The sequence below is a fragment of the Sus scrofa genome, chromosome 14 (genome assembly GCF_054392235.1).
Source record: "Sus scrofa isolate SSC_HxYL_T2T_F1_AM1 chromosome 14, Sscrofa_HxYL_maternal_Yorkshire_Landrace_v2.0, whole genome shotgun sequence".
NCBI classification, from domain to species: Eukaryota; Metazoa; Chordata; class Mammalia; order Artiodactyla; family Suidae; genus Sus; species Sus scrofa.
In genome coordinates, this window is record NC_139396.1 from 42,906,619 (window position 1) to 43,483,334 (window position 576,716).

Below are 576,716 nucleotides of genomic sequence, written 5' to 3' on the forward strand. Positions count from 1 at the left end.
AGCCCAGACAGGAAACGAGATGTGCCTGAAACCGAGTAGCCCCAGGACCGAACAAAGTGCCCCCGCCCCCCGAAAAAGACCTACAATGTCACCAGCACATAGGGGGCCACCAAAGGAGTTCCCACTGGCCAGAGCTGGAACAACTTGAGCAACAAATAAAATCGTATTAGATTAAAACCCAGAGTATAAAGTAAACATCGAGGACCCCCTGACTTCGAACTAATGTGAGTGAGGGGTTCCATGCAGAAGGCCCCCCCCCCCCCCCCCCGGCTCCGGGATGTGGGGCACAGCCCAGTGCTGAGATCCTACCTGTATGCACTGAGTGCTCCCCTCCAGCTCGCATACAAAGGGGAGGAAGCTGACAAACCCGCTCCTGCAGGTGACAGGGCCAGATCAACAAGGACACTTCTGGCTGGCCCTCTGCCCCTTTGGTGTGACATGGTGAAAATGCCACTTTCCTCTGTGGTCTTCCAGAGAAACACATAAACACAATCCCATCAGGATGTAAACATTATATCAATCCCAACAGAGGGACCCTCCTCCAAATAGGTTCTGGCCGAGAGATAAATTAAGGGGTGGAGACTGACATATACACACGACTCTGTGTAAAACAGGTAACAAGGACCTACTACTGTACAGCACAGGGAAATCTACTTAGCACTGTGTACTAACCTATAGGGGAAAAGAAGCTGAAAAGGAACAGATATATGTATAATTGACTTTGCTGTACACTTAAAATTAACACACCTTTCTAAATTAGCTATATTCCAATAAAATTTATTTTAAAAAAAAAGTGGCAGCCACAAGTCACCTAAGGAGCTATAAATACTAAAGTCCTGTGGTCTCCTGAGCAGAAACAGGACAATGGCAAAAACAAAGGAAATCTCAAATTCCGTAGTTTACTTAATAACATATCAGCAGTGGTTCCTTAATTACAACAAATTCACTCATACTGAAGTAAGATTTAATAATAGGGGAAATAGTACTATCCTCACAATTTTTCTGCAAATCTAAAACTCCTAAAATTAAAAAGCAAAAGTTTATTTTAAAAAAGAATGAGGCACGTGGAAAGGACGTAGACACCTCCCTGGCAGAATCAATGACCAGCGCTGGAAGAATTTGAGCAAGATGAATAAAACTGTAACACCTTTTTTAAAAATCCATATCCACACTAATATAAGTGAATAACTGAATAAATAAATATAGAAGATATAGGTCTTTTTCACAGAAGACTTCAAATGAACAAATGTGTAAAGAATGCAGGAAATCAAAAGTGATCATTAGAATAGCACAGGGTGGAGTTCCCGTCGTGGCGCAGTGGTTAACGAATCCGACTAGGAACCATGAGGTGGCAGGTTCAGCCCCTGCCCTTGCTCAGTGGGTTAACGATCCGGCATTGCCGTGAGCTGTGGTGTAGATTGCAGACTCGGCTCGGATCCCGCGTTGCTGTGGCTCTGGCGTAGGCTGGCAGCTACAGCTCCGATTCAACCCCTAGCCTGGGAACCTCCATATGCCGTGGGAGTGGCTCACATAAAGGCAAAAAGACAAAAAAAAAAAAAAAAAAAGAAGAGCACAGGGTAATTGCTTCATTGTTAACAGCCACTAACACCTGTGAAAACAGTGAGCGAAAGCTTGAGGAGTTCCCGTCGTGGCTCAGTGGTTAACGAATCCAACTAGGAACCATGAGGTGGCAGGTTTGATCCCTGGCCTTGCTCAGTGGGTTAAGGATCTGGCGTTGCCGTGAGCTTTGGTATAGGTCGCAGACAGGCTCGGATCCAGTGTTGTTGCGGCTGTGGCGTAGGCCGGAGGCTACAGCTCTGATTAGACCCCTGGCCTGGGAAGCGCCACAGGCCGCAGTTGCGGCCCTAGAAAAGATAAATAAATAAATAAATAAAAAGAGAGCTTGAGAGGAAACAGAATATTTGCATAATCTATTAGGACCTGCTCAAAGATATTTATTGATTAGTAAATTAAAGGAGTTATTTTACAGTGAGAAACCGAGCAGAAACTACCATCTACAAGTGATTAAGGGCAACAATGTCAATAATGAGACAAATCAACATTATGTGCTCTCAGACATCATGAATGGAGAGTCCTCACTTCTGTGGGATTTTTCCCCCAAACAACCTCCATCAAATCTGGAGAAAAATCAGACAAACCCAGATGCGAGACATCCATTAAAATGCCTGTCATCTGCCGATGTGACAGTGATGGCTGGACCACCTGTATGCCTTGGGGCAAGGTCAGGGAGCCCTGTCTGTGTACCCTTCAGGCTCTGCAGCTGTTCATTTACCCAAGAGATGAGAATAAGTAGAGCAGGTTTCTTTTCAATATTGATACCAGGAAGTAAAACCCTAAGAATAATCTAGAAGCTTTGAGAAATGCTGGGTCCAGGGATGGGAATGATATCTGTTTAGCACCATCTCTCCCGGAATCACCCACCTTGATAGCAGAGTATGACACAAAGGCAGAAAGCTCAGAAGAGGGGGAAAGAGATAACATGAAAGAATTTAAATGCAACCTCTCCTCCCCCACCCATGCTGAACACAGGCCTTCACGAGCATTGGTGTTAAGAGAAGCACCTTTCATTCTTTTCAGTCACTCAGGATAACACAGCTTGGAGTTTGTGTTGTTGTTGTTGTTGTTATTGCTTTAAACATTGAGGGTCCAGAACAGGCAGACCTCATTTCATTGATTCCATTGTGCTTTGCAGATGTGTTTTCCAAATACTGTGGGGGAGGGGGTTTCTTTACAGTTAGATGACCCATGGCAAACCTGCATGGGGCAAGCCTATGTGCCATTTTTCCTACAGTATTATTATTATTATTATTATTATTTGCTCACATTGTGTCTCTGTGTCACGTTGTGGTAACTCTCACAATATTTCAAACCCTCCACCAGGAAAATACAACTCAATGAAGGCTCAGATGATAGTTAGCAATCTTTAGCCATAAAGTATTTAACTAAGGTCTATGCATTGTTTTACAGAGAGAATGCTATTGCACACTTCATAGGCCACAGCCCGGTGCAAACATCACTTGTACACGCATGGGAAACCAGAAATTCCTGTGACTCCTTTTGCTGCCATGTTCACTTCACTTGGGTGCCTGGAACCAGCCTGCCCTGTCTCCAAGGTGTGCCTGTGAAGAAAACCTTTGTCACAGAGAACAGACTTGTGGCTGCCAAGGAGAGGAGTGTGGGGGAGGGGTGGATTGGGAGTTTGGGGTTTCAGATGCAAACTCTGATATATAGAACAAACAATAAGACTCTACTGTACAGCACAGGGGACTATATTCGATATCCTGTGATAAACCATAACAGAAAAGAATATGAGAAAGAATGTACATATGTGTAAGTCACTTTGCTGCAGAAACTAACGCAACCCTGTAAATCAACTCTGCTTAATAAAACAAATGTTAAAAAGCACCTTTGTCCCAGGGATAATGGATTCACAGCAGCCTCTGAGAAGGCTCATGACGAGGATGTGGTGACCAAGCGTAGCTGGAGGGGTGACCTCTTGAGGCAGGAAGTCCATCAGCTCCAGAATAGACACTTGCAACTAGCCTCTTATTTACTCTTCCTGAGGCAGGAGATAGGTGGGCTCCAGGACAAACATTTACAATTAGCCACCTGTCTATACTTCAAGACCGAAGTAATAACAGGCACAAGGCAAATAACTCGTCCTTGTTTTCCATGACCTTGTTAAAAAGTGGTAATGACAGGATCAAAAGGGGGACTGAGCAAAGAGGTCACATACATCCTCAGAGTCAGGGAGACCCCAATTGCACATGTGCAGAGAGACCCCTCTGGGTCAGAAAGAGAGGGGAACCAGGCCGTAATAAGTCTGGATAACCTTCCCACCATGCCTTGCTTTAGACCCCATCTTGGCCATAAGATATGCATGATGATCAGGGGAGGGCCCTGAGTCTGGTCAGGTGTGAAAAATAAAACAAGATAATTGGCCAAAGGAAGACAAAAACCCAGAACTGTCCTGTGTAAGTAACTTAAATCACTTCTCTGTTAGGCTTTTTATTTAGGGGGACGCCCGAATCCCTGCTCCTTTGGGTGTGTCTTATGGCTTGCTTCTGCCTTAGATAAATAGACTAATTCTCTCTATTTCTGTGCTCGCCCACGTGTTGTACTATGTTTCTAACAACAAACTTTATACTTGCTTTTACTGTCTTTGCCTCCTTGAAACATTCTTGCTTTCAACAAGGAGCAAGAATCAGGACAAGTCTGCTTTCAGCCTCTAGCTAGTCTAAATAGCGAGGACTCCTGGTTTGCATCCTGGCTGCCCAGGTTCAATTCATGAGCAGAGAATTAAGATCTCACTTCAAGGAGTTCCCGTCATCACTCAGCGGAAACGAATCTGAGTATCCATGAGGACATACGTGGGAACCTCCATATGTCACAGGTGTGGCCCTAGAAAGCAAAAAAAAAAAAAAAAGGATCTCAGTTTAGGCCATCACCCACTGCTGTCTCTCTGAAATCACTCTGACTCCTACAAGAGAGACTGGTTACACTGGGTTGAGTCTAAGACTGGTTCAGGTGATCACTGCTGTAGAACAGAACTACCTATTCATCCTTTGTTTTATGTTCACTGTTCTCAGATATGTATCCATTTCTACTCGGAGTGAGAAGAAAATGAATGGGGGGGATCATGGAGAAGAAAGGAAAGATACATTCCTGTCCTCCCCAAATTCACAGGCACTGGTGTTCAACACTGTGATGTGTAAACAGGGAGTAGATGTTGGATGTAGATATTATCAACCTAAAGTGAGCTACTGGCTAGTAACAGTGAACACATAATGAAGGTCTGATGTGCAGATTTCAGTTGGCGATAGAACCCATTCAACAGGCAAAAGCAAAGGATTCACTGAAAGTACTGTTTCCTGACTTCTTGGAGCCAGTGTGCTCTTGAACACTGGCTTTGAACAATGCTGAGCAAGTTTAGAAAACACTCAAAGGTGGAGTGAAGCAGGTCAGGATTGCAGATGCAGGTGCAGCGGGTTCCTGAGTGCTGAGGTCCCCGGCCATGAGAATTGCATCTGCCAAGCATCTTGTTGAGTATAGTTGTAAAGCAGGTTCTGGAAGATCATATACACCTGTTTTTAAAGAGATGATAATATTCTCATGATAAATAAACAGAAACCCAAAGGTCCATTTACAGATGAATGGATTAAGAAGATGTGGTGTGTAGATATACACAATGGAATACTACTCAGCCATAAAAAAGAATGAAATATTGCCATTTGCAGCAGCATGGATGGAACTAAACTAAGTAAACTCTCAGACTAAGTAAACCAGAAAGAGAAAGACTATTACCATATGATATCACTTATATCTGGAATCTAATATACAGCACAAATGAAACTTTCTACAAAAAAGAAACTCATGGATTGGAGGACCGCTTGTAGTTGCCAAGGGGATGGGGGAGGGAATGGGATGGACTGGGAATCTTAGGTTAATACATGCAAACTATTGCATTTGGAATGGATAAGCAATGAGATCCTGCCATATAGTACTGAGAACTATATCTAATCACTTGTGGTGGAGCATGATGGAGGACAATGTGAGAAAAAGAATGTATATATGTATGTGTGAGTGGGTCAATTTGCTGTACAGTAGAAAAATTTCAGAACATTGTAATCCAAATATAATGGAAAAAATAAAAATCATTTTTAAAAATAATAAAATAAATAAGTAGAAACCATTCAGCTGTGTAAATTTTAAGGATGTTTCTAAGTTGTTTCTTCTTTGAAATGAAGCAATAAAGGATAATTAAGGTTATATCATTTATTTCCCTCTGGCCCTGCCCTGCATATCATATCTTATCTGTTGCATGATTTCATAAATTTGTTCATGAAATTATTGTTCTGTAACCTTTTTGACCCCTCTATGTGTGTTACTTGGATAACTTTATTTTCTCAGTATTTCAGAATAGCACTGTTAAAAGTCAACAACATCTGAATGATCGTCACATTTTGCTCTAAGATCATAAAGCAAAATCCAAGACTTTCTAAATAATGATTCTCAGATTCCATCCCATTGGTTAATTCTTCATAATCACAGAGATTTTTTAAAATTTGCTAATTCTTAAAAAAAAAAAAAAGCACATCAGTTGTGTGTGTGTGTGTGTGTGTGTGTGTTATGAAAAGAGAACAGCAACTCAAAGAGAAGAAAATGGAGGCCGGCTAGAGACTCTGGGTGGTGAGTTGTCACTGCAGAATTACAGGCAGCTTCTGAAGGAAATAAAAAGACAAATCAAAAATTTGCCTTTAACCATGTAGCCATTTATTCTGCTTGATAAATGTTTGTTTGGACCAGAAAGAACACTGAACAATTAGCGGTGAACTTAAACCCCTCACAAAACATTCGGTGCTATATACAAGCTAAAATGAAATGATTTCTAATTTTAGGATTGGCATCAATGCGCTTGCATTTTAAATTTTTTAAATGTTATAATCTAGTAAATACATTCTAGCTGCTAATAGTGAAACAAGGAAAATTGCCACATTGATTGCTTTGCCTTTTCTTAAATTAATATGTAAAGTAATTCATTAAGCTATGGTTCTCAAGTGTTGAAATAAACAAGCTTGCTATATATATCAACCTAGTCATAGCAGTCAGGAGATTCTGGTAAATGCTTTAAAACTTTCTATGAGAAATATTTTTCTTTTTAAAAATGTTTTACAAAAAGAGAGGAGCCTAAATGAAAATTATTTTAACAGTTTAGATTTTTTCGCGAAGTGGGATACACGGTACTAATTTATGTCAGTTTACAGTTTAGGGTTTTCCCTAGAATTTCGTTGCTTATTTAACATAAACGTGTGGGCCATCCATTCTTAGAGTAGTTTTGTCACACAATAACCACATGAGAAACCTATTCTCATGGAACAATTGCTTGCCTATTCATTTGTAGTTAATAAACTGTTTACTGGCTCAAGCAGAATTGAATAATTTTGTTAATGCTATGTTAATTTTAACCATTACTTTTTATTCTCCATACAAGCTTTTCCATACCTGTATTATTAGAGAACCAGCACATGATATTAGGCAGAATCTCTGAATCTCTTATCTCAGCTTCTATAAGAACATAAGGTAAATGTGAAGGAAAGCCCAGTATTACTTTAGACTAGATGGTAAAGCAGGGGTGTGGCTCTAAGTACTTGTGTCTCAAACCTCATAGGAACAAGAACCTCTAAGCCAGCCGTGGGACTCTAAGACCGTGTCAATCATCCTCAAAATACAGACACACATGAACCATGAACAGAAGAACATACTATGTCTCTTCATGCCAATACTACTCTCCAGGGTACATTTTAGCAATCACTGTTTTGTTTTTCTCTTTGTGTGTGTCTAGGTGTGAGTGCTCTACACATAAGGAAGCCAAGACACACTGTACCGGGATAACAAGAATTCTCTGTTCTCCTGCTATGCTTAATAGCTGCATCTACCATTTCTCCCAAATTTATTATTTCCAGGAAGATTAAAATTTCACACTGGGTAGGGAACCATTTACAAAAAAATTTCCTAAGGAAGTTAGACACCATGTGCATTTGAATCACATTTCTGCCTATAGAAAAGCTGGATGGATGACGGTGGTGAGATGGTGGAGGAAGAGCCCTGTCATCAACACACATCTGGGACTGTGGCCCAAGTCCATCTGGCCTTCCTTCCCTTCAATAGGAGCCTGTTTGACTGAAGGAGTTTCCTCAGGGCAGCCTTAACTGGCACCCCACTGATGCTCCCACTTTCCACCAGTGACCCAGCAAGGAAGCACTGTGTTTCACAGGCTCCAGGAGGGCCCTGTCCACCAGGCTTCCCAAATGCCAAGTCCTTAAAAACATGAAATCCACCTGCTGGTGTGTGTCTCACTCAAAATTGAAATGCAGTGTGTCATGGGCCACAGGAGGAGGCTAGGTCTGAAATTCAAAAGAAACAAAAACCTTTTCTTCTCCATACCAGAAAACTTGAAAGGAGAAGTTTCTGTGGCACAAGACAGGACCACATAATTGTCTTCATCACCCAGTGGTCCGGTTCAGTGTCATTTATGACTCAGCAGACCACACAAGTTGCTTCACGATTTTTGTCAGGTGTTAATTTGAGAAATCCTAGGAAATCCAGGTGGGTAACACACGAAAAGCACTGAATCTTTTTTAGCAGGAATTGATATAATTTAAAGAATACCTACTCGTGATATAGTTTTTATTTCTAGTTTTTAATCACAATTGGCTTACAAAAGTTTATCAACCTCTGACAAATTGACTTTTTCTGGAAAGGCCAATATTTTTTTGCTGCTTCCTTGTTTTATCAATCACCTTTTTATTTACCCAAGCCATATTTCTGTCCTTCTGTACTACTTAATTTGTTTATTTTTATGAAAGTATAGTTGATTTACAATATTATATTAGTTTCAGGTATACAACATAGTGATTAGATATTTTATGGGTTATATTCCGTTTAAAGTTACTACAAACTAGTGGCTATATTTCCCTGTGCTATACAATACATCCTTATTGCTTATCTATTTTATATACAGTAACTTGTCCTCTTAATCCTATGTCCCTATCTTGCCCTTTCTACTTCCTTCTCCACACTGGGAACCACTAGGTTTTTACCTGTATCTATGAGTCTATTTCTGTTTTGTTATATACATTTGTTCATCTTATTTTTTAGATTCCACAAATAGATTATATCATGCAGTATTTATCTTTGTCTGATATTTCACTTAGCATAATACACTCTAGCGTCATCCGTATTGCTGCAAATGGCACTATTTCACTCTTTCTATGACTAATACTCCATTGTGTGTGTGTGTATATATGTATATACACTACATCTTTATTCCTCTACTGATGGACATTTAAGTTGCTTCCATGTCTTGGCTATTGTGAATAGTGCTGCAATAAACACTGGGGTATACGTATATTTTTCAGTTATGGTTTTCTTTGGATATATGCCCAGAAGTGGGACCGCTGGATCATACCATAGTTCTATTTTTAAGTTTTTGCTCCAGTATTACTTTTTAACAGTAAATTGAGAGATAAACTTCATCCATGTTTCAGAGTCCATGTCAGGGCATAGAGTCAAAATTATTTCAGAGCAAACTGTTTTATGAATGTAAATGCTCTTTGTTCTTAAAGAGAAGGCAATACTCTGTGGCTTGAATTAGCTACCCTGCTCATAAATTACTGAGCATAAGCAGTGGTAAGCCTAGTCTAGTAATTCTGCATCAATTTCCCCAGGCTTCTATTGACCCAATGCTTTAGTTTTCTCTTGGGCACAGCATTTGCTGCACTAGGATGTCTCTGAGGGAGCATCATCCAAAGCTCCTGTGGTCCTGTCCATATCCATCCCGGAGAGTTTGCTGCTCTTTTGAGCCACACAAATAGCTCCCAGTGATATCACTAGGGTCCACTGAGGACCATGAGAAACATATGGCCTCTCTATCCTGTCTTCAGCTTCCCAATGTGAGGAATAAGCCCGGAACATGTGGAATTTGGGGCAAGTCAGGAAAGTTCCAATGAGTCTAAACTCAGCAGCCTTATTTTCTAGAAACAGTGTTGCCTCTGCAGGGAGTCTCTATGGTAGACAGCACATACCCCCATCACAAGAGTCCTAGCATGCCTGCTAATTGTCTTAAAACGATTTTCTGATCCATCCCCATGAAGGTCTGTATTCTATTTCCAGTCAAAGAAATTTAAATTAAAAACTATGGAGTTCCTGTTGCAGTTCAGCAGAAATGAACCCGACTAGTATTCATCAGGACACTGGTTCAATCCCCAGCCCCGCTCAGGGGGTTAAGGATCCAGTGGTGTTGTGAGCTGTGTTGTAGGTCACAGATGCGGCTTGGATCTGGTGTGCCTGTGGCTGTGGCTGTAGCAGGCAGCTACAGCTCTAATTCAACCCCTATCCTGGGAACTTCCACATGCCTCACCTGTGGCCCTGGAAGGAAGGAAGGAAAGGGGAAAGAATTAGTTTTACGTGCAAAAATGTTATGTTTGCATCTTAAGGATGAAAGATTTTTTTAATTAAAAAAGTCCCAATATTAATAGATCTTGTTCTTTTTATAAGGTTTCAAAAATCACAAGGGGGCACTCTTTTACTAAATACATTAGGAGAAAAGGCAATGATTTAAGTGTTTGACTTTTTTTTTTTTTTTTGTCTTTTTGTCTTTTTCAGGGCCACACCCACAGCATATGGAAGTTCCCAGACTAGGGGTCCAATCGGAGCTGTTGCCACTGGCCTACGCCACAGCCACAGCCAAGCCAGATCCGAGTCGCGTCTGCAACCTACACAAATGTTTTTTTTTTTAATTTGCAGGGTCTAGACAAACTTGTCCCAGCAAACTTTTATGAATTTTGGAAAATAAATACTGTGGAACCAACACTAGGGATGTGATAGTCTTCATGCTAATAAACCTTTTCTCATTATATGAACATTTGTATTTTAGGATTTATGCCAGATATAACCATATCTTGGTCATGGTTCGGGATATAACTCTGTATTACACAGATTTTTTCTTCTTTTTTTTTTTTTTTTTTTTTTGCCTTTTAGGGCTGTACCTGGGGCATATGGAAGTTCCCAGGCTAGGGGTCGAATTGGAGCTGCAGCTGCCCGCCACAGCCACAAACACAGCAACTTGGGATCCGAGCTACATCTGTGACCTACACCACAGCTCACAGCAATGCTGGATCCTTAATCCACTGAGCAAGGCCAGGTATCAAACCCACATCCTCATGGATACTAGCCAGGTTCTTAACCTGCTGAGTCATGACGGGAATTCCATACCCAGATCTTTTAAAACAACTTTCTGTGTGTGTGCATGTGTGTGTGTGTGTGTGTGTGTGTTTAATGTTACTATTCATCTCATACCAAGCACTCATCTTGACCTTGGATTTAATCATCAAATTTCAACAATTTGGATAATTTCCTTTCATAGAGGCTGAGCTAGGTGTCAAAGGCCCATAGCTAGTTTTAGTTACAGGCTTGGAAATCAGATTTTCTCACTTAAATCTCAGGAATTTCCCACAATATCACAGCTACCAGGAAACACATTTTCTGGGCAGATGACCACCTGTTCCAGACTTTAGAATAATCTTAAATTTTAAAAGAGTAGATACTTGAAAAAAATTATGTTCCTTATGATTTGCTTCTAGTAAAATAACGCTGATTTTAACTGCATGGATGTTTTAAGGAAAACTTAACCTTCCAAAACCAGGTCAAAATTGCCTGTCAACACATCTTATTAGAATTACTACAGGATCTATCTATCACATAGTCAAACCGTTCTCTGTTATGAAAGTATATTATAATCACACTTAGAAATAGAGGCTAAAAACAACATTGGGATGATTGCAGACATATTTCCAGGCTTAAGGCACTGGGAAGAAATAAACCAGCATCACTGAAGCTGCAACGTGGTGGGATAACCTAGCAAATAACAGCCAGTCAGAAATATGAGCAATGCATCCAAAAAAAAGAAGAAGAAAGAAGGAAAAAAAGGAAACATGAGCAATGCTTGTGCTTTAGCTAAAAGACAGACTAGTCACTATACAATGATAACAAACAATTGAGAATTATTGGGACATTATCAGATAATTATCCAGTGGGCTATTAGGCAGTGACTAAAAGCATTTCCAAAGATCTTAAAAGATTTGTATATCTGGAAAAATGGAAGAAAAAAAATCCAAAAACAGCAACAACAAAATAATTGTTAGACTGTGTGATCCTAAGTTTTCCAAAATTTATAGGAAGAAAAAAGTTAATAAAACAGCAAAGATTCTATTAAGTATAATGGCACTTAATTTTTTTTATAATGAGTAGTGTTACTTACTAAAAGGGGAAAATTAATAATATACTTCAAAGAAAGATGGTTACCCATCCACTTTCATAGGTGTGTCATAGGTGGGGGGGAGATTGACTGGGGGTTTGGGATTGGCACATTCACACTGATGAGTACGGAATGGATTGTCAACAGGGACCTGCCGTACAGCACAGAGACTCTACCCAGTATTCTGGGATAGTCTATGTGGGGAAAGAATCTGAAAAAGAATGGACGTGTGTATGTGTATAACTGAATTACTTTGTTGTATAGCAGAAATGATCACAATGTTGTAAATCAACTATACTTGAGTAAAACTTTTAAAAATGGAAGAAAAAAAGAAAAGAAAGAACTCAGCCAGCTGTTATGTTCATGACATAAAAGTCTAGTGTGTGTCAGATGCATTAACACTTTTTTTTTTTTTTTTTTAGGGCCACACCTGCAGCACATGGAAGTTCCCAGGCTAGCGGTCAAATTGGAGCTTCAGCTGCCAGCCCACTCCACAGCCATGGCAATGCCAGATCCAAGTCGTGTCTTTGACCTGCACCAGACCTCACAGCAACACCCAATCCTTAACCCACCGAGCGAGGCCAGGGATTGAACTCACACCCTCATGGATACCAGTGGGGTTCATTACCACTGAGCCACAATGGGAACTCCTAAGATTCTTGATAATGAATGCCAATATTTCCCCAAAGACTGTGCTACTTGTTTCTCCACTAGTGACCCATGAAGCAGCCCGTTTGAGGCCATCCTGTCCAAGCTGGCAGTGGTTTCCAACCCTGTGTTAATCCACATAAGGCACGTGGTCTCCAGGACTTCCCCCTCAGTGTTCCACAAAGATCCAAGCAGCCTTTTCAAATCAAAGGTGGCTGTGAAGAGATCTCTGTCCCAATGAAGAAGCTCTTGGTATTAACAAAATAGTGAAGAAATCCTACCCGCTAGCAGGATGCCCCTTGAGGATTTTCTTTTGCATTCAATTCATATGTCACTTGCATGTCATCAGAAGATGACCCAAGAGTATTTTTCTCGGTGATATTTCATCTATTTTTCAAAACGAGAAGAAGCACCACCTTGAATTGCAGTAAAGGACTCTGCTTCGCTGTACAAACTGCCCCTCCCCCCATGGACCTTTCCTCCTGTCCACGGGGCTGACCCACATTAATGGGCGTTCCAAGCTGACCAATATCTTGAACAGTGTGTAAAATACATCCAAAGCAACTGGAGGATTTCCACTCTTTTACATGGTATCTGCCTGTTCTTATTTATCTAAGAGATGCATGCTGAGTTCCCCAACTAAGGGCAACACCAGGCTCCTGCGAAACACCACACCTCAAGAATCCCCCTGCCCTCAAGGAGTTTAGATTCTGGAGGAGAATGAGTGTCTAATGTTTTATGCAGTATCAACAAGAGAAGATAAACATGTAGATTAAAGAAAGATGAGGTCACACTTGCCATGTTCGGTGGACTATATAGATAATAAGTTCAAGGGATGACGATACTTTAGCATCATTTAAAATTAACCATCTCACACAGTAAAATGGAATGTATCACAAATCATCAGAGGAAAAAAAAATCTTCAGAAAACTAAAAATAGAATTATCATATGATCCAGCATTCTTATTCCTGGGCATATGTCCAGACAAAACTATAATTCAAAAGGACACGGACACCTCAATGTTCATAGCCGTACTATTAACATTTACAATGTTTGGAGTTCCCACCGTGGCTCAGTGGAAACAAATCTGACTAGCGTCCGTGAGGACACTGGTTTGATCCCTGGCCTCACTCAATGGGTTAAGGATCCAGCTTTGCCGTGAGCTGTGGTGTAGATCACAGACATGGCTCAGATTTGGCATCGCTCTGGCTGTGGTGTAGGCCAACAACTGTAGCTCAAATTCAGCTCCTAGCCTGGGAACCCCCATATGGCTCAGGTGCAGCCCTAAAAAAAAAAAATTACCGTGTTTGTACTCTTCCATAATTTATTGAATCATTTACATTTTTGGACAAGCTCAGTCACAATTTCACAATTTCCAAATTCAGCCTGAGCCTGCAGGTTAGAAGGGCCCAGCATGCATAGGGGTACAATAGGGTCTTCATGGTTAAAAGGTTTAAGGTGCCAAAGCACTTGGACCCTCGTCTCCTTTGCTCACGTCCCACTGCACAGCGATGCTCCTTACTCTCTGATTAGGAGATAATCCCTATTCTAGAAACAGCTATTCCTCAGATGACAAGAACTGGGGCAAATTCATGAGCAAGAGAGTCCTGGATGCTATCAGATGGTATTATATTGGTTACAATAGATGGATTCTTTGAAGGAGCCACAGGAGGACATGGGCTGAGCCCCTGGGACAGGCTAGGAGGTCAGTGTGAGGGATGGTTTGTATGAAAACTAAGTGCTGGAAAGGGGGTGCTGGAGGAGTTACAGGATGAGGATTCTAAGGCAGACAGACACCTGCAGAGGCCTGGGGGCTGTTCTGAGCATCACAGGCAGGACAGGAACTCTGTGCAATTTCAAGGAATGAAGGGGGAGGTTGGCAGACAACAACGACAAGGCATGGCCAGGAGGCAGCTTGCACGTGTCCTGGTCTCGGCGGCCACATGTCAGATGCTCTCAGATAATAAGGCTGCTGCTTTCCTGTGGACCAGAGGGGCAAGGTGACACTGGGAGGAACCAGGAATGGTGGGCTTGCCCCTTTCTGGGGAAGCCCTGCCCTTGGCCTTTCGCTGGGTTTTCCTGAGGACGCTGCAGGCTGTGAGTTCATGCAACCACCTTGAGCTTCAAATCTTATTAGCCTCCATTCCCCTAACTGTGACATGTGTTGGTAAAAGTAGCTCCTGCACGCCTCCTGGTCTGCAGTCTGGACCAAGCAGGACGTCTACATGAAGCCCCCGACAAGCTCCGAATCCTTCCTCCAGTGCGGATTTGCTCTGTTCTGTGAAACTGTCATTTGGCAAGAATCTCTGATTCCCAGAATGGATCCTGACACTGCAGAACCTAAGAGAAAATATAACTCCTTGCTTTGTGAAACCCACCAAAAGCACACGCATGTCTGACATATGACTCAATGGCATTTTTTTAAATTTGTTTATTAAACTGTAGTTGATTTATAATTTTCCTTCAGTTTCTGCTGTACAGCAAAATGGCCCAGACACCCATACGCACATGTTTTTTTTTTTTTTTTCATCAGGTTCTCACCCAAGACCCCAGACACAGTTCCCTGTGCTGTACAGCAGGGCCCCATCCCCTATCTGTTCTAAATTTAATAGTCTGTGTCCACCAACCCCAAAATCCCTGTCAGTCCCCTCTCTCGCCCCTTCCCCCCTGGCAAACACAAATCTGACCTCCGTGTCCATGATCTATTCCTGTTTTGTAGACAGATAATTTGTGTCATATTTTAGACTCCACATATAAGTGATATCATACAGTGTTTGTCTTTCTCTCTCTTACTTCACTTAGTATGAATATCTCTAGTTCCATTCATGTTGCTGCAAATGGCATTACTTTGTCCTTTTTTATGGCTAAGTAGTATTCCATTATGTACATGTACCACATCTTCTTAAGCCATTCATCTGTCAGTGGACATTTAGGTTGTTTCCATGTCATGGCTATTGTGAATAGTGCTGGAATGACAATTGGGGTGCCTGTATATTTTTCAATGAAAGTTTTGTCTGGGTACATGCCCAGGAGTGGGATTTCTGGATCACATGGTAGTTCTATATTTAGTTTTCTGAGGTGCCTCCATACTGTTTTCTTCAGTAGTTGTACCAATTTACATTCCCACCAACAGCGAAGGAGGATTCCCTTTTCTCTACATCCTTTCCAGTATTTGTTATTTGTAGACTTATTAATGATAGCCATTCTGATGAGTATGAGGTGGTACCTCATTGTAGTTTTGACAATCATTTCTTTAATAATTAGTGATGTTGAGCATTTGTTCCTGTGCCTGCTGCCCATCTATATGTCTTCTTTGGATAAATATCTATTTAGGTCTTCTGCCCATTTTTCAGTTGGGTTGTTTGTTTTTTTGTTGTTGTTGTTCAGTTATGTAAGTTGTTTTATATATTTGGAAATTAATCCTTTGTCAGTTTCATCATTTGCAAGGATTTTCTCCCATTCTGTGGGTTGTCTTTTTGCTTTTTAACAGTTTCCTTTGCTGTGCAAAAGCTTTTGAGTTTAATTAGATCCCATTGGTTTATTTTTGTCTTTACTGTCATTATTCTAGGAGGTTAATAGTATTATTTTGGATGTATAGTGACTTATCCAAATTCCCACAGCTATTTAGTAGCAGACCTGACACTAGATGATTAATCATCTCAAAAATGCATATTCTTCCTTTTCATAATCAGAGATCAAATATTCACATTCCAGCCAGAAGAGGTTAATAGCCAGAGATTAAGGGGCATAGTTAATGTAATCAAGTGCAAACTATGTCAAGTTATTTATCTATCTATCTAATCCACTTATTTATTTACTTTGATGGTTGTCATCCTTAATTAGGTCCAAAAAGACCCAAAGTAGCTGATTTACAAGTTACAAACCCATTTCCAGAAACATTCAAAGCTTTTGCTGTTCTCACCACTATTGTCTCTGTGGTCACTCTAACAAAAATTACTTTTAAATTAAATGTCCCTTTAAGCCACATAGTCACTAGGGTATGTTTTATTTTTGATGTGTCTCAGTACACTCTCCTTTCTGCTTACTAAACCCAGAGATGCAAAGAGCAATTTAACATCTAAAAGAATTTGCAATTATTGTTAACTCAGCATTTTCTATTTGTTTTCCTAATTATGAGTAAATTGAAATATCCCACCTTGGAATTTAGTTGACTTCTTGATATTTTCATTTCCAGCAGTTCTAAATTTATACTGCTCCATTCCATTTGCGCTCAGAATTTTTTTTCCTTGGAGCTCTTGCTATGGCGCAACAGGATCAGTGGTGTCTTGGGAATGCTAGGTGTCTGGTTGAATCCCTCACCCAGCATAGTGGATTAAGGATCCAATGTTGCCATAGCTGAGGCTTAATTCATGGCTGTGGCTGGGATCTGATCCCTGGCCCAGGAGCTCCATATGCCATAGGGCACTCACCCCCTCAACAACAAAAAAAAAGAATTTGTTTCCTTTATTACAACTTTTAGACTCAAATAATTTTGAATTTTTTAGACTGTGCGAAAATTGATCAATAAATCTATAGCAAGATTGCGTATTATATGGAGTATATCTTTTCTTTCAGAATTAACCAAATTAAAAACTAAGCATTAATTTACTTAAAAACTGGATATCTTGGAGTTCCCTTCGTGGTGCAGTGGTTAACGAATTCGACTAGGAACCATGAGGTTGCGGGTTTGGTCCCTGCTCAGTGGGTTGAGGATCCGGCATTGCCGTGAGCTGTGGTGTGGGTTGCAGACGCGGCTCGGATCCCGTGTTGCTGTGGCTCTGGCGTAAGCCAGTGGCTACAGCTCCGATTAGACCCCTAGCCTGGGAACCTCCATATGCCACGGGAGCAGCCCAAGAAATAGAAAAAAGACAAAAAAAAACAAAAACAAAAAAACTGGATATCTTCCATGTGTTACTCTAAGGTGTTACTCTTAGCACTTGGTACTTATTAATAGAAAATAACCCTGACAGACATAGAAGCAAGTTTCTTTAGCTTTGTAGGAGACAAACAATAAATAATAAGCACAATGTTGCATAAATTATACACTTTGTTAGAAGGAAGTGAACATGATGGATGGCAAAGACCATCCTGCCTTCCCTGCCGACCCACTTTTACTTAATTGGCAGGCTCAGCATTGCAAGCTCAGGGGACAGACCCATTTTGCGGCCAGTCCAGATTGACAGGAGCTCCTCAAACTGTTTCTAATTTCTGCGCAGCCAGGGTTCCACTCAGCTGAGGGCAGGAACCAAACATGCCCAGAGTCTGCAGCCAAAGGCTCATGCCTGGTCTTTCAGAAGAGGGAGGTGCCAGCCAGGAAGGGCATTTTATCTCTTAGGGAGTCTTCGCCTGCAGAGGGGCGGTCGGGCGCTCTGCTCCGGGGTTACCCTGCCTTCTCCTCATTCAGGGACACATGTCTGCACAAGTGCTCCTTCAGTGGGCCACGTGGGCAGAATAGTCAGTGTCTGCATTTGACACTTTGGTTGGGGGCAGCAGTCGTGGGTCAGGAAATCGTGGCAGAAGCTCAGAAAACCCATGATGGCAAGTTAACTGGTAACAGGTCACCAGGTATTTTAACCCCACACCATGACATTTATTCATCTTTTGTGATTTTTTTTTTTTGTCCTTTAGTCACTAATCCTTATAAAGCTTAAGCAGAAATGTAATTTCTCCTTTTTTTTTTTCATTGTTTTCTTTCTTTCTTTTTTAAGAAATGGAATTTCTGTGTCATTTTATTAGGAATACTAGCTTGGTTAAAATTTCCAAGAAATATCAAGAAGTTTGCTAGTTAAATATTGCAAATACCCTAAAACCAGCACTTACATATTTTACTTAACATAAATAATATATGAAAAAGCCTGAAATCAGAAATCTATAATTTAATAAATGATTACCAAGTCCTTTACTAAGGGTGGCCCCATTAGAATAGCTAAAGTCCTGCTTCCGTTAATAGTCTATTTAAACTGACCAATGTCCACTTTGAACTAAACTATTAAAAAATAGATTTTTTTTGGAAAATGGATTTTTTTTGCATTGAATATAGTGCAAAAACTCAAGTCACTCATATAAAGAAATGTTTCCTTCTTCCTTCTTTGTAAAGTACCAGGCCATGCTCCCTATAATGAAGACTAAAGAAGACAGGAAGCGTGTTACTCATTCTTTCACTGAATAAATAGTCACTGGCTGACAGTTACTATTCTGGGCTTAGAGTATGGTGTTAAATTAGTCACATACTTTGGTCTGGGGATCAGGGTCTTCTGGTAAAGATAGTGACATGAAAAATAATTAAACTATAAAAGCTAAAACATTAACACAGGTATAAGACACTATTCTGGAAACACAGAGGAGGACTCTCCAGCTTTGCACAGAGGGGGTGGATGATGTTCCTGGGGAAAGGGGCTCCCAAGCTGTTGAGTGAAAATCATTTTCCTACAGAGATGGAAGGAAGGGCCTTTCGAGGGAAGGAACCTGCAGACACAGAAGCATAGAAGTGAGGATCCGGGGGAGCTTGGGTCCATGGACTGGGCACAGAGTGGCAGTGAGGAGATGGAGGCAGATGAGGCAGAAGGGTGGACACAGGACAGATCTATTCTGGGGACTGGTTGGGGCGGGGGGGGGGGGGGGGGGGGCTGGGCTTGAGGGGGTGGGGAGGTGGGAAGGTATTCTTAAGCCAGCAGAAAGCTCCAAGGTCACCAGTGGTGTTGAAAGAGGCAATGATGTGAGCTAAATCAAATTTTAAGTTATCATTCTGACAACCACAATGAGATACCATTAAACACCCACCAGATGTCAAAAACTCAAAGGACTAATGATGTGAAAAAGTGTCAAGGGTATGGAGCCACTGATGGGAGTGTGAAAGTTGCAGTCACTTTGGAGAAGCATTTGGTAGCTTTTTACAGTGTTTAAAATTGGGAGTTCCCATCGCCGTTCAGCAGTAATGAAACTGACTAGTATCCAGGAGAACTCAGGTTCGATCCCTGGCCTCGATCAGTGGGTTAAGGATCCAATATTGCTGTGAGCTGTGGTGTAGATTGCACATGTGGCTCGATCCCGAGTTGCTGTGGCTGTGGTGTAGGCCAACAGCTGTAACTCCGATTTAACCCTATCCTGGGAACTTCCACGTGTCATGGGTGCAGCCCTAAAAAATATATATATATTAATATATATATATATTTAAAATATATATATTTTAAAGTGACACAGGACGTCCACTCCTAAATATTTACCCCAAGACAAGGTAAACATGTTTTCAAAACAGACTGCACAAGGATATTCACATAACTTTATTCATTAGCGCCCCAAACTGGGTACACTCCAAATAGGACCACCAGCAGACAAGATGAATGGATTATAATCTACTTACAAAATGGAAAGCAGCTCATCAGTAAAAACTAATAACCTACTTTATTTCTTTTTTTTCTTTTTACAGCTGCACTTGTGGCATATGGAAGTTCCTGAACCAAGGATGAAATCTGAGCCACAGTTATAACCTATGCTATAGCCATGACAATGCTGGATCCAGATCCTAACCCAGGGATAGAACCCACATCCTCACAGAGAGAATAACGGGTTCTTAATGCACTGAGCCACAACTGCCTCCTAATAACCTACTTTAAAATATGACATGAATGAGCCTCAAAAAATATTATGCCAAGTGAAAAAGCTAGACACAGAAGAATACGTGCTGGGTGAATCCATTTACATGAAGTTCAAGAAGAGCCAAACTAACCTATTACTCTCTAAACCATAGCAGTGATTTCTATGAGGAACAGTAGTGACTGGAAATGGGCTTGAGGGAATTATCTGGAGAGATTAAAATTCCCTAAATCTTGACTGAAGGTCATGGTTACACAAAGCATGAATTTATTAAAACTCATTATCTATTTAAGGTTATCTGAATTTCCTTAAATGTTGTTAGTTGAAGTAAATGTTATCTCAATTCTTATTTATTATATATAACAAATATATAATATATTTTGGCCACACCTGTGGCAAATGGAATTTCCCAGGCAGTGATCAAATTCGGGCCACAGTTGCAACTTATGCTACAGCCACGGCAACACCAGATCCTTAGCCCACTGTGCCACAGATGAAAACTTGGAGCACAGAGCACTTTTAGGGCACAGCATTACTCTGTATGATATAGTGGTGTGGATACATGTCATTGTGCATCTGTCAGAGCCCATAAAGTGTGTGTCACCAAGACTGAAACCTATGATAAACTATGGACCTTAGTTAATAATAACAGATTAATATTCCCTCATCAACTGTGACAAATTACCACACTAAAGCAAAATGTTAATGAGGGAAATTCGGGAATGATGCTAACCAGATATATGAAAATGCAGGATTTTAGTTTGATGAAGATTGAGTAGCTACATGTTTTGTTATTCAGGTGGACAAACACAACAGCAATGAATATATATCGAAGATCCAATGAAAATGGTTATGCATATGTGTAGAGGAAGAAAAGAATGTGGTCTGGAGTTCCCATTACGGCTCAGCGGTAATGAACCCGACTACTATCCATGAGGACATGGGTTCAATCTCTGGCTCTACTTGGTGGGTGAAGGATCCAGTTTTGCCATGGGCTGTGGTGTAGGTCACAGATGCAGCTTGGATCCCAAGTTGCTGTGGCTGTGGCGTAGGCCGGCTGTAGCTCCGATTTGACCCCTAGTCTGAGAACTTCCATAAACTGCAGGAGCAGCCCTAAAAAGACAAACAAAACAGAACAAAACAAAACAAATGGGGTCTGTGTCATTAATCTAAGCAACGTCAGAACTGAGGAAAGGTGAAGGTTCTTCAGTGACTTAATAGTCATTAAGTGGGGAAGAAACAAATAGATTGGTGTTGTGTGAGCCAAGGTGAGTATCTTCTGTTGTGTCAAATGCTGTTCACATCCAACAAGTCCTTTCTAAATATAAAAAAAACCACGGTGAAAGCTAGGCTACTATTTTTAGTAAAGGTGCAGGATGTAAGCCAATTTGTGACAAGTTGGATAAGAACAGGATTCAAGAAATAAAATTGCAAGTCCACAGTGATATCTGAAAAGTATGATGAAGACAAAGAGGAGAGGCCAGCCACCACCTGCCATGACTCATCCTGAGCATATCAAGGCAACCTTCTTTATAGATTTTAACTGGGGGATTCAGGTTTTTGAGTCATTCTGTTGTTGCTGCTGGGGTTGGTGTAACACAAAGCTACTTTACAGGATTCCAGTGGGTTTTAAAATGTGTCCATAAGTTGCAATAAACAAATGTAACACTCAGTGTACATAGGAGACATCTGCAGAATTTACTTAAGAACAAAGGAGTGAGATTTGTAACTGATGCTAAATTTGGGATATTAAAACAGAATTCTCTGGAAAATTAACGAGTCATACAGAATTTCTTGTTGGCCTCTAATCTATGTCCTGTTTTGAAATTTAAGATAGAGTGTCATTCTGAAAATTATAGCATCTATTTTAAAAATCCTATATTGGTTACCACAAAGGCATTTCTTTCATTAAAACCTGACTTTCTGAAACAATCTCTTTGACCATAATAATTCCAAGCAACATTTAGATTATTTGTTTTTTGTTGTTGTTTGCTTGGTTGGTTTTGTCTTTTTAGGGCCGTACCTACAGCATATGGAGGTTCCCAGGCTAGGGATAGAATCGGAACTGTAGCCACCAGCTAACACCACACTGACAGCAACGCCAGATCCGAGCTGCATCTGTGACCTACACCACCACTCACAGCAACTCCGGATCCTTTAACCTACTGAGCAAGGCCAGAACCCACATCCTCATGGATATTAGTCAGGAAGTCCCATTTAGATAATTTGAATGGTGACCCATACTTTGCTTTTGTTTCATATATTTATGATACTTTAAAAAATTAATTAAAATAATAGGAATAATCACATCATTAAAGGGATGATTTAATGAATGACTAATACTATTCTATTACAAACACTTAAAACAAAAGAAATTTTGGATTATTTATTTTCTGATGTGCTTTAATTTTTGCAAGGCGATTCTTAGGGCTGGGTCTTTCTTAAACAACTCTATCAGTTTTTTTAAGCAATATTTGATTTTTTAGCCTAAATGAGGATTATCTTCACATTTTACTGAGAAATTTTAAGTGTTGAAATATACTCTATGAGATGGTAAGCATATGTAAATTCTCAAGCATTCACACCCTTTAGCTGTGAATATACATAGATGACACAAAATGTCCAAAACTTTGCCCCAAAAATTGTCCATTTGTATTGGTCTTTGGTGGATAAAGATTAAACTTTACTATATTGCTAGCAAAATAAACTCTCAAAAAGGTCATGGCATTGATTAAATTTTGTTTGGAGTAATTAAATCAGCCACATAAAACAATTTTAGAAATTACTAAGTATTCTCTGATAAGAAGATCTGTATCAATGAAGTGCTTATCAAGTTACTGTGGTCAATGCAATTAAATTAAGAACCTTGGATGAAACAAAAATAGTGAGAATACTACAGGATAATTACTAATAAATATGGAAAATTCTGAACCCTTTAAATTTTATCTAGGACTAAGAACCATGCCATAAAACAAATTTAATCATGTTTATGTAGCAAAAATTTTCATGATTGCAAATGTGTAATAAAAGGTAATTGGTTAATTTTAACTATAATACAATCATACAATGTAATACTTTGCAGTTATTTAAAATGACAGGTTGAAGAATATGTAATGATATAAAAGAGATTAATAATCTTTAGGTAATGAGGAAAATCCAATTTCAGTTCTTCTGGGGGAAAAGATGAATCCCTCTTCTAATTACAAGTGGTGTCCCTCGAGTGGCTTCTTGAAAACTGAAGTCAGTCTCACAGTGAGAAGACACCTGACCTACAGCCTTTCTCTTTGTGCTTGGATTTAAGATCAGTTCATATGGGGAAGATTTTTTTCCATCACAAGGACTAGTATTATGATCCTTAACTATTTTTTGTATATCCTTCAATTTTTATACTCATAGAGAAAGAAAGGGTTGTGAGTAATTAGTCCCCAAAGGTGGTAACATTGCTGCAGATTGAAGTCACAGAGTGTTGGGTTTGGAATAACCCTAGAGGTCATGCAGTTTTACATGTTATCTTATTGGTGGGAAAATCTAGTGGCTGGACTGCTGACTTAACAAGTTTCACTGTTGATGGCACATTTGGGGATAGAATTCAAAACATAAATATTATTCAAAATTCATTACAGGTTTTAAGTCCAAAAAGAAAGACAAAAATTGATAAAACTTGAATGAGTAGTTGACAAAGCCCCAGTTTCTTTCATAGTCACATAGATTAAAAGTCTCAAAAAACAAAAGAAGGATGTAAAGTTTGGATGACGAAAACTTCAGACATGATTATATGAAATATATGTATACAGATATAAACATCACTTTGTAATTAATACAAAGGAAGTAGATATTATTTTCAAATATGTATTGAGCGTTCACAGAATTTGATTATGTAGTATACCACAAAGAAATTCCCCCCAATTTTTTAAAAGTTCTTTAAGCCCCAATCTATGTATGTAAGTCAATGCTTTAAAAAAGGGAAAATATATCTATTTAGCCAGCCTATGTCTTTTGATTAGAGCATATATTCCATAGACTGGCTGAATGGGTGAAAAATAAGACCCATATATATCCTATCTACAAGAGACCCACTTCAGTTCTAGGGACACATGCAAACTGAAAGTGAGTGAATGAAAGAAGATATTCCACACAAATGTAAATCAAAAGAAAGCCGGAGTAGAAATACTCATATCAGACAAAATAGACTCTATAATAAAGACAGTTACAAGAGACAAAAAAAGGACATTGTGTAATGATCAAAGAATCAATCAAAGAAGAAGATATAACAATTGTAAATATATATGCAAACATAGAATCAACTCAGTATATAAGGTAACTGCTAACAGCCATAAAAGTAGAAATCAGCAATAACACAATAATAGTGGGTAAATTTAACACCCAACTTACACCCGGACAGAAAATCAACAAAGAAACACAGGCCTTAAATGCTGCATTAGACCAGATGGACTTACTGGATATTTATAGAACATTCTATCTGAAAGCATCAGAATACATTCTTCTCAGGTGCACTCAAAACATTCTCCAGGACAGATCATATTCTGGGCCACAAATCAAGCCTTGGTAAATTTAAGAAAACTGAAATCATATCAAGCATCTTTTCTGACCACAACACAATAAAATTAGGAAGCAACAAGAAAAACACTGCAGGTGTTCCTGCCATGGCTCAGCAGAAACAAATCTGACTGGCATCCATGCAGGTTTGTTTCCTAGCCTCACTCAGTGGGTTAAGGATCCAGCATTGCTGTGAATGTGGTATAGGTCACAGATGAGGCTTGGTTCTGATGATTTGGGTGGGTGGGGGGCTTGAAAAAAAAAAAGACACTGCAAAAAACACAAACACGTGGAGGCTAAAATGCTACTAAACAACCAATGGATCCCTGAAGAAATCAAAAAGAAAATCAAGCAATATCTGGAGATAAATGAAAATGAAAACACAACAATCCAAAACTTATGAAATGCAGTAAAATCAGTTCTACAGGGAAGTTTATAGCAATACAAGCTTACCTCAGGAAACAAAAATCTCAAATAAAAAACCTAACCTTATCCCTAAAGCAACTAGAGAAAGAACAATAAACAAAACACAAAATGAGTAGAAAGAAATAAATTATAAAGATCAGAGCAGAAAGAAATGATATAGAAATGGAGAAAACATTATAAATTATAAAAATCAAGGAATCTTTATAATTTAGAAAGCAGTTACTTTAGAAAGATCAACAAAATTGATAGACCCTTAGCCAGACTCACCAAAAAAAAAAGGAAAGAAAGAAAGAAAGAAAAGAAAAGAAAAGAAAAGAAAAGAGGGGAAGAGTGCTCAAACCAATAAAATTAAAAATGAAAAGGAGAAGTTACAACGGAGATCACAGAAATACAATGGATCATAAGAAACAACTACAAACAACTATATACAAATAAAATTGACAACCTAAAAGAAATGGGCAATTCTTAGAAAGGCACAATTTTATAAGACTGAACCAGGAGGAAATAGAAAAGATAAAAGGGTCAATCATAAGTATTGAAATTACAACTGTGATTTAAAAATTCCAACAAACAAAAGTCTAGGACCAGATGGCTTCACAGGCAAATTGAAATATTTACAGAGAAGTTAACACTTATCCTTCTGGAATTATTCCAAAAAATTGTAGAGGAAGGAATATGCACAAGCTGATTATCTGAGGTTACCACCACCCTGATACCAAAATCAGACAAAGATACCACAACAAAGAAAATTACGGGCCAATATTACAGATGAATATAGAATCATAAGCCCTTAACAAAATACTGGCAAACTGAATCCAACAATATATTAAAAGGATCATTCAAGGATTTTTCAATATCCACAAATCAGTGTGATACACCACATTAACAAATTGAAGAATAAAAACTATATAATCATCTCAACAGATGTAGAAAAAGCTTTTGACAAAATCCAACACCTATATCTGATAAAAATCCGCCAGAAAATGGGCATAGAGGGAACCTACCTCAACATAGCAAAGGCTATATTTGACAAATCCACAGCTAAAACATTCTCAATGGTGTAAAGCTAAAAGAATTCTCATTAAGATCAGGAACAAAACAAGGATATCCACTCTCACCACTTTTATTCAACATAGTTTTGGGAGTCCTAGCCACAGTAATCAGAGAAGAAAAAGGAATGGAATCCAAATTGGAAAGGAAGAAGTAAAACTATCACTGTTTGCAGATGACATGATACTATGCACAGAAAATCCTAAACACACTACCAGAAAACTGTTAGAATTCATCAATGAATTTGGTAAAGTTGCAGGATACAAAATTAATACACAGAAATCTATTACATTTATATACACTAACAATGAACTATCCAAAAGAGAAATTAGGGAAACAATCCCATTTGCTGTCGCAACAAAAAGAATACAATACCTTGTAATAAACCTACCTAAAAAGACAAAAGACCTGTACTCTGAAAACTACAAGACACTTATGAAAGAAATCAAAGATGACACAAACAAATGGAAAGATATACCATGCTCTTGGATTAAGAATCAATATTGTCAAAATGACCATACAGCCCAAGGCAATATACAGATTCAATGCAATCCCCTATAAAATTGTCAAGGACATTCTTCACAGAACTAGAACAAAATATTTTAAAACTTGGAGGCACAAAAGACCCAGAATAGCCAAAGAAATCCTGAGAAAGAAAAATGGAGCAGGAGGAATCAGGCTCCCTAACTTCTGACTATACTACAAAGCTATAGTCATCAAACACTATGGTACTGACACTAAAACAGAAATATAGATCAATGGAACAGGATAGGAAGCCCAGAAACAAACATACACACCTATAGCCAACTACTCTAAGACAAAGGAAGCAAGAACATACAACGGAGAAAATAAAGTCTCTTCAATGAGTGGTGCCAAAGTCTCGTCAATGAGTGGTGCCAGTAAAACTGGACAGTTACATGCAAAAGAATGAAATTAAAACACTCTCTAACACCACTCACAAAAAATAAACTCAAAATAGATTAAAGACCTAAATATAAGACTAGATGTTATAAATCTCTTAGAGGAAAACATAGGATGAACATTCTCTGACATAAACCACAGCAGTTATGAATCCACCTCCTAGAATAATGAAAATAAAAACAAAAATAAACAAGTGGGACCTAATTAAGCCTAAAAGTTTTTGTACAGAAATGAAAACCATAAACAAAATGAAAAGACAATCCACAGAATGGATGAAAATATTTGCAAATGATGCTACCAAAAAGGGATTAATCTCCAAAATACATAAACTCATGCAGATCAATATTAAAAAAAAAAAAAACCTAATCAAAAACTGGGCAGAAAAGCTAAATAGACATTTCTCCAAAGAAGATATACAGATGGCCAAAAGCAAACAAACAAAAAAACACATGAAAAGATGCTTAACATTGCTAATTACTAGAGAAATGCAAATCAAAACCACTATGAGGTACCACCTTACACCACAAGAATGGCCATCATCAAAAAGTCTGCAAACAATAAATGCCAGAGAGGCATGGAGAAAAGGGAACCCTCTCGCACTGTTGGTGGGAATGTAAATCAGTACAACTATGGAAAACTGTATGAAGGCTCCTCAAAAAACTAAAAATAGAGTTGTCATATGATTTAGCAATCCCACTCCTGAGCATCTATTCTGAGAAAACCATAATTTGAAAAGATGCATGCACCCCAGTGTTCTTTGTAGCACTATTTACAATAGCCAAGACATGGAAGCAACCTAAATGTCCATCAATAGAGGAATGGATAAAGAAGATGTGGAACATATATAAAATGGAAGATGTGGTATATTACTTAGTCATAAAAAGAATGAAATAATGAATGCCACTCGCAGCAATACAGATGGACACAGAGATTATCATACTAAGTGAAGTTAGACAGTGAAAAGACAAACATCATATGATATCACTTATATGTAGAATCTAACAAAAGGATAGAAATGAACTTATCTGCAGAGCAGAAACAGACTCACAGACTTTGAAGACAAACTTATGGTTACCAAAGGGGACAGGTGAGAGGAGGAGGGATGGACTGGGGGTTTGGGATTGACATGTGCACACTGTGGTATATGGAGTGGCTGGCCAATGGGGATCTGCTGTACAGCACAGGGAGCTCTACCTAATATTCTGTGATAATATGTGGGAAAAGAATCTGAATGAAAATGGATGTGTGTATATGTATGATTGAATCACTCTGTTATACAGCAGAAATTGTCACAACTTGTAAATCAACTGTACTTCAAAAGAACTTTAAAAAATGAAAAAAGAGAAAATATTTATTCAAATTAAAAATCATCTGTATCTTTTTTTTTTTCTTTTTATGGCTGCACCGGTGGCATATGGAAATTCCTGGGCTAAGGGCCACGGCAACTGGATCTGAGCAGCATCTGTAAACTATGCCACAGCTTCCATTTGTATCTTAAAAAGCTTTTATCCAAATAACTCTTTGAATAAATAGGTAAACATTATAAAATTTAAAATGATTGAGAACAAAGTGCCAAAATATCATTTGTATCAAAAACTATGATGTGGCCAAAGTAGTTATCAGAGGGAAAGTTTTAAAACTATTAGTCAGAAAACAAAACAGAAAAAAAAAAATTTTTTTAAGGAAACAAAAATTACTTAAGAGAAATACAAAATTACTTCCAAAATGCTTGAAAGAAAAAAGAAAATCAGAGAAAAGAAATCAGGGTTGATTAATAAACATCTGGCACAAATGACCAGGAAAGAAAAGGATGACAAGATCAGAGGCAGAAGAGGAGACTGACCCATATATACTCAGATTTGCCATCACAGAAACATGCTATGAGTTTGATAAGTACAAAAATATAGAGAAGACCATACATCTCTTGGAAGTTACAACCTCATGAATTAAAAAAAAAAAAAACCCAGCTTGTTCAAAAATCATAAAAGGTGTTCTGAAAGCTATCATTCAAATAGAAAACAAACCCATGTGCTATTATGCAGAACTCCTAGCAAACATGCAACAAACAGGTAAATGTTGGTAAATAAAACACCTTCTAAGGAAAAAAATACCTATTGCCCAGCAGTTTGTTCAAGGTCACAATGAAAGATGAAAATACTTCTATGTTCATTCCACAAGTGAAGCGAGATTCTGACATATACTTTAAACATGAGAATTCTCCCTTGTAAAAATAAAAGCTTAAATAAAATATTAGAAAATGAACTCCAATTCTGTACTAACTGGTCATAGCCATACACGGTTTATCCCTAAGGGACAGGGAGACTGTCAACACAGTTTACCGCATTAACACCTGGGCAAGAAGCAGCAGAATATGTGAAGTTAAAAGACCTTGATAAAATCCTCAAAAATTGAGGATGAAATACCTTGTCAACCCACAATAACAATATTAGTTAACGCAAAAAGCATTGATTTAATGAAGGAATAGTGGGTATACAGTTGACCCTTGAACAATAATATGCCTATACTAAGTTGATGAAAGGAGAAGATAATAAGAGTGTGTGTGTGTGTATGTGTGTTCTACAAGGTAACAAACATAATATAGAGACAATATATAGAAGCAAAATTGAAAAGCTGAAAGAGATAAAAATAAAATATACACGGGAGAGAGGGAAAAAAGAACATTTTTTAATACAAAGCCATGACAAACGATTTATCATTTAAACTAGGGTATGTATTACTTGATTAAGGTAAAAAACCAAAAGCAAACTTTTTAAAAAATGTGTTTTTTTAAAAATGTGTTTTTTAAAAATATGTTTTTAAAATTGCAAGTCAAGCCCATTAGTGAATTTTGAGATGTATTTAGTTGGCCACCTGCTTTAACAAAATAAAACACATCAGGAAAGAATAAAACAGGAAGAATCCGAGTGATAAGAATCCTGTGGTCAGTGCAGTGAAGGTGAGCTGTCTGTGACATTGTGTTGGGTTTGGGTGAGCAAGTGTGCTGAGTGCATGCCATGTCTAGAACTGCTTAGTTTTTAGTTGAAAGTGTATTGCTTGGGCCAATCCTCCAGTTATACAGAGGGGAAGAGGTCAAGGAAGTGTAGACTTGGACCCATCACAGCAGACACACTGAAAACAAGAGTGTCCTGGGGTTCCTGCACTAGGAAATCAGAAGGCCCCAGGCTGATACTTCAGCCTTATCAGTTCATTGATTCACAAGATTGTTGACCTTTATAGTTTTCTGCCATTTCTCTCCCTGTTCTTTTTGTCCATAATATTTCTAAAATATTTGTTCCTTTATCATCATTTTTGGGCTCCCTGAGAACCAAGAGTTCCTCCAGCTACTCCCTGACCTATGTGGTAACTGAACACTTGCCAAACCCTCCCACTGAGTCTGACCTTGCAAGCAGTATCCTGGCTCCACACAGCAAGAAGAGGGCATGTGTCTGAGCAGTTGCTCCTGGGACAGACACAGGAGTGCTGAACATTTATTACTTCCTTTTTTTTTTTTTTTTTTTTTTTTTTTTTCCCCACCCTTCCTCATATGGAATCCCCTGGACCAGGGATCAGATCCAAGTTACGGTTGTGATTTACAATGCAGCTGCAGCAACGCTGGATCCTTTAACCCATTATACCCAGGCCAGGGCTTGAATCTGCATTCTGGTGCTGCAAAGACACTGCTGATCCCAATGAGCCACATAGGGAACTCCTATTTACCACCTCTCAGAGTTTCTGTAGGTCAGGAATTCAGAGGCAGTTGACTAGATGGTTTGGACTCAGAGACCCTCACTGTGTTGTCATTAAAATCTTGGCCAGAATGACAGTCATTGGAAAGCTCAGCTGGAGCTGGGCAGTCTCCCCTGATTAGCTCACTCACCTGACTGGCTGGCTGCTGACTAGGTGTAACGAGCCTCCGTTCTTCCCACTGAGGCACTTTGAGGATCTACACAGCAGGGTGGCTGTCTCTCTAGGGAACAAACAATCAGAAAGACAGCAGCCAGATGGAAACTGTCTTTTAACTACTAGCCTCAGAGGTCACATAGCACCATGCCTGCTGTATTCCACTGTAGGACTGAGTGCCTAAGTCCAAAGCATTTACACATGGGTTTTGAAACCACCATTCCCATCTTTTTGCTCTGCCATCCTTGATGACCAGCTTGCCTTCTGAAGATCAGAGGATGGCTAGTGGACCTCTAGTCACCCAGGCCTTCCTTCTGCAGCAGGAAGGAGAATACTTGGCAGAACTCTGTGCCCCTTTCAAGGAGATTTCCAGGGAATCTCAGTGGATCCTTCCACCTGGGCTTCAGTAGTGAGAAGTATGTTGCTTCTTCGGTTGCAAAGGAGACTGAAAAATGTAACCTTATCATCTGTGAGGATACACCCAGCTAAACCTTTGGAAATTAAATAATATACACTTGTCAACAATCTCTGAGTCAAAGAGAAAGTTTAAAAAGAAATTAAAAGTGCATAGATTTGAATGAAAATGAACACAAAACATATCCAAATGTGTGAGATGCAGCTAAAGCAGTAGAGGAAGTAAATTTATAGCAATAAATGCTTATAATTAGGACATAAGAAGGTTCTTAAATTAATGTTCTAATTTCCTACCTTAAGAAATTAGAGTAATTCCCATTGTGGCTCAGTGGTAACAAACCCAACTAGTATCCTTGAGGATTTGGGTCCAGTCCCTGGCCTCACTCAGTGGGTTAAAGATCCAGCATTGCCCCTCTTCAACCCCCTAGCCTGGGAACCTCCATATGCCATGTGTGTGGCCCTAAAAAGAAAAAAGAAAAAAAAAAGGAAATTAGAAAAACAAGAGCAAAATACACCCTAATAAGTATAAGGAAGGAAATAGTGAAGATAAGAGAAGAAATCAAGAAAATTGAAAACAGGAAAATAATAGAGAAAATCAATGGAGCGAAAATCAAATTTTTCAAAAAATTTAAAACAATTTATAAATTTCTAATAAGACTGACAGAGATAGGAGAAAGATGAAAATCATTGTGATTTTAATGTCATGATATTAATGTCAAGGATAAAACCATGGCTGTTCCTATAGATTTTGCCTCCATGAAAAGGACAAAAAGGGAATATTATGAAGAACAAATTTGACAACTTAGAGGAATCAATTCCTTAAAAATCACCAACTATCAACATTCAACCCTAATGAGGTATATAACCTGAATAGTTCTCTACCAAGTAAAGAATTGAGCTTGTAGTTAAGCTTCTCAAAGGAAAAACAAGTCAAGAAAACTATCTCAAGATCTCATTTCCAAGTACAGCCTGAGCTAAGTTGAGCTGTATTGTGGACTGCAGCCCAGGGCTGATCTAGCACAGCAAATCTAATTAGCATTTCTTGTTAAAAAACAACAACAACAACAAGAATATTTCCCTGCAAAAAAAGGGAAGGGTGCATCATTGATGTGTTATCCCTTATTTCTTTATGTGCTAATAAGGAAGAAAACGCTTTGCTTGATTCATAGAAAATATCTGCCTTATCAACCAGTCCTAGAAAGCATTTCATGCAGCTAATTGTGGCTTATTCTCTGGAAACAGGCTCTAACAATGTATTTTAAGAGAGAATTTTTATACTTTGTTTTCTGGATATCATTGTCCACTGTACTGGTGGCTCTATATTAGCAATATCTTAGATGCATGACAAAACACGTGACTACCCTTCTTTCAAGGCTTTCTGATTTGCCCTGTTCCTCCTCTAAGAGCCCTGTTCTTCCTACCATACTTCCTTGGCAAGTAACTGTTACTCTTAAAGCCTCATAAGTCTCTTCAGTGGCCTTTGCTTCTTTGCTCCCAGTGTCCTCTGCAGGCGTCCAATGGAAATCTGCTCCCTGTGCATTCCAGCCCTGCTCTCACCTTCCTTCCTGAGGCACCATCCCTCCCACCTCACAGATGGAAGATCCTGTCTGCATTTCTCTGTCTCTGCTGGTATTGAAGCCAAGCAGGGCCCTCTGGGCTCCTGGGCACACAAGCCTTTCTGGGCACACAAGTCTCCCATTTCTTGCTTTTAGGGAATAAACTTCAGCCTCCATGACCTTCCCTGAGTTCCAAAGGGCAGGTTCAAACAGTTGCTAATCAGGGAAGGGAGGGGATGCAGAGACTGGAGAGGAGCAATCAAACAACCATAGTGCAGCTTTAGGGTCAGGGTCCTGGTCCCTCCTCAAGGAGTTTAGATAACATTATCTTTGAGTTCTTCTACAGAACTAAAATCCCCAACAAATAGAAGATGTTAACGAAGCATTCTTTATTCCGGAAAGAAGACCACCAGAACACTGAATACCAGCTTTGAAAACAATGCAAGTTTGCCTCTACCCCATCCTTATCTGTGGCCCTATTTTTCACTCCCCAAACCATAAAACCACCTCCCAATCTCTCCTAAAGCGGCGCACAGTCTTTGAGGCCTTAGCCTTCTGTGACCCTCCTTTGCCTGGCAAAGCAATAAAGCTGTTTTTTCTCCTTTGCCTAAAACTCGGTCTCCATGTTTCTACTTGGCACCAGTGAGCAGAGGCTGAGTTCTGTCTGGCAACAGTATCTCCTCCTTGGTACAGACCATTGGTCCAGGGCTGGATATGCAGCCACATCTGAGCCAGTGTGGGTCGAGCAGGCAGCTGTGGAAGATTCTGAGATGGGGTCTCCCTTTTCTTGTGCATGAGAATCTCACCTTTTCCCAGACCTCTATGTTGAGGATGTGAAGTTTCTAAAGATCTGACTGTTTTCTAACACCATGAACACACCTGAATTTGCTGGGTGGAGTTTTATTTTATTAAGCTGGCTCCTTTGGTGTCCAAGGGTTTTGATAGAACTACATATCTGAGATAAAGCGTATCTGTAAATGTTTCATTAGTTCACATTTCAGTATCCTGGGCTCAGTTCAGGAAGAGAACTGGCCCATAGAATTCCTACCTTAACACTCATCATTCTCTACTTAAATTATTAATTTATATGTTTTTCTCCCCAAAAAGAGTGTCAGCTTTTTGTGGAATGGGATCATATAGCAGCTTATTCATATTTTAATCTCCAGTTTCAAGCTCTCTACATAGTATTTAGAGAACAATCCAATATTTTAAAGTAATTAGAAAAAGCTTTTAACTTTGAGAGGAAAAACATAATCTGTGATTTTTTTTCACATTTTTGAAGTTTCAGTTAAATACTTTATTTTCTGCAACCCTGTAGAGTAAAAGATTCTTGACATAAATGTAGAATAGTAATCATAACTTTTTTTTTTTAGTACAACTGCTTTGAAGGAGAGAACTCCCCATTTATCCCAGAAAATAGAATTAAATGTAAAGATTTGAGTACTGGGAAAACTGGATAGCCACATGTAAATCAATGAAACTGGAACACACCCTCACACCATACACAGAAATAAACTCAAAATGGCTTAAAGACTTAAACGTAAGACAAGACACTATCGAACTCCTAGAAGAGAACATAGGCAAAACATTCTCTGACATCAACCTTACAAATGTTTTCTCAGGTCTGTCTTCCAAGGCAACAGAAATAAAATCAAAAATAAACCAATGGGACCCAATCAAACTGACAAGGTTTTGCAGAGCAAAGGAAACCAAAAAGAAAACAAAAAGACAACATACAGAATAGGAGAAAATAGTTTCAAAGGATGCAACTGACAAGGGCTTAATCTCTAAAATAAACAAACAACTTATACAACTCAACAGCAAAAAAGCCAACAACTCAATTGAAAAATGAGCAAAAGACCTGAATAGACATATCTTCAAAGAAGATATACAGGTGGCCAACAGGCACATGAAAAAATGTTCAACATCCCTGATTAATAGAGAAATGCAGATCAAGACTACTATGGGGTACCACCTCACACCATACAGAATGGCCATCATTAATAAGTCCACAAATAACAAAGGCTGGAGAGGGTGTGGAGAAAAGGGAACTCTCCTACACTGTTGTGGGAATGTAAATTGGTACAACCACTGTGGAAAACAGTATGGCGGTACCTCAGAAAACTAAATATAGAACTACCATATGACCCACTCTTGGGCATCTATCTGTACAAAATTTTCCTTGAAAAAGACACATGCACTGAAAGAATGAAAATGCAACCTAATCCTCCCAGAACCCAGGAAGTTAATAAAAAGCTTCAAATGCCCCTGAATTCCAGACCCTGCTCAGTAAATAGGTAGAAGGTCACACTTCTTGCTGTTCCAGGGCCTGCTATCCTGGTCTAAGTAAGATAACAGAAAATAAGTTGACTAATCGCTTATCTGGATTCTATAAAACTGACTGGCACCATAGAAGACTTGATTACACATTGAAAGCCCTAGTGACCTATCTCAACTGCAATCTGTCACTCTGCCCAGGAGCCAGCGCAAATGCGGACCTCCGGAGCTGTTTTAAAATGATTGGTACACGGAGCGCGGGCTCTCAATATTTTAAAATGATTGGTCCACGGAGCGCGGGCTCTCGATATTTTAAAATGATTGGTTTACGACACACAGGCTTTGTTGTTAACCCCATAAAAGCTGTCCCGATTCTGCACTCGTGGCCACAGTCCTCTACCCCTGCGTGGCGTATGACTGTGGGCCCCAGAGTGCTTGGAATAAAAATCCTCTTGCTGTTTGCATCAAAACCGCTTCTCGTGAGTGATTTGGGGTGTCGCCTCTTCCGAGTCCGGACAAGGGGGATTTTTCCTTCTACTGGCCTTTCAGCACCATATGTTCATTGCAGCACTATTCATGATAGCCAAGACATGGAAACAATCTAAATGTCCATCAAGAGATGATTGGATTAAGATGTGGTATATATACACCATGGAATACTACTAAGCCATAAAAAAAGAACAAAATAATGCCATTTGTAGCAACATGAATGGAATTAAAGACTCTCATACTAAAGACTCTCATACTAAGTGAAGTCAGAAAGAGAAAGACAAATACTGTATGATATCATTTATATGTGGAATCTAATATACGGTGCAAATGAACCTTTCCACAGAAAAGAAAATCATGGACACGGAGAATAGACTCATGGTTGCCAAAGGGGAGGGGGAGGGAGTGGGATGGACTGGGAATTTGAGGTTAATAGATGCAAACTATTGCCTCTGAAATGGATAAGCAATGAGATCCAGCTGTATAGCACTGGGAACTGTATCTAGTCATTTACGATGGAGCATGATAATGTGAGAAAAAAGAATGTATAAATGTATGTGTAACTGGGTCACCTTGCAGTACGGTAGAAAACTGACAGAACACTATAAACCAGGTATAATGGAAAAAATAAAAATCATTATTTAAAAAATGTAAAGATTTACAATGACTTGAGATAAGGTTTTTATTTCTGAAAATAGTTACCAGTAAGAAATTAATAAAGAATGCTATAGGAAACTTGTTCTGTACTAGCCAGCTAAAATGAGTAAACAAAAATTCACAAAGATAAACATAAAAGTTACTTTGTAGATCTTGATTTAGAAACTCCATCTTTAGCTATTTGAGAATACTGTTCCTGTAACCCAGCAGCACCCAGGAGCCTCTGGGGCCCTCCCCCACATCTTCTGCTGTAGCTCTGCTCTGACAGTATCTGATGCATTTCCTGAGCTTTTCGGATGCTAAAACTCCCACCAAGTAGAAGAAGTTAACTGTTTGATGATCAGGAGCCCTTAGACCTACTGGCACAAAGGACTGATAGCCATCAACCAGCCCTATGCCAGAGATGGTCATACCTGGCCTTGAAGCTTTGCTGAAACCCTTCAGGAAATTCAGAGGTTTTGCACACAAGCCATCTGTCTGCTTCCAGGCCTGAGATAAACCTTTCTCTGCTCCAAACGCCTACATTCTGGTGTGTTTGGCCAAACTGCATGTTGAGAACACGAGCTTGTGTTTGGTAACATCTCAGGGCAAATAAGATTCTGAGTCAAAGAATAAATTCACACACATTCTTATGTGTATCTGTACATAGGTATATAGGTATACATATGTGTATATATAGATGGATAGGTATATATGTCTATATAGGCATGTATATATGTATAGTGTGTATCTGTTAATCCCAACCTCCTAATTTATCCCTCCTCCCACCTGTCCCCTTTGGTAACCATAAATTTCTTTTCAAAGTCTGTGAGTCTGTTTCTGGTTTTAAAATAAGTTCATATGTACCATTTCCTTGGATTCCACATATAACTTATGCCATCTGATGTTTGTTTTCCACTGTCTGATTTGCTTCACTAGGATGATAATCTCTAGGTCCATCCATGTTGCTGCAAATGCCATTATTTTGTTCTTTTTTTATGACTGAGTAGTATTCCATCATGTATATGTACCACATCTTCTTTATCCATTCATCTGTCAATGGACACTTAGGCTGTTTCCATGTCTTGGCTATTGTGAATGAATAGTGCTGCTATAAACACATGCGTGCATGTATCTTTTTGAATTGTAGTTTTTTCCAGACATATGCCCAGGAGTGGGATTGCAAGATCATATGGTAGTTCTAGATTTAGTTTTCTGAGGAATCTTCATACTGTTTTCCACAGTGGTTGTTCCAATTTACATTTCCACCAATGGTGTAGAAGGGTTCTCTTTTCTCCACAGCCTCTTCAGCATTTACTGTTTGTAGACTTTTAGATGATAGCCATTCTGACTGGTATAAGATGATTCCTCATCGTAGTAATGAGATTCCTCATGTCTCTAATTAGCGATGTTGAGTATCTTTTCATGTACTTTTTGGTCATCTGTCTGTCTTTGTTGAAGAAACATCTATTTTAATGTTGATTAAATTTAAAAAATATTTTTCTTAAAGATAGTCAAGAGTTATATCTCATTGTAAAGTAAGACCAAGTTTTAACTGCATTTTTGGTCACTTTCTTATACTGTCCACTTAGAAATCAATTAATTAAATATTGAAAAATGTCTTTTTAAGAATTACAGTAATTGTTGGGATTAACGGATGCACAGTGCTATATTTAAAATAGATAAATAACAAAGACCCACTGTATAGCACAGGAAGCTATATTAAATATCTTGAAATAAAATATAATGGAAAAAAATCTGGAAAAGAATACATGTATATCCGTAAGTATGTATAACTGAATAACTTTGCTGCATACCTAAAACTAATATGACATTGTAAATCAATTGTATGTCAATTAAAACAAAAGAATTACAGTAATTGACCTGATTGATGTGCTTTTCATAGGTATTATAGCTTTTAAAGTATATTTCTCTACTTAACATTTTAGATTAAGTTAAATCACAAGAGGGCCTGTTTTTCAAGTTTGTTCAAATGGGTTGGGTTCTAAAAACAAACAACAAAGCATGTCATACTATTCTAGCAATTCCAATCTAGCTTTTTAAAATTTATTTTTTGATGCCCCTTAATCAAATTGTAGTAATTACTGCTCCTTTCTATTGAATTACAATCAGGTGATTTATAAGACTTAGAAGGTTTCAGCATATAGAATTCTGAAATGAGGACACAGAATGCTCCCTCCTGGCATGAGTTCAGGGTGGTGTTGGCAGGTCTTTCCTCCTGAATTTTTAATACCCCAGAGTTTTGCTTCATTTTCTTCTTCTTCTTTATATGCTGAATTCAAACTTGTAGATGGAGTTGGCATAAAGCATCACTCTAGACTGTTGACTTTTATAGACCAGACATTGGTTCCCTGGCTGTATAACCCAGTATTTCTGACATGACCAAATTGTGCCTTTATGGGTCTCCTGTTGGTTCCTGGCTTGATGCTGCTGAGACCCAGTGTTTGAAAGGACAAGGTCATTTGAGGCAGGGACTAAGATTCTGGGGAGGTCTGGGCCTTCACCCTTATTCCTAGACTCTACATAGGTGGGGGGGGGTGTGCCCATCTCTTACAGAAATAGAGATGACATGGGGAGGAACTGAAGAACATAAAAGAAGACCCCAACAGGAGCTTCTCTCCAGAGTGAAGACCAAGAAGCCACAGCAAAAGGGACGACCCTACAGAGCTTCTCGGACCCTCACGGCCCGACCGGCCTTGAGTTTACTGCAACAGCATCCTCATGGGTTGACCACTACCTGCCACGGGGAGGCATGCAGGAGTTGGACCCTTCCTGTACATCCTCATGTAGGTTACTGAGGGAGCCGAAAAAGGAAGTGCCGTGTGTGTGTGTGTGTGTGTGTGTGTCTGTATGGTGTGGGTATCTGTTTGTGTATGTCTGTGTGGTATGTTTCTGTGTGTCTGTCTGTATGTGTGTGTGACTGCGTGTTTATCTATGTGACTGTGTGTGTGTCTGTGTGGTGTGCATATCTTTGTGTGTGTCTGTGTGTACTATGTGTCTGTGTGTGACTGTGTGTGTGAGTGCTTGTGAAGAAATGCAGGTCTTCAGAGGTCCCAATCTCAAAGGCGGTCAGAAAAAGACCCCTTGTCATTACATACTGAGTATTTCTCTCTCAAGAACTGAGGCATATGAAATGAAGATAAAATGAGGATAAGAAAACTTAGAGAAGAAGCAGATGTAACACACACAAAAAATTCCTAGCAGTTTTGCTAAGAATCTTCTGTAATAGACATTTGTTGATTGATTAACTTAATGTTTAGCACAAGAATAGTTCAAAGGATAAAGAAACAAGTTAAGTTCAAGCTGGGGGTGGCCCCAATGTTGGCTTTGCATGGGGTCTATGGGTTATTAATTGGCATGAGGTGACAGAGTGACAGGAAAGGGGCTGGGGATCTGAAGACCTGTGTCTTGCCCAGCTCTCTGACCTTGTAAGCAGGATCAGAAACACAAACCAGGCTCTAGCCCTGTCCTTACTGTCCTGAGCCAGCTTCTTACTCTGCCTGCACCAAGCCCATCCCTCCTGTTCTGCTTTATCAGCTCCCCCTCCCTAAACTGGCTCTCAGTGTATCACTCCCCTCTCTACCCACTAGCCCACTTGCAAGGATCACTTGGACCCCCCTAGGCGTCAGATCCATTTAACTGTCTTCTGCTCTTCCCTGTGGCAGCGTTTTACTATCAGCAAGCTCTCAGTGAGGCGTTAACTGACAACCAAGGTGCTAACTCCAGTGTGAATTCTCTCCTGATCCTTTACATCTTAGAAGAGGCTCTTTGAGGGCTCAACATGCAGTAATGCAGAGGGAACTTCCCTAAGAGCTGCACATCACACAATTTATCCTTACTCCCAAGGTGCCCAGAAGCCTGGCCTTGACAGTACAGGTGGCTTTGGAAGAAGGCAGCACTTCAAGGAGCTTTGCTGGCAGTGGGGGATGAGCTGGACCCCATCAGGCCAGCACAGCCACCCTGAGGACAGGCTCATTCCATCTCTTAGGACTCCAGTGGCACAGCCTGCTCACTGTCAGATCTGGAGTTTTGACTCTATTAGAGGCTTTTCTCCCAAGACAAGTACCGCTGTCACCAAGCGTTCTTCCACAGATTTTTATAAATGGCAGCAGTCCACATGGGCTCCATTTTGGGAAGTTGCCAGTAAAAGCTAGATGTGAAGAGATTCTAAGGACATCTGAGGGTCAGCAGTGAAATACATACACTTGGAGGGGTAAATGGAGAATATGTATACACACACACATTAGCCTCAGAAGATGATCCCTATGCTAAAATATGTGATGGATACTGAAGACGAAGGGTTTGCAGCACTATCTGCCATCAAGTATACTGTAGCAAATAACGTATCTTTTTCAGGGGTTGGAAGGTCACTTTTAATTTAATAAGCACTTCTGCTGTGCCTCAAATTTTCATCTAAGGCACTCTGTTTTTCCCATCATAGTGGAGGAGGATCTCATGATGCCCTGAGGGATAACGAGAACATTCTAACATAGAGGGCACCGCCACTGTAAGAAGCTCAAATTAACATCTTTGGAGAATGAGTATACATCCCTGTTTTTAGAGTAATCTGACACGATTACATCAGCCAGCGCATCCATGAATTGCCATTGCAGATTCTGTTTTTTTCTTCCCTTGATGTATCATTCATCAGGGTAGAAAAAGGGGAAATCGTGGGAAATATTTTTTTTCTGAGTTTTTTACCTTGCATTTTACATACTATATGTGCATTTCTAAATCCTGATTTCTGTGTTAATGAATCATGTCTGATTCCTATTTTAATGTAGTTTGAAACATGTTACACAAATGTTGTATGAGATTGAAACGGCGAAGGTAGAAGGCACCGCTGTTATTGAAACAGCTCCTCAAGTTTCAGGAGCTCCAGGAAAATTGCAAAGGTCGAAGCTTTGGGAGAAGTAGTTTTGGCTGAAATAATGTTTGATTTGCATATAACATTCACCGCACCCACATCTTTGAGTCTGTGGGAGGGACTGTCTCCATCCGATTCTGCTCACAGGGGGCCAATTACTGATTTCCTTCCAGTTTATTTCAAATATGTGGGAAAGCCAAAGAGCGCCGAGTATTTTGTCAGAAATGGATGTCTGGAACGCAAAATGAGTTTCCAAGCTCTTTTCCATTTTGCAGTAGGGAGACAGACTGGGCTTTTAAGTTTGTGATTCACGTCTTAGAACGTAAACAGTCGCCACGGTGTCTTTATCCAAGGAAAATAATGTCCAGCACCTGAGGGATGGGGGTGGACCTAAACGGCCCCCCCCCCCGGTTTTCTTAAAAAAGAAAGAACTTCCGCCCTTTAACATGAAGTTCATGCGCACGTAGCTCTAATTTTCTGGGCTCCAGCGCATCCTCGAGAGCCGGCAGCTGGCCTCCCCTAGACGCGTGAAGTCCGAAGAGCCCCGACTGTGACGCACCAAGTTGTCCTCAGATCCCGTCCCTCCTCCGCCGGGAGCAGCTCGGAGTCGCAGGGCAGCGGCGGGCAGAGAGAGCGCCCCGGTGCCGCGTGCGCCCCGGTGCAGAAGCGCCCCGAGCCTCCGGCCCTCGGAAGCGAGGCCGGTCGGCGGCCGCGCCGGAGCCTGTGCGGAGCCGGCGGGAGGCGGATGCGGGGCCGCGCGGACGCCGAGTCCTCCGCTCCAGCCAAGTCGCATCCGGAGCTCCTGCAGCTCGGATCCGGGGAGGAAGGTGGGCCGGGAGGAGGCGGGACGCCAGAGGGACTGGGGGCGGGGGGGCGTGCGAAGGGGGTGCGCGCAGAGCGAAGCGGCGTCCGCGGGTGGGCACCCGCGCTCTGGGCTTGCGGGCGGCGGGGGCGGCGGCCGCGGGAACCGGGAGCGGCGCCGGGAAGCGGCTCCAGGAGCCTGTCCAGCGCGTCAGGCAGGGCCGAGCGGCTCACCAGCTTTGCGCCGAGCCCCACCTCCCCACCCGCTCCCGGCCTGCGGTGCCCCGATCCCGTCCGGGCCAAGACGCGCGGTCCCGGCCCCGGTGTGACGCGGCCCCCGTGTCTCCTTCCCCAGATGCTCCGGGCGCCGGCCGTGCTGTGCGTGTGCGCGGCCGCCTGGTGCGCGCAGGCTCTGGCGGTGGCCACGGGCCGGCCGGCCGGCGGCAGTTTTCTGGACGACAAACAATGGCTCAGCACGGTGTCCCAGTACGACCGGGAGGCCGGGCAGTGGAACCGATTCCGAGACGTAAGTCGGAGCATAACCGCGCTGGAGCGCGCCGCCCCGGGCTGGGTCGGGGTCGGGGTCGGGGCGCGTGGCAGGGAAGTGGGTGCCTCGGAGGCCGCGCGGTGTTGGGGCAGGGGAGTCGCCTGCCTGACGCATGGGGTTCGAGTGTCCCCAGATCTCCACAGTCCCCTCCCCGCACCCAGAGGTTTGCAAAGTGCTACCCGCCCAACTTTGCACGGTGTCCGGCGCTGGCGGGCACGGCCAAGGGGATCCCGCCCCGAGTGGCCCACCTGGGAGCCCGAGGGGAGACGGGATGGTGTGGGATCATTGGTGCCCTCCCGCTCCCGGGAACCGGGGGAGGGGTCTGGTGGCCCGAGTGAGACGATGACAAAACCCGCCTAACCGACCTGTGCCAGGCGTCAGCTTCCACACCCGGCTTGGACATAACCCTGATTACGATATCACGGATGCTGCGCGGGGAGGGTGGGCGGCTGGGCGTCCTCAGGGGCAGCGTGAGAGGGTTAAGCTGTGTACCCTCCCCCCACCTCCTCATCTCCCCACCCCCCCAACCTGGGAGCTTCCTAAAGGATGATGAAGGCTATGGAGACGTAACCTGTACCTGAGACCGCGACAGCGGGTCGCTGTGCACCCGCCGGTCGCTGTTCACCCGCCGCTCAGTGTCCACCGGACGCGGACTCAGCGGAGCCGCGGGGCCTAGCGCGCTGGTCCAGGTGGGGCTGCCCCTCCCCCCTAAACTCGCGCTGGGGAGGGCGGGGGCCGAGGCGCCGGCGGGCTCCGCACACCTGAGGACCCCGGGCCCCGGGCCTCCGCGCCTCATGAGGAGGCGAGTCTGTTTGCTCAGGCCCGCTCTCCGTCCTGATGTGAGAAATTGGGATAGTGAGTGGAAGCTGGGGCTGGTTTCATCCCATTTCTCCCCACACCCTTCACCTGAAGTGGCCGACCAGCCCAGCCGAATGTGGATTGGGTTCTGGCAGTTGGATTCCGCGACAAATGCTCATTTTTACTTTAAAATTCGACGTAGCATCTCATTGGTATTCCGCTGGATGCAGGGGGTGGGAAATGACTGGGTTCCCTCTTACCTGCTTCATGAACGGCTTCCTACCGAATGAAAGCCCTTCCACTGGCAACCGTTCACATACCTGATTTAGTCAAGTTTATGCTAATGTTGAATACAGTCAAAAGGACAGCTAGCTGATGAGATATTCCAAAACCTGGGGAATTTTTTCTGTTCGTCGTGTCCTCATTTGGGAAAAAAAGTTGAATATTTGTCACTAAACAGTGCTTCCTGTTATGACATGTCGTAACTTACTGGCTACTTTTAAATTTTTAAAAATGAATTTTATGCTTCTTTCTCGAAAATATATTTTAAACCTTGCATATCATAGTATTTTCTGACTTTATCCAAATTACCTTATTGAATTAAGAGAAATCCAGTCTGTCCTTGGAGAATTGGTAAACGTGCTTGATTTAAACTGAGAACTGAGTTGCCTGGAAATATTCTGTGATTCCTACAGGCCTTCCACAGAGACAGAGCATCGTATTGCTGTAGCATTTTCAGTCATTCTGACATGATCTCAGGGGAAAATTCATCCAAATTATATGTTAAATTTAAGTAAAGGATTTACTGTGGGTTTTGGGTTTTTTTTTTTTTTTGCAAATATCTCATTGAAGTTCATGCAGATGTACATGAACGTGTAATAATGACTTATTTGAAAAAACTGCAAGTTTCAGCGTTAGTGTTTTTAGTAAAGCGGTTACATTTTGTGAAGATGACTTCTGGAGGGTAGGCAGGATGTGAGCATGCTCTCCCTCTTGAACCACCTGTTGCACATTATTAACACAATAACAGGTCTGCTGAGGTGTCAGGTTCAACTCTGATGCTTAATATAGAACCCTTATTTAGACCAGACACCTCACTGGCAATTTAAATATTTTCTTTACCTTTGGAGGGAATTGTTAGCCTGGTAATTTTTTTTCTGTATCTTTCACGGTGCTATTTATTTATTTGATTCATTTTAAGCTGGAAGCACATGGTTATGAGGCATTGCTTGAAATAAGTCTCTATTGTGTGAATTTACCTTGAAATGTCTGCATCAATTCTGATATCTGAAATAATGGAGTTGCCTGCTCAGATTGTATAAAGACAAAGAAACAAGGAATCTGAACCTCTGCTTTTGGAAATAGTTTCACAGAAGTACTTCTGTTTAGTGCATTTCTCCCATAAAAATACAATTAATTTTGTTTAGAAAAAAGCTTTGGACCTATTTTAGCACAATTGATGCTGGAATTAAATCCCACCTTCTCTTTTATACAGTTCATGTTTTAGAAGTAACTCCTTAATGAAAGTTGGAAGAATGTCTTCTTTTGAATAATATTTGAAAATTATTTTGAAAATTAGTCCAAAACACATTCATCATTATTTTTTAATTGAATGATTTTTTTAAAATGAATGCAGTCTTTAAATATGTTTACTGTAATAATTGTTTTATGTAGTATGGTTTTAGAAATAAGGACCATGGGTAGGCAGTGTGAACAGAGAGCAGGTGACCAGAGGAAGCAGGGCCATTGATGACTCAGTGATGAAGGATGAGTAACCTCCGTGTCCTCTGCATAAATTACGGAGAAGTAATAACCATGGGCAGGCTTACAGTGAGGATTAATATAGAGGAAACTTCCAGTCATTTTGACCATTCTGTACTAACAATGCTTGGAATAAAGGGCTGTTGCCCTTTTCAGTGTATAAACGTGTCATTATGTAGACACAGAACTTTCATCCTTTTGAAAAACGTATATTTGGTTATTGGTAGAAAACTCTTGTAACGATCTTAGTCCCCAGGTTTTAGGAAACATAAAGTTTATCTTAAAGATATAAAGAAGTCCACACACTAAATGTCATTGTGGCAGATAGAGCCAGCGCCTTATGTTCAGCATGTGATGATGTGATTTTGAAATAAACAAAAAACTCAACCACAGGGTATGTTTAGTAGATATACTGCTTGCATAGCATTTTCTGCTTTTCTGGCTCTGTGCGGTGGTGATAAAATCAGGATCCCCAGACTCCTCAGTGGGGGTCTTGTGGAAACGCCATGCTCTTCACCAAGCATAGGGTAGAGGGCTCCCTCACCCCGTTGTTGCAGATATGAATATATACAGTGGTCTGTTCAGAGAATTGCAAATCAGGGTCATGATAAGGAAACTGAGTCATTAGCTCATGCATCAAATAGTTCATATATGTTTCAAACATTATATTTTGTAAGTCAGTTAAACCAAATATTCTTTATCCTGTAATAAATACGTACGGAATTTGGAAACCAGTAGATTAACTGGCAAAGAACGATACGATACCACCATCAGCCTTACCTGTTACTGACTTCACTGGAGGACATCTAGTATTTAAGAGTGACAGAAAGGATGCTGTATGTTGGTAGTGATACAGTGAAAATCTAGCAAAAGTGGTAATGATGGCCTTGCTAAATTTATTACTATTTTTTCAATTTGTTTGGCTTTTCAGGGCCGTACCTATGGCATATGGAAGTTCCCAGGCTAGGGGTCTAATTGGAGCTACAGCTGCTAGCCTACACCACAGCCACAGCAATGCAGGATCTGAGTCATGTCTGTGATTTACGCCACAGTTCATGGCAACACCAGATCCTTAACTCACTGAGTGAGGCCAGGGATCGAACCCACATTCTCATGGATACTAGTCAGGTTCATAACCCACTGAACCACAACGGGAACTCCTGCCTTGCTAATTTTAAATAACTCATAACATCAGAATTCTATCCTTAAAATGAAATCCAAATGCTTTTAGATTATATTTATTTTTCAACAAAAATAGCAGGGGCTGGGGGGTAGAAGGGCAAAGTAGGGATGAACAAGTAGATCACAGAGGATTTATTTTTAAAGTCAGAGATACTTTATTTTTAAATTTTTATTGAAATGTAGTTGATTCACAATGTTGTGTTAGTTTCAGGTATAGAGCAAAGTGACTCAGTTTTATATATATATGTATAAATACAAAATATATACTCATGTAATGTATATTATACATATATATGTAATATATGTATCTGTAGTCCTTTGGGATTCTTTTCCATTTGACTTAGTATGAGAATCTCTAGTGGCGGCCATGTGGCTGCAAATGGCATCATTTCATTCTTTGAATGGCTAAGTCATATTCTGTTGTGTATATGAACCACACCTTCTTCATCCATTCATCAGTCACTGCACCCTTAGGTTTCTTCCATGTCTTGGCCATTGTGAATAGCACTGCAGTGAACATTGGGGTGCATGTATCTTTTAGAATTAGTGTTTTTGTTTTCTTTGAGTATATACAACATGGAGATTCCTTAAAAAAACTGAAAATAGAGTTACAGTATGACTCGGCAGTCTCACTCCTGGGCATATATCCAGAGAAAACCATAATTTGATAAGATGCATGCACCACAGAAGAATTTTAGGGCCATGAATATACTCTGTAATGATAGTCTGATGGTGGATGCCTATCACTGTGCTTTTGTCCACGCCCATAGAACAGACAGCCCGAGGGTGAACCCTAAGGCAAACCATGGACTTGGGGTGATTGTGACGACCCAGTGTTGTGTGATCAGTTGTAACACATGAACAATCTGGTGGGGTGTTGATAATGCGGGGATTCATGCCTGTGTGGGCAGGGGGTGTATGAGAAACCTCTGTACCCTCCTTTCAATTTTTCCATGAACCTAAAACTGCTCTATAAAAGTAGAGTCTGAAAAAAATTGTAACCACAACTCCATCACCTCACAAAACAAAACACCTGGGGCTCATTTTTGAACTTTAAGAAGTGGTTACCCTCTGTGTTGCAGAATCAAGTTTAGTTACATTTGTTCCTTGGTGATTTCACATACTCTTTAGATAAATCTGAACACAGCAAAGTTTTACAATTTAACTTTTAAAATGCAACCTTAACATAAATTTAAGGAGGTATAAACTGTGGTAAAAATGTGAAATATAGGTTGAAGTGTCTCAGAGGCTCTCAAATTCTAAGTTAGTCTTGTGAAAATACCTGATTTGGATATACTGACTAGTAAGTAAACCTTTATGGACTTCTCTTTTCTTGGTCTTTCCCTTTTCATCTGAGTTGAGGGTCTGGAGTGTACAGATTATTTGAGAGAGAAGGGTTGATAGGGAGGGATATTTCTGGGTGCCTCAGGGTTGCAGAGGGATAAAGGCCCCTGAGTCTGTTAACTTGAAGGGCATTAGGAAGTCAGATTTCGCTGCCTCCCCCAAGGAAAGAACTCTTGCTTTAAAGGCATTGTAATGCAGACAGTGAAAAATGTTTTGAAGGACCTCTCTCAACACTTTCCCTAGATTTCTAGGAGCCCTGGCTGAGGGTTTCTCCCTGGTACTGAGATGTAATTGACAAATACAACTGTGTACATTTCAGGTGTGCAGTTCAAATCCATATCTCTTGTGAAAGGATTGCTTTTGTGGTGCTTTCACAGCAGGCAAGAGTTTTGTTACTTTCCTTCTCAACAATATGCTCCAAAAATAAAATTAAACAATTATTAACAGTTTGGAGAAATTTAACAAATTAAACCACTCTCTCTCTGTCCAGGAATACTTTCTCAGTAATGGATATCCAGTTCTGATTTTTTTTTTTAAGTACATTTTTGGTGTTTCTCACTGTACAAACACATTTCAAAAGGTCGTAGCTTTGTGCTTTATCACATCTGGGAACATGGGGGCTTGGGGTTTCTTCACAGTTAATTCATTGCATTCTCATGAATGTTCTTCTCTCACTTTTGAACTTTTGAGGACAGTGGGCTATGCTATGTTAAAAAATCCCCATTTGTAACAGCCTTTGTAGATAGTGTGCATTTCTGCAGATCAGAGCTGGTAAACTCTAGCAGGCAGTGTTTTTTGATGTTGGACTGTTGAAATCACTAGGGAATTCACTCAGGAGAGAGGCAGTTGACCTAGTAGGGAAGCAACAGGGTCTTTGAAGATTCTGGGCAGTGAGTGACCCCAACAGCAAAGGGCCATCCCCAAGCAACATCCTGACCTCTCCTGGTCATTGGGGTCCTAGTTAAGCAGTGGTTCACATTAAACAGTGGCCCTAGTTAAGCCCTCGTTACGGTACAACCACCCACATTCCTGTTTCTTACCATCACCTCCACCACCATACTCACCCTGTGTCAGGATATAGGATTGGTTTTGTCAAGTCAGCATCACATGAGGAAGGCAGGTCCGTCGGTGCCCACGCATGTGCAGTGTCTGCAGAGGGGCTTTTGGGTAGAGCTGACATCACGTTGTCAGACATCGTCAAGAAGCCGGAATTGAGTACAGAATTTAGTTGATTTTTCCCTGGCTTGGTTCTAACATGCAGAAGTTAGAGGTCTAGGTAACACTTTTAACTCTCCCACTGTCATAACTTCTAGTGCATTAGGAAAGGGTAACTAAGCAGAGTGAGAGATAAGATACTCTGTACACGGGTGTGAACATATATTCTCTATGTTTACAGCTATGCTGTATGGGTTTATGTATAAACATGTGTTGTCTATATGGTTTACATGTGTGTATGTGTGTCTTCAAATGGGTAACAGATTAATTAGAAAACCAAGGTGATTGTATGTTGCATTATAGGTATTATCTTTATAGGCTGATTAGAAAGCAGACAATTCCCCTGCAGTGTTGTTAAACATATATCACTTTTTCTGGTTAAAATCTCCACAGCTCATAAGTTGAGAGCACTGTCTCCTTTGTTGTCATATGTGGGGTCACTGCGTGCCTTCCTGGTTTCTATAGAAAGTCAGCCTGCTGGGAATTATATGCTTGGACTTATGATTTTCACTAGATATATAGAAGGAACATTAGGCACTGCTCTAACGCATTTATGTTCCTACTCTTATAATAAGACTGCTTCTAGAGCTCAGGATTCTGACTCAGAATAACATTTTATGTTCTTACACAACTTGAGTTTTCATGATCTGGGCCAGGATTATTTTGTTTTATGTATTTATGTACTTATTTATTTTGGGGGGCAGCACCCACGGCATATGGAAGTTCCCAGGCTAGGGGTAGAATCAGAGCTGCACCTGCCAGCCTACACCACAGCCACAGTAATGCGGGATCTGAGCCGTGTCTGTGACCTACACCACAGATCACGGCAACACCAGATCCTTAACCCACTGAGGGAAGCCAGGGATCGAACCCACATCTTCATGGATACTAGTCAGGATCTTAACCACTGAGCCATGACAGGAACTCTCTACGTGTTTATTTTTTAAAACAATCTGTGAATCTTCTGCACACATATCCAGCTCCTGTAGGCTCCTGGAGTATTTACAGTGTCCACCCATCTACGGAAATCCTTTTATCTTCTTTCTCGTTCTGCTTCTCTTAGTTTGCAGCCTCCCCTGCCCTCTAGGCTGTGACCTCTGGACCGTCGTGGCCGGTGGTGCTCTGCCCTCCCATCCCACACAGTGACCAGCTTGAAGCCTGGACTGGGAAGAGCCCTGCAAGCCGGGTGCCTGCTGTACAGCCCTGAGCAGGGCTTTCAGCTGTGTGCCCGCCACTGACCATTCCAAGCCCAGTTTCATAATTTGAAGGAACACTTTTTGAAAATGTAAGGTTTCACATTCTAAACTGCCGGAGCCCATTGATACACAGGGCCCGCGGTAGGTGCGCTGCACCAAGGCCATCATGTCCACTTGACCGTGGACTGTGTGCGAAGCGTCTCGGCACTCCCTCTGCCAAGACGGTCACGTCTTTTCCTGCAGTTTCTCTTTGGCCTCAGAATGTTGCTGCTCTGCAGTCTTCCTTTTTGCTGCCCTCTATGTAACATCAAAGCATGCATATCCTTCTCTTCTTTGATGACCACACTTCAGGTCATGGTTGTGCAGCTGAGCCCAGAGTGGTCAGGGAGCGGCCAGTGGTCTGTCCTTCTCTCCCTTCTGCCTGGCTTCTGGTGGCAGCTGTGTCAGGTGGCAACAGGCTGAGCTCCTGCGTGAGGGGCCTGAGTCAGGCCCAGGCAAAGCACGATTGCACTTCTCCCCACCTGTATCAGCAGCACTGGGGCCGCTGTCCAGGCCTGGCTTCAGGGTTGTCCCTCCAGGGGCTCCATCAGCCAGTTTCTGTCCAGTAGGAAGGGCGTGAGGGGGAGGCCATGGGGGCAGCAACCTGGCCTCCCTCCCCCTCAGGGGCCAGGATGCAGACAGTTGCAGGAAGGAGGCCAAGCAGGGACCCAGAGGGAAAGCAGGCCACTCATGGGTCTGGCTCAGTCTTGCAAACATCCCCTGCCCAGGGGGGTCTATGTGTCTGGGAACTGCTTGTCTTGCCTCCTGGGTCTCTCTTGTCACCCAGGGCTCTAGCAGCCCTGGCATTTGGGTTCCACAGCCTTGACCTTACACACTGTGGTATCCACTTCTGGGTCTGGAAACACGGTCTTTGCGAGTCACATGCCGGGCACATTACATACATGTGACGTGTAGTATAGTCTTTAAAAAATATTTTTGATTGTAAAAAACATGTAATATAGCATTGTCATATTTTCCATCTTTAAGTGTATAGTTAAGGAATATTACAGCATATTCGCATTGCTGTACGCCCATCTCTAGAGCTATTTCATCTTGCAGAATAGACCTCTGCCTGTGGTGAACACAACTCCCTGCCACCTCCCGCAGCCTTTACAGCCCTTTGTTTCCATTAATTTGACCACATTGGATTTCTCATGTGAGTAGAGTCAAACAGGGTTTGTGTTTTGGTGACTGGTTTATTTTACTTAGCAGAATGACCTCAAAGTTCATCCATGTTGTTGCAGATGGCAGGATTTCAGCTTTTTAAAATGAGTAATATTCCATTGTGTGGGTAAACCACATGTGTTTATCTGCTCATCCACTGATGGGCCCTCAGGTTGTGGTTGCCTCTTGGCTGTAGTGAAAGAGGCTGCCAGGAACATGGGTGCAGATTTCTCTTCTGGATCCTCGTTTCTATTCTTTGGATAGATACTCAGAATTGGGCGTGCTGGATTGTACAATAGTTCTATTTAAAATATTTTTAGGAACCTCCATACTGTTCTCCACAGTGGCTGCACAAGTTCACATCCCCACCAACAGTGCACGAAGATTGCAGTTTCCCCACAGCCTTGCCACCACTTTTTTCTGTTTTTGGATGATGGCCATTCTGACACATGTGAGGTGATGCTCATTACGATTCTGATGTTTGTTTCCCTGGATTCTGATTATTGTTTCCCTGATGATTAGATGTTGAACATCTTTTCATGTGCTTGATGGCCATCTCTATGTCACCTCAGGAGAAATGTCTATTCAAGTCCTTTGTCCGTTTTTAATTAAGTTTTTAAACAACCTAAAAAGTAGACATTATTGATATACTTTCTGCAAACAGGGACACTTTTAGTTTCAACAAGCTTAATTAACCTGCTTAAGATCTGAACCTACTCTCTCTAGCTCTGAAGATCATGTCTTTTTTTTTTTATTATTTAACAGTTGACCACTTTACATGAGTCATGACAAGCAACTTACATGAGTTTACTTTAAAAGTCACAGTAACTTTATATTCTTTTCTGCTAGACCAATGAATTGATAAAGACTTAGAATGTTCGTTACAGTCTCGAAGCTACAATAGAAGGCTTCCAGCAGCCTGAGTTCTTTAGTTTTATATAAGTTATGTGTGTGAACAGGAGGCCAGGAGGCCTTCAGCACAGTGTTGCTCAGAGAACAGTGTTTATCCCCACAGGCACAGCACATGGGACCCTGCATGCCACTGGCATTCTCACATTAGTGCATCTTGAGATCACGGGACAGTTCTGCATATGTCAGGTGGGTAGGGGTGATGTTGAAAGGACCACTAAGGTGTCCTTACAGAGCTGCTGTGTCCTTACGGGGCAACTGCAGCCTCTTTGGAAACTGTTAGGGCACCATTGTGCCTAAATTCCCACTACAGCTGTGGATTTATTTTCAAAGTAGAGAAAGTGGAAAAGGGAAAGGAATTATGTCTTACAGTTTAAGACCAGGCATTCACAAATTCTCATTATATGTAATCAACACCTACCTTTACTTGTAAGTGTGCTCAGTATTGAGTGGGTTCTGAGACAGCCTGACCATGTCTGTCAACAGTACATCACATTTTTTTTTTTATATTTCCCAGTGTTGGCTATTGAAGATTGATGTAATTCTGTTGACCTTTTTTCTTTTTTTTTGGCCACACCCATGGCATGCAGAAGTTCCTGGGTCAGGGATTGAACCTGTGCCACAGCAGTGACCTGGGGCACAGCAGTGACAATATCAGATCTTTAACCTGCTGGGCTGCCAGGGAACTCCCTGTTGACTTTTTAAAAGATGAAATTACATTAATATTTAAGGTAGTATGTTAAAATAATTTTGTTGTCTGTTATTTTGAGGTCTTCATCCATCTAGAATTTCATTGATGTTATTATTAAGTATGAACTGTTTCATTGAACATGAATTCTCTGTTTTCAGAGTTTTATAGCAAAAGAGCAAAATTAATTAGCTGCCATACTGAAGAAAATATGGAGTGAATTAAAATTAATCATTTCTGCATTTTGTAGCTATTAAAATTAACAGTGAACTTATTGGGTGCTAAATTTTATACTAAGTATTAATATGAAATAACTAGTTATATGAAATACCTGATGAAAATTGAAATGAATGCATACAGTCAGTTTTGGAACATGGTGAGTGTTCCAGATAATTCTGTTGGTTTTTATTTTTAGCATAAGGAAAAGCCTATTATTTCACAGGAACAAAGGAAGGAGAAGGGCCAAAAGTGCAACAACCTGATCTAGTTGTGTCCCCCAAATATATAAAACATCACTGGCCATTATCTTTCCGAATCTGGTAAAATGCTTACTAAAGGTAGTAACTGGGTAGTCTCCTAATCACAGCTCACATTTACTTTTCTCCAGGCCACTTTGTGACCTTCAAAATATTCACAGGGGTGTTCTAAGCAGGCTCATCTGAAATAGAACTTGCCAGTTGTCTTGGCACGTGGTGTCAGCTGCTGCAAAGAGCAGCTTTAGAATGTTGAGCGTTTCTAGGCCTTTGCGCCTGCGGTGTAGGGTGAGGTCTTCGGACAGGACTGGCCCATGTTCGTGATGTTCTCCACGTGCCTGGCAGTCAGATTCGTCTCCTGTGAATATTCCCGGAGGCACAGCTTTTCTGGAACACAGCGTCCACAAGCACTGGCCTCGTGGACCCTGAGACGTCTTTCTTTGACATGAAATCTAATTTCTCTTGGAGTGAGATGTCATGCCCTTTTAAAGAACTGTCATATTTGTGAAACTGTGCATTAAAGGCATGCCCCACGCGGGTGCCTGAAGTGCTGCTGGCTTGGAAGCTGTGAAATGTGAACATGACCCTCAGCCACAGTCAAGGTTTTAGTCAATCAACATGCTTAACATGTTATCCTCAGAATTTCTTGGTGATTAAACGCATCGACTTTGCTTGCTAGTTTGATTGTCATTTAAAAATCGTTCATTTCACAATCGAATGCCTTCTGTTATTTTTTTATTCCACGTATCTTCCTAAGTTAAATTTAAAACATGGGAAAATTGCCGGTGGGGAAGGGCCTGTTTAATTCTGATAGCAAGTTAATTGTGAAGATCGGGGAGGACATCTCACATCATTTTTGAGGACTAAAGAAGTATTTGGGGGAAACTGCATTTTCAGTGTTTGCCCTGTCCCTGGTTTTGAGTGTCGCTGAGAACTACCAGGGATTGGGGGTCAGCCTGGGAGCTGGAATCCAGTTCTAGGACTGCTTTCTTTGCTGAGAAGCTGAAAGCCAGCGAGCCTTTGCTGCCAAAAGCCTTGTGTTTACTCTTGGACCAAGAACCTCTTTGTTTACTTGCGTTGCCTTCTTGGACTTGTAGTTTGGGGAGCACTGGGGCCACTTGTCCTCAGTGATGGGTGACAAGCGCCTTTCCTGCTGGCACAGGCTCAAGCTAGTCTCAGGTGTGGCCCCACCCTTGGTACCCAGGGCAGAATGGAGGAAACACCTAACATCATCTGAGATCAAGTTCACGACCATGGGGCTCTGGTATGGTTATGTTCACATAGTCAATTTTTTTTTTTTTTTTTTTTTTGTCTTTTTAGGGCCACACCCTCAGCATATGGAGGATCCCAGGCTAGGGGTCAAATCGGAGCTGTAGCCGCTGGCCTACACCAGAGCCACAGCAACACGGGATCCAAGCTGTGCCTGCAACCTACACCACAGCTCACGGCAACGCCAGGGCCTTAACCCACTGAACAAGGCCAGGGATCAAACCCGCAACCTCATGGTTCGTAGTCGGATTCATTTGCACTGCTGCAACCTCATGGTTCCTAGTCAGATTCATTTCCACTGCACCAAGACGGGAACTCCCACACAATTTTTGAACTGAAAGCTGTGTGATGACTTCTGATTGGTCTGCTCGAGTGGCTTTCAGGTTTCTTTACTCCATAGTTGTCACCTTGGACTCCAAAAATAAGTGCCTCGTGAATAGTAATTCTCATAATTTGCAGGTACTTTTAGGTATAGGTCATCTTAGGTGAAGTTAAAGCCCATTTGTTCTTAAGTACTCAACTTGAATAAATTTCACTTTTTTGTTGCTGGATTAGACTGCAGTGTTTCTGATTTATATTTGTGGTTGCATGAAACTCTTTCTGATAATGGTTTTGGGGCTTAACTTTTTTGTTTGAATTAATCTATAAATTTAAGTAACTTTTTCCTAGTTAACACTTGCACAGTTTAATTTTTACAGGGTACAGCTGTATCAATGTCACAATATCCGTATAGTCATTTCTGCAGGACTTAGGTGTAGGGAGAAGGGGGCTGACGTGGGCACCAAAGGATGCGTGGGTATGCGTGCCCGCCCGCCCACCAGGACCTGATGCTTTATACACAGGCCTCGACTACGTGCATCATGGACTTAATGCAGGCCTTCTCCACACCACCCTTCCCTCCAGGGCTGCCTCCTGGTGTGGGAACTGTGGGCAGACCTGCATCCAAGGATGGAGTCAAGGGTGAGGAGCCTCCGGTTACTGGGTCCAACTCATGGTCACATCCTCTCCATGACCCCCGCTGTCACTGAGATGGGCTGTGAGAGAAAGAGATTTCTTCTTTCTTCATTATATTTAAATAAACAGTCTGGCAGTATTTGTGTTTTAAACTCGAGCTCCAGTTTCTTGGTTAACATTAAATAGCAGCTGATATTCATGAAAAAATGACAAGTAAAATTTTTCTTGCTAAATACTTGGGTTTTCTAAATTTGGGGGACAGTTTCTTTTACATTATTACTTAGAACATAATTTTTTTTGCTTTTTTTTAGGGCCGCACCCACAGCACATTGAGGTTCCCAGGCTAGGGGTCAAATTGGAGCTATAGCTGCCAACCCACACCACAGCTCACAGCAACACCAGAGCCTTAACCCACTGAGCGAGGCCAGGGATGGAACCTGTGACCTCAGGGATACTAGTCAGATTCGTTTCTGCTGAGCCATGATGGAAACTCCTAGAACATGATTTTTTAAGGTTATTGTTAACACACTCAAACACCTTTAAAAAGTAAGTACATAAGTTCCTCATGTATATAGAAGAAAAGATTTTAAAATGATTTTAATGGGAGTTCCCATTGTGGCTTGCTGGTAGCAAACCTGACTAGTGTTCATGAGGATGTGGGTTTGACCCCTGGCCTCACTTAGTGGTTGAAGGATGCAGCTTCACCACAAGATTTGACATAGGTTGCAGACATGGTGCAGATATGGCATTGCTGTAGCTGTGGTGTAGACTGGCAGCTGCAGCTCTGATTCTACCCTTAGCCTGGGAACCTCCATATGCCATAGGTGCAACCCTAGAAATAAAAAAAATAAAAATTATTGTAACTTTTGAATAAATTATTATATATCTATAGTTGTATATTATACATCTATAATCTATATAGTCATTTCAAATGCTATTTAAAATAGTTTTGCTACATAAAAATATTCAATTTAAAATCAGGAAAGAAGCATCAAATTAAAAAGTTGGCGATCTACATACTTCCCAGAAAAAAAATAGTCATAGAAGATAATGGATTTTGGTATCATTTTATAGATATCAGACATGATGGCAAAATCAGAGAAAAGGGAACATTTTAGTTAGCTACTGTTTTTTCTACATGAACATACTCGGTGCCTGCTCTTTTTCCCATATGCCCTTAACATTGATTAAATAAAATGATGAAATATAAGGCTAGGAGTTACTGTCGTGGGTCCATGGTTAACAAACCCAATTAGTATCCATGAGCATGCAGATTCAATCCCTGGCCTTGCTCGGTGGGTTAAGGATCCAGCGTTACCCTGAGCTGTGGTATAGATCGAAGATGTGGCTTGGATCCCGAGTTGCTGTGGCTGTGGAGTAGGCCAGAGGCTGTAGCTCTGATTTGATCCCTAGCCTGGGAACCTCCATATGCTGTGGGGGCAGCCCTAAAAAGACAAAAGACAAAAAAAAAAAAAAGAAAGAAATATAAGGCTAAAGTGGGGGCTTATTGTTGCTGTTATCATACTGTGAATTGATGCAACCATACCATTAATGGTTAGAATAGCTGTAATGAATTGGCTGTTTATTTTCACTCTGAGTTATTTTGGACTCTTGCAGGTGGACCTGCTTTCCCTCTGCAGCCCTGTGATTCCATGAGACAGAATGACATCTGTCTTTGCACCAACACAGGAAGAAATCACACATGTGAACGGTTCATTTTAGACCAAGAGTTAAAAGTAAAAATACACCTTTCTCACCCATGAGTGGCCACAGGAGGAGGACAGAGCTGATTCCCTGCAAGGAACCAGGGGCTGTGGACACAGCTTTGCCCACCTTCTGCGTTATCACAGGGCACAGCCTGACAGCAGACTCAGGGTCTAGGCACGGGCTGCAGTGACTGGGGAACCAGAGAGTGGCCACACCCCAGCATCCTTGCTGTAGGAAGGTTGTAGCCAAACCACCTGCAGTGAGCTTGGTCTGAAGTTCATGTGGACAAGTATTCCATGTATTGTTTTGTATTTTTCTAGAAGCCTTGAAAAATGAAGACATTACTGCAAATTTTCTGAAATACCTTGACCTTGTTAAGGGTTTCTGGCACTTCATAGTACAGGATTTCCAGTGACATTATGTAAGCAAGTTGAGAAATTGTGTTGTGTCACTTTAGAAATGGTTTTAAGTGGATTTTGGATTGAATGAGGTCGCTGTTCTCTGCTGTGATCTAACTGAAGAAACTCGAGCCTTGGTTCCTGACTCCCAGATTTATCTGAAGAGGTTTATGGTACAGAAATAACTCTTGCTCTCGTTGAAGCAATAGGAATAGAGGAAAACAGGATTTAGGTTGAAAATAGTCAGTTTTTCCTAAATAAATCCAGATCTTTGTCTACTGTTAAGAGGTAAAAGAATAAACCTTAAAAAAAAAAAAAAAAAAAGCCAAATAGACCAAAGCAGCAGCTTCTGTGAACTGAGGTTAATATCCAGGTGTGGAAAACATGGGGTGAAGTTGGTTTTGGGGGGTGTCATCTGTCTGTGACACCCCATAATATAAATTTGATCATCCTTACTTAGAATCTGTGTGACCAGATGAATGGAAAATAGTGCTCAGAGGTGTTTTTATTTTTTTTGTTTTTTTGTCTTTTTAGGGCCGCACCCACAGCATATGGAGGTTCCCAGTCTAGGGGTCAAATCGGAGCTGCAGCTACCGGCCTGCACCACAGCCACAGCCACAGCCACACCAGATTCGAGCTGCATCTGTGACTTACACCACAACTCATTGCAACACCAGACCCTTAACCCACTGAGCAAGGCCAGGGATTGAACCCACATCCTCTTGGATACTAGTTGGGTTCATTAACCACTGAGCCACGATGAGAACTCCTCAGAGAGTTTTTAAAAGTGGGAAAATCGTGTCTTAGGATGGTAGGATGAGGGTGTTGACACTATCTAGTATGTAGCAGCTTGAAAACCTTGGTAAGTAGTAATTTGAGTAGATCTTGAAGTCTCAGTTTTATATGGTGACATGTGCAGCCTAACACAGGAAAATCACTTGATATTGAACACAAGGGTGCTGTTGTCTTAAAAAAAATGAAAAAGAAAAGACGTTCCGTCATGGCTCAGTGGATTAAGAACCTGACTAATATCCATGAGGATGCAGGTTCGATCCTTGGCCACACTCAGTGGGTTAAGGATCTGACATGCCTGTGGCGGTGGTGTAGGCTGGCAGCTGCAGCTCCAATTCAACTCCAGCACAGAAATTTCCATATGCCTCAGGTATGGTTCTAAAAAGAAAAGGAAACAAACAAAACAAAACAAAAAGACCCCCCAAAACAAGCATGCTTGTTGTCTGTTAAAATTAAAGGAATCATATTGGTTACATTCAAATATGCATATTTTGTAACTTTTAAAAGACATTCCTGGAAGTGAAATGAATTTTTTAGTCTGTATGTAGGCTTAATATGACAATTTTTGTTTTGTTTGTTTCTAAAAATTGTTATTAAATATTTAGGTAGGGGCAATCTTAATAGGATTTAAAGAAAGAGAAACTAATCTATTTTAACTGTATACGAAGCTATGATTAACTGTAGTGAGTTGTCTGTGAGTGTTTGATGGTCCATTAAAAGCCCACTTAAAAGTAAAAAATACACAGTGCATATTTTGGTCTTTGACATAATCTGAGATAGTATTAGCAAAGGGCTCATTAGATTGTGTGAACAAATATTTGCATTTTATTTGGAGAAAGATAATTTGAAATCCACTCTCTCATCCAGGAAAAAGTTCTCATTTCCTAAGATGACTGCCAACCTTAAGTGAAGAGAGAATCACATCAAAAAGTGTTGTGTCCCTCTCTTGGAGGGGTTATGAATGAGAGCCAGCGTGGTTCTTAGGCTGCAAGTAACAATATATATAAGAAACAGCATTTTTTTGTAAAGTCTTAGAAAAAAGTCTGAACTAATTTGTGAGAAAAAGCAGCTTTACTGTGTGTTGTTTTCTGAGCCACTGATTAGACATGAATGAGTTTATTCAGAGATTCCTAGAGATAGATGCACCTGTTTCTGAAAGTTCTTCTTGAGTTCTGTATTACTAACATTTTAGGGGTGTTCCCATCATGGCTCAGCAGAAATGAATCTGACTAGTATCCATGAGGACACAGGTTTGTTCCCTGGCCTCACTCAGTGGGTTAAAGATCTGGCGTTGCCGTGAGCTGTGGTGTAGGTCACAGGCTTGGCTCAGGTCTGGTGTTGTTGTGGCTGAGGTGTAGGTTGGCAGCTACAGCTCTGATTCAACCCCGTAGCCTGAGAACCTCCATATGCCGCAGGTTCGGCTCTAAAAGAAAAAAAAACAAAACAAGAACATCAAAGCCTGGTGTTATTGACCAATTGACTGCAGGCTGAATACTTCAGCCACAGTAAGGCAAAGAAATGCTTCCGTGCAAGTGACTGCAGGGACCTCATTACTCCAGGAACACAGTGGAGATACTGTTTATTTCATTTAATGTAACTCGGTCCCCTGACGGTTACAAGGTTGGGTCTTGCTGCTGTAACACGTGCACTGTTGGATGCCATCATTCTGTAGCCAGACTCCCTGAATCTGAGCCCAGGCTCCACACTTCCTGCCCTGTGACCTTGAGAAGCCTCCTCCATCCACTGCTCTGGCTCTGGACATAAGGGAGCATCTTAAGTCCCACCACACAGGGTTGTGTTGGATGCCTATGTGTTGATACCTGTGAAGTTCTTAGTTCATGTTAGTATATGTTAAGTCCCTGGTATGTGTTAATCATCATTATTTCATCATTTAAATTATCATTTAAGTTGAACTTTTAAAAAATCATTTATTGTTCAACTGAACCACATCTAGATTAAGCACATTATCTAAAATGTGTAGGATCTGGCATTTCCCAATAAATTATCGGTGTCAGATATTTTAAAAAAAATGTGTCAGATATTAAAAAAAAATGTGTCTAGATAGCGAACTCTTTGCACTTACCTGTGTGCTCCAGAGCTAATCACCTCACATTTGTAAGAGGCAGTTACTTAGCTTGTATAATGAGAACAGTATTTGCTCTCTAGAAAATCAGAGGATTGTTATAAATCTCAAATGATGAAATGTACATCTAAACACAATTGAAAATAATAAATTGCTTAAGTATGATGCCATTTCAGAAACAAACATTCTTTATCCATTCATAAATCTAAGTATCTCTTTGCTAAATACACACATTTTTTTCACATTTATAAACATTATCATTGAGACTAAAATATATATCAAAACAGTGAGAGAATGGCTGCTTAGTTTTAAATAATTACCTGCTGCCTTTAGCCTCCATCCAGAACATGCCATGTCCTCCCTGAAGAATCCTTGGGGGAGTGGAAGAGGTTGAGGGTTGAAGGTGATTAGGGTGTGGGTTGCGGAGAAGTAAGATGAGTAGAGTGCATCTTGGGAGGGGGTGACTCCACGGTGGCCTTGTGGTCTGACTCTTGCACTGGACTTGGATGGGTGAGCGGAGTCTGCCTGGGGGCGGGTGGGAGAGCGCGTACAGGGACAGGGCAGGGGTCTGCAGGGGCCTGAGTCTGGAGGTGTCACAGCCAGGAGAGGTTGTGTGGCAGGATAAAGCCTAAGTGACAGGGAGCCCTTGGAAATGAGACTGAAGAGCAGTGGGGCTGGAACTGAAAAATGAGCAGCCAGTCCTCATGGATGGGGCGGGCGGGGGGGGGGGGTGTGCTGCAGTCCCATCTCAGCAGTGCCTAACTGAGGGACCTGAGGGCTGATCAAGGGGCACAGGGAGCTCTTTGCAGATCCTTATCCCAGAATTGCCCCTTTACCTCTCCGTGTGTAATGCAAAATACAAGTGAGAGTGTGAAATTAGCAAAACGCATTTCAGGGATTTCTGCCTTTTCCCCCTGTGATGTCTACTCTGCTTTGATTCTTTCAGGAAAATTAAAAATACAGAGTGTTGAACTTTTTATTTTAAAATGTTTGGGTGCCCCAGGTTGCTGGTGTTCATCTCAGGTGATGCAGCACCGTCTGTGTACTGGCTGGTGAATCCCTTCACATTTCATAGTCTGCCTTTTTAAGTGAGAATGAGGGCTGATGGTTTTGTGTCCCAAACTGGGTGTCCAAAAAGCCCTAAGATAAATGGCGATATACAGAACATAAGGACCTGAAAGTTTCCCTTCCAGCCGCTGAACACAAGAAACCCAATTTAATTTCCATATGATATCAGGTTGTAATACTTTTCAATGTTTGTGTTCTTTGAAAATAGCATTTTTCTTTAAAATTCACATGCCTTTTGCATTCCATGCTGGTACTCATTCATCAACACCCAGATGAAGCATCACGAGTCAATCATTGTTGCAACTTAAAAGAATATTTTCAAATACTCACTGGTTGGGAAGCAAATATGTTCAGAGTTTGTGAAAGAAACCACTACTTCTCGGGGCGAGATGTTTCCTGGCCAGGTGTCCCCCAGCGAGGTGACGTATCCCTAGAGTGTGGGGCAGCGCTTGCCTGGTCTGGTAACTCAAGGCTCACCACAGTTCCCTGCTCCCTCCTGCACCATGGAAACCAAACAGCTGACCTACCCCTGCTGCAGCTGCCACTATAGTGGTCTTGGCTGTTCTGCAGAAGAGAGAAAGGAATCTGAATCTAACAGTTTCCTGCTTTCCAGTGTTATATTCATATTAAAATGTCAAAGGAGAAATTTAACTGCTAGTGACCCAGATGCAGAACAAAAGTACATATTAACTAGCATATGTAGCCTTTGAAAATTGTAATGGCTAGGCTACTGTATTTAATGTTGACAAGCTGTCAGTATGTTTTCTTTGTTAGGATACTTTTAGATTCTTATTATTTGCAAGTGCTATAGGAAAGAAGTATTTCCTGGCAAAGTATTAATAAAATAATTCCCATTCCTTTTAATAGGTAAAATCATGCCAAATTTATAGAAATTTTCTCATATTTTCAATATGATCTACTTGATTAAACAGAGATCTGAATTGAATGTAATTCAGTTTACTACCATCAAGTAGTCAATATGTTTGCATTTCCAAAACTGTACTTAGTTCAGAAAGATTTAAGATTATTCAGTGAAATTTGGGCAATAAAGTTGAGAATTTAAGACATTTGCCCAAGGTAACCTAACTAGTAGGTCTCAGAAGCACCTGCTTTACCCTGCAGCCCAGGTCCTTGGTCAGGGTCTCCACTGGCTTCCCAAATTAGGCTGCATTTTTTTGAATGTCAATGACTTGAGTCTCTAACAATTTGGAGTGAAATAATAGCTCCAAAATGAAACACTCACATTTTCTATATTTCTGCTCCATGAAAAGGGACAACCATAAATGCAATAGCAAGTAGTTGTGAGAACATCACTTCTGTTGCTACAACATTTTAATTTCACTAGTCATTCAGTGCACCTCTGGGTCCCCACCACGTGTGCCTGCTATGCTGGGTGCACTTCTGTGTCCCCACCATGTGTGCTGGATGCACCTCTGGGTCCCTACAGCATGTACCGGCTGTGCTGGGTGCACCTCTGGGTCCCCACGGCATGTATCTGCTGTGCTGGATGCACTTCTCTGTCCCTACCATGTGTGCTGTGCTGGGTGCACCTCTGTGTCCCCACCACGTGTGCTGTGTGCTAGGCAACTGGGATTCAGAGTCAGGCCTAGAAGGGCTCTGCCTTTATGTTTTCAGTCTGGAAATGTCTCTGGCAGAGGTTGACAGTGGTGTCAGTACTGAGATGAGGTGTCATTACTGAGATGAGGATGTTTTGTCTGGGGCTCGGGGTGGAGGAGAGGTTGGCCTTGGAGTCAGAGGAGCAGAGAGAAGAGACTAAAACTGCAGCGAAGGTCAGAAGGAGGCTGACAAATCAGGCCTCCTCAGCCCTGTGCAATGTGGAGCTGCCTTCCTTGACCATAACTTACTGAAAGCAGCCTGCCTCAGGTTCTGCTGGACAGCAGAGGCAACATGGAATTGCCATAAATGACCCCAAACTGATAATTGTGTATTAATGTATTGAAACAGATTTATATTTATATTAAAATGCTCGAGAAATATCTAAAATGCTTCACAATTTTTAAAATGACATATTAAGATGGATATTTAAATAGGACTAAAGTGGCTTTGTAGGTGACAAGTCATAAATCAACATGATTTTATATTGTGCTCATCATTGATTATTTAAAGGTCGTATTAAAAATTATAAAAATAGCAATTTTGCACCAAATACATGGAATATGATACAGTAATTAAAAATTGATATTATTCTAATGTTATTTTCTTATATTTACTGCTTTTTACTAGACAGCAAGACAATACAGCATTGATTCACTATACATAATATTGCATAATACACTTCTAAAATATATTCTTAATGTTGTGATTCTGAAAGTACTAATACTTGAATGTTCATTTACCTCTCAGATCTTCTTAATTTTTTTAGCCGGAGTAATAGTAACAGTTTACTGTCAGAGATCATAAACAAATAATAATATGTATCTAAATAGTAAGTGGAATCCATCAAGATTTATTACCTGTGTATTCTCACATAATTTTATTTCGTGTAAATAAAAACAACTTGAAAACAAAATCCATGGAGACTTCAAATTGACAGGTGGTCCCTTAGTTACTTGGTTTTGATTATTTGCAGCCACACAATTTGCTCATTAGACTAAAAAGCTGCCAAGAAGTCAAGCACAGAAACAGAACAAAATATATTGTGACTTAGAAAATCAGTGTCTCTTAAACAGAAATGTTTGAGTCTTAAGTTTGGGTTTAAATTAACAAAGTTCAATTGATATAATCCATTTGAATCAAATAATTTCTCACATTTCCCAGGAAATACTTACTTTTTCTCAAGACTCCTTAGTTACCAAAGCAAATATCTACATTTATGGAGAAAAGTAACATTTCCTTTGATGAATTTTTAAACAAAACAATTTTACCCTCTTACTTAATGTTTATATATTTAAACTAGCTGTTATTTAATTTTAAAAATTCATCAAATTTGTTTGCAGAATCAAATATTATTTTCTCTTAATGATTTAAGTGTTCAACCTGTATCTGAAACATATGTAAACATACTTCTTTGGAAATATTTTCTAGAATTTTAGCTTCTTAATGAAACATCACTATTAATCTGATTAAATATTTTATAATTTATTCGTATTATGAATAATCATATTTTTATTTAAGGGATATTCAAAGATGTAATTTTAACTTCTTTGTGCTTTGCCCTACAATTTAAAATTTTTCTGCAGTAGATAAATTATAGTAAGAATACATAAATGAAACTTATGCTTATGAGCATAAAAAGCATTTTAAAAACAGGTAGGAAAAAGATCAAAATATAATTAGTGGTTATTCTTTGGGTGATGATACTGTGACTAATGGTATTTCCTCTTTACTCTCCTCCACATTTTCAAAAATTAAAAATAATCTTCATTAAAGTTAAATTTTACCGATTTTGGAAAATAATGTAAATCAATCTAAAATGGTGCTGAAACAAGCGGACATCCATATTCAAAAATATGAATTCAGCCTACTCTTCATACTTTTTACAAAAATTAGCTCAAAATGGATCACAGACCCCACTGTAAAAATATAAAACTACAGCTTTTAGGCAGAGCAAGTCCTTCATGTCCATTCTTTTTTTTTTTTCATTACATAAGCATTGATAGCAATAGTGATACAACTAAATTATTTCTTTTTTGCGTTTTAGGGCCATACCCATGGCATATGGAGGTTCCCAGGCTAGGGGTTGAGTCAGAGCTGCAGCTACTGGCCTACACCACAGCCACAGCAACTCGGGATCTGAGCCATGTCTGCTCTCCACATCACAGCTCACAGCAATGCCAGATCATCAATCCACTGAGCAAGGCCAGGAATTGAACCTGTGTCCTCATGGATACTAGCCAGGTTTGTTTCCGCTGTGCCACGATGGGAATGCCCTATTATTTTACAATACTTGAAAGAGACCAAAAAAAAAAAAAAAAAAAAATTTACAATACTTAAAGAGAAAAAGACCAAATACAAGAAATTTAAAATTCTCAAAGGAATGTTTAAAGAAGGGGGAAAAAAACCCCATAATATTAAAAAATTTTCACACATAGGCCAAGTGCTTTGCTGTTTTTCTTCATCTCTATCTTGGGATCGCTGTCCTATGGTTGGGGCTGAGCTTGTTTGACAGGGATGAAAGGGCCATGTCCCTTGTTCTGTGCTAGGTACTGTAAGGCTGTTTTGGAGATGGTTTCTCCACCATAGGTGTACCACCCGAGCCTGGTTCATAGGGCGGAGGGCCGCACCACACCCGTACCTTGCACAGTTGATGCAGGCAGTATGCTGTTCAGACCAAAGAGGAGAGAGAACTACAAACCTGGCCCCACTGCAGAGAAGTTAGGCTGGTTTGCGTGTGAACACTTGTATTCATGTGTCTCCTAATGCCCAGTGCGTTGTTGGAAAAAAAACTCGGGTGCTTCAGCTGTACTTTTTTTTTTTTTTTTTTTTTTTTTTTTGCCATTTCTTGGGCCGCTCCTGCGGCATATGGAGGTTCCCGGGCTAGGGGTCGAATCGGAGCTGTAGCTGCCAGCCTACGCCAGAGCCACAGCAACACAGGATCCGAGCCGCATCTGTGACCTACACCACAGCTCACGGCAACGCCGGAACCTTGACCCACTGAGCAAGGGCAGGGACCGAACCCGAAACCTCATGGTTCCTAGTCGGATTCGTTAACCACTGCGCCACGACGGGAACTCCCAGCTGTACTTTTATGTTACCTGCCGACTGATGGAAATGGTCACGTTCAGGAACCCGACTGTCGTTTATGTGCTTTGAGTAAAATGTCATGTGCACAACCTTTTTTTTTTCTTATATCCTTCTACATCCACATCTACATCTGTTGGTTAAAAGTGAATCACAACTGTGAAATGATTATTAGGTCAGATGGCTATTTGATTAGACTAGGTAGTGGCTGTTGCTGTTATAAAATTCCACAATTGGAAACGCAATTTGATGATAATGACATTGTCTCAGGTGTGCAGTCAAGACATGGATGGCATCTAAGAGGAAAGCTTAACTCTTAGCGCAGTGATACAGGTCTCTTCCCATTAAGCCAGCGAGACAGTTCTAATAATGGTCATAAAATGATATCACGACATTTACTTCTCTGTGATTTAATAAGTTGCATTTACTTTTTGGAGCCAGAATATACGGAGTTGATCAAAAGATTAGTAAATTCTGGCCTGTACATTAAGTGAAGTTCGTAAAGTTGAACGAAGGTGACGATAGTAATTTTACCCCCTGAGTTTACCGTCACAGTATGCAGGGCTGAGAAGTCCACCAGGAGTGTGCTTTACTCTGGGAGCATCGGCAGGGACAGCTCCAAATGCCTCATTAGAGGCCGTTCAGGTCACACCTCGTTGTCCTGCTGTATTCCTGATGGGGAGTGTGTCATCTAACTACTGGGTGAAATGGTTTTAGTTTCCAAAGTGAGTGAAATAGCCCCACATTAGTGGTGATTGTAGAGGAAAGAAAGAAAGACATGTGCATTCCTCTGTTCAGAAAGGGTGTTTTGATATGCGTGTTTATGCAGGAAACCATTTTTATATTCTATTCATTGCGTGCATTTATACAAATATGCCTGCTAATTAGACAGTATTACTTCTGCAGAATCAGGCAGGCATTCATTTTAAGCTGTTTATTTCCAGCCATGGTTTTGGGCTTCAATTTAAGAAGCCCATCAGATGCATGAAGGAAAACAGGAGTATTGTTATCCATCTCCATATTTCTTCTCAAAACTCCCATTTTTGGATGCAGGTTGTTTATCATACACTGTTCCTTTAAATGACCAAGAAAGACATTGCAATGACCATCTGGAGATAAATTTTAATCCATTAAGAGGCTGTAACAATGTACAGTTATTACTTTTGTTACCTCTGTTAGGAAGGGGAGCCTCTCACTTAGGCTTAGTTCTTGGAGAGCATTTTATTAGCTCTCCTGGCCTCCCCTTCTTCCCAGGCTTGCTTCCCTCTCTGTGGCCCCAAGCAGAAACTGCCAGGAACCAAAAGAAGACATTGGCTCAGCCCGGTTGTCTCAAAGTTTGCTCAGGAGCTTTGATGGACAGCAGGGAGGGTGGACATTAAGCTGTGTGGTCCTGGCTGGTCCATCCACGTGGAGCTCCAAGGGTGGCTTTCCAGGGGCTGTGTTTTTGATGAAGCACAACACAGAGTGCTGGGTCCAGAGGACGCATTTTGTTTCTGTCAATTAGAAGCTCCATGTACCTTTGCTCTCAGTAAAATGAGGCATTTCTGTTAGATCTGATGTGAAGTGGCTAATGCCTCAGCAGAAGCCCAGGATGTTTTCTCCACTTTTGGTGGTGGTGGGCCTCTCCACAAGGTCCCCTCCTGGTCCTAAGCATCTGCTCCTTGTTGGACAACTTGGCTGTCCAACACTGTGTCCGATTACAGAAAAGCATTTACCTGTGAAACCTGTGAGGAGGAGTGTCCTTGAGGTGCCCTGGGTGTGACTAGAGACTGGTGGTGTCCGTGGCCTCTGCTGCTGTGTGTGGTTTGCAGTTCTAACCTATAGATCCAGTTGTCAGTGAGATTGTATATGGCCCTGAAGCGACATGGAGCATGTATGTCCCGTTGCATTGCACCTGTCTCACTGAAATTGACTGGATTTGTTTTCTTTTCTTTCTTTCTTTCTTTATTTTTTATTTTTATTTTCCCACTGTACAGCAAGGGGATCAAGTTATCCTTACATGTATACATTACAATTATATTTTTTTTCCCCACCCTTTGTTCTGTTGCAACATGAGTATCTAGACATAGTTCTCAATGCTACTCAGCAGGATCTCCTTGTAAATCTATTCTAAGTTGTGTCTGATAAGCCCAAGCTCCCGATCCCTCCCACTCCCTCCCTCTCCCGTCAGGCAGCCACAAGTCTTTTCTCCAAGTCCATGATTTTCTTTTCTGAGGAGATGTTCATTTGTGCTGGATATTAGATTCCAGTTATAAGTGGTATCATGTGGTATTTGTCTTTGTCTTTCTGGCTCATTTCACTCAGTATGAGATTCTCTAGTTCCATCCATGTTGCTGCAAATGGCATGATGTCATTCTTTTTTATGGCTGAGTAGTATTCAATTGTGTATATATACCACCTCTTCCGAATCCAATCATCTGTCGATGGACATTTGGGTTGTTTCCATGTCCTGGCTATTGTGAATAGTGCTGCAATGAACATGCAGGTGCATGTGTCTCTTTTAAGTAGAGTTTTGTCCGGATAAATGCCCAAGAGTGGGATTGTGGGGTCATATGGAAGTTCTATGTATAGGTTTCTAAGGTATCTCCAAACTGTTCTCCATAGTGGCTGTACCAGTTGACATTCCCACCAGCAGTGCAGGAGGGTTCCCTTTTCTCCACAGCCCCTCCAGCACTTGTTATTTGCAGACTTATTAATGATGGCCATTCTGACTGGTGTGAGGTGATATCTCATGGTAGTTTTGATTTGCATTTCTCTTATAATCAGCGATGTTGAGCATTTTTTCATGTGTTTGTTGGCCATGTGTATATCTTCTTTGGAGAAATGTCTATTCAGGTCTTTTGCCCATTTTTCCATTGATTGATTGGCTTTTTTGTGGATTTGTTTTCTTTATGATTCCCATGTACCTCGTCAAGGAGTGGATAGCATTGTGTTTCTTTGAGTACGTAGAAATTTCTAAGCTGACCATCCATTTTAAGCAGATTTCAATCCATCTAGTTGATGAATCCCCTTTATATTTTCTCCTTTTTATCCTGAATTATCAGACAGGCAGTGATTATTGGAAAATGCTTCATTGTATTTAACTAACATACAAATGGATGGATTCTATATCTCGGTGAGGAGTTTGCCTTCTGGAGAAATATAGAAATCTACTTCCTAGTCCATATAAGAGTCACAGATATTTGAAGGTATTTATTGCATCTTATGATTTCCAAGATAAATGTTCACTAGTAAACATATACCTTCCATAGATTGTATACTATGCATGGATTTTTTTTGCATTTACTATAATTATACAGCCATTGTTTCCCTTATTAATATTTTTCAAAAGAGATTATCTCTCTTTAAAGCTATAAAAACAATCAGGGTTTAGAATAGAATATACAGTAAGTACAGAAAAGCACAGAGAAGAAGAAATAGTGCCTTTGACTGTGATTTCATCATCCTGTGGTAACCATGGTTATTTGCATTGGGACTTAAAGTTATCATTTTTAAAAATTACATGCATACCGTAACAGGTTGGATTCCCCAGAAATAGAGCCTGGGATTTGAGTGCTGGAGGTTTCCTGGGCAGTTCTTGGTAAAGACACCTGTGAGGACAAAGGAAGCAGGGCTGGGCAGAGGGGGAGCTGGCCTGGCGGGAACTTGTGTGAGGAGCTGTAAGGGCTCACGAGGACTGGGAGGGGGCGTGACCTCGGCAGTATCTACAGGGGACTCACTTGTGTACCATCTGCAGCTGCCACACCTCACCTGTGCATCACACTCACTGCACATGCGCACAAAATACCCGGCATCTTTTAGACTTAACAGTAGTTTCTGTGAATTTATGTATTTGAAATCTCAGCCAGCTGTCCATCCCATGCTGCCCTCCTGTAACTCGAATGTGTTTTAACCTTTGTGATTGTTTTTTTTTCTGAGGATTCTATACAAATAACGATTACTTCACGCATTCCACAACATGCCTGTGAGCAACACAGTATGAATTATGGGGTCTTTTCCATAAAAATAAAGGGTGATTTTTAGCTACTACCTAATAGGTTTTCTAGGACATTGAGGGGCAAGTTTTTGGGCTATATTCTATAGGACTGATTAAATAGGAATGAAGTCTACTACTTTTCTTGCAGTTTTTTTCCTTAGAGGCACCAACTGATTAGTTTGATTTTGTCCCCTAGGCATGGGACTGTCCAGAGTCTGCACTTGCTGGTGTCAGATTGCAACTATAGTCTTCGGGGAGCTGGGAGACTAGGGGGCATGGGATTGTTCTGAGAGAGCATGGACCATAGGGAATCTAAAAGAGGGTTCAAAATCAAGGAAAGAGGGAACACACAGATACAAACGCAAAAACTACTACCTTTCCTAATTATTGTAATATGTAGTATGCAGACATGTACGTGATCCTAATAGCAGATGCTGTATTCTTTGCTTGTATCAACTAAATACAGATTGCAGTTCTTCTGCACCTGTTCAGAATCCCGGTCCTTTTACTTTTTTATTTTTTCATTTTTTGTCATTTTCGGCTGCACAGCAGCATATGAAGCTCCCAGGCCAGGGATCGGATCGGAGCCACAGTCTCGACTTAAGCCATAGCTGTAGCAATGCCAGATCCCCAACCCACTGTTCCAGCCAGGGATGGAATCCGCAGCCCAGTGACTCTCAAGAGGCCACCGATCCCATTGTACCATAGTGAGAGCTCCAGCCTGGTCCTTTTGTTTTTTTATTTTTATTTTTAATTTTTTTTTGTCTTTTGCCTTTTTAGGGCCGCATCCTCGGCATATGTAGGTTCCCAGGCCAAGGGTCAAGTCAGAGCCATTGCCGCCAGCCTACAGCACAGCCACAACAACGCAGGATCTAAGCTGAGTCTGTGACCTACATCACAGCTCACAGCAATGCCAGATCCTTAACCCACTGAGCAAGGGCAGGGGTCGAACCTATAACCTCGTGGTTCCTAGTTGGATTCATTTCCACTGCGCCATGACGGGAACCCTCAGCCTGGTCCTTTTAGAGCTGGGTGTGGACTGATTTGCTCCTAAACATTCATGAATCCTCGCTTTTTAAAAGAAGCTATAGGCCCAGGGAGGCATGAGTTCATATCTTTCTCCAAACACCTTGATGCATCATTTATAACCAAATTGCTGGGGAGGCTGTCACACAGCAGGCAGGATTACAAGCCATTCCAGGCGGTCAGGTTTGGCCCTTGAGATTACAACAAGGAGCTTCACAGAAATGCGATTTTTGTTATTGTTTTAATGCTGAGTAACAAAGAGGGGTTTATGATTGAATTAGTAAGACTGAAGGGATCTCAGCTTAGCCCCATTTTGACTTTCTTATTTTCCAGAGCAAAGTGTGTTTTTCTAGATCCACATTTCTGTAGTTGGTTATCAATAGTCACGATTTGATTCCAGGTATGTTAGAGGGGGATTAAGAAAAGTTGTGCACGTGAATTTACAAAATGGTAATGTAAAGTAAGACGAGGCAAACACAGATGAGGAAGAGGTGCTCCTTACTGAGATGGGCTGTTGGGGCAGCTGGTGGGAGAGGCGCCTGAGCTGACCTGCAGGCTGAGGGTGGGTGAGGGCCAGGGATGGACACGGGGCCTCAGGGCCTGGATCCACCCTGTGGGGAGCAGTGAACAAAGGGGTGCTTTCCTAAAGAGCAGAGGCTTCTTTGCAAAGGCTCTTGGGAAGCCCACCTGAGTGACCACATTTATCTTTCCAGAATGCCCTTGAAACACGCCATGTACCTTAAGTGAACTTGGAAATAGCTACTTTGTGACAAAACTTAAGTTCATCCTGTTTCTTAATTATTTTAACTCTATTTAAATGACTTATAAAAATGTATTACCACTTTGGTTTAATGTTTTTTTTTTTCTGATTAAAAGCCATTAAGACATTAGAGTACAACCTTCAAATAGTTTTTAAGGAGATTGAGTTTTCAAGCACTTTTACAGAAATTTAGAATCAGTGAGCTATACATTTCTCATTCTTGAATTCCAAGAGTTTATTTTCACGTTCCTTATAATTTCACTTACATTGTAAGTAATAGCCTAAGATCTCACGCATCATAAAATATATAAATTTAAATTAAGTTCTCCATTTTATGGGTGTTAATAATACCTGTTTTGCCTTTTTTTAATAGCCCTGGGTGTATCTCTAGATTCATGACATTGAAATCAGTGAATTTATAAAGTCATACATAGTCCTGTCCTTGAGGTAGATTTGTGACTTAATTCTACCTGTCCTGTGGTGAGTTGGTGACATGCATGAAAGCCTGAAAAATGTAACTTTTCCAAGGTCAAGGTTCCCGACTGAGAAAATGGTCCTGGGTGTGCAGTTTACCCAAGTGTGGCAGACATGCCCCAAGACAGCCCCAAAGAGTCACACCTGTTGAGTCCCCTCTCTGTGGGTGCTGTGCTTCGGGGAAATGACATTTGGGAAAGATGGTGAGAGGCTAGGCCAGGGTTAGGGTGTTTTATGAGAGTCACACCTCTGATGACCTTATGCTCTACCAGCCTCTGCTGTAGCCTCGGGGGAGGTTCTCCTGCCTTTATGGCCATGAGGACAGGGACCCAGGACCTCTGCAGGGAGGGAGGGGACATCTGGCCCCTAAGCATCAGGAGGGGACTGTACTGACAGCCAGTGGGAACAGGGACCTCTGTCCTACAAGACAAGGTCTGAGTGCTCCCAGCTGCCATCCAGGCTTGGAGGAGGGTCCTGCCTCCCAGAAAGGTCCTGCCTTGACCTCAGCCTCTGACCTCTTGACATGACCCGACTAAGCTGTGCCCACTGAGTGGACACGGAGAGATGAATGCACCTGTGTAGTTGTAACCTGCTGCATTTGTGGGTAAGTGTCACACAGCAGTTTAACTGTTCCACCAGGATGTGAACTGTAGCAGTTCCATACACTTCAGAAAGAAAAGAAACAAAACACAGCAACTGAAAAGTAAATAATTTGGATATACCTGGTATATCCATGTAGGCTACTAGAAATGATACTCTAGTTGGTGTATTTTTAAGTGATTAAAAAGAGGTTAGAGGAGTTCCCTTGCAGCTCAGTGGGTTAAGGGTCCAGTATTGTCACAGAAGCAGCTTAAGTTTGATCCCTGACCTAGGAACTTCTGCATGCTGCGGGTGCTGCAAAAAAAAAAAAAAAAAGACAGTTTACAACTGTATGTTCATTATGACACAGTTTTTCCTTAGGGAAAAATGCCTTTTAGAAGAACAGAGAATATACACTAAATGTGAACAGTAGGTTTATGATCATTTAAAATTCTATTGCCTTAGGAATACTTTTCAAGTGTATGTATTAATAAGCTTGTCACACAAATGAAAACTTGGGGTTTGTAGATCATGTGGTAAGTGTATTGACTTTGTAAGAAATGGACAGACAGTTCCCAGAGCAGCTTGGGTATGTGGTATTTTAATTTTCACTTAGTCCAAAATATTTTCTAATTTCTCTTTTGTTTTTTTGTTTTTTTTTTTTTTTCCTTTGGATCAGGAGTTAATTAGACCTACACATTGAGATATAGTATTCCTTTTTGAACATTTGAGGATATTTCTTTGTGTCTTTGTGTTACTTTTTTCTAATTTAATCCCTTTATGTTCAGAGAAAATATCTTTTTTTTGTTTTGTTTTTTGCTTTTTAGGGCTGCACTCGAGGCATATGGAGGTTCCCAGGCTAGGGATCCAATCAGAGCTATAGCTGCCGGCCTACACCACAGCCACAGCAACGCCAGATCCAAACCGTGCAAGCTACACCACAGCTCATGGCTATGCTGGATCCTTAACCCATTGAGCAAGGCCAGGGATCGAACCTGCAACCTCATGGTTCTTCATCGGGTTCGTTTCCGCTGCGTCACGACAGGAACTCCCAGAGAAAATATCTTAACATGATTTTTCAGTTCTCTTAAACTTCTTGAAACGTGTTTTATCGGCCAGCACATGCCGTATCTTGGCAGATCTCTGCACTGGACAAGATTGTGCGTCCTTAGCTTTGGGCGGCCTCTTCTGTGTTAAGTGATCGATGCTATGGGCATCACCCCATTTACTCTTTCCTCTCTGTCCTCCTCCAATATCAGCACCACATGGTTTTGTATTTTTAGCGCACTGTTGCCAAGTAAATCTGAACAAGGAGGGGAGGGGATGAGGCATGTGTTATTTTTGAGGACACACACATGGAGACTGGCAATAGTCAGCAGCGTCTGACTGCCCCACTCTGTAGTCAGCAGGGGATGCTCATCCAGGTGTGTGGGTCTCAGGATCTGGGAGAAAGGGAAGGGAAAGGAAGGATGAAAGAGTTTAGTTTTTATTTAAAAATAAGACTTTTTACTTTAAAAAGTTAAAAATGGGTAGAAGCTCAGTTTTAAGATGTGTTTCCCCTCCTGAACTCAGTGGTTTTTACTTATATGCAGCGTTTCTAGTTTGTGTGAGGGGAAAAGACTATTACTGAAAAGACCCCTCCACCCAGGTTTAGGCTGATCTGAGTGCCCCAATTCCCTCCTGCCCCTTGTGTTTCTTGTCATAGGCTTGACCTCATGAACGTGTGTTTTCCTAATCAGCTCGGTTCTTGGGGGAGCAGAGTCTAGCCCACAGGGCAGGTGAGCTTCCAAGGGGAGGCCTGAGTGGTAGCCAAGGCAGAGCTGGGGTGATGGGGGCTGGTTCCCATGGAGGAAGGGCTGGGAACAGGGGAGGCCCCTGCTCCTGGGGGCTGGGCCGTGATGGCCCAGAGATTGGGCTAACCAGGATCTTGCAGTGAAAATGTGACCTGCTTGTCAGCTGAGCTCAGCCCACTGTCTCTATCTAATTAAAAGTGCCCCCACTTCCCTGTTAAAAAGCCCACAGGTTGCTGGGGATTTCTCAGAACCTCATGTGGTCATGGTCTCTGTCGTGTTCAGTTCCAGCTTTTTACCAGATTCACTTAAACTCCTGACCTGGAGGTGGAATCTGAGCTTTAGGCATGTGAAGCCCAGGGCAGTGCTCACCCAGGCCTCACCCCGTAGGGGGGTGGGGGTGGGGGTCCAACTCTGCTTTCCAGTAACCCCCCTTCCTCCTCTGCTGAACTGGACTCGTCCTGTGCCCCCCTCAACAGCAAAGCGGTGTTTACAGAGGGGGGTCACAGCAGCTCTCATTTTCTTCCCTTGAAAAACTAAACATTCTGGGGCATTCCCATAGTGCTCAGTGGAAATGAATCCAACTAGTATCCATGAGGACGCAGGTTCAATCCCTGGCCTCACTCAGCAGGTTAAGGATCTGGCATTGCTGTGAGCTATGGTGTAGGTCGAAGACTCAGCTTGGATCCTGAGTAGCCGTGGCTGTGGTGTAGGCCGGCAGCTGAAGCTCTGATTCAGCCCCTAGCCTGGGAACTTCCACATGCTGAGGGGGTGGCCCTACAAAGCAAAAATAAATAAATAAATAAATAAAAAATAAAAGAGTGAATTTTATGCCATGCAAGTTATATCTCAATAAAGCTACTATTTAAAAAAAATTTCTCTCAGCTCCCAAATGAAGACATTTTTCAAGGTATTTTTCGAATCAGACTGTTCACCTCCAAAGATGAAATCTGATGCCAGTGTTTCAAGTTGTGACACTGTGGCCAGGAGGGCCTATCGACCTGGAGTGCTGTCCTGGTTCTGCATTGGTTTAGCGAAGGGAAGCCTCATTTCTCATCTTGGGGTGGAGGCAGTGATAGAGTCTATGTTTTAGGGCAGTTCTGGACTTTGAGAAGTTAATTCCAGTAAAGCGCCTGTGATGGCATGTGGTTCAGTGTGAATATCTGTCCCTGAACCCTGTGTGAATGGGACTTTTGCTGGACACCAAGGGACACTGGTGACAGTGGGAGACATGCTGCCTGTTGGGTCGGGAGCCTGGGAGACACAGGACTGGTGTCCACGCTGTGGCCTCTGAGTTCCTCCACGTGGAATCCACCAGCTAGTTTAGTGCTGGTTCTCCTGTCTGAGCAGAGGAAAGGCTAACATCCAGACAGACATAGGATGAGTCTTTGGGGAAAAAAGTGATGGGGGTTAAGTTCTAAACGCCTCCAAGTTGAAGTCTTTCTCTAAGAGATGGGCTGCATGTGCACAGAATAAGGCTAATTTCCTTCAGAGTGTATACATTTAACAAGAACAAATGGGAGTTTAAGCAAATTACCTTCACAGCCCTTTTGATTTATTGCCATCTTGGTGACTCATGAACCATTTGGGCTGCAAATAAATGATCCTGGTATGATATTGAAAAAGGTTTTTCAATCAGCATTTTGCAGTGAACCATGATAAGTTTCTGTGTCTGGCTATTTCTTCTGCTCGCATCTTCTTTGGATGAGCCCCGAGGGTCGTATTAGGTTGATTCTGGTGAACTGTCTCTGCTAAACTGTTTGCTGGGGTGGCTCTCAGAGGCTTTCAGACAATCTCTTATTTCCAGTCTGGTAAGTTGTACACTTCTCTTCATCACATTTTGCAAAGGATCACCCTTACTATTATGGGAACTCATTCTTTTTGGCAAATGATAGTTTTATGTGGCTGTTAAACACTCAGTTCTCTGTGGGATAATAAAATACTAACATCAGGGAAAATCTTCCTGTTCTGTCTTGTTCTGGACTTCTTCATCATGAAAGCACTTCAGCATCACATTTTATTTATATTTTTGTAAGAAGGTTAATTCATTAGAAATTCCTTCTATGCATTTTTAAAGGGTCATTTTTTTCATGCCATTTTGACCTAAAATTTGTTTGGAAGTCATTTCATATTTCTGTACTTGGTTGAACTTTTTTCTGACATATTTTGAAGAAATCTTACGTAGTGTAAAGGAATGCTCTGGAAATATTGGCTGATGCAAAACAAACCACCTCAAAACTCAGTGGCTTAAAACGATGCTGATTTATTATCCTTCAAGTGTCTAAGACTGGGTCCGCCCAGCACACGCTCCAGGGTCTGTGCCACAGACTCTGCTCTCCCTGTGGCTGCAGGGCTGCAGAGCTAGGGACTGTGGGGCTGCAGGGCTGGGGACTGCAGTGTTGGAGGCTCTGGGCTGTGGGACTGCGGGTAGGGGCTGGAGAGTTGGGGGCTGCAGGGCTGGGGGGCTGAGGGCAGCTGCTCTGGCCCATGTGCCACTCTTCCTGACCATTATGGTAGCCAGGCTCTGCTTGGATCACAGGGTGACCAGGGAACAAAGGGACAGTCAGAAACCTGGGCGTCCTCCTGAACGCCACGCTGGGACCCAGCTCAGACCACGTGCAGAGCCTGCGGTCAGGCTGGCACTGTCTCCCATTGGTGATGAGGCAATAGGAAGCCTGTTGGGGACAGGGCACGTGAAGGGTTGAGGTCACCAAGGGTGGGTGAGAGAGGACAGGAGAACTCGGTATGATAACGGTAACCATCAGGTGTGTCATCATGACTGTGGATTTTACCTATTTGCCGCCTGTGCCTCTCAGATGCCCTGGAGCCCACATGGGCTTGGATCTTTAGTTTGTCTTTCTTGGAGCTGTAGAGGACCACCCCCTGCATTCTTCTGCTCCCATACATATGCGGAGGGTTGGGTGGGGCTCTGTGGGATCATGTGAATTCTGTTTTCACGTTATTATACACTACTAGATCGTGTTATATACACATGTTTTTATGTATAGATGTTGTTGCATATTATGCTATACTGCATTATGCCCAATTTCTGTTCTATTGGAAAGTTAGCCGTTGTTACAGCTTGTGGTTGTATTTTGAGGCTTAGAAAACAAAGCACAGATTCCAAATTGGTAACCAGGGCAGACATAAAGGCTGCTCGACTGTGCACAGTGTGTTCTGCAGTAATTGGTTAAAAACATAAAAATTGCTAGAACCTTATGAATTGTAACCCTGCACAATGAGCTATTTAGGAAGTCATGAAAGAGTAGATGTAAACAGGATACATTTTAAATGACGAAGATTTAGTTGATCCCTCATGTCATTACTGCTCATCTGATACACGTCTGGGCGCCACGGGGGAGGCTGCAAAGGGGCCATGAGACCTGGTACTGCTCTTCTGATGGGAGGTGGACACTAGTAAAGATGGGCTTAACTTGGGAGATTGCTGCCATGGAGAAAAACAAACCACCTCAAAACTCAGTGGCTTAAAACGATGCTGATTTATTATCCTTCAAGTGTCTAAGACTGGGTCCGCCCAGCACACGCTCCAGGGTCTGTGCCACAGACTCTGCTCTCCCTGTGGCTGCAGGGCTGCAGAGCTAGGGACTGTGGGGCTGCAGGGCTGGGGACTGCAGTGTTGGAGGCTTGTGTATGAGGAAGGGGCCACGGCTTTCCTGGGAGGGGGCTGATTAGCACTTGGAGACAATGGCAGAGATGAGGGTGTGGGGGGAATGGCATTTCACAGTAAAACTGTCGCCAGCTTGTCCTTCTCATTGCGTCCTTAATGAGAGGAAGAAGGTATGCCCTGTCTTAGGGTATCAGGGTGGCGTCCCTCCAAATCAATGTGGGCGCACAGCTTGGAGAGAAGACAGGGAACCATCTGTATATTTCCTTGGACATCTTCTTAGTTAGAGCACAAAGCAAGTGAGGAACCACAGGAGGGGTTCTGCATGTGTGAGTGACAGCAAGGGCAGGGTGGCAGTTTGTGGCTGGAAGGAGGGAGCTGGGGGACCATGCAGGAGGTCAGGCAGGACAGCCAGCAGCCCGGCCCGGCCAGCGCTGTCGACCACGTGACCTCGGGCACTAGGGAGCCACCGGGAGGTTTTAAACAGAGGATTGATTTGATCAGTTATTTGCAGAGCAAGTGCAGTCCAGGCAGGAATTTCCTACAGTCCTGTAGTCGGTGGCTTAATGGCAACAAAGACAGTGAGGAAGCATCAGGATTTGCTCTAAGATTTGATGTCCGCCTCGGAAGAGGAGCCAGGATGACCCACGACTTCTTGTCCTATGCATTTTAAAGAGGGAGTTGCCTTTTAATAGGACAGGGAAAAAGATCAGGTGGTGGGGGATCAGACGTGTCAGTGTGCACCCTAGGGTTAGGGTTTTCTGTAGATGCCCCTTGGGTCAGTGGGCTTCTCTGGGGAAGGTGGAGACAAAATTTGGGAGTCTTGGTGTCCAGTTCGTATTATGAGCAACGAAACTAGTTGAGGTCCTTTATCTAGTGAAAATATCATAGAACAGAGTTCTTGTCATGGCTCACTGTAACCATGAGGACAAAGGTTCGATCCCTGGTCTCACTCAGTGGGTTAAGGATGTGGTATTGCTGTGGTGTAGGTTGCAGACGTGACTCGGATGTAGCGTTGCTGTGGTTGTGGTTTAGGCCGGCAGCTGCAGCTCCAATTCGACCCCTAGCCTGGGAACCTCCATATGCTGTAGGTGCGGCCCTAAAAAGACCAAAAAAAAAAAAGTTATCTCTCACGTGGGTACACTTGTTTTCAAAATGTTGGGCCAAGTCTTCCTGATTTCAGTTCAACCTTCATTAAACACCTGCATTGTCGAACTCATAGTCCTGATCCTGTTTTCCCTGTAGTAGCTGTAGAATTAAAAAATCACTAACTAGGTTGTGTATCTGTAAAGTATAAATGCTGAACTATCAGGATGCCTCATTAGTTTGTGCATAAAAATGAGGCTTCAGTATAGAGGCTGCAGTGTTGCTTGCTCCTTTGAACTTAGAGGCAGTGATCATTCTTCAGGACTCCTGTTATTATTTCTGTGTTTCCCCCTCAAGGATAATGAAATGTGAGCCAAGCCCCTGATGTGGCTTCATGCTCAGCTTGGGCCCTGACCTTCTCAAGGCCTGCCTGCTCCTGCTGTGACACCAGCCGTCTGGACTGAAGCCCCCACCCCTTCTCTGACTGCTGGCCATCAGGACCACCAGCTCAGGGGTTTTAGACCCAGCCTGGCTCCTACTCCTCCCCCCTTCCTGGGCTCCTTGCCCTCCCGAATGCCCCCAAGGCTGGGTTGAAGGGAGACAAGCTGGCGACAGTTTTACTGTGAAATGCCATTCCCCCCACACCCTCATCTCTGCCATTGTCTCCAAGTGCTAATCAGCCCCCTCCCAGGAAAGCCGTGGCCCCTTCCTCATACACAAGCCTCAGGGGCTCGAGTTCCTTCCCCCTTCCCACCCCAAGCCAAGTCTATTAGCTTCTTTCCAGCTATTTAATCTCGCCACAGTATTTTGAGTTTCTTTCTAAGAGAATTTTTCAGCTTCCTTGTAAATCGTTACACAGATGCAAATAAATTTAACATTCAGGTGAAATATGTCTCAAATTCTCCCAGCAAGCAGATTGGAACTTCATTTCTGGCCCAGCAAGGACCCCGCCTCTTGTATGTTGTGAATGAAAAGATCTCAGTGACAGTCGTGTGCTGTCATTCTGATCTGCACAGAGTGAAGTGTACACGGTCCACTTCTTTCCAAGGTGAAATTACCTTAAGTGAACTCAGTATAGATCATCGTGGCTGTTTGTTACGTTTTTTATATTGCAATTGTAAGAAATTCATGCATCATAAATCAGATAAGAAAAGTAGAACATCCGTACTTGAAGAGAAGTCACCTGATTATACAAAACATTTCCACTGAGAAATCGTTTCTGCAACTTGAAGAGATTTCTGGGACCAGAACTGCCAGGGAGGGAAGGGAAGTTGGCTCATACCTGTGCTGGCTACAGAGCCTCCTCTGTGTTTTGGGGATATGACTGCAGCTGAGTGGGGTCCTTGGCTGTGGCTGTCAGCCTGGGGGGCAGGTTTCACCTGCATGTTTTCCACCTGGGCTTTTAAGGAAGAAAATAAGCAGACAGATTTCTGTAACAGAGCAGGGGGTCATGATCAGACTGGTCAGGCCCCTGAGCAGCAAGAGTGCTAGACCCTGGCCACCTGGGACTCCTTTTTTCAGAATCTCAGGGAGTCTGGTGAGCTGCTTTGTGCAAATAGCAGCAGTAAAGTCAGTTATTCTGTTGTCTTCCATCGTGGTCTGTCTCAGGAGATCGGACGTAGTTCCCTGTGCCATACAGGAGAACCTTGTTTTAATTTTTCTTTTTGGCCACGCCCATGGCATGTGGAAGTTCCCAGGTCAGGGATCAAACCAGTGCCAACTCCAGATCTTTAACCCACTGCACCACAAGGGAACTAATGTCAGTTATTCTAAAACTGCACTCATGTAATCCTCAAAATAATTCTGAAAATTAAGTACCTAGTCACAGCATTTTTAAATTGACATTAGGGATTTCCCTTTGTGGAGCAGTGGAAACAAATCCGACTAGGGACCATGAGGTTGAGGGTTTGATCCCTGACCTTGCTCAGTGGGTTAAGGATCTGGCGTTGCCATGAGCTGTGATGTAGGGCATAGATTTGGCTCAGATCCTGCATTGCTGTGACTATGGCATAGGCCGGCAGCTGTAGCTCCTGTTAGATCCCTACCCTGGGAACTTCCATATGTTGTGGGTATGGCCCTAAAAAGAAAAAAAAAAAAAAATTGACCTTCAAATTTTTTCACGTTTAATCATATAGGATGTAACTTCAAACAAATTGTAAAGATTGACACTTAGAATTAAAAACGATATCCAATAGAAAATCTTAACCATTTAGATCTGTTGGGTTGAGTAGTGTGACAACCAGTTTCATAACAATGTCAAGAACTCTGTGTTGGCTTAACACAAACATGACCAACTTGTTCCAATAGCTTTAACATAAAAAGTAAGAAAGGATTTAGAACCGAAGCTCTCAGGGGATGGTTAAGAGTGTCTGGTGAGTTGATTAAAAGTCATTTCTTTGGCAACAATATTTTAAATTGCTGTTTTGACTTACACTTATTTTTTTTTTCCATCTTGAGGCCATGCTCAGTCCATCATTCTCAATTAGTAGAAATTATTGTTTAAGCAGAAGAGTATTAAATTATTACTTAAGTGGCAGGATGGTGAATGTAAATGTTGTGATGGGAAATCCTCAGCACAGGCACTGCTCAGGGAGAGTAGAAGTTTATTTTATTTATTTATTTATTTTGCTTTTTAGGGCCGCACCTGAGGCACATGCAGGTTCCCAGGCTAGGGGTCTAACTGGAGCCACAGTTGCCAACCTATGCCACAGCCACAGCAATGCGGGATCCGAGCCACATCTGCAACCTACACCAAGGCTCAGGGCAATACCGGATCCTTAACTCACTGAGCAAAGCCAGGGATCGAACCTGCAACCTCATGGTTCCTAGTCAGATTTGTTTCTGCTGTGCCACAAAGGGAACTCTGAGAGTAGAAGCTTAAAGATTGAGAAGCTGATTCCTATGGAAGCATCCATGGCAGCATACCCTTTGGGAAATCTTTGTGGCAGGCTCTGGGCTGGGACCTGTGACGTGAGGGCTGGTACTACAGCTGCTGGTTGTAGTGTAGTGGCTCAAGGCTGCAGTCTGAAACTCAGCTGGCTGGGTCACATTTCTGTTCTACCTTCATAGCTGTGTGACCTTTGGTGAGTTACTGAACCTTCCTGTGCCTGTTTCCTTATCTGTAATAGAGGGATTGAGAAATAGGAAAGTGATACTGGGGAACCTGATTTTAGGGCTTGATGTTCTCCTATTGGAAATTTAAAAAAATATTGCAGAATGCGGCTGTCATAATTCGAAGCAAAACAAGAGCATTAAGGAGTTCCTGCTGTGGCACAGCGGGCTAAGGATTTGGCGCTGTCTCTGTGGTGGTGTGGGTTCAATGCTTTCCTGGCATAGTTAAGGATCTAGCATTGCTGCAGCCATGTCATAGGTCGTAGCTGCAACTTGGATTTTCTTCTTGGCCCGGGAACTTCCACATGCCGTGTGTACAGCCAAAATAATAATAATAATGATAGTAAAAGTAGTGAAATTTTGTCACAATGCAGACAAAGATGAGGTTATTATGTAAAACACAAAATATCTGCTGACTTGAGCAGATGCTGCTTCATTAGCCTTGAACTCTACCCTCTTTTTAAAAAACCTTATTAGTTCACCCAACCATAGAATTTTCCCTGCTTGCTGGTAGCACCCAATCCAGGGTGAACCAGCTTCTGGGACCTTCCTCTAAAGCCTCCTTCCAAAGCCCAGGCCCTGAAATGAATTCTTTGTGTCCGTGTCTGAGATGGGGCTCCCATGTTGCACCCCACCTGTGCCTGGTCCCTGATGGGCAGGCGCTGGAGAGGAGGTGAGAGCAGCATCTCCTGGGAGAGCAAATTAGTGCGGGCCTGAGAGCTCAGCCCTGCCCTGGACCCTTTCGGGTCCTTCCCTGCACGCCCCGCAGCTCTCAGGCTGCAGTCCAGTAACCCTGTTGCCTGGTGTCCAGAGCTGGTGGATACCACTGTCCCTGTTAAATAATTGCCCTTCAAGCTTCCCCCAAATAAAGACTTTCTCCTCAGTGGTTTCAGTCCAGTTTGTTCATCAGACTCAGTGTCCGGCTTCTGCTGCTGCTTCTTCAGGGGCTGGACGGAACAGGGATCCCGATTGACTTCCCACAGCTAAAGGCGGAGGGCTTATCTTTCTGTAAAAGGTGGTTATTTATGCGAACGATGGAGACATACAGATAACAGAAAATGGTATCAGTTACATGATTTGGGAGGGTTTAGAGCAGAATAATTCATTGCACAAACACACAGCCTGTTAGTTGTTAAATCCTTAGATAAAACAGGATAGCAGTGCCCACTCCTGGAAATGGCTGGGAAGCTTCCATACAGAGACTGAGGGAGGGTCCTAGCTGGACGCCTCTGCCTGTCGGCCGCTCAGTGTGTGAGAAAGGCAGACAGTGGCCCAGAGCTGTCCACATTCTGCTCCCAAGAACCTGTGCTTATGTAACTTTATGTGCCCAAGGATTTGGGCAGGTGTGATTCAGTATCTTGATGTGGGGGAGTCTGGAGTTATCTTGTGGGCACTGTGTCATCCCGTGGTCATAGAAGAGGGAGGAAGGAGGTCAGAGGAAGGGCAGCCGATGTGGTGACGGAGGCAGAGGTCAGAGAGATGGGCTGCCTCCGGGAAGCAGAAGAGGTGAGGAAGTGTTCTCCAGTGGCCTCCAGAAGGAGTGTCCTGCCCACACCTTGGTTCTAGTCTGATGAGACTCAGACTTCTGCAACCACAAGAGGCTTGTGTATTGTGTTAAGTTTGTGGTGGTTTGTTACAGTAGCAGTAGGTCATTAGTGCAGTGTGGTGGCTTTGTTACTGTTAACACCATTGCATTAGTTTGCCAGAGCTGCCATAACCAGTAACTCTACCAATACCAGTGACTGGTGGCTTAAGTCAAGGTTTTAAGGTCTCACATCTGGAGGCCGGAAATCCAAGACCAAGGTCCAGGAGAGTCCGCTCCAGGCCTGTGTCCTGGGCTTGCAGACGGCCATCTCCCCTTGTCTTCACACTGTGTTCTCTCTGGGTGTGTTCTGAAATGTCCCTCCCTTTTTTTCCTTATTTAAAAATATTTTTTCAGTTTAATTTATTGAATTTTATTGTTTTATTTTTTGAACTTTTATAGATTTTTATTTTTTCCATTATAGTTGGTTTAAAATTTTTTTTATTAAAGTATAGTTGATTTATAATGTTGTGCCTATTTCTGCCGTACAGCATAGTAACCCAGTCATACATATATATACATTCTTTCTCATATTATCTTCCATCGTGTTCTATCCAAAGAGATGTTATATAGTTCCCTGTGCTGTACAGGAGGACCTCGTTGCTTATCCATTCTAAATGTAACAGTTTGCATCTACTAACCCCAGACTCCCAGTCTATTCCACTCCCTCCCTGTCAGCATCCAGAAGTCTGTTCTCTCTGTCTGTGGGTTTGTTTCTGTTTTACATACAGGTTCATTTGTGCCATATTTTAGATTCCACATACAAGTGAAATCATATGGTGTTTGACTTTCTCTTTCTGACTCACTTCACTTAGTATGAGAATCTCTGGTTGCATCCATGTTGTTGCAAATGGTTTATTTCGTTCTTTTTTATGGCAGAGTAGTATTCCATGGTATATATGTGTCACATCTTCTTCTTTTTTTTTTTTTTTTTTTTGTCTTTTTTTTTGCCTTCTCTAGGGCCGCGCCTGAGGCATATGAAAGTTCCTAGGCTAGGGGTCCAATCTGAGCTACAGCCACCAGCCTATGCCATGGCCATAGCAACGCGGGATCCGAGCCGCATCTGCAACCTACACCCCAGCTCACGGCAATGCCGTATCCTTAACCCACTGAGCAAGGCCAGGGATCGAACCCGCAACCTCATGGTTCCTAGTCGGATTCGTTAACCACTGAGCCACGACGGGAACTCCTGTCACAGCTTCTTAATCCATTCGCCTGTTGATGGACTTTAACATATTGGGGGGCACAAAGGATCCATGACAATTATCATGTTTAATGAAAATATAACCCTAGACTGTGACAGCTATAACTACGCTCTTGGAAATCGGAAGTATCTAAGACTTACTTTAATCATAACTTCCATTTGACACTAAGGTGGTTCTTTTGAATGAATTTGCCATGTTGTAGAGACACTGGACTTAATGGTTTAGTAAGAAGCGTTGCCACCCATCTACCACTGGGCAGCCTCAGTTAAGGGAAAGGATGATTTAATAGTTCTAGAAACAACTCCCTTTATCATTATCAAGGATGTTCTTAGCTGTGTGGGAGGTTCTTTAAGCCCTGCCTGTTTGCTCCAGAGGTCTGCGTGGGTGTGTATTTGCTTTGTCCTTGTGAGCCATCCTAGTAACCCTGCAGGTGGTGGGCAGAAAGCCGGGTCTAATATGCAGATGGCAGCCGCCTTCCACCACAGAGGAAGCCACGCAGGTCATGTCTCCTGACGAATCTCTCCTTAGATTTGTCCTGGGTCAGTGGGGCTTAGCTCATTAAGGAAGTCTTTGAGAATATATATTACAAAAAAAAAAAAAAAAAAAAAAGATTGGTTTCTCATGAGAAAAGCCTCTGTGTGGTCCTTGGGCCCTTCCCTGGGCACCACCTGCATACGCTGCCCACCCCTTCAATGTGGAAGGTGAGGCTTCGGAAACTGTAGAGCCTCTACATTCTGGTCAGCATGGCCCAAGTTACCTGTGTCCTGTAGGAAACTTACCTGATTTTTTTCAGAATTTTAAGGACAATTTGTAGTGCCTTTTTTTTTTTTAATCCCCCCTTCTTTTTCTTTTTGGCTTTTTAGGGCCCCACCTACAGCATATGGAAGTTCCCAGGCCAGGGGTCGAGTCAGAGCTGCAGCTGCTGGCCTACGCCACAGCCACAGCAACACTGCCGGATCCCTTAACCCACTGAGTGAGGCCAGGGATCAAACCTGCATCCTCGTGGATACTAGTCGGAGTCGTTTCCACTGAGCCACAATGGGAACTCCCTGTGGTGCATTTTTAAGGAGTGGTTTTGTTCATACCTTGATTCCATGAAACATAAAATGCATTTTTTTCTCATATGTAGGATCACATATCACTATTTTAAGTCCTGTACTTTTTTATTAACCCTGAGAAAATACATATCATTATTTCTACGGGACATTTGCAACAAAATTGCTATTTATTGTATGAATAAAACAGTTCTTGAATAATGGGAATATTGGACAAATAATAAAGGAATACAGCATCTTATGACGGCATTTAAAATCAGTTCCATACAATTGTATATTTTACTTGATTGATCATGTATTTTACTTGGATTGGCTATTGTGTTCTTTCATAGAGAAGCGATAACTAAGTGTTGCTGCTGTTTTATCTCTGAAGGTCTTAAAAGCTGTAACAAACCTCTGTACCCACATGTTGATAATCAGGAAGAAAATCTTCAATCAGATACCTTCCCATCCTGCTTTTTCATCCAACTACTCCTTTTTCTTCAGTGGGGCTCCATCCTTGAAGTGTTGACACCCGGGGTGCTCAGCAGCTGTCTCTTTAGGGTGTGTCGCCAGTGGCTTCCTGCTTCTGTGTCAGCCTGTCTCACTGTTTGCAGATTCTGGAGTCCAGTGGGTCACTTTCTCCCTGGCCCTGGCTTTGTCTGTGTCACCCAGCGGCTCTCAGCCAGTGTCTGTGGAGCCCATAGGAAAGCTTGAGTCCATGAAGAGAGCAATGGGCAGGGGCTGCCTGCTCTGCATACGGAGACAGATTTCTCTTTTTGTCCTTGTCACTGTAGACTAAATTTAGAAGGTCATGAGAAGACATTCAGTTGCAGAATCTAATAAATACCATTTAGCCTCAGACTGCCGGCTACGTGTGGGGCAGAGTGGGGGGTGGGGGTGATGGATAAGCACTTCTTTCAGGAAATTTACCTAGTACTTGGAAATATATAGGCTTAAAGTACCTGGAAGAATAGTTACAAAATGGAGAGGAGCTTAAAAGGCAGTATTGTGCCAGCAATTTACATGGATATTGAGAAGCTGTAATAGTCGTGATTGGACCCGCTGTAATAGTCGTGATTGGACCCACTGTAATAAAAAGAGCAGAAAACAGTGGAAATAGGACACGGGTGTTTCGGTTTCTGTATGGCATTAAATGGAGTTCTTCTTTTGGACACATAAACCAAGCCTCACTAGGTCCTGTCTTGCATCCTGGGGGATAGAAATGAAAAGTCACAGCAGTAGCTCGGGGCAAGTGAAAGGCAACTGTGGCCCACAGCTTGGTTGCAGATGCCGAGGCTGAGGAGGCGCAGAGATGGACGGAAGGCGTTCTGTGTGCGTCAGCTCTGTAAGTGTCTAGCCTAACAAATGCAAAGAACCTGAAAAAAGTAACAGACAAAGATTGTTCCTGTGATCACTTTTGTCGGATTGTTATGTATTTAGTACATGAAAAACTATTTTAAAATCTTATCCTATAAAATTGGATTGTGATGATCATTGTACAACTACAAATGTAATAAATTCATTGAGTAATAAAAAAAGACAAAAAATAAAAAAAATAAAAACCTTATTCTTGAAAAAGTATGAGTTCTGAAATTGAGCCAGATTTCCTGAAACCTTTGGCAGATTATCAACAAGAGATGTCTTTCCCCAGTGAAATGCCTTTATGGGCATGTAGCACATGTGGTGTGCAGACGTGTACATACATGTTACATAGAGAGGTGTAGATGTATACACATACACGTATATGTACCTGCAGGCATATAGATGGGGGTATATATAGATACACACATGTGCACACTATGTAGAGAGGTACGTGTATACACACATACATGTACATAATGCATATAGATGTATATACAGATACACATGTATGTACATGTGTATGTAAAAAGGTACAGGTATATACATATATATACACATGTAAGTACCTGTAGACATATAGATGGGGGTGTATATACATATGTATGTGTGTATATACATGTACATGCATGTGTATGTAGAGATTTACACATGTATACACATATGTATGCATGCGTAAAGGCTGGGTATGTGTATATACACACATGTACATGTGTTTGTATGTAGGTGGGTATATGTATATATATAGACAGGAGTATATATAAATACACACATGACATGTATGTAGAGAGGTACGTGTACACATGTGCACACACATGCATATAGATGGGGGTATTTATATATAGATACACATATGTACATACATGTGCATATAGGCATATGTATATGAATATAAATATGCATATAGACAAATATATTATTTTTAAAACCTCTTCTAAATTATAACCAATTTTTGAGAAATGTGTTCCTAGGTATAACTAGAGTATAATATAAGTTAACTGACTTAACTGATTCAAACACATCATGAGAAACTAGTTTGAAATTACCTTGCATGTTTTAGGAAATACAGTTTCTTTTATATTTACAGATAGTAATTTGAACTATACAAAGGAAGAAGTAATTGTTAGGAATTCTCTTTCAATAAATGGATATGAGTGGTTGGTTGTTTGCTCTTATAAACAGTAGACAGAGCAGCCTCTCCTTTCACTGAAGATGCATTATTTGAGTGAGAGAATGTCTCTTAATTGGGTGAGCATTACTCTGAAAAATGATATTTGATAGTTGCTTGCAAATTTCCAAACTAAAATCCAGTGTAGTCTCTGTCAGAATAGTGACACTTGTTAAATCACTGAATTTTATAACAGTGGCCTAGTGACCAAATTCTGATGATAAACTTTGGACCTGGACCTTGGCCTTCCTCTCACTCTTGGCCCTTGCTCTGGCCTTGGCCTCGAGTCTCCGGGCCTTCCACTTGAGACCATGGAGCTTTGCTTCCTGCCGCTGTCTGCTGTCCGCTCTCCTTCCTCCCGGCCCGTGCCTTCTCACTTCTTCCCAGCATCCTTCCTGTCTCCACAGCCTCTTCTGTTCCTTTTGAAGTGGTCTGAGAAGGAAACATCTTTTTTTGGTTTGTTTTTGTCTTTTTAGGGCCACACCTGCAGCATATGAAGTTCCCAGGCTGGAGATCACATTGGAGCTGAAGCTGCTGGCCTGCACCACAGCTATAGTAACACGGGACCCGAGCCGTGTCTGCAGCCTACACCACAGCTCACAGCAACGCCAGATCCTTAACCCACTGAGCAAAGTCATGGATCTAATCAGGTTCATTACTTCTGAGCCACAACAGGAGGTCCTCAAAACATTCTTGAATTCCTAGACTCTCCTTTTAGATTCTCTCCTGCCTCCTCATTTACCTGTAATTAAATCTATGTTGTTTTCTCAAACTTTTAAGAGAAAATATGAATTCTTGTCATTTGGGTAATGACCACATTATATTAGTATTATCTATTTTGTTGTACATATTAATATTTCAGCTAATTTTAAGGCTCAATTAGGCCACTGATGATGAACCCAAGCACCTTTTATCCATTTTCCCATTGGAAAAAGCTTTAGGGGAGTCCTTCAAAAACACCTTTGGAAGCCAACCTGCTTCCTTTTCGGGGTTTCTGTATTATCACAGCCTTTTAATGATGAACATGTTACTTCATGCTGTGAAATAGATACAGTCTTCTACAATTGCATAATTTCACTTTTTGATCCAGCAGTGCACAGTCTACACTCTTTTAGTGTATAGCTGGGTGTTTACAAGAAGCACTATAAACCATTTGTCAAACAAATGAGTTCCCCCTTCCTAGCTCATCTCTTTAGTAAGTCGGGTTCTTGTTCATAACAAGAGCATTTTCACTGAGGAGCTTGGTGACTTGCTTTGTCAGCGTCTCTCGATATGGATTCAAATGTTTGGGAGCATCTCTCTAGTTGAATATTTTTGCTTCTTTGTCCCTGGCTGGTTGCAAATTTCCCTTTTTTGTCCTCTTTCTCCCACCCAACTTGCCTTTCTTTTGAACTCGTGACCCCTGGGAGCTGACTTGACTTTCTCTCCTTGAATCAGGCCCCCTTCACTGTCTTTGGATTTTCTAAAGCAGTAAATAGAGTCCTCTGACGCTTGAACAGTTGGAAGCTGACTCTTTACACCCTGAGGCTCTCATTAGCTCACATTCTGAAACATGGTGTTCTTTGTGCGCTCTTTCCAGGTTTCAGATGATTATTTTCTTTATCAAGTTTTTCTATTAAAAGATAAACTTTTAAACTATAGAGACCCGTGGTTTAAATCTAGGCTCAAAGCTAAATTGCCGGCATTCAGAGATTATCCCGACACTTTCTAGCTATATGGCTTTAGCAGGAGACCGTCAGCTGCCTGGCCCTTGGCCTCCCCATCAGTACAACCTAATGAGTTAGGAAATCGTGTGCAGATGTGATGAGTGAATGTGGAAGTACAGCGCTTAGATCAGTCCCTTTCCATTGAAAGGGCTCAGTGATGTCAGCTCCATCCTTACCTTGGCCAGGGAAGTGTGTATGAGTAAGTATTTGCTGAACGAGCAGATGAATGAACAAACAATGTGTCAACTTTGTGTTCGCATTGAGGGGCATTTTTAGAGCTTTGACTTTGAGTTACTTAGAGATATCAAACATCCACAAGCTGTCCCAGAGCTTATAAAATTCAGGGTGACTTTTTCTGCCCTTTTGTGTAGGACAAATCAGTTAAACAGTGGTGGTGAGGAGTTCCCGTCGTGGCTCAGTGGTTAGCAAATCCGACTAGGAACCATGAGGTTGCAAGTTCGATCCCTGGCCGTGCTCAGTGGGTTAAGGATTCGGCATTGCCTTGAGCTGTGGTGTAGGTTGCAGACGCAGTTTGGATCCCACATTGCTGTGGCTCTGGTGTAGGTCTGTGGCTGCAGCTCTGATTTGACCCCTAGCCTGGGAACCTCCATATGCTGAGGGTGCAGCCCTAGAAAAGGCAAAAAGACAAAAAAAAATGATGGTGAAAGAGAAGTGTCCACAAATGGTGACCCTGGGTATAAGCATGAGAAATGACTAGTCTTTGGAGTTGAATTTCAGCAATTTTAATGCTATTTTGCCCCATTGTGTATAACAGTATGTAATATTTAACACTATTTATAGATTGTCAAAGCCTCTGAACTTTAGTAGCTGAAATATTGTATTTAGGGTATAGATACAAGACAAACTATTTATTGACAAATAAATCCATTTTTCTCATGTGCTTGATATTGGAATAAAGGTTCCCTGTCTACATTTGTTTCGTACACTGATTATTCAATCGTATCAGATGTTTATGGTGGGTTTGTTTTTTGGTTTTTGGTTTTTTTTTTTGCTTTTTAGGGCCACATCCACGGCATATGGAGGTTCCCAGGCTAGGGGTCCAATTGGAGCTACAGCTGCCGGCCTGCCCCACAGCCATAGCAACATTAGATCTGAGCCACGTCTGTGACCTACACCACAGCTCAAACATGGCAACGCCAGATCCTTAACCCACTGAGCGACATCAGGGATCAAACCCTCAACCTCATGGTTCCTAGTCAGATTTGTTTCCTCTGCACCACAATGGGAACTCCATTTATGGTTTTAATTAGACTCAGTTTCATCCTACTGCACCTTCGCACTCTATGGATTCTCTGTCATAGAAATTGGGGTTTCATATTTCTTAGCCTGAATTCTTGCACAAAAAAGATACTAATTATTTTGATTTTATACTCTCATAATAGTGGTAAACACCATACGCTCTAAGTTGATGATTTATTATAATTTTCCAGAACAGTTTTAATAGGCAGGTGAAGTTTGACTCAAGATGATTGTATTGAATTGCAGAGCACTTGCAGGAATGAGTTCCTGCCTTTGAATAATATTTAGTACTTAGGAGTTGCCCATGGCAGCTGGTAAGAGAGGAATATTTCTAAAAATCACCCCTATTATCACAATACAACTCAATCAGCTCTCACAATGGAAAAGGATTACACACTGTATCCCCATTACAAAATGACATGAAAATTCACTTTTCAGTGCTGTGAATATTATTTTTGCACACCTGTTTCTGGAATTATTGATGATCCATTCTTTATAATCTAACTGTACCTCTTAATCAAGAAAAATATAGAAAAGAATACTGAATATCAAGATGGAATTTGCAGTGGGGTAGACAGAGGAATGTTATCTTGGTAATTTAGGTTGGCCCATTAAGAATTAAAAAGAAATAAATAAAATGAGATGTCATGTGAGAACTTTGGCCTTGGCAATGCCCTGTAAACCCATGGAAATATACTGGAATTTAATTTTTCCTGGTTCTTTAAACATATTTAGGACATGAAACTCCATTATGAGTGTTATTCATTATAAAAAGACCAAGTCTATTTCATTCTCTCTCTTTTTTTTTTTTTTTTTGGTCTTTTTAGGGCTGTACCTGTGGCATATGGAAGTTCCCAGGCTAGGAGTCGAATTGGAGCTACAGCTGTGGGCCTACACCACAGCCACAGCAATGCCAGATCCAAGCCGCACGTGTGACCTACACCACAGCTGACGGCAACGCTGGATCTTAACCTTCTGAGCAAGGCCAGGGATGGAACCCGAATCCTCATGGATACTAGTTGGGTTGGTTTCCACCCATCCAGAACAGGAACTCCTGAGTCTATTTCTCATAATTAAAATCTTTGGGAAATACTCAGAGTGGGTTGCTTAATGCTTTATAGTTTATTCTGCCATGGACTTAGGGTGCAAAAGACTCCTGGGTATTTTAAAAACCATTGCCATTTTTAACAGTTATCAAAAGAAATATGTAAACTGCTCTTCCCCTGCTAAGAGGCCTGACATTAGTGATTGGTGGGTTAACATCCATTGTCATGAGAATTTGCTGTCTGGCAGGACACAGTTAACTATTTCCCAGGAACTGATTGCTGAAAAGGCCTCCAGGTGCTTTTATAACTGGAGTTACACAAATGCAGAGAACTGTGCACAGGAAGAAATTGGACATTTTCCTGCTCCTGAGAGATGAATCCCAGCCCCTGTGTTGCTGTCACATCCGTTCACCTTTCGGTGCAGCACAGAGGGGACAGAGGGCTGTCAGATACCAGCTAGTAAGGAGGGCACCGTGGCCTGAGTCCACCCTTGGCAGCTGTGGACCCTGAGCTGTGTTTCAATTCCTTAGAACTTAGCAGGCTTTGACATCTTACATTAAAGACCTTTATCTGAAAAGTCTCATTTGTGTCCAGGGAATATTAAAAAGGTGCAAACATTTTTTGGTTATCTGCGGTATCAGAGAAAATAGCTGGTTTTGGATTTGGTGAAATGTAAGTTTTATAATGATAATTTTTCTTTCTCCGTAGAATTCCCATTGAATATGGGTTATGAGTTACTCTGTTTTCTTTGGTTGTCTGTTGAATAGTAACTTGCCTTCTGAGTAGAATGGCATTTATAACATACACATTTTCATAAACCAGTCATTGGTTTTGCTAATGATCTTTTTTTTTTTTTTTTTTTTTTAAGACCGCCAATAAAACTGGAGATTTCTTCACATGTCTCATTTTTGGTAAAATAAAAGAGGACTTCTTATAGACTCTAATAGATAAGCTTAAAATCAGATACATTATGTAAAAACATCATTAACTCTTGTCCGAAGACCTGGTTTACCTTCAGAGTTAAGGTGTGGTTTTTCTGGGCCACACTGCCTGGAAGCTCAGACATTGTCCCCTTGAAGAATCATTAGCTAATCTGCTGATCAGAATAATCTGGTATAGGGGACATGTGTTTAAATAAAGACATTTTCTCACATTTAACATAGGAAGAATTACTCAAAATTTGTCAAAAAATTCTACTTTTTAATTGCAGGATTCTGTTCAACTAGTAAAAAATCTGTATTTAATTGAAAAATATAATTTAAAAATCTAAGAAAAAAATAATTAAAATAATTCAGTTAAATAGAGTTTAACATTTACTGTGAAACATAATAAAATATAGAAAAAGCGTGAATCAGGTATTTACATACAATGTAGTAATCTCAAATCAAAAACCAAGTAACAGAGAGTAAATGTAGATTATTACTGGCACTGCAGAGGCCAACTCTAGGTTCTTCTCCAGAGTTTAATTTTTCAGTTATAATTTTACCTACCATTCTCTTGACTTAATGTAGCATGATTTTTTTTTTTTTTCTTTTTAGGGCAGGACCTGCGGCATATGGAAGTTCCCAAGCTAGGGGTCAAATCAGAGTTGCAGCTGCCGGCCTAGGCCACAGGCACAGCAACGCCAGATCCAAGCCACGTCTGAGACCTACACCATAGCACCCGGCAACACCTGATCCTTAACTCAGTGAGCGAGGCCAAGGATCGAAACTGCATCCTCATGGGTACTAGGCGGGCTCATTACTGCTGAACCACAACAAGAACTTCCTATAGCATGATTATTGAATGAACATTGTGCATATTCATATTTGTTTTTAAAAATTACTCTCACAGGGAGTTCTCGTCATGGCTCAGCAGTAACAAACCAGACCAGTATCCATGAGGACAAGGGTTTGATCCCTGGTCTTGCTCAGTGGGTTAAGGATCTGGCATTGCTGTGAGCTGTGGTGTAGGTGGAAGACACAGCTCGCATTTGGTGTTGCTGCGGTTGAGGCTTAGGCCAGCAGCTACAGCTCCAATTTGACTTTTAGCCTGTATGGGTGTAGCCCTAAAAAGACAATCAATCAATCAGTGGCCACATGGTGCCTGCCCAGACGTGGAAGGGCAATGGTCAGTTGTTAGATAAGGTAATATGTGGGCAGTGCTTAAAACAACTCTCAGCATGGTTAACGCTGACCCTTGTTCTCCTGGTCGACACAGGGTTACATGTGTATTTCATTTCTTTTACTATAGCGATCACGTGAGGCAGCCATTACTTTTCATATGCACAAACCACAGTTTTGCTGAGCCAAGCGATACCTCAGGTTGTGGCGAGTCTGTGGTTCAAGCGAGGATTTATGGTTAAAGCCACCTCCACTGGTGCTGGTCTCCGGGTTTTGCTAACAGATACCATCTTTGTGTACGTTTAACATTCCAGCTCAATGAGCACATGACTCGTTAAGCGTTTTGTCTTTAACCCCATGCATATTCACATTTTTCTGGTTGGCAGGCTCCTTCCTCTAATACACATGAATGGACATTTTATCCTCACTGAGCTCCTCCCAGGGAGAAAACAGACAATAAGCCAAAATATTGTGATGACCTTTTTATCTCAGTTACATTTTTAAAACATCCTAGGCAATAATATCTACCTTTATTAAAGATTTGGAAAATAAATTCAGGTGCAAAGAATTGATCATATTTGTAGGTGTAGTTTTATTATCCATTTTGTTTCTCCTATACTTTTTCAAGGAAACGGAGTTTATTTATATTGGATTCCGAAAAGTAGATATTCTTAGGCTCTTGTTTATAACAGTTATAAATCACATTCTGAAAGATAGTCACCTGAGAGCAGGCTCTCAAGGATTATTTGCTTGGTTGAGGATGGAGCATAGCCTGGTGAGGAGAGAGGTCCCCTGGTGACCCATCTTCAGTCCCTATTGTGGGTCAGGACAGAATCGGGATGTGTGCTGGGTTGTGGACCTGTGGCCACAACCCCTATTGATTAGGGGATATGGCATTGGTAGTGGGATTCATATTGTTAGTGCTAGGGATAGGGCTAGGATTGGTGCAATAATGAATATGGAGATTGAGGATGTGGCTGGTTGTAGGGGTTCTTTAGTAAATAGTTTTAGGGCATCAGCGATGGGTTGAAGTAGGCCATAGGGGCCTACGACGTTGGGTCCTTTTCGTAGTTGTGTGGCCACAGGTTGTAGTCAGGATGCCCTCTGCATCTCTTTTTCTTTTTCTTTTTTGTCTTTTTGGGGCCATACCTGCGGTATATGGAGGTTCCCAGGCTAGGGGTCGAATGGGAGCTGTAGCTACTGGCCTACATCACAGCCCCAGCAACGCCAGATCTGAGCTGCGTCTGAGACCTGCACCACAGTTTATGGCAACGCTGGATCCTTAACTAGCTGCGTGAAGCCAGGGATCGAATCTGCATCCTCCTGGATACTAGTCGGATTCGGTTTCCACAGAGCCATGCTGGGAACTCTCCCCACTGCATTTCTTACAGAGCTGCGTGTGCGTTTCCATCTGTTGGTGCTGGATGTTTTAACATTTTTTTCCATTGTTGGAAAGCATTTTTAATCAGCTGTGTTTATTTATTTTTAAAATTTCTTTTATTGAAATATAGTTGATTTACAGTGTTGTTAGTTTCTGCTATACAGCGAAGTGATTCATTTATCCATAGATATAGACATTCATTTTCATATTCTTTTCCGTTATAGTTTATCACAGAATAATGAATATGGTCCCTTGTGCTGTACAGTAGGACCTTGTTGTTTATCTGTCCTGTATATAATAGTTTACATCTGCTAATCCCAAACTCCCAATCCCTCCCTCCCCCACCCCCCTTCCCCTGTTCTCTATGTCTGTGAATTGTTTCTGTTTCGTAGATAGGTTCATTTATGTCATTAAATAATTGTGTTTGAAAACACAACAGAAACCATTTTGGAGGTGTTGACATGATGCCAAAAAATACAGTGCGTTCCCTTATTTCTATATTTATGAAACAAGAAAACCTCATTTCATGGTAAAGTTAAAAAAAAATGTTGAGTGCAACTGAGTAATCTTAGTTTTTCCTATATTATCCTTACCTGTTTCCTTCACTGCCCAACTAATTATTTTTAGCCTCAAATATCTATGTTAGTATTAGGATGTAAAAAGCTGGAGAGATAGTCATTTTATGCTTAATTATATAGCATTCCAAAAATCTTGACCATTTTAAATGAATATTGTAAAGAACAGACAGGAGACCTTTGGGTTCTTAAGTATTAAAAAAAATACACGATTTGCCCATGTGGCTTATTGTAAAATCTATTACTTCCAAGACAATTTACCAGTGCAGTGAAATTAATGTGACCTGAAAGAATACACATGGGCAGGATGAATTGTGGATGCCCATGGGTTTGGGGACATATCAGGGAAAATGAAACCTGTTATATATATAATCAGGCCAGCTCCATTGAGGAAACATTTTTAGAAGTGGGCTTGGGACTCTAGGGCAGTAGTATGTCTAGTAATATTGCATGAAGAAGGGTTTAAAAAAAAATGTATTAAACAGCTATTTATTGTAGGATTTTCAGAAAACTTCACGAAGTGAAAGTGCTAAGCTGGTTTTGAAGGAATAGCTCTGGGAATTCCCTTCTCTGCACAGCATCGACCCTCCAGGATCAAGTTTGGGAAAAGGTCATAAGATGTGACCTTTCCCCAAACATTAATGCAAGAACCAGCCCCACTCCTGTACTTTTTCTGCTGATCCATCTATAGGGTTATTAAAAATCTAGAATTTCATGAGTTGTTATTGGTCAGGGACATTATTTAAAACCCTTTTTCAAGTTGTATTTTATTCCTTTGCATGGACGCAATTTAAACAAAAGTACCTGAAACTGCTTTAGGTTTTTATTTACTTCACATTTTACCTCTTCTGCTCGAGTCCTTCATGGTTATCAGGCTGGGAATCTAACCTACTAGTGTCTGCAGAGATGGTTATTCTCAAAATGTAACGTTCATCTCAGTTCATTTCAAAGGTGTTACAGCCAAGCTTTGTGACTCTGGATTTTTCCTGTTTCTACCTTTTTGGTCTCTATTTTATTTATTTTTATTTTTTTGTCTTTTTGTCTTTTTAGGGCCGCACCTGCAGCATATGGAGGTTCCCAGGCTGGGGGTCCAGTCGGAGCTGTAGCTACTGCCTATGTCACAACAACACAGGATCTGAGCCATGTCTGCGACCTACACTACAGCTCACGACAACGCTGGATCCTTAACCCACTGAGCAAGGCCAGGCATCAAACCTGCATCCTCATGGATGCCAGTCAGGTTCGTTAACTGCCGAGCCATCATGGGAACTCCTGGTCCCTATTTTATTTTGTAAATCATTAAAGCAGAACTTGAACAAAACCGAGAGCAGGTTTTGAAGGAAGAGCTCTGGGAATTCCCTTCTCTGCACTGCACTGCCCCTCCCAGCTCAGCACCCTGAGAGTCTGCGAATCATGCTTGTGCTGGAGACCCTGCATTGCATTTTCTCTGAGAATCTCAGGCGAAGACTCAGCACTGCGACATTTGTGAAAAACCACAGAACATTTTCATTTGGCAGGTTGACTAGAAGAACAGTGTTTGGCCAAATTCTAGTTCAAGTAATGATGCCCTTTTCCCCCTAAATCTTACCCTGTAATTCTCAGTCTTGAGTTGAGAAAGGGTTAACAGTTGAGACGATTTAAGTCCACACTTCGATTTTAAGCTTTGTAGATACTTTGGATGGAGCTCTGCATGTATAAATGTCCCAAATGCTGTCGGCTGAGTGGGTCGTGCTTCAAGGGCTTGTTTCTAGGAAGTTCCTTTAAATGAAATAGGGAAGTTTTGCAGGCATTAGTGAGTTACGTTATTTTATTTTCCAGGTTCTTTGCTCTTATGATGTTTTTCCTTTTTTTTTTTTTTTTTGTCTTTTTTATCATATGCTGCACCCGCGGCATATGAAGGTTCCCAGGCTAGGGGTCTATTCGGAGCTGTAGCCACCAGCCTATGCCAGAGCCACAGCAACGAGGGATCTGAGCCACGTGTGACCTACACCACAGCTCACGGCAACGCCGGATCCTTAACCCACTGAAATCGAACCCGCAACCTCATGGTTCCTAGTTGGATTCGTTAACCACTGAGCCATGACGGGGACTCCTGTTTTTACTTTTAACCTAACTTTATACCTTATAGTCTTTATAATGAAACAAAATCTCTTTATATCTCCCAGGTTTTTTCTGCTGATTGCCTGTTGCCCCCCACCACCCTCCCATGCCTCACAGCACCCCCACAGCGTCTCCTCCCTGCAGAGCGGGTCAGGTGCACACATGGACGTGCATGTTTGTAAGTTTCCTAAGTTACTGCAGTACCAGTGGAGATGATCTAGAAGAAGGAGTTCTAATTACTGACTTCATGTGTTTTTACAGCCTGTCGGAAGTAGTTAGGGGATGGTTGCTATAATTGTCCTCTGCTCTTAGTGACCAGTCTCTGCCCATCCAGTTTGGTGCAGGTGAGAACTTGAGGTGTGGCCAGGGCACATGGAGGTAACGTTGTGGATGAAAAACAAAATCAGCTTTGAAGAAAGACTCCATGTTAGAATTAGTGGATAATTTGTCAATTCTTTTTTCTTGGCATCCCTCTAATTCTTTTCTTTTTTTTTTTTTTTTCATTTTTCAAAGTTTTATTGGGAGTTCCTGTCATGGCTCAGTGGTTAACGAATCCGACTAGGAACCATGAGGTTGCGGGTTCGATCCCTGGCCTTGCTCAGTGGGTTAAGGATCCGGCATTGCCGTGAGCTGTGGTGTAGGTTGCAGATGCGGTCGGACCCTGTGTTGCTGTGGCTGTGGTGTAGGCCGGCAGCTACAGCTCCGATTTGACCCCTAGCCTGGGAACCTCCATATGCCTTGGGAGCAGCCCAAGAAATGGCAAAAAGCCACAAAAAAAAAGTTTTATTGAAGTGTAGTTGATTTACGAGGTTGTGATACTTTCTGGGGTACATCAAATGACTTATGTGTGTACATACATCCGTTCTCTTTCAGGTTCTTTTCCCATATAGATTATCACAGAACATTGGGTAGAGTTCCCAGTGCCACACAGCAGGTCCCCATTGGCCAGTCACTCCATACACCTCAGTGTGCATATGTCAGTCTCCAACCCCCAGTTCATCCCTCTCCCGACCTGTCCCATTTGGTAACCATAAGTTTGTATTAGAAGCCTGTGAGTCTGTTTCTGTTCTGCAGATAAATTCATTTGTATCCTTTTTTTTAAATATTCCACATAGAAGTGATGTCATATGATGTTTTTCTTATACTGTCTGACTTACTTCACTTAGCATGATAATCTCTAGGTCCATCCATGTTGCTGCAAATGGCATTATTTCATTTTTTGTGGTTGAGTAATATTCCATTGTATATATGTACCACATTTTTCATTGATTAAATATCACCATATTTCAAATATATTGGATTAAGTAAAATACAGGATCAACATTCATTTCACCTCTTTCGCTTCTTATGTGGCTACTAGAAAATTTAAAATTGCACATGTAGCTTCCACATTATTTCTGTTACACAGGGTTGCTTTGTGTTGTCCAAATGTTGTAGCCTGTAGTCATATCCCTGGCATTTTAGTTTAATTTTTTATATCTTTTCAAGCATTTTACACGTTGTTAACGAAGTCCGCTTTTAATACTCTGATTGAAAATTTATTCTCTGAAAGTGGTAAAACTCAAGTGAATTTAAAGTGTGTGCCAGGAGTTTTGCTTTTGTGAGTGGAAAAGTACTTGATTTTGAGTTGCTTTACACACCAATTCTCATTGTATTTCATGTGTTACATTTTCGTCTAAGCTTTTGTTGTAACCCCATTTGAGACATTTGGGAATATTGCTGTGTTTCATTTGCTGCACTTTAAAGGACTAGACACAAGACGGAATCCTGGAATAAGGTGTATAATATTACCAGCCCACCATGTAACCTCCTGTTAGGAGAGCAGAAGACACTTCCTTGGATGGACGATTTAACACAGATATAGGTTTAAATAACTTCAAGGCAAAGCGATAGGATAACTGAAGATGTTTTTCCTGCCATTGTCACAATACTGAGCAGAGAGAAGGCAGGAGAGGCGGGAAGCACATCGCTGCCCCACTTCACTGGGTGCCAGTCATTTCAGGTCAGGACTCTGGAACTGTGTTAATACAAAAGGCACTCGTAGTGACGATTCCAGAGGCCGTGGCGGTTTTGCAAAGTGAAAATTGATTTATTGAACAGACACAGGAATGATAGAAATTTTCCATTTTTGTTGAATCTCAAACATATGGAAGATTTTTGAAGAGGTCATGAGAGGATTGTACTAAAAATGAATGTTGGACAAACTTTGAATTTCCCACTTCTGCTGAGCTACTTTTTTTTTTTCTTTTGCTCGGTTGTTTAAATACATGATTTCTGCCTAGAAACTGAGAACTCAGTCTTAGCATAGCGGGCTGCTGTTTTTTTTCTTGCTTCCCTGACTCTCTCATACTGAAGCAACAACCCAGCATTTCATGTTGCCACCCCACACCCGTTCCACATATATGACCTCTGCTGGGGCCTTGGGGTGTCATGACCTGATCCTCACCCCAGGGTTTGCACCTGGCCCAGCTGAGAACTGGGAGCCATGGAGTGGAAGCCAGAGCAGATGATCTTTGTCTCTCTCCAGGTACAGGTGTTCACGAACATTTTTCTGTCACAAGGATCGTGGTGGTCTATGGGCCTGTTAGAATACTTTCAAATATGTATAATAAAATATGTGAGATTACAGAAATTCCCATCGTGGCTTGGCAGAAATGAACCTGACCAGCATCCATAAGGATATGGGTTCAATCCCTGACCTGGCTCGGTGGGTTAAGGATCCAGTGTCATCACAGTGATGTAGGTCGCATACGCAGCTTGGATCTGGCGTTGCTGTGGCTGTGGTGTAGGCCTGCAGCTACACTCCAATTCGACCCCTTGCCTGGGAACGTCCATATGCCGTGGGTGCAGTCATAAAAAGAAAAAAAAAATGATTATTAAGAAAAATGTATGCATAACAGTTATCAAAATAGAAAAGAAAACCTGGGATTCAGTATGTGATTCTCAGAGAAAACAATCGGCTTTCTGAGAAAAGACAACCTGCTCATGGGAGAAGATACTTATAAATGATGTGATGGATAAGGAGTTAATATCCAAAATACATGAACAGCTCGTACAACAACATCAGAAAGACTGAATTGAAGAATCTGCCTTTCCTTCAAAATGTAGCTGAAGTTCAGGGTTTACAGTAGACCACTCACATGCTTCTTTTGGCCAGCATTCCCCTTATGAAATGTCACAGGAATCTTTAATTGTATGCCACTGAACAGTTTCAGGCAGAAGCATCATTTTTTATAGCAGGTAAGAATTGCTGAGAAAAAAACAAAAAAGAATAAGTACATATATGTTACATGAGGGCAAAGATCCTGCCTACCTTATTTCCTGGGATTATTTCAGTATTTGGAAATGAAATTGATTATAACAGATGATAAATTTTTTTGTAAGGGGTTAATATCCAAAATACATAAACTATAAACGGCTCATACAACTTAACATCAAAAAAACCCACAAATAGCCTGATTCTACACACACACACACACACACACACACACACACACACACACACACACACACACACACTTCTCCCTGTGATTAAGGAGCTCATGGTCTAGTTATAATATTTAATGTTTGGTTAGAAGTTTACAAAAATTGTATCCTGACACATGTATTTTTATTTAGGCTCCCAAACAAGACAGATACCAGATACATATGCATTCTTCCCTGGTAGCAGCAGGTGAAAATGAGTGAACATTAATAGACCTAGGAAACATTAAACATTTTGACCTGACTTGAAAATGTCAATGCATGAACTAACTATTGCAAATGATGTAATAGCGAGCACTGTCACTAAATCGAAGAATCTACCTTTCCTTCAAAATGTAGTTGAAGCTCAGGGTTCAGAGTAGGCCACTCACATGCTTCTTTTGACAGGCATTGCCCTTATGAAGACATCACAGGAATCTTTTTTTTTTTTTTAATGATTTTTATTTTTTCCACTATAGCTGGTTTATAGTGTTCTGTCAGTTTTCTACTGTACAGCGAGGTGACCCAGTTACACATACATGTATACATTCTTTTTTCTCACATTATCATGCTCCATCATAAGTGACTAGATATAGTTCCCAGTGCTATATAGCAGGATCTCATTGCTTATCCATTCCAAAGACAACAGTTTCCATCTATTAACCCCAAATTCCCAGTCCATCCCACTCCCTCCCCCACCCCTTCCCCTTTGGCAACGCAAATCTATTCTCCATGTCCATGATTTTCTTTTCTGTGGAAAGGTTCATTTGTGCCGTATATTAGATTCCAGATATAAGTGATATCATGTGGTATTTGTCTTTCTCTTTCTGACTTCACTTAGTATGAGAGTCTCTAGTTCTATGTTGCTGCAAATGGCATTATTTTGTTCTTTTTTTATTAGCTGAATAGTATTCCATGGTGTATATATACCACGTCTTCTTAATCCAGTCATCTCTCGATGGACATTTAGGTTGTTTCCATGTCTTGGCTATTGTGAATAGTGCTGCAGTGAACATGAGGGTGCATATGTTTTTTTAAGGAAAGTTTTGTCCAGGTAGATGCCCAAGAGTGGGAGTGCTGGATCACATGGTGGTTCTATGTATGGTTTTCTAAGGTAACTCCATATTGTTTTCCATAGTGGTTGTACCAATTTACATTCCCACCAACAGTGTAGGAGGGTTCCCTTTCTCTACACTCTCTCCAGCATTTGCTATTTGTAGACTTATTAATGATGGCCATTCTGTATGGTGTGAGATGGTACCTCATAGTAGTTTTGATTTGCATTTCTCTAATAATCAGGGATGTTGAGCATTTTTTCTGTGCTTGTTGTTTGTATATTTTAGAGATTAAGCCCTGTCAGTTACATGATTTGAAACTATTTTCTCTCATTCTTTAAGTTGTCTTTTTTGTTTCATGGTTTCCTTTGCTGTGCAAAAGCTTGTCAGTTTGATTAGGTCCCATTGGTTTATTTTTGCTTTTATTCCTGTTCTCTTGGGAGACTGACCTGAGAAAACATTTGTATGGTTGATATCAGAGAATGTTTTGCCTATGTTCTCTTCTAGGAGTTTTAAGGTGTCTTGTCTTACATTTAAGTCTTTAAGCCATTTTGAGTTTATTTTCGTGCATGGTGTGAGGGTATGTTCTAGTGTCATTGATTTACATACAGCTGTCCAGCTTTCCCAGCAATACTTACTGAAAAGACTGTCTTTTCCCCATTTTATGTTCTTGCCTCCTTTGTCAAAGATTAATTGACCGTAGGTGTCTGGTTTTATTTCTGGGTTCTCTTTTCTGTTCCATTGGTCTCTATGTCTGTTTTGGTACCAGTACCACACTGTCTTGATGACTGTGGCTTTGTAATATTGCCTGAAGTCTGGGAGAATTATGGCTCCTGCTGGGTTTTTGTTCTTCAGGATTGCTTTGGCAATTCTGGGTCTTTTGTGGTTCCATGTAAATTTTTGGATTGTTTGTTCTAGGTCTGGAAAAATGTCATGGGTAATTCGATAGGGGTTGCAATGAATCTGTAGATTGCTTTGGGTAGTTTTTTTATAATACTAATTTTTCCAACCCAGGAGCATGGAATATCTTTCCATTTCTTTGCATCCTCTTTAATTTCTTGATTAATGTTTTGTACTTCTCAGCCTATAAGTCATTCACCTCTTTGGTCAGGCATATTCCCAGGTATTTGATTTTTTTTGGGTGCAATTTTAAAAGGTATTGTATTTTTGTATTCCTTTTCTAACATTTCATTGTTAGTATACAGAAATGCAACTGCTGTCTGAACATTAATCTTTTATCCTGCTACTTTGCTGAATTCATTGATCAGTTGGAGTAGTTTTTGGGTTGAGTCCTTAGGGTTTTCTATATATAGTATCATGTCATCTGCATACAGTGACAGTTTTACCTCTTCTCTTCCAAATTGGATACCTTTTATTTCTTTTGTTTGTCTGATTGCTGTGGCTAGTAGCATCACAGGAATCTTTAATTGTATGTCACTGAACAATTTTCCTGCAGGAGCATCATTCTTTTTTTTTTTTTTAAGTAAACACTGAACATTTTATTTTATTTTATTTTTGTCTTTTTGTCTTTTCTGGGGCCGCACCCGTGGCATATGGAGGTTCCTAGGCTAGGGGTCAAATCGGAGCTGTAGCCACCTGCTCGTGCCAGAGCCACAGCAACACAGGATCTGAGCAGCGTCTGTGACCTGTGCCACAGCTCAGGGCAATGCTGGATCCTTAACCCACTGAGCAAGGCCAGGAATCAAACGTGCAACCTCATGGTTCCTAGTCAGATTCGTTAACCACTGAGCCACGATGGGAACTCCAGGAGCATCATTCTTTACAGCAAATTGGAATTGCTGAGAAAAAAAAAAAAAAAGAATTAGTACATATTTTCAGCATGAAGGTGAAGATCATGCCTCCCTTATTTTTCTGTGGTTATTTCAGTATTTGGGAAAGAAATCGATTGTAGCAGATGATAAATATTTGCTGTAGAGAAGAAAGAAGGTGAAGAATTACTCCAAGAATGATTGGAGTTGCTTTCAGAAATCCTCCCGACCAGAGTAGCTACTGACCTCACAGTCACATGGCCTAGGGTTCTATTTGATTTAATTTTCTGTATGCATTTTTAATGCTTAGTGAATTTAAAGAGCTGTATACACATATTCCCTTTAATGAAATAGAATTTGAAGGGAAGTATTCAAATGAAAGTAATACTTTCTTCAAACTCAAATAGAATGTTTATTTAGAATTGATGCATAGCATTTTTAATTGTTTTTAGATATCCTTTGTTTCTTAGGATGAAGTTCCAAATGCTGTTTTTAACTCTTTAGAACAAATATACTCACCTTGGAATCACATTGCCTTGCAAATTATTTTTAATATGCATGAACAGCTTTTTGCAATTAATTGGTTCAGTTTGGTTTCAAGAAAGACTCTATATTCAAAAGAAAATACAGTTTACTGAATTATTTCAAAAGCTGAAATTAAAAAAAAAAAAAACAACTCTTGTCCCTGGGCTGTTGGTTTGTATATCCACATATACATGTCTGTTCCCAGGGCACTTAGGGAGATGTCAGGATAGACCTATGGGTTGGAGGACCACTCAGCTCTCTCCCATGGAGGTGCTTCTTCAGTCTCAGCCTTCATTTTATTTCTGATGAAACAGTGGATGGGGGTCAAGACCAGCTTATTGTGGTTAGGGCCAGTTAGTTGTGTTATGTCACCACTCGGCTTCCTTGATGAGCTGAGCCTCCTCTGTCTCTGAAGGGCCAGTGATGATGGAAGATTCCCTTAGAGAAGTGTTTTTGCAGTCTTATCACCATTGATGTATGTGGTGAATTAACTCTGTTTTGGGGCTGCCCTGGGCCTCTTGGGCACTGGTAAAAGGCTCTGCCCTTCTTTCCTCTCCCTCGATGCCCCCGTGATCTCCTCTTTAAACCATATTCTGGCTTTCACATGTGTCTCTATTTCTAAGGAAACACGGAGCTGCCTCCTCTCGATCCATCCCCTTGTGAGCAGCGTACCAGCTTCCTGGTGCCCTGAGTGAGGGCGGGATGGGCTCACCTGGCCTCTGCCTTTGCTGCCTGGCTGCTTCCTCCCATATACACAGTCAGAACTTTTATTGATCAGAGTAGGTTTATATTATTATGCCTGTGCCCGTCTTCACATTACCGGGTGCTGTGATCATTTTTTCACCCTTACTTTTTGTTCTAAAATTAGTAGTTAGGGGAGTTCCCATCGTGGCTCAGTGGTTAACGAATCCGACTAGGAACGATGAGGTTGTGGGTTCGATCCCTGGCCTTGCTCAGTGGGTTAAGGATCCGGCGTTGCCGTGAGCTGTGGTGTAGGTTGCAAACATGGCTTGGATCCTATGTTGCTGTGGCCGTGGCGTAGGCCGGTGGCTACAGCTCTGATTAGACCCCTAGCCTGGGAACTTCCATATGCCGCGGGAGCGGCTCAAGAAAAAGGCAAAAAAAAGAAAAGACAAAAAAAAAAATAATAATAAAGGAATGTGGGAGATTTTGCAACAAAAACCAGGTAGTTGGAACATCAAAGGATTACTTTTAATTAAAACCAGACATCTCGAGTGAATGAGTTTAGGCTTTTCTGTGTGGGAAGCTGCAGGGTCTGGGCTCACTGACATCATTCCTCTGATGTGCAGCTCAGCTGGCTGGGGCCAGCAGCCTGTGCTTTCCCATCCCAAGTCCCCTCCAGGGTACCATGGAGGCGGCCACCGTGGCTGAGGACTTGATGGTCACAACATCCTTTGTTTACTGGTGTGGCAGGTGATGGTCGAAGTCCACACATACCTGGTTGATCCTTGACAGAGTGAAAATTGCCGATGCTGCTGTGCTGGCGTTTCTTTCCCCAGATGCGGTAGAGAAAGGCAAAGTCTTTTAATTCCTGTCCTTTTCAAAGATGCTAATTTTTTCTTTCTCCAAGATGGTTAGACCTTTATTTTTGTTCTGATTCACAGTGCTTTGCTGGATTTAGGTTGTGGTCTGTGTGCTGGGTTCCAGGTAGGCCTTCTGAAATTGGGAGGGGACCACATCTGCTGGGAGGGACCTGGGGTGGCTTCCCTTGGTCCCCAGTTCCCTATCTGTGTCATCTCAGTTCCCTGTGCTATTGCTCAGAGGTTTGGTCCCCAGTTCCCTACCTGTGTCATCTCAGTTGTGGTTCCCTGGGCTGTTGCAGATGTTGGACCCCACATTAGCCCTCTGACTGACCTTCCTGCTCCTTCCTGTTTCTACCTCTTCTTCTTTTTGATTTTCTCTTGGGACATGCAGCATGATTTCCTCCCACCTGGGTTACGAGCCTGCAGCCCGTGGAGGAGCACAGGGGCTACCCTCACAGCGTCTCCGGGGAGACCAGCGCCAGCACCGGCACATGTGGGGCATCCCTTCCCCGGCCCTGCATCCCAAGGCTGGACTGATGGGAGGGCTGGGGTCTGACTAGAAAAGCTCCAGCCCCTCCCGTCATCATCAGAGACCAGGACTCTAAGTAGCTTCATGCGGTGGAACTAGCTCTTGCTGTGTCCCGTCTCCCACCAGTTCTGCACAGTGGCCAGAGTTGGCGCAGGCCCGCCTCTTGGTAAAACCTGGAAGCTGAGCTCTAAGCCATTCCTTATGACTGCACGACCTTTCCTGTGAGCTAGAGGCTTCTTAGGTGGGACAGTATCCAATCCTAGTCAACAGGGGCTGAGGTCCAGACCACTGGCCAAATGGGGCTTATCACCTGAGCAGTGGCCTGTGACTAGTTTCCACATAGAACTTTGCCAAAGGTCAGAGCCCCTGAGCTCAGCAAGGAGGGACTCAATCCTAAATGACTGGCCTTAGTCAACCCTTACATCTGTCTACCCCCCAACCCTGGGAGTGGTCTCTGCACCTTAGTCTCTAAACACTGCCCATACTTCAGTAGCATCAGGTAGAGTTTTAACCTACAATGGCTTGATTGATAATAGCTGGAAGAAAGCTGGAGACGTATTGTGGGAGCACCTCAGAGGCCAGATTACACTCACGTGGGCTGCTGGGTAAGGACACTTTGAGAAGTTCTAAGGCATCCCATCAGGTGTTTGGCCTGGTGTCTGAATCATGGGCACTAGAGGTGCTCAAGGCTTTGCCACCTCCCTCTTGAGAGGCCGATTCAGGCAATCTGCTGTGGACAAGCTCATGCTCACGTCCGACCCCTTGTCCTGATTGTGTCTTCTCCGATTATGTTTTCCACTTTCAAGAGCTTTGTTGTTGATGTTTTAGTTTCGTCAAGGTGTTTCGAATAACTTATGATCATGGTTTTTTCATATCTTGTTGAAGATACTAGGGGAGGTGTTCTTAAAACCTTCTTTCATCGCAGAGTTTATGTTTCCTGACGCTCCCACCTCCATCCCAGGGAGGAATAAAAGTGGAAAAGTGAAGGGGAGTCTCAGACCTGTGATTAAGTCAAACAGCCTTGATTTGTTCCTTTTGCTTTTTCTGTGGCTCAAGTGGATGAGGCATTGAGTGGCCGGGGCAGGGGGGGGCAAGTGGGGGGGGGGACAGGACACTGAGTGTCTGTCCTGTAGCTCATCCTCTCGGATGTGATGCCATTTCCCAGATCCATCCTGTAGGGTGTGCTCTTGTTGCTGGAGGAGCACTGGACTGAGGGCTTGACCCTGATTTTGTTTGGGCACCAGCTCTTGGCTGGGCCCAGGACTCCCAATCCCGTTCAGACCCCCATTCAGTCCTTTCCAGGAGTAGCTGAGCCTGAAGTCTAACTCTTCCCTAACATACCGAACTCAGTCCTCTGAGCCCTTGTCCGCATGCCTCGTGCTGCTGATTACTGAGCTGTGGGTTAGTTCCCCCTCACAGACTCCAGACAAGCCCACCGTCCACCTGCTTCCCAGTACCCAGGACTGTCTCACTGTGTTTCTTCTGCCGGTTGTCCCAGCATTGGGACTTACAACTTAACCTATTTTGTTGGTAGTGTTTGTGGGGTTTGGAAGCAAAAATTTACATGTATACCTTTATACGTGTGCCTTTGTCTTAGCACGGAAGCAAAAAAGAATTCTCAAACTTGAAACACTTCTAAGACTTCTACGATGTTGAGCCATAAGGTTTAAAAACATAAAAATGAAAGGCAGGGTTTGCCATGAATAGTAATAAAACAAAAGCAGTGAAGACTCGTGTGCACCATGCTTCACCTCAAAACACCTGTTAGAGACGGGCCACACAGCCTGTTTTGCAAGGGGAAGCAGAAATGGTGTTCCACTGACCCGCATACTTCACAAAGCTGGTCTGTGATGGAGCTTGAATCGCAACTCAAAGTCTGGATGCAGGCGCTCTGCCCTTCACCTCCACGTGGCAGACTCACCACATCATCGCACTGGAAGGAGAGGAGGGTTGGATCACCTTGTGGGACATAATCTCTAACAATTGGCTGCTGTAGTTGCTGGGATGGAAGAAAACAGTGATTTGAATTCTGACTGGAAGTGGAGCTCGTATACTTTATTACTTACTGATGTAGAAGTGGAGGAGATGAGTATAAATAAGTAAAATCAACCTGCACAGTGAATGTGCTTACTTAATATTTCTCAATTTTAAAGTATGGTTTAGTGTAGAAAATTGCACCAGAGTATTACCACTACATGGGTGTTACTAGTTCTCTGTCAGTTACCTTCTAACTTGTATATTATTGGATAAAAAGAACCTATTTGAAGAAGTTGTTTTCAGTGCAGCCAGGCTACAGTTGTTTTCAGTGCAGCCAGGCTCTGAGCATCCTAAGACTGATTAGGTGTAAACTCTAGTCTAAAGATAAATGTGTGTTAACATTTTGTAGTAAAGTTAATCTTTCAGAGTATTTGTCACCAACAATATATTCCAGAAAATGTATTGTCTAAATCGCTTTGTTGGACACGCACATGTATTCACTGTTATAGGGTACTTTGTGCTGCAAGCAACTGAAAACAGAGGTTCAGATTTCAAAGGAAGCTGGTTCATCATCTCTCATAAAGAAATCAAATGTATGCCATGGCCTCATTTGCCTAGTTCAGCTGCCTCTCCTATGACTGGGCACCCAGGTCCCTCCTGCCACACTGTGTGTGCCAACTCTGACCACATGCTGGAGTATCATGAGTGCAAATAGGGTCAGGGTTGAACCCAGACCTGGCAATGCCTAGAGGAGGTGTGTTTCGCGGTGGGGGCGGGGGGGGGGGGCTGACTACTTCAGTCTTCTGGGGAAGAGGAGGAAAGTGCCCCAGGAAACCATGGCACAGGGAGAGCCAGGTCACATGGCCTTTCCTAAAATAAAAATTGTCCAGATTAATTTCATGACTAACTTAGAATAACTCTCTGAAATATGAAGATTATAGCAACATTGGAGGAATTTCCTTATGGCTCAGTGGGTTAAGGATCCAGCACTGTGGAAAGCAGTATGGAGATTCCTCAGAAAACTAAACATAAAACTACCATTTGATCCAGCAATCCCACTCCTGGGCATCTATCCAGAGAAAACCATGACTTGCAAAGACACATGTACTCCAATGTTCACTGCAGCACTATTTACAATAGCCAAGACATGGAAACAACCTAAATGTCCATCAACAGAGGAGTGGATCCAGAAGATATGGTACATATACACAATGAAATATTACTCAGCCATCAAAAAAGAACGAAATACCAGCATTTTTTGCAACATGGATGGACCTAGAAACTATCATGCTAAGTGAAGTCAGCCATACAATGAGACACCAACATGCTTTCACTGACATGTGGAATCTGAAAAAAGGACAGACGGAACTTCTTTGCAGAACAGATGCTGACTCACAGACATTGAAAAACTTATGGTCTCCGGAGGAGACAGTTTGGGGGGTGGGGGGATGTGCTTGGGCTGTGGGATGGAAATCCTGTGAAATCAGATTGTTATGATCATTATACAACTACAGATGTGATAAATTCATTTGCGTAATAAATATATATATATAAAAAGGATCCAGCATTGTCACCGCACGGCCTGGGGTCTCTGCGGTGGTGTGGGTTCAGTCCCCAGCCTGGGAACTTCCACATGGAGCAGGTTTGGCCATAAAGAAAAAAAAAATGAAAATGGAGATATTATTTAAGTTGTCTTTACACAGCAAGAAGCAACCCTCTTCTTTCTCCCATCAATGCTTTCATGGTATTTGTCTTGGTGTTTTTATTGCCACTTTATCTCACCAGACTCTCGCAGCAGGTGAGAGGGTGAACAGGTGAACTGTAAGCCTGTATTATGGTAACATAAGCAGTTCTTCCTCCTGCCACTGCTCATTGCTATTAACAGGGAGCCTGTAGGACACATGAGTGAAGTTCTCAGTCTAACTGCTGCTTTTTTGTCTCCTCTGCATCTCCGTATATGTCTCTCAAAGACAACATCTGCAGTACAATTTTTCCTCTATAAACAAATACTGAATTAATAAGAGTGTTAGAGAATCTTGTTTAATAACAGAAATTCAGTAATAAGGGCTGGGCATTAAAGGAGAAACTACTGGAGACATAGAAATAATCATGTTAACACCTGTTTCCCTAGTGGTCTCACTTCCCTCCCGCCACCCTCTTTGTATGCCTGGTTCCCTGCACGGAGCTCCTTTCTCTTTGTCTAAGAATCACTGGAGAAAGTGACTTCTAACAAAATGGTGCTGGGGTACTTGGTCACTTATGGAAAGATACATTCAGAACACTTTTGGTGTCAAAACTAGGATTAAAATAAATCTCAGATTATTTAAAATGTTAAATATTAAAGTATGAGGAGATAAATCTCTTAATAGAAACAAATGGGCATTTTATTTTGGGATCTCATGATAGGGAATTACACCTTAGCTTAAAAACAATAGAAGATTCACATCAGAACAGATGGCTACATTTGGATACATAAATGTGGTTAAAACTTCTTTGTATCAAAACTCTTGCACATTTTAATATATGCTTCTATAAGGCTGAACATATTTAAATCAAAATAATTTAGTAGATATTTTTAGTTTGTATGTTTAAAAAAGTGTGTCCCCTATTCTTTCCATATTTTGTCTGTCACCATGGCTGTGGCTTAGCTGTGTAATCAAAAAATAAATGAGGCAAAAAAAATTAGAGCCCTTTATGAAAGGGTTAATGAACCCTTAACGAAGTCGGTCTGTGGTGGTGTTGTAATGTTGATGATCAAGACAGCCAAATTAAAATTCCACTTCAGGTTTTAAATAGCAACACAGAAATCAAATTCCATCTAAAACCTGAATCAGGAGTGGCACAGGGGGTTAACGATCTGGCTTGTCTCTTGTGTGTTGCCGGTTCGATCCCCAGCCTGACACAGGGGGTGAAGGATCTGGTGTTGCTGCAGATGTGGCTTGGATTCCATCCCTGGCCCCAGGACCTCCATATGCCATAGGAAGGAAAAATAAGTAAATAAAAAAAGAAAATAAATAAAAACTGTATCAGTAAAGATAATATGAATTTTCAATTTTTAAATCAAAGTAAAGGATTAAAAAGTCTATTTTATCCTCCTTCATGTTCAGGTTTTAAAGAGATGTGGAGCTAAGATGAATATAGTCAGATCTGTTTTGTATGGTCTTTCACTGATTCGGGTCCTTTTTTTCCTTGGGGCTGTGTGGGAGAGACATGCGGAGAGAAATGACCATTTCTATGATGAGCAAACTATGATGTCTTTTTCCACTGAGTGGATTTACTTACTTAAATGCCTCTGCACGTCTTAGAGGGACTCCGCCAGCCTGTCTGTGTTAGCTGGGTCTCACCCCACCACAGGGGAACAAGATGAGGGGCTGCTTTTCAGAAGGTTTGTGATAATTCATAGAATCACGGATGTAGCCCTGGGACCCAGGATCATCAGACTGGATGGTGCCAGAGTCATGGGTGGTGGTTTAGCGTGAGGGCATCGAGATGCCAGTGGATGGAGGGTTTTCAAGTTCTCTGGTTCAAGGTCACATGGTTCTGAGCGTGCCCCCCACCCCTACTCTGTGCCTCAGCCTCAGAAGCGTCCAAACCTGCCCTGAGTGCTCTTGGGACCCACATTGCAGTGGGAGTGACCCAGTTTTCATAAACACAGTCCCAGACACCTGCCAGTGTGCAGCATTGGAAATTGTTAGCATGAGGAAGCACTCATGTTGGGAATTTTTAGGAAATCATAAATGAGCTACTTCTCAGCTGCTTTGCCATTCAGATTGCTGCCAGCAGTTACACATATGCCAGAAGTACAGAGATTCAGCAAAAATAACTGACTAATCCTAGAAATTATTTTTAAATGTTTTTCACTGATATTTGTTACTGTAAATAACCAATGTTAGTAATTAATATGAATGTTAGGAAACATGATTGAAATATCCTTTCTCTATTGACCACCTTATTGAGTGCTTTTATTGTCACACTTATTTATATTTTTAGAGAAACATGTATTATTGTACAAGGTCCACAGCAAAATCTTAACCAGAAATTGAAAAGCATTCATACTCTAGCAGCTAGGAGGTTATTACAATCATAGATAACTTTGTGTCACATCTCATTTTTTAGGATAGGTTTATGATCTATAGATTATGTTCTCAGCACACTGCGTATTTTTAGATGATGGTTCAGTGTTTAATACAAACAACATACTGTAATTTTTATGTTTACATATGGTGTTTTATAATTAAAATATTACTAATATTAGCATAGAGCAATTAATTGAATATTGCCCTATATGTGCACAGTTTTTAAAAATATGAACCTACAACTACAAAATTTATGTAGAGAATTGGACATTTTATAATAGAAAACGTATACAATCAGGATTTTAAAATTTCCATTTATGGACATTACTGTGTAGTTAAGTTTCAGATGAGCCAGTATCCAGAAGAGCATATTAACTTCACGTATGGCCTCTACCAGTATTTTGGCAAATTGGATAAAGTCTGGAAAGTATTAAAGTTGTATGCTTTTTCTCTCAAAACTTAGCAAAAGAGTCAAAATTTGTAGAAAGAAGTTGAATAGTCCCACGACTTGGCTGATACTCACAGGGCAATGGCTGTAGAATGAGGAGGAAATAGGAAAAATCAGCTGCCTCTACGTTATTCGGGGATGAAAGGCATTTTCTGCTCACTGCATCCATGTGGATGCTCCCGTGTGCAGCTCCTTGGGAAAGATTAGAGCCTGGGCTCTGAGACCTTGGGACCTTTCTGACTGAAAGGTAGGTCTTCTGTAAGATGGCAGAACATGCACATGTTGTTTGGAAACCATGTAGCAAGTGAGTCCTTACCCTTCCATTGTTGGCAACAGTTGAAGTCCACTGACAGTGGACAGCCATGCTGAATGTGCAGCTCTGTGAAGAGGGGGAGCCCCGTGGTGCCCCCCTCCCTCCCAGCCCTCTTCCCAGCCCCTCCCACCCAGTGCACCCGGCTGCTCCTTTATGTCCTTTACTCTGCATCTCACACTATCCCCTTACAGGAGAATTTCCCTATTAAAGGGTAGTTTGGAAACCATGTAGCAAGTGAGTACTTACCCTTCCATTGTTGGCAACAGTTGAAGTCTGTGTGTGAGAACACACACACACACACACACACACACACACACACACACACACACACACGGTTCTTTGCACAGATGGTCATGGAACCTTGGTTCTGGAACTTTACCTGTGTGAGGACTCAAGGGGCCTTGGGAACCCAGGCCCCAGCAGGGGTGTCTTCTGAGCCTCCTGGTCAACGGTGGAGCCGATGTGTCTTCTGACCATACCCCCAACCCTGCAGAACCCCAGCTTAGCAGGTGATGCTGGACATGAGCACATCCATCCAGTCAGTAGTTAAAAGAAGACAGTCCTTCTCTTCCTTCTCTGCATGTTGCTTCAAAGGATTTTAAACTTACATTTTCAAGATTGTTGATTCCTAAGAGGACCTTAAAAGAATATCGTTGCTCTTTTGTGCTTGTTGGTCGCTCTGGTCCTGGGGCGGGGAGGTTGAGGAGCAGCACTGTCCACACGGGGGTGAATTTTCCCCACATAGTCTTTCCCTTGACACGTAATTATTTGATAGTAAGTCACTAAAATGTATGTGACCTCTGGTGGACTAAAATGGCTGGCAATTTTATACACACATTCGCGTGCATGCGCATGTCCACAGACACTTTACGTACGCTAGTAAATACGTCATTGTGTCTCAATTGGAAAAAATGACAGAATACTGCACGTGTGCCTGGCCTTTGAGTTGCTGTGAATTTCCAGTATATTCTCAACGCTATGACTCATGTGTGTCTTAGAAGAATGTTCTCCAGGGGCTGACAAGTGAGCCCTCCCCGGTGAGGCTGGGGAAGATGCGGAAGATTGAACTTCTTGTGATTGAAGCTGATGGAATATTATCTTCCGCTGAGGAAAATCTCAAGCTGTTCCATCTGGTGTATGCTCTTTCTAGGGAAAAATGGTGAGAACAGGAGTTATTTTTCTCCTTCAATGTGCATCACAATTTGAAACTTAGCATTTCATATTTTTAAAATTTTACAAGTCTTGGAGTTCCCGTCGTGGTGCAGCGGAAATGAATCCGACTAGGAACCATGAGGTTGTGGGTTCAATCCCTGGCCTTGCTCAGTGCATTAAGGATCTGGCATTGCCGTGAGCTGTGGTGTAGGTCACAGATGCGGCTCGGATCTGGTGTTGCTGTGGCTGTGGAGTAGGCTGGCAGTTACAGTTCCGATTAGATCTCTAGCCTGGGAACCTCCACATGCCCAAGCAGGGCCCTAAAAAACAAGAAAACAAAACAAAACAAAACAAAAAATTACAAGTCTTTACTATATTTTGAATGCTAGTGGATATTAAGGCTTGAAACAAGACATTTTCTGTTCGTGTGTTTTTAGCCCTTGTAGACAAGATTATAGAATGGATGGCTTTTCACTTTTCATCTAAACATTATAGTGAGGAAAATTCACATCAGAAACTGAGAATTCAATGCTGATCTGTATATTAAAGGCAGCAAAGGCCTCTAAAAAGCCTCCCTGTGTTTTACCCACAAGCAGAAGGTCAGGGTCAGTGCTGAGATCAATCTTTTTCACTTTGTGAGTCTGTGAACTCTAAATAGAAGCAGGAATCAGGTATTAAATAATGCTGAGCAAAGCATGAGGGAAAGTCAGTGAAACGAAATGGAGAAATAAGCCAGGTTATGAGGGTGAACCTGCCCCTTACTTCTATCCTCTCATGTTACTTTAGGGAAATCTAATGTGACGGAGGCGAGTGGACGTATAATGACCACTGGACATGTATGGGAAAAGCACCAAATTTCTAAATAGTGGTAAATGTGACTTTTAAGTATCTTTGCATACTTTTGATAGCCGTTCAGGTAGAATTTTTAATTTTAAAAAGGGTATGAGGAGTTCTCGTCATGGCTCAGTGGTTAATGAACCCGACTGGTATCCATGAGGTTGTGGGTTCGATCACTGGCCTCACTCAGTGGGTTAAGGATCCGGCATTGCCGTGAGCTGTGGCGTAGGTTGCAGATGTGACTCGGATCCAGCGTTGCTATGGCTGTGGTGTAGACTGGTGGCTATAGCTCTGATTAGACCCCTAGCCTGGGAACTTCCATATGCCACAGGTGTGGCCTTAAAAAGCAAATAAATTAATTATTAATTAAAAATAAAAAGGATATGAAATTTTGTGATGCATAAATAAAATGAGGACATTTTAAGGTGACAGTCATATTTATAAAAGCCGTGTCAATGGCTAACTACCCAGCCAGTTTTCATGCTGTTAACTCCAGAATAGAAAACACTAACAGTAAAATTAAATTGAGAGACCAGGGTACAGGTGTCATGGCCCCCTGCCCCCTCCCCACAAATATCTTAGTTTCTTTCCTTAGGAAAATGTACATACAAAGTGTATGCATCATCAGCGTAAGGAGGCAAAGCAACTAAGCCGCACATGCTAACGTTTTGATTTTTATGTTAATCGAGAGCTTTTCTTTTGAAGTGTGACAAGAGGTTATTTTTGAAATCTGTCAGCTTTCTAATACTTTTGAGATGGTGTCTGAGCAAATACACCTGTTCACATTATAGTTTTGAATAGAGATGGAGACCGAGCCTCTGCCTTACCAGTGTCTTACAGGAAGGCCCATGGGTTGCTCCGTCCATCCCCGATCACCCTCCTGCAGCACCGTCACAAGGTGTTACAAGTGTTAGAAGCCTGCGGAAAACAAAAAGCAGGATCCAAGTTCTTGATTATGTTAACATTGAGCCCAGTTCAAGTTAAACAGTTCCTGTGATTAAAAACAGACCATACTTCACTGCTTTCCAGCCAGGCAAGCCCAGCACTCAGCTGGGACCATGTGCTTGGGCTCCGTTCCTGGGTCCAGCACACAGCTGTTACCTTGTTGTTGGAAGGTAGGCTATGTCCTATTGCTCTGTAGCACATTGCTTCAAATATAGGAGCTCAAAACCACACAGGTGTGTGACAGTTCTGGAAGCAAAGCTGGAAAGGTTTAGTGAGGTGACAGCCAGGGGCCAGGGGCCGCCTCCTTCCTGGAGCCCGAGGGCGCAATCCAGGCCTGGCCTTGGCTCCCTGGCCCTTGCCCATGGCTGGGAACCTGTCTGTATGGCCTCTTCCACTTCTTGCTGACCCTCTGGCCTCCCTCTTCCGCCATATGGAGCCCATCTGAATAATCCAGGACAGCCTTCCCGTCTCAGAATCAGTAGCATAATCACTTCTGCGAAATCCAATTTGCGTTGCAAGGTAGCAGGGGGGCATCTGTGGGGGCTGTTGTTTTTCCTGCCACGGACGGAAACACTAAGGTGACGAGGTGGTGGTGCTCAGTCCCCGTGGGGACACGTGGTGGTCCCCAGAAAGACTTCCCCTCTCTAGTCCCTGGAGACAGGATGTCACCTTAGGTGAAGGACAGGTCCACAGGATCAAGGGCGAGGCCTGAGAGGGAAGGTCATCATGGATTCCGAGTCACCCACGTTCAAGCACGTGGGCTCGCAAGAGGCCGGGAGGAGGGCTGCAGGACAGGACAAGAGGAGGGATCCAGAGGCTGGGGTGGGGGCAGAGCAGGGCTACAGCTGGGTGTCTAGGCTGACAGAGTCCCCAGAGCCTCTGAAACACCGTCATCCCTGCTCCTGCCCCCAGAACTGACCCAAAGAGTTCTGTGGTTCTTTGCTGCCTGGGGAGCCCATCAGGAGGACATGGCTGCAGCTGACCTGGAAGTGGCCCTGGGCAGTGGGGGGCTCAGAACCCCTGCTGCCCTAGGAAACTCACTCAGGGCCTGCTCCCCTCTTTCCAACCTTCTGAAGACACAGCCTTGGAAAGTGAGGCGCTGTGGAGACCACCTCTACTGAACCCTCATAAGGCCTCGAGACAAACTGTAGGGTTCCTGTGGTGCATGTGCAGGCACACATGTCTTGCAGCCACTCTAGACAAGTCTCCTGCTTCTGACACCTGTACCCGCCCATGTGGAGTCCCTGCCTCTTTCTGTGGTCTCTCCTAGATTTCCGTGTCCGTTCCGTGTCCAAGTCCAGGGCCAGTTTCAGTTCTCACCCAGGGATTCCCGGGTTGTGAACCTACATCACAGCAGCTGCAGGAAGTAATTTTGTCTTTAAGTGTGGAAGTCGTTCAAAGACATACTTCAATTGCTAGGAGTTTCTCGAAAGAAGAATAGGAGTTCCTATTGTGGTGCAGTGGAAATGAATCTGACTAGGAACTATGAGGTTGCGGGTCCGATCCCTGGCCTCGCTCAGTGGGCTAAGGATCCAGCATTGCTGTGAGCTGTGGTGTAGGTCGCAGAGGTGGCTCAGATCTGGCGTTGTTGTGGCTGTAGCATAGGCTGGCAGCTACAGCTCCAATTAGACCCCTAGCCTGGGAACCTCCATATGCTGCAGGTGTGGCCCTGAAAAGACAAAAAAAAAAAAGGAATAAAAAATTAATAGTCATAAATTTCAGTTTGTAAATTTATAACAAAGACATTTGTATGTTAACATATTTTTAAGTGAACATGTAGAAATATTAAACCTAGAGATAAACCCAAAAAGTATTTTTTTCACTTACGATCATTGAAAAATACCTACTATCTCAAATATAAAATATTGTTTCAGGAGTTGAATAAATCTTACAGCATTAAAGAAAGGTTTGCTATAGTTCTGTTATTGATGGATTAAGCAAAGTAAATTTATAAATCCCTTGCATTCCTATTGGTTGAATTAAAAATAGTTTGTAAGAAAAGGAACAGATCCGATATGACATTGTTACCCTGGATAACAAATATAAAACTTTTAAATAAATTCACGATATGATGTGTCTTTAAAAGGATGTTTGATAGAGGGCACGAATTCACTATTGGTGTCATTATTTATGTTTCTCATTTTTTACAAGTTTTCTTGGAGAGATGCTTGATGGGAAGGTAACATTTATCTTAAGGCCTGGCCTTCATTAAATTTTCAGTGCGGCAAGCACATACTCACAGCTGTCCTTAGTACCTCAGGGGTGCAGATATGCGGAAGGTTCTTCTTATTTTAGAGATTAATACTATTTATATATTGTGCTTCTTTTTGTTATGTTTCTTATCTTTTTGACTTTTTTTATTAAAGTATAGTTGACTTACAGTGTTTTGCCAATTCCTGCTCTATAGCAAAGTGACCCAGTTGTTCATGTAGACACACACACACACACATTTTTCTTCTTATACTATCTTCTATCACGATTAATTCCAAGAGACTGGATATATTTTCCTGTGCTGTACACTTATCATTTATTTTAACTGTATCTTTTATTTTGACCCAGGTTTACATCCTGTCTAAAGGGCTTTCCCCTCAGGGTGGTTATGTGGTGTGTTTACGGCCGAGGTCAGTCAGGGAGAAGGGCCTGGGAGCAGGCATCTGAAAGGCTCCTGGCTGTTCTGTCACAATGGAGCACTTGTGTTTGTTGCTGTCTTGGTTTACTTGTTTTTCTTTATTTTTAATAACTGATTTTTGTAGTGGTGGGGGAAAACCAAAACTCTACCTACAAACAATGAAGATAAAGGGCTGTCACCTATCTTGGGATCCCGAGTGAGTGTGTGTGTGTGTGTGTGTGTGTGTGTGTGTGTGTGTGTGTGTATGTGTGTCTGTGTGTGTGAAAGAGAGAGAGAGAGTGACGGACTTGGCAACACTTGCAAGATGCCCTGAGCCTTAGAGTTGCTCAGACAACATAAATTTAGAGCAAACATCCCATTTGTTGATTCCTGTTGACCCATCAGCTCCAGAGCCTCAGCACATGCTCGGCATCGGGATACCTGCTTGGTGAACATAGATACAAATGACACCTTATAACCCGCTCCTTAGAAATGTTTCCACCTTGAATTAAAACATCTTTTAAATAGAGATCCTATTTTATTATCTTAGGATTTACTGGGATCAAGTGTTTCCTAAGATGTGCTTAGGGTACAGTATCCTACAGTTCAGCCATCTGAAAAATTTTCTGTTGCTTTTGACTGCAAGGTGACCTCAAAGATGTCACGGTGGTCCTGGTCACAGCAGTGGGAGGAACAGGGCTGCCCTTTGTGATGGGCCGTCTGGCTGGGGAGCAGCTGACCCTGCGGGTGGGCACGTGGCAGGGGTTTGGATGCCCAGGTTGGGGGCTTCAGAGGAGCCAACCTGAGAGACATGTGAGGACAGGTGTTCATAGAGGGACACGGAGAGGGAAACAGGCTGGGTTTTCATCAGAAGCCTGAGGAGGATCCTGGGGAGTAAGAGGTAGGAAGGAAAAGACTTCCAAGGACTGGCTTGAGGTGGAGGATGGGGGTGTCTCCAGCTTCCAAGGTCATGGAGGGGAGGAGGAGGCAACTCGGGGGAGGGGAGAGGGACAGATGGCAAGTGGACCGGAAGGAGCGGGGCTGGCAGGAGCCCAGGGAGGAAGATGTGACTCGAGGCATGTTGATCCCCCCGGAGGTGTGGGGGAGGTTGCAGATGTGGTGGGGGGTGGGGTCCTTCAGGCTTCCCAGGCTCTGGGGAATGCTAGGGACAGTGCAGAGTCAGCTTGGAACCACTGAATTCCCTGATTGAGGCACGCGGTCGGCAGTTTTGAGCCGTGACTAAATCCAGCCTGGAGTACAGAGCATCTGTTTCGCTGCAAACCCTGTGTTTACCCTTTAGCACTTGACACCTTGACATCTTCCCGGAGAGGCTCCTGGTGCTTCACCTGACAGGGTGAGCCCTGAGAGTGAGTCTGAAAGCAGGATGCCAGGGGGGTGCCGGGCCTTCAGAGACACTCAGATTCCATGATACTGTTATGTGTGTGGTTATTCGTGAGTCCCCTGTGTCACTCAGGTATAAAATCATTCATGACACCCCATTTCCCTCTCCTAATACTCAAGTGTGATTTACCACGTTAAATGCTATTTAACTCATCTCTATTCCTGTGTTTTGTCTCCCTCCCTTGATATCATGTTTCTTAAAAACTGGAATAGTGTTTTTCAACCATCTTTTTAAAAATTTTTGATTGTTTATATTGTGACAAATGGAGGTTCCCTGGCCAAGGATTGAATTTGAGCCACAACTGTGACCCAAGCCGCTGCACTGACAATGCTGGATCCTTCAACCCCCTGCATTGGCCTGGGGATGGAACCCCCACCTCCTCAGTGACTTGAGCCGCTGCAGTCAGATTCTTAACCTGCTTTCTTTATATTGCCTTTGCCGCCTGTCCTACCTTTTTTTTTTTTTTTCAGCTTTACAACATTGGTTTTATTGAGAACATGGCTTTTTGTAACTTTTTTTACCCTGCCTTTACTTCTGAAAACTCAACATATTGTTGTTATTTAATTATTTGATAGCATAGAATCTAGTTCTATTTACTGTTTTCCTAAGGCTGGTATAGCTATTGTTTTGAATGCAAGAAAAAGATTTTGGAAAAGACACCGTTTTGTTGAATTGATGACTGTGCTTTAGCCGTCCTGATGAGAAACTATTGAGGATGTATTCTAGGATATTAATATTCTCCAGGAAATCTAAATGAGCTTTGTCGTAATTGTAACACACACACACACACACACACACACACACACCCCTCTTCACTGCATTGACTTCAGCCTTCAAACACCAGCTATAAGCAGCAGAGGATGGTTGATTGACGGGTGTGCCTGTCATGTCAGTGGTGTGTTGCATCTGAGTCAGTGGTGACTTCACCACAACACTGTGACAGTGCTTCATCTTACGCTGTCATTTTATGACGTTCCCTGAGGTCTTCTGTCCCTAAAGGAGGTGACAGTGACCTTTACCCCAGTCTCTAGGGAGGGAGAAGTTAGTGGATGGCCCTTGATGTCTTTTATTAGAATCTGCTAGCAAAACAAATGTATTCTTGAAAATTCTTAACCGGGGCCCTGGAATAACATTTTTGTATGGTTACATTCACAAGTTTCTTTTTGTATTATTTCACAGTTACTTGTATTTATAGGAGTGATTTTACATTACAGTGATACTATTTGTTTCATTACAGTCATAATAGTTTTGTTAAAGATAGTGTGGATGATGTGCTGTCACTGCTGAGGTTAATATTTCATGGGGAGTGACTTCTTCGTGAGACATTTCAGGGCAGCTTAAGCAGCCGTGTGGTTCTTCCTGGTGGCTCTGGGAGTCAGACTGAAGTGGCTCCTCGGAACAGCACCTGTCACGCCTTTGTCTCTGTGTTGAAGGATATGGAAATGGAGAGTTAGTAGGTGACTAAGAGTCCTAGTGATTGACTCCAGGTTAGAAGTCAGTGCCTAGAATCTGGTTAGGCAGCTTCGTCACACCAGGAATCCTGTCGGTCACACCCTCGCCCTCCACGCCCCTTCATTATCCCCTCAGCTCTTCCTCTTGCTCCTTGCCCTGCATGGAGGTCTCACTCATGGGCATGAATCTCACCCACATCCACTTTCCTTAGCTGAACCCTGAGAAGAAGTCTCTAGGAGGCACTAGTGGGTTCCAGCTTCTCTTACCTGAAGTTCCAGGGAATGCCCATTGGGCACTGCAGGATGAGACCCAGCTGAGAGAGGAAGTTTTGTGAGGGAGAAATTGTATTAACCATCCTGAGATCTGGGGGGGAAATATGAGCCAATTACATGAAAAGAATAAGCTTCTTCAACCTGGAAAAGTCTTGTCAGTTTTCCAAAAACCTCCTTGTGGGTATTTACACACTTATATGAGTTGTATATTATTTAAACATGTTATTAGATCAAGATGTGGGTATTTTTACATTATTAGCCTCAATAAAAAAAATTAACTTTGTTGAACTACTCAGTGCGGTGGTGTGGATTTGGACCTGCAGAGTGTAACCCTCTGAATGATGAGGGGACCATTATTCCATGCAAAGAGACATTCTCATATTTTGAAAAAAGTTAGGACTTGTTAGAGAAATACTCCTCCTAGAAACTGAGGTGTGACCCAGTGCTGAAATTAGTTCCGATGGTAACATTGAGGATAATAATCTTCACTTTGTGGAGCCTGCGTTTTAAAATCACATAAATGAATCCTTTCACTCATGGGGGGATAATCATTTCGGCATTAAAACTTTTTAATACATTCATGTTAAACTGAACACAGTTATAACGATTTAATATCCTGTTTTCTGTTACATCCTTTAGGGTAACACCCATTAAAACGTGTAGTTAATACTAAATTTAATCACAAATCCTAAACACCAAGGCAAACCATCCCCTGCATTATTTCTTGAATGGATATGCCAACAGAACTTGCTGTGTACAATACATTTGCAAACATCCAGGGTGACTGAATTATGTGATTTCAAAAATTATTTTAGCAGTTGGGTCCAATTGTCAAGTCGTTGTTACTTTAACAAGATTCCAGGGTGTGTTCTCCCTGTTTCCATGAGGGCTCTTTGGGCATAGATATTAATGATGACTATGGCATATAAAATCATCTAACCTTACTACATGTCACATCCCGAGCTTTGTGCTTACAAACGTTAGCACCTTTAACCCCAAGACAGCGTTGTAGGGTAAACACAGTTGGAGGCACCGTGGCAGATGACTTGTTCAGGTTACTTGCAGCTGGAAGTCCTGGCAAGGAGGTGACTTGTATGGGTCCCTTGCAGCTGGAGGTCTGCAAGCAGGGAGGTGATTTTTCTGGGTCCTTTGCAGCTGGAGGTCCTGGAAAGGAGGTGACTTGTCCGGGTCCCTTGCAGCTGGAGGTCTTCAAGCAGGGAGGTGACTTTTCTGGGTCCCTTGCAGCTGGAGGTCCTGGAAAGGGAGGTGACTTGCCCAGGTCACTTCTGGCTGAAGGTCCTAGAGCAGGAATCAAGGCTCAAGTGGCCCCATTGTTGCCTTGGTTGGTCACAGATCTTGTGCCACTTGTATCAGGTGTGATTTCGACCCATGTGTCTTAATGTACAAATAAATCAATGCACTGGTTTAGGGCTCTCATTCGTAGAAACCCAGAGTACACCGTGGATGTAGGTCAAGGGCAACTTTACTAACAGAACCGTGTGTCAGTAGAAATCATGTGACTTACATAGGTATTCTCATTAGTAAGGAATTTTTTTCTTTTTCTTTCCTGTTGACACTTTGGAGCATTGGTAAGAAGGAAAAAGGTGAGTTGACAGTAGTGATGCTTAGACAAAATCACAGCCCCAGGCCTTCAGGGCTCAGCCAGATGATGGACATGATTAAATGTATGGGACAATAGAAAGTAGTAGGCATAGTGGCAAATTACAGACAGAGGAGTGAAGGCTTCAAATCCACCTTGTTTACAGCATGTACCAAACAAATGAGTCTGTAACTGATGTCAGCCTCAAGCCTTCACCTCTTGTTTCTTATTTCTGCTGTTTATCTATATAAGTATCCTTCATGATGATTTAAATGACTTGAGTAGAAATTACTTGAGAGATGGCTATTTGGTTAAATCGGAAGGCTTAAGATCAACAGGCAGTTGCTTTGTTATTTCTGATAAATTTCAGTAACCTCTTATTTTCAGATGGTAAAAGTAGTCGTTAAGGAATATTAGAATGAGAACCTTCCATGATAAAGCCCAGGAATGTTCCATGTAAAAGGTCTGCCTCACCTGCACCTGTTAGGAGTTCCTTCCCTTGCTCACTCTATCTCTGTATGTGTGTTTTCTGGGACATTCCATGACGGCTGGGCCCTGCCTGTGGGGTGGCTCCTCCATCCTCCTGTCTCAGAGCCTGCATTTTTCCCACAGCTAACGGCAGTCCTGCTGGTTGGACTCCAGTTGTCTTTCCAGATTGTGCTTAGAGCTCTCGAAGCTGAAAGGCAGTGGCACTTTCCCTTTGTGGCTCAGGGCGCAGACCTGCAGTGGCTTTTTGCATGTTCACTGCTGTCCTCACCCACCTGCCCAGGGGGGCCCCTGCTGGGCTGTGTGGACCCAAACGGGAGGTGGTGGGGGGCAGGGGATCGGGGTGAGCAGGGGGTACTGGGGGTGATGGAGAAGAGGGTATCAGAGGCTTGGTGCGGATTCCACGAGACCCCTCCTCCTACACTTGCTGTGACATTTGCAGATTTAGGGGGAAAGTAACAGAACAGCTCCAAGAAACCAGCATTTCTATTTCCTCAGCAATGAGAGCCAAGCTGCTCTTTTTTTCTGGTGGAAAAAGAAGTGAACATACGTGTGAGACAGTGCATAATGCCACTTTGATGAAGCTTTTTCAAGAATAACTAGTACATGAAATGTGAGCAATTTGTCTATTTAAGGTTTAACTAGGACGGCAGCTGGTGCTCTGAAGGATTCATTGACATGAATTTTAAAGTTGAAAATGCTGCATAAGCAAGCGTAGAGTATAGACATCGTCAAAATAAATGAGACCATCTCTCAAGGTATCAGCTCTTCACAGGGAGATTTCAGCTCTAAACTGCACAGTCTTTCGCAGTGAGTAATAGGGGTTTTTCAAGGTGTCCTTGGGATAAATTTATTTTATTAAGGGTGACCTCGAGAGATGGGCATTTTCTGAAGTCTAGCCAGATAGATCCCAGAAGAGAAGTAAGGGAATGATGATATTGGATGTGTAAATGACTTGGAGATCCTCTGATAAGAAAGCTGTTAAACAGGAGTGGGACTCTCATTATCTCCAGCCCCTTGGGCATCTGGATCTAGCCGGTTTGTATTTTGAATTAATTATAATCACAGACACAGAAGGAAACATCACATCAGGAACACTGTTGCCCAGCAGACTTGGAGGCTGGTGGCTTGGAGCCCTTGTCCTGTGCTGAAGAGGGTGGACGCATGGGACTGGCCAGCGGGGTCCGCTGCTTCTCACATGGGATCAGGGCACTCTCAGGCTAGGCCTCTGTGTAGAGCACAGCAGACGGGGAGGAGGTGCTGCCCGCCCCCCCAGTCCTGGCACCAGGGCGGGGACCTGGTCCACCCCGCTTGTCTGTGCCTGCTCTGGGGTTGCCACCTTAGATCTGGGCCGGCACTGACTCCAGTTTTCCTCGAAATTCTGCATGGGCAGCATCCATCCTGCTGCTTCACAGCCTAGTTCTTCCCTGATGGGAGCCCCTTTGTTTCCCAGCGGCTCCTTAGGGATCCTGCCACCCTGATGTCCTACTCCCAGACCCCTGGGCTTGCTGCTTCCCTGTTTCTTGGGGGTCCCCCCCTGTTCTGTCCCCACAACCCTCAGGCCTGCTCCCTACTCTTGAAGAAGTCCCTTGTCTTGCGCAGCTCTGTGCTCCTGGCATCCTGGGGGGACTGTCCAGTCCAGCCATCTGAGCCGTCTCCCAGCTTTCTGGGGACTCAGCTAAGGGCACTGGGTGGGAGCTGGTGGGGTGAGCCCCACTGTGACCTGGCCTTTCTGAATTCCAGCCCTCATCCCAGCCCACAGGGGGCAGGTTAATTGTTGGGCCTTCTGCCCACTCTTCTTTATGGCAGATTTGCCCTTGTGCTTGCCAGGCCCTGGGGTTCAAGGTGGCCACAGGTCACTTCTGTCCTAGAAAGGAGTATCCTGATTTGGAATCCGGTGTCCATAAATCCTTAGTCCAGGGTGGGCTTTAACAAACACATGCTCTCAGAGTTCTCTGACTTATGCCCGCTTTTGAAGTGGCAGCAGTGGGCCTTTGCTGTGCCCATTTTAGCCCTAAATGGAAGTGGCTTTGTGGAGGCACATATTACATGGTTTCCAGTTTTAGAAATTAAAATTAATTTTGTGGTGCATTTTCTTATCTGTATCTTTGGGTGTATGTGTGTGTCTGTGTGTGCCTCTGTGTGTGTGTGTCTCTCTGTGTATATATGTGTATTTGTGTGTGCTTCTGTGTAGGTGTTTGTATGTGTATATGTGTGTGTGTGTGTGTGTGTGTGTGTGTGTGTACCTAGCTCTTGGTGCATCTGTAGGAGCAGGATTTCTGGGTCCTAGACTGTTTCACCTGTGTTAATTTCACCTATTGTTGCCCACGACATACTATTACTGCTCTTACAGTTATTATTTATTTAGATTTACCCACATACTTTTTCTTCCTCTCTGTTCCTTACTGGTTTTAGTGCTTTTCCTGTCATATCCTTGTGCCTCAAGAACCACTTTTAGTGATTCTTTCCAGTGAGTGTTAAGTACTAATGAAGTTACTCAGCTTTAGTTTGGTTGGAAATAGTTGTTTTTATCCTTCAATCCAAAGGATATAGGTACAGAATTCTTTTTTTTTTTTTTTTTTTTTTTTTTTGTCTTTTGTCTTTTTGTTGTTGTTGTTGTTGTTATTGTTGCTATTTCTTGGGCCGCTCCCGCGGCATATGGAGGTTCCCAGGCTAGGGGTTGAATCGGAGCTGTAGCCACCGGCCTACGCCAGAGCCACAGCAATGCAGGATCCGAGCCGCGTCTGCAACCTACACCACAGCTCACGGCAACGCCGGATCGTTAACCCACTGAGCAAGGGCAGGGATCGAACCCGCAACCTCATGGTTCCTAGTCGGATTCGTTAACCACTGCGCCACGACGGGAACTCCAGGTACAGAATTCTTTTTGGCAGTTGTGTTTTCCCTGGAATTTAGAGAGGTTGATTTATTGTCCTGACTTTCATCATTTCAGTTGGTGGTAATAAACTCCTCCCAAGTCCTCATCTGCTGCTCCTTGGTTTGTTTTTTGTTTATTTTGTTTTGTTTCTTTTTAGGGCCGAACCCAAAGCATATGGACGTTCCCAGGCCAGAGGCTGAATAGGATCTGCAGGTGCCAGCCTGTGTCGCAGCCACAGCAATGCCAGATCTGAGCTGTGTCTTCAACCTACACCACAGCTCAGAGCAACGCCAGATCCTTAACCCACAGAGCAAGGCCAGCGATCAAACCTGCATCCTCATAGAGATACTATGTTGGGTTCTTAACCTGCTGAGCCACAATAGGAACTCCGTGCTCCTTAGATTTTAGCGTCTTTTTGTTATCTTAGAATGAAGAATGCTTCCTCTTATGCTTGGTTGCTTGTGCTTCCCTTCGTGACATCCAGGGTGATGCTATAATATGTTTCATCACTTTCAGAAAATCTCAGCTGTTATTTCTTCAAATAGCATATCCACATCCCCTCTCTTTCCTCACTTACAGTGACATGAAGTAGACCTTATTATCTGGACACCTACTGAATCCTTGTGTTCCCGTCTTTATTTTCATTTTTTAAAAAAATTTTGGTGCTTCGTTCTGTACATTTTCTCCTGAACTTTATCTTCCCTTCTTCTTTACCTAAATCCCTGGATCTGTGATCTTTTCCTGTAAAAGGTCAGAGAGTAAATATCATAGGCTTTGTAGGGCACATGGCTTTGGTCACAACTAGAAAACTGCATTGTAACACAAGAAGAATCATAGGTAGTATGTAACCAGATGGATGTGGTTGTTTTCCAATAAAAATTATAACCAGAACCAGGAGTGTGCCAGATGTGCCCATAGACTGTTTGCCAATCCCTTGTCTCATGTAATCTGTTTCAGTTACTGTATTTTTATGTTAACATTTTTTGCATTTGGGGACTTACTGTTGTGACTCAGCAGGTTAAGGACCCAGGGTAGTCCCTGTGAGGACATGGGCTCCATCCCTGGCCTTGCTCAGTGGGTTAAAGATCTGGCATTGCCATGAGCTGCAGCGTAGGTCTCAGACACGGCTTGAATCTGGCATTGCTGTGGTTGTGATGTAGGCAGCAGCTGCAGCTCCAATTTGACCCCTAGCCTGGGAAGTTACACATGCCACAGGTGCAGCCCTGAAAAAGAAGAAGAAAAGAAAAAAGAATTTCCATTTGGCTCTTTTTATCCACGCTGGTTCCCTGGTGAAAGTTAGCATAATGCTAACTATTTTCTGAGCATATCAATTGTAATTATCTTAACGTTTGTGTCTGATAATTCTAACATCTGGATGAACTCTGAATCTAATTCTATTGCCTGTTTTCCTGTTAGTCACTTCTCTTGGTCTGCCTGTTAACTTTCCCGAAGCTGGAGTCTTATTGTGAGAAACTGGAAAGGCTCTGGAGGAGACATGTCACCACAGACGTGTCACCTCATACCACCTGGTGTTCTGTTGAGGCTGAGTCTCAGTACTTATAGGACGGTGGTGTATTTCTGCTTCTCCCTAAATCCGAGGTTAGTGTTTTCAGGGTCCCGCATGGAGCTCTTGGGATCTGACTCCCTGCTCACTGGCAAGGCCCCGCCTGCTGCGTTTTATCTCCCAGGCCTCCGTGACTGTTCAAAGCCTCACTTCAGCTCTCACTCTTGACACCAGATGCCTTGGGCTTTCCTGCACCTGCAGAGCGGGCGGGTGGCTTAATGAGGACAAAGTGGGGGCTGGGGGGGACACATGCACGGAGCTCACAGTCTGCCCTGCCTTCTCCTGAGGGTCCTGAATACTCTGCTTAAAAGGCTGCCTGCCCGAGGGGAGGGGCATCAGCGGGCAGAGGGCTCTGCGCAAGGACCCCTTCCCAGCACCAGGACTGCTCCCGGTCACTGCTGTTCAGTGGGTCTGCATACCTTCAGGCACGTATTTGTTCTCTGTCGTCTCTGGCTTCTTTGACTGACATCTGGCTCCCAGGTTGCTTTTAGAGGACAGCTGTAGGCTGCTCCACCGCCCCTGGGTAACCCTCACCTGTGACTTTTCCTCTCTGGAAGGCAGTGCAGAATGGCGTCTCCTCTCCCTGACGTCCTATGCAGAGGGTTTTCTGCTCTCTGGAGCACACTTCTCTGCTCCATCCTCCCTGCTCTCTGCCTCGGGGTCCTGCAAGCTGCATTTCCCACTCTGCCTCTGGAGTCGGAATGGATGGAGAGTGGACCTGGCCCTCTGGCTTCCTGGAAAGACACGTAGTCACCCTCTGGCCAGGCGCCTGGGGGCAGAACTCTTATGGGGTCTGGCTTCTAATTGGTTCTGGTGTCAGCTGCTCAGCCCTGTCGTGCCCTTGTGTCTGAGGGAGGTGATGGCAGATTTTCTTTTGCTGAACTATGTTCCTCACCTGTCTTGGCGTTCCCTGAATCTCTGAGTAGCCCCCGGTTCAGGTTTCATCAGTTCATGCTCTGGCTCTGCTGTCTGTTCACATGCAGGCGGGTACAGGCTCTCATTCCTCATCTGCTAGGGTGGGTGATGGGGTGGTTAAGGTTTTTCCCTGAACTAGGGATTTTTAACTTATGCAGACTTGTACTTGACTGAGAGTAAAGCCTACAAGATAGTAATGAACGTGGCATAAGAACCCTTCAAACACAGGTGAACCTGGTGTGATTCTGCAGCTGTGGGACACAGGATTGAGAAACCAAGTGCAAAGTTGTCCTGGAGAACGCGGTCTGCAGAGCTGTTGAGTGGCTGCCCCAGAGCCAAGTCCACAGTGAAGTGCAGGGTCTGGACAGGGGTGGAAATAGTCCAGCTGGCCTGACTTTGTGGGCGAGGTGGCCGTGGGCATGTTCATGGCTGCAGCTATCCATCCGTTTGAGATTTGCAGTTCTTCCCCTTTGCACGCCAACCTTTTCACATTGACTCTCTACCTGCTGCTGAGACACAAAATCATTATAATCGAGGTGGGTCACCACCAGATGCGGAGCTAGCCTGATGTGATGAGTGGACATCCCATCGTCCTGTGTCCCTGGATGTGCTTCCACGTGTGGGAGGTAGGTTTGAAGGCCCACTCAGTGCAGTTCCCAATTTTCACTTAGAGTTTCAGCGTGTGGCCCTTATTTTATAGAGAGCACAGAATCCAGGGAGCAGCAGGTGTGTCAGGCTGCTTTGGGGTGGCATTTCTTTCTCTCCTTCTCTCCTGAAGCAGCCTCGAGAGATACCCTCATTGCTTATCTCTGATTCCAGCTGACTTAGAGGGGGTAATGGCCAGGTCCACAGTGGAGCAGGGTCGTCAGGGGGAGGGGAGGGGATGAAGGCTGGACATTCCCAGTCAGCTCCATCCCCCACCTCCTGTGGAGACACTCCAGGAGGTATCCACAGCAGCTTCTCCAGCCTGGCGTTCTCCTGCCAGAATCCTGGATCTTGTTCCGAAAACCCAAACAAGTTGTTTTTTTCACTTGGGAATAAATGTTCTGGGAGCCATTGATAAAACCCCACCAAGCCGGTCAGGAGCCATCGGTTTATCACCCAGCTTTCACATACCTCTGAAGTTTCTATACTTCTGCATGAAATCAGCTGGAGGGCTGATCACAGTTCTGCAAGGTCCTTTGGCAGCCCTGAGCTCTGTGTGCAGGGCCTGCCATCACATACTGCCCTGCCTCCTGAGGGAGAGGCCAGAGGCAGACCTATAGGATTTGGGCGTTTGCTAGAAACCATGTTTTATTCAGGTATGTTAGGTGGTAATGTTTTTCAAGAGTGATGAAGTGTATTTCTGATTTAAGATGTAAGTACCTTACATCCTTTTTGAATATTTCACCAAAGTGTTTTAAAAGCTACTTTTAAAAATAATGGCAGTATTTTTTATAATCCATTGTTATAAATCCAGGAATCAACCCTGACAACAGGATAATTTTTAAAAATTTACAACACTCTTTCCCCTTAGGCAGCACCCTTCATGGAACTCACGTGTGGTAATGACATGGCAGATTCTCAAAATGTGATGACTTAATGTTAAAAGGTGATAAGTTGAGGTTGAGGTTTTCATTTTTAGTGTCTAGTTGGAAGCTACTCTCAAATCTTAAAAACTGGTATTTAAGAAATCAGGCAGGTCTTATCTAGAATTGTGGGTTTTAAAGCTTATTTGGAAGTTATCATGAACAGGGTGGATGGGCTGTTTGGAATCTTGCCCAGAGTGTTTGCTGAGGTTCGGTTTCATGGCTGTGATGCAAAATGTGCATTTCAACAAAGACCAGTCATTCATCTTAACTTTCAGTGGGAAAAGTTGGCACTTAAATTATGAAATATTTCAGAAGGGAACTACAATTGGAAATTACACTCTTTAAGGACTTGATTTTTTGAGAAATTTAAGGTACGCAATGGAATTGGGATGAAGATACAGAGGTTTCTGTGTACCTGCTGAGCCCAGACATGCACAGCCTCCTGCCTTATCAGCATCCCCACCTGCTGGTATCCTGATTACCAAGGATGAACCCGTGGTGACGTGTCATCGTCACCCAGAGTCTGTAGTTCTTAGGGCTCATTGTGGTGTTTCATGTGGGTTTGGACAAATTATAATGACGTGTATCCATCACTATAATATTAGAGAAACTATTCTCACTCCCCTGAAAATCCTGAGTGCTCTGTCTGTTTCATCCTTCCTCCTGCCAAAGCCCTTGCATCCACTGGTCTCTTCACTGTCTCCACGGTGTTGCCTTTTCCAGGATGTCATTTCACTGGGATCATGAAATCTGTAGCCTTTTCAAACTGGCTTCTTTTCCTTAGTAACATGCATTCAAGGTTCCTCCATGTCTGGTCCTGACTTGATGGCTTGTTTCGTCTTCATGCTGAGTAATATTCCATTATCTCAATGTGTCACAGGTATTTTATCCATCCACCCACTGGAGGACATCTTGGTAGCCTCCACGTTGTGGAAATTATGAGTAAAAGCTGCTAAAAACGTGTAGGTTTTTTGTAATTTTTTTTACTCTTTTGAGTAAATACCAAGGAGCCCAGTTGCTGGATGTGTGATGAGACTGTTTAGTTTTCTAAGAAACCACTGAACTGTCTTCCAAAGCAGCTGTGCCGTTCTGCACTCCCACCGGCAGTGAGAGTTCCTGTTGCTCTACATCTTCACCAGCCTTTGATGATGTCACTGGAGTTCAGCTATTCTAGTAGCCATGCAGTGGTATCTCCCTGTTATTTTTTTTTCCATTTCCCTGATGACAGCTGATATGGAGCGTCTATTGATGTGTTTATCTATCTTCTTGAGTGAGGTGTCTGTTAAGGTCTTTGGTACATTTTTAAATCAGGTTGCTTGTTTTATGTTTGAGTGTTATGTATTTAAGTATGTCTTGGATGACAGTCCTTTATGTCTCTGTGTCTTTTGCAAGTATTTTCTTCCAGTCTGGCTTATCTTCTCATTTTCTTAACATTGCTTTTTACTGAGTTTTCCTATTTAAAATTTTTTTTATTTTTTTTTTTTTTGGCCACCTTGCTGCTTATAGAGTTCCTGGGTCAGGGATCAGATCTGAAACGCATCTGCGACCTAAGCTGTAGCTTGGGGCAATGCCAGATCCTTAACCCCCTGGGTGAGGCCAGGGGTTGAACCCTCATCCTCATGGAGACTAGTTGGGTTCTTAACCTGCTGATCCTCGGTGGAAATTCCAGAGCTTTTTAAATTATTGTTTAACTGTTCAATGAAGAGTTGCCTGGACCTTAATGCTATATTTAGAATTTCCTCCTCCTTTATGTCCATCAATGCATTTATTTATTCATCCAGCAAATATTTACTGAGTACTTCCTTTCCCATGATAGGGGTTCAGTGGACATATGTATTATGGGTAAATGATTAAGTAGGACACGCTGCAGGCTTGCACATTCTTTCTTTGATGGGTACTCAGTCTTTTTATTCTTGAGCTCACTGGTCCTGCTTTTATTCAAGCCTTCATTGCACAGGGCTCCTTGCCTCTAAGTTCAGAGCCTGGAGTCCTGGAAGTGGGAGATGAGGATCCTCTCTGTTCCTAAAACAAAGTAAGATTCAAAAAGACATTTCTGTGTCCAGACCCTTTCTAGACTAAAGAGAAGTGCAAATATCATGGCAGGAGTTGGTGGAGTATCTCTTTTTTTTTTTTTTTTTTTTTTTTTTTTAATGAGGGACAGAGAAAACCAAAATCCCATACAGAATAGGGTCAAGGTAACATCTGAGGGATGTGCTCTGAGATGGGCTCCAGGGATGAAGGGCAGTGAATGATCAGGGAGGCGGATGCAGGGCTCACAGGCCAAATGTGCTTTTCTCCATTCTCAGCAGCTTTGTGGGTTCAGACCCCAAGGAGGAGATTTGCTTTAATCTAGGATTTTGACTCCTGCCAGCAAATCCTGTGAAGGGAGTGACCTGTGGGCTCCTGCCAAAGAAAGTAAAATAATTTATGAAGAAATGAAGACTAGGGAGGGAGGCATGGGGTGATAAGGAGCCTTGGGAATGCGGAGGGAAGGATAGGTGGAGGTGCAGGGGCCCTAGGTCCCTGGATACTGGAGTTCTGGGGGTCAGGGTGCTGGTCAGGGGGACATAGAAGCAGCGGAAGCTGTAGGTGATCCTGTGAGCAGCTGAGGCTTGTGGAGCTGGAACCACTGAGAAGAGGGGGTGGGGAAACTGTGAGGCGGGGTGGAGGGTCCTGGGCGGGGGGCAATGGAGTCATCAAGGGTCTGGGAGAGAGCCGCTGTGAAAGGTGGTCACTCAAGGTCACTTTAAGGAATAAGAGAAAAGAAAAAGGGCCCCAAAGAAAGGTTGTAATTAGAGAGGAGGACCAGGAAGGGTCAATCTGGATGTGGATTCATAGCCAGTACATTGTAGGAATGAGGGAGGGTGGGTGTGTGGCCTGAGAGGTGATTATGGGGCTCTGTGAGGATGCCTGAGACCCTGCTATGGGGACAGTTGATGAGGCTGCTGGGACCAGGGCTTCAGGTGCTGCACTGCTAGCAAAGCCTGAGCATGAGCTGTGAACACCCCCAGGCACCAGTTTCAGGGGTTCATGGGGGGCCTCACATGATTGAATGGGGGTTTGAGGCTGATGGTATTACAGGGAGAGATTAAATCTCAGAAGGTCACCATGTAAATGTAAGAAACTACAAAGATTTGGTCAAACGTACTCTGTTTCTCAGAAATACATTTTAGAAATAAATTGCCTTTGTTGCTCATTGGGGAATAATTTGGGAATCAAATGATCTCATTGATGGATGTGTTGCTTAACGGAGATCATCTTTTCAAAAAATAGCCACCCTTTAAATAATAAGCATACAGGAGTTCCCGTCGTGGCGCAGCGGTTAACGAATCCGACTAGGAACCATGAGGTTGCGGGTTCGGTCCCTGCCCTTGCTGCAGCGGTTAACGAATCCGACTAGGAACCATGAGGTTGCGGGTTCAGTCCCTGCCCTTGCTCAGTGGGTTAACGATCCGGCATTGCCGTGAGCTGTGGTGTAGGTCGCAGACGCGGCTCGGATCCCACGTTGCTGTGGCTCTGGCGTAGGCCGGTGGCTACGGTTCCGATTCGACCCCTAGCCTGGGAACCTCCATATGCTGCGGGAGCGGCCCAAAGAAATAGCAAAAAGACAAATAAATAATAAGCATACAATGAAATAGAAACATTAAAACTCTTCTGAAAATATTTTAATTTTTTATTAGAAGTGAATTCATTGCTTTGAAGTGATAGTTCATGACCTCTTTATATCCTGACGGCTTCTGCAGCCTGCTGGTGGGGCTTTGTTGGGTTGGGGAGAGAGGCAGTTGGCTTCACATTGACTCTTTAGTAAGTCTGAGAAATGGTTTTCTGAGGGGGAGACATAGCCCAGAGCCCCTGGGGCATTTCACTGAGCTCACAGCAGTGACAGAATCCTTTCAGCAGCAGAGAAGATTGGCAGCTTCTGAACAGAAGAACTGGTTACAGGAGGTCAGTCAGTCAGAGAGATAAAGGGAGCACATCTGACAATAGCTGTCCTCCTTAAATGTATTTGAAATTACCCAGATAAGAGACCCTGGCAAAATACACCTTAGGTCACATTATTTATTAATAGAAATAAAATAGTTTCTAAGAAGTAAGTTGATAGTGGGGATGTGGTATCATGACTCTTAAAAAGGGTAGACTTATATTTCAGTAGTACAAGCATAAATTGATATGGAACGTGAGAATAAATAAGCCTCTGAACACATAAGACAGGAAGAAAGGATGGGGTGATATTAGATTCTACTTACTGTGAGAGCTCAGAGCAGACTGCGGACTTGGGTGTCAGAAAGAAAGAAATTAATATGTCAAATTGTGCTTCAGTTTTGATAAGATTCAACTATTTTTGAAGTGATTTTGAATATAGTATCTAATATCATTTTCTCCATGAAGAAATAGGTGAATTATTCAGAAAGGAAAATTTAAACATAGAGAAGGAAGAGTGACTGGCACGGGCAGACGTGACTTGAATTGAAGTCCATTAAATGCCAACCTGATGTCCTTTCTAAGTTAGAAGGAAAAAAGTGGAAAAAGATAAGTGTCCTGATGACCAGTTTGTGCAACACTCTGTTGGCTTCAGAGGGAACTGAAATGACAAACCCTGATTAAGAGAAGTTTTAAACTCCTGTAAACTTATAAGATAATCATAAGATACAGTTTTTATGTGTGTTGGCTGTTCCTGAGGCTTTCGGTCAATGTGCTTGCCTTTCACTAACTCCTGCCTGTGCAGGATTAAGGTTCCGTATCTTTCTGATCTGCTAAGTCATAGATCACAGAGGCGTCTAATCTCCAAAAGACAAAAATTCTGTGGGCTTTTTCTGCTCTGGTCTACGTTATATGTGTCCTTGTCGGTTTTTATTTTTGTGCCTTTACAATCATTGTACTAGGAAATCAGGCAACATAGGCTACATTAAGTCTGCCATATTTGTCTCCAAGTATTTTTAAAATGTATAAGTGAAAATGAATTAAAATCATAAAACTATTTATGAAGTATTGAAATGCTGCAGTTTATCTTGTTTTCAATCCATTAAACTAGATTCACAATTATAATTACATATAGTAGCTATGGGAGAAAGAAGACAAATGAATGGGGGGAAACCCCTAAGAAGTATCAAAAGCAGCTATTGTCTTTTCACTCTTTTAGAAAATAATTATACATATGTATATTCTATGTGAAGAACTTTACTTGTTGATTTGGAAATTATGAAGATGAATTAGACACTGATCCCTGCTTTCTAGGTACATAAACTCTAAAGTAAAAGAAATAATCCATGTGATAAATAACCATACAATTTTTATAGAAAAGGAACAATGCATCTGAAAGTGATGGATAAAATGCCCAGGGTATTTAAGAGAAAGAATAGAGATTTTCTGGGGAATCTGGTAAGGCTTTATGGAAAAACTGGCATGAACTTGGTCATTGAAGGTTAAATTCAATTTGAGTTTGGTGTGGAGACAGTACAGAGGATAAAATAGGATATGCAAGAACATGAATAAATTAAAATGCTGGAAACAGGGAAGCTCAACTGAGGCAGAGGGTCAGAAAAATGAAACAGAGTGCAAAGGTGTTGGAAGGTGGTTGAGCTTGGTCATTGGTTCTGTCAGTGTGTGGGGCTTTAGGGATTTTAAGCAGAGCTGTGTGAGGATAGGATCTGGGCATCAGGATCAGCCCTGAATCTATGAACACTTTATGAAGTGGGGGATTGTTTTGAAATTGTACAAGTCAGGAAAATGGAGTTTATTTCAATAAATGCAGTGTAGACTCCAGGTGTGAAGCAGAAGCCCCTGAGCCATGAACTTGCAGGAGCACTTAGACAGTAATTGAGGTACACTGCTGGAGGCTGAGTGTGGCCAGCAGAGGACTGAGACCCCTGTGAGTCCCAGTCTTAGGTGAAATGCCTCTGTCTTGTATCTCACTCATAGGCAGAGCATTCTGCAGAACAAAGACAAAGCCTTGTCCTGTAGCTCTGGGATGAGGGCTTAATCTCAATAATGGATCCTCTGGCTTTCCTGCCAGTCCTAAGGGTAGAAAACTCGGCCACTGGAGAAGTGGTTCAGCTCAGAGACACAGATGCACTAAGACTTATTCATAAAGGAAATGCATGCTGTCCGGCCCCACAGCTTACACCACACCAGCAGGGGTCTGGTTCATCGATGACAGGTTCCAGGTGAACTAGAAACAGATATAAGACAGACTGAGGAATGTTAGGGAAGTTAGGAGTGACCACAGCAGGGAGCTGGCAGAGAAGCATTACTGATGGAGGGAGGGACTGAGAAAGTGGAATCTTTTAAATGCTCAGATATAACCAGAGAGCGCAGAAAAAAAGAGGGATTAGAAATAACAAATGCAACAAAGAGAAAACAAAAATGGTACATACTGACCTAAGACCCAACCAACCATGTGTTGTGTGTGAGAAACTCACTTTAAATATAACACTCAGATCACAAGGAAAGGGAAGGGAAAAACGTGCCATGCTAACCTCAATCAGATGACAGCTGAGTAGTTTTATTAATTCTGGAAAAGTCAAATTCAGAACAAAGAAAAATATCAGAGATAAAGAGGAGCATTGCATAGTGCAATACAGATGTAGCAATACTAACTGTATATGCACCTAATAAAGGTATCAAAATACATAAAGCAAAAACTGATGGGATATGAAGGGAGAAATAGATGAATCCATTATTATAGTTTGTGACTTCAACACCCTCTTTCAATGGTTGATAAAACAGGCAGAACATCAGCAATGATATAAATGATTGCACAGAATGGTCAATCAACTTGTAATTGACACTTTTAGAAATCAGCATCAAACAACAGCTGAGACCACACCCTTCCTAAGCTCAGAGGAAACATTCACTAAGATAGACCATATCCTAGGCCCCAAAACACAAGTAACATGGGGCCTAGAAGTAGAAATTGTGTAAAGTATGTCCTCACACCACAGTGGAATTAAACTAAATTCAGTAACAAAATGATAACTGGAAATTCCCAAATATTGAGAAATTAAACAACACATTTCTAAGTCACATGTGGGTCAAAGAGGAAGTTGCTAGAGATATTTAGAAATGCCTTGAACTGAATGAAAATGAAATTACAATTAATCAAAATGTGTGAGATGCAGCAAAAGAAGTCCTTAGAGGGAAGTTTATAACATCGAACACCTGCATCATCAAAGAAGAGAGATTTCAATTCCGTAGTCTAAGTTTGCACTTTAAGAAACCAGAGAAAGAAGAGAAGCATAATCCAAAAACAGGGAAAGGATAATAATCACTAAAAATTAGAGTAAAAATTAATGAAATTGAAAACAAAAAAAAAATGGTGGATAAAATCAATGAAATTTTTACAAAAGATCAATAAGTTGTTTTGGGTAAGGAGGATATATATATATAGAGAGAGAGAGAGAGAGAGAAATTACTAAAATCAGAAATATGAGAGGGATCCTTCTCACTGACCTGTGTATATTAAAATGAAAATAAATAGTACTGTGATGACTCTAAGCCCACAGCTTCATAACTTAGCTGAAATGGACCAATTCCTTGAAAAACATAAACTCCCCAACTCTCAGAAGGAGAATTCATTAATCTGAATATTATATAAGTAAAATCAATAACAACCTTCCAAAAAATAAAGAACCAGTGATGCTTTCACTAATGAATTCAACTAAACATTTAAGGAAGAAATGAAACTAATTCTCCACCAACTCATCCAGAAAATAGAATCAGGGGAACCCTTCTTAACCATGAGGCCAAAATTACCCAAGCACCAAACCAAATAAAGATATTACAGGAAGACAAAACTGCAGATCAATATCTGTAATGAGCACATATGCAAAAATGTTCAACAGAGTACTAGCAAATCAAAATCAACACTATACAAAATAAGTACACACCACAACAGAGTGTGGTGTATTCTAGATATACAAGGCTTGTTCATGATTTGGACATTGGTCAATGTAGACAACATCAGGAGGCAAAAGAAGAAAAACTGCTATCCTATCACATGTTGCTAAAAAGACAGGTGTCGAAATGCAACACATGCACTCAAGATAAATGCTCTGGGCAAAAATAAGACTGCAGGGGAACTTTCTAAAGGATGTCTACACAAAACCTACAGCTCACATTATACTGAGTGGTATAAAAGTGGATTCTTTTCCTCCTAGGCTCTTCCCTCTTCCATCACTTGCCCACTGAAATTAAACTTCCTGTGATGGTTAATTTCCCATGTCACCTTGATGAGGCAGGGTGCCTAGATGTTCAGTTGAACCTTGCTCTGATGTGGACGAGAGGTGCTTCTGGGTGAGAGTAACTTTGAATGAGTAGACAGAGGAAAGTAGATTGCCCTCTGGAGTGTGGCTGGCCCCTTCCAGTCTGTGGAAGGCCTGAGTAGAATAAATGTCTGAATAAGGAAGAATGCATTCTCTGTCTGGCTGTCTTTGAGCTGTGATGCCTGTCTTCTCTTGAATTTGGAATTCGGACCATCAGTTCAGTTCACCGGGTTCCGGGTTTTCCAGCCTCTGTCATCACATGAGCCGGTTCCTTATAATATGTCTCCTCACATATACACATCCTGTTGATTCTGTTTCTCAGGAGAACCCTGTCATCTCTGTTCAGCGATGACACTATTGTATAACTAGAGAATCTCAGTGGTTCCACAAAAAAGTGTACAGCAGTAATAAGCAAAGAGACAAGAAAATAGCACCAAAGTCAACGGTTTTCCCATAGATACGTCAAGGAACAGCTAGAATTTGATTTTAAGGAAATAAAGCCATTTACAATATCACCAAACAAATGAAATACTTAGGTGTAAATCTTAAAAAATATGTAGAAAGCTATAAAACCCAAATGAAAGAAATATAATTATCTAAGTAAGTTTGGAGGTATTCCAGGTACAGATAGGAATACTGAATATTGTTCAGATGCCATTACTTCCCAGTTTTTTCTAAGATTTGGTGCGATCCATTCAAAATCCCAGCAAGCTGTCCTTTCTAAAATAAGATTTTGTTTTAGGCTCACAGTGAAAGTGAATGGACTGTGCAGAGATTTCCCTCAAATCCCATGGCTTTGCACACGCACAGCCTTCCCTGTGATCAGCATCCCCAGCACACGATCCATTTGTTATAATTGATGAGCCTGCACTAACCTTGTAACCACCCAGAGTCCATAGTTTATCTTGAGTTCACTCTTGGTGTTGTACATCCTGTGAGTGTTGACAAATGTATAATAACCTGTGTCCACCACTGTCATCTCGTGCAGAATAATCTCACGGCCCTAAAAAAAAAAAAAAAAAAAATCCTCCTTCCCCACCAGCCCCTGCAACCACTGATCTTTTCACTGTCTTCATAGTCCTGCCTCTTTCAGAATGTTCTCAGAGTTGGAATCTCACAGTGTAGCCTTTTCAGGTTGGCTTCTTTCACTGAGTGTCTTATTTTCTTTTTTCTTTTTATGTATGTCATTATGCCTGTAAGATTCCTCCATGTAATTTCTTATTTCTTGTCAGTGTTCTTGATGTACCACAGTTTATTTATCCATTCACCTACTGAAGAACATCTTCACTTCTAAGTTTTGGGAGTTATGAAAAAAGTTGCTAGAAAATACATTTGTGTGTAGATCTTTGTGTGGACATAAGTTTTCAGCTCGTGTATATTAATACCAAAAGCCTGGTTGTTGGATCATGGGTAAGAGTCTGCTTAGTTTTGTAACTGTCTTCCAAATTGGCTTTCCCATTCTGCGTTCCCACAACCATGAATGGGAGTTCCTCTTGCTCCATACCCTTGCCAGGATTTGGTGTAGTCAGGTGTAGTCAGGATTTTGGTCATTCGAATAGGTGTGTGGTACTATCCATCCTCCTCTCCATCTCTGCCATCAACCCGCTTTGTCTCTCCATCCTCCACACCAGCATTTCTGACTGGTGTGGAGTGGTACCACATTGTAGTTCTGATTTGCCTTTCTCTAATAATTAGTGATGTTGAACATCTTTTCATATGCCTACTGTCCATTTGTATATCTTCTTAGGAGAAATGGCTATTTAGGCCTTCTGCCCATTTTTCAATTGGGTTTTTTTAAAATTTTTTGCTTTTGAGTTGTATAAGTTGTTTGTATATTTTGGAGGTTAAACCCTTTTTGATTATATCATTTGCAACTATTTTCTCCCATTCTGTCGGTTGTCTTATTTTCTTCTTTATTTTTATGTATGTTATTATGTTGTATGTGTTGTTCCATGATGTGCTCTGTCACTCAGCACTGTTTCTGAGACTCATCCATGACAGATGTTTGATTCCAGTGAATAAATATATGGCTAACATCTGTAGCATTTTGTACTGTAGGATGCTGACTGTTCATTCATGAAAATGCTATACATCGATGGTAATAAGTGAAAACACACACACACACACACACACACACACACACCCCTCCTTGTTGGTGGATCACACTTGGTTCTTTTTTCCTGCTTCTGCACACACTGATGCTGGGAACCTTTTATCCTCGCAGGCTGGTTCTCTGGAAGTGGAGGTGCTAGGTTAGGGAATGAACAGATCATCACACATAGAAACATGACAGAGTGCATGATGCTGAGTAATGAGTTCCACGTCCACACCAATACTCGTTATTGTCAAAGTGAAAAAAGCAAGCAAAGTCTAATTTACTGAGCTTCGAATGGTATCCCATGTGGTTGGAATTTGTATTTTCCTCAAATAACTTTGAGACTTTTTTTGTTTAACATATTTTGGCCATTGGCGCTTTTTGCTCCCCCAAATGCCTATTTATGTAAAGTTTGCTTTGTTCAATCAGGTCATCTGTTTTTGTTGTTGTTAAGTTGCCACTTTAAAAAATTCTAGATAAAGTTTTTTGAGTTGATTTTATATGTTGTGAAGAACCTCTCTGGCTTGATGGCTGCTTTTTTTAAACGTGAATTAATGGGTGACTTTGATGACATGGTCGTGAATTTTAGTGTGTTTAGTTTAATTAATATTTCCTCTTGGGAAAAAATTCTTGTTTCTTATTAAAGAAGCCCTGCCAAGTTTCAAAGTCATAGTGATATTCTTCTAAATGCAGGAATACATTTTATATTATTCTACTTTCAATTTTAAAGTTTAGAGAATATTTTTGCATGTGTAAAGTATGAGATTATGATCCAGCTTCTGTTATTTCTTTGTGGATGAGCTGTTGTCTCGAACCATTTTGAATGTGTTGGAAAGAGTCTTCAGTGAACACCATCTTATTGCATAGCTTCCTTCTACATCTTCCTATGTCCTCGGCTCTGATCTTTTCCAATTGTCTACTGACACCAACATCAGACTGCTTAATTACTATGTGATTATAAGTCTATATAAAAAATACTAATACTCTTCAAGACAAATCATCCTCACATTGTTATTGGATATTTTTGGCTATTCTATTTCCATTTTTGGTGTCAAACTATCAGATTTCATCAGTAAACATGAGCTTTAATTAGAATTTTTGAACTATCAGTTTGGGAAAAAATGACATTTTTCTCAAAGTCTTTGCATCTTCTCAGTGACTCAGTGACTTCCACTTTACTTATTTTCTCTTTAAGTGTGTCTATCCAGTCACTTAACATTTTCCATAAGATTTTAATGTTTATATTTATTTAACTTACTTTCAGAAATTCTGTTGGCTCTTTAAAAAAATCTCTTATAGCTCAATCTTTCATTATATGGGAATACTCATTTTAAGTATCTTGCCTTTTTTTTTTTTTTTTTTTTTTTTTTTAGTCATCTCTGATCCAGCTGCTTGAATTAATGCAGACATGGCGTTTTGACTGCTGTTCATTTCCCTTCGTGATTAAAAGGCCTGAGACTCTGGCTTTCCCATGAGTGTCATTTTTTCCAAAGTAGCCCAAACCGCATGTTTTCTTAGGCATATTAGTTTAATATCCTGCATGCATAAGTTTATTTGCCTTTGGAGATTTCTTGCAAGTTCAGTAATGTATTTACAGCCATGTTTGTTATAGTTTATCCATCACCTGGATAGTTTATGGAAGCAAAACCACTCAAACCATCTAGTCTTCTCATGGGTATGTCTGGGCTTGGGAATGTGAATTCCTGTTACCTATCAAAGTCCAACACATGTAATTGGTATTCAATAAATGTAATATTTTATGTAACAGACTGAGGTAAGATTTCTTAACATTCTCACTGAGGTTTGTAGAAAACTTGCTTCCTTTTTTATTTCTCCTCTCTCTTGCTCTTTCTAATTTTAAATTCTTCTTATGCTTCCTTCTTTTACTGTTTTCCCATTCTTACCTTATGAATGGCAGAAAGCCTTACACGATTTCATGTTGAGTGTTATTCAGTGAAATAGGAGGTTAGAAATTGTTGCTCATAGAACATAAGGAATTTGGAAATGGATAGATGGAAAGTTTCACTTTCTGTGTTCTTTAGGATTTCATTATTATTTGTCTACAGTATGATGAAAAATTAGAGCTTTTATCTTATTCTCTCTGAGACTATACATTTCATGAGACTGTACATTTGTTTCTGATGGCAGCACTGCTGTAACTCACAAAAATGTGTGTCCACTACTCTGCTAAACAAAATTACATACTGGTCAGTGATGTGGATTTCATGTTTTTAATATTATATGAATAGATATAGTATTAATATTTAAGTATCATTATTTAGTTTAGAGAGTGATTTTTATGTTTTAAAGAACCTGGGAAGTAGAATTTGGTATCACATTTTGCAGGTGAAGAAATCAAGCTCTGAGAGTCAAAGTAACGTGGCAACGTGATTTATAATTCACAGCGGGATGATTCCATGCCAGTCTTCAAAATCTCTGACCCTACAGACACGTAGTATTTGATTATGAAATAATATTTTAGTATTTGATTAGTGCTTGTAATCAGCTCATTGCCAGAATGTACTGGTTTTTGTGATATTACATTGGTATTTAACATTTCAAAGCCATCTACTATAAGTGGAAAACAGTTTTTAATTTGGTGTTCGAGGTGAAGGAAGGTCAGAGAGGCTTCCAGGACCAAGCCTGAGGGGACGGTTTGTAACAGTTTAAGTGTGAAATGCTTGAAATGGGTGATGCTTTAACTGCCCTGTTTAATTCTTGTGTTTGGCTGAATATATAGTGACAGAAAGTATTTTTATGTGATTCTAACTGTCTCATTTTAATGTGTTGTTGAAGTTTGAAAGGTAATATTTTCTGACCTCTGATGTGTGTTCTCATTTTTACTTTAACCCTTTTCGTTATTTAGATCTGAATTACTTGTCAGAACGATGTAGTGTTAATTATTGGGTCATTGCTTTTGGATTTTAAAACACTTGATGATACTTGTAACGTAATATATTGGTTAGCAAAATGCCTTTTATAATATCTGTATCTATTTATACCGCCTCGGAAATTTAAAATATTATGCGAGAAAGCGTATTTCCTTATCAGAGAGGAGATATGTATGGATGGCGAATAAACACATGAAAGTTGATCAGCAATATTAGTCATAATGGAAAAACAAGTTAACACTAAAATGAAATACCACTGCATATTATTAGAGTTGCGGAGAAAAATGACAGTGCCAAGTACTGATGAGGGTCCAGAGCAGCTGTGAGTATAAAATGCACAAACATTGGAATATGGAATAGGGCTCCATATGGAACACACACAGGTGGTTTCTTTTTAAGTTGAACCTGCACTTATCTTGTGACTCAGAAATCCTACTCTTGGGAGTTCCTGTCGTGGCGCAGTGGTTAACGAATCCGACTAGGAACCATGAGGTCACGGGTTCGGTCCCTGCCCTTGCTCAGTGGGTTGACGATCCGGCGTTGCCGTGAGCTGTGGTGTAGGTTGCAGACGCGGCTCGGATCCCGCGTTGCTGTGGCTCTGGCGTAGGCTGGTGGCTACAGCTCCGATTGGACCCCTAGCCTGGGAACCTCCATATGCCGCGGAAGCGGCCCAAGAGATAGCAGCAGCAACAACAACAACAACAACAACAAAAAGACAAAAAAAAAAAAAAAAAAAAAAAAGAAAGAAATCCTACTCTTAAGTATGTATCGTAGAGAAATGAAGATGAATGTCCACACAATAACATGTCATGAATGTCCATGGCAGTTTTAGTCATCATTATCACAAATTGAAAACCACCCAAATGACCTTCCCATGCTGAATGGCTATGTAAGCTGTGGTCCAGACACCCAGTGGACTCTTATTGACCAATTTTTACAAAGAGGCTACTGACAGGTGGAACAATTTGGATGAACCTGAAAGTTCTGTGCTCAGGGAAAGAAGCTCCAGTGTTCTGTGATTTCATTTAAATAACGGTCTGGAAAAGAGAAAACTACCAGGTCAGAACACAAGCCAGTGGTTCACCAGTGACAGGGGATTGACCCCAGAGGGACATGAGGAGACTGTTCAGTGTTAGGCGGTAACTGTACAAAATGACACACAAAGCTGCAAGACAAAAATAGCTGAAAAAAACTGTTAAATTATAACAACAGAACTTATATCTTCCCTGTTTCTTACTCCATCACAGAACCTATGCTAAAAATAGAAACTACCCCCTTTTCCTATATAACTAGTTGCTCCCCAAGCTGCCAGGAGCCCGAGTTCTCTCTGCTCAGTGCTCCTGGCCACTCTGTTGGTCAGTAGACCTTGAGATCTCATTGCTCCCGTCTCTAACTCCTTCAGGGGATGCAAGAGCCATTGTGGTGATGTTTACATGACTGTGTTCACTCAACAAAGCTCAGTGATTTGACACTTAAGTGAGCCAGAATACACACGAATTATACCTCGGTAAATCTGACAACAATAAAACTTCTGACTTTACTTTTTTTAATTTAAAATTTTTAAATTAAGTTTTTTTCTGGTTTGTGACTTTAAAAATTCCCAGATGTCCTGGTCAAGTGGAGTTAAGTATTTTGGGCTATTCATTCATGTAATACCAGTCTAGGTCAATGTACTTCTTCTTCTTTTTTCTTTTTTTTTTTTTTTTTAATCTTTTTAGGGCCACACCTTCAGCACATGGAGGTTCCCGGGCTAGGGGTTGAATTGGAGCCATAGTTGATGGCCTACGCCAAAGGCACAGCAATGCCAGATCTGAGTCGCGTCTGCGGACTACACCACAGCTCCTGGTAATGCCAGATCCTTAACCCACTAATCGAGGCCAGGGATCGAACCTAGGTCCTCATGGATCCTAGTCACATTGGTTTCCACTGTGCCATGATGGGAGCTCCAACATACATTTGTTAAATGAGCTAATCAGTTATTGAGGACAGTTGGAAGGCTTGAGTTTTGACATACATGCGTAGTGTATAGGAATATATTTAAATGACTAAAAATAAGCCAAACATTCATGGCCTGTTTAGTACAATTGCAGGAGCTATAAAGGTGTGATATATCATCAGATGTAGTCAACAATTACTATAAAATGAATTGTAAGAAATCATGAAGAGCTATAATGCCTGAATTGACCTTAACAATGCAAATGATTCATTCAGAAAATATAAATATTTCATAGGTCTCATTTGCAAGACAGACTAAACTTCCTTCATAATTGGAAAGAGAAAGTCATTAAAGCTTGGCGGCCTTTTTCCACCAAGTTCCAAGCCAAGGTTAAGGTCTAAAACCTTAAAACAATGATTCTCAAAGTGAGACCCCAGACCAGCAGCAATCACCTGGAAATTTGTAAGAAATGCAGATTCTCAGGCCCTGCCCCAGACCAGCTTAATCTGAGTCATGGGGCGTTAGTCCCAGAAGCTTATGTGAAACAAGTGTTCCAGAGGACTTGACTGCAGTTGAGGGTTTTGAATGCCTTAAGGCATCCATTGTGTACTTTTTTCTATTTCACATCTAGAATGGTTCTAGTTATGTGTCACCCTTAGGGGAAATGAAGAAAATAGTTATCTTTCCCTTTTGCCTTTAAAACATTCCTTCTGGGATAACTTGCCTCTTCCTGAACGACCCCATCAAACATGCCCCAGATGTCTGTATGTTGGTAGTATTTGCCAACAGTTTTTTGTTTCTCTAATACCATCTCCTTCCTGTTCTGTAAAGATCAAGCAGGAAAAAAAAGTCAATATTTAACTCACTGATATTATTAAGCACAGTGGTGATAGCTAAGGACATAAGACTTTTATTGGGATTCCGAATATGTGATGTTCTGAAGCAGTGTGTTCCAGATTTCTGTCATGATGGGCCATTTGGTGCCCTAGTACGAGAGAAGAAACAAAACACAAGAAGTTGAAGTATCGTCAGGTCAGTAAGGGTGTTTACTTGATGTCCATTGACTTGAGATAGAGCTGATGATGGCAGGAGCAGACTTGGCATGCTGCCAGGGAGCAGTTGTGCAGGAGCTGGAAAGGTCACCAACTGCTATCAGTGATGAAATGTACAATTTGTTTAAGCACCTGGGGAAAGCAACAGAGGTACGCTTGCATTAGATGTGGATGAAGCATGTCCTGTTTTCATTTGCACTAAAAAAGTTAAATTTTCCATCGGTGGTTTTACTGTAACCTTAATATATTTATCACAGATGTCAGAGGAATTACACTCTGTGTTTCAAGAGGGTGGTAGTGACACTTAGTGAAGTGCTACCTCGTAATGTAATGGTGAGGAAAGCAGAGTCTGAGGCACCTCTGCTGAATTTGAGTTCTGGCTCTGAAATCTACAGACTCTGTGATCGTGATCGTGGGGTATTATTTCTTTAATCTCTCTGGTGCAGTTTTCTCATCCATAAAAAGAAATTATACTGACGTCCATACCTGCTAGGTTTGCTATGATTATTACATGAGGTAGAATTTTCAGTTACTTGAGATACCACCTGATTAGAGTAAATATTCAGGAAGTCATAGATGAAATGATGTGCAAATTTCCTAGGTACCTGTGTATAGGTATATTTCTTATTTATATACCTGTATATCCCATTAGGTCAAATGTATTCTCCCCTTTCTGCATCATTATTGTAATTTGGGTAGTTTATTTCAACAATAAAATTTTCATCATTAAGCACCTACAATAGCAGCATCTGTCAATTTCTGAGGTTGGTAAGAAAGCAAAACCATATCTAAAATAGTTTGTTATATCATGTGTTTGGTATATCAGTTCAGTGATCAACTATTTCTAACCACCTGTTTGGGGTAGGACATTATGCTCAGGGATGTAGAAGTTATAGAAGGGCTGAGAATTGGTTGTTGATCCTAAGGAGCTTTTCATAGAGTGAATTAGATGTGCATGCAAGCATAGTGGGTGACTCACAGGTGGCCAGAACAGTAGAAATGGCAACACTTCCTCCATTCTTGGCAGAATGGGAGATGGTTGATGCTCACAAGAGTCCTGTGAAATTAGAATTGGTGATATTCTCATTGAACAGTTGAAAGCGTAACAAACTAGGAAATTCAGGGTAACTCTGGAGGTTACCGAGCCCGTCACAGTTGACAGTACCTAGAACAAGGTTCAGACTGACCTGATTCCAGAGCCGGTTCTGTTTGTCTATTTCATGCATAAAAAAGGAGGATAGAAATAAAGTTACTTTCACCTGCCACTGTGGCATCCTTGTTGTGTGTGTTCTGTTGGTCTTCATGACTGGAGAGCGATTGTGTCACCTGAGTAAATGAATCTTAGATGATATCAAGCTACGATATGATTAACATGTGGCTCATTTTGTAATAACAGGACAAAGACTAAAATTGAATTCTTCTGATGTTCTATTACTGCAAAATGTTCCCCAAAGTCTTTTGGAAGATGTTAAATTCAGTGAGCTCAGTATGAATTTATTATATTTACTGAAGAATGGATAGAATAAGTAAAGAGAATATTCACTTAAATATGGTGTGAAGAAATGTAAAAATAAGGTTTCCAATGAGACTTGAAATGCTTCCCAACACCCAGGTAGGCTAGAGACCCTGCTCTGTCCTTTTTTCTGCATCATCAGTGTAATCTGGGCAGTTTGGTTATCTCAACAAGGAGTGTTTATGCTTAAGCTCCTACAATATGGAACAACCTGTAGTGCATTCGACATAAATATCTACATCATCATGAGATGCAGGTTGTGTTCCCGAAAGGTGAGGGAAAACTACGCTATTTCTACTTCGAGGTAGCCAGCACCTAGCATAATGCCAAGGAATTGATATTTGTCTTAAAAAATGGGGAGAGTCTCCCCCATGTAGAGGTGTTAAGGGAAGGTGTTTTAGGACCCAGCATAGCAAGAAATGAACCCCTCTGCTGTGTGCGTTATGTGCATCAAATGGACACCCCTCCCTTTGGCTTGGATACACCCTTAGCCATGTTGCTCAGTTCCCTTCGTAAAATAAGCTTCACCACATCTCTCTCTTCCATTAAGAGGAAAATGACCTCCAACTAAATAAAAAGTAAAATCCACAGATTTAAGATTGTAGGCAAGATAATGTGCATATCTCTGAAAGTTCAGACCGTTCTTCTTTTTATTAAGCCTTGACCACCTTCTGAGAGGTTCTAGTTTGGTCTGACATTGATGTGATGGTTTTGTCATCACCATCATCACACCCAGTCACTACTACTTAAAAGAGCTCCTGCCAGGCGTGGTGATTGGAATTTTACATAATTATTCTGTTTAATCCTTGCCCCAATCTTCCAAGTCGGCTGTCACACTTTTAGGCAGTTGAGGAATACATGGTGGTTAGATAGTTGACTTGTGTCACATCGCTGTTAAGTTAGGAAGCAGGTATTTCCATCAGGATTGGTGGATTCTTCAACCACCACACCTCCTGGAAATGGCCATGGAAGGACCTTGGCACTGGATAGAGAAGTCTTGGGCTCAGTGGGACTCCTGGCTTGTAGCAGGCAGCATGACCTTTGGGGGCTGTCTGGAGTTCCCTTTTCTATGCGAAGATAAACACCCAGTTCCTATAATCATTCTTCAGAGGACAGGCTTCCTGGATGCCCAGGGAGGAAGGGGCTGCGGCCACTCCTTTCTCTGACCTGACTTTTGCTGTGGCCCTGCGTTCAGTGGCACTCCTTTCACTGAGGTCCTTGCCAGCCCCGTGCGGTGACTGGCTCATGTCAGCTTGCCGTCGAGGGAAGTCGTCCTGGGTCCTCAGACAGATGGATGCTCTCATCATAAAGTCCCTCGCACCCAAACCAATTTCCGAAGGCTGTTTGTCCCCCTCCAGGTGTGTGTTATGTAATAGGTTCTGTTCATGATCACCCTCATCTGCCACCTAATTTAGCATCCTAGTGTGGAATGGTAAAAAAATTACAGTTTCTCGTTAATTCCTAATAGATGTATCATTGGCGTTTATTTTTGTTCTAACTTTCATCAAAGAATGGAGACGTAGAGAAAGGAACTAGGAGGGTGGATCTTCAGTGGAACGTTCATTTTCCTTCCCTTCAAGTCACCTAAGACCTCTGCTTCCCACGGGGGGTGGGGGATGGGCAGCCTTAAGCCTGACCCAAGCCCGTCATCATTCTGACACTGGGGCTCCACAGCCTCCAGAGGTGAGGGCGCTGTGAGAGCAGCTGTCAGGTACTGTTTCTGGGTGTACAAGTCTGTCCAGATTGCATTCGACATCAGGGCCTGAGCCTCAGGGCTGCCAGGTGACCCTGAGCTCCTCAGATAGGCTCCTCCCCAGGGAGGGGAATATATAAAAGGAACATGTGAAAGAGGAAAATACGACACAGAAACTCAAAATTAAAAAGGAAGGAAAATGATAGGGGAGGAAAGCTATGCCTTCATTTCTTATAGTAGAACCAATGCTATGATTTCTCTTTCCCATTTTGAGCCTAATGGATATTTTAATTTCCAGCATTTTCTGAAAAGCCTACCTTGTATCTTCCCCCCTACCTAGGGCCACATGCGCAGCAAATAGAAGTTCTCTGGAGTTGAATCAGAGCTGCAGCTGCTAGCCACAGCTATAGCCACATAGAATCCGAGCTGCATCTGCGACCTACACCACAGCTCACAGCAAAGCCAGATCCTTAACCCACTGAGTGAGGCAGGGATCGAACCCACATCCTCATGGATACTAGCAGAGTTCTTAACCTGCTGAGCCACAATAGGAACTCTTAGCCTGTATTTTTTAGCAGCTGTTACAAATATAACTGAAAACTGTGCCTCAAAGCCAGCACCATATCAGAATTGGGGATTAAGGCTGAGCTCCAGGGATGCACCAGCCTGGGTCCAGGCCTCGTCACTGAGGCACCAGGGAGCTTCCGTAGCAACGCCAGGGCTCCTCAGACCTAGGACCTCACTGCCAGCTTCCTGGGGTTGGGGTGGGGGGGTGGGATGGGTGTGGCTTTAGTCCCATCTGAGGTGCAGCTCAGGGCAGTGTGGGTCTTGTGATGTGGCTCACTGAAGGTCCCCTGAGCCCCTGCAGCCCCTGTGTCATCCCCACTCTGCTCTTCTGCCCAGGGTCCCGCTTTCATGCTACAACATCCTGTCCCTGCTGCTCCGCTCTGAGCAGGGGTGCACAGCGCTGGGACCACTTCTCGGGTGGGAGAGTCACAGGGCAGATTGCTGGGGACATGAGACACTTGTGTGTGGGTAGCCTTCAGGCATCATCTGTCACTGGCCTTCTTAGCTCCAGTGCAGCAGGTCCACTGATGGGGCTGTGCCCTGGAACATGGCCCTTCCCTTCCTTTAGGATGTGGAATGTCCTGCAGAGCACGAAGTTGGCTTTAGGGACAAATGTGATTATGCCCAAGGATGAAGACCATGGGCAGCAGCCAAGGGTGGAAAACAGTAGGAGTGGGGACTGTTCACCGTCCACTCCCCAGACAGCACAGCCTCCCCGGTCGTTCCCTACAGGGGCCGTTAACTCTGCTTTCTGGTTTCCAGCTGTCTTTGTCTTCAGAGCACATACAGCCCCCACCCCAAACCTGGTAAACACAGCTCTGATCCACTTTAACACCTGCCCCAGCAGATGGTTAAATACCCTCTCAGAAGGTCCATGAAGAGCTGTGCCCACAATGAGGCACCTCGGTCCCGCTCAGAACACATCACAGTTCCCCACCCATAAAACCCCATTGACTGTTGCCTGAAAGTGTGTGATATCGACTTTGCTTTCCCTGGACTGTAGTTAACAACATTTTGAACCTCTTACAAGATTCAATTGACTGGCGATATTAATCATGCATTCAGAGAGAAATGGGCTGTTGCCTTTGATTTTTTTTTCTTCTGTATTCTTGACATCTAATCACTGATTAAAACTGAGGAAATGGATCTTTTCACCATTTATTTTCTTGGTAGCTTTAATCTATAAAGATTTCTCCCTTGCTGTTGGATCTTGCTTCTGAATTTCTGTAGATGTGGAATAAAACCAAGAAACAGTATTTCTTGTCAAGAGGAACAGTTTATTCCAGATAATTAAACCTAGGATTGTTCAAAGAAAACACAGCAAGGAGCAAAAATTAGGTTCTGTCAGGGGATATGGGTCGTTCCTCATGAATGGATGCTGACAAAACAATTTTGTGGGAAGCTTTAAGAAGTCATTAATAGTTTTGAAACTTTTGAAAACTAGCACATGAGAGGAAAGCAGTGGTTTAGTTCTGTGTTTTTAAAATGTGCTTCTGACATTCACAGCTGTTTCATCTTTATATCTGACAGTATTTTGATCTTGCCTCTGGGATTTCTGTACATAAACTCTGACAAATGCTAGGTATATTTTTCTTATTTTTGCATTTGCCCAAATGCCATTTGGAGAAGCAAAGAATAAAATGTAAATATCAAAATAGAGTGAATTCAGAAAAACAGAGGGGATCTTCTCAATGCTCATGGAACCTTTCTTATCCATAAATACTATTTAGAACCGTTGTGACAGCCCACGAGTCAGGCTGTGCCCTGAAAGAAGGGGACACTTTATCTTATTCTGGCTTTACTTTCTTGCCGAGGTCTGGACACCACATGTGATAAATATTTGCTACGTGGTCAGTGAGTGAAGATAATTTAGGTTGGAATTCCTGAATGACTTTGCACAGCAGAAGTGCTACTAACACTTGGAAATTAACAAAATGAGCAATTAGGAAATTGCAGCATAACAGAAGTAACTAATAGAGTGGACCGCAGGAGCGGGGAATTGGGGTTTGAGTCCGTTTCCTCAGAAGGGCAATCCCAGTGTTGAAAGAGTGATATAGTGTAGAGTAAATGCTGCCTTGGAGGGTGTGTTGTTAAGGTTACTGCTCCGTGATTCTGGTCTCTGTGTAGTATTAAGGACTTGTACAAATACATCAACATCTTGATTTTTCCAGAAGCCATCTGGCAACCTTAATACATTTAGACCGGCTTTGACTCTGGGAGGAATGAAAAATACATCTTACAGCAGCACATCTGGGCATGATACATTTGCTTTTCTGTCACTGCCTAGCCACGATCACCACACCACCAGTCCATGGCCACCTCGGCTGCCACCACACAATCAGCCCACTGCTACCTCCAGTGCACCACACTGTTAGCCCGTTGCCACCTCCGTCGTCACCAGACCACCCGCCCACGGCCATGTCCACTGTCACCACACCACCAGCCCATGGCCTCCTCCTCCCAGCAGGCTTTTATATTTGGCAGGATTTTGAGTTCGCATTCATACACACACCAGACACAGACACACACACACACACACACACCATACACACCTGTACACATAGACATGAGCCCTGCCCTGAACACTCCCAGTCCACAGTCTGGCCTTTTCCTGCCTTGTGCCTTTGCATTTGCTTCCATGGGGAAGACAGTTGTTGCTGATTTCCACACACTCCCTGTCTAGTGTGTGACCCTGATCCCGTGAGACTGAGGCAGACAGACCCCACTGTGTGCAGCTGTGTCGCCACCACGATGACCTCATCAGAGGCTGTAAGTGGTGTGAGAACAGAGGCCGTGTCTGTGGAGATCACCTTCCAGGGCCTGAGCCCCAGTTGCCGGCACCTGCCGGCTCTTAATGACCAGAGCCCCCTCCTCCCTCCTCCTCTCTGTTCTCTCCTTCCTGTAAATGGACTCACCTCTAGCGATGAGTGTAATAGAAGGTGAGACCGAGCAGATATAATGCGATGGGAACTCATACTAAACTTTTATTCCACCACATCCAGAACTTAACCTTTGGCCTTGTTAAAATTTGGAGTGGATAATGAGATCCTGCTGTCGAGCACAGGGAACTCTATCTAATCACTTGTGATGGAACATGATGGAGGATAATGTGAGAAAAAGCATGTTTGTATGTGTGTAGCTGGGTCCCTTCGCTGTACAACAAAAATTGACAGAACACTGTCAATCAGCTGTAATAAAAATTTTTTAAAAATACTGATGAGGAAGTCAGGGCACTTGTAAAACCACAGGTCAGGTGGTGGCCTTGAGCCATGAAACAGTCTGGCCATTTTTGGATGTGTTCAGAAGAAAGGAAAGGGAGCAGAACTGTTTGTTCTAGAACTAACATGGGTTAAACTGCTTACTACTTTTTCCAACTTAAAGCACATGGCATGTGGGTATTGTTTTGTTGTTTTACATCAGATTGTTTTAAAGGGAGTCTTTTTGTTCTCTTGAAAACATTTTGGGCTACAAGACGCAGCTAGATAAGAATATCTTGTGCATTTCCTCATGAATTTCATTTCTCTTCGTTTGAGCTGCAGCTCTTTGTCTTTTTATAAGGATGAGGTCACAGATGGACAAGACAGTAGGCAGTGCAGGTTTACGTGCAAATGTAAAGAATTGTGAGGGGTGTGTGTGTGTGTGAGAGAGAGAGAAAGAACACCTACATACATACGTACTTAGGAATGATTATCCTTTCAAAACATGTTTTCAGGTCATAAAATAAATATCAGAAGACTATCATGTTTTAAATGTAAGGTACATCTATTATTTATTGTCTTTCTTAATATAAAATGAAGTGGGCAAATCTCAACCATACAACTCTGGGTTTTGTTTTTATTTCAATTGATTTATTTTAACACAATTAAAACCTCAGCTCATGGAGTTCCCGTCGTGGCTCAGTGGTTAACGAATCTGACTAGGAACCATGAGGTTGCGGGTTCAATCCCTGGCCTTGCTCAGTGGGTTAAGGATCCAGCGTTGCCGTGAGCTATGGTGTAGGTTGCACACTCGGCTCAGATCCCACGTTGCTGTGGCTCTGGCGTAGGCCTGCGGCTACGGCTCCAATTGGACCCCTAGCCTGGGAACCTCCATATGCCAAGGGTGCGGCCCTAGAAAAGGCAAAAAGACAAAAAAAAAAAAAAAATTTCAGCTCAATTGCATGAATACCTTTACATGTGTTGGGCTGTCACTTCAACCTCTGTGTGTGGATGTGATATGGCTCTGTGTTATTTTTGTTGGTGTGGTTCTAAAAGGATGTAAAAATTGCAAGCTAAGTTATTAACAGAACTATATGAATTTTAAAATGTTTCTAATTTTTGATTGCCCGTATCTGAAGTCACACTTTTCTGATTTTCTAAATATATATTTTGGCTATTCGATTGCCTGAGACAAAAAAAAAAAAAAGTCTCATAGTACAGCATACACCTAATTAATTAGTAGACACTTGAGAAAGTAGACAGTTTGTCATATTTAAAAGTTGGAGATTGCGTCCTGAAGAAGGGGGTATTAGGAGGCATGCAGGTTACAATTTTATGCTGGTTTCAGTTGTGTGTGGTTTATTATAATTGGAGCTGGGAAATGCACACACCCTGTATAGGATTGCTTATGTTACATAATTCTGCTCTAATTCACTTCAGTGTACATTTTGGTGAGCAAACACATCTCTCCGGTCCCTGTGTTTGTTGACAGGTGCTGCTGTTGTGATGCTTGCAGACTAAGGGAGGAGGGGTGAACTGCTACTTGTCCTAAATCATATGCGTACTCGAGGAAAACCACTGTCCCTGATTTTATCTCACCTCTTCATCATAAAGAGAAAAATGTCCATGTCGTTTTTCTCCAACTATCAAAGTAGCTGAAATGTTCTTAGCCTTTTGGTTTGTGATGTTTTATTTTTTGTTGTATTCAAAGCATTTTATCAGAGAAACAGCCAACATTAGATGCGTGATGTTTGGGGGGAGATGCCCTTGAGGACCCCCCCCCCCCATCTGCATCCGAGCCACCAAGGACAGTGCAGGTCCCAGCTGGTCTGCAGCTGTCCGGGGCAGGGACGGGCTCACACTGAGCCGGCTTCACAGCAAGGACAGGAATGTTCGTACTGATCTGTGTTTGTATCGATTAACTCCAGTCATGATGAATGAGGGGTTGTGTTTTGTATGTCTGTTTTGGTTTCATTTTCTTTAATAATTCATTTTGTTGTAAGGCTCCTTCTGAAATGGTTTGGGGAAAATAAACCTTCTTCCCCACAGATAGCTTCTGGGTCACATGCAGGGAGGTTTAGAAGTCTCAAGATGAAAGACCAGGGGGATTTGAAATCCCTTTCCTTGAAAGCCCTGAGGCTGGAAAATGGAGTATTCTTGTGCCCAAAGTGGGAAAAGTCTGTGGCACCCTTCACCTACCCCCTCCCCCTTGCCCCCTGGGGCGGCCCAGCTGGGAGCGCAGGCTCTGATGTTTCACTCTGCACCTCGCCCCCAGCCCCACCCTTCTGTGCCTGGATGGGGTGGCCCAGCCACACAGGGGGCACCCGAAGTGATGGGGGAAGGGTCCCTCTGAGATGAGAACCAAAGCCCATCTTCTGTGCTGGGCTCCCCTCAGGGTCCTCACGCTGAGCAGCCCCGTGGGGACCCCCGTGTGGCAGGGGAGGGACGGAGCTAGCCAGGGAGCAGGGATGCATTGTGGCCAGAAGTGGAGGACAGATCAGAAGCTCTTTGTAGGTCAAGCCCCAGGGGAGAGTGTGGCCTGCTGGGCACCTTGGTTGCTGCTAGGCTTTGAGGCCTGTGCGGAGGCTGGAGGCTTGAGCCTTCAGCTGTGAGGTGAATGCTGTCCTTCCAAGCTTCTCAATTTGGTTGGCCTGAAAAATGTGTGGGTGTTTATCTGCTCCCAGTGCAGAAAATCCAGTGGACCTGGGGCAGTGTTTTGTCCTCCGCATAGCCCTTCTGCTTTCTGGTAACTGGGCAGATTTTAAAAACTACTGTGTTGGTGGTTTGGGTGATATTGTTTCACTGTTTGGGTTTTTGGTTTTGTTTTGTTTTGCTTTTTAGGGCCACACCCGCCGCATATGGAAGTTCCCAGGCTAGGGGTCTAATCAGAGCTGCAGCCGCTGACCTACCTACACCACAGCAATGTGGGATCCAAGCTTTGTCTACGACCTACACCACAGCACAGCTTACAGCAACGCTGGCTCCTTAACCCACTGAGCAAGGCCAGGGATCGAACCCCCAATCTCATGGTTACTAGTTGGATTCATTTTCGCTGCACCACCACAGGAACTCCTGTGGTGTTTGAACAAGTCTGAAATTTAAATCTTAAACAATAGAGCAAACCCCAAGGTACTTACATTAATAATTTTTATTTTTATTTTTTGTCTTTTTAGCTATTTCTTGGGCCACTCCCACAGCATATGGAGGTTCCCAGGCTAGGGGTCCAATCAGAGCTGCAGCCACCGGCCTACGCCAGAGCCACAGCAACGCGGGATCTGAGCCGTGTCTGCAGCCTACACCACAGCTCAGGGCAACGCCAGATCATTAACCCACTGAGCAAGGGCAGGGACCGAACCTGCAACCTCATGGTTCCTAGTCGGATTCGTTAACCACTGCACCACGACGGGAACTCCCATTGAATTGAGCAAAGGATCTTTCTTTCAGAAAGTCTTGTGTCTCAGGGAGGGAGATGATCGTCCCAAAGCCCAGCTTCCAGGGCAAGAACAGATGACACTTTAGTTCAAAGATTTTACAAACCATGAATGGAACACTATTACTGTAGATACCAGTGCATCAGGAGCTCAGCTTAAACAGAAGGAAATAAAACTGTGATAACAGTGATGACCATGAGGACAAATCAAAATTTGTCTTAAACACAAAAGTGAACACTCAGTGTGAGTAAAACAGCTTCCAGTTTATGTCTAAAAATAGGTTATGTTCAGATAGGGATTTCCAGGAATTAATCTTGAATAAGGACCCAGCTGTGAAACCGATAGCCCTAACAGCCTGAACCAAGCCAGGACACACATTGGGACTTGAACCCACTTGCTAGGACTTGGAACCCAGACCAAACCCAGATTGGGACTCGAACCCAACCTGAAGCCAGACTGGAGCTTAAATTAGAATTACTTACCCTGTGTCTGGACTCACTAAGGTTCAGGTTTTTAATGCCTCCACACAGAAGGAATTCAGTGAGAGACAAAGTGATAGGCAAGAAATAATTTATGAGGATACGACGACGCTTGTGAGAGATGCTCAAGGGCAGGCACGGAAGCTCTGTCCCGAGGATCCAGTGGGCCACAGTTTTATCCTCCAAGGAGAGAGGGGGTTGGAAAGGCCTGCCTCTTCTTTTCTAGGAGCAGCAGCTCCTCCTTCGTATCCCATAAGGTGTGTATTCAAATCAGCAGAAGGGCGGTCCTCAGACTCTTGCCCTTGGTCTGAATCTCAATGCAGGCCTCATCCCGTCCCCCAGCCAATGACCTAGGACAGTTCTCACACCTCCACTAGTCGAGCAAGGCTGCCTGGTGCTGATGGCTGTCTTGAATTTACAGTGGTCTCCCAGCATCCCCCAGGTTTTCCTCTTCATCTATGATCCCCTATTGGGACTTCTACAACCACCTGTGCCTACTCTGTGGCTATCAGTTGAAGCTAACTGGAGACTGTGTCTAAATGTATTCCCCCACTGCTCCATCCATGTAGCATCTGAAGACTTATTTTTGTTGTTTGGGGTAAAAACACAGAAATGTACTCTTGGCTCAAAAGTGAATCAGTTAATATACTTTGTTTCTTAACGTGGCACATTCTTAAAAAAAAAAATGAAGACCGATTTGCTTTCATTTATGATTAACTTTTATGTATTTTAAATATTTACTCTGTGTTTTGAATACTGCTGTATTTTCTTTGTATATGTCAATGATTTGTATCAGCCTGGTAGTGTGTGTTTAGTATTTGTATATGATATACATTAGTTCACCGTTGATATGATGAAACATTCTTATATTTGAATTATATTCAAGTTTAGTATCATAGAGTTTTCAAAAAAAAATCTTGTAAGATAATGCTGTTATAAACACCAAAAGAGTGTGAAATAAATATGGAAATGTTGATGCCACTGTTTTGTTCCAGTAACTAAACAGAAACCAAAGTTTGGATTTACTAATCTGAGACGTGTTCTAGAATTAGAAGCAGAGGTGTAGATAAAGGACTGGGTCTTTTCCAATTTGAGACCTGCTTTTGGGCCTTAGGGGCTCAGGACTGGACTATGCCCTGGGCTGGGGGACGTGCCAGAGCAGCCACGTCCCAATAAAGTTTTATTTGTAATAACAGGCAGAGGACGGGCCCAGGGGCCAGCCTATGGTGCCAAGGGAAGTTCAAGCATGTGGCCTGGGTTTCACACCCCACTTCCCCCTACAGATGGCTGATCTCTCTGCTCCCCATCTTCCTCGTTGAAGGAGAAGCCCTCCTCTTACTGATGCTGAGAGGACCCTGCTGGGCGCTGGTCCAGGGTCCAGGGCAGGTGAGCTGATCTCCAGGCTACCTTGTTCTCAGCTTCCATTCCAGTCAGTGTTCATATAGTTTCAGCAAAGACTCGCCATATTTAAAATTCCTTATTTTATTTATTAAGCCAAACTATTTTTGTCTTTCCGTGAAATTAGTGAATCGTAAGTTTTGTCTGTTAGCGTGAAAGTAACCAGTCCACATTCCATCCATGTTCAGGAGAATTTTAGTCTCCATTTGCAGGAATTTTCAGAGGCAATTGAGGAGTCATTCCCAGTGCACATTCCTTTTTGCACAGTTTATTTTATTGACGTGTTTCATCTGTGGTGAGTTAGGGAACATAAAATGCTCTCTGAAAAGTAAAGGGCTCACTGACGTGTACATGAATTCTCTCAGGGTCCTCGGACACGCTTGGAAAAGTAAGCAGTACTTGGGTAATAAATGGGACCTTGGGGCACAGAGCTTGCTTGTCTCATGCATGGCTCCTTTGTACCCTCTCTCATGCATGGCTCCTTTGCAAACGGGGCTTACTTGCTCCATCTCGGGGACAAGTCACGTTAAGTATTTGTACAGGGAGGGTCTGCCCTTTTGTGCGGGGCAGTGGTTAACTACTGCACCAGCCATTCTCCCTGTAATAAGGTGAGGTGTTAGTGAGCCTGTTGTTGTGACATGTGACATCTACGAACAGGGTTCCATTCTCGAGCTTGGGCTAGTAGAGCTGGCAGTGTCTCCCAGGTGCACTGAGCCACTGAAAGACAGCAAACAGCAAGAGGTGACTTTAGTGGGGAAATTCTCAAGTTGAGTGTGAGAGGCTCTGGGGCCATAATGACACATCACAGGATGTCTAGGGAACTCAGACCCCAGCCCTCAGCCTAGACCTGCACGGCCGCCATCACACCATTTACCTCTGGGGACTTGTACAATGATAAACCGTCTTTGTTAATAATGGAGCAGTAGTTTATACTTACATTTGCTTTCTTTCTTTTTTTTTCAGGGCCACATCTACAGCATATGCAAATTCCCAGGCTAAGGATTGAATTGGAGCCACGCTGCTGGCCTGCGCCACAGCCACAGCAACGCGGGATCCACAGTGCACAGCAACATCGAATCCTTAACCCACTGAGTGAGGCCAGGGTTCAGACCCATGTCCTCATGGATACCAGTCAGGTTCTTAACCCACTGAGCCACAACTGGAACTTCCTTATATGTGCTTTCATTCTGAAGGTTTGAATCAAAAACTATAATTGCAGAGCAGTTCCGAATCAGGTGGCTTCCTGTCTTTGATGTTTTCCCCAGATGTAAACGTTGTGCTGATTAACTTGCTCCTTGGGGAACCTTGGCCCACCCAGTCTCTCTTCCCCTGAGGAGGACAAAGGCCAGACCACGCTCCCTAACTCTGGGTGCCTCTGTGACTGTGCCCTATCAGGGTGACCACTGGTCTCTTAGGGTGACCCAGAGTCTCTTACAAAAGTAAGAGTTTTATCTAGAAGACCCCCCTGCCCCCGCCCTCCCTGCCACAAGAGGCAGCTACCTGCCTGTCAGCAGCTTTGCTCCCCACATATCACCCTTCTTGTAATCTTGTAGCAACTATGTACCTTATGTCCTTGCTAGCAGCCCTGGTAATGGTGCTCCAAGCATTGTTTATCAGTTTCACTTTTGTAATCTTGTTCTGCTCAGCTTCTTAGGCAGGAACTCTGTCTGCTCTGGGAAGGGGAAGGGTGGGGATGGGGGCGCAGGGGGTGAGGAGGGGGGAGCACATAAGACCCCAAAGTCTGTATTGTATAAAGGTCACCCAGAACAAAGACTTGGTGCTCCGACTCTGGAGGTGACTCCTCTGAGCCTGCACCGGTGCGGAATAAACTTGGCTATTCCACATCTCTGAGTTAATGCTTGTCTCTTTCCGCTGCAATGGTTTCTGCAACATTACTGGCCTGAGGAAGAAGGTATTGGTGGTGGTGGTGGTTGCTTGGAACTGAGACTGTTTGGTTAATAGCAGCCAGAGGGTTCAGATCACAAAAGCAGGGGAGTGGGTTTGGATGCAGAGTAATTGATGGGGAGTTGGGGTGTGAATGGAAAAGAAGGGAAACGAAATCAGTGGATGAGGAGGAGGATCCCAGGAAAGAGTGGACGAGGACACCTTGACATCCATTTGCAGCATCGAGGCTGAGGTCACCCAGGGACGTGCCCCAGGTCCTCTGCAGATCAGGTAGCCTCATTCCAGGGCCAAACCCATCAGCCATCATCAGATTCCCAGGAGGCTGACCATGCAGGGATTTTACCTCGTGGGTCACAGCTTAGATCCTGCCAACAAAGGATCTTTGGAGGTTTGGAGTCTAGAGGCATGTACCAAAGCGGAAGTAGGGCTGTGGCGGGCATGTTCCTTTTCATCTTCAGGACTAACTGACTTGGGGCTTCCAGCTGTTTGTTGTTCTCTAACAAACCAGCCTCAAATGTAATATCTTAAAACCAGTGCTTTATTTTCTCTCAAGCTTCCCGGTTCTGACTGTGCTGTGTCCGATATTTATCACTTTGAGTCTCTAGAAAGTGATGAGGTTGATGCTGGATGCCTTCTGGGAGCTCCGGACAGGCTGAGACAGTGGCTTCTCCGTGTGGCTGAGGATGACTTTTTGTAAACTCACCTGGAAGCCGCTCGGCCACATTGTTGATCAGCGCGTCCCGGGAGCCAGGCTGTGCTCAGAGGGGAGGATCCCCTTCACTGGCCCTGAGGGAGCAGGACAGACAGATGGATGCAGGAGAGGAAGCCCTTGTCAGGCCATCTCTGGGAGCCTCTCCTCCTGCATCAGGGCTGAGAATTATCCCTCTGGGTCTGCACCCCATGAGCCCATGAAGACTTCTTCCCACGGGGCGGGTGGGTCCACTTCCTCGTTTTGAAGCCCTGAATCCATCCAGAGGGCATCTGGCTCTCACTTTCGATTCTGAGAAGTCACAGGCCACGGGTCACTAGGTTTTCTGCTTACTTAACATCTACTGGAAACACGATAAACATTTATTGGAAGATATGAAAAACAAAACCCTGAGGCTCTGGTGTATTACTCACATCAGATGGTGAATAAGGTCACACTTTATGTGCTGTGGCTTCATAGGTTGGGGACACGGAGACCCTGAAGGCATCCTTGTCTCTGTCTGTCCTGTAGGTTACAGACCTCCCCAAGCAATACCTCATATGTTACCTAAAAATTCCATTTTCAGGAGTTCCCGTCGTGGCTCAGTGGTTAACGAATCCAACTAGGAACCATGAGGTTGCGGGTTCGGTCCCTGCCCTTGTTCAGTGGGTTAAGGATCCGGCGTTGCCGTGAGCTGTGGTGTAGGTTGCAGACGCGGCTCGGATCCTGTTGCCGTGGCTCTGGCGTAGGCTGGCAGGTACAGCTCCGATTGGACCCCTAGCCTGGGAACCTCCATATGCCGCGGGAGCAGCTCAAGAAATAGCAAAAAGACAAAAAAAAAAAAAAATTCCATTTTCACATGATGTCAACGTAAGATGTTCGTTTTAACATTGTGATGGTAGGGGACGATTACTAGAATGTATTTCCGGCTGGAATAATAATAGGTACCAATTTGAAAGTGCTTATTGTGAACTATAAGCTATATAAATGCTTTGCATATTTAATAATCTTACACAGCTTAAGGGCATTATTATTAATCTCAATTTTCAGAAAAGAAAAGTTAAGGTCAGAGTTGAAATATCAGAGCCAGTCATTGATAGAGCCTTTAAATATAGGCTTCTTGTTAAAAACCTCACTCTTGGTCCTGATGTCCTATTATATGTTGCTCTTTTTTTCTATCTTCTTGTTTTTTTATTCTAGTTAATAATTGAAATTGTCAAGCTAGGGTTTGAAAGTTTGTACCAAAGTCAGAGATCAGTTTATGTTTAATTCTTCATAATTATTATTGGTGATGTTTTTTCAAACGTTTGTTTTTTCATCATAATTCATTCAGATATTTGAAATGTTATTATGTGAATGACCTGACAAAACACTATTGCTTTTGGATGTATCCATTTAAAAAAAAAAGTATAAAATAATCTTTTAAATAGTGTATCACTAATGGAATACAGTGTGTACATTCTTAGCATAATAAAATATAGTTGTAAGTGCCTCGGAGTAGATGTGACATTAGAGGGACCCTGTCAGTCCAAAACAAGACTGGCAGAGCTGTGGTGAGGAGCTTCCTCCCTGCTGACCTCGGTGTGATCCCGACATCACCACTAGGGTGGAGGGGGTTCATGGCAGAGATGCTGACAGTGATGATGGGTGTTAGCATGTATCGTGGGTACCAGCTATGGTGTTATTACTATGTATATATATATATATATATATATATAGTGATTACTTCATATAGTAATCACTATATATTACTATGTATAGTTATATAGTGATTACTATATATATATATTTACCTTTAGGACTAAGATTTCTGGGTGTTCTTGGTCACAAATAAGGTAGCTGTGCTAATCTTTAAATAAATGCTATCAGACAGTACCAGGAAATCTACTCAGTACTGTGTCATAACCTACATGGGAAAGAAGAGTGGATATATGTATACATATGACTGATTCACTTTGCTGTACACCTGAAACTAATACAACATTGTAAGTCCACTAAATTCCAATAAAATTTTAAAAAAATCAATTTTAGAAGTAAGTCAGTTTTAACAATCTTACACCCCACATAGTTTCTTTGAGGGGGTGGGGAGGCAAAGCTGATTGACTAAAATATATATGCCTTGAGAGTTGTCACATGACTAAAATATTATTTAAATGTTATAGACACTAATGAAGAGTATCTCTGTAATAGACTCATCTATTTAAAATATGTACATAGGAGGGAGTTCCCATCATGGCTCAGTGGAAACGAATCTGACTAGCATCCATGAGGACGCAGGTTCCATCCCTGGCTTTGCTCAGTGGGTTAATGATCCAGCGTTGCCCTGATCTGTGGTGCAGGTCGCAGGCACAGGTCAGATCCCACATTGCTGTGGCCCTGCTGTAGCCCTGCTATAGCTCTGATTTGACCCCTAGCCTGGGGACTGCTATATGCCACTGTAGTGGCCTTAAAAAGCAAAAATAAAATAAAACATGTATGTAGACATTTATGAGCATGTATGTATTTCAACATAGGTATATGAGTATATTAAGTATGTGTGGGGTGTATGTATGTGTATGTGTGCGGGTGTTTATCTGCAGTGTGTGTGTGGTATGTGGTTATGTGGTGTGTGCGTGGTTGTGTGTAATATGTGTATGTGTCTATGGTGTGTGTGTGGTTGTGTGTAATATGTGTGTTTGTGGTGTGTGTGTGGTAGGTGTGTGTCTGGTGTATGTGTGTGATATGTATGTGTGAGTAGTGTGTGTTGTATGTGTATATGTGGTGTGGTTTTTATATATGTATATATGTGTGTTTATATATGTGCATTGTGTGGGGTGTGTGTGGGTGGGTGATGTGTGTATGTGTATAGGGTGTGTGTTTGTCTATATGAGTTTGGTGGGTGTGTGGTGTTTGTGTATGTGTGTGAGTGTATTTGTGCATTGTGTGTGTGGTGTGTGTATGTCTATATGTGTCTGTCGGGTGTGTGTGTGTGTGGTGTGTGCATGTGGGGGTTTGTGTGTTCCAGGTGGGTCTTGCGTGATGTCCTAGATGCTGTGATGTCAGAGTTGGGGGGAGGGGAAGTACCATGGAAAGGCTGTCACCTGACCTGTCTTTGTGCAGTTTGTCCCTAAAATCCTACACCCCACCTAGAACGGGACTGTCACATCATGGGGATATGAGTTTGCTGTTTCAGAAATACCCACCATTGATAATCATCCTTTTATCACTCACTTTATTTTGGAATGTCTCCAAAATCACAATAGTCTGTGTCTTGTTTGGTAATAGTGTGATCCTTTTCCACATCTTCAGAACACTTGCTAGCCACCGGTTACTCTAAGCTGCTGGCTGCTGATGGGAGTGGAGGACAGGCTTGTGTCTGGTACTGTCAGCAGCACATCCATGATTGTTATTTGAAAGTGGCGGCCCTGCCTGCAGCGTTCAGACTCCCATCTCAGGAGGCTTCTTAAGATTTCCTGTCCATGCTGCCTTGGTGCCACAGGAGCAAGTGGGAGGCTCAGTAGAGGTGTCACAGCACCTGAGTGTGGCTCTCCTCTGTTCATCTCTAGCCCCGGGGATGGTGGCTCCTGAGCTTCTAGATGCTCCTATTCCTGGGTGATCATACATGAGGGTCCCCAAGGCTGCTGAGTGATCCCTGCCCTGGTTTTCAGTCCCTGTGATTCCTTGGGCTTCAGGAGGGTTGGTCATGTTAGACCCAGCACGAGCCACACAGTGCAGCCTGGGATGGAAAATGGTCCTCCTGCTGGCATCATCTGGACCAAGCCTGGCTCTGATCAGCTCTGACTGTGTGGGAAACTAGTTTCTCTATTCTGGGCAGCATGTTTACTCCTAAAGTTATAATCTGTGTGTATACGAAAGGACTTAGACACTTATATATGACGGACTTGTTATAAAATATAAACTATGAAAGTACAGAATGGGTAACTAAATGATGGTAGATCCACACAAATGGATGTTAGACAACTGTTAAATTTTTTTAATGGCTGCACCCACAGAATATGGAAGTTCCTGGGCCAGGATTGAATCCAAGCCTCAGCTGAGACCTGTGACATAGCTGTGGCAACATCAGATCCTTTTAACCCACTGTGCCAGGGTGGGGATCGAACCTGTGCCTTCAGTGACTGGAGCTGTTGCAGTTGGATTCTTAAGCCACTGCACCGCAGCAGGAACCCCAGCCATTAAATATTTTGACAAAACGTATTAACATGATTGTAAGATGCTCTCGATAAAATGATACACAAAAATGTGGTATACAATTGAAGTTTAGTATTATTTCAATATAATGAAATACTTGTGAAGAAAAATGTTACTGTTTGCATTTCTTTGCTGTAAGGATAATTTGATTCATTTGTCTTTCTGGATTTCCCTAAGACGCTACATCACTGGCCAAGTATGGTTTCCCCCAGGAGGCATTTGGCAATATTAGGTGATGTTCTGTCTGTCACCCCTTGGGGGAGGGCACTGCAGGTATTGATTGCATGGCTGGAGGCCAGCAATGCTGTCATAAATGCCGAAAGTGAGAGACTGTGGTCTATATTATATATGTATCTTTTTTTAAATCAGGAAAAATAGGGCATTAAAACCTCAAGGGGTGTTTCCTAGTGGTGCAGTGGGTTAAGGATCCTGTGTTCTCACCACTGTGGCTTGGGGTTACTGCTCTGGTGTGGGTTCAGTCCCCGGCCCAGAAACTTCCACAGGCTGTGGGTGCCAAAAAACAACAACAAAAACCAAAGCCAAAACACACACACACAGAAAAGGCTGAAATAATAGGATACAGAACTCAGATTTTTTTTAATGCAGACTATGGTTTTTTTTTTTTTTTTGAAAATTGTCAAATATTATGTCTTTAAATATAAGTAATTGAAAGAGTGCGCTATTAATATTTAACTCTGGTTGCCGCTCTGCTTCCTGGTGTAAGCTCTGCAACGTGAGCTCTGCGGGATGGGACACTTGGCCTTAGTGCCAGTCATCTCTGAACCTGACTTTCTCCAAATGCAGGCATTTCTGGAGGTTGTTTTCTAAATCCCCCGTTGGCTTCTTTTGGATCTAAATTGAAGCCTGAGAACAGCCAATCTTCACTAAAGCTTTTTGAGACAAAAGAAATTGCGCCTGAATGAACACTTACAGGAAAACACTTTTATTTTTCATCCTGGCAAAATGCCTAAGATTTAATGAGGTGAAACCATTTTCAGAAAAATAAAAGTCTAGTGATGTGAGAACACAAGGAAAAATATCTAAAAATAGCTAATAGGCACTGACTTGACTTTTCTGACTGTATCAGATGGCCAGCTGTTCGTGATGCCCTTGACAAAACCAAAAAGCGGGTCATGTTTTCCATTATGATTATAGATTTTTTTAATAGCTCTGGTCCCAGAGTAACCCAGGATGATCATGTTTTTCTGAAGGACGTTAATTAAAAGTGAACGGTTGGCTTTTGCCATCATATTATTTTCTGTACATGCCCACTTTATTCCTGCTCTTCTGTCCAGTTGTTGAGCACTGTAAACACTGTGTGTCATGTCAGAGGTCTTGATTTCACGTTGTCAAGTGTGGCTCCAGGGCTCTGCCTGCCTTCCCACAGCCCGGTGATGTGTATATAGATGCAGTCATTTTTACAGCAAAAACTTACCGGCATCGTTTTGGCTGGTGCCCTGGTAGCTGTCCCACTCCGGAAAGCCTGGGGTGATAGCAGAGGTACTTGCCTCCTGGCATTAGCTGCAGCCACAAATGTCGGCTTTAAAGAAGTCCTCTGCATGTGACACTTGACATTGGGAGGGCTGCAGTTTGCATGTCACTTTTAGAAATGTCATGAGGGGGCATTCCCCTTGTGGCTCGCGGAAACAAATCTGACTAGCATCCATAAGGACGCAGGTTTGATCCCTGGCCTTGCTCTGTGGGTTAAGGATCTGACGTTGCTGTGGCTGTGGTGTAGGCCGGCAGCTACAGCTCCAAACTGACCCCTAGCTTGGGAACGTCCATATGCCACAGGTGCAACCCTTTTAAAAAAAAGGCAAAAAATAAAAAGAGCCTAAACAATCAATATTTGTCTAATCACCCAGTGGTGTTATCTATCCTGAACCTGATTCTGGGTAACTTAATGCAGAACCTGTCAGAATGTTTTGCCTTGACATACCCTTGGTTATGCTCTTGTTAAACCTGATCTCAATGTAAATATAAAACCACAGAGGTGTCTCCTGTGCTTTTTCTTTTCATCTTTTGTTTGAGGTTGAGAGGTGGGGGATGCAAAAGGTGGTGATAGTGATTCATCACAATAAGGAAAAAATTCTGTAACAGTTTGACAACTTTGAATAAATATATTAGAGAAATGTATTTATTTCCATCCTTAAAATGTGCTACCTTCTCCTCTGGGTACACTGACGGGGATTAGCGAAGAGGGTAGGAAGCAGGTTGAAACAATCCCAGCTCTGCCTTGTGAGCTCCCTGCGTTCTGCAGGCTTCATCGGATTGGGTTTAGATTTGGAGCTGGATCTGTTTCATCCTGGAGCTTCCTGTCCTACACATCCCCTGCTTACCTCAGTGGAAGTCGCTTCTTAATTTGCACAATGAAATCTGTTCTGTTCGATGAAAGATATGTGAGGCCCCTGTACAAGGCTTTTAGGTAAAAACTGATGAAAACTTGGTCAGTCACCATGGCTCTGCTCTTATACTCCTTTGCCCCACTTTGGTGTTATACAGTCATATTTACTAAATATACAGTGAATTATGTAACGATTCTCTCCCATGTCCAAGATTTAAACTTTAGGTGAGATCTAATTAGGTGCGCATTTTTCTTAAACTTCCCAGTGCATGTTGATGAATTCCTTAGTTGCTCTATTACCTGTGACTGCTGGGCCGTGTTACATGGGCCGGTTCAGACTCACCTGGAGTTTTGCCTGCCACGCTAACCAGTCCGTTTGCTGTTATACTGGTGCAAAGTGAAGTTGTGTACTTGGAAACCGGTGTGTTAGCTTCGGGTAATTATCTGCATGTTAAACTTGCTGCACATTGAAAGTATCGTGTTAAAATATTTAGGTGATGTGGCAACCAAAACAGTCCTTATGGTAGAGATTGACTTGCCATGAAAATGAGCACATTTATTGAAAGACGTTTCTGTAGCACGTGAACAGTGTGTTCTCATTTGATAACTTGTTTTTCTCTTGTTCCTTTTCTTGTTTTTTTTTTTTTTTTTTTATAATTTACTGCTTGCCATTGCAGGAAGTGGAGGTTTGTACTCAGCTTCTGTATTTCATATTCGATTTTTGATTTTATATGAATCTTTACATTCTAATTACTAACACACACTCAATTCACATTATTTTTCTCCTTAGGATGATTATTTCCGCACTTGGAGTCCAGGAAGAGCCTTCGATCAGGGTAAGAATGTAATGATGTAAAAACAATGTTTTTAACATGTTAATAAATTTATTCAAGTTACGATATAAACCCTTGATGACAGCTAAACTGTTTACCTTTCTCATGAGAATTTGAGTTTCAAACAGTAATTGAAGGAATTAATTGAATTCCAAGTAAGCAAAGAGAAAATATGATATATGAAACCTCTTTGGCCTCCAAAATTATACAGTATAGGTGGCTACTTTTTAGCTATCTCTAAAACTAGTCTTTCCTCAGTGCATAGTTTGGTATTAAATTGGTGACAGATCTTCAGAAAAAAGTAAAGCATTCATGAATATAATAATAAAAATACTATGTCTATACCTTTAATTCTGAATCAGTTTATGGATCATTTAGAAATTGGTATGCTGAGGATTACCTTAAATTACTCTTTAATTTTATGGCTAAAATAATTTTTTATATGTTTACAATTACTGTACTTTAAACATGATGTTTACTTGTCTGTTTAGATCTTAAAATACTAAATAGGAGAGCTTAGATGAATGGAAGAATTCATGCAGTCATTACTCTCATTTCAGAATATTAGAGTTAGAAATAAGTTATTTAAGTATCGTGATTATGTCAGGACATCTCTCATTTTTAGAATCGTGTCTGAGATGACTGATTTGGGCTTTGGAACTTTATTGTCCATCTTACTAGTTGATACAAGTCATTTCATACTGTTCTCAAATATATTTAAGTACCTTCACTAAAAAGAAGATTTATTTTTTGCAACATTTCAAAACAAATGGCTTTGCTGTCTTGTTTTCAGTAAATAGAAGTTTTCATTTAAACTGGAGCCACTTGGTAATTAGATTCAGCTGGGGTCTTAATAAGAGCTAAGAGGAAGAATCCTGTGTGAAAACCTGCACCCACAGTTTGTAATTCTCCTTGGCCCCCTTGAGCCGGAAGGCAGGACAGAAGTGGTTTCATTCTGAATATGCTGTAAAGGATGTTGAAATGATCGCAACGAATTTAGAATATTCCATACACTTAGTTGATGAAGCAGCATCAGAGTTTGAGAGGATTGACTCCAATTTTGAAAGAAGTTCTGCTGTGGGTAAAAGGCTGTCAGACAGCATCAATGCCAGAAAAGCTCGTGAAAGGAAGAATCAGTTAATGCAGTAAACTTCACTGTTGTCTTTTTTTTTTTTTAATTTCTACCCCAACCTTCAGCTACTACCACCCTGGTCAGTCAGCAGCCACCAACATCAAGGCCAGACCCTCCATCAACAAAAGGATATGAGCCTCTGAAGGCTCAGAGGATGGTTATAATGTTTTAGCAAAAAAAAAATTTTTTTTTAATTAGGGGATGTACATTGCCTTTTAGACATAATGCTATATAGCACAAGTAATAGGCTTCAGTATAGTATAAACATAACTTTTATCTATTTAAAAATACTGTGTATAAAATATATTTTATATTTTTATTTTGTAATTTTATATTTTATTAAAAAATTCATGTGAATCACTTTATTTCAGGGTTGGCTTAATTGTGGTGTCTGGAACCAGACTCACAGTATCTCCGAGGTCTGCCTGTAGTGAAGCTAAGACTGAGATGTATTTACAAGCTTTCTTGGGAAATGAGATGGTGCATTTGTTAACCTTGAAAAATTGGAGTCATCTATGAAATGGATGCTAACACTTAAATTTGCCATACTTGGTATATCCAATTACAGATAAGATGCTCTGGTTTTCTCATTTGTGTGTGTGACTGTGTTTTGACCTGTAATTGTTCAGGAGCCTTCCAAGCCCTGACATGCTGGTAAGCCTGCTTTACTTTAATCATCAAAGAAGTCTTCACTAAATAACTTGTCAAAAATACCATCTTTATCAAGTAGAGTAGCAGTGCAGGCATGATAATAGCTAACATTTGTAAGGTATCCTCTGTTCATCTCTGGTCTAAGAATTCCGTATACTAGTTCGTTTAACCTTCCCAGTCACCCTGCCACGTGGGTGGGGCAGGTGAGGCCCTGTGGAGGAGAGCTCCTGTCCAAGGTCAGAGCCTACACAGTGGCTGAGCCAGGACTTGGGACCAGGCACCGTGACCCCTACACCCCATTTCCTAACCACCATGAGGTACCATCAATCTATGGCAGCACTAAGATGAAATAATGGCATACGAACAGGATTTTGAAGGTCGTGCTTTAAAAATAAGAATTTATTTGACTGAACTTGAGAAATAGAGCTTTAAGCTTTGTTTCTGTATTTAAAACAATTTTTTTCCTTTTTTGATTATAGTTGTGACAATGTTCTGTCAATTACTGCTATACAGCAATGTGACCCAGTTACATACACACACACACACACACACACACACACACACACACACACATTTTTGTCTTAAGGTCTTCCACCATGTTCCATCACAAGTGAGGGGGTATAATTCCCTGTACTATGCAGCAGGACCTCATTGCTTATCCACTCCAAATGCAGTAGTTTGCATCTACTAACCCCAAACTCCCAGTCCATCCTCCTCTCTCCCCTCCCCCTTAGCAACCACAAGTCTTTTCTCTATGTCCATGAGTTTGTTTCTGTTCTGTAGATATGCTCATTTGTACCATATATTAGATCCCAGATATAAGTGACATCAGATGGTGTTTGTCTTTCTCACTCTGACTTAGTTCACTTGGTATGAGAATCTCTGGTTGTATCCATGTTGCTACAAATGACATTATTTTGTTCTTTTCTATGGCTGAGTAGTATTTCATTGTGTATATGTACCACATCTCCTTAATCCATTTATCTGTCAATAGACATTCAGGTTGTTTCCAAGTCTTGTCTATAGTGAATAGTGCTGCAGTGAACATAGGAGTGCATGTATCTTTTTGAATGAATGTTTAATGTAATCCCTATCAAATTACCCATAACATTTTTTCAGAGAACTAGAACAAACAATCCAAAATTTTATATAGAACCAGAAAAGATTCAGAATTTCCAAAGCAATCCTGAGGAACAAAAACCAAGCAGGACAGGGCAACCACAAGCCAAAACCAAATATTGCATTTGCAAAAAATGAAAAAAAAAAATACACTCAAGCAGATAATAACAGGAGACCATCCAACCAAAAAAAAAAAAAAAAAAAAGAAGAATGGAGAACCATAGAATCAACTGGAACACGAGGATCAAATGGCAATAAATAATCATCTATCAATTATCACCTTAAATGTCAATGGACTGAATGCCCCAATCAAAAGACACAGAATGGCTGAGTGGATAAAACGGCAAAAACCTTCAATATGCTGCCTACAAGAAACTCACCTTAGGACAAAAGATACATATAGATTGAAAGTGAAAGGCTGGGGAAAAGTATTTCATGCCAATAGACATGACAGAAAAGCAGGAGTTGCAACGCTCATATCAGACAAAATAGACTTTAAAACAAAAGACATAAAGAAAGACAAAGAAGGACACTATTTAATGATTAAGGGATCCATCCAAGGAGAGGATGTTACTATCATCAACATATATGCCCCAAACATAGGAGCACCCAGATACATACAACAAATATTAACAGACATAAAGGGAGATATTGATGAGAATACAATCATAGTAGGAGACCTAAATACCCCCCTCACATCAATGGACAGATCCTCTAGACAGAAAACCAATAAAGCAACAGAGATCCTAAAGGAAACAATAGAAAAGTTAGACTTAATTGATATCTTCAGGACACTACATCCAAAAAAATCAGAATACACATTCTTCTCAAATGCTCATGGAACATTCTCAAGAATCGACCACATATTGGGACATAAAGCGAATCTCAATAAATTTAGGAGCATAGAAATTATCTCAAGTATCTTCTCTGACCACAATGCCATGAAATTAGAAATCAACCATGGGAAAAGCAAAGAGAACCTACTCCATGGAGACTAAACAACATGCTACTAAAAAACCAATGGGTCAATGAGGAAATCAAGAAGGAAATTAAAAACTATCTTGAAACAAATGATAATGAAGACACAACCTCTCAAAATCTATGGGATGCTGCGAAAGCAGTGCTCAGAGGGAAATTTATAGCAATCCAGGCCTTTCTCAAAAAAGAAGAAAGATCCCAAATTGACAACTTAACCCTCCACCTAAATGAATTAGAAAAAGAAGAACAAAGAAGTCCTAAAGTCAGCAGAAGGAAGGAAATTGTAAAGATCAAAGAAGAAATCAATAAAATAGAGACTCAAAAAACAATAGAGAAAATTAATAAAACCAAGAGCTGGTTCTTTGAAAAGGTGAACAAAATTGATAAACCCCTGGCCAGACTCACTAAAAAGAGGAGAGAAAGAACCCAAATCACCAAAATTATAAATGAAAAAGGAGAAATCACAACGGATACAGCAGAAATACAAAAAACCATAAGAGAATACTATGAACAACTATATGGCAATAAGTTTGACAATCTGGAAGAAATGGACAATTTTCTAGAATCTTACAGCCTGCCAAAACTGAATCAAGCAGAAACAGACCAACTGAACAGACCAATCACTAGAAATGAAATTGAAGAGGTCATAAAATCACTCCCTACAAATAAAAGTCCAGGACCAGATGGCTTCACAGGTGAATTCTATCAAACATATAAAGAGGAATTGGTGCCCATCCTCCTTAAACTCTTTCAAAAGGTTGAAGAAGAAGGAATACTCCCAAAGACATTCTATGAGGCCACCATCACCCTCATTCCAAAACCAGGCAGAGATACCACCAAAAAAGAAAACCATCACCCAATATCATTGATGAATATAGATGCAAAAATTCTCAACAAAATCTTAGCCAACCGAATCCAACAACATATCAAAAAAATTATACACCATGACCAGGTTGGGTTCATCCCAGGTTCACAAGGATGGTTCAACATACGCAAATCAATCAACATCATACACCACATTAACAAAAAAAAAGTCAAAAATCATATGATCATCTCAATAGATGCAGAAAAAGCATTTGACAAAGTTCAACATCCATTCATGATCAAGACCCTCGCCAAAGTGGGTGTAGAGGGAACATTCCTGAATATAATCAAAGCCATTTATGATAAACCCACAGCAAATATAATCCTCAATGGGGAAAAACTGAAAGCTTTCTCACTCAAATCTGGAACAAGACAGGGATGCCCACTCTCACCACTGCTCTTCAACATCGTTTTGGAAGTCTTAGCCACAGCAATTAGACAAACAAAAGAAATCAAAGGCATCCATATAGGAAGAGAAGAGATCAAACTGTCACTGTATGCAGATGACATGATTCTATACCTAGAAAACCCTAAGGACTCAACCCCAAAACTCCTTGAACTGATTAATAAATTCAGCAAAGTGGCAGGATATAAGATTAACATTCAGAAGTCAGTTGCATTTCTGTATACCAGCAATGAAGCATTAGAAAAGGAATACAAAAATACGATACCTTTTAAAATTGTACCTCACAAAATCAAATACCTCGGAATACACCTAACCAAAGAGGTAAAGGACCTATATGCCGAGAACTATAAAACCTTAATCAAAGAAATCAAAGAAGATGTAAAAAAATGGAAAGATATTCCATGTTCCTGGATTGGAAAAATCAATATTGTGAAAATGGCCATCCTACCCAAAGCAATCTACAGATTCAATGCAATCCCTATCAAATTACCCATGACATTTTTCACAGAACTAGAACAAACAATCCAAACATTTATATGGAACCACAAAAGACCCAGAATCGCCAAAGCAATCCTGAGAAACAAAAACCAAGCAGGAAGCATAACTCTCCCAGACTTCAAGAAATACTACAAAGCCACAGTCATCAAAACAGTGTGGTACTGGTATCAAAACAGACAGACAGACCAATGGAACAGAATAGAGAATCCGGAAATAAACCCTGACACCTATGGTCAATTAATCTTTGACAAGGGAGGCAAGAACATCAAATGGGAAAAGGAAAGTCTATTCAGCAAGCATTGCTGGGAAACCTGGACAGCTGCATGCAAAGCAATGAAACTAGAACACACCCTCACACCATGCACAAAAATAAACTCCAAATGGCTGAAAGACTTAAATATACGACAGGACACCATCAAACTCCTAGAAGAAAACATAGGCAAAACACTCTCTGACATCAACATCATGAATATTTTCTCAGGTCAGTCTCCCAAAGCAATAGAAACTAGAGCAAAAATAAACCCATGGGACCTCATCAAACTGAAAAGCTTTTGCACAGCAAAGGAAACCCAAAAGAAAACAAAAAGACAACTTACAGAATGGGAGAAAATAGTTTCAAATGATGCAACTGACAAGGGCTTAATCTCTAGAATATACAAGCAACTTATACAACTCAACAGCAAAAAAACCAATCAATCAATGGAAAAATGGGCAAAAGACCTGAATAGACATTTCTCCAAGGAAGATATACAGATGGCCAACAAACACATGAAAAAATGCTCAACATCGCTGATTATAAGAGAAATGCAAATCAAAACTACCATGAGATACCACCTCACACCAGTCAGAATGGCCATCATTAATAAATCCACAAATAACAAGTGCTGGAGGGGCTGTGGAGAAAAGGGAACCCTCCTGCACTGTTGGTGGGAATGTAAACTGGTACAGCCACTATGGAGAACAGTTTGGAGATACCTTAGAAATCTATACATAGAACTTCCATATGACCCTGCAATCCCACTCTTGGGCATCTATCCGGACAAAGCTCTACTTAAAAGAGACACATGCACCCGCATGTTCATTGCAGCCCTATTCACAATAGCCAGGACATGGAAACAATCCAAATGTCCATCGACAGAGGATTGGATTCGGAAGAAGTGGTATATATACACGATGGAATACTACTCAGCCATAAAAAAGGATGACATCATGCCATTTGCAGCAACATGGATGGAACTAGAGAATCTCATACTGAGTGAAATGAGCCAGAAAGACAAAGACAAATACCATATGACATCACTTATAACTGGAATCTAATATCCAGCACAAATGAACATCTCCTCAGAAAAGAAAATCAATCATGGACTTGGAGAAGAGACTTGTGGTTGCCTGATGGGAGGGGGAGGGAGTGGGAGGGATCGGGAGCTTGGGCTTATCAGTCACAACGTAGAATAGATTTACAAGGAGATCCCGCTGAATAGCATTGAGAACTATGTCTAGATACTCATGTTGCAACAGAAGAAATGGTGGGGGAAAAACTGTAATTGTAATGTATACATGTAAAGATAACCTGACCCCCTTGCTGTACAGTGGGAAAATAAAATTAAAAAAAAAAAAAAAAAAAAAAAAAAACCAAGCAGGAGACATAACTCTCCCAAACTTCAGATGATATTACAAAGCTACAGTAATAAAGACAGTGTGGCACTGGTACAAAAACAGACATACAGACCAATGGAACAGAATAGAGAACCCAGAAATAATACTGACCAGACACTTATGGTCAATTAATCTTTGAAAAAGAGGCAAGAATATAAAATGGGAAAAAGACAGTTTCTTCAGCAAATGGTGCTGGGAAAACTGTACAGCTGCATGTACATCAGTGAAGCTAGAACACACCCTCACATCATGCACAGAAATAAACTCAAAATGGTTTAAAGGCTTAAACATAAGACACCATCAAACTCCTAGAAGAGAACATAGGTAAAACATTCTCTGACATCAACCGTACAAATATTTTCTTAGGTCAGTCTCCCAAAGCAATAGAAATAAAAACAAAAATAAACCAGTGGGACCTAATCAAACTTACAAGCTGTGCACAGCAAAGGAAACCATTAAAAACAAACAAACAAAAAAACAAAAAGACAGCCTATGGAATGGGAGATAATTGTTTCAAACACACAACCAACAAGGGCTTAATCTCCAAAATATACAAACAACTCATGCAATTCAAAACAACAAACAAACCCAATGAAAAAATGGGCAGAAGACCTAAATAGACATTTCTCCAAAGAAGACGTACAGCAAGCCAATAGGCATATGAAAAAATGTTCAACATCATTAATTATTAGAGAAATGCAAGTCGAAACTGCTATGAGTACCACCAGCCAGAATGGCTGTCATTAATAAGTCTGCAAATAGCAAATGCTGGAGAGGGTATGGAGAAAAAGGGAACCCTCCTGCACTGTTGGTGGAAATGTACATTGATACAACCACTATGAAAAACAGTATGGAGATTCCTCAGGAAACTAAATGTAGAACTACTATGTGATCCAGCAGTCCCACTCCTGGGCATATATCCAGACAAAACTTTCATTCAAAAATAGTATTTCATAGACTGTCAGACTCCAGATTTTGACGGAGTGAACATAGAGCTGATAAATATACATGGGAAAGAGGTTTTTTTGTTTTCTCCTTTTTTTTTGGGGGGGGGGGGGCAGCCCTGTGGTATATGGAGCACCTGGATCAGGGATCAGATCCAAGTTGTAGTTGCAACCTAAGCCACGGCTTCAGCAATGCTGGATCTTTAAACCATTTTTCCAGGCGGGGATTGAAACTGCCATCCCAGCACTCCAATCCCATTTTCTGTTGATTCACAGTGGGAGGTCCTACATAGGAAAGCTTTGTATATTTAAAAAAAAAAAAAAAAGAAGAAGCATGGGGAAATTAGATTGAGATGTATGTATTTATTTTGTTTCTGTTCTTTTGTTGCTGTTTTTTTGGTGTTGAGTCAAATTAACCAACCCATTAATAGTCCATGAGGAAGAGTGAGAAAAATCAACCCGTTCCTATCTTGGCTTAAATAAGATAGTGCCATCATTTCCAAGGAATGGACTTGAAATATGTTAACTTATAATTCTTCTTTTTCTTTCTGATGACAGAATTTTCCCTTAAGTATCATTTTCAATTGAGCTGTAGAACATAAAATGATTCAGAAGTCTCTTATGAGTGTTTATCATTTTAATATATTATGTTTTATTGGTTTATGGACATTAATATCTTATCAATATAAATTGATTTTTCCCAGTATCTTTGTTAGGCGTCTTGCATATTTCTGAAAAGAGAGAAGAGAAAACATCACCTTTGCATAACATTTTTATGATGATATTGTACAGTTTTTACCATATTCCTTATTAATTATAGTTTACTTCCATTTCTATAAGTCACAAAAATGCAGTAACACCACTAATTTAAATGTTACCTAGTATTTCATAATCTTAGTGGCGTAATTATTCAGCACAAAACTCCTCTTTCCATAGATGCATGAATATGCCCACACATACATAGTCATGTGTGTAGAAACACACAGATTTTGCACCTGCAAACTTGCTTCCATGTAAAAACCAAAAGATTGTTCACGTGTAGCTCACCTGCCTTCGAGTTTTGCTGTGACAATTTTTCAATCTTATGTGAGTTTCTTTTTATTGATCCAAACACTCTCAGTTTTTTTAACCACTAAAATAGTAAGAATTTTGGGGAAAAAATATAATGGTTTTAAATGAGTTAAACTATTTTGGTGATGGTGAATTTGCTTTTTAAAATAAAAGAAAGCATACCGATGCCCAAAATAAACTACTTGGTTTGCTCTACCTAGACTTTTCTGTGCTGTTACTTCATGAGTTGACAACAGAAATTGAGTAAAAAACTGTTTTGAAGAGGACATGTATCTTCTCGAACAGGGTATAAAAATTCTGTTTTCATAATTCAGGGATGAACCAGGTGTGTGTGTTGGGGGGTGTAGCTGAGCATGATAAGGATTTTAAATAATTTAATAAGTGCTTTGGATAGATTTGCTCTGGCTTTAAAGATAGTCACTTTTCCCTTTACAAAATCCTTGTCTTTGTCAGGGATTAATTTGGGTACTAGCTAAATTGCTGACTTTTTTTTTTTTTTTTTTTTTGTCTTTTTGCCTTTTCTAGGGCCCCTCCTGCGTCACATGGAGGTTCCCAGGCTAGGGGTCTAATCAGAGCTGTAGCGGCCGGCCACAGCAACTGGGGATCCAAGCCACATCTGCCACCTACACCACAGGTCATGGCAACGCCGGATCCTTAACCCACTGAGCAAGGCCAGGGATCGAACCTGCAACTTCATGGTTCCTAATCAGATTCGCCAACCACTGAGCCACGACGGGAACTCCAAATTGGTGACATTTTTAGCTGTGATTCCTGACCATTGTTGAGTCTACTTGTCTTAAAGCACTCAGTCTGTAAGGATTGACCGTCTTATCTAAACCTTTTCTCCAGCATTTGATACCTAGGAGCCAGAGATGGAAGAGTTTCGAGCCAGATATACTTTATTTCCAGTTTTACTCTCCAAACTAGCATGGGTCTGCTTGGCACTTACATGTACTGAGTTACCTAAAGAAGCCGAATCCCTGGACCGGGGCTCTAGGGAGACACGCCTCGTTGCTGGTGCAGAGACCTTTTCCGGGATGAGGGATTAGGGCGGGAGGCGTGGTTCTGGTTCCCACTGGTGTCTGTGTGTCAGGCAGTTTCCTCTGTGCTCTCTTCCCACACCTGCCGTGCTGGGAGCGGTAGTCTGACTCTACTGGCTGGTGCTTTGTTCAAGGGCTGGGGTCTTTGGGTGCTTTTCTAGTGGAAAATTCAGCGAAAGTGTCTGACAGGTGGTGAGCCAAGACACCTTCCTACATGCTAGCCTCCCCCCTCCAGCTCTCTAGCTTCGGAAGGGGCGTGGGCAGCCAGCTTCGGGTTGGGAGCCGAGCTTGCGGCGCTGAAGGGTGAGAAGATGCTTAGCTAGCACGTGTCCACTGCCTCTGTCTTTCCAGGAGCAGTTCTCAGAGCTTTACCCAGTTCCTATCACTTCTACTCACTGCAAAGCATCTCACTTATTCCAAGAGTCATAGCTTGATGCGTCCTTTGCCTTGCATCTCTGGCTACAGAGGATAAGCAGGTGAGGCTCCACCTGGAGCCATTCTCTGTCGACTGAGCTGCGGTGGCTGATGGCCACAGTTATTAGTGAAACTGGAGAAAACTTACATTTCCGAAAACTCACCCCCAAACTCATCATTCCTTTTTAAAATGTTCCCCATGTTTCTGAAGGCAGAGGACATGTGGTGACACACTTAGGCATTGCTTTTAATTATAGTTCACTCTTTCACTCGTTTCCAGAATTATTTTTTCATGTTCTGAGGTGGTGTTTGCTGAAAGTCTCAACAACAGGCAGTACTGCCCAGCTGCCCCCCAGAGGCTTGCTAGACACCGATGCTGCTTTGTTCAAGAGCTGGGGTCTTTGGGTGCTTTTCTAGTGGAAAATTTAGCATTCCCAAAGTTGAAATCCACTGGAGACAATATGCATAGGTAATTGTGTGATTACCATATTTTTAAAGTGCTTAAAAATGTAAATACTGAACCGTTGTTTGATCTGAGCCATTATTTGATCAACTTACAGGAATTGATTTCAGATTTTTGTATCACTCAGACAAATCACTTATTAGGGTGTTCCAGTGCTCACAGCCATGCCACTCACCAACATACTTTAGTTATTTCACTCATGTTGCAACTGTGGCTTATAGAACCTTCTAGAAAACCGGCAAAAACCTTGGATTCAACCTAGACACCAACAGGGCATCTTGATTTACCCTGTGTCAGAACATAGAAATATGCAGGACCTCTGCGTGAGAAAAGTATTTCCTCTTCCCATCCAATTCTGATTTCTTTAGACAGGAATGGTATTTAATTTGTTTTACACCAAAACCTATTAAACGTAGGAATCAAGAATCTTAGCTTGTTTTGTTCTATGTCAAAGAGTGCTTTTTTTTTTTCTCTATAGAGTGATGAAGATTGTATAAAGGCCTGTTTTTAATTTATAAGATCCAAGATGAGTTCTATCTCCTGGTTCGTATCGCAGTCGCCCACGTAGATGTGCAAGAAGGAAATGATGTCTTTTCATTGACCATACGTGTTACCAAGTTGTGAATAAGGTTTATAGAGCAAGGGGATCGTCAAATGCACTTTCAAAGGTGTTCAGATGTATGAGAAATAATACTTTTATCTCAAGCCTTATGAATCTAACCTAGTAATAGTAAGTATTGTGAAGACTGAAAACAGTAGTTGTACAGGAAATGATATTTTAGCAGGAACCCTTCACTGGGTGAAGGAGTGATTTTCAGCCCTGCCTCAATGAGAATTACTTAAGCATCCAGTGAAAGTACAGCTGCCTGGCCTTGGGCCCTGAACTTTTGATTTACTTTCTGGGCCATCTTCTGGCCTCTTTGTGTGTGTGTATGTTTTAATTTTATAAAATTTTGATAAAATGTGTATAACATAAAATTTATTGTTTTACGCATTTTTTAAGTGTATACTTCACTGGTGTTAGATACGTTCACTACCCCCTATCTGTAGAATGTTTCCATCTTCCCAAACTCTGCCCCATTAAACACTATCTCCCCACCCCACCCCCTTCCTTCCAGGCCCTGGGAGCCACATTCCACGTTCTATGTATCTGACTTCTCTAAGTACCTCATATAAGCAGAATCATACTGTAGTTTTCCTTTTGTGACTGGCATTTCATATTGCTTGGTGTCCTCAGGGTTTATCTGTGTTGTAGCACGTGTCAGAATTCCTTTCCTTTCTCAGGCTGAAAAATGTTCTGTTGTGTGTATACACCACATTGTGCTAATCCATTCATCTATTCATGAATGCTTGGGTTGCTTCCACATTTTGATGATTGTACAATTGCAGCTATGAACATGAGTGTACAAATACATGTTTGAGTGTCTGCTTTCAGTTCCTTTGAATATATACCCAGAAATGGAATTGCTGGATCTTGCTGTAATTCCATATTTAATTATTTGAGGAAAATTTTGTAATTCTCCATAGCAGCTGTAGCATTTTATACTCCCACCAGCAATGCAGAAGAGTTCCAGTTTCTCTACATCTTCACCGACAGCGTTATTTTGTGTTTGTTGTTTGTTGTCTTTTGTGTTTGTTGTCTTTTGTCCATGGCATATGGAGGTTCCCAGGCTAGGGGTACAGTCGGAGCTACAGCTGCCAGTCTGCACCACAGCCACAGCAATGCCAGATCTGAGTAGCATCTGCGACCTGTACCACAGCTCACAGGCAACGAGTGGATCCTTAACCCATGGAGTGAGGTCAGGGATCGAACCCACAACCTCATGGTTCCTAGTCAGATTTGTTACTACTACACAATGACGGGAACTCCCTTTTTGTGTTTTTATTAAAAAAAAATATATCTGTCCTCATGGGTGTGTATGTGCTTGTGTTTTAAGTTTTACAGTGTTATTATTTTATTCAGAAGCAGTTGAGAATTACCGGGTATAAGCAATGACTTCTCAAAATAATTCCTCTCAATTCCTCACTCTGTCTGCAGTACTGAGAAGTTTTTGGTCAAACAGCTGTTCTTTTGAAGGCAACCAGACACATCAGGGATTTTTAACAACCTCTTCATCTTTTCCAATCTGATGCCAGAAACAGGTGCAAAAGGGTTTGAGATGGATTTTGGGGACTAGGAAACCCCAAAGATGGAATCATAGTTTCCACTAAGCAAGGACTTTCTGTGCATCTTAATAAATTGGTATATTCTTTACAAAAGAAACTGAAGTTGGTAGAAGTTGGTAAAGGGTGCAGAGCTGCTGGGTGCAGCTGGATCTGAGGTCCTGTGTTGGTGGGTTTGAGTCCTTTTCTCTTTCTCCTCTGTTCGAGCATGTTCAGTCTGTTCCTCAGCTCAGACCTGTTCCTCATGAAAAAGATGTGGTGAGAGAGTGCTGGCACCGGGAACTAGTCACTCAATACACAACAGACCACGTTAAAGTTGCTCCACTCCCAAGGAAACCAGAAGTTTGTGACTTTGGTTCAAATTTTAGAAATGAGGAAGATAGATTTTTATTTCTTCTATTTTTTATTTATTTTTTTGTCTTTTTAGGGCCGCGCATGCAACATATGGAAGTTCCCAGGCTAAGGGGTCCAATCTGAGGTGCGGCTGCCAGACTACAGCACAGCCACAGCAACGTGAGATCCAAGCCACATCTGTGAACAACACCGGCAATGTTGGATCCTTAACCCACTGAGCGAGGCCAGGGATCAAACCTGCATCCTCATGGATACTAGTAAGATTCGTTTCTGCTGAGCCACAACCGGAACTCTGGAAGATATATTTTTAAATCACTTCTGTGATTATTATGTAACAAGGACAAAGGTTCTTGTAGGGGTTGTATTTCTGTTGCTTGCAACAACTTACAGCATGTCTGCAAGGCAAGAAAATATTTTAAAGATGTGTGAAAGCTTCCGTAGAATACTGACTGTCTTGGAGATAAATTTCCTGAAGAAAGCTGGGCACGATTCTCACTCCCTTATGTGCAGTGGAGGGAGGTGTCTGTGTGATTTTAGAGTTTGCAGATATTGGTGTTGGAGCTCAGAGGGGCCCATGTGCCATCACTAGCACTGTTGAGGAGGAACTGCGTCTCCTAGTCCCTGGGGTCCAGCCCGGACTCAGACCTTCTTCTTAGGTGTTCGGACCCATCTTCACACAGCATTTACTATGTGGAGACAACTTCTTAAGTTAAACCAAGTCTTTGTCCTTATGCCCAAGTTTGGATCCTGTACTCTTGACCAAGAGTGAATAAGTTCACTCTCATATATGTGAAAATATTTTAATATTAGAAAGTAACTAATATGGTACTCTTTTCAGAAGTTTTTTGTTTAATTACTTTTTAAATTCATAAATATTTAAGATCAAAATCCTCTGTTGCTCATTCCAGAGATGCTGGAATGTCGTGGTCATGGTTTCTTCTAGTCCTGGCATTTCACAAAATTTTTTATATGAATTTTTTATAGATTGCTTGTTTTGCTCTTTCGCCCTAGATTTTATGTTTTCCCCTCCATTCTCAACATGTTTCTTGGTGGCCTTGCCCATGCTCTCTTGAAGTCTGAGATAAATGGCTGACAGGCTTTTGGGGGGTGTTTGCTTGGGCCCCTGAGAATGACTGGAAGGTCACAGCTGAGATGGTACCGGCTACTTACCCTGTGACAGAAACAACATTTCTAGAGGTGTCTTCCCTTTCATAAGAAAAAAAAAAAAGGGAACAAATTCTAATAAGTTGTGAAATAATGAAAAATGTGGTTGAATATTTTTCCTTCTTTCTCACTCATATTTTTTTTGAAGAAAAAGTAAACTTTTTTGGAGTTCCCATTGTGGCTCAGTGGAAACGAATCCAACTAGTATCCGTTGAGGATGTGGGTTCAATCCCTGGCCTCGCTCAATGGGCTGGGAGTCTGGTGTTGCCATGAGCTGTGATCTAGGTTGAAGATATGGCTTGGATCCCGTGCTGCTGTGGCTGTGGCAGCTATAGTTCCGATTTGACCCCTAGCCTGGAAACTTCCATATGCCATAAGTGCAGCCCTAAAAAAAAAAAAAAAAAAAGGAAAAAAAGAATAAATAAACTTTTACTACTTTTATTTATTTGAAAACAATATTTTTGTACTGGCATAATTAATTTGTCCATTCTACAAAATATTTTAATAGCTGGAGTGGTCACGGGAATTCTTGGGCTTCATACCCTTGAACAATATTATTTTGAGCGTTTTTATGAAAAACTCTCTTCCTTGACAAATTTAGAGGAATTAGATATATCTATATCGATATATATCTATACATCGATATATATATATATATATTTTTTTTTACTTTTTAGGGCTGCACCAGAGGCATATGGAAGTTCCCAGGCTAGGGGTCAAATTGGAACTCTAGCTGCCAGCCTACATCACAGCCACAGCAACATCAGATCTGAGCTGCGTCTGCAACCTACACCACAATTCACAGAAACACCAGATCCCTGGCCCACTGAGCGAAGCCAGCGATTGAACTTGCATCCTCATGGATGTCAGATTTGTTTCCACTGCGCCACAATGGGAACTCCCGGGAATTAGTAATTTTGGAGATTTGGGGTAGAACAAGTATTGCCTATTACATGAAGTAGCACACATTACGATTCGTAGTTAACAGGATGAAATCTCTTAGGCTGATAAGTAGTGCTTGTATACGGAGTAGTAAAAAGAAGCCTATGTCTTAGAGTCCCTTATTAATACAAAACTCAATTTTCTACAACCTAAAAGACTTTGTGAAAGAATAAAATCAAAATATCCCTCCCCTTTATAATAACTTTTGCTTTTTTTTTTTTTTAAGGGCTGAACCTGCAGCATATGAAAGTTCCCAGGCTAGGGGTCCAATTGGAGCTACAGCTGCCGGCCTACACCACAGCCGCAGCAACACCAGATCCAAGTCGCATCTGCAGCCTACACCACAGCTCACTGCAACACCAGATCCTTGACCCACTAAGTGAGGCCAGGGATCAAACCCGCAACCTCATGGATCCTAGTTGGATTCATTAACTGCTGAGCCACGATAGGAACTCCCTAACTTTTCCTTTTTTAACCTTAAATAATCTGGTAGAAAAACGTGTCTTCTTGAGTATGGTGGTGGTGGTGATATTAAAAAGATTGATCAGTGTTTCAGCTGTAAAACCTGGAGATTTATTTCTGTTACTGTTTAAATGAGATGAGAAAGTATAAACATAAAGATATTCTTTTAAGCATGGCTTATTCAGTTTTTCAAATAGGCTTTCTTTTTCAGAGCAGTTTTAAGTTTACAGCAGAGTTGGAGTGGAAGGTGCAGTGATTTCCGGTAATTCCCTGCCCCAACGTGCACGGCTCCCCACCATCAACATCCCCACCAGATGGGATGTTTGTTACAATTGATAAACCTGCATGGACACGCATCATCACTTAGAGCCCTTGGTTTACCTGAGGGGTCATCTGTGCTGTTGTACCTTTGTGGGTTTGGGCAGCTGTGTGATGGCATGTGTGCACCATTATGGTACCACACAGTGTGTTCACTGCCCCAGATCCTCTGTGCTCTGCCTGCTCATCCATCCCTTCCCTCCATCCCCTACAACCACTGTGCAGCCTTGTCAGGAAAGAAGACTAACTGCCTTTAAGACTCTTGCATGTCTTTTCATGACGTGTCATCTCATATTTTTAAGCTCTGAATACTATTTCACTGCCTGGAGGGACCACGGTTGATTTCTCTACCCCCTACTGAGGGACATCTTGGTTGTGTCCATTGTGAATAAAGCTGCTGTAAACATCAGTGGGCAGGTTTTTGCGTGGACATAAGTTTTCAATTCAATTGGGAAACTATCAACAACTGGGATTGCTCAATCATACGGTAATAGAATGTTTATTTCTATTTCTATGAGAAACTGTCCAACATGGCTGCACTGTTTTGCACCACCACCAGCAGTGATGGAAGTTCCTGTCACTCTAGGTCCTCAGGGCACTTGTTGATATAACTCACCTGCCCCTCAGGTGTTTCATTCAGTGACCTTATAATGCATCTGGAACCAAACTTGGTCAAATAGTCTTTCCATTTTATTGTGAAATTCTTTGTATATATTCAGAATCACATAATTACTTGTGATGATTTGATAGTAAAAAACATTAACCTTGAGAAGAATGTATTATTTTACTTTATGGAGGGTATTTTAAGTATAAAAAGCCATTAAATAGGGATGACTTTTTTTCTTCTCACATATTAATTAGATATATTGGTAATCAGGGGTATTGTAATGAGGCTACTCATCAGACCTACCTAGGGACAGTCTTTTTTTTATTATTATGTTTTATTTTATTAAAGTATATTTGTTCTATAATGTTATGTTAGTTTCAGGTATACAGCAAAGTGATTGTTGTACAAATGCATATATATATATATTGTTTCAGATTCTTTTCCATTATAGGTTATACAAGATAAGATATTGGCTATAGTTTCCTGTGCTATGCAGAAGGTCCTCGTTGGTTATCTATTTTGTATATAGCAGTGTGTTTATATTAATCTCATACTCCTCATTACCCCACCGTTTCCCCTTTGGTAACCATAAATTTGTTTTTAAAGTCTAAGTCTATTTCTGTTTTGTAAATAAGTTCATTTGTATCATTTTTTTAAGATTCCAAGTATAAGTGATATCACATAATGTTTATCTTTGCTTTGCTTACTTAGTATCATAATCTCTAGGTCCATCCATGGTGCTGCAAATGGTATTATTCTTTTTATGGCTGAGTAATACTCCATTGTATATAGATACCACATCCTCTTAATCCATTCCTCTGTCGATAGACATTTAAGTTGTTTCCATGTTTAAGCTATTGTGAATAGTTCTGCTATGAACATTGGTGCTGCTGTGAACATTGGGTGCATGCATCTTTTTGAATTATAGTTTTGCCTGGATATATGCCCATGAGTGGGATTGCTGGATCATATGGTGGTTTTATCTTTACTTTTCTGAGGACCCTCCAACTGTTTTCCGTAGTAGCACCAGTTTACATTCCCACCAACAGTGTAGGAGGGTTCCCTTTTCCTCACAGCCTCTCTAGCATTTGTTTTTCATAGACTTGTTAATGATAGCCATTCTGACTGGTGTGAGGTGATACTTCATTGTGGTTTTGCTTTGCATTTCTTTAATAATTAGTGACATTGAACACCTTTCCTTGTTTTTTTTTTTTTTTTTTTTTGCCATCTGTGCGTCTTCATTGGAGAAATGTCTATTTAGATCTCCTCATTTTTTTGATTTTTTTTTTTCTATATTTGAGCTGTATGAGGTGTTTGTATATTTTGGAGATTAATCCCTTGTTGATAGCATCATCTGCGAACACTTTCTCCCATTCTGTGGGTTGTTTTTTCTTTTTTTTTTTATGGTTTCCTTTGCTGTGCAAAAGCTTTCAAGTTTAATTAGGTCCCATTTGTTTATATTTGTCTTTATTTTCATTACTCTAGGAGATGGATTTAAAAAATATTGCTGTGATTTGTGCCAAAAGTGTTCTGCCTATGTTTTTCTCTAAAAGTTTTTCAGGGAGTTCCCGTTGTGGCGTAGTGGTTAACAAATCCGACTAAGAACCATGAGGTTGCAGGTTCGGTCCCTGCCCTTGCTCATTGGGTTGACGATCCGGCGTTGCCGTGAGCTGTGGTGTGGGTTGCAGACGCGGCTCGGATCCTGCATTGCTGTGGCTCTGGTGTAGCTCCGATTGGACCCCTAGCCTGGGAACCTCCATGTGCTGTGGGAGCGGCCCAAGAAATAGCAAAAAAAAAAAAAAAAAAAAAAAATTTTCAGTATCTGGTCTTGCATTTAGGTCTTTAATCCATTTTGAATTTATTTTTGTTTATTCTCATAGTGATCTAGTTTCATTCTTTTACATGCACCTGTCCAGTTTTCCTAATACAACTTATTGAGGAGACTGCCTTTTCTCCATTGTATATTCTTACCTTCATCATCAGAGATTAATTGACCACTGGTGCATGGGTTTATTTTGGGCTTTCTGGAAGGGTTTTACACCCCACCCAGTGTGCAATCAGTTTTGTTTGGGGGGGGTCATTGGAATTTCTACCTGTCATAAACTCCATCATATGCATCTGTCACAGACCTTTTCCTGCCTGATAGTTACATAACTACTTAGACAGTTCCATTGTTTTGTTCTTTTAATGCAGTGTTCTGTAAGCAGCAGTTGCATTGTACTGTCTGTTATCTGGGGAAATTTATTACTACTTTACTAACTAAAGGACTGCAAAAAAGTCTGCTGAGTAGAAAGATGGAATTTTGAGGATGTTTTTAGTCTCATTCAAATACAAGCAAATGAATTTGTTCAACACAGGGCTCAATATTGTGAAAGTTGTGTGAATTCTTTGGTGGCCTGGCAGATTAGGGATCTGTCCTTGTCACTGCAGCAGCTTGGGTCATTGCTGTGGACACATTCGATCCTTGACCAGGGGACTTCCACGTGCTATGGGCGTGGCCAAATAATATTGAGGAAGTCATGTCGTTTGTATTGAACTTGTAACTTATATGCACCCTTTTCTTTATTGACAATAATTTGACTACTGTTTAGAAAATTTTCCTAGCTTTCTCATATGTTTCATTTGAACCTCATAACACAGAAGAATCTTTCAAAATTTGTAAGGGGAGTAAGATTGTTGCTATTTCTAATACATGAGAAGACTGGGAATAAATTACTTTTTGATCTGCTCAGATGGCAGAAATATTGATAAAAGCAGGTGACATTAGATACCTGAACTACTAAACCTGTGATTTTCCAAATACTCTGTGCTATCTGTGAGGTTATTAGTAATTTAATAATACTGGCTTAACAGCAAAATGACCTGCCCATTTATTTAGCTCATTTTCTTAGAGCATAATTTTATGAGTCCAAAAAAATCTCCCCCATTAGTTTGAACGCCTGCTAATTCAGACTGTCATTGAGCTATTATCTCACTCAGTTATCATGCCAACTCCCATTTTTATTCACTGTATTTTTGCTCGAATTTTTATTGTTTTCATTGCTTCCACTACAAAGAGAAGGAAAATTGATGCTAAGTGAGTGGGAATAGTTTGCCCATGATGGTACAGCTATTTGGAGTAAGCCCAGAATTCACATCCGTCCCACTGGATTCTGTATCTCTCTCATCAGGACCTGGGTCAGAGCCTGTGCTGGGACCTGGCTGTGTCCCTTCATGTCATTCATCCCAATTTGGAGTTACAGCTTGTAAGGAAGCTTCTATTGTCACTGGGGAAAGGACCGAATTATTTCCACTCGTTGTAACTTTGTTTACATCATTTTTTTCTTTTTTAGGGCCGTACCCCTGTTATATAGAGGTTCCCAGGCTAGGGATCAAATTGGAGCTACAGCTGCCATCCTACACCACAGCCACATCAACTTGGCATCTGAGCCGTTTCTGTGACCTACACCACAACTCACGGCAATGCTGGATACTTAATTCACTGAGTGAGGCCAGGGATTGAACCCACATCCTTGTGGATACTAGCCGGGTTCATTAACTACTGAGCCACGACAGGAACTCCTTGCATCATTTAAACAATCATTTAATAAAACTCATTTGGTTTCTTCTTTCTGATCTCCAAAGTGATGAGGTTACAAGGAATGGTGTCTAAGCTTCCCTTCATCCCTGAAGTTCTCTGAGTCCTGGGAGTGGCAGGTTAACGACTAAGTCTTTGAATATATATGTTGACATGTTGTAACACTTCTGCCGATAATTTTCACACATATTATTTCAAAAATACAGTGATTGGTCATTAGAAGGGTGAATTTCATTTTCAAGAGAAATTTGCCAAATGTTTTAGAATAATATTTGGGAAAATCTTTGTTAGCAACTTCAAATTTATTTTTTTTTTTTTTTTATTTTTTTTTTTTTTTTGTCTTTTTTGTCTTTTTGTCTTTTGTTGTTGTTGTTGTTGTTGTTGTTGTTGTTGTTGCTATTTCTTGGGCCGCTCCCCTCCCGCGGCATATGGAGGTTCCCAGGCTAGGGATTGAATGGGAGCTGTAGCCACCGGCCTACACCAGAGCCACAGCAACACGGGATCCGAGCCGCGTCTGCAACCTACACCACAGCTCACGGCAACGCCGGATCGTTAACCCACTGAGCAAGGGCAGGGACCGAACCCGCAACCTCATGGTTCCTAGTCGGATTCGTTAACCACTGCGCCACGACGGGAACTCCAAATTTATTTTAAAATACTTTATCATCATATGCATAGCTGGCTAGATACCAGGTCGTATTAGGTCTGTGATATTTTACAGTTTTCGTACACATTGTAATTTGAGGCTAATGAAATTGTGTATGATTGGAAGAATGGGATGTCTCACTTCACTGCCACTTGACAAGAAAGGTAAGGGCTTTGCAGAGGTTATGTTAATGAACCCCAGTCCCACCCTTGATTAACTGACACAGCTCAAATTTAAGTTACCCACTGCCTAGTCCTCCAGCTCCCATCACACTGTACCTCACTTTGTCACCTGCGATTTTAACCATCATTGTAAAGACAGCTGATTACTGCCAGACTCAGGGAGGTGGGGAGATGGTTTGTATTTCTAGTTAAGGGCAGAACACTTAGAAATTAAAATAAATTGCAATATGGGATAGGTGACATGTTTAAAATTTCAAGGTTACCTTTAATGCAAGGTGGGAGGCAGCATGATTTTAGGAAAATGTTGTGGGCTTGGGAATCAGTTAGAATGAGGTTTGAGTTTGCACTCTGCTACTTATTTAGCTCTGTAAACTTGGAGGAAAAATTAATTAACCCAAGGCCAGAGGTAATGTTTGCAGATTAACACTTATCCTAAGCCCTGAAGGCTTCCAAGAGATGGTTAATAAAAAGGTGGAGAAGAGGAGAGATAGGAAAAACTCATGCTGACATTCAGGATCAAGGTTATCTTAACTGTTTATACAACATTGTGTTATGTATTAAAAGTATTCACACACTTTTAAAATGTTTTCGCAAGGACACTTAAAATGTGTTAAGGATTCCTATCAAGAAGAGAACTAATGAACATACAGATTTCTACTTAGTTTTGGTACTTTCTACTGTGTAAATATTGAGCGCTATTTTTTTTTTAGTAAACGGAGGTAGGAATCTATGCATTAGTTTCTATCTCCTATTCATTTTATTTATTTATTTTTATATTATTATTATTATTTTATTTTATTTTGTCTTTCTAGGGCTGCACCTGCAGCATAATGGAACTTCCCAGGCCAGGGGTCGAATTGGAGCTGTGGTCACCGGCCTATGCCACAGCCACAGCAACGTCGGATCCTTAACCCACTGAGCAAGGCCAGGGATCAAATCTGCATCCTCATGGATACTAGTCTGGTTTGTCACCAGGGAGCCATGATGGGAACTCCTCCCCTACTCATTTTAAACTGAAAACATTAGGAGGAAAATAGAGACTAATCAGATATTTTCTGCCAAGTGATAATCCTGGAGATAAACATTTTATGTTAATTAGACTCTAAGGACTAAATATTTCAGTACTGTCCTCTCTTACAAGGTTAGGGTCAGTGTTGGGGTTTGAATTGTGTTCCCCCAAAAGACATGTTGAAATCCCCTCAGCCCAGGCCTGTGTATGTGGCCTTACTTTTAAATAGGGACTTTGCAGATGTAACCAGTTTCTTAAAGGTGAGATTACACTGGTTTGGGATGAGCCCTGGCCCAGTTTTGCTGGTTTCCCCATAAGAAGAGGAGAGAAGAGATAGGCCAGGAGCAGAAGGTGCATGATGGTGGAGGTGAGGTTGGAAGGAAGGAAGCGCAGGTTGCCCATAACCTTGGGCCAGGGGGCGGCCTGAGACAGACTCCCTCTGAGCACAGAGATGCTCGAGACATGTGAAAGAATAAATTCCTGTTGTTGTAGGTCATGTGGTTTGCAGTCATCTGATAGGGCAGATGCATCAAAATGATGGTTATTAGATTCCCAATGGAATCACATATACGGCACAAATGAACCTTTCTACAGAAAAGAAACAAACTCAAGGACATGGAAAACAGACTTGTGGTTGCCAAGGGGAGGGGGGAGGGAGTGGGATGGACTGGAAGTTTGGGGTTAGTAAATGTCAACTATTGCATTTGGAGGTCCTGCTGTACAACACAAGGAGAACTATATCCAATCACATGACGGAGGAGAATGTGAAAAAAGGAATGTGTGTGTGTATATGTGTGTGTGTGTGTGTATGTATGTATAACTGGGTCACTTTACAGTACAGCAGAAATTGACAGAACATTATAAATCAACTGTAATAAATTTTTAAAAAAGATGACATTTAGACAGTCCCTGTAATTACTCATATTCTATGGTTGAGGCCTTAGAGCTGATGTACAGACCGAAGTCTTCCTCTGATCTAAATTTTAAAAATAGTATGTTAGGTGTTCCCTTAGTGGCTCAGCAGTTAACGAACCCAACTGTGATCCATGAGGATGCAAGTTTGATCTCTGGCCTTGCTTTGTGGGTTAAGGATCCAGTGTTGCCATGAGCTGTGGTGTGGGTCGCAGACACAGTTTGGATCCCAAGTTGCTGTGGCTGTGGTGTAGCCGGCAGCAGCAGCTCCGATTTGACCCCTAGCCTGGGATGTTAATGTTAATTATAACTTTTAATACATGAATTTTCTTTTTAAATTAAAATATTAAAAAAAATTTTATAGCTGCAACTGTGGCATATGGAAGTTCCCAGGCCAGGGATTAAATCCGAGCCATAGCTACGACTTACACCATAGCTGTGGCCATGCTGGATCCTTTAATCCAGTATTCCAGGTCGGGATCAAACCTGTAGCTCTCACAGCAACCCAAGCTGCTGCAGTCAGATTCTTAACACAGTGCCACAGCGAGAACTCCTAATACATGAATTCTTAATTATGGAACATTTTATATAGAGAGTGTGTATCAGATATGTTAGCAGCACCTGTTTTTCTGGCTTCAATACCTGATTTTCTTTTGGAAAAATCTACCTCATGACTGGTCTTGGACCACAAGGTCTGCATGGGCTGGCATTACCCCCACCCTGACCCAGATCTGAGCAGGGGGGGGCCTCCCTGCTCCCATGTCCTCAGCAGTTAGTTTAAAGAAGAGAACATGACCCAGGCAAGGCCAATTATATCCCGGGTTGTGCAGGGGAATTAGAGGAAGGAGGAGTTGTCTTTTGGTAGGTGCAGCTGCAGAAGGTGACATGACTTTGGAGAGACCCAGAGCCACCTTGGCAAGAGCCTAGGGGTTGGGGCAGGTGTGGGTGTTGGTGGAACCCAGGCTTGGACATACAATTTGGGCCCTGCTCCAGCCATACCTAAAATGAACTGTGTTAGATTCCTTTAACTCTCCTGTCTTGGGTTAAGCCACTTTTAACCAGTCTCCCCTGTGTATCCTAAAGCATTCTAGCCTGGGAACCAGAACCTGCAACTGAGTTGCAAGGACTCCTGAAACGATTATAGAGGTTGAACCAGGCCGAGGGCCCCCAACCCTTGTGTACAAGCTGCCCTGCCCTGCTTTGTCACAGAGATGCCCTGCTGTGAGTCTGGGGTCTCAGCCCATGTGCCTGTTGGAGCTGGTCTTGAGGGACTGGCTGGCAATTGTGCTTTTTTCTCTGAAACTTCCATCCATAACCACATTTTCCCTGGGGCTTTACCGCATGTTTCTGTGGCTGCTCTTGTCACTGTATCAGCAGCTTAAAAACAAAATCAAAAGGTAAAAATAGGACCTGAAAAATAGTTGACCTTCTTGAAAACCTAAAAATTCATTTTATGTAATGATGTTTGGAGAGATGTTCAGAAAATATTTAACTGAGTTAGGTCTAGCTGAACAGCTGGTAGGAACCAGATTATCCTCAGAGGCCAAACCTGCGTCCCGCTGTTAAGTTAGCTGTTGTGGGTATACTTTGTCTGCTGCGGCTTCTTGGTTTCTCCTCCGTTTGGTCCTCAGTGGAGCCTCGGTGCCTCCTGGGATCTCAGGCTGGGAACTCGGCCTGAACTGGGGTGAGCCTCCAGGCGGCCACCCTGAAAGTGCCTGGGGCAGTTTACAGGCTCCTGACGCAGGTTGGGCAGCACAGATAATCTTTAATCTGGGACATTCAAAGGAACCACAGCAGAGGCTTGACTTACCTCCTGTTTAGAAGGTGACGATGAGCGGCCCCAGTGAGGAGCCTGCTTCACAGCAGTGGTCACAGGTCCCCACCCAGCCGTGTTCTCTGTAAAATGTGCAACTTATAAACCTATGTGTTCAGCCTTATGTGGTAGCTCTTCATAATGGTCATGCCCTTTCAAGCAGGGAGAATAAAATAGAGAACTGGATCCACCAACCTTCAAGGTGACCTCTGAGGCTCCGCTGCAGTAATGAAGCAGGTGGTCTCTCAGAGTGACTGCGTGGTAACACTGTGGGACAGCCATCCCCAGGCTCCCTCTGAAGTTTTTTCTCTAAGACCATCCAAGTCTAGAAAATTGTCTGGATTGTCATTGGATATAGAATGATGTAGACAACACATGACGTAGCCTTTGCTCACCACCAGTGGTGTGTTTTCCCTGGAAAGGACTGTATTTGAGTTCCCGTCATGGCACAGCGGAAACGAATCCGACTAGGAACCATGAGGTTGCAGGTTCGATCTCTGGCCTCACTTAGTGGGTTAAGGATCTGGCGTTGCCGTGGGCTGTGGTGTAGATCACAGATGTGGCTTGGATCTGGTGTTGCTGTGGCTCTGGCGTAGGCCGGCAGCTACAGCTCCCTTTAGACCCCTAGCCTGGGAACCTCCGTATGCCACAGGTGCAGTCCTAAAAAGACAAAGGGCAGGGAAAAAAAAAAAAAAAAAGTTGAGATTTTGGAGTTCCCGTCATGGTGCAGTGGTTAACGAATCCAACTAGGAACCATGAGGTTGCGGGTTTGGTCCCTGCCCTTGCTCAGTGGGTCAAGGTTCCGGCGTTGCCGTGAGCTGTGGTGTAGGTTGCAGACGCGGCTCGGATCCCGCGTTGCTGTGGCTCTGGCGTAGGCTGGTGGCTACAGCTCCGATTCGACCCCTAGCCTGGGAACCTCTATATGCCGCGGGAGCGGCCCAAGAAATGGCAAAAAAACAACAACAAAAAAAAAAAACAAAAGAAAGAAAGGACTGTATTTGACAGAGGAGGTTTGAAAAGGAAAGGCGGAGATCCTTCCATTTAAGATGTTCTGTATTTCAAGAGACCCAAGTCTCTTCTTTGAGAGCCCATTGACTAATAATCAAACTCATCTGAAATAACTGTCGGCAAAAATATTTTAAGGTGATTTTTTTGTATTTTCTCCTGTGCCTGGTTTTCAGCAGAACTGAAGGGTATTTCCACTGAACCATGATTCAGCCCAGGATTGTACTGGGTAGAACAAAGAAGTGAGGTCAGGAAGGCATTGGCTTGAAGGAGGAGGACTCCATGCTCTGGGTGTGACCCACGTAATGGAGAAGAAAAGCAGATGATGGTGACTGAAGCCAGGAAACACACTGACAGAGTGTGAAGGTGCAACCGTGTGTCTTCTCAGGATGTCATCTTCTGTTAGCGCGTAACCGCATCAGTAGGGAGGTTCTGATTTCATTTTTTTTGACAAGATAATGTTAAATAGTCTCTCAAACATTTAAAATAGGAAGATGAAAAACTGGCTTATTTTATTGGGGGATGAATTCAGCTGAAGCTCAGGTAACGGTGATTCTCTTTGATGACTGTGATACCCAGCTGGATCCTGACTCCTGACATCTCGGGAGGAGGCGAGGTTACTGGGGTGGAAGTGGCTGTGCTCAGAGTTGACCACACAGATGATTCGGAGCTGCAGCGACTGGGAAAAGTAGCGTTTGCAGGACTCCTCACGGGACACCTGAGTCTGCGGGGTTTGAGCAGCTTTGGTGTCCCTGTCTGGACACAGGACACCTGACCTTGGGGCTGAGAATCATGGCGTGGCTGAACTAGGGCAGCTCTGCTTCTGAAGCGGGGACTGGAGAGAGTCACAGGGCCTCTGCAGGGAAGGGAGGCAAAGAACTAGGTACTGACTGAGGAGACAGACCGGCTTCAAGGCCAGAGCGCAGCCCAGCCCCCCAGGAGACACACACGGGATGGAAGCCTGCAGGACTGGTGGCTTTGGCCTCTTACCTCCATGTTAAAGGGACTCTTCAATTTCCTTCTTCTGAAGGAAGAGGGCCCTGCAGGGGCTTGTGCCGAGCTGCCAGGTAGGATCCCTGTCTCATAAGCCAGGAGATTATCTGTCATCTATCTGTCTAGCTATATATCCATCCATCCATCCATTTATCCCTCTACCTATCCGTCTATGTATCCATACATACGTATATCCATCATCTATCTTTCCAACCATGCCTATATCCATCTCCCTACCTGTCTGTCTTTTATGTATTTGTTCATCTATCCGTCTGTCCATCTGTCTATCTGATGATGTGTATATCTCATCATCTCTTACCTTATTTCACCTGCTGTCATGTCACTTTTGCCCGTCCACTTTAACATCACCCTTCAGTCCACGTGTGGGGTCACACTTAGGTGTCACGATAACCATATAGAAATAACGAAAGCCACAAAACCACAAAAACCCAAAACAAAACTGTGCTGATATGTCAGGTCTCTGAGGTATTCACAGTCTACAGAATAAATGGCATTTTTCTGTCCTAACACTTCACCATTGTTCTTTTTTCCTTCTATTTGGAGACGATCCAAGTATAAAGTTGAGAGTCACCTCTCTCTTGCTTACTAATCACTATAATCTAGTTCTGTTTTAAACTGATCTGAATAAGTTCCTACCAAGTTTAATCTAATTTATGAGAACAGTATATTTGATCAATGTATAGATGTTATTTTGGGAACTAATGTATTACTCAAAATATAAAGTTCAGTGTATTTGTTGGCAAATTGCTCAATATATAGAGTCTCAAGATTGTAAAATTTTTGGCTATAAATTATCTTTTTTGTTCAAGTACCATGACTTTTATTTCACCCTGAAAACTGCATTGATTAGTTCAAAATATCTGTGCCCTTTCAAATAAATTTAGCATTGCTTTATATACAGATATATAGGTGCCAGGATTTTTCCTATCTGAGCATCACTAGCTGAAGTTAAATAGGAGTTCTCAGCAGATACAGATCTCAGAGGCCATGTTTTATCTTTAGTAAAAATTTTGCTATTGACAGTGCACGTGTGAGAGCTGTATTTTAATTACAGAACATGGTTTCGGTCTTGCTGAGCTGATAAGAAGGCAATGGTCTCCATACTGCAGAGTTACACTCCGTCCTGCTGCCCGGTTTTTAATTAGGTGGTTACGTCACCCTCAAACTGTGCTTTCAGACCTTATCTCCATCTTTCCATTAAGCAAAAGACATTCAGTGTCTCCTACCAACAAATACAGGGATGACTTTTTTTAATCAGTTATTCCTTTCCATGACTGCTTTCTTTGGGTTTCAGCAGTTCCTTTCTTTTTTGTTGTTTTGTGTAACAAAGCTTCGATTTTTTTTTTTTTTTTTGGCTTGTTTGAGCCAAACCCGCAGCACGTGGAAGTTACCAGGCTAGGGGTCAAATTGGAGCTGCACCTGAAGGTCTGCACCACAGCCACAGCAACACAGGATCTGAGTCCATCTGTGACCTGCTCACAGCAATGCTGGATCCTGAACCTACTGAGCAAGGCCAGGGATTGAACCTGCATTCTCATGGATCCTAGTTGGGTTCTTAACCTGCTCAGCCACAATGGGAACTCCAAGCTTGGATATTTTGGGGGTTTGTTTGTCTTTTTTTGTCTTTTTAGGGCTGCACCCATGGCATGTGGAGATTCCCAGGCTAGGGGTCCAATAGGAGCTGTAGCCGCCAGCCTTCACCACAGCCACAACCAGATATGAGCCATGTCTGTGACTTACCCCACAGCTCACAGCAACATCAGATCCTTAACCCACTGAGCAAGGCCAGGGATCGAACCCGAAACTTCATGTTTCCTAGTCAGATTCGTTTCTGCTGCACCAAGATGGGAACTCTGCCAAGCTTGGATACTTTGGATTCAAATCTTATCCCTAATTTTTCAGTTTATTATCTTGTTTGAGATTGACTTTTTGCTCCTGAAAATTAATATTATTTTATGTACACATAATAAATTATTTTGTCCTATATTTCTAAGTTAGCTTTAGGCTTTCTAGAAATAAAGAGAATTCAGAAGGTTTTCAAAATCTGGAAATCTTTTAGTTCTAATATTCAGATTCTTTCCAGAAGTTATTCTAAGACATTTCAGAAAGAAGGTAGTGACTGCTCTATTACTATTTACTTTCTCGTATTACATGTACTTTCCTATGGATAGAAAGGATTCTGAAGTCAGCAGTGTATGATAAACATAATGATTTATTACTGAGTGAGATACTTTTATTGTGATAAAACAGATAATGAATTTGAAGTGCAATTATTGGGAGAAAGAGAAGGATTGGCTGTAATTTTATAGAGGAGTCTTAAATTAGTGAATTCACATGGAGGATTAAGACCGTTTCCATGGAGTTCCCTTTGTGGCTCAGCGATTAACGAACCTGACTAGGATCCATAAGGATACAGGTTCAACCCCTGGCCTCACTCAGTGGATTAAGGATCCGGCATTGCTGTGAGCTGTGGTGTAGGTTGCAGATGCAGCTCAGATCTGGTGTTGCTGTGGCTGTGGCGTAAGCCAGCAGCTGCAGCTCTGATTAGACCTCTAGCCTGGGAACCCCATATACCACAGGTGCAGCCCTTAAAACCAGCAAAAAAAAAAAAGATTTCCGGATAGCAGTCCCTTAAATGTGTTCCTACAGAGGTGTTGGTGGCTGGGCAGAGGCAGGAGAGGATGCGCCTTAACCTCCTGGGTAGATTCACTGTGGACCTGCCTGCCTTGAGTCACTTGTATTTTACCCAGTTTTGCTGTCACTTTACTATCTTTGGATGTGGGATGATACTCCCTCACAGGACTGGCGTGAGGATCAGATCCTGTGTGAGACTATGAGATTGTGCTTAGTCCACAGGAAACTCTTAATAACAAAAACAACAGTAATGATGGCTGATGGCATAGATGAGTAGGTAAGTGTAGCTTCCTGACTACAGTTTTAAAGAACAAATACTTTTTTTGTTTGTTTTCCCAAACCTGATGTTACCTTGAGCATTTAAACTATAAACCCTTTAAAAACGCCCAAAGGTAAATTACTCAAGGTCTAGTGAAGGATTCCTTTTGGTTTAGAAAGTCATGGGTTAATGCTCCGCACTCCTGACTCTTGCTGAGAAGTTAGTGGTGATGCTTGTTGTGGTGATGATGTCATGACACCATGCATGATATCCTGCCAGGGGCTCTGACCTACATTAGATCACATGGTGACAACGGGCAGCCCTGCTGAGTATCTGCGGTGACCCATTAAGAAATAAAACCACTAGTCTCCTGGTAATGAAAAATTCAGGTTTCTATGTGGTGGTAGTTTTTCACAAGAAACTAAAGAGGGTGAATCCAAATCAGCCCAAAATAACACAACAATCAGCCTTTATTGCCTCATTAGCATCTTAAGAGAGATAATGACAATTGCGACCTTTAGTGTGTTTTCTAGAACGAATTAGAAATGCAACTTATAATTTTTAGAATTGGAGACAGAACGAAATGTCATTTAAGTTGAGCTCTTTCCTCTAAGCCTTTTTGTTGTTTTTTTTTTCTATGATATTTAAGACTCTGGAGGTAAAATCCATGGCCTCCTGAAGCCCTGGGAGGTCATGGGCTTTTTACAGCCCTAAAAACCAAAAAAAAAAAAAAAAAAAAGGTTTCCGGATAGCAGCCCTTACATGTGTTCCTACAGAGGTTTTGCTGGCTGGGCAGAGGCAGGTGAAGATGTGCCTTAACCTCCTGGGCAGACCCACTGTGGACCTGCCTTCCTTGAGTCACTTGTATTTTACAAAATACAAACAAAATAGTTTTGCTGTCACTTCACTATCTTTGGATGTGGGATGATGATACTCCCCCCTCAGTCAAAATAAAGATGGATGAGGGGGGCTTCCTGGAGGCGTGGGTTATCCGCTGCACCTTTCCTCACACGCTGCCTGTTGGATTCAGTCTCAGGATTACAACCACTGAGTCAAACAAGATCAGAGAATGTGCTTAAATGGTATTTGTTGTTGTCCTTATGTGGTATTGTTCTCACCATGTTCCTTTTATTTCCTAACAGCCTAATCCAAAAAATACATTTCTAATATTTAACATCAGAAACCACTTATAGATGTAACACTGTAGCCATTCGTCTCTGCTGAGTCCCTGTGTTTGACCAGCAGCCACACCTTGTGGTTCCAGCTTTGTTCCAGGACTGGGTTTGGCTCTAGGAGTCAGGCCTGGTTGCAACTGTTGCCTTGTCAATTTACAACTCCGGCAAAGTGACTACAAGTACTCTTTGAGTGTGGTGGACACTGGGATGAATGCTTTAGTCAACAGAGATTTCCAGTGCCTTTAGATTTCTAAGTTAGGCATTTGAGGATATTAACTTGCTGAATGTATGTTACCAAACCACACTTGCAGGGCCCAGCATGGAGTCCGGGCAGCTCATGCTCAGAATTCTCAGACTCCCCAGTGGCCTTCATGGAAGGACGTTTAAGGGCAGCTGGAGGAAAAGGGCTGCAGGTGTTTAATCAGCTCGTGGACGTTCTTCTGACTGGTTGCTGGTGGGGTAACTGGGAGTCATCATCAACCTTCTGGTTCCAACTGGTCTGGGATCGAGTGCAATTAACTGGTGGTCAGCATGCAGTTAACTTCTTCCACTGGATGGCGGTTTCAGACTCTGCAAAACAGCTCAAGGACAGGGTTCAGGTTATTATCTATAGCCCCTGAGGAGGAGCTAAAGGTCCTTGACTTTGTTTTACGGCTAAACTGTTCCTGTTTTGTCTTGCTTTTGCTGTTTTCTTGATTTCTGCATTTTCTCATTTTACTGATTAGATTTACTCTTTATAACTCAGAAACGACCTAAGAAGCTACAGGTTTTATATATTCAAGAGGCAGGCAGAGGACATTGGCAGGTCTGGACATGGGCAGGTCCCAGGGGCTGCTGCTTGGTTATGCTTCCAGACCATTGATTTGGTAGATCAGTGCGAGAGATGCAGTCCTTTAGGAGACAGCAATTAGAAACTTTCTCTTCCAGAGTAAAGTACAGATTAAATTGTCTAACAGGATAAGCTGCCTGAAAGGGCTATGAGAATCAGACACTGCCCTGTCATCTGATTGAGTTGAGCTGGTTGTTTAGAGGTTTAATCTAATCACACCCGAGTAGGTGGCAGACCACGGAAGCTTCATTTAGCAGCAGGCTGATCAGTCTTGGCTGAGGACTGACATTTACAAGTGATGAGACTAATTGGAAATGACAAACTGAAGGCTGAGAGGACCCCAGAGGCTCCGCACCTGCCGGGAGCTTGATCAAGATGGTGTGTTTGTTACGTTTGCATTTGTGGCTGTTCGAGCAGCATCGACCTCAAAGAAGGCATATTTGACAAACGCTGAAAAAGCTTTCATTCATAAAATATGTTCTGAAGATGACTGTACATTAAAAAGTATGCTTAGTTATGAATTCTACTTGTTTGTCACTCCAGCCAGCCTCGTCTTGGTTCTCAACAGCATCTTAGCTTTAAAGGTGTGGGCAAACGCCACCCTCTTTCCAGATTTAGGGTGTTTACATCCCAGGGGTCGTCACATGGCAGTCTCTTGTGGACGTTGCCAACAGCATCTGAAGTGCAGATTTGAGAGAGGAGACCCAGGCCCACGTAATCGCTGTCATTTCTTGTTTCTCACTGACCGTCCTCAGCTGCAGTATCTACCTTGTAAAAGAATGTGCTCTGTGGATGCGGAAGATCTAAATTTTAGGTGAAATTTGTCCTCTTTGATTTTTTTACTGTGTTGTCTGCTGCCTGAGATCGTTGATTGAGAAGGCCTTAAATGGTACTATGGAGAGTGGAGATTTTTTTTAAGCCTCAAGAAAAAGGGAGGACAACTGACTTTTTATTGATGTATAATTCACATACCGTAAAGTGAAACGAAATGTACAGTTTGATCTATTTTTGTGGATTCAGATAATGGAATTATCGTTTCAGTCAAAATAAAGACGAGCCCTTCCTCAGACTGCTCTGTCCCCTCCCACCCCTCTCAACCCCCAAGCTGTCCCTGCTCTGAGCTCTTCTGACTTCTTTCATTTCACTGTAATTTTGCTTGTTCTAGAATGTAATGTAAACGGAGCTATACTGAGTGTATACTCTCATATCTGCCATTTTTTGTTTGGTATAATGTTTGTTGAGACATGTTCAACATTTTTGCCTGTTTCATGTTTTGGGGTCTCTCTTGTTGTTGAGTCCTGTTCTGTTGGACAAGGATTTGTTTTTTCTCTCTTCTTTTGATGGATATCTGGGTGTTTGTTTTTGTAACTGTGGAAGCCAGGGACATTTTTGTGATAGTTTTTTGTGAATCCAAAACATCTCCTGGCTGAATTCATAGACATGTCGTGGTGTGATTATATGACAGACTGCAGGACCAAGTTCCACAGAGATGGTTTGGGGCATCAATTTATTTCTTGTCGCCTCTCACCTTCTTTCGCTGCCCATCCCACGGCAATGGAGCTGGATCCTAGAGCACGTAGAGGGCCACGAGGCCATTGTAGAGGGAAACTGGTTTCTCCTTATTTCTCTGCAGGAGTGCACGGAGAGCCCCAGCTGCAGCCCCACAGTGAGCCTGCACTTCTGGCTCGGGGGCCACTGGCCCCTAGATTTTGCTCAAGCCAATGGACCCCAGATGCTCAGCCCCCTTTGAGCACTGCCAGCCAGCATCCACCCCCTGCACAGGGACTGTGCTTTCCAGTGTCCCTGGATGTGGGCCCTCCTGCCTGGTGGGACCTGGTGATGCCTGGCACACCCATACCAGTCGTGGGGCAGCGGGATGGTGGTACCCATTCTCCAGGGCCCGCGGACCAGCCCTGCCCTGTCAGCCACGCAGAGTCTCCACATCTAGAGCAGGCAGCATCTGCAGCAAGGTCTGCTTCCACATCTGGGTGGGAGCTCAGGTTCCTCAGCATCAGGGCTCTGTTACCAGCATAGTCACTCCTCTGCTCTGATAGCAGCTCCTCATCCTAAACTTTCCCTGTTTAAGTTACTGTGTCTTTTGTCTCCTCATGGGACCTGGATAGTAGCCATTTCCTCTCTCACTGGCCGCACCCGAGGGTGCACTGATCTACATTCTTGCCAGGGCCTTTCATGATCAGGCTTTTAAGTTTTAGCTTTTCTGGTAGTGATGAAGTGGCACTTACTATGCTGTGATTCTATATCAGGGTAAATGGATGCTCCCAAGGGGCTGGTTCACACCTAAGATTGAATGGTCCTAATAGGCTTTTTTGTTTGCACACTTGCATCCACACATGTGTGTGTCACGTGTGTGACAAGGCAGGGGCACAGGGATTGTCTCCACTTTCAGCAGTGTGTCTGTGCTTAGAAAACTTGATTTTGTCTGTTAAGGTTTGGCTTCATTGTCCTTATAGAAAGTGCACGGGAAAATTATCCTTTTTCCTTTTAAATAGAAAGAGCTGAGTTTACTTGAGGTTAGGGTCAGTGTCTTGACGGGGGCTGAGAAGGACAGTGTCCCTCAGCGTAGATGCTGGTGGCTGCCTGGCAAGTTACAGAGGCTTTGTAGGACCTTGATAACTGTCAATAAAAACTCAAATGATAATGGGCAAATTTAGTGCTTTCTGTACATCTGGAAATAATCTAAGCACCTAGCACGTTTCTGCAGAGTCACGTAAGTATCTTTTCAACTCAGTGTTCTTTTTTTAAAAATGTTTCTTATTTTTTAATGTCATAGCTCCCAGATCAGTTAAAGCATAAATTATACAATATGTTAATTGTCTATTTTGGAATTAGCCCAATTTCTCCAATTTATAAATGAGGACATTAGGTATAGAATTTCAAGGCCATCATCACCAGGAATATAACAAGTTGTTATCGCTGTATTTTAGGGACTTTTTTTTTATAGTTCTGTTTTAGGCAGCCCTTTAGTAAGTGTTAACTGAGTCATAGGTATGTTTAGTTTTAATATTGAAAATAAAAGTCCAAATATGAACCTTTATGACAGGGGAGTTCCCATCGTGGTTCAGTGGAAACAAACCTGACTAGCATCCATGAGAACACAGGTTCGATCCCTGGCCTTGCTCAATGGGTTAAGGATCCAGCGTTGCCATGAGCTGTGGTGTAGGTCGCAGACATGGCTTGGATCCTGCATTGTTGTGGCTGTGATGCAGGCCAGCAGCTACAGCTCCAATTTGACCCCTAGCCTGGGAACCTCCTAGCCTGGGTGTGGCCCTAAAAAGACAAAAAACAAAAAGCAAAATTTTATGATGGGATTCAGTATCATAATATTTATATATTAAACAATAGATTAGAAAATAGAAACCAGTAAAAATAGTTTTTACACACAACCATTTTTTTATGGAATGCATCTATATTATAAAAGAAACACTTAGCATTTATCACTTTGAGATGTTTGGAAATCAATATAATGTAGAAAAAGAATGACAAAGAACTGAGGAAAATGGTACTTAAAAATCTTCATCAACCTTTACCTGGAGGAGAACAACTCCAAGAAGAAATTCTGCCAGTAGAAGCACCTTGAATTTTCATTAATTTGATTTACCCATGCAGTGGTCAATTGCACTTAATACAAATAAATTAACCAAGCCATTGCATCTGGATCTGTGAATTATGTAGACCTCCATATGTCATGTTTGTGGTGGGGAGACCAGGTTAGAGTGGGCGCACTTTACGTAACTGAAGTGATACTAAGGTTTGAAACTGAGAAAGTTACTGCAAAGACTTGCAGCTACATTTAACCACACTTAGCACAGAACTGGCTGTCACAAGTCTAATGAACTATCAGGCATTAGTCTATTTCCACTTGCTCACTTGCACAGACTTTCATTATACTATCTGGCAAGTTTTTAAAAATTCTCTAGAAAGCCACTTCCTTTAGTTTCACAGCATAGATTTGTAGTGAAGTGAATTGTTGTTAGAAAAGCAGCAAATTTTATATCTGATGCTCTGTTGTTGAACCATGAGCAAGGTTTTTAATACCGTTTTTGAGTTGCTGCTCAATTTTGGTTTTGGTAAAAGCACGCAGTTAAGCTTAAAGAGATAGTTTCTCAGGAGATGCTGATATGTATTTTGATTTTACTATTTAGTGATGTTGACATTTTCCAAGATTAAAACTCAGCTCCCAATGACACAGTTCACCTGCTCTTAAATCATGATGAATATCTGACATAGTCTTTTGTTTTCTTGATTTTTTTCCCAACTGCTAAAGAGTTCTTTTACCATCCAAATATACTTTATGCTACCAATTGAAGTTCAGAAGGTGTATTTGCTTCTCTACTTGCTGGAGTAGTTGGAGGTAGACATTCTACAACACAAGTTTTGATAACAAAATATCGTAACATTTGGTAGGTAAAGAATGATTGCTGACAGGACTGAGAGCCAACCTACTAATTAGTGGCATCTGATGGCAAAAGATCATGAAATTATATCTTCATTGTGATGAAGAACAAATAGTCATCAAGGGGAAAGCTCCAGCCACAGCTAAATTATCTTTTTTTTTTTTTTTTTTTTTTTTTTTTTTGGTCTTTTTGCTATTTCTTGGACTGCTCCCGCGGCATATGGAGGTTCCCAGGCTAGGGGTCTAATCGGAGCTGTAGTCTCCGGCCTACGCCAGAGCCACAGCAACACAGGATCCGAGACGCATCTGCAACCTACACCACAGCTCGCGGCAACGCCGGATCCTTAACCCACAGAGCAAGGGCAGGGACCGAACTCGCAACCTCATGGTTCCTAGTCGGATTCGTTAACCACTGCGCCACGATGGGAACCCCTAAATTGTCTTTTAAGAGTAATTGGAAAATAAAGATACATTCAGAAAGGAAAATATCAAAAGCATAGCACAAATTACACTTGTTGAAAGAAACACAAAGGGATGTGCTTCAACCAACAGAAGGAAGTCATATAAGAAAATCCAAAGGGAAGACTGAATTGCAAGAAGCAGTAATGAGGATAAAGTGGTCAAGTTGATCCTACAGATTAGCTGTGTCAGTAAAAAGATGATGATTGAAATAATGACTCGTTTGTGGTGGGGGTGGGGTGGTAACGGGTGGCATAGCTAATGGGAAAGGGTGAGGGCGCTGAATGTCAAGGATTTGAAGCTGACATGTTCTAAGGTCCTGGTCCTCTTCAGGAGGCGGACAAACTACCTACTATGCAGGGACTCTTATAGGGTCTGCCAGCTGTGCATGTAAACATCTAAAGGAAACCACTAAAGGCGACTGCCGAATTTCCAAACTCGCAGGAAGGAGCAAGGTACTAAATAAATAAAATACACCAGTACACTATGAGACAAGAAAGGAAAAGAGAAACAAAGGAAAAAAATATTGAAAAATAGCACAATAAAAATGATAGAAAAGAGTCCAGTTGTACCAAAAAAAAAAAAATCACCATAGATACAACATAGAAAAAGATAGGTAATCTTAGATTGGATTTATAAATCCACCTAAGGGTTTTGAGGGCTGCCCTTAAAATATAAAAATTAAGAATTGAAAGTAAAGGAATTGGAAGGAAAGTCCACCAGGAAAATACTGATGGCGTTGCAGCCGTATTGCCGTGGACGACATCAGAGTTGAGCGGCTGGGTGGTCCTTTGGGGCATCCGGGTGGCCTCTGCACAGCTGTTCAGCCAGGTGGTGCTTGAGCCTGGAGACAGGCTCTGCCCTGCGTTCCCCACCCCCACCCCCCAATCCAGCTCCTTATCCCTTCTCTCTGTGCACGGGTTTCTCTGTTGATCACATTTTCTTCAGAGCATCTCCAGACTCTTGTGTGACAAACCTCACTGCACCGCTGCCCACCTTCAAATCACTCAGCGACGTTATTGAAGAGCTGAAACCCCCGTGGGTAAGAAGCTTCCATCTGCCTCTGCAGTGTTTCCCCATCACCCAGATTTACTCTGATCCTGACCTGTCTGTCACTCCTGAACAGGGAAGCCTTTTTCTACCTGTATGATGTTCATAGTGGCTCCATGTTCTGAAGTTTCCTGTCTCTTTATTTGCTATATGTCTTTCTGATTATCTAATTATCCTCCACTCAGGCTAAATATGCACAAAAGTGTAATTTCCCCCTAACAGTGCATTCTTGTTACCTACCTACACATCTCTCTTCCAATAAAAAGGGTGTGTCTGTAGGGGCATGTGGGCGTGTGGTGTCAGCCACTCCAGGAGCATTCAGGAATGTAGTCTAGTCCAAGTTCTTATTTTGCAGGTGAACTAATATACTACGTGGAGATGGCCTTGCAGCAGTGAAATCATACTGGGAGGTGACATTCCTATGGTGTTTGTCACATGTCTTAGCAGTCTTTCCTGAGGCATTGGCTGAGCTACGGTGGCTGGTTCATCAGCAGTAACACAGATCCTGGTTTATGGGTGATGGCGCCATAGTCAGTAGGATTTAATCTAAACTCTAGGCTTCTTTTGGAAAAACACAGTTAAAATCCAGAGATGGGTTTGCGCAGATTAGGGGTTCCAGGTTTCTATGTCAGTTTCCTCCTGATAACAGCATTAATACCTATTTTGCACCTTCTGATGCCATTTTTTTTGCTTTCTTCTCTCAATACCACCTGCACCGAATATAAACCCTTCTGCTCTGATGGGACTCAGCACCTTCCCCACTGCTCAGTGCTGGTGCTCCTGACCCTGCCTCTGCCTTCTCTGCTTCTCGCAGTTCCCTCACCTAGGAGCCTCTCTCCAAGAATTAGGTCCTTTCTTCCTGACACATCTGTGCACACACCTTTGTGTTCTGCCCTCCCCGCCCTGCTGACTGACGCTCATCCACCGTTACCATCTGGATCGGGCATGAGGCTTCCTGTCTGCCCTAGCGTAAGGGGGATTCTGGACTAAAAAAGAAGTATTCTGACAAATATCATATGACATCACTTATATGTAGAATCTAATAAAAATGATGCAAAAGAACCTATTTACAAAACAGAAACAGAGTCAAAGATTTTGAAATCAAACTTAGAGTTACCAAAAGGGAAAGCGGGGGAGGGATAAATTAGGAGTTTGCGTTTAACATATACACACTACTGTATATAAACTAGATGATCAACAAGGACCTACTGTAGAGCAGAGAGAGCTATACTCAGTATCTTGTAATAACCTATAATGGAAACGAATCTAAAAAAGAATAGATGCATATGTGTATAACTGAATCACTTTGCTGCACACCTGAAACTAACACAGCATTGTAGGCAGCTATACTCCAATAAAATTTTTTTAAAAGTATTCTAATAAGTTGTGAGGGAAATCCTACATCACAAGTGAAATGCAAATGTTAAAGTATAAGGCAATTGTTTGACATTCTGACTTTTTTTTCTGAAACAAAGCAAATAATGATATCAAAAAAGTCAAACTACCAGATTCAAAAATGGGCAGAGGACCTGAACAGACATTTTTCCAAAGAAGACCTACAGATGGCCAACAGGCACATGAAAAGATGCTCAGCATCACTACTCATCAGGGAAATGGGAATGAAAACCACGATGAGATGCCACCTCACACCTGTCAGAATGTCCATCGTCAAAAAGACCACCAATAGCAAGTACTGGTGAGGATGTAGAGAGAAGGGAACCCTGTGCACTGTTTGGTGTGGGAGTAAATGGTACAGCCACTATGGAGAACAGTGTAGACCTTCCTCAGAAAAATAAAAATAGAACTACCACGTGATCCTACAGTTCCACTCGGGTATATATCCAAAAAAACCCATATACATTAATTCAAAAAGATACATGCACCCCAATATTTATTGCAGCACTCTTTCCAGTAGTCTGGGCATGAAAGCAACCTAAATGTCCTTCGACAGAGGAATGAATAAAAATGGGGTATACATATGCAATGGGATACTACTCAGCCATAAAAAAGAATAAAAAATTTGCCATTTGCAGCAATGTGGATGGACTTGGAAGACATCATGCTAAGTGAAATAAGTCAGACAGAGAAAGACAAATACTATGTGTTATCAGTTATGTGTGGAACCTAAAAAATATGACAAGCTAGAGAATATAACAAAAAAGAAGCAGACTCACAGAAACTACTAATGGGGAGGGGCAAGATAGGGGCAGGGGACTAAAGTATATAAACCATTAGGTATAAAATATGCTATAAGGATAGATTGTACAACATGGGGAATAAAGCCAGTATTTTATATCTATAAATTAAGCATAACCTTTGACAATTGTGAATCACTATGTTGTACATCTATAGTGTATATAATATTGTACATCAATGATACTTCTCTAATTAAAATTTTAAAAAATGATACTGGTTAAATCCTCAGGTTAGTTCATGTCAATGAGAAGAAATTACTGAATTATAATACATATATGTATTTTTTTTGTCTTTTCTAGGGCTGCCCCCAGGGCATATGGAGGTTCCCAGGCTAGGGGTCGAATCAGAGCTGTAGCTGCCAGCCTTCGCCACAGCCATAGCAGCATGGGATCTGAGCCGCATTTTCGACCTGCACTGCAGCTCATGGCAGCGCCGGTTCCTTAACCCACCGAGCAAGGCCAGGGATCGAACCCTCAACCTCATGGTTCCTAGTGAGATTCGTTAACCACTGAGCCATGACGGGAATACTGAATTATGATGTTATTATTATTGGATTATTAGATGAAGGAAAGAACGTAGGCAAATCAGTTGAATGCACGAGCTGAAATATTCCTAGGGATAGTTTTACTGGGTGTTTGAGAGAACGTTAAAAACACTAATGCATAATAGAATAGGAGGCAGCAATTTGAAAAGAGGGAAGGAAGCTGAGAGTTGGGTGGGAGGAGGTGGGGTTAGCCAGGCCTTGAAGACACAGGGTTAGTTCTAATGCAGAGGCCTCAGCCAAGGCAGAGATGGTTGTGTTATTGTTGTGATTTCAAAAATAAAATCTCAGGCATCTGTATTTACAGCCTGTGATGTTTTATAGTTTTAATCTGCCAACAGTGTGAGTTCTACTTAAAAATACAGATGGTTAAAATCACATGCGCAAAAACTGTCTTTTTCTTGTTGCAAATCCTATGTATCAGATTCTTCATGTTTACTTTCTGTTACATTTTCCATCTCCTGACAAATGCTGCTACTCTTTTGATGAATTATGTAGAGTTTTATGTCAGACTTTCATTAAGTTGTTTGTCATGTCCTATATTTATTCTAATAAGTTCCTGATCACTATATACCTAATTTTGAGTTCTCAATTCTCTTAGTAAATGGATATACCATAAATGTCATGGAACTTTTGAAAATTACCCAGAGTTGGCTGGAAAGGACAATGAAAACTGGCAAAATAACTGAATCTAATTGTTGGTAGTGGCATTCAAAATGCAGATTAACTGTGATAGTTTTATATGTACCATAGTGTTTTCTTTCAAAGTGGAAACACCCCTTTTCCAGAATTACATCCCAGATTAAATTTATCAACAATGAATACGTGACTTAAATGTACAGAAGGATCAGTTGGAAATGCATTGACATTGTTTAATTGTTAGGCAAAATTGTTTCATTTTAATCAGTATTTAAAATTGATATTGATGCTTAAAAGTAAGAGAGACTAAGGACTAGAAACAGCTCAAAACATTTTTTTTTTTCCTTTTTAGGGCTACAGCATATGAAGGTTCTCAGGCTAGGGGTTGAATCAGAGTTGTAAATGAGGTCTGCAGCACAGCCACAACACCACCAGATCTGAGCCACATCTGCAACCTACACACCAGGTTGCAGAAACACCAGATATTTAACCCACTGAGCCGGGCCAGGGATCAAACTGGCATCCTTATGGATACTAGTCAGGTTCTTTTTTGTCTTTTTAGGGCTATAACCGTAGCATATGGAAGTTCCCAGTCTAGGGGTCAGTCATATTGGAGCTACACCTATCAGCCTACACCACAGCCACAGCAATGCCAGATCTGAGCAGCATTTGCAACCTACACCACAGCTCATGGCAACGCCGGATCCTTAACCCGCTGACTGAGGCCTGGGATCAAACCTGCATCCTCATGGATACTAGTCAGGTTCTTAACCCACTGAGCCACAACGGGGGCTCCTCAAAACATTTGTAATGCTTAGTCACTGTATGTCTTTCTTTTATGTTGGCCAACAAGAAATCATATGGTTCTAAAGTTGTTGAATAAGACAGTTTTAAAATTAGTGACTATGTATTTATTTAGCTTTTTAAAAATTTTTTTATTTTGGAGGGTTTTTTTAGGGCTGTATCCATGGCATATGGAGGTTCCAAGGCTAGGGATCAAATCAGAGCTACAACTGCGAGCCTACACCACAGCCACAGCAACTCAGGATCCAAGCTGCATCTGGGACCTACACCACAGCTCACAGCAATGCCAGATCCTTAACTCACTGATTAAGGCCAGGGATCGAACCCATATCCTCATGGATCCTAGTCAGGTTTGTTACTGCTGAGCCATGATGGGAACTCCCTTAATTAATGACAGTTTAAACTGTGACAGTATAATGAGAATGTTAAAGAAATTTGTATTTTCACACTGAACAAAGAATGTTCAACATTTTATAGAGAATAATATAGTTTAATCTTAATTTTTGATACTACTTAGAAATTAATAGAATATATAGTTGAATCATTGCTTGTCACAAAATATTTTCCTTCAAGTGGAGAAAATGGAATATTTGTGTTGCAAATACACACATTTAATGTCTTGACCATTTTATAATTATAAAAAATATCTTGTAATATTTTATTGACTATATATGTTGAGTATTCTTTTTAAAATTTATTTTGTTTTTAAAAAAGTCTTATTGAACTATAGTTCATACACAATGTCATTAATTTCTGCATTAGAACAGAGTGATTTAGTTATATATGTACACACCTCCCTTTTTTCAGATTCTTTTCCCATATAGCTTATCCCAGAATATTAAGTAGAGCTCCCTGTTTTGTACAGCAGATCCCATTGGCCAGTCATTCCATATACCACAGTGTGCATATTCCACTCCCAAGCCCCCAGTCCATCCCTCCCACTACCTGTCCCCCTTAGTAACATAAGTTTGTTTTCAGAGTCTGTGAGTGGTGTTTCATAAATAAGTTCATTTGTATCAATTTTTTAGATTCCACATATAAGTTATATAACATCATGTCATTACCATGAAAAGACATGATAATCATGATAATCTCTAGTTGCAACTGTGTTGCTACAAAAGGCATTATTTTGTTCTTTTTGGATGGCTGAATAATACTCCATTGTATATATGTATCACATTTTCTTTATCCATTCCTCTGTTGATGGACATTTAGGTTGCTTCCACGTCCTGGCTGTTGTAAGTAGTTCTGCTATGAACATTAGGGTGCCTCTGTCTTTTTGAACTATGATTTTCTCCAGATAGATGCCCAGGGGTGGAATTGCTGAATCATATGGTAATTTTATCTTTAGTTTTCTGAGGAACCTCCATACTGTTCTATGTAGTGGTTGTACTACTTTACATTCCCACGAACAGTGTAGGAGCGTTCCATTTTCTCCACACTTTCTCCAGCATTTGTTATTTGTAGACTTATTAATGATGGCCTTTCTGATTGTTGTGAGGTGATACCTCATTGCAGTTTTGCTTTGCATTTCTCTAATTATTAGCAGTGTTGAGCATCATTTCATGTGTTTTTTTGGCCCATGCATATGTGTTCTTTGGAGAAATGTCTCTAGATCATTTGCCCCCTTTCTGCCTTTTTTGTATTAGCAGCATATGGAAGTTTCAAGACCAGGGGTATATCTGCCGGCCTATGTCACAGCCACAGCAATGCAGGATCTGAGCTGAGTCTGCAACCCACACCACAGCTCATGGTAGCACTGGATCCTTAACTCACCAAGCAGGGCCAGGGATTAAACCCAAATCCTTATGGATACTAGTCTGGGAACTCCCATGTGGGAGTTTTTGATTAGGTAGTTTGTTTTTGTTTTTGATACTGAGTTGCAGGAGGTGTTTGTGTGTTTTGGAGATTAATCCCCTGTCTTTTGGTTTATTTGCAAATATTTTTTTCCCATTCTGTGGGTTGTCTTTTCATTTTGTTTATGATTTCTTTGGCTGTACAATAGCTTTTAAGTTTAATTAGGTCCTATTTGTTTATTTTTATTTTTATTTTTATTTTCATCACTCTAGGAGGTGGATCTGAAAGATATTGCTGAGTTCATGCCAGAGAGTGTTGGGCCTGTGTTTTCCTCTAAGTGATTTTTAGTATCTGGTCTTACATTTAGGTCTTTAATCCATTTTGAGTTTATTTTTATATTTGGTGTTAGTGTTTTAATTTCGTTATTTTCCATGTAGCTGACCATTTTCCCCAGCACCACTTAAGGAAGAGATTGTCTTTTCTCCACTGTATATTCTTACCTCCTTTGTCTTAGTTTAATTGACCATAGGCGGCTGGGCTTATTTCTGGGCTGTCTATCGTGTTCCATTGATCTGTATTTCAGGCAACAGTATGTGTTATTATTCTGTATTCAAAACCTCATGTTTGTTTGAAATCTCAAATAAGAGTTTTACAGAAATACACTTTGTAATTTTAAAGGAAGTAAATGTGTGCGTGTGTACACACACACACATCTGTCTATATCTTTATTGAATTCATTGACTGCCAAGATGAATTCAGTTATTTAGGTTATTGACTAAATATGCCTATGATTTAACATATTCATAAAGCTAAGTTTGATTTGTGCGCTATATAGTAGCTCTGGTTTGTCTGCAGAAGATGGGTCAAATCCACATTTCATGTCTGATGCAAAGCCCAGGACCTCCCAGATACTTTTGAAATATTCCAGATGCACATTCTTCTGGTCACCCTGCCTCATTTCTCTACATGCACTGGAGTTTTATTTTCAGTTTGCTGTCTTTCATGGGTCTTTCTCTCAATTTTGTCCTGTTCCCAAACTGGACACTCAGCCTTTTCCTTATCTGTACCAATGCCCTCGCTGGCCTTCCCCTCAGAATAAATAACAACAAAATGTCACCACTGATAGAGATTGCTCGTAGCAGCATTATTTGAACTAGACAAAAGATGGAAACAATACAATGCCTATCAACTAGTGGATGGATAAATACACATGCCCAGCCATACAATGGAATTCATACATTCATTCAGCAGTAGCATGAAAGAATGAAGCAAGGATGCAGCTGTCACACTGCCAGACCTTGAAAACATTTGTTCTAAATGAAGGAAGCTGTTCAGAAAATACCACATGGTGTATGGTTCCACTGGTATGAAATGTCCAGAATAGGCAAATCTATGGAGACAGAAAATAGATTAATGAGTGCCTGCTATTGGTTGTCTTAGGTTGGGAGAATGAGGCTGATAACTGAAGGGTGTGGCTATATCTTGAGGTGATAAGGCTGTTCTAAAATTGAGGCGTTCGCATCGTGGCTCAGTGGTAACGATCCTGACTAGTATCCATGAGGACCCAGGTTCGATTCCTGACCTCGTAGTGGATTAAGGATCCAGTGTTTACGTGGGCTCTGGTGTAGATTGCACATGTGGCTCAGATCTGGCGTTGCTGTGGCTGTGGCATAGGTCAGGGGCTACAGCTCTGATTGGACCCCTATAGCCTGGGAACCTCCGTTTGCCATGGGTGCAGCCCTAAAAAAAAAAAAAGAAAAGAAAGAAAATTGATTGTGGTAATACTTGTACAAATATGAATATACTGAAAACCATGCAATTAATTTTTATTAAAATATAACTGAGAACATTGTTAGTTTCAGATATTCAAAATAGCGATTAAGTTTTTCTGTACATTATAAAATGGTCAGGACAGAAAGTCTAGCTACCACCTGTCACCGTATGAAGTTATTGCAGTGTTGTTGACTGTACTCCCTATGATGTGCATTGCATCCCTATGACTTGTTACTTTATAACTATAGTTTTTTTCGTGCCTTCTCATCTTCCCATTCTCCTCCTCTCTAGGCAAACCATCAGTTAGTTCTGTTTTATTTTTGTTCAGTTTGTTTTGAATTGCAGATTCTACACAGATGTGTAACCATGCAGGATATGTCTTTCTCTGACTTATTTCAGTAAACCTAACACCATTTAAGTCCATCCATGTTGTTGCAAAAGGCAGAATTCCATTCTTTTTATGACTGTGTAATATTCCATTGTATATATGTACTACATCTTCTTTATCCATTCATCTGTTGATGGGCACTTAGGATGCTTCCATATCTTGGCTATTGTAAATAGTGTTGCACTGACGTGAAGATGTCAGTTCAAACTAGTGTTTTTGTTTTATTTGGATAAAAATCAATGATTGGGATTACTGAATCAGATGGTAGTTCTATTTTTAATATTTTGAGGAACCACTATACTGTTCCCCATGGTGGCTACACCAATTTGCATTCCCACCAATAGTGCACAAGTGTTCCCTTTTCTCCACATTTCCGGCAATACTTCTTTTTTACTGACTTTTTGATAATAGCCATTCTGATAGGTGTGAGGTGATATCTCTGTGCATAATACTCTGTGGCTTGGATTTGCATTTCTCCATTATTATTGACGTTGAGCATCTTTTCAAGGGGCCATTGGCATCTGTACATCTTCTTTGGAAAGTGTCTGTTCAGGACCCTGGCCCAATTTTTTAATTAAATCGTTTGTTATTTGAGTTGAATGAGGCCTCCAGACCAGAAAGCCTGCTGAGGGGCTTGGTGCCCTTGCTCCCTGCCCTTGCTCCCTGGGGGGAGCCTCCAAATTTGTGATTACTGTCCATGTGGTGTCACCCACAGGGTGGGTGCTGACCTTGCCACCCTCCTCTGTACTTCGTCAAGGGTCCTTCTCTTGTCTTTAGTTGTGGTTTGTCTTTCCCTGGTCCACAGCTGCTTCTCCTGGAAGTTGATCTGTAAGCAGCTGTCACTTTGGTGGGAGAAGATGAGCACAGGGTCTTCCTTCTCCACCATCTTGGTTACCGCATTTTAAACTTTAAAAGAATGCATTGTATAATATGTGAGTTACATCCCAATAAAACTGTTGGGTTTTTTTTTTGTTTTTTTTTTTTTCCCTTTTCTAGGGCCACTCCCACAGTATATGGAGGTTCCCAGGCTAGGGGTCGAATTGGAGCTGTAGCCGCCAGCCTACGCCAGAGCCACAGCAATGCAGGATCCAAGCTGGGCCTGCAACCTACGCCACAGCTCACGGCAATGCCGGACCCTTAACCCACTGAGCAAGGCCAGGGATTGAACCCGCAACCTCATGGTTCCTAGTCTGATTCATTAACCACTGCGCCACGATGGGAACTCCCAAATTGCTGGTTTTTTTGAAGTCAACAAATTGCAGAGTTTTTGTGTTGGCAGCTACCAGCCACCAAGATAGTTTTAGTTTTTTTTTTTTGTTTTGTTTTGTTTTCTGGAGCTATGGTGGTTCAAGTGTGAGAAGGAAACAGTTTAAAAATGAAAGTGCATTTCATTTTCTTACCATGATGCTCTCAGACAGCCCCTGTGTACAAGTGGCAATTTTCTTGGTGATCCCCAGAGCCATTAATGCCCACTTACTTCTTTGGGGGTTTCATCTTTTTTTTACACACTTGCATCCAGTCAGGAAAAGCAGAAGTATGAATTATAATTCTTCACTGACACAAATATAGTAACAATATACCCCAACTTCATTTTTCCACCTCCAGTGCTTAAAAAGCAGTAGCAACTACAGTAAGTTTGGGACATAAGTTTCTGTTTTGACCACACATTGTTTAATGACAGGGGTTTGCGCATTTCAGCTTCTGAACAGATGGATGAGGCTACACTACAAATCTCAACTACCTCTGAGTTACAAAGGTAGAAGCAAAAGTGTATTTTAATAGAGGAAGAATGTGAACAATAGTTACAGCTCTGTAAAACACTCTGTAAATTCCCTGATCAAATTGCATGGAATGAGATTAGAGCCTTCATTCTACAGAAACTTATTTTAACATTTTCTGTGTGATTTCTTTCGTTTTTATAGCTTTAGATCCAGCTAAAGACCCGTGCTTGAATATGAAATGTGGCCGCCACGAAGTGTGCATTGTGCAAGGTTCTGGGACCGCGGTCTGCATTGGCCAGCGGAGACTTGCCCACAGGTAAGTCTTGGGAGCGCAAATCCACTGATGGAAGGGCACCCTTTGCTAGGACTTACTGTAGAATATAACCGTTTGGCAGCGTCTGCTTAGCTTTTATCCAGAGTTTTATTGAAACAGTTGCAGAGTCTTGGTTAATATAATTATGATTCTCTTGAGTTAAACATTGTTATCAGGTGGGATTACTGTAGATTATAGAGTTAGGCATATATTGTTAGATAAAGAGGATTTTGAAGGTTGGATTAAAGTGCCATACTGCATAGTGACACTTTTTCAAGTGTAAGGAACGTACCATTTGGGTACCCTCTAAATATTTCTGTGTATGCCAGCTCAAACATCCTGTGTCCCTCGGGGGAAAATTTGGAACAAAGTTAAAGGGGGAAAAAGGTGAGTGATGGGTGTTTATTAAAAAAAGTCACACACAAATAGCGATAAGGTCTTCAAGGAAGCGCTGGTACTGAAGTTGTGTGGTCTAGTCTCCGAATGCCATCACACTCCCCAGAGGAGAGCAGGGGCTAGAATGTCTCACAGAATGATCACCACTGCTTCTGGAAAGTGGGCTGCATGTTGAGAACTATCAGGAGTTTAGAAATAGTGTGAAGTTTGGTGCTGAGTCTTAAGGACCAGAAGGTGCCAAACCAACGAGGGAATGACGGCAACTGGTGGGCAGGTGGGCCTGTTCCAAAGAGACCACTGTCTCTGGGACAGTGCCCTGAGGTCCTGTTTTGTTTTCACATCAAATGAACGAGGGGATTTTGCTATTTCGGGGACGTTCAGAGACGATTGGTTTTTGGCTTTAGTGTACTTATATCTGAATTCTGTTATTCAAGCACCCCAGCAGACATTAGATAATCATAACCTAAGTAGCATTCTGGAAAACAGCCAATATTTAAGTCTTTGCTGTTCCTTATTTACAGGAAGGCGCAGAAGTCCAGGCTACTTGCTCATGCTCACTAGCTTGGAGGGCGTCTTCCCTCTGTGTAGCTGCAGAGGCCGATCCCAGGTCCAGGTCAGGCCAGTGCAGCCGAGACCGAGGGGTTGGGATCAGATCACCTGGGACGAAGTCGGTCCAGTGACATCCCTGCAGAAGTGAGAGAGGAAGGGGAGAAGCCCAATGTGGGGACGGAAGGTGTGAGAGAGGCTGGAAAAGAGCATTTGCTAAGATCAGCATCCTGCGGGGCTAAGGGCAGGGAGCGGCAGAGGGTGAGGCTTGGCTGCCTGGCCTTTACCCCCAGAGCCAAGACCTCTGTGCTGGTTCTCTAAGCGACGGCTCCACTTTGGGCCAGAAGTTAATTTTTCTGTCTCCAAAAAGCTTCTGAATTTCTTGGAATTCGTAGGAGTTAATCAACAGACATTTAAAATATGACTATGTGAACGTATGTGTTGGGAGGCAGGGTGCTCAGGAGGACAGTGTGGAAGTGAATCCACGAGTAGCTGAGTTCACTTCCTCTAAAAGCAAAACTGTGTTATCACCTTCCCAACCCCCAGGAAGTTCCCACCCATGCACGTGAACTCCCTGCGAAAGGGTCTGCCATTTCACCCTGGCACCCTGGGCCCAAAGAAGCAAGCAGGTGAGGACCTCCCAGTTAACGCCAGGCTGGGCAGAGCCGGCCCCTCCTGAGGACTGACCCCTGGGCCAGGAGAGCCCTGAGCCAGCTGGCCTCACAGATTCCTGCATCTGTTGACTGAGTCCCTGATTTTTTTACACATGTGCACCTCACTGCTTCTCCAACTTGCTGTTAAACAGCGACTTTACAGACAAAAAGAAACTTCTTAACCTGATAAAGACTCACAGAGGCTGACAGCCTAATGGTTTCAAATATAAGCAGGGGAAGCATTCCGCCCACAACCAGAGCCAGCTTGGCCCTGGGCGCCCCGTGAGCTGGGCAGGGGCTGCGTGTGCAAGTGTTTTTATGGATAGTGTTTGGTCGCCTTCTGTTTCTGATAGAGACTGGGTTGACATTGCACTTAGTACGCACTATATTCATTCAATAAATAGCTAGTTTCCAGAGAAATAGGATTTGTATTCCACGTGCTTTATTTGCTTTGAGCATCAGTACACAAGTGAATGTTTAAATCGCAGTGTATGTGTGTTGTGAGTGGGGGTCCAGGGTGTGTGTGTGTGTGTCTCGCCTTTGCTGCCTCTGCAGCTGCAGGTCATCAGCACTATTTCCTAGATCAGTGTTTCAGCACCAGTCAATGCTGCTGGTATTTAAAAAAAAAAAGAGAGAGAGATTTGGCAAAATAAGACGGAGTGAGGTTCTTCAACCTCATGCATTTTCTTAGGACAAAACCAACCCTGTTAATTTCTGCCTCATTTACACCAAAGGTTGAAAAAAAAATCGATAAGGAAGCAGGGGCCTACTAAGGAGGCATTAAGTCAAAGAATGATGAGGTTAATTTAAAATGCTGCTTATCCTAAATATATTATCAAGAGAGGATGCGTCCTAAAACTCCTCTATCTTAATTGTACACTTTTAGGGAGTTCCCATTGTGGCACAGCGGAAATGGGAACCCTGCTGATATCCATGAGGACACAGGTTCTATCCCTGGCCTCACTCATTGGGTTAAGGATCTTGTGTTGCTGTGAGCTTCAGTGTAGTTCGCAGATGCGGTCTGGACCTGCCATTGCTGTGGCTGTGGTGTAGGCGAGCAGCTGCAGCTCTGATTTGACCCCTAGCCTGGGATCTTCCATATGCCATGGGTGCAGCCCTAAAAAACAAAATTAAATAAATAAAATACAGCTTATCCAAAATATATATATCAAAAGAGATGAGCCCTAAAGCTCCTCTATTTTAATTTTATGCTTTTAGAATTCACAGTTGTAATGATTATATTCAAGAGAAGATCTAAATTTCTGTGTAAGTTTGAAATGACTATGGTATTTACATTTCTATTACTAAACATTGGAATACTTATGATGGGAAGGTTGAAGCACAAGATCTGAGGTATAGTGGGGTCCCACACATGTTTTTGTTAAGTTGAATTGAACTTATTTAACTATTTTAAAGTAACGCTTCTTATATTTATGTAAGATTTCCCCTTCTTGGCACATAGATACACTGATACTGTCCTTAGGGAGAGTGAAATCCAGCATTTGTTTCACACTTGACATGTGCAAAGCTCTTTACTAAGTGCCTTACTTGATTTAGTTTTTAAAACAACCCTAGTGCTTTAAAGTAAAGGTTATTGTGCCCTTTATATAGAAATAAAAACTGAAGCTCAGAGATTGTGGGTATCTGCCTGAGATTAGTTATATAGAGAAAGAAGTAGGTAGATGGATAGAACAGATTTAAGATTTGAAATCAGGTCTTTTCGATACATATTCCTTTTTGTAATTATAAATAAATTTTAATCATGTTTAATAACAGACGTATATATAACCATGAGAATCTAGCTCTTTATGGATTTCTTTTGGTTAAAATAGAGAGGTTTGCAACACTTTTTTATTAGACTTAATTTTCTAGAGCACTTTTATGTTTACAGCAAAACTGGACAGAAAGTACAGAGAATTTCCCACAGGCCTTTGCCCCACACATGCACAACATCCCCCTTTATCAACATCCCCAAGGGTGGTACATTTCTTGTAACTGTAACCTGCATTGACACATTGCTGTTACCCCAAGTCCATAGTTCATATCACTTTTTAATATTAACTGCATTTTGAAACGGGTCATAGTATTTCAAATACAGCAAGTTAGTGTAACATCGTTTGACTCCTCTTTTTGAAACACAGATAATGGCAAAACTTCATGGTATTGCATGTGTGTCTGGGACTTTCCTACAGATATACAGATTACATATAATATATATATTTGTGTGTATTTGTTATGTATATGTGGGTATATATTTGTGTACATACACATGTGTGCCTACCTAGTTCAATCTCACAGTGGTGATGTGGGGTGAAGTGGGTTACAGTTACTACCTCATTTTATTAATGAAAAAAGCTGAGACCCAGAATTTGCTCAGGTGATAGACTTGGATGCTGAACCTGATCAGTGAGATTCCAGAATTTATTCTCTTAATTATTACATTGTAGTGCCCTTTGAAACATACTATTTAATGTTTGTAAAGCATTTATATAAATGAGGCATTCTTCTAAGCATTTTGGAGGTAACTCATTTTGTCTTAAAAAAAACCCCTATTTTCCTTTATGAAAATCCTTGGGTACCTGCTGCTTCATGAATGGTTTCTGAGCATATTTTAATGCACATGCTTTCTCGCTGAGCATGCAGTTCTTAACTTCTCCTTTTATTCTGATATCAGCCCCAAGAGCCACTTGAGAATTGCTCAGAAGAACGTTGAACCCATTAGACTATCCATTTAGATCTGTCAGTGTGGTTTGGTCAGGCTTTACTTTAGACCCTGCCCATCACGCAAACCAAAGTACATTTCTCAAACATGAGACAAAGGCCGCACTGACAACACTTTATACGTGCACAGCACTTACCACATTGTGACATCATTCCCACTCCTGTTAGAAGTCCGATCGCCTTGGGGAGCTGCTCTGACCCGATAGGGCAGAGTCTCAGCCTTCAGGGCTACAAGACAGCCCTGCAGGCAGGGGTATCCCTATGTGGGGACATTTCAGAACAGACGTGGATCCGAACTGCCTGCGTTCAAGGTCCAGCCCCTCTGCTTGGCTGTGTGACCTCGGGCAGGTTACTGCAAACCTCCATGATGCCTCTTCCTCTGTAAAGAAGGAATGATAAAGGCTGTACTTCCTGATGATGTTTTAAGGATTGATGAGTTAATATACAGAAGCAATGAGAACAGCACCTGAACTGCAGTAGGCATCTGCTTTTTTCCCCAAAAAACATATTGTATATTTTGTAATTGTAAACTTTCATTATGTCTGAGTTTTTCCCTAGCAAAATGTTTTGCCCTTTTGCCCCTTTTTGTTCCGGCATGTTCTCCATTTCTGAAGAGGCGTTCAGCCTGATGGTTAATGGTATGTAATCTGAAACTAGTCTGGCTGGCTTTGAAGTCCAGCTTCATCTCTTTGGAGAAAACTACTCTGAACCCATTAAACTCCCTAAGACTCAGTTTCCCTATTTGTAAGACAGAAATGATAATTATATGGTCCATATTTTTTGAGAATTGAAGACATAATTTGTAAGCACTTTTCACAAGGTTAGCACTCGATAAAGATTAATTATTGAGAAATCTCAGTTCAGCCTTTTCCTGGATATCTCCCAGCCCAGGAAGAATCAGACTCTCTTCTGTCATTGTCTGTAGCACATTAGAACCACTTTTAATCCATCTGCATCATAGTCCTTGTTTGTGTGTTTAGGAGCTAAAAGTTGAATTGCTGTTGACACTGTGTGTGAGAACCTTGGTTGACCCCCATCAGGAGTGTAGGAGATGCAGTTGCAGATGATTTTTCTATTTCTAGAAGAATTAATTTTGTTAATGTCTTATTACCCAAAGCCATCTATAGATTCAGTGCAATCCCTATCAAATTCTAATGAGACTTTTCACAGAGATAGAAAAAAAAAACTATTCTATAATTTGTGCGAAGCCATGAAAGACACCAAATAGCCAAAGTAATTTTGAGAAAGAACAAAGCCAGAGACATCATACTTGCTGATTTCAAACTGTACCGCAAAGCTATAGTAATAAAAACAGCATGATAATGGCATAAATATGGACATGTGGACCAATGGAGCAGAGCAGAGACTGCAGAAATGAACCTCTGCATATACGGACAACTAATGTTTGACAGGGGAGCCAGGAACACCCAACGGAGGAAAGACAGTTTCTTTAGTAAAGGTTGCTAGGGCAACTGGATAACTACATACCGAAAATGATATTAGACCCATATCTTAAACTGCTCACAAGAATTAACACAAAATGTATTGAGGAATGAAAGGCAGAGCTAATCTTGCGGAACTCCAAGAAGAAAACATAGGGAAGAAGCTCCTTGAATTGGTCTTGGCAAAGGTATTTTGGTTGTGACAGAAAAAGCAAAATCAGTGAAAGCAAAAATGGGAATAATCAACCTTAGAAGCTTTTTTACAGCAAACGAAAACATCAGAACAATGAAAAGGCAGCCTATGGAATGAGAGAAGATACTTGCAAACTGTATATCAGATAAGGGGTTAATATCCAGAATATATAAAGAACTTACACAACTCAATGACCAGAAAATTAACAATCTGATTTTAAAATGGGCAGAGGACTTGAATAGACCTTTTTTAAGGAAGTCATACAAATGACCAATAGACACATAAGATGCAAAAAGTTACTAATCGTCAAGAAACTGTAAATCAAAACTGTAATGAGATACAACCTCACACCTGCCAGAATGGCTGTCAGCAAAAAGACGGCCAGTACTCTTGGAGAGGATGTTGAGGAAGAGGAACCCTCCTACACTGTTAGTGAGAATGAAAGTTGGTGCAGCCACTGTGGAAAACAGTATGGAAGTCCCCCAGAAAATAAAAATAGATCCACCAGGTGGTTCAGCAATTCCACTTCTGGGGAATATATTTGAAGGAAATGGAAACAAGAGTTTGCAGAGATACCCTCATTTTTGTGTTTGTTATAGTGTTATTCTCAATAACCACGATATGGAAACACCCTAAGTGTCCATCATGGATGAATGGATGAAGAAGTTGTGGCATTTATATGTACAAGGAAATATTCAACCATAAGAAAGAAGAAGATCCTGCCATTTGCAACAGCATGGATGGACCTTGTGGGCGTTATGATTATTGAGATTCACCAGACAAAGAAAGACAAATAGGGCATGATACCACTCATATGTGGAATCTAACAAAGATGAAAGCCTAGAAACAGAGTAGAATGGTGGTTCCCAGGGGCTGATGGTTGGAGAAACTGGGGAGATGTTGGTTAACAGGTACAAATTTGCAGCCAGAAGATGAAAGAACCCTGGAAACCGAGTATACAGCATAGTGATGATAGCCAACAGTACTGTGTTATGTGCTTCACAACTGCTGAGAGACTAGGTCTTACAAGTTTTTAACCACAAAAACCTGATGATAATTATGTGACCTGATCGAGATGTTAGAGCTTCAGTGGTCATCTGCTTCAATACGTAAATGTATCAAATCAACACGTTGTACAATCAGACTTATACAGTGTTCTATGTAAGTTGTATCTCAATATAAACAAAACACAGTACCAGAAACATTAGCACACCCAAAAATGAATAATATAACTAAATATGTATAATATGTATATGAGGAAAACTACTAACCTGTGATGAAAGAACTCAAGAACAATATAAAGTTATTCCGTGTCCATGTGTAAAAAGATTCAATGAATTCAAGGTCCCTGTTCTTCCCAACTTGATCTACAGGTTCAATGCAATTTCGCTTAAAGTCCCGGCAAGTTATCTTGCAGATGTTAACCAACTGATTCTAAAGTTTGTGTGGAGAACAGAAGACCCAGAATAGCCAACACAACATTGAAGGACAAGGACAAAGTAGGATGACTGGCACTAGGTGACTTCAGGATTTAGAATAAAGCCACAGTGCTCAAGACAGGGTGGTGTGAGTGAAAGAACAGACAGAGCAATGGAACAGAACAGAGAGCTCAGAAGTAGACCCACAGAAATGCAGTCCACTGGCCATTGATGGAGGAGATAGGGCAACACACTGGAGCAAAGATGGTCTTTTTAGCCAATGGAGCTGGAACAACTGGAAAGTCATTTGCAAATAAGTGAATCTAGATGCTAACCTTACATCCTTAACAAAAATCAACTCAAAACAGACAACAGACCTAATGGAAAACACAAAGCTATTACATTCCTAGAAGACAACACAGGAAGAACCTAGATGACCTTGGGTATGGCACTGCCTTTTTATATAAAACCCCAAAGGCACAATCTAGGGAAAAAGCAATGGGAAAGATGAACTTCTTTATAGTTAAAAACCTGTGCTCTGTGAAGGACGATGTCAAGAGAATGAGATGACAAGGTCCAGACGGGGAGAACATATTTGCTAGAGACACATCTGGTTAAGGACTGTTATCCAAACATACAAGGAGCTCTTTAAAACTCAAACAATCTGATTTAAAAATGTGTCGTAGACCTTCACAGATACCCCACCATAGAAGATGTACAGATGGCAAGTAAGCAGAAGAAAAGATGCTCCACATCATGGGTGATCAGGAAAACCCAGGTGGAAACCTCAGCATGACTCCACAGCACCTTAGGACGGCCGCATTCAGACACCAGCAGCCCTGAGCCTGGGGGAGGTGGGACAGCGGGAACTCCCATCACATTGGCCACATTGGAACATGATTTGGCACTTTTCTCACATAAAAAAACATATTCTAACCAAATGTTTCACAGTCACACTCCTTGGTATTTACCCCATTAAGATGAAAATGTATGTTCACGCGACACCTGCCGACAGATGATTGTAGCAGCTTTTTCAGAATTGCTGAAAGATAGAAACAACCCAGATGTCCTTCAGGAGGTGATGAGTAAATACCCTAAGGAACATCCAGGCTGGGGAATAGTATTCAGCAATAAAAAGAGATGTACCATCAAGCCATGAAAAGCTAATGGAGGAATCTTAAACGGATATTATTAAGCAAAAGACGCCCATCTAAAAGATGACATTCTGCATGATCTCAACTATACGAGGTTCCGGAAAGAGCAAAACTAGGAAAACAGTGGTTGCAGGAGTTGAGGGAGAAGGTGGGACTTTTAGGGTCTTGAAAATGCTCGGTACAACCCCATGATGGTGGATACACATCATGACACATCTGTCCAAACCCGCGAGATGTACAGCACCAAGGGGGAAGCCAAGTAAACCACAGACGTTGGGTGATATTGTAACACATGGACCATTTGCTGGGCTGTTGATGATGGCGGGGGGGGGGGGGCGCAGAGGGTCCTGGTGAATCTCTGTACCTTCTGCTCAGTTTTTCTGTGTACTTTAAACTGCTCTAAAAGCAAAGATTTTTTTTTAATCTCTTTTCAGTTTCAAGAATAAATATGTGTCTTTAATCATGGATGGATTATGTAATAATGATGTATTAACCAGTCATTCCTTCCAGATTGTAACATAGTGAAACCTGATAAAAACATGGTGAGTTAAAAGAGATTCAACCAAACCAATAACGTTTTTTGGAGCTGCAGCATTTTTTTCAGACAGGAGGATAATTTGATCACAAAATAAGGAGGTTTAATAAGAAGGTCCCAACACTGGAAACATATACACTAGATATTTAAACAGTAACAAAATGTGCATAATTTACTCATTCTCACTATAATTTAGACCCATTATTTTTAAAGCAGTTGGTGTTTGATGGACAGGTGCTCTGATGAACCTGATTACTGTTTTACACGTTTCTCATTTTGGTAATTTCTTCATCAAATGAATATTTCTTATTCTAAATAGTTCCCTCTTTAGATAACCAATTTTATTTCTTAGTATTTTAGAGAATTCAGTGTTATTATTTTTAATGCTGTGATTTCCAGTGATCCATTTAGCTATGAATTCATTTAATTTTAATCATGGTTAAATATTAAATGCAAACTCTCTAGTACTGAATTTTTATTAAAGAATCCAACATTTTGCATAAATTACAGCTGAACCTCTTGCTAGCCAAGTGTTGGCAGACAGACAGTAGTATTTCTGAGTAATGGACATTAAAGGCTGGAGCTTATTAATTTTTAAATTCTGTAGAAAGCCTTTCTTGTAGCTGACTAATGTAGATAAATAATGAGGGCAATTAGAGTCATGTGCTGCTATAATCAGTGAATGGTTTCTATTTTCCTAGATTCTTACCTTTTTTTTTACTTGTTTCCTTTAGATTTCTTTAAAATTCCTTAATAAACATTTTAAAATATTGGTCTTGTCTGTTATCAAAATATGGAACATAATACTTCCTCAGTTTTCTCTATTCCCATCATGAATTTGAATGTTCACTTGTATTCACTGATCTCCACCTGTGGGCAGAGGCCACGATGCAGATGGCTGTGCTTCCCTTCCCCGGGGTAGGAGGTCACTGGGAATTGTGCTGTGTGTTCTATTATCATAAAACTACCTGTTCTTACTGAGCTTCGCATTTTACCACCGTCATTTAAAGAAAATTATTGAAGTATAATTGACTTACCACATTGGGTTAATTTCTGCTGTACAGCAGAGTGATTCAATATTCTTTTCATATTCTTTTCCATTATGGTTTTTTACAGGATATGAAATATAGTTCCCTGTGCTGTACAGTAGGACCTTGTTGCTTATCCATTCTATATTTACTGGTTTGCATCTGCTAAACCCAAACTTCCTGTCCATCCCACTCCCTCCCCCATGGCAACCACAAGTCTTTTCTCTGTGTCTGTGAGTCTATTTCTGTTCTGCAGATAGGTTCATTTGTGCTGTATTCTAGATTCCACATAGAAGTGATATCATATGGCCTTTCTCTTTCTGACTTAGCTCACTTAGTATGAGAAGCTCTAGGTCCATCCATGTTGCTGCAAATGGCATTATTTCATTCTTTTTTATGGCTGAGTGTTATTTCATCGTGTAATGTATCACATCTTCTTAAGTCACTCCTCTGTAGATGGACATTTAGGTTGTTTCCCTGTCTTGGCTGTTGTGAATAGTGCTGCAATGAACTAGGGGTGTATGTATCTTTTTGAATTATAGTATGTCTGGATAGATGCCCAGGAGTGGGATTGCTGGATCATATGGTAGTTCTATTTTTAGTTTTTTGAGGAATTTCCATACTGTTTTCCACTGTGGCTGTACCAATTTACATTCCCACCAACCGTGTAGTAGGGTTCCCTTTTCTCAAATCCTCTCCAGCATTTATTATTTGAAGATTTTTACCCGACGGCTGTTCTGACCACCACCTTCAGTTTTGTTCACTGGGTGAACTCATGTTGAATTCTCATTGGAAGGGATTTTTTCAGATCCTTGGTTTCAAGCAAGCTAAAGCATCATGAAGTAGACTGGAGTTTGTCCATTTCTCTCCCAGTCTCAGCAGTGATTCAAAAAGCTAATAAGTATAAAGGATAATGAAGTCATCAGTCATAAGGAATATTTTGTCCTGGGCTTCTCTTTGGGAAGCTAAAACATCTCCTTTTTGGTAGACAACCCCCAGTCTGTATTTGAGTGGCTCCTGGATATTCTAGCAGGGGTATCTATGCATTGAAATAAAAGCTTGAAACTTAAAGACAAAACTTAAAGTGTTCTTGTTATAAGACAAAATTATTAGAAAGAACATTTTTAATCAAACTTTTTACCAGTACATTTAAACATTTCTCTAGTCTATAGTTGATCATATAGAAAAGACAGAGGGCTGCTAAGAGGCGGAAAGGGTGTGACCATGAATCATTGGTGGAATGAGGGTCCAGAAGAGTCTTCACATTGAGGCATCCGTGCACTTTGGGGATGAGTTCTTTTCCACGGCCATCCTATTTCTGCTGTTGTGACACCAGAAATCTCTCTCTTGGAGCCGAATCTAATGGTAACATCTCTCTTTTTGGCTCTCATACTAAGAATTTTTTAAAGGGGGGACATGAACAAACAAAAATGAAGCATTCAGCACTCACAGATTCAGCGGCGATGTTTGACCAGTTCGGAAGTTGGTTACATTGTGCAGCTATGGGATGGATGGGTGGAGGGCTGCTTATGTTGGAGTCACACTATAGCATGTGTTCATCAGATTATATCCTTGACTTTTTCTTTTCTAGCATTTGGAGAACAGTGTCATCAGAGGAATGTGAAAGTAGTTAATTTTATAAGAATCGATTTAGTAGCCCATATTATGGGAGGAGACGCTACCTTGGGAGAGTCTTCTTTATCTGGATCCACCGGGAAACTCATGTTTCTGTGTAATGCTGTCCATGTTTTGGATTCCAGTGCTTAGGGGATCCTGAGATTGCTTATTACCTTTTCTCTATTCTGACAAATATGAAGAGAAAGATGAATACATTATTGAGAAAATCATGAACATAGTGATAATATTAAAAGGAATATTAATGTATTTGTGGCATTAGATTTATAAGAAGTATCATTTTGTTGGTAGAAACGCAGCTACTTCATCCACTTAGCCTGAATTTTTCGTTTTGCACAAATTGTCTGAAGAGTGATTAGCATATTGTGGAGAGAAGAGGCCATTTTTTAGGTTTTCTGTCCTTTTCCAAAGAGGAACTGTCACAGCTTGACAGATGATCTCCGTGGTGCACAGTCTTTCTTCCTCTTCCTTTATTATATTCAAGTACTTGGGGAGCTGTAGTTCCAACTCAGGGCATATTTATTATAAGCACCTACTATGTGTAAGGCATGGGGCTAGTTGCACCGTAGTCTTGGCTTTCAAACATACTAATTTAATGGAGATAACCACGTGATTTTACATAGAGACAGTATACATTTAAGTATAAGTGTAATTTTAGGCAGTTCTCATCATGGCTGAGCAGAAACAAGTCTGACTAGTATCCACAGGGATGCAGGGTCGATCCCTGGCCTCACTCAGTGGGTTAAGGATCTGGCGTTGCCGTGAGCTGTGGTGTAGGTCTTAGACGTGGCTCAGATACAGCATCGTGTGGCTGTGGCATCAGCTAGTGGTTACAGCTCTGATTCGACCTTTAGCCTGGGAACCTCCATATGCCATGGGTGTGGCCCTAAAAAGACAAATATATGTGTACTTTTTAAATGTATTTGTGAAAAATGGAATATATTTTAGTTTCACACAGTTCTATACTGTGCATCAGAGCCAAGTAGAGGTGATGGAAGCAAAAGTGACAAGAATGAGGGGTTCCCATTGTGGAGCAGTGGAAACGAATCCGACTAGGAACCATGAAGTTGCGGGTTCCATCTCTGGCCTTGCCCAATGGGTTAAGGATCTGGCGTTGCGGTGAGCTGTGGTATAGGTCACAGACAAGGCTTGGATCTGGTGTTGCTGTGGCTGTGGCATAGGCCAGCAGCTGTAGCTCCAGTTAGACCCCTAGCCTGGGAACCTCCATATGCCAGGGGTGAGACTCTAAAAAGACAAAAGACAAAAAAAAGAAAAAAGTGACAAGAATGGAGTTGGGTCAGTGATTTGTCTCTTTTCTATGATGCCATTGCTGCATTTTACACTGTTGAGTGTAGAGGCAATTCTGTGTGGAAAAAAAAACACCCTCAGAGGTAATGATTGTACTATTAGAATGCAAATCCACTTTATGTATTTGTACAACTTTATCTTGTTATTTATACATATTGAACAATTACTTCAGGAAAGTACTTGGGGAAGAGGGATGAACCAATTACAAATTTGCCCCTTTATCAATAATTGGCTACTGTCCCAGCTCCCAGGAATGCACTGTTTGGATGCAGACAAAGGTTCTCTAAATACAGGGACATCATGTTCTTAATAAAATGTCCAAGAATTAAATACGACTTGAGTTTTACACCTCACGTCTCTACTAGTTTTAACTTGTCAGTGTAGGGTCTCAGAGTATATCTCTTCTAGATCTTATGGGAAGTGTAATCCTAAATCCAAACTGCATTTTATGCAGTTGGTAAAATTCAGAACTGATTTAAAATCATTTACTTGGAGAAACCTAAAATAATTGTTATTTTCACCTCTGAAGTTTATTATTTAATGTGTATCATCATGTGGGGTTGCATTAAACGTGTTAAGATATTTCCTTATAAATGACAGTAAGGAAGAAAAATATAAAATCACGGAAAAACAGCTTCATGTTATCAGTAAACTAGGTATTAAGAGACTTAGCATGCCTGCTGCTGCCATGAGCTCTCAGTTGACATAATGTAGAAAATCCTTGTGATAGCAATGAAGGAAGGCTAAATAAGGCATTTCTTCATTTATTTATTTAGTTGGTTAGTCTGTCCTTCATTCGTTTATTCAACCATTTTTGTCATCTGCAATATACCAGTACTTCTAGGCACAGCATGTATATTAATGACTAAACTTTCCTCCTTTGGAAGTTAAAATCCAATATGATTATTTAAGTAAACAGTAGGTGTATAAATTCTGCATGAGATCCCTGCTATGATTCAGATGGAGTTGCCACGATAGCCTAGCAGATGGTGTCAGCTGTCTTGAAAGTAGGACCTCAGGGCCTGAGCCTGACGAGGGAATGGAGGTGGTCAGGCGGGGCGCGGGAAGAGGAGTGAGCATGCGCAAAGGGTCCGAGCGGGGGCGTGTCGGTGATGGAGCTTTTGAAGGCAGGACGGTGGAGCCACCACAGCCTGTGACCTGGATTGGGGTTGGCCCCAGAGAAGGGAAGGGAATGTGTCCGTGGTGTATTTTGACCGTGGAAGTAGCAGGCTTCACTGACTAATTGCACTTGGGCAGTGAAGGAGAGAGAACGATTGTGGTCAGTGATTCCCAGACCTGGGCAGATCGTGTGCCACGTGGAGTCAGGGCAGCCGGGAAAGGGGTCAGGGGCAATCATAACAACAATAATAACAGTAATAATAATAATCTGGAGCGCTGTTGTGAACACTTAGATTAAAAAGCCAGTGTGGTGTGCAATTGAGCTGTGAATCAACCCATGGGGTTTACAAAATCAGAAGCTCAGGCTAGAGCTGGATTTCAAGCTGCAGATGCCAGGGAGAGTCGTGGAGATGATGAAGACACTGAGAGCCTGAAGACAGAACTGATCCCTGGGAGACTCCTGAGGCTGAGAGGCAGTCACCACACAGAGACTGGGAGGGGTGGGGTAGGAAGAAGGTCAGGGGTTCACATTGAGATGGAAGCCAGAGATGCTTCAGTGCTGGGAACTGCTGTCTGGGTCTGTCCTGCAGAGACCCTGAGTAGGGTTTTTCCAGGAAAGTAACTGCTGGATTTGACAGTTGGGGTTGGGATTCAGAGCAGAGTAAGCGTGGGAGTGAAGGAAAATAATGAAATAGAAAATGTGGGAGTTCCCATTGTGGCGCAGCAGAAACAAATCTGACTAGTATCCATGAGGGTGCAGGTTAGATCCCTGGCCTGGACTAGTGGGTTAAGGATCTGGCTCTGCACTGAGCTGTGGTGTAGGTCACAGATGGGCTTGGATCCTGTATTGCTGTGGCTGTGGTTTAGGCCGGAGGCTACAGCTGGGATTCGATCCCTAGCCCAGGAACTTCCACATGCCATGGGTGCGGCTCTAAAAAGAAAAAAGAAAAAGAAAATATGTTCTGGGAGAAAATATTAGGAAAGTCTCCGTAGCAACCAAGGAGTTTTGTCTCACTTTGTCTCATGTTAGGTGTGATGCTTACATTTGAGGCTATTACAAACGGGGTGTCACCAAAGCAGAGACTCCTGGTGCAGGAGGAAGTGGGTCAGCACCTCTGAGGGGAGTGAGGGACCTGCCCACAGGGGTTTGGAAGGAGGGCACCTCCTCCCTCTTATCAAACAAAAGAGGAGGAAACATGCAGATGTGTGTGAGTCTGTAGATTAACTGTGAAAAAGGCTTTCTTCATAATACTTGCTATTTCCTCAAGGCAGTGAAGTAGGTCGTCCTGGTTCTTAGCACACAGTAAGTATTTAAAAAAACTGAGTTGTTATGATGCATCTTACTGTTTTTCGAAGGATGTGTCCACACATTTCAAGATTCAAAATATACTGAAGTATGTCTGGGGACAGTCTCCTCCACCCTGTCCACTTCCGTTTCCTGGGTCACTTGAGGTCTTCAGTGTCTTCTGCATGTTTCCCAAAAGATCCTGTTCACATATACACACGGGGACTTTAGCAATTTCTTTTTTCTCTTTATTTTTCCATTATTTTTGCTGTGTGTGTTTATCTAATAAGGTTTTTTTGTTTTGTCTTTTTGTCATTTCTTGGGCCGCTCCCTCGGCATATGGAGGTTCCCAGGCTAGGGGTCGAATCGGAGCTGTAGCCGCCAGCCTACACCACAGCCACAGCAACTCGGGGATCCGAGCCATGTCTGCAACCTACACCTACAGCTCACGGCAATGCCGGATCCTTAACCCACTGAGCAAGGCCAGGGATCGAACCCGAAACCTCATGGTTCCTAGTGGGATTCATTAACCACTGAGCCATGACGGGAACTCCTAATAAAGTATTTTTGAGATGATTTTTTAGTGACTAGAACCTCCTCCTTTTGCCTTTTTTCTTTTTAGAGCTATGTTACATGCCTTGGTACAGTTTTAAACTGATTTTATATAAATGTGATAGTTTGAATTTGGAGTGCTACTCACAGCTCAGCCCACGGCGAGTGTATAGTAACTATTAGTATCCTTCCTTTCCCTCCATATTTTAGAGATATTTGAGGGTTTAGCCCCAAATCAGGGGCATGATCTGGTTTCTCTGTCTTGTTCATCCAGCTTTGTTTGACCTTGATGCCTCGTTCTGTACCTGTGCTCACGTACTGGTCTCAGCCCCATCTTGTCCCGTCTCCTCTGCCCTTCTCCCTCTCATGGTCCTTCCCTACCTGGACTGACCTTCCAGGGTGCAGCCAGCTCACAAACAAAGAAACAAAAAGGAAGTGAATAGAGAAGCCAGACTCTTGGAGGATAAGAGCTCACGTGTCTTGACTGGAGAAATTCCCATCCTAACGGTGCTCACGTGGTTCTTGATCCAGCATTAGTGAAACATTCTTGTGATAGATGTGATGGTCAGCTGTGTTGGAAACTTGGGTCAATAGCTGCTTCCTTTGTAGCGGAAGCCTTGTCCTCTGTTTCAAGAGAGTCAGTGGAAACTGTTAAGTGGGTTTGTGGCAGTGACTTTGACGCCTGGCTGGACTTGTTACTAAGAGGAATCTAACATTCTGTGTATGTGCATTTGCAGCTTTGCCAAGAAGGAGAAAATTGATGTAATGCTATACTGATTCACATCTGTTTTACATCCTTCTTCTTAAAAGAGGAGAGCTTTGGCAGCCTTCCCAAGGATGGAAGATTTCCAGAGGAAAAGCCAGTGATTCTCAGACTGGGCCTTGCTATCAATGGAACAGTCACTTAAGAAGCATGAGGCTTAAGTGACTTATTCTGGAATGTTCATTCAAACTTATCTGATACAAAAACCCTCCAAATACCCTTGAAAATATGTTCTGAAATTGAAAATGTGACCATCAGAATCAATCTATGACACATAACTATGAAAGAGGCAAAAACAGTACTGAAATTTCTGTGATTTAAAGGATAATCATTTTAAAGATTAGGAAAGAAAAATTGGAATGTTAGCAAGGAATACTATTTTTATTGACTTTTAGAAGTAATCCTCTCTTCCATATTTAATAATGACCCTAGTGAATATTTTAAAGCATTCATGAGATTTACAACATTATGCATTTTGCGTCTTCACCATTTTATCGAACTTTTCATAACAGATTTAGTATAAATGAGTTAGACTCCATACAAAATAAGACCTTTAAAAACAATTGAATCAACACCTAATTTGTACACCTCTACTAAGTACAATAGATTAAAAGACATTAAAAAACAAATAATATAAAAATAGATTTAATAAAAGATACAATAATTTGAGTAAAATGTATGAAAACAACAAGGGTATTCCACATTTAAGGACATTAAAGAAATAGCAATGAATCTTTGAAATCTTGTTATATTGTGAATAAATGAGTTTTGACACAAGAAGACTTGGATTTTAATTTTGCTCTGCCTCTTAGTAACTTTGTAATCTTGGGAATGCTGCTTCATCATTCTGTATCCCAGGAAATTGGCTAATTATTAATAACATTTAAAATTAATTTCCTAAGACTCCAGTGACATGATGAAAGAAAAGTGGTTATGTAACATCATTACCTAATTAGGCCAACCTGCTTTCAGCCTTTGAACAAAGCTCACGCTGCTTCCATCTTAGCTCCAGTTTCGTTTCGGCAGCACAAACCTGAACTGAAAAAAAACATTTCCCACTATGGCAGAGGCCTTGGCCAAGACCCGTCCCTGGGGAAGCAGAGCTTAATTCACATCCACTTCTTGCCGGAGATGAGGAAGGCAGGATTTAGGGGTGAGGGTGATAGGGGGGCATAAGTCTTGGATTTCTGGGGCTTTCCTGGAGCCGGGTTGCCACCTCCTTTCAGGCCTTGTGTGGTCCCTTTGCATCTGGGCTGAAAGTAGGTTGAACCATCCAGGAGGGGACAAGCAGGTCCTAGGTGACATGATTGGCTGGTGGTGAGATCATTGGAGTGAACATCACCAGGCCTTTGCTTCCAGTGGATGTTGGGTCTGTGTGCTGGGGGCAGCACACCATTAACTTCTTCTACCTGCTGGAGGTCGCAGTCTCTGCAGAACAGCTCAAGGACATGGCTCAGATCACTGTCCACAGCCTTTGAGGAGGAACTAATTAAGGTCCTTGACTTGGTTTTATGGCTAAACTGTTATTTTCTCTTGCTTGACTGTTTTTCTTTATTTCTGAATTTCCTCATTTTTCTGATTATATTTATTTGTCAAAAATTGGGGAAGGCCTAAAAGGGTCTAGCTTTTCTATAAACAAGAGGCAGAGGGCATTGTCGGGGGAGTCTGTCCCAGGAAGACCTGTTGGGTCCTGCTTAGTTGCTTAGTTATGATATGGACAGTACCTAGGAGATGCCAGTAGATGTTAGATTTCTAGAAATGTAAGTGTGGAGACAGGAAAACATGTTAAGACAGCATTTCACAGCTAGACTGAGCTCCCTAAACAGGAAATACTTGTACCAGCCCTCTTGTAATATTTATTTAGCATTTTTTTTTCTTTCTTTTTTAGGAATGGCATATGTAGGTTCCCAGGCTAGGGGTTGAATCAGAGCTGCAGCTGCTGGCCTATACCACAGCCACAGCAACGTGGGATCCAAGCCACATGTGCAACCTACACCACAGCTCATGGCAACACCAGATCCTTAATCCACTGAGTGAGACCAGGGATTGAACCCGAATCCTCATGGACACTAGTTGGATTTGTTTCTGCGATGCCATAATGGGAACTCCTGAGCATTTCTTTGTTTCCTGTGCCTTAATGGACACTGGAGGCTCGGAAACTTGGTTTTAATGAGGAAAAGGAGGGCGGGAGGAGCAGTGTGGAGTTGTGAGTCTCAGAGGATGGCTGGGAGGCCCTCAGGGCAGGGTACATCTGGGCCCATCCAAGGAGCGAGTGCCAGGCCTGCAGCAGACGTTTCTGCGATGTGCTGAGCTCGGGCAGAGGGTCCCCTGGCAGATGGCGGTGGCCTAGGCGGGATTAGAGCAGGGCCGGTGGGAAAACATTCCTGCTGTGAAACTGACAGCCTTGCCACCCGGTGGGAGAGGAGGTCAGAGAGAGAGAAAAGGGGCAAAGATGCCTCCAAAAAATGGCCAAAGTGACTGGAAGGGAGACGTCAACCGTACGTGAGATAGAAAGTGGTAGAACAGGTGTTTGGTGGCTTGGTTATCTTTTGGGGGGGTGGGGGTAGGCAGGTGGGTGAACAGCTAGAACATTTACAATTTTTAAAAGCTAGAAATACAGCCCATCTACTGCACCAAGCTTCAATTCCAGTCTTAGTAGCTTCAAAAGAGTCATAACTAAAACATATAGACATGGGTGGATGTTTGCTTACTGTTATTACTGTTGTCAGTGGAGTTTGCAGGATCCATGTAAAAAATAGTATTCTATTAATTCAGTCATCTTACTGTTTTAGAATTATATGAAAGGATGAAGTTCCCGTCGCAGCTCAGTGGAAACGAATCTGACTCGCATCCATGAGGATGCAGGTTCAATCCTTGGCTTCACACAGTGGGTTGAAGGATCTGGCATTGCCATGAGCTGTGGTGTAGGTCACAGACACGGTTGCATCTGGCGTTGCTGTGGCTGTGGCATAGGCCAGTGGCATTAGCTTCAATTCAACCCCTACAACCCCATACAGACGCTCTGTATGCTGTGGGTTTGACCCTAAAAAGACAAAAAACAAACAAAAAAGCAAAAACAAAAAACAAAGAATTATATGAAAGGATTACTAAGGCTTTGATGGGTTTCTTCACAACAGTCTTTCAGATTTGTCTCCTGAAGGAGATAAGATCATAAGATCATAGCTCTGCCCTTATTGTTGCATTTCAATGAAGTGAGTGCTTCTGAGGCAGTGGCTTCTTAAAGAACTGCTAAATATGTGTACATAAATCTTTGTTCATCACATATCTTAGCTATGGCTAAATTTATAATAGAGTATTTGAAAATGTAATATGTATTTTACCATAGTCAAAAGGCTTTTGATATAATTCTCTTTGGCAAAAATGGTTGGTTTTGTTAACCCTCGAATTTCATTTGTTTTTTTAAATTTTTTAAATTATAATATAGTTGATTTACAGTGTGTCAATTGCTGCTATACAGCATAGTGACCCAGTCATACATATATATGTATACATTCTTTTGCTTATATTATCTTCTATCATATTCTATCACAAGTGATTGGATAGAGTTCCCTGTGCTGTACAGCAGGACTTCATTGCTTATCAGTTCTAAATGTAACAGTTTGCATCTACTAACCATAAACTCTCAGTCCATCCCACTTACTCCCCTCCCCCTTGGCAATCACAAGTCTGTTCTCCATGTTTGTGAGTCTGTTTCTGTTTGTAAACTGATTTATTTGTGCCATATTTTAGATTCCACATATAGGTGATATCGTATGGTGTTTGGCTATCTCTTTCTGACTCACTTCACTTAGTATAAGAATCTTTCGTTGCATCCATGTTGCTGCAAATGGCATTATTTTGTTCTTTTTAATGGCTGAATAGTATTCCATTGTGTATATGTACTACATCCTCTTAATCCATTCCTCTGTTGATGGACATTTAGGTTGTTCCCATGTCTTGGCTATTGCGAATAGTGTTACTGTGACCATATGTGTGCATTCATCTTTTCAAATGAAAGTTTTGTTCGGATATATGCCCAGGAGTGGGATTGCTGGATCATGTGGTAGTTCTATATTTAGTTTTCTGAGGTGCCTCCATACTGTTTGCCATAGTGGTTGTACCAATGTACATTCCCACCAACAGTGTAGGAGGGTTCCCTTTTCTCTACATCCTCTCCAGCATTTGTTATACAAATGTTAGACTTATTAATGATAGTCATTCTGACCTACCCTCAAATTTTAAAAATAACTTATCTTTCCATTGAAGTTACCCTTTTACACTCTTGAATCCATTTTATTTAGTGGCAATTAAATCAACCTGGGATTGAACCACCTTTGACTTACTGACTCAAGACAGTGTGTTTAGGGCAAATTTATGTTGAGTAAACTTTAATTCAGGAACAGTAGACAAGTATTTCCTTTACAGTGCATACTAATTTTATTTTTATTAAATAACTTGATAACATTTAAGAATTTAATTGAGGAAGATTATCTTGTTCAGTGAGGACCACCTATGATGAAATAAATTGCTACTTTCTATTCAGCTAAGACATGTCCCCCAGGAAAGCAACTCCTTACTCCACCTGGTGGAAGAGTTGATAGGGTTTGGAGATACTTCATAATTACGGGTGTTGTTGTGACTTGGAATTAATAACATGCACATCAGAACATGCCTGAGCCAATGGTTATGGTTCAAAATGAGGAGAGCAAACTCTTTCAGGCACAATTTACTCAAGCTACTGAGTTAATTATTTTTAGCATGATTGAAATCAAATGTAATTTAATTCAGTGGTCAAGACAGCACACATTCAGTAATTTAATATATTGTTAGAACTAGTTATGTAGTTTATCTGATTGTAAGTTGTTATATGTTGGAAGTATTCCATGTAGTTTAGTATATTTAGTCAGGTGAGAAATGGGCTTTGTTATTGATCCACAAATTAAAATAAAGGCCCGGGGTTCCCGTTGTGGCTCAGCGGGTTATGAACCTGAGTAGAATCCATGAGGATGCGGGTTCGATCCCTGGCCTTGCTCAGTGGGTTAAGTATCAGATGTTGCCGTGAGCTGTGATGTAGGTTGCAGACGTGGCTTGGATCTGCTGTTGCTGTGGATGTGGCTGTGGCCCTGATTTTACCCCTAGCCTGGAAACTTCCATATGCTGTGTGTGTGGCCCTGAAAAAAGCAACAAATTAAAAAATTAAAAAATAAAGGGCCACACATGTTTACTTTGAAGTAAACAATGCTGAGGCATAACTGGGCAGAATTCAGCATGTATTAAATAGGTTATCCTACATTTTTTGACACAGGCTGTGGAGCTTTTTACTTTAATACCTTTAGACATTTAAGAACTACCAGTGTGGAAAATCATCCTTCTACCTTTGTTTTTCCCTCAGGAACTGTTAAAAGTGGTTGTCATTCTCTTGATTTGTCAGTTTTTCTTTATGATGTGCTTGTCAAGACAAGGAGGTGACTTGGTACAGAGAGTTCTGAAGACACCAGCACTGCATCGTTTTACTTCGCACATATGACGGCAGCCAGCTGGTGCGTCTAAGTTTCTTATTGGAAATTTCCATCTGATTCATTATTGTGATTTGTGGTTTGGTTCAGAAACACTTAATCATCCTTATGTAGCAGGCACTTCAGAAACTGCTGAAGGCTTCCTCTTTGGCTGAGTAATCTGAGCTATCCATCTGCTGGTTTGGAAGGCTTTCCAGTGTGTTGTATTATCAGTGTTTGTACAGGAAGCGATGTACACAAGGCCGACTTTTTAGGAATGGTTTGCATTGGCCTGATAGTAGTGCTGCATCTTACTAGATGGTACTATTGTCTAACTACTGTTGTATCATTATACAATTACTGTGCACATCTCCAGTCATAATTCTCTCTCAAGAGCTAGCAAGGAATCACTAGCTTTCTAGCAAAAGTGAAAGTTGCCTGTGCTTTGAGCCTTGGTTGTATTCCTTTATTCTAAAGATATTGGACCTTAACCTGCCTGTAGTAATTTCACACAGATTAATGTTGCTTTTATTAATGTTTCCATGATCGAAAACTGTTTTCATGTTGTGTTCACGTTAAGCTGAAACTAGTAATGGCTAGGATGTTTCAGGAAAATGCATATGAAATATATCACTTGCATTCCATTTATGAAGTATTAGCATAATTGTAGGAATTATATTCTTAACCATTTCATGTGTTGGGTTACAACTTTTTTCGAATTCAAATCTAACAATTTTTGGCAAGGAAAAGGTATTCACAGAAAATCAAGAATGAGGTATGTATTTTCATTGAATATTTAAGGCATGTTTTATGATTATCTGATGAGAAAAGCTCTTCTTGTGAAAAGAGAAAACATATGACCCCATCTTTTTTCCTAATTGGAAGAATTAGGGACACTTTAAACACAAGAATGAATGGATGTATATTTGTGTAAAATAATCCCCAAATCCTTGTTAAAAAGTTTTCTTCCTTTCCTTCTCTTCTGACTCCTAAAATAATCAAGCACTTTAAAAGATACATTCTCTTTTATTAATGAGCTAAACACCACCAAAATATCACTGAGGCATAAGGACATAGAGGGTGAAATAAAAAGCCACATTGGTAAAATTCTTTTAATCTTCATTAAAAGAATCTAGGGAAGAGTCTACCTATTCAAATATTGATGCTCAGAAAATGTATCAAACTTTTTTTTTTTTTTTTTTTTGGTGTCTTTTTGCCATTTCTTGGGCCGCTCCCGCAGCATATGGAGGTTCCCAGGCTAAGAGTCTAATCGGAGCTGTAGCCACCAGCCTATGCCTGAGCCACAGCAACGCAGGATCCGAGCCGCGTCTGTGACCTACACCTCAGCTCACGGCAACGCCAGATCGTTAACCCACTGAGCAAGGGCAGGGATCGAACCCGCAACCTCATGGTTCGTAGTCGGATTCGTTAACCACTGCGCCACGACGGGAACTCCAGAAAATGTATCAATCTTTACCCCCCTTCTCTGTGTCACATCGTCTAGATCTTCATTCTGAATTGTGTATGTTACACGTTGAGATTAGATGTCATCTTTTTCAGCTTGTCTTTCTTAGTTCAGATCTGGGGATTGTACCCAATGACTTCGTTATATTTTATGGGTTTAGGATTATGTCACCTTTGTAATATACTACAAATTCTCAAGTCTTGCATTACTCTGTTTTCTGAAATCTTTTCTCTAGCATCTACACTTATCTGTAGACTTAAGAGAATATGATGGTGCATTGATACTATAGTCCCACAGCAGTTCAAAACAAGTGTAGACACTATAATAAAGTCCTAAACTTCTGTAATAATGTTTCAACCTGAATAGAGAACAAACTCATGAAAGTCAGCCTGAAGATCTATGTAGCTGGTAACTAACTAGATAAGGAAAATGCCCAGGTATGGATGAGATAGGTCAGTGAGCTCTTAAAACCAGATTCCGGGAGGTGATGCTGACAGTGTGAGAGCTATTTGCAGAGGTTGGATCAAGCCTGTACAGGACTCTGATCCCCAGTGAGGGAGAATCACAGTAGCTGGCCATTAGAAACTGTGTATATGGAACCCAGAGCAGATTGGACTGCGATGGGGAGGCAGAGCTCAGAATTTGGGGCTGCTGAAGGGTAAAAGTTTAAAGATCAGGCTAGTAAAGAAAAGGGAGCTAAGGAGAGAGGCTCTGTAAATCTGTGCAGGGAGTCTTCCATATTTGTCAAATGCACGAAGCTATCAAGTACAGGGCAAGGCGGAATTCATAGAACACTGTGGGTCTGGTGGAGGTTCTAGAGGTCACCCCCTGTGGGCAGAGGTCTCACAAGAGAAGCACAGAGGCCTCTCTCTGGCTCCTGGGGGTGCTCAGTGGATAGCTAGTGATCCAGGCTTTGGAAGATGGGCTATTCTATCTCTAAGCGTGACCCCAGAACTCCTGGGGATCTCTGAGACCCTTACAGGGTCTCAATAAGGTCACACTACTCAAGAGTAGTAATAATGATAGATATTTATATTTTTCACTGTGTTAACATTTGCAGTTATGTCTGCAAAGCACAGTGAGTAAAATCAGGACTTCTACACAAATTAATGCCTTGCCCACAACCTACTGAGCAGTGGTCATTTCATTCTTCACTGCCATGAAATTGAGCAGAAAGTAACAGTTCCATTTAAGAGTATCCTTGATAAATGAGTAGAATGTATTAATTTTATCAGCCTCAGACCTGAGTATGCTTTTTAATTATATCCATGATGAAATTGGAAACATGCATTAAAAATTTTCTGCTGAAAAATGATATAAAATGGTTGTCCCAGGGAAAACAGTCATAATTGAGTTGCAAACAGAACTAGCCACTTTTTTCATAAAATATCAATTTTTTATGAAACAGTGATTAACAGAAAACTGTGGTTTTTCTGATTGGGGAAAGAAAAGACACATTCTCAATAATAAATGAAGTAAGCATGTCACTTCAAAGGAAGCACCTGAAAGAAACCATATTTGAACTAATAGTTTCAGATATTTTCCAAAATTGAATTAAAAAGCTAGCAGATTCTAAAAGTCTCATAAATGTCCAACAAGAGAAAAATTGCATGTTCAACTAAGGGGAAAATGAAAAATGACTGACTCACCATCAGAGACAATGGAGGCATGAAAACAGTGGAAAGTGCTCAAAAAAAAAAAAAAAAAAGTCAAACCAGAAATACTCTACAAAATTAACCTTCAAGGTTAAAGGTGAAATAAAGATATTTTCAGAAAAATGAGAACAGTAAATTATTTGCCAGTAGAACTTTCACTACAGAAATTACAAAAGGATACTAAGTTGTAGTTGTAAGGCATTCAGTCCTATTAAATCAGGTCTATAGGAAGAAATGAAACAATGGAAGTATTACACATGTAGATAGATTTGTGTATGTAAATTTTTAAATGACATGATTTTAAAATATACAGTGTTCATTTTGGGGTTTATGCATGTATATATAAAGTTATGTATATAATATATGTATATTTTATATATTATTTGTGTTATAATTATATTATATATTTACATATACATTTAGATGTAAAATAACAGAATACTTGAGGATTAAATTCTGCTCTTTAAATGCTTTGTGGTAGTATAGAATAAAAATATATGATGAGGATATTAGTTGAGACCCTGCATGTTGTATTTTCAATTATTATATTTTTGTGTGCATTCTGAGTTGCTGTTTTTCTACAGGCTCAGAGAGGACCTGATGTATAGCAGCAACTATATGGTTGAGATTTCAGGGATCTGATGTCTAAATATCTTTAAATCTCATTGCATTATGGGTTGATCTGCTGTGCTTTAATGTTTATTCCTATTTTTATTTAGTATTTTCATTTCCTCTGAAAATACTGAATAATGAATACTGATAGGAAGAAAAGAAATGTTTATGTGTAGCATGTTCTTAGGAAAATTTAAATTATTTAGGAGATAATGTGTTTAAGAAGTCAGGCCTCCATTTATCCCCTAATTCATGTATTCACTCAAAAATGTATTGACCACCATGCATATTAACCACAACACAAGGTTGTAGCTTCTCTCTCAAACAGTATACAGTCTAGTGTAGGACACAGGCAAGAAGAAGACAGCGGGTTAATTGGCATGCAAATGTGAGTACAGATGTGGGAAAAGAACATGTGAGTGCAATTTTCCATCCTGAGATTCTTGCCACATGACTGTTAATTCATATTTCAAATCATATTACTAATCAACTTGTTTTAGCCAGTGACTCAGGATATCTGTTATCTAATATAATAATGAAATGTCTCTCATATATGTTTTTGAAAGCCTGGGAGAAAATTTGACATTGGGATAAAAAATAGGTTTCAAATTGTGCCACAAGTATATTCATATTCATGCCCTTTCACTGAAAAGTGGGGAGTGTTAAACAAGGTCTTTGTATGAAAAGAAAATTAAAAACATTTTGTGTTCAGAATATTTAATAGCACATTTTAATTTGTTTTTTAATACTTGGTTAAAAAAAGAAATAATGTGTCAGTTTTACATGAATCTTGGCTATTCAGTATTATCTCCTGAGGTTTAGGTTGATGAATTTTAATACTGGAAATTTTCGGCTGCTTGAAAGCCTTCTAAAACTTCTTAGTGTTCTGGTGCTAACACTAAACCTGTTTAAAATGTTTCATCATCAAAAATGATGATACAAGCCTATAATTCTGATATAAAATGTAAACTTTTTATAATGAGTGTTAAAGAAGCGTTGATGTCATTCTCGTAGTAACATCTCAATTTCCAAATAACAAAGGACAAAATAAATACCCTTGTTTACTTGTATTTCTATTTGTCTCTGCAAATTGTGTATATTGTTATCCACCTGCCAAAAATGTCAACAAGATGGTACTGCTTACTATTTTAGTAAATGGTAGGAAAATATAGGATGAAAATTACATCCAGGGGAGGAGCCAGAAATCTGATTTCAAGTGGCACAGAAATAGTAGGTTCCCAGGGTGCAGGGGCCCCACAACCAGGTGTTCTGGGATCTAGCCTACTCATCCTCAGCCAGCAACCTCCACATGAGGCAGCACTGGCAGCTGCCAGACTGGGGACAGCATTGCCTACCAGCATGCTCACAAAAGCGGTTCTTGCCACTGTCATCCACATGGGGGCACCCCTGGAGCACTTAGCTCTGGAGACCAGAGGGGCGTGCACTCCTACATAAGGCCATTCTCCAAGATCTGGAAACAAAATTGACCTACCTAATAAACACAAAGCATTAGGCAAAATGAGATGACAAAGGAATATGTTCCAGATCGAGGAATGAGACAGAAACGTAGAAGGAGAAGTAAGCAAAGTGGAGATAAAGAGTTTACCTGATAGAGTTCAAGGTGATGATCATGAAGACGCTCACTTGAGAGAAGAAGGATGAACCCAGTGAAAAGACTAACAGAGAGTTAGAAATGTAAAGAACTAAATGGAGATGAAGAATACAGTCACTGGGAGTTCCCATCATGGCTCAGAGGTTAACAAATCTGACTAGGAACCATGAGGTTGTGGGTTCGATCCCTGGCTTCACTCAGTGGGTTAAGGATCTGGCATTGCCGTGAGCTGTGGTGTAGGTCGCAGACGTGGCTTGGATTCCCGAGTAGCTCTGGCTCTGGCATAGGCTGGTGGCTACAGCTCCAATTCAACCCCTAGCCTGGGAACCTCCATATGCCGTGGGAGTAGCCCAAGAAACGACAAAAAGACCAAAAAAAAAAAAAAAAAAAAAAAAAAGAATACAGTCACTGACAAACTGGAAGGAATCAACAGTATATTAGATGATATAAAGGACCAGATCAGTAAGCTGGAAGACAGAGTAATGGAAATCACCCTGTATTGCTTAATAGCAATTGTTTTGAATAATGGAAATAACTTTTGTGACGTCCTATGTCATATTCATGTGAACCCCTTTGATACTCAAGAACTAGGGATCATCACATCTCCTGCTCCTCTGTAGGGTTCTCAGGTTCAGAGGCACTGTCTGTAAGGAAGGTGCTTCTGGACACCACTGGTCTTCCTCCCTCCCAGGCATATTTTATTGACAGTTATTTTATACTTGTTGAAATCTTTCATTTTCTCATCTTTGATTTGTTGTTATCTTTTTTGTTGTTGAGTTACAAGTAGAGAAAACCTCTATCTTTGAAAAGTTCTGAGGGAAGAATTTCTTTTGTGAGGATTAAGGAATAACTCACAGAACTCAAATAGCAAAAATGACCCAGGTCTCAAGAGTAAACTTGAGCAGGAACTTAAACGCCAGCAGGACTCTGTGTTGCACATCTGTTTCAGTTTCCTTTCTCAAAAGAGACTGACACATGGTCTCTGCCCGTGTGTACAAGGTTCACATATGTAGAAGGTGATAATCCCAGCTGATGAATCCAGGGGATTGCAAGCATTTTGTCTTTATGACTCCTGCTAAGTTAGTCTCCAAAAGGCTTCTTCAGTTAATACTTCTGTCATCAAACTGTGAGCATGTCCAATTCTGCACATCCTCATTGAGATTACATATTTATGTTTAAAATTCTTGTACATTTCTGTGAATGCAAATGTATATGTGACTATGTTAAATGTTGTGTTTATATTTTTTAATTTCATGGAAGCAATTCACACATTTAGAAGTTTTTCAAAATTTAAGATACTTATGTTTTAAAATTTTGTCAAGGGAGTTCCCTGGTTGTCTAGTGATTAGGATTCCAGTCTTTCACCACTATAGCCTCAGTTCAGTTCCTGGTCTGGGAACTGAGATCCCACATCAAGTCACTGTACACTGCAGTGAAAAAATAGAATAGAATAAAAATAAGGTAAAATTTTGTCAATTTCATGGCTATAAATTTTATCACTTTGTGCTTCACTGAAGTTGAATTGATTTTTTTCTTCTTTGGCTACTTTGGTTTTCTTTATCATTTGCCTATCTTTTAATTTTTGTTTATTAAAATAATACGTTCTGGATACTCTATTCATTGCTTCAACAAATGTAAAACTAAACCTACGACTGCCAGATTAGTCATCCTTTGGAACGAGAATGGCCATTTCTGCCTCAGTTCTGCAACCTTTGATGGATTCCATTTCCTTGCATATGAAAAACTCACTCCTTAGCCCTTGAGTCATTCCACGATCTCATCTTCAGCTTCACTCCAGCTGTCCTGTCTCTAGATACTAAGACTGACCAGACTGTTTCTTTTTGTTTCTTAAAACCTGGTCACTCACAAACCTGCCTGAGGCAATAGTTTTTCTCTTGCTCTCCCTGCACATACCTTTTCACACACACAGCTTTCCCCTCAACAGTGTTCATCCTGTTCCGAATGCAACACAATTTATCATCTTTGATCCGAGCACTAATTTTGCCAAATGGGCCAACTGGGTGGGACCTCTTTGTCTTTGCAAGTCCAAATGCAAGAGAGGCAGCCTGCCAGGGAAGTTCTTTTAGGCCTGTGTCATTGTTTAAGTGGCTGTTCTGCACCACAGTCTCTGCCAAAGCTCTTGATTAGTTTGTCCTCTGAGATAATGGGTGCAGATTTCCACATGCTTTATACTCAGTGAAGTTTTCAGGATGTTTCCCACCTGACTTTGTTTTCCCCTCGTCTATATCTCACACACATGTGTTTCCCCTCATTGAGACTTTTCACTATGACCTGAGTGCTCAGGTGTGTAACTTTCCTTGTCTTTTTTATGCTTACATTCCAGCAGCACAAAGCCTTGTTTGATATGTACATGCAAAAAAAAATGCATCAACATAAACAAAGCTGTTAGAAGAGTAATCCTTGGTTATCAAAGGATTTTACTCTTCAAGTCAAACACTTCTGTATTGTCTGATATGTTTACAGTGAGAATATACACCTTGAATAATGAGAAAAATAAAAGGATTTTCTGTGAGTTATTAGGTTTTTACTGTATGAGTAGCTTTACAAAAGAGTTCCAAAATTATCAAATCTAATTAGATTAAAATGTTTCAATTGCTATTCTAGTATGCTTTTCTTTACTTCTTTTTTTTTGGTCTCTTGTCTTTCCAGGGCCACACCTGTGGCATATGGTGGTTCCTAGGCTAGGGGTCAAATCGAAGCTATAACTGCCTGCCTAGACTATAGCCATAGCCACACCAGATCCAAGCTGCATCTGTGACCTACACCACAGCTCACGCAATGCCAGATCTTTAATCCACTGAATGAGGCCAGCGATTGAACCCGTGTCCTCATGGATATTAGTTGGGTTCGGTAACCACTGAGCCACAACGGGAGCTCCTTGTCCTTCATTTTGAAGATCCCAAAAGGCAGATAGAAAACGTTAAATCTTTCTGTGCCTATTCCCTTAATGAAAGTCTGTGTATGTTTTTTTTTTTTTTTTCTTGTCTTTGTCTTTTTGCCATTGCTTGGGCTGCTCCCGTGGCATATGGAGATTCCCAGGCTAGGGGTCCAATCGGAGCTGTAGCCACCGGCCTACGCCAGAGCCACAGCAATGTGGGATCCGAGCCGCGTCTGCAACCCACACCACAGCTCATGGCAACACTGGATCGTTAACCCACTGAGCAAGGGCAGGGATTGAACCCGCAACCTCATGGTTCCTAGTCGGATTCGTTAACCATGTGCCACGACGGAAACTCCTGTGTATACTTTCTTATTACGACCGCTTCTTTTATTTTTACCATGTGTTACACATGACATAAAGTAGTCTTTTTGAAGTTATATTAGTGGCACTAGCAATTAATGTCTTTAATCCTGTCTCTATAAAATCTAAGAGCTATAGTTGCATTTTAAAATAAAGATGGTGTTTCACAATTTTATCTACTTACCTTTTTTCCCCACATTCTTTAAGAATTCAGTCTTCTCAGTCACTTCCTCTGTTAACCTGTTTTTCTTGTTTGTCTCCTAAGCAGCATTAATTAGTTGGGGAAAGTCGTGGGCTCTGTTTTCTCACTTATTCACATCTTTTGTGATCGCACCTTACTTCTGTCTCTATTTTTTGCCTCATTAACTTAACAGGTACCAGGTAAACAGTGTCAGATGAGCAGACCTCACTTACAGTGAGAAGCCATTTCATGCTTTCGGCAATCATTAAAAAGTAATTCACAGTATACTTAACGCATCAATTACCTGCTTGTCAGGTTTTCTAAATGAAAATTAATCTCTTTGTAACTAGTTATGATTGAATATAAAGTGTTATCAAAGATTTAAATGACATTATTAAGTTTCTCCTCCCTTTCCCCAACTCGTTAACCGAGGTCACAGAGGGAGCCAGGATTTTTCTCCCCTGGGTCCTGGGCCCGTGTGTTCCCTCGTGGGCACTGGTGTCTGGGGATGTGTTTCTGGGGTCTGGGGATACAGAAGTAAACAAAACGGGAAAACCCCAGCCTTCACGGACTTGATCTTTTGTGTTATGTAACCAAAGTAATGGGAGAGAGCATCCCGGTATGTTTGTGTGAAAAAAACACTGTGGGGCCAGCACGGGGTAGGGGAGGGAGATGTGCTAGGAAGCTGCCTCAGTGTCCAGACGAAGGTGACCTGGTCCGGTCCAGCTCCACTGGGGGAGGTATGACATGCAGATGAATTTTGAATGGACTTTGAAGAAGGAACCCAGCACTCGTTGCTTCCAGTTGTGAGAAGGCAAGTCACAGCTACAGGTTGGGGAGGGAGAGGGGAGGGGAGACACATCTGGGGTGAAGAATCAGAGCTCAGGCTGTTCCGTGCATTTCTGGACAAGTGTGTTCTTTAAGAGGGAATGGGGTGGAAGTGAGTGATGTCAGCTGCTTCCGCCGAGCTGTCCTTTAGTTAAGCATACAGGATGCATGTTTTCTGTCCTATGTCTGCCCGGTGAAGGGCAGAGCTTGGGTCTGCAGACTGTGATGAGGGGAGAGAGGTTCTGGTTCTGTGAGAGGACTGTGCTGGGTGAGCAGAGAAGGGAGGATGCAGCTGGGAGGGGGGACATCGTGGGATTGGGACACGGGAGGGAGGAGCTCTTGAGACCTGAGCCCCTAAGGTCACTGCTAGTAACACACACCACCACCGGAAAACAGAGAAGTGAGGCTGAGTTGGGGGTGGGGAGGGCACTGTCGCCCAGCGAATTGAAAATACCACCTAAGGAGTTCCCGTCATGGCGCAGTGGTTAATGAATCCAACTAGGAACCATGAGGTTGCGGGTTCGGTCCCTGCCCTTGCTCAGTGGGTTAACAATCCGGCGTTGCCGTGAGCTGTGGTGTAGGTTTCAGACGCGGCTCGGATCCTGCCTTGCTGTTGCTCTGGCGTAGGCCGGTGGCTCCAGCTCCGATTCAACCCCTAGCCTGGGAACCTCCATATGCCGCGGGAGCGGCCCAAGAAATAGCAACAACAACAACAACAACAAAAAGACAAAAAAAAAAAAAAGAAAATACCACCTAAGTGGACACTGAAATCACAAGAATTCTGTTGGAATGAGCGACCACATGCCAGAAGCAAAAGCCACTGGGGAATAATGATGAGAGAGGTTCAGGAGTGGGTGTTGTTAGGGGCAATGACAAAGAATGAGGACCAGGGAAACGGCTGCACTGCCTGGCCCACCCCAAATGCCAGACCCTAGCAGCATCCGTGGCCCAGACCGCAGCTTGTGGCGACAAGGAATCCTTACCCACTGAGCCACTTAGCGAGGTCCTGGATCAAACCTGTATCCTCACCGACACTCTCTCAGGTTCTTAACCCTCTGAGCCATAATGGGAACTTCTAATATATTGTTTAAGTAACAAATCACGGACCAAAAGTTAAATGTAGTGCTGGTGAGTTTTAGCAGGAAGAACGTCTATGGTTCTTTTTTGTATGTCACTGATCTTGAAATTGGAGCAGTAATACGTTATATCCTTTGATCCAATCATCTCATTTCTGAGAATGTTTCCAAGGAGGCAAAAGTTACATGCACAATTTTGCTTATAGTATATAAATGAGTAAGAGTACAAATACAGTGTTTTAATGGATGCACATTCAGTAAATGATGTAATATGTATCCATGGAGTTCTTTACGACATGATCATTCCAAGAATTTAGAAGAAAGATCAGTGGTGGACAAAGTAATAGGTTCCGTATAACTCTGAAAATATATTCACGGGTACAACAATTCAAAACTTAAGTCAGAAAGCTCCTGGGGAGTTCCCGTTGTGGCGCAGTGGTTAACGAATCCGACTAGGAACCATGAGGTTGCGGGTTCGGTCCCTGCCCTTGCTCAGTGGGTTAACGATCCGGCGTTGCCGTGAGCTGTAATGTAGGTTGCAGACGCGGCTCGGATCCCGCGTTGCTGTGGCTCTGGCGTAGGCCGGTGGCTACAGCTCCGATTCAACCCCTAGCCTGGGAACCTCCATATGCCGCGGGAGCAGCCCAAGAAATAGCAACAGCAACAATAACAACAACAACAACAACAACAAAAAAGACGAAAAAAAAAAAAAAAAAAAAGAAAGCTCCTGGGAAATGATGGGGCTGTTGGTTGACTCATGTACATCCTTGAAATATAATTCCTCTTTTAAACGTAATGCAGAGTAATAGGAGATGAAAATATTTACATTATGTAACTAAGTTGCACCATTTGAAAAGTGCAGCTTGGTTAACATTGGGCAGTAAAAGTGTGAAAACAGGGCTTTTCCTCTCTCAAGACTTTGGAACATTTGGGCCCCAGGGCTTTTAGGGGATAGAGCCTGCAGGTGTTCACAGGTAGGCTGTGAAGGCCCAGAGCCTGGTGCCAGCTCCTGTGGGGGTGGAAGGGGGTCACACCCCCATAGAGGTTTGGGGGCTTGGGCGGAGGCATGGGGCATACTCACCCAGGGTCCCCTCTGGGGTGTTATTAGGCCTGTGGATGAGCCCTGCCAGGGTGAGAAAGAGAAGAACACATCCATGGTGAGTCAGGGTGAACTCAGACACGGAGCGATTAGGGAAGGGGGGAACTGTGTCCATGGCCTTGCATTTGTGGGTGCTGGGAGCAAGGAGAATGTCTGTGTGAGGCTGGAGGCAGGGTCTGCAGTAAGGAAGTTAAATTCAGGAGGGTCTGTCTAACCATAAAGTAAGAAAGGTAATTGGAGTGAGGTTTCCTCCAGTGAGGACAGAGAGTTACAAATAAGGAAGAAAGAGGAAAATCAGAATACACCCTCGAGTGCTGCATTAGAATCCAGGGTACCAGTATAATTCGTGGTTTTGAATTCCTATAGATGGTAAATAAGAGTACGTGTAGCGGAGATAAGTGCGGTGCTCACATTAAACAGGGTGATGCATCTGCTACTCTGTGCCCTGGAGTAGGGAGCGCAAACCCCAGCCAAAGGAACCAAACCTGGCACTTAGGTCTGGGTTTCTGATTCCAGCCTTCTAGGGAAAAGGACCAAGTCTCCATGCGACAGTGGTTGACTTCAAGCTGAGACAGACAGCGAAGGTGTGCCAGGAACATTTTAATGTGCCCAAGAGCAAGGAGGAGCCCCGAGAGTGATGGGGCAGGTTGGAGGTCATGGGCCAGATAGAGGGGCCTCAAAGGACCCATCCAGGGGAGCAAGAGCACCCTCGTGGTGACAGTACCAAGTTATAACCCCCCCCCAGAATGAAGGCAGGACTCTTGAGAAGAGCGATATAAATGCAGTGACCAAAATGAGTCTTGAAGAGGAATGGGCTACAGTAATCTCAGTACTTCCACTGCCTGTGTTGATGCAGAAAGATGCAGGTGGAGCATCACAGTCACTGCATGAACCACAGGCTGCGATGTGCTGAGAACACAACCGCTCCTCCAGGCAGACCACACAGTGAGCCTAATCCTGAAGTCACAGCAGATAAACCCAACAGAGAACATTCTACAGCGTACTTGGCCCATAATGTTCGAAAGTGCAGAAGCCCAGAAAGGACTGGAGAACTGTAACCGACCAAAGGAGACATTTTTAAAAATGTGAACTGAATGCAACAAAATGATCTGGAATTGCCTTCATTTCCTAAAAAGGACATTATTGAGGTAGTTACCAAAACTTGATTGGGGTTTGAGGGTAATTGCAAGTAATGTGTCAACATTAATTTTCTCATTCAGATTATTGTGTCGTTATTACAGAGAGTATATGTCTTTGCAACAAATATGCACTAAAGTATCGGGGGCGGGGGGCTGATGGGGTGTCATACCAGCAATTGATAGACCTTTCTGCAACCCTCTATTGGATGTAGAAAAAGCCTCTTCTCTCTCCTGAAAAAAGATTTTCTAGAACAGACTGTCCTTGTGACAACTTAATATCACAGTTGTTTATACCTATATCTAATAGTGCCATTCATTTTTGGTGTTAAATTGTGGAATTAAAAAAATAAAATGTTTGGGCCTTTTACTCTATGCTATTTCTATTTTAAGTGTATACACGTTAGATTTAAGTAGTAAAATGGTTACAAGTATAAGGAAAAGGGCAGTCGTGGCATTTAGTGTGAAGACTACCCTTCCTTGTTAATCCGAAGTTTGATGATTTAACCTTTTTTACTTTTAGTGGATAATTTGAAAATAAGGAAGTACAGTTTATTTGCATAATATGAGACCACATTCAGTAAGGTCCACACAATTGTGTCTTACAAGAAATAAGAGTATACCCTTGATTTAATACTCTGAAATATTCACAAATATCTAATATGAGCAAAAAAGAAACGCTTGGTGTACATTTTGACTTAATTTTGAACAGCATTTTTTCCCAACTCACTCTTTTTTCACTAAACTGTCAAAAATTGATCAACATGTTGAAGTTGATTTTGGCCTGGTATTTCTGTGATTTCATGATGGATGTGTCTTCTTTTTGCCAAATTTTACTATAGTCTTTCACTAAAGTAATATCATTGAGAGCCAGTATCCCCTGACCTTTAATTATATGTCTCTTTTCAACTTGTTCTGTGCTTGGAGACGCCCCACAAAAAATACCTCTAAGGGACCAGATGATGTGACTGGCTAGAGATCGATTCTTTGTTCCAGATATTAATGCCATGCTCTTAAATGACAAACTTTAAAAAAAAAAAATCAAGTGATATTTTTAAAGTTTTGTCATAATCACACACAACTATTTAAGTAGAATGCAGTCAGTATTTTTCCTTTCTTAATACTGAGAAAAAGACTATATGCACATATTTGCTCCCAAACCAGCTGATATAAACAGCTTCCACATGTCAAAGTTTTACATAATGATGATTCTAAAATGGCTTAAAATTGCAACACGTCACTTTCATTAAGCCATGAATTTTGAATAGCAATTATTGCTTAATACGCTTTTGATAAGATAGTATTTGCTGTACAGCTGCTAAGTTGCTATAAATTCTCCTTGAATGTTTCATGCAAATATCAACACCTGTGCTGTCTTCCAAGTATTAAGCCAAGTTCCATAGGGTATTCTTGGTCTAATCTTTCCTGCCCCCTCGCTTTTGAGTTGCTTCCTTATTTGCATTCTTTTTTACATTTTGTCTCAATAGAATAGGGTCCATTTCTTGCATTAAAAATGATATAGTTTTTTATGAATGTGCTTGTTTTGAGGGAAAAGATTTCTTAGTATTTCTAGAGTAACAGCCCCTTTGCCTTAAAAGGCCAATCATTTAGAAAATTATTTCAAGAACTAGAAACACAAAATGATCTAAACTCAAACTACATTTTCACATGTGATTATTTTGTTTGGAAGTTTAGGAGATAGCATTTAAATATGTTTGCAAAAGGCCTTTAAAGTATCAAATGATACTATATTAGTTCCTTGTGCAGCAAGTTATTTGAAAACTGAACTGCGTAAAAACACAGACTTTCTCCCGTTGAGGGTCTCTCCTGTTGAGCCGTTACCCTGATTTGGATTATTTCAGGTCTAGCCTGGGACTGAAAGTTGCCCCCCTCCACCACCATCGGCTCAGGCCTCTGCAGCTTTTTGGCTGTTGGTCTGAGGCCTCAGTTTCCTGGGGCCACATGAGCATCAGCACAGGACCAGCTCTCACCACCCGGCTGCCCCAGCACGAGGGTAAAGGAGAGGCTGGGAAAACTGGCCCCCAGCAGGGCAGCCTCTCTCTGTCTGTGACCTGACCTGGGCAGTGGCATCTCCTCATGGTCTGTGTGCAGGGAGCAGGTGGGTGAGCATCATCCACACTGATGAGAGGCACCTCCCAGGGCCATGGGGGCCCTCTTGGAGGTGGCCTGCCCCCACATTCCAGGTGTGGAAAGGAGGAGACAGATTAGGGATTCCCCCCTCCCCTGACTTGGGGGTGCTTTGATCTTTCTTCTGTGGGAAAGAAAAGCTGCCCTGGACACAGAGGGGAAGGTTATTGTTTACACAGAATCAACCCTTTCCACTCTTTCTGTGTTTTGTCCAGGAGTCAGTAAAGGATATTTTTCTCAAATTCACTTTTGCTAATTTCAGGACAAATTCATAACAAAAAAAGACCAGATGTTTAGACTCCTCTTCTTTACAGCCCCTGATTTTACTTTCTCCCCTGGATACCGGGGACTTTTCTCTATGTTCTCCGGAGAAATAAATTGGTTGGCCAGCTCTGTCTTTTGTCCATCCTCAATCCACTTTAACTGTGATCGGTCATGTCTGTGGGCCCATACCTCTTGTGTAGACAGCACGGGCTGTGTTTGAGGAGGGTTAGGGAGGCAGTAGTGGCTTAAAGGAGCCCAGATCATCTGACAGTTCTGAGAGAAATGGGCTTTTATAATCTGGGCTCACACTCAAAATGTGATTCCTGGAGAGTATTATATCTTGATGTTAAGAAGAATAAGTGAATCACCAGAAGGGGAGATTCTTCTGTCCTAAAAACCATTCCTAGATTGTTAGAGCCACAGTAGAAAAGATGTTACTGGCCAATCTGACCACTCACCTCAGGCTACACACTGCTGGCCATTGCACTGTCCCCCATTTTCCAATTGATTGGGAGAATATGTTGTTGGAACACCCTTTACCTTTATTTCTAAACAGATAAAATGACATTATTTAGAATGCAGTGATCAAGACTTTGGTTTTGAGTCCCCCCCCCCTTTTTTTTTGCTTTTTTGGGGCTGCACCTGCGGCATAAGGAGGTTCTCAGGCTAGGGGTCTAATCAGAGCTATAGCTGCTGGCCTACACCAGAGCCAGAGCAACACAGGATCCGAGCCGCGTCTGCAACCTACACCACAGCTCACGGCAACGCCGGATCGTTAACCCACTGAGCAAGGGCAGGGACCAAACCCGCAACCTCATGGTTCCTAGTCAGATTCGTTAACCACTGCGCCATGATGGGAACTCCCTGGATTAGGATTTGATAGAGCACGCCTCTTACCTTTTTAGACAGAGCCTCCTCCTTATTTTATAAACAGAGATGCTGCTTCTCATATTGATGGTTCACTGAATTTAATGTTTCTCTCATCACCTAGTCAGACATACCGTTGGCACTCAATAAATGCTAGTGCCCTTCCTCTTGTCCAGAGATATTTGTTCTCGCCCATCAGCACCCTCTTCTCAGAATGCTTTCTCGCCTCGACATTTATCAGTTTGCACCATGTGGTTGCTCTTTCTTTTCAACTGGTATGTGGTCCTGTGTTTGTTGACTGAATGCTGACTTTGTTGTTTCTGATCTCTTCATTTGCTTCTCCTCCTCCTTAATATGCACACACCTTACAATACCTCCTTTTATTTTACCCCCCATATCCTCTTTTTCAGAGGTTTCATTTGTATCCACAATCAAAACGGTTGGCTTCATATTTCTTACCTTGAATTCTAAAAGTTCATACTTCTGTTCACTTCTCAGTTCAAGTTATCAGCTTGCAATTGCCTATTCAGCATGTTTGACTGGATAGATCTCCCATGCCTGAAATTCAAAATGTCTGTAAGCAAAGAATAATCAGCATCCATGGGTTATATGCGTATTTCACTCTATAGAAACACCACAGTCAAAGCTTCAGGGGAATCTGGCTCATTCCTGCACCTGAACTGTGGCTAAGTCATGTCAGTTTTCTCTTCATAAGTGTCTTTCAAATCTGCCCCCTTTCTTTTGTTACTCTGCATTCACATTTTTAACTACTTCGCAGGCCCTTTCTGTCACTCTTCTAGGTGACGCTCTGCTCTACTCGTCTTTCAGAATCACTTCTTTTGGTCATCTGTTCATATATATGAACTCACGTTGCCTAGAGACTTGAAACATCTTTACCTAACAATCAAAATAATTAAAAACCCAATTATCCCTCCAGCTGTGTTTTTTCCAACTTTCCAGCTTTAAAAAATCTTTGTTTCAGCCAAACTAAAAAGAGCCGTAATTACTAAGGATGATTTGTAATAGAACTTCACTATATATCTTACACATCATTCTTGGAAGTGGGTAAATTGCATAGTGTCTAAGATTTTCTCTGGTATTTCTGGAAAGTTCCTTTTCCAGTTTCCAGTTTTCGAATGTCTTATGTTTTACACTCATGTGATGCTCCCTGGGTTGACTTTCATGCTCATGTGCTGTGGGGTGACCCTGTGCCCTGTGAACCACTATGCCCGTCAGGCCATCGCAGTTTGTGCTAAGAAATTAACCTCAGGACAAAACAAGTATCAGCCAGGTATTCCCAATATGTTCTTTAACCACAGTGAGAAATTTGGCCAAAAATAATTAATTTAAAAAAATAACTGGAAAAGTCCAAAGTATTTGGATATCAAGCATTACTCTTATAAATAATCTATTATCAAAAAAATTACAAAGTTAGAAAATACTTTGAACTGATAATAAAATAATCAAATATCAAAATATGAAGACTTTGGGGACCTAGCCAAATTTGTTTTAGTGGGAAATATATAGCCTTAAAAATGGATTTATCCAGAATTCCCATTGTGGCTCAGCAATTAATGAACCCACCTAACATCCATGAGGACCCAGGCTCAATCCCTGGCCTCGCTCAGTGGGTTAAGGGTCTGGCATTGTCGTGAGCTGTGGTGCAGGTCTCAGACACGGCCCAGATCCTGAATGACTGTGGCTGTGGTGTAGGCTGGTAGCTATAGCTCCGATTGGACCCCTAGCCTGGGAACCTCCATATGCCACATGTGCAGCCCTAAAAGACCAAAAAAAGGGGGGGGTATTTATCAGAAAAGAAACAGGGATGAATATCAACATTCTAGAATAACATAAGAAGATAGAACAAGAATTGAAAAAATTGAGAAGGTGGAAGAAAATAATAAATATAAGGGAGGTTATTATTGAAATATAAATCAAATATACAGTAGAGAAAATCAACTCATCTAAAGCTAGTTTTTTGAAGGAAAGCTAATAAAACAGATTTACCCTGGCAAGAACGATCAAGAAAAAAGACACACTCCAGTATTAAACATGAAAAAGGCACATCACCAGAGGTCTTATAGATGTTAACAAGCTCATAGGAGCTTATTAGTAACTACTGTAAGCTAATGAATATGGCAGTTTTGATCAAATAAACTTCTAGAAAAAGACAACTTATATAAAGAACAGATTAAAAAATCTGAAATGTTTACTGTTAAATCAAATGTGTATTTCAAAGCCTTCCCATAAAGAAATCTCTAGACTGAAGTGTTTTCATCAGGAATTATTTTGGGTGTTTAAAGGGAAAAAAAACCACCAATATGGTACTAACACTTCTATTTAATAGAATTTGGATCTGTTCAAACTAATCATGATCAATTGCAATATATACACAAACAATTTCTGAAAAGAAACAACAGTGGTGCTAGCTAATGTTGCTCATGAATATGCATGAAGAATTCTTGACAAAACAGTAGCACTGCCTATCCTTTATGAAGGGATGGTAGCTCACCAGCTTAGTGTGGGTTATTCTGGGAAAGCCAGGAAGACCCAGGGACCGTTGTCACTAACGGAACTGGAGAGTTAAACTACTGACCCCCTCGTGAGCTGAACACAAACACTTTATTGAAATTCAACACCCGTCAGTACCCATTCATGATAAAACTTCTTACCAGACTTAATAGGAAGGTGGAAAGGAACCCCCTTAATAGGAAATTTCCAGTCCTGATCTTGTAGGACTCCTTTCTGGCACTTGTCCATCATGAGTTACTTTTTGATTTTATTACGCACCACAGCTGACCAGAATTCTGATGGCCTAAGTCAGAATCTGTGGGGATGTGGCTACTGGGCAGCCCCTGCCAGGACTTCTGTCCGGGCAGCCATGAGCCATGACCTATATTGGCCGAGTAGACTCCTGTTTCACCCTGTCTTTCTCTGTCTGTTCTCCGCACGGTGGGAGTGCAGCTCCTTGCACGCGTCCCTGTGCTCCCGTCACAGGTCTCTGTGCTCCTGGCCTGCATCCCGGTGCTCCCTGCATGTGTCCCCTGTGCTCCAGTCATGCATCCCTGTGGTCCTGTTACATGTCCCTGTGCTCCCATCACACGTCCCTAAGCTCCCTGCATGCATCCCAGTGCTCCCATCACTCATTCCTGTGCTCCCTATGTATGTCCCTGTGCTCCCTGCATGCATCCCTGTGCTCCCTGCACACATCCCTGTGCTCACAGTCTGATGGACTCCTGGCCATGGCTTCACTGCAGTTGATGTGACCTTAGCAAGACCATGCAAGGTTGCCCCCAGGACCAGGGACTCTGGGTCACTTATGACCACTGCATAAGCAGCATCGGGAACCATGTGCTGGTGCTGCTGTTCTTGCCCAGGTTCGGGACCTGTGATGGCTGCCATTCACCCAGGGTGCTGGTGGGTCCTTGGCTTCTGACCCTCCTCGCCCTGTGGCTTTCCCTCACATAGACCAAACTCGCCCATCCCCTGCACCGCTTGTAGCTCTGCTGACGTTCCTTGTGGTTTCCTCTACTTGGAATTTTCATAGCTTACTCCTTCACCTCCTTATGAGTTTTTCTAAAATATTAGTGTTGCAGCTCTTGGCTGCCTGCAGCACAGCCTCTCTCCTTGTGTATTTTTCCTGGGGAGCTGAGTCCCACTCAGACTGCTGCCCTGGAGGGCACTGCCGCAGGGAGGGACGCCGTCTTGGATTTGGAAACTCAGCTGCTAGGACTTGATGCTGTAGGAATCATCAGACCTCATAGAGGCATAGAAGATAAAATTTAGCACAGCGTTGTTTTACATAGTAATAAATTATTATAACAAATACATACAGATAGTATTTTTCACACACATACATCAGACAGCTGACACTGAGCATACCTTTATTGGTAATATTGTGTGTGGTTGTTTTCTTATTTATGAGGTTCCCTGATTTCTTTTTTTTTTTTGTCTTTTTTTTTTTTTTGTCTTTTTGCCATTTCTTGGGCCGCTCCCGTGGCATATGGACATTCCCAGGCTAGGGGTCTAATCGGAGCTGTAGCCACCAGCCTACACCAGAGCCACAGCAACACGGGATCCGAGTTGCGTCTGTAACCTACACCACAGCTCACAGCAACGCCAGATCCTTAACCCACTGAGCAAGGGCAGGGATCGAACCCGCAACCTCATGGTTCCTAGTTGGATTTGTTAACCACTGCGCCATGACGGGAACTCCTGATTTCTTGATGTTCCATATTGTCTTCTACTTTGTGTTTTCTCCCAGTTTTTCATTCATGTTACTGTTATTTTGTTCATATTTTTCTTCCTTTTTATGCATTGTTAAGAACTATGCAGAGTTTGAGATTTTACCCCCCCCTTATAAGCTGATAGATTAGGCTGCCTCAGTTGTGGGGGCTGGTGCAAGACCCCAGACCCGAGAGCAGAGGCAAAGAGCCCAGTTCCTGGCACAGAGGAAGCCAGGACATCAAGTGTTTGTCGGTACCTCCTGTTCCTGGTCCCGGGGGGGGCATGTGAGGGCCCAGCTGGACGCCTGCACACGCAGTGGGTTATAGTGCAGGATGCGAGTTCCCAGCTGAGAAGCAATGCATTGAGCAGATGCCTTCCAGCATTTGGCCCATTATCTCTGTTATACTGGCCCTCCCTGGAGACACAGCTCTGTCCTGGACCACGGGTGGTCAGTGCCGTAAGCTGTGCAGAAATGGGAGGATCATTTTGAGGACTGGCCCCCAGCATGCCTCATGTCGTTTGCATTAATAATAATACCTTCTGTTTGGACAGAGAAATGAGATATGCTGAAAGAGAGAGAGAGACAACCTTCTGAAAGGAAGGAAACGTGAGTCAGGGAGGGCTTCTCTGGGGAGGTGACACCAGGCTGAGGTTGGAAGGGTTTGCAGGCAGTTTCCACCAGGATTCAGACAGATAGCAAGGTGGTAGGCCAGCACTGTGGGAAAGCTGGGGGTGGGGGAGGACCGGGGAGTGGGGAGGGTGCAGAGGGGCACGGCTGCCCTGCTGTTCCCCCAGAGGTCCCAGAGTTCTGCCTTTCATTTTTTTGCTGTTTGGTCGTTTTGTTATTTTTTCAGCAAGAGTAAGTGACACAGTTAGATTTTCTTCTTGGAAATCTCTTCAGTGCAGAGAGAGGAGCCGGAAGAGATTCAGAGAATCCATTAATGTTATTTGTAATATTCATCATTTTAACCTTGAATTAACAGTTTATTTGTGTCTAAAGATTGAGTAAACAGTCACATTTATTTTTTCCCCCGGAAATTACCTTTTGAGCAAATTTATCAGTGCATAGAGTGTCCAGTGCTTTGGTACTTAATAGGATTCTTGTCACACCTATAAATAGCTTCTTACGTTGATTATTTTACAGCCACAACCCCGTATGTGAAGGTTGGAGACAGTAGATGCACAGAACTGCTTTCCCACATAGCAGGGAGACTGTTCTTAACACCACATTGATTAAAAAGCCCTGCGCTTTCCACCCTAAAAAATAAAATAGAAAATGGAGAGTCCTACACTTCCCAATATACACAGATAAAAAGGGAGAGTAAAAAATTTATCAACAATAAAAAAATACATGTATCTACTGATAGCCATCTGGATGTCCATCCATCCTTCCATTGTTCTATAGCTCAAAGAGACTATTTCCTGAGAAAGTTAAATTAAGCAAGTAATTGGTAGACTATTTACTTAAATCCTATTTCAATGAGAAACAAATCAGTGAGCATCTACTGCAATTAACATTTTAGCACCAAAGATCTCCCAGCATTACATTTTATAAAACAGAAAACAATTTCAGAGGAGTTCTTTGTGGCCGGATTTTTGAAAGAAACTTCATTTAAAAACAGGCTCATTTGGGAGTTCCCATCATGGTTCAGCGGTTAATGAACCTGACTGGCATCCACGAGGATGCACGTTCTATCCCTGGCCTCGCTCAGTGGGTTAAGGATCCGGGATTTCCATGAGCTGTGGTGGCTCGGATTGTAAGCAGACGCAGCTTGGATCTGGTGTTGCTATGGCTGTGGTGTAGGCCCGCAGCTGTAGCTCCAATTAGACCTCTGGCCTGGGAACCTCCATATGCTGTGGGTGTGGCCCTAAAAAGCAAAAAAAAAAAAAAGCTCATTTAAAAGATAAATTCTGTGTACATTGGCTTAATCATTGTTGCTTATAGCTTTGATGTTACCAGGCCATCTATGTGTAGACTGAAAAAACTGGAATTATGTAAGGAAAATCTGAACTCTTCTTTATGTGTCTTTTTAGGGCCATACCCGTGGCATATGGAGGTTCCCAGGCCAGGGGTTGAATCAGAGCTACAGCTGCCAACCTACGCCACAGCTGCAGCAGTGCAGAATCTGAGCCGCATCTTCAACCTGCACCACAACTCAGGGCAATGCCAGATCCTTAACCCATTGAACGAGGCCAGGGATCAAACCCACATCCTCATAGTTGCTAGTCCGGTTCGTTAACCACTGAGACACAAAGGGAACTCCAGAAAATCTGAACTCTTTTGCAGTAAGAGTGCTCTTTTGAATATGCCTGAAGATTAGTGTTCAAGAAGACACACAGTAGGATTTTTCTTGGTAAAAGAAATGTGGTGTCTTGCCACTATTTCCAAAATAATGTAACACTAAATAATAACTCATGGAACATCTTTGTGTGTTTTTCCATAAATTAAGGATGTTTTAAACATGTATAAGCTAAACAATGTTGCCAGTATTTTCAGGCTTTTTTTCTGTGGTTCAGAGATGTGAAAAGTGTGTGTTAAATGCAGTTTTCCAAAAGCAAAAGCGGTGATGAGTATAAAGTGTGAGCTCTCTCACTACCCAGGCAACATCTTAATTGACGTTATCTTGCCCTGTTCTTCTGTGTGCATGCGCTTTACATGGTGAGGTGTATAAAGTGCCAAGAAGGAAGAGAGTGAAAGATCCAAAGACCAATAGAGTTAATGAAAAGCTGGATCAAATCCCTCAACAATTTCCCGAGTAAGGCCGGCTGAGAATCTGGTAGTCTCCTCTCTCTTTAAAGGAACTTGAAACCTTTAACCACGTCACTTGCTCCAAATTCAGCACTGGAAAATATGTAAGTGGTTAGTATAAGAGAAACTGTTCAGTGAAAATAAACACAAAGCATACATTGAATGCTCTAAACAGTGAAACTACCAGTATATGGAGAAGAAATACCAATTACTGCCAGTTATTCATGTTTTTTACACTAAGTATTTCTTGGCCACCCATATTAGGGAATATTGTAGTCACAGGGGATGGAGCCCTGAATATTATGTTATATTCTAGTAGCGTAGCCCGACAATAATGTTACCATCTAGAGGATGGAAATTAAATATCATGTAAGGTAATGTATTTTTCATGTGCATCAGTGCATGGCTTTAAAGTGGTGTTCCAATTTCAGGGCTAAAGGCATATAAATGCTTTCTAGCCACTAGCCTGACGAAGCCAGAGTAATGTTAAGTACTCACAGCACGTGTGAGGGTAGAGTCATGTGTGTGTGCATCTGTGGGTGTGAATGCATGTGTGCATATGTGTGAGTGTGTGTATATTGAGTGAGTGTGTGCATGTGTGTATGTGTATGCATGTGTTGTGAGTGTGTGTGTATGCACGTATGTGTGTATATGCATGTGTGTTATGTGAGTGTATGCATGTGTGTAGGAATATGTGGGTGAGTGTGTATGCATATGTGTGTGTGTGTATGAGTATGTATGTGTGTCTGAGGGTATATGTGTGAGTGTGTATGCATCTGTGTGAGTTCGTGAGTATGCGTATATGCATGTGTCTGTTTGTGTGTATCTATGAGCAAGTTGGAGTAAGACACCAGTGGAAACCCTAAAACAGCCCATTTTCTTGTTTGCCAAGTGACAAGTTGACATATTTTATGGAAAATTTAATTAGAGATTGAATTTTATATTTCAAACTTAATTTTAAATGTAATCTTGAAATCTTATCAAAACTGTGATATTTTGAGGCAAAAACAGGTTGGTGGTGTGGGAGCTTGTCTTGTAGGATAAAGCAGATTAATTTTCTTGCCTGTACTGGTCTTGTGATCACTCAACAGGAAATGCAAATGTTTTCTGTAAGTGCTTTTTATGTTAATCTAAGTATCTGACCTTTTCATAATGTCATCATTTTTCAGCCATTCCTCTTTGCTTCATCTTCTCTCATGAAAAGCTACTTTTTCTTTCCCCCATTTTTACGGTGCCACCAGAATCATTAAGGAGCTGTCAGTGGAACTTTGGCTGTTATTGTCCCTTTTTACAAGGAGAGAATATTATACAAGATTTATGTCAATTGTGTAAGATTAGCTCCAGTCTGCATACGATACACTTGCTTAAAATGATGGAGTAAAATACTATAATTGATGATAGTAAAAACTCTCCGCAAATAAAGCACACACAATCAAAAAGGTATGTTGACAGCTTTTATTTGTGTAAACATTTATTACTTTGTGTTTTGCAGCCCTTTGCCCTCCCCTTCGCACTGTTTTGAGAAAAAAAAATCGTATATTTTCTTCATATTTGCATTACAGCTCCTTTACTTTTGGAAAGAACAGTCATTTTTCTAAAGAAAGTCACTCAAAGTTATCTAGCAGCAAAAGGATTAAATTCAAATTAGTGTGCAGAATAAAGGGATTAGAGAGTTAACAGTTTACTATAAAGCAGAACCAGAAACTGTTTTTCTGTTCTCCAAAAGATCAGAACTGTATTTTTCATCATGGTCCATATTCCTCATTGAAACCCTGTAAAGTTTGCCATTATTTAAAGATAAGTTCTTAACAGACTGAGTAAGGACCACAGCATTTTGCCATGGCTATTATTCTTATTCAGTATTAATTGATGTACACCTTATAGATTAAACATTTTCAATATTTAAATCTCTTTGAGAATTATGTTCTTACATATGCTTAGCCATATGTTCAAGCTGGGTCGTGGTGTGGGGATCAGCTTGGAGGGAAAAGCTGAATTCCTTTATTTTCCAATTAAGCAAGGGAAGTAGTATAAATCTGGCTAATGTATTATTTATTCATTGTTCACTTCAGTTTTTTTAAAATTGAAGTATAATTGATTTACAGTATTATATCTGGGTATATTGAACATAGTGATTCAATATTTTTATAGATTATACTCTGTTTAAATTTGCTATAAAATTCTGTCTGTATTCCCAGTGCTATACAGTATCTCCTTGTAGCTTGTTTTTTACATAGTACTTTGTTTCTCCTTGTCCCCCACCACTGTGCTGCCCCTCCCCCTTCCCTCTTCTCTCTATAACCACTAGTTCTCTAGATCTCTGAGTCTGTTTCTTTTTTGCTATATCCACTAGTTTATTTTTTAGATTCCATATATAAGTCATAAGATAGAGTTTTTGTCTTTCTCTGACTTATTTCAGCAAACATTTACCATCCAGGTCCATCCATATTGTTGCAAATGGTAGAATTTCTTTCTTTTATGGCTGTATAATATTCCACTGTGTATATATAGCATTTCTTCTTTGTCCATTGATCCTTTGATGGTCTGTTTGCTTCCATGTCTTGGCCATTGTAAATAGTGCTGCTGTGAACATTTGGGTGCGTATATCTTTTTAAGGTAGTGTTTTCATTTTCTCCAGATATGTACCCAAGAGTGGTATTGCTAGATCATATGGTAGCTCTATTTTTACTTTTTAAAGAAACTTCCATACCGTTCTCCATAGCAACTACACCAGTTTACTTTTCCCCAGCAGTGTATGAAGGTTCTCTTTTCTTCAAAATCTTGCCAGTATTTGTTATTTGTAGACTTTTTGATGATAGTCATTCTGACTGGTATGAGGTGATATCTCACTGTGGTTTTGATTTGCATTTCTCTAATAATTAGCCATGTTGAGCTTCTTTTCATGTGCCTACTGTCCATATGTATGTCTTCCTTAGAGAAATGTCTATTCAGATCTTCTGCTTCTTTTTAATTGAGTTATTTGGGTTTTTTTTTTTTTTTAGTTGCATGAGCTGTTTATATATTTTGGATATAAACTTCTTGTCAGTCATGTCATTTGCAAATATTTGCTCCCATTCAGCAAGTTGTCTTTTCATTTTGTTTATGATCTCTTTGCTGTATGGAGGCTTTCAAATTTAATTAGGCCCCATTTGTTTATTTTTCCTTTTAATTCTTTTGCCCCCAAAAAACATTGCTACAATTTATGTAAAAGATTGTTCTGACTATTCAGTCTTGAGAAGAAAAGAACAAAGCTGGAAGTATCATGCTCCTGATTTCAGAGTATACAGAAAAGCTAGAGTAATCAAAACAACATAGTACTGACACAAACACAGGCACATCAATCAGTGGAATAAGACAGAGAGCCCAGAAATAAACCCATGCATCTGGGGTCAATTAACAAATCTGTGGTCTACAACAAAGTAGGCAAGAATATACAATGGAGAAAAGACTGTCTCTTAAATAAGTGGTACTGGCAAAACCAAACAGGTGCATGTGAAAGAATGAAATTAGAGCATTTCCTTATGCCATATTAAAACAAAACAAAACACCTCTAAATGGATTCAAAACCTAGATGTAAGACCTGAAACTACAAAACTCCTAGAAGTGACCTGTGACCAGAGGCAAAACACACCTCAACATTGCCTTTGTGTTTAAATAAAGGAGCATATACTAAAAGCATTCAGGAACTAGACAGATATTTGAAAGAAGAGGTCCTTGATTTTATGAAGAAACTGCATAGAAATGGCAGATTTTGGAGGGAAAAACTTACAGGATTCACATCCTATCAGGATCAACTGCTAACACATTGTTGCTCCTCAATCTTATTGAAACCTTCTAGGGAAGATTTCTGATCCCAGCTCAAAAAAAAAAAAAAATTAGGAATGATTTAATGATACTGACCTACAATCTCTGTGCACATACAGTGTGGACACAATTAGGAAAGAAAAAGATTCACAGCCTCAATCCTGAGCACCTTGACATCCTGGGAAACAGTGACGTTTAAGAATGTTTGCGAGAATCTATTGAAATGCTGACTCCTGAGCTAGGAAGGGTTTGGACGTTACTGCTAAGCTGGCACTCTCAGGTTGCCAACCCATCCATTCAAGCCAAAACAACCCTGCATATAGATGCATTTTAAATATAAAACTAACATTCTTTTTTAATTTAATAAACAGTCAGGATTTTTTTAAATAATGATGTTAATTTTTTCCATTATAGCTGGTTTACAGTGTTCTGTCAATTTTCTACTGTACAGCAAGGAAACCCAGTCACACATACATATATACATTCTTTTTTTCTCACATTATCATGCTCCATCGTAAGTGACTAGATATAGTTCCCAGTGCTATACAGCAGGATCTCCTTGCTTATCCATTCCAAAGGCAGTGGTCAAAACAAAACATTATTGGGATAAGTGAATCTTTTACAGAAGTTGCAAATTCTCCTTTCATAGAAAGCATACAAACCTCAAGTAGAAGTAACTTAATTGCTCCCTAGTGTTTGCTCCTTGACACCTAATTCCTTGCTTATCCCTCTTTAAATATTGACTTTGGAATTATTTTTTACAATTGTGTTCAACACAAGGAGAAAAATGCTAAATGACAAAAATTAAAAGTAACAATAGAAGAAAAGGAAAACAAAATTATGAAGAAAAAGATACTTTCATTAGTCATCACAGCAATGCATGACTCACAACAGTGCTGTGCCGTTTTCATCAATAAATTAGCAAATGTATTTAAAATCAATAGGAAAAAATGGGCGTTCAACTGCTGCTAACAAAATGTTTTCACTGGAATTCATAGCAATGAGCTATGTGCTGAACATAAACATGGCATGTCTGTACAGAGAATTTCACCCTGTAACCAAGTCATGTCATGATATGAAGACCTCAGACCTTTCCTTGCTGGTGACCACGAGTGCCTTGGAGGCTGTGGGATTACCTATTGCAAGGCTTAGACATAGTGCATTTGCATCATGAAATATTTGCATCATTTTCTAAAATGTCATGAGTAACAGGAAGAGAGTTGTTTTTTGTCATTCATTAGATAATTTCTTAATGAACAAAAACTAAAAGTATGATTCCCATCAAATGGGAGCACAAGGAGGTTTGAGGGGTTGTTTTTCATGAACTTAATGAGAGGTCTGTAAAGTGTTTTTGTACAAGAAGGTCTAGAACCTTCCTGCCATATTTGCACACAAGCAGACCCTCACTCCTCACTGTCTGAACTGCTCTTGGAAGCTTTACTCTCAGAATTGCAGCTCTGAGCTACATGTCCCTTCTTCCTCCAGGAAGCTTCCTGCTGGGGCTCCTGGCAGATGGAGGGCTTTATGCATCAAAAAGCTTGAAACCAAGTCATTATAAACGTTCTCCTTTCACATCTGATCAACTGTTGACTCTAAGGAAAGACTCCCTCTTGGTTTTCTGGTTAAAGAGGGCTTTTCCCCTCAAAGTATAAAACACAGTGTCTTTTTGTGGAGTCGAAGTAACAGTCCATTACTGAAGTTACTGAATTACTAAATAGCACTAGCGGATTTTTTTTTTTTTTTTGGTCTGAAAATAATTTTGACGTAAATACCTTTAACTAGTTTTTCCCCATCTCGCTTGCGGTACAGGCGCAGGTGTCCTAAAGAAAGGACAGCAGTTGAAACATCTCTCAACAGCACTTTTGCATGAAGATGAAGACATTTTAAAATTCTGTCCTAGACAGAGGTCTGAAAAGTAAGTTCAAATAGGTCATCAGAAAATACAGATCTCAAACCTTTTCACAAAATCGTTTCAAATGGGATCTGGAGAACATAGCCTGGAGCAAATGCCAAAGGTGACAATTTTCTGTTAGAAGATGTATAATTTTCCTCATCTCCTGGAGAACATGGAAGTTCTGTGGAGGTGGCTGTGCCTCTTTGCGGCTCTGAGTTGCTGACAGAATCGAAGACCCCACGGGCTCTCATGGTTACTGAACATGAAACTCAATGAATAATTCATAACTGCATTTTAATTTCTTCTTACGTGCTATATTTAGTAAGCCTTCAGCAGTTTACTGAACATCTGCATTCCGTTCCAATCTAAGGGTTTGGACAATTTAGCTTCACCAAGGATTATTATATCATAATTTATTTTCTCTTAATGACAGTGATAAAGCTGCTGTTGAAACAATAATTTTCCAAAAAAATTCCCAGAGCTTTGAAAATTCCCAGAGCATCCCCGAATTCACTCAGACTGTTGTGTGAATTTATGTGTTTAACTTAGAGAAGAAAACATTATTGGATTTCTCAGTAGGATAGAGACGTATTTGCAGACTTGGTTAAAGTGAGGGGTGAAAAGATTAAATTTCATGCCTTCATGTGATTTCCATTAGTTATCTTAAAATAGAACACATTTTGGAATTCTTTCATATTACTTAAGAAATTCACAAGCGTGACATTGACTTCAGTGTTTATTTTCTTCAGAATTATGGTTCTGCTTGCTTTATATCTTCACACTTTCAAGTCCAAGATTGAGGTTCTAAGCTTGGGGAACTTAAAGAAGTTAATACATATTTTTTAAAGTAAAATTTTATTTGCATTGATTGAATTGATGCCTGATTTGAAATAAAAAAGGCTAAGGATTGCTTTCTACCCTTAAATTTATGGTCTATGTCAAAATTAGATGTAATTTAGATATTAATATGTCTCAACTGCTTCAAATATCTGTGTTATTTATGGTAATGTTGTGTTGTAGCAAATTTATTCCCAAATTTCAGTGGTGGGACACAATAAAAATTTATTGGCCACATATTAAATCAAGAAAGGTAGTTCTGGTGGAAGGGCTGTCCTTGTTCTGTTGCCTTAGGGACTGGACTCTGTAAACAGGCTTAGGGTCCTTCTCCACAGGGGTCAAGTGGCCGGTACACAAAGGTCTCTGAAATCTGTGAGATAGGCTTACCAAACAAGAGGGCGGATTGGCCTGTTGATTGGAAGCAATCAGAGGAACTCAGAATACCCAGTTTTCTCCAAGGGACACATGTACAAAGAAAAAAATATATATAACTGGAGCCTCAGCATAACCACCCAGCGCTCACCAGTCTGCCCTGCCATCACCTGTGGAGCTCTTTACCTAAACCAGGATGTCTGCACCATTTATCTCTAGGATCAAAATAAGTCAGAGGCTTTCTTTGCTTGCTTATGCTCCAAATCCTAAGTAATCCAAGCTTGAATTTTTCAAAGAAGGTCAACAAAAATCAACAAACAAAACGCAAACGAGCAAACAAAGCTTCCAACAAGAAGCACAAAGAGAGTCCTTGTGTTGTTTGGTCTTGAGTCTAGAGCAGACCTGCTTCAGGTTAGATTACCCATTGCAGCATCTCCTCCAAGTAGGAAGACAGGGGTCAGGTCCCCCGAGAGCACCTTCCAGGCCCTTCACTCAGCCTTGGGTGCCTACACCAGGGTCACAAGCCTCTTCTGTAGCAGCAGCTCCACCCCCAGCCTCTGGGAAGTGAACAGGCCTTGAACGTGGAAGTCACCAACCTCTCCTACCCCAGCCCCCTGCAGTAGTGGTGCAAGGAGTGAGCTGCAGCCTCTCTTACCCTTCACCCTGCAGCAGAGCTGCCGCGGGGAGTGGGCTGTAGGGCTCTTCTCTCCTGAGCCTCTGTGGCCCCAGAGGACAAAGGAACCTGTCAGAGGGCAAGAGAGACTGTGGCAGAGTAGTCTTCAAAGAAAATTAACATGGGATTATAAAGTCAATGGATTTTATAGTCAAGTGAGAAAAAAATGCAGCAAATTAGCAGTGATTTTAGCAGAGTTGAAGAATTGTTGAAAAGAAGCCTGTATACATCACTCCTCCTCCCCTACAGTCTTGGGGAGCAAGCAGATTGCTCATTTCCTGATGCTCATTCCCTCCATGTGCCCTGAAGGGTGTGTTAAAGATTCTAAAACACAAGGCTGAACAGAGACCTTGATGGACTGAACCTGTTGAAGGAAGGGGTGGAAAACTCTCCTGTGTTCCTTCATGCTGCAGCATAAAACAGTTGTTAGGAAAAATAAGACCATAGTTTGAATTTAGAGCCCATTTTATTATTTTGTCCTGTTCTAAGTGGTGGGCTTTTAATGTGGCAAGTCATAATGATTTTAACCAGGGCATAATTGACAGAGTATTTATAAAAATTTACACAGTAATGAAACAATGCTACAGAATTTCTGCTTCCTAAGTGGACATAGGCTGAGTCTAGAAAATAGGAGCCACCCTGAGTACTGGACCAAGGGTCCCTCCCCCCTCCTCACTCTTTCCCCTTATCTGTTTCCTGGATAAGCTCATTTGTGTCATTTTAGACTAGACATATTAGTGATATCAGGTGGTGTTTGTCTTTATCTGTCTTAGTACAAGAATCTCTAGTTGCATCATGTTGCTTCAGATGGCCTTATTTCATTCTTTTTTATGGCTCAGTAGTATTCCATTGTATATATGTACAATTGTATATATGTATTCCATTGTATATATGTACAAGAAGATATGTACCACATCTTCTTTATCCATTCCTCTGCTGATGGACATTTAGGTTGCTTCCGTGTCTTGGCTATTGTGAATAGTGCTGCAGTGAATATTGGTGTGTATGTATCTTTTCAAACTATGGTTTTCTCCAGATGTATGCCCAGGAACAGGCTTGCTGGATTATATGGTAGTTCTATATTTATTTTTTTAAGGAAACTCCATACTCTTTTCTATAGTGGCTTCACCAACTTACATTCCCACCAACAGTGTAGGAGGGTTCCCTTTTCTCCACACCCTCTCCAGCATTTATTGTTTGTAAACTTCTTAATGATGACCATTCTGACAGTAATACCTCATTGTGGTTTTGATTTGTGTTTCTATAATAATTAGTGGTGTTGAGCATTTTTCATGTGCCTATTGGCCATCTGTATGTCTTCTTTGGAGAAATGTCTCTTTAGGTCTTCTGCCCATTTGTTGATGGGGTCATTTGTTTCATTGGTGTAAATGGCTCTTCTGAAACAGGCTCCTGGTGTGACACGTGGCTCCGCTCCTGTCATCTGGGATCCAGGTGGATCTCCTGCTCAAGACCCCCAGTACCCACCACTCCTCAATGCTCAAAAGCAAAGATATGCAGCCACTGTCCTCCTCTGGTCTTCCAGCCACACAACGGGTCAGATGAGGCTTATGCATGTGACTGTTGTTTTTATTCTTTATCTATAACAATGGCAACATAATTCTTGTCTACTCTTCACAGCTCTAACTCCCACAGTTCCCCAAAATCAGTAGAGAAGTTCCTGTCATGTCTCAGCAGTAACGAATCTGACTAGTATCCTTGACGACAAGGGTTGGATCCCTGGCCTCACTCATTGGGTTAAGGATCCAGCATTGCCATGAGCTGTGGTGTGGGTTGTAGACACGGCTCAGATCCTGCATTGCTGTTGCTGTGTTGCTAGGCTGGCAGCTGCAGCTCTGATTTGACCCTTAGCCTGGGAACTTCCATATGCCCTAAAAAGACCCTCCCCCCCAAAAAAAAATTAGCGCGAAAAAATACAGCACTGCCATAATTCATGGAGACATGAGGTGTCCTGACAGCATGTTGGTTGGGAAACTTAGGGCTGGTCTCTGCTGACAGAGCATCCACTGCTCTGGCCATGGTTCCCTGTTTAAGGAGGAACTAATGTCTGCTGAGGGGTCCAGCTTTGGATCCCAGGTGTTGTGGTGAAGGAAAGGGCAGCATTTATTGCAGGGCATCAGGCAAGGAGAATGGGCAGCTCATGCACAAAAGACCCCAACTCCCCAGTGGCTTTCAGGGAAGGGGTTTTAAAGGCCATGTGAGGGAGGGGGGGCTGGTGGCGTGACCAGTACATGTGCAGTTCTCAGGTTGGTTGGCATGGAGGTGAAGTTTTCAAGGATCATCAGCCTTCTGATTTTAACCCACCTGGGGTTCATGTTCTTACTGTCAGCAGTTTTCATCTGGCGGAGGTCTGCTTCCTGTAAAAAAACAACCTAAGATTGTGTGTAGGGCCTTTGTTTCCTGCAGGGAACTGGGAGTTCAGTGATTCAACTATGTGGTGGATTTATAGTCTAAATTGTAACCAGTTTCCCAGCCCAACAGCTCTCCTTTGTTTCTCCATCTTCACTGTTTCCTCATCATTAACTCTGGAGCAGCCTTTTGAGCCTCAGGGGAGGCCCAGGAGACCCAAGGACAGGGACACTGGGGTTTGCATGTGGCCCCAGGCCCCCCTTTTCTTTGATACCCCTCAGTCTTGAGGGGAACAGGTTCAGGAAAAGAAAGGGGTTTGAGTTCTGGATAGAAGGGTGCATCATAAACTCAGCAGAGGAACTCTGTGTTAGGGCGATTCAGTTTCAGAAGTTACCAAGAAAGTGTTTCTTGAGGAAGATTTCCCTGTGGAGCCAATCTGACTCTGGTGGTTACACCAGAGTCAGTGGACACATGCTTCGCAGGGTCGCTTTCAGGTCAGAAATTAAACACAACCAGGTAGAGAGACAAGTACTGTGGAGTCAAAAACTTAGGCTTCTTTAATTTTACTTTAGTTAACTTGAAAATTACTGTAAAAATTCATGCATGGTGAAAGTTTCAAACTTTTAACCTCTCTCTTAGCCTCTAAGTCAGACTCAAGCCAATCATGGGGCTGCTTTTCTTTTTCTTGTTTCTATAACCTTCCTTTTCCAGTGAAGCTGTGAGTAAGGAGAAGGCTGTGACTCTGTGAAGACAACACAATGGAGGGAAAGCTCTTTTCCTTCCCTGAACTTTGGGTGACCTTTAATCATCGTTTTCTTAAGTGAAATGTAGACTTTAATTGTTAAAGCCTTTTGGTAAGGCTGCCAGGTCTATTTAGTCAACAGTAGAAAAGAAAAATAGCTCCTTATGTTCAGAAAAACAAACAAAAGTCTAGAGAATTTTTCATAATCAAGGAATATTTTTGATATATAAAACATATCTTGAGTGATCCATCTATTCCCATGTGTTTTGATAAGTGCTGCATTGTTAGGCATTTTCTTTTAGGTGGAATATTTTTTCCCTTTTTAGGTTGCAAATCTGTCACTTAGTTTAAAAATGTGAAGGCAGTTTTCCAAATATAGACTCTCCTTGATCTTTAAGAATCACCCATTTTTGTGAACCCAAATCTTAGCTCATCCTTTGCTCTGGAATTCCTGAAGGTTAAGGTAACAACAGACACAGTTAATGGCTAATAGCTTGCTTTATTTGTGAACATTAATAATTGGAAAAAATGAAACATTTTCTAATTCTTATTTTAAATATAGGAAGTAGATTTAGCAAACATTCTCATAGGCTCCTATCTGACGTGGAAATATACGTCAACATAAATTAAATGGAACCAGTTTATGTTAATCTTCATACTGATTCACTGAACCAGAATCACATATATGGTGTTGTGTTGTTTATTACACTCTAGATAAATTTCAGCTTTAATTAGCCAGACAATATTTACTGGTGGTGGTGGATCTTTTTTTTTTAAGTAAAATTTGAGCTATGCTGTGGTTTTTCTTTTTTATCTATTATATAAAATTGATGTAGAAATGTATAAACATGGGAGTGTGGTCTTTCATGAAATTTAAAATTTTATATGCACATGCATGGCAAAAAAAGCATCGGTGTCAAAGGGAAAAGAACACCTGAAGTCCACAGCTGCCAAGTACAAGCTATAGATTCCTGAGAAGATAATGAAGCTCCCTCAACCTCCTGGTTCAAAACTTAGGGAAGAATGCACACTGCATGCGACTGCTAAAATAATCGATCAAATCATAATACATGTGTCTGGCACATGAAAGGCTATCAAAATACATGAAAATCTAACCTTAAATGTGTGTAAATATTTGACACTGTTCCTGAAATTTTGCTTAGCAATAATACTTTATTGGCTTTAAAGGAATAAAGAGCTTTCTAACACGTCTTTGAATGAATACATTTATATATACTTATTAATTGGTAATTGATTTATTATGTGTAAAATCATGAATTCCCAGTCTGCAGATTTACAGGCATTTCTGGTCTACCACTCCTAGCCTGACTCTTTGTGTCTTGTACGATGAAGGTCCTTTGGAGTTGAATATACTTTTTCCATAGTTTAAGTGAAGAGGTCCTTAGTAATTGAAATAATGTTTTGAATTAAATATGTAGAAATAGCAGAGACCCTGAACACTGCAGTCTGAATTCTACATCGTCTCCACCTTGTACATTTCAGAGCCTTATTACTCATTCAGGCTCTTTGAGCTCAGAGAGAGGATAACATTGAGTGTCGTTTGTGGTGATGTCTGTTTTGAAATTTTGAAGCGATGTCTTCAGTAATTGGGAGTATGCGCACTGCTTAATTAAAAATATTCTCTTGGCAGAATATATTTATTATTCAAACATCTTTATAACTTGTCCAGGATCCAATTATCTCAAGGATAACACAGCTTTAGAATAAAGTCAATGAAATATTCTTTGATAGAAAATGAGCCTCAGGAAATGGTGTGTTGTATTAGTAAGGTCAGTGTTCAAATACACTGTTCCTTAACATAAACCTAATTTGAATTTTATTCTGTCCTAAGTGTATAACTTTGCAGAGTTATTTTAAGATTGTTCAAAGAAGTGGGGACATTATTATAAATTATCCACATCTCTTAAATTATGATGTTTAATTTTAGTACTCTGTAAAACATCTATTCTCTAAATCACTAATTATGTTGATTTCCTGGCAATGCCGCTGTATAAGTTAGTTGACTTGGTAAATATAGTTCATGGCAAAAAATGTATTCTTACAGTCAACTTTTAGCATGAATTTATATTATGAATAGTTTTTAAGGATACATCTTATTAATTCCTGCCATCACCATATTTTGAAATACATCTACAAGGGAGCTTTTTCTGTGAATCTTAGAGTTTCAAGTGGTAGAATAAGCCCATGCTGACTTATTTCGTCTATTTGTTGTTTAGTAGCCATACTGCTAATAATGTTTCCTAGTATAGAGACAAGTTCATTTTGAATTTGTAGAGTATGACTTTTACTTAAAATCAATTGCTTGTGCTATTTTGCTCCATTGCTCTAAGAAATTAAGACATAGCTTCCTTCACAAGGTAAATATACAATAAATGAATTGGTGTTTTATTCTCCTTGCATATTTACAGCCTAGGGAACTGAGAGTTCATTATAACATGTGATGTCAGATTCTGGGAATACACGGTTTTAGAAGAATATCTAATCATTAATAGTATAAATGTGATATGTTGTTTTGTGGCTTATTGGCAGTTTTCCTTGATACTGCGATCAAGTATTATGGGTACTTTCATAGAAACCAGGGCTCCCTAAACATGATCGTGTCATCTTCCCCTTTCATTGGGCATCACACATCCCACCTCCCTCGATACGTCTCATTTGCTGCCTTGAAGTTTTGCATCCTCAGCTTCCCCAGCAAACCAGCCCCAGTCCACACCACCCTTCATGCTATCATGATGCATTTGTGTCACTCATAACAGAGGTCAAGGTCTAAAAAATCACAGCAAAAGGCCAGTATGCACTGTCTCTGCTTCTGTTTTTGTTGTGTATCTTCATATAAGTAATTTTAATAGTCTCATGGAATTCTCTAGATCAAATGATCTGTACAGGTGAAGCTTCATGTATCAGTGAAGAAATTAAGACCCAGGGAGTTTGCTGACTTGCATTAATGACAGTCAAAATTGAAATTCAGATCAAGTTGGAATGAGCTTTTTCTGCTGTTTTGGTAACATCATTTATGCTTTCTGAAATCAAGGTAAATCCTAAAACATGGGAATTGTATTCAAATTATACTGTTAAAATGTTCAATGTGGTTAATGAAACAGAAAATCAGACCGTAGCTGAGTTACAGAAGTGGCGGGAATGAAAGTGGGGTTGTTAGGAAAGAAGAGGCTGTGGGGTTTCAGGTGAGGTGAGACTGGAAAGGGATGCTGGAGGACCAGAGTGCAGGGCGGTCGGGGCGAGAAGCAGCTTCAGCAGAAAGGGCTATGCAGCCCATCTGCCTGGGAGAGGTCATGCAGGAGTGCGAACAAGAGAGAAACGCTTATTACTTTATTTTATTTTATTTTGCCTTTTTCTTCTAGGGCCGCTCTGGCAGCATATGGAGGTTCCCAGGCTAGGGGTCTAATCAGAGCTGTAGCTGCCAGCCTACAACACCACAGCTCATGGCAATGCCAGATCCTTAACCCACTGAGCAAGGCCAGGGATCGAACCCGCCACTTCATGGTCCCTAGTCGGATTTGTTAACCACTGCGCCATGACAGGAACTCCAACTTTAAATTCCCGCCTTTACAAGCAGAACAGGAGTATTGCTATGAAACTAACTTAGCACCTTGATTGGGGGATAGGGGATGCACTGGGGGTTTGGGATGGAAATGCTATAAAATTGGGTTGTGATGATCGTTGTACAACTATAAATGTAATAAAATTTATTGAGTAATTTAAAAAGTCAAAAAAAAAGTGGAAAAAAAAGAGCTTGACTGACACCGTAAATAGTTATGGACATGGTGAATGTTAGTTTCCATTGCTTCTCAGTGGCTTGAACATGTGCCTGAAAATCAGGAAGACAATTGATGGAAGTAAAAGGCAGTCAATTCGAAATGAATGGAAGAAGCTGACTCTTTGCAATAGGAAAAAACAACAAACAAACAACAACAACAAAAAACTTAGCACCTTGAGTGGTGGACTATTTAGAAAGAAATATTTCTTTTAATATTTAATATTTCTAAATATTAGAAAGATCTTGAGAAAAAAGTCACTACATATCCTAGATTATCATTTAATGGCCTCGATTCCCTGAGTTCAAAATACAGTTATTTGCTCTTTAAGGGGAAGTGCATATAGGATGTTATTACAAGGTAAAAAATTAAATTTTTAACTTTAACCTTCAAAATTGAACTATATAATTTTGAAAAAAACAGTTCTATTACAGATCAATATAGGGATCGAGGAGTGGGAGGTACAAAGTAGTGGGTGTAAGACAGGCTCAAGGATATATTTATTATACAACACAGGGCATATAGCAAATATTTTGTAATAACTGTAAATGGAAAGTAGCCTTTCAAAATGGGATAAAAACAAATTTTAAAAAAGGTATTCTTTGAAACGGCTATTCTAGCAGGGTTGCAGTCGGGAGAGCAATTTTTTAAAACTTGCAGAGTTTTGCAGCCAGCTTGAGTTTTCATACATCAATAATGGGAGAAAACTATATTACCCTATTTGATAACAATTCAAAATAATTAATTGCTAGTAGCCTCTAATATATCAAAAAAATAGCCTTCCTTTTAAAGATTAAAGATTTTTGAAGTGCTTTGTGATGCTTTTGCCAAATCTGTTTTTTTCTGTTTTATTGAAGTATAATTGACTGACAGTATTATATTAGTTTCATATATATTACAGATTTGACATTTCATAGATTATACTCCATTTAAATTTATCATAAAATATTGGCTCTATTCCCTTTGCTGTACAATATATCCTTGTAGCTTATTTATTTTATACATAGTAGTTTGTACCTCTTAATCCCCTACCTCCTTTGTTGTAGATCAATTGACCATAGAATCACTTACTTCTGAGCTCTCTATCCTGTTCCATCCATCTTTTCTAAGGCCGCACCTGCAGCATATGGAGGTTCCCAGGCTAGGAGTCTAATCGGAGCTGTGACCTACACCACAACTCACAGCAACCCGGATCCTTAACCCAAAGAGCAAGGCCAGGGATTGAACCTACAACCTCATGGTTCCTAGTTGGATTCACTAACCACTTCCTGTTTTGATAACTGTGGCTTTATAGCATAGTCTGAAGTCAGAGAGTGTGATGCCTCCAGCTCTGTTCTTTTTCATGATCCTTTTGACTCTCCAGCACCTTTTGATTTTTCATATAAATTGTATGTTTACTTTTTCTAGTTCATGAAAAAATTGTCATACTTTCTTTAAGAGCAGTTTCATTGATTGATTCTTGATATGTCTGCCTAAAAAAAAAACCTTTCCTCAGAGCCCACCCACATTTTATCAAAATTTAAAATGTGTAGTTTGAACCTTTATCCCTTTAATGAGGATGAACACTGTACTTCGCTGTACTTCTTAATAGTCTTTTGGGATTACTTTTTTGTATTCATGAAAAAAATTAAAAGCAAAAAGGAAGCAAATATTTCTGGTAAAACCACCTTTCTCATCCTGATATTGACATCAAACCACTCTCCATGCAGTTCTAATGAACAAGAGTGGGTGCTGATTCACCAGAGGCTTTTGAACTAGTAAATGCTCTTATAGAGGTTCTCTGTTGTTTCTATTCCTATTGTTAGGGCCTTTGCCCTTTCTGTGTGAATTGTTTGCACAAATAGGCAGAGCAGAAGTAATTTAATCAAAGCAGAGAAGCAAATAATTCAGGAGTCAGTCACAGAAAAGAATGAGTTTTCCCACATTATTCCAGATCCGAGCCCGATGGGTGTATTTTGAGTCATTTCCACACAGTAAAAAGAAGATTGGCCCTCACCAAACCCACTAATCAGGCTAAGTGCTGGTCTTTGCTGGAAAAGTATTGTTTTTATTGCTGCTTTTACTTCCAGGCATCTGGGGACACCCTGGGTGTTAGGTGCTGTTGTCTGGTACCATTTCTGGTGGAATCTACGGGGCCTTTGGGAAGATTCCCAAGGTGTGATCCTTTATTGTTGAGCAACTTCTGCTTCTGTTTGGGGGATGTTAAAAACACATTTCACAACTACTAATTAAAACCAAGAGACCAACATGATGAAGTATAACTAGTCTCTGTGCTGTGTGTGATTGGTGAAATAGTTTTAAGGCATGTACTCTCATCTTACTGTAGGCAAAGCTTGATTATGAAACAAAAGTTGACATTGAAGAACACCATACATAAGGATCAACACATCAAAAATGAGACTATAGTTTACTGATTCTAATTTATCTTCAAGAGGTAGAATGACAGTGGAGAAAAGGCACAGTGCTAATATCACTTTTTTAAATAAGTGCACTAACTATGCTTGTTTTATTTTTCCAACAGTGTGAAAGATGCAGGAGCCGGGCATAAGCAGCGGAGGGGTTCCCCACCATCCACCTGCAGGCAGTGCTTGGGGGTCTCCATGAGCCCTGTCTGTGGCTCAGATGGACATGCCTACTCTTCCCAGGTGAGTCATTTAGAAAAAGCACATGGTACATGTCATTAATAAGTGATTAAAATTATTAGTGCTCCAGCGAGGTCATCCAAATCATTTAACTTCTAAAATAATGCAAATAAGGGAGTTCCTCTGTGGCTCAGCGAGTTAAGGATCCAGCATTGTCACTGCTATGGTGCAGATACGGCCAAAAAAAGAAAAAAAAGAAAGAAAAAAAGTAAATAATATCACTGGTTTGGAATATGATGCAATGTACACTTGTTTCTTCTATACAGATTTTAAGTTTGAAATATTGAATCTGAACACTCCGAACCCTCAGATATTAAAAAGCCAACCTTTCCTTTGTTGCTATGGTGAAAGAGGTCATTTAATAAAATTAACAGTTATTCAGCAGATGCAGCTACAATCTATCAATATCCTTGCTTTTTTTTTTTTGTCATTTGTCTTTTTTTTTTTTTTTTTTTTAAGGGCCACACTAGCAGCATAGGGAGGTTCCCAGGCTAGGGGTCTAATGGGAGCTACAGTTGCTGTCCTACACCACAGCCACAGCAACACCAGATTCAAGCCACGTCTGTGACCTACACCACAGCTCACAGCAATGCCGGATCCTTAATGCACTGAGCAAGACCAGGGATCAAACCCACAACCTCATGGTTTCCACTGTAGCACGACAGGAACTCCTCAATATCATTGCTTTTTATCTCATATGCTATTTCCTAAATTATCTCATTTAAGCCCCCCTCCATTCCTTTTAACAAATGAGAAAAACAAGGGTTAGAAAGAGCAAGTTTTACTAATTTTGCCAACATTGAGGCCAGGATTTGATGTCGTCCCTGATTCGGTATCTCCTGCTGCATCAGTGTGCCACCTTGTTGCATGTCCCATGTTATCTAGTTATTCAGGAGGTTTTAAGAACTTTACCTAATAGGATGTTGATGTGTTTTGATTATGTGACTGGAAGGACAACTCATGACCTCTTAGCTGAAACTTTGGGGTGAATTTAGATTTTTCTAAAGTGTATTTTGAAAAGATTGGGAATTCCCATCGTGGCTCAGTGGTTAACGAATCCAACTAGGAACCATGAGGATGCGAGTTCGATCCCTGGCCTTGCTCAGTGGGTTAAGGATCCGGCGTTGCCGTGAGCTGTGGTGTAGGTCACAGACGAGGCTTGGATCCTGCATTGCTGTGGCTCTGGCGTAGGCAGGTGGCTACAGCTCCGATTGGACCCCTAGCCTGGGAACCTCCATATGCCGTAGGAGCGGCCCAAGAAATGGCAAAAAGACAAAAAAAAAAAAAAAAGAAAAGAAAAGAAAGAAAAGGTAATGTATTATGTACTATCCCCAGTGGGTTTAAACACATCAACATCTCTTTAGGAAACTACATGAATATTCACATTAAATAAGATACATGAAGTCTCTATAAAGTCTGTTACCTCAGTTCACATCAGGTTTTGCTCAAAGCAAAGTAAATTCCAATTTTATCTGAACATTGTATTTGGTGGATGTTATTACCAATCAAGGTTCTTGGATCCCTTAGTCAATAGAAATTGATAAAAGGCCAGACAAGAAATTCAGACAAGGCTTAAAAAAAAGAAAGAAAGAAAGAAAGAAATTCAGACAAGGCTTTATGGGGGCCCTGCTGCAGCAGGAGCGGGTGAAAAGCTGCTGGTTCCCTTGATGACTCCCTGGGTCGTGGGCGCCAAGCTGGTTCTTTATATGGGTTGAGGGAGGGGGATCCAGGGCTTGGGCCCAAGAGAGGCTTAAGTGGTCGGCCAACCCCTTGGTGGTGCTATGTGACTGGGTGCAGGGGACATGCACAGTCTCCTGCTTTTGCTCCCGGCTCCTCAGAAGTGGCAGTTTGGCTTTTGGTCTTTTTGTATCTTATCCATAATTTGCTCGGACTAAGCATCCATGCAAGCTATTTTTAGTCCCTTATAGTTTCTTTGTCTTTGATGCTGAAGGAAACAGTCCAGGTGTAGGCACTGCAGCAGAGGGCCCAGGTTCCAGCTTGTCTCAGAACCACTTAATGAGCCATACTTTTCCTCAGTAAATATTTTCCTGCAACTTCCACATGCATTTTACAATTGCCAATCTTTTTTTGGTTTTGTTTTTTGTTTTTCTCTTTAGGGCCCACCTGAGGCATATGGAAGTGCCCAGGCTAGGAGTCGAATTGGAGCTGAAGCTGCTGGCCTACACCACAGCCACAGCAACTCTGGATCCAAGCCCCATCTCTCACCTACACCACAGCTCAGGCAACGCCAGATCCTTAATCCACTGAGCGAGGCCAGGGATCGAACCCACATCCGCATGAATGCTAGTCAGGTTTGTTACCGCTGAGCCACAACAGGAACTCCCTGATTTCTCACTTGAATAAACATTTTTATCTCTACAATATCAAATAGAACATTGCTGCTATTCTCATAGAATTTATTTTTAAGAATATCTGTCTTAGTGATCAAAAGAATAATGCATCATAACCACTTAACACAGTGCTTCACACTTACAGATGTCTCATGAAAGTAGTTGTTTATCACCTGCATTTTGTCTTCTCTGCTTTGTATTTTCTGGGTTTTCTGCGTAACTAAAGTACTTGTAGCTAGTAGTTTATTTATACCATTGTTTTCATTTTGTATGCGTCACTTCAGTGAATGCTCAAGAAAAAGATTCCTGAGGGAACATGAGGGAGACATTGAGAGTTTAGTTAACCATTCACTGCCTTTGGGGAGACCAGTGCCTGACACGTGAGGCCAGATAATGCTTTATTTGGAAGGGCTGCTTAGCATTTCTGGCCTCTTAACTTTGGTGCCAGCAGCAATCCCCCACCCCCTAGTTGTAACAACCAAAAATGTCCCCAGAGTCCCCTGGGGACGACAAGTCACCACCAGCCAGCCAGGTTACACCAGAGCCCTGAGCCTGCAGCATCTCAGGAACCTACTAACAGCCCATCCCTGGGCCCGAGAACTGGAGCCCTTTCTGAGAGTGGCCCAAATCTCTACTGTAAGAGAATGTTTTCTTCTTTGACCCTGTTTTCATTGGGTGTGTGTGTGTGTGTGTGTGTGTGTGTGTGTGTGTGTGTGTGTGTGTTTCTTTTTTCTTTTTAGAGCCGTACCCATGGCATATGGAAGTTCCCAGGCTAGGGGTTGAATAGGAGATAGAGCTGCTGGTCTATACCACAGCTACAGCCACAGAAGATCTCAGCCACATCTGTGACCTACACTGCAGCTCACAGCTAGGCTGGATCTTTAACCCACTGAGTGAGGCCAGGGATCAAACCCTCGTCCTCATAGATACTAGCCAGGTTCCTTACCACTGAACCATAATGGGAACTCCTTGATCTTGTTTTTCAGCAAATGATTTTAACTTCTTTTCCCTAACAAGTTTCAATTTTGACCATTAGAAAAATCACTCTGCAGGCTTGCTTCTCACAACTTCCAACCTAAGTGTTCTCCATACTCAGGGTCTTAGATGATCAGGAAAGCATTAATCATGTCTTTCTCCAGAGTATTTGCATTTTGTGGTAATTACAGGCTAATGAGCATGCCCTTTATGTGATATTTTACTTCACTTCTACTATAATAAATATTTCAGCTTTGTGATAATTAAGTAAAGTGAATATTATTAATTAGAAATGCCATCAGTGGGTGTAGCTAAAAATTTTTTAAATAATATTTTTAATATCCTTATTATTTGAATAAAATTCTTCATAATTTTTTTCAAAATCAGTTCATAAGTGGAGAACTAAATGGTTTTCTGACTATAGAAACCATATAACTAGATTCATATAACTATACATGTGGTTATTTGCTATACATCTGATTGTGCTCTTTCCAGAAATGCATGCAGAAAAGTGTTCCGGAGACTCCTTCTGAAGGAGAAGTTGTTTCATTTACAAAGTAATTCTTTATAAAGAATCCTTTATAAAACTATAACTTCATCATATGCAAGTCTTAAAGACAGTTTTGAAAGTTTTAAATTATAATAAATTAAAGAAAATTAAGAGGTGAAACTTTTTTGATGAAAATTAAACCAAATTTTTATAATGATGTACTCTTCTGGTAAATAGTTTTCTTAGTAACATAATGAATCATCAATTTTTGAGCAGAATGTGTGTAATTCCTTTTTAATAAAATAACAGTTCATGCATCTTTGTTGTTCATTCTAGAATTTTTCAGGCATTCTTTTTTTAATTAAAAAAATCATTGCTAAAATAAATTTAAAGCATAAATGGGTATGGCATAACATCTTTGAGAGGAGCTAACATTTTCAGATTTCAAAATTCCATATTAGCCATAATTAATACTAACTTTCAGCTTTGTCTGTTCATATGCCTCCTAAAATTGCTCTTGAACATTTCTTAAACTATGTCATGAGTCAGAATTATCCTATGACCAATCCAGGTTTCTGAAATATTAAGGTAAAAGAAGTTACAGTAAAGAATATTAAATTCGAAGCCTCAAAGTTTTATGTAGCTTGTCTTTCATTAAAGCACTCAAAATCTCCTTAACTCTTTGTATTTCTACTTGTGATTAGCTATTGGGCAATTTTAATTACACTAAAATTCACTGTGGTTTTGCATTACAAGTTCATTTTTTTCAGTTCTTGAAACATTAAATAATGAAAAAATAATAATGATACCTTTGAAAGAGTATATTCTTCCCCAAAGGCCCACTAAGCCGTTTCAGATGTATTCCAAGTGTAATAATTTTTGATTACTTACTGCTGGTCTAGTTAAGAATTTTGCCTGTCCATTAGAGAGTTATTTGACAAGGAAAAAAATGTTGTACAGATGTGAGTAATCTGATTAGTCATTGGGTATATCCGGTGCTTCTTGGTATCCGTTGAAGCTGAATTAAATTAGTCATTGGTACGTTTGTCGATTGGAGCCGGATAGTCTGCCCTATTTAATTTTAAAATAATTTGCACTGAGTAAATTATGGGTGTAGCCAGGAAAGAGATCACATGACTTCAGAATTAGCAAGACCTATATCTTTAGAGGAGGGAGGTAAATATTGCCCTTAAAAGATGGAGTAGATTCATCATTTTAAAAATCATATCAAATGTGTAGTGACAGAATTTTATTTTAAGGGTGATTTAAGGATACTCGCACTTAAAATTCTGTCAAAAGTAAGTTTACAAAGAAAATCAAAATGAAATGAAAGTAAACAGAAAACTCCTCATATGTCATAATAACATCAGTCATTTGCCTTTAATTTCATTCAGGATTTGTTTAAATTTAATGAGAGTTTGGTCTACTATCCTTTAATTCTTAAAATTCTGTGGGTTTGATTTTTTTTATTGATTATAGTTGATTAACAATGTGTTAGTTTTAGGTGTACAGAAAATATGATTCAGTTATACACATGTATATATCTATTCCTTTTTGGATTCTTCTCCACCATAGGTTATTATAAGATATTGAATACAGATCCCTGGGCTGTACAGTAGGTCCTTGTTGGTTTTCTATTTTATATGTAATAGTGTGAAGCTCTTAATCCCAAACTCCAGATTTCTCCTCCTACCCTTTGGTAACCATCAGTTTGTTTTCTCTTTGAGTTTGTTTCTGCTTTGTAGACAGGTTCACTTGTATCATTTTTTCAGGTTCTGCTAGATCGGATATTAGTATCCCAATTATCTGTATGGGAAGTTGAGGCCGAAAACGTTTAAGAAACTGGCCTGAACGTGGCACTACTGTGGAGCAGTGCTCACAGGCTTGCACTCAGGGTCACCCTCTGCTCCGGCCCATCCAGTTCTCTTTCTCACGGCTCCCGCCACCCAGTTGCAGGTGGACTGTTGTCACTTGACTTCCTGTGGATACAACTGAATCTTCTTGAACACTGTTTTTTCTCTTTCCGCACAGTGCAAACTAGAATACCAGGCGTGTGTCTTAGGAAAGCAGATCTCAGTGAGATGTGAAGGGCATTGCCCATGTCCTTCAGATACGACCAGGAGCTCAAGCGGAAATGTGAAAAGAGGTAAGTGATGAAAACGTATTTATAGTTTTACATTTATTCCCTCTATTGTGTTTATTGTTCATTACTTCTAATATGTTTTGCAATGAATGTTAAGTTGTTGGATACACAATGAAATTCACTCCTGTACATATATATACCTAACTTTTATAATTAAGTTTTTTTTCCGTTAGCATCAATTATTATAGCAGGTAATGTCTTTCTGTAGATTTCCGTTATCTAAATAGTAACAGCTGAATCTTCTTTCCACATGTACGAAATCTAGAGCAATGCCTCCTATGGATTATTGTGTCTAAAATGTATGGTTTATATCTGTTTTTTCTTTTAAAGCCAAAAACTGATCACTGGTAAAGTAATAAATTACCAAGTCGTATGGTTAGAATGAAAACTGGCTGGTCAGCTAGTACTAATCTTTTAAAACAAGGGTGTCCACCCCATTTAGTGTGTGTGTGTGTGTGTGTGTGTGTGTTTAAAATTTCCTACAAAAGAGTTTTGTAACTCAAACTTTCTTTTGATTAGGTTCAAAGTTCTTAAATCTTTATTTTTATTGGTTTCATGGCTAATAAAATAATTAACTACATTTAACTGGAAACACGCCATAGTATATCATTTGACTTTCTATAGGCTGTGCATTGTGGCTTACATGGCATTATTTTTACAATCGAGGTATTGGTTATGCCTTTGAAAAACTGGCTGCTGGTTTCAGTTCTTCACAGTCCTGAATAAGGAGGAAATATTGGGGACAGATGTTTCAGTCAGAGTCGGTTTCACAGAACGCCAGCATCAACATTTGGCATATAATTTGTAATTTAACAATTACTATGCTGGGTCCTTAATGCAGGTTTTTTTAGAACAAGCAGTGGCTGTTTATGCAGAGCTGTCCATAGCAAGGGACTCGGCTACCTTCACTGGAGTTTGGCAGGGACCCTAAGGCAGGTCGGAGAGGGAACGTTTCATTGTGTGAAAAGGAGGCTTCAGCTGTGCTTTGCCTAGAGTCCGTGGACCCGGGAAGCTGGAGGCAGGTCCCAGAAGCATCTCACGTGATGGGCCTGGGGTGCGTGTTTGACCTCCTGCGGTTGGTCCTGCATTGGAATCCAGGGCCAAAAGTAGGCGAGCTGGCGGTCATTGACCAGACCCTGCTCCACCTGGGCCGATGGCTGCAGAGGGCGAGGTTGGCTTCTGGATCAGTTGCTGCAGACCTCATATGTGTGGTTTTAATTTAGCACTGTCTGTTTACATACTCAGTCTCTCAGGTGTCAGAGTTTTGTCTTCATCTCTGTATGAATCAGACCCAGGAAAGGCTGTAACTGGGTGGGCTCTCTGGGACATGGCCTCAGAGTGGGCACAGCTCAGGGCACATCCTGACATCTGACAGGCAAACCCTAAGTGGCACACCAGGGGCAGAGCTGTGTAAACTGAGGAATGGATGGAAGGCCCCCAAAGGCCTCCTAAAACTCTGAGGATCTCAAGCTTCTGGGTGGTAGCTGTTGAGAAATGCAGTCTCTCAGCTCCTGCCTGGCCACGTGAGAATGGCATGTGGCCCTGGAAACCTGCAGGGAGACAAAGCCCATGTGAGAGCAGGATGTGGCCCTGGAAATCTTCCACAGGGGGACAGAGCCTGTGCTGGGCCTGCTGCCTCATGTGGGAACATCTTCTGTGCGACCCCCTGTGCTCCTTTTGCCCTGTGTACACCTGCGTGTCACCCAGCAGCTGGTCACCCGTTCCTGTGCCCATCAGAGTGTGTGGGGGGGACCGGGGTCCTTGTCCTGCAGCAGGAGGCAGTGTGTCGGGACCATCTCCTGTGTCAGCTGCTTAAGCTGACCCCGCTCTGTCTCCTCTCTGTTTGGGTGGGACGTTGTCCACCCAGGGCTACGTGAATTGTCTTTTTGGGTGACCTTGAATCATCAAGGGGGCTGACATCTTCAGACGCCTCTCCTGGGGGTGACAGTGGTGTCACTTGCCTGACAGTTGTCATCAAGGCAATCTGGCTGATTACACAGACACTGTAAAAGGGGCAAGTGGGAACTCAGGCAGGACCTGTTCCTTCAATGCTGGGCTCTTCAGGCTCTGCTGCTTTCCATGCTGAAGCTGGAGTGGAGGCGGGTCTCTGAACCGAAGGCCCTGGCTTGTTCAGGGACACGACACTGGTCCTACTAGAATGTTGAACTTCCTGAGTGATGAAAGGGAGCCCTGACCCACAGGACAGTATAGGATGTGGTCCAGCATCCTGCAGGTCTAACTCCAGTGATTACAGGACACTTCAGCCAGTGCTGCCCAGAGAAAGTATTTTTGCCTTTTTCCTGAAAAATACGAATAATGGTATGCAGATAGGACAATAACTTTGTTAATACGAAATTTATTTAGTATAGACTGTTATTGTCTTAGCCACAGTGTACTTGATATTCCCAGTTACAATCCCAAGGTGAGTATTTTATTAGAGATTAAACTTTTGAATTTCAATCATGCCTTTTATATTGGTCTTTGATCATTAAGTAAAGTTTAAGATAATTTTAATTGTAAAAAGTATGCGATAGCATCACTTTTACTAAAACCACAAATCTCTTTTAGTATTCAAAGGTAAATTAAGTGATTTGCACACCCCACTCCCTAAGAAGTCCCTCCTTTTGAATGAAAAGATGTATTTGGTGTAGGATCACTTTCACTTTAGCATAACCTCTCACAAAGTGCAGAAGGAACTCAGTGCGTGTGGCATGTGGAAGATGACGCATCTGAGAAGAGGGTCCCTTGCGAACAATAAGGGTTACGTTTCATGTTGTTCTGGTTCTCTGCACAGTATTTATATTAATGTGTCAAGAAGGAAACTTCCTGAAGTCACATCATCAGGGGATAAAGATCATTTGTGTTCAGTTGTGTGTAGAAATAGAGGCAAGAATTTAAACTCATCCTCCTCTGATGGAACATCAGGGAAAAGCCAGTCCAGGATGTTGGCAGCTGCTGCGGAAGAGGTGGGAAAGTATGATGTCCTTTCTACACAGGGCCAAAGCCAAGACAATGTACAGCCAGCTTCAGTATCAATTCTAACCTCTCAGCTGCCGGTACACTGGAAGCGGGCCTTCAGCAGATTGAGGCATAGGAAATTCTGTTCAGCGTCCCCTCTTTTCTGGAAAAAGTGAGGGAGAAACTGCCAACAATACGATATTTTCTTAAATCTTTATGATTTCCTCATTTGAGGTCAAATTGACACCATGGTGTGTTTTTACCATGAATTCTTTAAGTCTACCTGAAATGTAGTAGCACTAAATAAACTAATTACATTCTGTTCACGTAGAAGGGAAAATAATGTTCTCTCTTCTTTGGCGAATCTAGTCAGTAAAGAACGTGCACACATTGGTCCAGTATATACCTTCAGATAACTCAAAGACAAATAGTTTACCTTTTAAAAAAATTCTAGATTCTTACTTGACATAAGTAGATAAGCCCACCCCTCTTCAGTCCATGATATAACTCTTCAGTTTTCAGCTCTTCTAACTCATAAAATCAGCATTGCAAAAGCCATTGCTTCTAGGTCCCTTTACTGTATTCTTTCCTTCCCTCTGTAAAATAAAATAAAATAAAATAAAATAAAATAAAATAAAATAAAATAAAATAAAAATACTTGCTCAATCACAAAACTATCATTTGGAAGGTTAATCAGCTTCATTCTAAAGACTATTGTTTCATAGCTGATTTTTAAAGGTCACTAAAATGCTTCAAGTAGCCAGATTAGTGTGGGATTCCTAGTTCAAGCATGAACCATGAATAGAGATTTTTGACCAGTTTTCTGCAAACACCAAAAGCCATCCTAAATCTGAGAAGGGACTTGCAGAACCAAAAATTAAGAACATTAGAAAGGGCCTTGGAAGCATGTATTTTGTAGTTGGTGACACCAAACTCAAATCAGTCTACCCTAGAATATCTCGAATTACCCACACAACAGTGATCCATAAGCACAGCAGACTTTAGGTCAGTGACAGATCATTAGTGCTCCATATGGCCATTTACTTGGTTGGCTAGATTCAGAAGTTCATTGGCATTTTTCTTTTATTTCAGACTTGACTATCCTAAGGCCTCAAATGCTTTTCTTATTATTGGTTTTATGTATCCATTATAGTTTTATATACCTAATCTCTTTAAAATTTGTTAATTAAAATAATATAACTTAAATATTTTTACCCTCACCCATACAATTCATCTAAACAAACATTGGCACACCTTCGTGTTTTGAAATGTTGAGTTGGAATTGGAGATAGCCATAGAGATGAAAGAGGAAAAAGATCTATCAAAGATTTCAACACCATCAAAAAGAGAAGAAAACGGAGTTCCCGTCGTGGCTCAGTGGTTAACGAATCCGACTAGGAACCATGAGGTTGCGGGTTCGATCCCTGCCCTTGCTCAGTGGATTAATGATCCGACGTTGCCGTGAGCTGTGGTGTAGGTTGCAGACGCGGCTCGGATCCTGTGTTGCTGTGGCTCTGGCGTAGGCCGGTGGCTACAGCTCCGATTGGACCCCTAGCCTAGGAACCTCCATATGCCACGGGAGCGGCCCATGAAATAGCAAAAAAAAAAAAAAAAAGAGAGAAGAAAACAAGTGTTGGTGAGGATATGGAGAAAGGGAACCCTCCTGCACCATTGGTGGGAATGTTAATTGGTACAGCCCCTGTGGAGAACATTGTGGAGGTTCCTCAAAACACGAAAAGTAGAGCTACCACATGATGAGAAACTCGACTCCTGAGCATGTATCCGAAGGAAATGAAATAGTATCTCAAGGAGATATACCCATGTTTATTGAAGCATTTTTCACAGTATCCAAGATATAGAAACAGCCTGTGTTTGTTGAGAGATGAACAGATAAAGACACTGTGGTATAGCCATGCGGTGGAATATTATTCAGCCTTAAAAAGGCGGATATCCTGCCATTTGCAACAATGTGGATAAACTTGGAGGATGCTGCGCTCAGAGAAACAAGCCAGACCAAGGAAAAAAAATGCCTGATTGCTCTTATGTGTGGAATGTAAAAATCCTAAAAGCATAGAAGCTGAGAGTAGAGCAGTGGTTACTGTGATGGGCGGGAAGGGAAGTGGGGAGATGTCAGTCAGGAGGGTACAAAGCTGAGGTTATGTAGGTGATTAAATCCAGAGCTCTGATATACACCTGGTGACTTTAGTTAATAAGAATGTTGAGAAATTTCAGGTGTTCTTATGCCACATAAAAAAAGAATGGGAGAAAAAAAAAACTAGGCAAAGAGATGATATGAAAAGCAGCTTGATTGTAGTAATCATTTCACTGTATTATACACGTGTGTGTGTATATATGTACACACATATATAATCATATTGTACACCTTAAGAATATACAACTTTCATTTAAAAAAAAATAGAATAACCTAAAGATCTCCCCAGGTAAAGCTGGGTGAGAAAGGACAGAATAGAAGATGCAACCCGGAGGCAGTGACGGTGTGGGGCACATTCAAGGAAAGAGCAGGTCCTTCTGTGCTGGGTGCGGGGCTTCTAAAAGGTACAGTGCAAGTGGGTCATGGCCAGAGATGAAGGCTTTGGAGTTAATCTGTTAGAGTCAGACACACGAAATAGTCAAAGTTCTTGAGCAGAAAGCATTTCAGAAAGTCTTCCTACATTTTATCTGTGCTGTTATGCTACAGGGGTGACTTAACGTGTTTGGGCCAGAAAGTCACAGGAGACGCACTCAGTAATTTAGAAGGGAGGCACACAGGTCCCAGCAAGGACAGCAGATGTGGAAGTAAAGGAGCTATTGAATTTGGGTAGTATTGCTGAGACGGAATTCACACAGTGGATATGATAGACGAGGAAACAGACTGTGTTGCAGATAATTCTGAGTTCAGTAATCTAGGTGATTTACAGAACACTTACGAAAATGTCAACTAATTTTTCCTGGGCCTTTTCATGGTCTCCATTATATCCTCACCACATTTTTTTGGTACAGCTCAAGGTTCCTTTCTTCAGAAGCTAGAATCGTGTAACTTACCGTATTTTCCTCTCTGTTTTATTCTGTGAAAATAAAACAGTTGCTCAAAGACTGTGACTCAATTAACAGGTATGTTAGACTTGCTCCCAACTTTGTGTGTGTGTGTGTGTGTGTGTTTAACTGTTTTAGAGCATTTCTTTACGTTTTGTGTGTTGTTATCCTTTTGGGAACCATAACTTATTGGCTAAGAGTATAGGTTTTAGGATCCCATTCACCACTAGCTGTGTGGCCTTTGGCAATATATTTAAATGTATGAGTCTCAGTTTCTTCATCTGTAAAATACAAAATATATAAATTATAAAGATTTATGGATGTATTTCCTCAAATGAAACCTTCTTTTAATTTCTAATTCATTTTCATTGATGATACTTATAGAATGCTGTTGAATTCTAATAAATTGTAGGATTTTTTTATACATTAAATATCACTTGTAATTTTATTTCTTGCGCTTTTTAATCAGGTTGGGTTACAGAAAAGTTGCAGAGTTTCCGTCTTTTTTATAGTCAATAGTATTTATATAATTTAGAAATTATCTATACATTGAGAATTTGAAATAGAATTCCGAAGCCTAGGAGCTATTGTTGGTTATTTTTTTTTTTTTTTGATAAATCTTTCACGTTCTTTATTGCTCCTGGCCTTTGCAGCGTGCATGTGTGCGTACATATATATAGCTTCTTATTACAGTTATGTTAATTTATGTTTTCTCAAATGCCTGCTTATCTAGAATTTAAATATATTAAACTAAGTTGTAGAGGGTATTATTTTAATAATTAAAAATATCCTCTCTAGGTCATTTACGATCTCAGGAAAGACGTATTATCATTCCCTTAACTACAATTCTGATCACATTTATTAATGCCTATACCTTGATTTCTTCATTGCTTTAGCAATTATAATTTTGTGGGGTTAATTTACCTGGAGTTCCTTACATTCTCTAGTGATCGTTTATTGCTAATTAGTTTATATAAGAATATGGGAGTGTTTAAAGCAAAGTCTACACTAGAGGAAGGGAAGAAGTTTAGAGGAAAGCAGTTTTGAATCCTATGCTACTGCCTTGAGGGTCTAAGTGCAGTGGGCTCAGCACCTACGGTGAGGACTCTGTGCTTCCTTTTCCTGGTCCCCTCAGGCAAGGCAAGGGGGGGAGTTGTCCTGAGTCCCTGTGTATCAGGTCACTGGTGCCTAGGAATGTTTGGTGTACAGACAGAGGCATTCAGCAACACAAAGAAAAGGTAGGGGTCAGGTGTGGTCTTTTTTAACAAGTGATACCCCACCAAAGACTTGTTAAAATTTTCAGTTCCATGTGGGAACCTATGGACTGTCAAGTCCTTATATATGCTAAGCCATAGAGCCTAAGGTTCATTCACAAAAAGACAAGACATGGGAGCAGCTTCTTCTCTGACCTGACATTGTCATTTTTCTCTGTTTCATGCTTTGAAGCCTGTAGAGCCCTGTTAAGCAACATCATTGATCAAATTATTCTGTTATGGTTATAAATTTATTTATTTTAAAAATAGCATTGAGTAAGCACTTACTTATGCATTTTTCTAATGGGCAAATATTTACTGTTAATATTTCATTTCTAGAATGGACTTTTTAAAGATATCCTCTGTATGATGATATGAATTTTCATTAAGAAACAGTTCGGGAGTTCCCGTTGTGGCGCAGTGGTTAACGAATCCGACTAGGAACCATGAGGTTGCGGGTTCGGTCCCTGGCCTTGCTCAGTGGGTTAATGATCTGGCGTTGCCGTGAGCTGTGGTGTAGGTTGCAGACGCGGCTCGGATCCCGCGTTGCTGTGGCTCTGGCATGGGCCGGTGGCTACAGCTCCGATTCGACCCCTAGCCTGGGAACCTCCATATGCCGCGGGAGCGGCCAAGAAATAGCAACAACAACAACAACAACAACAACAACAACAAAAAAAAAGAAACAGTTCGACATCAGCATTTTTTTTTTTTTTGTCTTTTTGTCTTTTTTTTTTTTTTAAGAGCCACACCTGCGGCATATGGAGGTTCCCAGGCTAGGGGTCTAATTGGAGTTGTAGCCACCAGCCTACACCACAGGCACAGCAATGCCAGATTTGAATCATGTCTGCGACCTACACCACAGCTCACAGCAACGCTGAATCCTTAACCCACTGAGCAAGGCCAGGGATTGAACCCGAAACCTCATGGTTCCTAGTCGGATTCGTTTCCACTGTGCCATGGTAGGAACTCAGACATCAGCATATTAATATACTCTTGGAATAGACATACTTCTCTATAAAATATAGTTTTCATAAATAAGTTCTTCCACAGTTTTTTTTTTTAACTAGATCCGTAGAAATCAAATTAAATTAAATTATTGGGAAATGTTGCATGATGATTTATAATTAAAAATGAAGTTACTGGAGTTCCCGTCATGGCTCAGTGGTTAACGAATCCGACTAGGAACCATGGGGTTGTGGGTTCGATCCCTGGCCTTGCTCAGTGGGTTGATGATCTGGTGTTGCCGTGAGCTGTGGTGCAGGTTGCAGACGCAGCTCGAATCCTGCATTGCTGTGGCTCTGGCGTAGGCTGGCAGCTACAGCTCTGATTCGACCCCTAGCCTGGGAACCTCCATATGCTGCGGGAGCGGCCCTAGAAAAGGTAAAAAGACAAAAAAAAAAAAAAAAAAGTTACTGTTTTGGGATATTTGAAAATTGTTCCTAGGTTAAAATGAGTATTTGTTCAAAAACAGAGCATAACCTGAAAGGGGACAGTTTTTTTTTTTTTTTAATTTTAGTGAAGTATACTTATTTTACAATGTTGTGTTAATTTCTGTTATATGGCAAAATGATTCAGTTATATGTATATACATTCTTTTTCTTTTTACCATTAAATATTTTATATGGTATAATAAAAAGAATAACTTAACTGGTGAGAATAACAAAAATAATACACTCTCTGAAAATAAGTAAAATATAAAATGCATAAATTGGTTAAAAAACAGTATAACTATATAAATATGTCTTCACAATTTGTTACATCTTATTGATTCTTCAATATAGGCATTACACCATTCTAGGTGATGTGATAAACAAGACATTATAGAACTTACATTGTACCATGGAGAGAAATGGTTATTAATAATACAATTGTAGAACTGCATTATTTAATTGTACAGTGGCATTATTTAATTATAAGTATCATAAATTCTTTAATGGAGAGGAAATCAAAATCAGATGTAAGAAGACTTCAGCATTCCAAGAATGATGTCAAATGACCCCCTTCATGGTGGATTATGCATTTATTTACTATGAGATATATTTCTTCTCCACAGATTCCTTGTTTGTGTGTCAATTGTAGATTTTTGGTTTGCAGTTATTCTGAAGTTTTGATATGAGTCTATATGTAAATGAGATTGTTTTAAGTTATTGTTCTCTTAACTGCAAGTTCATTTCCAGTGTCCTGCATTTGTACTCACCTCTTCTCATGATTTCTGATTTTGGTGGTATAATTGTGTATGGATGATTTTGTATCTTTACTGTATCTATACCTTTACTGGTGAGCCTTGTCATTTGTGGTATTTTTGTTTCTGATTGCGGCCTTTTCTTTTCTGCCTAGAGAAGTTCCTTTAGTATTTGTTGTAAGGCTGGTTTAGTGTTGCTGAATTCTCTCAGCTTTTGCTTATCTGTGGAGGTTTTGATTTCTCCTTCAAATCTGAATGAGAGCCTTGCTGAGTAGAGTAATCTTGGTTGGAGGTTTTTTCCTTTCATCACGTTAAGTATATCATGCCACTCCCTTCTGGCCTGCAGAGTTTCTGCTGAAAAATCTGCTGATAACCTTATTGGGGTTCCCTTGTATGTCACTTGTTTCTTTTCCCTAGCTGCTTTCAAGATTTTCTCTTTGTCTTTAATTTTGGTCATTTTGATTAATATGTGTCTCGGTGTATTCCTCCTTGGGTTTATTTTATATGGTACTCGTTGTGCTTCCAGGATTTGAGTGAGTGGTTCCTTTCCCTTGTTAGGATGTTTTCGGCTATTATCTCTTGGAATATTTTTTCTGTCCCCTTCTCTCTCTCTTCTCCTTCTGGCACCCCTATAATACGGATGTTGGAGCATTTAATGTTGAGACTGTCTTCATTTGTTTTCAACCTTTTTTCTCTTTTCTGTTCTGCATCCGTAATTTCCACTAATCTGTCCTCCACCTCACTTATTCGTTCTTATGCCTCCTGTATTCTGCTGTTAGCTGCTTCTAGTGAATTTTTATTTCAGTTATTGTATTTTGCATCTCTTCTTAAGTTTTATATTTTGTATCTCTTTGGTCAATGTTTCCTGTAAGTTATCCATCTTTGCCTCCAGTTTATTTCCAATGTCTTGCATCATCTTCAGCATCAACAATCTAAAGTCTTTTTCCTGGATGCTGAGAATCTCCTCCTTGCTTAGCTGATTTTCTGGGTTTTTTCCTTTCTCCCTCATCTGAGTTATAGTTCTCTGTCTTTTCATTTTTATAGGTTTTTGGTGTGGTGACTTTTTTACAGATAATAGAGTTGTAGCCTCTCTTACTTCTGGTGTCTGCCCCCTTGTGGCTGAAGTCAGTATGGGGGTTTGCTGTAGGTTTCCTGATGGGAGGGGTGGATGCCTGCCCACTGGTAGGTGGAGTTGATTCTAATCCCTCTGGTGGATGGGGCTTAGTACCTGGATGGGATTAGAGGCAGCTGTGTGCTGAGGGGTCTTTAGGTAGCCTGTTTACTGAGGGGTGGGGCTGTGATCCCACCTGGATTGTTGTTTGCCCTGGGGCTTCTCACCTGCTGATTGATGGGTGGGGCCAGATTTTCCCAAAATGGCCACCTCCAGAGAAAGGCACTGCTGCTGAATATTCCCTAGAGCTTTGCTTTCAATGTCCGTCCCTCACAACAAGCCACATTCATCCCTGTTTTCCCAGGATGTCCTCCAAGAACTGCAGTCATGTTTGACCCAGATTCCTATGGAGACTTTGCTCTGCCCTGGGACCCAGTGCACGTGAAAGTCCGTGTGCACCTTTTAAGAATGGGGTCTCTGTTTCCCCCAGTCCCGTGGAGCTCCTGTGCACAAGCCCCACTGGCCTTCAATGCCAGATGCTCCAGGGGCTTTTTCCCAGTGCCAGATCCCCGCACGTGAGGGACTCAGAACTCTCACTCCTGTGGGTGAGTCTCTGTGAACCAGTTAGTTTTCAGTCTGTGGAGCTTCCCACCCAGGGAGGTATGGGGTTGTTTATATCACGAAATTGCCCCTCCTACCTCTTGATATGGCCTCCTCTTTTTCTTCTGGAGTAGGGTATCTTTTTTAAGGTTTCCGGTCCATTTGGGTGGAGATTGCTCAGCCTTTGGTTGTGAATTTTGTTGTTTTTAGGAGGGAAGTTGAGCTCCTATACATTCTTTTTCATATTCTTTTCTGTTATGCTTTATCACAGAATATTGAATATAGTTCCCTGTGCTATACAGTAGGACCTTGTTGTTTATCTTATATATGATACTTTGTATCTGTTAATCCCAAACTCCCAACCCATCCCTCTCCTACTCCCTTGGCAACCACAAGTCTGTTCTGTTTCAGTTTTGTAGATTCCACATATACATGATATCATATGGTATTTGTTTTTCTCTGACTTGCTTCACTTAGTATGATGACCTCTAGGTCCATCCATTTTGCTGAAAATGGCATTATTTCTTTCTTTTTTATTGTTGAGTAATATTCCATTGTGTATATGTACCACATCTTCTTAATCCATTCCCTATTAATGGACATTTAAGGTCATTTCCATGTCTTGGCTATTGTGAATAGTGCTGCAATAAACAGTGGGATGCATGTATCTTCGAATTATGGTTTTCTCCAGATATATGCCCAGAAGTGGGATGGCTGGGTCATATGGTAGCCCTATTTTTAGTTTATTAAGGAACCTGTATACTGTGCTCCATAGTAGTTGCACCAGTTTATATTCCCACCAACAGTGTAGGAGGGTTCCCTCTTCTCTACACCCTCTCCAGCATTTGTTTTCTGTAGACTTTGCTTTTTCTTTTTATGGCTGCACCTGCAGCATATGGAAGTTCCCCGACTAGGGATGGAATTGGAGCTGCAGCTGAGGCCTACACCATAGCCACAGCAATGCCAGATTCAACCTCATCTGTGACCTATGCTGCAGCTATGGCAACACCAAATCCTTTACCTGCTGAGTGCAGCCAGAAATGGAACCTGCATGCTCACAGACACTATGTTGGGTTCTTAACCTGCTGAGCCACAACAGGAATTCCTGTTTATAGACTTTTTTGATGCCGGCCATTCTGACTGGTGTGAGGCAATACCTCATTGTAGTTTTGATTTGCATTTCTCTATTGGTGATATTGCGAATCTCTTCATGTGTTCTTTGGCCAGCTGTCTGTCTTCTTTGGTGAACTGAAAAAGGGATGGTTTTTAATATGGAGGTATTGTGGCTCTTCCCTGAAAAACAATTTTTTGTGCACATTGCTCTTTAAGTCATCAATTTCTAATTTTACACAAACTTTTTATTTTCTACATGAAATTATTGTGCGATTAATTTTTATCTTCCCTTTAAATTCTGGTTAGAAATCTTGTATTTCAAGTTTATCCAGTTGTCTGTTGTTAGATGTAAAAGTGGGCACAGCCCTCGATTAATTCCTGCAACAAAGGACTATTTGTACCAAGTCCTTGTTTAACTCCTTTCCAGCATGTAGTGTGATGTGTTCTTTGAAAATATTTCTTTACAATATATGATGTCAGTGCTCTTGTAAAAATAGGGCGATGGTCACAATATTATCAGGCTTGTTGTGAGCCCCAGTGGCTCAGAATCCACTGCACTGGGGGTGGGGGTGGTGCTGCCAGCACTTAGCGAACATTCAACTCAAAAACACCCCAAAGATGGACCTAGGAACTAAACATCTCAGGGTTTGAAAGGGACATAGTGATATTTCTTAAGAGTTTGATCCTAGTCAATCCTTTTTTGAGATTTATATGGTAAAATGTGTACATTTCTGGAAAGAACTAATACATTTACTCTGCACAGAAGGATGCTGTTATCCAAACTGTCTCAGCCTCAACCCTATGTAAAAAGTTTAATCCTAACACAGAAACCATATTTCATTCTAGTTTGGAACAAAGGAGAAATAAGTACACAACCACAAATAAAGGTACACAATCACGTGTTATTTCCAGTAATACACATGGACCCTTCCTGTCCCACACTATTACTTATACTGAACAGTATCCTCACTCAGCAACATTGAAGATAAATTGAAGATAGTGTAAGATCATAAGGTGCTCGCTGTTCTAATATAGAATCATTCTTTCCAATGGAAAGTGAAGCCAGTTGGTTCATACTTGAAGGTATTCTGTGAAATTCTTTTATAAGTAAAGCAATCAAAAAGTATATTTGAAGTTTAGCATTACACATTCTGAATAGTCTTTTGAAATTTCAGAGTTTACATTACAGTTGCTTTATGTAGCTTATCAGTATTCTCAAAACTCTCAGTGAGTTCCCAAGATTATGATGATAAATTTAAGCTTCAAAAAAAAAAGGAAATCAAAATCAATGAAGTATCATACACTCTCATTAAAAATTGTTGACTCTATATTTCATAATATAGAGGAAAAAATAGATGGTCATCTTTAGATACAGAAGAAATGTCAGTTGTATTTTATTAAAAAAAAAATAGAAACAAGAAAAAGAAAGCATGAAGCCAGATTGAATTCATAGCAAAAAAAAAAAAAAAAAAAAAAGACGAGAATGTGTTCTTCTGTAAAATGTATTTGGAACAGGTGATTTAGTTGAACTAAGGCTCTACACAGTTGACCCTTGAGCAATGTAAGGGTCAGGGCCGCCAACCCCCACAAAGATAAAGTCAGGAGTCCTTGTAGAACTTTTGATCCTCCCCCCAAATTAACTACTAATAGTCTGCTGTTGACCCAAAGCTTTGCTGATAGTGTAAATAGTCAATTAGCACATATCTTGTATGCTGTATATCTTATAAACTGTACTCTTACAATAAAGTAGGCTAGGAAAAGAAGATGTTATTAAGAAAGTCATAGGAAGAGAAAATTCATTCACTGTGCTGTATTGCATTCCTCAGTACCGTAACTTTCCATCCTCTGTTTACAACATGAATAGTCCATCTGTCATCACCTATATCTGTATTGTCTTAGAGGATACAAAACCCAGCTGTCATATGTATTCCTAACACTAGACATCAAAAATGAAGAGCTGATTTGAAGAGTAAATTCATATGCATTTATAAGTTTAACAGTTCATGTACTGATAACAAGTTAGCTTCTAGTGTTGTTGGTAAAAATTATATCCCTTACATTGTATCAAATGCTGTATTAATGACTAAAAAATCATAATTAAAGTATGCCAATAACACTAACAGTATCTTATAGAGCAAAAAACGGTACCTACCAGAAGAGCCAAAGCTATATATGTACTAAACTAACTAGGAATATAATTTCTTCCAAAGTGTAATCATACAGTTCCTACCTCTTACTCTTCTAAAGGTGCAAAGGTATCGCAGAAAAGTGCCATTGATTACCGAAAGCAATAAGCAACACATTACAAATTAGCACTTACATGTTATCAGTAGTTGGTGTATTGTTAATATGACAGGCATCTCTGTATGGCCTTTAAGAAATTTCATGTATCAGCCACTCCCCTATCAGATCATTTTCTTATGGATTTTAGCCACAATTAAGCATAGCAAGAATAAAGTACACAATTATTTGTTTTATGAAATGCTCACCATTTGGACATACCAACAAAATTTCTAATGTTAGAGCACGTTTGTATAAATGTGAATAGAATCACTTGGCTAGGTCAGACAAAAGAGTTTTTATTAAAATTCTACAACTTTGTGCATTGCTTTTTTACAAGGTATTAAATTTGCGTCTGGCCTAATTTTCTGTCATCTTGCATGTATCTCATGCAGCATTTATGTTTACATTTACAATTTACATTTCTCAAAATGGTGATTATTGTAACGTGATCTGTACAGAACCTGAATATCCAGGGAGTCGGGTAATCCTAGTGCTGAAACTCACAGGCACTGTGGTCAGACACACGCGCTTCCATTAGTGATCCCGTCCCTGAACTGAAGTTTGACCTTTGAGAACATAAGCGCAACACTCATTTTCAGTCTCCTCTTTTGTGATATAGATAAAATAAAATCCCCTGGGCTTGAAGCTTAAATTGAACTAAGATGAATGGTAATTTCTACTTGTCAAGGGTCTTTATTTTTCTTTGGTCTAGGATTTGCCCTGTTTGGGAGCCCACAAGGCACCTCACGGGCGTCACAGACACATCACAGACAGGAGACTCTGGGTCACAGAGGAAGGTCTTCATTGTCAGAGCTCGAGCTTCAAGTTCACTTTTGTTCCGCTGGTCACACAATTGTGATGTGGAGCAGCCCTCAGGATGCTGTGTGCACAGTGGGCTGGAGCCCAGCTTTTGTGACCTCAGTCACAAGGAGGCTGAAGGCAAACGTAGGCAGTTCTGCCCTCTGCTCTGTGGGCTGACACTCTCTCCATCTCTCTGGGATGCCTGCTGCAGAGACAGGCTTGAGGCAGAAGCTGTTCCAGGATTGTCTCTGGACAGTTGTTAACCAGATCTTTCCTGCTTTCCAGTGCAGACCTGCCCGCCTTGAAGCCCATGCTTATCTCTGCTGAGTCCCCCAGCCTTCCACCCTGTCCCCAGCATCTTCTGAAGCACCTGGTTTACAGAAAGTGTTCAGAAAATAGTTGTTTAAAATAAATCAATTGCACTTATGGATTTATGGTCCAGGAAGAATCTAAATAATGTAGTAGGAACAGTGAATCTTAGAGAAGGGCTGTTAGAGTTTATTTCTACTGTGATTCTCAAGATGCAATAGATTGTCCCTATAGATTCTTGAGGTGAAGACTGATTTCAGTGAAAGTTTGTTAGTAAAATATTGTCAGTTCATCAAGCTCTTCATTTTAAGGTAATCAGTTGCTGAGTTTGAAGCTAATTTTAAAAATCGAAATAGCTTTAAGCCAATTTGTACAGAAATTTTAACTGAATGAATAGTAGAAGAGCAAAAACCTAGGATCCTACAATCTCGGTTTGATCCCTGTACTGTTACTTATTTGAAAGCTCCTAAGAAAGACAATTAAACTTTAGTATTCTCAGTTATACAATATAAATAATGACTCACAAGATTTTGTGAACTTTGAGATATTGTGAGAGAATGTTTTAATTTAAATAAGCTTTTAGAACGTTTAGGAATCTTTTTTTTTTATTTCCAATAAGTTATAAAGATAGTAGAGTTCACATATACGCATACTTTGTAGAATGGATTTGTTAATGTCTACCAACAAAGCTTGCTGGGAATGTGACTGGGATTGTGGTGAATCTATAGGTCAAAATATAAAGAATCTGATAGAGCAGAGAAGGCAAAGAAAAGATGTGGTATGCAGTGAAGAACTGGGACCATTGCTAAAATAAAACTGGTAATATAAAGGTTATGTCAGTAGAAGAAATGCTCATTAATTGTTCTAAGTCCCTACTGTACTTCTCCTGTTCAGACCCACCCACAGTCCTTCCCTACACTGTTTTCTGCCTTGCAGGTGGTTCAGCCCTCACACTACACACCCCCAATGAAATGTGAGTAAATCTGTAGTTTGGTTAACAGTATCATGACAATGTTAATTTTCTATTCATGATAGTGTGGTGACATAAGATATTGACAGTGGGGGAAACTGGATGAAAAGTATGTAACTCTATACTATTTGCAACTTTTCTAAAGTTTGCAGATCTAAAATCAATTCGCAATTTCTAAAGTTAAAAATAAAAATATCAATGTAAACAAAAAACTGCAAAGAGTTGCCATCTCTCTTGGCCAAATGGAGCCTCCAGTACATGAAACATGTCACATCCCCTGGGACTGACAGCTTCTTGACTGGCATTACTATTCTGCAGTTTTCTACACACAAACCCTGTGCATATTAAGTAAAACTGACAGTTAACTGCTAAGTTTTGGGAATACCATTGTAAGTAGTGTGTATGTATTTTCCATTTTGAGTTCCAGCTATTCAGTGCTAGTGTTTAGGAAAAGAACTGACTTTTGTCTCCCATCCTACATCTGTATCTGACAACCATGCTGAATTAGCTTGTTAGTTTCAGGAGGGTTTTTTGGTGCATTTGAGGGGGGTTTGAGCTTGGCATCATTTTATCTGTGGTAGACAGTTTCTTACTCTATTTCGCATATGCACACCTTTTATTTCTTACTCTGTCTTATCGCACTGGCTGGTATTTACAGTGTGCTATTGGATACAAGGGGTGAGAAAGGATATTCCTCTGCCTTTCCAGCCTTTGGCAAGAAATTGTTTAGTCTGTCCATTGCGTGAGCTCTAGTGTCCATAGGCATTTATTATTTTTTTATTTTATTTTTTTGTCTTTTTAGGGCCACATCCGCAGCAGATAGAGATTCCCAGGCTAGAGATCTAATTGGAGCTATAGATTACCAGCTACACCAGCCTACACCACAGCCACAGCAAAGTCAGATCCAAGCTGCATCTGAGACCTACACCACAGCTCACAGCAACGCTGGATCCTTAACCCACTGAGCGAGGCCAGGGATTGAACTGGCAACCTCATGGTTCCTAGTTGGATTCGTTTCTGCTGAGCCACGACGGGAACTCCCATAGACTTTTTTTTTTTTTTTTTTATTACTCAATGAATTTATTACATTTATAGTTGTACAATAATCATCACAATCCAATTTTATAGGATTTCCATCCCACAACCCCAGCACATCACCCCACCCCCAAAACTGTCTCTTTTGGACACCATAAGTTTTTCAAAGTCTGTGAGTCAGTATCTGTTCTGCAAAGAAGTTCAGTCTGTCCTTTTTTCAGATTCCACATGTCAGTGAAAGCATTTGACATTGGTATCTCATTGTACTGCTGACTTCACTTAGCATGATGATTTCTAGGTCCGTCCATGTTGCTAAAAATGCCGGTATTTCGTTCCTTTTAACAGCTGAGTAATGTTCCATTGTGTATATGTACCACACATTCTTGATCCACTCCTTTGTCGATGGACATTTAGGTTGTTTCCGTGTCTTGGCTATTGAAAATCGTGCTGCAATGAACATTGGAGTACATGTGTCTTTGCGAGTCGTGGTTTTCTCTGGATAGATGCCCAGGAGTGGGATGGCTGGGTCAAATGGTGGTTCTATGTTTAGTTTTCTGAGGAGTCTCCATACTGTTTTCCAGAGTGGTTGCACCAATTTACAATCCCACCAACAGTGTAACAGGGTTCCTTTTTCTGCAAACCCTCTCCAGCACTTACTGTTTGTAGAAGTTTTGATGATGGCCATTCTGGCTGGTGGAAGGTGTTACTTCAGAGTGGTTTTGATTTGCATTTCTCTAATAATGAGTGATGTTGAACATCTTTTCATGTGTTTTTTGGCCATCTGTATGTCTTCTTTGGAGAATTGTCTGTTTAGATCCTCTACCCATTTTTTGATGGGGTTGTTTTTTTGGTATGGAGCTGCAGAAGGTGCTTATAAATTTTGGAGATTAATCCCTTGCATAGACATTTATTTTAATGAGAAAGTTTCTCTCTTACTTTTGGGGTTTTAACTTTGCTGAATGATTTTTCTACATTAATTGATATGACCACATGTATTTTTTTCTTACTAAGCCTATTAATATAATAAATTACATTGATAAATATGTTGATGTTTAACCACCTTTACTTCTAGGAATTAATTCTAGGTAAAATTAATTTTATCATGATGTATCATCCCATTTTATGTATTGCTAAATTCAACTTACTAATATTTTAAAGAATTTTTTACATCTATGTTCATGATAGATTTGCATAATTTTCTTCTAATGCCTTTATCTCTTTTTGGTGTTAGAGTAATGATTGCCTTATGAAATTACCTGTAAAGTGTTTACTTCTCTTCAAATTTAGGAAGGAAATTATGTAGAATTGGTATTATATTTTTCTTATATGTTTAATGGAATTCACCAGTGGAAATATTTGGATCTGATATTTTTTTTTTTTGCAATTAAAAAAAGTCAGCTTCTTCAATAGACATAGGGTTATTTCTGTTGTATATTTCTTTTTGAATGAGTTTCAGCAGTTTTAGTCTGTCAAGGAATAGGTCCGTTTTATCCAAATAACAAAGCTGTTAATAGTATTCCCTTATTATCCCTTTAATATCTGTGGAAGCAATAGTGACGTCCTTTCATTTTTGATATTCCTAATTTTTGTCCTGTTTTTCTTGCTTAGTCCATCTAGGGGTTTATCAATTTTGTTGATATTGTCAAAGAGCCACCTTTTGGTTTCATTGATTTTCTCTGCTGGTTGATTTAATGTTTTTAATTCCATTGATTTCTGGTCCCTCTTTTGTCTTTCTTCTAATCATTAGGTTTAATTTGTTCTTTTGTTCCCTAGTTTCTTAAGGTGGCAGCTTAGGTTATCTTATCCAATATATACATTCAATACAATACATTTTCCTCTAGTCCCTTCTCCAGCTGCATCTCGTAAATTTTGCTTACTTTTTAATTTCCCTTGAGACTTCTTTGACTCATCGCTTATTTACAAGTGTATTGTTTATTTATTAGATATCGGGGAAACTCTAGCTATCTATTATTGATTTCTAGTATTTTGTATTAAAAAATGTACTTTGTATGATTTGTATCCAGTTGTATTTCTTGAAGCATATTTCATGGCCCAGAATGTGGTCTATTTTAGTAAAGCCCCTATGCACTTCAGAAGAATGAGAATTTGGGGGATTTGGTATGGGCATCATATAGATTGAGAGGATTATTAGTGATGTTTAGGCTTCTGTATTTTTAATGATTTTTTTTCTCCCACTGTGTCTGTCAACTACTGACAAAGGCATATCTTCAAGTGTAATTGTAGACTTGGCTCTTCCTTTTCGGTTCTGCCAGTTTGGCCTCACATATTCTGATTGTCTCTTGTCAGGTGCATCCTTGGTTAGGATTGTTACACCTTCTTTGAGAATTGGTCCTTTATCATTATATAATACCACTTTTTAGTCTCTGATACCCTTAATTGTTCTGATTGAATATGCCTGGAATTAACATTTCAGCTCCACCTTTCTTGTTATTCCCATCACCAAGGTCTGTTTTTCTTTGATATATATTTGAAGTGGGTTTCTGATACACAGCATATTTATTGGTCTTGTTTCCTTTTTATCCAATCTAAGAATCTCCCTCTTTTTTTTTTTTTCTTTCCTGTCCTTTTTGCCATTTCTTGGGCCGCTCCCATGGCATATGGAGGGTCCCAGGCTAGGGGTCCAATTGGAGCTGTAGCCGCCTGCCTACACCACAGCCACAGCAACATGGGATCCGAGCCGCGTCTGCAACCTACACCACAGCTCACGGCAACGCCGGATCCTTAACCCAATGAGCAAGGCCAGGGATCGAACCCACAACCTCATGGTTCGTAGTCGGATTCGTTAACCACTGCGCCACGAGGGGAACTCCAAAGAATCTCCCTCTTTTTTTTAAGTGGTATGTTTTAACTATTCATTTTGAATGTGACTCTTGATTTAGTTAGATTAAAATCTGTCATCCTGAAATATTTTATACTTACTGCACTTTGTTTCTTTTTTACTCTCTTTTTCTCCTGCTTTCTTTGGTTTTAATTAGCATTTAATAAAATTCAATTTCACTTCCTCTTTTGACATGTCATTTATCCTTTTTTGTGGACTTTTTGCCCTAGGATTTACACAATATGTGTGTAAGTAATTTGTCTGCTTTCAAAAATACTGTGACATTTCATGTGTAGTATAGGTGCTTATAACAAAATGTTCCCAATTCTTTTCCTCCTCTTTCTTGTGACATCAGATCTGTTCACTTACTTATCCACAGGCTGTAAACACCCAATGTATTGTTACTGTTATTGCTTTAAACAGACAACTAGCCAGCTAGAAATAATTGCTTCAGTTCTTATTTGTCTGAGAGAGTATTTCTCCTCTACTATTGAAGGGTAAATTCACTGCTTGTAGAATTCAAGTTTGGTGATTCTTTTCTTCAACTATTTTTTTTCTTGTTTGCATTGTTTCTGATGAGAAGCCTTCTACAATATTCACCCTGTTTTCTAATGATGTCTTGTCTTTCAGTGGGCTTATTTCTTAGTAAAATGCCTCCAAAGGGGTCTATCCCTCTTCTGGGGAGGCTGTTTTCCCCTCTGACTGCTGTTCCCTTCTCCAAGCCCAGAGTTCCCAGGCTATTTCCCTGAGGCCTGATCCCCTGTCAGTTGTGACATTTATTATTATTTTGGTTGGTCCGTTTGCTTCCTTAGGGGCAATAGGAAGGTTGGATGGGGCGTGAAGTGAGGAGTTCCCTTCCTCTAGTTGGGATAAGGCTCTGGCAGAGTACTTTTCCCTGAAAGGCAGCTCTCTGTTAGTAGAAGCTCAGGGATCATTTCAGAATGGTTATTCTTTACTTCTCCTACCAGAGCCACACAGGTAAACTCCCTTGAGTTCTTGGAAGGAAAGCCCACGACAGAATGGGGACTCCAAAGACTGCAGCCCCCAGGAGCTTCTCACTCTCAAGGCAGTCCGCCCTCAGCCTCCGTCAGTCAAAATTACTGTTTAAAGTTCCCACCTGTTTATAGGCTCCGTCAGTTCTTCCAGGCATGAAGTACATAAATTTCAGGTGTTTTATCTCTCTGGATTTTCCCTCTACTCCAGACTTCAGGGGGGGTGGTTTGCCTTTTAGCGTCAGTTTTCTGAAGAGTCCAAGAAAAGTAAGTGATTTTCAATTTCTTCAGTTTTTTTCTTGATATAAGACAGAAGTGATGACTTTCAGGCTGTTTACATGTTGTCTCTGTAACTTGGTCTTTAAAAATACTTCTGAAATACAAATCACCATATAATTGTTAATGCATCACTAGTTATTACCATATAATTTATTGTGGTACAATTATGATCACTTATGTTGTGAATAAAAGGATGACATTTTGACTCAATGGTAAAAAAAAATCTGATATTTCCTTCCTATAAATATTATGTATATTTGAAGGTATTTATCTTCTGACCCATCTTCTGACTGTGTGGAACAATGGAACAAATATGCAAAGAGCAGTTGTACATGGGAGTTTAGTTTGTATTTCTGAAAGGGAGGAGATCTTAAATTTTGATCTTAATTTTGCTGGTGTATTAGGTGGTTGCATTTAACCCATTTGACTGTGTGATCTGGCATGTGTTTAACTTTGCTTTAACTCAAAAGACCAATCATGAGCATTTTGCATTTTGTGCAGTTAATTGTGCCATCCTTTTACCTACGAGGCCTCCCAGGCATTTGTCTACAGTTGCTCAGTGGAGACAAATCCAGAGCTTGCTCCATCAACATGGGAGCAGCTCTGTGAATTTCTGAATAATTCATGAAAACACCAACTCATTCTTCTCCCCTTGGGCTGAAAATTTTGTTTTGACTGATTGTCCTAGCATACAGTTTTTCTTAAAAACTTAATTTCAAAAAAATTTAGACTCAATTATCAAAACTGCCAATTTCACTAAAGCCACTAAATGAGTTAACATAAAATTATGCCAGGAGGTCATAGCAAAGAAAAGATAATAATGGTTTAGATAAGTCTTGATTCCAAATAGTATGGTAAATTTATACTTCGAATATAATCATGATTTTTCACTTTTCACTTGGATTAAAAGAATACAAGTGTATTGATATGGTTTGACTTTTTCAGCAAGATTGTCTCTTTTTCTGATCTATAAATTCATAAAAGGATGAATAAGCTTATAACCTAGATAATTATTTCCCAGAGAAATTTGAATTTTCATAGATTTATTCTATGATCTGTACTTGAATATTATCATCACCCTCTTAAGAGTATTAGCATGTGCATTTTAAGAACATTTAACTTTATAACTCCAGGTTATTCCAGATGACATTCTGTGTATAATTTAATTCAGAATTCTTGTTTCCCAGATGTGTAACTCCAGGATTAAGAAACAACCACAGGAGTTCCCATTGTGGCTTAGTGGTAACAAACCCAACTAATATCCATGAAGACTCAGGTTCGATTCCTGGCCTCTCTCAGTGGGTTAAGGAACCAGCATTTCCGTAAGCTGTGGTGCAGGTAGCTAACACGGCTCAGATCTGGAATTGCTGTGGCTGTGATGTAGGCTGGCAGCTGTAGCTCCTATCCAACACCCTGGCCTGGGAACTTTAATGTGCCATGAGTGCAGCCCTAAATAGACAAAAAAAAACCAAAAACGAATCAGAATTATATTGTGGTTTATAGTTTGCTGATTTCTTAAAATTAAAACCAAAATGCAAATAAAGCTGTTTAATTCCTTAAAAAAAATCTAATAGTACCATTTTAATCAAGTCCAGTATATGCATAAATAATATTCTTATAAAATAATAAAATTCAAAACACTTATTTTTTCAAGTACATATATTTTGACAGTTAAAAATAGTCTTGCTTCACATAAAACTTTTCTCAGTTTTTTTCCTTTCTTAGTAAGCAGTACTTAAGATTGTTGATGTTACCATTAAACACACTGTAGAACTTTTATGCTCTAATTTACTATGTTTTATCATATGCCTACTATTAATATTTAGTAACCATGCCTAACTATATTTATTTTACTTTTGTTCACCTTCAGTATTAGTATATACTGTTTATTAGCTTATTTTTTAAAACCATTAAGCAATTTTATTTACCTTTAATGAATGATTTCATCTTATTTAATGTAGTTCATTAATCCGTAATCACTTAACCATGAACCAAATGCCTTTTTCAAAATTATGAAATCTCATTCCCAGTGTTCATACTTACAAATCGTTCATCCTAAAATGTGGCCACTGTATTAAATAATAACAATGCCTTTTTGGTAAAAATTACAGTAGTTAAACACTGCCACTCAGACTTCCTCTTGTCCTATTTTAGAGGGAAAACCTCTGTTATATCCTGTTAATTTAAATAATATTTCCTTTTCCTCACTAAGAGTAAACTCTCTTTTCCCTCTACCTCTTCTCATACATATTAAAGCCATGTGGACTGGAGACAAGACGGTCCTTTGTAGCAGTGTGTCTAGGAGATTACTGCCATTGTTACTGTCATTATCATTACGGTTCTTACGATAGCAACTTCACCCAGATGGTCAGAGAACAGGGCAATTTGAAATATGAGTGTAGGCTGTGTAATTCCACAGTATCTCATTAATTCCACTCAGGTTCTGCAAACTGTGCCTTAGAATGATTCCTCAGCAGTGTCTCCTTAGAGTTTTCAGAAGGGACTTTCAGCAGATGTTCAAGTTGCAGAGTGAGACTTACCTGGTTCACCCCTAACAGCTCCATATCATGGTCCATGTTGCACAGAGTGTGGATGTCAATGATAAAATAACAAGGTCTTGGAGTTCCTGTTGTGGCACAGTGGAAACAAATCCAACCAGTATCTGTTAGGATGCAGATTCAGTCCCTGCCTCGCTCAGTGGGTTGGGGATCTCGTTGCCGTGAGCTGTGGTGTAGGTCACAGATGCAGCTCCGATCTTGCATTGCTGTGGCTGTGGCATCAGCCGGCAGCTGTAGCTCTGATTGGACCCCTAGCCTGGGAACTTCCATATGCCACAGGTGTGGCCCTAAAAAAGGAGGGGAGGGAGAAAAAGAAAAAAGGCAGGGGGCAGGGGAAGAATAGCAAGGTCTTTATAGAAAAGCATTCATCTCTGGGGGTATTAAATTAGCTCACTTCTTATTGAATATAGATACCTCCCAGGAGTATATTCTAAAATTTGTCAGTTGTCAACTATGTTTCGTGTTTGACCATAAGCTTATACTTTTTTCCATCCTGCTGGAGAACATGGAACCCTAATTTTGCCAGGAAATTGGCGAAGGACAGGGTCTGGACCAGCTGACAGACAGTAGCTGTATAAAGCTCAGCAAAGACAGGATCCTGACAGTGACGATGTGGATAATATAAGAAGAGGAAAAAAAGAAACAACTGTTCTCTTACATTTCGTTGATTTGTCATAAACCTGTTCAATCTAGATTGTGTTACGAGGACTGAGCATCTGTTTTCACACAGAAGCTGTTGTGTTTAAGAACCTGCTGGAGTGTGATGTTCTGGCTCATGCGACAGACTTGGAAATTTTCCTGGACTTACAGTGTCAGTTATTTAGTAGTTACCTTTACGAGCACCTGCTGAAAACCTTTCTTTTGTTTTTGATTTCCTGAACCTACAAAAGCTATTTTTAGACAAAATCTTCAACCAGTACCATGCTTAACATAACTCAGGAAATGCGTAAGAATATCCTGTTACCTCAAAGTACTGTTAAAAACCCTGGCCAATTATTCAAAAAATGGGAATAAATAGGAAGATTAGAAAGGAAGACATGGAGTTCCCGGTCGTGGCTCAGCAGTTAACGAACCCGACTAGCAGCCATGAAGATGCGGGTTCGATCCCTGGCCTTGCTCAGTGGGTTAAGGATCCGGCGTTGCTGTGAGCTGTGGTGTAGGTGGCAGACCTGGCTTGGATCCTGTGTTGCTGTGGCCGTGGCCAGCAGCTGTAGCTCTGATTCAACCCCTGCCCTGGGAACCTCCATATGCCACAGATGCAGCCCTAAAAATAAAGGAGGCAAGGAGTTCCCGTCGTGGCGCAGTGGTTAACGAATCCGACTAGGAACCATGAGGTTGCGGGTTCGGTCCCTGCCCTTGCTCAGTGGGTCAAGGTTTCAGCGTTGCCGTGAGCTGTGGTGTAGGTTGCAGACACGGCTCGGATCCTACGTTGCTGTGGCTCTGGCGTAGGCCAGCAGCTACAGCTCCAATTCAACCCCTAGCCTGGGAACCTCCATATGCCGCAAGAGCGGCCCAAGAAATGGCAAAAAGACAAATAAATAAAGAAAGAAAGAAAGAAAATAAAAATAAAGGAGGCAAGACAGGAATGTATTTAACTCCATTTGGAATTAGAAAATAATACAGTTATTTCTAGAAACACCAACAAAATTTGAGACTTTGAGAAAAGAAATGAAAATTCAGGAATATCTGGATAGAAGAATAAATAGTATTCCTCTATACCAGAAATAATCAACTTGAGAAGTTGATGGAGCTCATCACAACTTATATGAGGATATTTATTTAAAAAAAAAAAAAGACATCTCATTATCATGTGTGTCACAGAGCAGAAAATATTTTTAAAATGTCCAAATTTGACAAGACAGTAATAATTACGTGAAATTCCTGTAACCCAGTAAGTGACAGATGTTACAGCCAGTAAGAAAAGATAATATATTTATAGAATGTGATGTATGAGTACATTTTAAAACTTATCATTGAATAGAAAAGATTTTGAAAAATAACATTTTATGAATTAAAACAAGCAAAATCAATATTATGTGTTTCAGAAGCATATAAAAATATTAAAATGTATATCTACAGGGAAAAGGAAAGGAATGTCAAGGATCTCTGCTGAAGGGAAAAATAAAATGGAAAATATGTGAGATATTGTCCATGGTCTGAGGGAGATGGTTTCCTTGTTATATTACTGTATAGCAGTATATTTAACTCCATTCTCTGCACCAGAAGGCAACCCATCCCTGGCTGATGAAACAAAAGAAAACCAAGTGAATTAATTTTATGTGAATTTAAGGGCATTTGCTTGACTTGAAAGTATATGGTGAGCAATATGCCCTGCGAAAAATCGGGAGGGGAGAGGGGCAAGGGGAAGAAAATAGGCAAAATGCTCGATATACTATTAAGTTTAAACACAAAATATATCAGTAATTAAAATTAATGCAAATGAACTAAATATTCAAAATAAAAGAGAAAGATCACTAGTCTAGCTTAAAAAAAAACTCACAGAGATGCATTTAATATATTTACTTTTTTCCAAAAAATTCAGGAGTAAAGACTAGAACAAGCTGTAACAGGATTACTGACTAAAATAAATCTGGCTTGTCCATATAATTACCAAATGAAAAAATACTTTAAAGAAAACAAAATAAAATTTTGCTAGAGTTCAGATGAATATGAAAGGCTAGAATAACCAGAAAGAAGAGCTCCGAATTTCTTTTTTTCCTTTTTTTTTTTTTTTTTTTTATCTTTTTGCCATTTCTGGGGCCGCTCTCGCGGCATATGGAGGTTCCCAGGCCAGGGGTTGAATCGGAGCTGTAGCCCCAGGCCTACACCACAGCCACAGCAAAGCGGGATCCAAGCCGCGTCTGCAACCTACACCACAGCTCACGGCAACACTGAATCCTTAACCCACTGAGCAAGGGCAGGGATCGAACCCGCAACCTCATGGTTCCTAGTCGGATTCGTTAACCACTGCCCCACGACGGGAGCTCCAGAGCTCCGAATTTCTATGCATCTATCAGAACAGCATCAAAATGTACAAAATGACAGAATTATGACTAGAATTAGGAAAATAACTACATAGTGATTTTCATATTTCCTAGTAATGATCAAACAAACAAAAAGTCAGAATTTGGAATGTTTACATAATAGCAATGTTAATAATACTGGTTTACATAGAAAATCACATCCCTTATTGAAGCAATATACATTCTTTTCTAACTCTCCTAGAATGTTTATGAAAAGTGTACTTCACTGTACAGTAGAAAATTGACAGAACACTGTAAACCAACTATAATAGAAAAAAATAAAAGTCATTATTTTTAAAAAAAAAATGGCCACGTTTATCCAAAAGTAAGTCTCCAAAACTCCAGAGAGAAGTCTCTTCTTGTGGATCACGGTTGTTCTGTTGTGTAGATTTCTGCAGATACTGAACCATTAAATGCAGGGCAGGTTCCCACCACCCTCAGGGTACATTTTTGTCAAGTGATGGACACATAACCTTGTTTCATGCTTATTGTATTTAGTATGTTTTATTGATCCATTCACAGTGAGCTCACACCGAGCACCATGCATGGGGGCCCTTCTAAACAGCGAAATCTCTAACAAAAGCCCCAAATACAAACACCGTGGGACTAAATAGACCATGAAAATGACATTGGTTAATGCATGAGAGCTGAAATCAAAAGCCAGAGCATCTCCTTGGTCGACCTTAGTTAAAAATGTGCTTATCAGTTAACTCACATTTTTTCCGCCCTGCATCCGTCCGTGAATGACTTGGGAGTCTGGTTAACGGTGTTTCCATCCAGTAAGGGAGGAACTAACATTAAATGGATGGGTACAGAGTGGCTGAGCAGCTGACCTTCCATATGCCTAGGGTGCAGCCCTAAAAAAAAAAATCGTGGGAGTTCCTGTTGTGGCGCAGTGGTTAATGAATCCGACTAGCAGCCATGAGGTTGCAGGTTCAATCCCTGGCCTTGCTCAGTGGGTTAACAATCCGGCGTTGCCATGAGCTGTGGTGTAGGTCGCAGACGCGGCTCAAACCCGGCTCAGATCCGCGTTGCTGTGGCTCTGGTGTAGGCCGGCAGCTACAGCTCCAATTAGACCCCTAGCCTGGGAACTTCCATATGCCGTGGGAGTGGCCCTAGAAAAAGGCAAAAAGACAAAAAACAAAAAAACAAAAAACATCATAATTCTGTATGAGTAGCATATTTAAATTATTCGTTATATTCTTTAAAAAACACTGCACATATAGCTATAATGTTTGAAATTGTTTTCTCAATACACTGATTCTCTTAGGACTGTGTCTTATATTTATGAACACTTTATCTGTGTCTTACTAACTTACTACAGTTATTGATTTGATTAGTTAATAATTGACAATCATAACAAGATTTATAATTAAAACTTTTTATATTTATTTAGAGATGCTTTACTACATTTCACAACTTGAAACTTTGCAATCTTATAAAATAGTTAGGGAATATATTATTGTGCCCAAGGCTTGGTGTGTTTTTTTAAGGAACAAAAGCCTATATATATATATATATATATATAAAACATACTGATATACTAGTTACATGTACATATGTGTACTAATGCTACATTCCTGAGTAGTTGTAAAACAAATTTAAGCTGGGTGTCTGAATCCTAGCCCTGGAAACATGCTGAAATGGAATAGTATCAATTAGGTAAAAATTATACTGTGTGGCCACAAATTGTAAATAGTACTGTAAATGGAACCATAGGATAAACATGGAAGTCCTGTGGAAATGCAGGGTGGCTGTTGAAAGCTCTCATAGGAAAAGTAAAGAAATGCTGAAGCCCTAATTAACCTTCATTTTCACTCGCACTACCTGGGGTCTGAGGGGAATCAGCATGGCTCACAATCAGGAAGAAAATGCATCGGGTGCTGGTGACCTAAGTGCCTCATAGACCTATAATAGCAACTCAGGAACATTGCATGATGTGCGCCACATTTTGTACCAAGCAAGCATAACATGTTAATTTTAAAGGAGAACTTTCCAAATGCTTAAGGTTGATGTTACTTTGTAATATAAGATATAAAGTTAATTTAATTTCTCAACAAATTTTTAACCAAATTGGCTATTTTCTTTAATTCTCCAAATGACTCCATCATTTATATACCCACCCATGAGCTTAACAGGTGTATCCTCTTTGTGTTGTTTTCCCTTTAACTTGTCTTCTCATGTGTTTCTGGTGTTTTGCTTCCCTTTCTTTCTAAAACTCCCACCTCTGTTCCCTCTCAGTCCACAAAGGCATATCCTGTGAGCCAAGCAGGCAGCCTACCTCCCACCTGCTTTTCCAAGTTCAATCCCTACACTCACATTCGCAGCTTCTGTATCTGGCCCTTGAGGGGGTCTGATCCAATCCCAGCCTGCTTGCTGCTTGAACTCCCCAAGTTTAAATGGCTGCAGGGAAGAAACAAGGCAGACCAGCAGGACCAAGCACAATGTGTAGACTCGCCAGGCACACATGCAGCCGTGCAGGAGGCAGAAAGGACAGAACAGCGTGTGAGGGTCTCCAGAGGGGAGCTGTGAATACACTGAAGTACAGGCAAACCCTCGTGATCAGGAGAAACAGGCATGAGTGGCCGAATCCCAGACTGAAAAGGCCACTGCCTGCAGACTCTTTGGAGCTGTCACTGCCATCCTGTCCTGGAAATGCCGTCAGGAAAGCCTCCACCAGGGGGCAGTGGACATTACCCTACAGACGGGTGGATGTCCCCAGTGTGCAGTGGCTGGTGAGCCCTCGGTCCAGACCGAGTGCCACTGAGAGGGGGGCGCGTGTTGGGGCCGGAGCTGGGGGGGCCACAGCGAAAATAGCCTGGGAGGCAGTGGGGGTCCCACAGCACAAAGGAAGGGTGCCTAACTTTGCTTGACTTACTGCTCAAGGCAACTGTGGCTTCATTTCCAAACATCAACTGAAGTGGAGATTTTGCCATTTCTAAAGTGGAAATCAGTGAAGTAGGATTTGCCCTTACTGAAGTGTGTGTAAATATATATATATATGAAGTGTATATAAGTGTATTCATATATATGTATGAAAACACTACTAACCTTTCTAGTAAGGAAGTTGAGAAAGGTGTGGAAACCAGAGCTTTGGGGGAGGGGAGGGGAAAGAGGAGGAAGGAGAGACTCAATAATTAGCTGGTGCTTTTCTACCCAGGAAGACCCTCCTTGACTCCTTGGGGGAGTAACCGCTGAGACTCTTAGCCAGGTGTTGACTTTTACTTCTCATCCTCCAGTGGTCATGCTGGGTGGGACTAATTCAAAGCAGCCACATCCATGGCCTGATGTGTTTCTGGAACGGTCTGCCAGTGCACAGGTTCCTGGTGGACTTTGAACCAGGACCCCAGGTGCAGGCTCATCTCGGGAGGACTAGTGGCTCCACCACCTGCCCAGGGAACCAGAGCCCATAACTGCCAGTAGAGACTCTTTCCTGTAAAATATTCACCTGTAATAATGCCCAAGTCATGACTTTGCTCCACACATCACATTGTCCCTAGAAAGGACTTAAAGTCACCAAACCCATGTTATGCAAGAATTCTGATGTTACGGTGCAATTACTGTGAACCAGGAGCTCTTTTTTTCTATGTTTCTATGAGGTGTGCAGGGGTGTGTGTATGTGTATGGTGTGTGCGTGTGTGTGATTGTGTGGTGTGTATGTGTTGACTGTGGAGTGTGTGTGTGTGTGTGTGTGTGTGTGTGGAAGGTATGCAGGAGGGGCGTGTGGTAGGTGTGAGTATGGTGTGTGTGTGGTCTGTGCATGTGTGGTGAGTGTAGTAAGTGTGTGTATCTGTGTGTGGTGTGTGTATAGAGAGGGAAGTACTGGCCCCGCCTACCACCCTCCCCTACCCCCTCCCCTGCAAAGGTCCCTGGTCCCACCCTCCATCTCCTGATCCCATGGTATCCTGGGCCTCAGCTGTGGGCAGGGTGTTCCTGGATTGCCCACCCCCTTCTGTCAGGGATGTCACACAATTTCAGTGACCTATAGGTCTTCCTGGTTGCAGCACGTAGACATTTAAAAGCAGCTTGCTCACTATTTGAGATCAGGAATTATTTCTGCACACAGTGAGTGCAATTGCGCCCCAGAAATAGTCTCTCTGTACCTGTCTGTCTCCCTCTCCTTGCTTCTGTCTCTCCCTGTCTCTGTCTCCCTCCTTCCTTGTCTCTCTCTCTCTCCTTGTCCCTGTCTGTCTCTTCCTTATCTCTGTCTCTCTCCCTATGTCTCCCTCCTTTCTTTTGTAAAGCTGTGCTCCATCTTTTCCCTTAAAGGTAATTTGAACACCCTTTGTTGCCAAATGTCTTCAGCCATAGAAACTTTGCAGATTGAACTTGAAAGCGCCTCCCGCGTGGGAAGGAGATGGCATCATCCTGACAGTTAAGAGAGCACATCTTACCATGAACCTTGCCTCTCGCCGCGTGGCATTGGTGCTGGTGTGAGTCTTCCCACCTGGAGGTTCACTGATGACAAACCATCTCCATCGTACTCCTTACTTCTCAGGTGACAGGTCACCTGCCTTACTTGACTGATGCCTAATGAGGCCAGGCATCACTCGCTGCCAGCCAGGCCAAGGAATTGCAGTTTTATTAGAGTCTCGCCTCTTCCACTGGCATCTTTATACAGTGAATGTTAGCCACCCTCCTTAGTCTAAATAGTCACGCTTGCCCTCCCCAGAGATTACTGGTACTTTGTTCTTGATGCTAATATGTTTGTGATGCACTTTCTTAATAGGTTACATTAAAAAAAAAAAAGCCTACTTCTGCTGCTGTTGGCTGTATAGGTTTTTCCTAGACCAAGTGTCTCTGGAAAGTGACATTTTCAAATTCAGAGCCCTGTTTTTGAAGATGTGCCCTATTTAATAGCAACAGGAACCCCCTGGGTGCTAATTATACTTGAACCTTCCCCTTCTGATCTTTCTTTACAAAGAAAAATTATGATTTGACTATGATGCCAAGGCACAATGGGTAAATCACCCAATTCATAGCAACAGCTGTAGTCCAGATGGCCCAAAAGGCATGATTTTTTAAAGAATAAGCTCATATTACTAGCATATTGTGTGATTAAGGATATCAAAATCCTTGCAGAAATACAAAAGTACAAAAATAGTCACTAAGCATATGTTGTATGCATTGTTTGTCAAATATCACTTGAATTTCCCAGACCAGTTTCTTTTCTTTGCAATTATTGGTTGTAAGGGTACACACATCTGCAATTTTAAACTCAAGTGAACTTACTATAAAGTAATTGCTCCCACAGAGTAGATGTGCTTCTGATGTAAATCTTTGTCAGATAATATTGATGGTTATTTTTCATATCTGTCTACCAACAAAGGCCATCTATAGGTGTGTATTTATTCATATCTATTTCTATGTGATATGTAAACATATAGCATATATATGTGTCTATGAGTGCATATATGTATATGTCTGTGTACATTTATTAATGCTCACACCAGAGGCCAACAGTGAGCACAGACTAAATAACATGCTTCTATATGTCACAGGTGTTTTCTTTAAAAATAATTATTCATTTTTTGCATACGCAGTATCTCTGTGGTAGCCCTGCTCTGTCTTTATTTGACTGAAGTATAAGTGATCTACAAAGTATGTCACTTCAGGGCACAATGTAGTGGTCTGACATTTCTGTACATCCCAAAGTCATCACCATGGTGTCCAGTTACCACCTGTCACCACGCAAGGTTATTACAGTGTTATTGACTATATGCTGTGCATCCATCCCCGTCACGTCTTTGTTTTCTGACTGGAGTGTGTACCCCTTAATCCCCCTCACCTGTTCACGCGTCTGCCACCCCCACCTCTCTGACAGCTGTCATTTTCTTCTTGGTACCCATGAGTCTATTTCTGTTTTGTTATGTTTGTTCATTTGTTTTGTTTCTTAGGTTCCACATATGAATTAAATCATACAGTATTTGTCTTTTTCTGTCTCACTTCACTTAGCATAATACCCTCTAGGTCCGTCCATGTTGTCACAAATGGCAAGATTTCATTCTTTTTTATGGCTGATACTGCGTTGTACAGAGACTGTGTCTTCTTCACCTGTTCACACATCCACGAGCACTTAGGCTGTTTCCATACCTTGGCTATTGTGAGTTTTAAAGGTACAGTGAGCACAGGGTGAGTATATCTTTTGTCATTTTCATATTTCAAATTGTGGCCTTTTCTGCTAAGAGAAGTTCCTCTAACACTGATTTGAAAGCTCCTTTCATGGTGCTGATCTCTTTCAGCTTTTGTTCAAGTCTGACTGATAGCTTTGTAGGGAAGCGTATTCTTGATTATAAGTTTTTTTCCTTTCATCACTTTGAATATATTGTGCCCCTCCCTTCTGGCCTGCAGCATTTCCACTGAAATCAGTTGATAGACTATGGGGGTTCCCTTTTATATAACTAGTTGCTTTCCTCTTTTTTCTTTTTAGGGCTACACCCTTGGCATATGGATGTTCCCAGGCTGTGGGGTCGAATCAGAGCTGTAGCTGCTGGCCTACACCACAGCCACAGCAATGTGGGATCCGAGCTGCATCTGTGTGTGACCTACACCACAGCTCCTGGCAATGCCAGATCCTTAACCCACCATCCAAGGCCAGGGATCGAACCTGTGTCCTCGTGGATACTAGTCTACTAGTGGGTCCATTACCACTGAGTCATGATGGGAACTCCCTCTTTTTCCTCTTCTGATTGGGTTAGTCCCACTACTCTGTCTCCCAGTTTGATGACCTCTTCTTCTGTAATCATCTAATCTGCTCTGGATTCCCTCTAGTGTATTTTTACGTCCATGATTGTATTCTTCAGTTCTGTTTGATTCTCCTTTACATTTCTAACTCTCAGAAAGAAATCAGGGTGAGTTAATAGTGGACATACCATAAATTATGTATTGAGGTAGAAGCATGAAGAACATACACACAGCAAGGAACCTGATCAGATTAGTAGCATTAAGATTTTTTTTTTTTTTTTTGGTCTTTTTAGGGCTGTACATATGCACCAGCAGCATATGGAGGTTCCAAGGCTAGGGATCAATTGGAGCTGTAGCCCCCGGCCTACGCCACAGCCACAGCAACTTGGGATCCGAGCCACATCTGCAACCTACATCAGTTCCTTAACCCACTGAGTGAAGCCAGGGATCAAACCTGCAACCTCATGGTTCCTAGTCAGATTCGTTTCCACCGCGCCACAACAGGAACTCCAGTAGCGTTAAGATTTCACAAGGAGTTTGGTAAGATAGGATGCCTCCCAAATTCTGGGGAGGATGTTTATATTGATGCTGTCAGCCTGCCTCTCAGATGTTAACAGCTATATATTTGGCATTAAATTGGATCTGAAGTGGCCAGTGGGTATGTGGGAAGAAATCACAATCGTTTAAAAGGTATCTATCAAGTGTTTTGCCCACATGAGCACCGGGCTAGATGCTACAGGAATACTGATAAGCATGCATTTTCCATGTGCTGCGTAATTGTGTTTTGGAGCCAGCATTGTTACAAAATATGCTGCTAAAAGAATTGTTACTCCTAGCTTAGCCCTGTTTGTGGACTGTAGGTGGAAGAGAACATAGCCTGCTGTAATAGTATCCCCAGGGTCCATGTAAAAGGAGAATGCAGTTATGACAAAGTGGGGTGGTGCTGATCATGCTCACTTGGTAAAGTGGGCCTGCACCTGACACGTCCTCTCCCTGAGGGGCCGCGGTGAGCACCCTGCTTCCTGTGCAAGTGACTGGATTACCTGAAAGATTTTATTTTGGAGCAACTAGCCATAAAAGGAAAGAGAATAATTTTAGCTCTGACACTTCCCCAGAAAGTTCATTTTTTTCCTTAGTGCCTTCAAACTACCTATGATAGGAAATTAAAATTCAGCTTTTCCGTTTTCTCCCAAGTTTTCTGCCCCATGGCAGGAAGGAATATTTCTCTGAGATTCCTATTTTTAGTTATTTCTTGGAAGTTTGGGTCCACGACAACTGGCCTGAGCCTAGGAACAGTGCTATGAGGGTCACGCTCCCTGGGGACACGGTGCTTTTCCTCCACCTGACCTCCGGGTGGAGGGCCTGCCACCTGTATGAAGGAACTGAAAACCCCAGAGGACAGAAACTGGATTCTTGAAACTTTAAAAGACAGTCCTTTGTTTGATATCCTTTACCCATTTTAGAGTCAGAACCAGAAATCAGTGTGTCTGATGGATTTATTTTACCCTTGAAACCTGCCCACTGTGGCTGCCGGATGACTAGGGGCTTTGTATCTGGTTATCACAGCAGGCACAGGAATCCAGCTGTGATGCGTGGAATTGAAAAACCAAGCTGCTGAGAGAAATGCTGCCTCAGTGTGTGTGTGAACTCAGTGCAGCTACTTTTCGTTGACATGTGAACACTCCAGGTCCCCTTCACACGAATGTGCCCACAAGTCTTTTCCACTAGCACAGACCCTGCTGAGGAAAGGGAGCACCTGGACATTGTCAGGAACAGGTCCAGCAGGACCTGGAGGCTCTCCTGACCCTCCCCAACCTGGACAGGGCGAGCTGTGCTGTGGTAAACCCTCCAGGGGAGCCTGAAGCTCAGTGCTAGATGCAGCTCGAGGTTGTTGACGGACTGAAGAGCAGTTAAGAGGTATAAGAGCAAGGCTCACGTTTCTGTTTTTCCCTGTGATGCCAAATGCAGAGCAAAGATATTTCTCCCACAGAAAGGTGTGTAGGAAGTAACTGCCTAGTAAGAAACGTACTTCATGTGAGAAAACACTGATTAAACTTCAGAGTGATCAGGCCTGAGTCTACCCTCCGTCATCAGCAAGGGTCTGTTGGGGCCACAGCCACGATCTTTGTACCTGAGGTGGCCCCTTTGTGCTTGACTCATTATTTGTGTGTTATTGGTGGCTGTAAATTCAACTGTCATTTATTTGGATTTTGCAAATGCCTATTTTTAACTTTTAAACAAATGTTACGCTGTATGTCTTGATCAGGGGATGGTACAGTTGATGAAGATTGTGTGAGCGCACAGAGCCTGTGACACGGCTAGTGACAGCTGAGGGTCCACAAGCCTGCTGTTCTGTGGACGCCACGATGTGTGTTCTGTGCACTCCCATCAGTTCTGCCCCAGCTTGGCAACCCTCTTCAGTTTGAGGAATCCTCTTTACTACTGTGATTGCAAATGGAAGACACATTTGCTGTGTCTAAACTTCTCCAGCCTGTCTGTCACCTTCCCATTTAAACAGTTGTTGCAACAAGACAATTTGACAGCATAATTTTGGGGGGAATTAAATTCTTCAGTTTTACCAACATGGCGTGTAATATGCTAACAAAAATGGACAGTCTAGAAATCTTGAAATGAATGGTAGCTGATGGTGGCCATGTGTCTTTTATAACTTTTCCTTGTAGAGTCAGAGAGTCCAATTTGTTGAAAGTATTTAGGTATTTCTTAATTATTCTGCTCAGTGAACAGAGCTGAGCAAAATCATACCCATCATAAGCTGTTAGTTAAAATCAGGATTTAGACAATGGGAAATAGATTGTATTTGTATTCCACATAAATCACATCTTTATTCAGAGTGTGCTGAGGACAGATTACCTTGGTAAGTTCTGATGGGAGCAGAAAGAGTGTCAGAAACCTCCTCTGGCCCAAGAATTGGCACAAAACATGACCTTGAATACACTGAGAATTTGACACCCTGTGGCAGTCGTGTGCTTATTTGGAGGGGAGGGTTCGTTCATGTCTGAGTTCACTGTACCCACAGTGGTTACAGTGCCAGTAAGGAGTTCAGCAGACATTGAGCTGGGCTGCATGAAATTGTCTCTTTCTAGGTCAAAATCATAAAATATCAGCAATCTCATATGGCCCCACCTGTGTTATCTTAAAGGACTGCTTCATCTTCCTTGAGATACAGAGCTTTCTTTTGGCTAATGTCGTGATTAATTCTCTCAGTGGATGACTTCACAAGTCTGTGTAACTTCTAATTAGCTCCATTTCCTATCCTGAAAAATATTTCAGAAAGTTCTGAGTGAAAAGTTGAGGGAGGAGGTCCCGTGATGGCTTAGTGGATGATGACCCCAACTAGTGTCCATGAGGATTCGGGTTCAATCCCTGGCCTCACTCATTGCGTTAAGGTTCTGGCGTTGCATGAACTGTGGTGTAGGTCACAGACATGGCTCGGATCCCACATTGCTATGGCTGTGGCATAGGTCAGCAGCTGTAGCTCCAGTTCAACCCCTAGCCTGGGAACCTCCATATGCCATGGGTGGTGGCCCTCAAAAGACAAAAAAAGTTGAGGGAGATTTTCGGTGACTTGTTGCATCACATATTAAATGATATAGGATGGCTTTAAGAAATGTTTCAGCTCCAAAAAAGACAGAGCCTAAACCTTAAGGACAGTTTATCAAATAAGAGGTGTTCAACGTATAGGAAACCTTTTACACTGAGTAATATTTAACTTTCATCTGTACGTTATGAAACTGATGTAAATAATTTAAAAATGTCCTTATCTTCATTCTTACATTCTTCAGTTGTATTGCATTTGACCTTGAATTGCATGTATTGCTGGGTTTAGTGCCTCTTCTCTCAGTGTTTTGTGTATTGAATAAAACAGAAATGAGGGGTATTGTAGTTTTGCAAGACGACAATGTTTTGGAGATCTGCTTCTTAGCAGTATAAATGTCCTTCAGATACGGAACTGTGCACCTAAAAATATTAAGGTGGTAAATTTTCTGTGTATTTTAGCACAGTTTAAAAAATGTCATGACTAGATATGTTTGTAATGTTGCCTGTGTCTGAAGTAAGGCCTCTATTTCCTGCTCCTCCACCCAGCTGGGTGATTTTCCTCTAATTGTGTCTGTGTTTAGTGACCTCTCGGGTGGGGGACACACAGCCCAGGGTGCACAAAACAATCCACTGTAACGTAAAACAAGCAGATCTAAATTTCATTTATTTTGTATTTTCACTGAAGGAAGCAACTACTGTCACCTTAATAGGTACTATTCAGATCGACAGACATCTGTGCACATCTGCGTAAGTTTTAAACACGAATAGAAATGTTTACTGACAAAGTCCCTGTGCCCAACGCACATAGAAGCCAGAGACACTGAAATGTCAGACTTGGGAGCAGAGAAAGGTTTACTGCAGGGAGATGAGCTAGGAGACGTGTGACTCACGCTCAAAACCCCGGAATTTCCTGATGGTTTGGGGGAAGAGGTTTTATAGGCAAAATTCAGGGTGAGGGGTGCAAGGTGTGTGACTTTCTTCCAACTGGTTGGTGGTGACGTCACAGGTCTGAGAACTTGGGTGCAGCCTGAAGGTGCCGCTCTCCCTTGGGTGGGGCCTTAGTCTGCAGAAGAGCTCCAAGGAATTGTTATGTGTACCCCTGAGAGGGAACCAGGACCTGCCCCCAGGCTGCACTGTTGTTTCCTAACTCTTCCTCCCTGGTCTCTTCCCTGATCAGCCCCTGTCAGGATCTGCCCTTTCGAACGCAGGGAGGGTCAAGGAGGCTGAACAAGGCCCATTTAAGAAGAACTTTGTACCAGGAGCCCCACAAGGCCCTGCTCAGCTTCAGAAGCAGACAGAATGGCTATAGTTTGACTGATGGGGCTGCTGGTGGCCGTGGGCCATTGATTGTTTACAGCGCATCACTGGCTCACCTTGGAAGGCTCAGGTCTCACTTCCACAGTCACAGCATAATCTCCTGCACCACAGGCCATGTTTCAGATACATACATATTTGTAATTCTGTAACTGTATGGAGTTTTGTTTTTGTTTTTAATATATTAAATGTTTACCTCTTAACTTAGACCGTCACTTGAGTTCTCAAAACAACACAGCCTACTGTGTCCCAGCCATTGGTAAATTGAGAAGAGTGAGGGCAGAGGTTACCCTACCTTTCAGAAAGAGGAGAAGGGCCCAGGCAGAGGAGAACCATCAGAGTGACCTATGTCAAAGTGTGGGGGGTATGGGGGAAGGGGGACTTGGAAGCAACAGTGACAGGACAGAGGGAACAGCAGCCTGCAGGGCAAGAAGCCCCACAGTGAACCCTGCATGTGTGAAGCCCACCCTGTGTGCTCCTGTTTGCAGCTCTGCACTGAGAGCAGCGGTGTAGCCCCTTTCTGTGGGAATGTACACAGGGTTCAAATGTGAGGCTGCTTCTGTTCCACCTGCGCTATTGAGGTCAAGTACTTGGTGCTTGTCCCAGAAACACTCAAGGCACAGCTGCTCCCCGTGGGGTTCAAAGCAGTGCTTTCCTGGCACACCTGGCAAAGGGCCTGCATTGACCATTGCTCTGTGTTGTGTTTTATGCCTCAGAACATTTCAGAGCATCACCCCATAACATAAAGAATTCCACTCTTAGGACAGTTCAGGAGCTGCTGGTCTGAGGGAACAGCCAGGCGTTGGAACTTGTCTTCCCTTTTCTTCAAGGTCAAGTTTAAGTTCTTGTGAGTCTTTCCCGGGTCAGTAGTGGTGCATCCATGCTGCACCACTTTGAAGGGTTAAGTGATCAAATCTTTGCTTCCCAGCAGTTTGTAACTTGCAATTTTGAATTTTAACCCAAATAGAAAACTGAAGTATGTAAAATATCAGTAAGGAAAGGTAGGCACTGAAAACAGTGTATAGTTACCATGAGCTGCTAGAGCCTTGATCTTCTGGCTTCTCTCTACAGTATTTTCAGCAATTTCTATAAGAACACAGCCATCTAATAGTCATCTAATAATTGATTTTAAGAACTATTGTGTATAAGTGGTAGGAAACTTGGCCGTGATTTGATTCCAGGTTATAACCCAGATGGCTCCCAGCTTTGACTTTAGAAGTTTCATGTAATATTCACACGGTTCGGATAAAGCAAACAGGTCCCAAGTTCGGCTGCACAACAGGAACCACTGAGTCATTGCATGGTTGACACATGGAATCGCCACACTTGATGATACTGCTTTTTTTCTTCTGTTTGTTTCGTTGCATGTAGAGGAATTTCTGCTTATCGGTCTTTTTTAAAGCCGAGCTGTGCAGGGATGGCCAGTGTTGACTATCAAAAGAATCCTGAGAATTATAATTCAAACTGTAAAAAAGTTAACATGACTCATAATAAAAAACAAAATAAAATTATATATATATGTGTGTGTATACACACACACACACACACACACACACACATATGTATGGATTCTCCTCTTTTATTATGGCTGAATTTCATCCAGAATTGTTCTTTCTCCAAAATCCAAGACAATGTGAGGCAGTTTACCAGCAGATGATGGGCACGATCTTGGTTGTTCTTTGTTCCTGTTCAGGTATAAATGTCTTTTCTGCATGTTCTTGAAGAGGACAGCAATCCTGTTTTCACTCCGAATTTCAAATTTAGTATGTTCAAGTGTCTTATATTTAAACATGCAGTTCTTTAAGTTACCAGAGACCTTAAAATGTTGAATTGTCAGAAATCATTAACCTGTATAAATCATTGATCTAAAGAAGAATATTTAGTACATTTTCCAGCAAGCGTCCATATTCTGGATGTCTGACTGAACAAAAATAACCAGTTTCTGTACTTGCTTCAGCTCTTCCCAAATGGTCTGTGACCTGGTTGAAAAAGAAACACATCTTTCTTACGTCTTGATGCAAATAACTGCTTGATGTTTTTCCTTCTTTCTTTGTTTTCTGTGTGATCTACTTATGGCTGTGAGGTCAGATAAATCAAACTTCTGAAATTGCTTATTCATAAGTCTCTGCTAACCTACTATTAAATGATTTAACTAAATTTTATGAACATTTACTTCAGTTGATTTTTTAGGGTGTATTTATTGGAAGCTTCGAGTTAGAATCAATATTCTCTTTAAATCATCCAGTGTTGCATTTCATAAGTATTTGTACATGTTCCACATTATAAAGTCTGCAGTGTTCTGGGGACAGCGAGCACAGGAGAGCCCCATCCGAAGGGCACTACCAGTGCACCTGCACCTGCCCACAGGCACAGGGGCCCCAGGCACCCTGGGGAGGCTGGCAGGTCCAAGACTGCTTCCAGAGGAGGGAGCAGGTCTGGCCACCTGAACAGCCAGGCAGCTGGGGTCAGAGCTCTCAGGGGACGAGCAAAGCTGCTATCAGCCTCTTGGGGAAACAAGAGCAAAGGAGAAAGCACTCAGCAGAAACTGACTAAAGACCCCTCTGGGAGATGCCCAGTCCTCCAGTGCTGTGGCTCTTGGACGCCACAGAAATAGTGTAAAAACTGAGACAGTGCTCAGAGCATCTCTAGGGCCCTGGTGAGGTGGAAACAGACCACCCCCGGGATCCTTCCACACCTAGAGACAGAGGACCTGACCCAGAAAACACACTTCTCTGAAGGAGACTTACAAGAAACAGCTCAAATTAAGGAAGAGAGTATGTCAGCAGAATCAGCTGAAAGGTGGGTTTTCTCCCAAGATCTGGGAAGAACAGCATCTCAGGGAGGTTTCATGTAAAGTAATTGTAGTTGTGGAGTTCCCGTCATGGCACAGTAGAAACGAATCCAACTAGGAACCATGAGGTTGCGGGTTCGATCCCTGGCCTTGCTCAGTGGATTACGGATCTGGTGTTGCCATGAGTTGGGGTGTAGGTCGCAGACACAGCTCATGTTGCTGTGGCTGTGGTGTAGGCCGGCGGCAGCTACAGCTCCAATTGGACCCCTAGCCTGGGAACCTCCGTGTGTCTCAGGAGCGGCCCTAGAAAAGGCAAAAAGACAAATAAATAAACAAATAAAGTCATTGTAGTTATAATTTACATGAAGTCAGGAAAGGAAAATGAGCAACCAAAATATTTGTAATAGGTTATTTTAAAATTTTTTATAGAAAGCTGAAAGAATGACAAAACACTGGTAATGTGGGGATTTGAATACCTGAATGCTTGTTATATTTTGCTACCACTATTTTGTGCTTGAAACTCTCAGGAAAAAGTGAAACTCAAAAAGCCAAGGTAGGAGTTGCCATCGTGGCGCAGTGGTTAATGAATCCAATTAGGAACCATGAGGTTGCGGGTTTGATCCCTGGCCTTGCTCAGTGGGTTAACGATCCAGCATTGCCGTGAGCTGTGGTGTAGGTTGCAGACACGGTTTGGATCTGGTGTTGCTGTGGCTCTGATGTAGTCCAGTGGCTACAGCTCCGATAGACCCCTAGCCTGGGAACCTCCGTATGCCAAGGGAGCGGCCCTAGAAAAGGCAAAAAGACAAAAACAAAACAAAACAAAACAAAAAAAAGCCGAGGTGAGCTGGGTTAGATGGGGTGCCAGAGTTAAATGCAGACAACCTGAGAGCAGAAGAGCTGAGGGCACAGCTCAGAACGAAGTGTCACTGGACTCCAGTCCATCCAGTTACTGTCACAATACACATCCCTGAAGACATTACAAAACTTTCAGTGATGGATCTGCCTTTGTAGAAATATTTATATTGTATCAAGGATTCTTCTGGTTGTTGAATAAAGGATAAACAGTGTTTAAAATCCACAAAAGCGTAGGTAGCTAAAGCTGAACTGTGGAGCAACATGCAAGATAAGTAACAAATTATTTAAGTAGCTTCACAGGAAGGGAACAGTGAAAGTTTCCATACAGATAAATGAGAAATGAAGCCAAGTTTCACATTGGCTATTCCCTTTTAGCACTTTCTGAATAGTTTAAGATATAACATTAAAAATAAACTCCAATGTTGAAAAATATATGAAGGAATTGTTTTATTTCTTTAGGTATCTTCTACTTGAATGTTATCCTTGAATCTTTTCAAGGCAATGCTAAGATCACAGTTGACATTAGAAGCAATCTTGGTTTTATGAATTCAGACAATGGTATGGATAAGAGTTTTTGGACATTATAAATAATATTTAATAGACGTTTAAAGTGTAGGAAGAAATAATCTCAATATGGATAATTTTTAGTTCCCTGTGTCCTAAGGGGTAAACTACTGTTTCAACCTAGAAACCTTTACTGTCCTACAACGGGGACAATTTTGCAGATAAATCCATGGCATCATTAGTGGTGACAACATATAAACATAACGGCAGATAAACAGAAACACATTCTTATTATTTATTTATACATTGAAAATTCAGATTTGCCATATTAATGATAAATTCACAGATCTAGTTTAGGATGAATAAAACTGCCCAGATGCACTCAGAAAAAGGTTGGGATATTCAATAAAATAGAGGTGTGTTTAGAAAACTCTTCTTGAAAAATCAGAGTACAGTGGAGGTGCTAATGGATGGAAACATGGTTACATGTTCCTAATCAATAGAATGATAAAGAGGAAGGGGCTCGAGTTCCAGTTGTGACTCAGTAGGGTAAGGACCCAGCGTTGTATCTGTGAGGATGCAAGTTTGATCCCTGTCCTCGCTCAAAGGGTTAAGGATCCAGTGTTGCCAAGGCTGCAGCTCCAATTCAACCCCTGGCCTGGGAACTTCCATATGCTGCAGGTGCGGCCTACAAGAAGAAAAAATAAAATAAGATAAAAGGGAAAGGGAATAAGAGATTCCTAACTAAACATGATCTCAATCTGGGCATGGAAATCTGTGGTCACATATTTTTTGGAAACAAGGGATTCACTTCCTAGCCTGTTTTTTGTTTCATCTTGTATTTTGCATGTTCTTATCTAATTTATAAATCTTCTAACAGAGCAGGTCCTTTTTTTTTTTTTTTTTTTGAAGTAGAGTTGATATATAATGTTGTGTTAGTTTCAGGTGTACAGCAAAATGATTTGGTCATACACATATGTAGACATCTGTATTCTTTTTTATTTCTATCCCATTATGATTTATTGCAAGATATTGAGCATAGTTCCCTGTACTATAGAGTAAGTCCTTGTTGATTATCTATTTTATATATGGTAGTGTGCATCTGTTAACCCCCTACTCCCAATTTATCCTTCTCCCCTCCTCCTTTGTAACCAAAAATTTGTTTTCTCTGTCTGTGTCTGTTTTATAAATAAGTTCCTTTGTATTATTTTTTAGATTTTACATCTAAGCAATACATAGGTATTTATCTTTCTCTGTCTGACTTAGTATGATCATCTCTAGGTCCATCCATGTTGCTACAAATGGCACTATTTCTTTCTTTTTTATAGATGAGTAATAGTCTATTGTATATATATACCACATCTTTATCTGTTCTGTCGGTGGACATTTAGGTTGTTTCCATGTCTTGGCTGTTGTAGATAGTGCTGCAGTGAACACTGGGGTGCAAGTGTGTTTTCAAAGTAGAGCCTTCATCTTTTCCAGGTTTTTTCCCAGGAATGGGATTTCAGGATCATATGGTAATTTTATTTTTAATTTTTAAAGCAACCTTCATACTGTTCTCCATAATGGCTGTACCAATTTACATTCCCTTTTCTCCATACCCGCTCCAGCATTATTATTTGCAGACTTTTAATGATGAACATTCTAACCAGTGGGAGGTGATACCTCATTGTAGTTTTGGTTTGCATTTCTCTACTAATGAGTGATGTTGAGCATTTTTTCATGTGCCTATTGGTCATCTGTGTGTCTTCTTTGGAGAAATGTCTATTTAGGTCTTCTGCCCATATTTTTTTATTGTGTTGTTTGTTTGTTTTTATGTTACTGAGTTGTATGAGCTGTTTGAATATTTTTGAAATTAAGCCATTGTTATTTCCATCATTTGCAAATATTTTCTCACATGCCAAAGTTGTCTTTTAATATTGTTTATGGTTTCCTTTGCTGTGCAAAAGCTTATAAAGCTTTGCTTTTATTTATTTTGCCTTGGGAAACTCACCTGGGAAGACACTGGTACGATGTTATCTTCCAGGAGTTTTATGTTGTCATGTCTTGTGTTTAAGTCTTTAAGCCATTTTGAGTTTATTTTTGTGTATGGTATGAGGGTGTATTCTAACTTCATTGATTTAGATGCATTGGTTTAGATGCAGCTGTCCAGCTTTCCCAACACCAATTGCTGAAGAGACTGTCTTTTCTCTATTGTATATTCTTGCCTCTTTTATTATGAAGGATTCGTTGATCACAGGTACGTGGATTTATTTCTGGGCCCTCTATTCTGTTCCATTGATCTATATGTCTGTTTTTGTACTAGTACCATGCTGCTTTGATTGCTATAGGCTTATAGTATTGTCTGAAATCTGAAAGGGTTATACTTTCAGCTTTTTTCTCTCTTTCTCCTTAGAATTGTTTTGGCAATTTGGGGCCTTTTGTGGTTCCATATAAATTCTGGAATTATTTGTTCTAATTCTGTGAAAAATGTCATAGGTAATTTGATAGGGATCACATTAAATCTGTAGATTGCTTTGGGTAGTATGGACATTTTAAGGATATTAATTCTTCCTGGGGAAGGAGGGAGGGAGTGGGATGGATGGGAAGTTTGGGGTTTGGGGATGCAAACTGTTGTATTTGGAATGGATGGGCAGTGGGACCCTACTGAGATCATCATACGGTTTTTGTCTTTTCTTTTGCTGACACAGCATGTCACATAGGTTGCTTTGCATATATTGAAACATCCTTGAGACCCTGGAATGAATCCTACTTGGTCATGGTGTGTGATCTTTTTTTATGCGTTGTTGAATACGTTTGATGATACTTTGTTGAGCAGTTTTGCATCTATATTCATCAAAGATATTGGCCTTTAATTTTCTTTTTTGGTAGTGTCTTTTTCTGGTTTTGATATCAGAGTGACGGTGGCCTCATAGAATGACTTTGGGAGTGTTCCCTCTTCAGTCTTTTGAAAGTGTTTGAGAGGATCTGTTCTTTGTATGTTTAGTAGAATACCCAATGAAGCCATTTGGTCCTGGACTTCTGTTTGCAGGGATTTTTGTTGTTTGTTTGTTTGTTTAATTACAGATTCTACTTCACGTCTAGTAATCAGTCTCTTCAAATTATCTATTTATTTTTGACTCAGTTTTGGTGGGGGTTGTATGTTTCTAGAAACTTGTCCAGGTCTTCTAGGTTGAACAATTTGTTGGCATATGATTTTGTAGTATTTTCTTATGGCATGTTGTGGTTCTGCAGTATTGGTTGTTATTTCTCCCTTTTCATTTCTTATTTTGTTTATTTGTGTCCTCTCTCTTTTCTTCTTGGTGAGCCTGGCCAGAAGTTTGTCAATTTTGTTTATCTTTTCAAAAAACCAACTTTTTCTTTTATTGATTTTTTGATCTTTTTATCCCTATTTTATCTATTTCCTCTCTGATCTTTATTGTTTTCTTCCTTCTGCTGACTTTGGATTTTGTTTGTTCAGTGGAACTGAAGTATGTATTATCAATGAGCAATAAAATTAAACTAGACCTAGACAGCAGAATGATAAGTGGACAGTTTCAGAAATATTTGGAAAATTAGACAACACACTTCTAAATAAGCCGTGGGTCAAAGTGGCAGTCAAGCATGAAATTAAAATACAAACTACTATGTATAAAATAGATAAGCAACAAGATATATTTTATAGCACAGGTAATTATACCTGGTGTCTCATAATAACCTATAATGGAATAGAGGCCAAAATTCAGCAAAAATTATTAAATCATTATTCTGTATGGTGAAACTAACACAGTATTGTAAATCAACTATATTTCAATTAAAAACAAAGTGAAAATATAACATGTCTGGAATACGGTAAATACTCAATAATATTTGCTGAATAAGTAAATCATGAATAGTTAGAAGTGGTATCACTTTAGTAAATTGTCTAAAGTGGGTTACTGAAATGGTCCTAAGTAAACATATTCACATTTTCAATATTTCAGATAAAAAGATTATTTAATAGAGAAACACACTGGCTGTATCATCAGTCTTCTCTGCAGAAACATCATCTCTCAGGGTATTCATCTCTGTTATTAAAAGCAAGATGCATTTCTCTTGGGGGATTCCAGCCTTTTAGGAAAAGCTTGAGAGAATTAAAGATCGATGGTCAAAAGAAATTCATGCTTGATTGAAATATATTATTTATAAATTCAGCAGTAAGAGCCACTGTATTTGTGTAGGCATTTTCATCCTTAATGTGTTAAAATGAAAACGAAAAAGAATCCACTATATAAATGCTCATTTTGCCCTGCCCAGATGCAGAACAGTCACTTCTCCGGTTTCACAATGTTGAGGAGGAGGCTTCTGATCCTGGAAATGAGATTAAACCATGATTAGGACAGTCTGTGTGCCTTGGGGAGACACTCAGCAAATTCCGAGAAAGAGTGTCACCCATATAACATGATAAATGACAAAGTATTATCCAGTTCCTACATATGGCTAATGAGATGTATTTCCCTTCCCTAGAAATAGTCGAAGAAAAAAAATGTCAATCCAGGTGAAATTACACTTGGAACTAGGTGTGCTTTACTAATTGTATACAGAAGAAATTTTGAAAAATTAGGCAAATCAAAATTAATTACTTACAGAAGTTCCCTTTCAGCAGGTTATGAACCCTACTAGTATCCATGAAGACATAGGTTCAATCCCTGGCCCCTCTCAGTGGGTTAAGGATCCAGCATTGCCTTGAGCTGTGATGTAGGTTGCATATGCAACTAGGATCCTGCGTTGCTGTGTCTGTTTCACAGGCCAGCAGCTGCAGCTCTGATTCAATCCCCGGTCTGGGAACTTCCATATGCTGCAGGTGCGGCGCTAAAAGAAAAGCAAAAAAAAAAAAAAAAAATTGTTTACATATGAAACTATCTTTCTATAAAAAAAATCATGTATTATGTTGTTAAATTCATAAACTATGACTAATCGTTCATTGTGTTTTCAGTTTATAAGGAAGCAAACACTCTTCGCTCCAGTTCTACAGTATTTAGATTGTATGTACAGAAGAGACTATAGGACAGCTCAACCAATAATTTTTGAATAGCTGGAGCCATTATACTAAAACTCATACAAAAATTAAGTTTGTGATTATTTTTAAAAATAAGGGTATATAATTACATTGTAGAGAACTATACTCTTTCTGCATCTTTCTAAAGAGCCATTTGTGGGCAGAGCTTCCTTGCCTGCCCGCTTGCATCTCTCCCACACATCCTATCCTATAAATCTGTTTCTTGCCTTTCACTTTGTCTCTCGCTGAATTCCTTCTTCACGGAGGCATGAAGAACCTGAACCTCAGTGAGTCCAGACACAGGATGCCTGCCTTTTTCCTGCTAACTTGTCAAAATGGATTTAAGGTACACCAGTCTCTTGCCAGACTAGGTCTTCAGTGGCCTTGGCAGCAGTGGGAAGTCAATAGAAAGCTTTGTGGGAGTTCCTGTCGTGGTGCAGTGGTTAATGAATCCGACTAGGAACCATGAGGTTGCGGGTTCGATCCCTGCCCTTGCTCAGTGGGTTAACGATCCGGTGTTGGCGTGAGCTGTGATGTAGGTCGCAGATGCAGCTCGGATCCTGCATTGCTGTGGCTCTGCCGTAGGCTGGCAGCTACAGCTCCGATTCGACCCCTAGCCTGGGACCCTCCATATACTGCTGGAGCGACCCAAGAAATGGCAAAAAGACTAAATAAATAAATAAATAAATAAACAAACAAACATGCCTTTAAAAAAAAAAAGAAAGAAAGAAAGCTTTGTGGATGATCCAGCAGCATCAGGAAGACCCTTATCCTGAAGACAAAAGCCCAACCTAATACTTCTAGAATTGCTCTCCTGGCTGCCATTTTTAACATATTGCTTCAATGGCTACAGCTCCCCAGTGACTCCCCTGTTTCTTCCTATATTCAAAGGAGCCCTATTAACACTGCCGCAGATTTGAACCTATCCTCCTGATGGCCAGATTATCCCTGTTGCTAGTCTTGCAGTCTCTCCTTCTGCAAATCCTAGCCAAGGAGCCTCACAAGCCAAGGAAAAACTTATTTATTCTTTTCCCCAAGACAATATTGATCTCCTTCTACACACCTGTCCTGAGAAACTACAAAGAATGAACCCAGTCTGTGTAATCTTGTCTATCATCTCACAACCTACTTTTATAGTTTTAGCTTTCATTTCTAAATCTTGACTTTAAAGTTATTTTGACTTCTCATTTTGTTTCACAAGCATCCACAGTTGATGAATGTGTAAATATAATAAAACCAGATATAATGTTTTCATGGTAAAAAAAATAATAAAGTGCCGTTTGTGTCAAATAATGATCATGTAGAGTCGATAAATTTTGGGACATTTAAGTCTTCCATTTATGAACTACTAAAAGTTTTTCTGGAAAACAAAGATGCTCTATATAGAGGGGAGGTGTTGGCAGGGTGTTCTTGGCATTATTTACATGTTGTTTTAGGATTTCTTTTCCATTGAGAGTGAGGCAGATACAAGGGCCATTTTTCTCAGTCTGATTTGCAGTGGGTGTCAGACACAAAATGTGCTAATATATGGGGAGCATGGTTGCTTCCATAAACCCTACAGATTTACTGCTCTTCAGAGCCAGTAACACAGCCCAGAGACAGACTGGCCACAATGTTTGGTCCTAACATATATTTCTGATTTAAAAATGATGCTGGTTTAGCTGTTTTTCCTGTTGTTTTCTCTGAATACTGACCTGAATCCATTTACTTTTTTTCCTATTGTAAAGCCTACTGGTAATTGAAGGCAGCTCTATTTTACAAAGAGTAATTGGAATATATAATTTTTTACATAAAACATGACTTGCTACCGGAGAATCCAAGTGCATGGCACAATGTAAGTGCTTGTTAAATGCCTTTAGATGTTGTTTAACTCACTGGATGAATACCCATCACCAGCCAGGCAGTGCCCGAGGCCCTTTACGCATAACCATCCAGGCTGGTACCAAACCCAAGTTTAGCTGCTTGCCACTCGAAAGGCCAGCACTCGAGAGACAAGTGTAGGTGGAGCAGGAGAAGTTGCGTTACTCAGGAGGCCAGCAACCTGGCAAGATGGTAGGCTAATGTCCTAAGACCACCTCCGAGCTCCCCATGAGGAGACAAAGGTTTCAAAGGCCGTGTGAGGGAGGGGGCTGCAGGGGGTGTGATCGGCTCTTGCAAGTTTCTCAGACTGATTGGCATCAAGGTAGTTCCCAGCATCACCAGTCTCTGGTTTCAGCTGGTCTGCTAACTGCAAAAACAACTTAGAAATGGTGTCAGGCAGTCTGATGACTACTGTGTGGAGGATTTAGAGTCTAAATTGCTGCCTCTTTCCCAGCCCAACAGCCATTCTTGGTTTCTACATCTTCCCGTTGCCTAATCCTTAACTCTTGAGCCATTTTGAGACTATCCAGGGAGGCTTCCACAACAACAGGCAGAGGATGAGGGGTGGGGTCTGTCCTGTGAAGCCCCCAGCATCCTGCAGTTACACACAGACCTTATCTTCTGCAGACACAACAGATCTCCTGATTATTCCTGTTTTCAAAATGTGCAGGACCTGGTTTTAGGGAATGGATATGTAGTAATGAAATCGCTTGTCAAAGATGAAATATTTAAGGACATCTCCATTTAGAACTAATTTAATTTGACTATGACTTCTTAAACAGATAACGTTAATTCCAATATTTAGGATACATGAGCCAGATATTAACTCCACTATTGGTAAAAAAATAAAAACTAAATAAAAAGCAGAGTTCCTGTTGTGGCGCAGTGGAAACGAATCCAACTAGGAACCATGAGGTTGCGGGTTCGGTCCCTGCCCTCGCTCAGTGGGTTAAGAATCTGGTGTTGTCGTGGGCTGTGGTATGGGTCGCAGACACAGCTCGGATCCTGTGTTGCTGTGGTGGTATAAGCTGGCAGCTGTAGCTCTGATTCAACCCCTAGCCTGGGAACTTCCATATGCTGCGGATGCAGGCCTAAAAAGCAAAAAATAAAAATAAAAAAAATAAAAAGCACTATCAGAAATATAAAGTTTGATTGAATACAGGAATTGCTGACTACTTCAAGTCTGCATTTCCTTTAAGCTCTAGATAAATAAGCAAACACACATAGCAAAGGCACATTTTAACTTCTTAACAAGCTCAGTAACATTTTAAGAAGGTTTCAGTTCTGGTCTTAGCTTCAGCCCTGCTCCAAACTCTGGAGGCGGTAAGGCAGCCACTTGCTCTCCTCCAGACTCACCTCTGCCCTAAACACAGAGGCCTCTAAGGAGCCGAGGATAAGATGGGTTTACAGAGAAGGAGGGAAAGAAAAGGAAAAGGAAAGCTACAAAGACAAATTCATATTCCTGTTAGGACATGGTACTCCAGAGATGAGGCATTCTCATATAATGCAGGTTAAAGTAGAAATTAAAAGAATGGTTGACTTAGTGAATCTAAAATTGGACATACTTTAGACCCAGTAAGTTCATCGCTTGAGTTCCCATTGTGGCTCAGTGGGTTAAGAACCCGGCTAGTATCCATGAGGATGCAGGTTCGATCCCTGGCCTCACTCAGTGGGTTAAGGATCCACCCTTGCTGCGAGCTGTGGGGTAGGTCACAAATGCAGCTCGGATCTGGCATTGCTGTGGCTGTAGTATAGGTCAGCAGCTGTAGCTCCAATTCTACCCCTAACCTGGAAAGTTCCATATGCCACGGTTGTGGCCCTAACAAAAAGAAAAGTCCATCGCTTGAAAAGTATCCTCAGTGTATATACACAGAGTCCTCCAAAAAATTTCAATTAGAGCCAAGACAGCAGGCACACAGAACATTCTCTTTATTGAAATGGTCTATCTTTCCTGTTACTTGAATAAGTGAATGATTGATTGATTGAGACTTGAAGTCCATTATTTTATCATATTTCACTGAATCGCAAATGCACAAATGATGTTCCGTTATTTTGTATGACACTAAGAAGTTGCTCTTTCTACTTTTGAAACGGTCTTGTAGCCAATTTTTTAAAAAAATTCACCGTATGAGAAAACATACATGTTATCATTGATGGCAGACAGCAATACAGAGCACAAACTAGAGCGCAGTATAAACCTCTGTTTCATAGACTCTTCTTACAAGGAAGCACCACTTTGTAAGCTGTGAAAGGCTTTAATCTGATGTGTCTTTGTATTAATGATAAGTAAAGACAGGCTTTGTAGGAAAACAGTTTAACAATAAGAGGGTCATAATACCCTAAATTTTCATGTCAGAAAACGTGACAGAAAAACACTGGAAGCCATGGCAAAAGATATCTGCTGAGGTACTTTTTTAGTCACAAAATAGTGTCCTTTTTATTTCCATGGGTCATACATATTCTAAATCCTCAGCTTTCATAGGAGTGGAAAAATAAAATGCACAGCACATTGTCTGAATAAATGAAATCTTTCAAGACCAGATGATTACTCCGTAGTTCCATCTAATTAAATCTGATTACATTTTTAGAGAAGCTAATGTTACTAATTTGGTATTTTCCTCCTGGTGGAGTAGGTTTAAATTACTTTGCTTCCCCACTGGCAATACAGCTTCACTAAAGTATGTCAATGGGGGTAATTTCCCCTGTAAGGATATGAGATGTCCAGTCAAACCGCAGATAAAACAATGGGATTTACAACCTCCTGTAATATGCATGGAGGTAGGAGCTCCAGGGTTGATGAACGTAGACCAGTCAGGTGTGTTGCTTTGGAGCGAGAAGGTGGACCTGGGAGCAGAGCAGGCCTGGAGAGGGGTCTGGGGGGAGGGGAGGGGAGGCACAGTCCTCAGAGGTCACCTCTGCAGCTCCCTCAGTGCCCAGGGCTCTTCCTCTCCAGTTATAAACCTGCTGCAGGAAAGTCGGGGACTGGGACTGGGATGGGACAGCTCTGGGACAGGCTGCTGAGAGCTGGCCTCCCTCAGGACGTAGGACATTCGGGAGGTCTGAAGCCCAGGGGCCACAACAGGAGGAGGGTGAGGGAATGGAGAGGAGCCGGCTGGGGAGCAGCATGTTGGGGTCTCTGGATCAGGGAATCCTGAAGGGCAACCCAGAGTGATGCCCCATCTTACCAACAGGCCACAGCTGTTGGGTGAAGTGAATGGGGTGTGCAAAGCAGGCAGGCTCTAAATGGCCAAAAACTTGTTTGTGTGAGCTATTTTTATGTATTTATTTATTTTGTGTGTGTGTGTGTGCGTGTGTGCGTGTGTGTGTGTGTGTGTGTGTCTTTTTTTGCCTTTTCTAGGGCTCCCGCAGCATATGAAGGTTCCCAGGCTAGGGGTCGAATCGGAGCTACAGCTATTGGCCTGTGCCAGAGCCACAGCAATGCGGGATCCGAACTGAGTCTGTGACCTGCACCACAGCTCACGGCAATGCTGGATCTTTAACCCACTGAGCAAGGCCAGGGATCCAACCCACAACCTCATCATTCCTAGCCGGATTCGTTAACCACTGAGCCACAACGGGAACTCCTGTTTGAGCTGTTTTTAAATACTCGGATTGTAAAAATTGGAGTCTGGGGTCAGGGGGCTTTGGGGGTTAGGGTCTCAACCTGCAGTGGAGAAACCTACTTTCAGCCTGCATGTTTAAATGGGCACCTGTGCCACCCAGCCTTCTGTTGGGTCAAGTGGACAAGGGCTGCAGGTGCTGTGGGTGCTCACAGTGGGAAGCAGCCTGGTCGGACTCAGCCCATCTGTGCTGATCCCCACAGTACTATTACACCATTACTGCCTGACCCTGAAGTCACGTGTTGATGAGAATGGGCCACTTTCCACAGAGAATCAGATGACGTCTCCCGTGGTAAGTTTGCCAATTATGCAACAAGATCACTGCAAGATCTCAGGGGCTTCACACAGTGAGAACTATTTCTTGCTCCTGGAGGGGCCAGCCAGACTCAGGTCAGTCACCTGTCAGGTGCTGATTCGGCTCCCAGCATCTTCTGCCCCTTTCCCTGCCTCAGCATCCTCTCTCAGACCCTGGATGTCCCATCAGGAGAGCAGGGGCAGAGAAAAGATGAAACCACCCCCAAAATACCCAGCTTGATCACATTCCACTGGTGAAAATGCAGTATTAAAAATACATTTCAGGAGTTCCCATCATGGCTCAGCAGTTAATGAGCCCCACTGGTGTCCATGGGGCCATGGGTTTGATCCCTGGCCTTGCTCAGTGGGTTAAAGATCCAGTCTTGCCGCGAGCTGTGGTGTAGGTTGCAGGCATGGCTGGGATCCCACATTGCCATGGCTGTGGTGTAGACTGCCAACTATAGCTCCAATTCGACCCCTAACCTGGGAAGTTCCATGTGCTGCGGGTGTGGTCCTAAAAAAAGAAAAAAAAATACACTTCACGTGTTGATATTATCTTCCAAGTAACATTCTTAAATCTGTTATAAATTGAATCACCTTATTTATAAAGCAAGAAGATTAGAGGGTTAGGGTACAGACTTCCAAGGCAGCAGAGTGAATCCTGACATAACACAGAGACATCCACATGGGGCTTCCTAAAGGGTTTTTTTGGTTAGTTATTTGCTGGTATAAACTGATTTTTCCTTGTGTGTTTGCTTTTTTACCATTAACATAATAGAAGAGGAAATTATGAGTTCTCTCATTTTCTTAAAAAGATGTTAAACCAATTGAAAACTCTTGAACAGAGTAGATTAGTTTCTATTCTTTCTTACTTTCTTTCTCTTTCTTTCTTTCAGGGCCGCACCTGTGGCACATGGAGGTTCCCAGGCTAGGGGTCGAATCAGAGCTGCAGCCACCATCCTACACCACAGCTCACAGCAATGCCAGATCCTTAACCCACTGAGTGAGGCTAGGGATCGAACCCATGTCCTCATGGATACTAGTTGGGTTCATTACTGCTGAGCCACAATAGGAACTCCAGAAGAGACTAGCTTTAAAAAGTTTATTTCTAGTTTTATATTAACTTTCTAGGGTGAAAGACCCAGAATTTATTCGCTTTTTTTGATGGATTGTAACAGAAGACATTTTTATACTTAAGGAAAAAAAGGATGGTGATTATAAGAAAACAGACTTTCAGAAACCCGTTGTTATCATGATTTCCACCTCATCGAGTTTGAGAGTCTGGAGCATGGTGGCTCCTTTGAAAATACGGTTAGGAATCCAAGAAACAATCAGCCTTACTGCCAGCTCTTAGCATGACCACCCAAAATCTGGAGGAATTATGAAATTGCTTCTGATGCTACACAATCTCAGGCTTGAAAATCTCAGAGGTATTTAATAATAACAGCCAAAATTTACTGAGCATCAGGCTGGTCAGATAGAGTTCAAAGTGGCCTGTGTCCTTTCATCCCCATAGTGACTCTACATAGTAACTTAACTCCTGATACACTCTTTGAGATGAGAAAACAGGGGCAGGAGATTAGCACTTTGTCCAGGTTCCTTCCATGGGTCTTTGGAAGAGGGAGGGGAAGACATTGGGATGTCTGTCCTCAGAGCAAATGCCGGCCACGGTGACACCTTGCTTGTGAGGGAAACAGCGGCTTCTTGATGCGATGACCACTGATAGGATTTCTTTGGCATTTAATTCAAGATTACACTTTGGTAGTATTTTCATTGTCAGGATCAAATTAGGTGGAAAACACAAGGCAGAAATGTTTCCAGGATGTCTGTTTGTGGGAAGCATTCCTAAGAATGGCTTCTGAGGTCATTTGTGTATTTTTCAAATGTTTACTACTCTCAGTTTATTATAAGTAAATGTTGTCAGGTGCCGTTGCTGAACAGAATCCATTGTAGGGTCTGCAACGTTTGTTTATCCATTTACTGGGAAGTGGATGTTTGCCTTGCTGCTGCTTTGGGGCTGTTCTCAGCAATGCTGCTGGAAGCATTTCCCTGCAAGTCCTTGTATTGACATATGCTTTCATTTCTCTAGGAGTGGAATTGCTGGAGCATATGGTGAATTGTCTCAACTTTTTAAGACCCTGCCAAACTATTTTACAATGGACCTTTACCATTTCATGTTTCCATGAGCAGGGTTTGAGGGTTCAAGTGTTGTCATCAAGTCTATATTTTTTCCTGTAGTCATCCTGGTGATGCTGAAGTGGTATCTTATTGTAGTTTTAATTGCATATATAATGGCTCATAATGTTGAACATCTCTTCATGTGCTTATTGGCCATTTGTGGAACTTTCTTTTATTAGTTATAGAATTTCAGATTTACAGCATTGTAGTTGGTCTGCAAATACTACAGAGTGATCACCACCAGCCTAGCTGCCATCATCACCCAGTTCACCCTCTCCAACCCCTTCCCCTCTGGCAACCACTCATCTCTCTCTCTATCTATGGGTTTGTTTTTATTTTATTATGTTTGCTCATTTTTTAAATTCCACATATGAGTGAAATCATTATGATATTTGTCTCTCTGTTTCCTCATTTCACTTAACATGAAAACCTCAAGGTCCATCCATGTTGTTGATGATGTCAGGATTTCGTTCTTTTTTATGGCTGAATGGTATTCCATTGTATATTAACACATCTTCATCTGTGTATTCATCCATAAACAGGTCGTTCCCATATCTTGGTTACTGTAAATACCACTCCAGTGAACATAGGGGTGCATAATCTTATAATTAGTGTTTTTGTTTTCTTTGGGTACATACTTAAGTGGAATTGCTAGATTGAATGGCAATTCTATTCTTTCTCTCTTTTTTTCGTCTTTGAGCAACTGATTTCCAGAGTGCCAGCACCAACTTACATTCCCACGGACGTAATAGGAGGGTTCCCTTTTCTCCACATCCTTGCCAACATGTTATTTCTTGTCTTTTTCATAATAGCCAATCTAATGCATATGAGTTTATATCTCATTATGGTTTCGATTTGCATTTCCCTGATATTTAATGATGTTGAGCATCCTTTCGTGTACCTATTAGCATTTGTGGGTCTTTGGAAAAATGTCTATTCAGGTCCTCTTCCCATTTTTTCATTAGGTTTTTTTTTTTATTTCTTGTTGAGTTATATGTGTTCTTTATACATTTTGGATATAACCATTTATCAGACATAGCATTTGCAAATATCTCATTCCATTCATTTGCTTGCCTTTTCATTTTGATGATATTTTCCTTCACTGTGCAGAATCTTTTTAGTTTGATGTTGTCCCATTTGTTTATTTTTGCTCTTTTTCCTTTCGAGTCAGATCCACAGAAACATCACCAAGACTTGTATCAGTGGGTTTACTGCCTGTGTTTTCTTCTAGGAGTTTTACAGTTTCAGGTCTTGGATACAAGTCTTTAATCCATTTTGAGTTAATTTTTGTGTGTGGTATAAGATGCTGATCTAGCTTCATTATTTTGTATGCACTAGTCCATGTTTTATACTTTTACTAACACATTTTACATCCTTGTATTTTATGTATCCCTTAACTAATTACTGTAATTTTAGCTAATTTGACTACTTTTGACTTTTAACACCTTCATGTTTGCTTTTTATAAGGAACAGATCTACTACTTTTAATATATATTGACCTTTTTCTCTTTTTTTTTTTTTTTTTTTTGCTATTTCTTTGGGCCACTCCCGCGGCATATGGAGGTTCCCAGGCTAGGGGTCGAATCGGAGCTGTAGCCACCGGCCTACACCAGAGCCACAGCAACGCAGGATCCGAGCCGCGTCTGCAACCTATACCACAGCTCACGGCAAGGCCGGATCGTTAACCCACTGAGCAAGGGCAGGGACCGAACCCACAACCTCATGGTTCCTAGTCGGATTCGTTAACCACTGCATCACGATGGGAACTCCTATATTGACCTTTTTCAATGAAAGTTTTTCTTTCACGTTTTCTTATTATTAGTTAGTGCCATTTGTTTTCTACTTGCATAGATCCCTCTAACATGTCTTGAAAGCCTGATTTAGTGGTGGCGAACTCCTTTTGCTTTTGCTTATCTGGGTAACTCTTAATTTCTCCTTCAATACTAAGCAAAAACCTTACTAGTAGAGACTTCTTGGTTGGAAGTTTTTTTCTTTTCAGCACTATGAGTATATTGTGTCACTTCCTTCAGGCTTGCAAAGTTTCTGCTAAAAATCTGCTGTTAGCCTTATGATGTTTCCCTTGTTTGGAACTAGTTATTTTTCTTTTGCTGTTTATAAGATTCTCTCTTTATCCTTAACTTTTATCATTTTAATTATAATGTGTCTTGGTGTGTACTTTTCTGCATTCATCTTATTCAGAATTCTGAGCCTCCTGGACTCAGATGCCTGTTTCCTTCCCCAGGTTAAGGAGGTTTTTAAAGAACTATTTCTTCAAATAATTTCCCTGGTACTTTCCCCCTTCTCCTCTGAACCCTCTATAATGTGAATGTTATTCCACTTGATGTTATCCCAAATGTCCCTCAAGGTATCCTCACTTTTTAAATGCTGCTGCTGCTGCTGCTCTGTCTGGACAAGTACCATTAGTTTGTCTTCAAGCTCACTGATTTTGTTCTCCCACGTCCATTCTGCTGTACACCCCTCTAGTGTATTTTTCAGTTCAATTATAATTTCCACTTGGTACTTTCTTTTATTTTCTCTCTGTTGAGGTTCTCACTGTGTTTGCCCATTCTTCTCTTGAGTTCCATGAGCACTTTTATGACCCTTACTTCAAACTCTTTAGTAGTTAGATTGCCTATCTCAATTTTGCTTAGCTCTTTTTCTCAAATTTTGTCTTGTTCTTTTGATTGAGACATATTTCTTTGTCTCCTCATTTTGCCATGCTCCCTGTATTTATTTCAGTGTATTAGGTAACTGCTGGTCTCGAGGGAGTGGCTGTGTAGGAGCTGCCTGGGGGCTCATAGGCACAATCCTGCCTGGCCACCAGAGCCAGGTGCTGAAGGGGTGACCCCAGGTGGGCTGCAAATGCTGTCCTGTGTGGTGGTGCAGGGGCTGTTGTGTGGCAGGGCTAGCCCCAAGAATAGCTGCACAGAGGGCCTGTGAGTGCTGCCAAGTGCCAGTGGGTGGGGTTTTCACTGTCCATCTGTGGGTCCCTTCTGAAACCCAGGGGTGAGTGGGGGGTCTCAGTGGGTGCACCCACTGGTATCAGTAGGTTAGAGGGAGAATTCCAAAATGGTGCCCCATAGCTGGTTAGCAAGGTAACTGAGATGACGAAAATGGCCAGTGTCTCAAGCCCCAGGGTGCATCCCAACAGGTTTCCACCTCTGTGGCAGACACTTTGGGATGAGTGAGCAGGTCCCCTTCACCTCAGGTCATGTACTTTCAGTCCGGTGGTTTAGTGCTGGTTTTCCTGTTGAGTGAATCTGTTTCCTGCAGTTCTATCATTTTCCAGGTTGTGTCCCTCATGGGTTTTCAAAGTTAGGTGTTTTGGAGCCTCCCCTTTCCCATGTAGGATCTAATGGTTGTGTTGCCTGATATGCAGCTGGAATCCCTATTCCTCAGGGAAAATAACTGTTTGTGCTCCTTGCCAGCTTTGGGTCCCTGTGGCTGGGCTGTGATGTTTTCCTTGGTGAGTCTGTATCTGTGTTTCTCCTGCCCTCTCATGCTCTGCTTCTGCTCTTTATTGTGGAGATGCTGTTCATCCAGTTTTGAGGCCCCTTTCAGGGGGATTTTTTCTGTGTGGAGTTGTAAATTTGCTGTGTCTGCAGGAAGGTAAGCTCAGGGTCATGTTATGCTGCCTTTGTGACCCCTTCCCCAAGAGGGATATCCCACATATCTTCTTTGTGAAAACATGTATGCAAACTCTTTGTTTTTAATTGGATTACTTGTCATCTTATTACTGAGTTGTCTGATTTCTGTATGTATTCTGGCTACCAGTCCTTTATCAGATATATGTTTTGCAAACATTTTTCTCTCAGTCTGGAACCTGTCTTTTTATGTTCTTCATGGTGTCTTTTGAAGTGCAACAGTTTTGACATTTATGGATCTGATTTATCAATTGTTCCTTTTATTGCTTGTGCTATTGGTTTTATGGCTAAGAAGTTATCACTTAAGCCAAGGTCATGAAGATTTACTCCTGTTTTTGTTTTTTGTTGTTTTTTGAACAGCTTTATAATTTAAGTTCTTAAATTTGGGTGCATGGTCCATTTTAAGCAAATGTTTGTGTTTGGTATGAGATTTGGCTCCTTTGTCAAAAATCAGTTGACTGTGAATATATGAGTTTGTATGTCCATAAATATGAGTGTTTATATCTGGGCTCTCAGTTTTGTTGCCTTGATCCAAAATGTCTATCTTTACACCAGTACTGCACTCTTTCCTATAGCTTTGTATTAAATTTCAAATTCCAGCAATGTCAGCACTCCAACTTTCTTTTCAGCATTGTTTGGCTATTGGAGGTCCTCTATGTTTGCATATAAATTTCAGAGTCAGTTTGCTTGTTTCTGAAAAGGAGCCTGCTGGGATTTTTGAAAGGTATTTATCAGATCTTCCATGAATTTGGAGAGAATTGACATCTTGAGTCTTCCAATCTGTGTAACCATCTCTCTCTCAGTTATTTAGAGCTTTAATTTCTTTTAGCAACATTTTGTAGTTTCAGTGTGTACTTGTTTTATTAAGTTTATTCATTAATATTTCATTCTTTCTGATACTGTGAATGGGACTATCTTCTTGATTACATTTTGGATTGTTTGCTGTTAGCAGTGTGGAATTATAGTGGATATTTGTCATGGATTTTGTATCCTTGTGATCTTGTAAACTCCTTTATTTGTTCTTGTGGTTGTGTGTGTGTGTTCTTCCTTAAGACTTTCTATCTACAGGGATGGTTGTCTGCAAATAAAGACAGATTTACCTGTCCCTTTCCAGTCCTGATAGTTTTTATTTATTCATTTTCCTTGACTGATTTCTCTGAGTAAAACCTCCCACACAGTATTGAATGTAAGTGTAAGAGCGGACATCCTTGAACTTATCTTAGGGAGTGCATTCAGACTTTCAACTTCAGTTGCAGTGTAAGTTGTAGGGACTTTGTAAATGTCCTCTATCAGGTTGAAGAGGTTCCCTCTTACTCCTAGTTTGTTGAGAATTTTTATCATAAATGAATCTGTATGGGATTTTTTAATTTTGTCAAATGATTTTTCTGCATTTATTGAGATTATCATGTGTTCTTTTTCCTTAATAAATGTAATTTAAAATAATGACAATTAAATAAAACTAGACTTCAAATTTTCTTCTTTTATTTTTTCCAAGGACTAGTAGTACCCTGGTGTTCTAAAGTTCAATGAGAGACTCACAACTAAGTATACAGTGTATGAGAATGGACTTCTATAACTCAGATTATAGCAAGGGCTTAGAGACTTTGTAAAAGCAGCTAATGTCCTGGTTAAATGTTTCACTTATAAGTCTCTTTCAGTTATAAACATATGAAATTCACAAGATTCTATTTTTTTATAATGATTTTTATGTTTTCCTTCATGGTTGCTTTACAGCATTCTGTCGGTTTTCTACTGTGCAGCAAAGTGACCCAGTCACACACACACACACATATTCTATTTCTCACATTATCCTCCATCATGTTCCAGCACAAATGATTAGATATAGTTCCCAGTGCTAGACAGCAGGATCTCATTGCTTTCCATTCCAAATGCAATAGTTTGCATCTATTAACCCCAGACTCCCAGTCCATCCCACTCCCTTCCCCTCTTCCCCCGCCCCCAGCAAACTTGAGTCTGTTCTCCAAGTCCATGCATTTCTTTTCTGTGGAAAGGTTCATTTGTGCCATATATTAGATACCAGATATGTGATATCATGGTATTTGTTTTTCTCTTTCTGACTTACTTCACTTAGTATGAGAGTCTCTAGTTCTATCCATGTTGCTGCAAATGGCAGTATTTTGTTCTTTTTACGGCTGAGTAATATTTCATTGTGATATATATATACCACATCTTCTTAATCCATTCATCTGTCAATAGACATTTAGGTTGTTTCCATCTTGGCTATTGTGAATAGTGCTGCAATGAACATACAGGTGTATGTGTCTTTTTCAAGGAAAGTTTTGTCCTGAATATGCACAAGAGTGGGATTGCTGGATCATACGGTAGTTCTATATTTAGGTTTCTACAGTATCTCCATACTGTTTTCCATAGTGGTTATACCAATTCACATTCCCACAACAGTGTAGGAGGGTTCCCTTTTCTCCATACCCTCTCCAGCATTTGTTATTTGTAGACTTATTATTGATGGCCATTCTGACAAGTGTGAGGTGCTACCTCATTGTAGTTTTGATTTGCATTTCTCTAATAATTAGTGACATTGAGCATTTTTTCATGTGCCTGTTGGCAATCTGTATATCTTTTTGAAGAAATATCTATTTAGGTCTTTTGCCATTTTTCAATTGGGTTGTTGGTTTTTTTGCTATTGAATTGTATAAGTTGTTTGTATATTTTAGAGATTAAGCCCTTGTCAGTTGCATCATTTGAAACTATTTTCTTCCATTCCATAGGTTGTCTTTTTGGGTTTTTTTTATGGTTTCCTTTGCTGTGTAAAAAAGCTTGTCAGTTTGATGAGGTCCCATTGGTTTATTTTTGCTTTTATTTCTGTTGCCTTGGGAGAATGACCTGAGAAAACACTTCTGCAGTTGATTTTAGAGAATGTTTTGCCTATGTTCTCCTCTAGGATTTTGATGGTGTCTTGTCTTCCATTTAAGTCTTTGAGCCATTTTGAGTTTATGTTTGTGCATGGTGTGAGGGTGTGTTCTATTTTAAACTCTGTTGACTGAAAAACATTTTAAGGGTCATGTCTATAGGTGCAGTAAGGCTCAAACTAAGCTGACATGTTTTTTTAATTAAAGTTTGTATGTTCACAGATGAATTTTTAAAAGAATTGTAGTCTTAGGTGTAATATTTAACAGCAACTTTCAGCAGGAGGTATGTTAAGTGAAGTGTCTGTGTAAGTGAAACGTAACCCTGCCAAGGGAAACAATGAAATTGTTTTTTTTTTTTTTAAGAATACAATTATTTCATAGCTCTGATCAATTTTTGGTAACTTTTATGCTGGTTATTATTCTCAGGCACTGGGACTCTGCAGGAAGCCAGTGTTATGTCTTATAACAAGAGCTGACGGCTAGTGGGCACCTTTATGATTACAGGCACTTTATCAAAACATTTCAAAGATTTGACTATTTTAGTTTCCAAAGAAATTACCTGTTAACCCTGATCTTGAACTACTTAACTCCTTGTGCTTTGGGATTTTTATTTTTAAAAACAAAGATAGGAGTTCCCGTCATTGTGCAGTGGAAACAAATCCGACTAGGAACCAGGAGGTTGCAGGTTCGATTCCTGGCCTCGCTTAGTGGGTTAAGGATCTGACGTTGCCGTGAGCTGTGATGTAGGTCACAGACGTGGCTCGGATCTGGCATTGCTGTGGCTGTGGTGTAGGCTGGCGGCTACAGCTCCGATTAGACCCCTAGCCTGGGAACATTCATATGCCGTGGGTGCAGCCCTAAAAAGACAAAAAATAAAAACAAAAAAATTAAAATGAAGGCAATGGTAGTAACCTACTTCCTAGGATTGCTGAATAAAGAGTTGTGATTTTAAAGACTTTGTAACAAGAGCAGACACATTGCATGCACTAACTTTTTTTTTCTGTTGTAGGGTTCTGTTGCTGTGTGTGTATTTACCAGTTACTCATATTCCTTAATCTACTGCTCCTCTTAAAATTCCTCTCTGTCCTTTAAACTTTTTTTCATCTTATATTCCACCTTGTTTGATAGTAATATTGTTATTCAGGTTTACTTTTTAAAGAAACTTTGTTAGAATATAATTGATTTACAATGTTGTGCCTATTTCTGATGTACAGCATGGTGACTAGACATACACTTATATATATTTCCTTTCTTATATTATCTTCCATCATAGTCTATCCCAAGAGATTGGATATAGTTCCCCATGCTATGCAGTAGAATCTTACTGTTTGTCCGTTCTAAATGTAGTAGTTTACATCAACTAACCCCAAACTCCCTGTCCATCCCTCTCCCTCCCCCTCCCCCTTGGCAACCACAGATCTATTCTTTATGCCTGTGAGTCTCTTTTTGTTTTGTAGATAGGTTCATTTGCGCCATATTCTAGATTCCACATATAAGCGATATCATTTGGTATTTGTCTTTCTCTTTCCGGCTTCACTTAGTATGAGACTCTCTAGTTGCATCCATGTTGCTGCAAATGGCATTCTTTTGTTCTTTTTTATGGCTGAGTAGTATTCCATTGTGTATATATGTACCACATCCTCTTTAATCCATTCATCCACTGGTGGGCATTTAGATTGTTCTGTGTCTTGGTTGTTGTGAATAATGCTGCTCTGAACACTGGGGTGCACATGTCTTTTAGAATTACAGTTTTGTCTGGGTAGATGCCCAGGAGTGGAATTGCTAGATCATATGGTAGATCTATATTTAGCTTTTTGAGGCACCTTCATACTGTTTTCCATAGTGGTTGTACCAATTTACATTTCGTGTTCTAGTTTACTTTTGATTTGAAAACATATTGCTGTTCTTTTAAAACATATTGCTTAATTTTTAGTCTTTCCTAGTGCTCCTCTCCCTGTATTTAATGGCTCCAACCTCAGCCTAGGTGGGCAGTGCTGACCTTGACTCCTCAGGAGAGGATAATGTATTTATGTTAATTAGAGCCTGCTTCTCACCCACGTCGGACTCTGGCTCCCCCCCACACACACATTGCCCTGTGACCCCAAATTTGTGCTGCTGCCTATCAGGGCAGTTCTTCTGGGTCCCTCACGCTGTGCCATCTTGGGAGGAAGAGGTTCCCTTCAGAGCGAGGCAGATATGCCTGCAGCTTTAGAGAAGAGTTGGCATCCCCACCTGGGCAAGGGCAGGTGTGCCTGCAGCCCTTGTAAAGATACAGCTTCAACAGCTCAGGGTCCTCCCTGTAAGGCAGCACAAGGCCCATGCAGCCCCCAACCCCCCGCCCTGGTCTTGTCACCAGGCCCTTGAACCCTGGCCCGGTCTGAGTCAGGCCTGGGGAAACAGCAGTGCAAGAAAGGATGGCTACTGGCTGCTTCTCTTGCTGTGCAATAACCTGGCCTTTCTTTCTGGCCCAGAGTCCAGATCTTCCACCCAAATCCATGAAACCACACAGGCTACCACGTGAGCAGGATAAACGTCAGGCCCTCACGATCTTGACCCTGGTCTCCTGTCATAGGAATGACCCTCCCCCGGCAGTGTTGAGGTGAAGGGCACCTGACCCCTTCTTGAGCCCTGGAACCCACTCCTCCCAGCTGGGGTTTTCTGTGCACACCAAACACAGAAGCTTCTGTCTCCTGCACGACTTTGGTGTTTTTCTTCATCATTTTTATCCATATGTTTTTCTTCCTTCTGTGGTTTCTCCCAGTTTGGTTTGGGTAAGGAGCAAGGGTGATGTGCTATATCAACATCTTGTCAGACCACAAAGAATCATGATTTAAGTTTAGCTACACATTCATCTTAAGGTAAAGCATTTGATCCGTATATAATTTCCTTTCCAGTCAACACAGTGATGCTCTGTGGCTCCAGAGGAAACCCACCCTCCCAGAGAGGGAGAGAGAAAATAACACATTTGGCAGACTGGAAAATTGCAGCCTTACAAAGCATACAGGATGCTTGATAAAAATTCTACTTGATGGCAATGAAATTAATTAAAAATCTGCAGGGCCAAAATGTACACACACATAAGAATCAGTTTGGCATGAACTAACAGAATGAATAATGAAGTTTATAGTACCAATTACCCAGGATATATCAAGAAATGTGAGACAGCCTAGAGGAAGAACACAAATTAGTTATCACATATGCATACACAGTTGAAATTTCATCTATGAACAAGGACAATGCATATTTTGAAGTCAGAAAAGAGATTGAAGGATAACAATACTTTTTTAAAAAAATATGTGCTATTTATATGAAAATGGCATTAAATGATTTTAAAGTGAATTGCTTTCATTTCCAAAGAGGAGAGAAAAGGACATCATGAGCTGCAATTGAAGCAGAAATTATTTAAGCTCATTTTCTAGATAATTACTTTATCTCAATAGAGGAATTATTTTGTTCCTACCAGATTACACAAGGTTTTCTTAAATCCTCTACCGTGGCAAGGATGCTGCAGCCCAACAGTGAGAAGAACATGATCTTTACAGCCATAAATAAATGGGTTTGTCCATGGCTATGGAATTTAGCTAACTTGTGAGGACTTGGGGTAGCCACGTAAATGCTATCAGTCTTGGTTTCCTCATCCTTAAATTGGGGGTAATGTCTCCCAGGGCTGTTTAGACGAGACATTTATATCAAAGACCTGTGATAAGGTTTAGCCTATGTTAGAAACTTAAAAATGGCCACAACCCTTTCTTAGGTCGTGTTCTGTATATGTTAGTGTTTTCTGGTAGACCAGATCGTTTGTTTAGAATTATGTAACCATTTCAAATACAGGATTTTCACCATAATAGCATATCTAAGCTACACTCAGGATCAAGATACATTAACTTTTCATTCTCTTCGTGTGATAAAACAGCTCTGTGGTCACAGGTCTTAACTCTCCTGGTTGGTTGGTGGGCATGTTATCTGCATAGTGATACTCTGACAATATGAAAAAAAAAAATTCCCAAGCACAGGAGATGTGTCCCTTCATCAGCTATATTTTATGAGTTCTGAGAGGAAACAAATTATCATGAAGCTTGAGAAGGGAAGAGATTTTCCACACTCTTACTAACAACCATTTCTGTATCTGTGCGTGTGTGCACGCAAGTAAAATATAGATAAAAGCCTTTTCTCAATTCCCTCAAAATATAATTGGTACATAATATATTCATGTTATATATGCATAATATATAATATATATTATAAGACATAACGCATATATTTCTCCCAGTCATATTTTTGGACATGCTCTCTGTAGATGATAATTCCTCATTGCAGTGAGTTGCTATTTCAAAGAATGCACATTAGAGAATGAATGTGGAGTTCCCATCATGGCTCGTCGGAAACAAATCTGACTAGCATCCATGAGGACACAGGTTCGATCCCTGGCCTCACTCAGTGGGTTAAGGATTCGGCGTTGCTGTGAGCTATGGTGTAGGTCGCAGATACAGTTTGGATCCTGCATTGCTGTGGCTGTGGTGTAGGCTGGCAGCTACAGCTCCAGTTTGACCCCTAGCCTGGAAACCTCCATATGCCGCGGGTGCAGCCCTAAAAAGACAAGAAAGAGAGAGAGAGAGAGGATGAATGTCTCCTGCTATTAAATATTACTTTCAGAGTTGCTGGTCTTCAGTTTGCAGCAAGCAGAGCACTGAGGCCAGGCCACACATTCCTTGATGCTGCTCTGCTGAGCCTGCCATTACCTGGCTATTTGTTGCCTAGACTCACAGGTGTGACTGTGATGTGTGTGAGCATCCATTGCAGACCCTCCTGAACCTCCCTAGTACGTGTCTTTTGTTCACTCCACACGGCCCTTCTGTCTTTGCCCCGTAGACTGAGTATTAGTGGTCTTGCCAATTAACGAGAACTGAGATCAGATTTACTTTATGAAAATGTAATTTGGTTTAAATCACTTGAAAGTCTCTGATCCATTAATCATGGACAGAATGTGTGTTTGGAACATTAATCTGAGGCAGTGAGAGTAAACAGCTGTGTTTCCCTGGCTTGATAACTATAGTATTTATATTAATTATCTCATGAAATAGAATCAGTGGAATAGAAAACGTATTATGCTTCATTAAAGTAAGAGGAGCTCAAAATGCTTATGTTTATTAATTTTAAAATATACTCCACTCCTCCTCCACATCCACCCAAAAGAGTAATACCTTTAATGAAAGCATATGATCAGTGAAATTAAAGAAAATATGAAAGTGTTTTCCCTGTGTATTTGCGTATGAGTATATGTGATGTGTGAACTTTTAAAATGTAAAGGCTTTAAGATTTTTAAACAAAAAAAAAAATGAATGCAGGAACGTGGGGGTTTTGAGCATGAGCCACTCATTTTTGGTTGGCCCTGCACTTTCCTCTGCTCAAAAGAAGTTTTTTTCATTCATCCCAGTGAAGAATTATGATACAATGGGAGATGCCTCAAATTTTTAAGAACATTTCAGAGTTCCTGTTGTGGCTCGGTGGGTTAAAAACACAACATAATGCTCATGAGGATGTGGGTTCGATCCCTGGCCCAGCTCAGTGGGTTAAGGATTCAGTGTAGATTGCAGACATGGCTTGGATCTGGCATTACTATGGCTGTGGTATAGGCCGGCAGCTGTAGCTCCCCTTCGACCCCTAGCCCAGGAACTTCCATATGCCTCAGGTGCAGCCTGAAAAAGAAAAAAAAATTCAATATCATACTGTTGATTTATTTTGAATATTTTAGTTGCATTAATACTAATGCAAATAGAAATGCTATTTTTAAAAGTATAACGTATCATCAAAATCCTTCAGATCATTTAGTGGAATTTCTCCCTACATTTAAAGTGAAAATGTTTCTGTCGAATTTTCTGAGCCTGACAGTATCTACCAGTAATATCTAGTCATCAGCATATTTCTCTGGAGGGAATGCCACGTGTACCAACTTATTTTATTTTTCTGGGAATGAAATATAAACGTCACTTTCTCTACAAGGCTGATTTGAATTTAAATTTCATTTACACAACGTTTATTAGAATATTAAAGGCCCAGTTGAAAGTGAGTAAATATTGGGTTCTTGTCATACACGAGGTCATAAAAAATCATCTTGCTGGAAGAAGCTACTTGATTAATTTTGTGCATTATGTTGATTTGGGTGTTAAGGACAGGAGTTAAATTTTCACTGAACTTGTTAAATTATGGATGTTGCCTAGAATAATAACTGGCATGTTTTTAAAGTTAATTTAATATGAAATATAATAAAACAGAATTGGCATGTTTTTAACCTGGCATGTTTTTATAGTTAATATGATATGAAATATAATAAAATAGAATTTTGACCAGAAACGAGGCTCTTTTATTACTCTTAAAAAGGTTAGTATGTTATAATAGCCATCCTTTGGGATGAATCTCTTTCAAACTCAGCATTACACTCCAAGTTACTAAATGTAATAGTTATAGATCTTTTGTTTTGCGGACCTCCCAGTAGCATCCTCTGCAAGTAACCCCACCACTGTCCCCCTGCATCATCCCACGCTTTCTGATCGTGGTGCAGCTAAACTTGGAATCAATAACAAAGAAAGAGCTTAAACACATGGGGGTTTTAATGTTAAGAAACATGCTGGAATATAATGTACAGGTCACAGAGGAAAACCCAGTGGGATTCAAAACATAATGAAACCAGGTGAGAATAAAAATAGGAAATGTCTTAGCTAATTGGGTGGAGTTTAAGTCAGTTCCAGAAAGAAACCTTTAGCTTGAGCTACAATATGTAAAAAGAAGAAAATCTGAATACTAGTTATCAATCCACGTATCTCAGAAGGTTAAAAGAGCAAGTTTATTTTGTTTTGTTTTGTTTTGTTTTTGTTTTTTGGGGTTTTGTTTTGTGTGTGTGTGTGTGTGTTTTCTAGGGCCGCACTCGTGGCATATGGAGGTTCCCAGGCTAGGGGTCAAATCAGAGCTACAGCTGCCAGCCTACATCACAGCCACAGCAACGCAGAATCGGAGCCGCATCTGCGACTTACACCACAGCTCACGGCAACACCGGATCCTTAACCCACTGAGCAAAGCCAGGGATCGAACCCACAACCTCATGGTTCCTAGTCGGATTATGTTAACCATTGAGCCACGACAGGAATTCCAGAAAAGGGCAAGTTTAAACCCAAACAAAGAAGGAAGAAAGGAAATACTAAAGACAAGAGCATAAATTAATAAAACATAAAATTTTTAAAGTGGTTGAGAGGATTATAAAAGTTGTGTATTTGGTAATATTAAACAAACAATAACCTGAAAATGAAACAGACTGAATGAATAAATAAGTAATATCATGAGTAAAAGAAGGGAGCATTACAATACAGCCATCAGACATTAAAACTATAATAAAAGGAACACTGTTCAGTCTATATATTTGAATATTTTATGTAAGTCAAAATGGACACACACAGAAAAAAGCATGTTACTTAAATTGACAAGAGAAGAAATAGAAAATTTAATCCAATCATATCATAGAAGTAGAATTTATCATTTATATCTTCCTGCACAAAAGAAAATCTTGGCCCAGATATTTAAGGAAAAAAAAGTACTAACTTTATTTACACACTTTTAGATAGAAAAAAAAAAAGCAGCACTCCTCAGTTTATGTATCTAAAGTATTACCTTCATAAGAAAATATGTTAAGGAATTAGGTTCTCATTTACAGACAGAATTGTAAAATGCCTAATAAATAATAACAAAACTAGTCTAGGAATATATATATACATATATTTTGTTTTTTGAGGGCTACACCTGCGGCATATGGAGGTTTCCAGGCTAGGGGTCAAATCAGAGCTATAGCTGCCAGCCTGCACCACAGCCACACCAACGGGGGGTCCAAGCCGAGTCTGCACCACAGTTCACAGCAACACTGGATCCTTAACCCACTGAGCGAGGCCAAGGATCAAACCTGGTCCTCATGGATAATAGATCTGTTTCCTCTGAGCCACAACAGGAACTCCATATTTTTAAAGAATAATATATCACAACAGGAGTTCCCGTCGTGGCACAGTGGTTAACGAATCCAACTAGGAACCATGAGGTTGCGGGTTCGGTCCCTGCCCTTGCTCAGTGGGTTAACGATCCAGCGTTGCCGTGAGCTGTGGTGTAGGTTGCAGACTCGGCTCGGATCCCGCGTTGCTGTGGCTCTGGCGTAGGCCGGTGGCTGCAGCTCCGATTTAGCCCCTAGCCTGGGAACCTCCATATGCCGCGGGAGCGGCCCAAGAAATAGCAACAACAACAACAACAACAACAAAAACAAAAGACAAAAGACAAAAAAAATATATATATATATATATCACAACAAAGTTGAGTGGATTCCCCAGGAATTCAAGGGAGTTTTAACATTGAAAAGTCAGTTTTGTTTGTCACACTAAAAAAATACATCAAAAATCACGTTTAAAATTATTTGATAAATGTCAATGTCCATTTATGGCAAAAAGCTTCAGGAATTAATGACCAAATAAAACTTCCTTAATCCGATAAAATTCTTCTACAAACGTGCCTGCAGCAGATGTTCTTAGTGATAAGATGCTGACCTGTTGTTTCTGAGGGGTGCTTGACAGGGGTACCAGGTGTAGTAACACACAGTCAGTGTTTCATCCAGTTGCAAAAGAGCAGTAAGTCTGAAAAATTAAGGAAAAGTGATAACGATGAGAATGGCAGAAATAAAACGGCATTCCTTTACAGACAGGGTGGATCTATATTGAAAACCTGGAGGAATCTGGAGGTAAACTTTGGAGTGAATAAGTGAATTCAGAAAGACTACTTAATTTCATCAAAGTGCCAATTATATTTTTTATTTCTAAGAAATACAAGAGAAAATTTCAAGAGTTATTTAAAATGATGTCAAATGATATCAGACACCTAGAAATGAATTTCATTAAAAACATGTTAAGACCACTATCAAGAAATGTAAAATATTGAAAGTAAAGAAAACATAAATAAATGAAAGTACCGACTTTGTCCATGAGAAAGACAGAGACCATATGATTTCATTCATATGTGAAATATAGAAAAAATAAACGAACAAAATAAAACCGACACATAGATACAGAGAGCAGATTCGTGGTCAGCAGAGGGGAGGGGAGGGGTGGGGGAAATTGTGGATGGGGGTCCGCTGTGCAGTGACGGACGGAAACTGGAGGCGGGGATCTGCTCCTGCAGTGTGTGCAGAAGTAAGTCCTATTGTAACACTGTGCGTGGGAAACTCACCAAATGTTAAAACCTGTGCCGCCTCAAACAATGACCTTTAGAGTAAATATATCCTAGTCAAAATCCAAGGTGAGTTTTTGTGGAAATTGGCAAACTTTTTTTTTTTTTTTTTTATCTCTTTGTCTTATTAGGGCCGCACCTGCAGCATATGGAGGTTCCCAGGCTAGGGGTCGAATCAGAGCTGTAGCTGCCAGCCTACACCACAGCTCACACAACGCCGGATGGTTAACCCACTGAGTGAGGCCAGGGATCGAACCCACGTCCTAATGAATGCTATTTGGTTGGTTAACCACTGAGCCACGATGGGAACTCCCCCCCATTTGTTATTTAAAACTTGTTTCCTGGTTGCAAGATGCACAGGCACATGTAGACACACACTCACTCTCTCACACACACTCAAGACACACACAGAAGCATACTATCTCTCACGCACACTCACACTCGAATGGCTGTTAGCATCGCTATGGCTTGACCTGCAGAAAACATTTGTTTTGTCACTACCTCAACCACATTGGATGTGACATGAAGAAAATGAAAAGAAACTAGTATTCATGACACATTATCCTGTTTCATATGCTTTATCCATTCCCTCCAGCATCCATTCCCCCCATCTGAAGACTGTCGGGGACCCACCATGGTCAAAGGCAGGTTTGCTGGCCCCTTCCAGGTAGAGAACACACAATGAGATGTGGGTTAAATGGTTTCAGAAATGGTTCAAGGAGTTCCCGTCATGGCGCAGTGGTTAACGAATCCGACTAGGAACCATGAGGTTGCGGGTTCGGTCCCTGCCCTTGCTCAGTGGGTTAAGGATCTGGTGTTGCCATGAGCTGTGGTGTAGGTTGCAGACTCGGCTCGGATCCAGCGTTGCTGTGGCTTTGGCATAGGCTGGGGGCTGCAGCTCCGATTCAACCCCTAGCCTGGGAACCTCCATATGCCGCGGGAGCGGCCCAAGAAATAGCAAAAAAAGACAAAAAGAAAAAAAAAAGAAATGATTCGAAAACCAGGACATGGCTCTGGATCAAGTATTGTCAGAAGAGAGGATAATTTCCAATTTGCTTCATAATTTTTATCAGTAGGATGTTGTGGAGCTTAAGCTGTGACTGGTACCATTGCTGGAGTTACTCCTTGGCAGGTAGCACGGGGCCCGGTGTGGGGCTCACCATTTGTGATGAAGAAATGTTCATGTGTCTGTGCTCAGACAGGAGCGCATTGCAGCCTTATTTTTGTCCTGCCCGTCCTGGCCTCAGGGCCCCCAGTCTGATGGGGGTGTTCTTTGTAGACCCACAGCTCTGCTCTGAGGTTGGACAACCCCTTGTAACACGAAGGCTTAGAAACCAAAGTCAAGCTCTGCGGGTTCTTATTTTTACGACTATCAGGAGGTGGGATGGTAGGTAGCAAAATAAGCTAGAGATGCGTGATTTTTAGGGAAAGAAAATCCAGAGGGGCAGCTGCAGATTCTCACTTATCACACGCCAGTCGGTTGGGCTTGCTCCTGCTGGAGGAGTAAAGTGCTTCCTGCTGTAGCCGGAGCCCTGCTGGGAGGCATCTAGTCTGGACGTGTGGACAGGGCTTCTGGAATGTCATCAGCGTCTCCCCGCCCTACAACACCACAGGATGTCAGGCGGGGGGTGGGGGGGGGTGTTCTGAGGGGCCAGGAGTTCCCATGGCGTTGTGATTCTAGCAGGACCAAGACAGAGGGAATAAGTCTTAAGGAAACTATCATTGTCCATGGAAAGAAAATTTTAGACCTGAGGAAGTGCTGTATCCTCACCTGCTGTCTAGAATCAAGAGTTAGGAAGTATAAACATTCTGGGAAGGAATACAATAGAAGGAATTTTTTCTTCCTAAGAATAAAAGAGTTGAAATAGATGATTGTTAAGTATTTGATTTTTGTTCTGTTAATGCATCCTGCTCAAACTGTAGGATTGGGAAAAGAAAGTCACAGAAAGTTGAGTTTAATCAGACATTGTTGAGTGTGTGTTCAGTCTGCTCCACCACATGGTAATCCTGCCATCACACTGATGTGGCACCAGGCTGGGGTCACAATGATGTGGTACCAGGCCAGACACTTGGCTTAAGGAAGGCGGGGCTTGGAGTTCTCGTCATGGTTCAGTGTTTAACGAACCTGACCAGCATCCATGAGGATTCGGGTTCAATCCCCGGCCTCGCTCAGTGGGTTAACGGTCCAGCATTGCCGTGAGCTGTGGTGTAGGTCACAGATACGGCTCGGATCTGGTGGTGGCGTGTCTGTGGTGTAGGCCAGCGGCTTCAGCTCTGATTTGACCCCTATCCTGGGAACCTCCTTATGCCACGGTTGCCCCCCACCAAAAAAAGGGAAGGCGGGGCCAGGCACCAGCACAATAGCTGCAGGATGGGCGCCCATTGCTGCTGGCCTGACCCCTCTGTAGTCACCAGTACCTGAAACAGGCAGCAAACACAGACACACCCACCTTCCCTCGAGCCCTCAGTTTGGTCACTTGGCTCCTGAACATTTGTGACTGGTGTCCACCCTCAGGGCCCTAAGTACCACCTCACTGCCCGTGTGTGAAACATCCAGCTACTAAGTAGAGGTGCTTAATCTTCTGCCCAGCCCTTGGCCAGATTCTTCTTCACTCTTTTTCATCTTGTAAAGATGTGCTACTGAAACTTCCTTGAGTCAGTATTCCAAGTGTTTGAACCTTAATCATCAGAGTGTGTACTTTGATACAGATCCATAGTCATAAGAAACTGATGACCCAAACAATTGTGTACATATGGTAGCGATAGTGTTTAAGGTTTTTAGAATACTATTTCATTTGATAAGAAATATTTTCACAAAAAGTCATGCAACTAGCCTTTCAGTTTCACCATTGCAGACTAGAAGCTTGATCCCCATCTGCTGGCAGCTCCTCTTAGTTACAGGTAAATTGAGAAAGTAATAACCATCTCCAAGGAGATGACCTGGTTAGAACAAAATTATTCACTTAACAGCAAACTGCAAAAAAGTAGCTATAAAATTGTAGTGTCACGCATTGCTGATAAACAGGGTACTTTACTTATGATTGAGGTCACAGCCAAGTCTGGAGCCTTAGAGAGACTTTAAGACACTAACAGGAGGAAGTTTTCTAATTTGTGGGCTCAAGTTAAAATGTGACATGCACTTAACTCTCTCTATATTGTTTGGGTACATACTATTTAAATAGTAGTAAAGTTGTAATTAAGAAAAATAAGCCTGTATGTTAACAATTTTGCGTAACTTAACTTTTTTTTCATCAACCTTATTTTAATTAACCCTGCTTTTCTACAACTCTCAATTACCTTTGAATCTAGGGCAGGGGGTGTAAATTCATCAACATTTTACTCTGCTTCCCTACAAACAGCAATTATATTCTAATGCAGCAATTATATTCTAATACACTGTTTAAATAGTATTTATTGTAAGGGATTTTCTGAAATATGTATTCGTAGTGTTTTATGGATTTAACCATTCTTCTGCTTGTTTCAGCCTTTTGTTTGTTAAACTTGCAAAGCCAGTCAGTTTTATTATTTCAGATGATTGCTGAGTGTAACCACCTTTGCACTTATGACTTCATTTTTACCCTGCAGTAATTCTCTTAATGGCTGCTAGAATTGATTATAATAGCTGACATGCCTTCTATCAATACTATCCAAGAGAAAAAGCAGATTCCTCTATGGAATCCATCTGATTAAATATGCACTTTATGATTACTGCCTAACCTTCTACGACCTTTAATGCCTGCCTTTGCCATGAAAGATGAATCTGCCAGTCTATCAGATAAAGTAGTAATCTAAATGGATCTGCCTTACTTCCCCTCATCTATGAAATCAGATAAAGACTGTTATTTTTGCTGTTTGTAAATATATGTGACCATAAAATTACCATCCAGTAGGAAAGAAACCTGTTTGAACACAATGTTGTGCCTGCAAAAGATATGGATTATCATATATATTTTATGGGTATCTAAAGTTTGCCAGACCTACAAAAGCAGAATCTCAGGAAAATGTGAAAATAAAATGTAAAACAAAACAAACATTATAGTTTCACTGATTGATCCAGCCAGCCAGCCAACCAGTAACTTTTAAGTCCTGTTTATTGTCAGTGTAATTGTGCAGAAGATTAGGCATTGGTGAGAAGATATGATGGGTGTGGTACTCTTTCCTTTTTATGAAGTGTAATGTAATATGTTGAAATGCAGAGAACAGTACTGTCCAGAGAAAATACGGTTCTCTGATAACAAAAAAGTTTTAATAATGCTGTATATTATCATTCTTAGAGATGCATATTGGCCGAAAGCCTATTAAAATTCTTGATAAATTGTGCAGAAAATAAAACTGTTAAAATTTTTTCAGCTCTGTGTTTTTTCAGCTCCTTCCACTATGGAACCCTTCTTTATGGAACAAAATGTCATCCTTTCCAGAGGTCTGGTCTGTGATAGATGTGTGCTGTGGGAAAATTTATTGTTTAATAAGTGTGTTTTTCCTCATGCTGGCAGCAATTAGAAAACAACTTAGAAACAAATGAGATATGTTTGTTCAGTTTTCATCACTTTCTTCAGTATACAATTATGAGTAATAATAGTCAAGGATATTTAATGTCTGAAATGCAGAAATGTATAAAGATTTTAAATATATCTGAAACCTGTTTTGAGGAGAACTTCTCACCCTGCATGATGGGAGATTTGGGTGATTCAGGGTCCATTCTGTGACAGTGTGATAAGGCCACAGCTCATTGCACATCTGCTGTCGGGGTCTGAATGCACATCATCCTGGGTGTCATATGTGACCTCAGCACACACCTGTTGTCCAGGTCTAATGCATGGTCCTGGGCATCACATGTGACTGCTTTGGGAGGCAGGCCCTCAGGAGGCAGTTAAGGCCATGTGGGGGGCATAGTCCAACATGACCAGTGTCCTTATCAGGAAGAAGATTGGGACACAGTCAACACACGAGGGAGGAACACGTGAGGACACAGCAGAAGGTAGCCAACCACACGCCAAGGATGGAGGCTGCCAAGGAGAGGAACAACCAAGCCTTGGACCCCTTGACCTCAGATTCCCAGCCTCCAGCTCTGGGAAAATCAGTTTCTGTTGCATAAGCCACCCAGTGTGCAGACAGTGTTGTGGCCACCTCCTTGGATGGTAGGTCCCAGGGAGTCCCCAGACCCAGGTTCCAGCGTGGTGCTTCGCTCAGCTCACCTAGAGAGAATGGCTCACCTAAGGCCCTTCCCCCAGAAGCTGCTGAAACCGTCCTCTTGCCTCTTGTCCCTTCCCGATCTGGTGTCCCCACAAGGAAGAGCAGCTGTCAGAACTAGTGGGGAATTTGCCTCTCTCAGCTCTGCAATTAGTTTTCATTTAATGAAAGGAAGGAAACAGTTTTATCTCTATATTCAGAAGAATTAGATAAATGTATCTCATTGTTCTTTCCAGAAATACAAATTAGTAATAACTCCAGGCATGAAATTCTAACAGCCTTTTAGGTTATATATTATTAAATGTCACAGATAAGTTTAAGTTAGTGTCATGTTCCACTGGTAGAAGAGATCAGCAGATATTTGAAGGCTCAAACACATTGATTCAGATAATTTAGTTTAAACAGTGTTGACTCAACCTGATAGTCCCTCCCCTCCCAGGCTGAGGACAGAAGTGGATTTACCTGTGTTGTGTTTTGTTTTTTTTGTTTTTTTTTTTGTCTTTTGTCTTTTTTGTTGTTGTTTTGTTGTTGTTGTTGTTGTTGTTGCTATTTCTTGGGCCGCTCCCTCGGCATATGGAGGTTCCCAGGCTAGGGGTTGAATCGGAGCTGTAGCCACCGGCCTACGCCAGAGCCACAGCAACGCGGGATCCGAGCCGCGTCTGCAACCTACACCACAGCTCACAGCAACGCCGGATCGTTAACCCACTGAGCAAGGGCAGGGACCGAACCCGCAACCTCATGGTTCCTAGTCGGATTCGTTAACCACTGCGCCACGACGGGAACTCCTACCTGTGTTTTATAGGACATTAAATATTCCCATTTTGTCGTCTCTGAGACACTTGCCTGGAGGCTGCCATGTCACTCACTCCCATCCATTGGTACTTGCTTTCCAAGAGAGACCTTCTTAAAATCCCAAATGCCATGCCCATCAACAGCTGATGAACCCTGTGTGGCCACTGCCCACAGGCCCCTGGAGCTCACCCAACTGCCTACAGGACAGGACACCCCAGAGTAAACCCTCCCCCACTTAGGCTGATCCTCAAAATGCAAGGTATCCATGAATCAGGAAGTTTTATATACTCCAGTGAATGACAGTATTCATTAACAGCTATAGAAACTGTAGCTCATGGAGCTTGAGTTTTAATAAAACTGTGATTTACAGCAGTGCTGAAGGCTCATGTTTTCACCTCTGTAATTTATTACGTAAAATTTTTAGTATGACTTTAATACACAGCACACTCAGACTGATGTAATCTTCGTGAAGATCATTCTCTAAGGTGTGTGTCTCTGTGTGTGTCAGAGACCCTGGAGAGCAACTTGCCAGATTTTGTACTTTAAGTTGCAAAGACCTGGCTCTTATAACATATGTAATAGGATCAAACACAAATCTTTCTGTCTCTCCATGAGAAAGCCTACGGGAATTATCAACTGAGCTTATTATTATTATTATTATTATTATTGAAGCATAGTTGATTCACAATGTTTCCCATGTATAGCAAAATGATTCAGTTGTACATACATATATATATATATATTCTTTTTCAGATTATTTTCAATTATAGGCTATTATGAGATATTGAATATAGTTCCCGGTGCAAGTGTACTGTAGTAGCACCTTGTTGTTTACCTATTTTACGTATAGTAGTGTGGATCTGCTAATTCCAAGCTCCTAATTTATCCCCCCCTGCCCCAGTGTTTCCTCTTTGGTAACCATAAATTTGTTTTCAAAGTCTGAGAGTCTGGTGTATCATTTTCTTAGATTCCACATATAACATATCGTATGATGTTTGTCTTTCTCTGTCTGACTTACTTCACTTAGTATGATAATCTCTAGGTCCATCCATGTTGCTGCAAATGGCATTATTTCGTTCTTTTTTATGGCTAAGTAGTATTCCATTGTACCACATTTTCTTTATCCATTCCTCTGTCCATGGACATTTAGGTGGTTTCCATATCTTGGCTGTTATAAACAGAGCTGCTATGAACATTGGGGTACATGTATCTTTTTGAGTTATGGTTTTGTCTGGATAGATGCCCAGGAGTATGATTGCTGGATCATATGGTAGTTCTATTCTTAGTTTTTCAAGGAGCCTCCTTACCATTTTCCATAGTGGCTGCACCAATTTACATTCCCACAGTACATGGGAACAGTGTGGGAGGGTTCCCTTTTCTCCACACCCTCTCCAGCATTTATTGTTTGTAGACTTTTTAATGATGGCCATTCTGACAGGTGTGAGGTGGTATCGCACTGTCGTTTTAATTTGCCTATCTCTAATAACTATTGATGTTGCATTTTTAAAGAAAGAAATAGGTGGAAATTGCTCAACCCTGCCTTGGAATGAGACGTATCTGCATTTTACTGTGTAATATCTTTGTTACATCTATGTATATATTCTGCTTAGTATGTTCTGTCCTCCTTGTGGACCAGGAAGAGCTTCTAGAGGGGTTTCCCTGGTCAGGCGTCCCGTGGGTCTTGTCTGATGCGTTGCTATACGTGCTCCTCCCCCACTGCCACAGTCTTCTCCAACATCCCTGGTCTCTGCTTATGAATTTTCTCATGAAGACTTGAACTGCTGGGTTCTCATGGGAGAAAGCAAACTCTATGACACTTGCAGGGTAAAATGCCCTGCGTCGCTTACTCATTAGCTCGGAAAAGTTCTCTTTTTCTTTTGTTGTTGTGTTTCAAGTGTAATTGTCTCTGTCAACGCAGGGATGGATATATTTTTCTGTTGTGCCTTGAGAATTACTTTCTGACCAGCCTTTTTTACAGGCTTCATGTTAATATCATTCACATGAGCAGAAGGTGGAAACTGCCATTTCCTTTGAAGCTTTGTGAACATATGTCTGGGGGACATGCAGAAGCTTTTCTGCATTTCTTCCACTGTCTGATGTCAGTTATCCTGGGGCCAGACATTCTGTATTCATTCTCAGTTGATAATATGTAATTCATGCTGTTTTTATGTGGGAGAAGTTTTTCTACCCTTCATTAAGTTTGTTTAAATCACTACGTCTCTATACTACTCCATTTCTGAACAATTAAGATATAAATATATTAATTATAAGTAAAACAATGCATATTTTAAATATGTTTAAAATATTTTGTGGGGTAAAAAGTTTGCATTTTACGGAAATAGCTTGTCCACAGGTACTAAGAGCCTTTCAGTGTTCATATTCTATGACCCAGTAACTCCATCTCTAAGACTTTTCAAAGGAAATAAGAAGAAACAGCAATAATTGGTTGAATAAAGGTTTATCTTAGTTTTTTACATGCACACATGAGTTGAAAACATACTCTTTACATACATTATTCATGGTGGGAATTTTTAGTGAAGTATATGTTCAATATGATGGAATTTTTGCATCTACCAAATATATCAAATATTTTAACAAGAAAACTATCATTTTATAATCAAATGCAAAGTAGTATGATTAAAAATTGGCTGACATGAAGTTTCCTTTGTGCCTTAGAGGTCAATGAACCCAACTAGGATCCACGAGGATGTGGGTTTGATCCCTGGCCTCATTCAGTGGGTTTAGGATCCAGCATTGCCGTGAGCTGTGGTGTGGGTCACAGACGCGGCTGGGATCCCGCATTGCTGTGGCTGTGGTGTAGGCCAGCGGCTGCAGCTCCGTTTTGACCCCTAGCCTGGGAACCTCCATATGCCACGGGTGCAGCCCTAGAAAAAAGCAAAGAAAAAGATTGCCTGACATGATTCAAGCTTTGTAAAATCTACATAGCAGATATGCAAAGTAAATATTTTAACAGTAGTGTAACTATTTGTTGTGGTCTTAAATGTTTGTTTATTCTTGTTAGCACACATAAAATGTACATTATTTACAAAAATGGCATCTCTGGCATTCAGAAAAAAACAGGGTTTTAATACCTCTCTAAAAATAACTTTATAAAAAGTTTTTGAAAAGTTAGCATCATATAATGTGAGCTAGATTTTAAATTCTCCAGCAGCTAGGTAGTTCATAAATAGCTTTTCACAAGACAGCATGAAGCATGTGGAGGATTGGAGCCCAGAAAGACAAGCTGAGAAGGCTTGACAGGATATCACAGCTAAAGGTTGCACACACTCGTGTGCACACACACACACACACGTGCACACACAAAGCTGAAAGCATTTTCAAAATTATTCAGTTTTACATGTGAAAGCCACCTTAATCTGAATACAGAATGAAAAAAGAAATGAAAGCAAATACACAAGTCTTTGTGTTAGAACCACTCAGAAATGTGGGAATCTGGGCCATTAATCACCAAATATTCATTGATCGCCTTTTCCTGTGGACTTCAGTAGAAGGAAATACTCCCTACTCTCTTTGACCTGAAATCAGCTGAAATAAGCCTCATGCTCTTCAGAGCCTTTTATTACCTCATCTTTGTCACATCTCTGGGACTCTGTTACCTATGTAATGGGGTGTAGGGGTCGGCACTGAAACACCAATTCCTTGGACTTTTCTTTGTGTGACAGACTTGGTCTTACAAAGAAATATTTACATCAAGGCAAACTACAGCCCTCTGAGTTCTAGGGTAGTTGTCCTCTGCAGGGTTTTCATTGTCCCCTCTTTGCCCGCCACCCTCATTCTACCCAGGAGGCATTATCGTTGGAGGCAGTGGAGGCAGGTGTTCTCATCTATCCAGAGGGGAAATCACTTCATAGAAAATGAGAGACTTGGGAAAATCTCTTCTTCACCAGAAGTTCCTGTGAGGGAAAACAATACCAAAAGTATTTGATTGCTTTATGAAGTTTTTTCTAGCATTTAGCAAGAATGAATAATGATCTGAGGACTATGTCTTAAAAGTTTATGAACCAAGCCTAATGGAGATAGTCAGCATCTGCTCAGCCTGCTGTTGGGAAAGAACGTATAACATCCTCTCAAAGTCAGTCCACGATTGCAGTGTGAGTTCTGCAAGAGCAGAGCTTCCTCCTCAGGAGCCGTCCTCTGCCTGCAGGTCTGCATTTCATTCTGAGGTTCTTACCACATAACATCGTTTCAACAAACAGCTCATAGGAACAGGCATCAGTAGTCTGTCTTTAATAAATGATCATCCTAATAATTACACTTAAGTATGTTCCAACGTGAGCATATTGGGATCATTTGAACTTCTTTGTAAAAGACAGAGCATGTGGTCTGAGCCTATGAACCTGGTTGAGACTTGAGAAAATATTTATCAGTCCTAAAACACAAGATGAAACGAAAAACAAATTATCAAATGAAAAAGTGCTTAATTTAATAGCGATAAAATGTGAACCTTCTGAATTTTCAATTTTATGTTAAAATTCAATATAATTGAATTAAATCTCAGGAAATGTGTGGCTTAAAGTTCCTGATTGGGCAAAAATTCTTGCTTTGCTCAGAACTTTCAGATAAGTCATTGCCAATTTTAAATTAAATGAGTTAAGTGTTAGCAAAATTAACGTGCAAAATTATAGAAACATTTTTAAAGATTTTATACCTAAAATACTGCTTTTAATGTACCCTGCAAGTTGGGGCCCCCAAAAGTAAGTGCCTTGGGCTTCAAAAGGCAGTGGATGTCCCCAGATTTCTCTGTCAGTCCTCACAGAGGGCCTCTCTATCATGGGGATACACACGTGCTAGTGTCTGCCCTGCCGTGACATCTTATACTATTTGGGGGTAGGAGATGCTGGTGTGGCAGGATAGACATTGTTCCAGTGCAGACTTGACGTGGGTGACAGATGCTCTGAGCTGGAGGTGTTTTTAGGAAGCTGGCCCCCAGTGTGGATTTGGTGGTGTGGTCAGTAACTGCCCCCTCATCTCCCGCCCTATCACATGCACCTGGCCCCCCAGGGTTTCCACGAAGGAGAGATGCAGTGCTGGCACCAGTCACCCTATGCTGCTGTTTCCAGGTGTGGGGGAGGAGTCAGAATGCACCAAAGGGGTGATAATAAAGACCAGCAACAGCCTCCTATCCCACCCCTGGACTTGAGCTGCTTTTCATTGGTGAATAGCTATCAACTTCAGACATTAGCTTTAGATTTTCTGGTTTGATAAATGAGAATATGTTTCACTTCCCTCCAACTGTCCAATGTAATTATATAGCTAGTCTTAGTTTTTCCACTGGTTGCCATTAAAAAAGCAAAAACAGTAGCAAAAAACAAAAACCAGAACACTCACCCATCAGTTTCCAGTTTCACAGCCACCTCTTGCCTCCTCGCTTTGTAAAACAGGAACATTGGCTGCCACACTTCACTGCATGTGTCTTCCCCTCAACCTCCTCACAACTGGGACCATTCGAGCCACAACTGATAACATTCAGGTTATATGCTATAACCACTGTTAGGTCCTGTGTGAATTCTTTGTGAGGTGAGTCCATTTGCACATCAAGAACTTTGATCATGACAAGGTAAATATGGCTCACTAAGGAGAAAGAGTTTATGCTGGAGTTTCATCTGTGCACATGCATTTTCTTCAGTCTCAGTGGAAAGTAATTCTGGCGTCAGTTTTAGGTGCTCTCCCATTTCACGTCCAGCTGCCTTAATTACACCTGTTGTAAGTGTTGACAGGCTCTGTCACACCCCTCCCTCTCCTCTCCATGGGCAGTTCAAGCAGTTTTTGGGTTGAGTCCTTAGGGTTTTCTATATATAGTATCATGTCGTCTGCATCCAGTGACAGTTTTATCTCTTCTCTTCCTATTTGGATGCCTTTTATTTCTTTTGTTTGTCTAATTGCTGTGGCTAGGACTTCCATATTCATGTTGAATAGCAGTGGTGAGAATGGGCATCCCTGTCTTGTTCCAGATTTGAGTGAGAAGGCTTTCAATTTTTCTCCATTGAGTATTATATTTGCTGTGGGTTTGTCATAAATGGCTTTGATTATGTTAAAGAGTGTTCCCTCTGTATCCACTTTGGTGAGAGTTTTTATTATGAATGGATGCTGGACTTTGTCAAATGCTTTTTTTGCATCTGTTGAGATGACCATGTGATTTTTTACTTTTCTTTTGTTAATGTGGTATATGACGTTGATTGATCTGCATATACTGAACCATCTTTGTGAACCTGGGGTGAATCCCACCTACCTGGTCGTGGTGTACGATCTTTTTGAAATGTTGTTGGATTTGGTTTGCTAAAATTTTCTTGAGAATTTTTGCATCTATATTCATCAAAGATATTGGCCGATAGTTTTATTTTTTGGTGGTATCTTTGTCTGGTTTTGGAATTAGGGGTGATGGTGGCATCATAGAGTGTCCTTGGGTGTGTTCCTTCTTCTTCAATCTTTTGAAAAAGTTTAAGGAGGATGGGTATAGTTCCTCTTTGAATGTTTAGTAGATTTCACCTGTGAAGCCATCTGGTCCTGGACTTTCACTTGTAGGGAGCGTTTTTATGATGTATTCAATTTCATTTCTAGTGATCTGTCTGTTCAGTTGATCTGTTTCTTCTTCATTCAGTTTCGGCAGGGTGTAAGTCTCTAGAAAGTTGTCCATTTATTCGAGGTTGTCAAATTTGTTGGTATAAATTGTTGATAGTATTTGCTCATGGTTTTATGTATTTCTATAGTATTCGTTGTGACTTCTCCTTTTTCATTTCTTATTTTGTTTACTTGGATTTTTTTCTCTCCTCTGCTTGGTGAGTCTAGTCAGAGGTTTGTCCATTTTGTTTACCTTTTCAAAGAACCAGCTCTTGGTTTTATTGAATTTTTTCTATTGTTTTTTTGAATCTCTATTTTATTTATTTCCTCTTTCATCTTTATGATTTCCTTCCTTCTGCTGACTTTAGGTTTTTCTTGTTCTTCTTTTTCTAATTCATTTAGTTCCCCTCACATCATGCACAAAAATAAACTCCAAATGGCTGAAAGACTTAAATATACGACAGGACACCCATCAAACTCCTAGAAGAAAACATAGGCAAAACACTCTCTGACATCAACATCATGAATATTTTCTCAGGTCAGTCTCCCAAAGCAACAGAAATAAAGGCAAAAATAAACCCATGGGACCTCATCACACTGGCAAGCTTTTGCACAGCAAAGGAAACCCAAAAGAAAACAAAAAGACAACTTACAGAATGGGAGAAAATAGTTTCAAATGATGCAGCAGACAAGGGCTTAATCTCTAGAATATACAAGCAACTTATACAACTCAACAGCAAAAAAGCTAATCAACCAATGGAAAAACGGGCAAAAGACCTGAACCGACAGTTCTCCAAGGAAGATATATAGATGGCCAACAAGCAAATGAAAAAATGCTCAACATCCCTGATTATTAGAGAAATGCAAATCAAAACTACTGTGAGATACCACCTCACACCAGTCAGAATGGCCATCATTAATAAGTCCACAAATAACAAGTGCTGGAGGGGCTGTGGAGAAAAGGGAACCCTCCTGCACTGTTGGTGAGAATGTAAGCTGGTGTGGCCACTATGGAGAACAGTATGGAGATACCTTAGAAAACTATACGTAGAACTGCCATATGACCCCACAATCCCACTCTTGGGCATATATCTGGACAAAACTCTACTTAAAAGAGACACATGCACCCGCATGTTCATTGCAGCACTATTCACAATAGCCAAGACATGGAAACAACCCAAATGTCCATCAACAGATCATTGGATTCAGAAGAGGTGGTATATCTACACAATGGAATACTACTCAGCCATAAAAAAGAATGACATAATGCCATTTGCAGCAACATGGATGGAACTAGAGAATCTCATACTGAGTGAAATGAGCCAGAAAGACAAAGACAAATACCATATGATATCACTTATAACTGGAATCTAATATCCAGCACAAATGAACATCTCCTCAGAAAAGAAAATCATGGACTTGGAAAATAGACTTGTGGCTGCACGATGGGAGAGGGAGGGAGTGGGAGGGATCGGGAGCTTGGGGTTAATGGATGCAAACTATTGCTCTTGGAATGGATTTACCATGAGATTCTGCTGTGTAGCATTGAGAACTATGTCTAGATACTCATATTGCAACAGAACAAGGGTGGGGGGAAAATGTAATGTATATAACTTGATCCCCTTGCTGTACAGTGGGAAAAAAAAAAAAAGAAATGCGACTGATTTCTGAATGTTAATCTTATATCCTGCTATTTTGCTGAATTTGTTAATCGGTTCAAGTACTTTTTGGGTTGAGTCCTTAGGGTTTTCTATATGCAGTATCATGTCATCTACATACAGTGACAGTTTTATGTCTTCTCTTCCTATTTGGATGCCTTTTATTTATTTTGTTCGTCTGATTGTTGTGGCTAGGGCTTCCAATGCTATGTTGAATAACAGCAGTGACAGTGGGCATCCCTGTCTTGTTCCAGATTTGAGTGGGAAGGCTTTCAGCTTTTCTCCATTGAGTATTATATTTTTTGTGGGTCTGTCATAAATGGCTTTGATTATGTTAAGGAATGTTCCCTCTACACCCCCTTTGGTAAGAGTTTTTATCATGAATGGATGCTGGACTTTGTCAAATGCTTTTTTTGCATCTGTTGAGATGACCATGTGGTTTTTGACTTTCATTTTCCTTTTATAATTACTTATTTATTTAAATTTAAATTTTATTTTTTTTTCCACTGTACAGCAAGGGGACCAAGTTACACATACATGTATACATAATTTTTTCCTCCATTGTTGTGTCATGATATAAGTATCTAGACATAGTTCTCAATGCTACACAGCAGAATCTCATGGTAAATCCATTCCAAGAGCAATAGTTTGCATCCATTAACCCCAAGCTCCCGATCCCTCCCACTCCCTCCCTCTCCCATCGTGCAGCCACAAGTCTATTTTCCAAGTCCATGATTTTCTTTTCTGAGGAGATGTTCATTTGTTCTGGATATTAGATTCCAGTTATAAGTGATATCATATGGTATTTGTCTTTGTCTTTCTGGCTCATTTCACTCAGTATGAGATTCTCTAGTTCCATCCATGTTGCTGCAAATGGCATTATGTCATTCTTTTTTATGGCTGAGTAGTATTCCATTGTGTAGATATACCACCTCTTCTGAATCCAATGATCTGTTGATGGACATTTGGGTTGTTTCCATGTCTTGGCTATTGTGAATAGTGCTGCAATGAACATGCGGGTGCATGTGTCTCTTTTAAGTAGAGTTTTGTCCAGATATATGCCCAAGAGTGGGATTGTGGGGTCATATGGCAGTTCTACGTATAGTTTTCTAAGGTATCTCCATACTGTTCTCCATAGTGGCCACACCAGCTTACATTCTCACCAACAGTGCAGGAGGGTTCCCTTTTCTCCACAGCCCCTCCAGCACTTGTTATTTGTGGACTTATTAATGATGGCCATTCTGACTGGTGTGAGGTGGTATCTCACAGTAGTTTTGATTTGCATTTCTCTAATAATCAGGGATGTTGAGCATTTTTTCATTTGCTTGTTGGCCATCTATATATCTTCCTTGGAGAACTGTCGGTTCAGGTCTTTTGCCCGTTTTTCCATTGGTTGATTAGCTTTTTTGCTGTTGAGTTGTATAAGTTGCTTGTATATTCTAGAGATTAAGCCCTTGTCTGCTGCATCATTTGAAACTATTTTCTCCCATTCTGTAAGTTGTCTTTTTGTTTTCTTTTGGGTTTCCTTTGCTGTGCAAAAGCTTGCCAGTGTGATGAGGTCCCATGGGTTTATTTTTGCCTTTATTTCTGTTGCTTTGGGAGACTGACCTGAGAAAATATTCATGATGTTGATGTCAGAGAGTGTTTTGCCTATGTTTTCTTCTAGGAGTTTGATGGGTGTCCTGTCGTATATTTAAGTCTTTCAGCCATTTGGAGTTTATTTTTGTGCATGGTATGAGTGTGTGTTCTAATTTCATTGCTTTGCATGCAGCTGAAAAGACTGTTTCCCAGCAATGCTTGCTGAAAAGACTGTCTTTTTCCCATTTTATGTTCTTACCTCCCTTGTCAAAGATTAATTAACCATAGGTGTCAGGGATTACTTCCGGCTTCTCTATTCTGTTCCATTGGTCTGTCTGTCTGTTTTGATACCAGTACCACACTGTTTTGATGACTGTGGCTTTGTAATATTTCTTGAAGTCTAGGAGAGTTATGCCTCCTGCTTCGTTTCTGTTTCTCAGGATTGCAGTCACATTTCTATATGCTAACAATGAAATATTAGAAAAGGAATACAAAAATACAAAACCCTTTAAAATTGCACCCAAAAAATTAAATACATGGATATACATCTGACCAAGGAGGTGAAAGACTTATATGCTGAGAACTATAAAAATTAATCAAAGAAATTAAATAAGATATAAAGAAATGGAAAAATATTCCATGCTCCTGGGTTGGAAAAATTAATATTATAAAAATGACCATACTGGAGTTCCCATCGTGGCCCAGTGGTTAACAAATCCAACTAGGAACCATGAGGTTGCAGGTTCGATCCCTGCCTTTGCTCAGTGGATTAACAATCCGGCATTGCTGTGAGTTGTGGTGTAGGTTGCAGACTTAGCTTGGATCCCATGTTGCTGTGACTGTGGTTTAGGCCGGCAGCTGTAGCTCTGGTTAGACCCCTAGCCTGGGAACCTCTATATTCCGCAGGAGCAGCCCAAGAAATGGCAAAAAGACCAAAAAAAAAAAAAATGACCATACTACCCAAAGCAATCTTCAGATTCAATGCAATCCCTATCAAATTACCCATGACATTTTTCACAGAACTAGAACAAACAATACAAAAATTTATATGAAACCACAAAAGATCCAGAATTGCCAAAGCAATTCTGAAGAACAAAAATCAAGCAGGAGGCATAACTTTCCCAGACTTCAGGCAATATTACAAAGCCACAGTCATCAAAACAGTGTGGTACTGGTACCAAAACAGACAGACAGACCAATGGAACAGAATAGAGAACCCAAAAATAAACCCAGACACCTATGGTCAATTAATCCTTGACAAAGGAAGCAAGAACATAAAATGGGAAAAAGACAGTCTTTTCAGCAAGCATTGCTGGGAAACCTGGGCAGCTACATGCAAATCAATGAAAAAAGGTAATAACCTTTGGTTGGCTTTTGTTTAATCACTTGTTCATTTTGTTTTCTTCCTCAAAAACTCTTATAATCTTTTTATATTTCATACTCTAAATTTTAAAAGATGTCTTGGAATGAGTATATATATGTTTATGTTTAATTCATTCAGCTAAGAACTCAGGAGTCCCTTTCTCTCTGAAAACTTCTCTCCTGCAGTCATAGGAATTATTTTCTATATTTCAAAAAATAATTTGGAGTTCCCTTCATGGCTCAGTGGTTAATGAATCTGACTAGGATCCATGAGGTTGTGGGTTCAATCTCTGGCCTTGCTTAGTGGGTTAAGGATCTGGTGTTGCTGTGAGCTATGGTGTAGGTCACTGAAGCAGCTTGGATCCCACATTGCTATGGCTGTGGTGTAGCCTGGCGGCTACAGGTCTACTTTGACCCGTAGCCTGGGAACTTCCATATGCCATGGGTGCAGCCCTAAAAAGCAAAATAACAATAATAATAATAATAATAGTAATAATAATTTCTTCTCAAATTCTTTTTCTTCCAATCACTGTGTGTCAAATCCTGGGCTCCTACTCTTGCTAAAACTCAGCCTCTGTCCACCAGTGCTGAATAAAAATGTGAAGGCAGAGTTTTGGGGTGAAGGAGAAGAAGTAGCTTGTATTGCTTTACCAGGCAAAGAAGGCCACAGCAGGCTAATGCCTTAAAGACTGTGTCCTCCCTTGGGGAAGAATTGCAGGGAGTTTTATAGTCTAAAAGGAAAAAAACAGGGTTTCAGATAAGAATCAGGGTTGGGACAGACATGCATTCTTCTTTCTTTGGGGGAATCTTCATCATCAAAGCTGGCATTAGGAGATCTCAGCATGAGCCTGGTGGTGGTCTTCTGGGTTATTGCCTAGAATAACAGTAATTTTGAAAAGGGATCAGAACAAACTAGGAAAGTTCTGAAAAACATCATGTATTAATAATCTTTAACCCACAGGCTCTTGTCCTCAGGGTGCCTAATCTTTAGCTTACAGGATATTGTGTTGAGGGAGCAATCGAACAGGGCAAAGCCCAAGGAAGGGCTCCACACTGTTCAATTTTAAAGTATTCATTTCTAAAAGAAGCATAAGGAGTATTACTTTTTTTTTTTTTTTTTTTTTTTTTTGTCTCTTTGCCATTTCTAGGACCACTCCCATGGCATATGGAGGTTCCCAGGCTACGGGTCAATTTGGAGCTGTAGCTGCTGGCCTATACCACAGCCACAGCAATGTGGGATCCAAGCCACGTCTGCAACCTACACCACAGCTCACAGCAACACCAGATCCTTAACCCACTGAGCAAGGCCAGGGATCGAACCCGCAACCTCATGGTTTCTAGTTGGATTCGCTAACCACTGAGCCACGATGGGAACTCCGGGAGTATCACTTTTATGCTGACATGTAAAATGCTGACATCATTATGTGTCTCCCTTGAGAGGGAACCAGGATCCTGCCCCAAGGCTGTACTATCATTTCTTAACTGTTCCTCCCTGGTCTCTGCCTCCGCTTCCTTCCCTGATCAGCAACTATCTAAACCTGCCCCCTTGGAACTCAGGGAAGGTCATGGAGGCTGAATGATGCCCATTTCCCAAAAACCAGAAATGGGGGACACAGAAAGATTTTTGTGCCCGGGGAGCCCCACATGGCCCTGCTCAGTTACATTAGCCTCTCTGATGTTCTTCCGCTATAATTTCTCTTGTTTTTATTTTACATTCTACTATAATCCCATCCATTCTATTACATGTTTTTGTCATGTGAAAGACGTGTGTGGATACACAAGTATAAATCCAATATGTAACTTTTTTAAATTTCCAAGGCCTCGTCCCCCCTTTCACTCCTTTGCTTTACCTAACACCAAGCCCTAATTAATAACTTGACACAATTGAAGAACCTTGCGTTGAAACCAAGCTTTTCTTTTATTCACATCTATTATGATTTATTATTCTGTCATTCACTCCTGATGCCAAATACAATTAGATCAGTGAGCACCCAGCCTGTCCCCATCACTGCTGACTGTGAAATGTAGGACAGCATTTAACTTTTGTGGCCCAGTTTCCACAGCTATAAAAAAAAGTGATAATAATCCTTTACCTGATCTCCCAGGATTGATAGTAGAATCAAATGTGAAACCTCATTAAGTGCATTTCATGCTGTATAAATGCAAGATACTATTTCTAGGAGGAAAAAAATCCATGTAGTAGAACTGTTGGAAAACATGAAGAAAAGACTAATTGACTTTTTCTGGAAAAGAATGTGAGTAAAGCACTGATGGGTTCTGACTGGCCCAGCAGAGCATGTCTGTAGCAAAGGAATTGTTAGCCAGTGAGTTGGGAATGTCATCCTATAAGTAGTATGATATTTCCACATTGCATGTGCGACGCTTCTCCTTCCCTGTGTGTGGCAGGGCAGTTGGACTCATATTTATAAAAGGCGATGGTCAAGTTCAGTGGAATGAACCTGACCAGGATCCGTAAGGATGCGGGTTTGTTCCCTGGCCTCGCTCAGTGGGTTCAGGATCTAGTGATGCTGTGAGCTGTGGTGTAGTTGGCAGACATGGCTCAGATCTGGCATTGCTGTGGCTGTGGTATAGGCCAGCAGCTGCAGCTCCAGTTCAACCCCTAGCCTGGCAACCTCCATATGCCTCGGGTGTGGCCCTAAACAGCAAAAAGGAAATAAATACATAAAAAATAAAAAGTGATGGTGGTAACTGTCATGGCCTCGCGTAAACGGTTAGGGGAGGCCGGCCTTCCTGAGGGGCCTCCGTCCTGGCCTTTGTCACCTGTGTGGAGGCTGAAGCAGCATAAACTGTCTGTTCTGGTTGGTGATCATAACCCCTCTGGGGTTCGGTTCTTCACTGGCCTAAAACTTGGGCTTGAAGATACATGATTCCTTTGAAGTCAAAAAGATACATATGCGTAGCTCTTGTGTTACTTTCCTCTAATAATGTGTTTTGCTGACTTTATACATCTCTGCATGGCGATCCCTCACACGGCTATAGGCCTAACAGTGGCGTGGGAATTCACAGGCTTTGAGTCTGGACTTGGCAATTCCAAGTTGGAGCTTACAGCTTTGCTGCTGCAGCCATGGCTGTGTTATTATTATTGTTGTTATTATTGTTCCCATCAAAAGTACTGAGGGTGGTCTGTCCTAGGAGTAAGAACTCTGCTACTTCTTGGTCTGACCTCAGGCAATTCTGTACCTCTAGTGTCTCAATTTCCTGACACTTCCATGGAGACAATAGTAGAATAATTACCATAGAATTTTTATAAGAATTAAATATGTCCAAGTCTATAAAGTACTTAGAGCAGTAAGTATGTAGTGTTGGCTGCCATTATTATTATTATTACTGCAGGATTCTTCATTGCTAAAATGTTCTACTGCAATGCATGCATAACCTTCTGTGGAAACTTAAGCTAAGCTGTGTGCAACACACAATAAAGCTATATAATGTCTCATATTTGGGGAAATTTTTAAGTGCTATTATTCTTGAATGTAAATTACTTGATCTCATAAAAGTCATACAAGTTTACAAACAGTTCATTAGACATACATGGTAAGCATGATATCATTGGAATTTACTAACAATAAAGGAAAATTTGTGCCAGTCTTTTTAACACACTTTTTATCACTCTTCCGCAGTATTTTATTGGATGAAACTTCGCTCTTTGCTAGGTGTGCTTTGGGGAAAAATAAGATGGGTAAAGGAAATAGAGAACTGAAATTCGTTTTTGAATCTCTGTTCAAGTAGACAATGTGTTAGCCTGCTTTAATGGTTAAATGTATACACGTCATTGTTTCCACCAGCCTGTATCTCCCTGTCTGGTCCCACTGCAGAGGTGACAGTGTTTGCATTTCTTGTGTGTATTTCCAGAGGTATTTTAAGCATACATGAGCAAATGCATTTTCCTCTCTTTTTGTACAAATAGAACTGAACATCTCTGCTTATCTTTTGTCACCAAAAGCTGCATTGTCGCCATTGTTCCCCATCTGTACACAGTGAGCTTTTTCGCTTATTAATAACTAGGAGCCCCCTTGGGCGGGGGTCCCTGCTGATAAGCAGTTTTGTTAACACCCTTGATATTCAAAGTGCTGAGCAATGTCATACAATTTAAATAAGCTTGTATATGTAGCATATCTGAAGATAATTTTAAGAAAGGGTGATGCTAGGTAGAGGGTTAGAGGGTTGTAATTAATTTTTGAGGAATTTTAAAGTTTTTAATTTAAGTTGGAGTATTCATAGAGGTTTTGGCACACATTCAAAAGGAAAAACAGACAAATGGCGAAAATAAGACCCCCTCACCATACTTTGCTTCCTTCACCCTGTTCCCCTCATTGGAAACCAGCCAGCCAGCCAGCCGCACCTTTTCTCCCTGGGGCTGTGTGTCTTGCATATAAACACAGGTGCTCACGTGGAGGAGCGCCTCTCTTCAGGACTTTGTGTTTTCTCCTACGACAGTAGGTGGAATCAGAGGATACTTGCCTGGATGTCTGTCCACACAGCTCAGGGCTGGGGTGTCCACTGGGGGACTGCTGACCACCGGTCACTCAGCCCCAGGCAGCTGAGGTCATGTCCATAAAGGTGATTCCCAGGGTGAAACAAGAGCCATGAACTTGGACACGCTAACCCCCATGCACTTGGTACAGAATGCATCCTGGGACCCTTTTACCATCTTCCTAGAAATCCCTTCGTTTCTTGCATCTAAGATTTCCTGCGTCTTAGGCAGCACTCTCTGATGCATGGCATCTTCCACCAGCTCCTGGGGAAAGGTGATGTCCTGGGGAGAGGTGATGTGCTGGTTAATTTTAGGTTCTTATATATTTAAAATGTCTTTAGCTTACTCTCCCACCTGATTTTTCTGGATATAGGAGTCCCAGTTTAAAGTACAAAGTGGCGGAGTTCCCATTGTGGCCCAGTGATTAACGAATCCGACTAGGAACCATGAGGTTGAGGGTTCGATCCCTGGCCTTGCTCAGTGGGTTAAGGATCCAGCGTTGCCATGAGCTGTGGTGTAGGTTGCAGACGCAGCTCGGATCCAGCGTTGCTGTGGCTACAGCTGGTGAAGGCCAGCGGCTACAGCTCCATAGGCCATGGGAGCAGCCCTAGAAAAGGCAAAAAGACAAAAAAAAAAAAAAAAAAAAAGTTCAAAGTGGTTTTTCAGTTGTCTTTCTGCCTGTCAGTGTTATTCTTGAAAATCAGAAGACATTCCAGTTCCTCGTTCTTTGGATACAGCAGTTTGTGTTTCTCTCCCCACTGCTGCTTATAAGTCCTTTTTGCCCCCAGGTGCTGAAATGCCACGGTGCTTTGCTGGTGTGGGTCATCCACTGTACTGGGTACTGGGAGGGACCTGTTACTCTGGATTTCATTTCCTTTAAAACTAGAGAGTGACCTTAAATTCTTAAATTATATTGCATTACATTATAGTATATTTATTATGTTGTACATGTGATATATATTATATAAATGTGTATAGCATATATTGAGCATAATGTAACACATCACTTTATAAGCTTATTTTTAACAAAATGAGCAAGAAAAGGACTGTTAAAGGGTACTTAGTTCAGGAAATTGCAGTTAGTTACTTGCAGAGGAATTTAGTTTATGGTAACAATGTAAATAAGTATTTCTTAGATTTTCAAAATATTTTGGCAACAAATTACTGAATTTGACATATCATATTTCAGCACTGGGCTGACATACATATACACATCCATACGCATTTATAAAATATATTCTGCTACTTTTATTGTACAGGCTATTTTAAAGGACATAATTATTGGTCAATAACAGTTATTTTGAAAATAGGAATTAAGTTCCAAATGTCACAGTTTGCTAACACCTTACTTTTACGACAGAAACATTTTCTTAAATATTTTATAATCTTTCTTAATGTCAAATAAGATAGCTTTCCCTTTTCTGTGTTCCAAAAATGTATAGGACTAAACCAAATAAAAACAGCATATAATTGATAATTCCTATGTATATTGAATATATTAATGCAGATTCATAAATCATAAGCTGTTACAGTACATAGAGCCAGTAATAAATGTGTGATATTCACTTTGGGTTTTCAACCCCAAATTTCCCCGGATGACCCACCATCATCTTCCCAAGATGTGTTCGCAGCACATGAATATGGTAACAGTTCATATGACCTTAACAGTGAGAACCTCAATCGTGTTTTGTTATAGTGAAGAGTGGAAGCAGAATTCTTAATGGTATTTCTCTATCAAATAAAATATTTTTATATTACATCTTGCTATGTTAACAATACATATTTCCTTTTAAAACCTGAAACAGAAGTAGGAATTGCATTGCCTTTTTTCTTTGGTTGTTGTTACCTGTTGGTTGTGGGAGTAATCAGAGCTGGCATTGACATCATGCTCCGTGGTCACTCAGGATCTGTGTTGTTTCTCTCTGTTCAGTGTGCACCAGCCTGGAGTTCAGGGAGGTGTCGACCAGGCTGCGGGACTGGTTCAAGGCCCTTCACGAGAGCGGGAGCCAGAACAAGAAGGCCAAAGGCTCCCTGCGGCCGGAGAGAAGCAGTAAGGTTTCTAACGTTGATGCGTGTCCTTGTCCTTGATGCAGGATTTTATTGCCAATCAAAACACATATTTCAAAGTTACTCTCTACTCAGATGCTGAACAAAAGTCTGAACATTGTTTTTACCTCAAAGCTCACCCATGACATGTATTTTGTGAAGAAATAAAACACTGGTGACAACTCTAGTTAGAAAAGGAATATCCCATAAAGCGCAGCATTTACCTTCCAGTTGAATTGAAAGAATAGGAATGTTTTTCAGTGTTTTGATAGACAAAACACTGGTAAAGAGTAGAATAACACAGAAAATGAAGGTAATAATTTAGAAATACTTAGATTTTTTAGGGAACACAATTAAGTGCACCCCACCTACCCACTTAGCCATTCCTAATTGACCCAACCTTGTCAGGAGACAAAGTTGTCTGTAGAAGGAAAGAAGCTGGAGTTCCCATCGTGGCTCAGTGGTTAACGAATCAGACTAGGAACCATGAGGTTGCGGGTTTGATCCCTGCCCTTGCTCAGTGGGTTAACGATCCGGCGTTGCCGTGAGCTGTGGTGTAGGCTGCAGACGCGGCTCGGATCCCGCGTTGCTGTGGCTCTGGCGTAGGCCAGTGGCTACGGCTCCAATTAGACCCCTAGCCTGGGAATCTCCATATGCCTTGGGAGTGGCCACAGAAAAAGGCAGAAAAAAGACAAAAAAAAAAAAAAAAAAAAAAAGAGGAAGGAAAGAAGCCCTGGATGGGAATGACCCACTCTCTCCTCTCCTCGTAGCCCAGCTCCCAGCGTATTGATGTGTGAACCAGCCTTCTGACATCATACTCCTCATCTCTCTTCTAGTCCTGTTTCCCTTCAAAGCATTTCTCACTACCTACTACAACGATATATTTTAGTATATCATACTACCACTCATAATTTGCTTATTTTCTCTCTCTCCCCTAGACAGCCTTAAATGAGACCACCATTGTTTCAGCAGAACATAGAATAACTTGACACATAGTATTCACTAAGTCAAAAAATGAGCAGAATTAATGAATGATTGAAGCAAAGAAGCAATCAAAATACTACATCGTGTGGATATAGCATAATTTTATCAACTAATCATTCCCCTGCGAATGATTATTTACTCTTTCCCTTTTTTTTCTCCTTTTCCATCAGTTCTGAAGTTAATTAGTATGCTTTTATTTCTATGAGAAAGATTCCAGGCAGTGGAAGTAATAGGTCAAAATGTGCATGCATTTCAAATTATAAACAATAATAAATGTTGCCAGATTGCTTTGCAAAAAGCTTAGGCATTTCTAATTTCAAACAGTAAAGCACAGGAGTTAACTTTTGCCTTCATCCCTGACAGTAATGAAAAAGCATTACTATTCTTTTTAACTTTTCCATACTGGTTGACATGCTGTTATATAGTTCACTGTTAATCTAATTTGTATTTTCTTTAATAGTAATGAATTGAACATAAAGTATTGGGAGGGGGGCTTTTGCACAGCAAACAAACTAAAATGTCTTAGCTCAGCCTACAGTATTTAAATATCCTAGACTTGGTGGCTTAAACCATACGCATTAACGTCTCAAGTCCTGGAGGCTGGGAAGTCCTGGATCACGGTGCCACAGCCATCGTCTCATGTGGCAGAGAGACAGAGAGATCTCTGGGGTCTCCATTAGGCCACTGATGCCATCAAGAGGTTCCACCTTCATGACCCAATTACCCCCAGAGGCCCCACCTCTGATTACCAGCACTTTGGGTGCTTCAGCATATGAATTTGGGGAGGATTCAGTCTAGAGCACAAAACAAAACAACAAAAAACACCATTAAAAAAAAAAAAGGAGTTCCCATGGTGGCTAGTAGAAACGAATCTGACTAGCATCCATGAGGACACAGGTTCAATCCCTGGACTCACTCATTGGGTTAATAAGGATCCGGCTTTGCCATGAGCTGTGGTGTAGGTCTCAGACGTGGCTCGGATCTGGCGTTGCTGTGGCTGTGGGGTAGGCCAGCAGCTGCAGCTCTGATTCAACCAACCCCTAGCCTGGGAATCTTCGTATGCTACGGGTGCAGCCCTAAAAAGACAAAACAAAACAAAACGAAAACACCATGAGTTATATCAACCTATATGTATAATTCTGAGAAAGGAATGCTGATGACTTCCATTATAATTGTACTTAAATAGGTCCTTCTAGTGTCTTTTGTAGGTTTTGCTCTCAGTGTTTGCTGCTCTATTTTTAGACACATGAATTTATTTCTCTTTTATCCATTCTTAGGTTATGCTTCTTATCCCTTCATTTTTTTACACTATATCCTCCTTACCACTGTTTTAGCACAGATTTCACCTTATCTGATAGTAACATTTCCACGCCTACTTTCAAATTTATTACATTTGCCTGATATACTTGCTAACATTTTATTGTTGGTCTGTCTTTGTTACTTAGACTTAAGCAGCTTTCATGAAAACAACCATGGTTTTGTTTTTGTTTTTGTTTTTGTTTTTGCTTTTTAGGGCCGCACCTGCAGCATATGGAAGTTCCCAGGCTAGGAGTCGAATGTGAGCTATAGCTCCTGCTTACACCACAGCAACTTGGGATCCGAGCCAAGTCTGTGACCTACACCACAGATCACAGCAACGCCGGATCCCTGACCCACTGAGCCAAGCCCGGGATTGAACCCACAGCCCCATGGATTCTAGTCGCATTTGTGTCCGCTGTGCCACGAAGGAAACTCCCCATGGTTTGGTTTTGATTCTTCACTAGTACAGTGAACAAACGTTGTGGGTTTTTTTTTTTAAATAATTAAGATGTAACAAAGTTAACAGAAGCACAGGAAAGCATTCTGGTAAGACACAGAAAGTTAACCACTTAGGCAGACTGCCCAGAAGACAAAGGAAAACTTATTTTACAACCTCTTATTAAGAGCAGACTAATAATTCAAGAAAATTCTGTTGTTACAACAGAAAGACAATCATATTTTAGTTTTTCATCCATCTGATATTTAATACTGATTCTGAAAAAATCTTATATGATTAAAAAAGCTTTTAAATTTTAACCAGCATTGACCATGCCCAATACCATTTGGGTGGAATCTTTCATAATTGTTGTACTTATATAAACTTTGTCTTATACATTTTGGAAAAATAAGTCATTTTATTTTAGGATGAAACTGTATTTTTTAATAAAATTGGCTTGTTTCGTCTTAGATGGTTGCTCATGAAGTCCCTGAACCCCTTGAGACTTGCCTCTTGAGATGGGGGCAGGAATGTGATATCTGGTAGAGACAGTGGGTGTTCAGGGCTCCAGGTCAGGGCACCATCCGTTGCCACATAAGAACAAACCCAGACTAAGTCACGTCTCTCGTGATGGGGAGAATGCTTCAACCTTAAACCTGCAGCATCTCAAATCAAACAGAAAAAAGGCTTTTCTTTTATGGGAAAGGGTGCGCAGGGAGGAGGGCAACAGGGGTGAGCAGGTGACAAAACTTGGGAGCTTAGGACATGTTTTTCTGTGTGTCGGCAGGTTCTCAGTATGAGCAGTCAAGGAGGGACACTGTGCATCTCAGCACCCCAGTTCTCGCTCAGCCTTGTGAGGGAGCCAAAGCTTAGGAGTTGGAGGACAGAGAGAAACCTGGGCAAGTTTGGTCCAGCCAAAGTTCAAGGATAAGGGATGCACCCTTGTGAGCTTGGGTGCCTGTGAACCAAATTCTTTTCCTAAATAAAAGCAACCCACTTACCTACCAAGCAAGAATGTGAGCCCCTGAAGCCTCCTGTTTCACTTTTAATTTCACACTTTCAGGTCTCTGGTCTGTGTTCCGAGGTGTTATGGCACTTGCTTAGGCCACTAAACTAGTGCTCAGTGGTCAGGATCCCCAGCTGCAACACACCTGCGGGATCACTCGGCTGAGAAAGTATGTTTTCAGTCTACAGAGGAGTTCTGTACATTTTTAAGCGTGTGACCTTTAAATATCCGCATGTGTGTCTTCATTCTGAGCATTGTCTCCTCCTCATTTACTCCACTCACTGTGTAGCTGATCGGTTCTTCTCTGACTGTTATGTAATAATTCTTCTCTCCAGCTCTTGTGCAGTGATCCTTCTCTCTGGCTGTTGGCCAATGGATGTGCTGACTCCCCTTTGTCTGTTCACTGGGTGCTGGCCCCTCACTGCCAACAGTCCCACGTGGGATGGAAAGAGCCTCACTTGGCTTTGCCTCTAAGCATCAGGAAAGCCCGTGGGTCCAAGAACCTTGGAGGGAGCCACCTCCTCCTGCACCCACAGCCTGTGCTGGGCCTCTGCCATGACATCCAGCCCAGGTTCCCGGTATGGAGGCAGTAGGTCTTGACCTTCTCCAGAGCCTGCAGTTTCCTGTGAGTTAGGCTCTCGGAGACTGCACTTTCCAACCACCCTTGGACACAGTCTGTTCCTTCGTGGGAGCCGGGAGCCCCCACCCTGGGCTGCACCATCCTTCAGACCCCAGCGCTCAGTTGATGACAAAGGGATAAGAGATTGAAGTCCATTGGGGGAGTGGGGTCAATGCATTTGGAGGGTCAGAGTCTTCCAGACGCTTCACCAGCCCAATTCTGGTTTAATACACAAAGAGTGACAAGACAGTTCAGAGGAAAATTCTTGTTTGTCTTTGAACATTGAAATATTATTGACAGGGCAGATATGTACAGGAAGGCCAAGCCACTTATATGTTTGTGGTCATGCAGGTAAGTGTGCTGTGCTGCCAGTGTCTTTGCACCTGTTGTTAAACAGGTTATTACCTTTGAGGTAAATGTTACCTTTGAGGTAAATGCTTTTTCATGGATATACATTGCTAATGACCTTTTTTTTTTTTTTTTTTTTTAATGGCTGCAGCCATGGCATATAGAATTCCAGGGCCAGGGATTGAATCCAAGCTGGAGCTGCAACCTATGCCACAGCTGCAGCAACGCCTGTTTCTTAAGCCACTGCACCCAGGCCAGGAATTGAACCCGTGCCTCCACTGAGACAATCCAGATCATTAACCCACTGTGCCACAGTGGGAACGCCTTTGCAGTGTGATGATGAGTAAAAATAAAAATCTGTTTATAATATCTTTGTTTTCCTTTATCTGAGCCTTATAGCCCAACCTCATTACATGTTAACTATGAAGCCACTAATGGTCCTTAGCTGAATGCAGAATGGCTGATAAGCTCTCCAGCTTAAGTTTTTTCCTACTCATAAACCAGACTGCTAAAAGCTACTTAGAGCAAATTACTCTCACGGACTAACCATTGCTCCGACCTCCTGAGTTCCAGGAGGTCTTACAGGACTTTTTACTAATTAAGGTATGGTTGATTTACAGTGTTGTGTTAATTTCTGCTGTACAGCACAGTTAATTCAGTTATACATACATTCTTTTTTCATATTCTTTTCCAATATGGTTTATCATAGGATATTGAATATCGGTTCCCTGTGCTATACAGTAGGACCGTGTTGTTTATCCATTCTACATGTAATAGTTTGCATCTGCTAACCCCAAACTCCCAGCCCACCCCCTTCCCTAGCCCCTCTCCCCCTTGGCAACCACAAGTCTGTTCCCCATGTCTGTGAGCCTGTTTCTGTTTCATAGGTAGGATCGTTTGTGTTGTATTTCATATTCCACATATAGGTGATATTATATGGTATCTGTCTTTCTCTGTGTGCCTTACTTCACTTAGTAGTATGATCTCTAGGTTCATCTATGTTTCTGCAAATGGCATTATTTCATTTTCTTTTTATGACTGAGTAATGGTCCCTTGTATATATGTACCACAACTTCTTTATCCATTCCTCTGTCAATGGACATTTAGGTTACTTCCATGTCTTGGCTATTGTGAATAGTACTGCTATGAACAAATGGGTGCATCTATCTTTTCAAATTAGAATTTTCTCCAGTTATATGCACAGGAGTGGGATTGCTGGATCATATGGTAGTTCTATATTCAGTTTTCTGAGAACCCTCCATATTGTTCTCCATAGTGGTTGCACCAATTTACATTCCACCAACAGTGTAGGAGGGTTGCCTTTTCTCCACACCCTCTCCAGCATTTGTTATCTATAGACATATTAATGATGGCCACTCTGACTGGTATGAGGTGGTACCTCACTGTAGTTTTGATTTGCATTTGTTTAATAACTTGCAATGTTGAGCGTCTTCTCTTGCACCTGTTGGCTATCCATACTCACAGGATTTTTTGATCAGTGTTATTCCTCACAGTAGAAACACTTGCTGTGCCAGGTCCTAGGACATGCTCCACCAGGAGGTCCATCCTTGCCCACTTCCCTCTGCTTGTTGCTCACATATCTGACATCAGAGGCCTCCCCTCTCCCACGTGTAAAACAGCAACGACGACAGAGCCTCCTTCTCACATGGCCTTGCTTTTCTTTGTAGTGTGTATGTTACTACTGGATGTAGAAATGCTTCCTAGTTTATTTTCTCTCATTTCCAAGTGAAATGTAAACTCTTTGAGGCCAGGAATTTTCTTCTGTGGAATCCTCAGCTACTAGAAATGGCCCTGGCACACAATAGGAACACGGTAGCAGTGTGTTTAAGAAGTGAAAATCCAATCAAATTATTATCTAAAACTCGTTCTAGCTTCAGACGAATGATAAACTAGCTTATAGCTGTGTCCCATGTTTTCTGGATGACATGCAGGTTCCAGGAGAGCAAGTTTATGATAGCAGCAGGGTGGAAATAAATGGTCAGGACAATGAAACTTAAATGGGAAGGTAGCCTTCTTGTAGGATGTGAACCCAGATTATGGAGTGTGCATTTCCAGGAAAGGGGTATTTGCCGGCCTAACACACTGGCCATCCAGTTAACAGCGCCATGTGTTTTACGTTCCTAAACCTCATCATGCTGCCAAGGCCTCCTTGGTGAAAAACAGTAGGTTTGTTTTCCTCTTGGTTATGTTAGTAGTTATTCTTAAAGCTCAGACACAGTAGGACACTAACCTGAGGTTTTAATTGATTAGATTTTATCACAACCATTACATAAGGATTTCATAACCATTACCCAGGAAGAACTGATTGTTTATCTCAATCTTGGAGCGTGTAAATATTTCATAGTTAAATGGTTTCGGTGGACAAAAATGTTATAGCTTTTTAAGAAATTAAGCTAGCTGGTAAAGTCTGCCTTTATTTTTAACAATGTTGTCCACTTTATATTTTAAAAAATCAGGTATCTTGTAGATTTTATTTGGATATATTTTAGAGCTTTCACAAAAGAATCATCATGGAAAAGCACCTAATATGTAAAAACTTAAAATGTATTTTATGAGAAGGTGAAGGAAATAGAGCTGTTTAGCCTCTGATTTTTTTTTTATTATACCATGAAAGTACTGTCTGAAGCTTTTTTTCTGTACACATATGTTGTATCTATTTAAACTGTACACTTGACATCTTTTGTGTCATTACTTGAATCTCCCAAAATTTAAGAACAGAAACACTGTACCAAGGTTTGTTACTATGGTTGCAGTTGTGTGTGTGTGCCCATCCTTCTCTAAAAGAGCAATCGTATTAATTTTCCTTTTGTCATTTTGGAAAGCATCAGGAGATCAGAATCATATGCAAAACCCTCAGATTAACTCTCTGACTCAGATTGAGATAATGTCTTGTTTTTGCTTCCCTACACGCCAAATGCTCTGCTCAGTCAGAGAAAATGACAGAATTACGTAAGCGCCCAGGGTAAGTGGGTACATTCTAATCTCACAGAGACATCACAGGATACACGAGGCTGCCTTCACAGAGAGAGGGAGATTGAATTTGGAGTCAGAGGGCTTAAAAACAATGTCCCATTTTAATGTAAGTAGGGGCATTCTAGGTAGAGCAGGGAACGTCGTTTTTGAAAACAAAGATCTCTTAAGTTGGTAGATAAATTTTCTTATTCCAAGCAGTAAAATGAAAGATTCAGATCCTTGCTTATATTGTTTGTTATCTGAATTTTCTTCTTGCACTAGGTAGACAAATTCTCTCCATTATAAATTTTAATTACCCAACTTACTATTACTAATGTATTATATTAATATTTAAATATAATTTTCTAGAAATTATATATTTCATATTTATCTAGATTGAAACAATATAAAATAAGGTGCTAAGTGGATGAGGCACTATAATAAAATGGTTTTGTGACATTATTGTAACCTGGGAAATTATCCAATTAGATTTACTCCCACTCAACTTTTGGTGAACCCCCAGACTTCAGGACTTATATTATTCCAAATGCAAAGAACTATTAGCAGTATTGAAAATTTTGGAATCATTGAAAAGTAGGTTTCTGGCTGCTTCTCACAGTGTAAGTGAAATATTGTGAATTTTTATTACATTTCTTTTTAACGAAATGAATACCTTAATTTCAAAGGATAACCATGTAGGGTGTTCAGAGCACATTTAAACAGTAATTTGAAATATTTGAGCCTAGAAAAAAAGAAAAACAGCACCATATCCCCCCCCCCAAAAAAAAGCCAGAGTTTTTTTTTTAATCTGTGCATGAAAAGGAAACAAAACATGAAATTTTACATTCCATACATAGATTTCATATATATTCAGTCATTTATAAGTAAGCATTATTTCAGTCAAACATTACTCCAGTGCCAGTTGAGTAATACATAAAAACCTGGAATGTTTGCATAATAGATATCTTAAAAGCATCAAAAAGGATGGTTGAAACAAAAGGAGAAAATATAATAAGAAGGAAATAAAATAGTTCAAAAGCATAACTGTCTTGGGTTATTTCATATGGAAACAAGTGATTCTAGACACCACAGTGGTCCTTGGGCCATATGCTGGCCAATTAAAAAGCACTTAATTTTGTGATGATTCCTTTGAGATATTAATGAGTATTAAATCATTTTAACATATCTCAGCTGTGAAGGAAACATATGCGTAACATTGTATTTTCCTATTTATTTGATATTTTCACCTTCTATATTTTAATTATACAAGTAATAGGTGCTTGTTTTAAAATGAGAGGATAGGAACATGAAACATGTGGTTTCCAGGCTTACTTCGTTCTCATGCAGACATTACCTTCATCTAAACATTTTAATATAAATGGTATCATACTACGTATACACAGTACTGGCAGCAAGCTGTTACTAGCCATCATTTTAACCTTCAAATCCTCTATTGTATTGCAGATATTCTCACTACATCTTTTCTATTTTGATTTCAGAGTTCTTAGTTTGTGAGAGAGACTTTCCTAAGAAAATACTGATCAGGATATTCTTCTAATGTACATATTTTTGTGCAATTCCCAGTGTACCGGCATGAGATAGGATTCTAGCAATAGATCATGTTTTCCTACTGACTAAAGTTACATCTTTGCAATTATTCAGTCCATTTTTATGCTTTATGTCTCTGTGTTCTGTTTAAGTTCTCTTTCTTGAGAATGCCTTCTGTGATTCATTTCCACCATAATTCTGCTGGGTTCTGATGTCTTATTTTATGGTTTCAGTTCTTCCAAATGTGGTAAGTTCTGTTTAGGTTCCAAATGCACTTGAAAAGAACCTGTATTCTGTTATTTTGTGTTGAGTGTTCTATCAGTATAAATTATTTCAGCTTTGTTGATCATGTTGTTCAGCTCTTCTCTGCTCTTACTGTTTCTTCTGTCTGCTTGTAACAGTGATTATATATTGAGGAGTGTTGAAGTCTCCAGATATAACTGGGAATTCTTCTCTTCTTCCGTTCAGTTCTGTTCATTTTTTTTTTCATGTATTTTTGAAGCTTTGTTGTAGATAAATACATCTTTAGGATTATTGAGACTTCTTACTGAACAAATTATTATTACAAATGCCCCTTGTTATCTTGGTAACAGTCTTTATTCTGAAGTCAAATATATTATTGGTATAGTCAATCTGGCTTTCCTTATATTTTTTCCTATGGCCACACCCATGACATGTGAAAGTTCCCAGGGCCAGGGGTTGAATCCAAGTCACAGCTGCGACCTATACCTCAGCTGCACCAGGATCCTTTAACCCACTGCACCGGGCCAGGGATCAAACCTGTGAGTGCTCAGTCAGATTCCTAACCCACTGCACCACAACAGAAACTCCAATCTGGCTTTCTTTTCATTAATGTTTGTTTGATATTTTTTTCCAATCTGTTCATTTTGATCTAGTCTACCATTTTATTTAAAATGGTTTCCTTGAGACTAATGTATAGTTGAGCCTTGGTTTTTTTTGTTTTGTTTTGTTTTTCCTTTTTCGGCCATACCCACAGCATATGAAAGTTCCCTGGTCAGGGATCAAATCTAACCCATAGCTACAGCCTGCACCACAGCTGCAGCAGTACCAGATCCTTAACCCACTGCACCTGAGTAGGAACTCTGAGCATTGGGGTTTTTTATTCAACCTGACACTTTTTGTATTTTAATTAATATGTTTAGATTATTTGCATTTAATGTGAAGTATTATTATGATTAATTACCATATACTTTCTTGCTAGTTATTTTTATTATTTCCATCTCTTCTTTGCCTGTTTTCTTCTCTCACAAATGCCTTATTTTGGATGAGTTAAGTATTTTTACGATTTTATCTCTACTCCTGATTTAATATTTTTATCTCCTTCCAAAAGATTTTTATTGGTTGCTCTAAGATGTACAAGGTGTAAATTTAATTTTTCATAATCTACCTTCAAATAATATTTTGCCATACTGTACATATTAGAGGGAATTACAGCTTTCATTTTATCCCATCTTGTGTGTTATTTTGACATATGTTTTGCTTTTATAGAGTTATAGATACAAATATATTGCTAGTAACTTCAGACATTCAATTATCTTTTAACACAACTGGAAAAATGTCACATACATCTTCATTTATGCAACAATCCAAGCTTGTTTGTACTATCATATTTATTCTACCTAAATAATTCATTTTTTTAACATTTTGTATAGTTCACAACTGCTTTAAATAAATTTTCTCCTGTGTTTGTTTCCTTAAAAGGTACTGCTCCTTCCTTTCTTGTAGATATTTTCTCTGAGTAAACAGTTTGGGTCAGGAGCCCCTATTCTTTCAACACAGTACAGATGTCCTTCCCTCATATCCTGGCTCCCATGGTTTCTGCTAGGAAGTCTGCTGTCATCCTCCTCACTGTTTCTCTGTAGGAATGTATATTTTGCCTTGAGCTGCTTTAAAGATTTTTTTTCCCTCATCAATAGTTTTGAGCAGTTTGATGTGTTTGGGTTTTGTTTCTTTCCTTCTCTGCTGGGTTCTTATCCTGTTTGGTGTTCTCTAAGATTCCTATCTCTGTGGTCTAATGCATCTCATTAATTTGCAGGATTTTCCACTAACTCTTGAAATAGTTCTTCTACTTATTTTCTCTTTTTCCCTTCTGCCATTTCATCTCTTCTGTTGGTCTGTTTGATAATGACCTACAGGTCAGCACAGTTGCTGCTCTTGGCTCAAAGATTCACTGGGTTGCCTTTCTCCCCATGGAGAGGGCAGCCTCAGCTTTCATTTGTGTCCAGTGGAGGAGTCCACGAAAGAGAATTCCAGCATCGTCACTTGCCTGAAATAAAAGCCCTCCTAAGTGGACAGCTTAAGACTTATACAAGTCTTACAGAAAAAGACCTGGGCACAGCAAATGTAATCACTGGTCAGCACAGATGCCTTAGAGACAGCACATGAAAGGGAAAAGTGACACCAAACTTCATGAAAATTAAAAATGTTAGCTTTTTGAAAGCTACCACTTTAACAATGAAAAGAGGGAGAAGACATTAGCAAATACATATCTGATGAAGGACTTATATCACGAAAATATAAATAACACCCAAACCTCAATAGTGATAAAGCAAACAACCCAACTGAGAATGGGCGAAATATCTGTACAGGTCACCAAAGAAAGTATGTGGTGTACCTAACACATGGAAAGAAGTTGGATCAGTCAGCATCAGCATGAGGGACATGCTGAACTCTTGTTTACAATGAGATGCCTCTTGTTAGAATGGCTACAAATAAACCACAGGACCAGGTGCTGGTAAGGCCAAGAGCAACTGCTTCTCTCACCCACTGCTGGTGGGAATGCAGAATGGCCCAGCCACAGTGAAGAACATCTGAGCAGTGCTTTGCACAAGGAAACATAAACTTGCCATATGACCCAGAAATCCCAAAAAGTTTATCCTTGAGAAATTGCCCCATACAGTCACGTAAAAACATGCATGTCAATGCTGACAGCAGCTTTATTTATAATTACAAAACTGGCCACAACCCAAATGTCCTTCCCTGGGGAGTGGATGAAGCAATGGTTGTTCATCCCGTGATGAAATAAGGGGCACTTTGACTGTGGGACTAAGTCAAGGTCTGCTTTGCACCCAACACAACAAAGCCTCAAGCTACCTAAGGAGTCAGTGGAGGTGCAGGTTTTTAACTTCATGCCAGAAGGAAGTAGAGCACGTGGTGGAATCCCACTAAACCCAGTAACCAATAATTTGGGGTGGCAATTCACGATTCACAATAGGCAGCATCTATTGAAATTTACTAACATGCTCTGAAGCGTAAAGATATGGTCCACGACCCAGAAAGCATGCCCAGAAATAGCAGTGATAGGAGATCCAACCGTTAGAAACGGTATTAATGTGCACAGTACATAAAGGTAAACTGGGGTATCACTTACAGGAGGGGACATTTGAGTGAGCACCCAAGTAGTGTATCAGGGAAGCTGTCAACAAAAGAAAAGGAAAAAGTGCAGAAGAGAAAGTCCATGTACCTGAAGAAATATGGTTAAACTACCCCAAGTAGAGCACGTGGGAAAAATAGATAGAACCTGTGTCCTAGTGACCTGGTGGGCCAGGTGCACCAGCAGAAAAGTAACGGTACTGGAGGTGTGGAGCCTAGAAAGTCATGTGAAGAAATGGTGGCTAAAATATTTCTGGACTTGGTGAATATTATAAACCCACAGACACAAGAATTACAGTAAAACATCAGGCAACAGAAAAAAACAAACAAAACACAAAGTATGCCGTAATCAAAATGCTGAAAGTCAGCATTAAAAAGAGAGGCTTAAAAGCAGCCAGAGGGAAAAAAGGCAAAGAGACGAGTTTTGTTCAGAGGAACAATGATCAGCACATCACAAGCCCTTCTGCAGAGACAGAGGCCAGACATGGTGGAAGATTCCTAAAGTGCTAAAAGAAAAGAAGAAAACTACCATCCCTGACAAAAAATATTTTTCAAAAAGCTAAAACCAAGGCTTTTCCACAGTCCAAAGTTGAGAGAGTTCAGGAAATGCTAAAGGAACTTCTGGAAGGAAATGATACCACAGGGAAGTTTGCATCTACACAAGGGAATAGCCAGGCCAGAAATGTGACCTACTGAGGACTCTGGGGAGTTCCCCTTGTGGCTCAGCAGGCTAAGAACCCAACATAGTGTCTGCGAGGATGCGGGCTCAGTCCCTGGCCTGCTCAGTGGGTTAAGGATCTGGTGTGGCTGTGGCTGTGGCATAGACCAGCAGCTGCACCTCCACCTCAGCCCCTACCTGGGAACTTCCATATACCACAGGTATGGCCGTAAAATTAAAAAAAAAAAAAAAAAAATGAGGACTGTGGCTGTGGCCCCTGACCTGAATCCCACACAGGGCTTCTCTTACCCACACCTCCTGAGGATGGAGCTGCTGGGCCCACCCTTGTTCTGCTGTTTGGTCTTTGACCCGGTCCTGACACCAGCCCTAAGACCGTTGGAATTTCCCATATGATAAGGGTGATGGGAGCTCCTTACAGGGGGGTCCCCAATCCCTTGGGATCTCTGGGTGAGGGGAGCATCTGCTGTGGCGAGGGCCAGCACCAAGCATGGTCTTCAGGCTCAGGCTCCAGAGCCATCTCTGCCTTGAATCTGCACTGCTGTGCTCCAGCTGCCTGTGCAGCAACAGGACTCGTCAAAAAGCGGATAAGTAGACTTTGCCGGGGATCAGGCGCCCCTCTCCTCGCAGACTGACAGGGTCCTGTTGGAGCCCCTCTGTGCTCAGCTCCGGGAGGCTGACCAGTTTAGCCCTCAGGTCCTCCGAAGCAGGTGGGGGTGAGGACAGCCTCTCTCCACTAACCCCAATGCCTGTCCTCTTCCCAAGCCTTTTATTTATAAAAGCACTGATGTTTCTCCACTGCCTCATGAAGTGAGGTTGGGAAGGGGGAGGTGTGATCAGAGGCACACAGGAACCTCACATCCAGAACTCAGGTTCTTTGAGTGGTTTTGCAGTTTAGTGTATTTTCTTTCTGACAGTTGCTGTCTTCATGTCACGCCTGAGCATCTGACAACTTCTGGTGGTAAGGGACTGTTTCAGCCAGTGCCTCAGACCACACAGTTTTAAAGTGAGCTGTGTGGGAGTTCCCTTTGTGGCTCAGCAGTTAATGAACCTGACTAGGATTCATGAGGATGTAGGTTTGATTCCTGGCCTCGCTCAGTGGGTTAAGGAAACAGTGTTGCCATAAGCTGTGGTGTAGGTCACAGACATGGCTCATATCTGGCAATTGCTATGTTTGTGCTGTAGGCCAGCAGCTGTAGCTCCGATTTGACCCCTTGCCTGGGAAATGCCATATGCCATGGGTACAACCCTAAAAAGCAAAAAAAAAAAAGAGCTGTAAAAGAATGAGGGCCTTGTCTGTATGTTCCTGTATCCACCACCCCTCCCAGAATCAAGGTCAAGGCCTGGAAAGTCAGTATGCATTGAGCAGTTCGTGTTTGCTGTCTGTTTGAGTGGGAGATCTGTTTGGTTCTACAAACAATTTTACAAAGAAAAATACGATGAGAAAATCATTGATTTTCTTTTTCTCTGTCTTGAGAAAAGTGTCACAAACACCTTTTTACCTTTGTACCCCCATTGCCAGGCACAGCGACACACAAATAGAAAGTACTGAGTACTCCCTGAAGATATTAGTAAAACAAATCCTGAAAAGGTGACAAAATTATGAATCTGTCAAGTCCCCAAATCTCCTAGAGTCAGTACCTATTTAATTTTTAATCCTGAGCATCCTAAAACTGCTAAATAGGGTTTAAATATGAAATCCTAAGTCTGTCTGTATCTACTTGCAGTTATTCTCAAATCTGAAGTGTCATAAACTGAAATGATGCAAATAGTGTATGTACCACTAGTCGGTAAACTTGACTACCCCTGGGAGGAAATGCCTCCTGTAAATGGTTAAACTGCTCTTCAGATCCTGGTGTTGACAGCGGTCACCTGTCCAAACACATCCCCACTCCACACCAGCAAAATGAGTTACTGTTTTACTTTCACTTGTAACGAGGGAAAAATAGCAAATAAAACGAACACCACAAGACAAAATACATGTTAAACCTAGCCTAAGCCTGACAAATAAGAGTAGTTGAAAAAAATTTCTAAATTATGTTTCACACGCTGACATTGCATCTGCTGCTTTTTAGGACAATGAGCTAACCTGGGCACCCGCCCTTTGATGGCGTGCAGCTTAGATGCAGATCTGCCCCATCCAGGGCCCCCTGCCGCCTCCCATCATAGCCCACTTGTGCTTAAAAAGTTGCTGGAGGGAAGCAGAAGACAGGGTAGCATGTAAACTACATGGTGATTATTCTTTCTCTGGATATTACTTGTGAAATATCCCAGTTCTACCAAGATACAGAGCACTGTTGAAGTTATTTATTTATTTTTTTGGGTTGCACCCCATAGCATGAGGAAATTCTCAAGCCAAGGATTGAACCCGCACCACAGCAGTGACAATGCCAGATCCTTAGCCCACTGTGCCCCCAAGGAATTCCTTGAAGTTATTATTTATTATGGGCTAATTAGGCTTTTGTTAAAAGGGAATTTGCATTTCTTGGAATAAAAAATGAATTTCATTTCTTTATGAATAGAATGTTATTATTAAGTTATATATAAAGTTATGGCTTTATACATCTGGTTACTACGATAACCAGAAAAGGCTTGAACAGGAAAAGTAAGTAATGTGTAATATGATAATAACGTAATAATAATATGTAATATGATCACAGAAGTAACTGCCATCGAACGAATGACTGACTAGTGATAGATGCCTTCTGTTCTGGTTAGTTTAACCCACACAACTACCCTGAGAGGCTTGCCTCACCACCTCTACTTCCCTTTGAGGCCGAGTGGTCAAGATGGATTTGAGCCCAACTTCAGTTGAGAGGGTGCCCTAAGGAACCCACCGTGACACTTTTATTTTATTTTTTTTTTGCTGCTGATGGCAACTTTCAGATTTTGCTCGTATTTTCCATCTTTGCCTTTAGGATTTGATACCAGTATTTTGCCAATCTGCAAGGATTCACTTGGCTGGATGTTTAACAGACTGGACACAAACTACGACCTGCTCCTGGACCAGTCGGAGCTGGGGAGCATTTACCTGGACAAGAATGAGCAGTGCACGGAGGCCTTCTTCAACTCCTGTGACACATACAGGGACCGCTCCATCTCCAACAACGAGTGGTGCTACTGCTTCCAGAGGCAACAAGGTACCGTGCCAGGCGCCCGCCAGCCTCCCGCACCCCACCCATAGAGGCAGATAGCTTTCTAATTAGAGTGTTTAATATGAGAGCAAATAAGCAGCATGTTGAACAGTAGCACTCAGCTCAGGCTGCAAAACACACTAAATGAGATGAAAAATAGTAATTAATACATTATATTAATGCACTTCATTATAGTTTCCATTATGAGCCACCAGGAAGCACATAGAGATATGAGAACATAGATATTAAAAGTAATCATTTAAATTAATTTGCTTTCTGCTTTGCCCACGGTGTAGAATAAATGGGCTTTTTATCACTATACTGGGGAGTTTTAATGTTCTATTTTGTGATCTTATTAAATGAGCAGAATGAACCACAGCATTCACCGTAAAGTTATTTTTACACATTGAATTTAAAATGACCTGGCCTTTCAGACTTTTAAGATAACTTAGCTTTATGAAAACTCACTAGCAAAGAAAGACTCTCGACTCCCCAGAAGAGGAAGGCAGTCTGAAAGGCTGGGTGAGGCCCCGTCCTTCATGGGCGTCTTCCTTACCAGGGCATGAAAATCTAACGGAAAGCTGGAGCCATGCTTACGTGATCAGCCAAATGATAATGAAAATTAAGTATGTTAGGAAAATAGACCCAAAACACTCACTTGATGATTAAGTTAGGGAAAACTAAAAAAACAATGACTGTGTAATTTTGATGCTAACATTGAAAAACAAATTGGGAATTTGTCATTTGTCTAATGTGAGACATCTGCTATTGTCACTGCATTTTTTTTTTTTTTTTTGAAGCTCTTGACAGCGAAGAGAATGAACAAGCTGCTTTGAACTGTGTTAATGATTCTCAGGTTTTCATATGGAAACCAGCAGATTATATGGGGCATTTTACTATCTCAATTACTTGAAAATTATGAAACTATATTAGTAATAGTTTAGTAATTAGGGATGACATGCTTATCCAGAGTCCATAAATTGATTATTAGTGAATCAACATCAGGGTCTATAGCATAGATTAGCTATTTATAAACCATTTTAAACAAAGTTAGAAGGGAGATTTGCTTTGTTAAAATACTCTGAGTTGTACACACAAACATGCACACATATACACCCATGCACACAGGGACACAGACAAACTCACAAATACTTGTTGACTTACTGTCACATATGTGCTTTCTAGGTTACTGACTACTCCTAAAAAACCTCGTCCTGGCTTTAATGACTAGTATACACTTAAATCATTTAAAAAATAAAAAGGCAAATCCAGATAAAACACCATAAAAAGATATGCAGTCTTTTGTTATGATGACAAATGTTATTTTAATTTTTCTTTGCTTGTTATGATATCTTGCCTAAGTGTTTACACATGCACATTTTTAAATATTCTGAATAATTCAATGTTTCTACTACAGAAATAAGTATTTTTATCTTAAAACATTCCTAGATTTTGCAGTAATTTGTAGAACTGGTTAAAGGTCCGCTAAAGATTCTGCTTTATATACTTTTCATTTATTCGCTTCCAAAGGGTTATAGTCACATGAAGATATTCTCTGAGATCATTTAATACATAGTAGAGATAATTTAGTAAATAATATCTGAGCTGGTTAAAGGATTTTTTACAACTTCCCAAAAGCTTAGGAAAGTTTAGCTAATTATGTTTTTTTTTTATTTTTTTTTTTATTGCTGTTGTTGGCGTTTTTTGTCTTTTTGTATTTTCTAGGGCCACTCCTGCGGCATATGGAGGTTCCCAGGCTAGGGGTCTAATTGGAGCTACAGCTGCCAGCCTACACCAGAGCCACAGCAACGAGGGATCAAAGCCGCATCTGTGACCTACACCACAGCTCACAGCAATGCCAGATCCTTAACCCACTGACCGAGGCCAAGGATCGAACCCGAAACCTCATGGTTCCTAGTCGGATTCGTTAACCACTGAGCCACAATGGGAACTCCGGCTAATTATGTTCATTACTTGAATGTGCTAGAAAATGTTGCAAAGGCTCTGTCAGGGTAACTGACTTACAGACTTCGTTCATTAAGTGATTTTATGAAAGAGAATAAACATTAAAAACGTTTTTAGGAGTTTCCTTTGTAGCTTAGCAGTTAACAAACCCTACTAGAATCCATAAGGATGCAGGTTTGATCCCTGGCCTCACCCAGTGGGTTAAGGATCCAGCGTTTCTGTGAGCCGTGGTGTAGGTCGCAGATGTGGCCCGGATCTGGCGTTGCTGTGGCTGTGGTGTAGGCCGACAGCTGTAGCTCCAATTCAACCCCTAGCCTGGGAACTTCCATATGCTGTGGGTGTGGCCCTAAAAAAAAAAAAAAAAAAAAAAAAAAAAATGAGCTATTTTCCATAAAGCGAGAGAACCATTAAATTAGAGAAAGTAAATCTTGTATATAAATTTGTGCCTAAACCCTAAGCTAAATATTCAGCCTAATTATGTCCAGACCTTCATGCATTTGGCTGCCTCACTTCCCTTTCACCTGCAGTGACAGGAGAGGTGAAATCTCAGCCACATCCTCTGAGCTCACTGAGTAGGCCAGACAGAGCAGAGGAAAGATATCCACAGACCAGGACTGGTTGTAGTAGAACAGCCCTATCCATCACGACTTGTCTGGAAATCCTGGAGGCTCCCTCATCCAGAGCCTGTGGGGCTGTCACGGTTTATTCAGCCAACCCAGAGTCCGATGGAAATGTGCCTGATTGCAGGCAGTCCCCGGGCCGGTGAGACATATATCACTTCTGCTTACAATAACTGGCCCCATAGCAGTTAGAAGAATCACGTTCCAATGTAATATTCAAACTTTGGCTTGAATCTTCTGTCTTGGTTCTAAATGTAGGAGGGCAGTAAATTTTAGAAGATCTATTCTGTAGGCCCATAGTGTTCAACTTGATTTCTATTCCTTTAATACTTAATATAAGAGACCCACGAATTATTACAAAAACAAAGGAGTCCATTGGGCCAGATTCAAAATGAAATAAGACAATAAGGTGATTATTGGTCTTTCAAGCAGATTGCTTTTTCTTTACATTTTAGATTCCTCCGGGAAAGCATTATTGGCTTGACATATTAAATTGTAAAATTTATATTAAGCTATTTGTCTCATGTCCTCTTTCCACGCTGATGCTTACATGCAAATTTAATAACTGAGTATTTTGAGATTGATATTGAAGAATTTTTTTTTCCTTTTTTTGTCTTTTTGCTATTTCTTGGGCCGCTCCCGCGGCATATGGAGATTCCCAGGCTAGGGGTCCAATCGGAGCTGCAGCCACTGGCCTACGCCAGAGCCACAGCAACGCGGGATCCGAGCCGCGTCTTCAACCTACGCCATAACTCATGGCAACGCCGGATCGTTAACCCACTGAGCAAGCGCAGGGACCGAACCCGCAACCTCATGGTTCCTAGTCGGATTCGTTAACCACTGCACCACGATGGGAACTCCGATATTGAAGAATTTTAAATTATTTTAATTAATTATATCTTGCCTTTTCCCTAAAAAGTTGTAGTGTAGCAAAAAGTACTAGTTTTATCATTTTGCTGTTTCAGTAGTTTGTGATACAATTTTTATATAGCATGTATTAACAGCAAGCTTTTCAAATCTAACTATAAAATGCATTGACTTGTCTTCAGATAAGAATATATATTATATAAGCCAAAATGTATATATCTATTTAGAATTTTACACCAGAAGAAGAGTGGTTTGAAAGAGTTTGAAAAATAAGCAGATACTTATATCCAAGTTGGTTTAATGTTTTAAGTTTATTTTTTAAAAGATGACTTCTCAGAAATTATTGTAAACAACATTCTGTTTCCAAATTGCATCAGGGTGAAACTAAAAAGACCAAAGCCTTTGATTATTCAGTATCAAAATTTATAATAGTGTCTCTAATATAACTTGGAAGCATTAACTTTTTCCTAGATTATGTTTTAATGCAAAGCTATTTCTCTCAGTCATAGAAACTGTTTTAAATGAGGGGAAACATAATCAGTTAGTTGTTTAGGCAGCAGCCTGTCAGATGTGTTTACATTAATGAGTTGATTGACCTTGTAAAAGTCAATGAAAGGAACCATTTTCCATCCTACGAATATTTTACACCATTCTCCCTTTTTCATCCAATTTTATCTCTCTAAGGAAAATCAGAATAGTCTAACATTAATAATTGGAAAGCCTCTCTACAAAGAAGTAGATGTAGATATAGATGATGTAGATGATGTTGAGCTAGATGTAGATGATGTAGGTGATATAGATGTAGATGATATAGATGCAGATGATGTAGATGATGTAGAGGTAGGTGAAGATATAGATGATGTAGAAGTGGATGTAGATGACATAGATGTAGATATAGAGGTAAATGTGGATGGTGTAGAGGTAGATGTAGATACAGATGATATAGGTGATGTAGATGTAGGTGATGTAGATATGATGATGTAAAGGTAGGTGCAGATGTAGATGTAGATGATGCAGATGTCAATGATGTAGATGTAGGTGCAGATGTAGATGATGTAGAGATAAACGATGTAGAGGTAGGTGCAGATGTAGATGATGTAAATATAGATGCAGATGTAGATGATGCAGATGATGTAGATGTATATGATGCCAATGTAGATGATGTAGAGGTAGGTGCAGATGTAGATGATGGAGAGATAGATGATGTAGACATTGATAATGTAGATGTATGTACAGATGAGGATGACATATAAGTAGAGGTAGGGAATGTAGAGGTTGATGTAGTTGATGTAGGTGGCATAGATACAGATGTAGTTGTAGATAAAGAGGTAGATATAGGTAGGATTGTATCTATCTATATATATATAATATCTGTAATTGTGTGCATTTGCATAAGTGGGACATCTGATATGTAAAGTGTCTTCTAAAGCCATCTAAATCTAACTAAGGTTTGGTAACAGAATTCACACCCTCTTTGTTCAACCATAACCCTTGAGGTCTGTTTAACACCGTTGCAGATCCGCCTTGCCAGACAGAGCTCAGCAGTATCCAGAAGCGGCTTGGGGTCAAGAAGCTCCTAGGTGAGTAGATCACTGTGACACCTTTACTGCTTTTACATAAATAACCCCAGGGAAACAGCAACACAAAATCAATGTGAATTCAACAAAGATAGGCCACACTAAATTTCAGCAACAAAATTTATGAAGGTTTTGAAAGCCATTAAGCTTACTTTTATTATCTTACGTATTAAAAGATACCTGTTTTATTACTCTAATATAATGTTCATTTTGAAAGTTATTAAGTAAAAAAAGAGATTTAAACAATGCTGAAGTTGGAGCATCAGCAGAAACTTTAATTCTCATTCTATGGTTGACAGTTTAAGAATTGATAGCATGTATATTTGCAGACACAGAGAAAGGGCCAGAGATGGGATAAAAGCATGGCCTGAGTACTGCAGGGAAAACTGGACACACTTTAATTTTTCACTGGTACTTTCTGTAAACTTACTTTTAGATGATAGATAGGTAGGTAGGGAGGTAGGTAGATAGGTTCCATGTTTCACCTAAAGCTTTGAAATTAGAATGCATGGCTGTCAATAGGTTATGAAATTATTATGTATGATTAATTTCTTTATTCTTGTAAACATACAGTTTTTAAATAAACTCTTTTTGGAATAATTTTAGATTTTTTTAAAAGTAAAAGTATAGTACACAGTTTCCATATATCCTTACCCACCCTCCCCTAAAGTTACCATCCCACATCAGGTAGAGAGTAACTATTCTATATTTGTCAAATCTAAATACTAACATTGCTATAACCCTATTAATTAAGCCTCAGGCTTTACTCGGATTTCATCAGTTTGTTCACAGATGTCCCTTTTTCTACTTTAGGATCCAATGGAGACCACACCACATGTGCAACGTTCGTTTTTGTTTATCATGTGTATTAATGCTCTTTTGTATTTAGTGACACATAATTTTATAGATTTTGGATCTGATTAAACTGTATTATATGCTATCTTTGTAATTACAATATTGTATGTTTATATGGGAAGATTTTTTCATGTTACTTGAAAACTCTCAGTTCAGCATAAATAGGCTAGTTTTTTGTGATACAGCATTTTAGATGTGAAGTGTCATTGTTAGATAAAAACTACAGCATGTTGTTTCTCTTAACTCTGTTACAAGAGACACCATAGTCCAGCTCACAGGTGGAAACGTTATGTTGGTACCTGGCTCTTCCCATACACAGTGGGAAAACCATTGACATTCAACTGGAAAATATTTTAGACTTCATCAAGTTCTGTTAGTGACAAAAATCTATTAACATCCAGGCTTTGGTTATTAGATGTTACCAAAAAAAAATGAAAACATATTTAGCACCCCATTGGGAGCAGTCGCCTTTATTCCTCTTACATAATAAGACGAAAGTCATTCCTCAGGGCACTGAGCCCTCAGCATCCCCCTCTTTGGGCAGGAAGGTGGTGCTGCTCTGACAGTCTATCTGCTGCTGTGTCCCTGATCCAGGCTGTCTCAGTAGGCTCTTCAGTTCTAGCCTAATTCCTGATAATGCTCTTCCGTTTTCAAAGTGCACTGGCACAAACAACAAATTAAATGCTCACAGTTACTCTCCATCTTAACATTTTCATGTCCGATGTTAAATCATGGTAGTTTTTTAAGAGGTAGAGACAATGTTGAAATTTTTCTTTATTTTTCCTGCCATAAATCCATAGATGTTCTCAAGTTTTCCATAGCGATGATACTCTATCTCACTGAAAGACCAATAGCTCAAATCTTTCAAATGAATTACCATTTTCAAACTAAATTGATTCTTTATGTATCAGAATTTTGAAACTTTTAAAAAGGGTTAAATAATGATCCCATATTGTTGCAAGACTAAATGAGTCTCATGTTTTATCTGTTTATTAGTCATTGCTTCTCTCTTTTTTTTTTCTTTTACCAAATAACTATAGTGTGTCTGGTCACTGAGAAAAAATTTGTCACTAGCAGTGTACCAGTGTGCCACATGCTAGGTATCACAAGTGTGCTAGGTATCACAAGTGTGAAAATAAATGTCTAGTTTTCCCATTAGACTGAGTATGAGTTGTTTATACAATAGTCAAAATCAAGAGAATCAAAAATTCCTGGCACTGAGGACATTGCAGTGGTGGTGAGTACCTGAGATCACATACACACACACACACACACACACACACACACACACACAATAGAAGGAACACATCGGAAACCCTCCAGCTTTTAGCAGAAGGGGTCACATTTAAGCCAAGTTTTAAATTGCAGGAGGGAAGGAAGGAGAGGGATTCCAGATGCGGAGGGTCCCTCTGGGGATGCAGCCATCCTGGACTTGGAGAAAACAGCTTGACATGGAAAGAGCTGGGAGACAGGAGTGAAAATTAGGGGAAGCAAAAGTGAAAAGATGGCAGCGCTGAGATGGAGGGTCTTGGGTACCCTGCCCAGCAGGCTCGGTGACTTAACGTCCATGCTGTTCATCAGATTCAGATTCTGCCTTGTATCTCTGGAAGCAACACCCTTCACAGAAGAGCAAGGGAAAGATGGTACACGTGCTCAACCAAAGGAAGGCAGGCCCCTCACCATGAATGGCAGCTCTAGGAAGGCAATGCACTCACCCGAGCTGTTGGCCTGCACAACTAGTGCACAGCATGTCCTGAGTGAGCGCAGGATTGATGACTCTCAGAAAAGAGCACAGCTTGCTCACCCTGTGTGTGTGCTTCACAGGGCAGTACATCCCCCAGTGTGACGAAGACGGCTACTACAAGCCAATGCAGTGCCACGGCAGCGCTGGGCAGTGCTGGTGTGTGGACAGATACGGAAATGAAGTCGTGGGATCCAGGACAGACGGTGTTGCGGACTGTGGTAAGGAGGAGGGTCACTTGATTAGTGATCTCTGTGGCACAGGATAAGTGCTAAAGAATCTCATTCATTTATGCAAGCATTTAATGAGAACATACTCTGTGCAAACACTATAGACTTTTTTTGGGGGTGTGCAGAAAAGTAAAAAGTAAAAGTGTATTAAAAACTTGTATAAATAACAAGTAGAACTGCATAATTTAGATAATTTAGGGAAGACTAATTAAAAAGGTGGGCCACTTTTACTGCTTCAAATACAGGATTTTAAATGCCCCCATGTTCCACGCAGGTGAGGCAGATTTGTCCTGCATTCTAGCCCCGTCAGCTGGCCCTAGATTCGCAGTGCCCACACACACACACACCCATGTACCTTTGGGGAGCTTTACTCAAGGAGTATAGACTCCCCATTATGAAAAAGTGACCCTTTTACAGTAAAGCTCCAGAAGTTCCCGTCGTGGCGCGGTGGAAACGAATCCAGTTAGGAACCATCAGGTTGCGGATTCGATCCCTGGCCTCGCTCATTGGGTTGGGTTAAAGATCTGGCATTGCTGTGAGCTGTGGTGTAGGTTGCAGACGCAGCTTGGATCTGGCATTACTGTGGCTGTGACGTAGGCCAGCAGCTATAGCTCTGATTGAACCCCCAGCTTGGGAACCTCCATATGCCACGGATGCAGCTCTAAGAAGACAAAAAAATAAAAAATAAATAAATAAAGCTCCATAAGTTGTACTATATGAGCATATTTCTTTATATTTGGATGAGAAAAATACAGTTTTAATTGTTTGAAGAGTAATTATAATTAATATTCTTTTTCTGAGCATGTATTTTTATTTATATACCCCAAAATAATATAACTATTAAGTTGAGCATAACATGCATACATTTTAAAGCTTTAAGTGTAACATCTTTTTTGTTTCATGAAATATTTTTTCAGGATGCAAGTTTCAAATTCATATTTTTGTTTGTACTATGGAGAGTTTTCACTACAAAAGCCACTTAGCTATGTACACACACACACACACACACACACACAATTAATGGATTGTATTTAACTAATACAAATGACCACAAATGAAAACAAAATGCTTAGTGTTGTATTTTAGAAAATGTTTAGTTTGCTCCTTTGTGCATTTTTTAAACTGATATACTATGCTTGTTTAGAAATAGATAAATGATAAACAATGTAAAAGCAGTCGTGTTTCATGCTTAAATGCCCGTTCTGCATTTATTTATTCCATAACACTTTTAATAGCTGGGTTTTGGTTTTCTGGACAGAGTTTTTAGATTTAAGTAGGGCGAAGTACAGTACTGAGTAGCCATAACATCATTGTAACATGTGGAGAACATGTCTTTGTAATATGCAGTTTAAACAAGTTGCATTATTAATTACCTCATTATCTGTGGTGCCAGTGATGGATAAAGAATTTCAGTTTTTACATTTTATAAAAATGGTGTAGAGATGAATGTAGTAAGTGACAGGGAAATTGTTTTGGCACCACGCCTTCAAGATTTCTCAGCGTTTTGAAATTATTATGAAAACACAAGAAGTAGAAGAACAGAAATAAAATTTCTTCACCTAAGATACGAATCTCAGTGTGCTGTGAAAGCAGTCAGTTCCTGAGCATTGGATTTCATTAATAGGATTTTTTATGATCAGCTACCAAAGAATTAGACTAAAATATTAGAAAGGGTAGAAAATAATATTACAGGAGCTGGAAAATGAATACACACTGAGATGTGTGTGCATTATTGCCTCCATAAATATTAATTTTAATATATTTCTAAATATTCTTTACAATACTGACTGGCTGTTCGTTTTCTGTTGCTGCTGTAACAAAATCCCACAGATCTAGTGGCTTGAGTCACATGATGTGTTGTCTTTAGTTCTGCACGTCAGAAGTCCAGCACGGGCTTCCTTCTGAGGTGCCCTGTTGCCTGGCCGTGTCCCCTTCTGAGACCGTTCACTTTCCTTGGCTCCTTGGACTATCTCCCCGTCAACACTGTTCCTCTGACTGTACTGTACTCACCCCTCCTTCTGACTCTGTCTGGAAAAGGTGCTTAGATTTGAAGGATGCAAGTGATCATCTGGGCCAGTTATCCAGAATAATCTCCCAGCACCATTTTATAAATAAAAATGGTGTAGAGATGAATGTAGTAAGTGACATTCGACTTAATCACTTCTGCTATGTCCCTTTTATCACATAAGGTCCATATTCACAGGTTTCAGCCATTAGCAAGTGAACATCTTTAAGGGGCAACTATTTTCCCGACACACACAAATAGAAAAAATTCTCAATTCTTTGTTAGAAAGATTCACAGTTTGACGTCCACTTTATAAAAACCGGGCCGAGAGCAATATGACTGAACTGGAAATCTCATATATCAGACCTCAGTGATAATTCTGCCTTTGGCATGTAAATTTTAACAAATAGTAAAAAATGGGTTTTACCTTATCTTTTGTTAAGAAAGCCAAAGAGCAATTCAGAATCCTATTAATTTCTTCCATTGTCATCAGAATTTTCGATCCCTCAGAAATTATCCCACCACTCAGGTAACATTGATGTTTGCTTTTTTTCCTAAGCCGCTGATTTCGAGATCTCCGGAGATTTTGCGAGTGGAGATTTCCGAGAGTGGGATGATGAGGAGGAGGAAGGGGATGTTGTTCAGGACGAAGACGAGATGGAGGATGATGATGAGGACGAAGGGGATGACGATGGTGGCGACCAGGATGGCTACATCTGAGGGCAGAGATGCGCTCATTCCACGGTCCTGTTATTTACGCAGTGACAGCCTATGGAGGATTACCTTTTTGCCCCCAAACAAAATGATTCTAAGACTCACTTATATTTTGTATGATTATTTCAGATATTGCACCTAATGTCGTAGAGCTTTATGTTTAAATAAGGATCATTTGCTTTGAGTTTTTATATGCCTTAGAGAAGAGAACATATACGGAGACTAGCCAGACAAAAGAAAGCTAGGAAGCGCTGCTGAGATGAAGAGCAAAGTTCATGAGAACAAACCATGTGCATCTGCCACAAACAAAGCAACAACCAGGGTTTGAGGTTGCATGGGGGATGTTTCTTAGAGAAATTCTAAGTTGAATCTCCCGAAACGTGTTAGTGACCTGGGTCCCAAGGATATTGAAAAAAAAAAAAAATACACATGACCTTAATTGAAATTCCCAAGTAACCTCTCCCCAAAGCTGGAGTGACTTAGGGGTGCGTGAGGTTACACCACGGGCTGAGAAAAACAGAGTGACCGCCCTGCAGTCCACAATGTTTGTATTCCTGGGGATGTTTTTAATTATGAACTGATTCTGAACATGGCAAGATATCTTACAATATGGCAAGTACGGAAAACCATGGATTCTGAAAGTTAAAAACTTAGTTGTCCTTGCAGTCTTTATTTTAACTTGGACAGCAGTCTCATGTAGATTTTTTAATATTCTTAGCCAGCATGATTTCTTCACCTTTCTAGGTCTCTTTTTATTTCTGACCAGCAACTTAGGGTGCAGAATTTAAAGTAGAAAGACAAAGGGGAAGAGTCTTTTAAACTGTATTTTCACACACAAAAAAACTTTTTTCACAAGAAGTTTGTCATTTGCCCCAATATCAAACTGAAAAATATTCATTCTTATTTTGTTTTCTGTTTTAGATGAAAATTGCATTTAATCTAAGAATTATGCCATTTTTGTTACTAGTGTCAAAACTTAGAGAACATACTGTATGGTGCCTTGCAAGATAGAAAGGTTTTAGCATGCACACCAATATAGGATATTAGGCCATAGATAAGCACACCTAAATAACAAATTAATACCAGTCATGGTACTGCTGCTGGAATGAAGAAAATGGAATACGTTTCTTTTCTTTTTTTCTATTGTTACATAATTGCCATGTGGACTTGTTTATGATTATTGTGTGGAGTAGCATTCAAGATTTAACTGCGACAAAAATGACTTTAACTGTTGTATTTAAGTTGCATGTTAATTAATTGTACACCGTCACTTTAAGTACATCAGATCTATGGTTTTGTGCCCATAATAAAAGTGGAAAAGCCTGTTGGATGTCACACATTGGTATCACAGTTTAAACAGTGGTCAGCTGGTTTCCCAGTGCAGTCTACTGAGGTAAAGATGGTGGCCTCTTTCCATTTGATTTATGTACACTGGAAAAAGAAAAAACTTTAATGTTAACTTTATGTAATATTTAAGGTATAATGCATTTTCTTTTTTTTACTGTTTATGTATAGTTTCCAAAATAAAGAATCTTGTAACCAAATTAAACTATTCCTTAGTGATTTTCTAGATTATGGGTAGTATCAGGAAGGATCCTTCATCCATTTCTTGATTTTTTTGTTTTGCTTTTCAGGGCCACAAGTGTGGCATGTGGAAGTTCCCAGGCTAGGGATCGAATCGGAGCTGCAGCTGCCAGCCTACAGCACAGCCACAGAAACACAGGATCCATAACTCACTGAGAGAGACCAGGGATCTAACCTGCATTCTCATGGATACTAGTCAGGTTCATAACCTGCTGAGCTATCACAGGAACTCCTGTTTCTCAATTTTTAAAATGTACACATCACAAACTAGCTAGAAAAGGTTTTTTTGGTTTTGTTTTTCTTTCTATGGCCTCACCCCCAGCATACGAAATTTCCTGGGCCAGGAATGGAAACCAAGGTGCATCTGAGCCTTGTGCCACAACTTGAGGCAATGCTGGATCCTTAACCCACTGAGCAAGGCCAGGGATCAAACCCGCATCCTCATTGTTCCTAGTCAGATTCGTTAACCACTGCGCCACAACAGAAACTCCTGTTCGAGCTGTTTTTAAATACTCGGATTGTAAAAATTGGAGTCTGGGGTCAGGGGGCTTTGGGGGTTAGGGTCTCAACCTGCAGTGGAGAAACCTACTTTCAGCCTGCATGTTTAAATGGGCACCTGTGCCACCCAGGCTTCTGTTATGTCAAGGGGACAAGCTCCAATTCGACCCCTAGCCTGGGAACCTCCATATGCAACAACTGCACCCCTAAAAGACCAAAGGAAAAAAAAAGGTAAAACATCCTAGAATTGATGGAAAGATCACAGGATCTAAGGCAAACCTGCTGTTCTTTTAACACAATAAAATCCATCAAGCCCAAATATCAAAATCACCAGAATATCCTAATGAATAAAGTAAATACTAAGCACTGTATTCTCTGTATACATGTGTGCATATTTTCATTTCATAAGCTGAATAAGATGTGAAAACCCACAAAATAAACACTGATCCCCATGCTCTGCACATAGTTTATTTACCAGCTTATATATTTAGAGTGGGTTTAGAGAGTTCCGTAAACACTTGCTTTGAAAGCAACATTTTGCTGGCATGTTTGGTACAAAATGGATGATGACGTGGATGGACAAAGACATGGTCTCCTTGGAGGAGGTACTCAAAATGATGGTTCCGCATGAGGTTGCGGGTTCGGTCCCTGCCCTTGCTCAGTGGGTTAACGATCCGGCGTTGCCGTGAGCTGTGGTGTAGGTTGCAGACGCGGCTCGGATCCCGCGTTGCTGTGGCTCTGGCGTAGGCCGGTGGCTACAGCTCCGATTCAACCCCTAGCCTGGGAACCTCCATATGCCATGGGAGCGGCCCAAGAAATAGCAACAACAACAACAAGACAAAAGACAAAAAAAAAAAAAAAAAATGATGGTTCCGATGTGTAGATAGCACTCTCTGTCCGATCCTGAGTTTATCTGAGTGCTCCACCCACCAGCCCCAGAGACCAGATTCAGACCGAAGGGGAGCTGGACTTGCCCTTGCAGGCTCCTTTCTATTCCTGGTCCCTAGTGGCAGGTGAGAGCACTGCTCATAATACCGTTAGGCTTAGTAAGGTGACATCCCCTGTGTCTGAGGTGCCCGAGGAGGCTGGAATGGATTCTAAAATCCTGCAGAAGCAGCAGCTCGACCCTCTGGCAGAGACGGCCCTGGATAGCAGTGTCTGTCTGCTGGCAGACCAGGGCCGAGTGCACCCCCCCGCCTCCTGCTGTGTCTACAAGAGCCCAGTTCCAATACGGAAAAGTGTCCAGAAGACTCTAGAAAAGACAGCTGGCCTCACAGCCAAAGTCAGGCTGACTTGACAGATGACATTTGGAAAGGAGGCCAACAGCTTCTCCCAAAGTTTGCCAGGTTCCCCTGTTTCTAGCTCTTCATGGCTAGTACCCTTCTGCTCCTCTTAGGCCCTTGTCTGTTTCACCTTTTGGTCAGTTTTGTCTTCTAGGTTCCAGCTGTCTCAAGTAAGGCTCACGATGGTCCAAGATTTCCAACCCATTTCCAGCTGAAGGTGGCGGGAGTCCCCACAAGTCCTGCAGTCAGCAAGGGGCTTCTCACCTCTGGGGTGGGCTAGGCTCTGCGGCCGCTGTCCAGCAGGAACTGTTCCACAGGAAGAGACCTACAGCCAGATACTTCTTGTGTGACCTTAAGAAAGTCCATTCATTTGGGATCTTGAGAGTTTCTGCTCTTATAAACAAAATACCCTAAAGCAGGTGGTAGGTTGATAGCAGTATGTTATGACAGGTCACATGAGCTTCATTACAAGCAGTCATCCAGACAAAGTATGGAACATGGACGTGGAGGGTGAAATCACCTAAAAGGTACAGGAATGTTTTTAAGTTGCATGTCCTGCAAGAAATACATACTTCAGCTACGGGGAAATTAATCAATATGTTCCCATATCTCAGTGTAGGGGAGCAGTTCAAATTATGCAGCTCTAAAAAAGCACCTTGGGGTATTTCCAACTGAAAGATGTTATCTTAACATAAAAGGCCATTTTTCAGTCTTTGGTATTATATATTTCTCTTTTATTAAGTTCACCTGCTTTAGGGCAATAACATTTGTTATATGTGGCAAAGTGTTTTGATGTGTTTTCAAGATTCCTGTTCAGCATTTTATCTTGTTTGAGATGACTCAGGACACAGCTATTTGGGATCTTGGGCAAATTGAAACATTTGACAATCTTCTAGTCCTTTTGGTCCCTTTGGGAGCTGAGTCAGTGAAGTGGTGCTGATCCAGTTTATGGCATAGTAAATACTTCTGCTGGGGTGGGTCAGTGCTGTATTAGAAGTAGAGCTTTCTATTTATGATAATGGATTGAAGGATTTGATGGCGGGTGAAGGGTGAAAGCAAAGGGCCTATCTTGCATGTTTATGATCTAGGTCAGGCGGGGGCAGTTGCAGTGACAGCCACTCCCCATGGATAGTGTGGACCAGTGGTTAAGAAACAGAAACCAGGAGTCCCCGTCATGGCACAGCGGAAATGAATTCGACTAGGAAACTTGAGGTTGCGGGTTCGATCCATGGCCTCACTCAGTGGGTTAAGGATCCAGCATTGCCGTGAGCTGTGGTATAGCTCACAGATGCAGCTCTGATCTGGTGTTGCTGTGGCTGTGGCATAGGCCAGCAGCTGTAGTTCCAATTAGGCCCCTAGCCTGGGAACCTCCATATGCCGTGGGTGCAGCCCTAAAAAGACAAAAAGACAAAAAAAAAAAAAAAAAAAAAGAAAGAAAGAAAAAAGAAACAGAAACCAGGACAGCCCTTCAGAGGCCTGACATGGCAGGGATAGCACTGGGGTCCTGAAGGCATCTATCTCCTAAACAAACCAGAACCCTCTTTCCTTGTTTCAGAATCCCTGGGATCTCGATTGAAGCAGATGCCCCTGATGCTTACATGCCAGGAGGAAGGTTGTTGCTGAAATACCAGGGCATCAACTCTCCCAGAGGATGTGCCAGACCCGGATAATGAAATCCTAGATTTTAAGTGACTGGCTCTTCCCTCAGGGAATCTTTCAGCATCGGCGTGATTTGAAACACAAACGTAAATATAAAAACTGAAACTTAGAGTTCCCATTGTGGCTCAGTGGTAAAGAACCCAGATAGTATCCATGAGAATGCGGGTTCGATCCCTGGCCTCGGTCAGTGGATGAAGGATCCAGCATTGCCATGAGCTGTGGTATAGCTCACAGATGCAGCTCTGATCTGGCATTGCTGTGGCTGTAGTGTAGGCTGGCAGCTACAGCTCCAATTTGCCCCCTAACCTGAGAACTTTCATATGCTGCAGGTGCGGCCCTAAAAAAAAAAAAAAAGCAACACAAAAAACTGAAAATGTACAGGAGCTGCCAATTATTCAGATGTTCTTAAGAGGGAGATTCTCTCTATATAGATGTAAAATAGGAATGATAACTAAAGATAAACATGGAATGATAACTAAGATAAATTTTGAGTTAATAAATGATAAATAAGACATTTTAGTGTTAATCATATTGATTTTAATGGGTCATTTTATTATAACTTGATATAGAGAAAAGCAAAATTCCAGTAGAACTGGTGCATCCTGGCACATGTATGTGGCAAGTTAGGCCTGTCCCAGGAGTATTCAGAATGAGCACTTTGATCTCTGTCCTGGTGGCCTCTTATCTGACTGACGGTTCCATGGGCTGGTATTCTTTGAAATTGTTTGCAGATAGGGAACCTCTCGGTCTTTTCAGACACATGGTTTTCCTTGATCAGCGTATTTTCTGCTAACGTGAAGCTTCCGTCCCAGTTGGGAGGCACTGTGCCTTTGTGTGGCGCAGGTGAGAGATGGTGTGAGTGGTGTCTGCACCTGCTGGGGTGCTCGATGCCCCAAACACTGACTCGTGCACGGCAGGTTCTCAGGTAAAAGAGCCTCCTAAACTCACTTTCAACTTATGAAATTGAGTCTGTCTTGTGGTTGTTCTAGAATCTCACCGTCTCGTACATTTGCCACTAGCCAGTGTGGCCCTTGAACACTTGAAGTGAGAGGATTTTTTCATTTTGATTAATTTAAAGTCTATATTGAAGCCATGTGAGAGATTTTTCTGCTAAATACAGCTTGATTGTTACCATGGACCACATCTCACATTAAGCTTTGATTCTGCAAAATATCACTGCTGGTTTGCAGTGTGTGTTTGGAACGTGTCATCCCCACGCTACACACGTCACACGTGTGGACCCAGTGTGCATGGTTAAGTGTAGGAAGCTATTTAAATTTGGAAGAAAGGAGTTATTCTGATACAGAAATCTAATGCAGATGCAGAAGCTGGTACTGCCACTAGGAGCGCACCAAGAGCCGATGTACTTGTACATTTCATGATGAAAACCCATTATAACCTGGCAGAGCAGAGCAAAGTCGAACAGCTGTGTGTTGTGTAAAACAACCATCTTAAGGAGTTCCCATTGTGGCACAGCAGAAATGAATCCAACTAGTATCCATGAGGACACAGGTTCGATCCTTGGCCTTGCTCAGTGGGTTCAGGATCTGGAGTTGCCATGAGCTGTGGTGTACATCACAGACGTGCCTCGGATCCCATGTTGCTATGGCTGTGGCATAGGCTGGCAGCTACAGCTCCAATTCAACCCCTAGCCTGGGAACCTCCATATGCCGCGGGAGTGGCCCTAAAAAGCAAAAAAAAAAGTTAATGCTGACAGAAGGGACAATATGAAGAGACATATCGACAGAGAGAATGGATTTGATAAAGACTTTCCTTTCAACCCTCAAAACTACCAACAAAACTAGCTGTCTGAAATCAAAATTAACTTAAAACATTTTTAAGACTTTATAAACAGGACATCAGCTTATTACTTTAGCCAACTAAACATGGCTAGGGTTCTTGCACAAAAGAAAAATGATTTTGAGTGGAGATAAAGTAAAAAAATTATTTTAGTTATGAAATTTCTGTGAGGAAATTAAAATCAAAGACTAAAAATCAATAATTGCAGAGATTGAAAGTGCTTCAATTAAGCAACCAAATAATTGTCCATAGAATATGAAAACTTTCTAACAAAATCAAAGATTAATTGATTTACTATTTGCGAATTTGAAATTACTATTCATTGACTTTAGGTGAATCATAAAAGAGACACTTTCTAATTAATATATTGTGTTTTCTCTCAAAGGGCTTCCACATTTACAAAGAAACATTGTTATTTTGCAGACTAATCAAGTCAGGGAACAGATATTTTGAATCTTTTACATATATTAATGAGTAATTTAAGTTACAAGTGAAAAAAATTCATGCTACCACTGTGATGGTGCCCTGGCTGTTAGATCAAAAATCAGACTTTTTGGAATTTTAAAATATAAGAAGCTCCACAGTCAAAGAAATTCTTCTCAAAAAGATGAACCAGGTTTGTCAAAGTGTGTACAAATAATAAAGGGAAACTTTTCAGATATTTGTTTTCATTATGGGAAAACCTTTTTTTGTCTTCTTTTAGGGCTGTAACCAAGGCATATGGATGTTCCCAGGTTAGGGGTCAAATTGGAGCTGTAGCTACCAGCCTGCACCACAGCCACAGCAATGCCTGATTTTTAACCCACTGAGCAAGACCAGGGATTGAACCCACATCCTCATGGAAACTAGTCAGATTCATTACCATTGAGCCACAACGGGAACTTCTGGGACAACTTTTAAGTCTCTTTGGAACAGACTGAATACTTGAGTCAAACTTTTCAACTGTAAATTTTAGAAATTTGAAATACAAATTAAGTATTTCTGGGAAAAAATTGCTTCATCGAGATTTTTCTGTATGTATAAAATATGCATCAGTTTTTGAAGTTTGAGTTCAAAACATAAAATATCTTATTAAAATTTTGCATTGACTATGTTAAAATATTTTTGATATAATGAGTTCTATAACATTGCTAAAATGAAAAATGAATTTCACATGTTTTTATTTTATTTTTTTAAGTGGCTACTCAAAAATTTTAAATTACATATGTGTGTCTTATATTTCCTTTGGGCAACACTGGTCTAGATGTTCAGAAACTTCATACATCAGACATTTTTGTTGTTATCGTGTCTTAAGTTCTTCTTCCTAAAAATTAAAACCATTTTTTCTGTGCCATAGATTAGCCTTTCAACATATCCTACAATGCTAAACAAAATATTTTTCTGTAGTTTGTAATTATTTTATTTGAAAAATCAAAACTGTGTGTAATAATGGGCATATAGAATATTTCTATGGCAAAAGAAAATAAATGGATTAGGATAATCAATAAAGTTACAGATATTACATATAATAAAGTATGAAAAATTGAAGCTCTCTATCTTGGGCAGCAGATAAATCATAACAAATGTGTCAAAGTTGAACCTATTTATTGATATAAAGGTGGCCTGAAATACAGTTCTTAATTAAGATTCCTGAATGCTTTGTATTATCTGACTTTTAGATAATATTCTTCAGTTTTATGTTGAGAAAATTAAGATACAAATACAGTAAATGAATCAAGATTCCAGTGGTCATTAGGAGGAAATCACAAAGTTTGCTGATTTCCATATTTGCATGGTTATGGAACATCAAATATTCTTGTCTTCTGAGATTTACATTTTCCACTTCAAAATAGTAATTTTACTTCTAACACTTTAATTAACGTAGAATTTGGAATTTTTAGCAAAAGAACAAATTCATTCTTTTTTAGTTGTTTATAATTTTTTTTCTGATGAGTGCCTGGATTTATTCATGAATTCAAAATCATTTGAAAAATCCATGTTTTTCATGTATTCATCAAATCTCTTCCCACCTCCAGGTTTAGTGACATGTTGGGAGATTGAAGTTGGTCACAGGTGAAATATTTTTGTGAAGCTAATGACGCAACCTGCTAGTCGGGGCTTTTTTCTCTTCCCCGAGAGCTCGTTGTAAATTACAGCCCAGTGAAGGCACAGCTTTTACAGGGAACTGCTGGTACCAAAGTCTCAGAATGACTGTTATCTCCGTCTTGAAGATCAAACAGGCTCAGTGGGCTCACGCAGTTTAAGAATAAACTGCCCGAATCCAGGCAGTAATAAAAAGGCCTCGCCTCGGGCAGAAGAGCTTGGGAATCGAAAGCCTGGAGCGCTTGTCCAAGGAGATGAGGTGGCAGCTACCTCAGCACAGCAAGGACTGTAGCCTGCGTTCAGCAATGGGAAGTGATCCTGCAGGAAGGTGGGCCTGCAGGATGGTTGGGACACAAACCTCCACCCTCTCCCTCCTCCCGCCCTGCTCCCGCAGATGCCAGGTGTGCCCCTTCGCTGGGGGTCACAGTGACTCCCCCTTTCCCCTACCTGTCTGGTCCTTAACTCCTCCTTCCTCGTGCCCCACCCCCACCCCCCTCCTCCACTCCGCCCAGATCCTGAGTGAACTCGGGCCTGTCTGGCCTCCCAGAGCCCAGGCTCACCTCTCGTGGGGCAAGTACCGCAGAAGGGTCTGCTGATTGCTCTGCCTTCCCCCATAGGAAAGAGCCATCCTCGCACCCGCCCGCCTGGCAGTCCCTTGGTCGGGGTGACTAAATGCACAAGGATTAAACTGCGAGTGAAGCTCCTCTGTGCTTAGCCTCAGGCTCAGCTTGAAGGCGTGTGCCCGCCTCTGCCCCCAGGTTGCACTGAGAAGAAGCCTGGGGTAAGTCTAGCCAGTGTTCACCACATAAAGGGCAAAATGCCAAAACTGATAGATTTCAGCCCATCAGCGGGCAAAGCAGTACAGAGCTTAAGACTGATCTTGTCCTTTAGAGGAGAATAGCATATCTCTAAATACATTGATGTGAGATCTAAAAACATCCAGTCACTTACAGAATTGGAATATCATATGTTTATGACAAAGATAGAAACATTCAGTCCATAGTAACTTATCTTGCTATCAGCAGCATGAAAGACTGGTCATTTCAGAATGAGTCGCATAAAATGTGAAATAATGAGAACCTGCCAGGAAGTGGCATCTCTCCTTCAGGCTAAACTCACACTTGCCTCGGAGAGAGAGTTTAGGTTTGTGTGACTAGCTCCAGCACCACAATTCAATGCAGTTTTAAACTTGGCAATTGATTTTCATAAATGAGATTTCATTGCATCCTTGTAAGAAATAATTTCTTAATTTTTTCATGGCTTCCAGGCAGAGACCCTACTGATTCCCGGGGCTTTTTAACTGCTCTGCAGTGAGAAGTGACAAATGAGTAAACGTCTTTGATGAGATATTTCCAAGCACCTATAGCTTAAGCCAGTTGATTTCTTTGCTTTAAGATGGAGGCCAGGAGCTTCCCAAACCCCAGGGGCAAGGAAGGGACTGCTTCTGAACAGCAGCATGCTCAGGCGGTCTTTGCCAGAGGAGCTTGTCTTCCGAGGCATAGTTTTGTGAAGCTGCGGAGGGAACAGCTGGAAGTTCAGGCCAGGACGCACCCTGAAGGGCTAGACTGGGGGTTCCGGAGACCTCGTCGGGGCAGACCTTATAAAGAACCCCACACCCCGCACACTTCTGTGATTTCTCACGGAATGCAGGGCGCATGCGATTTCCAAATGCGGGGAACACTTTTTGGCCAATGTGCTCCCACGAAAGGCCACGGATGGTGCACCTCCAGCCAGTGCTCACCTCGCAAACGCCACCGCCCAGCGCCAGACCGGGCTGCCTCGGAACCCCGCTCCACACCCACCTCCAAGTGACACTGCAGTGTCTTTGACATTGGCCCTTCTTCCTTCCCTCCCTCCTTCCTGCCTTGCCTTCAAAAATATCCACTGGGAGAATAGACTTGTGGTTGCCCGAGGGGAGGAGGAAGGAGTGGGAGGGTCGGGAGCTTGGGGTTAAGGGGTGCAAACTATTGCTCTTGGAATGGATTTACAATGAGATTCTGCTGTGTAGCACTGAGAACTATGTCTAGATACTTATATTGAAACACGACAATGGGAGGAAAAAGTATGTATACATGTATGTGTAATTTGGTCCCCATGCTGTACAGTGGAAATAAATAAATAAAATTTTTAAAAATTAATTAATTAATTAATTAAAATCCACTGGGCACGTGTTATGGATCAAGCCCTTTGCTAAGTGCTGGGGATAGAAAGAGCTTCACAATCAGATTTCTCTCTACCTGCACAGATCTTAGAGTCATGGGGCTCAAACAGATGTAACAGACGATTCCTCAAATAAAGCATAAGGTAAGAGGGGCATCACAGATGTCAGGATGTAGGTACATGATGGTAATATTGGAATGTTTATAATATTGGAATGTATATATATAGTATTGGAATATATATATAGTACTGGGATATATATATATATGTATATATATGGTGCTTTGTAAATATGGCCTTGTGACTGTGATGAAAACATATTTATTTGCAGTGGGAAGATAATGTTCTAACAGCAGAGGACTTCCACAAGAAAACAACTGCCTTTTGAAAAAGACTAGTCACTGTAATCTGGAAAAGGGTTGATTTCATGCCTCGAAACCAAACCTGAATTGGTTTGGATTAATACGGCAACAGTAAGATGCAGATAAATTAATACATGTGAGTTGCATTTAAGAAATACAATCGAGAAAAAATATATTTGGGGAATGAGAACTAAAAAGATACCAAGTTTGGATAATGTATTCATATTAATATTATAGAAATAATGTGTATTTTTCTAATGTTACAGAAAGGTCTAATAAGAAGTGAAAGCAAGGATGTTTTATTAGGTGAATTGGATTTAGGATACATTGACATGGCAGGAAAAAGGTATATCCCATTATTTTTAAATTGGAAATGTTCTGGAAAAAATGGTTGGTAAGCATTGATGGCAAAAATATTTGCTATTTATAAAATAAGTATATTTCATATTTTATCTGATAAAATTCCTTTTTTTTCTGTTGTATTCAAAGGAAAATTCAATATGAAAAAATGTAACAAAGATGCATTTGAGGACTTATTTGAGCTTATATATGTATGTGCTTTATAAAGTATAACATGTAGTTTGGCTTTGATATGAATCAAACAGATCATTATTTATTCCTCTTAAAGGAAGAAGTGATTTGATTTGTGAATTTAAAGCCTCTACATTAATCTCCACAATGTAAGATGGACCATCGAGAATTTTAAGATAAGAGACTCTTATTTAAAGCCAGAGATGAACAGATTATGTAGAAGAGCACGTTTACACATCGAGAATTTTAAGATAAGAGACTCTTATTTAAAGCCAGAGATGAACAGATTATGTAGAAGAGCACGTTTGGTGCCTGACTCAAGATCACCTTGTAGGCATAGAATTTAAGCACCAATCAAGTTTTCCTTACATTTTTTATGTGTCAGACAAGTTCACCACAAGCACAGTTCTGAAAGAACTAGAAGGCAGAATCGGGTCTTCTCACCTTATGCCTGAGAAATAAAAAGAGGGAGAAAGAAGTGCCTGAGAACTATTGGTTGGTACTTAGCCTTTCTGTCATTGACAGAGAAGAAACAGTCCCTGTGGCCACCAGTTATTGGACACATGAGGATGTGGCAAGAAAAGGACAATCCAGAGGCAAAAATCCCTGTGGAGGTTGACCGAAGTTATGGCCGTCTTCCTGACACAAAGGCTCCAATCGCCAAAGGTACATCACAGGTGTCAGAACCACCATCACAGTTGGAATTCAGGGCTTGACACCACTGCTGTTCCAGAAGGGTGTCCTACCCAAGTCTCCAGACCACGCGGCTTCCCTCAGCACTGCAGCTGATTCTACTGGGGACTTCCATCTCCGTAGGATGTGTAAACAATGCGGTACTGGTGGCTAAACAAGTCTCTGCCCTTCCAGTGGTGGATAAAGGTGACTAAAACTTGAACTTCATGTTTGCTGTTAAGTGGTGAAGACAGAGAGGCTACTGGCAAGTGAGCTTTTATTCCCAAATGATTCCTAAGCACACTGTCCCACTCCCCATAAACATGGCACCAAAATAGTGATGTAATGAATAGGATCAGGATTTTCACTGTAAGATTGGTACTGCTTGGATCATATGTTTTTAAGCACTTTGGATTGTGGGCCTTTCTGTATGAGTGGAGCACTTACCAATTTCAACTGCTTTATACCAAATCCATCATGGATACAGCCAACTCACAGAATCTTAGAGAATCTCCCAGCAAGGCAGTATTCTTATCAAAATAGGCTATTACTTGCCAATTCAGTTCTCTACTTCCAAGAACTTGCTGTTTATACACAAAGCATGTCCTCTTTCTTCAAATATATAAGGCATGTAATTGGCACCATATTTTTTTTATTACCATCTATTTAATTCATTTTTTTCTTAATTTTAGATTTATATGTATTGTTCCTCAAGGCTGTTGAGGAAGAGCCTGAATGACAGACAAAGGACACGGCATCTTCACTAAGAAAGACCTGCTTCCATTTGGTAGTCTGAAAAATAAATCACATATATGAGATTTATTTTTATATATAGGATTTATTTATGTATGAGATTTATATTTATATATCTGCTTTTAAATGCATTCAGGTATATTCTAACCAAATTTATTTCTATTCTCATTATTCTCAAATAAATAAATACTGTCCCTTCATGGTTGTATGCACACTTAAATTGAACATTTACTATGTGCAGTTACTTTTGCCCACACTTTCTTATTTTACCTCACCACAAACCCACGTATTGGCTATTATTTTCCACATTTCACACATTCGTGAGGAAACTGAGACTCATAGAGAATGTTTCCAGACACAGAACAAGCAGGGAGGTGGAATTTAAGTCCACATTTGCCTGTCTGCCCAATTCCAAAGCCATTATATTCCCATTATGTTATGTTACCAGTTTTAAGGACTTGAGGCAAGCTCAGCTTTTTTCCCCTGGTATAAAATCTCAAACCTCAGAAAGTGTTATTTGTTGATAAGAATATAAATTTAGGAGTTCCCATCATGGTGGAGTGGAAGTGAATCCGACTAGGAACCATAAGGCTGTGGGTTCGATCCCTGGCCTTCACTCAATGAGTTAAGGATCCAGTGTTGCCATAAGCTGTGGTGTAAGTTGCAGATGCAGCTCAGATCTGGCATTGCTGTGGCTGTGGCGTAGGCCAGCAGCTGTAGCTCTGATTAGATCCTTGCCTGGGAATCTCCAAATGCTGTGGGTGTGGCCCTGAAAAGCAAATAAATAAATAAATAAGAACATAAATTTCATTTCATCTAAGTCAGAACAGAAAAGCAAAAAGATTGGTGGGCCTATTTTTTCAGATTTCTTCAGGGAGAAAAACGAAACTGTGCTATAAAGAAAAATTACTTGCAGCTTATGAGTTTTTGAGTCAGCAGTTATTTCCAGGAATTTTCTTTTCTTTTTTTAAAAATGTGGCTTTTCATTCATAAAATAAAAAATTCAGCACAATCAGGAGAAACTAATTCAAAATGACAGCTTGTTTCTACCAAGAAAATCTGAGCACAGATGGAACCAAAGGGAACAGCAAAGATCAGGTGCCAGCTTTTAAGAGTATTTTAGGTTTGCAAATAATAACTAATATGCTTGCAAAATTCTAGAATATATTTTACTCTGAAAAAGAATATACTTTTCCAGAATTCTTTTCCAGAATCCCAAAGGGAGATAAATAACAAAAGACATCTGTGTAAATTTAGGATTATAACAATTTATTTTTTTAATTAAGCAGAAGTAAACTGTTGAAATATTTATTTTATAAACTTGAAAATATGTACACGATATTTTAAAGTGTTTTTCTGTCATTTATAAAAGAATATAAGCATCCGGTCTAGGGTAATAAAAAGCAAAGACTACAGCCTTAACGGCAATAACTTTGAAGAATATTGCAAATTTAATTTAAAATAATGGTGCTATATTTCTTACTGACATTTTATAGGCACTCAGTGTAAGTGATCTTCCTTTGATGGTCATTGACCTTTTGTTTTCTTTGTGTGTTTAAATCCTTTCTACTAAAGAAGAAGACTTAGTTTGTCATGAATTCAATGAGAGCTGAGGAAAATTGACATCGAAAGTCACTAGCACATTTTCTAAAAAATGAATAAATGTGTCAACCCAGCAGTGGCCTCTGCTTTCCAAACTAATATGGCTTCAAACATAAAAAATAAGAATAGATTGTGTATTCTAAGATTATGCCCATAAAAGACATAAGCATTTATTTAACACTTTTACCAAGTTTTCTGGAAATGAAGGACCAAGATTTCTTTGTCTGGGGATCATTCTAAAAGCAATTAAGTCAAATAGCATACATCTGGGAGAGCAACTGTAGGTTGAAACAGGTGGGTCACGGAACTGCCTGCCAATGTCAGAGATAGAATGGAAGTCAGCATGCCGAGCTGAGTGTTGCAGAGACTCAGGCTGCAAATGAACCAGAAAGTGAGGGCTGGGTGGGAGGACGTGATGGGGGCCCTGGGAAGGCCCTCAGACAGGGTGGGGTTGTTTAAAAAAGGGTGGCAGACGAGACTGGGGAGAATATATTTTTGTTGCAAACAAAAAATGGTAAGAACTGCAAGGCTTCAGCTGTGTTCTTGGGATTGAAAAATGTTTTCTACTAAATGCTGTTCTGCACCCTCCTTCCTTTCCACGCTCCGCCTTTCCTGTGCTGGTTCTAGGTTTCGAGATTTGCTTGTTTGTTTTCCTCTTTCTTTCTTTCTTTCTTTCTTCTTCTTCTTTTTTTTTTTTTTTTTTTTAGGATCACACCCTTGGCATATGGAAGTTCCCAGGCTAGGGGTCGAATTGGAACTGTAGCTGCCAGCCTACACCACAGCCACAGAAACGCAAGATCCCAGCTGTGCCTGTGACCTACACCACAGCTCACTGGCAACGCCAGATCCTTAACCCACTGAGCAAAGCCAGGGATCAAACCCACGTCCTAATGGATCCTAGTGGGGTTTGTTACCACTGAGCCATGATGGGAACTCCCTCCCTTTTGTTTTTAAAGATTCAAGGAATAACCTGAGAATTACTGGTCACTTCAGCCCCAAGCATGAGGAATCAGTGAAGTGTGACCTTTTTACTTCCTTCTGTTGCATCACATCTGTGTGCTGCATCCGAGACTGTCTGAACCAAGATCTGTGATGACCAGGCAGCTCCTTGGATTGGTGCTGGGAAGTTTTTGCAGAGAGGATGTCTCTCAAACATCAGCATCAAGTTTCAAATTGAGGAGGAGCAAACCTCTTCCTCATCAAATCAGAAAACCTAACTGTGCAGTGGGAATGGCTTATTTATTTTTAATTTTCTAACTCAAATTTGTTCATCCCACATATGTCTACCCCATCCTGAGATATATTCTTTTCTTTTTCTTTGTTTATTCCTGATGCTATAGATAGCAAAAGAAAAAAAGGTTTCACTTTTCTACAATTTTGTTATGTTTTGATCCCTTTATCATGTGGTTCTATGAAACTCTTTTTTTTTTCCTACAATAGCTATCCAAAGACAAGATCTAACAGAGAACCTCTTTGATTTCTTCATGCTTTACTTCCCTGGACCTGTAATAGGGAAGAAACTTTGTGTTCTAATGCAAGTTAATGGCTAAAGGGTTGTTGTCCATAAGCTTAAATTATACACAGGGGCCCATCTCTGGGGGCCCTGCCTCTCAGGTAAGGAGCATTAAGCTAAAATACCTTGCTTTAGCTCACCGGAAGCATCCTGATCAGGCCCACCTGCAATTGGCTGCAGGCTGGAACAAATTAACCATCCTGGCTAATGGGAACCAGAAAATACTTGGCTTTACTCCCTCCTCTTTCAGGATAAAGAAGACTGAATTCTACCCAGGCAAATGGTTCTTTGGGACACTATACCACCATCTGCTCCATCTGCTGTCTTTCTGAACAAAGTCTCCATTCCTTGTCCCAACACCTCATCTATCAAGGTATTGGCCCGTCCTGTGCGATCAACACCAGCTTGGACTTGGTAAGAGATCCCTTCTGTTAACATGGGATTCTTACCCCACAACCCCTAGACCAAATTGAAGGGGGTCTGTAAACTCCCTGATGTAGCAGCAAAGTTTCCTTATGTTTATGTAATGGACGCGAATCTGTGTACTACACCTGGTTTCAGGCAATGGCACACTTAATTTCTCAATTCAGTTAAACGTGGGTTTGTTCCTGACTGCCTGATTGGGGAAATGTAATTTCAGACATTTGGTGGCTCCTCTTCACATGCTTAAAGTGAATTTTCAAGAAGAGAGTGCTGCGAATGGGATCTCTTTCAGGCTATTAACATCTTGGAGTATTTGGGAGGCTACAGAAACAGACTTCTGAGTGGGTTTTCAATTTGACTCTGTAGGTCGGTCAACCACAAAGTTGCTGCTTCCAAATGGAGAAGCTGCCCCTGCAGCTGCTGGTCCTTGAGCCACACTCTGCTGCCCACCAAGGATCCTCCACATTCAGGAAGCCTCTGACGTGGCTCCCAGCCATGAAACCACTGTCCACCACGTGGGAAGAGTGGTGCACAACTGGCCTCTGCCCACTGCAGGGAGTAAGTGCCTGGTCAGCCAGGATCAGCCCCCCTCACTGCGAGCTCAGCACAGGAGGAGACGCAGAAACTTCAGGATCCCTCAGAAAGGCAGTCAAAGGAGGCTGGAATCTGTGCTGAATCTCACACCTCCACATCCATCGTATTCCTCTCTCCTTTCTCATTGTGCACGAACTGGCAGACAACGGAAGCTGTGAAAACCTGGCAAAGATTCTGGTTAGTTTTTTAGTCCTGACAGGACACTGCTTCCCAAGTCTGTGCGGACAGAGCTGTTACACCAAGCGTTAGAATCGTTCACCCCAGTGGGCTTTAACTTCAGCCCCCAAGCAAGCATTTGTGCCGCTGCCCTCATCTGCAGACGTGTCATCTCAGGGCTTAGCCACCAAGACTTGGAAACTGATCAACAGGGACCCCAATTCTTCCCTCAAGCTTTTCCAATCAGACTCTTGTCTTAATTCAAAATGTAGATGCCCCCTTATTCTCCCCTTCTAAGATAATTTAACTTAACCCTCCTCCCTTTAAGACTGAAACTATTAAAAGTCCCAAACCCAGAAAACTAAGAAATTTACCTCAAATGAAAGAAAAAAAAAAAAACACTTTCATTTGTACTGCTGTTTTTCTGATGAAAGGCGTGGAGCAAAAATGCAAGAAGGTAATTAATTTTGCAATAACTCTTGCATGCATTTTGAGGCAGGGCAGGTGAGGAATGACCATAGCTTTCCTTGGATAATTGAATGAGGTTGGTGAAGGCAAGACCGTAAACCCTCTGCCTTAGGAGGTCCAATTCTACTTCATGAATGTTCTTTGTGTCTTTTTCTCAGCCTGCGTGTTCCACCACAGACATCTCATAAAAGACTGGCACTCCAGGAATCACATAGCCTCTGACACTCATTCCAGACTTGATCTGACAAATGCCCTTCTGTGCTGGCCTGTTGGCCTTCGCCTGTTGCAAAACTGCACTTGGCATTTAGTCTCTCTATGTGCCTGTAGACATTGTGTTTCTGATTTCTCATCCCTTCCTTGGCTCCCTTCTCTGGAACTCAAATCCCAGATTCCCTCCTCAGCCTGTGATCCCAGGAGCCCAGAAGTGGCAGCTCCATCTCCTACTGCCCCTTTTTCTCTGCCTGCTTGAATGGGAGGAAAATATGAACTTGACATTTCAAAAATCCATTTTGATTGTTTGAAGAATGAGTGGACATTCCTGTAAGAAGACAGCTGGCCCCAAGTCCACCTGCAGCTGTGACTGAGGGATGAACAGAGGGGAGAGAGACCACCTGGAGAAATCACCCCAATCAGCCTCTGAGCTCTCTCAATGTTTGTCCACTCTGTTCCATTGACTTCCAGCCAGTGTGGGGGATGCGTGGGGAAAAAGCACTTTGCTTGGTGAACAATTGACCAAGAGGAGCAGATGGGGACAAAGGGAGGGTGAGGTACTAACCCTCCTGGACTGTGGCAACCTTGGGGTGAGCCTCAGAGGTAGGTGGGTTTCCAGGCGTGGATGTGCCCTGGGGATCCACTTCCACCCACTGAGGCCACACACTTTCTTTGGAGCTAGGACGACGGTCACTCAGGGTGGAAGGGCTGGACACTTCAGTGGAGAACCCGACTGCTGACCCATGTGCTCAGAGATCACAGGCATGTGTGCTACAGGGACAATGCAATAGAGTCCCAGAGTTGGAGCCTTGTTTGCTCCCACCCTGGGTCCAGTGACCTAAGTGATGGACAATGACCAGAGCTCCCTCAGGCAGTCAGATCATTCTCATATCCAGTCTTCTGACCATTGGGCCCTGTGGCGATACCAAGGACATTCTCATGTCTTGGTCCTCTGACCACTGGATGCCGTGGTCACACCGAGGACATCTTTACATCCTTTCCTCTGACCACTGGACCCCCAGGTCACACCTAGGAATCTTCATTTTCAGTCCTCTGACCACTGGACCCCGTCGTCACACTCAGAACATCCTCACGTCCCGTCCTTTGACCACTGGATGCCGTGGTCGCAGTCTGGACGTCCTGTGAGGGCCTGATCTCTGCCAGGAGGATCTGAGGATCCCCAGCTGGACAGTGTTCCCCACAGTATGAGCCCATCTGGAATTAAGAGTTGCGGCCAGTGCTGGGATCGGGGCAGATCAGCTCTGGGCGGTAGCTCCGCCCACGCACACCCCGGAGCAGGTGTTTCTATCCAATCATGGCCCAGCGTGTTGGAGGATGCGCAGAGGCTCCTGGGAGAGAGGTGAGAGGAGACGGAGCCGTAGCCAGAAACTGCTGCGGGTTTGGACTCCGAGGTCTTGGTGAGTACCATCTGCCTACGTGAATTTGGGCTCGAGGTGGTGTGGGGGTCAAGGGTGTTCCGCGCTTCCCGTAGGCCCCGGCTCCTCCTTCCTTCCTGGGACCTGGGGGCTGGAGGAGCAGCCAGAGAGTCTGCCGGGCCCGGGGTCCCACAGGAAGCATCAGCTCACAGACTTGGTGATCCTAGCGCAGAGTGCAACCCCCACCCCCAGGTCGGAGCCAGTGAGTCTGCAGAATCCCTGGACTGTGGCGCACGGGGGCTGTGACAAGCCCACCTTCTCCTGTGCCTCTTACTGAGTCGGTAGTTCAGGTCCGGGTCAGGGAAGAGCTTGTTGGCTGAGGTCTCCTGTCCTCCTTATGCTGTGGGTACACTGGGCCATTGGTGCCGGTCGGTGTGGGTGAGCACTTGGGGAAACCACTGAATGTTCAGGGATTCCATGAGTATTTAGGGGGCAAGTTGAGTATTTGGGGGGCCCGCGGAGCGTTTGGTGAGCCCAGGGAGCATTCAGGAGGCCTGGTGAGCATTTGGGGAGCCCAGTAAACACTTGAGGTGCTCGCTGAGCTTTCAGGGGGGCCAGTGTGTGTTTGGGGCCCCAGAAAAGGTGGAGCACGTGAGCTTTGGGTGCCGTTTGCCGTCTGTGTGCACTTCCGTCCCTTCCTTCACCTGAGAAGAATTTCCTGAGTGTTTTCTCTGGGCTAGTCACCACCTGCACATGCGCATGGGACAGAAAGAGCCTTCCTGAGTCGTCACAGGTGGGCGGCTCAGATGTCTCACCTGGCCATAAGGCAGGTCAGCAGCACTAGAACCTTAGCTCTCATCTTGCCCACCATGCGTTTGTGAGCGCTTCTCCTCATGCTCACTGAGTCCCGTGTTGACTGAGAAGGCAAAGGGTAGAGTGGATCCAGCTGAGGAGGTGCTCAGTGGGGAGGGTGGCAGGGCCTGCAGGTGCGCCTGGCTGACTCCCATGGGTGCTGCTCTAGGCTGGAGAGTGGAATCACCTGTGTGGTTCTGGGTTGGCACCAGGGCTGAGCACACCTGAATGTGTACTTGGAAACTAGAAGCTGGGGTCTGCAGCAAGGGAGAAGACCCACATTGTGCCCCTGGGAGGAGGCGAGCACTTGGCAAGTGCAGGATTGGTGTCCATGGGGGTGGGACAGTTTTCCTCCCATCAGAGAAAAAACCATGACCTTCTTGGGGACGGGAAGGCAAAAGGGAAGATGAGGGACTTATTACAAGATACCAAGATTCTGGTGAAACAGAGGTCTGGGGACATGGGGACAGGACACCCAGTGATCAGATGACCTGAATTATGGGGAGAGGCCAGAGGACAGGAGGGGACAGGACACCCAGTGATCAGGTGAGCTGAGTTATGGGGAGAGGCCTGGGGATATGTGGACAAGAGAGGACAGGACTCCTTTGGTGTTATGTGGCTTGTGTTTGGGGAGAGGTTTCTTCTGCAAGGGGTCAGATACATAACCCACAGGTGTCCCCACAGTGGTGACACACACACACAGTTGCCCCCATGATGGTACCCTACTTGATACATGGCAGGTACCACTATACCACCCACACCTGGGACCTGAAATGTGTTTTTTGTGTGTGGGTTTTTTTTTTTTGCTTTGTTTTGTCTTTTCTAGGGCCGCATGTGTGGCATATGGAGGTTCCCATGTTAGGGGTCTAATCGGAGCGGTAGCGTCTGGCCTACTCCAGAGCCACAGCAAGGAAGAATCCCAGCCACATCTGCGACCTACACCACAGATCACAGCAACGCTAGATCCTCAACCCACTGAGTGAGGCCAGATATCGAACCCGCAACCTCATGGTTTCTAGTCAGATTTGTTAACCACTGAGCCATGATGGGAACTCCTGAAATAAATGTTTTGATGTATGTCACCTTTGTAGTCCCATCAGGCCTATGAAATAAATTCAAACCCATGTTAGAAAGGAAACTTTTATTTCAAAAGAATTATTGTGAGGAGGAAGGGGTTCAATTACAGGGGATGAGTACTGATTGGGGTTGGGGACTATTACTATAGAGGAAGGACTATAAACAAGAGACAGTGTTACTGTAGAGAGGAGACTCATGATAAAGGAGGAATATGACAAGAAGTGGAGGCTAAGACAATGTGGGGGGATAATACTGTGGAGAAAGGATTCTTACTACAAAGGAAGACTACTGCTATAGTGGGGGACTATTTCTGTAGAGGGGGGAACATTACAATGGGGAGATGATAAAGTGGGGGTGTTAGAGTAGAGGAGGACTATGACAATAGAGGGGGCTGCTATAATAAAGGGGACAAGTACAATAGAGGAGGACCATTCTGTAGAGGCGGACTGTTATAGTAGAGGCAGTACTATTTCTGTAAAGAGAGAACTCTTACCATAGAGGGGGGACTATGATACTACAGGTGAAGCTATTACAATAGAGGGAGTCCTATCGCTGTGGAGGAGGGACTATGACTATAGAATGGGGACCATAATAGTAGAGGAGCCCTATCACTGTAGAGGAGAAACTGTGACTGTGGGGGGGGGGGGGAGCCTGTTACTGTAGAGTGAGGACTGTGACACTAGAGTGGAGCTATTAGTCTAGAGGGGGGACTGTGATAATGGAGGAGGACTATTACTAAGAGAGGTACTATTATAATGGATAGAGGTCTGTCCCTGCAGAGGGGACTGAACCAATAGAAGTACAGTTACTGTAGGGGGGACTATGACAATAGAAAGGGACTATTATAGTAGAGAAGGACTATGACTATAGAGTGAGGACCTAGAGGCAGGACTGTTACTGTAGAGGGGGGATATATCAATAGAGGAGGACTGTTGCTGTAGAAGAGGGAATGTGACAATAGGAGAAACTCCTGACACAGTATGCAGGCATCTGGAGAGTTGGAACAGAGGAGGTTTCTTGGGAGTGAGTTCAGGATCTGGGTGAGTGGACAGGTAGAGATCCAGGGTCTTCAGTGGGGGACCATTTGGGGACCCAGCTGCTCTACAGTCTGGGCTTGTCTGTAGGTGATTATGATTTAAAACAGGATCCCCTTCCATGATGAGGTAGCCATGCTGGGTCCCATCGTGGGTAGAAGTTCTAGCGTTTTATGCCCATCCCTCCCCCACCCCAAGATACCTGCCTGTGACAGGAGGGAGGGGACACTCAGACCTGGGCTATGACAGGATGGTAAGGATATTCCACAAACATGGAAAACACCATTTATTCTGGAACCAGCGTGAAACCACATGGGATGTGCATCATAGGTAACATCAGGGGGGCCTGCTGAGAGGCTGCAGAGATGGAACAGTCTCATCCTTTGTGCAGCTTAGTGGCAACCACCTGTTCCAGCCATGTTCCCAGATACAGTCACTGATTCTTCATGATGGAGGAGGGTTTCTGTTTGGAGCCATGTTCCACTGGAATCAAGCTCCCCCAGGAGCAGGGAGTTGAGGACTTTTTCTCCATCCCATTTCAAAGACATGCCCAGTTCTGTAGGAAACATTCTGAGCTGTGACGGTGTCAAAGGCATGTTTCTCTTTAAAAGATGTGCACACACTTCAGAGACAGAGAAGGAACTCCCTTGTTTTCTAAAGGAAATGTCCTAAGAAAGAATGAGGGGGAATGGTTTGAATCTGGATTTGCTTACACTGCCCACTCTAAGTCCAGGGTGGGCTGTGCAGGAACCAAGTTCACCCGCCCAACTTTGAAAATTTGTGTGCATTGTGGATGGATGTTTTCTGTTCTGTCTCAAGGTAGATGAAGCCACAGGAACGATTTCACTCAGGTGAGGATTAAAAGTGCAAAGCAAAGAGTTCCTGTCATGGCTCAGTGGTAACAAATTGGACTAGTATTCATGAGGTTGCAGGTTTGATTCCTGGCCTTGCTCAGTAGGTTAAGGATCCGACGTTGCTGTGAGCTGTGATGTAGGTCACAGATGTAGCTCAGGTCTGGCATGGCTGTGACTGTGGTGTAGGCTGGCAGCTGCAGCTCCAATTCGACCCCCACCCCACCCCCGGCCTGGGAACCTCCATATGCTGAGGGTATGGCCCTAAAAAAAATAAAGTGCAAAGCAACATGCTGATAATGGAGCAATTTCCACCCCATCTCCACTCGGGAACAGCTATTGCTGACATTAGTCACAGGCACACCAAGGATGCCAATCAGATGGGAAGACATGGGGGGGTACGAAATAGTCACAGGGAAGGGGTGATCTGACCACTTTCAAGTTCATGTTTTAGCTAGATATTTCTGGAGCAATACTGGATCCTATAGATAGAAATGCTGTGTATTCTAAGGTCCACGGGTGACCTTAAAAGGTAGGGGTTCTTGTGACTGTACCTGGGAGTGATATTTGTTCATTCACTCAACAGATTCATGTTTGAGATCAAGGAGTGTGTGTGGAGGCTCCCAAAGCAGGTGTCATCTGAGCTTCTTGTTGGGAGCACCTCTGGGATTTCTCTGGGGGAGGAGCCCTACTGGGTCCCCACCCTGCTCCTTAGGATAATATTAGCTCACAGAGGCATTCAGGCATCACATGTAGACGGGACACCAGTGATGACCACTCCAAGGGAACAGAAGTCAGGCTTGTAACCCTCCTTGGGCTGAACAGAGGAAAGGGATTTGGGCTTCTTTGTGGAATAATAAGTTACAGGAAGGCAGCCAGGAAACCACAGAGGACAAGGGTGTCTAGTGGGGTTTGTCTAATGGGATCTCCTCTGTAAATGTGAATTTCCTTTGCAGGAGGAATGCCTGTGCACTGTTCTAAAGCTTCCCCTGCATCTGTTGGTTCTGAGTGGCCTTTGGCTCAAAGTGACCCATACCAAAGAGGCACATTCTGGGGTGGTGTTTTCTGGAACCCTCCTTTTTGTACTGACTCAGCAGGATTCTTGCTGAGATGAGGCTGTGCAGGCCCAACAAGGATGGGGCTAAGGATGGTGTGGGTGAGACATGGTTGAGGAGAGTCTTGTCACCTCTAGTGGTCCTGGGCCTGGTATCTGTGTCCTGATCTCTTCTTCCTATAGGGACACCTATCCTATGGGGTCTGTTATCTCAGAGGGATTGTGATGACACTCCCACCCCCACACAGGGAGAGAGACGTCCACATCCCAGCCCCAGGGCTCAGGACGTGACCTCATTTGGAGGTAGGCCCTGATTCTCTAAATTGGTTAAGACAGAGGCATTAGGGTGGCCCTAATTCTGTGTGACAGTGTCCTTATAAGCCAAGAGAAGACAGAAGAGAAGCCACCTGAAGACAAAAGAAGACACAGGAGAGAGGCAGCCACAAGTCCAGGGATGCCTGGAGCCCCCAGAAGCTGAAAAAGGCAGAAAGGACCCTCCCCTGAAGCCTCAGCCCTTTCAAGGTAGACAGTGGCCACAGGTGGGCCTAAACTGAAGGCAATGCCATGGTCCCTGACTGTTCTGTGTTCCCCGTGTGGTGCCCTGGGGACAGCTCTCACAGCTGGACGCTGACCAGCAAGTTTGTTTCACGTGAGACTGCAGGGCATAGGTCCTCTGAACATGCAGGCCCATCTCACCCTTCTTTCTGGGCTCTGATCACACAGGGTGACTCTGAACCGTGTGGGGCTGGTTTTTGGCCCCTGAGCAGGACCCCTGGGTGTAGGTTAAAAGTGCAGGTTACATATCAAGAATGATGGAGGGTGAATTTCTCCTCAGTCCTGTGCACTTGGGGCTGAGGGAATAAAGCACTGACACAGGCTACAGTGTGGAAACGTGAAGCTCAGAGAAAGAAGCCAGACGCAAAAGGACAAGTAGAATGTGATTCCACTTACATGAAACGTCCAGAACTGGCAGATCCATAGAGATGGAAAGGGGATTGGTGGTGCTAGGGCTGTGGGAAATGAGGGTGGCCTCCAAAGGGTGGGGTTTGGGGGAGATGACGGAAATGTTCTAAAATGGATTGTGCTGATGGTTGCACAACTCTGTGAATATACAAAGCACCACTGAGCTTTATACTTTATACAGGTGAATTGCATGGTACAGGAATTAAATCTCAATTTAGTTTGATCAAAAGTGAAAACCTGGAGGCTTCCAGGCCCACCTCCAGGATCTGACCCCTGATGAGTGGGGTTGGGTAGGACCTGTGTGTCTGAAAGTCCCGTCGTGTACAGCCAGGTGGTCTGAGACACCTCAGGAAATGTTCCCCCTGGCATCAGACACGTGGGCCCTAGGGCAGTCAAGCCTCAGGCAACGAGGCTGGATTCCGTGGCTTTGCTGTCCGCCCTTGAGGACAGTGGCATCATCTCCATAGAGGGAGGTGGGTCAGCTTGAACCTGCTTCTTCACGTTTCTTCTCTTCCAGCAATGGTGACAGCCAAGCTGTGCCAGAGTCACCAAGGCAAGAGTGTTATGCACCAAGTGACTGAGACATTAGACCAGGTGGGGCAGGCTCTGCAGAGGCAGCGACCCAGGACTGAGGCCACAGAACCTCCTGAGTGTCACGGCCCCAGGGCTCCGCTCATGGGAGTTGCCATCAGGCTTGAGGGTTGAAGCAGCCATGGCATCGAGATTTCATTGGTAGAAACGGTCCTCCCTAGCTTCCCTCCTTGTACTTTGTTGGGGAGGGCCCCCCCTTTTTATAAATAAAAATGATAAACTTTAATATTAAGAATTATGTTATGGCAATAATCATAAAGATCAAGAAACAGAAAATGAGAGGGCACATGGGCCTGCCATTCCCTCCTTATAGCCTCTTCCCCACCAGAAGGTAGCTGAGCCCCCAGTCTGGGGACAGTGGTCTTGTCCTCAGAGTTTACCCACAGGCACATCTCTGCACATAATGCAGCCCAGCTTTGCCTGCTTACAAACTCTGTACACAGGTGACCTCGCAGGCTGCTTTGTTGCTTTTGGTGGCTCAGCTTTGTGTCCATGATATTGTTTCATCCCCTGGATATGGTGTTTTTTAATGTTTTGATAGTTTTTTATAACTTTAAGTAAAAACTTACTTGCTGTGGAGTGTTCCTTTGTATGAGCATGCATTGTTCATTCTCCACCTGCTTGCGACAGTCTTCAGCTTGGTTGTAGGTTTGGCTCCTGTGGCTGCAGAGTCCACATCCATGTGTCCTGGCGCAGTGTTCATGGGTGTGTGTAACTGGGAGCAGCCCTGTGGTATGTGTGTGCAAACACTTCAAGGTCTGAGGCCAGAGTGTTTCAGCATGGTTGCAACCCAGCCAGGGCCTCCATTGCTCCACATCTGCTGAGATTTAATGCTTTGTTTTTAATGGCTGCCTGTCTGCTAGGTGTACAAATAGTTTTCTCTTACTGTTTTAATTCCCTGGGTTGTTAGCGAAGTTGTGCATCTCACTGCATTCATGGACTATTTCCTCTTTTTAAGTTTTAAAAATTGTGCTTAAATACACATAACATAAAATTTACCATCCTAATCATTTTTAGGTGCACATTTCAGGGTCATGAAGTAATTCACACTGTTGTGTAACCATGACCACCATCCATCTCCAGAACTTTTCCATTTTGCAAAACAAAACTGTCCCCATTTAACACCAACCCCCGCTCCTCCATCCCCAGGCAACCATCGTCCTACTTTCTGTGTCTGTGGATTTGAATGCTTGAGGGGCCTTGTATGGGTGGAATCAAACATTATTTATTCTTTTGTGTCTGGCTTATGTCAGCACAGCGCCCTTAAGGTTCATCCATGCTGTAGCCTGTAACAGAATTCTTTTGTTTTTAGGCTGAATAACATTCCATTGTATGGATGAACCATGTTTTGCTTCTATAGTTATCCATCAGTGGATACATATAAAGATTAACTTCTCATGTCTTACATTTTCAGAATAATTTCAAAAAGTCCTATGAATCAAAAGTCATTTATCGTTAACTTAAAAATTTTTTTTTAATTAGAGTTGATTTAGTGTTCTGTCATACAGCAAAGTGACCCAGTCATACATATATACACATTCTTCTTATATTATCTTCCATCATGTTCTATCACAAGTGATTGGATATAGTTCCCTGTGGTATAAAGCACGGCCTCATTGCTCATCCATTCTAAATGTAATTCTTTGCATCTACTAGCCCCAAACTCCCAGTCCACCCCACTCCCTCCCCCTCGGCAACCACACATCTGCTCTCCATGCCTGTGAGTCTGTCTCTGTTCTGTAGATAGGTACATGTGTGCCATATTTTAGATTTCACATATAAGTGATATCATATGCTGTTTGTCTTTCTGAATTACTTCACTTAGTATGAGAATCTCGAGTTGCATCATGTAACTGCAAATGGCATTATTTCATTCTCTTTTACGGTTTAGTATTCCATTGTGTCTATGTACCACATCTTCTTAATCCATTCATGTCAGTGGACATGTAGGTTGTTTCTCTGTCTTGGCTCTTGTGAATAGTCCTGCTCTCAACACAGGAGTGCATGTTATCTCAGAATCATAGTCGTGTCTGGATAGATGCCCAGGAATGGGATTGCTGGTTCATATGGTGGTTCCATATTTAGTTTTCTGAGGACCCTCCATACGGTTTTCCATATTGGTCATACCAAGTTACATTCCCACCAACAGTGTAGGAGGATCCCCTTTTCTCCGCAGCCTCTTCAACATGTTATTTGTGGACTTATTAATGATGGCCATTCTGACTGGTGTGGGGTGGTACCTCATTGTCGTTTTTATTTGCATATCTCTAATAATTATTGATATTGAGCTTTTTTTTTCATGTGGCTGCTGGTCATCTGTATGTCTTCTTTGGAGAAATGTCTGTTCAAGTCTTCTGCCCACTTTTTAGTTGGTTGTTTGTTTTTCTGCTGTTGAATTATATGATTTGTTTATATATTTTGGAGATTAAGCCCTTGTCAGTTGCATCATTTGCAACTATTTTCCCCATAGGCTGTCTTTTTTTTTTTTTTTTATGGTCTCCTTTGCTGTGCAAAAACATGTAAGTTTGATTAGGTCCCATTTGTTTGTGTTTTTATTTTATTTTATTTTTTTTTGTCTTGTCTTTTTAGGGCCGTACCCATGGCATGTATAGGTTCCCAGGCTAGGGGTTGAATTGGAGCTGTAACTGCCAGCCTATACCACAGCCACAGCTACGTTGAATCTGAGCCACATCTGTGACCTACACCACAGCTCACAGCAACGCCAGATCCTTAACCCACTGAGTGGGGCCAGGGATTGAACCTATATCCTCATGGATACTAGTCAGGTTCATTAACCACTAAGTCATGACAGCAACTCCTGTGTTTTTATTTCTATTGCCGTGGGAGACCATTTTTGTGCACAGTGTGAGGGTATATACTAGTTTCACTGAATTATAGGCAGCTGTCCAGTTTTCTCAGCACCACTTGGTGAAGAGGCTTTTTCCCATTTTATATTCTTGCCTCCTTTGTTGAAGATCAACTGACTGAAGGTGTCTGGGTTTATTTCTGGGCTCTCTATTCTGTTCCATCAGTTCCTATGTCTGTTTTTGTATCAGTACCACTTTGTCTTGATTACTGTAGTTTTGCAATATTGTCTGAAGTCTAGGAGAGTTATGCCTCCTGCTTGGTTTTTTATCCTCAGGATTGCTTTGGCAATTCTGGGTCTTTTATGGTTCCATATAAATTTTTGGATTGTTTGTTCTAGTTCTGTGACAAACGTCATGGATAATTGGATGGGGATTGCAATAAATCTGTAGCTTGCTTTGGGTAGTTCAGCCATTGTAACAATATTAATTATTCCAGTCCAGGAATATCCAGGCTATCTTTCCATTTCCTTGAATCCTCTTTAATTTCCTTGATTATTTTAGTTAGCGGCATATAAGTCTTTCACCTCCTTGGTCAGGTTTATTCCTAGGTATTTAATTTTGGGGGTTGCAGTTTTAAAAGGTATTTTTTATATCCCTTTTCTAATATTTCACTGTTGGTATACAGAAATGCAACCGTTTTCTGGACATTGACTTTGTATCCTGCTACTTTGCTGAATTTATTAACCAATTTTTTGTTGTTGTTTTTGCTTTTTTCTTCAGGGCCACATCCATGACATATGGAAGTTCCCAGGGTAGGAGATGAATCAAAGCTATAGCTGCCAGCCTACACCAGAGCCACAGCCACACAGGATCTGAGACACATCTGCAACTTACACAACTCACGACAATGCCAGATCCCTGACCCACTGATCAAGGCCAGAGATTGAACCTGTATCCTCACGGATACAGTCAGATTTGTTTCTGCAGCAGGAACTCCCTATTGATCAGTTTTTGTGTGGAGTCCTTAGGGTTTTCTATATATAGTATCATGTCATCTGCATATAGTGACAATTTTACCTCTTCCAATTTGGATACCTCTTATTTCTTTTGTAAGATTGTTGTGGCCAGGACTGAGTAAAAGTGGTGAGAGTGGGCATCCTTGTCTTGTTCCAGATTTAGCAGGAAAGCTTTCAGCTTTTCTCTGTTGAGTATTATATCGGCTGTGAGTCTTTCATAAATGGATTTTATTATGTTAAGATATGTTCCCTCTATACCCACTTTGGTAAAGTTTTTATCATGAATGGATGTTGGATTTTGTCAGCTGCTTTTTCTGCAACTATTGAGATGATCATGTGGTTTTTGTCTTGTTTTGTTTTTTGTTTTTTGGGTTTTTTTTTTTTTTTTTGTCTTTTGTCTTTTTAGGGCCACACCTGCAGCATAGGAGGTTCCCAGGCTAGGGGTCTAATCAGAGCTGTTGCTGCTGGCCTACACCACAGCCACAGCAACACCTGATCCGAGCTGTGTCTGCAACCTACACCACAGCTCATGGCAACACTGGATCCTTAACCCACTAAGTGAGGCCAAGGATTGAACCCTCAACCTCATGGTTCCTAGTCAGATTCGTTTCCACTGCACCATGACAGGGACTCCTCACGTGGTTTTTGACTTTTCTATTGTCAATGTGGTGTATGACATTGATTTGTGTATGCTGTACCATCCTTGTGAACTTGGGATGAATACCACTTGGTTGTGGTGTATGATCTTCATAGAATGTCTTTGAGAGTGTTCTTTCTTCATCAATATTTGGAAAAGTTTAAGAAGAATTGATATAAGTGCTTCTTTGTATGTTTGGTAGAATTTTCCTGTGAAGCCATCTGGTTTTGGACTTCTGTTTTGTGGGGAGAGTTTTTATTATATATTCAGTTTCATTTCTAATGATGGGTCTATTCAAACAATCTATTTCTTTTTTTTTTTTTTTTTTTGTCTTTTTGCTATTTCTTTGGGCTGCTCCCGCGGCATATGGAGGTTCCCAGGCTAGGGGTTGAATCGGAGCTGCAGCCACTGGCCTACGCCAGAGCCACAGCAACGCGGGATCCAAGCTGCGTCTGCGACCTACACCACAGCTCACGGCAACACCGGATCGTTAACCCACTGAGCAAGGGCAGGGACCGAACCCGCAACCTCATGGTTCCTAGTCGGGTTCGTTAACCACTGGGCCATGACAGGAACTCCCAATCTATTTCTTGATTCACTTTGGGTGGGCTGTATGTCTCTAGAAAGTTGTCCATTTCTTCTAAGTTGTCAGATTCACATATAATTGTTCATAGTATTCTCTCTTTTTTTTTTTATTTCTGCAGTACTCATTGATATTTCTCCTTTCTCATTTCCTACTTTCTTTATTTGGGTTCTGTCTCTCCTTGGAGAGTCTGGTGGTGATTTTTCAATTTTGTTTACCCTTTCAAAGAACCAGCTCTTGGTATTTTTGATTTCCTCTCTGATCTTTATGATTTCCTTCCTTCTGCTGACTTTAGGTTTTGTCTCTTCTTTTTCTAATTCATTTAGGTGGCAGGTTGTTGATTTGAGATTTTTCTTCTTTTTTGAGGAAGGCCTGTATCACAATGAACTTCCAAGAACCTCTTTTGTGGCATCCCATAGATTTCAAAAGGTTATTTTTATTGTCATGTGTCTCAATTTTTTTATTTCCTTTTTGATTTCCTCATTGACCCATTGGTATTTTTAGTAGCATGTTGTTTAGTCTCTATGTAGTCAGTTTTGGTTTCTAGTTTCATGCCATTGTGGTCAGAAAAAGATGCTTGTTATACTCTTAAGTTGGTTGATGTTAGTTTTGTGCCCCAGTATGTGGTCAATCCTAGAGTGTTCCATGTGCACTTGAAAAGAATGTATATTCTAGGTTTTTTTGGATGTAATGTCCTGAAAATATCCATTAACTCTGTTCTATTGTGTCATTTAGCATCTTTGCTGCCTCTGTGTAGAGGATTTATCCACTGATGTGAGAGGGATGTTAAAGTCTCCTACTACTATTGTATTCCTATCAATTTCACCTTTTTCATCTGTTGGTATTTGTTGGATATATTTGGGTGCTTCTATATTAGGGGCATATATATTGACAAGTGTAATTATCCTCTTCTTGAATTGATTATTTTATCATTAAATAGTGTCCTTCCTTGTCTTTATGAACTTTAAGGTCTATTTCGTCTGACATGAGTGTTGCAGTTCCCGCTGTCCTGTCTTTTCCATTCCCATGAAATATCTTTTTCCATCCCCTCACTTTCAATTTATATCTGTTCTTGGCCTAAGGTGAATCTCTTGTAGGCAACATCTTGTAGGCTCTTGTTTGTAGTCTGGTCTGCCACTCTACTATGTCTTTTGATGGGAGCATTCAGTCTGTAGACATTTAAGGTAATTATCAATAAATATATATTTATTGCCTTTATCCACCTTGTTTGCCAGTTGATTCTATATTTCTCTGTTCATTTTTTTGTTTTTTTTAGGCCGCACCTGGGGCCTATGGAAGTTCCCAGCATAGGGGTGCCATCAGCCTACACCACAGCCATAGCAATGCCAGATTCAAGCCTTGTCTGTGACCTACACCACAGCTCATGGCAATTCCAGATCCTTAACCCACTGAGCAAGGCTAGGGATTGAACCCATGTTCTCATGGATACTGGCTGGGTTTGTTACCACCAAGCTACATTGGGAACTCCCCTTTCCTTTTTTTTTTTTTTTTTTTTTTGGTCTTTGTGCCATTTTCTTGAGCCACTCCTGTGGCATATGGAGGTTCCCAGGCTAGGGGCTAAATCGGAGCTGTAGCCACCAGCCTATGCCAGAGCCATGGCAACGTGGGATCTGAGCCACGTCTGCAACCTACACCACAGCTCACGGCAACGCCAGATCCTTAACCCACTGAGCAAGGCCAGGGATTGAACCCGCAACCTCATCTTTCCTAGTCGGATTCGTTAACCACTGAGCCACGATGGGAACTCCCCTTTTCCTTTTTTGATTGGATGATTTCCTTTTATTTTACACTTGTGTCTTCTTTTTAGTTTTTGTGAATGTATTGTTTGATTTTGATTTGTGGTTGCCCTGTTCTTCAAGTATGTTAACCTCTTCCTATATCTGCTTGCTTTAGCCTGATAGTCATAAAGGTTCAAACATTCTTTTAAAAAAAAAAAAAGTGTCTAGATTTTCTTACTGTTCTTACCCACGATAATTTTACGATTTTGATGTCCTTTTTTACACCTTCATGTTTATCCTTTTGCTGTTGTTTGTGTTTATCATCACTTTCACAAAGAGGTTTTTTTTTTGGGGGGGGGTGTTTGTTTCCTTTTAGATCTGTACTGGCTTATTAAGTGATTACTTTCCAATTGTGGTTTCCTCTTTCCTGTATCTTCTCACTTCTTTCCTATTTAGTATTTCAGTATTTTTCTTTTTTTTTAGAATGGGTTTAGTCTTGCTTATTTCTTTTAGTTTTTGTTTGTTGGAGAAAGTCCTTTTTTTTCTATTTTAAATGATAATCTTGCTGCGTAGAGTATTCTAGACTGCCAATTTTTCCCTTTTAGAACTTTGAATATATTTTGCCACTCTCTTCTGGCCTGTGGTGTTTCTGTAGAGAAATCAGCTGATTTATGGGGGATCCCTTATAATTTTTTATTTTTCTCTTGTGGCCTTTAGAATCCTCTCCTTTTACTTTCACCATTTTTATTATATGTCTTCATGTAGGTGTGTTAGGGTTCAACTTGTTTGGGGCCCTCTGTGCCTCCTGTATGTTGATACCTCTTTCCTTTAGATTTGGAAAGTCTTCAGCCATGATTTCTTCAAATATGTTTTCAAATCCCTTTTTTCTTCTCCTTCTGGAATCCCTATTATGCATAGTTTATATTATCTTATAGACCTCTTATATTGATTTTATGCTTTTTCATTTGGCTTTGTCTGACCAAGTTCTGTCTACACAGTGGATTTAGATCTCACCCACCTGACTGGGTGATTTCCATTATTCTATCGTCCAGGTCACTTACTTATTCCTCTGCATTATGCAATCTGCTCTTCAGTGTCTTTAATTCAGCTTTCATCTCTGCAGATGAATTTTTGAATTTTTCTTGGTTCCTCCTTATAATTTCTAGTTCCTTTCAAAAGTAATGTGTGTTACTGTTCATATCCTGCCCTTAATTCCTTCAGTATTTGCATTACCTCCTTTTTGAACTTAGTGTCTTTTAGATTGCAGAGGTCTGTTTGATTGTTTGCTCCTTCAGAGTAATTCTGTTCTTTTAACTTGGACTAATTCCTGTGCTTCTTCACTTTGCTTATATTTTTCTTATTATGTGAGTTTATGGAAAACAATTATCAACTGTAGTCTTGGAGGATTATTTATATATAAAAGTTCCCCCTGGGTAGCCTGTGAAGGCTAGCAGTTGTTCTTCTTTTTGGTGTGAGGGCTGCTTTTGGTTTTGATGTTTGCTATCTCTTTCCTCAGTGTGTACAGGGTGTTATCACCTTGATAGGGAGTGTGCCAGTGTACAGTCTGTATATGCTTCCAGGGAGATGAAGGCTATGGGCAGGGCCTGTAGCCCTGCCTGGTTGCTGGCCCCTTGACAGAATGAGGACCCATGGTGAGGGGGGGGCACAGGCTGCTCCTGACTGCAGGGCCCTGGGCAGTGGCAGTGACAGTGACCATCAGAGAGGTGGACACAGTGCCCAAAGCCTTTGGAAGTGGCAGCTATAGGGTGTGCGTGTCCCCAGGGTAATGAGGGCAATGGGTGGTGGTTGGTTGCAGTGCCCTCCTCGGCAGCAGCCCCTGAGGTGACTGGGGCCACAGGTGGGGTGCCTATTTATGGGACTCCTAGTGGTCATGGGCTATGCCCACCTCTGGAATCCAAAATGGCTGTGGCAGTTTGCACCCATAGCCAGTAGCCTGTGGAATGGTGCTCTGCTGCCTGAATGCCTGTGCTCCCTCTCAGGAGTGCTGGTCCCATCCTGACTCCTTTTTTTTTCTTCTCTTGTTTTTCCTTTTGTTCTACCCAATTATGTGGAGGGTTTCTTGCCATTTTCAGAGTCCTGAGGTCTTCTGCCAGCATTCAGTAGATGTTCTGTGCAAATCATTCTACATGTGGATATCTTTTTTTTTATGTATTTCTGAGAGGAGGTGAGCACCACATCTTACTCCACCATCTTAATCCTGCTCCCATTAATTTTTTCTTATACTTTTCATCTTGAAAAACATCAAAGCTAAGAAAAAGGCAAGAATACATGAGTTTCACGTGTGTTCAGGAATTAACGCCTCATGGTATTCATTTTGTTCCCTCTATATGCCATGCATGTGCCATGTGCATACATGTACTATGAGTGTGCATGGGTGTGTACAGAAGCACATGTTTGTACACATGCATATGTGCTATGCCTGTGTATGCATCTTTGCTCATATGCTAGTGTGTGTATATTTGTGCTGTGCATGTATGTATGTTAGTGTGTGGGCTGTGCATGCATGTGTACACATCTGTGTGTTGGCCAGAACCACTTGCAAGTTGGTTGCAAAAGACTTAATTGGGCCCCAATATGTCAGCACACTCCTACTCAAACAATCCTGCATAGCCATGTAAGGTCATAGGTCTCAGGTTTAAGTGGATGGAGCAGGATGTCCTAACACAGAATCTGTCTCTTCATCGCAGTAACTATCTCAGTAATGTCCTTCACACCTTCTTGAAGCTCTGTTCAGGGTCCAGCTCTGTTCAGGGCCCCCATTACATTCAGTCATTTGTCTCAGATCTCCTTTAGGCTACAGTGTTTCAACATAGCCCCTGTGCCCCTATCACTCAGTGAGGCCCTGACTAGGATGGGGCCACACAGCCTCCTTCCTTGGAGGGTCCTGACACCCAATCAAGGGGGTTAATTCTCCCCAAACTCAGCATCAGGAGTGGGGGGTTGACAGTCCCCCTAGGTCCCTTCCATGTGAGACTGCTTTTGAAGGAGCAGGCAGTGGGTATGTGGGGTAGATGTGAGCCCAGGGGTGGAGACAGCCAGGTGTGTGAGGAGCTCGCCATCTGGGTTCTCCACTCGGATGGCTTTTGTGCCCCAACCTCCCCCTGTGATTCCCCCCACCCCACACATGCTGCTATGAGCATGACCTGGAAGATCCTGAGCATGTTCCACCTGGACCACACGGGACTGTCCTGCCCTGGCTTCCAGGGCGGCCCCTCCTGTGGGGACCAGGATGTTGGACTCAAGCTACTTCTGGTCTATCCATGCAGGAGCCTGGGATGCACTATGAGAAGCTCCTGGCTGACCCCTAGGTCCCAGACCATCATGTGACCAGAGACATTTGTAACATCTTATTTTGCATGTTGAAACATTTAATGATAAACACTGTTTTTAGTTTTCTGATATGGGTGAAGTGTGGAGCTCAATGTTGATTTATCCTCCAATAAATGGACATCCTACTTCCCAAACAAGGGTGATCCCCTGTCCAGAGATGAGACACCCCGTGTGTGACCTGGACCTCCCAGGAGAGCAGTCTTAGGCTAGTTTAAACCTGACCAAGTTGTTTACACAGTAGATTTAGATCTCTCCATGCACTGTCTACTGTGTTTAGATCTGACCATGTTCTGCATACACCACAACATGGGGACCTAGAGACCCAGCATCAGTCCTGGGAGTTTCAGGGGCATGTGTGGACCTGGGTCAAGACCCAGCCTGGCCTCAGTCCTGGGAAGCTCCATGCCTCTGTCTGAATGTCAGTGCTCAGATGTCAGGTCTGGAGCTGAGGCGGGCTTGTCTGGTCACAGTATCTGCTCTAAGTGTGGTGACATGGTCTCTCAGGGGTGAGACTGTGGAAAGGGCCCTAGACCCACCCCTGGAGGTTCACCTTCCCTGGGGCTGGTGCAGACCCCCTCCCTGAGCTACTTCACAATTGCTCCAATTCACCAGCACACACAGGGCAAGGAGGGGGCAGGTTTATCTGGTGAACTGATTGCTGGGCATGTGGATCTGTTTAAGGCCAAAGGGCAGCTGGTAAGGTTGCCTCTGGGGTCTCCGTCTGGTTGCCCATCCCACTCAGCAGAGTCTGGACCTGAGTCTCCTCTTTCAGCCCTGCTGTCCCATGAGTTTTCTCAACACCTCAGTGAGACAGGAAAGGGCTGATCCTGTTCAAGCTTAGCGTGAAAGTTTTAAAAACAATGAAAATAATCAGGGACCAAGTGAAAAGAGGGCACTGGCTTCTCTGGGACAAGTGTTGGGGAAGGAGATGGACCCTACATTTCTTTTAGAGTCCTAGGAAGTCCCAGGGACCCAGATCCTTCCCACACTGGGGGACCACCCAGCACAGCCCTGGTGTCCTGACAAAGGGGACCTGTGACCCCAAGTACAGGGTCTGGGAAGATGGAGTCACCCTAGTGAGTGTGGACATGTGACCCCAAGTATGGGGTCTGAGGAGGTGGGGTCACCTGGTGAATGTGGACATGAGACCCCAGGTGCAGGGTCTGGGAAGATGGGGTCACTCTGGTGAGTGTGGACATGTGACCCCAGGTGTGGGATCTAAGTGGTGTGGAAGTCTCACTCCTACCCCCTCCCAGAGCCCCGCCATCAGAGTCCACCTCTGTCCATGAGTGGTTGACTCCAGGACCCCTGTTTGAGTGGAATCCTGCAGTGTTTGCTGATGGGTCAGTTTGGAAGAGCTGACTTTCAGTCTGAAGCTCTGCCTGTTTGCATGTGAAGACCTGTATTTCAGGACAGGATGTACAAAGGACAGTATGTCTGGGATGAGCCAGGACCTGACCAGCTGCCTGCAGGGGCCTCTGGCGCCATCTCTTGGGCTGAACCTCATCTGTGTCATCGCTGTCCCCACTGGTGCTCCTGGGATGCTGATGTCTGAGTGAGATTCCTCCAGTGCCTCTACCCTCCTCCCCTCTTCCTGTGGTTTGCAGGGGCTGTTTGCCTTGTGGGGGGGGGGGGGCAGTGTTTCTGCTCCTGTGGTAGGAAGGACTCCTGAGTAGGAGTAAGAATAAAGAGGAGTTGGGGAAATGCTATATCAGGTGCCCCAGTGGGACAAGTCAGTTTCTAAACCCTCCATCAATCATAATGGTCACAACTGTAAAGAAAAATATTAGAAATGCAGGGGCTGTCATGACTACATTATAGATTTGCTCATCTCCAGGTAGGTTCCAGGTTAGCAAAGCTCAGCACAGATTAATAGACTTCAGGTGTTGCCTACTGTTCCAGCTCAAGCACCAAATAGAGTGCCAATATATTTGTGATTTGTTGAAAATAATCAGCAGTTTATGAACACAGGTAAAATGAGCAAGCATTAAAGTATAAATCTAATGAAACAGATTGAGCCCTCTTTCTGCCAAACCCTGTGATGAATCAACAGATTGAATTGCAAATTCAGAAAAGCACCTTCAATTCTGCTTTTCTCTTTTTTTTTTTTTTTTCTTTCTTGATGGAAAGAGAAGTAGATCGAAGCTAGTCAACTAGAGTATTTACTAAATACTGTTAAACTAAGATTTCCTGGGGCGGAATCCCATCTTAAAGTGTTTGATCTGCATTCAACTGATGTAGGATAGTCTTGCAATCCTTATTTTTAGGAATTAGCTAAACTGTACTTGCTTAGGGTTTTGAAAGCTCTTGGTCTAAACAAACCTAAATTCCTAGTCCAGCACTGATAGACTAGGTATTAAGGGTAGTAATAGTGTGCATATTATGACTGGTAATGATAGGAACTTTATGTGTTTTGTACGTGTGAATTATTATTTTATCTGTATATTCATTGAAGGAAATATAGTGCTGTGGGGAATGAGAGCCAAAAGTAGAAATGTATGTTGGGTTGTTCTCTGATGGCTATTAGTGTTGGTAGAATGACATTTTTTTTTGTTATCTCTTGGATAATTATTCACTTGGTTAAAAATCCTGATAGTGGGAGACCTCCTAACAATAACATGATGTGCCTGTGTTGAAAGGTATGTTATTTCACGTTTGTGATAATGACAGTGTTGTGGTACATTAGCTGGGCAAAAGTAGTAAGAAGATAGTGCTATTATGATACTGATAAAAGAAAATTTCACATATTAAGTATGGGATGTAATTCTGGCTTATACATGATTAACGTGAATTTTATGCAAAACAGCCCTTTTGTGGCCTATCACACCTACATCAAGCACTTGCTTTAATTATTAAAGGAAGGGGTACACTGACCACAAGTAAAGAATGTCCATGATAAAAATGAAATGCTTTCCTTCCTGGGACGTCCATTATGGAGCTCCTTCTTCAGACTCCCTTTCTGGGTGCCGAGGCCATGCTGACTCTGTGTGAGTGTGTTTCTTGAAACCTTGAAGGAATGCATCCCTGACTTATTTAATGTTCTTTCTTCTGACAAGATAGAAAACCATGCTGAAAACCCTGCTTCTCTGGAGCAGTTTGTCAGGGTTATCTGAGTGGCTCGTCCAAGCTATAGTCCTCAGTTTGACTCTAATAAATCTCTCTATTCCTATTATTATGGATTGATTATTTCATTGACATTGCTTGGCATAGTTGGCAGGACAACAGAAAAACCCACCTGAGGTCACCTGGAACCCACTGTTGACTGGTGCTTGGGACTAAGCCTGGGTCCTTTGAGCCCCCAGCTTCAGAGCACATTGAGGCACTTCAGTGAGTTCTTCCCACATCTGGGTCCCCTTTAGTGGACAGTCCATGACTTGTTCCTTCAGCCGTTATCTTAAGAACTGGAGTCTTAAGGGGTACCAGTACATTTCCTAGGCAAAGAGGGTCTAGGGGGGATTTCAGGGTGATGGACCTCGAGGGAATTTCCAGGCAGGAAGGCCTGGAAGGAACTTGAGTTAACTGGGTTGTGGCTTTAAAAATATATATATACACACACATACACACACACATATTATTTAAAAAATATGCCTTAAAATTGGAAATTTAAACTTAATTTTATTTGTAACAAATAATAAAATGGAACTAAAAGAAAGTAGGAAATTTTGCCTCTAAAGGCTACCAGCTGCCAGACAGGCAGCCACTCACCGGAACTCAGCTGGCTTCTACAATTGGTGTGCAGCCAGTGCTTGTAAATACTTATCTATCACTAACATGGCCAAAATGGAACTTTTCTGACATTCTAAAACTGAATGCACAATTAAAGAAAGCTGGCTTGATACATCATCTTTTCAAAATTCTGATGCTGAGAGGAAAAAATTACTCCTAGGAGAAAACTTGAAGTTTTAACTCTTATCATGTCCTAGAAATGCAAAAAAAAAAAAAAAGCCCACACTGTCTGGCCCAATTAGAATGTAAAACTGAAAGAAAGAAAGGGGGGGCCTTTTAAATCCCAAGCAGAAATCTGAGATCTCTGTGTCTATCTGGATGGAGGATGTATGTCTGTGTGTGTAAGTATGTTTCTACCTCTGGATGATATCAAAATGAATTGTAAAAGAGCTCTATTTTATTTAGTTAAAAGTAAGCACTTACAAATCAAATATTTTTAAATGTAACAAAAAAAACCAACACAAATTTTATAAAGATCACACAATCTAGTAAATGAAGTTGGTGGTTTGATTAATGCAGACATGTCTTTAGAGTCATCAACAGTAAGTATAATACTTTTTTATTTGGCACCCGTGTTTGCCAAAAGTCAATAAGTTCATTTTCTCTGTTATAAAATTTGTTAAGAAAATTACCTTAGTAGTCTATTTTCATAAGTAATGAAACAGACATAAATGGGATAAAAGTTGTTAGAAGAACTCTTAAAAATTATCATTTATAGTATGTCTACCTAAAAGTAGTTCTCCAGATTTTTGGTAACTTGAAATTTAGAGTTTTGCTGAATTAAATGATGGGAATTCACTGAAATCTGTTTTATTTCCAACTATGATAAAAAATATTTAAACATTAATTTTTAAGCATGTCTAAATTTACCTATTCTGTGTTTTTATTAGAGAAAAACTAAAGATATTTGGGTTTATTGGACAAACATCTTGAGCCACATCGAGAAATGAAATCATGAGATGAGAAAAATGTTTCTGAAGTTCGTGGAATATGTTCATAATCTTGCCAATTAAGAAATGCTGGTATGACAAACAGTTCATAATTGCTTGTTTCTTGCTTTTCATTAGGGATTAAGGGTTTTAAGGGTTAAAATTATATATGTAATTAAAGTTTATAGAAATAATGTAAACATTATTCAGAGAAAATGTATATTTTCAGTAAAAGAAGGATTGAAGGAAATGGATTTTGTAAAGGGAAAATGAAGTGATACGGTCCTGAAGTATCTCAAAGAGGGATATTTAATTATGCTTATTTGGTTTATTAAGTTTCATAGGAAACATTGTCACATGGTCCAGGAATTATATGAAATTCCTAGAAATCTTATATATCCTGACATAGAATGTTATCCATCATCAAAATTGAGGCTCCCACTAAAGGTACTGAACCTGAGTATTAGGGAAATGCCCTTTTCATGCAAGGCAGTAACAACAAAATCTGTAAAGATTATGGCACCTGTAGATAAAGTCCATTCTCTGGACTTCTACAAAAAATGAATCCCTCATTGTCAGACTTCTGCCGTCTTGCTGTCCCTGTAACATGGCAATGGTCTGTTCCTAAATCAGATAAATTAAGATGGGTACATAATAGCTGTGAATTAAACAGTCAGGGTCATGGGAAACTCAAGATGTCTGGCTCTTTCTGGCTCCCTGGCCAACCCCATTTTTATCTGCTGCCCCGAACAATGACAAAATCTTAGCAAATATGTTTTCTGTTTGGAGTATATATTCCACAATCTCCAGTGATCAAGGCACCCACTTCACTGGGCAAATCATACAAGCCTTAACAGAAACATCATAAACTTCTTAAAAGTATCACAATCATCTTCAACCAATAGGCAAGATCAACAAAACTAATGGAAAAATTGGAATCAAGGAGAACAAAAAGTAATTACAGGGGATTGATACATATGATTATGGTTGTGACTTCTGTCTGAAATATTACTAGCTTTTAATCCTTATTTTCCAGATATAAGAGAAACTTTTCCCCTAAGCTAATTATGACTCAAAGCAATTTGGTTAAGTTATATCTTTTGTAAGCAGAACTGAAATATTTATCTTTTCTCTCTGATCCTTCCTAAATTTGAAATCTCTTAGGTGCCTAGCAGCCTTCCCTGGTGAATAAGGTCACTTCTTTAAGAACCTCAAGATGCTTTGGAAATCCAGAAGAGGGAATCCACCTAAATCTGTAGGTATTACAGGTAGAATCAAATGGCTTGTGTTTGTTTCCTGGCCTAGAGAGGCCTTTTAAAACTTCAAATTGAGATCCCTTAGGAAAAGTTCCAACAAAACTAAATTTAAAAGAGCCTTATGGAGTTCCTGTCATGACTCAGTGGTTAACCAATCCGACTAGGAACCGTGAGGTTGCAGGTTCCATCCCTGGCCTCGCTCAGTGGGTTAAGGATCCGGTGTTGCTGTCAGCTGTGGTGTAGGTCACAGACACAGCTCGGATTTGGCATTGCTGTGGCTCTGGCTTAGGCCGGCGGCTGCAGCTCCAATTAGACCTCTAGCCTGGGAACCTCCATATGCCGTGTGTGCGGCCCTGGAAAAGACAAAAAGACAAAAAAAATTTTTTAAATAAAAGAGCCTTATATGACCCATTATACTTATGTAAATAATCAGGCCAAGCATATTGAAGCCAGACTTATTTTGCAAACAGATTAGTCATAATTTGACTATATTTGGTAAAAATGATAATTTACAGAGAAAATTAAGTTTCAGTAAAATACCTTTGTGGATATTGAGGTTTTATATATACTGAGGCTTTGTATTTACAACCTACTTCCAAGATGATGCTTTGGGATGTTACATTATTGTAAAGTTTAATTTAATAATTAAAAGGATATTCTAAACTTGTCTCTGAAGCTCATTACAGTGATCTATCTTTGAATGAAGATCAGATGTCCATGACTGCATCCAAGAGATTGCGCAGACTGGAAAAGATAGCATTTAAAGCACTATCTCCATTCCCAAGGCAACAGAAATAAAAGCAAAAATAACCCAATGGGACCTAATCAAACTGATAAGCTTTTGCACAGCAAAGGAAACCATTAAAAAAAAAAGACATTCTACAGAATGGGAGAAAATAGTTTCAAATGATGCAACTGACAAGGGCTTAATCTCCAAAATATACAAACAACTTATACAACTCAACATCAAAAAAAAAAAAAAAAACCCAACAACCCAAGTGAAAAATGGGCAAAAGACCTGAATAGACATTTCTCCAAAGAAGATATGCAGATGGCCAACAAGCACATGAAAAAATGCTCAACATCACTGATTATTAGAGAAATACAAGTCAAAACTACTATGAGGTACCACCTCACACCAGTCAGAATGGCCATCTTTACTAAGTCCACAAATAACAAATGCTGGATAGGATGTGAAGAAAAGGGAACCCTCCTACACTGTTGTGGGAATGTGAATTGGTATAACCACTATGGAAAACAGTATGGAGGCACCTCAGAAAACTAAACATTGAACTACTATATGACCCAGCACTCCCACTCTTGGGCATCTATCCAGACAAAACTTTCCTTGAAAAAGACACCTGCATCCATATGTTCATTGCAGCACTATTCACAATAGCCAAGACATGGAAACAACCTAAATGTCCATCGATAGATGAGTAGATTAAGAGGATGTGGTATATATACACAATGAAATACTACTCAGCCATAAAAAAGAACAAAATAATGCCATTTGCAGCAACACGGATGGAACTAGAGACTCTCATACTAAGTGAAGTAAGTCAGAAAGACAAATACCACATGATATCACTTATATCTGGAATCTAACATACAGCACAGATGAACCTTTCCACAGAAAAGAAAATCATGGACTTGGAGAATAGACTTGTGGTTGTCAAGGGGGAGGGGGAGGGAGTGGGATGGACTGGGAATCTGGGGTTAATAGAAACTATTGCCTTTGGAATGGATAAGCAATGAGATCCTGTTGTACAGCACTGAGAACTATATCTAGTCACTTGTGATGCAGCATGATGGAGGATACTATGAGAAAAAGAATGTATATATGTGTGACTGGGTCACTTCGCTATGCAGTAGAAAACTGACAGATCACTGTAAGCCAACTATGATGGAAAAAATTAAAATCAATTTTAAAAATAAAGCACTATCTCCAACCTAGGTGGGAGGATCCTTACCTGGCACGCTTAACTAGCTCATGCACAGTAAAACTGAAGGGAATTAACTCTTGAGTTTATGTTTCCCACTTAAAAAGGGCTGCTCTAAAAAGAGGGGACTACTAACCTCAAACCTACCGTGAAACAGCCACCAAGCCTGGATGAAAAGATGACGACAGCAGTGGAAAACAGCTGACCCAAGAGTCCAGGCCAGGCCTGTGAGACCCATCCTACTGGTTCAATTGAACTGTGTACCAAACATCTCCCTATTAAAATGGAAAGTTACTGTTTTATTTCTAGCTGTACCTATGCCCCAGTATTCAGGATGGAAGAAAAAATTCTTCAGTAAAGTTGTCACAAAGTTAGCCTCTGGGACAGGCCCTTCATATGTTCTTATGTCATCAGTCACCCAGACCAAACCTCCCTCTAACCTAATCTTTCAAGTTTAAATTATTCAGCGTGTTAATTAACCTGTCCACTCCTTGTCTGACACTATCTTCAGTCCTTAGAGACTGAGCAAAACTTATCCCAGAGCCCCTCCTCTGTCCCTCACTTAATTGAAAAATCCCTTAATAGCTGACAGAGGTCTGTGTTCATTGGAGCTTTGTTACCGTATTGTCTATACATCAGGAAACAGATGGACCCCCTCTCTCTCTCCATTAAACAGGCGAGCAATCTATGTTAAGACCAATGGTAGAATCTTTGGGGAATCTTCATTCCTAATGTGGGAGTATGCAGAAACAGATGATCAGAAGTCTATCAGCCACCATCGTCAAACAGCTGAAAAGATTGTACTGCAGCACACATCCCTAAATTCCTTAGCCAAAGGAGTACTGGGTTTCAGGCTTCCCTTAGGTTTTCTACTGTCTACACAAGGAGGTGTTTGTGTTGTTGCTCACACTACTTGCTGCACTTACATCACACCTCTGGAAAAGTTGAGACACACTTAGAAGGAATTTCCCAAAAGGCAAGATGGTTACAAGATGTAAGAAAAACTGACCCTTTAAAATACCTGTTTAGAACAGAATAGAGAACCCGGAAATAAAGCCTGACACCTATGGTCAATTAATCTTTGACAAGGGAGGCAAGAACATAAAATGGGAAAAGGAAAGTCTATTCAGCAAGCATTTCTGGGAAACCTGGACAGCTGCATGCAAAGCAATGAAACTAGAACACACCCTCACACCATGCACAAAAATAAACTCCAAATGGCTGAAAGACTTAAATATACGACAGGACACCATCAAACTCCTAGAAGAAAACATAGGCAAAACACTCTCTGACATCAACATCATGAATATTTTCTCAGGGCAGTCTCCCAAAGCAATAGAAATTAGAGCAAAAATAAACCCATGGGACCTCATCAAACTGAAAAGCTTTTGCACAGCAAAGAAAACCCAAAAGAAAACAAAAAGACAACTTACAGAATGGGAGAAAACAGTTTCAAATGATGCAGCAGACAAGGGCTTAATCTCTAGAATATATAAACAACTTATACAACCCAACAGCAAAAAAACCAACCAATCAATGGAAAAATGGGCAAAAGACCTAAACAGACAGTTATCCAAAGAAGATATACAGATGGCCAACAAACACATGAAAAAATGCTCAACATCGCTGATTATAAGAGAAATGCAAATCAAAACTACCATGAGATATTACCTCACACCAGTCAGAATGGCCATCATTAATAAATCCACAAATAACAAGTGCTGGAGGGGCTGTGGAGAAAAGGGAACCCTCCTGCACTGCTGGTGGGAATGTCAACTGGTACAGCCACTATGGAGAACAGTTTGGAGATACCTTAGAAATCTATACATAGAACTTCCATATGACCCCACAATCCCACTCTTGGGCATCTATCCGGACAAAACTCTACTTAAAAGAGACACGTGCACCCGCATGTTCATTGCAGCACTATTCACAATAGCCAAGACATGGAAACAACCCAAATGTCCATCAACAGATGATTGGATTCAGAAGATGTGGTATATATACACAATGGAATACTACTCAGCCATAAAAAAGAATGACATAATGCCATTTGCAGCAACATGGATGGAACTAGAGAATCTCATACTGAGTGAAATGAGCCAGAAAGACAAATACCATATGATATCACTTATAACTGGAATCTAATATCCAGCACAAATGAACATCTCCTCAGAAAAGAAATCATGGACTTGGAGAAGAGACTTGTGGCTGCCTGATGGGAGGGGGAGGGAGTGGGAGGGATCGGGCGCTTGGGCTTATCAGACACAACTTAGAATAGATTTACAAGGAGATCCTGCTGAATAGCATTGAGAACTTTGTCTAGATACTCATGTTGCAACAGAAGAAAGGGTGGGGGGGAAAAATGTAATGTATACATGTAAGGATAACCTGACCCCCTTGCTGTACAGTGGGAAAATTAAAAAAATTATAAAATAAAATACCTGTTTAATTGGCTCCCCTCATTTTTTTTCCTTCAGGTTCCAAAATGGTGAGTAGTAGGACCTGGACCTCACCTCCTCCCACAAGAACATGAAAATCACAATTAACTGGAATAATCTCGTTAAGATTTGTAAAATAAATATTTAGCAGGGAATGAAAATTTCATCACGAGGAGGTACTGGATGCAAAGATACATCAATAAATGCACTGGTGGGGAGATCCCATCATGGCTCAGTGGAAACGAATCTGACTAGCATCCACGAGGACACAGGTTCCATGGATCCAGCATTGCCGTGAGCTTGCTGTAGGTTGCAGATGTTGCTCCGATCCTGCATTGCTATGGCTGTGGTGTAGGCCGGCAACTGTAGCCCCGATTAGACCCCTAGCCTGAGAACTTCCATATGCCACAGGTATGGCCCTAAAAAGGCAAAAATGCATTATCGGGATTCCCTGGTGGCCTAGAGGGTTAAGGATCCCGCATCTTCACTCCTGTGGCATGGGTTCGATCCCTGGCCCAGGAACTTCCAGTTGCCACAGGTGCAGCTGAAAGAAAAAAAAATAATGCATTGTTAACAATTTTGAATAATGAGTGAGGTTTTTGAATGTTTGCCATTAGTGTTCTCATAGTTGAAATAGTGATAATTTTTCATGGCAGAGGCCATGGTTACATTCCATGTAAAAATAATTATACACATTATTTTATGTACTACTTTTGTAGTTTTGTGGGATTTTTTCCAAAACTTTCATAAATTTATGGTGGGCTTGGGTTACTTATAAGTGGCTATGGTACTGTAATGGAATTTGGTGGGTAATTTTTGTTCTTAATGTATTTTTAAATTTAGAATATTAATAATTTTGGGTTATAATATTGTTATGTCTACTGAGCAGTATCCTGAGGTTTGAGATGCCAGTAAAACCCTCTTAGATATATTTCATGTTATGATAGAAATTCTAATTAAAACCACCACGTGATATCCATTCACTTATAATAAATGGTTATAATCAAGAACAAATGCATAAAAAAGTTGGCAACCATGTAGAGAAACTGGAACTCTTACCCACTGCTTGTGGAAATGTAAAATGGTGCAGATAATATGTACAGTAGCTTGGCATGTCCTCAAAAATATAAAAATATAATTACTATTTGGATCAACAACTCCACCTAGGTATATACCCCAAAGAATTGAAAACAGGTGTTTGACAAAACCTGTACGTGAATATCCGTAGCAGCATTGTTGTCAATATCTCAAAGGTAGAAACAACTTGAATGTTGGTCAGTCAATGAACGGGTCAATGGACTTTCATATTATTCTGCCATTTACAGAAAGTAAAACAGTGCGTCTGTGGTGGAAAAACAGTATGGCAGCTCATCAAAAACTTAATGATCTGTCAGTTCCACTTCAGGATATACACCCAAAAACTTCAAAGCAGGGAGTGAGCAAGTATTTGTACACCCATATTCACAGCAGCATTACTCACACTGGCCAAAATGTGGAAGCAACTCAAGTGCCCGTGGACACATGAATCAATAAACAAAATGTCACATATTCACAAAGATATATTATTCAGCCTTAAAAACCAAGGAAGTCCAGACACATGCTACATGTATGAACCTTAAAGTCATTATATTAAGTGAAAGAACCTGGTCACAAAAGTATGCCTATTATATGATTCCACTTTATGAGGTACCCCAGAGCAGTGAAATTCAGAAACAGAAAGTAGAATGTGGCTGACAAGGGTTGATGAGAGTGTTTAATGGATGCAGTTCCACTTGGAAAATGAAAAAGTGCAGGAGATGAATGGTGATGATATTTATACAACAGTGTAAATGTGGCTAAAGGTTACATTCAATAGATTTAATCACCATGGGAAATGTGAATCAAGTACAGATACCTGTTCCAACATCCATGAACACATCCTCAGTGAAAGAAGCCACACAGAAGAGGCCACCCAGATCATCTCATCAAGGTTGTGGAAATGAGGGAAAGTCTTAAGAACATTTCCGGAAAAAGAAAACTGGATCAGAATGGAAAAACACATTTTCCTGCTTTGGAGCAGGTGGTTAAAGTTGAACTGGGCCGTGGATTGGAGCAGAAAGTGAAAAACATAATTTCTTACCTGGGAAATATGTGGGGGTTCCCTGGGAGGGTGTCCCTTTCCGGTGTAAAATGCAATGAAGTTGTAATTTCATTTGGCATATGTGGTACATCAGTGACAATTGGAGAATCAACTTAGATAAAGAGTACTGCTACTGTGATTTTCTGTATGCTTGAAATTACTGGAAAATAACTTTTGAAAACAGCTCTGTCAGTACCATCCCAGAAAAGTAGAGTGGACATCAAACTTCATGGTAGCAACCAAGCCTTACCCAGATCCGGTTCACTCAGCATGGGAAAGCTAATTGCTGTTGTAAGAGTCCACATGTTATTAAGAAGCACTGTGGGAAGATTATTTTTTATGTCTTGGATGTTCTGTATAGGATGTGGTAGAAATAATGGGATTTCTAAATTACAGTTTTCCATGACAGACTACCAAATAACAAATGTTACAAGTAGTAAATGAATTTAGTAAAGTTACAGGATACAAAAGCAATCAGTTCAGTTTCTATTCACTAATATCAGAAAACAATCCCATTTACAGTTTCATCAAAAATAACAAAATATTAGGTATAAATTTAACCAAAGATATAAAAGACCAGCACGTTGACACTCTTAAGACACTGATACACTGAAGAAGAAACAGAAGAATATTCCATGATCAGGAATATTTTTGCCATTAGGAATATCCATTTCCTAATGGGAGAATATTGTTAAAATATTCATCCATCCAAAGCAGTGTACACATTCAATCCAATCTCTAAAAAATTAAAATGGCATTTTTCAAGGAACAAGATAATCTTATCATTTGCCTAGACCACAAAGGCCCCTGAACAGCCAAAGTGACCCTAAGAAAGGAGAACAGACGAGTCACATGGCTTCCGGACTTCAAACTACACTGTGAAGCTACAGTAACCTAAAGCGTGGAACAGGCCCATGCACCAGAGGAATAGAACAGAAAGCCCAGAACTAAACCCACATGTATGTGGTCATTTAACTTAGGACAAAGCTGCCAAGGACGTACACTGGGGAAGTTCCCCTCAATAAACAATGCTGAGAAAACTGGACACTGTCCACACCCGAACTAACCATAGTCCAGTTTTCCACATCCAACCAGCTTCTCTGAATTGGACCCCCCTCTTTAGTTGGCCACACACAGGAAGTTTCTCCCCACTTTTCCTTCACCTTTTACTCCTGCAACAGCACCTGCCAAACACTGAGTTCAGGTCTGCACGGTGTCGTCCTGAAGGTGCATCTCCAATAGATTCAAAGGAGAACGAACTTCTGTCTGTATCCAGTCGGCCAGGCGCTGTCCAGAAGCCAGAGCCCTGGCGAATCCTGAGACCAAGCCCCTGTCCACTGCAGGAGGGGCCAAGTCCTGGCGTGGAACCCAGTCCTCCAGCCCAACAGGCAGGAGCCTCAAAGGCAGAGTGATGTTGACGCCACCTGCTGGCCAGCTGGAAACTGCAGCCTCACTGCCCACAGGTAGCTGGATGTGCTGCTTCAGCTGGCCTGCCTGATGAGTCCACTATTTAAAAATTCAAACCAAATTGGAACCAAAAATCCCCCATGACAAGCCACAAATGGAAGTAAAGATATTTTCAAAATACCAATTTGATGAAGGATTTTCACTCAAAATTATACCAAAAACTTTAGAACAAACAACTTCTTTAAAAACGGGTAAATATCTGAAAGGAGACATGTCAAAGAAGTCAGATAGTAAATAACTATACAAAAATCTGCTCAACATCATTTATCATTAGGGAATTGCATATTAAACAATGAGCACTACACAACAATGAAAACTGAACTCCAAAATAATGGCACCAGCAATTGGTGGAGGGTGAGGAACAGGAACTCTCCTTCACTGCTGGTGAGACGCATGTACAGCTACTCTGCAGGCATTTTAGAAGATTTTGCAAAGCTAAGCTATCTCAACTTAAGAGCCAACATCCAGCCTCTAGTATTTAGACAACTGCTCTGAAGAACTAGATCCAAACAAACCAAGGATGCAATGAAGCACAGCACCTCTCTTCATAAAGGCTAAGAACAAAAGACATCAGTGTGCCCAGTAGATGAACACATGGATGGGGCACAGCCATGTGGGGGAAGCGGAACATGCCACCCCAAAATATGCCTGTTTGGTATAAGGCTTATTTTGGCCTCATTGTTTAAGAAAGAAGACACAATCTGAAAACCAACTGCTCTTTTGTGAGGGAAATTTACATCTATAAGAGAAATCTCCATTTAAAAGGCTCTCTACTTTGTACCAGGAATAGAAGGACAAGTAAATATCAAGAAAGTCTCCTCAATGGAGAAGGCCAGGACTTAAATCTGCATATTAGCCACACCCTTGTTTTCTTTTGTTTTTAGATGAAAGTGGTATTTAAGGGAATGACTGGCTGTTTCAAGGGCTGACTTTTCCAGGCCCTCTCTCCTGCAGTAAGGGGTACAAATGTTATTAAACTTGTCTTTGTTTTTCTCCTGGTAATCTTATTACACGGATGGGGGTACTTCTCAACCAGGAACATAGGAGGGTAGAGGGAAAATTATTTTCCTCTAATACACAAGCAATGGCACACTACTCAGAAGTAGGAAGGAGTAAACCATTAACCCATGCAAAAAACATGGGTGACTCTTACTGATAGTGATGGAATAGCTGTAGAAGTCCCAATAAGGGACCACAGCTAGGGAAATCTAGAGGACTTTGGGAGACCACTATAAGTTAATAATGGCTCAAGAGGGCCATCAGAACCAGGCAGGCTTGCTTGACTAATGGAGGCGTAAGACATGCCTCAGGTCACTGGGTGGGGTATGGGGTGAGGCCTGCATTCAGGTTCAGACCAAGGGCAGAAGTTTAAGAATCACCCTTCTGCTGATTGAGTAAGCACCGTGACAGTCCTAGTCTGACCTTATAAGGTCAAATACTCTCTTAGCGGATACCAAGGAGAAGCTACTACTGAAGAAAAAGGAAGAGGCAGTCTTCCCCCACTCCCTTGGGATTATAAAACTGTAGCCTACCTGATCCTGGGGTCAGAGCCTCCTTGCCTGCTTGTTTGCATCTCTCACAAGCATCCTATCTTAAAGTAGCAGCGTGGCAGAACCCCCTCCCCAAGGAATGTGACAGGAACTTCCTTAAAATGAGGAAGAACAGCATGGCCCAATCACCCTCTCTATACATATGCACAGCCCAGACTGTACCCAATAAGATTACAATAAGGCTATATGTTACCATATATGGGGGACAAAGGGGTAAAAATAATATAAAAGGCAACTCCCAGCTGCGCTCAGAGTTCAGCCTTTGGATGTGAATCCCCTGATCCAGTGCCGACATGAATAAACACTGCTTTCTGGAAAAAAGCCTCACCGTCCCATCTCTCTGTACAAGAATCCTGCAATATTAATAAATCTATTTCTTGCCTATCACTTTGTCTCTCGCTGAATTCCTTCTGTACTGAGGCACAAAGAACCTGAACCTCAGTAAGTCCAGACACCAGGTGAGTGATTCTGATTTAAAAACTGTGAGTTCAAATCCCAATCTGGGTTTAGGCTCGTTCAAGCTGTTAGTGCTGCAAGTTTCATAACCACTGCATTGCTAAATGAAAGAATCCAGCCTGAGGAGGCTACACACTACATCACCCAATTTCTACGGTTCTGGAACAGATAAAACAGAGATGGTGAGCAGGCTATGGGGCAGGAGGGTGGAATGTTCCATATGGTACTTTAGTGATAGATACCTGCTACGATGCATTTGTCTAAACCCATGGATTTTTACAACTCAACATATAAATCATATTCAAATAGTTATTTAGGATACAGGAGTGTCAGAGATAGAACAGAGAATATGGCAAAGAATTTAACTGATTTAGAAACCTATGAAAGAAACTCTTAGTGGTGGAGTAAAAGGTGCTGACCTAACTACGGAAAAGAATGAACACTGTAGAGCGAAGGGAAAATGTTAACAATACTGAAACCACGCTGTCTATAATCCGGAATGGAACAAGCAGTGAATTCAATCAAGGACAAGTGGTGGAAGCCAGGTTTCTTATCTTTGCAATGGCAAGTTACAGATAAGCAAAGGCAGAAGGTTACAATACCCATGTAATAATGGATATATTACAATTCCTCAATTTAAAAAACTTCTGCGCATCAAAAAGTGATATCCAGAAGGAAACAGCCCTCAAAATAGAAGGAAATATTTGCATATCATATATCTGACAAGAATCTATTTTTCAGAATAGACCAAGAATGTTTACAAAGCATCCATAAAGAGACAACCCAAATTTTAAAAAGGACTTGACTCTTCTCCAGACAAATACAAGTAATCAACAACCATATGAAATGATTAAAACATGATTAGTCATGATGGAAATGCAAAGTAATACCATAATCCAGTACTACTTCACATACACTAGAATGGTTATAATAATAAAAAAAAAAAAATCAAATGTTGGCAACAATGTAGAGAAATTGGAACCCTTAAACATTGCTTATACAAATAGAAAATAGTGCAGCCTGTGTGTACAATAGTTTGGTATATCCTCAAAAAGATAAGAATGCAATTATCATATGGTTCAACAACTCCACTCCTAGATACCCCAAAGAACTGAAAACAGATGTTCAGCCAAAAAACTGTACACAAACATCCATAGCAGTGCTGCTCACAAAAGGTAGAAACGAGTGAAATGCCCACCAAAGGGTGAATGGATAAACAAAATGGGTGGTTCTATAAACCATCCCATTATTCACCATAGAAAGCAATAAAGTAAAGTGGTGGAGCCACTGTGGAAAACAATAGGACAACTCCTCAAAATCTGCAATAGAGAGTGTATGATCTGTCAATTCCACTTCAGTGTGTATACTCAAAATATCTGAAAGCAGAAACTGGAACTGATATTCATCCAACCATATTCACAGCAGCATTATTCCTAACAGCCAAAAGGTGGAAGCAACACAAGTGTCCACAGATGTACAAACAAAATGTGGTCTATACACATGAGATGTGATTCAGCCTTTAGAAGTAATTCTGAACATAGATGAGCCTTGAAGTTACCATGCCAAGTGAAGTAAGTCAGCCACAGGAGAACAAATATGGTACAATTCCATGTAACTAAGGTATCCAGAGAAGTCAAATTCAGAGACAAAAAGAATGTGGTTGCCAGGGGCTAAGAGTAGTCAGTTATGGGTACAGTTTCACTTGAGAAAATTGGATAGTGAGGATATTTGTACAAAGGTGTGAAGGTAGCTAATGCATAGAAGTGTACACTTCAAGTGTTTAAAGTAAAGGTCAGGTTATGTATTTTTAATCACAAGGAAGAGAAAGGAATGAAATGCTGATAAATGTTGCAACAAGGATGAGCATTGAAAACAACCTTAGTGGAAAAAGCCATGAAGAGAAGTCCACCCAGATCACATATTTATCTTCTGCACTTAAAATCCATCAACATGGTGGAAATAAAGGAAAATTTCAGTACCAGTTCCAGGAAAAGAAAACTAGATCAGAATGAACAGCTGGTGAAAGTCAAAGTGGGCTTGTGGATTAAATGATAATGTAGATACCATATAATTTCCTCATTTGGGGGTTATGTGCTCAATTTCAAGGGAATATCCCTGTTCTGTGTAAAAGACACTAGGATATTTTGTGTGAAGTGGCAAATGTGAATGCTTTTTACCTTTCTTGAAGGTTTTCTGTATGTTTGAAATTATTGGAAAATAAATTACTTTTCAATACACCCATGTCAATAACATGCCAGAAAAGCAGAGAGGACATCAAACTTTTTTATAAATGCCAAGACTCATCCAGGTCCAGTTCAACCAAAATTGTGATGCAAATCAACCTGTAGGAGTCCACAGGTTAAGAGGCACCATGAGAAGATGACATTAGGAGCCACCATGTCTTGGGTGCCATGGATGACCTGGAATACAGTAGAAATAGTGGGATTTTGTGTGTGGGTATGTGTCTTTTTAGGGCCACACCTATGGCATATGGAGGTTCCCAGGCTAGGGGTCAAATTGGAGCCATAGCTGCCAGCCTACACCACAGCTCACTGCAACGCTGATCCTTAACCCACTGAAGCAAGGCCGGGGAACAACCCTGAGTCCTCATCTACTAGTCAGATGTGAGATTTTAGAATTACACTTTTACACATCACTTCACAAAAAAATGTTAGAAACAATGAATTCAGGGAGTTTCCTGGTGGCCTGGCAGTTAAGGATTTGGCATTGTCACTGCTATGGCTCGGGTTCAATCTCAGGTTCAGGAACTTGTACAAGCCACAGATGCAGCCAAAAAATAACAAATCCAGTAAAGTTGTACAGTACAGTATCAATATACAAACATCAGTTGACTTTCTCTACAATGACAAACTTCTAAAAGGAAACATTAAGAAAATACCATTTACAATTGTATCAAAAAGAACAAAATACCAATTTTAACCAAGGATATGAAGGACCCACACTGGGGAAACTACAAAGCATTGATTAAAAATTTTAAGGAAGAAATAAATACATAGAAAAATATTCCATATTCATGGATTAGAAGAACTACTATTATTAAAACATACATTCTCAGAATTCCCACTGTGGCTCAGCAAGTTAAGGACTCAGCACAGTGTCCATAAGAATGAGGGTTCAATCCCTGGCCCCACTCGGTGGGTTAAGGATACAGCATTGCCATAAACTGTGGAGCAGTTTGCAGATGCAGCTCAGATCTGGCGTGGCTGTGGTGTAGGCCTCAGCTGCAGCTCCAATTTGACCCCTAGCCTGGGAACTTTCATATGCCACAGGTGCGGCCATAAAAAGAAAAATTTTTTTTTAAATATGTGCATTCTAGGAGTTCCTGTCGTGGCTCAGTGGTAACAAAGCCAACTAGGATCCACGAGGACATAGGTTCAATCCCTGGCCTTGCTCAGTGGATGAAGGATCTCGTGTTGCCATGAGCTTCAGTGTAGGCTGCCGACACATCTTGGACCCAGCGTTGCTGTGGCTGTGGTGTAGGCGGCAGTTACAGCTCCTATTTGACCCCTAGCCTGGAAACTTGCATATGCCATGGGTGCAGCCTTAAAAAAAAAAAAAAAAAAAGTCCATTCTACCCAACGCCATATACAGATTCATTGCAATCCTAAATTTACAATGGCATTTTTCATAGAAATAGACGTAATATTTGCGTGGAACCACAAAGGATCCTGAACAACCAAAGAGATCCTGAAAAAGGACGCAGCGGGAGGCATGTCCCTCCGTTACCTCAAAATACATCACGAAGCTACAGTGACCAAGACCGGGAGGAACTGGCACAAACAAGACACAGGGGCTCAAGCAGCAGAACAGAGCCCAGAAATGAAGCCACGTTGTGTTGCCAGTTAATTCCTGACCAGGGCTGAGAACATGCAAAAGGGAAAAGTCAGTCCCCTCAATACACGGTGCTGGGAAAACTGGACACCACACTCCAGATAATTAATTGGAAACCAAATGGAATGAAATGAATATAGACACAAACTTAGCAGCTTACACAAAAACTAAAAATTGCCTATAGACAAATTCAGTTACAAAACACTTAAAATTCTAGAAAACAAAAAATCTACATGACCTTTGGCCTGGTGATGAGTTTTTAACACAACACCAAAAGCTGATCTATAAGAGAGAAAAATTTAGTAACGTGGTCTTTATAAAGTTAAAAATCTCCACTCTGTTAAAGACCTTCTTCAGAAAACCAATAGCCAAAACAAAAATTGGGAGGAAAATATTTTCAAAAACATATATATAATAATGGTTTGTACTCAAATTGTACCAAAACCTCTAGAACAACAACAAAAAACCATTAAAATGGGTATATATCAGGACAGACTCCTGGCCAAAGATGATACAGAGTGTAAATAAACATACAATATTATACTCAACACCATACACCATTAGGGAATTAGAAATTAAAACAATGAGATAGCACTGTACACATATTATTAGGGAACCACTGACGGAAACCACCTGCCTTGGTCAGGCATGGTACTACCCGCTTGCCTGAGCTGTCTCACAAAAGGAGGTCCAGGTAAGGAACACGGTTCTGCTGCTGAAAACTAACCTGGAGAATTCGGAGGAGCCAAAAGGACAGAGGAGAAGCCAGCCTCCCAGAAACCTTCACGCTGGAATCCATCTTGGCTGAGAGATGTGTGTGCCACCAGGAAGGAGGTGAGTCAGACCAAACATGGGCACAAGCGAGATGACTGGCCAGAGACAACCTGGAAAGGTAACCCCATTACCATGAGCCTGGGACTACGAGCCACATGACAGAGCAGCTCTGGTTTCACTTACCCTGCTGTTCCGCACCAGGCACCAATAAAGTCTTTTGCTTTGTCAGTACATGTATCTCCTCTGGTAATTCATTTCTGAGCGTTAGACAAGTGTCTACTCTCAGACACTGGGGCCCCTATACCTCCTTCCCCGTTAACCCTGTTAGAAATGCTAAACCTCATAAAATGACATTTCAATTGCTGGAGGGTAAAGAACAACAAGAACTCTCATTCTTTGCTGGTAGAGTACCAGTACAATCACTTTGGTTTGTTTTTTTTTTTTGTCTTTTTAGGGCCGCACTCACAGCATATGGAGGTCCCCAGGCTAGGGGCCTAATCGAAGCTGCAGCTGCCGGCCTATACCACACCCGCAGCAACACCAGATCCAAGCCTTGTCTGCGACCTACACCGTAGCTCATGGCAATGCTGGATCCTTAACCCACTGAGCAAGGCCAGGGATCGAACCTGTGTCCTCATGGATGCCAGTCAGATTCCTTTCTGCTGAGCCACAATGGAAATACTTATAATCCCTTTGGAAGATGGTTCAGCAGTTTTCATCAAAACTGAACAAGTCTTACCATAGAATCCAACCATCAGACCTCTAATACTTAAACAAGTGCTTTGAAAAACTTCTAAATAAAAATTAGCCTAAAGTTACATGTATCAGGTTTTTTTTGTTTTTTTTTTTTTTTGTTTTGTTTTGTTTTTTGTCTTTTGTCTTTTTAGGGCCACACTGACAGCCTATGGAGGTTCCCAGGCTAAGGGTCTAATTGGAGCTGTAGCCACCGGCCTACGCCAGAGCCACAGCAACACCAGATCCGAGCCGAGTCTGCAACCTACACCACAGCTCACAGCAATGTCGGATCCTTAACCCATTGAGCAAGGCCAGGGATCGAACCTGTGTCCTCATGGATGCAGGTTGGGTTCGCCAACCACTGAGCCACAACGGGAACTCCTCCTTTTGTTTTTAGCTGAAGATAGCATTTAAGGTGATGGTTTGGGCCACTTCAGGAAGTTATTCAGGTTTCCTAAGTATCTACCATATATACAGGTACCCTGTTTATACCATATATACAGGAGGTATGCAAGTTGTTAAATGTCTGATTGTTTTGCTCCTGTTAATCTGCCTTTCATTGTGGGGGGTGGGGGAGAATCTCAACCAAGAACAAAGACGGGTAGAGGGAAAATTATTTTAGCAATAGAAAGAAAGAAACCATTACCTATGCAGAGATGAGGATGTGTATCTTGCTGTTTCAACCAAAACAACAGTAATGCAGGAGGCAACAAATAAGAAAAGAGTTGATTTGGGGTCTTAAGAATTATGATTTAAGAAACAGATTCAGGTAACTTTGAAGAATGTTCTGGGCAGGGGGGACTTCCAGTCATGGCTCAGCAGAAACAAATCTGACTAGTATCCATGAGGATGCAAGTTTGATCCCTGGTCTTGCTCAGTGGGTTAAGGATTCATCAGTGCTGTGATCTGTGGTATAGGTCACAGATGCGGCTCAGATCTGGTGTGGCTGTGGTGTAGGCCAGTGGCTACAGCTCCAACTCAACCCTTAGCCTGGAACTCTCCATATGCTGCGAGTGTGGCCCTAAAAAGCAAAAAAAAAAAAAAAAAAAAAAAAAAAAGAATATTCTGGGAAAAAGAAACGAAACGGGCTTATAAAAACAAAAAGCCACAAGGTTGTTAAAAGTTGTGTGGCACAAACTATGGTTGACTGTTGGGAGTCTGAAAATATTTGTCCTTAAAGAATCACAAGTTGTTTAGGATAGAGGTAAAATAAGTAGATAGACTGTCATGAATTATTTTATGATAAGGATCCAGTAAGAAAATATATTGTCATGAGTTTCTAGCAGATGTTCTAGATGACTTTAGCAGGTGAAAAACACACAAACAAAATGAACTCTAATGGACAATACTAGCTGACCAATCAGCAACGCTCTGACCCTTCTCCCTACTAGTTCTCCTCTGGCGGTTCTGAGGTTTTCCTCTGCTGGGACACAGAAGAAACATGGAATTGTTTGGCAGCTCCCTGTAGATGTGACCCCACCCAGTCCTTCCATCTTCCGTGACACATCTTGTCCAATTAGGACACACGCTGCCACAGGGAGTCTCAGGAATCACTCATCCTGCTGTGCCACGACTTTTTGGATCACTGGGGACTAGACGCACTTACCCAAGTAAAATCAGTATTTTAAATGGTGGAAATAAATGAATACTGACAAGAGACAAGTTGAAGAGTGGGCTTGAACCTAGCAGGTCCAGGGGCTCAAACTCTCCTATGACCTGGTCCCTCTTCAACCCTCTCTCCTGCTGAGTGGCTTGGGGAGCCCCATTCAGCACAGTCTCTCTCACTGCACCCAGGGCCTCTCACAACTCCAGGATGACACCCACCCACTCAACTTCCATTCCACAGGGAAGGGTTTCTCCTTCCCCAGGGCTCCATGAACACTCACAGCTCTGAATGCCTGACCCAGGTCACATCCCCATCCTTGGGCCCATCAGAGCAAGCAGAGGATGGACAATGGGACTGGCTACATGTGGATCTTACACCCATCTTTCAGGCGTGTGGAACATGGGGTCAGCCCTCTGAAACTGTTTGGATTGGAAGCAAGTGCGATGTAGTCACTGAGGACAGCTGAGGTGCTGGGTAAGAGGAACATGCATTCCCATCACCGGCAGCCTGCTGCACAGCACAGAATCTGAAGCCCAAGGCTGGATGGGGTTCACCTAAGGTCAGGGGCTGTGGCTGCCCATCCAGTGCTCCAGCTGGCTCCCCAGGATTAGAGAAGCTCTTTCACTTGCTAAAAAAGCAGGGTTGTTGTTGTTGGTAAACTCAAGGCTCCTGACTTGGGCATTGGGTCCTCACATTTCAGAGACTGGCCCACGATAGCCTGTGTGCCCTTGGAAAACACACACACACCTGATGTGTGTCTCTAAGGGATGGGAGCCCAGGAGTCACGCTGAACCCCTGGCCATGTGAATCACCCATCCCTCAGGAACAAATGTGCTCACTGTCCCAGCTTTTCTCTCTCCTTTACAAAGAGGAGAGACCAAATCCTAGGCTAGGGTGTTAAGGAAATTCTTGCTCAATGAATTACTGGGAGGTTAAAGGGGTATTCAGTACCATGAAAATCATAATTGGCAGGCTTTTCAAAGGCCACATGGGTGCATGTGGCCCCCGGTGCATGTGGCCCTCCAACACCACGCAGCCCCTGTGAAACTGCCCACTGGGAGGATAGCTGCTCCTGAATCATTGATTCTTTATGAGTACGAAGGTCAAGAAGTTTGTTACAACTGGAAGGCCAAGGATTGCAGGCCCATGGTCTGCTGTATGGTTTTTGTGGCCAGGGCCACATGCAGCATTTGGTGGGTTATTACCTCACTTGACAGGTTAAGAGCTGTGAGGGACAGCCCTTTTGCTCAACTGCATAGAAGGAGGGAACTAAAACATCAAAGGGGCTGTCTACACTGCCCAGGTATCTGTTCAGGTGCCTAGCAGCAAGGTCAGCTCAGTAATGGGTGATGGGGGCTGGCCTTAGCTGGAGAAACACAGATGCCTGCCAAACTTTCAGAAGTCAAGGGCTGCCCTGTCTGAGACTTGATTGTCCATTGATGCCCACTCACATGGGGCAAAGGATCTATCCAGTCCAGGAGGGTCCCATCAGTCCTCGAGAAGGCAGCACCTGGGGGCTGGCAGGTCACTGCAGCCAGTGCTACATAAATCCACACATGGATACTGACTGCCCTCCTATCAGGGCTATGCTGCAAACTGGGGCTGCCCAGGCAGAGTGCGCGAAGCACCACCTTTCCCAGATTGGAAGGCAGAGAGATATCCTGTGTGACTTCTGACACTTCACAATCCTTGACTGAGGTTGACCTGAATTGAAAAAAGAAAGAACAGAACATTCTTCTTCTCTCAAAGCACAAGACTAGAGGACAGAAAAAAAGTGATCCAGCTCAACTCCCTGACTCACATGTGACCCTGGGAGAATCCTATTCCTCCTGGGAGCCTCAGAGTGATGGAGAGGGAGGAGGCGGAGGGCAAGTTATCCTTAAACCTAACTCTGTCCCTAATGCTAACACAATAATTAATGCTAACCTCTAACCCTAAACCTAGCAATCCTAATCTCAGACACCAGACCCTTGACCCTGGCACCTAACCTCTAATCCCTGATCCTGACCTTTAACCATGACCCTTTACCCTGGCCCTCCAACCCTGACCTATAACCCTAAACCCTAACCCTTAAATCATGACACTAACTCTGACCACAAACCTAAAACATAGAGAATGGCATACTGAGGGATGACCATATAAACTCTCGAATAAACCAAGGGAATAAGTCTTCATGACCTTTCACCTGGCAATGGTTTATTAGATCTGACACCAAAGTACAAGAAACAAAGGAAAAAGTAGGTAATTTAGATTTCCTCAATTAAACAAACAAAAAAAACCCTTTGTACATTAAAATATGCTGTCCAGGAAGTAAAAAGACAGTCCTCGGAATGGAAGAAAATATTTGCACCTTACATATCTGATAAGAGTCTGTTCTTCAGAATTATTAATAACTTCCACAGCTTATCAGAAAAAAGAAAAACAACATGATTTTCAAAATGGACAAATTAATGCCATAATGTGATACCCCTTCAAACATATAAAAATAGGTATAATTAAGAAAATTAAAAAATAACAAATTTTGGCAAAAATATAGAGGAAAAATAGAGCTTTTAAGTAGGGCTTGTGGAAACACAAAACAGAGCAGCCTGTTTGTATAATAGACTGACATTTCTTCAAAAAATGTACCATACAATATGGATCAACAACTTTATTCCTAGTTATAGACATCAAAGAATTGAAAACAGGTATTCAAACAAAAACTTGTACACATATAGTCATAGCAGCACTGTTCACCACAGCCAAAAGGTAGAAACAATTTAAATGTCCATTAACAGGTGAGTAGACAAAGAAATGGGGTACATCCATAAACTAAGATGTTATTCTGCCACATAAAGCAATAAAGGGAAAAGTGCAGCCTCTGTGGAAAAGGATATGGCAGCTCCTCAGAAACCTAAACACAGAGTTAACATATGACCCATTAATTCCACTTCAGGAATTGACTCAAAATATTTGCAAGGAGGGACTGGAACAGATGTCTGTACACTCATATTCATAACAGTGTCTTTTACAGTTACAAAAGGTGTAAGCAAGCCAAGTGTTCATTGACAGATTAATGGATAAAGAAAGTGTGGTATGTATACAGGAAATGTTATTCAGCCTTGGAAACTAAGGAAATTCTGATATGTGCCACAAGGTGAATGAACCTTGATGTAACTGTGCTAAGTGAAATAAGTCAGTGAGAGAAGAACAGAGTTATCTGATTCCACTTATAGAAAGGTTTCCAGAGAAGTCAAATTCAGAGACAGAAAGAAGATGGTTGGGAACAACTAAGAGAATTTAGTGTTTAAGGGATACAGAGTTTCACTTGGAGAAAAATAAAAATTTCTGAATATGGATGGTAAGGATATTTTTACAACAATGTAAATGGAGTTGATGCCACTGAACCGTATACTAAAATGATTTAAATGGTAAACATTATGCTATGGATTTTCATCACAATGCAAAAAATGCAGTACTGAAATGTGTTACAACATGAATGAACACTGACAACATCTGAAGTGAAAGAAGCCACAGAGAAAAGGCCACCAGATCACATATTCCCCCTGTGCACTTTAAATACACAAAAGTATTAAATACCTGAAAATGAGAGAAAGTTTCAGTAATATTTCCAGAAAAAGAAAACTGGACCAGGATGGAAAAGACATTTCCATAGAGCTGTGGCAGCTGGTAAAAGATGCAATGGGCCTGTGGACTGAATTACTATGTGGCAAACATAATGATTCCTCATTTGGGGGTTATGTCTTGGTTCCCTAAGTGTCACTGTCTGGGACTAACCCTGGAGTTTTTTTTTTTTTTTTTTTTTTTTTTTTTTTGTCTTTTCGCTATTTCTTGGGCCGCTCCCGCGGCATATGGAGGTTCCCAGGCCAGGGGTTGAATCGGAGCTGTAGCCACCAGCCTATGCCAGAGCCACAGCAACTCGGGATTCGAGCCAGGTCTGCAACCTACACCACAGCTCACGGCAACGCAGGATCGTTAACCCACTGAGCCAGGACAGGGACCGAACCCGCAACCTCATGGTTCCTAGTCGGATTCGTTAACCACTGCGCCACGACGGGAACTCCAACCCTGGAGTATTTTGTGTGAAGTGACAAACTGTTAAAGTTTTCTATATTTTTGAAATTATTGTAAAATAAATTACTTTTCAAAACAGTTATATCAGTAACAGGAAAGAAAACAGAAAAGACATCAAACTTTGTTATAGAGGCCAAGCCCTACCCAAATCCTGCTCACCCAAGATGATCATACTAACTGCCCCTGTAGGATTCTACATTATTAGGGGGCACTGTGGGAAAATTCTTTTAGGAGCCACTATGTCTTGGGCATTGTGGATGACCTCTAGGTGATGGAAACAGTGGGACTTCTAATTCCAATTTTCCACATCAAACCACCAATAAATTGTTAGAACTAGAACAATGAATTCAGCAAAGCTGCAAGATACAAAACCAACACATAAAATTAATAGGTAATACACTAATAATGAACCATCAGAAAGAGAAATTAATAAATCACATTTATAATAACATTAAAAGAACAAAATACCTAGGAATGAATTTAACTAAGGACATGAAAGACCTACATACCAAAAATGTTATCGCTGAAGAAACTGAAGACAAAAAGAAAAAAAAAAAAAAAAAAGAAACTGTGCTCTTGGATGGGAAGAATTAGGAGTGCTAAAATGTCCATTTTACCCCAAAGAATATATACATTCAATGCAATTCCTACCAAAATTCCAGAGGCATTTTTCACAGAAACTGAACAAACAATTCCGACATTTTTATGGAAGCACAAAGGACCCCAAACAGCTAAGGGAATCCTGAGAAAGGATAACAGCAGCTGGAGGAAACTTGCCCCCTGACTTCAAAACATCTTATGAAGCTACAGCCCCCAAACAGTGTAGAAATGGCACAGAAAGAGGTACACGGGCCAGAGGAACAGACTAGAAAAGGACAGTCCCCTCAACCGATGATGTCTAGAAAACTGAACATCACAAGTCAAAGGACACTGTACACAATCTGCACCACAAACAAAACTCACTAAACCCCACAGTTTTCCCCAACAAGCCGTTCCTCTGCTGGGTCTTCTGGAGACAGACCCCCCCAACCCCACCCAGCAGTCAGCACACACAAAAATCTTCTCCTTTTTCCTCACCTTTCCCTCCCATGGTGGCACCTCCCAGTGGGTCCTGAGGAAAGCAAGCTCCTGTCAAGTGTGGATGCAACCTCACGTTGTCCTGAAGCCAAATCCCCAGCAGGTGGTGAGGAGTCCAGGCTCCTGTCAGGTGGATGTGGAGCCAAGTTTGTGGGCAGAGCAAATAGGTGCTGTATGGGTCAGAGGGGAGGGGGTGTCGCCCTCTGCTGGTGAACTGGAAAATGCAGGCTGCACCCACTCAGTTCAGTGGAGGCCAAACTCCCTGATGAATCCACTAAATTTTGGAAATTCAAACATGATTTCTCAAAAACTAGTTAAAGAACAATTGAGTAGAAACAATATACAACAAAATGAATGTATACAAACTCTACAGCTTATACCAAAAGTTACTCAAAACTGTCTAGACATTTTAAATGCAAAACTGTAAAAACTATAGAAGAAAACAGAGAAGAAAATATACATGATCAAAGCCATGATCAAGATCAAGAGCTCTGACTTTTAACAAACACAAAAAGCCATCACAAAATAACAGCTCATAACATGTACTTTATAAAATTAAAAATTTCTACTCTGTGAATTTATTTTCAGAAAACTAAGACAAGCAACAAACTGGGAGAAAATATTTGTAAAACGCACATCTGATGAAGGATTTGTACTTATACAAAGAACATGTTAAAAATGGGTAAAAATTTGAACAGAAAACTGGATAAAGATGATATATAGATAATAAATAATTATACAAAGATATAATTGGGGAGTTTCCATCATAGCTCAGTGTTTAATGAACCTGACTACTATCCGGAGGACCTGGTTTGATCCCTGGCCTTGCTCAGTGGGTTAAGGATCCAGTGTTCCCGTGAGCTGGGGTGTAGGTCGCAGATGCAGCTCAGATCCTGTGTTCCTATAGCTGTGGCAAAGGCCGGAAGCTACAGCTCCAATTAAAACCCCTAGGTTGAAAGTGGGTATAGAGGGAACATTCCTGAATATAATCAAAGCCATTTATGAGAAACCCACAGCAAACATAATACTCAATGGGGAAAAATTGAAAGCCTTCTCACTCAAATCTGGAACAAGACAGGGATGCCCACTCTCACCACTGCTCTTCAACATCGTTTTGGAAGTCCTAGCCACAGCAATTAGACAAACAAAAGAAATAAAAGGCATCCATATAGGAAGAGAAGAGATAAAACTGTCACTGTATGCAGATGACATGATTCTATACATAGAAAATCCTAAGGACTCAACCCCCAAACTACTTGAACTGATTAATAAATTCAGCAAAGTAACAGGATATAAGATTAACATTCAGAAGTCAGTTGCATTTCTGTATACCAGCAATGAAATATTAGAAAAGGAATACAAAAATACGATACCTTTTAAAATTGTACCTCACAAAATCAAATACCTCGGAATACACCTGACCAAGGAGGTAAAGGACCTATATGCCGAGAACTATAAAACTTTAATCAAAGAAATCAAAGAAGATGTAAAGAAATGGAAAGATATTCCATGCTCCTGGATTGGGAAAATCAATATTGTGAAAATGGCCATCCTACCCAAAGCAATCTACAGATTCAATGCAATCCCTATCAAATTACCCATGACATTTTTCACAGAACTAGGACAAACAATCCAAACATTTATATGGAACAACAAAAGACCCAGAATCGCCAAAGCAATCCTGAGAAACAAAAACCAAGCAGGAGACATAACTCTCCCAGACTTCAAGAAATACTACAAAGCCACAGTCATCAAAACAGTGTGGTATTGGTACCAAAACAGACAGAAAGACGAATGGAACAGAATAGAGAATCCGGAAATAAACCCTGACACCTATGCTCAATTAATCTTTGACAAGGGAGGCAAGAACATAAAATGGGAAAAAGAAAGTCTATTCAGCAAGCATTGCTGGGAAACCTGGACAGCTGCATGCAAAGCAATGAAACTAGAACACACCCTCACACCATGCACAAAAATAAACTCCAAATGGCTGAAAGACTTAAATATACGACAGGACACCATCAAACTCCTAGAAGAAAACATAGGCAAAACACTCTCTGACATCAACATCATGAATATTTTCTCAGGGCAGTCTCCCAAAGCAATAGAAATTAGAGCAAAAATAAACCCATGGGACCTCATCAAACTGAAAAGCTTTTGCACAGCAAAGGAAACCCAAAAGAAAACAAAAAGACAACTTACAGAATGGGAGAAAACAGTTTCAAATGATGCAGCAGACAAGGGCTTAATCTCTAGAATATACAAGCAACTTATACAACCCAACAGCAAAAAAACCAACCAATCAATGGAAAAATGGGCAAAAGACCTAAACAGACATTTCTCCAAGGAAGATATACAGATGGCCAACAAACACATGAAAAAATGCTCAACATCGCTGATTATAAGAGAAATGCAAATCAAAACTACCATGAGATACCACCTCACACCAGTGAGAATGGCCATCATTAATAAATCCACAAATAACAAGTGCTGGAGGGGCTGTGGAGAAAAGGGAACCCTCCTGCACTGTTGGTGGGAATGTAAACTGGTACAGCCACTATGGAGAACAGCATGGAGATACCTTAGAAATCTATACATAGAACTTCCATATGACTCCCACTCTTGGGCATCTATCCGGACAAAACTCTACTTAAAAGAGACACGTACACCCGCATGTTCATTGCAGCACTATTCACAATAGCCAGGACATGGAAACAACCCAAATGTCCATCGACAGATGATTGGATTCGGAAGAGGTGGTATATATACACAATGGAATACTACTCAGCCATAAAAAAGAATGACATAATGCCATTTGCAGCAACATGGATGGAACTAGAGAATCTCATACTGAGTGAAATGAGCCAGAAAGACAAAGACAAATACCATATGATATCACTTATAACTGGAATCTAATATCCAGCACAAATGAACATCTCCTCAGAAAAGAAAATCATGGACTTGGAGAAGAGACTTGTGGCTGCCTGATGGGAGGGGGAGGGAGTGGGAGGGATCGGGCGCTTGGGCTTATCAGACACAACTTAGAATAGATTTACAAGGAGATCCTGCTGAATAGCATTGAGAACTTTGTCTAGATACTCATGTTGCAACAGAAGAAAGGGTGGGGGAAAAAATGTAATTGTAATGTATACATGTAAGGATAACCTGACCCCCTTGCTGTACAGTGGGAAAATTAAAAAAATTATAAATAAATAAATAAAACCCCTAGGTTGGGAACCTCCATATGTCACAGGTGCTGCCCTAAAAAGAAAAAAAAAAAAAAGATACAATCAACATTATATACTATTAGGGAATTACAAATTAAAGTAACTAGCAGTGCACTCCTATTAGAAGTGCTGATAGAGGTGTCAATGAAAATTAATCAATAGTAAATCTATGAAAGAAGCAGAAAATTCTGTGTAAACCAACTTTGAGGATTATAATCTAAGAACAACATCTCAGAAAGCTCCAAGAACTTTCTACCCTTTAGAAGTCAAGGCACAGTTGTATAAGTTTTGAGATAGAGGGCTGTACACTGATTGACATTATTGACACTTTACACAGTCCAGATCTAGGCATCTTCATGGCCCCTTACAAGATGAGAAGATTAAGGAGTTGTCTTATTGATACTAAGAAATGTTGCTCTTCATGGTTGAACAGGAATTTCTGCAGATGGGAGAGGCTGGTCAATGCATACTGGAAACACACAAAGTACTGAAGAGGGTAGAAAGAAGGCCAAAGAGCAGAGAAAATTTTGTTTAAATTTTTTACTTGCCATAAAATATGAATTTTAGAAGTTCTAGCTGTGGCACAGTGGGTTAAAAATCTAACTGCCCCAGCTCAGGTCACTGCAGAAACATGGATTTGATGCCTGTCCTGGCACAGTAGGTTAAAGGACCTGGTGTTGCCACAGCTGTGGCTCATATTCAATCCCTGGCTGGAGAATTTCCAGATGCTACAGGTACAGCCACACAGCCACAGAGACACAGACACACACACACACAGATTTTATTTCACAATTTTCCCCTTTTGATCATTAATTTTTCAATAGAAAACAATGAGTGATCAAATATTTAGTCCTTCAATTCCAGGGTTGTTTCTTGCTTGCCCTGAGTCCATCATGTCCCTGGATGCTAGGTCCTAACAGCCTGGTTCTCTTTTGGCGGGGGTGGGGTGGGGGGTGGGGGGTGTAATACTAGCAGAATGTTCAGCATGGAATGACAGCCAATTCTAGCTTTTCCAATAAGACTTAAGCCTTCTTTCCTAGCATGTACATTTGTAGGCCCATTATTTTATATAGAACTCCAGATGCAATCTCTAGTTTCAAGTCATTTAGACACCATTAGCTTAGTATAAGCAGGTGACACACAGTGTGAAAGGCAAGAAACTATGACCTTATCAGTTCCACAAACTGTAACTAAATATGCCAGGAGGAGTTCCCATCATGGCTCAGTGGTTAACCAGCCCAACTAGCATCCATGAGGATATGGGTTCGATCCCTGGCCTCGCTTAGTGGGTTGAGGATCTGGCATTGCTGTGAGCTGTGGTGTGGGTTGTAGATATGTTGCTGTGGCTGTGGCATAGGTCAGTGGCTGCGGCTCCAGTTCAACCCCTAGCCTGGGAACCTCCATGTGCAGCCTGGTACAGCCCTAAAAGACAAAAAGACAAAAAAAAAAAAAAAAATCCCAATAGAACCAACAACATCACATTAGCAAAGATTTAAGCCATGATCATCCTGATCCACCAAACCATTTTCCTGGTATTTTCCCTAAACTGATAAGGCAGTTGTTTAGGGCAGAAATTTAACTCTTCATGGGTCATGAGTTAACAAATATTATGGCCAAAATGGTCATGCCATTGGAAAAGTGAAAGAAACCAGCATGCTCACATTACAGACTGACATTACAGATTAGAAGGGGCTGTTTACAGGGCTAACCACAGATGACCCTGAGCCCAAGGGAAACCAATTATCTATCTTCTTAACTAATCTGGGTAGAGTCAAGGTCATAAACTCATTCCATAAATTGATCAGGTCCTGTTAGGGGGAACCCAATATTCAACATCTAATGAAAAGGTCCATTTATGGCCAGGTTCAATATAGGTTTCATTAATTGGCCAAGTAAGATCATCTCACTTAGTGATTTTAGTGGTAACAGTAATTTGCATGGTGCTAGAGTGTTCTTTTAAAATAATTTTTTCAAAGGGCCATTCAGTTAGAGCCTTGTAAAGGAAAAGTCACCAAGATAAACTGGCAGTACTAGAAATAGGTAATTGGCCACAAACCCACAATTGGATTGATTTTTGATTCTTGCTTATGCCTGAGCCCAAGATATACATTTGGTTCATAAGCAAAAGTGTAAGCAAGTGTTAAAGTAATCAGTATACCGGCCTGGTCCAGCATCTTGGTTCAGCTTTCTATTTCAGATGTTGTCGTCTTCTCATCCTTGTCTAGTAGTTCTGCTCTTAGTTAATTGTGGTAGGGTGTCAGAAATAGGAATTTCAGTCCATCCAGGAGAGGAGGCCCTTTTATTTTTATTTTTTAAATTATTTTTAATATAGTTGACTTACAGTGTTCTGTCAATTTCTGCTGTACAGCAAAGTGACCCAGTTATACATATATATACATTCTTTTTATTTATTTATTTATTTTGGGGGGAGCGGCCCTCAAAAGACAAAAAGACAAAAAATAAAAAAAATAAATAGCCCAGGCAGCAGTCTTTCAGACAGCTCTGAAATACCACCCCAAAGAGGAAAGGGGGAATATCAGGATATATGTGATAAAGGTGAAGGGAGAGGGGCATACAGCCATGCACAGATTTCACAGAATTTGCTGCCGGTCTCATGAAGGTTCCTGGTAGTCACAGACATCAGTCATCATGAAGGACTTTAGTGTTTTTCTAGATGTGAGGAGATGCAAGAATTGGGCTCAAAATCTGAAAATATCTAACTATCTGAAGACCTGTTCTTCCAGTTTTCCCAGAGCACAGCGTGCCTCACTCCTGATCTCCACCCTGAGCTCTGCTTAGGGGGTGCTGTGGGTCAGCAGCTACAGTGGCTCACAATTTAATCCATGTAGAGGCTGATGGCAAGTGCCAAACTTCAGTTCACAAACTGTAAATGAAGTTTGTTTGACCTCTAGCTGAATTTGAGGTTTTTCAAAGTTTCCCTGGAACACCTGAAAATATTTGTTTTCTTTCCAGCTCAGAGAGCTGTAATAAAGTAATTAAGCTTATTTGTTATGTTAAAATACATAGTGAGCATTATCAAACAAGTGGTGATGAGACTTCTTAAAGTGTATCGTATGGGCAAATGTTATTAGCGTAGATATTTTAGAAATTATATGGAACTCCTAAAATTCTAGTATGTTCTGGTAAATAATATCAGTCATAATTCTTTTGGTATGTCACAGAAGTAACCAAGTTGATTTGTCATTTGCATAGTAATTTAAATCTTTTGTCATTTATAGACAGTTATTGTTGTACTCAGATGCTTTTGTAAAAGAACAGGCCTCATCTTTGAGAACATTCTTAAGAAAGGACTTTTGACAAGTACAGGTTTCTGCTAACTTTCAGATTATACTCCTGAACTGAGCAAGAAATTAAAGAAATCTAATGGAAAAACAGATGGCTTCATAAACATGTTAATAGAAATTTAAAATCAAGGATTAATCACATAGGCCTGAGTGAACCTAAGAGTATGGTTATAATTTTTTTTTGTTGTTTTTCTCTGAAGTATTACTGGCTTTTTATCTGTATTTTCCAGATAAGGAAACCTTTAAATTACACTTCTGTAAATAGAATTGGCCCATTTATCTTTTCTCTTTACCTAATCCATCTCGAATTTCCCAACAGCTTTCTCAGTTATGTAAGGAAGGCCACCTCCTAACAAGTGCAAGAACTTCAAAGTATTTGTGGGGGCTTCAAGAAGAGAGAAATTCATCCAAATCTATCACCCAAATCTATAGATATCACATCTCTGAGTTTATGACACCTGCTTGACCTGGCTTTCCTAGACTTGAGAGGTTTTTTGTTTTTTGTTTGTTTGTTTTGGCCACGCCTGTGGCATGTGAAAGTTCCCTGAGCCAGGGATAGAACCCATGCCACAGCTACAACCAGAGCACAGCAGTGACAACATTGGATCTGTTAACTGCTGAGCCATGGGGGAACACCTTGAGAGGTTTTTTAAAGTGCAATCTGAGGTTTCTTATGAAGAGTTCCAGCACAGCCAATTTAAAAGAGTCTGTGGTCAATTAACTAGACTTATTTTGCAAACAAGTTAGTCTTAATTTGGCTACATTTGGTAGAAATGAGGATAATTTTTGAGAGAAAAAATTATGTTTCAGTAAATACTAAATTCTAGTCTTGGAGTTCTTGTTGTGGCACAGCAGAAACGAGTCTGACTAGTATCCATGAGGAAGCAGGTTCAATCCCTGGCTTTGCTCAGTGGGTTAAGGAGTTGCTGTGGCTGTGGTGCAGGTCACAGATGCGGCTTGGATCCTGTGTTGCTATGGCATAGGCTGGCAGCTGCAGCTGCAATTGGACCCCTAGCCTGGGAACTTCCATATGCTGTGGTTCGGCCCTAAAAAAAAAAAAAAAAAAATTAAAAATTAAAAAAAATTCTAGTTTTATTAATTGCGGTCTGTATTTATAAGACTCACTTCCCACAGAGTTTCTCGTAAAGCCTAGTTATTAAAAGGACACTCTCAGTTTGTTTCTGAAGCTTAGCACTGTAATCCAACTTTGGATGAAAATCAGATTCACCACAATTTATAAGCAGGAAATTATATATACTGGAAAACACATCAGATAAAAGACTCTTTTTATAGCCATGTTGGAAAGGGCCATATCAGGCACGGCTAACAAATCCTTATGCCACAAAACAAAAATTAAGCTCATGGATTCATATCCATCATCTAAAAAGGGCCTCCTTGTGAGTTCCCTGGTGGCCTAGTGGTTGGTTGTGGGTTCACTGTTGTCACTGCTGTGGCCTGAGTTCACTCCCAGGCCCAGAAACTGCTGCATGCTATTCTTTTTATTTTTTTTATTTTTTGTCTTTTTGTCTTTTGGGGGCCGCTCCCGCGGCATATGGAGGGTCCCAGGCTAGGGGTCCATCGGAGCTGTTGCCGCTGGCCTATGCCATAGCCACAGCAATGCCAGATCTGAGCCACATCTGTGACCTACACCACAGTTCACAGCAATGCCGGATCCTTAACCCACCAAGCAAGGCCAGGGATCGAAACTGCAACCTCATGGTTCCCAGTCGAATTAGTTTCTGATGCACCATGACAGGAACTCCCAGGCTATTCTTTTAAAAAACAAAAAGATGTCACAGTCATCAGTGAGTGCAGCCACTCTCAAGAGTGAACCAGTGTGTGGCTCTGGCATATGAGCCAGTGAGCCCTGAGGGGACTCAGGAAACAAACAAAAACTACTGGCCCAGACAGCTGAGGTGCATATCAAAGGAGAGGGTCCAGTTTAAGCCCAGACCTTTGCATTTTCCCATAGAAACAGGCTAACGTCCTTAACTTGAGATATCTGGTTTTCTATAAATCTTTTGTTCCTACTACCTGCCATTGGTTGAAAAAGCTCCTAAATATCCTAACTCCTCCCCTCACCTCCTCCGAGCAGTTTTCTCAGGGCTACGGTAGATGCTGTCTCCAGGGCTTAAGCCCTAACTTTGCCCCAAATAAAACTTAACTCTCAAGTTTTAAAGTTGTGCATTTTTTAAGTCGAAAAATTTGATGTTTGGTAATTTGTCAAAAATATCAAAAAGTTGTAAAATATCTGGTCAATTAGGATCCTAGGTCACTGTGAAACAAACCCCATTCATTTAACCAAAGTGACAATAAAAGATCTCTAAGGTGGTAATAAATCACTTAAACATAAGAAACTCACAATTTATTGCCAAAAGTAGCTCAATATTTTAAGAAATTCTGCCTGCTTACAGAACTAAATTCAAGTTTTGTACTGCCTTACCTTTCGTTCATGTTTTTAGTTTAATCTTATCTTAGCCAATCTCACCATGCACAAAACACAAAACTCTCTCGGTGTTTGTTTTCCACAAACCCGCCACAACTTTTTGTGTCTATATTATTTTGTACCTCACTTTCTTCTCCATTCAGAAACAACCAGCTCAATGTGACAAAACTACCTTTTTTTCCTTTTAACAAAATTCATTTCCATTCCTTATACCCTCTTCCACTGAAAATGCACTTCCCATTTCCTTGCATATTGAAATGTTTCCCTTATTTTAGTAGCTTTGGCTACATATATCAAAATTCTTAACCGTAAAGCCTTAATCTCTAGCAAAAAAACAAGAAGTGATTGTGAACCGTCTGTCATAGTGAAACCGAGCAAAGCCCTGTGAAGCTCCTGGGCACAGAAACCTTTCTGTGTCCCCCCTTTTCTTGTGTTTGGGGAATAAGCTTCAGCCTCCATGGCTTTCCCTGAGTTCTAAAAGATAGGTTCAAACAATTGCTAATAAAGGAAGGGAGGGGATGCAGAGACAGGGAGTAACAGACAAGAAGTAACAGCGCAGCTTTGGAACAGGGTCCTGGTTCCTCTTCAAGGAAAACACAGGACCACCGTATCTTCAAGTCCTTCTGCAGAACTAAAACCCCCAACAAATGAAAACCAGAGAGAACAATCCGAACCAGTCTTGGATCCAGCACTAAACTCTGAATAAAAGCTAGCATCTACCCTGATCCTTGTCTGTGGCCCTCCTTTCTACTTCCAAACTTAAAAAAAAAAAAAACCACTTCCTTACCTCTCCCAATGGAGGACACAGTCTTTAGGGCATTAGCCTGCTGTGGCCTCCTTTGTCAGACAAAACAATAAAGCTATTTTTTTGGCCTTTGCCAAAACTCTCTCTCTCCACGTTTCTATTCAGCACCAGTGGACAGAGGCCAAGTTTCGGTAACCATACCAACATTTCCTGATTGGCACTTATGAATGCATGCACCTCTAAAAACCTAGAGCTCATAAAATTTCTTTCCTCAATGTATTCAAAAATGTATCTAATAAACCCAAACATTTCTAGTTTCTCATAAGACAAAAGTAAACTTAGCCCTGCCCAGCAATTAATGTTCCAGTATTTTATCCTATTTGAAATGACCTAAATAGTGAATTAATTCTCATAATTTAGTTTCATGCTACTAAAATCTAGAGATACTATCCTTAAAGCAAATATTCCCAGAGAACAATTATTCCTAAAGAATTTGCCTAAAAGTTCTTATCTCATCTACTTCCATTTTATATGTTTAAAAGTTCTTTCCACATTTTTTTCTTGCTGACAAGCTTTGTAACAGGAATAATAAGGTCTTATTTGGGAGGCAGCTATGCTTACCACTATACCACCAATGTATTTGATTTCTAGTAACCTAGGCAAAATAAAAGAATTATATTTAGTGTGGAGGTCTCTAAAGACAAGTCTATATTAATCAAACCAACAAGCTGAAGATAACTTCAATATCAGATATCAACTTAATACTGAGTATTTTCCCTATCATGTAAACCCAAAATTCATTCTGGCCAGTTTCTTTTTTATGTCTGAGTATATATATACTTAATTTCTTTAAGCCAATTAAATAGCACTCTTTTACAAATTAATTTGAGCAATACCACACACCTACAGCACACATATAAGATGTACATAAACAGACCTCATAGTTCACATTCCAACAGCCAGGAATCATGTTAAACAAGGTAAAACCCATCAGATGCAAACACAACTTGGATATAAATTGAGTTTCTGGCAGATGGGACAAATCAAGGTCATTTGTTTAGATGACTAAACTTTTTTTTTAAATAACATTTATAGAGAAGACACTTCCCAAGATTTCTTTTGTTCCAAACACCTATACCCCTTTCCTGAAACTTACATTTTAAAAGTATGTAAGAGATAAGGTTTTCTGGAGAAGACCAGTTGTAACTTTCGCATCTCAAAAGCATCAGAGAAAGGCAAGTTCCTCCCTGGATGACTTTGTTCCCCAAAAGCCAGAAAAAGCAAAGTTCTCAATGCTTACAAGCCTCCTGAGACAAATACGGGGTTATAAGGGGGGTTTAAGGAGTGCTAAAAGTACTGGTAGCCTTTGGATTTTTTTTTGGGGGGGTGGAGAGCCACACCTCTGGTCCTGTAAAGATTTAAATTTTAAAACAAGGTCAGATTCCCCCCCACCCCGGGAAGAACTGGGTGCCCACTCAAGGATATCAAAGGACGGACACACCCATTCACCTTTGTTGGAATATTTTACTTTCCCTCATTTAGCTTAGGGGCAACCCCCCGCAACCTGCCCCCCTCCCCGCCCCTGGCCAATTTCTATCAGGCTCTGAATGCACACTATGGTCAGTTTAGTCAGATTGGTGGCCTTCCATCTGGGTAATCCATTTATAATCCAGAGTTGAGCTATGGCCCTCAGTTCAGCCTTTGATCTGAAGAGGCTTGCTTACAGCCTTAGATGGTCCCATTTCCTTCTAAGATAAGCATTTAATAGTGTCTTCTGAGGGGAAAGGCAATTAAGGCAGAAGATCACTAGAATAAGTATTCTAATAAAGGCAGATAAAGGGCAGCAAAAGTTAAAGTTTTAGTTACTGTTTATATCATTAATATTTCATTAGCATTCTACAACGAATCTTTCAATGAAGCTATTTTAGAATTTCGAAGACTTTTGGGGCCTCTGCATACCAATTAAAATAGGTACAACAGTTCAAGATGATTATCTAAAATGTTAGCAATTTAGTAGACTTTCCAATGGAAAGGATTCAAGAACAGGCTGGAGGCATCCCTGACCTGACTTCACACTATTGCAAAGCTTCAGTCTCTCACAGGAGGCTTCTCCCACTGTAGGGGTGTGGAAAAGGGAATAGGGAGCTTGACAAGAGCGAAGCTATTTTGCTGCCACCATCCATCTTGGTGAACTTAAGGTGACTCTTACAGGGGGCTCTGAGAAAAACAAAGCCATTAGGACTTGAGAAACTCCAGCCCCAACTGTTCTAAAGAAATTCAAAATAGCTAGCTTGTGCTTGAGGTTAATCATTAAAGTAACAATACAAGGCATTCTGTACAGCTATACATTTTTCTGTATCCTGCATGTGACTAAAGATTAATGTAGCATGTCAGACACGTAAGCAAGCACTATAAATGTATCTTCCCTTTCTGTTCGGGGTCCATGATTGGGAAGCAATTCCCTTGCCAGCGTAATAAAGCCGCTCTCCACCTTCCTCGAGTGTCCTCTGAGATGATTGCTGGGAATTCTACACCACCACGTCTCCTCACCTTCTCCTCTCAGCGTCTCCTGGGTCATCAGAAAATCCATCAGCATGGATGCAGCCCAGTGCCGTCCTGAAGCTGAAACCCTAGTGGGTCTGAAGGAAATTGAGCTGAAACCCTAATGGGTCTGAAAGAAACTGAGCTCTAGCAGCAGAGACGCCACGCATGCGCACATCCCAGCTTGAGCCCGGGCAGCAGCTGAGGAGACACTGCCGCCCTCAGCTGTGCTTGAGCACGCAGGGACCGCGCACGCGCGCGGTGGGTCCGCAAGGGTCTGCCGCCTGCGGTCAAGGCAGGAAGTGCAGGCTGCTCTCCGTCCTGGTCACTGATCACATCCTCTGGCTCCTGTACCAGTGGGAGACACCTTTACAAGTGGCAGTATCTGCAGGTGCTCTAGATGACCTTTGAGTTGAAACTTCAGATCCCACTCAGGCTGAGACGTGACATTTCACATTTTTTTAATGACCTGGCCCACTTCAAAAAGAGGCCCACCACAAAGGACCGCATATTTATTCTATTCATATAAAATGTCTAAAGAAGGCAAATCTACAGATATAAAGAGCCTATTAGTGGTTGCCAAGGGCTGGAGAGAAGAGGGAATAAAGAAGTGATAGTGAGGCAAAAGGATAACTCAGGAAGTCAGTGTAGGAGCACAGGCTTTGATGGATTCTTTGATATGACCATTGATTAACGTTTGTGGCTTAAGAGCTCCAGGGAGTAACATCTCCACAGGCCTTGTTTACTATAGGGAGTGTACCTATGCCCAGATGGATGTTAATCCCTAATCGTGAACAAGAGCCCGGATTCTGCTATCATCTTTACGGTATCAATAGTTAACAGATGCAGAGTTTCTTCTAGGGACAATGAAAATGTTCTAAATTTGTCTGAGTATGGATGCACAAATCTGTGAATATACCAAAAACCACAAAATGTACACTTTAAGTGGGTGTAATCATGGTATGTGGATTAGACCAAAATAAAGTTGTTAATAAAAAGAATCCTGCTTACATCTTGCTTTATTTTAAAGGGAAAAATAAAGTTGACTTTTTTCCTAGATTATAAAAATTGCTTTCAAGTAGAACCTTACATTTTTATTGGTTTTAAAATTTACATCACATTTCTAGAGCTATCATGTCATGTTTATATTCAAAGTGCATAGTGATAGGTTCTCAGGAGGATGGAGAGAGACAGACCCCCCCCCCCCAAATGTGACTATTCACCTTGGAGACCTGCTGTGGACATGGATAAGGCCCAGCACAAGATCTACTTACCTGGAGTCCTCTCGAGATGACTAGGCTAGAAATATAATTTGGGAAGGTGTTAGCATATTGGTGGCATTTAAAGATTTGGGGTAGGATGAGATTTAGACAGGAAGAGAAAATAGAGAAGGACCAAGGTCTGCGGATGGAGCACTGGGGCACCTCTGTGTTCAGCAAACTGAGGATGAGAAAGTACAGGTGGAAGAACCACACAGAAGGAGGGACGTTGTGGTGGGAACAATCCAGAGATCTCCTGGAATTAAAGTGAAAAAAGTAATTCAAGATGAAGGAAAAGTCAAACACAATGGATGTACATGAAGTCAAGGAAGTTGAGGATGGACAGGGTCAGCTCAGCAGCAGCACCTGACTGAGGCAGGTTCAGCATCAACGGGAGAAAAAGTCACTGGAAACAGTGATGGCAACTCTAGGGAGATGGAACAGGGGGCAGGTCTTGGGGCTCAGAGGCCGGTTGGTGGCAGGAGGTTGTGGGACTCTGTCTATATTTTCTCAGTGAACTGGATGCCACATGCCTCGGAATGAGGATAGAGTTGGAGGTTTCAGAGGTTTGAGAAGAGATGAAATGATTACCCATAAAAGGGGAAGGTGAGAGGACTGGTGGCCTGCAGTAAAATGAGCAGTAGTGAAGACGGATTCAAGGTTGGCAGTCCTGCGTTTACAGTAAGATCATCAGCAAATCTGTGTTTTCCCAAGTACATTTGGTTGCCTAAGTGTAGGTATGGGCTGGAGGAGGCTACCTTTTACACAGAGCTCTGGCTGGTGTGTGTGAGAGAACTTGAGGCAGATACCGGGAGGGCAATGAGAGGGTGGGGATTTAAGCTGTTTGGAGAGTTGGGTGACTGGGAGAGAGCAGAGAAAACATGTTAGGATCAACGATTTGCAAATCCCAGTGGGGTCTAAAGCTTATAAATAAGGATGCAGGAGTTCCCGTCATGGCGCAGTGGTTAACGAATCTGACTAGGAACCATGAGGTTGCGGGTTCGATCCCTGCCCTTGCTCAGTGGGTTACAGATCCGGCATTGCCGTGAGCTGTGGTGTAGTTTGCAGACGCGGCTCGGATCCCGCGTTGCTGTGGCTCTGGCGTAGGCCGGTGGCTACAGCTCCGATTCAACCCCTAGCCTGGGAACCTCCATATGCCGCAGGAGCGGCCCAAGAAATAGCAACAACAACAAAAAGACAAAAAAAAACAAACAAACAAACAAAAAAAAAAACCCCAAAAAAAATAAATAAATAAGGATGCATATGTGAGGTAGTAGGTATAATTTCCATTTTTTAGATGATAAAACCCGAGGCTCTGAAATTAGGTGTGACATCTGTGTAGCTAGTTCATGATAAGGACAAACTGAAGACACTTCTGACCTCACACTCCCTGTTTCCCACAAGAGTAAGTACGATTCCTCTGCAGTGATAGTGAAAAATGTCTTCTGAAAATATTTGAATTATAAAAGATTACCACTTTGGCATTTTCCACGATGATAAACCCAGGCATTTAGCAAACAATGACTTTGAGCAAATATGTCTTGACCTGATCATCTCTCAGCCGAGCAACTTTATACCCCATCCTAAATGCCTGTGAACTTTTTGCTTCAGTTCTACAGCTTTCACAAATGCAGCCCTTGTTTGGCTTTTTATTGACACATTGGCAGTGCCCATTGCCAACTGAATCTTCTTGACTAATATCTCTGTCATTTAAAAAATGAGATTTATCACTGGTAGGAATTCCCGTGGCGGCTCAGTGGAAACAAATCCAACTAGGAACCATGAGGCTGAGGGTTTGATCCCTGGCCTTGCTCAGTGGGTTAAGGATCTGGCATTGCCGAGAGCTGTAGTGTAGGTTGCAGATGCGACTCGAATCCCGAGTTGCTGTGGCTGTGGCATAGGCCAGTAACTACAACTCCGATTAGACCCCTATCCTGGAAACCTCCATATGCCAATGGTGCGGCCCTAAAAAGACAAAAGACAAAAAAAAAAGAGTTTTAACACTGGTAAAGTGCAACACTGATCAACTGCTGTACACAAAAATTTGTTAGGCTTAAGACTTGGAAACAACCTAAGTGTCCATCGACAGAGGGGTGGATCAAGAAGATGTGGCACATATACACAATGGAATATTACTCAGCCATTAAAAGGAACGAAATGCAGGCATTTTTAGCAATATGGATGGACCTAGAAATTATCATGCTAAGTGAAGTCAGCTATACCTGTGAAATGCCTTCCCTGACATGTGGAATCTGAAAAAAGGACAGAATGAACTTCTTTGCAGAAGATACGGACTCACAGACTTTGAAAAACTTATGGTCTCCAAAGGAGACAGTTTGGGGGGGTGGGGGGATGTTCTGGGTTGTGGGATGGAAATCCTATAAAATTGGATTGTGATGATCATTGTACAACTACAAATGTAATATATTCATTGAGTAATAAAAATAAATAAAATTAAAAATAAAATAAGCATTAAATACCTAAAAAAAAAAAAAAGAAAAAATTTGTTAGGCTTATATTTTCCCCAACCCCACAAACTCCAAACTTCTTGAGAGTGAGGACGTGGAAATAGGGTTTGCTAGTCAAAGCAGATTAGCTTTTTACACTATCTACTGCTTGCCCAATGGCCAGAGATAGATTGGTCTAGAGGGAGGGGGCTTGTATTCAATGAAACTATCTGGAAATAGGCCAGCAGGAAAGGAAAAACTGTAATAAAGTGGTTCTGCATGGTGGGCTTTGTTGAAAAACAAAAACACAAAAACCTTGTTCCAGAAGCCTCTCTAGGCATAAGCCTGCAGTTGGCACAGAGCATCTGTGATGAACCATGGGAAACTCCACTCTCAACACGTGGACACGCAATAATTTACATGCATTCATAATTTATTACAACAGCAGAAATCAACAACACTTTGCACGGGTATCTTTCACAGTTCGCTATGGTGAAAAGCACATAGAATGTAAGCTGTAACAGGTGATAAAGTTCAAGTGTGGCTTTCTATCCAACAGCTTTAATTTATTCATCTATATAAAAAACTCAATTATGGTAAGAGTAGGCCAACCTATCTCACAGGATTTGTTTTAAGAATCAAATAAAGGGATAACATATACACACTACTGTATAAAATAGATGATTAGCAAGAATTTACTGTAGAGCACAGGGAAATATACTCAATAGTTTGTAGTAACTTATATGGGAAAAAAGAATGAGTATATTTATATGTATAACTGATTCACTTTGTTGTATACCCGAAACTAACACAACACTGTAAGTCAACTATACTTCAATAAATTTTTTTAAAAGAATCAAATAAATTTATACCTAAGAGACTTTTAGGAAAACCATACATTCAAACAATTCTAGTTGTTGGTATTTTTTTGGAGGATGTAATGAAATTACTGCGATTACTAAATTTCACTAAACTTTAGGTTTATATTTAAAGTTATGCATAATAGTTTAAAATAATTTTTTAAAAAATTATAGCAATACACACACCTCCAAGCAGGAATTTGATGTAGTGGAATCCTGGAAAGAGACAGTAAGTATGTATGTATATATCCACACACACACACACACATATGCACATCAATCAGAAATATTAATATAGTGGCTTTTTCTCTGGATAGTGGAATCACAGGAAATGTTCAAAATTTTCTGTTCACTTTGCCCTAAGTTATGAATTTTCTCCCATATATATATAACTTTTATAATTTAAAAGTGACTACTTGGGGGAAAAAAAATCAGGGTTTCACCGTAAAATGGCATTTAGATAGCTCTCCCCAGAATTTTTATTCCACAAAACTTCATTATTCAAAGCTTGGAATAGAACAGTAATTTCAAGACCATTTCCTAAGAGCTATCAGAAGAAAAGCATGTTTAGCAAAATTACTGCCATTCCAAGTAATCATACAAGCAAGAGAAAAGTTTTTTTGTTTCCCATCATCACAAGTTTAAATTAAATTCTCTCCTCTTTTTGGTTCTTTGTTTTCAGATCTGCTTTGTTTCTCTGTGGCTTAGAAGAGGATCATTTTGTATGATTCTCTCATCTCTATGGGAACTCTAAGAAAACACAGAAAGAATTGACAAAGTTGAAACAAATACAAGCAGGGAAATTCATTCCTTTAGACCTTTTGTTGATTGTGATTGTCCAGCCCATCTATATTTTTCCTTTTCCTATGCTCAAATTCTGCTCATTTTGTATGGCCTCTGCCACCTGCAAGACACAATGTCCTTCTGGACCCTCCTTGTAAGGAAGAAAGGATTTGCTTTCAAATAATAGCACCAGCACAAAAGTTATTTTCATCCCCGCCAATGTGTTTGGGGACCTGAGGTAAAGGAAATGATGGCTGTCTTAGTGTTTTGCTTCACTTTCCTCCTTTTCTTTCTCCTTGATTGAAACTAACATTATATAAATGGCTACTTAGCAAAAGGGTTTAGCCTTTCTTTTTCTGTTGAACCTCAAATGAGAGCCTTTAAAAGTGTAACTTCTCAGAGTTCCCGAAGTGGTGCAGCGGAAACAAATCTGACTAGGAACCATGAGGATGCAGGTTCAATCCCTGGCCTCGCTCAGTGGGTGAAGGATCTGGCATTGCTGTGAGCTGTGGTGTAGGTCACAGATGCGGCTCGGATCTGGTGTTGCTGTGGCAGCTGTAGCTCCGATTAGACCCCTAGCCTGAGAACTTCCATAAGTCACGGGTGTGGCCCTAAAAGGACAAAACACACACACATGCAAAAGTGTAACTTCTCTCTGCAGATAATGTAACACCAACCTGTGTTATATACACACACTCACACACACAGACACACATTCTGCCCAGAAAATGGACTCTAATAGGAAAAATCTCAACATGAAATTATTTAATGCACCATTTTCCAAAATATGCACTGTTGAAAATCAGTTGCATAGAAAGATGGTAGATAGAAAATATCCATGGACACATACTAGATAAACTATAAGATTAACAAAATGATGCATATAAATTCAATGTATAAAAAGAAAAACAGAAGAAAACAATACAATAGTTTGTATCAACAAGAAATAAACAGAACAGACATTACCGTAATGAAGCTGTAGGTCCATGTAGAAAAGGAGATATGGGAGTTGCCATTGTGGCTCAGCAGAAACTAATCTGACTAGCATTCATGAGGATTCAGTTTCCATTCTTGGCCTCACCCAGTGGGTTAAGGATCCAGCGTTGCCATGAGCTGTGGTGTAGGTCACAGACGTGGCTCAGATCTGGCATAGCTGTGGCTGTGGTGCAGGGCTGCAGCTGCAGCTCCAATTTGACCCCTAGCCTGGGAACATCCATATGCTCCAGATGCGGCCATAAAAAGACGAAAGAAGGAAGGAAGGAAGGAAGGAAGGAAGGAAGGAAGGAAGGAAGGAAGGAAAGAAAGAAAGAAAGAAAGAAAGAAAGAAAGAAAGAAAGAAAGAAAGAAAGAAAGAAAGAAAGAAAGAAAGAAAGAAAGAAAGAAAAAGAAAGAAAGAAAAAGAAAGAAAGAAAAGGAGATATGTGTAAGGAAGTTCAAAACTTGCACAAGATTAATTACATAGAACTTATAGATTTAGGTCAATTAATCTTTGACAAGGGAGGCAAGAACATAAAATGGGAAAAGGAAAGTCTATTCAGCAAGCATTGCTCGGAAACCTGGACAGCAACATGCAAAGCAATGAAACTAGAACACACCCTCACACCATGCACAAAAATAAACTCCAAATGGCTGAAAGACTTAAATATACGACAGGACACCATCAAACTCCTAGAAGAAAACATAGGCAAAACACTCTCTGACATCAACATCATGAATATTTTCTCAGGTCAGTCTCCCAAAGCAATAGAAATTAGAGCAAAAATAAACCCATGGGACCTCATCAAACTGAAAAGCTTTTGCACAGCAAAGGAAACCCAAAAGAAAACAAAAAGACAACTTACAGAATGGGAGAAAACAGTTTCAAATGATGCAACTGACAAGGGCTTAATCTCTAGAATATATAAACAACTTATACAACCCAACAGCAAAAAAAACCAACCAATCAATGGAAAAATGGGCAAAAGACCTGAACAGACAGTTCTCCAAAGAAGATATACAGATGGCCAACAAACACATGAAAAAATGCTCAACATCGCTGATTATTAGAGAAATGCAAATCAAAACTACTATGAGATATCACCTCACCAGTGAGAATGGCCATCATTAATAAATCCACAAATAACAAGTGCTGGAGGGGCTGTGGAGAAAAGGGAACCCTCCTGCACTGCTGGTGGGAATGTAAACTGGTACAGCCACTACGGAGAACAGTTTGGAGATACCTTAGAAATCTATACATAGAACTTCCATATGACCCCGCAATCTATCCGGACAAAACTCTACTTAAAAGAGACATGTGCACCCGTATGTTCATTGCAGCACTATTCACAATAGCCAGGACATGGAAACAACCCAAATGTCCATCGACAGATGATTGGATTCGGAAGAGGTGGTATATATACACAATGGAATACTACTCAGCCATAAAAAAGAATGACATAATGCCATTTGCAGCAACATGGATGGAACTAGAGAATCTCATCCTGAGTGAAATGAGCCAGAAAGACAAAGACAAATACCATATGATATCACTTATAACTGGAATCTAATATTCAGCACAAATGAACATCTCCTCAGAAAAGAAAATCATGGACTTGGAGAAGAGACTTGTGGCTGCCTGATGGGAGGGGGAGGGAGTGGGAGGGATCGGGTACTTGGGCTTCTCAGACACAACTTAGAATAGATTTACAAGGAGATCCTGCTGAGTAGCATTGAGAACTATGTCTAGATACTCATGTTGCAACAGAAGAAAGGGTGGGGGGAAAAATGTAATTGTAATGTATACGTGTAAGGATAACCTGACCCCCCTGCTGTAAAGTGGGAAAAATAAAATAAAATAAAATAAAATAAAATAAAATAAAATAAAATAAAATAAAATAAAATATAACACATAGCTAACATTAAAAAAAAGAACTTACAGATTTTTATAAAAATTAATACATAATAAATTACTAGTAAAATTAACAATAGCATCAATGAATTAAATTTCTATCATGCAAACAAAGACTAGGGAGACATTTCTCATATTTCTGCATGATTCAGAAAAAGACCGACTGCCTATGTTTCACATTATCTTTTCAAGGATTTTGTGCAGTGAGCAGTCTCAGAAGACAGAGATGGTGTCTCCCTCCAGAGTCAAGGTCAGGCACACTTACTGTGAGTAGAAAACACTGCGGTTCCCTAAGTTGTGTTCCTCTCCTGTAACCTGGCCCCTGGCTGTGAAGAGGCACCTAGACCTCTGCCCTGCCTGTGAGTTCTGGGGCTTAGGAGACGGGCACACAGAATGTGTTAGATGTTGTGGCCTCTCTATTGCTCAGAGGGGCAATGACCTTTGTTTCTGACCCAAGGTCCTCATGTCAGCAACTCTGAAATTCCCAAGGGCTGACGTGAGCTCGCAAGCAGTATAAAATCCCAGACCCTGCATAACCCTTGAAGTGACTTATATAGAAGAAAACAGAATCAAAGTTAGAGTCACATTCACTAATAGGAGCAAATCTGTAAAAGACACAGTGTGGACTAAAAAAGCATTTAACACAATTTAATTGTCTCTATAATTTTTTAAAACATGTAAAACTTATTATATGTACTTTGAGGATATGCATATAAAATAAAGGTATAAAATAACTCAATACCTATGATTGACATCCAAGTCTAGAAAGAGCAAAAGCAGAATAAAAAAAAAGAGTACTCATGGGGGGTTCCCTGGTGGTCCAGCGCTTAGGACTCGGCGCTTTCACTGCTGTGACCCAGGTTCAATCCCTGGTCTGGGAACTGAGATCTCACATCAAGCTGCTGCATGCTGTGGCCAAAAAACCTCAACACAGAGTACCCAGGAAACTTCCAACACATTTATAATTTTTTTTAAATTAAAGAATCTGGAGGTCTTTGGTTTCTGGTATGACTTGAAGAGATGGGAAACCTTCACTCCTGTCTCTACAAGAAAAAAGTTGAGCAAACAGAAAAGAACCCTCTTAGACTTTCAAAAGACTGAGGTCATAGAAAAAACTGTTGCCACAAAAACTGGAGCAGCAGGTGAATAGAGAGAATCGGTTTGTTTGGAGAATCACAGGAGTAGAAGCCTGACACTGGAGCCAAGTTTAAGTGTCCCTGGGGAAGAGCTTAAAACACCTATTGGAATGGTCAGATCTAAACCCAGACAACACCAAGTGCTGGTGAGGATGTGGAGCGGCAGGAACTCTCATTCACTACTGACGGGAGTGCAAACTGGTCCAGCCACTCTAGAAGACAGTTTGATGGTTTCTTATAAAACTAAATGTACTAGGAGTTCCCGTCGTGGTGCAGTGGTTAACGAATCCGACTAGGAACCATGAGGTTGCGGGTTCAATCCCTGCCCTTGCTCAGTGGGTTAACGATCTGACATTGCCGTGAGCTGTGGTGTAGATCGCAGACGTGGCTCGGATCCCGCGTTGCTGTGGCTCTGGCGTAGGCTGGCAGCTACAGCTCCAATTAGACCCCTAGCCTGGGAACCTCCATATGCCGTGGGAGCAGCCCAAGAAATGGCAAAAAGACAAAAAAAAATAAAAATAAAAATAAACGTACTCTCACCATACAATTCAGCAACTAGGCTCCTTGGTAAAGGAGTTGGAACCTTATGTCCACACAAAAACCTGCACAAGAATGTTTATAGCAGCTTTATTCATAATTGCCAACATTTGGAAGCAATCAGTTCCTTCAGAAGGTGAGTGAATAAATAATCTGTGGTCCATCCAGACAATGGAAGATTATTTAGTGTTACAAAGAAACGAGCTATCAAGTCATGAAAACATATGGAGGAAGCTGAAATGGATATCGATGCACAAAAGAAGTCAATCCAAAAAGGCTACATGCTGTATGATTCTAACTATATGGTGTTCTGGAAAAGCTAAACCGTATCAGTGGTCTCTGGGGGTGGGGAGGGATGAACAGGGGGAGCACAGAGGATTTTCAGGGTGGTGAAAATATCCTCAAAATAGTGTAATGGCAGACACATGTCATTATGTATTTGTCCAAACCCATAGGACCTGCAATATCAAGACTGAGCCCCAAGGTAAACCATGGTCTCTGGGTGATGATGATGTGTCCATGCAGGTTCATCAGGTGTAACAAATGTTCCATCTGGTGAGGATGTTGACAATGGGTGAGGCTGTACAAGTGGGGGCAGAGATATGTGGGAATCTGTGCTTTCTGCTCAATTCTCCTGGGTGCCTAAAACTGCTCTCAAAAACAAACAAGCTGAAGCTTCAGGAGCTGGATGGCTCTTCACAGCCTTTTTTTTTTTTTTTTTTTGGCCATGGCATGTGGAAGTTTCCTGGCCAGGGACCAAACCCTTGCCATAGAAGTGACAATGCTGGCTCCTTAACCTGCTAGGCCACCAGGGAACTTCCCAGTCTTAAATTAAAGCAAGAAGGGTGTGTCTTTGAACAGCCACACTGACAAGTGTTAGACACAGACACCTTCTGAGAAGCTGTGTAAGTTGGGACCAATGTCCTTTAACCACTGCCAACGAAGATTGGGGCTGAATTGTGGGCACAAAATTTCTAGCTGGGGCATAAGTGCTCAGGTAGATCTGAGAGGAACCTTACAACCACCATTACAATATGTTTATTTTAGAAGGTGCTTTGGGATAAACGAAAAAGGAACTGCAGCTTGTATTTAAGAAAAAAAAAAAGGCTTAATACATATGTAATGCCATTGTCTATTATCGACCTGACTGTGATAAGCATTGTGCTACACAACTTATGCTGAAATCAACATTCAGGAGTTCCCATCATGGCGCAGCAGAAATGAATCCTACTAGGGACCATGAAGTTGCAGGTGGATCTCTGGCCTCGCTCAGTGGGTTAAGGATCTAGCTCCGCTGTGGCTGTGGTGTAGGCTGGCAGCTGTATCTCCAATTGGACCCCTAGCCTGGGAACCTCCATATGCCTCAGCCATGGCCCTAAAAAGCAAAAATAAAATAAAGGCACAGAACAATCATGATTGAAAAAAAAAAAAAAGCCAGCCCATGAAAAGAAAAGAAAAAAAAAAAATCAACATTTAGCATGGGAATTACAAGTATTTTTGTTACACAGAACTTAATTGGGATAAAATAGCTTTAAAGATGAACTAACAAATACTGTATATACTAATTACACTTCCTAATATTAATGAAAAGATATGAACATAATTAGCAAGAGAATTTTTCTAGTAGTTTTATTAATCACTTTATGGCTTTATGTTGATGTATTTTTAAGGTAGTCACTCCATTTTTAAAAATCTCATATTCCTTCTATTAAAAGTATTTCCTTATCTTTTTTCTTTGTTGCCAAAAGGGGCATGTTGACCTTTCAGAATTTTATTCTTAAGAGAAATGTGGCAAAGACACTATTTGCAGTCTTTTCTGTTAGGAATCAAACCTTGCTGTGGCAACAAATCCTTTTACTGCACATGGTACCTGGCTGGTTATGTTCTCCACCTGGTTCTGTGACATGATGTCCTGCTGATCTTGATGCAGCTCTTATTTCCTAAAAAGGGAGCAATTATGTATTTGATCTCAGCAGGGTCGTTGAATACTTGGTGTGTCCAAAGTCAAGGATACTTAAGGATGTATTTGGGAGGCCTTGGATTTGGAAGTTTGAAATGGCTTGTTTAATGTTTTTATGTAATACTAATAAATTTAGCCTTTTTGAGGGGGGGGCACACCACTGCATATGGAACTTCCTAGGCTAGGAGTCGAATAGCACCACAGCTATAGCAATGCTGGATCTGAGCCACATCTGTGACCTACACCACAGCTCAAGGCAACACCAGATCCTTAACCCACTGAGCAAGGCCAGGGATTGAACCTGCATCCTCAGGGATACTAGTTGGGTTCATTATTGCTGGGCCACAATGGGAACACCTATTTAGCCTTTCTTGATATTGCCCCAAATTTGAAATGACTCTCTTTAGTTTTCCAGTGATTGGCTTATTAGGAAGTAACGATGGAGACAATAGGGGAAATACATTTCTAGAGTCACTTTACGCAAACCCATTGGTATTTTTATTCTCAAATGACTTCTCTTTAGGGATAAGGTAGCTCTGCTTTTAAATATTCTGAGTGAAGTGATTGACCTTTTTTAAAAGTGGGATCTTAGTCTAGAAAACACAGAAAGTTGAGAGAGATTTCAGAATACAACCAGAGACACTGTGTCTGGATGGCAAGCAAGATTCACTGTTCCCTTTGTCTAAGTTGAGGGGTGGGTGGAGCAGGAAGCTAACTCCAGTGCAGCTCAGAGCTTCATTGCTGTTACTTAATAATATTCGTGTAAAGATCTTCAAACTTTACAGAAATATGTATTAAAAAGGAAATCTTGGAGCTCCCTGGTGGCACAGTAGGTTAAGGCTCCAGTGTTGCCACTGCTATGGCTCAGGTCACTGCTATGGTTCCAATCCCTGACCTGGAACTTCTGCATACTGCAGGTGCAGCCAAAAAGGAAAAAATGATATAAAGGGAAGAGATTAAACTTTAAAAAAAAAAAAAAAAAGGACATTTCATGATACCTGCTCAGACATCTTTAGGATTGTTCACTATGTACTTGGTCTGTTCCTGTATATGCCATTTCATAACACATAAATATGTACACACACTTTCAATTTATTTTCTGATTTAGAATGTGGTGCATAATTTTTTTTCAACTTTAAATTTTCATATTATATTATATTGTGATCTTATATCCACATTCTTTTAAATGGATGCATAGTATTTTGTATCGTGGTTTGTAGCTTATTTATTGTTTCATTCATTTATTCAATATTTATTTACTACTTTATACACAGCACCAAATATATGGCAGTAAACAAGACAGAATACTCTTTCTGCCTTCACAGAGTTTCTATTAAGAAAAGATATATAACTAGCAATACAACACTTTATTTATGGACATAAATTTTGTATTCAATTTTTCTTTATTAAAATAATGCTACAATAAAATTATCCATTTCATTTCACATGTAGGTAATTATCTACAAGATAAATTCCTAGAAGTAGAATTGCTGGATCAAAAAGCACCTAAAATTCAAAACAGTCCAAATTACCCTCTATAAATGTGCTCTATAGTTTTTCTGTTTACTAACATTAATAAATGTGATCATTTTCCCATTCATTTTCTAGTATTGAATGTTATAAAACATCTCACTATCAGCCAGTATTACATGCTGGTGACAAGTGGTATTTCAGTAATGCTTTGATTTGTGACTTTTTTCAGTAATGTTATCAATTTTGTTTACTTTTATGAATATACTTTGCCTTATTTTTAAATTGTGTTGGGCCTTTCTTATTGATTTTAAAGTGTTCTTTACGCATTATAGATTCCTGCTGTCAACATATTCCAATTTGTATTTATCTTTCCTTTCTTTCTTTTTTTTTTTTGTCTTTTGTATTTTTCTTTTTGGGGCTGCACCCACGGCATGTGGAGATGCCCTGGCCAGGGGTCTTATTGGAGCTACAACTGCTGGCCTATGCCATAGCCACAGCCACACCAGATCCGAGCCATGTCTGTGACCTACACCGCAGGTCACGGCAACACCGGTTCCTTAATCCACTGAGCAGGGTCAGGGATTGAACCTGAAACCTCATGGTTCCTTGTCGGATTCGTTTCCACTGTGCCACCATGGGAACTCCATCTTTTCATTTTTTAATGGAGACTAGCTATCCAGATTTAGACTTTTATAGAATTATATAGTTAAGTACTCATTTATAGGAGGTGCCTTTCTCTTAAAAGTCTTTCTCTATAATAAGATTTTAAGATATTAATTTCCAGGAGTTCCCGTGTGGTGCAGTGGTTAACGAATCCGACTAGGAACCATGAGGTTGCAGGTTCCATCCCTGTCCTTGCTCAGTGGGTTAACGATCCAGCGTTGCTGTGAGCTGTGGTGTGGGTCACAGACGCAGCTGGGATCCCACATTGCTGTGGCTCTGGCGTGGGCTGGCGGCTGCAGCTCCGATTAGACCCCTAGCCTGGGAGCCTCCCATGTGCCGCAGGAGTGGCCCAGGAAATGGCAAAAAGACAAAAAAAAAAAAAAAGATATTAATTTCCAGTACTTTGGGACCAAGACAAGAGAGAATAATGGCATCCTACCCTCCTCCAAATTATAACTAAATACCCTGGATGAGATACATGAAGCTACTATCAAAACTCTGAAACTGGAGGGAAAAAAAAAGACAGATTGGCCAGGGACCTTAACTACTGTAACATCAATTAAAATACTAGGAATTTTTTAAAGTAACAGGCTGCTTCTAAAATTTACATGGAGAGTTCCCATTGTGGCTCAATGGAAACAAATCTGACTAGCATCCATGAGGATGCAGGTTCAATCCCTAGCCTTGCTCAGTGGGTTAAGGATCCAGCATTGCCATGAGCTGTGGTGTAGGTCACAGATGCGGCTTAGATCTGGTGTTGCTATGGCTGTGGCATAGGCCAGTGGCTACAGCTCCAATTTGACCCCTAGCCTGAGAACCTCCATATGCCGAGGGTACAGCCTAAAAAGACAAAATAATAAATAAAATTAAATTAAATTAAATTTAAAAGTTTACATGGAAATGTAAAGGGCTAGAAATAGCCAAGACTTGAAGAAAAAGATTTAAAAAAAAAAAAAAAGCCTTGGAATTCCTGTTCTGGCACAGGGGGTTAATGATCAGATGTTGTCTCTGTGACGATATAGGTTCAATCCCTGGCCCTGCACAGTGAGTTAAGGATCGAGTGTTGCTGCAACTGAAGCCTAGGATGCACCTGTGGCTCAAGATTTGATCCCTGGCCCAGAACTTTCATATGCCATGGGGTTCAGCCAAAAAAGAAAAAGAAGAGAAAGACTCATTCAACTCTATATAGAATATCTATAAAGCTGCAGTAAGCAAGGCAATGTGACGTGAATGGAAGCCAGACCAGACACCTGATGTGGCTGAGTGTGGTGCAGTTCTGGGCTCTTCCAGCAATGCACAGTCCATAAATGGTAGCATCCACTGGTTACGTTGCAGAACTCACACAGGCCAGAACAGGTTTGTAATGGTACCTTGAAATACACATTTTAGAGATAAAATGTTTTTTAGGTAATGATCAAATTACAGTCTCTGCTGATGCATTTTATACAGTTTTTTTAAAAATGTTATGCCTTTGAAGAGATTCTCTTGATTATAATTTGTTCAGTGACAACTGGTTTCTTGGAAGTATTTATTCTCTACTGGAATAACAATTCAGTAAGAACATCTTTCATGTTTTTATTCGTTTTTTTTTTTGTATGTGTCTTTTTAGGGCCGCACCCGCAGCATATGAAGATTCCCAGGCTAGGGGTCTAACAGGAGCTACAGCCGCCAGCCTACACCACAGCCACAGCAATGCCAGATCCAAGCCGCATCTGCAACCTACACTACAGCTCATGGCAACACCGGATCCCTAACCCACTGAGCAAGGCCAGGGATTGAACCCGCAACCTCATGGTTCCTAGTTGGATTCGTCTCTGCTTTGCCACAACGGGAACTCCTCTTTCATGTTTTAAAAATGACAAATAAATATGAAAGAAAATGTAGTAATTTTAATGTAAGGATTAATGATAAACACAGGGGGAATGAGTAGTACATTTCAAAGATGAAAGTAGTAAGATTTATTTATTCATTTTATTTTATTTTGTCTTTTAGGGCCGCACCCGCAGTGTATGAAGGTTCCCAGACTAGAGGTCAAATTGGAGCTATAGCTGCCACCCTACACCACAGTCACAGCAACGCCAGATCCTTAACCCACTGAGCGAGGCCAGGGATCAAACCTGTGTCCTCGGGAATGCTGGTCCGATTCATTTCTGCCAAGCCATGACAGGAACTCCCAATACTGTAAGATTTAGTGATGCACATCGCTGATTTTTCTTGAGCAAAAGGCTTATCAATAACTTTACTCATGAGGAAGATAAGATCTGGTTATAATATTTACTTTTTCCTGAAATAAAAAATGTCCTTTTCTTAGACTGCAGTTTGAGTCTAAAATATCACTTAAGATGAAGTCAGCAGATTGGCATTAATGCTTTGTGGGGTTAGATCCTGGAAGTGGATGACTGCAAACAGACCTGTAACAATAAAATCTGACGAAAGAATAACTGGTAATTTCCTATAGGTAGCAGAGGACGTGAGGAAAGCACTGTTACTCCCTAAATTCTTCCCCACAGGCCCAAAACGTGAAATTCTCTTTTCACTCTCAGATGTGGCTTTTACTCAATGATGAGGCTTCCTTTTGAACCACCCAGATAGCATGTAATACATAGATGGTTCTACCACTTTATACATAATGTCAGCACCAGGTCATTTTCACAATAGATTTTGATAAATGAAGAGAAAGGAAAAACGGGAGAGTTGTGAATATGTAGGGTGAAGAGGAGAGGCAAAAAGGGGGGAAAAATGACAAAATAAAGAAAAACGTGGGGAGTCAAAGATAAACATCAATAATTTTGTAACTGGACTTCATCAGCCCCGATCAAAGAAAAAAGCCTGAATGTTGAACAACACCTTGGAATCACCATGATATGAAATCACAATATGATTTTCATTGTCAGTTTATGTCAGTTGACCCGGGAAGCCCTAGTTTCCAGTCATCATTCAACGATGCAAATACTTGCATAACTAGTTATCTCACAAGGCTCTGTGTATCACTGCTATGTCCCCTGTTCCCACCCTTCCCCAGCTCCCCAAATCCTTCCCAGGTTTTGTGATGGATTCTACTTTGTCATGGCTCAGTATTATATTTCTCTGTGTAAGATTATTCATTATGGAATTGTAATGTAGCAGCTCATCTTGTGGAAGATTTTGTTTTCATTTTTGCAATGTGGGGGTTTTACAGCTTGCTTGGGCTTTTGTTCCTGCATTCCAAGGTGGAAGAGATGAGGCTATTTCAGAGACATGTGCTGCCCAAGTCAGCGGTGCCCAGAGTCCAGGACCATAGCAGGTGGACGTGACCATGTGGAGAACACTAAGTCAGCCATGCCCAGAGCCCAGGACCACAAGAGGCCCAAATGCTTACTTTGCCGGTTTCCTTGTACTTGCTGGCCACCTAACCAGGAGTATCAGACTTATACGGGCCACTGCGGATCCCAGCACATAACAGATATTGTTGAATGGATAAGAGAGGATCACCCTCTGACAGTGAAAGATGACCTGGAGGAAAGAGCCAGCAAGGAGGAAACTGCGCTTGTCTGATCGTCTGCTAGGGCTCATCTCTGTAAGGTGTGAGCTGGTGCTCTTAATTCTACATAAAAGACCACACACACCCCCACACACACTTTTCATGGGAGTAGAGCAAGCAGAGGGGCTTGGTCTATTTGAGCTATTAACAAAAACCCCCAGCCTGGGTAGCTTATGAACAGGCCATTCTGGAGGCGGAAGTCCTGCATAGTAGGGGGTGGACCCAAGTCCTCTGCAGATTTCTTGGCTGTGTCCTCAGGGGAGGGGGAGGGAACTTGCGGTCCATCTCTCAGGGTACTAACCCATTCCTGAGCACTCCACTCCCATGACTAAGCCCCTCCTGAGGGCCTCACCTCCTAAATCCATCCCATGGGCAATAGGGTTTCAATACATGAATTTGGGGGAGACGCAAATATAGGGGCAGAAGTGAAAATCCTGGGGCCACACTTTACTGTTCTTTTTTAATCTTTCTATTTAATAAGTTTAAAACCCATATGTTCTGGGTCCCTTTTGTGGCTCAGCAGTTAACAAACCCGACTAGCATCCACGGGATGTGTTCGATCCCTGGCCTCACTCAGTGGGTTAAGGATCCGGTGTTGCTATGAGCTGTGGTGTAGGCGGCAGACTTGGTGCAGGTCTAGCGTTGCTGTGGCTGTGGTGTAGGCCAGCGGCTATAGGTCCAATTGGATTCCTAGCCTGAGAACCTCCAAATGTCATGGGTGCAGCCCTAAAAAGACAAAGAGACAAATAAATAAATAAATAAATAAAACCCAGATGTGGTCAACCAGGATTATCATTGTTTTTAATATTAAAATACAAATGTTGAACCAGCCTTGCATACTTTGATAAACCACCCTTGATTGTGGTGTATAATTATTTTTATACATTGTTAGATTCCATGTGCTAATATTTTTATAAGGATTTTTGCATTTATGTTCATGAGATATTGATCTGTAGTTTCCTTTTCTTATAATAACTTTGTATGATTTGGTTATTAGGGTAAAGCTGGCCTGAAAATAAGTTATGAAGTTTTCCTTCTGTTTCTATCCTCCAAAAGATATTCTAGAAAATTAGTGTACTTCCTCCCTTGAATGAATTCACCAGTGAATCTGGGTCTAATGCTTTTTTTTTATCTCTGATAGTTCCCCCAAAATCTGCTCTCTGTGAAATTAACATAGCTAGTCCTGCTTTCTCTTGACTACTGTTTACATGTGTATTTTCCTCTTGTTTACTTTTATTTTTAAATTTATATTTATTTATTGGCTTTCTAAGACCACGCATGTGGCATATTCAAGTGGATATGTGGCAACACTGGATACTTAACCCACTGAGTGAGGCCAAGGATTGAACCCACATCCTCATGGATACTAGTTGGGGAGGATACTAGTTGGGGTCGGGTTCATTACCACTGAGCCACAATGGGAACACTTTCTGTTTATTTTTAATTGATATGTGTCTTTACATTTAGCTTGGGTTTCTTGTAGACAAGGTCTGATCGAGTCTTCTGTTTTGATCCAATCTTACAATCAATTATTGGTGCATTTAGATAATTAACAAAGTGATTATTGACATAGTAGATTTTTTTTTTTTTTTTTGTCTTTTTCCCATTTCTTGGGCTGCTCCCGTGGCATATGGAGGTTCCGACGCTAAGGGTCCAATCGGAGCTGTAGCCACCAGCCTACACCAGAGCCACAGCAACACAGGGATCCAAGCCCCTACACCACAGCTCACGACAACGCCGGATCCCTAACCCACTGAGCAAGGCCAGGGATCGAACCCGCAACCTCATGGTTCCTAGTCAGATTTGTTAACCACTGAGCCATGACGGGAACTCCCTGATATAGTAGATATTAATCCACCTATATTTGTTGCTGTATTTTATTTGTTGCCCTTGTTCTTTTTTCTAATATTTGTTCTCCACTTTTTTTCTGCCTTTTGTGATTTTAATTGAGCATTTTATATAACACCATTTTCTCTCTCAGCATATCACTTACAGCTTTTTAAAAACTTTTCCTCCCTTTTTTTTAAACAGGTGCCTTAGAGTTTGTGACATACATTTATAGCTAATCCGAGGCTCCTTTCAAGTAACTTCGCAATTCACAGTAGTGTAAGAACCATATAATAACAATATAATCCTATTTCCCTTCCTTCAATCCATTGTATCTTTTCTGTCATTTTTTCATTTATATAAAGCATATATAAGTGTATGTATGTATACATATTGAATACATTATGGGTAGTGTTATTTTGTACAAAATGTTATCTAGATAAATGAGGAATAAGAAAAAGAAAAGTTTTATTTTGCCTTCATTTATTCTTTATTCAAGTACCTTCTTTATAGAGACCTCAGTTTCTGACCTATATTATTTTCCTTCTAAACAACTTATTTTACCATTTCTTGCAAGGCAACAAAGTCTCTCAATTTTTGTGTGTCTGAGAAAGTTTTTTTTTCACACCCACAGCATATGAAAGTTCCCAGGCTATGGGTCAAATCAGAGCTACAGCTGCCAGCCTAATGCCACAGCCATGCAGGATCCAAGCCTCATCTGCAATCTATACCACAGCTCACGTCAACGCTGGATCCTTAACCCACTGAGCGACGCCAGGGATGGAACCTACATCCTCATGGATCCTAGTCAGTTTCCTTAACTGCTGAGTGACCAAGGGAACTCCTCTCTTTTATTTCTGATGGATAATTTTGCATGATATAGAATTCTACATTGCTGATTTTTTTTCCTCAACACCAAATATTGTACCTCTTCTTGCTTTCATGGATTCTGAGAAATCAAATGTAATTCTTAGCTTTGTTCCTCCCAGGTGTTAAAGAATGGCTAAAGAACAATTTAAGTGATACAAACTTTCTTTAAAGATAGACTCTTTTAGAAAATTGCAAAATGGAGTAGAAAGCAAGCAGCCTTTCTAAGACAAAGAATAAAGAACAAAGAGAAGACAAATAGAAAAGATCTGATTGGCTGGGCAACACAGTCAACCTTATTTAGGATGAGAAGGAAGAAGGAAATAAATATAGCACCCAGGAACTGTTTTGACATTTGGGGATCAGCTGACTGGATATACAGTGTTTCAGGTTAAGAGGAACATTTACAGAGGCACAGAAGTCATCTCCCTTTCATTTTGCTCACATGGCACTCTGGGCAGAAGGTGCTCCATCCTAGACCTGGAAAGTTGTATCAACACTAGGTAAGGTGTTTTTTTCCCTCTGATGTTTCTTAGACTTCTTATTTATCTTTGTTTTCCTATAGTTTGAAAGTAAAATTCTCAGCCAGTATTGTTACAAGCATTTCATTTGTTATTTTCTCTCTTTCTTCTCCTCAGTTAGTCTCTGATGATACTGGTAGATCAGGTTCTGGTTACCACTTACCCCTGAGGGAAGCCTAATTAATAACAGGGTACTCTTTCTGTCAAAAGCTGAAGGGGTTTTCTCCTGATACTTACTGAAAGAAACTGGTTCAGCTCCTAAGGATAAATCCTACAACACTGTGGGTTCCCCTCCCTATGAATAGGTCTTTCTGGAGTTTTTAAGACACAGTTTGTCTACACTGAGCCTTCGGGAACTCATAAATTACATTTAAGGCTTTCCTACCCCAGCACTGGGTCTTGTGGTAATTTCCACTAGTGAGTCTCCACCCTGGATATTTCCTATGTGGAATGCTGGGGTGGAATGGAGATGGGTAGTTCCCAATCCTGGGGCAGTTAGTCTCTGACAAAGTAGTTTCTCTTAAAGGCAGGTCTTGTTAAGTCCAGTAGCACTGTAAAAGAATGCTAAGTAGCATTGTAAAAGAAGGCCAACTCAATGAGAAGTCCATGGATGGTATAAGCAAAAGCAGTATTTCTTGGTGCCAATAAAAATCGCATATTATAGAGTTCCTGCTGTGCTGTGGGTTCAAGGATCCTGCATTGCCACAGCTGTGGCTCAGATTCAGTCCCTGGTCTGAGAACTTCCAGTGGATGTGGCCATTAAAAAAGTTGCAAATCAGATTTTGACTTGATTTACTTGATCTTTTTTGCTTCTTGTACAGTGCAATGGAGAATGATATCCCAGTTGATATGACTTTTTAATGACATTTATATAACGATAATTTTTAAAGCTTTAAAAATGCAGTTTTGTTGGAGTTCAACTTTATACTCAGAAACCATTCATAGTAAGTAAAGGCTGAGAAGAAATCTGTACAGATAATTCAGGGAAGTTTGAAAACATAACTGTGTAGGCAGGATGTTACGAACCCTTTGGCAGACAAGTGTGTGTTAGTGACTGGTTGTCTTGGAGATGAGCTACTCAAGGCCACATAGACAATTCGGGCATTATCTTTAGCAAGGGCTTCCAAACAGGACAATTCCTAAATGACACAAATACTCAACAGTAGTCTGTTGCTAGGAACTACATGACTATCTCCTTCATTAGATGTTTGTTTATGTAACCTATTGTTGCCCAAGATACTGAACCACCATGAATCTTTGACTTTAACTTTTGCTCAACATAGAAATTCAGAAGTGTTTATTATGTGACTTTACAAGTCAGCTAAAATACTTCAGCAGATTGAAGAACACTTCTATGTTCACCTGAGTCATTCTTTCAGGAAGAATGGGAGGGTAGTGTTTAAATGATGCACTAGGAAGAGGATTTTTTTTTTTTTTTCATTTTTAGGGCCACGACCTGTGGAGGTTCCCAAGCTAGGGGTTCAATTGGGAGCTAAAGCTACCAGCCTACACCCCAGCCACAGATTCTGGGCCATGTCTGCAACCCATACCACTAGATCCTTAAACCACTGAGCAAGGACCAGGGATTGAACATGCAACCTCATGTTTCCCAGTCAGATTTGTTCCCACTGTGCCATGATGGGAACTCCAGAAAAGAGAATTTTTAGAAAACTTTACTCTTGGCCATTAACACACTCAGGTAGTACGATTGATACACTATTAAAATAAATTTTCTTTTTCTCTGAATAAGGGAAACTGATACTTTAGGAAATATTTGAAGCAATAAGTTTATTTCACATTACTGTATCCCAGGAATTAGAACTTTCCAATCTGTGACAAGAGGCCCTGTTTATAATTTCAAAATGCATATACTAGTAGAAATATACATAAACTATTAATTATGGCTTATTTTATTTTTCACAGAGTAAACCCTGTCCCACTAGCACCCACACCAACTATAATACTAGAAATGGGGAGCCTTCCACTTTGGTCCTTAGATGCATCTGTCAGTCCTGGGTTCACCACAAGGGGATATTTCAAAAGAAGAATTGTTCAGTGTTTGGGGCAGAGGCTTTTCAGTGGCTGGGCTAATTCCTGGAACAGGAAAGGAGCCACACGAGTGCTTTTCTGAAGTCAGACTGTCATTTTTGGTGATTTGGGGTTGGGTGGAGGGTGGTAGGCTGCCACGAAAATGCCATAGAAGGCACTTTCTTAGACTATTCTTTTACATTCTTTCACGGGCAGAGGAAGGATGAACAAAATACTCACCAGTAGGGTTCTAGTCCAAGTAATCAGAGTACAAAACAGACAACACAGGCAATCAGCAAATTCCCAGACCTCTATGCTAAACAGCAGCAAATATAAGCTCAGGTGGGTCCTAACACCTGAGTCTGTGCAACACCAAGATGAACTCCCTTCCCTTCCCTCTCTTCCCTTCTTAGCGAAGAGGATATTTCTGCTTCTCTTGTGGGAGCCCTGCCTTGAAAATTGTGCCAACTGTATACAACGCAGAAGTCCTGACTTCTCTTGTCAAACAACAATTAACCTGCCAATTCCAGATAAGAAAAGAAATGTTCCACTAAAGAGAATGTAACTTGCAAAGTCAAAATTCAGTTGACATCACCTAAGAAAGCTCCACATTCAAGGCTACCCAGAACACAAGGCAGTGCCCTCTGGGGCAGGCAGGCTGCTTTCACTCGAGAAAAATGAGTGTGTAGTATTTTACGTTTAAGTAGAGGAAACACTGAGTCCCACCTAGAAGTCTTTTGCTTCTCCAAAAGAATTGATTTCGTGACTTCTGGGAGAATTGAAAAATATAAAACTCTTAATAGACATAAAATGACTTTTTTTAAAATAAAAAACAGAATCTAACATCTATCCTCCCTTCTGCCACCGTGTATCCTTCAAATATTTAAAACTTCACTCCTTGTTAGACAAGGAAATGAAAAACATGCATAATTTCTACTGGAATATTTTAAAAAGTAACCACAGCACAGGTTTATAAAACTAATGCTAACAAGCATTTGTTGAGCATCTGCTATTTATCAGACATTTCTCCAAGATCTTTACATTTTTTAACTTATTTTATTCCTCATAAAAACTGTATATTTTCTTTCTTCTTCTTCTTTTTTTTTTTTTTGGCTTTTTAGGGCCGCACCCACTGGCACACGGAAGTTCCCAGGCTACAGGTCAAATTGGGGCTACAGCTGCCAGCCTACGCCACAGTCGTCAGCCACAGCCACAGCAATGTAGGATCCGAGCCGGGCCTGCGACCTACATCACAGCGCACAACAACGCTGGATCCCCGGCCCACTGAGCAAGGCCAGGATCGAACCACATATGCATTGATACCAGTCAGGTTCATTTCTGCTGTGCCACAACGGGAACGCCCCAAAAAACTCTTATTTTCTTGAACTACCTTGCATCTCATTATCATAATGTTTTCCCCAGGCCCCCATTTATCTCAACTAGAAAATTCCACTTGCCCCCAAGACACAGCTATTACTGATAAACAACCGTACATAACTTTTCTCAAGCAAAATGCTAGGCATCTTTCATTCTTACTGTCATAAATCAGTAGGCGGCCTTGTTAAAACTGTACCTGGGTCTTCATTCTCAGGATTTCTGCTGCCGCTTCTCAAAATGTCTCCAGCTGTTGCCAGGGCTGCTCCAGATATTTTCTCAAAACTCTCCAACCCTCACCTTTAGCAGGCGTTAACACAAATCTTTAAGTTACATGGTCCAGATATAAGAAAGGAATCCTCAGACAAACCAAAAACGCCCAGATGGAACCAGCTGGGACCAAGATGGTGGGGAATCTGACCTCCCACCGACCCTGAGCCTCCCCATTCGCTGATTTGACTATATTATCATGTTAAGTGACACGCCCACGGGGGGGGGGGAGGCAGGATGATGCCCCTCCCCCAGCAGACTAATGCACACACCTCCCCATTATCAGCCCCTCCTCACTTTGTCTTTACTCTTTAAAATTAAATCATTCTCCCCAGGTGGGCGAGAAGCCCATCTGGGAACCCAATTCCCACTTCTCCATTCTTCAACCACAGAGGAAGGTCTGTGCTATGTTGGTGTCAGCTTGTTCCCTTAGTCACCTACTCCAGCTAAACCCTCCCCAAGATTGGGGATTAGGGCCCAAGCAGGGTCCTTATGACCTAATTTGGTAACACAGCCTTCCCCGGTTCTCCAACAAACCCTATGAAACCCCTTCCCTGTTTTCCACAGTTTCTTTAGAGGCTATCTTCTTTGCTTCTTGGCATAATAAAGAGAAATCTTCTGTTCCTCCAGCTTTTAACAATCCCCAGAGGAATCATACTATTACCACTTTTTATTTGGGAATCTGACTCACAGCCATTGAGTTGGAAAATAGCTAAACCGAGATTCCAGTCCGGAGCTCCCCACCTCATTCCTCCTCCCCCAACAACTGCCCACTCCTCTCGGTTCTAAACACCCAAACTCTCAACCACTGTACTCTGCAGCGTTATTTCAAATTCTTCACTTTCAAAGTAAAGACTTATGGAAATTATAAGGATTTTATATTGATTGCTCCCTTCCTTGATCTTTTCATTAAAAGCATTTTTTAATTCAAAATTCACATGTATCGCATAATGGATTTATCTTCTTTCCTCATGATAAATGAGCTAATGTTACATATTTATAAGTAGATGTATTTATTTATCCATCTGGTTGGTATACTGAAAACTCCTTCTCTACCTAAAGAGTTTTTCTGCACAGTAGCTTAATGTGAGTCATGATGGATAATACTCACCTGTCAAGCACAGTACTTGCATGGGGGTGCTTCAAACAGATTTACTGAATTTAGAAATGACATTGACTTATCCATTAGGCCACCTGATACTCATCAAATTCAAAGGCTAGCAGAGGAAGAAAACATCAAAGTTGTAATAATAATCTGAAATTTCAGTGTTTTCCTTTAAAAATTAAAGGCAATGCATGTGAAATAGTACTTATAAGTATTTTTTAATTATCATATTGTGATCCAGAAGTCTTGAAAAATGACCAAAAAAATGTGAAAGCTGGAGTTCCTGTTGTGGCGCATCAGAAACAAACCCAACTAGGAACCATGAGGTTGTGGCTTCAATCCCCGGTCTCACTCAATGGGTTAAGCATCCAGCGTTGCCATGAGCTATGGTGTAGGTCACAGATGTGGCTCGGATCCTGGGTTTCTCTGGCTGTGGTGTAGGCTGGCGGCTACAGCTCTGACTAGACCCCAAGCCTGGGAACCTCCACATGCCGTGGGTACAGCTAAAAAGACAAAAAAAAGAAGAAAAAAAAAAAGTAAAAGCTGTTTTATGTGAAGGCAAAGTTACAGAGAACCCTGCCGTTATTCATCAACCCTGCCGTTAATTGTGAAGCCATTTCTCTGTGATTATACTATAACACCCTTTCTATGTTACAGAAAGATGAGCAGTACTATTTTATTATTTAAAATTAATTGACTTTTTGGCACAGAAATAATAAATGAGGAGGATTTTTTCTGGAAATAAAATGTAAATGACTAAAGGAATTTAATAGGGTACATTGATTTAGCCTTTGGGTCTGTATTCATTACTCTTCTCTGCTGTTTTATCCTCTCCCTCTCTATTGTACAACAATATTTATGTATAATTTTAAAGATTTGTCTTTCTGCTATCCATCTGCTAGCCAGTTGTCTGCATAAAATTATCATGTTCAGAAATGTTAATGGCAATAAAATGGTCCAGTATTCCTTTGCCTCTATAGTTGTCTATGTGCAAACTGAAAAATTAAAAAGCTAGCTACATAATCTCTACAGATCTAGTCTTTTGGCACAAGATTTATGATGGTAAAAAATGTAGCATTTGAATATTATCACTATGAAATGTCTCCAATTTTTATTAAAATTTCAATTTTATTAAAATTTCAAGCTTTTGTGTGATGAAAGATATGAAGATTTCCATAATTTTGTTGGAAACGCAAGACATTACCATGATATTAAAATCAATGGTCCAGCTGTACTCACAAAGGAAAATCCCAAAATTGAAAAACAGCAGAAAGTACCCTATATGTAACTGAAAAAGAAATTGATGGAGTTAACCCATCGTGGCTCAGTGGTTAATGAACCCGACTAGCATCAATGAGGACAAGGTTGATCCCTGGCCTCGCTCAATGGGTTGGCAATCCAGGGTTGCCATGAGCTGTGATGTAGTTTGCATACATGGCTCAGATCCAGCCTTGCTGTGGCTATGGCGTAGGCCCAGTGGCTACAGCTCTGATTTGACTCCTAACCTGGGAACCTCCATATAAGGCAGGTACAGCCCTAAAAGGACAAAAAGACAAAAAGACAAAAAAAAAAAAAAGAAACTGATAAATGCAACTACACAAAAATAACCACACTGCATAACATTATTAAATGGTAAACTTTAAAGTATAAGTTCAATGGATTAAATGAGCTACTAAAACATTTGATAAAACACATGTTCTTTATTAATAGAATTAAAATAAGGGAGTAAAAGTTGTTTTGTACTGTGAATATATTTTATGTCAAATTAAAAACATTATTAAAGGAAATGCATTTAATATTCTCATTAAAATTATGAACAAAACAATTCTCTTCCTGCCATTACATATTATTGTTGTTGTTGTTTTGTATTTTTGCCTTTTCTAGGGCTGCTCCCTTGGCATATGGAGGTTCCCAGGCTAGGGGTCGAATCAGAGCTTTAGCCGCCAGCCTCAGCCACAGCAATACGGGATCCGAGCTGCTTCTGCAGCCTACACCTCAGCTCACAGCAATGCCAGATCCTTAACCTACTTAGCAAGACCAGGGATCAAACCCAGAAACTCATGGTTCCTAGTCGGATTCGTTAACCACTGAGCCATGATGAGAACTCCTACATATTGTTTATACATTTCTGACCAGTGAACTCAGAGGTGGGTGGAATATAAAAGAAGATTTAATTAAGGATCAAAAAAAGAAACATTATGACCACATGACTTGACTAAAAAATATAAAAGTTTATACTAAAATTTACAAGGGATTTTACCAGAAAATGAAGGTTAGATGTTAGGTGCTTACTGTTTCCAAACACCAGTCAGCTTCTGGGACTCAGGTGTAACATTTCAACACTAAAAGTTATGCAGTAGCTATTTGTGACTTATCCTTTATATCATACTATATGCTTTTTTTTTTAAAGTGAATTATAATTATATGTAAGGAAATAATAGTTTAGTAAATGGCAGATTTAAATTTAACACACAAATCTCTGACCTTGTCCTTTTCACTTTAGTAATCTGATACTAAAAAAACTAGAGAATTTTCATTCTGCAAATAATAACAAGTTAGAATAATGAAGGCATTAACTGATGCATTAAAGAGTAAAGACACAAACATCGCATGGCAAATCTTGCCAAGGTACTATCTCTTTGTTTGTTTTGTCTTTTTTTGCCATTTCTAAGGCCGCTCCCGCGGCATATGGAGGTTCCCAGGCTAGGGGTCTAATTGGAGCTGTAGCCACCGGCCTACACTAGAGCCACAGCAATGCAGGACCTGAGCCTCATCTTCGACCTACACCACAGCTCACAGCAACGCCAGATCCTTAACCCACTGAGCAAGGCCAGGGAACAAACCCGCGATCTCACGGTTCCTAGTCAGATTCGTTAACCACTGCGCCACGACAGGAACTCCACCAAGGTACTATTTCTTCTTGACAATATGTCATTTGAATTGGACATCATCCTTGTTGCAATAAATGGAATTTATAAAGCAGCTTCACATTAGCATTTATATAAAAAATAATAAATGAGATGGATCTGGCCAAAGACATTAAAAAGACAGGCATTCCATCAATATACAGTGTCTTATAGAAAACATCTTTTCTTTACAAAAACAATCAGCCACTTGTAAGGCATGAACACTGATGAATGGGAACCAGTGGTGGTGACCAGGCTGGAACAGGTGCCACAGGCGTGCGGGAGGGGAGCTGAGCTGGGGAAGCATGGGTGAGTGCATCACACATCCTCCTGACTTCCTAACTCTTCCTTTGTCTGAAGTGAAGAACACCAGCGAACTACTCAGGGTGCTCTTTTTTAATACTAAATAATGATGATGATAATAATAATGATGAAATCTTGATACAGAGAATTAGCTATTCTGAATCAGGAAAATGTGTCCACTTGCTAACACCTGTCCTTAGAATTCTAGGAAAAACAGTCCCCTATATGGAAAACATTCCAAACTCATTCACAGGTTCTCAACAACACATGACATTATCAGAGAGAGGGTAAGTTTTGAAAGTATTTCAAGTGACACAATATGCTAAACAAATTAATTTAAAGAAATCAGAACCTATCCTACATGGGTATTATCAGAACTTAACTGAAGGAGAAGAAAGAAAGTAAAATTTTGTATTAATGCATAATTTTATACAAGAAACGTCCACCCTATTTGTAAGATGAATTTTCAAATTAGTGACATTTTAATTAGAGCAACTAAGCCTATTTTCCTTCATGTGAAGATGGCAGTCAATTTAATTTCTTCTTGCTGAACAAGTTGTAAAAATAGATTAGCAATTTTCTGTGATGATTTAAAGTAATGTTCTTCAGAATTTATTCTCACTACAGAAATGGTTGAACAGATTTTACTTAGATATTCCAAGATAGTTATAATATCATCATTAAATATGGCTCCAGTCGTCCAAAAGTTAGCAATGAAGATAACTATTTTAAATTTCCAGGAAAAGAGAATAAGAATGAAAAGTCACTCTAGAAAATCTAACAATTTTTGTATTGTTGTTTAGAATTAACACTAAGCTTACTGAAAATAACTGCTCTCCAGTCCTAACCCACTGGGGGGAAATTAAAACATTTTCTCTTAAAACTCTGCAATTAATTTAAAGATATAAATATGAATTTGAATATGTATCACATTATTTTTTTCAGTTTTTAATCATGCAGATATAAAGTAGTTTCCTTAAAATACTCTCTAGTTGTCTAGCTTAATCATTTATATGGTTAAATAATTTTAAACAAGCTTCTTTGAATTTCCAAATTATTTACTTAATCTCTTAAATTTTTGGATAATTTTAATAAAATTTCCTTATTTTAGAAAAAAATAAATTTCTAATATTCATTGTTATTTACTGTTGTGTATTTTTAAAATATCTCCTTTTACGATACTGTAACTTAGTTAATATTTGTCTCTGCTGACCCTTCTTGGTATTTTTTGTCTTGCCAATTCATGTCTCAAATTAAAAAAAAAAAAAACAAAAAAACTGAAGTTCCTGTCGTGGTTCAGTGGTTAACGAACCCCACTAGTATCCATGAGAACGTGGGTTCGATCCCTACCCTCGCTCAGTGGGTTAAGGATCAGCTGTGGTTTAGGTTGCAGATGCAGCTTGGAGGCTTGGATCCCACATTGCTGTGGCATAGGCCAGCAGCTACAGGTCCAATTCAACCCCTAGGCTGGGAACCCCCATATGCAGTGGGTGCAGCCCTAAAAAGATGAAGACAAAAAACAAACAAAAATACTGTGAAAAAGCCTTGTGAACTAATTTTAGGAGGTTTTCTAGAACATTCACCAGGTGACATGAAGTTTTCTTTCTCCATAGAAAAGGAAGGTAACAAATAATTATTATGATTCTTTGGCATTATTTAAAGGTTAATTTAACTCAATATTGTTATAAGATCTCTTTGGTTGATCATATTTGAGATTCAAATCCTATTCCCAAAATGAATTTTGGCTGCTTTAAATTAATTATGTATAACTAAAAAATATTTCAATGACTTTACACATCTCAGTAACAGAGTTGTTTTCAAATTCCAAGATTAAGTTAAAAAGTCTTTCTTTCAAAAGACTATTTCTAGATCACTAGGCTCCAATGAACTTATCAAGTCCATTAAGTCCCAGTAACATGCTTTATGGAATCATTCAAAAATCCATGATGATTTTCAGTATCCTTTTGTGTGTGTGTGTGTGTGTGTGTGTGTGTCTTTTTGCCATTTCTTGGGCTGCTCCCACAGCATATGGAGGTTCCCAGGCTAGGGGTCTAATCAGAGCTGTAGCCGCCAGCCTACACCACAGCCACAGCAAAGTGGGATCCGAGCCGAGTCTACAACCTACACCACAGCTCACGGCAACACCGGGTCCTTAACCCACTGAGCAAGGCCGTGGATTGAACCTGCAACCTCATGGTTCCTAGTGGGATTCGTTAACCACTGAGCCACAATGGCAACTCCGATTTTCAGTATCCTTACTTCTTATAGTATCATTTGCCTCCGGACTAATCATTACATCACTATAAATGAATTTTGTGTTACTCCTCAAGAGATGATTCTAATCTCGTAATTCTGATTTGGGTTCAGGAAATTTTATCAGGAAATGTCTGTACTGAATCTCAATGAAAGGATGTTACCAGGAGTTGTCAACAACTGAAGTAACAATAAAACTGGCGTTTGGGACTCAGATCCATACCTCACAACTACAGAGATTTAAAGATAGTCAGATCGTAAAAAACCAGAGGACTCAGGCCAGGACCCTTAAGACGTTTCCAGTCGGTTTTTCAGTGGACATAAAACTTATCAAGAACCCTAATCAAGATGATGACTCATAAAAGAGATAGTGTCTCTGTAAGACCCAGAAAGCAATCTTCAAATATTAGAGACAGATTGTCCTGTTTCAATCTGCTTACATTTGTTCTTTCCTTTCATCCTTCATTTCTTTTGCCTTCACTTAGATCTGGATTATTAACAGATACTCAAAACCTCTTATCTACAATGTGCATAAGTTTCTTATCTTTAGTTTTTCTTTTGGTACTTTTTTTTTTTTTTTTTTTTTTTGGTCTTTTAGGGCTGCAGCATATGGAGGTTCCCAGGCTAGGGGTCCAATTGGAGCTACAGCTCCCAGCCTACACCACAATCACAGCCAAGCCACATCTGCGACCTACACCACAGCTCACGGAAATGCCAGACCCTTAACCCATTGAGTGAGGCCAGGGATCAAACCCGAGTCCTCATGGATGCTAGTCAGGTTCATTAACCACTGAGCCATGACGGGAACTCCCTCTTTTGTTATTCAGAGTCACCATTTTGTGTGTCTCTTGATTAAGATACAATCCAATATAATGACTGTTTATCCTGTGTCCCTTTGGATGACAACCAGCTTTCTCTGATGCTAGTTCATCAATAAGAAAGATGATTTTCTGTGTAATTGAAATTAAGCACTAAATGTTTTTTAGGTGGTCAAGTGCCCAGAAAAATAAAACTCCCATCAAACCTAGACATGAAAATGTCTGTCTGAACAATAACAATACATGGCAACTTTGTAGCCAATTTTTTTCACAGAAATAGAGCTTACTTGCACCCTCAGCTCCTGCTTTAACATAGAACTACAAACCCTGAGTCAAGTCTTTCTCTTAGTATTTTTCCATGTTGCTTTACTGACAGACTTTGTCCCTTCAAGTGAACCAACAATCTTTAAGCAAAAAGAAAAAAAAAATCTGACACTAATAGATTCTGAAAATACCATGAGAGCCTCATCATACATCCACATCTCATCGAAAAGCAGTGAAGATTTAGGAGTTCCCATCGTGGCGCAGTGGTTAACAAATCCGACTAAGAACCATGAGGTTGCGGGTTCGATCCCTGCCCCTTGCTCAGTGGGTTAACGATCTGGCGTTGCCGTGAGCTGAGGTGTAGGTCACAGACTCGGCTCGGATCCTGCGTTGCTGTGGCTCAGGCATAGGCTGGTGGCTACAGCTCCGATTAGACCCCTAGCCTGGGAACCTCCATATGCCGAGGGAGCGGCCCAAGAAATGGCAAAAAGACCCCCCCCCCAAAAAAAAGAGAAGAAAAGCAGTGAAGATTAAATTGCTTATGTTCAGGAGTTCCCGTAGTGGTGCAACGAATCTGACTGGTATCCACAAGGACACGGGTTCGATCCCTGGCCTCACTCACTGGGTTAAGGATCTGGTGTTGCTATAAGCTGTGGTATAGATAACAGACCTGGCTTGGATCCTACATTGCTGTGGCATAGGCTGGCAACTGTAGCTCCAATTCGACCCCTATCCTGGGAACTTCCATATGCCACAGGTACGGCCCTAAAAAGCAAAAACAAAAAATAAAACAAAACAAAAAACCTTCTGTTCACATGTTCACAGTGATGTTGTAATCTCCATCCTGGTCTGAAAAGGCTGTCAAGAGGGAGGGGTAGTTTTCCCAGGATACATTCCTGTCACTGTATTAAGACTGAGAAAAATAAAAGCTATGTTAGGGTCTGGCTCTGTGAAGATAAACTATAAATCCACTAAAACACCTGAATTATCAAGACTAACATTACAGCCTGTTGAGCAAAACTTGGTTCAGAACTTGGTCTGACTGTTCAAATTAGTCTAAAGCCACTGTGTCGCAGACGCTGCCCTGTGCCAAGGAGTTCCCAACCCCACAGGACTTGCCTACAAATCTACCTCCCAACCAGACCCAAACACCCATCACTCCACTCTTCCTGCTAAGATTCTGCCAAGGTATTTTTCTTTCTTACTTCAGTAAATCCAACAAAGTAAGCTTTGCCTGCTCAGCAGGCTTTCTGATGGTGTTTTTCTGAAAGCTGACAAAAGCTATAAACACAGAAATCAATAGTTTATCTGTAGGATAGCAGGACATGCCTAGAAATAGACTCTGGAAAACAATCTTTCCACAATACATACAATAAATAATAAATGCTTAGAAAAAATGTCCACCAGAAAGGCACAGGGCCTTTATAAGTAAAGCAATCAAGTCATATTGAAAATCATAATAGAAAATGTCAACAAAATGGAAAAGTGTGGGAAAAAAACATCAATTTCTCCCAAGTTATCATAGAATCCATACAATCTTAAAGGATCACAGTAGTTTTTTAAGGAAAATCTAGCTGGATGTTAATATGGAAAATGTCCTCTTTGGAAAACAATTTGGTGGTATCTATTAAAATAAAAAAAGGCATATACTTGAAGTTCCCTGGCAGCCTAGCATTAAGGTTTCAGTAGTGTCACTGTGACTTGGGTCGCTGCTGTGGCTCAGGTTCAATCCCCAGCCCTGGGAACTTCTTTGTGCCTTGGATGTGGCCAAAAAAAAAAAAGTATTTAAAAAATACATATACTCTTTGGCTCAGCAATTCTACTCCTAGGAATCTTTCTGACAGAAATAACAGCATAATGGTTGTAAGGATGTATTTATTGCAGGGATTCTCATAGTAGCAAAAACTAGCAAACCTAGGTAATGGGCAAATGAGAAATGCCAAAGCAATTGAAATCAGATCTAAGGAAGAATACTGTGTAGTTGTTAGAAAGGATATGCTAGAGTAGCACTTCTCAAAGAAGTTTGATTCATGAAAACTGAGTATATATGTAAGATAGATAGAGATGAATGGTAGACAGACATCCTGTAATTCTAAAATACAACGGCCAAAACCTTTTTACATCTGTATCAATACTGCCCATGCCTGTAAGAGGGTGGATACAAACGTGTTGGGTGTTTATTGGTGTGAAGTGGAACTGATGCACAGAAATGGAGAAAAAAGAAAGACATTTTTTAAAAAACACAAAATTTATGTAAACTAATGTATGTGTTAGTGTTTATACAAATAAAATATTTCCCAAACTGAGAAAAATGTTAAGCAAAACATACATATTAAGAAAATATTTTGAAGCTCCCTCTACCCCATCCCACCCTGAAACCCACAAATGACAAGGGCCATTTGGGAGATTTTTCTAGGTAAAATTGTTTCTTTGCTCTTTTGTGAGCTTGGTGTCAGTGCTATTAGATGAGGATTTAACTGGTAGATCTTAAATAACCCACGGCAGAAAATTTTTTTCTGCAACTATACAAAATAGTACATAATAAAGATGAGCATGCAAACCAAATTTGACTTCACCTAGCCTAAAAGACAAATTGCTATCTTGAAGTGCTTGCTTCTTTTTAAAAACAGATTTTTAGAGGCAATAAGTGGGAAAGAAACTGATATTGGGGATAACAGATGGAGTAGCAAAAACTTTAGGGAAACTCTGCATTGAAATAGCTTTAAAAGCAAATATAGGAGTTCCTGTCCTGGCGCAGTGGTTAATGAATCCGATTAGGAACCATGAGGTTGCGGGTTCAATCCCTGCCCTTGCTCAGTGTGTTAACGAACGATCCAGCGTTGCCGTGAGCTGTGGTGTAGGTCCCAGACCCGGTTCGGATCCCACATTGCTGTGGCTCTGGCGTAGGCTGGTGGTAACAGCTCCGATTAGCCCCCTAGCCTGGGAACCTCCATATGCTGCGGGAGCGGCCCAAGAAATGGAAAAAAAAAAAAAGCAAATATAGGGGATAACTTGGAAAAATAAGGTCAGTAATAAAACACTTCTTGTCTGTGTTTGGCATGTTATCACAAGAAGTGAAAGAATTCAGGGAAGAATACACTTTGTTTTTTACTTTTGTATCTAAAGAGCAATAGAAGAGATCAAAATATTCAGTAAAGATAACTCAGTTGAATTTAAAAGCTTCACAAGAAAAATCAAATTTAAAGTGGGACAGATACTGAAATCTCAGTTGGATCAAGTTCCTGAAGACCCCAGGTTGGAACAGACCTTGGAATAAAGGTCTGATTAAATGTTTGCAAACTTAATAGCCTCAAAGAAACCAGCACTTGGGTGAGAGAGGTAGAGGGGCAAGGAAGCAAAGCATTCACATGGGAGACTCTGTCTTAGGAAAGGAACCTGTGTTTACTCGCACCTGGAAGTGACTGGAAGCAACAGATGAAAGCTGACACATTTCTGGACTGAACCAAAGAAATCACAAATTTAAAAAATCTTTATCAGCCTTAAAACATTACTCACGTATTTACACTTTTAGAAGGAAACGGGCTGTGCAAGCTGAACAGCTCTCAAGGATGGTGTGTTCCCCAAGACCATTTCAGACTCAGCCAGGAAAGAAGGGTAGGAAGGACCGCAGCTCTGAGATCAGATGGGGGCCCTGGTTGAAGACCTCTCCTGCACCCCAGGAAGGCTGCCCAGGGCATTTCGAATTGCTGAGGACCTGTGCTTGCTGCATCTCCCACCTGAACCCTCTCCAGGTAAAGTGATCATTACAGTTTTCCAGTCTATGTTTCACTATCTTCTTTTGAGCATATCTAGTGGGGAAAGGGAAGTACTTTGTTTTTTATATCTCTTTTGAGGGAAAGAAAAAAATTCCAGAGGCAATGTAGAGAGGTCCAGTGCATCACTTAGAATTCCTGGGTGTTTGGCCAGAGTCCTTGATGGGGGCCGTTTGGGTAGCTTCTCTCAGAGAAAGAGTATTGTTTGAATGGGAGGGAAGGGGCAGAGTGGAGAGCCTGACTCACTTCTTGGCGAGGATCCGCAGGCTTCTCTGCTCTTTGCAGCTCACTTTAGACTTAAGAATGAGGCTAGTTCTGCTCAGTGGGTTGCGAGTGGAAGTGATGGGGTTCACTTCTGGGTTGGGGCAATTGGGTCAGCCTAGCTCTTCCATCTCTCTCTGCCTTTTCTGGTGGATGGTGGAGGTCCGGCTTCCAGATGATGGTGACCCAGGGGACGCAAGAGAGCTTGAGGGATGGAGAATTAGTTGTCTTTTCTTAAAGCCCCTGAGATTCGGGGTTTTCCTGTTGCATGGGCAGCTTAAAAACTCTGGTACACTGATCATTCTGACATGGTCTGAGGCTTGAGGAAGGCTTCCCAAGAAGGCAGACTTGGAATGAGCTCTGAAGGGGCTCTAGGCATCAGCAGGGCGGATGTTTGTGCGCAGAGGAAGCAAGTGACATACAAACAAGTTAGGATCCTTGATCCTGGGCCACGGACTCTCCCGCCTGTTACAAAAGCAAGCAAATACATCTAAATGGAGGATAGGAGGGCACCCCTGGCACTCAGGACCCAGATCTGTACTGACCCCAGAACCCCATCCGCACCAGTTAGGCAGACCGGGCCCAGAGAGCCCTCACCCCTCCCTTCCTGTGGGCTTGAACCAGGAGGTGACTGAACCCTGGGCGGGCTTGTGGGTCTTCCTGCCGCCCACACGGAGATGGAGGCGTGAGAGCTCTTAGGTAAGTGAAAAGATGAATTTATTAACCTATTGAGCTCTTCCTTCCAGACAGCAGGACTGGAATAGACCCTCATATAAAGAATTACTCTTTCCCAGTAGAGCTGACAGCCCATTTTCTTGTTCCTTTTGCACAATTCTGGGCTGTGATGAATTAGCATTGCATTTGAAGTGATTGCCAATAAAGGATGAAGAACATTTTACAATATCGAACAAGTAATATCATTCTTAAATTGATAACTTTAGATGAAATATGAGTGGAGTGTTATGTCAGTAATTTATTTTGGCAACTAAGAGGATGTTGAACTTGATTAGATTTGTCTTATTTTTATAAAAATAAATAAGACTTAATTATATTTTCAAAGGTATTTAAATTCAGCTTAAGTAATTCTGACTTAATTTTTAATATTTTTCATTATAATTTATCCTTATTATTATATAGGTAACTTTGAAGAAGTTTAATTTTTATGGAACAAGTCAAGGGGATCTATTGAAGAGAAAGTCATGTTTAGATGGAAAAATTTTTGTCTTATTTTGTAAAATTTCATTACCTTTATTTTAGCAAAATCACTGCTTTCAATTATTCATATATGTGGATCATGTTCCCTTCAACAGAACTTCCAAACTTGTGTAATTAAAAATTTGGCAGTCTTTGCTATTTTGTCAAATTTCAATCACATATCAATCATAATTTCACACATTTAAAATTTTTGCTCTGAATATTAATGTTTGGTTGGATAGTTTATCAGTTTTTCTGTCTTTAAAAATGTAGGCAGGAGTTCCCATCATGGTGCATCGGAAACGAATCCAACTAGGAACCATGAGGTTATGGGTTCAATCCCTGGCCTCATTCAGTGGGTTAAGGATCCGACGCTGCTGTGAGCTGTGGTGTAGGTCGCAAACATGGCTCAGATCTGGCGTTGGTGTGGCTGTGGCATACGCAGGCAGCTACAGCTCTGATTAGACCCCTAGCCTGGGAACCTCCATATGCCAAGGGTGTGGCCCTAAAGAGACAAAAGAAAGAAAAAAAAGGTAGACACACCATACACTTACCTGACTAGCCCCAGGCACACAAATGTTAGGAGGGACTGCAAGGGAATTAGGTAATTATTCTAAAGAGCCATAAAATAGAGTTCCCGTCGTGGCTCAGCAGTTAACGAATCCATCTAGGATCCCTGAAGATGGGGTTTGATCCCTGGCCTCGCTAGTGGGTTAAGGGTCCGATGTTGCTGTGAGCTGTGGTGTAGGTCACAGATGTGGCTCAGCTCAGATCTGGCGTTGCTGTGGCTGGGGCGTAGGCCAGCAGCTATAGTTCCAATTCAACCTCTAGCCTGGGAACCTCTATATGCCCTGAGTGCAGCCCTAAAAAGCAAAACTAAATAAATAAAAAGCTGGAAAACGTGTGGAGAAGCATGGATGTCCAGAGATCTGGGTGCAGGTGGAAGCTGGGTGGTGGGCAAGAGCCTCCCCTGTGGGTGCCACAGATTAATATCAGGTGAAAGTACTTGGGTACTTTGACCATGGTATTGATTCATTTACTCACTTCACCATTATTGAGGAAATGTTTTCGTTTCCTATTCCACAGATTTTACATTCTGCCAGGCATTAGCCAAAACCCAATGTGGGCAGATAGGACACCTCTTTTCTGAATCCCAAGCTAGCTCTTGCCTTATTTCTATCAGAGAATGTGGCTGGCTTTTTTTGTGAATCAGCAGAATCAGGTGCTGCAAAAATGGCTGAGTGCTGAGTCTGTGACCCAGTTCTCTTTTGCTTTCATTACGTGGTTCTATGATGAGGCAGAACCAAATAGTGTGGAAACCACGTCATGGATGGTTGGAGTCAGTCCTTTGATAAATGAGCTTCGTGGAAGAAGATGATTATCTTCTTTGGATTCATGTCCCTAAATAATAATATGGTATTTGCTGTGTGCTTGAGGTGTACCAGGCATCAGTATGCCCTTTAAATTCATCCAATTTGTTATGTAATTATACCAAAAATGTGTTGGATATTGATGTTTAATATCCCATTTTCAACAAAATTTCAAGGCTATGGAGAACAAAAGAATTAAATCAATGTATTACTTATCAATTCAGGAAAATGTGTCATAATTATTCATTTGGTACAAAATCCAATGAGCTTATTCTGCTAACATATGATGTAAATTGACCAAATTTACCACTTCTTCAAAAATCACCCCGGAACAGGAGTTCTTGATGTGGTGCAACAGGATTGGCGGCATCTCTGCAGCATGAGGATGCAGGTTTGATCCCTGACCCAGCACAGTGGGTTAAGGATCTGGTGTTGCTGCAGCTGTGGCGTGGGTCTCAACTGAGGCTTGGATCTGATCCCTGGCCTAGGAACTCCATGTGCCTCAAGGCAGCCAAAAAGAAAAAAATAGTTAAATAAAATAAATAAAAATAAAATAAATCATCCCAGAACAATCATCCTGAAGATGAAAAATCTGTGTGGCTATCTCCCACATCAAGCTAATCTTCTAGGACCTTCTCGACCCAGAACAAGGATCTCTTTGCCAGTGCCTGCTAACAGAAGTGTCTTAAGTGATTTGTTTCTCAAAAGGTGAGGACTAATCCGAATACATACATTTTGAAGAAAAATAGTATACTTTGTCAATTCTAGATCTTTTGAAATAAGTTTAATATCGGTAAGGTTTAAGAAATCCGTGAAAGTATTATTAAGTCTGATCAAAACAGTGCTATGAAAGGAAGTCATGTTAGAAAGTATTAGCAACACCCCTTACTTACTTAAAACACTGCTAAGGCATTCCACTGACAAGGCTGCCAGTGCTTTAAAATGAAATCTACTGTAGGTAAATTCATTTTTACCACATTTCTTTCAGGTGAAAGGCATCTTATAAATTAGTTTTTATTTCAGAATTTATCTTCCATTATTATCCTGCTTTTGCCAAAGACTTGTAGGACACAATTCTGGTCTGAGTTTATAGCTTCACAAACAAGAGGTCACTCTAAAATTGTATAATTCCTTGACCTCCCAGGAAGCCTTGATTTTTGAATTCTAACAAGACTTTCTGAATTCTGAGTTATAAATCTTTTATTTGTGGGACCTAACATAGTGTATGTCACATAAGAGAACATCAGTAAATAATTATGGAGTTAATGTTTTTACAAACACATGACAATGCAGAGCTTTTTCGTTTTTATATATCTTCGTCAATTTTAATGTCATTCATAGTAAATTTAGAACATTCGAAAACTATATTCTATATTGGAAAAGAAACAGTATAACTACCATTAGCAGGGAGACTTATGAGAGCCTCATTAGGACTGATCCAGATAGATTACTGCCTGTGGGTGATGCTATAAATGGAGTTGATTTTAAAAAATTTTTTCCAGCTTACTGAGATACACTAGACATAGCCATTGTGAGTTTAAGGTATACAATGTGATGATTCAATATACATGTGTAATATGAAATGATTAATGCTACAGGGCTTGTTAGCCTAACCTCTTCATCACCTCTCATAATTACCGCTCTTTTTAGTTGTGAGAACATCTGGCATTTACTCTCTTAGCAACTTTCACATATATATAGTAGCGTAACGTCCCAACTAAAACCACCACGACATAGTTAGACCCCCAGAACTTACTCACCTTGTAACTGGAAGTTTGTACCCTTAACCAACATCTCCCCACTTCCCCACCTCTCAGCCCCTACTAACCACCATTCAACTGTCTGTCTCTATGACTTCAGCTTTTCTGGTTTAGTCCTGTTACAGGAAAAAAAAAAAAAAAAGTATGTCTTGGAAGACACACTTCTAAGTACGCTATAGTGGAGGGATATTTTTTCTGATGGTACTTTTATCATTCACATTTAATATTTTGACATTGTGCCTACTGATGTTGTTTCTTACTAATATTAGTCCATTTATACATAGCTATATTTCATGATGTCAGTATATTATTTGTGAACTCTGTAATTGTGACTTAAATTACTCATGATACTTTAGCATGAACTTATTTTACTTTGTAATCATATTTTATCTTGTTTTACACAAAGCCTTATACTCCTGATCATCATTTTCTCCTTTCCTAGGTATCTGTGATTTTTATCTGTTTCTTATGATTTAATAAATTTGATTTGTTAAAAAAAAATCACATCATTCAGTTGGTATAAAAAACACAGCCTATTAATCTTAGATAAGAAAAGGGTGAAATGTTGATGAGGTACGTAAAAGATGTAAGCTTTAAAGGAATGTTTGCCTTGAATCACTGCAGCAGCAACAACAACCAGAAGGGTTCGTTGGAGCAAATTTTACCTACACATTGTGTTTGAAAAGTAAATAAACCCTCCCCTTGCTGCCTGAGTATTTTCTCTCTCTAACTCCCGTACTTCTGGAAACCTGACAAAAACCAACTGCATCTAAGTGTTAGCTGGTAACTGTACAAAATGAAACACAAAGCTGCAAGACAAGAATAGCTGGAGAAACTGTCCAATCATAACAACATAGCTTGCTTCTTGTTTCTTACTCCATCACGAAACTGTGATAAAATAGAAACTACCCCTTTCTCTATATAACTAGCTGCACCCTAAACTTCAGAGAGCCTGAGTTCTCTCTACTTACTCCCTGCTTCTGGCCACTCCATTGGTGGATAAACCTGCTTGAAATCTCATTGGTCCTCCCCTCGCTGTTTCTATATATAAGGAGTGCAGGTCCTGACGCAGGTCTTGAAAACAAATAACCCTGGTTAGTAAATTCCACCTGCCTGAGGGGAAATGGTAGAATTACAAACACTAGATCAGATGCCTTGCCTTTGGGTTTCTCTGAAGGCAGCAGCTCTGGAGTTGGCTTGTCCCTGGGGGTTATTACAAGGGGTCAGTGGCCCCTGTGTGGTATAGGGCTTCTGGGCCACAGTAAGATTTTGTAATTTAAGTTCGCAAGTAAAATTTCTTATTTTAACTTTGTCTTCCTGACTGTGAAACCTGTGTATTTTTGTCTTAGATACACACACATCAAAACAAAAGGAAGTTTCTTTATGCTGCTAGTTTTTAAGTATGCATTTAGAATTGAAAATAAACTAAGAATTATAGAGGTACACACATCACCACCTCCCCCACCCCATTTAATTGGCATCTTTAGTGCAATCAGGTATTTTTCTGTCTCATAAAGTTCTATCAGCTCTGTCCTTTGTTTTGCCATATCTATTCCGCCTAGGAAATTAAAATAAATCTTTTTTCTACATTGACCTTATCTGCTATCCTATGGCCCTTAGACATGCGTTTCCTTGATAAGTACAAGCACAGAAATTAGATCTTCATTTGCCTTTTCTAGGTTATTATTCAACTCTTTCTTCTAAGTTCAAATCTACATTATTCCCTTTTCTATCTCACAGCATTTGCACATTTTACACTTTTCTCTTTTCAACCTAGAGGCATATTCTGATCTCTTCCTCGTGCCACCTTGCTCTTTGACTGGGGCACTTTTTCACTGCCAAATTTTCCTTAATATCTTCTGATTATTTTCCATTAAAGTTACATCATATTCATTGTCATTTGATACAGTCCTGAGTTGTTCGTAAGTAGAATCTTTTTGATATGTTTTAAATGCAGTAGATTTCTCAAAATCATGGAAAAAGTGAGTAAATTTAATTCATCTCATTAACATTCATTCACTCAGCAGATGTTTATTAGGAACTGACTGTGTACAAGGCAGTCTTGTAGGCTCTAATGTTGCACGCAGTGGAGGTGTGATCTGTTTGTCCTCCTGGAGTTCAAAGTCTAGTGGGCAGAAAGAGAAAGGCAGAGAAGTTAACAAATAAGCAAACTATGGAGATAATATTTTGGTAAGCATTATAGCAAAACAGGCAGGGAGGGGGTTTAGGGGGTATTCTGGTGATGGATGATACAGTGTTTATAATATCATGGCTAAGAAGTATGTCACTGAGAAGGTAACATCTGGATAACAGCCTGAGAGTGAGGGAGATGTGTGTGAGGGACAAGAGGTACTTGTGGGGGCAGTTCTCAGCAGGGGGACAAAATGTGCAAAGACGCCAGGTGGGTGGTGACTGTGTGCTTACAAGCACAGCAAGAAAGTCTGTCTGGTGAAGCCAGTCAGTGGCTGAGGAGTGAGGTTCTCACGGAACACAGGGCCCTGCAGGTGATTGTAAGGGCTGGCTGGTACTCAAGGGACAAGGATGGCTTTGGAGGGGTGGGAAGAAAAGTGTGTCTGACTTAATATGAAAAGCCTTTAGAGCTGCATCCAGCACCCAATTCCATCTCACAGGGAATTTGTTTTTAAGTTTCTAACATAATATTAAAGCCAAACACTTAAAGTGACCTGCTGAATAATAAATATTGTCAATATTTTGATTAAGCGTATTGCAGCCTATGCTGATCTTGATGTGTTTACCCACTATCCTCTTCTTGTCTCTGGAGTACTGTGATGTTTACACAACTCCTCCAGGAGGAAGACTGAACACTGTTTTGTGTTCTTGTACTGCCGTGTGTGGTGTGCCTCTTACACTGCAAAGATTTACACCTTTTGTTCACAACCATATTGTCAGGAGCCGTCACTATACTGCTTGTTGTATAACCAACTCCGCAGGAATTTTGCTCAGACTAATAGCAATCTGGTAATTCATTAAAAAGAAAGAGTTCAGATGAAGGAAACAATGAGAAATGCCCAGAGGTACAGTGGCAGCTGGAGAATGAGATACTGGATGTGTCCCATAAATGCTAAAGCATCTTAGGAAAAGATGGTGCACATTTTCTCTAGTATAGAAATCCTTCCAGAACCGTATTACCTTAAAAAGGCATTTTCCATTTTCATGTATTTCACGTATGTACATTTTTTCTGTTGTAAAGAATGTAATTTAGTAATGGTGTACTTTATTGATAATTAGAAAATATTTATTTAAGGAGTTCCCATCATGGCTCAGAGGAAAGGAATCTGACCAGCATCCATGAGGATGTAGGTTGGATCCCTGGCCTTGCTCAGTGGGTTAAGGATCTGGCATTGCTGTGAGTTGTGGTATAGGTCGCAGACTTAGCTCTCATCTTTTGTTACTGTGGGTGTGGTGTAGGCCGGCAGCTGTAGCTCTGATTGGATCCCTAGCCTGGGAACCTCCATATGTCGTGGGAGTGACCCTAAAAAGCAAAAAAAAAAAAAATTAATAGAAAGTTTTTTTAAAAAACAGTTCCCATCGTGGCACAGTGGAAACGAATCTGACTAGGAACCACAAGGTTGCGGGTTCGATCCCTGGCCTTGCTCAGTGGGTTACGGATCTGGCATTGCCATGAGCTGTGGTGTAGGTTGCAGACACAGCTCAGATCTGGCGTTGCTGTGGCTGTGGCTCTGATTCGACCCCTAGCCTGGGAATCTCCATATGCCACTGGTGTGGCCCTAAAAAGATGACCAAAAGAAAAAGACAAAAAAATAAATAAATAAAAGATTAAAAAATTAAAAAACAGATAAGGATTAATTAAACTGATTCAATTAAAACTCCCTTCTTAGAGCAAGTAAGTGCTATCAATACATTTATTATTCATACTTTTCAATACAGTTATAATCTTGCTATTGAATACTGTGTTACAGCATGGACCACTTGTTAGCCTTAATACTTGACACTATACCCCTGGATTTTGGCCTGTTGGTTTAACCTTGCAAATGCTTCACTTGCCTGACTCTACAAATCTATTATTTAGGGCTCACAAGTTTCCTGGCCTGTCAGTGCACAGGGGACACTTGTCATATTGACAGTACCCCTTCCTCTAAGGGATGTCAAGATGCCAGAGATGGGTTCAGAACTCTGATATTCCATTTGGTCCTTGAATTACACAGAGAGGGTCAGCGCATGAACAGGAGAGCTGGAGCTGCCAGGCAGGCTAACCCAAAGTCACCTATCAAATGCTGTGACCCCACTGAAGCAGGAACTCTGAACATTGTTTTGTAAAAAGGAAACAGACTACCCACTGTTAGAAACGGTGAGGGAAGAAGGAGGCAGAGGAGGGAGCAATGAGATCTCAAGCAAGTTTATCGACCAACAGAGTGGCTGGGAGCACTGAACAGAGGAACTCAGGCTCCCGGCAGTTTAGGGAGCGACCAGTTATATAGGGAAAGGGGTAGTTTCTGTTTTTAACATAGTTTCCTGATGGAGTAAGAAACAGGGAAGATCCAAGTTATGTTGTTACAACTTAACAGTTTCTCCAACTATTCTTGTCTTGCAAGTTTGTTTCATTTTGTGTAGTTACCACCTATCACTGACTTGAGTGCAGAAGACAAAGGACCAGGAGACACTGATTTCTCTTATTGAAATAAAAGGAAAAATCTGATATAATGTAACAGAAAGCCAAATTTCAAGTATTAAAATTTAAACCACTAAAAAAACGTGTCTTCATACACCCATATGTTCATTGCAGCACTATTCACAATGGCCAAGACATGGAAACAACCTAAATGTCATCGACAGATAAATAGATTAAGAATATGTGGTATATATACACAATGGAATACTACTCAGCCATAAACAGGAACAAAATAATGCCATTTCCAACAACACGGATGGAACTATTCTCATACTAAGTGAAGTATGTCAGAAATAGAAAGGCAAATGATATCACTTATACCTGGAATCTAATATATAGCACAAATGAACCTTTCCACAGGAAAGAAAATCATGGACTTGGAGGACAGACATGGTTGCCAAGGGGGAGGGAGAGGGAGTGGGATGGACAAGGAATTGGGGGTTAATAAATGCAAACTATTACCTTTGATATGGATAAGCAATGAGATCCTCCTGTATAGCACTGGGAACTATATCTAGTCACTTATGATGGAGCATGATAATGTGAGAAAAAAAGAATGTATATATGTATGTGTGACTGGGTCACCTTGCTGTATAGTAGAAAATTGACAGAGCACTGTAAACCAGTTATAATGGAAAAAAAATAAAATCATTAATAAAAAAAATTGTGTCTTATTGGGGCCATTTAGATCGGCCCCATGAAAACTCTTTTGCCTTCAGTAAAGCCTTATTTTAAAAGCCAACCTCCAGTTTCAAAGCTTTCAGTGTTTCCTACATGCAAAATTGAAAGCCTTTGAAATGGTACACTACACAGAAGTCCTCCTCCTCTGAACTTGTAAATCTCACTCACCCTCTCCTTATACTCAAACATGTCTTTGTCTTAGATTTACAAAGTGGTTTGTAGTTATTTTTACTCATCATCTTTGCACACATCATTCTGTCTCGACTGCCTGCAAAGTTGCAATATCCTTGAAGAGTTAACCTAAGTTAACCTAACCTAACTCCTAAGCGGGCTTTATTTGAGCACTCAGCGAACTCCTCTTCAGGGAACATGGGAACACCTCCCCTGGAGGGCCCTGTACTGGGTCCGTGATATACTTTCCCTGCCCTTGAGCTTGCCCTGGGCTAGTGGCCCACCACGCACCACTCTCTGAAGTCCTACAGGTGTCATGCACACCGTGGATCTTGTTAGACTCATAACATCAGGCAGTACTTGGTTCATGTGTCCATCTCTCCCTCTATAAGTGCCACTGGTTCAATGATTATGTCATGTTCATCACTGTGTCCCCAAACTCTGGGAAAGTCTTCATTAAGTATTTATAAATGGATTTTAAAAAAAGCCCTGTTCTTCACATAGCTTATTTCTAATATTTGAAAAACAGAGACTAATTTTCATAAAGCAAAGCTGTCATATTATTTCTGCTTTGTCACCACTGTACACTTAATTCTAGATCAATAACTTCTATTTCTTTTTAATCTCCTTAAATTGCCTTTAAGCTCTTCATTTAGTAGATTCTCAGCACGTGTTTGTAACATATTAAAGAAAACCATAATATGAAGACAACTAATGAAAGACTAAAGGCCTACATGTAAAACAATAGAAGTTTTTTCTGAGGTGTAAATATTTTAACATTTTATCATACCTCGAGGATTTATACCGTCGCTTTGAGGGACATTTCTGTTCATTTAAAAATGTATCTCAGAGTTCCCGTTGTGGCTCAGCAGTTAACGAATCTGAGTAGCATCCATGAGGATGCAGGTTCAATCCCTGGCCTTGCTCAGTGGATTAAAGATCCGGCGTTGCCGTGAGCTGTGGTGTAGGTTGCAGATACAGCTCAGATCCTGCGTTGCTGTGGCTGCGGTGTAGGCTGGCAGCTGTAGCTCCCCTGGGAAACCCCATATGCTGCCGGTGCGGCCCTTCATAAAAAAAAAAAAAAAAAAAAAAAAAAAAAAAAAAGTGTCTCATTTTCTCATTTGGAAGATATTTGATTTCACTTAAATCTGAAATAAAAGGAAAAATCCTATGTAATGTAATAGAAAGCTAAATTTCAAGTATTAAAATTTAAACCACTAAGGAAGCAGAAGAATAAAATCATTGTTTTTAATATAGAAAATTTATTTTTTCTCTAATCGGTGATGGTTATTTTGATATTTTATTCTTTGGGAATTTATGTCTTCGAAACACATACAGGACACAGACTCATCAACATTAGAATTCAGTTTTCTTAATATGATATAGAAAATATAGACCCAACTGGAATATCATTTTCTTCAGATAATTACCCAGTGTTTAGTGTACTTTGCTTAAACATTCACAATACTGGGTTTCAGCATTTTTAGTTTAATTTTTTCTTTTTCTTTTTAGGGCCACACCCGCAACGTATGGAAGTTCCTGGACTAGGGGTCAAATCAGAGCTACAGCTGCTGGCCTACACCACAGCCACAGAAACGCAAGATTCAAGCCATGGCTGTGACCTACACTAGAGCTCACGGAATTGCCAGATCCTTAACACACTGAACGAGGCCAGGAAATGAAACTGCACCTCATGGTTCCTAGTTGGATTCATTTCCACTATGCCACAATGGGAACTCTAAAAAAATTTTATACAGTTTTATGTGTTACTTTTCCATTTACAACTATTACAAAATATCGGCTATATTCCCCATATTGTACTCCCCATATCCTTGAGCCTGTCTTACACCCTGTCAATAGTTAGTACCTCTCACTCCCTACCCCTGTAATGCCCCTCCCCTTCTCCCTACAGGTAAGCACTAGTTTGTTCTCTATATCTATGTGTCAGTTTCTTTTTTGTTTTATTCACTAGTTTGTGGTATTTTTTAGATTCCATATATAAGTGACATTATACAGTATTTGTCTTTCTCTGACTTATTTCACTTAGCATAATGCCCTCTAATTTCATCCAAGTTTTCAGAAATGGCAAGATTCATTCTTTTGATGACTGAATAGTATTCCATTGTGTATATGCATCGCATCTTCTTTATCCATTCATCTGTTGATGAACACTTAGGTTGCTTCCATGTCTTGGCTTTTGTGAATAATGCTACTATGAATATTGGGATATGTGTATCCTTTCTAATTAGTGTTTTTGTTTTTGTTTTTTTGGATATATATACCCAAGAATGGAGCCCAGGAGTTCTGGGCTGAAGATCAAACCCATGTTGTTCAAGGGTCCACTGTATACGCCACATATTTTATATTTAAATAAGAATATATTTCAAGTAATTTACTTAAAATGTTATCAATTATTATCTAGTGCTAGTGGGAGGGATGTTTAAGGTTTATTTTATTATCTGTATGTATAATTTCTATTCATTGGTTATATAATTAGAAATGATGTAGGAGTTCCCTTCGTGGTTCAGTGGTTAACAAACCTGACTAGGAACCATGAGGGTGCAGGTTCGATCCCTGGCGTCACTCAGTGGGTTAAGGATCCAGCATTGCCATGAGCTGTGGTATAGGTGGAAGATGCTGCTCAGATCCCACATTGCTGTGGCTGGGGCATAGGCTGGCAACTGTAGCTCCGATTCGACCCCTAGCCCAGGAACTTCCATATGCCAGGGGTGCAGCCCTGAAAAAGTGAAAATAAATAAATAAATAATAAACGATGTTATTTAAAATAAAAGATGCTTTAACCATGATTATTTTTCACAACTATACACAATAGCCATCTTTTGGTAAATTGATCTCATGTTATAATTTGCCTCGTTATTCCAAATGTAAAGGACATATTTTCCAAAAGTAAGTTTTTTTCGTATTTCTTACAGTAACTACCATCTAAGAGCCCTTCATTATCATACATTAAATTGCACTCAATGGAAAAATATTTTAAAAACTATATTTTCCCTCTTTGGCTTAATGGAAAAAAAAAGAATTACTTAGTGTAATTTAAGTGAACTTCTTGCTACTCCTCAGGTCATATGCAATTATGATTTTAAATAGAAAAAATAGAATTCAATTTTATATATTCAGATCTTTTACATTTCTACCAACTTCAAAATTGTAAGCCCTCACTTTGAATACATATGAGTGTATCAAGCATTTATTTTTTTTTAAATTATGATTAAGCTTTCCATTAGAGAATAAGACATTAGTTGTCATGGTGTTGCCCTTGACTTGTTTAAAAATATAGTTCTCAATAGCATTCTTTCACTGAAAAAACAGTAAGTTGCTGCCTGGTTGAATTAGCTAAAGAATTTTTGAGAGACGAAATGGAAATATAAAATCTCATGAAACTATGAAAAGATCACTGCTGTTAAAAGCCCATGATAATGTGTGAGTTTCTCCAAACTGTGAGACTTGCAATCTGACGTGTGCATAACTGCCACACAATAAATAAATATGGTCCTCTTATATTCTAACACAGTCCAGTTATAATTGTTAGAGAATTTGGCTGAAGTTTTCATTTTATTAATGCAAGGTCCAGTTTTGGCCTTCATACAGCACTGGACATTTTCCGATCTGCTTTTGCTGAAGCATTTTCTTCAGCATGGGACAGATTGCAAAGAATGGTCCCAAATTCTTCTCAGGACTTTGCAAAAGACCTACTTTCACTATTCATGCTCTTTAATCTGGGCTGGACTTGTTGCTTACATTGACCAATAGCACGTGGTAGAAGTGATGTTTATGACTACCAAGCCAAAGCTTCAAGGAATACCATAGAGTTGCACTCTCCGTATTGGAAAGATTCCACCATGGCATCAAGGCCAAGCCTCCTGAGGGATGGGACCTTATGGGTAGATGCCTGGGCCATGCCAATGTTAGTGGCATGTTAGTGGCTCAGCGATTTTACAGGGAGCAGAGGCAGACCATCCCTGCAATGCCCAGCCAACTTGCCAAGGCACAGAATGTGACTACATACACGTTTAAGCCAAGAAGTTTCAGGATAGTTTGTCATATAGAAATAGAATCTAATGCACTTGTCCTTCAGGGCACCATGTCTAGGTCTTCCTCATGGTTCTGTGGCTGTTACTTTTCAGTCTCTTTTGATGATCTCCCCTTACTTCCTTTTGCTGGGTTGTCCCTATCACTGTCTTTATAGCAAATGCTCTCAAATATAATTAGCATCCTGACAGCTACTGAATTTACATATAAATACTAAATTTCCTATCCACATAGGTAGAGAGATATTCTTAGATTAAATAGTATGTGTATATTTAGGAGACCTTTCTAAGTTCATGAAGCCAAATGTCTACTCACGTCTACTCAGACGTCCAACAGCACCTCAGCTTCACATGCCCAACGTCATACTCCTCTTTTGCTCTCCAAGAGTCTTACTTGCCTCTGGGACTGACAACTCCATATACCCATTCCTCAGGACAAAATTTTAGTATCTTTCTTGACTACTCTCTTTGTCTCATATTCCACATCCAACACATCAATGAGTCCTATAGGTTTTACTATAAAATTATTGTCTAGAATCTTCCCCCTTCTTATCAGATCCAACCTGCTCCCCCAGTTCAAGCCATCACCTCTCACCAGCAATAATGCTCCACATGATCACCCAGCTCACTTCTTTGTGGCACAACCCCTCCCTGACATGTCTTCCAGTCTAGTCGACAGACAGCCCAGTGTCATGCTGGTAAAACATAAATCAGGTTGTCTCACGATCTCTCTGAAACCTCTCACTCACCAAGCCTCCACATCACCAACACTCTCCCAAAACTCCCTGACAGTAATCTCCTTTTACTCACCGGCTGTATTCCATCTTCAGTCTTTCCCCCTCTTCCAGAAATTGCCAAGAAAAGTTCCAACTTTCTGGTTCCCACGTTAGTAACTACTTTCTCCTACTATTATCATGAATTTGAATTACATGATCACTTTCTTCCAGTCTCTGCTTTAATTCACTGTCTCCACGGGGTTTATCCGACCACTGTACCTGAAATTTCATCGCATTCCCTGTTCACTCCTCTAGTGTCATTCTTTTCTGCCTCATTTACTTTTATGCCACTTACTACTTAGTAATCTACTATATTAGATAGCTGGGTAGATAGATAGATAGATAGATGATAGATAGATATAGACTGATCGTTTGAAGCATCTTTCTTTTTTACCCAACTAAAATGTAAGTCCCACAAGAAAGGAATTTTTGTCTATTTCATTCATTGTTCTGTCCCTAGGGCCTGTAATAATAATTGATATATTACCCATGTTCCAAGTATTTCTTGAGTAAATGAATTAACGAAAGTACCTTGGAGCATAAACAGAGATCAACCTCTAGAGTGACCACAGTTCAAGGTGATTTTTAAAATTATATGCTTACATTAATGACTGAATTAGAGTCCTGGTGAGCTCATTATCTGCTTACTTATCATTAAGATAATTGAAAATGGGTTTTTAATTTCATGTGGCATTTTTGTTCTCAGCTTTTGAATTTACCTTATTATTTCCACTGAATATGCTCTATTAACTTTGTGCATAAAATTTTCCATCTCATGTCAGTGACATTGTTCGTTTAGGTTAAAGCCTGTGGTCAAGGCTTCTCCAAAAAGATTAAAGGCTGTGCCATCTTCCAATATTGCATGTAGTGGCTTCAGCCGCAAGCACAAATAGGACTTATTTGGCTTTTATTGTTCTAGATTCCATCTCCTCTCGCATTGTTAAAAACAAAAATCACAATATGATATTAAAAAAGCAAATCTTGGAGGAAGCCCAACCACTGCTAAATCCTGGTGTCAAGAGAAATCAGAACTCTGGCGTGGGTAATTTATTGTCTGTCTCTTAACACTCAGCTTCCTCATATGTAAAATAAGAATAATAGTACCTACTTCATAAAGTTACTATGTGGATTAAATGAAGAAATCAATATTGATGGTACTAGTATTAGTTGTACCAAAAAATTGGTTATACTTATAACCTGTAATACAAAATTTTGTTGTAGCCACTATAAATATATTGGAATATAAATGATTAAAAATTCATTAAGAAGGAAGAGCCATGTAAGTGAGCAACGATTAATTCCAAAACAAAATAGAATTAAAAGTAAAGAGTGAAGCCAAAGGGAATACTGAGGCGATCAGGAACAGAAGGTATTCACACATCATGAGCAAAAGAGGACAAATTACCACGGCCTCAATACCCAGCAGACATGCTTGCAGAGTCCACTCCTGGTAATGTCCCTCCACCTCCAGTCTCAAAGCCAGTAAAGTTCTGAGAAAGTCCACCATCCGCAGAGTAAATATGTGAGCAAATGCTCATAGTGGAATCAGAGTAAATCACATGGATAGGCAGCTAGGATCCCGTTTGGTGGCAGAGTCAAGGGCTGTGCTGGAGAGCACAGGAACACTGTGATTGATACTAACATGTCTTATATCCTGCAACCCTCAGGGACTCTCTCAGGCCCACAGCTATGCATTATTTATCAGCAGGATTGTTCCTAGTTTGGAGCTTTATGAATACTGCTTCTGTGAACGTTCCCATACAAGTCTGTGTGAGATAAATGTTTTCTCGATGTAATATTTTAGGAGTAGAATTGCTGGATCATACAAAGAAGTATATACTTAAGTTTTAAGAAACTGCTGAACTGTTTTGCCACGTGGCCATACTGTTCACATTTTCACCAGAAATAGATGAGGTTTGCAGTTCTTTCTTTTTCTTTTCTTTTTTTTTAGGACCTCACTGGGCTAGAAGTTCCTGGGCTAGAAGTCAAATTGGAGCTACAGCTGCCAGCCACAGCCACAGCAACTCAGGATCAGAGCCGAATCTTCAACCTACGTCACAGCTGATGGCAATGCCGGATCCTTGACCCATTGAGTGAGACCAGGGATCAAACCCTCATTCTCATGGATACCAGTGGGATTTGTTTCTGCTGCACTACAATGGGAACGAGGGTTGCAGCTCAATTCAATTTACTTGATATAAGCATATTCAGATTTTCTATTTCCTTTTTCAGCACTTTTAGTATTTGCTTCTTTCTAGAATTTGTCCTTGTTTCCATATTCAGATTTTCTATTTCCTTTTTCAGCACTTTTAGTATTTGCTTCTTTCTAGAATTTGTCCTTGTTTCCCTAAATTGTTAAATTTTTAAATGTACATTTTTATGATATTCCCTACGATTCTTTTTAATTTATGCTGTTTCCGAAGTGATGCCCTTTCATTTTCCATTCTTAATTTTTGTATTTATTCTGTTTTTTTAATCAGTGTAAGCAAAGATTTTCAATTTTAATGATCTTTACCAAAAAATCAACTTTTGTTTTCATAAATTTTCTTGTTTATTTCCTGTTTTCTATTTCATTGATTTCTGCTCTCTCTTTACTGTTTCCTTCCTTTCCCAGACATTTTGACCTTGTTAGTAGCTGCTTTCTGGCCTTTGTCTGCTTATCCAACTTAAAAGTCCACTCTGTGTGGATTAAACAGGCTCTAATTTGTCCTTAGGACCCGCAAGGCTTTCCCGTTGCTCTGCATACCTGGCTTTTTTTTTTTTTTTTAATGAAAGCTAAACAATTAGATAATATTTTAACAACTCTGGATTACGTTTTATTTCCATTTCGATGCACAGCCATTGGTGTCTCTGAGCAATTTTTATTCTTATTTTATTTTTTCAGTCAGGAACCATGTGGCCCATCCTTTGCGTGGCTTGGTCCCCTGTCCTGCTGGGCGGAGGTTGTGCGCGGCTCTCCAGGCAGCTAGGTGCCCCAGGTCTCCCCGCTGAGCTGCGTGGGCTGTGACCCAGGCTGGTTTGCAAGGGGCCCTGGGACCTCCTTTGTGATTGCTTCTTGCAGGAGCCCCAGCCCGCGCTGGCAGCGTGTGTCAGCTGGGGGTCATTTGATCTGAGCTCAGCCCGCCCAGGAGGTGGTCTTCAGTTTCCAAATCTCCCAGTAAGATTCCAGCTGTTCGATTCCTTGCCCCAAATCAGGACAACAAATTCAAATTTTCCCGTGTTTCCAACCGTGTTTCCCGTGTTTCCAATCTGCCCTTTTAAATTAGCAAAGCTCTGTGGTTTTCGCATCTCTGGCGCTAGAGTTTCCCAGGTGTGGCACGTAAGCGGCTGTATTTCCGGCCAGCCTACCTGGGCGGGGCGGAGGATTGGGCATCTGCAAGGAGACCACACTCTGGAGCTTTCCTCGGTTTCTCCAGGGTAAGTGCTTCTCAGTTTGTTTTTCTGATTTTGGTCAATTTCCAGCATCCTGCAATATTGTTTTTGACACATTTTGCCCAATTTTATACTTGTTTTCTGCACATTACCCGAATTGGCAACCTCTTCAAATTACTCTTGCTGGATGTGCCTCGTGATTTCATTGTCACTCAAACATACTGCGTTTTCCAGAATAATCTCTAAATTCCATGCTACGGTTTGGGGACTTATATGGTAAACACAGATGTGGGAAATAGCCAGTGTTTTCAGATATAGAGGATAATAGGGCCATACAAAACTTATAAATTAGTTTCTAGGCTACTGTGGTATTACCAAACTTAAATAAGGAGGTTCAGAGCAGGAGTTGTAAAAGAAATACCCGTTTTCCCACTGATCTGGATTAGGCACAGAGCTCTGTGAAAGAATTAACAAATTGGTGTCTCCGTCTTCCTATGAAGAGGAAGTAAATCGTAGATTGTCAAATTTCTACTGAAGGACTTTCTCCTCAGTTGACTCTGCCTCAGGCGTTTCCCTCTCAGTGCAAATTAGGGGAAGAGAGCAAAGACTGAAAGTGGTTGACCCGTTTCTGAACCAGGATTAATTCAGGAACGTTAGGTGGGCAGGTCTGTGCGCATCAGCAGAGACCGCCCCCCCCCCCCTCACCCCGCAGAACCCTGCCCCACCTGCGAATTCCCTGCACTCCAGGCCTATCCCAGCCTCAACCTTGAACTGACCTTGAAGGGCCACCGCTGGCATCTCCTCTGAGCCGAGCTAATCCTTTTCAGATGCTCATCTAGGAGACCATTGTGAAATCATCATTTTGGGGGGGTCTTCAGTAAATTAAAAAGTCTTGTTTGACGGGTAATATTTCCAGGACTTGAATAAAGTGGATACATTCAATGCAGAATCAGTGAGAAGAACGGCGCACCTTCCTGGCTCTGGGGTCGCCAGGTCGTTTTTTCCAAGGAGCTAGAAACAAGGCAGTGTCTACACTGCAGGGCTGCTTCTCACCACCTTCATGACCTCTTTGAAAACCAGCGTGGTTGTTTTGCGTTTGTCTTGTTTTCCCATAAGGAGGAAAGGAGGGATTGGGTTTCACTTCCCACCAGTTGAGAAAAGCCCCATCTCCCCACCCTCTGCTTTGCAGTAACTCCCCACAATGGTGTTGCTGCTAAAATTCCTGAGGGGAATGTCCAGGCCCTCCTTCCTCCTGACCCACCTTCTGCCTCCTCGGTAGTTCCAGGCAGCTGGACACCGGGACCCTGCAACTCAGGAAGGAGGAGCGTTGCTATTGCCCCAAGTCACTTATCTATATGCTGTTTCTTCCTCATAATGAGAAGATTGCATTTCTTTTCAAATTGCCGAAGTTTCAGCATAATCCAAAAAGCAGAGACCATATTTATAAAATGTAACTATAAGCTCTTTCTTTTCTGTAAATGTAGGAAAATGATTTCTCTTTATCTGCTTTATCATCTGGGGGAAAATTATCATCCTCCCTTGACTTAATAGTAAAATAATGGTGCTGATTCACATCATGGCATGCATTTCAGCTCCCAAGAAATAATGTGCAATAATTACAACACACATTTAGATTGTTTGGTCTGAGCCAAGAAGTACTGGGAACAGGAAATCATATCATTTATCACTTTCTGATATGAAAGATTTTTCTTTCCCTTTGGCTGCTGCTTGTTTACAGTTAGCATCAGCAGGTGGGGCAGCAGAAGCAACTCTGCCTAGTCGGCTTCAAACTGATTTTACAATCTCAGCAAAGCAGACAGTATATATGATGGATAGGCTGTTTAAATAGACGCTTGTAAAAGCTGTAATTACATCTCTAAGAGCACTTTTATGTCTGCGTACATAAGCACTTTCAAGGAATGGTAGTTATACTCCACAAGGCATTGTCTGGGCTTCTGGAATTGGTTTTGGGATAGACATGTATGTCTTCTAGGTTTTTAGTTTATAATCAATAATGACTTCTAAATGAAATGGTCTATTCAGAAATATCCTCAGGAAATACAGAAGAGAAGGAACATATAAACAAAGAGATCTTTAACATGAACTTTGACTTCTGGACACAAACATTATGGGCTCCACAATTTAATCAAACCACTTATACACATGCATTTTAAACTTTTTTTTAAAAAAAGCTGATATCCCAATCCATTAAACAGCTTATTAGGCAGAAGCAGGGAAGTCAGAACTGATGTTGACTAGACTCGATTTAGACTAACATTTGTGTCTGTTTCTACCCTCTTTGTGAGCCATTAGTGCAATGGCTTTGCCCTATTGTGTGGAATGAAAGTGATTGATTTCAAGGTTGTCATTAGTCTTTGGACTGAGGTTGCATCCTTGCTGTTGGAATGCAGTTGTAGACAGTGGAAAGGGGTCTGCATCCAGGCTGACCAAAACATTTGCCAAAAGGCAAAATAAAATTGACTTGAACAGGAGTTCCCGTTGCGGTGCAGTGGTTAACGAATCCGACTAGGAACCATGAGGTTGCAGGTTGGTCCCTGCCCTTGCTCAGTGGGTTAACGAACGAACCAGCATTGCCGTGAGCTGTGGTGAAGGTTGCAGATGCAGCTCAGATCCCTCGTTGCTATGGCTCTGGCGTGGGCTGGCAGCTACAGCTCCGATTAGACCCCTAGCCTGGGAACCTCAATATGCCGCGGCAGCGACCCTCAAAAAGAAAAAAAAAAAAAAAAATTGACTTGAACAGTTCAGAGATTCTATGTAATTGAGCCGCTCTTCCTTGATTGTTCTTGTTTTCAAATTTTGCTGTGCATTGCAGTCTAACAATACAGAGAGGCAGATTACATGTGCAGTTGGTGAACTGCCTTTAAATTATTTTCAGAAAATTGTACTTGTTACTACTTAAACAGGACCAAATATTGTTACCTAATAGACCTAGATAATCTTATTTATTTAAAACAAAACACAATAATTTAAACCAAATAAAAATAATCTAAAACTAAGAAGGGGAGTTCCTGTCATGGCGTGGTGGAAATGAATCCGACTAGGAACCATGAGATTTGAGGGTTCAATCCCTGGCATTGTTCAGTGGGTTAAGGAGCCGACGTTGTTGTGAGCTGTGGTGTAGATGGCAGACGCAGCTCAGATCTGGCACTGCTGTGGCTGTGGCCAGCAGCTATAGCTCTGATTTGACCCCTAGCCTGGGAACCTCCTTATGCCGAAGGTTCAGCCCTAAAAAAAAAACTAAGAAGGACCTCCATCTGGAGACCTAATTTATATTATCTATGTTCTTGTTTCTATTAACTTTTTTAATATTGGCCTCTGGCCCTGTCCTCAAACTCCCCTCATCAAACTTTGTACCCTGTATTCTAAACCACGCCAGGGTTATCCCAGGGATCATGAAACTTCCTACGGAGAAGTTTTAAAGCCAATATTCTTGGCGATTTTTATATGATTAAGGATGGAGTTTTGAATTGACAGAAGATCAGCTCAGCTGACTTTGTTCTGCATCAGGTTGGATAGTCATTGAAGCTACAAAAACTGATACCAGCCCCTCCCCCAAATTAAGTATATTTTCTAGGTTCATTTAACTTTCCTCACTCAGAATTTTATTACAAGTAGGATAGCTTCATAGTAGAATATTGAAATCAGATGAACTTGACATACTTCATTCTTATATATCCAGCAATGTTTTTTGAAAATTAAAAAATATGTCATTGCTTTAGACATGTAACCTTTATGTTCTTATTTCCCAAATCCTTTCTTAAGGATCAAATAATTATAACCAAGGTGATTTGGAAAGGATATTTTGCAAAATAAAAAAATTTAATAATAATTAAGACATTTATAAATCTGTTTACTTTTAATTGAAAATCTCATAGTCAATCTATTTTGGAAAACAGCCTGGATTAATGGTTAAGAAGGTTGGGTTTTTTTTTTTAATGTCTTTTTTTTTTTAAGGCCTGCATCCATGGCATATGGAAGTTCCCAGGCTAGGAATCACACTGGAGCTGTAGCTGCCAACCTACACCAACGCCACAGCAACGCAAGATCTGAGCCATGTCTGCAACCTACACCACAGCTCACAGCAACACTGGATCCTTAATCCACTGAGCAAGGCCAAGGATTGAACATGCATCTTCATGGATACTAGTTGGATTCACTACCCCTGAGCCATGATGGGAACTCCAAGAAGGTATATTTTCCTGTTATAAGATTTATTAGCTGACCTTGAATGACTTGAAGTTTCTAAAATTGTTTCAAACTAAGATGAAGATGAACAGGCCTACTTTACAGTGTTCACATATTAGTCATAGAAAGCATTTTATAAACCATACCTAGAATTAACTGCAAAATAGAGCTGCCATTGGAAGACATAATTCTCAGAATGACACGGGTATCTTTGCCCTTTGTAATTTCTTCTTTTAAGAGCTTCATACTTCTTTAAATGGTATTTCCAATATTTGTTGAGCATCTCCTTTGAGCCAGACATACCCTTCTATGTGGTGAGGAAATAATCACAAAGAAAACAGGAAAAATAGTGTGTTTTCAATGAATTAATGACTCTGATCAACTTTAGGCTGCTTGAACCCCGAGGCTAAGCCAGAAGGGTAGGGGTGCTGTTTCACTTACTGCTCCGCGGAGGGCCTACTGGCCAGGGCTTGCTGAGGGCAGGCTGTTGTCATTTACTGGGCATTCCTTCTGCAGATGGCATTATCAGTCTTCTCTTATTCAGAGATGATATTTCCAGAATTACTTGGTCATCCTTGTAACCAAGCTGTGCTAACACCAGGCTTGCTTTCCTTCCTTCCTAGACTAACGTTTAGAGTAGTGACGTGAATATGACATTTCTTCTTTTGAATCTGCCATTCCCCCACCCACCCAAGAACTAACTTAGTTCTCTCCCCCCCACAGCCTCCACCATGTACATCCTTGTCTACAGCAGTGACAGTTCTTGTAGAAAGGATGATAGTTGTTTACACGTAGCCTGGAGTATTTACCTTTCACTTCCAATCCAGACTTTATGCTAACATTATTTATATTCTTTGTTCCTAACCAGGAGGTGTGTAGTTAAACTCAAGTAGAAGACAGGGGGCTTGTGAACTTGATCATAGCCTGTATATACCTTCCTGGCAGAACTGTGGGGTGGGGGGAGCTTATTGTGATTGTTAGCACTTACCCCATGACTCTTGCTTATTTCCTGAAGGAAACAAGTTCTCTCTCTTAGATTTAAGTAGTACCCCCTCAGTGAGTCAGCTTGCATTGCAGGAGAATGTGGGGGAGCAGCTGGAGTGAGTGTGGGCTTCAGAGACTTCTCTGGAGCCTGGCTTCTCTTCTCTCCATGTCCTCTCTGCTGAAATGAGAGCTATTACAGAACAACAGAGAGACTCAGAGACTCTGGGATATGATTTACATTGCCATGAATTTCTGTGGTATTTAGAGAATTGCTGATACTCCTGAGATGGTTGGAGCTAAACCTGGGAATAGACTATCTTCTCGATGTGTTAAAACATAACAAATAGAGAAAAGAAATGAAAAAAGAAAGAAAGTTTTTAAATTAAAACTTTAGTTAAGGTTCAAAAGAGTTTTGCAGGGACATCGATGAGTGGAAGATATCTTTTTCCATTAAAATATCTATTTAAATACATATGCACAGTTTAAAAAAATCTACCCTGTATATCCCCATTGCACCATCAAAAATAATGTTGAAAAAAGTCAAAGACATTATTTTCTCATCATAGAAAGAGGAACCAACCCACATGAGAAATATGGGGAGGCAGCAGAAGTTAGCAGTCATGAAATTGAGTTTTTATAGTTGTCACAGTTCAAAGTAGGAAGAAAGAGTAGGGATGTGTCCACATAGAGTAGACCCATTATGCACCAGGAACTGTGCCGGATGCATTAACAATTTTGTTCCATCAATGGAGGTACATGATTAATTTTTGCTCAGTGCTGAGTCATCTCAGGGATCCACTCCTGTCCTGTTCTCATATTCAGTAGACAAAAACATGGAGCAAACTGTGTGAAGACAGCCCATGCCTTCATGGAATTGGGAATCCAGGGGCCATTCTTGTCTATGTTGAGTCATATTGCTTCAAGATTGTCTTTATTAAAAGGCTGATGGCCATGTCTGTATGTTCTGATCCCAAGAGCCACTCTAAATCCAAACCCTTTTGTGGCAGTTGCCATGTAGAGCCACGTTTGCAGAGACTTGGACCAGAAAGCAGATACCAGATTCCTTAAAAACAATCTACAATTCAGTTTTCCACCATGACTAGTCATATGATTATTCCAAATGTCAGGTTAATTCATCATATTATCAGAATTAAAAAATCATCACAAAAAACTAGAAATTTGAATCTGAAATAAAGTTGTCCACATTATTTGGAATTAGTTAGATCTTTCTTTTTGAGAGGAAAGGTTTTGAAATAACCCAAACTTTGACCAATCTTGTATTTGTGCATTAAAATAGCAGAAAATTTTGAAACATTTTTCATTTATTTTAAACTGTTCTCCAAGAAGCTTAACAACACAGAGTTTTTACCCATTAGGTTCAGGCAATGTGATAAAAGGGAATTAAAAAAACAAGATATCTTAGTTTTCTTGAAACAATCTGGCGAAGGATTTGTTTCAGAAGCTGTGAGGCTTGAGTTCACAACTGCTGCACATAAGACACCTTATAAGCATGAAAGGGTTGCTGGTGTGTGTATGTATCATTGAGCATAATCTTATGTCAGCCAGAGAGAGGAGTGTTTTAGGAGCTTTGACAGGACACTCTTCACCTTCCCTGATTATGAATCTCTGTGACATGCTGAACACTTTAATGCATTTTTGTCCCCTGCCCTATTTCTCTGACGATCCACACTGACCTCCAGCTCACAAAGCAGAAGCTCTGGTAGAATGACTGACTGATGGAGTAGTCGTGACAGAGAGCTGTCTCTTCCCTTCTCCAGCACTGCCTTTTCATGTCTTCCTCTTTTCCCTGCTCATTGTTCATCTTCGCCATCATTAGTCACCAGGTAGCACAGTTTATACCTACGGGTGTTGCAGAGGAGAAAAAATTGTCAATCCACTAAAATGGAGCCTATTGCATACTTGCTAGGATTCTAGTTGAAACTCCCTCTTCTAGCTCCAAGTGGAGCTGGATCAGGACTCAGGACTCAGATAACACTTTTTCTTTAAAAAGTAAGTAGATTTTCCCCTCTGCCTCGAAGATCTGCTCTGAGCGAGATGTTGGACTCTGGGGGACAATGCAGATAGCCACTGACATCTGGCTATGTTTGTCCTTGTTAGAGCAAGCACACATGGTCTATAGAGAAAACTCACATCAATATATAGCTTTCAGGAAATACCAGTTTAATGCCAACTTCTATGTTTGAAATGAGAATAGAATCAACTAATTGAAGAGTGTTGTATTTCCAAGACCTTTCAGATTTTGGTTCATAGAGTTGAATGAAGTCATGACAACAATAATAAACTCACTGTTTTAAAAATGTCTTTCATTTTTGTGAATATTCTGTTTATATCATAAAGTAGATATAACTGATTGAAATTCAATTTGATCAGAATTCATTTAGTATTATATGTTTTTTTATAAATAGAATAATTGTAAAATATTAGTAATATTTTAATTACTAAAATATTAGGCACTTTTATTATAATTTTAAAAATAAAAAGAATGCCACACATTTTTCAGAATTATACAAAGCAAATCAGGTAACATGTAAATGTGCTCTTACACAGGGCCCAGTGCATTATGGGACCTCAATTGATAGCAGCTGTTATTACTGTAATTTTACCATTATTACTATTACTAAAAATCCTGACATTGTAAATTTACTAAAGTATAAATAATTGTAAAGTATAAGGCATGTAAAGCTAAATGCATATTTAAACTAATATATTGTTATATATCAATAAAAAAGTAAATGCAGGAGTTTCTGGTGTGGCACAGTGGGTTAATGATCCGGCTTTCCTCTTTGGAGGTGCCAGTTTGATCCCTGGCTGGGTGCAGGGGGTTAAGGACCCAGTGTTGCTGCAGTTGCACTATAGGTCGCAGCTTCAGCTCAGATTCTATCCCTGGCCTGGGAACTTACATATGCCATGAGTATGGGGGAAAAAAAGACAGGAAAAAATTAAATGCACACATATAAGCTGCTTTTATAAAGCTTTACACCTAATTAATATGGCTCCATGAAAAGAGGTGGTAAATCAATATTTTTTTTCTTTCTTTCTTTTTTGTCTTTTTAGGGCCACACCCATGGCATATGGAAAGTCCCAGGCTAGGGGTTGAATCAGAGCTATAGCTGCCAGCCTCCACCACAGCCTCAGCAACATGGGATCTGAGCCGTGTTTGTGACCGACACCACGGCTCATGGCAACACCAGATCTTTAACCCACTGAGCAAGGCCAGGGATCAAACCCATGTCCTCATGGATACTAGTAGGATTAGTTACCACTGAGCCATAATGAGAACTCCAATCAGTTTTGTGAGTTAACTGGAAATGTCTGATTGGATATAATAGGTATTGCACTGAAAGAATTTAGAAGTGCAAAGAGTTTGCTGTCACAGCTTTGTGGCCAAAGTGATTAAAACCTGTGTACAACAGGAGTATGTTTAATTTATGTATGTTTAGTACAGGAAAAAAGCTGGACTAGAACTCTGTTTCTATCTGACAATTATGAAATAAATTATTATAGATATTATTTGCGAACAAGTATAAAGAAAAGTGTGGCCATAATGGTTCAAGTAAATGGTCCATGTCCATTAACACACTGATTTACCCACTCAAACGGCAAGGTCTGCGGAATGGTCCCAAGGTGGCAGGCCCTGGGCATGAGGAAGACACCAGGGTAACCCAGGCAAGCAGTGCAGTTCATGGTTCTTTCCATCTTCAGGGATTCCTAACCCTGAAGATGTGGTTTGCCAAGGTGAGGCCTGTTGCACTGAGATCTTAGAGGGGCCCTAGAATAAGGAACACAGAAAGTGTGAAACAGGCAAGTGAAATTATCATGAAACTGTTGTGCAGCAAAAGTTGTGTGTCTGGAACTGGCCAAGATGTCAAGCTTCCAACCTTCCTTTACAGGAAGGCTCCAGGAAGCCTCAGCCATTTGTCCCATTGTCCAGGTGTCCTCTGCATTGCTTGTGAGTGTAGGTAAAATGGGGTCAAACCAGCCAGTGTCCTGTGGCCATCCTGCATCTTGATTTTAGCAAAGTTTTTGATAAAATTTAATTGTACTTTCACTTATTACAAAAGAGAGAAGACTATTTCCTACAAGATGGGGTAGCAGATCTAGAGCTCAGCGAGCAACTCTCTCCAAAGGGAACTGAATGATGTTTACATTGAATTGGACAGAGATCTCAGGGGCAGAGGCAGACCCCACTGCAGCTTGAGATCACTGAGAGTCTGTGAACATCATTGTGTTAAGTCACATGGGGCATAAGCACTAACTCTGCCAGTGACATCAAGAGGCCCTGAAATAATGGATGACAAAAATCTAAAATAGGACTTCAGCCTTCTGAGATGATGGAATGATTCCAGCAGGGTACCATCAGGTAACATCAAAGCTCAGTGGATTAGAGCAGCTGTAGTAGCACCTTACAAGAAATCCCACATGGGTTCCTCTGGCTGAAGTCAAGGTGTTGCAGGGATGTGCTCCCTTCCCAAGGCTCCATTTCCTACTGTTCCTGCCTTTAGAAGCCATCCTCATCCCTTCCTCCTTCACAACCAGCAACACAGCATCTCTCTGACCCGTCATCACTTCTCTCCAACCACAGCCAAGGTGGTTCTCTGGTTTGAAGGACTCTTGAGGATAGAAGCAGTCAAATAATCCAAAAATCATCTCCCATCTTGAGGCCCTTACACTTTATCATGTCTTCAAAGCTCCCTTTGACACAGGTTAGGGTTTAGGACATAGACATCTTTGGGGAGGAGATGTTTTTCTAGTTGCTACAGTGGGGTCTTGGGCAACCACAGCTTCTGGAAAATGAAGGGAGTGGAATTTCACCCTGGACAGAGTTAGAGAAGGGGGTCCTCAGATTTCATGTATCAATTTTACCCAATTTTCTGAAGCATCCATGCCCAGCAAAGCTAAGAACTGTGTCAAGATTTAAGCTGCTGCCCATTGTGAGAGGGCTATAGTTTCAGTTTAGGTAAGCTGAACTGCCTGCTTAAATAATGAATAATAACAATACCACTACTAATAATAGATGTAAAAAAAAATGAATTCCCTATAATGGGAAATTGCCAGAGCGTTGGTTGACAGTTTTCAGAAAACATCACATTGCCTGAGAGTGGAGCTGCTTGGTGTCCAACTTAACTTTCAAATCTAAAATCCTTTGATTTCATTATCTGTTGCATGAGTGCATTCTTATAAAAAGCGTAAAGGATATGTAAACTTCCTAAGCAGTAAATCTTTCTAAAGTCCAGGATTCCTAGAGGAATTTAGAAGAAGAGTGTTCAACGATTGGATTGACGTGGTTGAGAGTAATTGCTAGAAATCTGAAGTTATGCCATTAGATTTGGCTGAAGGCCTGAAGAGAGAAAGAAGCTATCAGTTATTTAATTCTTTATTATGTGTCAGGAAACAGACTGAGTGATTTTCACATATATTGGTCATTTATTTTCTAAAATAGTTGAAAAGTACTTTATTGTCATTTAACACTGAGGGTGGGGAAGCTGAGTCATGGCTGTGAAAGTGAAGGATTCAAGGGTTTATTCAAGGGTGGTGGGTCTGCATGCTGTTGTCACATGGGGAGCCTTCAGGTCATGAACTTGAGCTTCCACAGCATCGAGACTATGACAAAAAGAGCAATTAAAATATTTTAGTCAAGTAAGAAAAATAGAGTCACAGATTAGACCATGGCTTTGTAACTGTGCCAGATATATGCTGGATTTCAGAAAAAAAAATCTAAGATTCACTTCTTCTCATAATTCATGCAGAATCTCTTCTAAAGTTTTCTTCATCTTATAATATTTTACTTACTTTATAGCAGTGCTTAATATGTCTGTCATATCTTCAAAAAGTTCATTCTGATTTTATTTGATGCTTCATTTCTCTGGTGTCTTTAAATGAGAGCTTGAAAAACTGCTATTTATAGACAGTGGAATGGGAGAAATGGCACAACTGTTTAAAAAGAAGAAGTGAAGGAGTTCCTGTCATGGTGCAGTGGAAACGAATCCAACTAGGAACCATGAGGTTGTGGGTTTGATACCTGACCTCATTCAGTGGGTTAAGGATCCAGGGTTGTCATGAACTGTGGTGTAGGTCGAAGATGTGGCCCAGATCCTGCATTGCTGCTACTGTGGCATAGGGCAGCAGCTATAGCTCCGATTTGACCCCTAGCCTGGGAACCTACATATGCTGCGGGTGTGACCCTAAAAAGCAAAAAATAAAAATTAAAAATTTAAAAATTAAAAAAAAAGAGAAGAAGATAAGGGAAAGCTCATGGAAATTTGTTAATTTTGCCATTTAAGTTACTAGCAATAATTTAAGACTGAGTTTAAAGAAAGAATAAACAAGAAGGGCGAGAGATAAAAACAAAACTATTTTATCTAAAGGGGAGAAATCCGAGTGCTAATAGCCTTATTCTTTAGGTACAAATAAAAATCCATCATTGGGAGGCAATGGATATGTATTACCCTTCATCCAAGAAAGAACAAGTGAAAATGTATTGTTATCCCAGTAGGAACATTTTAATTTAGACATAAGCTCAGTTCACAATGTATATGGACTTTTAAAGTTTTCCATAGATTAAGGGCTGTGTAATGGCAGTGTTTTGAGAACATGGGAAGTGGAATAGAATAAGATTATTCTAAAGTACACTTATGATCTTCACTATTGAGTAAATCTCAATGCTATCCTACAATTTCTCTCAATCTTCCTAGTCAGTCACCTTCCCAGTAGTTATTGCAAATATCCTTCACTCTTTTTAAACACCAACTCTACACTCTAGTAAAAGGCTCTCCACCCTAGCTGCATAGCTATCCGACAGCAGTTCTCTGACTTTTCAATCAAAAATTGGTTGAAACACAATTTCATGGTTAAATTTATCTGATGCACTTAATGAATTTTACTAACTTGCAGTAAGGGAAACAGAATCACGTCTAAAATCTTGTCATTTCAGAGATGGTATGAAAAAACATTTCGCTTATATAGATAAGCAGCTTAGCTTGGTTTTTCTAAGAAAAATTTCAGTTTCATTTCACCAATTTAAAATTATATATGTATGCATATTATATATCCATAAAAGTTGTTAAAAGAGCATCTGTAGTAAGATGGTCCTATCAGAAAAAAAACAGCACTTATAAAAGGTGATTAAGATGTCAGGGATTCAGCTAGACAGAATGACAGTTCCATAACCAGCACTAGTGGGGAAGAGAGCCTGCTACTAGGAGATGGTGGAATGAGAACCAGCTGCACAGAGTCAGAGCACAGTGAGGGCTACAAAGACACAGGATACTGAGTTTGCTTATTTGTTATATTTATGGCATAACTTTTCCTTTGACAGAGGTGTGCATTTTTTTTTTTTTTTGGCCTAAGATTCCTTCTTCCCTGTAATTACCAGCAGCAATAGACATCAGTTTCCCAGTTTCCTAAAAGATTATACTGTTAAAAAAAAAAAGTTACTCTCTTCCATTTACTTATTTATTTATATGTGTTTTTTAGGGCCACACCTGCAGCATATGGAGGTTCCCAGGCTAAGGGTCTAATCAGAGCTGTAGCTGCCGCCCTACACCACAGCCACAGCAGCGCAAGATCCTGTACCCATTGAGCGACTGCAACCTACACCAAGCTCATGGCAATGCTGCATCCTTAACCGACTGAGTGAGGCCAGGGATCAGACCCGCAACCTCATAGTTCCCAGTTGGATTTGTTTCCACTGCGCCATGCGGGGAACGCCCCTTTTCCTTTTAAAGACACATTCTTCTTCCCTTAACTCTTCTGCCTTAACTCTGATGCATCCCAGCTGCTTCTTACACTGACTTAGAATACTCAGTATTCACACGTATTCAGTTAGCTCTCTCTTGAATCAAACAATCCCCACCCTAGCCTTGTGACATTCCAACCACTGCTCTCTGGTCTCCTTGAATTTATAGCAATTATTCTGCCCTTACAACTCACTGCAAAGGCTCCTTCCTACATCACTCCTGCTGTCTCTTGTCAATATCCATATGCATTTACATAAAGACAGACACATACAGATATAGATTATACATGTAGAATTACAGCATCTTATTAGCAGTATTCATCAGTGTCAGACCTCTCTTCCAGTATTACCAGTAACCTCCCTCCCACCAAAATCTTGACTCCTCAGTCCTTCTACAGGGTCTGGGTTGATAGTATGAACTGTGTTCTCCATCACCCACCCTCACCCAGCGCTTCCCCTCTGACCCTGAGGTTTTTAACCCCTTTACATGAAGCCTTTGTTTTCTTACTCAGCAGTAGAGGTTGGTTCCAACTGTGCCCATGTCCTGGTTTCCCACCAGTTACTTTCTTTCCATTCTTTTTTTTTTTCTAATTTTTTTAATTTTTTAAATTACTCAATGAATTTGTTACATTTATAGTTGTACAATAGTCATCACAATCCATTCTTGTTCTAAACTGGGGAACCTGGGGGAGTGTTCTAATGTGACAGCCCTGTTCAGATGCCTGAATGTGACTGCAGTGTCCACCAGAACCACAATGTGGAGAAGCTGGATTCCCGCTTTCAAGGCAAGGGAAGGGGACTTCCTGAAGGAAACAGCGGATCCTGGCCACAAGACCCACATGGCTGTCTCCACTTCATGCTCTGTACTGACCTCTACTTCTGTTTACGGCCCCTTGACTTTGCCCCTGAGACTTCAGGTGAATTATATCCCTCATCCATTAGCTCAAGTGGAACCACTACTAACCTTGATTTTAACACTTTTTGTGTTATATTTGCATTTGCAAGTTTTGTCATCTGTATACTCTATTGAATTAGGATGTGTAAATACTAGCTGTGACAGAATGCTCAGCATCTATTTAATGAAGAAATGGATGAATGTGGGGGTGATCCCTGCCTTGTTATGACCTAAATTTCCATCTGCAAACTGTGCATACTCAGTTCCAGACGCTGTGCTCTGAGGCTCTCTAATTGTAACAGATGATCTCATGCCAATTATCACCTGCACACAGGCACGTTTCTGTTACCCAGTTTTTTATATTTTTACATCATGAACTTTTTTTCTAGCTCCAGCTTGTGTAACTAGTTTCTGAGTTGCATCTACAGCAGGGTTACAGGAGTTGCCATCTCCCTGAGGTACTGCCTCAGGCACTCAGCTCTGTGGGGTGGGGGTCAGGGGTGCAGAAGCTGCTGGAAAGGCCCCTGTGACAAGGAGGTGGGGCCGACACCCACGTGGGTGGACACGTTGAGGCTGGTGCCTCCGCTCCAGACAAGCCACTGGGACACGCAGCCCACCTGCACTCAACAGAGAGAGCCAGAGCACCTGGATGAACTGCCCAGATATCTTGTTCAGGAAGTGTGAGAAAATTCTTCCTTAAGCTGCCAAGTTCTGTCTGGAAGCAGATGATAACTATTGCAGAACCTTAATAACTAAACCTCTGTTATCAGCTGTCAACCCCCTGCCCTTCTGACTCTCCCACAGGGCCTTCTTTTAACTCTGGGTATTTTCCGAAACTCTTACCGTCGCAAGACTTTTGTAAGCCCAGCAAAGTGGTACAAGGAAGTTGGTTCATTAAGAAATGTATTAACACATACAGATGTCAAATGTATTATTTTTCAAAAGAGCTGAGAAATGAAGGGGAAAAGGAAAATAATATGCTCACTTCTAAAAGCTGAAATAACCCCTTTGTTCATGTGGTTACGTAGATTTAATCCTGAGCATATTCACTAGATCACACAGTTTTTTCACCTTTTTTTTTTTTTTTTTGCCTTTTAGGGCCACTCTGACAGCATATGGAGGTTCCCAGGCTAGGGATCCAATCGGAGCTACAGCTGCCAGCCTGCACAGCCACAGCAATGCCTGCTCCAAGCCACATCTGCGACCTACACCACAGCTCATGGCAATGCCGGATCCTTAGCCCACTGAGCAAGGCCAGAGATCAAACCCACAACCTTACGGTCCCTAGTCAGATCTGTTTCGGCTGCGCCACAATGGGAACTCCTATTTCAACATTTCTAGACACACCCACAACTCAAAATATTTTTTTTCATAAATCTGTGAATAGCTGGCAGAAGCACTCTAGCCGAAACTCTCACGATGGGAGTAAAACTGCCTATAAAACTCCCATTAATGTCAGTGGGAATTTCTAACAAATTCCCAAGCAGAACTTTGAGAACAACTTCATTGTCACCCTGGGGCTCTTGGTAATTTTAAGCACAAATAAGATTTAGCTCTTCAAGAGAGGATTGCTTTTCTACTGCTGAGGCTGTATCTTCACTGAGGCTAAACAGCTATGGCACCATAAGAATGCATTGTCCTTTCCACTTTCTGGAAGACATTTCCATGGCCTTTCTCAACTGCATCCTGACTTAAAACAAGCAAATCATGTCTTTCTCAAAATAAAGCTGCGATATGATTAAATGGAGATGACACACATTTTTTTTTTCAGATACATATATTACAAAACTCTATTTAGTCACCCTATTTATGGACCAGATAGTGAAAATTCTTGTGAGATCCATAAAACAATAACTATAAACTAAAATTGATTTACTATACTTACAACTCAAAACTTTGTAAAGTAGCTTTATTTTTGATCCATACATTAGATTGCAGATATTAGAAGACCAAAAGAGGAAGGGTATTTTTATATACTCTCTAGAACTCTGATCTTTAGTTTTTTTCATAAGAAAGTACTTTCTATATTAGTCAGAACAATTTTTCAAATTCCAGACTCTAGGCTTTTGAGGGAATGTGTATAAAGCATTCAAGTGAAAAAGAAGCAATTGAAAATGATGTTCAAGAAAACTTTACGCAGCATGAGTGATTAGTGTACTTTGGTCTGCCACTTTTCCCATAATTGTTTTCTGGGCTTTCAGTTTTTACTTTTGGGAAATGAGGATTTTTGAAAATAAGCAGATTTGCCTTTTCCAGTTGATTAAATGGAGTGGAAAGAAGAACTGACTCTTTATTAATAGAAACGAGTAAAAACCCTTGGCAGCTTCCAAAGGGTGTCAGTCTTTTCATTTGTTAAAAATACTATTTTATTTATGTTTGTTAACATTGGAACAGTTAGGTTTCTACTCAACTGGAGGTATACAGTGTTCTTGTTTCTAATCCAAACAGAATATACTAAAGTGGCTCCTTCTGTGGTTTCAATGGGAAAACACTGCCAAAGGATGGACAGTGAGAGGTGATGGGGGTGCTGGCGAATGAACTGCAGCCCTTGGCCTGTGGGCTGAGGAAAGGCCAAGAACCAGCTTCGATTTGCATGTTGGCCTCCTTAATAAAGAGAGCTCGCCAGCAACCGTGGCTCAACAGAGATTTCTGGAGCTTTTCTACAAAATATCCCCCCACCAACTTGTCTTGGACGGTTTTTGAGTTCTTGGCTCTAGCATTTCTGTGTACACGATACCATGGCATCAGGCCAAGGAGATTCTCTAATATTTAATACTATTTAACATGTCCTTCATTCTCCTTATTTCCAATATAACTAATACAAGGGAACCATATGGTTACTTGGAAATGTATTTTTAACATCTGTCTTTGTTCATTTCCATTTGTAGAATGAATGGACTCTATATGTTAAAGCCAAAATATAAATTAATTGGGGTTTTTTTTGCTATTAAAAATTGTTCAGGTTCTGCAGAAAAAGCAACTCAATCTTAAATCTTTCTGCTTCAGAGCTTTCTCCCTAAAACTAAATTCCATAACTCAGTTGTGGATCATGTCGAGAGAAACTGCACTTTTGGAAATTCTGTTTGTGATTCTGACCCCTGTGGGCCTGAAGAAAAATGACAGTGATGGATGGAGTCTATTCAGCACTGGGAGAGGAGGGTGCTGAACACATGGTGGGACCTGGAGACACAAATCCTTCCTGTTCAGTGTAAGGATGATGACTTGCCAGCTGCCTCACAGCAGCCTCAAGGCCAAACATATGCATCCCCTTCTAGGTGGTTTCCATCCAGAGTTTAAGCGAAGTGCCAAACCATGAACCGGAAGAAGAAAAACGTCACTGGGAGTTCCCATCGTGGCTCAGTGGTTAACGAACCCGACTAGGAACCATGAAGTTGCAGGTTTGATCCCTGGCCTCACTCAGTGGGTTAAGGATCTGGCGATGCAGTGAGCTGTGGTGTAGGTCACAGATCTGGCTCGGATCTGGCATTGCTGTGGCTGTGGTATAGGCTGGTGGCTGTAGCTCCGATTAGACCCCTATCCTGGGAACCTCCACATGCCGTGGATTTGGCCCTAGAAAAGTCAAAAAGACAAAAGGAAGGAAGGAAGGAAAAGAAAGAAAGAAAATGAAAGAGAAAGAAAGAAAGAAAGAAAGAAGGAAAGAAGGAAAGAAAGAAAAGAAAAAAACGTCACTGAAGGAGATAAACATGGGAACCACTGCACTGGGTCGGCCACACAGGTCACTGTAAACTGCAAGTATTAGATAAGAATGAAGACAACTTTACAATCAGATCACGAAATTTCCATTTCTTCCATGAACTGCACATCAAAACCCTTCTTATTAAAAAATGTTTTAAAATACTGGATGAACTATTACTTCAATAAATGCAAAGATGAACTCATAAGAAAATAGGGTAAATCTCAATCAACTAACTGCAAAGTGATGCTCAGTAGCAGCTGTAATTGTGGTTCCTGTGCAAGCAGATACTCGCTCCATGAGAGTTTGGTAGGAGAGACACCAGGGCCCCGACCGAGTCGGTCCTGGGTGCACCTCTCTCACCTGAGCAACTTGCAACTTCAGTGTCACAGCCATGCTCTCAGTCAGTCTGGGATGTGAATATCTGTTGCTGGGACACTCAGGAAGATCTACGCCAAGAAATAACACATGAGGTGGTCCCAAGGCAGAGGAGCCTTCCATACTTGCTAAGCAACTGACAACTGATTTTGTCGGATGTGCCCTCAATCCGGGTCACATAAGACTCAAAAAGATGATGATGTAGGAGTTCCCGTTGTGGCTCAGTGGTTGGCGAACCCAGCTTGCATCCATGAGGACACAGGTTTGATCCCTGGCCTTGCTCAGTGGGTTAAGGATCCAGCGTTGCCGTGAGCTGTAGTGTAGGTCGCAGACTTGGCTCAGGTCCCACATTGCTGTGGCTATGGCATAGGCTGGCAGCTGCAGCTCCCATTCGACCCCTAGCCTGGGAACCTCCATATGCCATGGGTGTGGCCCTAAACAGACAAAAGACAAAAGACAAAAAAAAAAAAAAAGATGATGATGATGTAGAATCAGAGAATAATCAAAGACAGATCTCCCCTAAACAGGTGTGACTTTTAATGAACCATTATAGATTTCAAATAACAGAAAATTAAATGAAGATGGTAAAATAAACATTTTTTAATGATAAAGAAAAAATTGTAAAAAATGGAACACATAAGGGATAAGAGAAAATATTTTTGAAAGGTCAGATTTGGAAAGAAAACAAACATCTTGATACTGAAAACAGTCATTTAATTAACAAGGTAAGTGGATGATTTCAACAGCAGATTAGCCCAGTATTGCCCCACCCAAGAGGAGAAAACTGCTCAGAATCCACCATTGTTTCTGTGGGATCTGCCTCCTGACCTTCTTCCTCTCAGAACATTTACTTTAGAGTGAAGTTTTGGTGACTCAGTTTCAGTGTTCACTGTTCCTACTTTTATGGGAAACATCCTTCATCCTGAGTTACTTAATTTGATCTCCCTCACAAAGGCTGTTGGCTAAATTCCGTTTTATGCTGCACGCATACGTGTGTGTGTGTGTGTGTGTGTGTGTGTGTGTGTGTGTTAGATTTGGGAAAAGCAGCTGGGGCCATACACTGAGCTGTCACATTCCAAAGCAGGTCCCTCTGTTTCAAGAACATGGAAAGTACAATAGGGTATATCATTCTTGAGTCTAAACATTTTTTTCCTGAATTCCTCTACCATTGTGCCACATTTTCAGTACTTACCTTTCTGAGTAAAGTATGATTTTTGTTGTTTTGTTGGAAACAATATTTTTGCCTATGTGTTTCCAGAAAACTTTTATCTCTGCAATTCTAACTTGCTGGGTGAGGGGTTTTTCAAGCTGGAGTTTCAGATTTCCTTTCATGTGTTACCTGGACCATTGATTGAAAGTCACAGTCCTTGATTGTTTTCTCAGGCGAACAGTTTAATTCCAGGACATTGCAGCCCTTTTCTTTTTTCTTTTCTTTCTTTCCCTTTCTTTCTTTCTTTCTTTCTCTCTCTCTCTTCCTTCCTTCTTTTCTTTTCTTTTTAGATCTTTTCTTTTTCTTTTCTTTTCTGGTCTTTTTAGGGCCACGCCTGCGGCATATGGAAATTCCCAGGCTAGGGGTCGAATTGGAGCTACAGCTGCCAACCTACACAACAGCAACTTGGGATCCAAGCTGCATCTGCAACCTATACAACAGCTCATGGCAACGTTTTATCCTTAACCCACTGAGCGAGGTCAAGGATTGAACCCATGTGCTAGTGGATACTACTTGAATTCATTACTGCTGAGCCACAATGGGAAATCCTGGGCTCTTTTCCATCCAGAATCCCTATATTAGCTTTCACACAGCTGCCTGTAAACCTCTCATAAGGACGTGCAGGCAAAGATGTTGATCAGTGCACAAAACAGTAGTGATCATGCTCCCTGTTAATGTTCAAAGACACGTTCTTATCTCTCCTGGGTTATGTCAGATTTGATCTTTTTCTGTCTTCTATAGTATCTAGTTAATTTCATTAGATGTTGACCCTTATGAACTAATCAAAAAGGAAGCAATTTAGATTCAAAGATTAATCTATATTTTAGGTACTATAAATTATTTCTGAAAAAGGATGAATATGAATATATTATAATTCCTGTTCTATATATTCTACATGTTTATAGCTAATGTTATTCCTAAACTCTAACTCAACATGCTTTAGGCAGAAGAATTTTTTTTTGGTTTTGTTTTGTTTTTTGTTTTAAAGAATTTTTTGTATATTACTCAATGAATTTATTACATTTATAGTTGTACAATGATCATCACAACCCAATTTTATAGCATTTCTCAGAAGAATTTAATAAAGAAGGAAACAAGGGAGGGAGGGAGGGCGGAGTCCTTCAGATTGGGGCTAATCCACCAAAGATAACTATAACTGTCAGCACTTGCTCTCTCTGGATTGAAGGGGACCAGAGAGCTCTCAACTCAGAGGCACTTACAGCGTGTTTATATGACGTTCGATATGTGAGCTAAATCAACACAGTGAACACCAACTTAATAATTCTTGTATATTTCAAGTGTTCAAATAGTTTATAAAAAGACATTTCACATTTAATTTAGCTTTTTATTAAATTCTAAAAATTTAACTATAGAAATAGAAATAAAAATTTAACTTTTAGAAAACTTTCCACAAAAAATAATGTATATATTTGATGTAAAAATATTACACGTCTAATTATTCTCACCTTTCTTTACCATGTTCTGTGTCAGTAGTAAGATGCTTCAACTTACTTTTGAAGCTGTAAATGAATCAGTGAAAATAAACATTTAAAAATTACCCTCTTTATGAGAGGAAAAAATTGAAGAGTTAACATGTTCATTTTCCTTTGAAGTTTGCTCTGTTATATATCAAACCTTCCTGTGGAGTGCTCTGGAGTAAATCTGAAAGCAGAAACAAATCAGGACACTTACAACCATTTGCTAACACTCAGCCAGATTATTTCAGGTCATTTTACATTTGTATCTGTGATGGGGAGAAAGGAGAATGCCTTTCAAGACTTCAGGAGTTTGCTCTCTCTGAGTGGATCTAAACCATTCACCTTTTGCCCTTGACCAGAGACTCAGTACACTTGTGCCTTTCCCTCCTCACCCACCAGTTCCTACTAGAAACCAGTGCAGCTGTCTTATGGTGAAGAATCCATCTTTACATATTGTCTCTATTTGACAATTAGGACATTATTTTACCACTCTATTATTTTATTATTGCCTTTAATATGGGTGTGTTCTTATCATGACTGTATGATTATAAAAAAAAATGTAACTGCAACTAGTTAGTAAAAAGTACCCAGTGAGTTTACAAGAACCATTTGATGTGACTAATATACTTTTTAGAACTTCATTGTATCATAAATAAAGTTTTTGGTCACCTAAATTGGAAATTATAGTGATAACAGCTTGAGAACTTTTAATTTAATTTTAACTGTACTGCTTCACTACATAAATTGACAATACAGAAATGGAGATGGAAATGAAGATGCTTATTTTCTCTTAAGCCATCCATTACTCAGATAATTTTCTTAGTACTCTTATGACTTGTGACATACTTCTGAAGTGAAAAATATCTGCTGCAAAATGGTAAAGTGTTCAGTATTTATGTTCATGCTAAAGACATAAGCCCTTTTCAAAGTTCAGTCATATTAGTTTAGCATTTGAGGATTACCTGTGTTTTATCCTTCTTTATCTTTGTATTTCTGTACAGTTATATCGCTGGACTAATGTTAAGGACAGCCACATTCAGTGCTGCCTATTAACAACGCACTTTACATCCATCTTAGTGATGAGTTGCTTAGCAACTGAATGGCTGATGAAACCTATTAGATCCCATTCTCTGTCTTTTTGGAAGATGCCTGGAACTAAATGGAGTGGGTTTGATTTTTTTCGCAATATTTTAGCACTCTACAGTCTCTGGAAGTTTATAAGCAGGTTTTGTTTTTTGTCTTTGTTTTTTTTACAATAGGTTTTATTTTTGTTCTTCCATCCCAGACTTCCTTTTGACTTCCATTACTTGGAAGTTAATTATAGCTTTTAATATGAGGAAAATAATGTATATATATGTATGACTGAGTCATTTTACTGTACAGCAGAAATTGAAAGAACATTGTAAATCAACTATACTTTAATGAAAAATTTAAAAAACCTTTATGCTGTCTTCAAGAGATAGTGTTCCTGGAGTTCCCGTCGTGGCGCAGTGGTTAACGAATCCGACTAGGAACCATGAGGTTGCGGGTTCGGTCCCTGCCCTTGCTCAGTGGGTTAACGATCCGGCGTTGCCGTGAGCTGTGGTGTAGGTTGCAGACTCGGCTCGGATCCCGAGTTGCTGTGGCTCTGGCATAGGCCGGTGGCTACAGCTCCGATTGGACCCCTAGCCTGGGAACCTCCATATGCTGCGGGAGCGGCCCAAGACATAGCAACAACAACAACAACAACAACAAAAAGAGATAGTGTTCCTAGTATTCTAAGATTTGTTTCATGTATTAATTCCAAGAGAGGCTGATCAGTCTTCCTAACCAATCAATTAAGTTATGCTATGCCCAAAATATGTTAGATTTTTGGTAATTGGGCATGATTTCTACCTCCACAGAAGGGGTTTAAAATTCATCTGGAGCTACGCACATTTATATTACGATTGACAATAAAAGGCAGTGTTTGATAAGTGACCAAGAGGTCTGGAAAGATGGAAGTCCAGTAGGGAAGCAAAAATCACATCCTTTGCTGTTATTCAGGAAAGGATAATTATGATAGATTTCTTGGATACCATGCAGATCTTTGTAGGTGGAAAAAATATAGCATTCCTGCATTCCCCTTAGATATATAGCAACACCTAAAGATGATATTTTGAGTTAAACCACTGTATTCATTCGGTTAACAAATATTTATTAAGTACATACCACATGCAGATATGGAGATGTGAGAAGCAATGAAGTACAGTAATGTCTGTAGCATATTTAATACTCTCAGGACGTTAATTACATGGTTTTAACTTTCACTTTTACATGAAGAATATATTGGATATTGATTTTTTTTTTTTTTTTTGTCTTTTGTCTTTTGTTGTTGTTGTTGTTGTTGTTGCTATTTCTTGGGCCGCTCCCGCAGCATATGGAGGTTCCCAGGCTAGGGGTTGAATCGGAGCTGTAGCCACCGGCCTACGCCAGAGCCACAGCAACGCGGGATCCGAGTCGCGTCTGCAACCTACACCACAGCTCACGGCAACGCCGGATCGTTAACCCACTGAGCAAGGGCAGGGACCGAACCCGCAACCTCATGGTTCCTAGTCGGATTCGTTAACCACTGCGCCACGACGGGAACTCCAGATATTGATTTTTTTAATGCTAGGTTTCAAGGCATACTTTTTCCTTGTAGTGAGCCAGTTAACCCAGAATCATCATTACAAAGTCACTCTTTCCATTGCACTGTTCCCCTCATCATAAATCAGATATTCTGTGTATTTCCTTCTAAAGTCTCAATTCTGTTCCCTTAATTGATTTCGTTGTCCATGTGTCAATTGCCTACTATGTTAATTAATTTATAATGTCCTCATAGATGATAATTTAACTCCTCCAAATTTGTTCTTACTTAAAGATTGCCTTGGCTATGCCAAACTCTTTGACTTGCCATATGATTTTACAGTCGTCTTGATAATTTCCACAACAATTTCAGGTGAGATTTGGATTAAGACTAAATGTATAGATTAATTCATGGAGAACTGGTATCTTTACAATATTGAAATTTTTAACCACAAATATGCATAAAGTTTTTAACTCACAAACATGATGTATCCTCTGTTTAGATTTTTAAGTGTCTTCTCTTTAATTTTCTTTAATAATATGTAGTTTGAGGAGTTCCTGTGGCTCAGTGGCTAATGAATCCGACTAAGAACCATGAGGTTGCGGGTTCAATCCCTGGCCTTGCTCAGTGGGTTAAGGATCCAGTGTTGCCGTGAACCGTGGTATAGGTTGCAGACGGCTCAGATCCCACGTTGCTGTGGCTTGGCAGCTACAGCTCCGATTAGACCCCTAGCCTGGGAACCTCCATATGCCGCGGGTGCGGCCCTAGAAAAGACAAAAATAATAATAATAATAGTAATATGTAGTTTGAGTGTAACTTTTATTAAATTTATTCATAGGTATTTGGTATTTTATGCTTTTTTATAAATCATACTTAAACATTTTTGTTTTCAAGTTATTTTTATTTTTATGAGGGAATAACTATGGATTGCTGACCTATGTCCAGTGCTCTTTTAAAATTCACTTAAAAATTATTTGTCTATAAATTTGGATTTTTGACACAATCATATCAAATGCAGTAAATGATGGTTTTATTTCTTACTTTCCAATTCCTGTGACTTTAATTTCTTCTCTGTAGCCTAATTGCACTGGCTCAAGTATAATTCTTAATAGAATTTTTTTCTCTTTTTATTTTTTGTCTTTTTTAGGGCCGCATTCATGGCCTCTGAAGGTTCCCAGGCTAGGGGTCGAATTGGAGATGTAGCCGCTGGTCTACACCACAGCCACAGCCACACCAGATCCAAGCCGCATCTGCAACCTACACCACAGCTCACAGCGACACCAGATCCTTAACTCACTGAGCGAGGCCAGGGATCAAACCTGTGTCCTCATGGATACTAGTCAGAATTGTTTCCTCTGAGCCAGGATGGGAACTCCCTTAATATAATTTATAGTGGTTTTCCCCCCATTCTTTCATGTGGTTACTCACATTGATTGCAAAGATAAGCCTTTCTTACTTTTGTGGAATAAAATTTACTGAATCTTTTCCACTGGTAATCTGTTCTGACTTTCCTGGAATAAACCTGGCTTATTCTTACCTTTTCACTGAATTTATTAATATGCTATTAAATTTTACCTGGAAATATGAGAGAGATGAGTAATTTCTTTTCAGATTCGGATATCAAGTTATATTCTGACCTCATACAAAAAATTGAGTGTTTCATCCCTTTCTGTTCCTCAGAAGCATTTCAGTGTTATGCTGTTTTTTTCTGTTTTGTTTTAATCCCTGTGTAAGCCCTTTATTTGAATTATTTAATCCTTTACATCTGAAATAATTACTGATATATTGAAAGTTTAACAATCACCTTACACAGTATCTTATTTTTTCCACTTTTCCGCTTGTTTTGGCGTAAACAAATATTTTTTATTAATTTATCTTTATCCTTCCTCTGCTGATTACCATTGGGATTAAACATCCTTTCTTTCCTTATTTATTTGAATCTAATGAAAATTATTGCTTTTGCTAATTTTCAGACATTGCTCAGTAGTAAAACCCTTAATTCCATCTCTTCCATCCTATTGCTGCATTCTGTTGTCAAGCATGTTAATCTCTTCCATAACTTAATTCCACAAGACATTATCATTGTCTATCAGTCAACAATTGTCCATCAATATCCATGTTTCCACCCTTTCTCCTATCTTTTATTCCAGTTATATTTACATGCCCCCTTCAGGGTCATTTGTTTTCTTCTAGATAATCCATTTATTTTCAGGAGAGTTAGTCTGCTAAAAAATAAATCGACAGTTTCTGCATGTCTAAAAACATTTTTTTCATCTTCACTTTTGAATATTTTTACTAGTTTGGTAGGTATTTTCTTTTGGAAGATTCGCTAATCTCACCTTCAGAAACCATCTCTGAGGTCAGTGTAAATGTTTCCTCTGGTATTAGAATCGCTTTCAACACTTTCTATTTTTCATTTTCTACAGTTTGACTATGATATGTCTAGTGTGTTTTTCATTTGTTATGTGCCCTTGTTTATTATTTATTCTTTTATTCCATTGAAGTTTTCTGAGCCTCTTGAATCTGTAGATCTGTAATGTAATGCTTTTCATTATTCCTGGAACACCCTTGGCCTTTATCTCTTTAGGTATTTCTACTGTCTGCTCTCTGTCCTCTCATGATGCACACACGCATACACAGATGTGTAACCATATGCCTGTGTATCATGGTTTACATGATTTTTGTAATACCTTGATTCTAGATATCTTTAAAAGCATAGAGTTAACTTTGAGGATGGAGTGAGTGAGAAGCTCTGTGGTGTTTCTTTCGAGATACCTGGAAGGTGGGTACTAAACCCTGGGTCAGGGTAAGGATGAGACGTGCTAGCTTGTGATTTATCATATGCTTTTACAGTTTTAACTTCCCTGCAGGCATGTTATACTGTCTCCTCTGCCTTGCTTAGGCCTGTGTAGGTCACTCACTGGTCTGCACACGGTGTAAACAGGTATCAGCCTGGTGACACAATAGGCCATTAGAACATCAGACCCCTCAGCAGACGTTCCTGAAACTATGATACTTTGCACACACCCTGGTGGTTCCTAATCCAGTGCCTGAGAAATTTGGAAAAGAGGTCTTTGTATCCGTCGGTGGTGGCTACCATCTCCCTCTCTGCTACACGTCCACTTTACCTGCACACAAGCTTGTACACGGAGAACAGACATGGGCACCTGCAGTACCAACCCCCTGTAATGCTGTAAGGGCACCTGCAGTACCAACCCCCCGTAATGCTGTAAGCTCTGCGTTTTGATTTGCACCTTCTCTCTCTTTTTTTGTACGGGCTTCCATGACACTTATTTTATTCTCTGTGAAGTCAGAGAGAATGGAAATAGTTCTAAAAGATTAAAGAAAAACGTGAATAGTGTGTTTTCTTAGAGCCTATGTTGCCAACATGTAACTTCTCGCTCTGCATCCACGCTCCTCCCAAGTCCTTTGATCATCTCTGTGATCTTTACTCTGAATTCTTTCTCAGCTGTCACCTGTCTCCATCTACTTCACTTGGTTCTTCTGGGGTTTTATCTTGTTCCTTCGTCTGGCACATATTCCTTTGCTGCCTCCTTTTGTCTAAGTTGCTATTGGTATTTTTATGTATGTGGCAGGTGAGTTATATTTCTTGACCCTGGAGAGTGGCCTCTGTGCCAAGAGTGTCCTCCCCTCTCGTCACCCAAACCACATGCTTTCAGAGTTCCCACCAAGAGGGCTGTGTGGTCCTTCTGTTGTGGCAGGCTGATGCTGGGTGGTCTGCTGGGCTTGGGTGACACCTGGTCTGGTTGGTTGCCAGGCCCTGCCTTGTGTGGATGCTGCTGTGGCTACATTGCAGGGTCTGGTCATGGGGCAGGGGTGGGGGATTGCTGGATGGGAACCTAGGGGCCTCGGGGCTGGTGCTGGCTCAAGAGTGGGCAGTCAGTGTCCTGAAGACTCTGGAGCTGCTGCCCACCCACTGGCAGGTGAAGCCTGGTCCTGGGGTTAGGGCTGGACCACTAGCTGGCAGGGCTGGGTCCTAGAGTCTGGCTGCAGGGCCCAGAGCTCATTTCAGATCATTGGCGGCAGGGGTTACTTGGCACAGTTGGGTCTGGGGCATTTCCCAGGTTGCAGTGGCTGCTAGTTGGCCGTGTGAGGGCCAAGCTGGTCCTGGGGTAGGATCTGGCCTGCAGAGTGAGTGCTGAGTTTTTTTACAGTGGTACCTGCTCCCTGGCAGCTGAGGCTGGTCTAATGGATCATGCGGGCTTCCTGGCAGGAGGAGCTGGTGCCTGCCCTTAGGTGGGCCATGTCCAGGTCAACATCAAAGGCAGGTGTGGGAGCTTTAGTCCTTAGGCAGCCAGTCTGCAGATGGGTGGGGCGGTGTCCTGCCCTGTTAGTTGATTGGCCTCAGGCTCCCAGCACTGGCACCTGTAGGCTGTTTGGCAGAGCCAGGCTCAGAGCTAAAGATGCACGGTGGTTGCCAATATCAGCAACCTTGGTTATCCACTTAATCTACATTATTGAGTGTATTAGAAATCAGGGAGCTCCCATTGTGGCACAGCAGAAATGAATATGACTAGGAACCGTAAGGTTGCGGGTTCAATCCCTGGTCTTGCTCAGTGGGTTAAGGATCTGGCTTTGCTGTGAGCTGTGGTGTAGGTCACAGACGCACCTTGGATCTGGTGTTGCCGTAGCTGTGGTGTAGGCCTGCAGCTGTACCTCCAATTAGACGCCTAGCTTGGGAACCTCTATATGCCTCGGGTGCAGCCCTGAAAAGACAAAAGACAAAAAAAAAAAAAGAAGTAATTGCACAAATTATTCCCTCCAGATATTTTATAATTCTCTTCGAATAATTATTTTCCTCCTTGTGACTTTTAAATCTCATATTTGTGCCATCTTACTCTTTTCTGACTTTTTAATTTGCCTATATCTGCTACTATTGTGATGACTAGTAGTTTATTTCATTTGTTTTTTTAAAGACAAACTTTTGTTTTTTAATATTTTCTCTTAGTCTTGCTGTTTATTTTTATCACATTAAATTATACTCATTTATCACATTCCCTTTTTTGAGGGGAAAATTATTTTTCTAATGTCAGCTGTTTAATTATCCATTTATATTCCTTCTTTCATTTTAATCAATGCACATATTTAAGGCTTTGAATTTTTCAGTGATCACTGCTGTTCAGTAAATTCTGATATTGGTATATTTATTATAATTTTTAAGCATTCTCCAGGTTTATTGAGTATTTTCTCTGTGACTATTATTTAACATAATGATATTTACTTTATGGTGGAAGGATTATTTAAATTATATTTTAATTAATTTTTATTTTATTTGGATTAAAGTATTATTTATTTTATTGCCACATTAGGCTTTTACAAAATATATATTTTTATAAAAGTGACACAGTTAACAACATGATGTATTTTAATTGGTCAAGTTTTAAATGTCAAAATATGTTCAATAGGGAGTTCCCGTTGCGGCTCAGTGGTAATGAACCTGACTAGTATCCATAAGGATTCAGGTTTGATCCCTGGCCTCATTCAGCGCGTTAAGTATCCAGCATCACTGTGAGCTGCAATGTAGGTCGCCGACACAGCTCCGATGCCATGTTGCTGTGACTGTGGCACAGGCAGGCAGCTGCAGCTCCAATTAGACCCCTGGCAAAAAAAAAAAAAGTTAATAGTTCTATATTAGTGTTTATTTTAATAAGTAATATTCTTTTATTTGTTTTCTTATCTAAGAATTTAGTCCATTTGACTTGCCTTGGATTGAGAATACTGTTTTAAAGTCATCTAGATATTTATGGTTTGTATTTCTACCTATTTATCTCTCAATTTCCCATAGTTCCTGCCTCATGCAGAGGTTTCTGTGTTACTTGTTACTTGGCATAAATTCTTGCATCTTGACTGTAATCTGTGGTTCTAGGATCTTGGAAGTGTGAACTCTGTTATGTCTTATAGCAGGATCTCACCCTGCCTGAGCACAAAAAGGATGACTTGTTGAATTACACTCATGCAAATAGTACAATTTTCCACAACCAGACTTTTCTAATGATTCAGAAGATGTAAGAGTCACAAGCCACAAGTTAAACATTATTTTCTTGGGGAAGACTGATACTTCCCAATAATGTTTCCTTTTTCTCACAATAGGATATTCTGTGGTTTCAGAGTTAGCGGAGTTTATGATTTATGTGCATGGAACATTGCACAAAGGGACCCACTTTTGAGCATCTCCACTTTATACCATCAATAGACTCCTGGGGTGACTTTCCTCTTTTCTCCCGCCAAATATCTCCATAAATCCATAAAATCCGTCTTTGTTCATTATAAACAGTCTACATAGACAGAATTATCCTGCTATAAGACTATGATACATAGGTTGGAGATCTTATATTACAAAAGGATGATACAAGCTAATAGACATTTCAATTGGGAAGGACAGTCTCTTTTAAGTTAAATAAGTATTCACTGAATCCTGCTGCCCCCGATACAGAAAGAGTTTGACTGACCATGAAATCCTGTTTGGGCTTTTAAATCTATGGAATTGAGATAAGCTTTAACATGTAAGCACACTGCTCCATCCCAAAGGCAATGACAGAAATGGATTGGAGAATTTGAGCTTCAAAAAAAATAGGTATTTTGTTGATACCATGTGTTTATATGTACCTAGGTATAATTAAAAGTAATTCATGAATTTGTATTCATTTCCTTTTAAAGTGTGAGCTTAAGTTCATTCTGTACTATAATCTCTTGTCCTTCAAGGTCAGGGAATGCTAAACAACTTTCTCTTGGTATGTAGCATACACACACATGCGTGCGTGCACACACATTTCAAAAGACAAATGAATATTGTACATGTAACATTAAAACAATTATTCTCAGGAAATTTAATGCTATCTGTTAGTAAAAGTGAGAGGCCTAATATTAAGTCACTTTGAAAACCTTGGCTTCAAGGATCTGGCATTGCCACACCTGTGGTGTAGACCTCAACCATGGCTTGGATCTGATCCCTGGCCTGGGAATTCCATGTGCCATGTGGCAGTCAAAAAAAAAAAAAAGGAAAGAAAACTTTGGTATCTTTTTCCAGTGTAAAAGCCATAAAAAGTTTTAATTTAAATCTAATCAACCCATCTTGTTTTCTTTAATAATATTAATGTTCAGAAAAACATTTTTATTACTACATTTTTCCAGTGAGGAAGGGTAGCTTTCTTTCCCTAATGTATACTAAATGTGATTTCCTCAGAATATTAACAATCTAGTATCAACAAAAAGTTTATGGAATGGTATTTTTTATTTTAATTATGATGGAATACCCATTAAAATAAAAGTTATCATGTTAACTGTTTTTAAGTGTTCGGTTAATAGGCCCTAAGTATATGCACATTATTATGCACCCATCACCACCATCCATTCACATAACTGCAGCTTGCAATACTGAAACTGTATCCATTAAATAATTTTTCCAACCCTGTAGCCCTAGCAACAACCATTTTACATGCTGTCTCTCTGCATTCGACTGCTGTACTGACTTCATGACTTCATGTAAGTGTCATCATATAATATTTGTCCTTTTTATGACTGGCTTTTTTCATATAATAGCATAATGTCCTCAAAGTTCATCAGTGAAGAATCCTGCGTCGGAATTGTTAAAACCTGAATGATACACCATTGTATGCATATACCACTTTTTATTTATCTACTTATCAATTGACACTCGGGTTACTTCCATGTTTTGGCTATTGCAAATTCTGATACTGTGGAAATGTGTGAATATATCTCTTTGAATCTCCTTTAGATTGTTTTGGATAAATACCCAGAAGGAGAACTGCTGGATCTCATGGTATTTTCATTTTTAATTTCTTTGAGGAATCTTCAAACTTTTTCCCAATGTGGCTATGTCATGTCACATTCACGCCAGCAGTGCACATGGACTCCAATTTCTCCACATTCTTGTCAACACCTACTTTCTCCTTTTTTAAGAGTGGTCATCCTGATGACTGCTATCTCATTGTGATTTTAATTTACATTTTGATAATGCTTAATGTTGTTGAGCATATTTTCATGTGCCTTTTTGGCCATTTTATATTTTTGGAGAAATGTCTATTCAAGTCATTTGCCCACTTAAAATTAAAAAAAAAATTTTTTTTCTTCTTAGGGCCACGCCTGAGGCATATGGAAGTTCCCAGGCTAGGGGTCGAATTGGAGCTGCAGCTGCCGGCCTATGCCACAGCCATGGCCACAGCAATGCCAGATCCAAGCCTTGTCTGTGACCTACACTGCAGCTCATGGCAACACTGGATTCTTTAACCCACTGAGCAAGGCCAATGATTGAACCTGCATCCTCATGGATACTAGTGGGGTTCTTAACCCACCAAGCCACAACAGAAACTCCACTTACCCATTTTTAAATTAGGTTTTTGTTTTTGTTGTTGTTGACTTGTAGGGGTTCTTCGTGTAGTCTGGATATTAACTCCTCATCAGATGTATGATTTACAAATATTTTTCCCATTCCATGAACTGTCTTTACACTCCATTGATAGTGTCCTGTGATTGACAAAAGTTTTCATTTTGATATAGTCAAATTTATCTTTTTTTTATTTATTGCCTTTGTTTTTGATATCAAGTCTAAGAAATCATTGCCAAACCCAGCATTCTACAGCTTTTACCTTTTATTTTCTTCTATAGTTTTGGTTGCTTACATGTAGATCTCTGATCCATTTAGTTAATTTTTGTATATGGTGTAAATAAAGGTTCAGCTTCTTTCTACATGTTGATATTCGGTTTTCCCAGAACAATTTGTTGAAAAGACGGCCCTTTCCCCATTTGATAGTCTTAATGCTCTTGTGAAAATCATTACTGTACATGTTGGGTATGTTTTGGGGTCTCTCTCCTGTTCTGTTGTCTATATGGCTGTTCTTATGTCAGTACCACCCTGTTTTGATTATGTAGCTTTGTAATACCGTTTAAAATCAGAAAGTGTGATACTTCCAAACTTGTTCTTCTTTTTCAAAACTATTGTCTAATCAGAGTCCCTTCATATTCCATACAAAGATTAGAAATTTTTTTCTGCTTTTGCCAAAAAATGTCATTTGTGTTCTGATAGGATTTACATAGAAGCTGTAGATCACTTTGGGTAATGCTGATACCTTAACAGTATTAAATTTCCCAAACTATGAACACAGGATGTCTTTCCATTTATTGTTGTCTTATTTCTTTCAGTGGTATTTTAAATTTTCAGTGCAAGCCTTCTGCCTTCTTGGTTAGGTTTATTCCTAAGTATTTTATTATTTTTTATGTTATTATAAATGAAATCATTTTCTTAATTTTCTTCTAATATTTTTCATTGTTAATATATAGAACAATGAGTTTTATCTTTTGAGTCTGTATCCTGTAACTTTGCTGTTATTAGTTCTTCCTGGGTTTTTTGAAATCCTTAGAGTTTTCTACATATAATATCATGTCATCTGTGAACAGAGATAATTTTACTATCCTACTGAATGCCTTTTATGATATAATTTTAATTTAAAATATCATTAGTCAAAATAATATGTCATTTAATCTATCATTAATAGTTCTATTCAGTCTTTATTCAGGGCAACTAGGGAGGAAGAATATTTATATCTGGACTTACACATTTTGGAAAAAATGTTATAATGCCAAATTATTTTTGCACCCAAATGAGAGCTCATGAAATTACTTCCTAAAATGGTTTTTAAGTTGGTCATTTAAAGAAAAAATCTTTTAATGTTGCCAGTTTATGTAAACGGTTCATAGCAGCATTATTTATAATAACTATTGTTCCTGCCCCATATGCAATATTTAAATTGAAGCTCTCCTCAGTAATTGTGATTCTGGTTGTATTCTCTATGAGGCATCTGGCCTAGGCCCATTAGTTCATATTGTTCATAGTTCATATTTCACATTAGTTCATATTAGTTCAAATTAATTCACTATTTTTCAAAAAAATTTCAAAAAGGACTGAGTGTAACACTTTGGGTGTTGGATAATTCTCCTCCTATTCTAATTCAGGGACAGATTTTCTCCCATTAAAATTGATGAATATTCAGAACCTTAGAAAGGGATTTGCCAAATGGTAACACATAAATAAATCTATATTTTCTACATATTTTCACCAAAGAATAAAGTAGTGCTTTTTTGTTATACTTAAAATTATACATATTTTATTGTATGTTTTTGTAACTATTTTACCAAACTTTAGTATATGATTTTTATGGCTTTGAGAAATAAGAATTGCATGCTAAACAAAAAGTAAACTTATAAAACTTTTCCCCATGATGCCTTTTTAATGAGTGTGAGAGCTGACGTATAGAGTAGAGCTAATTAACTACATAAATTAATTCAATCAGAATTTATATTTTCCAGTAATTTGACTTTCAATAATTTTTCCTATAGTCACAATAGCACAAGCATGCAAAGATATGTGTGTGTGTGTGTGTGTATAGATATATATATATATATCTATATATACTCAAAACATTTTTATTGGAGTATAGTTGACTTACAATGCTTGTATGAGTTTCAGGTGCACAGCAAAGTAAATCAGTTATGCATATACATGTACCAGTTCTTTTTTCCCATATAAGTTATTACAAACTATTGTGTAGATTTCCCTGTGCTATACAGTAGGTTCTTATTTGTTGTTTTTTTGTTTTGTTTTGTTGGCTTTTTTTTTTTTTGGCTGCACTGAAAATCCGATCCAGGAATTGAACACACACCACAGGAATTGAACACAAGCCATTACAGTGACAACGCCAGATCCTTAACCTGCTTCACCAGAAGGGAACACCCGATAGGTTGTCGTTAACCATCCATTTTATATAGTAGGGTGGATATGCCCTTCCTGTCCTCCTAATTCATCCCTCCCCTCACAGGTTCCCCTATGGTAATCCTAAGTTTGATTTTGAAATCTGTGAGTTTGTTTCTGCCTTACAAATAAGTTCCTTTGTATAATTTTTATTAGATCTCACATATAAGTGTTATCATGTGGTATTTGTCTGACTTACTTCACTTAGTATGATAATCTCTAGGTCCATCCATGTTGCTGCAAATGGCACCATTTTGTTCTTTTTTACGGCTAAGTAATCCATTGTATATGTGTACCACATCATCTTTATCATTCCTCTGTCAGTGGACACTTAGGTTGTTTCCATGCCTTGGCTATTGTAAATAGTGCTGCAGTGAACATTGGGATGCATGTATCTTTTCGAATTATGGTTTTCTTTGGATATATGCCCAGGAGTGGGATTGCCGGATCATACAATAGTTCTATTTTTAGTTTTTCAGGGAACCTCCATACTGTTTTCCATAGTGGTTGCACCAATTTACATTCCCACCAGTGGTATAGAAAGATTCCTTTTTGTACACACCATCTCTGGCATTTACTGATTATTTGTAGACTTTTTGATATTGGATATTCTGACTGGTGTGAGGTGGTACTTCATTGTAGTTTTGATTTGTATTTCGCTACTATTAATTAGAGATGTTGAGGATGTTTTCATGTTTGTTTTGGCCATCTGTCTTTGGAGAAATGTCTGTTTAAATCTTCTGCCCATTTCTTTGATTGTATTTTTTTGTATAAATCTATACAAGATTTTGTATAGTTGGAAGATTAAGCCCTTTTAAGTTGTTTTTCAGATTTTTCTTCCATTCTGCGGATTGTCTCTCTCTTTTTTTTTTTTTATGGTTTCCTTTGCTCTGCAAAATCTTTTAAGCTTAATTAGGTCTCATTTGTTTATTCTTTTTTCAGTTTCATTGCTGTAGAGGTGGATCAAAAAAGATATTGCTGTAATTTATGTCAAAGAGTTTTTTGCCTATGTTTTTCTCTAGGAGTTTTATAGTCTCTGGCCTTACATTTAGGTCTTTAATCCATTTTGAGTTTACTTTTGTGTTATGGTATTAGAGAACATCCTAATTTCATTATTTTACATGTAGATATCCAGTTTTTCTACTACCACTTATTGAAGAAACTATATAATGTTTAATAGTGGTGAAGTCTACAAATAAGTTTTAACTTTTTTTTTTTTTTGTCTTTTTAGGGCTACACCCATGGCATATGGAGGTTCCCAGGCCAGGGGATGAATCAGAGCTATAGCAGCCGGCCTATGCCGCAGCCACAGCAACACCAGATCCAAGCCTTGTCTGTAACCTACACCACAGCTCATGGCAATGCTGGATCCTTAACCCACTGGGTGAGGCCAGGGATTGAACCTGCGTCCTCATGGATGTTAGATTTGTTTCTGCTGAGCCACGATGGGAACGCCTACAAATAAGCTTTACCTAAGAAAAATACTCTGAGTTAGATAGTGTGGCTTTTTTTTTTTTTTTTTTTTTTTTTTGTCTTTTTGCCATTTCTTGGGCTGCTCCCATGGCATATGGAGGTTCCCAGGCTAGGGGTCGAATCGGAGC

The 576,716-nt window shown here is 41.0% G+C and overlaps 1 protein-coding gene and 3 long non-coding RNA genes across 12 annotated transcripts; all 4 read left to right on the top strand.

Annotated features, from left to right (window-relative positions):
- The first annotated feature begins 41,689 nt into the window (after positions 1–41,689).
- Positions 41,690–412,016, top strand: SPOCK3 (SPARC (osteonectin), cwcv and kazal like domains proteoglycan 3). 7 transcript variants are annotated; one of them, XM_084994723.1, is made up of 11 exons: positions 41,690–42,019; positions 42,349–42,529; positions 171,041–171,086; positions 219,368–219,482; positions 281,908–282,031; positions 287,876–287,990; positions 383,367–383,486; positions 399,683–399,904; positions 404,868–404,930; positions 407,607–407,744; positions 410,318–412,016. In XM_084994723.1, the coding sequence occupies exons 4-11, from the start codon at positions 219,400–219,402 to the stop codon at positions 410,476–410,478; spliced, it is 1,026 nt and encodes a 341-aa protein (XP_084850849.1). In that variant the 5' UTR covers positions 41,690–42,019; positions 42,349–42,529; positions 171,041–171,086; positions 219,368–219,399; the 3' UTR covers positions 410,479–412,016. The 7 variants fall into 7 exon arrangements, 6 of the variants coding, with proteins under 6 accessions (XP_084850849.1, XP_020929866.2, XP_084850847.1 ...); XM_021074207.2 differs by having other exon boundaries at positions 42,349–42,519; XM_084994721.1 differs by lacking the exon at positions 171,041–171,086 and having other exon boundaries at positions 42,349–42,519.
- On the top strand, positions 65,266–73,304 carry LOC146396513 (uncharacterized). Its single transcript, XR_014826520.1, has 2 exons — positions 65,266–66,002; positions 66,279–73,304. It is a non-coding gene; the product is annotated as an uncharacterized LOC146396513 (long non-coding RNA).
- LOC146396514 (uncharacterized) lies at positions 134,739–139,250 on the top strand. The gene is made up of 2 exons (XR_014826519.1): positions 134,739–135,970; positions 136,033–139,250. It is a non-coding gene; the product is annotated as an uncharacterized LOC146396514 (long non-coding RNA).
- A 7,977-nt stretch (positions 412,017–419,993) lies between the features above and the next one.
- On the top strand, positions 419,994–462,571 carry LOC102167963 (uncharacterized). 3 transcript variants are annotated; one of them, XR_014826518.1, is made up of 7 exons: positions 419,994–420,159; positions 421,870–422,036; positions 427,222–427,385; positions 427,761–428,165; positions 428,771–430,240; positions 451,370–451,501; positions 452,573–453,044. It is a non-coding gene; the product is annotated as an uncharacterized LOC102167963 (long non-coding RNA). The 3 variants fall into 3 exon arrangements; XR_014826517.1 differs by lacking the exons at positions 419,994–420,159; positions 421,870–422,036 and adding exons at positions 425,751–425,972; positions 453,341–457,048 and having other exon boundaries at positions 452,573–452,663; XR_307381.3 differs by lacking the exons at positions 419,994–420,159; positions 421,870–422,036; positions 427,222–427,385; positions 427,761–428,165 and adding an exon at positions 457,088–462,571 and having other exon boundaries at positions 430,185–430,240; positions 452,573–452,663.
- The last annotated feature ends 114,145 nt before the right edge of the window (positions 462,572–576,716 follow it).

Bases quoted from the DNA above. Each gene is read 5' to 3' on its own strand.
- SPOCK3 (XM_084994721.1), top strand. From the start codon at position 41,938: ATGCGGGGCCGCGCGGACGCCGAGTCCTCCGCTCCAGCCAAGTCGCAT. The intron at 42,520-219,367 runs GTAAGTCGGAGC...TCGTTTTTATAG, and splicing joins AGTGGAACCGATTCCGAGAC to CTTTAGATCCAGCTAAAGAC. The intron at 287,991-383,366 runs GTAAGTGATGAA...CTCTCTGTTCAG, and splicing joins AAGCGGAAATGTGAAAAGAG to TGTGCACCAGCCTGGAGTTC.